General features: G+C 40.5%; 3 protein-coding genes across 17 annotated transcripts; 2 read left to right on the top strand and 1 right to left on the bottom strand.

Moving 5' to 3' along the window:
• The first annotated feature begins 17379 nt into the window (after window positions 1-17379).
• On the top strand, window positions 17380-70753 carry SENP6 (SUMO specific peptidase 6). 4 transcript variants are annotated; one of them, XM_072142098.1, is made up of 24 exons: window positions 17380-17746; window positions 22165-22258; window positions 23580-23637; window positions 23799-23941; window positions 25570-25674; window positions 30006-30023; window positions 30184-30248; window positions 30484-30545; window positions 32549-32936; window positions 37336-37562; window positions 38969-39145; window positions 42804-42837; window positions 45011-45202; window positions 47864-48081; window positions 48709-48821; window positions 52683-52799; window positions 55759-55881; window positions 58112-58204; window positions 59768-60183; window positions 62580-62680; window positions 63298-63386; window positions 67397-67465; window positions 67545-67695; window positions 70454-70753. In XM_072142098.1, the coding sequence occupies exons 1-24, from the start codon at window positions 17713-17715 to the stop codon at window positions 70664-70666; spliced, it is 3300 nt and encodes a 1099-aa protein (XP_071998199.1). In that variant the 5' UTR covers window positions 17380-17712; the 3' UTR covers window positions 70667-70753. The 4 variants fall into 4 exon arrangements, with proteins under 4 accessions (XP_071998199.1, XP_071998198.1, XP_071998201.1 ...); XM_072142097.1 differs by having other exon boundaries at window positions 30003-30023; XM_072142100.1 differs by lacking the exon at window positions 22165-22258 and having other exon boundaries at window positions 17381-17746; window positions 30003-30023.
• Window positions 70754-121973: 51220 nt separating this feature from the next.
• Window positions 121974-302963, top strand: MYO6 (myosin VI). 9 transcript variants are annotated; one of them, XM_072142088.1, is made up of 37 exons: window positions 121974-122132; window positions 164176-164320; window positions 165046-165090; window positions 165763-165832; window positions 170513-170586; window positions 174362-174491; window positions 176380-176485; window positions 178438-178493; window positions 182120-182217; window positions 184848-185012; window positions 187036-187116; window positions 192266-192446; window positions 195021-195165; window positions 206758-206915; window positions 208794-208885; window positions 223508-223580; window positions 225122-225249; window positions 228409-228504; window positions 230640-230810; window positions 241935-241973; window positions 244243-244336; window positions 248058-248188; window positions 248358-248435; window positions 249520-249649; window positions 255369-255459; window positions 257046-257196; window positions 265064-265272; window positions 265391-265469; window positions 268703-268863; window positions 272640-272681; window positions 273079-273108; window positions 274726-274764; window positions 285118-285221; window positions 288411-288542; window positions 290672-290698; window positions 295134-295352; window positions 301659-302963. In XM_072142088.1, the coding sequence occupies exons 2-37, from the start codon at window positions 164204-164206 to the stop codon at window positions 301856-301858; spliced, it is 3942 nt and encodes a 1313-aa protein (XP_071998189.1). In that variant the 5' UTR covers window positions 121974-122132; window positions 164176-164203; the 3' UTR covers window positions 301859-302963. The 9 variants fall into 9 exon arrangements, with proteins under 9 accessions (XP_071998189.1, XP_071998193.1, XP_071998192.1 ...); XM_072142089.1 differs by lacking the exon at window positions 121974-122132 and adding an exon at window positions 122209-122337; XM_072142092.1 differs by lacking the exon at window positions 165046-165090.
• Window positions 302964-307768: 4805 nt separating this feature from the next.
• On the bottom strand, window positions 307769-544447 carry IMPG1 (interphotoreceptor matrix proteoglycan 1). Of its 4 annotated transcripts, none has more exons than XM_072142085.1 (19): window positions 544164-544447; window positions 513177-513398; window positions 488153-488319; window positions 454053-454081; window positions 451964-452034; window positions 449176-449264; window positions 447558-447707; window positions 439203-439261; window positions 427846-427866; window positions 422163-422395; window positions 416445-416527; window positions 413569-414304; window positions 343010-344013; window positions 340094-340313; window positions 334116-334326; window positions 321165-321338; window positions 320933-321070; window positions 320587-320671; window positions 307769-308024 (listed from the first exon to the last, which is right to left on the bottom strand). In XM_072142085.1, the coding sequence occupies exons 1-18, from the start codon at window positions 544228-544230 to the stop codon at window positions 320626-320628; spliced, it is 3720 nt and encodes a 1239-aa protein (XP_071998186.1). In that variant the 5' UTR covers window positions 544231-544447; the 3' UTR covers window positions 307769-308024; window positions 320587-320625. The 4 variants fall into 4 exon arrangements, with proteins under 4 accessions (XP_071998186.1, XP_071998185.1, XP_071998187.1 ...); XM_072142084.1 differs by having other exon boundaries at window positions 413566-414304; window positions 544164-544446; XM_072142086.1 differs by lacking the exon at window positions 321165-321338 and having other exon boundaries at window positions 413566-414304; window positions 544164-544445.
• Between the last annotated feature and the right edge of the window lie 32269 nt (window positions 544448-576716).

Raw genomic sequence — 576716 nt, 5'->3', positions numbered from 1 at the left:
TTTTGATAAAATGAATGATATGCATTCACCTATAAAAGCCACTTGTTCTTGTGGCATTCGTTGGTCCTTATTTATAAAATACATCGCAGCTTCCTTCCCTTTTTCATTTTCTATAATGGTATACAATAATGTAACATCTATAGATCCATAAAGCCCATTTCCCAATTCGTTTTTACCAAGATTTGTAAGATGTGTTTCTTGTTTTGTTAAAATACCCTTAGTTTTCTAATTTTAACTATTCCATTTAATTTTTTCAAATAGTTTTATGTGGGGTTATCTTTTAACAGTGTCTAAGTTTTCCTATCTCCCAGGAGTTTTTGGGCTTCCAAATGGTAGTATTCTTGATCCATAACCACTGTACTGACTACTTTGTCTGCCTGTCTTATAACAATTTCGTTATTGAACTGTAATTCACTTTTTCTTCTATCTCTATCTATCTCCCTTAGATAAATTATTTTTCTAAATGTGTTTTGAGGTTGTTTGTTTCCTTATATCTCTTGTTATGGCCTGTTGAAATGCATTAAATGCCTCGGAATATTCACTCAAAGGATGCATCTTAGATTTACATCTCAAATCTGTATGTACAAAATTCTGTGATATAGGAATGTTTGGAGATATATATACATGATTAGCTAGTTTTTTATGGAAATATTTTTGAGAGATAAATTCCTCATGAATTTTGTAGTGCCAATAATGGCTTAGAATTTGAGAAAATATTGGGCATCACACTATCATGACCACAATGCCGTTCCTGACCCCGCTCCTCTGCTGCCTGCCTTGACATTGTGCCTTGCTCTTGACCCTTCTTGTGCTGCCTGTCCTCTCCTCCTGCCTGTCCCGGACCATGATACTGTCTCATGGTTCTGTACTTCGCCTTGCCTTCACTGCGGACAAAGTTGTGCATGTGAAGAGACCAGGTGGTACCATGCCACAGCAAATCCAACTCGCTTTGCGGCAGGCTCTGGAGAAAACCAGGTGCCACTTAGACTTTACTCCCAGCTGTCGGCTTGCGTCATCGTCTGCAGTGGTACAGAGGATCCACTACCCCTGATCCTGACAGATCCTGTATACAATGATGAGAGTTCGAATAGAATAAACTGTCATTTATGCATTAAAAGTAGCTGTGATAAAATATATGTTGGGAGAACTATACAACCAATGTATGAGAGAACTAATGAACATCTAAGAAATATAAAGAAAAAGAATAAAGGGAGTCACTATCTTGGAAAAGAACAAATCAAGACAGACTAGAGATGGGGAAATGTTATTAATAAAATGTCCCGAGCAGAGAGCAAATGGATCTATGAACTTGACTCCTTGTTCCTGCTAGGTTTAAATAATGAAATAAAAACCTTTGCTTTCTAGTAATTAACTCTGTAAGAACTGAACAGGTTCAAAGGTACAACCATTAGCTATGTAAGGAAGGCGCCAGAGGAGACACGGGATCTCTGATGAAGGAAGCCAAATATTTTCCGAAAAGTGTTGGAAACTTTTATCCACGTTCTTTCCCGTAGGAAAGTGGGGATGTCACTGAAGTGAAAGCCAGCAAACCTTGTAGAGCGAGCACGAATATCCGAACAACGGCCGGGGCTAAATCGGATTGGTTGCAGGTAGAGTGCTTACTACTATCGGACTGAATTGGACTCTTTAAATTGGAAAATTTAAATTACAAGAATGGTAATGACAAAAATGCTAGTTATGCAAAATACATCGTTGTTAGATTTTATATATGCATACCTGTATTAGATAGCACAATAGATAACACAATAACATAGATAACACAATAGATGATTTCAGCAGTCAGTGTAAAAGAGTGTCTAGTCCCTTGTTCCTGATCTTGCTTACCTGATCCCTTGTTCCTGATCTAGCTTGCCTGTTCCCTTGTTCCTGATCTTGCTTACCCGATCCTTTGTTCCTGACCTTGCTTACCTGATCCCTTGTTCCTGGTCTTGCGCTCCCATTCCCTTGTTTCTGGTCTCGTTTGCCTGGACCATTGTTTCTGGTCTCCTTTCCAATGACCCTTGTACCTGGTGTTGCTTGTGTAGTCCCTTGTTCCAATCTGACTAAAAGTTTCAATTTTGTCCAATACATATTACTTTCTCATGGAGCTTATTCAGACCTATTATACCAAAGTAATTCCCTCATTGGTAAGTGATGACCGTTTGTGATTTGGGCACTGTCAACATGGGTAATTTTGTCAACTAGGCCTCATTTACAAAGTCATGTGCTCACACAGACTGGATCCTGGACGTCGCACATGGGCGGGTGGAGTATGAAGGGGGGAGTGGCCCTCAGCAAAATCCGGCAAAATATAGGACATGTCCTTTACATTGGCCAGGCTTGGTGAGATATCTTATGCTCACTGCACTGTGACAAGGTGCCATAGCAAATTGTGCATCCAGATTACTGGCCATACGGTTGTGCGAATGAGGCTTTAATGTGAGAACATTACAAACATAAAAATAGCAGACTGACATATTTACTTTTTTAACATACATACAAATGTACATTACCTAGAAAAGACATTTACATACACTTCACCTGTATATACACATGCTGTCAGTACCTGTCCAGCAACCGTGCAACCACAACCAGGCTTGGCACTAGCTGTCAGACTGGGTAAGTGGTGGCGAACTCACCCTGCGACGTCCCTGTGGACTAAGGCACTGCCTAAAGCAGATAAACCGCCCTGGCAAGGGCGACTCCACTATCAGGAACCTATGTGACGGTCCCTGAGTGACCCTACAAGATGACAGGGAAGACTTACTTCGGATGACAGCTGCTGGGTGGTGGAGCGGACAAGTAACCAAATACAGATACAGGTCAGTGTTCACACTGGAACACAGAAACCAACACAAGACTGAGATAGGAAAGTGGGGTCAGACAAGAGATAAACAATACTGAGAGACAGATACAGACAGACAAGCGGAGTCAAACAAACCGGGTCAAAAACAAGATGGCGGCAAAGGTACAGAATCGTATAGCAAATAGAATGGTCAGAAGGCAAAGCAGAAGTCAATACACCAAATAGCAAGCACAGCAAGAGCACTAGATACACAGATAGACTGAATAACCAGCAGCCAATGAAGGGCTTGGCAGAATTTAAGGCAGCACTGACTGGCTCAGCCGTTCCATCACTCGAACTGCAGCTGACAAAACGAGCACAAAGACACACCCAGCTTTCCCAGGATCAGAAATGGAGCTGTCAATCACAAGCAGCACTGGTTTTCCAGCAAGAAGCCTGGAACCTGATCCCATCAGAACAATTTGCAAGTTCTGACACATGTATAACTGTATTAGGCCTCATTCCCATAGCCATGTGCTTGCCCAGACATGATCCTGGGGGCGCACAGGGCCAGGCGGTGGAGGGGTGAGCGCTCTTTCCCTCCCTCTCTCTATAGGCAGACGAGCGGCCGGGCAACATACCTGCTGCCCGACTAAGTCACTGCTCCCCATGACCGGGAGCCACAGAGGTCCATGGGAGCCCCAAGTACGGCCATCTGAATTAGCCCTTACACAGATATTATGGCACATTCACATATTCTGTGAAAAATGTAATAAGAAAACATCTTTCAGCAGTGAATGTAAAAGAAACAGAGGCCAAGCTCTTACCATGGATGGTCCTGTGCCTTGTTTTTGGTAGCCTATTGACTTTTTACTGATCCTGTTTATTGATTCCCATGTTCTTGCTTGTCTAGTCCCTTATCTGGATCTGGATTGCATGGTCTCTTGTTCCTGGTCTTGTCTAGTCCCTTGTTTCTGATCTGGATTGCTGGATCTCTTGTTCCTGAAATAGCTTGCCTGGTCCCTTGTTCCTAATCTGGCTTGCCAGGTCCTTTGTACAAAAAGCAGAGCAGAGCACATATACAGTAGGTCCATCTCCACCATCACTGAGCAGTAACAGAGCAGCGTAGAGTTTTACCATTTAAAATCTACCAATGGTGGTGGCATTTCCCATGCTGCTGAGGATTTAAAGTGACATGACACTGATTTAGATGAGAGTTAATCATCATGTATGCTTTATAAATAGTTTATAACTTAAAAGGTGTATCCAAGCTTCCTCATCATATTCCCATTTTGAACAGCAGTGTATAGGGCACTTAATAAACTTTCTACTGATACATTTCCAGTTCCCAGTGATGTCTGTTTAAGAGAAAGTTACATTTTTATCCTCATTAAATAGCTTGGTGCATTAGGGGTGTGGCCAATGCACCTGTTTCTACTTTCTATATCCTTTGTCGACAGATGTAAGTAATAGAAGAGCAAAAATATACGAAAATGGGTGAACCAGCAGAGGCATTCATACGCATGGTGCATTTTACATATACAGTAGGTTTGTACTTAAAGGGGTATTCCGGGAATATGAACGTCTGACACAAAAATCCATGATAATGTAAATAAATGAATACAACAATACTCAATGTCATTAGTCACAAAACGGAGCTTAAATAGTTTGATTTTATGATTTACAAAATGTATGGCCTCTCTAAAGTAGGTGGAGTTATCACTAAGATGGCCGCCACTGGAAACTACAAGTCCCATGATCCTTTAGTTCTCAGTAACTCCTCCTGCCTCTTATGCTCTGCTCCCAGTGATGATCTAACAGGCTTTCTTGCTCTGTTACCATAGTAATGATGTGTAACTGCCATCCCTGCACATCGCCACAACACTGGCCATACTGGATGCACTTCAACCAACCAACTACAGCCAAACGTAGTGGTGATCACATGACCTGCCCAGACAGGTGCCATGTTCTGTCCTGTGTCTGCTCCGCAACAAACCGCGCGGAGGAAATTAACAGACTGATTAAAGGGTCAGTAGCATTTTAATTCTTCATTACAGTCTATGCCACCAGCATTTTCTGCTAAGGGGAGCAAAATTTTAAATAACAACTAATTACTAGAGATGAGCGAGCACTAAAATGCTTGGGTACTCGTTATTCGAGACGAACTTTTCCCGATGCTCGAGTGCTCGTCTCGAATAACGAGCCCCATTGAAGTCAATGGGAGACTCGAGCATTTTTCAAGGGGACCAAGGCTCTGCACAGGGAAGCTTGGCCAAACACCTGGGAACCTCAGAAAAGGATGGAAACACCACGGAAATGGACAGGAAACAGCAGGGGCAGCATGCATGGATGCCTCTGAGGCTGCTTAATCGCACCATTATGCCAAAATTATGGGCAACAGCATGGCCATGACAGAGTGACAGAATGAAGCTAGATAGCATCTAAAACATCCAATAATTGACCCTGACACTATAGGGGACGGCATGCAGAGGCAGCGGCAGCAGCGGCAGGCTAGAGAGTGGCATGGCGACATACCCTAAATGGACTCAGGCTTCAAACCAATGGGTGGCAGAGAGGAACCAAAGGAGGTGAGCAAGAAGCGCTCAAATAATATCGGTACATGATAAAAGTTTGCCAGTATATTTTGTGGATTACACAGCAGGGTGGCGACAAAGTTAACATGGAAGCCATGAAAACAACCCAAAATTCTGCCTGACACAGCTCGTTTGATAAGGGGACCATGTATGGAGGCAGTGAACTAGTAGTAGATTAAAGGTGCTGCAGTTAAAACTATGCTAGTTGGATCTTGGCATGGAGCTGGCGCTCCGCTGCCAGGCGAGCTTTCGCCAAAAAAGTTTTCAAACCAGAGGAGCAGGTAGGTGGCCCTCCAGAAAAATGAAATAGATTGAGTGCCTGTATGTGGCAGTCCAAAAAAGTTTTCAAACCAGAGGAGCAGGTAGGTGGCCCTCCAGAAAAATGAAATAGATTGAGTGCCTGTATGTGGCAGTCCAAAAAAGTTTTCAAACCAGAGGAGCAGGTAGGTGGCCCTCCAGAAAAATGAAATAGATTGAGTGCCTGTATGTGGCAGTCCAAAAAAGTTTTCAAACCAGAGGAGCAGGTAGATGGCCCTCCAGAAAAATGAAATAGATTGAGTGCCTGTATGTGGCAGTCCAAAAAAGTTTTCAAACCAGAGGAGCAGGTAGGTGGCCCTCCAGAAAAATGAAATAGATTGAGTGCCTGTATGTGGCAGTCCAAAAAAGTTTTCAAACCAGAGGAGCAGGTAGGTGGCCCTCCAGAAAAATGAAATAGATTGAGTGCCTGTATGTGGCAGTCCAAAAAAGTTTTCAAACCAGAGGAGCAGGTAGGTGGCCCTCCAGAAAAATTGAATAGATTGAGTGCCTGTATGTGGCACTCCCAAAAATTGTTTAAAACAGAGGACCGGGTAGATGGCCCTCCAGAAAAACTAAATGCATAAAGTACTATAGCTAGAGCCAGTGGGCCCTGTCAAAAAATAGCCAGTTTCCTCTGCTTTAGTGTACAAAGAGGAGGAGAAGGAGGAAAATGAGGAGGAGGAGGAGTGCATAAATTATTCAGGTTGAGCTTCCTTCACCTGGTGGAGATTGGAAATTATGAGAAATCCAGGCTTTATTCATCTTAATAAGCGTCAGCCTGAGCAAATCAGACAGATTGGGGTATGTCTTGAGGAAACGCTGAACTATCAGATTTAACACATGGGCCAGGCATGGCACATGTGTCAGTCTGCCGAGTTGCAGAGCCGCCACCAGGTTACGGCCGTTGTCACACACAACCATGCCTGGCTTCAGGTTCAGCGGTGCCAGCCAAAGATCAGTCTGCGCCGTGATGCCCTGTAATAGCTCTTGGGCGGTGTGCCTTTTATCGCCAAGGCTCAGCAGTTTGAGCACCGCCTGCTGTCGCTTAGCGACGGCACTGCTGCTGTGCCTAGAGCTAGCGACTGATGGCGCCATGCCCACGGATGGTAGTTCGGAGGAGGAGGTGGAGGAGGGGTGGGAGGAGGAGGAGGCATAGTAGGCCTGAAAGACCTGGACCGAGGTAGGCCCCGCAATCCTCGGCGTCGGCAGTATATGACCAGCCGCAGGGTCAGACTCGGTCCCAGCCTCCACCAAGTTAACCCAATGTGCCGTCAGCGATATATAGTGGCCCTGCCCGGCAGCACTCGTCCACGTGTCCGTGGTCAGGTGGACCTTGTCAGAAACGGCGTTGGTCAGGGCACGGATGATGTTGTCTGACACGTGCTGGTGCAGGGCTGGGACGGCACATCGGGAAAAGTAGTGGCGGCTGGGGACCGAATACCGAGGGGCGGCCGCCGCCATGAGGTTGCGAAAGGCCTCGGTCTCTACTAGCCTATAGGGCAGCATCTCCAGGCTAAGCAATCTGGAGATGTGGACATTAAGGGCTTGGGCGTGCGGGTGGGTTGCACTATATTTCCATTTCCGCTCCAGCGTCTGGGGTATGGAGAGCTGAACGCTGGTGGATGCTGTGGAGGATCGTGGAGGCGACGATGGGGTTTTTGTGCCAGGGTCCTGGGCAGGGGGCTGACTATCAGCTGAAACAGGGGAAGGAGCAGTGGTGTGCACGGCCGGAGGTGAACGGGCTTGGTGCCACTGAGTGGGGTGTTTAGCATTCATATGCCTGCGCATACTGGTGGTAGTTAAGCTAGTAGTGGTGGAACCCCTGCTGATCCTGGTTTGGCAAAGGTTGCACACCACAGTCCGTCGGTCATCCGGTGTTTCCTTAAAGAACCTCCAGACTTCTGAAAATCTAGCCCTCGCCGCGGGAGCCCTCGCCACGGGAGCTTCACTACGTGACACATTTGGCGCTGATGCACCTGCTCTGGCCCTGCCTCTCCGTCTGGCCCCACCACTGCCTCTTCCAATCTGTTCTGGTCGAGGACTCTCCTCCATCTCAGAAGCACTCTCAACCCAGCTTGGGTCTGTCACCTCATCATCCTCCGATCCCTCAGTCTGCTCCCCCCTCGGACTTCCTGCCCTGACAACAACTTCACCACTGTCTGACAACCGTGTCTCCTCATCGTCGGACACCTCTTTACACACTTCTTCCACTACGTCAAGAAGGTCATCATCACCCACAGACTGCGACTGGTGGAAAACCTGGGCATCGGAAAATTGCTCAGTAGCAACCGGACAAGTGGTTTGTGACTGTGGGAAGGGTCCAGAAAACAGTTCCTCAGAGTATGCCGGTTCAAATGCCAAATTTTCCTGGGAGGGGGCAGACTGGGGGGGAGGAGGCTGAGGTGCAGGAGCTGGAGGAGTGCCGATTTCGGTGACATGGGTGGACTGCGTGGAAGACTGACTGGTGGACAAATTGCTCGAAGCATTGTCGGCAATCCACGACATCACCTGTTCGCACTGTTCTGGCCTCAACAGTGCTCTACCACGAGTCTCAGTAACTTCAGACATGAACCTAGGGAGTGTAGCTCTGCGGCGTTCCCCTGCTCCCTAATCAGCAGGTGGTGTCTCACCCCGCCCAGGACCACGGCCTCTGACCCCTGCAGTAGTTGGACGCCCACGTCCCCGCCCTCGTCCTCTACCCCTAGCCCTTGGGTTAAACATTTTGAAAATGAAAGTTATAACTTTAATTTTTTTTAAAGTTTTTTTTTGCGTTTTTAGTTTTTAAAACCAAACGATGCTATCCTATTGCTATGGCTATTTTCTAGCCAAGTATGAAAGCACACTGCTATGCCAGATGAGATGACGCTGAGTTATGAAAAAATAAACGTAAAATAAAAAGAAACTGCCAGACTGTGCCTAATTTAAATCCAACCCCTAATAAATTTTCCCACTTCGGTCTTTGCGATGGATATGTGCGTCACTAAGCGCTAAACACAGCGGTCGCAAGTCTCACTCCAAATTCCTCACAATTGGCTAGTAGATGCACTGCAGCAAGGACAGCCACCAGCAGATCAACCAGAAATAAAATATATATAACGCTATTGTAGGCGTAAGTAAGCCGTTTGGATTCTCCTATGGCTATTTTCTAGCCAAGTATGAAAGCACACTGCTATGCCAGATGAGATGACGCTGAGTTATGAAAAAATAAACATAAAATAAAAAGTAAATGGCAGACTGTGCCTAATTGAAATCAAACCCCTAATAAATTTTCCCACTTTGGTGTTTGAGGTGGATATGTGTGTCACTAAGAGCTAAACACAACGGTAGCAAGTCCCCCTGCAAATTCCTCACAATATGGTACTAGCTGCACTACTAGTGCCAGCAAGCAAAGCCACAAGCAAACAAAAAAAAAAAAAGTATAACGTTATTGTAGCCCTAAGAAGGGCTGTTGGGTTCTTGTTGAATCACTCCTGCCTAACACTATTCTAATAGAACACCCTAACGCTTTCCCTGACCAGCAGCAGCTCTCTCCCTAGCGGCATCCAGACACAGAATGATCCGAGCAGCGCGGGCAGCGGCTAGTCTATCCCAGGGTCACCTGATCTGGCCAGCCAACCACTGCTATCGACGTGTAAGGGTACCACGTCATGCTGGGTGGAGTGCAGAGTCTCCTGGCTTGTGATTGGCTCTGTTTCTGGCCGCAAAAAAAGCAAAACGGCGGGAGCTGCCATTTTCTCGAGCGGGCGAAGTATTCGTCCGAGCAACGAGCAGTTTCGAGTACGCTAATGCTCGAACGAGCATCAAGCTCGGACGAGTATGTTCGCTCATCTCTACTAATTACACATTAGCTTATATTTTTGAGTACCCATTTGTATATGAATTTCGGAGCACAAACTCCTTCGCTTCCTGAATCTGGGCCCTGGAGAGGGACTCCGAGATCCGTACTTCAGGCACCTTGGCATCGGGTACACCTACCTCCGGTGTCACCTTCTTGGGGACAGGCGCTTTTTCTACTCCCACGGCCATCAGGGACTTTCTTTCCCTCCATGGCTTTAGGAGGTTCACGTGGTATATCTGTTCGGGTTTCCTCCTCCCCGGCTGAGATACCTTGTAGTTAACCTCCCCCACTTTCTCCAGGACCTCATATGGACCTTGCCATTTTGCCAACTTACTCTCAACGGTGGGCACCAGAACTAGCACTCTATCGCCCGGGTTAAAGGTCCTGAGTCTGGCTGATCTATTGTAGACCCTAGACTGGGCCTCTTGTGCCCTTGTCATGTGCTCCTTTACAAGGGGCATTACCGCCGCTATGCGGTCCTGCATAAGGGAGACGTGTTCAATCACACTATGGTGGGGGGTCCTCTCCTGTTCCCAGGTCTCCTTAGCTACATCCAAAAGCCCACGTGGGGAACGGCCATATAACAGCTCAAAGGGTGAGGACTGGGGAACTTCATGTATGGCAAACATCAAATAAGGCAACAAACAATCCCAGTCCTTCCCATCTTTGCTGACCACCCTCTTTAGCATCCCCTTCAAGGTCTTGTTAAACCTCTCGACCAGGCCATCTGTCTGAGGATGATATACAGAGGTGTGGAGCTGTTTAACCTGGAGTAATTTACACATCTCCTTTATTAATCTAGACATTAATGGGGTTCCCTGGTCAGTCAAGATTTCCTTGGGAAGGCCTGTGCGGGAGAATACCTGGAACAGCTCCCTGGCAATGTTTTTGGAGGAGGTGTTCCTTAACGGGATAGCCTCTGGATATCGCGTAGCGTAGTCCAGGATAACCAGGATGTACTGGTGCCCCCTTGTGGACTTGACTATGGGGCCAACCAAATCCATTGCAATCCGTTCAAACGGCACCTCTATGATTGGTAACGGGACCAGAGGACTCCTGAAGTGGGACACCGGGGCAGTAAGTTGGCACTCAGGGCAGGAGCTACAATACCGGTTTACCTCCTCCCACACCCCGGGCCAGAAAAATCTCTGCAGGATCCTCTCTCGGTCTTCTCAGCACCTAAGTGCCCTCCCAGTACATGTTTATGTGCCAAATCTAGCACCAGCCTACAGTGAGATTGGGGTACTACAAGTTGCTCAACCTCCTCACCCCGTACCTGGTCAACCCTGTACAACAGTTCCCCAACAATCACCATTCGGGGGTATATTTTGTCAGCCCCTGGTATTTGGAGTACCCCATTTATCACTTTAACATTCTCCCGTGCTTTAAACAAGGTAGGGTCCTGTAGCTGTGCAGCCCCAAAATTTTCATGGGAAATCTCAAGGTCCGGCAGGTCGGCTACCTCCTCATGGCCCTCGACCTCACCAGCTAGGACCTCTAGGGGAGAGAATTCATCACATGGGGTCACCCCTACTGCTGGCGTGGGAACATTGGCCTCAAAGGGTTCAGGGGCCAAGGCCGGACATACCTGATGTCCATTATCTGCAATAGCACCTGAGGTGGGTCTTCGTCTCCAGAGGTCCCAAAAACAGCAGTGGGATATTCGCGAGTGTCCCCATGTATACACAACACTCCCACTTTCCACCCACTGTATAGTCCAGGATCAACCAAAGTTGCCCGCACCAGGGTGACCAGACTCCCTGAGTCTAGCAAGGCTTCCACTGTGTGACCCCCGATTGTGACCATACACACTTGGGGTTCTGCATCCGTGACCGACTCGGCTGTCAGAACCGGCCGGGCAAACAGTGACACTCGCCGGGTCTGGTTGCAGTCCATTGGCTCCACTGACAGTGGACAGTTGGCAGCAATATGGCCCATTTCATGGCATCGCCAGCACTGGATACGGCTATGACCTCTGTCACGAGCCTCACTGGGTTTCTGGGTATCCACGCCCCCCAATGAACCCCCTCCCAACCTGACCTGTCTCCCCTTTTCCGCAGTAGCAGTCTTGCCAGATGGTTTGGTGACCTTGTCACTGGCACTGCTTCGTGTGGGAGAGGTAAGTAGAAGATCCTCCGTAGCCGATATCTCTCTACTAGGGAAACGAGTTCCTCAGCATTTGTGGGACCGGCCTGTCCAACCCATTGCTGGAGCCGAGAGGGCAGAGAACGGGTGAACTTGTCAAGAACCACTCTCTCTACCATCTGTGCTGGGGTGCAGTCCTCTGGTTGTAGCCACTTCCGAACAAGATGGATCAGGTCATGCATTTGGGAGCGTGGGGGTAGTTTTTCTGAGTAAGCCCACTGGTGGACCCGGCTGGAACAAACTTGAACGGTGACCCCAAGACGAGCCAGAATCTCCACCTTTAGCTGGGGGTACTCACGGGCCTCCGTTTCACTCAGGTCGTAGTAGGCCTTCTGCGATTCACCTGTCAGGAACGGTGCCAGGACATCTGCCCACTGCTCAGCTGTTAACTCCTCTCGCTCAGCTACTCGCTCGAACACAGTGAGATACGCCTCCACGTCGTTGGTCGCCGTCATCTTTTGTAAAGCCTTCTGCACTGCAGCCCGTGCGGAATGCTGGACAACCGGGTACCCTTGCAAACCAGTATGGGACCCCTCAGTAGTCGTTGCTTGCGGTGCTGCCATAACGCCAGAAAACTTTTCCATCAGCTGGAACATGGCTCGGGACTCTTCCTGCTGTTGCTGGAGCATGGCTTGCTGCTGTCGGGACCTCTCCTCCTGCTGCTGGAGCATGGATTGCTGCAGCTGTCGATTAGCTCGGGACTCTTCCTGTTGTTGCTGGAGCATGGCTTGCTGCTGGCGGGATCTCTCCTCCTGTTGCTGGAGCATGGCTTGCTGCTGGCGGGATCTCTCCTCCTGCTGCTGGAGCATGGCTTTAATAAAGTCCTCCATCTTGGCTTTATCCTGCAATTTGCCTGCTGCTTTCACCCAGGCCATGCAATGTTGCAGGATGTAGCAAGCCTTTCAGGTGTGTGTCTTTTAAACTGCTCGCAATCCGAAGCACCATATGTGGGAGATTTGGCCCAGTAGAGTCTGAGGTAGCGGAGTGTTGGGATGCAGTTCAAGACAGTGACACCAAGGTACAGTCCAAAACAGGTCTCGCCTGCGTTTATTGCAGCAGCAAAACAAAACAGCCTTTACATTCAGGCATTAAACAAACAAAATCCTACCCGTCAGGGTGCTAACTAAACAGAGTTTCTCTAACTCACCACTAGCACATAAAATAGGTCGCTGCTCCAGGCACAGAGGTCAGGGCTGTGTGCTCACCAGCCTCCTTTCAGAGAGACAACACTCTCAGCTCTGCTCAGTGGCTTTATGCAGACTGATTAGGCTGCTCCCATCACCTGTGTCCAAGGTGCTGGACAACACAACCTCAGCACTCAGGCCTCGCATAGTATGAAAACCTAGGGGAAACATACCGCCCATCCACAGTTAACCCCTCCAGTGTCTCACACCACCAATAAAACTCAGCTTCCGTCCAGTCACGTCCACCCGTCCCTATTTACAGCATTGTTTATATGGATGGATGGTTGTCGGGTCCGGCCGGAAGCTGAATCCAGCACTGCTCCCGCGGCCATGTTTGTTTACATGGCGCGAGGGCCACAGCGACAGCACCGCAGGACAACCGGAGGGCGCCTAAATCGTAAGTACATCTTTATTTTTTTAAGCAGACCACTCCCGGCCACCTTTTGTTTTTTTAATAAGTCTCGGACAACCCCTCTGAAAGGGGTTAAATGCTGAGAAGATAGTCTGCAAACAGTTTGTTAGTCTTTTACTATTCATGATTTTCCCCAAAAACCCACGATACCCCTTCTTCCTAGGACAAATTATATCCTACCTTTCAGGAGCTGCAAATGACACAGAAAATATTAGGCTCCAAAACCCTATCCTTCAGCCGCATATTTTTTTTTCTCACAGCCAGTGAGATGGATAGTGTATGTGGATGACATGAAATTGTATGTGTTTTCAAGCCATAAAAATTCAGCAGGTTATTGTTGCATCTGTCAGACACCAGGGGTGCCACCACGGACGATGACGTAAGCTGAGACCTGGGACCCGAGTCTAAGTGGAACCTGGTTTTCACCAAAGCCCCGCACAGCAGGTTTGACCATTTGCGGCGTTATACAACCAGGTCGCTCCACAGGCACGACTTTGTCCAATGCGAAGTACAGAATCGTAAGGCAAACTCGTGGTCAGGGACAGGCAGGAGGTTGAGAAAGGAAGCACAGGATCAGAGTTGGGGACGTAGCGGTAGGTCAGGACAGGCAGAATGGGATGAGTCAATAACAGAACCAGGGTCACAATGGGAATTCGCAATACAAGCAAAGGGCATTATAAAAGCTTTATCTAGGGCTGTGAGGTACAAAGATCCGGCAGGGGACACAGGAATGGGCTGGCTATTTAACAGAATTGGCCCTGGCCCTTTAAATTTTACAGAGCCAGCGCCGCAGCGGGAGACGCCACTGGAACCAGGAGAGGTGAGGCAGAGGGACACAACGAGGCACGGGTCACAGGAACACCCGTGACAGTGCCCCCCCCCCCCACACACACACCACACCACACTTCGGTCTCCCCCTCTTTTTGGCCTGAAGAAACCTCTAAAGAACACCACAATTTAGAATGTTGTCTTCTGGCTCCCAAGACCTCTCCTCTGGCCCAAACCCCTTCCAGTCGATAAAAAGAACCGCTTCCCTTTGACCAACTTCATATCCATTGATTGATGTGATTTATTTGCCAGAAAACTGGCGGAGAAGCCATAATAAATCTTCCCCAATATGATCTTCCCCAATATGTCTACACATAAGGCACAAAATGTTGCGTTGGAAGGGAGGGACAGAAACACAAACATCTGGGATACATGTTTGTTTCAGCAGATTGCCTTTGTTCGTCGTGCTTTTCATCTGGGTAGACGTGGGTTCTTTGTGTTACGGTGATTTGCCATTGTTTCATGTGCTTATAACACTACTCATATGAAGGAGATGTTACTTTCATGTTTGATAGATATATGTAGCATCTTTTCCTTCTAATATGAGTAGACATATGATGTTTGTGTATTCAGTGGCGTAACAACAGCCGCAGCAGCCCTAGCGGTTGCTACGGGGCCGTGCTGCTAGGGGGCCCGGGATGGCCGTGAACCCAAAATTTTGTTCTGTTCTCCCTTCCCCTGCCTGTGAACAGCTCAGCAGTAATGCCTGCTGTGCTAAACATAGAGCCGCCCACCTGTGTCGGCCGCCCACTCTCCCGACAGACGGCAATACATCCTCCCCGCCTCCACGATCCCCTGCCCACCCACCGGCATGTCTTCCTGCGAGCCCACCTCCGCAATCTCCTGCCCGCCCACCAGCAAGTTTTCCTGCAGGCCCCGCCCACCTCCACGATCTCTTGCCCGCCCACCATCAAGTCTTCCTGCGTGCCTGCCTCCATGATCTCCTGCCCGCCCACCAGCAAGTTTTCCGGCGCGCCCGCCTCCACGATCTCCAGCCTTCCCACCGTCAAGTTTTCCTCCGCGATCTCCTGCCCGCCCACCATCAAGTCTTCCTGCGCGCCTGCTTCCACGATCCCCTGCCCGCCCACCGGCATGTATTTCTGCAAGCCCGCCTCCACGATCTCCTGCCCGCCCACTAGCATGTATTCTTGTCCATTGGCATGTGCCCCTACCTGCCTGTTGGTGTGTCCTTCCGCCTGTAGACACATCTCCCTACCCGCCCGCCGCCCCCCCCCCCCCCAATTTACAGCCATGTGCAAACTCCCGCTCACCCCTGGCACCCCCTACACTTCACGGAGACGCTCCACCCCTCCCGAAAGCACTGCCCGCCAGGACCACAAAGAAAGTTAGAAATGTTATCTGTGCATATACATATATATGTATGTATCTGTGTGTGTATATATGCATGTATATGTGTGTATCTGCTTTTTGAGTATTTATGTATATTCTGTATGAGTGTATATACACTCACCGGCCACTTTATTAGGTACACCTGTCCAACTGCTCGTTAACACTTAATTTCTAATCAGCCAATCACATGGCAGCAACTCAGTGCATTTAGGCATGTAGACATGGCCAAGACAATCTCCTGCAGTTCAAACCGAGCATCAGTATGGGGAAGAAAGGTGATTTGAGTGCCTTTGAACGTGGCATGGTTGTTGGTGCCAGAAGGGCTGGTCTGAGTATTTCAGAAACTGCTGATCTACTGGGATTTTCACGCACAACCATCTCTAGGGTTTACAGAGAATGGTCCGGAAATGCCTTGTTGATGCCAGAGGTCAGAGGAGAATGGGCAGACTGGTTTGAGCTGATAGAAAGGCAACAGTGACTCAAATCGCCGCCCGTTACAACCAAGGTAGGCAGAACGCACAGTACGTCGAACTTTGAGGCAGATGGGCTACAGCAGCAGAAGACCACACCGGGTGCCACTCCTTTCAGCTAAGAACAGGAAACTGAGGATACAATTTGCACAAGTTCATAGAAATTGGACAGTAGAAGATTGGAAAAACGTTGCCTGGTCTGATGAGTCTCGATTTCTGCTGCGACATTCGGATGGTAGGGTCAGAATTTGGCGTCGACAACATGAAAGCATGGATCCATCCTGCCTTGTATCAACGGTTCGGGCTGGTGGTGTCATGGTGTGGGGAATATTTTCTTGGCACTCTTTGGGCCCCTTGGTACCAATTGAGCATCGTTGCAACGCCACAGCCTACCTGAGTATCGTTGCTGACCATGTCCATCCCTTTATGACCACAATGTACCCAACATCTGATGGCTACTTTCAGCAGGATAATGCGCCATGTCATAAAGCTGGAATCATCTCAGACTGGTTTCTTGAACATGACAATGAGTTCACTGTACTCAAATGGCCTCCACAGTCACCAGATCTCAATCCAATAGAGCATCTTTGGGATGTGGTGGAACGGGAGATTCGCATCATGGATGTGCAGCCGACAAATCTGCGGCAACTGTGTGATGCCATCATGTCAATATGGACCAAAATCTCTGAGGAATGCTTCCAGCACCTTGTTGAATCTATGTCACGAAGAATTGAGGCAGTTCTGAAGGCAAAAGGGGGTCCAACCCGTTACTAGCATGGTGTACCTAATAAAGTGGCTGGTGAGTGTATATATATGTATATTTTTTGTATGAATGTGTATGTATACGCAGTACATGCATATATGCTGTATATACTGTATGTGTATATATGCTGTATGTACACGCAGTATGTGTAGATGCTGTATATACTGTATGTGTATATATGCTGTATATAATATATAACCTGTGTGTATATAATATGAATGTGTGTACTTCAGTGCTTACATATGTTCGATCGTATAAACATGTTTGTACCAATATGTATATATATATTTTTTTAGGGGAAGGGGGGGCCCCATGCTGAAATCTGCTATGGGGCCCAAGCTCTCCTAGTTACGCCCCTGTGTGTATTATATTTATTGATTATAAGAATTACATTTTTATCTTTCTGAACTTAAAGGGAACCTGTTATTGTGATTTGGAACACTGAACCAACCACAGATCCTTATGGACCGGTGTTCTGGTGTCCCAAATTGCCCTGCATGTTTCGGCAAGTGAAGTTCACTTCCTACATATGGTACTGGTATCAAGCTTCTCGGGGAATGGAGGGTCAAACCCCTCTGTCTGCTGTCTTTGCACCTTTGGAAGACCTTGAAAGGTCTTGAAATGGCTCTTGTGTAAATGGGTACTGAGAGCAGGAACAAATGTACGAGGATTTCATGGGTGAAGGTCCTTATCAGTACAATATTTATGACGAGGCTGCTCGGCCGGAGCTGTGTGTGTAGCTGTGCAGGAGGCCGAGCCTCCGGGGGCAGGTGGCGCTGCAGATGAGTGTGGAGCTGTCAGACTGTGGAGCCATTTTCCTAGCTGCAGTAGCCCGGCTCAGTTTGTAGATGTGTGTGTGTGTCAGGCTCCTCCCACCACTCCAACTGCGGCCTCCGGTATCCTCTCCCAGCTGAGGCCTGGCTGACATCCCGGCCTCTCGCTGTAACTCTCGCCGCTGTTGTCGCCCACTTTGCAGGCCCCGCTGCGGCGTCACCCTCCCTCATTCCATTATCTTGCCTGGCGCCGGACATGGAGTAAGGTGGAACATGGCGAGCGGCGGAGAGAGCCGCTTTCTGGAAGGTGAGAGGCCTGTTATGTGCTCTGGCTGCGTCTCCTCAGACGTGTGCCGTCTATATACAAGATGTATATACCCCTGGAGTGCACAGTACTACATGTATATACCCCTGGAGTGCACAGTACTACACGTATATACCCATGGAGTGCACAGTACTACATGTATATACCCCTGGAGTGCACAGTACTACACGTATATACCCATGGAGTGCACAGTACTACATGTATATACCCCTGGAGTGCACAGTACTACACGTATATACCCCTGGAGTGCACAGTACTGCATGTATATACCCCTGGAGTGCACAGTACTGCATGTATATACCCCTGGAGTGCACAGTACTGCATGTATATACCCCTGGAGTGCACAGTACTGCATGTATATACCCCTGGAGTGCACAGTACTGCATGTATATACCCCTGGAGTGCACAGTACTGCATGTATATACCCCTGGAGTGCACAGTACTGCATGTATATACCCCTGGAGTGCACAGTACTGCATGTATATACCCCTGGAGTGCACAGTACTGCATGTATATACCCCTGGAGTGCACAGTACTGCATGTATATACCCCTGGAGTGCACAGTACTGCATGTATATACCCCTGGAGTGCACAGTACTGCATGTATATACCCCTGGAGTGCACAGTACTGCATGTATATACCCCTGGAGTGCACAGTACTGCATGTATATACCCCTGGAGTGCACAGTACTGCATGTATATACCCCTGGAGTGCACAGTACTGCATGTATATACCCCTGGAGTGCACAGTACTGCATGTATATACCCCTGGAGTGCACAGTACTGCATGTATATACCCCTGGAGTGCACAGTACTGCATGTATATACCCCTGGAGTGCACAGTACTGCATGTATATACCCCTGGAGTGCACAGTACTGCATGTATATACCCCTGGAGTGCACAGTACTGCATGTATATACCCCTGGAGTGCACAGTACTGCATGTATATACCCCTGGAGTGCACAGTACTGCATGTATATACCCCTGGAGTGCACAGTACTGCATGTATATACCCCTGGAGTGCAACATGTACTACCACTCTACACTTGCATTGTATTTTATATACTATCTGCAGCCTGCTCCGCCATATAGATAGAGAATATATAATCCATATTATATTGTATGTCTGAGGGGCTCCAAAATATTTTACAATGTATGTTCACTCCGATGCCTTCTCCAGTATTACATAATCTACAGGATTATACTACATGTATTAGGACTCCAAAATCATATATGTAAAATATACAGTTGCATTGTATTATTTATACTCTTTGCAGCCTGCTTTACCATATAGATATTATTTAATCTACACTTTATGCTACATGTCTGTGGGGCTCCAAAATGATATATAGAAACTTAATGTATGTGCACTGTGCTGCCTGCTGTACTCTCTTATCTACAGCATTAGGCTGGATTCATATTATATGATCATTATGCTGGGGACTGACATGGAAATACACTCTGCAACTATGTCCATTATAAACTGTATACTAGATGTAAGTTCAGTTACTTTCTCTGCTATATAATCTCTCTATGATGTTGGCTCTGCATGTATGTAAGTTATATACTTTCTTTACCCTCAAGGCTCTGTAGCTGTGTCCATTAAATACTGTTATAGATTGCGGATCTACTTGTATGTCTTCTATATACTGTTTATTAGATGTAGGCTCTGTAGCTCCGGCATTTCCTATGTAGGCACGCGCACGATCGTGCGCACGCAGCGCCGAAGACTCTTCTGCTCTAATGTTTAAAAAGTGTTAAAACCGCGATACAGGGGTTAATCACACTATCGAAAGTAAGTACCGGCACCGCCCTGAGCTGGTGCTCGGTACTTACAGCTTACCCCTGCCATTCTAACTGGTAGGTTTCCTTTAATGGTGGGAGGCCGCTGCGGACATGCTATTAATGGTGGGGAGGCCGCTGCTGCATTTCCCACCCTAGTCCTATACTTGACGCAAAATGTTTTCATTTTTCGGTGGTAAAATTAGGTACCTCGGTTTACACTCTGGTTGGCTTGTACTTGCATATATGTGGTATGTTATTTTTTTTTACCTCGCAGTGAAAAGCCCAAAGACAAGGTGACATTATAGGTGTGTGGGGGCTATAGAAAAAAGGGGTATTATTATGTCCCTGTTACTGTAGCCCCTTTCTTATCAAGACATTAAAAGGGGCATACAGAAAAAAGGCAGCTGCAGGAAAGGGGGGATTGTAGACCCGAGGTTGCAGGAAATGGCACATTATATGGGTTGGGGTTAGATATGAACTATTTGCGGGCACACAATTTTATTTTCCAGGGACCATGGTAAGAGGCTTACCCCACCTTGTCCCTTGAAAAAAAAATGTTCGCGGCAACCGTCCCCTGATACAAGAAGATTGGGGAACGCTGCTATATACTGTTTATTAGATGCAAGTGGTTATAGACTCTGTAGCTATGTCGGCTATGTACTGTATTACAGATATAGGCTCTGCAGATATGTTCACCATAAACTATAAAATTTGGGAATTGTTTGTGCAGAGATCTGAGCCTGTTGCCCACGAGCAGGTTCAGCCTGTAAAACATGCGCCATGTACCTCCAGTCACATAACTGAACTCACTGGGGGAATTCACTGTCCTGTCTGCAACACAATTTTATTACAATTGGCAGAAATTGTTCAATCTAATATCAGTTCACCCCAGAAAGAACAGTTTATTTTAACACTCTTTCCTTACCCACTAAACTGCAAAATGTTGTCACTTATTTCGACTGAAAAACTGTCAAGTCCACTTTTTCGGCACTTAATTGACCAACATGGCCAAAAAAATGGTCCAAATGAAGCCGGAGTTCAATACACTGCCTTCAACACATCAATACATTTCAAGGGACATTACGTCACTGTGTCAGAAAAAACTTAGGTGAAAGTTGCCTCTTATTTAATAAATTCCCCCTGCCATGTCATTTCAGATCATTGACTTTAGGTTTGTTGGTCCATGAAATCCTTTAAGTGCACAGAGTGAGTTTCTAAGACCAAACTCGCTTTTACTTCATGCACCTACTACACTTCTTAGAATGGAAACCATCCCTATCCCTGCAGACATTGAGCCCACAGATGGAGGATTTCGGCTCTAAAGCCTACAGTATTATACATATGCTTTGGACTGTAATATGTTATATAATAGTGGATAAGTAATTAATAGATGCTGTATAAATAAGCATACATTTTCAGTTCATAATGATTCTTTCCAAATGGTTATATCTGATTATGTCTTTCAAGGCATAATGATACCCATATTTCATTGCTAACTTTAAAGGGAACCTGTCACCAGGTTTAACTGCACTTGGCTACTAATGCCCTCAGGCAGGGGATGAAATGTCCTTTCTAAATTTTATTTGGTATCTCGCCTGTTCTCCCTCAGTCTTGCAACTCTGACTCTAATTATACCATTTTCACATGAGACGAGTAAAGTTTAGTGGTTTCGGGGGTCATGTCGATTTAGAAGCCTGTATCTCTGATTTTATAATACCTAAAAACAAGCTTTTTGTTTCATATTAAAGATAAGACTATCATCTTTCAGATGAGATCTGAAAATGAGATTCTTAGGGTAGGAACTGGATTTTTATCTGCAGCTTGCATTTCCAACCACTGTGTATATATTAGAGTATAAGCCGAGTTGAGAAACTCTGCTTATTCTTGACCTGATAAAAAAAAAAATAGCTGCAGCTCCTATCGGTTCAGCTCGTTTGAGCGTCATAACGAACTACAAGTTCCATGAAGTGTTCACTTGACCATGCATGTCTACAGATAGAGAACTCCCAGAACAGGTTGATTGGGAGTCGGAGACCGTCACTAGGTGCGCTGCGTCTTCTGAGAGGGGGAATCATAGCGAAATACAATTGACCAGAATGGGGCTAGCAGAAAATCTCTTCCCAATAAACTATTTAACCGCTGTTGGGTCATAGAGAATCCATAGCAGTAACCTCTAGAAGAAGTCAATCAGAACATCTTCTATTCAGTGGGGGAGATGTATTATTAATCTGTCTATGCAAGAAAACTGGAGTAATTTGCTGCTGAAATGCCATGCACATTATTTACTGAAGCTTTTAGATGATTCTGGAATCTTTCAGCATCAGACACTATGATTAATCTTTCTGGTCCTACTCTGCACTGGTCTAAAGACCGACACATTGATACATCTCTCCCAATAACTGTAGGTTACATACATGGGAAAGGTGTTACATTGATGGGATTTCTGAAGAAGTTAAACATTGCAATGCTATTCAATGTAGAAGTTTACGTACATGAACTTGGTCCATATTGGTGGTAATTGTTCCCAGCAGCAATTTTTTGTTTTATTTTAGTCTTTAAGCAATTGGATCTATCCATGCTGTTTCTGACATGGATTGACTTTGCTTTGTTTTAGCTTTGGATAGATCAGAATCCAAGAAAGATGCAGGTTTTAGAAATAACTGGAGTTTTGAAAACCTGGAAGAAAGTGAAGGTGATGTTGAAAAAGAGTAAGTACAGTTCTGTGGATCATGAAAGGGCTGATCAAAACATTTCCAACTCTTCACTTCTTCTTTTTGCTTTTTCCTCTTTCTCCTATATGGAGTAGATACACACGGGTGCAGAATTTCCATTGCCATAGCACATCTAAATCCCGATGGAAATACCATGTGCATTTCCTGTGGGCTTTATCACCATTTAGAAAAAAAGGAGAGATCTGCTACAAACGTATATTATGACACTGGCTAAGGACCTTGAGCACCCACCGTAAATGTACATCAAGTGGGCCTAAACAAGTTAGAATCTGCAGATCTACTTTGTGTGCAGTCATCAAATATACTGTAAAGTGCAGCAGAGTTTCCATGTAGATTTTGCCTAGTTGTATAGGTAATCGGCATCAAATTTTCCCTAAAGGAGTCTCCTTTAATTTGTCGTTGCCTGCATCCAGATAGGGGTTTATAATGTGTGCATCTCACAGGCTGCGACAACCGATCCGCAGTCCAATGTTTGCGGTCATGTGTCACTGGCATGTAAGCGCACACTGTCTGAACTGTAGGCACGGCTAGGTATAGGACCTGCTTTAAGTTTTGTGTCTCGCCAAGTTGGCTATGCAAACCGATTCTTTGTATATGAGCCCATTATGGTGAATTTGTCTGTGTGCCACCATTACTTCAATCGATAGCCCACAGACAAAACTAGGTTCTTGTGCATGAGAGCTAATGGTCCTTATTTCAGATAGCTCACCCCGGTATGTTCATATAGTGCTTTATGTTGGGATGAGCATGCTTGCTGGGGAGCTACATCAGGAGTATGGGCATTTGATAGGGTATAGGATATGCCACTGCTTTATCAATGTTGGCATTTGATCTCTCCTCAAAATGAAGTAAAATGAATGGAACCCTCTGCATTCCATAAACAATTTCTATAGCTTATGTGATGGTTTTCTCTAGTCATTCTGTGGTTGTATTTTCCAGTAGCTTACAATATCAACTATTTTCAAGAATGTGCTTTTTTTTTTTTTAAGACCAAAAATCCATTTATTCAAAATGGTGTTCTATGACATTGCTTTAACAGTATGGAATAATGCAGTGATGACTGTACATACCTCTTCTGAATACTTACTGAGGTGTGTATCACTGCAACATAAATGTCATCTCTGTTTGTCAGCCTCCAGTGCTGGTGTAGTAAGAGGGAGGTCAAGCACAGGGACAGTAAACAGCCCTGTTCTATTTCTTGCTACCAGGTGTCTTTTATACAAGAGGTCCAGTGACTGTAGATTTACTGTCTTACTTTGTACATATCACGTTTTTTCTTTCTTTTCTGTTATTATAGTGAAGTTAACTTGCTCAGTATAGACGAAAGTGATGGGGAGAAAGCTGCTGAACAAAAGGTAAGTATTCAGTGTTTCTGTATTGCATACATTTCTAGGGTTAAGGATTTTCATAATTGTTATAAATTAATTTGATGTGACATGATACATGTGATGTGCACAGCTTCTTGATTTTATTTATGTTGTTGTTGTTTAACAAATGTTTTATTTGTTGTTTATAGTCCAATAAACTGCGGCCTGGAATTGTTCATGGTCCTGAGGAATCAATTAAGACGTATGAGAGAAGAGGAAAAGCATCTTACCAACGACCTGTTAAAGGCAACGCAACTGGACTGAATATGTTGGGTGCAAGCAAGAAGCTGGGGTAAGCATTTTATCATGGTTTGTGTGTATTTCACGTTCCACAAATTTCCTTGTCTTTGTAACTTGTTACAATCCCTTTTTTCAGCATTTTGATTAGTTTCATAAATGTATTTATTTTCTTTTTTAAAGGAAACCTACCACTTAGTATGGCAGGGGTAAGCTGTAAGTACCGAGCACCAGCTCAGGGTGAGCTGGTGCCGGTACTTACTTTCGTTAGTGTTAAAACCGCGGTATCGCGGTTTTAACACTTTTTAAACTTTAGGGCAGAAGACACTTCGGCGCTGCATGCGCACGATCGTGCGCGCGCCTCCATAGGAAATAGCGGAGATGTTGCGCGCGCACGGTCGCGCGCAGCGCCGAAGCCCCTTCTGCCCTAAAGTTTAAAAAGTGTTAAAACCGCGATACTGCGGTTTTAACACTAACGAAAGTAAGTACCGGCACCAGCTCACCCTGAGCTGGTGCTCGGTACTTACAGCTTACCCCTGCCATACTAAGTGGTAGGTTTCCTTTAAAGCAGACAAATGTCTGCTTTATAATCAGTACAAAAACACAATAAAGCTTTCACAGAGGATAAGGCATGGTACATATATTTAACGTCTTGAATAATTCATATATAAATACTATTAAACAATTAAGAAAATCCAACAATGTTGACGTGGTACACCACCCCTTTGTATTTGGCACATGTTGGATTCAGGGAATGCATTTTGGTCATCAAAAGAGGTATATTGTAGGTTTGTTGTACTTGTATTCATTTTACATTTAGAAGCAAGCCATCCCCATCTGTAATGTCCCTGAGAAGATCATTCTGGGTGTAGCCTACCCATTCCCGGGGTATCTTATCTTCCACCTACAAGCCTCCCTGATTCCATTCCACGTCTAACTACGCTGCATCTCCATTGAAGCGAATCCAGCAAATTCAATCCACTGTTTCTTAAATTCCACAACCAAGCCCCTATTCAAGTGTAGCTTCATTTCCATCCATTTAGTCTTAATCATTGGATAAACAACTTTAACCATTTCTGGGGATCCCTATCCAGCCAGTGTTTAGCAGTACATCTTTTCACTTGATAGAGCACCTATGTCAAGCGCTCATTCTGATTACCTAGCAATGCATCCACACAATTGGCAAGTGGTCCTTCAGGTCCCTATGGACTCTAGTCACATACACCCTGTTAAGTAGTGCACTTCAACGCCTGCCGACTTAATGCTCCACACTGTAAATTTATATGAAAGCCATCTGCTCGGGTCTCCAGACAGTGGGTTGGGCAGCTGGCATCCTCTCTGTCTCATCCTCCAAAGCACCACCAATAGTCCCAATAGACTATCTGCAATAAAAAGAATTGCAACCTCCTCACATCCTCACCTCTTCTTTGCCATATTCACAGACAAAACCAAATGGGTATTTCTCATATAAAAGCAACTGTAAAACCACCAGTTGTGTGAACTACTACCCCCATTCTGGTGCTCATTGGAGGTGCAGGAAACTTCACTACATGACTCTGGTCAAACGTAGAGTCCGTTTTCCGCCTTCCTGAAGATATTTTGAACATGTTATGCACCTCTTCTTTGCAGTGTAGACCCTCTCGTGTTTCATGTGGATAATCCATTACTTTATATCATTCACAGAGAGAATACCCAGAACATTGCCCTCGCCCAAGGAACTATGGTGCAGGGAAGGCGTTTTCATCACACAAATATCACTCGGTCTGTTGTAAAAACAGCTGCGCAGAAGTAAGTTGTAGACTTTGCCTGGTTTCTTCAAGGTTAATTGTGCATTTGAGGTTTGTTAATACTGCTGGGTCCTCCATATTGCTTGAACAGGGGTCTTGTCTACTTAAGGGATAAAGGGATACTTAAGGAATTTGAATGAAGTGGTCATCAAGCATGTACATGCACTTCCATGCTTATTGGACTGACACCTATGTTAAGATTATCTGTGCATCAATACATTCACTCATTAAAGCCAGCAGGGATTGACTCGCAGGGCCGGGTAAACAGAGGTCAATTAAAGGAAATCCGTTTTGACCAAATAAAACTGCAGATGATGATACAGAACATGGCACAACTCTAGCAGGCTTCTGTCGGATTACTACAGTAGTGACTGAGGGAGGTGCTGTGCAGTGTTCAATGAAGAGATCTCATTCAGCATTGCACCAGAAGTCCCTCTACAATCCTGGAACATAAATACATTTTTCACAATCCTGGAACTAACACACACAATAGTATGGTAACTCAAATTTCCAGGGCTGCTAAATAACACTGTCTGCAGCTTTATGTAATTTCAGCCTAATTACAGTCTATATATCACAGAAGAGAGAGGTCATTAAGTATAAACTTGCCAGCCTTCTTTTAAATAAATGTATTTAAAATTAATTAACCCCTTCGTTACTGAGGGTCATTGATGCCTGAATGTCCATGTCAATCTTTTTTGTTCTGTTATGCGTTTCTTTAAATAGCAATATCTTTGGAAAATCTTTACATATCATTACCGTTTTTTCTTATTTTTTTTTTTTAGTAGTAAAACCTGTAGCTAAATATGTACAGTATCAATCCAACCTTTCCCAGGTTCAGCTAAGTCTTTTTACTGCAGCCTCTTCTATATTCTGAGCACACTTCAAACGCCTATATCTCATAAAGCATAGAAGCACAAACCTGGTGTCATCCAGGAGCATCTTCCCTTTAATTTATCATTAAAATTGTTGCATGTGTGCTGGACACGTCTTTATAAATTGAGACCGATGTCTGCAGCCATAAAAATGTACTTCATGTGTTCATGGTTCGCTTCCAGTCAGGGGGGTGGGGTTCGGGGCACAGCAGTCAAGGAGGCTCCGGCCCTCACAGACGCTTCTTTACATGAGCCACGCCTCTGTGTCTCCCAATCTCGTCTCATTTCTTGCACATGCACTGGTCATTTCTGCTCCAAACCTGCATGTATGCAGCAGGAGAAAGACGCACTGGGCATTTTAGAGAATTAAGACTAGACCGTGGCAGGCCAAGGAGAGGACAAGAAGCCTGGAGGCACGGCCTGCTGCTGTTACATGGAGAGAAGGAGGAGCGGTTATGTAAAGATGCGGAATGCAGGCAGCGTTCTCAATTTATAAAGACACCGGCACACTTGCAACCGGCAATACAAGGTACTTATTGTGGTTCCATAGGGATCGCCTGGTGACAGGTGGATATCTCCGATTCTGTGAAGCATCCACGCACAATGCTGACGTTCAAAGGTGCCTATATTTCTAGGTGCTGCGCCAGGGTTCAGGACATATAGCTGTTTGAATGTGGCTGCTGTCATGACATTTTTTAACCCCTTGAGGACCAGGCCCTTATTTTTCACTTACCAAATTAAAAAATCTATAACTTTTATTTTTCCACGTAAAGAGCTGTGTATGGGCTTATTTTCTGCGTAACAAATTGCACTTCGTAGTGGTAGTATTCAATATTATATGCCGTGTACTGGGAAGCGGGAAAAAAATTCTAAATGCAGTGAAAATGATGAAAAAAACACATTTGTGCCATTTCTTGTGGGCTTGGTTTTTACAGCTTTCACTGTGCGCCCCAAATGACAAGTCTACTTCATTCATTGGGTCAATACGATCATGGGGATAACAAATTTGTATAGGTTTTATAATGTTTTCATACATTTACAAAAATTAAAACTTCCTGAACAAAAAAAAATTCTTCATTTTGCCGTCTTCTTGTGCTAATAACTTTTTCAGCTGTGGGTGGTGTCATTTTTTGCAACTTTTGATGACATTTTCAATGCTTCTATTTTTAGTACTGTGCGACCTTTTGTTCACTTTTTATAGAATTTTTTTCTGTTTTTCAAAATGGCAAAAAATGGTTAAACACAGTGAAAAACCGTTATTATATTTTCATAGATCGGGCATTTTCAGACGCCGTGATACCTAATGTGTTTATGATTTTTACTGTTTTATTTATATCAGTTCTAGGGAAAGGGGGGTGATTTAAATTTTTGTTTTTTTAATATCATTTTTTTTTAAATTTATTTTTTTACTATTTTTTCATACTCCCTGGGGTTCTTTAACCCTAGGTTGTCTGATCCTACCATATACTGCCATACTGCAGTATGGCAGTATATGGGGATTTTGCATACCATCTATTACAATGTGCAGATCGCACATTGTAATAGCTTAGATCATGATAGCCTCGTATCTTTGTGTGACCCGAGGCTGTCATGACGATAGTTCGTCGCTCCTCGATGACGTCACGGGGAGCGACGATCGGAGCCAAGATGGCGGCGCTCTCGCGCCGCCGGCTCATTAATGCCGCCGTCAGCTTTGCCGTTGGCGATCAAAAAGTTAACAACCGTGATCGGTGCTAGCACCGATCGAAGGTGTTAGCGACGGCGTTTGCTTCATTATGAAGCAAATGCCCGGTGAGTATGAAGAAGGCTCAGCCCGTGAGCCCTCTTCATACTCCCCATGCTCAACAAGACACAAGGGTATGTCTTATTGCGCTATGGGGTTAAACTCTTTGCACAGGGTATGTGAGAAAATAACATCTATAGCCATTTGGGGGTTAAAGTACATTTGTTACACAGCCACCTACACAATAGTGATAATTGATAGCTGTGGTTTAATTTTATAAACCATGTACCCATACGGTAAGTAAATACTGTACATACATTTGAACATGTTGGGGTATGTAAATACCACAAAAATCCAGATGTGACTGACTATTAACTGCAAAGCCCACACAATAGGCATGATACCTCTAAATAGACAATACAAAAAAAGTACACGGAAGAAACAAAAGAAGGCCCATTGCATTCCAAAACTACGTTTTTTATTTATTCATATCAACAACAGTCATAGTCAATAGGACTTATAAACGCCCATTAAAAAAGAAATATATGAATGTACGCACTAGCATTGGCACTTTACATGGTTCCTTTTTGTGATGTATAATCTATTTCCCTGTATGGATGACCTTTTTTCCACACCACTTTTATGTTATTTTGTTCTATTGGGTGTTTTTAAAGGAAACCTACCAATACAGTTCTATCTATTAAGGTAGATCGGGTGGTAGGTGCATCTATTGGACGTGAGGACTTTTAAGGGCTAAGCCTCATGTCTCTGTAATCTTTTCATAACTTTTATTTCCCTAATATGCTAATTTTCTAAAGAGGCTACTGGGGGGTATGGAGTAGCCGGAGCTGAGGCTACACGGCGCGGCTACTCCACGCCCCAGTAGCCTTTTTGATCATTTTACCAGATATCTTTGCCGTGCAGCTCCTGCGCAGAACAACAGGCCCGCGGTTGTGCAGTCACTGCTCCGAAGCCAGAGCTACGCTGACGGAAATATCTGCTATGAGGATCAAAGAGGCTACTGGGGTGTGGAGTAACCGCGCCGTGTAGCCTCAGCTCTGGCTACAACATGCTCCAGTAGCCTGTAGCATACTCCATGCTCCAGTAGCATATTAGGGAAATAAAAGTTAGAAAAAGATTAGAGACGTGAGGATTAGGCCTTAAAAGGGCTATCCTCACATCCAATAGATGCACCTACCACCCGAACTATCTTAATAGGTAGATCCGTGGTGGTAGATTTCCTTTAAGTATTAGTGACTATGACTGTAGTTGATCTGAATTAATAAAAATATAGTTTTGGAATGCGATGGCCGTTTTTTTTGTTTTTTTCTTTGCATTGTCTATTTATAGGTATTCATGCATGTTGGAGTATGCACATTTGGTCACAAGTGAAGGACTGTGTCAAAGTTCTTCTCCACGCTACATCTTATTTCAGAAATATTTTATAAATCTTATTCCTACTACAGTCAAGCTGCCTTAGTCATGTGCCTCTAATCCATTACTTCCATGGGACGATTTCCCCCAAATCCTCCCTCTCCTTTTTTTTTTTTTTTTTTTTTTTATAGTGACTAAATTAGTTGTTATAAAACTTCACTTTCACTTGCATTGGCCACTAACCCTCATACACAATTTTAAAAAATACCCAGAGCAATGCATACAATTAGAAACCTTAGTGAAGTTGCTAAGCTGTAGTATTGTATCTTATACTGTTTTTCTTCTTCATATTTTAAGCAGTCTGGAAAGACGAGAAAGGTAAGTTGTGGTATTAAGAGCATGAAACTTTTCTCCCTGTAAATATTTGTTTTAAAATTGTTGTGTAAAACCGTTCCATTTCCATGTTTGTTTGTTTTTCTTTTCTTTTTTTTTTTTTTTCAATATAAACCTATTTTGTTTTGTATTTATTTTTGCAAAGGAAAGAATACCCACCACATGTTCAGAAGGTAGATGGTGATCCAGATAGATTGTCACAAAGACTGGGTAAGTTTATTCCTATAAACTATTAAAAACAATTGTCCATCACCCTGGCCCTTCGCCCAGCAGCTGAGTGCATGTAAGGAGATGGAACTATGCATCTAAGCTTCTATATAATTCTAGCTACTTACTCTCCTAATATCGATAAATCTGTGCAGGTCCTGGGTGTCTGATCTTCACTGTACCCCATCTATTCATAATGTGTAAAATTTTCTAAAGAAATGGTTTCGTGTTTTTATAGAACAAATGCAGGACATCAGAGACTATCCAGAGGTGGAGTCTGAGCCTGCGTTACGGAGAAAGGTACTGCTTTTACTTCCTACTATTCAGTTGTGTTTAGAAAAAACAGAGGTGTGTCATAAATGTGGATTACCTTATAGACAATAATGCAATAATCGGTTCAGTGAAATCAAAACCTTTACAAATGGCCACCTTTTTATTCCTGAGACAGATAATGAGAAAAATGTGTTATAGTATACAGGTCAAAACGCTCAAAAAAACTTCAGTTATCATTTTTGTGAAGTTCATCAACGCTTCAATATATTCAATATTTATTACACTACAAATAATAGAAGACTGGTTGTCAAGAGGATTCACTGTTTGTTGTTGGACCCAGATTTCAGCCCAATCCCAATTTCTTGATAGTGGTTTTTTTTTTTTTTTTTATAAAAAAGGACCTTGCTACTGTGTGTTTTAAGAATTGTATTCTCATTCATAGAACAATTTTGAAACGGTCTTTCTTACAATTCAATTCCTCTATCGTTCCTTCTAGAAATATAATAACATATTAACAACTAGATAATACTATCGCTGTGTGTACACCTGTTGAGACCCTTTAACAGTTCATTTATACATTTCTAGGTGGAATAGCAGAGGAATTGTACAACCCTGTGCTATGAGATGGTGCTTTATTATCCAGGAATATCCAGGTCTTAAGTTAAAAAAGGACGTTTAGGAGAGAAGAGGCATCCTTTAGGATAGAATAAACATCTGTAGATAAAGGATCCAGCCTTTTTTATTTTATACTTTTCTATTCCCCTTAATAGTCCTTTGTTTACAGATCACTAATTGTTTGACTGATGTGACAAATGTTGCTCTGGGATCTATGTTTACAGCACATGTAACGGAATTCACCCTATGATTATTGTCCACTATTGGATAACAATCATTTAAGATCTACCAATTCAGATATATGTCAAATCCGTCTGCTTGTATTTTGATACTTCCTTTTTCTATGTCTCCATATTTATATAGTGAAATGGCAGGCACATAGTCTGTTTACCATAGTTTTGCATGCACATCCCGCTGGGTGTGTACATAGAGAAATAGAACCAGTATTGGTTATCATTGGAAGTACAGTCTGTACCTTTATATAAAAATGACTGTCCAGTTTAGAAAACCCATTTTCACATATATTTCATGACTACATTTTTAGTGAGGTCAGCTATGTTTCTCTTGTTTTGGTACACACAGTCTTTTGTTACATGAAGAACCCATCAATCGCTTTGGCTCTGTGCAGTACAGGCGGTCCCCAACTTAAGGACAACCGACTGACAGACAACCTCTAGTTAGACAGACTTCTGGTGAAGTTCTCTGCATGCTTTAGTCCCAGGCATCAATGATCAGCTGTAAGGTGTCTGTAATGAAGCTTTATTCATAAAAAAAAATCCAATTGTCACTAGGACAAAATAAAGTTTGTCTGGAGTTAAAATTATAAAATATACCAGTTCCGACTTGCATACAAATTCAACTTCAGGACAAACCTAAAGAACCTACTGTATATACTTGAGTATAAACCGACTTCAATATAAGCCAAGGTACCTAATTTCATCACAAAAACTGGGAAAATCTATTGACTTGAGAATAAGCCATGGGTGGGAAATGCATTGGTCGCCCTCCACCCAGTATATAGCTCATTAGCCCCTCCCCCCCCCCAGTATATAGCCAGCCTGCCCTCCCAGTATATAAAAAAGTTAACTCAGTACTCTCCTTTCCAACACCCCCCGTAAGTCCTCTTCTTTCTGTCTGTGCTCTGGCAGCGGCAGGTCTGTGCATGCTGGCGGCGCACAGACTATGACGTCAGCCACTTGCTGACATCATAGTGTGTGTGCCGGCTTATATGTGAGTATATATACGGTATCTTGGATGTAACCCATTGACTGCCTGTACTGCTCTCTGGTATTAAATGCGTCTAATAATGATAAACTTTATTTGGGATATAGCCCTTCTTCATGTATTTTAGTAATGTAGGCCTGTGATTTTTCAGGTTATTGACTCTCGTATTTGCTTACCCTTTTCATTGACAGAGCACAGAGCAGATTGACTCTTTTCAGCGTTGCACGTCTTGTGTAAAAGAAAATAAAAGTAAGATGAGATGCCAAAGTTGTGGAGATGCACAAAGACTTTGCAGACAAAGCACTTCATCTTCTGAATCCCCAGCTTCCTTAGCCAGACCTTCAATACATCCAAGCCCAACAACAGACAAATCTGTCAACAAAGGATTAAATGCTAGGAACTTCTATGGCTCTTCCTACAGCACAATTACAATGGACTCCATGTTAAAAAATGACTCTCCAAGGTGGAAGCAATGTCCGCCAAATGGAAAAATTGGACTTTCTGCAGAAGCTAATTTATCGAAGATTACTAGAAATGCAAGACTAAAAAGTAGCAGATTGTCTGAAACCAATGACACAAGTAAGCAGATTTTATTAGTTAATAGCTGATTCAGGAAAGCAGACAAATAATGCAGCGTGTCTACATGATCATCCAGTTTCTAGTATATATAGGGCTTAGTCATACAACCAGCAATGTGATTCTAAAGGTGCTGTCACGCGGTGCGTTCTTGGGCGGTTTTCAAATGCACTGAAAACACAAGCGTTTTTGTATGTTGACCATGCGCTTTACTGTTTTTCATCTGTTTCACAGCTGCTTACACTTCCAGAAATTAAGAAAAACGGATTCAAAACCGCCAAACGCATGGTAAACATTCAAAAGTGCATGCATTTTCAGCACCCGAAATCCTAAAAAAATGTTCAGAAATCTGTACAAATCACGTAAATAGTGTACTGCTACCTTTGGGATGTGATCTACTAGGATTCCTCAGAAATTGTTTCTGATACCCTGTTAATTTGATAATGGAAGGGGAAAGTGACACCTGCCTCTATTTTCTATCTCTGAATTTTGGTTGCCTAGACTAGTGGATTAAAATGTCCATTGAGTTTTAATGGCTTATGTTAGTGTCCACTTACGTTATGCTGCAGTTATTATAATTTTTGAGATGAAAGTTAATTGCGGAAGTCCAATTGTGTGTGTAAACTTAGGCTTAATACAAATTACGCTACATTTATACGAACGTATGCCTGCACGGCTAAGGCTCCATGGGGAGGAGGAAGAGGGGTGATTCGTTCCCTCTCCATAGCAATCCACGGCTCAGCAACATAGGGAAATATAGGACATCTTTTCCCCGTGTACGGTGCCGCACGTGCACATTGGCATATATACTCACCGGCCACTTTATTAGGTACACCTGTCCAACTGCTCGTTAACTCTTAATTTCTAATCAGCCAATCACATGGTGGCAACTCAGTGCATTTAGGCATGTAGACAATCTCCTGCAGTTCAAACCGAGCATCAGTATGGGGAAGAAAGGTGATTTGAGTGCCTTTGAACGTGGCATGGTTGTTGGTGCCAGAAGGGCTGGTCTGAGTATTTCAGAAACTGCTGATCTACACGCACAACCATATCTAGGGTTTACAGAGAATGGTCCGAAAAAGAAAAAACATCCAGTGAGCGGCAGTTCTGTGGGCGGAAATGCCTTGTTGATGCCAGAGGAGAATGGGCAGACTGGTTCGAGCTGATAGAAAGGCAACAGTGACTCAAATCGCCACCCGTTACAACCAAGGTAGGCAGAAGAGCATCTCTGAACGCACAGTACGTCGAACTTTGAGGCAGATGGGCTACAGCAGTAGAAGACCACACCGGGTGCCACTCCTTTCAGCTAAGAACAGGAAACTGAGGCTACAATTTGCACAAGCTCATTGAAATTGGACAGTAGAAGATTGGAAAAATGTTGCATAGTCTGATGAGTCTCGATTTCTGCTGCGACATTCGGATGGTAGGGTCAGAATTTGGCGTCAACAACATGAAAGCATGGATCCATCCTGCCTTGTATCAACGGTTCAGGCTGGTGGTGGTGGTGTCATGGTGTGGGGAATATTTTCTTGGCACTCTTTGGGCCCCTTGGTACCAATTGAGCATCGTTGCAACGCCACAGCCTACCTGAGTATTGTTGCTGACCATGTCCATCCCTATATGACCACAATGTACCCAACATCTGATGGCTACTTTCAGCAGGATAATGCGCCATGTCATAAAGCTGGAATCATCTCAGACTGGTTTCTTGAACATGACAATGAGTTCACTGTACTCAAATGGCCTCCACAGTCACCAGATCTCAATCCAATAGAGCATCTTTGGGATGTGGTGGAACGGGAGATTCGCATCATCAGAGGTTGCGATAACGCCTCTACACGCCTCATAGACGCGTTTAGAGGCTGATTTACTCCCCCCAAAAAATCACCAAGCGTATTAATACGCTTGGTGATTTTTCTGTGAGCTGCCGCTTCCAAGCGGTGACGGCGCCTGCTGCGATCCTGCAAGATATTCTCTGCAGGATCGCAGTGCTGAGTGGCTGGAGGCAGCACAGGGAGGGACTTCCTGCTTACAGTCCGAGCCTCTCCCGCGGGGCGCCGAGAGATGGCGGAGCCGAGCGAGGGGTGGGGGCGGAGTGGCATATCTGTTGCCGGGGCTGTGCTCCTGATCTGTGTGCGATCGTGCACACAGCCAGTAATAGGATCGTGCTGTCTATGTTATATATATTATGTGTTCCTCCCTAAATGTGCCTCTGTAAACAAAAAAAAAAGAGTTATGTTCCCAAACCGCAGAAAATGAATTAAATAAAATTTCAGCAGCATCAGCCCCAGACTGGTCTGGGGGCCGCCGTCAGCCATAGTCCGCTATGTAGACAATAATGCTGCATTCACACAAACGTATGCCCACCAGGCCGTTGCCGTGCAGGCATGTGTTCGGTGCCATGGAGAAATGCATTGAAATGCATTGGGTACTATCCGTAACACAAGGAAAGACATGTCATTTTCGGAGCGGTATCCGTGCGGCCATTGCCATCTATTGGGGACATATGTACAGCCACAAGCTTGCGGCCGTACATACGTCCACCATATGGTAGTGTGAATGTAGCCTAATGGTGAGGTTATTACATACGTTTTCAAACGCATCACAACAGCTGAGAAGAGACTTGCCTAATTACATTGATGTCAACATTTCGTTACAAAACGCTCACGATAAAATTGCGTTGATGCATGTGTTTTGTTAACACAATATTGTTAGCAATGTAATTTGGCAAATCTCTTCTCAGCTGTTCTTAGGTGTTTGAAAACGCCATGTGTGAACACACCATAAAAATGTTGTGCACCACACGTTTAATACATACTTGCTATTTGAGGGTGCATTCACACGATGCGTTGCCTTTTTGACGCATTCCAAAGGCTTCAGCCTTGATCACATGTTGAAGTAACATTGCGTTTCCATTGCATATGCTGAAACGCAATGTTACTTCAACATGTGAAGCCTTTGGATATGTCAAAAATACATAAAAAAGGTGTGAATGCTCCCGAAAGGGGTTTCCCCGAGAATTCAAATTAAACCCTTTCCCGTGGATAGGGCCTAACTTGAATTTGTGGGGAAACCCTTTTAAACACAGAAAACAGGAGCTGTAACTTTTTCTTTGTATTAATAGACGTCTCTTAACACTATATATACGCCTGGCAGTTATACATTTATTAGTGAAAATTTCGTACTCCTCCTGGGTTAAAAATACTCCTGAAAAAATGTGAGAGGAGTATTATTACCCTTCTGGAAAAATGTTAGTGCGACCTCTGCGCATCAGGGATGTGCAGCCGACATATCTGCGGCAACTGTGTGATGCCATCATGTCAATATGGACCAAAATCTCTGAGGAATGCTTCCAGCACCTTGTTGAATCTATGCCACGAAGAATTGAGGCAGTTCTGAAGGCAAAAGGGGGTCCAACCCGTTACTAGCATGGTGTACCTAATAAAGTGGCTGGTGAGTGTATGTCCCCCATAAAAAGCAAAGTATGACAACGTACAGGAATCGATGTCCACCCCAAAGGTCACATAAACACATGTTCAAGTGTCATACAGCTTTTACAGGCAGTTTTACTCTTTGAAAAACATCTAAAACGTCTAACTCTACACACGATTTGTCCCATCTTGTGAGAATAGCCCCTGATGGCAGCTGTGCTGCTGCGTCGTGATGCATCCAATAATAACCTTCCTTAGTCACAGCCTATGGCCGGTGAGTAAAGAGCTTGATTATTAGTAAAGGAGCTGCCACATCCGAGCCTGAATGTACAGAGAGACCTGGGGAATCCACCATCAAAGGCAGCAGAGGCAAGATGAATGGAGGCAGAGCAGTGTGTGTCCTTACCCCTACAACAAGAGTTCAGCCTCTGCAGAGGAGGATAGGATCTTGGCTCTGTAGCAGCATGCTACTATCAATGAGGTAAGTATGCTTTACCTGCCGTGCCCAGGACAGGACCTTAAGCATCATACTTGTAAATGATACATTACAGGAAATTTATTAGGGCTTGTATGCAAGTATCTCCCCAAGGTACTCCCGTGTCTGCTAAACAATAACCCAGATATACAGAGTACTACAAGGAAGGGGAAGAAAAGCCAAAACACAGGCCAGTGCCTTATGAAATGCAATGTAAATTGTTTGCTATAGAGGAAACGCATTTGATGAGTTGGGGGGGGGGGGGGGGGTCAGTGGGTAACCCCACCCACCAAAAAAAAAAAACTCAGGCAGAGCTTATAGTATAGCCATTGACAGATCAGTCCTCAGATGGACGCTAGTCTCCCTGTTGGTGTCATGGTATAAATGCTATTAAATTAGGAGGCGACAATATTTCTTGCACACAATTGCTTGATGATTTTACATGCTGAAGTGTTTTAATTGAAATTTGTTAATCTTTTTTTTTTTTTTTTAACAGTTATTCTTTCTAGTGATGATGAAGATAATACTATTACTGGAAGCACAAGCAGGATAGAGAGCATTTCTCCTCGGCCTGCAGATTCAGCCTGTTCCTCTCCTGTTCCATCATCTGGGAAAGTAGAGGCTGCTCTCAGAGAAAATAGTTTTGTCTACAACAAGAATAGTAATCCACCAGAGGCTGACCCACCAGTCACCATCCCTAGAAAAGCAAGAATGAAGGATCAGGTAACAAAAACATTTTCATAAAACTACATTACATTTGCCAATGCAGTTTCAAATTTAGACAGTGGAAACATTAACTAGATGATTATAAAATGTCTTATATTTCCAAGAGCTCTCTTCTTAAATGGATTTTTTTTTAATGGATTTTCCAGGTTCATAATATTCATAACCTGCCCCTAGAAGGGCATCCGGCGGGTGATTGCGGTAGCCTTTTCACTGCTTGGTAAATCTGCGCATTGCCTAAGTAGTAGCAGCAGTTTAGCTTTTTTGTCACATTTCTATTTGTGAGCGTACAGGTAGTAGAGGCAGTAGAGCTGTTAAGGATGTCATAATCCTTGGAATAAACTAATTGATCAGTGCCCTATGCTGAGAATAGACTACCAGTATTATACTTTCTATTCTGATCATTTTAACCCCTTATCGACATGTGGCGTAATACTATGTCACATGCCGGGAACGGGTGCATGGAGAGGGCTCGCGGGTCGCGCTCTCCATAGCTGATAAGCCTTTGCAGCAAAGGCTTACCGGTAACACCAGCAATCCTTTGCCATGACAGCCTTAGGTCTTCTGAAGACCCGAATCTGCTATCAGCACATTGTAATGAATGAGGAAAAAAATCCCCATATACTGCCATACTGTAGTATGGCAGTATATGATTGGATCATACAGACAACCTAGGGTTAAAGTATGATAAAAATAATTAAAAAAAAATCCCCTAAAAACACATAACACCCCTTTTTCCCTAGAAGTGATATAAATAAACAGTAAAAATCATAAACACATTAGGTATGGACTTGTCCAAAAATGCCTGATCTAGCAAAATATAATTGTTTTTCACTGCGTTTAACCCCGTAATGGAAAATCGCGCCCAAAGTCGAAAATGGCGCTTTTTTGCCATTTTAAAGAAAAATAAAAAATTCTATTAAAAGTGAACATAAGGTCAAACAGTCCTAAAAATTATAACATTGTAAACGTCATCAAAAGCAGCAAAAAATGACACGTCCCAAAGCTCCGTACACCGAAGTATGAAAGAGTTATTAGTGCCAAAAAATTTTTTTGTACAGGAGGTTTTAATTTTTGTAAATGTATGAACACATTATAAAACCTATACAAATTTGTTATCCCCATAATCGTAGCGACCCAAAGAATAAAGTAGACATGTCATTTGGGGTGCACATTGAAATCTGTAAAATCCAAGCCCACAAGAATACAGCACAAATACTTTTTTACCAATTTCACTTCATCGTATCGTATTCTGTTTGTCAGCATAACTACAATTTAGGGACAAATCTTAAAGAATTTGTTTGATTCTCCTTGAGCCTGCACCATCTCAACTCTGTAATACACACACAGAAACATATACACACTTTAGTATTGGTCAGTACTAATAACTCTTACTTCATTTATAGTTCGGAAATCCTGTTGCTACAACTCCTGTTAAGCGACGTAAAGTTGCCCAGTTGGAGTCACCTAGTGAATCGGGCAAGCAGTTACAATATTCTGTGAATCCCTGTGAAAGTATGATCCTTGAATGCCGGAACTTGCGTATAGGGACCTTTTACCGAGTCATAAAAGAGGCTGTAGTGGTAAGTGTTAAATGAAAAGACATTGCAAGTAATTTCTTTCTGTATGGCATGTATTTCTCTGGGTTCAGAGAGTAAGGGTTCTTCTACTGGAGACTTTGCCAGTTACGGCTGCCTTGAAGGCTTTTGGAGACTTATAGCCATTGATGGGAAATATGCAAATAAGTTTTCCAGGATAGGACAATGAAAACCACCACTTTTGCTACCTTGAAGGGCAGCTCCCTTACCTTCAAGTAAAACTTTTAGGAGGCCTCATGTCATTAGGCTTCCTGAAAGTCATGCTTGATGGTAAAAGGGGTTGCCTTACAAGGTAAGAGGAGTGGTTTTCCTTGTCTCATCCTGAAAAGCATTTTTTGCATATTTCCCATGCAAGTGTCTGGTGTGTTTTTTGCATAAACTGTGGGATCGGTTCTTTTATCCAGAAGATCACTTATCCCTGGTATCATGGGTCGCCATAGTGCCCTTTTCCTCGCTTATGTGTCCATTTCTAATGAGAAGCAAATTCTGAATGTCTGACTTATAGAAGAGAAGAGTCTGCACCACTTGTGTACAAGAGGATCCAGGCGCTCTGCCTGAACCCACCAGCTGTGGACATATATTCACTAGACCTTGTCAGAATTAATTGAAAGAACGCCATGGAGTCACAGTAAAGCTGCATTCACGCGTATATATGTGGGACATACATACGGCTGCAAATTTGGCGGATGTATATATGTCCCCCATAGTCGTTTATGGCATCTTGGCTCTCAGTGAGCACAACGTTTTGCTTACCGTTCTGTGTCCGCAAAAAAGTTAGCCTGCTCTATCTTTGGCCATAAGAATGGCCGTGCTGCTTAATTTTATATGGAGGAGAGAGGGGTGAGCAGCGCTCGTCTATCCTCTCCTGTGCACACGATGTGTGCCCGGCTGGGTGGTGTGAAGGCAGCCTAATATCTACACTATGTTTTATGGTCATCCAAAATAGAAATTTGATTTCTCATAATGCACCAACACCTATGACACCATTGTCTAACTTGCTATAATATGCACACTACTGTTTGGGAGGTTGTCTATCTGAATGCTTATTTTAGGATTATTTGCTTATTGGAAAAATCATAAAATGTTTATTATCACTACAAAATTGTCAGAATATACAGTTATCCAGATGCTTTAAAGGGGTATTCCAGGAATATGAATGTCTGACACAAAAACCCATGATGATATAAATAAATGAGTACAACAATACTCAATGTCATTAGTCACAAAACGGAGCTTAAATAGTTTGATTTTATGATTTACAAAATTTATGACCTCTCTAAAGTAGGTGGAGTTATCACTAAGATGGCCGCCACTGGAAATGACATGTTCCATGATCCTCTAGTTCTCAGTAACTCCTCCTCCCTCTTATGCTCTGCTCCCAGTGATGATGTAACAGACTGTGCTGCTCTGTTACCATAGTAATGATGTGTAACTGCCATCACCACAACACTGGACATACTGGATGCACTGCAACCAACCGACTACAGCCAAACGGTGTTCACATGACTTGCCCAGGCAGGTGCAGGACATGTGATGTGAACATGTGACCAGCGGCCATCTTGTGTCCTGTGTCTGTTCTACAACGGACTGTGCGGAGGAAATTAACGGACTGATTAAAGGGCCAGTAGCATTTTAATTCTTCATTACAGTCTATGTCATAAGCATTTTCTGCTGAGGGGAGCAAAATTTTAAACAACAACTAATTACACATTAGCTTATATTTTGAGTACCCATTTGTATATGAATTATGCTTATTCCTGGAATACCCCTTTAATGGATTGGACTTATTGTCATAGGACTGTTATTGTCATTTTCATAATGGAAACATACTAGTGAAAGTCGAAAAATAGGTGTGAACTGGGCTTTAGATATTTCTGCCATGTGGATATATCTTTTCTTCTAATTACCATAAGTATGACAAGATACACTCCAAAAATCCATTTCTCAAGCATGGTCACACCTGCCCTGGGAAGATAGTGACGAGTTTATCTCAAAAAGGGCGAGGTTACAAGGTACAAACCGGATAGACTATGTCTTCTATTTTTACATTAATTGTGATCTGTGCATTACACATTAGCTTATATTTTGAGTACCCATTTGTATATGAATTATGCTTATTCCTGGAATACCCCTTTAAATGTGTCAATTTAAATTGTAATAACTTTGGAACACTTTAATATACCAAGTTGATTTTGAGAATGTTTTTTCGTAACACATTGTATGTCATGTTAGTTGAAACATTTTGAGTGATATATTTTGAATGCATTTATTTAAAAAAAACTGAAAAATAGCAAATAAATAACATTCACCATGTGTCTGCTTTATGTTGGCAACTTTTTTTTTTTATTATTCTTTTGTATATGTAGGATGGTAGAAGCCCTTTATGTTCAGTAGCTATTTTCAAGAAATGTTCCACATTCATTTTATCAAGGGCAATTATATTTATCTGGTGATTTTTAATAGACCTAAACAGCAGAAAACGAACATAAATTGCCCCATTTAAGAAGCTTCATCCCTTAAATTATTCAAAACTGCTTTTAGGAGCTTTATTAACCTTTTCGGTTTTCTTAAAGGAGAGGAGAGCACAGAGGGGAGAGGTATGCAGCTTAATGTGGTATGGTGTGATTTTTGGTGTGGAGGGTCACTGTAGGCATCATTCTCTGTGAAGGAGAATGAGGAGATTGGATACTGATACTGGGAGTTCAGCGGGGGAGCAGAGCCTTCTATCTGCTGTGATTTGTCAGTCTGTACTAACTGACCAATCACAACAATCGCTTGTGAGGGGAGTTTCTATCCCCCCCCCCCCCCCGACATGTTGCTGAGAGTCATGACTAACTAACACCCTTGTGTTAGCTAAAAATGGTTTCCTTCACATCCCCATAAATCAACTTTATCTTGTATTGCCTGGAATCAGAAGGGGCATGTCTTGCTCAGCTGGCCCATCCCATCTACTCCCCATGCCTTATGCCTCCTTACTATTCAGCAGTTTGTCATGTGACCAGGGTAATGTTATCAAAGGTCCAGTACCCTTTACATTTGCGAAATGTACCCCATGTATGTAGCTGACATGTAATCATCCTCAATGGAGGCCGCTGTGATTTTGTGTGATCACATACGTACAGTACGGGTACAGTTAGCTCACATGTAACAAGGCAGAGCTTGTGAGAGAAGAGTCAAAACCAGCAGACATGAGTCAGGAAAGCTAATTAGCATATCAGAAAAGACTGTACTTAAGGTACAGTGCCTCACTTTCGGCTAATTTTACTTAATATGGGGAGTAATTGTAACCCTTTATCAACAGGCATGTTTAGTCGGGGTGGTAAAATTCTTCTTTCAGGAGTTGACAAAACCCAGGAACCAGTTTGCCAATGTGTCTAATCTATTTTTAGAATAATAATTTTGGTTGGGTTTCTATTGATGATTATGGATGTTGTTGACAGGATACTTATAACTACAGGTTGCAATATGACTTGATTTAGTTTGTGGGGGGTTGACGGGGGGGTCGGACACTCAGAAACCTGATCATTCTAGCACCAGAATAGTACTAAGCTGCATTTCCTTGAGCTGCACACTACACAGAGCAGAATCAGCTGATCAAAAATTGTTTGTATAATCCCTTTTTTTTTTTTTTTTTTCTTTGCAGTTTTGTGTAGACGTCATAAAGATAGTACTCGAAGGTAAGCAATCCACTACATTTTTTTTTAAATGTATTTATTTATTTATTTTTTTTTTTTTTGGAGTCAAGTCATTGATCATCTAGGATTTTAGTGTTGGCAGTACCATCCAAATCAAGCATAATAAACCAGGGACACACCTTCTCCAGGTACCGTGACTGTGGTAATCTTCTTATGTTTGTTATTCATGGCCGCCTTCCTTCTAAAATCAACTTTTAACCCTTTCCCGACACGTGCCGAAATAGTATGGCACAAGTCAGGAGCGATTGGACGAATAGAGTGGGTACCAGGTGGGTGCTTGCTACACATTGCAGCGAACAAGCCGTTATGTAGTATTGCAGTATATGGTAGAATCGATGAAGCACCCAAGGGTTAAAGTACACTTGGAGGTCCACAAAATAGTAAGAAAAAAAAAAAAGCATACTCATTCAAGTATAAGCTGAGATGTTTAGCACAATTTTTGTGCTGAAAAAGCACCACTCAGCTTATACTCGGGTATATTAAAAAAAAAATAACAATGCTCACCACCCGGCATCCTCTTCTCACCCGGAACGTCTTCTCAACACAGCTTCCTGGCAGTGCGGGCAGAGACATCATCAGGTAGCAACAGTGTGTGGGCAAAGAGAATAGACGTGCCTCTGCCCCCACTGCCGGGAAGCTGGGGGTGAGCGCCGGAGGAGAGTACAGGCAGTCCCCGGGCTACGTTCATAATAGGTTCCGCAGGTTTGTTTTTTAAGTTGAATTTGTATGCAAGTCGGAGCTGTATACTTTATAATTGTAGCTCCAAACAAAGTTTTTTGGGCCTCTATGACTATTGGATTTTGAAAATGTTGTGTTGTCATGAGAACCAGGAATAACAATAAATCTTAATTGCACCTTAATTACACCTTTGATAACTGTTATATCTGTTTATTGTGGCCTAGGGCTAAAGAACAGTAAATTACCAACATCCAGAGGTCCCTTTGTAACTAGGGGTAGTCTGTAAGTTGAGTGTTCTTAAGTAGGGGACCGCCTATTCCTTGTTTATTATTTTATCATAAAAGAGGGCACTGATGGACAATATTTCTTTTTTTTAAAGTGGGCACTGCTGGACTACTATTTTTAAAGGGGGCATTGCTGGACAATAGTTTTTTTGTTCCCAGTGTTTAACCCCGTAATGGAAAATAACACCCAGATGTCCAAAATGCTACTTTTATTTTTACATTTTGCAACAAATAAAAATTATTGTAAAAATTGATCAAAAGGTTGTACAGTCCTCAAATTGTTAGCAATGCAAATGTCATCTCTTCTTGCAAAAAACGACACGTACAGCTCTGCACACCATAGTATGAAAAAGTTATTGGCAAGTTATCAGAAGATGGCAAAAAAATGTTAGTACAGAATTACATTTTTCTAAATGTATTAAAACACAATAAAACCTAGATATATTGTGTATGTCTGTGAACGTACCGATCCAAAAAAATAAAAAAGACATTAAGTGGAAAAAAAACAAGCCCATAAGAATGTCGCAGATGCGTTTTTCCATCAATTTTGGCCTTTTGTCTGTTTTTTTTTTTGTTTGTTTGTTTTTGTTTTTTTTTTTTTTTTCTGGTCCCGACATGGAATTTTACATACTGTCACTAAGAAGTGCAATATATTACGCAGAAAACAAGCCCTCACACAGCATTTTACATAGAAAAATAGAAAATAGTTACAGATTTTTGAAGGTGGGGAGTGAAAAATGGAAATGCAAAAATGAAAAGGGCCTTGTCGTTAAAATTATGCTAATGATCCTAAATGGCTCCTGGTGTCTCCCCCTATGCTTGCTCAGCACTTCATTAGCCCCTCCATTTGACTGATGTAATCTCACTGAAGCACAGGAAGTTTCAGCACACAGTGGGAGGGAGGAAGTGTTCCTTGCACGCTTTAACAGCCTGTGAATCTGCATCACGGAGAGGCTCTGGTAACACACCCCCAGAGCCATTCTGACTCATTAGCTTGATTTTAGAAGTTGATTCCAAAAGGAGGCCATGGATAAAAAATATAAGAAGATTACCACAGTCACAGCACTTGGATCTATGAGTAAGTGCCCCTGGTTTTTCATGCTTGATTTTGATGTTAGATTTGCTTTAACCAATGTATGAAATGTATAGGTTACCTAAAATATATTGTAACCTTATGTTTTTCTTGTTTACAGCACCTCATGTAGAAGGTGGTTCTGAAGAATTAATACTAAAAACGTCAGATCTTACAAAGTGTGAGTGGTGCAGTGCAAGAAAACTTTCTGTAGTCTTTTTTCAGAGTACGTCATCTCTTTGTCTTAAGCTGCGAACACAGTTTAAGATGAGCAGGCAAAATGGACTCGGATGGTACGACTGCAAGTCTGAAAGTAAGTCAGTTCTTCTTAATAGATTATTTTCTTTAATGAACAACTATGTAAAAAAAAAATTTTTCATTCAAATCGGTAGCAATTGTCATGTCAAGAACTTTGTCTATATTTGACTCTGCTTCAGGACATAGACGGGAAGAGGTTATTCTCTATCCACTCCACTGATGCTAAAGAAAATCCGTGAAAAATAGATTCAGAACAGAAAATGTCATAACTCAGGAAAGAAAAGGGAGAGCAGCAGAATAGCATTGTTCTGTTTTTAAATGGGGCATTACATAGGACAACCTGGTAAAAATAATTATGAAAGTCATGATGACTTTTAACAAAGTCAAAGATTCCCCCTTTCACAATAAAGCAAAATAATGCCATTATTGTGCTGCTGGTCATTTCCCTTCCACAATGATGGAATTTTTTTCTTTACAGCAGAAGAGTAGTGGTCAAAGTCTAATGTCTTCCTATATGTGAGTTTACTGCATTCACCCCCTCACCCCTCTCTCATGAATGAATTTAGCAGCAAATCTAGTGACATTTCAACAAATAAATTCCACATAGTCTTCACCTGTATAGTGACAAACTTTTAAGCTTTGAAGGGAACCTGTAGCCCCTATAATATGTACCTTATATGGCCAGTTGCAGGTGCTCTGGTGGTGTCTTTATATTTGCCCAACGTTTTCTGACGCCTGGAATATGAACTTATATTCACATCCTCGTTCTAGACGGGAGCGGGGTTATCGGCGCAGTAGTCAATCCTCTACCCCTCCTCACGGCCGAGAACCTGCTTCATTCTTTCCTGTAGTAGAGCCAGGCTCTACCTCTCGCTTACAGGAACCTACCTGTCCTGCCACAGTTTCTCACCACTTCTTGCGCATGTGCAGAGTGCTGGGCTCCGGCCCTGTGTGTATCCGGACTGAGAAACAGGCGCACTGCATATGCTCCGCTGTTACCCCACATTGGGATTGCATAACAAGGCAGTGCAGATGGCTAGCTCAGACGCAATGGCAATGAGCGGGAATAGCGGCCCATGTGCAGTGCCGGACCACAGTTGAGCAGCACACTGTACGTGTGCGAAAAGTGCTGCAAAACTGCGCCAGGACAGGGAGGCTCCTGTAAGTGAGAGGCAGAGCTTGGCTCTGCTACAGGAAAGAATGAGGCGGGTTCTCAGCTGTGAGGAGGGATAGAGGACCGACTACTGCGCCGTTAACCCCGCCCCCCCTGACTAGAACGAGGATTTGAATATAAGTTTATATTCCTGGCGTCAGACAACGTTGGGCAAATAAAAAAGACACCACCTGCAATTGGCCATGTAAGTTACATTATGTAGTTACTAGGGGCTAAAGTCGGTGATGGGTTCCGTTTAATCACATGTAGAAGCATGGAAGAACTAGTAGAAATTTGCTGCGAAATAGTAACATGAAGTGTATGTAGTCTATGCTGTGTGTGCACTGAGTTAACAGCTTCCCTGCTGAGAAGATGGTGTCTGGGGAAGGATCTGCACATGAGATTAAATTGTCTGTGATACAGCCTGAGGTGCAAGAAGAGAGAGACTTCTGCACAGACACGGGCTCTCCAGATAAAGAGCAGCATCACATACTCTCTCGGTAGCTTAGTGGCTGGGAGCAGCAGTTCTTCCCCCTCTTGAAGTTGATTGATGCTTCATAGAGCTCAAAAGTAATACTGTAGAAAAGAGAGGGAAAGCGGATGTGCAAACAAGATAAATTTTATTATTTCATCAATATACAAAGATAAAAACATTTAAAAACCCAAGAAATGGGAAAAAGAACACAATGGTCTCTCCTCAGAAATATTTCATATATGTACAACCAACAATGGATAACAAAGCTGCTAAATATAAAGGTGTAAAAATATGCACAAAATCACATGTAATAATAAGGTGCAAAGTGCCTAGGCTGAATACATACAACGGTTCTTGGACTGTGTGCTGTGTGGTGTACAAGACAAGTAGAGACAGTGTCTCAATGCAGGGCGTTTGTGGTCTCTCCTCTTCATGCTCTACATTAGGTAATACAATGTGATGTACTGCTTTATTGTATCTACTTGAATTGTGTATCTACACCACTAGCTGCTATTTTCTGCACGCAGCACTTTATCCATGTTTTGTTTCGTTTTTTGATCTCATAATATGTAAACACCTTGAAATATTTCTGAGGAGAGACCATTGTGTTCTTTTTCCCATTTCTTGGGTTTTTAAATGTTTTTATCTTTTGTATATTGATGAAATAATAAAATTTATCTTGTTTGCACATCCGCTTTCCCTCTCTTTTCTAAAGTATCATTATTTGGATGTGTTATTTGTCTATTGCATTATTTTCCCCTCTCAAATCTTGTTTGGTTCAAAAGTAATACTGCTCATGCAGATTATGTATTGTATTTTTCAGACTATAAGACGCTTCTTACTACAAGACACACCCCAGATTTAGGCTATAAATGTACTCTTTTCTTTTCTTTTTTTTTTTTTAAGTATTTTTTTATTTATTTTAACAAAACAATAAGGTTACATACAGTAATTTGTGTTGCAACCTAACAACATACTTGATTGCTTAGTGAACAATGGACATATATTTTGAACATTACAACTGAGTTGATCACTTAGTCTTACATTAGGTAGATCTACTCTTAATCACTATTTGTTGTCTTTTGTAGGTATTGAAGAACAGTACGTTGTATTAATCTTTGAAAGACCCCTGACGGATTATGAAGTTGCTTGTTTTGAAAAGATACTTTACGATGTTGGAAAAAAAATATCAATTCCGAACTTTTTAACGAAAATAAGTTTTGATGAAGCCAATAGAAGACTTGTTGCCTTTACCAATAATACTCAGAAAACCCCTACAGCTCCAAAGGACCACATAACTAGAAGCGTAAATATTTTTCTCTTCGTTGTTTTCTGTATGTAGGACACAGGTCCTAGTGGTAGCCAAGTGCTAAAAGACTGAGAACTGTATTTCTAGCATAAGGATAGTCATCTAACCTATTGAAGAGACAGTGTGGAGCAACCTAAAGTATGAATTCAAAGAAGCATAAGTTGTTGCTACCGTGAGCCTGGAGTTTTTGAAAGAGGATTTTTTTTCCTGCTATAACCACTGGCGTACATCTTGATACAATCTTCCTCTTCACAATTTGCTGCAAACAACTGCTGTGGAATCTGCCACCTAAAGCCAAGGCTGAGTGTCAGATTGCATAATAAATAACCTAACCATGGTCAAATTGGGCAGGACACTTTTTTTTTTAATCACTTGCTGCCTCAAATTGCACAAAAGGTTTAAATCAAGTTTGTTTTTGGGCACATTCTAAGATGGAATGGACCTCAAAATTTGCCCTTTAACTTACTAAGTTAAACTACAGTGTATTGGGTAATAGAGATAGAGTTATAAGATTGTAAGGGAGGAGTCGAGGAGGTACAGTGTTTGAAATCGGGAAAAACGGCATGACTATTATACAACAAAAGATGTACTATTTTTTAATATCTATTTTGTGTGTGCTTGCAGGTTACATCAGAATCGAGGATGAAGTTGCGGAATACCAGTGCTCAGATGCAGTTCTTTGATGATAACGAAGAAGAAGGAGACACGCACAATGTATTTGTTGGCCCCATTGAAAAGTATGTGTTTATTGTATGCTTCATGTAGACATTACAAACATTGTGGAAAATATTTTCACGTGTATGGATTGCTGGGTCTGTAAGGAGCGTTTCTGCCATTGCGATCTAAACTTTCTAGCAAATATGTTAATATGATATAGCCCTTGTAAAGAGACCTTATATGTGAAGTCCCTGATTGCCAAACAAGTGGAAAGTTGCTTTTACAAAGTGACTGGGTGCAGTGTATACAGACCGGTATCCAGGACTGACATTAGTGCAATGGAATCGCTGCAGAGCCCACCACCACCACCACTTCTAATGTATTTCAACAGTTATGTGCCAGATATTCTTTTTGTTGAATATTTTTTTACACCTTTTTTTAGTATAAATAACATATATATTTTCTTTAGCAGTGTCTTACTTTGTTCTCACTCACTGTGAAGTTCTCACACAGCAGATGGATAAGATGAAGAAGTTTAACCCCTTAATGACCACCCTATTGGGAATCTACGTCGGTCATTAAGGGTACTTCTTCTGACGCGACGCCTTTCTATGGCGCCGCGTCAGAAGAAGATTCCGGGACTTCGGGTCAGTATAGTGCCGGTGTCGGGCTGTGATATCACAGCCCAGACCCGGCTCTAACACCCGGGATCGGATAAACTCCGATCCTGGGTGTTTAACCCCTTACACGCCGCGGTCAAGTATGACCGCGGTGGGCAAGTGTGTCCCACGTGGATCGGACCCCCCCGGTGTGCTTACCTGGGGATCCGATCCCTCCTGCTGCTGCCCCCGGGTCCGGCGAGTGCCCGAGGCTTCCGGCTCCTCTATACACGCAGCATGCTCAGTTACTTACACTATACACTGCAATACAAGTGTATTGCAGTGTAGATGCTTGAATAAGTAATCGGATGATCGCTTGTTCAAGCCAAAAGGTGGAAAATGTATGAAAAAAAGATGAAATCATTTTATAATAATACTTAAATAAATAAAGTCCCATAATCTCCTCAGTTACACATATAATGCAAATACAGTATATAAAACACAAAAACACACAAAAAATGTACATATTTGGTATCACCGCGTCCGTATTAATCTGTACAATAAATCTAAATCAATATTGAACCCGCTCGATGAACGACGAAAAAAAACCTACGAAAAACTTCCTGTAATATATAATTTTTCATCAAACACCATCACAAAAAATGTTCTAAAAAGTGATCAAAAAAAGCTACAGAACAATACAGAAGTTATGGCCCTGAAAAGTTGTCAATAGTAAAAACAATGCGATATTCTCCAATATTGGTTTTGCTCAGTAAAATTGAGCAAAGATGAGAAAAACAATATAAATGAGGTATCACCGCAATCGTAGTGAACCAGAGACTAAAGATAAAATATTTTTACGTTCCGTTGAGTGGGGGGAAAAAATGCTAAAAATCCAAAATAAAAATTGATGATTTTGTTTGTGTCACCCTTGAAATGGTTAATAAAATCTCATGAATAAGCTATAGACCCCCAAAATAAATTATCTATACATTGTATCTCATCCCGCAAATAATAAGCACTCATATGTTCACATTACCAAAAAAAAATTAAAATTTATAGCTTGTACAGTGTGACATTACAAATCTGCTGTGAATGGCGCTGCTTTGATCCTATGCTCGGCCGTGCAGTACAGCAGTTTTACCACCAAGTATGGGGTATCGGTACACTCGGGAGAAATTGGGCTTTAGACGTTGCAGTGCGTTTCATCATTTTATTTATTATGAAACTGTCAGTTTTGGCCTAAATCAGGGGTAGGGAACCTATGGCTCGGGAGCCAGATGTGGCTCTTTTGTTGGCTGCATCCGGCTCTCAGACAGATCTGTAATAAATAGTGATGGCAGCTGTGTCTCTTAGACTGATCACTGGACACAGACAGAGATGTTACCGCTACCTACGTCCTTTGTACGACCCAGGTGCCATCAGCGCCATTGTCTAAGCCTGGGTCAGAGAGAAGAGTGAGGGAGCGATGAGGGGCACAGGTAGATAAATATTCTTTTTTTTTTTTTTTTTTTTTTTTTTTTTTGCTGTGACTACCTATCTACTTGAGGGCATGTGCTGTCGCTACCTTTCTACTTCGGGGCATGTGCTGTGGCTACCTATCTACTGGGAGTATGTGCTGTGGCTACCTATATACTGGGGGCTTGTGCCGTGGCTACCTATCTGGTAGCCGCCAGTCTTTATAGGAACCCGGGAAGTGGGCAGCGCCAATCAGCGGCGCACTGGCCCTTTGAATCCGCAAGTGCCGGTCGCGCACGTTGGCCAGCCGCGATGGGAGCCGGAAAGTGGTAGGTTGAGTGAGCTCGGAAAGGGGCACAGCCATGGAGAGGGGCATGGGTCTGCCTGCAATCCGGGACCTAGAACGCAGGGGCACTTGTGACTACGTATCTACTGGGGGGCATGTGTATATGGTACGGCTCTAACGGAATAACATTTTAAAATATGTGGCATTCATGGCTCTCTCAGCCAAAAAGGTTCCTGACCCCTGGCCTAAATTAATGTATTTTCCAAAAAAATTCTATAGTTTCTAAATCGCAGGTCCATATTGTTTTAACCCATGTAAAACACTTAAATGGTTAATAGACTCATTAGAAGTTGCTTTACATACGTTGAGGGGTGAAGTTTCTATAGTGGGGTAATTTATGGGGTTTTACTATTATTTAGGCCTTACAAAGTCACTTGAAAGCTGAGTTGTCCCTCAAAATGTGAGTTTTAGCAATTTTCATGAAAATTAGAAAAATCGCACCTAAAGTTCTGCACCTCATAACATCCTAGAAAAATGAGAGGACGCATAAAATATCATCTCGACATGAAGCAGACATTCCGAAAATGTTAATTATCAAGCTTTTTGGGTAGTTTTATTTCCTGTCTGGAAAGCGGAACATTTCAAACTTGGAAAATGAAGAATTTTTAGAAACTTTTGCCAAATTTTCAATTTTTTTCAGAAAGAAACGCAAAACTTATCACTTAAATTTAGAAATAACATGAAGAACAGTGTGTCACGAGAAAACATTCTCAAAATCACCTCGATATGTTAAAGCATTCCAAAGTTATAACCAATTATCATGATACAGATTTGAAAAATCGAGTCTGGTCATTGAGCTGAAAACTAGTGTCGGTGATAAGGGGTTAAAGTTTAAATAGTTACAGGTTTTTGAAAGTCTGTTTTTAATCAGATTTTTTTTAAGCCAGAAGCAAAATTCATAAAGAGTTCTAAGCCTTTCCAAAATGTTATACCTATTTACAATAATAAATAAATGAAATGGAAAAGTGCTTCTTTGTGCAGGTTTTTCAGACTTCACAATTTATCCATATTACACTTTTTACAGATTTTACCTCATCAATCTACCAGCCCCCCTCAGGCAGGTTATTGAATACAGTATCTTTTCTAGACTTCACTTCCTTATGTGAAATCTCACCCATTTACCTAAGAAAAAATCTCATCCAAATTCACATGTAAATGAGCAGAGAAGAGTCAAGAGATGAGTCAAATTTAGGGACTATAGAGGGAGTGTCACTTCAGACGCCCCTATCTTCAGTTCTTTAGTACCGAGAAACATGTTATTGTCATATTGAAGATATAAAGATATTTTCAATTATTTCTTTATAGCCAGTTCTGTATATCACAGAATGACAAATTAATGCAACCTGAAGGATGGGATAGGTTCTATACAACCGCAGAAAGGGGATACTGAAATGACACTTCATCCTGCCGCTTTTAAACTTGACTCATCTCATGCAAATATGACTGTTCTTATATTTCCCTATTAAAGATGAAATTCTAGAATGAAATTTCATAATGTTTTTGTATAGTCATTTCATTGTATTTTTCATTTCTTTTAGATTGATTGTTTATCCACCACCTCCTGCAAAAGGCGGTATCTCGGTCACTAATGAAGATCTCCATTGTCTCAATGAAGGAGAATTTTTAAATGATGTTATTATTGATTTCTATTTAAAGTAAGTTTTATGTTTCTTGAGATATAAATGTATAGATAACTATACAGCAAGTATGTATACATGATGTGAGGTGTCATATGTATTTTGCCTGGAGAGTTTATTGTAGAGCTGCCATCTTACAAGACACCCACAAGTAAATTCATCAGCTTTAGTAAGAAGCTAAATCCAAACTCTATATACATTAGAGAATAATGTATGATCACTTGATTTTTTTCAGAAATAATCTCCATTGATCGCCATTTGTAGGATTTTTGTAAGGGCTACACATGCCACTAGAACAGTGTGTTACAAAATAGCCAAATTATACAAAAACGTGATAATCAATTAGAGGACAGCAATGACTTTAGCACAGAGAAAGATTATAACCAAGTTTTCTGAAGGTAGCAGTTACCAATCAGTAGTAAGTGTACAGAGCTTTGCTTTGCTTCAGCACATCTGCAGCCACAGGACATCACTAGTGTCTCACACTGCTGAGGTGGGATTTTGGTGCACTCTTCTTCTTGGCCATAACTTGGTCACTCAAGATTTTCCAGAATTTTTCTATTGGGTTTGGGTAAGGACTCTGGGCTGGTCATTTCAATGTTTTCTGTTTCAAGTAACTGCTTTACCCATTTTGATGTGTGAAATGGGGTGTTGTCCTGTGTGAAAATTGCTTGATAATTGAGAGATGAAGGAATCACTTGTTGTTGAAGTTTCTGATACATACTTGCATTCAAGTGCGGCCATATGAAAGATCCAACTCCTTCTGCAGAAAACATTCCCCAAACCATGATACTTCACTGACTTCTTTGGTTTAGTCTTTACTCAGTTTGTCAATGAACATAAAGTTTCACACAAGATCCAAATAAATTAATTTGCTTTCATCACTAAAATGAAATATGTACCACTTCTCCTCTGACCACACAACATGCAAAGGTTAGTCTAGCTTTGTGATTTTTTTTTTCTGCTAATGAGAGGTTTGGTCACTGCAGAGTGGGCTTTCTATTCAAATGCTCTTAAACATTGACACTGTATGACGAGACAGATCCTTCCATGTTTAGTGCTGAACTGGCAAGAAATTCCAGCTGCACTGATGCTACAATTACCCATGGAAATTCTCTGTTTTATCCTGTCCTCTCTTACATTTCTCTTTTGAGGGCGCCCAGCCTTTTTCAGCACTGAACAGTGTATGGCTCTGTCATTTAGTTGATGAAAGCAAGTTTAATTTATTTGGGTCCGATAGGAAATAGTATGTTTGTTGACAGGCTGGGGAAAGACTGAACCCAAAGTGTAAAGAATTGTCGTGGTTTGTGGAATGTTTTCTGGAGCACGAGTTAAACCTCTCATACAGCTACATGGCAGAGTAAATGAAAGTGTGTATCAGAACTTCAACAACTCGTGGTTCCTTCCTAGCGTTCAAACAGCCAGATATTTGCATACAGGACATGGCTTCCTCGAATACGACCACGTCACACTCTGGCAGCGGTGGCCAGACTTGCATTATAGAGTCCTGCCGGACCACCTGGCTTCAGCAATCATTACCACAGGGTGACTGTGCGACATGTAACTCTCGGTCATTTCATATACAATAACCTTTTGTTTCTCTGTGCAATCCCTCCAGCAGAGGTGGCCGTATCCGAGGAAGCCATCTCGTTTCTAAGGGACAGCATGGCTACACTTATGAGAAATTATATTCACACAGGAACATTTTTTTTTAATAACATCAAATTGAAGAAATGTTTATATATGGCAGATTAATGAAACTAAATGTGAGTGCACAGACGAGAATACCCCTTTAACATTTGTATTATGGTTAGAAAAAAGGCAGCTAACAGTCTATTCAGTAGGACGATCAGCTGTGTATCTACCCGACTTCTGCACAACACAACTGATGGTCCCAACCCCATTTATAAGGCAAGAAATCAGACTTATTAAACCTGACAGGGCACACCAGTGATGTGAAGACCATTTCAAGTGACTACCTCTTGAAGCTCACCAAGAGAATCAAAGCAAAATGTGACTACTTTGTAGGACCTAGAATATAAGACTTTTTAAAAATTGTTTCTCACTTTTTTGTTAAGTATATAATTCCACATGTTAATTCATAGTTTTGATGCCTTCTGTGTGAATCTACAAATTTTATAGTCATGAAAATACTGAAAACTCTGAATGAGGCGGTGTGTCCAAATTTTTGGTCTATACTGCATGTGTTTGTGCATAAATATATAAAATACATAATCTAATGAACTGTGAAGTGACAGATGAATCTAGTTCATTAGTTGCCATTACTGTGGTAAGAAAGTAGGACATAGTATTAGATTATTACCTCAGAGGTCACCTGGAGAACGGGAGCCCAAGAGGGAGGAGCTACAACTGTGGGATCATGGAAGTTGGAGTATCCTGTGTCAAGTATTCTTGTGTGAAGGTAAAAAATATTAAAAGGAGTGGTTGCTGGATAATCCCCCCCCCCCCCCCATGTACGTGTAAATAAAATTGCACTATCCTTCCATCCAGCCTGAGATGCTGCAGGTGAACCACATTAGGGTTTCGGCTCTCTGTGATCTTTGGCTGCCAAGTTATTATTTCAGCCAATTTTTGATTTATTTGATTGGAACTTTAGATTGACCAAATTATTTGTGTTGGGTCCATTTGACACCTCCCTTTGGACTTCTGCTATTGAAATCGGTCTCAAAAATGACAATGCAAGTGTAAGGGGTCTTTTAAATGTCTTTTAAATGTACCCAGCATATGGAATCATATATTAGGCCTCATTCCATATGCTGTGTAGAGGAAAAAAAATGTATAGCTTTATGTTTCTGTATGACTTTTCAAGCCATCATTTTCATCCTAAAAAAAAAGTGATTCTTCATACTTCCATAATGAGGACATTAGAGGTTAATACTTTCTAAATGTCATTTTGCTTAATGTGATATTTTGGCGTGGACTATAATATAAGCTTTTATGTTTACTTTTCATCTAGGTATTTGATCCTTGAGAAACTTCGAGACAAGGCAGACAGAATCCATATTTTTAGTTCATTTTTCTATAAACGTCTTAATCAGAGGGAGAGGAGGAATCATCTTCAAGAGATTGCAAACTTAACGTAAGTCATTATGACTCTTCTGTATTCTGCTATATTTATAGAAACTTGTTTTCCATCAGTTTAGTTGGTAAATGCATCTGATCTATGCGATTATATTTAACTCATTCAAAGCTTAATAATTGACCCAAAGCCCCACATAAATTGATACAATATATCCACTTAGCAGCTAAAATTGCTGTTGCTAGATCCTAGAAGCCGAATGTTATCCCATTCTCCTTTGTTAAATCTCGAGTGTCTGCTAATGATTATTAAGCATAATCCATCTAAGTTTAGTTGTGACAAAGTATGGAATCCCTGGAAGGTGAGAATGTCCGCCTTTCGCCCGGACACCTGATCGCTACTGGCGTTACCGACATATGACATAGTATTACGTTACATGCCGTCTACGGGGGTTTGGAGAGTGCTCACGGGCTGTGCCCTCTCCATACAAGATGGACGGTGGGTGCTGGCATGGATCGTGAGTGTTAACCCTGTAAATGCCTATGGCAAAGCTGCTGGAGGCAATTAAATCCTGGCATATTTTTTTTAAAAAAAATAATTGTATTTTAAAAAAAACCCTAAAAATAATGTCATCCTGTAACTGATATAAATAGTAAAAACCATAAACATGTTAGGTATCAACATGTCCCAAAATGTCTTGCCTATCAAAATATAATAACTGTTATTCCTGGCATTTAACCTGTAACGGAAAATAATAGCGCACAAAGTCGAACATACCCCTTTTTTGCCATTTTGAAAAATATAAAAAATTCAATAAAAAGTGATCAAAAGGATGTAAGGTCCAAAAAATCATAGCATTGAAAACGTCGCCAAAAATCACAAAAAATGACCACACCCACAGCTCCGTACAACGAAGTATGAAAAAGTTATTAGTGCCAGAAGATGGCAAAATGAAGAAGTCTTTTTTTTTTTTTTTTTTTTTTTTTTTTTTTTTTGTACAGCATGTTTTAATTTTTGTAAATGTATAAAACCTATACGAATTTGGTATCCCTGTGATTGTAGTGACACAAAGAATAAAGTAGACATGTCATTTGGGCCGCACAGTGAAAGCCATAAAATACAAGCCCCTAAGAATACGGCAGAAACGTTTTCACTATTTTTATTGCAATTGGAATTTTTTGACCCCTTCCCAGTGCACGTTGTGGAATATTAAATAAGTCACTATGAAGTGCAGTTTGTTAAGCAGAAAATAATCCCTTTGCATGGAAAAATAAAAGGTGAAGGTGGGTAGTGAAAAATAAAAACTCAAATTGGAGGGGTTATGTACATAGTTGAGACTTGCAGAGCTTGTATTGGGGATGAGACGGCGGGATGCTTCTTCCGCTGCCCCTCTACATTGTTTGTTCCATTTTGTCTATACACTGTGCGTGTTCTTGTGTACCATTTGCTCTTTGTTGACATCCCTTATGGCATTGGTGATTTTCAAACCATCTTTTATCCTCTACTGGACTTTTAGCAAGCTGTTCTAGCCAATCTTTATCTGTGGCCATATAGAAATTGTGGAACAAGGCAGGGTACTTATTTTCTATACCTTTTATGATAGAATTGGAGAGGAAATGTATATTAGCATGTGGGTTGTTCACCACCATGTTCCTTCTGTGTAATATGTTGTGGTCCAATATAGGACGCTGTATGTTACTTGTGTTTTAAAATGTTCAATAAAACTTTGTGGAAACTAAACTTAGTAAATTATACTACATATAATGTGGAGTGCTGCCTTAATCTTATATTTTAACAGTTCTGTATTAGACTCTTAAGAAGTATACACTCCTCACAATTGAAGCATGGGGCATTTTTATCTTTTAGTTTTTATTATTGTTTTGGATCGAACCTGTATGCATAGTTTAAACTGAGGGATGTAAAAACATGAGCCTGTCCTAAGCACATCCACTGTAGAAGTCCACCAAGATTTTGGACATGATTTCACAAGTGGGCGGACTTCCCAATCACTGTTGGAGCCAAACACACGTCCTGTTTAGTCTCCAGATTTGGCCCACAATAACTGATGAAATAATTGAGGTCTGAACATACCTATTTTGATTTATATTTTACAATAGTTTTACAGAGTAAATATTTGTGTTTTTACTCTTAGTGGAGAGCCACTTTCTTCAACAAAGTAGAAAACCTACTTTATTACATTTGATTTGGTTGTTGATGGTTTCATTTTTGGATCTTACAGACAACGCGTTTCAATCATATACCATGGATACTGATACGATTTCTTTTTTAGATTACAACAAAGGAGGCATGGCAGAGTGAAAACCTGGACCAGACATGTCGATATCTTTCAGAAGGACTTCATATTTGTTCCACTCAATGAAGCGTATGTAGATGATGAAACCTTCTTCAAACTATTGCTTTTTGCTTGCTTGTACTGCTCATACATTTTTTTATACAACATTTTATTGAGTATTTTGCAATTTTTAAACAAAACATACATAAAAAATGAATCCCTCCCCGACCTTATCAAAGAGCACACCATATAAATTTCACATCATTAGGGCATATTCACATGGCCGTCTGCGGGGACGTACATGCGGGCGCAAATTTGCGGCCGCATGTACGTCCCCATAGACGGCAATAGCGGCGCAGATACGGTGCCACACATGTGTGGCATCGATCCGGCTCGCACACCACAAAAAGATAGAGCATGCTCTATCTTTTGGCGTGTGTGCGGCCGTGTGTCGCTATTCTCTATGGAGGAAGGAGGGGTCACCTCCTCCTCCTCTCCAGCACACGGCGGTATGCCCACATGGCGGGCATACCGCGTGTGAATGTACCCTTAGAATATATAGAGCAAATTCTTGGGAGAACGATGGAGAAGTCCAAGCAGCAGGCAACCGGAATGGACATGTATTCTAGACCGCAACTAATTATTTATCTCTGAATAGGGAGAGTAAGCAAGGGGCATAAAAATTAGATGTAGATAGCGGGTAAAGTTAACAAAAATCACAAATGCCTGAAGGTCAGTCTGAAAAAGAGTGATGAAATAAGGCGACACCTTTTTGAGGCTGAGTATATTTGATGGTGAGCTTTCAAGAATACTAATTCTCTTTGTAAGAAATGATGTTATGCATGATACAGAAAATTCACAGCATTTTATACACACTAACAGGGATCAGGCCAGTCTGGTCAACCTGTGCAAACCAGTTTCAGTGCAGTTTCATATAATGCCGATAGCGAGTCAGCTCTCTCAATGCAAAGCCTGAGTCAAACCAAGGTAACTAGAGCTTGTCAAATTCCTGTAAGGCCACAGGTTTATGAGCAATCTCCTTCTCTAAGAGAATCCGCTACTTTTGACCTGCCAGCACGAGCTGAACCTATTCATTGTTGAGCAATTAATTTACAAGCTTTGTACAGAAAATGGGCCATGGCAGTCTTGCTGGCCTCTGGTCACCAGCTCCTCCACATACCCCAACATGTATACAAAGGGGGGGGAGCACGATCTGTGGCTTCCAGAACCTTTCTAGATTAGGACAGGACAGGACCGGACCATGTGGAATAAAGCAGCGGCCCAGTGGGCGTCAGTTCCTATATCAAACATATACATTTAGGATATCTATAAGCTCTGTAAAGTATCATTCAGAGAGCCAATGTAATTTTTTAACCAATTTTTGAATCTTCCTGACTAAAATAATGTTCCCGCCTATATATTGCAATCTTTACTCCATATAGCCTGCAGTTTTCGTTATCCTGTGTGGTTATCCAGTAGTGTAGATAATCAGTTGCTGAACACGGGCTGCTATAGTGTTAAATCTCTTGTAGAATTATTGTGGATTTAGGACGGGTTATGCTGTGCAGTTGGAGGAGCTTTCGCCTTTCCCATTGAGGATAAATCTGATTTCTATAAAACCATGTTGTTGATGTACGTTTCTTTCTCCTGCAGTGCTCATTGGTTTTTAGCTGTCATTTGCTTTCCTGGCCTAAAAGAACCTGTGTATCTTCCTAACCGATACTACCAGGAGAATAGTAATCCATCTGCAGCCATGACACAGACAGAAGATAATCGGCTCTCCGTTTCCTGTGGCGAATCACAGACCTGTTCTTCGAAGACCCCACTTAAGAAATTGCCTAGCAAAAAACAAACTATTGCTTCAGGTGACACAAGTTCTGGGACTGATGATAGTGACACCCCAACCAATAGACAAAGCCATTGTTTAGGAACACCCCGCCTCAAGAAGACTGATCAAGGACTCCAAGAATCCGAGGCATCTTTGAAATCTCCATTTCCACAAACAGACTCCACTGCTAAAAATGTCAATGGAATAGCAAATGAATGTAAAACTCCACTAAAGCATGCTGGTGAGTATTTTGTGCAGGTTCAGGGGAGAACAGACCCTTTTCTTCACTTCTAGCGTCGTTAGATACAGTTTATAAGAATATGACAATATTGTACATAGTTGATAGGGAATAACTATGGAATCGTAATATAAATGCTATTTGACTGATAAGTAGTGACTTATATTTTTGCATGTAGTAATTCAATAACCCCCTACATTCTCTTTTCATCAGACTACTAGCTACGCTTATTTTCTTTATTTTTCTCCATCTTTGTATGATGCGCTGTAAAATGCACTCATCTGAAGTCACAGTATTATAACAGATGGGTTTCATAGTAGAGAAATGACTCCCTCTGCTGGCCAGTGTTGGTATGGCGTGGGGCTGAGTGCAGTTACCAGTATATGGCGTTATTTCTAGGACTGCATTCCTTGATTTAGGCAAGTCCAAGGTTATGTTATTGCTGAACTTTGCAGACAGGGAAAATGGCAAACAAGAATTAATCCAACTCTTACGATCCTGTTTTTCTTGAACTGTTGGTTGTTGGAGAAAGTGATATCACTGTACATTTTAGCAACTGTAAACAAGTCAAAAGGTTCTATTGTCTCATTCAGTAATACTTGATTTATAGTATAACATTTACAGCATTTTGGATTTGACAGATCCATATCTAGAGACAGGTGTTGACTGTCCATGGCTTTATTCTTATAGATTTTGTTACTTGTCTGTGCATTACAGAGACAGCAACAGTTAGGTCCATAAATATTCGGACAGAGACAATATTTTGGTTCTGTACATTACCACAATGAATTTTGAACAAAACGGATGCAGTTACAGTTCAGACTTTCAGCTTTAATTCAGTGGGTTAAAGAAAATCATTGCATAATAATGTGAGGAGCTAGAGCATTTTTAATACACAATCCCTTCTCTTCAGGGGCTCAAAAGTAATTGGATAAATTAACTAATTATAAATAAAATGTTCATTTTTAATGTTTGGCTGAAAACCCTTTTATTGGCAATGAGTGTCTAAAGCCTTGAAGTCGTGGACATCCCCAGAGATTGCTGTGATTCTTCCTTTTTAATGCTCTCCGAGTAGTTTTCAGTTGCTGTTTGCATTTGGGCCTGCATTTCTGTCTGAAGTTTAGCCTTTTGAGAATGCATTTCACTTGTTAATCAGATACAGTACTCTGTTGGGTTGAGATCAGCACTCAGTACGCAGTTGGTTTGAGATCGGGGACTGACTTGGACTCTTGGGTTGCTTTGGCTTTATGGTTTGGGGTTATTGTCCATCTGTATTAATAAACTCTGTCCAATCTAGGCTTTTTATTCTTGAGGCTTATGAACGGCTTGCACTGTGCAGTGAACACTGTATATACTTTCATGCACTCTTCTTTTTATGATATATTTGCACCTACATCCTGGAGAATGGCGTTAATTCAGTTTGGTTGTGTGAAGGGGTTTCGCTTCATCATGGAAATTATTCTGCAAACATCCACCAATGTTGTCTTCTCCGGCTGTCAGGGTCTTTTTGTATTGAGGAGTTCACCAGTGCTCTCATTCTTTCTCATTATGTATCATACTGTAGATTTTGCCACTCCTAATATTGCACAGAGAACTCTTTCGACACCATGTTTTCATCACAGCAAAAACTTCCAAATGCAAGCACCACACCTTAAAGGACATCTACCACCAGGATGAAGGATTGTAAACCAAGCACACTGACATACTGGTGTGCGCTCCTCTCGCAGGATCTTCTCTTGTTTTAGCTTCTTATGTCCTGGTTTTTGTTAAAAAAAAGCCTTAAAAATAATGCAAATAAGCCAGGCCCCATAGGTGTTAATGAAGCTTGGTACCCCTCTGGCCCATTCGCATAATTTTTAAAGACTTTTTTTTTTTTCTTAAAAACCAGAGCATAAGAAGCAAAAAGAAGAGCAGATCCTGCCAGAGGGGACACACACCGGAATTTCAGGGTGCTTGGTTTACAATCCTTTATCCTGGTGGTAGATCTCCTTTGAACCAATTCCAGGCCTTTAATCTGCTTAATTGAGAATTCAATGAAAGAGTTGCCCACGTCTGTCTTTGAAACAGACTTTGAGTCAATTTTCCAATTAGTTTTGGTTCCTTTATAAACTGGGTGCCACATGTTCAGGATCCGAAAATCCTGAGGGTACAGTCACATGTACCGCTTTCACTCTGTTTAGAAACAGCATAAATTACATTTTTTGGCTCTCTTCATCTTACAAGTACTGATGGCTTATTCTAAAGATAGGTTTACTATCTGTGCCTTGAAAGATCCTTTAATTTTGTCCTGCTGCCACTAGCTTGTCTTCAGTACCATGGCCACTGCACCCATGACCCAGCAATTTTTTTCTTGTAAATAATCCTCCTTAATTATGACTATTTTTTTTTCTCTGACCTAGATGGTTTGCACAAAATACAGATAAGCTATAGTGAATCTCCAGATGACCAGAAAAAAGGAGACGAGGAATTCATAGATTTTTCAGATGATCAGGATAATCTGGTAAGAAGGCCACGTTGAATCTTCTGCCTGTTACTTCTTGCTGTCAAATAAAGAAATATCTCCTTCCATATTATCTTTCCATATTGAAGTGGTAATGTTAACCTTTCTATTTCTGTTAGCCTAATGGGTGCAGTCAAATGTACCACTAGCGCTGCATTTACAGCCCGTTGTCATATGCGTTTTTATGGAAACGCAAGTGATCGGTAGCCAGACGTGTTGCATTGTTTTAATGCAAGACACTAGGTTCTGGTTACGGAAGCGCTTGTGTTTCCATAGAAACGGATATGCTAACGACCCGAGGCTCTCCTCCCCTGTATGCTAGCGCTGGGTGACCGCACCATATGACAACAATTTTAATTTGCTTGCCCTCATTCAAACTATTCATAATTTACACTGAGGCACCATAAGAAATGGATAAATTGTAACATACAAATGTTTGTCTTCTGCTACACATAGGCCTCAGTACTGCTAGTTGGGTGGAGTTGTCTGTTTCTTCTAGGTGGCTATTCTGTGACTATTTGTGTGTGTAGGTTGGGTGGATGGGGACCTAACAGCTGAGCTTATCAGAAACTATTGCATGGTTATTTTGCCTCTAAGTATTGTTTGGCCTTGTTTAGGATGAAAGCAGTGATGATGGCGGCCTCGCTGATGACAATTTCACTTCAGAAGCAGGAAAATGGCACCTCAAACCCTTACTCTGCAAACAGTATGTGTTATGGTCACTCCAGTGTATAAAGTGAAGGGGGGATTGCTTAGAAGAGCCTCAGAGTGGATATTTGCTGAAATATTGTGGCGGTGATTTACATAAATGTTAAACACTTTTCTGATCAGTCCATGATGTAAATAAAGCACAGAAAGCTGAAAATGATTTTATATAGTTGCAAGATACTAAAGGGTCAGACACCCCTTACAGTGATTAGGTTGGTTGCTTATTGCCTTATTTCCAGACTTGAAAAGGTTGCATTGTTAAATGCCCGGGCCTTGGCACCCAGATCCATTTTATTCCACAATGGGTACCTGTGATCCTTATGATCTAATGCCAGTGCTGCTTATACAGATCCATATAACTTTTTAGGTGTATAGTGTAGTGTTTCAGACATTGCCCGACAGAACTCTGCATTATGACAGTCATAGATACAGCAACCACAGGCTTGGTTAGATATTCATGTTTGCCTCCTGCAAGTTACATTATAAATTGAATTGTAGATAGTAAAGTCATTTGTTTGTTGCCTGTTAACAAACATATATTCCCTTTTGTGTTGTTGAGCTGAAATGTAGACTGCAATAATACAAGAGGAAATAGAGGAGCATTGTACGCAGCCAGCATTTTTCACTCCCTGCATCTATAGTCCCCATGGCACAGGGAACACTTAATCTTGTTATCGGTGCAGCAGATTAAAAACCCATAGTGCATATGTATTTGTGGGAAGCTCTGCTCCCCATCCTTGCATGTGTTACTTTTGTAATAAAGGTAGAGATTTTGTGTTCTTGACATCTCTCATAAATAATACATTCTCCAGGAAGACTAACTGTTTTAATTTAGCTGTGGAAAAAGTTTTGCATCGATGCTGAACACTGATACAAGCAGCACTTTTTACTTTGTATTTCTAAACCTTTTATGACACAGCGACTGAATTTGAGCTATTTAGTGGGATATTCATGCATTCTATCATCCACATTGGAGTACAATAATAAAGCATGTCTAGCAATCACTGATCAATGATAGTTGATCACTTTCTTAATTGTTATTGAAGAGGGTTTAAAAATAATCAGAAGATCATATCCTCACGTAAACTGTATGGAGAGGGGGGTGGGCAGATGCAGGCAAAAAACATGTGCATGAAGGCAGCCCTATTCTGTTGGGGTTTGATTTTCTTTTTGTTAGCATATACTGCATTTTGTTAAAGGGAACCTGTCACCAGGAGACCCATTTTAGCACTCCCCCAGTCCCCACAGAGCATAGTACATACACTGCCAAAGTGTTTTTGCATAAAAAATTGGTTTTACAGAAAAAAAGATATGTTATATTGTACCTTTCATTATCATCTGCTGTGTGACTAGGCAGTTGCCTATTGGGAGGGGCTGGAAAGGAGCAGTTCCCCCCACCCTTGGGATTCAGCTTCTCCATGTGACCTTTTCAAATATATGAAAACACCCATCACTTGGCTTAGCGACGCCCCCTGCTCCTCTAAAGCCAATCCCGAGTGAGGGGAGTTATTCATATATTTGAAAAGGACACATGTTTCCCAAGGGTGGGGGGGGACTGCTCCTTTCCAGACCCTCCCTTTTGGCAACTGCCTAGTCACACAGCAGATGCTAATGAAAGGTACAATATAACATATCTTTTTTTCTGTAAAACCTATTTTTTATACAAAAACACTTTGACAGTGTATGTACTATGCTCTGTGGGGACTGGTGGAGTGCTAAAAATGGGTCTCCTGGTGACAGGTTCCCTTTAAGAAACATGAGCTCAGACTCCATTGTGGATGAAAATAACACATAAGAGTAGCTGTTACTTTATCTTCTGCAGCCTGTCCCTGTAGTATTGTCATTTTGTCCTTAGAGAGGCTGTTGTGTTGTCCTCAAGGCAACTGCCTGCTTTTTGTGTCCCCACTGAGGATTAATAACAATGAGGGGTGGTAATGCCTGAAGACCTGTGAAGAAATACTGTGGTAAACATTGTTTCATGGATAGAAGGAAGAGACCATAGTTGCTTTGTTTATTTTGCATCACTTTTTTTTTTGTACGCTTTTCTTTTTCTAGTTTGTTCTTTTTTTGTTTAATCTCTAATTTCCCCTTGTTATTTAGTGGTTAACCAAAATGAGTTATTTAAAAAAAAAAAATCTAAAAACAGCAGCACAGTCCAGGTTAAATGTAGACTGGGTGCTATCCTTCAACCTTTTCGCAGGGGAAAAGTACAGGTGATGTAGAGAAGGGAAAAAAAAAGGCGTTCCCGTTCTGCAGGTTTTATGCGAAACTGCGCCAGGTCGGACATGGCATAGTTTTGCCCGGCTGCCACACTGCCCAACGGATACATCATGAGGCCTAAGCTATCATAAGCCAGTTTGATATGACAGATCTCCCCCCACATTACATATACAGTGTAAATTTATTGATAAAGTAGTTTACGATAGTAAAGTGCCGTATATACTCAAGTAAAAGCCGAGTTTTTCAGCACAAAATTTGTGCTGAAAAACCCTAACTCTGCTTATACTTGAGTCCATAAAAAAAAATAAACACCGTACTCACCTTTCCGACGTCCCCTGTAGGTCCTCTTCTGCGTCCGATGCTCCAGTGCTGCCGGGTCCTTCGGGTTCTTCGGCTCCTCCTGGACCAAAGGACCCAAGGTGGCATCGGAAGCAGAAGACAGGAGACGTCGGAAAGGTGAGTACAGCGTTAATTATTATTATTTTTTTTTTTTACTACAGGGTAACTAGGGGCTGGCAGGCTATATACTACAGGGGATGGCAGGCCCAAAGAAGACAACAGGAGAGCAGCACTCTGTGGTGATTAGTATTTATTCATGCACCAGTGGTAGTACAATGCAACGTTTCGGCTAACTCCATGTAGCCATTTTCAAGCGATGGGGGATGGCAGGCTATATACTGCAGGGGATGGCAGGCTATATACTGCAGGGGATGGCAGGCTATATACTGCAGGGGATGGCAGGCTATATACTGCAGGGGATGGCAGGCTATATACTGCAGGGGATGGCTGGCTATATACTGCAGGGGGCTGGCTGGCTATATACTGCAGGGGGCTGGCTGGCTATATACTGCAGGGGGCTGGCTGGCTATATACTGCAGGGGGCTGGCTGGCTATATACTGCAGGGGGCTGGCTGGCTATATACTACAGGGGGCTGGCTGGCTATATACTAGCATGCTGTGACCAATGCATTTCCCACCCTCAGCTTATACTCGAGTCAATAGGTTTTCACAGTTTTTTGTGTTAAAATAGGGTTCCTCGGCTTATACTCTGGTCGACTTATACTCGAGTATATACGGTACATTTCATAACAAATATACAAGTGCTTGTGTGAAATGACAGTGGATGTGGACCACCTGTTGGGTAGAGAATTATACCTTTACTCCCTTTGGGAGATCCAGTTTCCTTGCTGCAATAATGGCAGTATACACCTTTTACATATTCACTAATGTACATAATTTGCTTAAACCCTTCAGAAAGCAAACAGTTTATAGCTTAAAGGGGTTTTCCCGCAAACAGGATAGGGCCTAACTTGCTGATCAGTGGGGGTCGGAGTGCTCACACCAGATCAGACTAGTGGACCAGACGGCCACACATGACCGTTCTGACGGAAATTGCCAAATGCCGCGCTCGGAGGTCACTCTGACCGCGGGTGTTACACGGGGATATTGGCGGTTGATTACCAATGACACCTCGCAAATTCCAACGCAGCTTTGGTTGAGTGCAGGACTAGTGCGGCGCTAACCAGAAGCGCTAAGTGATTAAAGAAGGCTGATTTCAGCCGAAACATTTGGATGTGTGTATAATTGCATATATGTGTGTGTGTACATATTGGTTTATACGATTAGAAATATAGATTGTGGTCCTTTCATGGCTCAATCGACCAGGTCAATGGACCTCCACTGCTCCAAAGGTAGCCTGTAAGAAGAGTCAACTACTAAGAGATTTCTTTATTTATTAATCAAGTGAAATAATACTGAGGATTATGTGTTGTTATATTTCTCCCCCAGACCGTGTATACTGCTCATGGATTCTCTGAGAGGTCCTTCCCGTTCCACTGTGGTGAAAACATTGCGAGAGTAAGCCCTGTTCTGTATCGTTTTCCTTCATTTGCATGTTTATATGGTGACCGATATGTGACATTAATATATTTCTCAGATACCTGGAGGTAGAGTGGGAAGTTAAGAAAGGAAGCAAGAGAAGCTTTTCCAAAGAGTACATGAAAGGTTCTAACCCCAGAGTGCCTCAGCAGAACAACTTCAGTGATTGCGGAGTCTATGTTCTGCAGTATGTCGAGAGCTTTTTTGAGGTGAGTTAGTATATAGTTGCATTGAAAAGGAAAGTGGTTTTTAAGTGTCTATTGTTGAATAACCCCTTTTAGCTGTGCAGGTAATTCACTTTAAGCCAACATTTCTAGCAACTTCAATTCCAAATAGAAGTGAACAGGTAAGCAGGGATAAGTCATTTGGAAACTTATCTGATTCAAGCACATCATATATATCACTTTTGTATTATTTGTTTACGTCTTAAAGGGAACCTGTCGGAGCTTTTTGGGACATTCAACCACCAATAGGTCCTTATGGTCTGGTGGTTTGCTTGCCAAATCGCCCTGTTTGAAGTCTCTCGATGGGCACTATTTAAAAAATGAACATTGGGACCTGTGGGTGGTTTAGTGTCTCAAATCTCCAATGTATGGACTGTTTTTGGTGACCCCTGTTTAGGGAAATAACAGAGAAGGACAGAGTGCTACAGGGTTGGAGTGTACAGAGCTGCACACTTGCATCATGGGAAGCTACAGAACCTCCTATAGACCTAGCTCTTGTTTTCATTAGTGTGAAAACAGAATATGTCTAACATGTTGGAGAGTTGTCCTGTGTATATACTTTTGTCTGTAATCTCAGTAGCTGCTTTTTATTGCTCCATAATAGTTTTATGATGTGATTGAATTGCATTTAGACCTCCATGCTTGCGTTAGAGGACCAGCAACAGGCATGTTGTAAGTAAACAATGTAAAACATATGTTGCTAGTTCCTAGAGTGCAAGTATTAAGGTCTAGGGTTTAGGGAGTAATGCTTCCATGAAGTGCCTGAATTGTGCTTCAAAATGGGTGGATTCACCAAACCTGTTAAAAGGAGGTATTGACAAGTGCAGTCCTCTCAAATTTCTTTTCTCAATGGATGCCTGATATTTACTATTCACTTTTATCTAATACATATATTGATCCCCTCCATACTGGTGCTCTATCTAATGAAATTGTACAAGTAGCAAAGGCCTAAGAGACCTCTTTTAGAGTCTTCAGGAATCGAAGTATTCTGCCGATCACTGTACTCTTCATTCAGCTGATGGATCCTGAGATCATAATTCTATAATGGGTAATTGCCAGCCATATGGTTTATCTAAAGGGAACCTTTCATGATGACTTCTGTACACAGATCCCTACTAGTTGGTTATCCAGGATGATGACATAATCTCAATAAAGTCTTCTATATTCTGGGAGAGTCCAAATTATGCTGAGCTCTTTTAATGCTGTATTCAAGTGATCTGCAAAGATCTGCAAAGGATTCATGCAGGATGTCCTCTGCTGGCTTTATTTGTGTCCCACAGGCCAGTAGCATCATCACAAATGGTGGGCTGCAGCTGTAGAAAGTAGCTTACATGAAGCCGTCCTTGTCCTGTAGCACATTCTTTTAACCAGGGAGGGACAGGCCAGAGTGGCTCTTTCCTCTAGTCACTAGTGATTCTCAACATTGATGGCCAATCCTATGGGTGAGTGGGGGAGGGTAGCTTGGAAGCCTCATGCAACTTCTGTTTAATGCAAGCTGCATAGATTGTTACAGTGATATGATACTAGAAGTGGCATCTCAGGGCAGACTTGTACGACTTTAAGGGGTTGGCCACTTCCCTAAATTGGTTAAGGTCCCTAAATGTCCCAGTGCCATTTTACACTTACTATTTCAGGTAGTGCTAACGGCTATCTTTAAGTGGGGGGGGGGGGCACTTAACATAGTTGGTGTAAAAGAAATATTTATAGCAATGGGACATTTGGGGACCTTATCTAATATTATGGCAGCAGTTTTAAAATTTGTGTTCCATCCATTAAATGCACCATCACGTTATATTATTGTCCATAGCTATTTGCATACATGAACAGTCACTTCATTTCCCTGTAGGCATTAAAGGGGTTGTCCGAGAGTTGTGAAAAAAACTAAAGGTGGCCAGAGGGGGCTGCTTAAAAAAATAAAGATCTACTTACCTTCCGGCGCCCTCCGGTGTCCCACGCTGCTGTCGGTCCGAGCGCCTTGTAATCAAACATGGCCGCCAGAGAAGTGCTGTGCTGTGCTGGCCAAGGCTATTCGTCCCTATACACAGCATTGTGTATTGGGACCGGAAGGTTGTCGGGTCCGGCCGGAAACTGAATCCAGCACTGCTCCGGCGGCCATGTTTATGTACAAGGTAAGTAGATCTTTATCTTTTTAATCAGCCCCGACCCCACCCCGGGCTCCTTTTTTAGTTTTTTTTTTTTTTTTTTTTTTTCATAACTCTCGGACAACCCCTTTAAGATTTACATCTCTCACAGACACTAGCTTATGTATATAGAGGAGGCTATGCTTCCATCTACAGTCACATCAACACAGTGATACTGTATAATGTTTGATAATATTTGCTTCCTCTGCCATTTTCAAGTGTAAAAGTCATGTGATGGCTTTTGGTAGATTTCAGGGACTGCATCCCTTGTAGAGCAACTTCTTTACTGTGCTGATCAGTAATGATACCATTGGTCAGGATAGGTCACAAAATGTGCCCATGATGGAGATCTTCCACCAACCTAGAGGAATTTGACAACTTTCCCATTACTTAAAGGTAAAGAGTGCAAGAGTGCAAAGCTTAAAGTACTACTTACCTCGGGCACTACTGCTGCCCCTTTGATATAGCACAGTTGATGGGTTTGCTGTATAGGGACTAGATCGCTCAGTAGGTGTGAGTGCACCAAGCTGTTCTCTTAGCCTTTCCGACAAATAGTCACTGCACGTTGTGACGTCCTTGTGTTGCATTTCATCCCTTTTCAGAATCCTATTCAGAGTTTTGATCTGCCGATGAACTTGACGGATTGGTTTCCTCAACAAAGAATGAAGACAAAGCGTGAAGAAATCCGGAATCTTATCCTAAGTTTGCAGGAACTTCAAAGCAAAGACAAGAAGGGACAGAGGGAGCCTGGCGTGAATCCGCCCACTCAGCAGGAGGGAATGGAGCAGTTTGTCCGAGATTTTGACAGTGTATGAATATTTCATTTGTGGCATGCTATGCGGCCATTACAGGGGCAAAGAAGACTTGTTATAAATTTGCTGTACTTGGATGTTTGGGCAGCTGACCCCCCATCAATGCTCAGACTGTCTGTGAATATGAGATGACTTCTTGCAGGACTGTACATATGGTAATAAGGCCATTTCTTTTCAGTATTTATGATTTTTTTTTGCGTCAGATTAAGAAGTGTTTGTCATTCTCTTCATCGTAACTACAAAGAAACTCAAACTACACTTCAAATAAAAGGCAAATATTTATAGGCTCACATGTTAATGTGTATTGTTCTTTAGTATGGAGTTGCAATGTCTGACAGATGTATGTTGTTTTCACATGTAAACCGTCCATCTAACATTTGATTATCTGGTAGCTTCACAAATGAGATTCTTTTTAGTTGTTCCTTACAAATGTTTAGTTAAACCTTAAAGGGATTGTCCAGTATTGGCTTGGGTTTCACTGTTTAGTTTAGAGGTGGTTCCAGCTGCCATTCCAGACACTGCCATGGAAATCTTAGTGCTGCTTTTTTCATGTTCCTTTCTTTCAAAATCCTTTTTTAAATTCCTGGAAACCCCTATTAATTCTTGTCATTTTCCTTATAGATTTTAAGCTATGCACCTGCTTTTTTAACTCTTCCTATTGTAGCTGAAGAACAAATGCTTCTAGATTTTACTTCTGATTAATTATGTAGCAGTAGCTTCTCATGTGATTTATCCATTAAAGGGAGCCTGTCACCATTATTTACCTAAACTGCTAGGTTTATGCACATTTCACCCACATCTTGGTTTTTATTTTCCATCTGCTCAGTCTGTGCCAAAATGTCACTTTTGATATATAAAAATGAGGCAGAAGTGCTTCGGAGTTATACCCAGAGCACCTACGGCTTCAGCTCCACAGCAATAACCACGCCCCCTGCTACACTGACACCATCCTTTCTCATCCTTCCCCCTCCCGCAAGATGTGGAGCCCAGAGGTGCTCTGCTAACACCCCAAAAACACTTAAGCCTCATTTACATATTTCTCAAGTGAGGTTTTGGCATGAAAGGCGCAGCTGGACAAACAGAGGTAATGGCTTCCCTTTAAATTACACAATAAGAGGCCATAAATGACATGTCTCATGTGACATAACTATTGCCTACTGTCATGTAGATTCAAATGTAACCAGTCATTATAGCTGCAGAGGCCAATGGTGTTTTTGGGTACTAAATTATTCTTCTGCCTAGCTACTAGTATAGATTATGACTGGGTTATCCTAATCTGCTGCTTAAGAGTGAAGTGTGACAGAGCGGCATTGTCACAGAATTCTCCTTATGATATCACTGAGAGAGAAAAGCTGTTTCTGAATCCGCTGTGTAAACTGTCCCTTAAGGTGGTGTAACCTCCCACAGCTGTGGTGTCTATTTCATTGCCTCTGGGTCTATATTCATTCAATGTGGAAACATGGCCTTGATTACACCACTAAAACATGCCCCATTTTAAGATGTGTTGTCAGATATTTGACATGAAACATGAAGGTTCTAAGGGTGGCCATACACATTAGATGTGTGACGGGGGGTAAATCATTGGGCTTGTTGTCTTTTTAACTCCCTCATTAAGAAGAACTGCTGCCGGGACAGTAGATGGAGAATGTTGTAATTGCTCCCCCAACATAAAAAAAATCATTGGGTTTGATACATCTAGCTTTACTGCCTGAGAAACAAACAAAACATCATGGAATTTATTGGAGCAAGTAAAGTAAAACTTATAGGGAGGGAATTATAACAAGTGTCTTAGAGCAGAACTGTTTAAGTTGACCAATAAACCAATAAGAGCTCAACTTTCATTTTATCTCAGTGGGAAAGTGAAAACTGGACTCTGACTGGTTACTAGAACATTTCTGCTCTGACACTTCTGATAAATCTCCCCCTAGACTCCAAACCTGGAATATTGTAAAATGCCAATGACTGTAAATGACCAAAGTGGGGGAATGTCTAAAAAGCAATATATAATGTTTCTGATTTCTCCATACTTTTCCTTTATAGTTCTCAGTGTGTGAGATATATGTATATATGTCTCCAAAATGTTAATATCCTAAAGGCAATTAGTTTTCTGGTCATTTTAATATGCTTTCAACTTTAGGGCACTGAGGTTTAATATAAGCTAAGATTTAGTTTTTCCAGATGATGTGAACATAGATGAACCCTCATCTAATGTGTCATCCACCCTGTGTAGCTGGATCTGCTCTATATGCCTGTCATGCATTGTGTGATGTTTTCAGTGCCTTGCGTCTGCTCGGTCTCTTCACTTTACCTAGTTTGACCCTATTCTTGAGCAGCAAGATAATGCCATAAGTGCTGAAAATAAACCAATTTCATTCTGTTTTATAAATCTTTATACTGGTAATACCTGAAGTACTGTAGTCCAAATGTGTATATTGTAGGCAGTTTCTCGTACCAGTGTGCAGAATAGGTAAGATACCAAAATTGTTATTTTATATATTAATATTTTTATCACATGGTATCTAACACCATCGACATCACATCACATACATATATATAGATACATATATCTATATATATTATATAAAAAATGTTGAGTTTGGTCAAGTAATTTCTTCTCTGATATATATTTTGTGTTGAAGGGATGAGCCTTTATAAGGTTTAGTGTCTTCCTTGCATAGCCGCTGTATGAGTTGGGTTTTTGGTTTTTTAACCCCCTACTTATAAAGAGTTCATTATTCATTAACTTGTATCAATATTCATTTACTTCTGGACTTGTTCTATTAATGTATAGTGAATGCTGGAGTGTTAGTGTTTCACACTGCATAGTTTCATATAGTGTTATTTCTTTACTTTTTTCCGAGCCTACTTTGTTGTTAGTTTGCTGTAATAGGGTAATTCTATAAATAACATATTTATTATTTTTGAAATAAAAAAACCTTCCAAAATATTAATGTAAATTTGTACTGTATATTTCGGGATTTCTTTATCTTTTATCATAAGATAATATATGCAACTCAAAAAAATTAAGTGTTAATTCTTTTTTTTTTTTTTATGACTTAACTGAATGTCTACTGTTTATTTTTTGTTGATAATTGACTTTCTTCAGGGGCATTTTTTGCTGCAAAGATCACTATATTGTGCAGCACTATTCTTTCTATAAAGAAAAAACAACTCCCAAAACATGATAGCCTCCAATAAAATTCAGTAGTGTTTGCTGAGATTTTCTTTGACCAAATTTAAGCAGGTGAGAAAAATATATGATGAGCTTAAAATAAACACTTGTCATGGAGGTGGTATGAGGGCAAAATGGCCAGGAATTGTACCTTGTACATCAGTAAAAGTCTTGTACACTTAGGAAAAACACATCAGGTGAAAAATGCATTTATTTTCTAGGATTTTAGCTGGACTTTGAGCACTACGGTGCACTAATGTGTGAGATTTCTTCACTGAAAACAGCATAGGCTCTTCCCTCTCCTTTGTCATGGAAATTATAGATTTCCAAAAACACTTTTATGATAGTTTTATTATAAAAGGGTGCAGTCACGCGTACCGCTAGCACTGCATTTGCAAACGAGGAGAGGCCTTGGGCTGATCGCATATGCATCGGTAGCCAGAACCCGGTGTCTTGTAAACACACCATAATTGTATTAAACCATTAAAGCACAAACAAGCATATTGATGTTTGTTATGCATTTCTGTGGTAGAACATAAACTGTCCTCACATATACATACATAGAGCGGTTAAGTATTAATTTTTATGAGATTATCCCCAATTTCTAAGGCCCCATTCACACAACCATAACGGGGCTGTACCCATAGAGGACTATTGCACTTGATCACAGTGTGGTGAGCACACAATGGGGGACATTTACTTACCTGTCCGAGGAGTTCACCCAAAGTGCATTGTTCTAGCAATAATGCACTGTGCCGCAATTCACGAAGATCGTGCGCCCGATGTCCTACATGTGACGCTTCCCCGCTCTGGTCCGACAGAGTTCACCTTCTTCCTGGTGCATGTAAGTGCTTGATTTGCGACACAATTTGAATGTTAAATTCTGCGTTTAATCTGAATCAGTCGGATCGTCTGACGGCACCCCGCACCCCCCCCCCCCCTTGATTTTCTGTTGCATGAAAGCCAGCGCAGCCGCGACTCAATCCAATAGCGTGCAACACAATCCCCAGTAAAATGCCTGTCACAGCCGCGCAAATCCCGAAAACGTTGGAAAACCTGACAAAAGTGCGGCCGCAGGACCTTGGTAAATAACCCCTAGTCAGGCTAGGCTTATTCTTGTCAGTAGCAACCCATCCAGTCCACACCAGCAAATAGAATTGCAAAAAAGAAGTGTAAAAAGTTTTATGTACACAACAAAAGCTGAAATCCATCAGATTAACCCCTTCATGTGCGTTTTCTGCACGTGCTTTTGACGCGCAGAACTTGCATTGCACTCTGATCCATTGTAATCAATAGGTCTTTTCAGACTTGCGCGTGTGTGCGTGAAAAAAAATGCGTTTAAATCTCTACATGCTCTACTTTTGCAAGTCATGCGCGTGAAAAACGCACCATACAAGTCTATGGAGATGCATCAAAAATGCATTGCACTCTGAGACACGTGCAAGTGCAATGCGTTTTTCACGCATCAATTGCCATAGAAAAGATAGAGCTCAGTCCTGAGTCCTTTCTCGCGCATTACCTGCACGTGAAAAACGCATTGAAATTGCATTGAAAACGCGCGTGAAATGTTATCATTTTTAGGACTGTACGACCTTTTGATCACTTTTTATAGAATTTTACATTTTTTTTTTAAATGGCAAAAAAGTGCCATTTTCGACTTTGGGCGCGATTTTCCGTTACGGGAGTAAACGCAGTGAAAAAACGTTATCAAATTTTGATCTGGCATTTTCGGACGCGGCGATACCTAATGTGTTTAGGATCTTTACTGTTTATTTATATTTGAATTTTTAGGGTTTTTTTATTACTATTTTGTTTTAACTTTGTTTTTTTTTGTTTTTTTTTTTGCTATTTTTCACACTCCCTACGGTACTATAACCTAGGTTGTCTGATCGATCCTACCATATACTGCCATACTACAGTATGTATGTATGTATATGTGTATTTTACTACTCATGCATAACAATGTGCTGATAGCACATTGTAATGAATGGGTTAACCCGAAGTAGCTTTGTGTCTTCGTGAGACTTGAAGCTACCATGGCGACGGATCACAGCTCCCCGATCCTAAGAAAGCCGCCATCTTTTTGAAGCTGCCGGCACCTTTGCCCGTGGCGATCTGCAGGAAAGCACCTGCGATCGGTGCCCGCGACCGGGTGTTACCGGTAAGCCTTTGCTGCAATATGCCCGCGAGCCCTCTCCATGCATAGGGACCCGACATGTGACGTACTATGACGTCACATGTCGGTAAGGGGTTAAACCAGTTAGTGAAAACTATTGATGCAAATACTTATAAAAATGTGTCATTACCAAGGTTCCACACAAGAAACTTCTTCTGATATGTAAAACCAGAGAGCTCAAGACCTTTGCAACCCTTATTGTTGCAAAACATACTGATGGCATTGGTTACTGAAGAAAGCTCCAGTAAGCACTTTTGAGGCCATAATTCGGAAGTGACAACCAGTTGGCTAAGATCCAAGGGCCACCTGTGGGTAGCTGCAGACAGATCGGCAGGTACACTTGTTTCAAAGAAAACAATAATGCACTCAACCGCTATGGCATGCATGCATGATCATCACACAATCCATTTCTGAACAAATAGAATGCTCAAGCGTGTCTAACCCCTTTACAACTGCCATATGACTATATGCATCCTAATTGTATATACCCTGTGCATAGCTTCTTCTAAACCTGCCATTGTAAAGAGGAGAGTATCCCCTTTACTATTGCACCAGCACTGAGTTTCTAGGTGCCACATACCAGGAGATATTGACTATTAAAGTTAGTCAGGAGTAGGATTTGTAAAAAAAACAAAAAAAAACACTGTCTGTCCTGTAAATGTAACACTGGATATCTGTGTTTTTATTAAAGAGGGAATACCCCCCCCCCCCTCATTTTAAAATGACACCAGAATTGTGTTTAGGTTTAAAAGTTATAGCTATTTGAAATGTGCTCACTCTCTAGCCTGTCTGCTGAAAGGGGAATGGGGAAGGAGCTGCAGGGAATCGGAGCTTACAGTTATCACCTTATGCATAAACCTGGGGAAGGTTGATGGATTGGAGTTCTACAAATTTTTCACATCATTTGCTATGTTTTTTTTTCAGCTTAGTAAAACAAAAAGCTAGGAAAAAGGGGAAGTTAAAAAAACATGCAGTAATTTGTCTTTAAAAACTTGCAATAAATAAAATTATCTGTCATGGAAAAATTGTTACAAAGTTATAATTTAAAGAGGATCTTTCACCACCTCACACATGTGCAGATTATCGTACCATCCTGTAGGGGCTGCTACACAGATTCAGGGGCACTTTGAAGTTTCTTTCTAGGCCCCACGGGTCCCGGAGGTATCATTCTGTTTCTGACTATTGTAATCTGTGATGGGTCAGAGAGGAGGAGCTGGAGGCGTGTGTTATGCTAATCTTCTCTTATACTGTCAAATCAGTGGCGGGCTAGGTCAGAGATGCTATTATGAATATTGAGATGTGATTTTTTTTTCTTTGTTCATCAAAAGCAAGGATGGTGAACCTTTTAGCGGCTGAGTGCCCAAACTACAACCCAAAACCCCCAAAATGTATTGCGAGGTGCCAACCAAGAATTAAAGCAGTAACTTATTGCTCCCTGTCTACTCATTCTCCCTCTTCCTACAGTCCCAAGTAGCGAAGTAAGTTACTTGAATATACGACTGAAAGCAGCATCTTTTAAGTTGCTTGGAACTGTAGGAAGATTCGTTGAGTCCTGTCTGGTGTGCTGGAGCGATGGCCATAAGTTTGCCACCACTGCTATAAGGGCTTTTTGGGAGCCTGCCCGCAACTGAATTTTTTCAAACAGCGGTGACAGGTTCCCTTTAATAAAATCTCATCAATAAGCTTAAATGAAGTATTTTTTAAAGTGCATCCAATCAGAAAATAAGCCCTTATAAGTCCAAATTACCAAAAACAATAAAGATTGTATAGCCTTTATAAAGGGGCAATGCAAATCTGCTCTGAATGGCGCAGCTTCCCTTTAATGCCCTGACATGTGCCCATACAGCAGGTTACCAGCACATATGGGGTATTTTTATACTCGGGAGAAATTGGGTATCAAACTTTCCCGAGCATTTTGGTGTTTTATCCCTTGAGAATGTGTACATTTTTGGAAAAATACATTCATTTAGCCCAAAAAAAAAAAAATTTCAAAATTTACTAACTTTTGTTATGACCCCAGTAAAACAATTAACTTCATAAAAACATAAAGCAGACATTCGTTAAATGTTATTTTGTTGTTCTGAAATTAGAAAAGTAGAAAATAGAGAATTTTTCAAAATTTTCTCCAAATTTCTATTTTTTTTTTTTTGTAATAAATAAAAGCAATACATTTCACTATAACCTCTTATAACCTCTTGTTAGTGATATATTCCTCTACCGCGGCCATCTTGGACCAAGAGAACCAAACAGTGGCCTTATTGGATCAAGCAGCCATTTTAGTATTAACCGGTGGTCATGCGGGGGGTCAAGCACTGTCCAGCTAATGTCATGATTCAAACTTCATTTTTATGTAACCTGTTTGCTCGCCCGCCAGCAGCTCCTAGTTCTAAAACAAATGCAGGAACCTCCGATAACGCTATCTAACGCCGCTCTCAAAGTGGTCCGGTGTATTCATGAGAGGGCGGTCCAAGGCGCTGCCTCTTCCCCAGACCGCCCCTGCCCGCTCCATAGCTCGGCGGTGACTGCTGTGAGCCCTGTGGCAGTCACCACCCCTAATCCCCCCTCATGAATACGCCAGACAGCTTTGAGAGCTGCATTTGTTTTAGCACTATGAGCTGCTTGCTTGAGTAAGCAGCTCCTATTACCAAATTTCTGGGTGACAGGTCCTCTTTAAGGAAACTGAGAGGCATCCATGTGTCATTTCAGACCTTTCAAAACCCTTTAATTCAGCATGGTCTGCGTACTAGATGACCTGCAAGGGCCCATGACCATACCACCAAGTGCAGGCATCATCTTGCCTGGGTCAGGGAGCAGTGGGCCTCAGCACTGTTCAGTCTATTCATGCTCCGCAGATATTATGGCTGTCGGCAATGTTGGAGACTTTGAGGAGATTGTTTTGCATGTGCTGGTGGTGGTATTACAGTGTAAGTAGGCTTTTCTAGCCAGTACAGAACAGCCATACACTTTGTGAATGATACAGTGAGAAGCTCATACTGCTTGAAGAATATAAGTAACCCAGTCATTGTGCATCTGAGAGAACAACGCAAGCCTAATGGATGACAATGCACAAGCTCATCAAGGTTGGGCTACCTCAGATAGAGTGGCCTGCACTTTCCCCCATTAAAAACCTAAGATATCAGATGATTCGCCATGTAGGGGCACTTAACCTCGTACCCAAGAAGCTCAGTGACCTGAGGGACACTCTCCAAGAAGAGTAAGATCCTGTTTTTCAACAAGATAATTAGTCGACTTGAGAACAGCATATGACAATGTTGTCAAGCCACTCAAAGCCACATGACAAGTTATTGAGAAATCACAATTTGCAATTTTTACATTTTCACCAAATTTCACTTGAGGCCAAATATCCCTAATATTTTGTAGTGTAGCTTTCAAGAAAGGCCTATGAAGTCGTATGATTGAAACACAGACTTTTTTTCAAGCTTTCTTCTACATAGAAGTTTTGCTAAACTAAATTCAGACAAAGGGAATACATCTAAGTTGTTTTCATTTTGGAAAGCTATCACTTGTCCATGTGGCTATCTCTAAGACTGGGGCTTCTTGAAGATGCATGGCTCTGTGTACAGGCAAGGCTATCGGGTAGCTGGCTAATTAGATGTTCCTGTTGTATTAGCTTTCACAGTAGGATAGTATAACCGTTAGCAATTCTTGTAAAAAAAAGTTTTAGATTACAAGACATGAAAAATGCATGTACCTCTGGTCAACATTTGCAGAGTGCTTTCAAAAACTGAAGTGACATATAAGAGTCCCCGGAGACGCTTCACTGTCCAAATACTTTATATCTGTAGATATTTTTCACAACAAACTAAATGACGTCACATGTCCGAGATCACCTACAATGGTTGTGTGTAAAGCCGGAGAGGAACTTAATGCTTGGTTCTTTTCTAATTAAAATTACTGTTAAAAAAATGAATGGTGCCAAAAGAAGGGAAATGAGAGCGATTTATAGCAACTTGTAAATGTAGGCAATGGATAGGGTGATGGCTATGAATAATAACGATAGCGACATACATATTGTGTAATTGTTGGCTACCTAAACTGAAGCACTTCCCGAACTGCACTCAGTTTCTTATATAAAAAGTCACTTTCTTGAAGCAAGAGTTAACCCATTCATGACGGGTGTTGTGTCTGTTATAAAGAGACAAAAGTCACAATATATGCTATATTTGTTTTAATTATTCTAATTTTCCCCATATAAGCTAAAGTATGTTTCATAAATAAAGCCCCCCCCCCCAAAAAAAAACCTCTCTAATTGTATATTGTATAACTTGTCTTGTAATACAAAATGGTTGCAATGGGGGCATAGGGCAGCACAGTGGCTCAATGGTTAGCACTACAGCCTTTCAGTGCTGAGGTCCGGAGTTTGTATGTTCTCTCCGGTTTCCTCCAAAAAAGACATACTGGTAGGTTGATTAGTTTGTGACAGGGGAACAGGGACTGATTTGGTAAGCGCTGCATAATCTGTGTCTGTTATATAAATAAAGGAATTATTATTATTATTAGAGACCTACCGTATATACTCTTGTGTAAGCCGAGTTTTTCAGCACAAAAAATGTGCTGAAAAACGTCCCCTCAGCTTATACACGAGTCTATTATAAAAAAAAAATTACCCAGTTAAAAAAAATAAACTTAAATACTCACCCTCCGACGTCAGCGCGGCTCCCCGATGTCAGCGAGTCCCGTCTTCTTTCTTCTCCGCGGCTCCTCTTCTCTCTTCTTTCTTCTGGCAGCGGCCGCGTCATAGTATGCGCCTGCTAGAAGAAAAGATGGCCGCGTCCATGCCGGAAGAATGAAGAGGAGCCGCGGAGAAGAAAGAAGACGGGACTCGCTGACATCGGGGACATCGGTAAGCTGCGCTGACATCGGAGGGTGAGTATTTAAGTTTATTTTTTTAAGGTCCTTGGGGGCAGGCTGCTGTATACTACTAGGGGCTTGCTGTGTACTACTAGGGGCTTGCTGTGTACCACTAGGGGCTTGCTGTGTACCACTAGGGGCTTGCTGTGTACCACTAGGGGCTGCTGTATACTACTGGTGGCTGATGTATACTAATAGGGGCTTGCTGTATACTACTGGTGGCTGCTGTATACTACTAGGGGCTTGCTGTATACCACTAGGGGCTTGCTGTATACCACTAGGGGCTTGCTGTGTACCACTAGGGGCTTACGGTGTACCACTAGGGGCTTGCTGTGTACCACTAGGGGCTTGCTGTATACTACTAGGAGCTGCTGTATACTACTAGTGGCTGATGTATACTACTAGGGGCTTGATGTATACTACTAGGGGCTTGCTGTATACTACTAGGGGCTGCTGTATACTACTAGGGGCTGCTAAATACTACATGGGGGCTGACAGGCTGTATACTACTGGGGGCTGACAGGCTGTATACTATTGGGGGGGGGGGTTGACCAATGCATTTCCCACCCTCGGCTTATACTCGAGTCAGTAGTTTTTCCCAGTTTTGTTTGTAAAATTAGGGGGTCTCGGCTTATACTCGGGTCGGCTTATACTCGAGTATATACAGTATTTTAGTTTAAAATGTTCTCCTTTAGCTTCACATGCCTCCTCAGTACATAAGTGATATTGATTCATTCAAATAATTTTTCCAGTAAAGAGGCAACATAGATAGGACTATTGGAGGCTTATGGTAATTATTTTATGTTTTATGTCCACTTAAAGGAATTGTCTGAGACTTCTTAAAAAACAAAAGGTGGCCGGGAGGGGGCTTCTTAAAAAATTAAAGATGTACTTACCTTTCGGTAAGTATGCTGTGAAGAGGGGCGGGAGGGTGCGGCTAGCCATGGCCGGCCGGAAGCTGAGTCCAGCATTGCTTCCGTGGCAATGTTTGTTTACATGGTGCGCATGGATAGCAGCACGGGACACCAAGAGGGCGCTGGAAGGTAAGTATATCTTTATTTTTTTAAGCAGCCCCCTCACGGCCACCTTTTGTTTTTTAAGAAGACTCAGACAACCCCTTTAAATTGTAGGGTCCAACAGCAATGGCAATGTATTGTGTATGTACCTTTAATTGTTATATGTTTAATAAAGAAGTGGCCGGCCTACCAAGGTACCAGAGCAGCACAAGGGAATTATGGGAAGAATGGAGGACCTAGAAGTCAGGGAGAAACAAGATGAGCTAAAGGAGACAGGCAGAAGAGCTGGTGGCTCTGAGGAGCCAGGCAAAAGTGGAAGCCAAGGGAGTTAGCTAGCAAAGTACAGTGCATGTAAAGAGCACATTGAGGAGGATAGCTCAACAAATGGCTGGTGTCCCTGCAGTCAAAGTTCAAGTACAAGTGTGAGAGTTGTTTCTTTTGGCGCCGCCATCACCACTAGGCAAGTGATATAGTTGGGAAGGGTTAAACATCACTGACCAACAACAGCTACAACCCAGGGGCCCAAGTCTGCAATCATCCGCATCCCGGTCGAATATTTTGACTGGCATCACAAACTACTTCCCCTTCCAGTCCGTTCCCCTCTTTATTGAGCACTGGATGTGGGGGTCCTTTTTTCCCCCCGTTTGTGGAGAAACTCTGCCTAGGGGAAGGGGCGGACAATAACATAAGGCTGAAAAATTATGAATGATTAATATTACTGTACATGACACCCATGCAAAACACATTCATTTAATACAGAATATTTAACCCCTGAAGACAGGAGTTGGGAACCTATGGCTCATGAGTTAGATGTGGCTCTCTTAATGCTTGCATCTGGTTCATGGGCTCCCCCCCCCCCCCCCCCCCCCCGTGGGCTGCAGAACTTGGGACCCAGTGTACTATTCAGGCATCTGACCTGTGATGCATATGACCCAATGCAGGCGCAGGCATGACCTCATTGTGACGCCGCACGGGAAGGGATTGATGGTGTCAGAAGAATTTTTTAATTCTTAGTTTCATTTTTCCGATCTAACAAGGCTTTAGAACCATTCAAATTTTTACAAGGGCTTGAAAGAAATTCAACACTTTTGATACACATTTGCTCCCGCATTTTGCAGATATGTGTACAATTGATTATAACAGTGGTACAGGCAAACACAAGTGTGTGCTCTCAGACCCAAGGACAAAGAGGATGCTGTTAGAATCGATAAAGCACAGGAGGTTAGTAATGATATTTTCTTATATATTACTAATTAGAGAGGGGATGCTATTAAACATCTTATTGAGGGGAGGCTGCTGCTGGACACTTCATTAGTGAAGGCTTGTTACTGCTGGACATTTCATAAATGAGGGGTGGCTGCTTGACATTTCATGAATGGATAAGCAGTATAGATGAGAGCTTGGAGAATAGGGAAGTTGTACGCGTGCATTTACATTTAAACATAATTTTTATTTTTTTTTATAAAATATCCACAGCAGATGCCCCTTTTAATGAAATGTTCACAGCAGATGTCCCTTAACAGAACTGTCCACAGCAGATCCCCCATTAATGTAATGTCAACAGCAGAGCCACCTTTAAATAAATGTCCACAGGAGATGCCCCCTTTACAGAAATGTCCACAGCAGCAGAACCCCCTTTAATGAAATGTTCACATCAGATGTCCCTTCTAATAAAATGTCCTTTAATGAAATGTCCACTGTAGAACCCCCTTTATATGAAAATCCACATCAGATGCCCCCCTTTACAGAATGTCTACAGAAGAGATTCCCTATGAAAATGTACATATTAGAGTCCTCTTTAAAAAAAAAAAACTCTATATTCTCACCTCCAGCTTCTTCTCCCCACATCTCCATCTTCTTTTCTTCATGCCTACGCAGCACACACACTATAACGTCACGGGGCCACGACACCGCAGCGTCATTGTGTATGCGAATGGGCAGGAAGAGGAGAAGCCGGAGGGGTGTATAGATTTCTATTTTTAAGACTCATGGTGGATCTTCATATAGAGCCCGGGAACCTATATGAAGATCTGCCATTGATGCCCATATATATGACAATGACTGGGTTATCCCAGGTACAATGCTGTCACAATGTGGGCATTAACTACTGTACACGAATCCTGCACTATTTTGCCTAGTTTTCTAGTTTAGATGGGGCAAATCTTTAAAGGGTATAATTCAAGTATAATAGGAGTATATTTCCAGTCTTACTTCCACTTCTGATGTTAGTATAGACACATCCTCTGAATATTTTTACCAAGTTGCTTGAGTGCATCTTATTTCTTTACTGCTGGTTTCTTTATAGTTAATAATTGATGGAAGTAGACAAAAGCTAAGGTTTCTGTGTCTTCACTGTGCCATCAGCTCTAAACAATTCATCATCTCCTGTTGTCATATAGACTGCATAATGAACACTCCCAACCTTATTCTAGCCTTTTTCTATCTTGTGTATATCTCACGTTTTACTTTACTAGTCTTTGGTTTTTATATTACAGAATTTCTTAAGCTTCACAATCTACAATTTTGGCACCTTTATATTGTATTCCAATCTTGGTTTTCAAGAAATATCTGGCATTTGTAATTCGGACAAATCCTTTAAATTTTAGGTGACTGAATAATTTTGCAATGCAGCTTATACACATAAGTGAATACTCATTGACCATAGGGAGTGGTGAGTGTGTATCTGTCAGGTAAGGTGCTCTGACATAACAAATGGTTTCCTGAAAAGAGTTGCCACTGAGGCTCAGTTGCATAATTTTAAAAGATGCTTTTCTCAAAAAATTAGACCGATCCGGAGGAGTTCCTGACTGATGACAAAGCACTGTGCTGCGATTCAATAAGATCATGCGCCCAATTTGTCGCTTCCCCAATCAGGTCCTCCTGAGTTCACCATCTTCCTCCCGATGTATGTAAGTGCATGTCTTGCGCCACAATTTTTAAGTTAAATCCCGTAGTTTGTCCAAATCCTTCGGATTGTCCGACGGCCCATCCTCCCGATTTGTGTTGCATGAAAGCTGTCACCAAGATTGCGCCAACGATCCCCGAAACGTTGGAAAACCCAATGGAAATGCGATCCACAGACCCTTAGTAAATAAGCCCCAGTGTGTAAGTGTGCAAGTGTGCCTGGTTTAAAATATTGCATCCATGTGGTAATAATGTAAAGTGTATCCGTGCAAAGGAATCTGCAGAGACAACACAAGGGTGTATATAATACTGTACTATGTTATTATCAAAACAGGAATATTATGTTTTTCCCATGACAGAATTTCTTGGGGGGGGGGGGGGGGGACTAGATTTAAGCACACTTTCAACTGTCTGCTGTCAAATATGAGAACATGGGTGTCAACTTTGACCCCTTAAGCCTCACAGTCCAGTCATTTTTGCTTTTACGTTTCTGCTTCCTGCACTCCAAAAGCCATATTTCTATTTATTTTTTAATTTGATGGATGTATGAGGACTTGTTTTCTTCAGAATAAATAGTATTTTCAAGTGGCAGCCTTTAGTGCAATGTACTGGGAAACTGGAGTTTTACCATTTTTTTTACATGATTTAAGTCCAGATGACGCATAGACACATTGGGGGATATTTATCATACGCTGGCGCTCGTGATAGCCCCGCCGCTGCAAATTCGCAGCCCAATACATCAAGAGGCTTGGCTGATTGCAGGCAGGGCCTGGCGTAGAAAAATACGCAGCCGGCAACTTTTCATACGTGAAAAGTCGCCGGCAGCAGCAAGTGCGCAGGAGCGGGGACAATAACACCCCACGCCGGCCCACTCCCGTCCGGCTGCGCACTGGCATGAAGGTGGCGGATCGGGGCAAATAATCGCAAAAGCTAGCAATAATGATAAATATCCCCCACTTGGTCTAAGATGATCGAGGCAAATAGCTGTTCACCTGGTTGAGTTGTGCACAACTCCCTATAGAGTATTAGAAATCTGCTGCTGTGTCCTACTCTTGAGCACTCCTTGGTATGCTTGCAATCGTTTCCCAGTAAGAGTCTGGTCTTCAAAAAGGGAACTTCTGTCAGATTCTGGAAAACTCAAAGAAGACTTACTGATGTATGCCGGTTTAGTATCCGCTAAAACAGAATTAAATTATACTGTGTTTTATACTCAGACTAAGCACCACGATATCCGAAACTGCTATACGTGGGATATATATACATATACTAGAGTGTTCAGAGTCCCTAATTTAACTGCCATACAACAACCAAAGAGAGTCACAAAGCCAACTTCCACAATGTATATGTAGTAGGAGGGATTGTACTATAGTATGGCTATAACCCAGCTGGCCTATCATATGACAAGGTGTTTCCTAGCAGAATCACTGTCCGTATTGCAGGATATTTTTTCTTCCATTCAAGAAAACACCTGCTTCCCCATGCCTAAGGGAAGTCTTGTTTTACACAGAAGGTAACAGAATCTTCACAACTTACCTTCTGTTATTATCAATGAAATGATGAAGGGGTCATTCAGGTATAAGGTCCTGCTGCCTAGCATCTACTGCTTCTTTATTCACATTTCATTTTCTTAGAATTGTTTATTTCAGATAAATATTAGTTACGATTCTGAAGAGCATAATGACAGGAATCCTATCTAAGGGTTCATTCACACGTGGTATGCCAGCCGGGCACTATACCATACATCCCAACCTTCAAAAGATGGAAAGAGGCCCCACAACATATCATCCCTTTGCTCCCTCATGGCCCCCACACTGTATAATGTGCATTTAGTGGCTCCGACATGGTATAATGCCCCCTTATCTGTGACCACCACTGTATAATACCTGCTCCCTTTTCTCACGTCACACTTATAACTTTTTTCCATTGTCACAAACATGTAACACTTTGACTACTAGGTAGAAAAAAGCGAAAAAAATGCCGGCTCACCCAACCTTAGGATCATCTGGGCTGTACTCCTTCTGTGTGGATCTTCTGGTGCACGGGAAGACTAATCTATAGCCGTATAGCACATGCAGGAAGAAAATGGTAGTAGACCGGCACAACACGGAGACCACCACTTGAGTACGATGAAAAACAAATCCTTCTTTATTGTTAAAATGTCACAAAACACGGGAAGAAGATGGGTTAACGCGTTTCGACGGACACCGTCTTAATCATAACCTGTCTAACATACCAAAACAGCTGCCTTTTATGTTACTCAGCTGACTAATAGACGGGAGGGAACTCCCTCTGTACCTGACGTCACTAAGTTCCGGTCGTGCCCCCGAATCACATGATCATGCCTCCGCCCCCTAAGTCACATGATCGGAGGCGCGTCTCGGAACTGTGCGACAAAGGTAAGTAAACAATCAGTTTAAAATACTTGTAAATACATAAAATGAACAATATGTTAGTGCTAAATACTATTTTTGTATACAAAAACTACAATGTTTAGGTACAAAAATAGAAATGTACCATTGGGAACAGAACTATATTAAATGGACTGAAACTAGAGCATCATAATGTTCTAATGTTCTAATGTTATAAAGTGGGACATATGCTTATTACCACAAGATTGGACATGAAGCCTATTATAGAGCTAATATTGAGTAAATAACAAGGAGAATTCCAAACACAGCAAACCTAAATAATGCGTAATTTTTTACATATAAAGAATGTCATATAAGCATACTGCGAGATAGACCAATATGTGTATGCACACAATATGGTGCAGATAGACCAATATGTGTATGCACAGAATATGGTGCAGGATAGCACAAGATGTACTATGGTGTGTAAAGCAGAGTACGCTCGAAACTACACATAATGCCTTAGTACGTTAATATGATGTCCTGTCTTTTGTTCATACCTTGTGGTGTTCTACTTTCCATTACAAATATCCAATAACTCTCTCTATTTAAAAGTTTTCTCTTGATACTGCCCCCTCTAATTGGATGTGAAACTTTCTCAAAGCCAGTCCATATGAAATGAGATGTAGACTTATTATGAGTTTCTCTAAAGTGCCTGGAAGCCGCTGATATGCCACTTGATTCGTTGGTAATGTCTGACAAGTGGCGGCGTATCCTGATTTTAAGAGGACCTGTGGTATGGCCTATGTATTGAATATTACAACTGGTGCACTTGATAGAATAAATGGCATTGCTGGTATTGCAATTGAGATATGATCGAATAGGGTAACTTCTGTTGGTACTACTAGATGTAATACTTGTGCCTACCACAACAAATTTACATGCTTTACATTGTGTATGGCCACACTTATAGCAGCCTTTGGTGTTTAACCATGTCCCCCCAGAGTTTTGGCTTCTAAAAAGACTAGGTGAAAGAGCATTACCTAAAGTGGGAGCCCTCTTAGCTACACATCTAATACCACCCTCCAGTATTTCGTGTAGGCAAGAATCTTGTAGTAAAATGGGAATGAATTTTTGGACTATCTTGGTAATTTCTTTATATTGCCTGCTATAGGCTGTAGAGAAAATTATAGGGGTCTTTGGTTTTCGTGTTGTTGAGACATCCTTTCGTCTCCCATTTTTAACCTCGTTTTCTTTATGTTTTAAGTTTTTCTCGTCTGGTAGTAAGTCCTGTTGTGATATATTCAATATTTTACTCTCAGCTTTCTCAATGTAACAGTTTTGGTAACCTCTCTGAAGGAGTCTAGCCCTAAGTGTGGTTTTTTCTTTTTCAAAATCGTCATTATCAGAACAATTCCTTCTTAGACGTATCAGTTCCCCATATGGAATGTTCTGTATTACATGGGGAGGGTGACAAGAGGAAGCTAACAGAGTAGTGTTTCTAGCCATCTCCTTCCTATAGGGTATACTTCTAACCCTATGGTCTTCTCCTATTAGAGTTACATCTAAAAATGGGATTGACTTTCCCCCAAACATGGATGTGAATTTTAAATTCATGTGGTTGTCATTAAGGTAACTTACAAAATTTGTAAAGGATGTTTCTGACCCTTTCCACACCCACACCAGGTCGTCTATGTACCGACCGAACCATACTATAGACGCCTGGTGTGGGTTGGAAGATGAGAAGATAAACGCCTCCTCCCATTGTGACATACAAATATTCGCAAGGGAGGGGGAGAATTTGGCCCCCATAGGGGCCCCCTCCACTTGCAAATAATACCTGGTCTTCCAAATTTATAATCCCTCTTATTATCTTCCCGAATCCAAGCTGGTTGGAAGGTATACTATTTCTAGGGTCCTAGTTTGGATAACTGAAGCCTACTTTTTATGGAGTTCTCCTATGGGAGCTATTTTGTGGGTTGCTGACTTGCCAAATAATAGTTCATAGTTTGCTGGCAATAGAATATAACTGGAAAGCATTACTGTATATTCTCTAAACCAGCATAGTAATATTATACAATCTGCATACAGCAGGTGAAATAACTACTGAACATATCGCTAACGTTCAAAGTAAATGTAACTCTATTCTCACCAGTAATAACACATCCACTTCACATTGGCAAAGAAATGCATGCCCATAAATTGAGTTATATGCAATAATGAGAAATGACACACATCATTACTGATATTTTATACTTTGTACAAAAGTCTTTGTTAGTAATGACACCTTCAAGAAAAACTAGTGGCATGCGTTGCTCAGGTGTCATTTTGGGCCATTCTTCCACACAAACCTTCATATTACATGAACGTTGTATGGGCTCCTATGAACTGATAGTTTCCATAAAATTTGTATTGGATTCAGGTCAGGTGATTGGCCATTCTAGCTGCTTTTTTTTCTTTCTCTGAAAACAATTGGGAATTTACTTGGCTGAGTGTTTGGGATCATGGTCTTACTGAAATGCCTACCCTTGTTTCATCTTCATCATCCTGCTAGATGTCAGCAGATCATGAGGTTTGAGGTGAAATCATGTTCTTTCCACTATTGGATTATGGCCCGTACAGTGCTCAAAGGAACTCTTAGTAAGTAAGTAAAAAATTTTCTAACCAAAGAAATCAGTAAGTTTTGCAACAATAAGGCTGAAAGGTGTTGAGTCAGCTTACGATCACCTACCATGAGATCTCAACAGCACCATTAGAAATATTTTTAATTAAAACATTGGCTGCATGTTCAATGCTTATTTCACCTGCTTTATAAATGTGCTCACTAAGCATACCAGACTGACTGATACATATGGAAGTCAATGGAAGAAGTGGTCATGGTGGCGCTGGCCTGATGAAATAGACAGGAAATGTGGACGAATACAGACAAAGATTTCACCTAAAGTTTACTGGCACTATAAACGCTTAAAAGGTATGCAGAGCCGTGTATAGCGTCTACCACTACATGGTGCTTGGATGGGCACTACATGGTGGTAATATTGATATTGGGGCCCACTAGGGTGGATTTTGCCCCCTATACGCTCAACCCCGTAGTTATAAATAAGCAGCCAATCATGCAAATCTTACCCAATGGGGGAAATGTGAAGAGACTAAATGGTCCTGACTGTAATTACTATGGCTGTATGATGTGTGTCATGGTCACATGCCCTGACCATATAATGTAAAGGTGGAGACATTCCACTTGAGGCTAGAATGATTGCAATTATAAAAGGGATTACGTACAGGGAGTTTTGAACTATGGGTATCACCAGGGGCGGACTGGGAATTTAAAATGGCCCTGGAAAAAACTATAAAAGTGGCCCCATTTAACGGGCGGAGTCAAAACAAGTGGGTGTGGTCAGATAAAGTGGGTGGGGTTATAACAGACAAATTGTTGGTAGATGGCCTTAATGCAAAACAATAACATCTTTTGCTAGTAAGTAAATCTAATGTGCAAAGAATGTGACCTGTCGATTAGTAAATGATGCAAACACATGACCAGATAAGCTTTAAATTACCTTCTCCCATATACAAGCCAACTACTATAATACTGCCCCCTACGTACAAGAATATAACTACTATAATACTGCCTCCTATGTACAGGGATATAACTACTATAATACTGCCCCCTGTGTACAGGAATATAACTACTATAATACTGCCTCCTATGTACAAGAATATAACTACTATAATACTGCCCCCTATGTACAAGAATATAACTACTATAATACTGCCCCCTATGTACAGGAATATAACTACTATAATACTGCCCCTATGTACAAGAATATAACTACTAAATACTGCCCCCTATGTACAAGAATATAACTACTATAATACTGCCTCCTATGTACAGGGATATAACTACTATAATACTGCCCCCTGTGTACAGGAATATAACTACTATAATACTGCCTCCTATGTACAAGAATATAACTACTATAACACTGCCCCCTATGTACAAGAATATAACTACTATAATACTGTCTCCTGTGTACAAGAATATAACTACTATAATACTGCCTCCTATGTACAAGAATATAACTACTAAATACTGCCCCCTATGTACAAGAATATAACTACTATAATACTGTCCCCTGCGTACAAGAATATAACTACTATAATACTGCCTCCTATGTACAGGGATATAACTACTATAATCCTGCCCCCATGTACAGGAATATAACTACTATAATACTGCCCCCTGTGTACAGGAATATAACTACTATAATACTGCCCCCTATGTACAAGAATATAGCTACTATAATACTGCCTCCTATGTACAGGGTGTGGGAGATTTGGCCCAGTAGAGACCGTGGTAGCGGGGTGCTGTGATGCAGTTCAAGACAGTGACACCAAAGTATAGTCCAAAACAGGTCTCGCCTGCGTTTTATTGTAGCAGCAAAATAAAACAGCCTTTACATTCAGGCATTAAACAAACAAAATCCTACCCGTCAGGGTGCTAACTATACAGGTGTACACTAACTCACCACTATACCAAAATCACTTGGCTGCTCCAGGCACAGAGGTCAGGGCTGTGTGCTCTCCAGCCTCCTTCCAGAGAGAGACAACACTTCCAGCTCTGCTGAGCGGTTTAAAAAAAAGACTGATTGGGCTGTTCCCATCACCTGTGTCCAAGGTGCTGGACACCCAACCTCAGCACTAAGGCCTTGCATAATAGCAAAACCTAGGGGAAACATACCGCCCATCCACAGTTAACCCCTTCAGTGTCTCACATACCCTCCCCCTCTGTTTGACCCTGTGGGGGCGAACACTTTTGGCCATCAGACAGTGGGTACGAGACAGGGCATCGGCATTCCCATGCAGCTTTCCTGCTTGATGTTCTACCGTGAATTTGAAATTCTGCAACATTAGGAACCACCTTGTGACCCTGGCGTTCCTCTCTTTGGCCTGACTCATCCAGGTGAGGGGAGAGTGATCGGTCACTAGTGTAAACTGTCGCCCTATCAAGTAATACCTCAGGGATTCCAGAGCCCATTTGATCGCCAAGCACTCCCTCTCAACTATACTGGAGTTCTTCTCAGGAGGTGTGAGCTTGCGGCTCAGGAATGTCACGGGATGTTCCTCACCCTCCACTACTTGGGACAGGACAGCCCCTAAGCCCATGTCAGAAGCGTCAGTCTGCACAATAAAGGTCTTGGTGAAGTCAGGGGTGATCAGTACCGGTCCCTCGCACAAAACCGTCTTAAGTCGCTGAAACGCCCCCTCAGCCTCTTCACTCCACTTTACCATCACCGCCCTGCTACCCTTGGTCAGGTCAGTCAGGGGTGCTCTTCCAGACCCAGAGCACATTTTTGGGGGTTCGCTGTCAACCCTGCTGCCCTCAGGGAGTCTACCACTGCTTGCACTTTGGCCAGGTGACTCTCCCAATCGTTACTATAAACTATGATGTCATCCAGATAGGCCGAGGCATATCTCCGGTGAGGTTTTAGCACGAGATCCATTAACCTCTGGAATGTGGCGGGAGCCCCATGTAGCCCAAAGGGGAGTACCACGTACTGAAAAAGCCCATCAGGAGTAACAAAAGCGGTCTTCTCTTTGGCCCTGTCAGTAAGGGGTACCTGCCAATACCCTTTCGTCAGGTCAAGGGTGGAGAAGAATCTAGCCTGTCCAAGTTGTTCTATCAACTCGTCAACCCTGGGCATGGGATAAGAATCAAATTTGGACACCTCGTTCAACTTCCTAAAGTCATTGCAGAATCGTAGGGAACCATCAGGTTTGGGAATCAACACAATAGGACTCGACCAGTCACTTTTAGACTCCTCGATAACCCCCAGGTCTAACATCTGCCTGACTTCTTCGGATATGGCAAGCCGGCGCGCTTCAGGGACCCGGTAGGGTTTTTGGTGTACCCGGATGTGGGGTTCGGTTATGATATCATGCTTGATGACTGAAGTACGTCCCGGTAACTTAGAGAACACATCCACATTTCGGAGCACAGACTCCTTCGCTTCCTGAATCTGGGCCCTGGAGAGGGACTCCGAGATCCGTACTTCAGGCACCTTGGCATCGGGTACACCTACCTCCGGTGTCCCCTTCTTGGGGACAGACGCTTTTTCTACTCCCACGGCCATCAGGGACTCCCTTTCCCTCCATGGCTTTAGGAGGTTCACGTGGTATATCTGTTCGGGTTTCCTCCTCCCCGGCTGAGATACCTTGTAGTTAACCTCCCCCACTTTCTCCATGACCTCATATGGTCCTTGCCATTTTGCCAAGAACTTGCTCTCCACGGTGGGCACCAGAACTAGCACTCTGTCGCCTGGGTTAAAGGTCCTGAGTCTGGCTGACCTATTGTAGACCCTAGACTGGGCCTCTTGTGCCCTTGTCATGTGCTCCTTTACAAGGGGCATTACCGCCGCTATGCGGTCCTGCATAAGGGAGACGTGTTCTATCACACTACGGTGGGGGGTCCTCTCCTGTTCCCAGGTCTCCTTGGCTATATCCAAAAGCCCACGTGGGGAACTGCCATATAACAGCTCAAAGGGTGAGAAACCCGTGGAGGACTGGGGAACTTCAAGTATGGCAAACATCAAATAGGGCAACAAACAATCCCAGTCCTTCCCATCCTTGCTGACCACCTTCTTTAGCATCCCCTTCAAGGTCTTGTTAAACCTCTCGACTAGGCCATCTGTCTGAGGATGATACACAGAGGTGCGGAGCTGTTTAACCTGCAGTAACTTACACATCTCCTTCATTACCCTAGACATGAATGGGGTACCCTGGTCAGTCAAGATTTCCTTGGGGAGGCCTGTGCGTGAGAATACCTGGAACAGCTCCCTAGCAATATTTTTGGAGGAGGTGTTCCTTAATGGAATCGCCTCGGGATACCGCGTAGCGTAGTCCAGGATAACCAGGATGTATTGGTGCCCCCTTGAGGATTTGACTATGGGGCCAACCAGATCCATTGCAATCCGTTCAAATGGCACCTCTATGATTGGTAGCGGGACCAAAGGACTCCTGAAGTGGGACACCGGGGCCGTAAGTTGACACTCAGGGCAGGAGCTACAATACCAGTTTACCTCCTCCCACACCCCGGGCCAGAAAAATCTCTGCAGGATCCTCTCCCGGGTCTTCTCAGCACCTAAGTGCCCTCCCAGCACATGTTTATGTGCCAACTCTAGCACCAGCCTACGGTGAGATTGGGGTACTACAAGTTGCTCAACCTCCTCACCCCGTATCTGGTCGACCCTGTATAACAGCTCCCCAACAATCACCATTCGGGGGTATATTTTGTCAGCCCCTGGTATTTGGAGTACCCCATTTATCACCTTAACATTCTCCCGTGCTTTAAACAAGGTAGGGTCCTGTAGCTGTGCAGCCCCAAAATTCTCACGGGAAAACTCAAGGTCCGGCATGTCGGCCACCTCCTCGTGGCCCTCGACCTCACCAGCTAGGACCTCTAGGGGAGAGAATTCATCATATGGGGTCACCCCTACTGCTGGTGTGGGTACATCGGCCTCAAAGGGTTCAGGGGCCAAGGCCGGACATACCTGACGTCCATTATCTGCAACAGCACCTGAGGTGGGTCTTCGTCTCCAGAGGTCCCAAAACACCGGTAAGTCTCTGCCGATAATAGCCTCATGAAACAGGGTCCCCACCACCCCCACTTCATGGGTAATAGTACCACAAGGTGTATGTAGGTTGATGACAGCAGTGGGATATTCGCGAGTGTCCCCATGTATACACAACACTCCCACTTTACGCCCACTATACAGTCCAGGATCAACCAAAGTTCCCCGCACCAGGGTAACCAGACTCCCTGAGTCTAGCAAGGCTTCCACCGTGTGACCACCGATTGTGACCATACACACTTGGGGTTCTGCATCCGTGACTGACTCGGCAGCCAGAACCGGCCAGGCAAACAGTGACATTCGCCGGGTCTGGTTGCAGTCCATTGGCTCCACTGACAGGGGACAGTTGGCAGCAATATGGCCCATTTCATGGCATCGCCAGCACTGGATACGGCTATGACCTCTGTCACGAGCCTCACTGGGTTTCTGTGTATCCAAGCCCCCCAGTGTACCCCCTCCCAACCTGACCTGTTTCCCTTTTTCTGCAGTAGCAGTCCTACCAGATGGTTTAATGGCCTTGTCACTGGCACTGCTTCGTGTGGGAGGGATAAGTAGAAGATCCTCCGTAGCCCGATATCTCTCTACTAGGGACACGAGTTCCTCAGCATTTGTGGGACCGGCCTGTCCAACCCACCGCTGGAGCCGAGAGGGCAGAGAACGGGTGAACTTGTCAAGAACCACTCTCACGACCATCTGTGCTGGGGTGCAGTCATCGGGTTGTAGCCACTTCCGGACAAGATGGATCAGGTCATGCATTTGGGAGCGCGGGGGTAGTTTTTCAGAGTATGCCCACTGGTGGACCCGGCTGGAACGAACTTGAACGGTGACCCCAAGACGAGCCAGAATCTCCGCCTTTAGCTGGGGGTACTCACGGGCCTCCGTTTCACTCAGGTCGTAGTAGGCCTTCTGCGATTCGCCTGTCAGGAACGGCGCCAGGACATCTGCCCACTGCTCAGCTGGTAACTCCTCACGCTCAGCTACTCGCTCGAACACAGTGAGATAAGCCTCCACGTCGTCGGTCGCCGTCATCTTTTGTAAAGCCTTCTGCACTGCAGCCCGTGCGGAATGCTGGACAACCGGGTACCCTTGCAAACCAGTATGGGACCCCTCAGTAGTCGTCGCTTGCGGTGCTGCCATAACGCCAGAAAACTTTTCCTGCTGTTGCTGTAGCATGGCTCGGGACTCTGCCTGCTGTTGCTGGAGCATGGCTTGCTGCAGCTGTCGATTAGCCTGGGACTCTTCCTGCTGCTGCTGCCGATTAGCTCTGGCCTCCTCCTGCTGCTGGCGGGATCTCTCCTCCTGTTGCTGGAGCATGGCTTTAATAAAGTCCTCCATCTTGGCTTTATCCTGCAATTTGCCTGCTGCTTTCACCCAGGCCATGCAATGTTGCAGGATGTAGCGAGCCTTTCAGGTGTGTGTCTTTTTGAACTGCCCGCATCCTCCACCATATGTGGGAGATTTGGCCCAGTAGAGACCGTGGTAGCGGGGTGCTGTGATACAGTTCAAGACAGTGACACCAAAGTATAGTCCAAAACAGGTCTCGCCTGCGTTTTATTGTAGCAGCAAAATAAAACAGCCTTTACATTCAGGCATTAAACAAACAAAATCCTACCCGTCAGGGTGCTAACTATACAGGTGTACACTAACTCACCACTATACCAAAATCACTTGGCTGCTCCAGGCACAGAGGTCAGGGCTGTGTGCTCTCCAGCCTCCTTCCAGAGAGAGACAACACTTCCAGCTCTGCTGAGCGGTTTAAAAAAAAGACTGATTGGGCTGTTCCCATCACCTGTGTCCAAGGTGCTGGACACCCAACCTCAGCACTAAGGCCTTGCATAATAGCAAAACCTAGGGGAAACATACCGCCCATCCACAGTTAACCCCTTCAGTGTCTCACAAGGGATATAACTACTATAATACTGCCCCCTGTGTACAGGAATATAACTACTATAATACTGCCCTCTATGTACAAGAATATAACTACTATATACTGCCCCCTGTGTACAGGAATATAACTACTATAATACTGCCCTCTATGTACAAGAATATAACTACTATAATACTGCCCCCTGTGTACAGGAATATAACTACTATAATACTGCCCTCTATGTACAAGAATATAACTGCTATAATACTGCCCCCTGTGTACAGGAATATAACTACTATAATACTGCCCCCTACGTACAAGAATATAACTACTATAATACTGCCTCCTATGTACAGGGATATAACTACTATAATACTGCCCCCTGTGTACAGGAATATAACTACTTTAATACTGCCCCCTGTGTACAGGAATATAACTACTATAATACTGCCCCCTATGTACAAGAATATAACTACTATAATACTGCCCCCTATGTACAAGAATATAACCGCTATAATACTGCCCTTATGTACAGGAATATAACAACTATAATACTGCCCCCTATGTACAAGAATATAACTACTATAATACTGCCCCCTATGTACAAGAATATAACTACTATAATACTGCCCCCTATGTACAGGAATATAACTACTATAATCCTGCCCCCTATGTACAAGAATATAACTACTATAATACTGCCCCTATGTACAGGAATATAACTACTATAATACTGCCCCCCCTATGTACAGGAATATAACTACTATAATACTACATATATACACAGAAGTGAACATGAAAAAAATCAGTATTTATCATATACAGCTACAGAAAACACATGAGATCCTCACCTATTGCATCCAGTGACATCAGGTGACGTATCCTCGGATTGTACTCGTTCCTCATCTTCTCCATTAGTTCCACCATCACCTTGTCTCTTCCTCCAGGTACACAGCATTCCTGCAGAGTTTACCACACAGACATCTTATGTTCTGCACTTTCCCATTGTCCCTTCTTCTGCTACCACCTATACTGTGCCCCAAATACTGTAACAGAGCCCCCTGAAATATTAGTACCACACAAATAGTGCCCCATAATGTAACACCCCTACCCCAGACATAGAATTGATGCCCCCAACCTACCCCAGACATAGAAATTATACCCCCTGCCCGCCCCAGACGTATAATTAATGCCCCCCAGACCGCCCCACACATATAATTAATGCCCCCTGCCTGCCCCAGACATACAATTAATGCCCCCTGCCCGCCCCAGACATATAATTAATGCCCCCTGTCAGCCCCAGATATAGAATAATCCCCCCCACCCCTACCCCAGATGTATAATTAATGCCCCCTGCCAGCTCCAGATATACAATAATGCCTCCTGCCCGCCTCAGACATATAATTAATGCCCCCTTCCAGCCCCAGATATACAATAATGCCCCCTGCCATATAATAAATGCCCCCTGCCAGCCCCAGATAAACATTAATGCCCCCGCCATATAATTAATGCCCCCTGCCAGCCCTAGATATAGAATAATTCCCCCCGCCCCAGACATATAGTTAATGCCCCCTGTCAGCCCCAGATATACAATAATGCCCCCTGCCAAATAATTAATGCCCCCTGCCCGCCCCAGACATATAATAATGCCCCCTGCCCACCTCAGACATATAATTAATGCCCCCTGCCAGCCCTAGATATGGACTAATGCCCCCCCCCCCCGCCCCAGACATATAATTAATGCCCCCTGCCAGCCCCAGATATAGAGTAATGCCCCCCACCATATAATTAATTCCCCCCTGCCAGCCCCAGATTTACAATAATGCCCCCTGGCCGCCTCAGACATATAATTAATGCCCCCTGCCAGCCCCAGATATAGAATAATGCCCCCCTGCCATATAATTAATGCCCCCTGCCAGTCCCAGATATACATTAATGCCCCCGACAGCCCTAGATATAGAATAATGCCCCCCTGCCATATAATTAATTCCCCCTGCCAGCCCCAGATATAGAATAATGCCCCCCTGCCATATAATGAATGCCCCCCCCCCCGATATTCAATAATGCCCCCCATTCTATAATTTAAAAAAAAAACATAATACTCACCTCTTTGGAGCAGGTTTCTTCCCGTCTTCCCTCGGTCTTCGGCGGCTTGGTGCAGAGGCACAGGATAGTGACGTCACTGCTCCGCGCCTCTTACACCAAGCCGCGGAGCTACACGGAGGCAGGCAACAGCTGACAGCTGGTAAGTGTCAGACTCCTCCACGCTACACAGGTCGCGCAATGAAGTCAATTGCGCGACCTGTGTAGCTGAATGTATACACAGACGCAGAAGCAGCGGTGCTGCGCTGCGTCTGTGTACTAATTAATAGTACCTGCATCGGTCGATCGTATGATGCAGGTACCATAAATTAAATCAAATGTTGTAGGGAGTGCGGACCGGCCCCGGAGCAGCTCCGGACCAGCCCCAGACCGGCCCAGGACCGTAATACATTAGTGATTATTTTTGGGTAAAAGCAATATGAGTCTTAAAAGGTTATTATTCACAAAGGTATAGCTCTCAATTCTGATAGGATTATTTAAAAATACAAATCCATAGCTTATACGTCTGAAGCATTATTCACTCATCAACATACAATGGACATAGGAAGTACACCATAATACTGATATCAACCTTGTGTGTCATCCTGAACAACATTTTATAAAAAAAAGTTCCAATATATTGGACCCATTGACACATACGGAAGTTATTGGTCCACAAAACTGAATCAAATATTGTTGCTGTTTGTCCCTTTGACAATATTTTGGTGACTTTACAGAGCTCTGTGGATTAGCTTGTTGAAATCTCATTAAATTTGCAGTAATGTTCCTTCATGAGAGAAAACAAGGCATCATAGGAAATGAGGGCAGTATTTAATTTAAAAAATAATAGTGAGATGGCAATTGCTGCTAGTCCTGGATATAATACAAGGCAAAGCAAACTTGTTCAAGCTATGCAGAGCACATGTCATGTGTTTAAGTTTAAGAAGAGATGAAAGAATGGCACTCACCATTGGCACAGCTTCACATATTTCACTTTATTCCAGCATACTAAAATGAAGTCAGAGATGCTTTCTTTCAGGCAGTGCCTGCAGGCAGCTCTGGGGTCCTAATTGGATCCCAGGGCTGCCATAGCAACAATCAGCGCCCCCCGAAAGACGGCGTGCGAGGGACGATCATGGGGGAAAGACCCCGGATGTCAGCTGTTAGGTACAGCTGGCACCCCGTGTATCCCAAGTCGGCTTGGCTCTCATACAGCAGCGGATATATCCCCCGCTAAGCGCTAAGTCACTGCACTCAGCTGCGGATGTATCCGCCGCAGAGCGGCAAGGGGTAAAGGCCATGGCCTGGAATGGACTTTAGGACACAGAACTGTTTTTTATTTTTCCATGCTCAAATTCCAAAAGACATAACTTTTTGTTTTTTATCCGACATCAGCATATGAGGGCTTGTTTTTCGTAGTAAGATTTGTATTGTCAAGTGGGTTAATTTTTTGTTCCAGATTTTTTTATTCAAAAAACAGTTCAATATTAACATGTTAGAAAATAGACATGGGTTCAATTTTATGGTAAAAATATCATAATGATTAAAATTTATTAACTCTTTCCTGAAGAAAAACTGAATAAAACATCTGTTGTATTTTAACTAAAACTTTTTCACAGTTCATCAGAGTATAATAAATATGAAAACTATTCTGTAGGATTATAGAGACACCAAACATGTCCAGATTGTCTTATGTTTTACTACTTTAGCAAATAAACACTTTTTTAAGGAAACCACATTTGCCTATGTGTCGACATATTCTGAGATATAACGTTTTTTTTAATTCCTCAATCAAAAGAGAATTATTAGGGCTTGTTTATTGTGGGAAAAGGAAAGGAGATGTGATTAATTTTATTGTTGCCAAAAACTTTACAGACATTAATTTTTAGTTGTCAATCTACATGGTGTGAGACACTGAAGGGGTTAACTGTGGATGGGCGGTATGTTTCCCCTAGGTTTTGCTTCTATGCAAGGCCTTAGTGCTGAGGTGGGTTTGTCCAGCACCTTGGACACAGGTGATGGGAACAGCCTAATTAGCCTGGATAAAATGACTCAGCAGAGTTGAGTGGGTTGTCTCTCTGTGGAAGGAGGCTGAGAGGACACAGCTCTGACCTGTGTGTCTGGAGCAGCCACGTGATCTTTGTTTAGTGTGAGCTAGTGGACTATTTGTATAGTTAGCACCCTGACGGGTAGGTTTTCTTTTGTTTATTCAAATACCTGAATGTAAAGGCTGGTTTTATTTTGCTGCAATAAACGCAGGCGAGACCTGTTTGGACTGTACCCTGGTGTCCCTGTCTTGAACTGCATCCCAGCACCCCGCTACCACGGTCTCTACTGGGCCAAATCTCCACATATGGTGGAGGATGCGGGCATTATGGCAGTACCGCAAGCGTCGACTACTGAGGGGTCCCATACTGGTCTACAAGGGTACCCGGTTGTCCAGTGTTCCGCACGGGCTGCAGTACAAAAGGCTTTACAAAAAATGGCGGCGACCGACGACGTGGAGGCGTATCTCACAGTGTTCGAGCGAGTAGCTGAGCGAGAGGAGTTACCGGCTGAGCAGTGGGCAGATGTCCTGGCACCGTTCCTGACCGGCGAGTCGCAGAAGGCTTACTACGACCTGAGTGAAACGGAGGCCCGTGAGTACCCCCAGCTAAAGGCGGAGATTCTGGCTCGTCTTGGGGTCACCGTTCAAGTTCGCTCCAGCCGGGTCCACCAGTGGGCTTACTCAGAAAAATTACCCCCACGCTCCCAAATGCATGACCTGATCCATCTTGTCCGGAAGTGGTTACAACCAGAGGACTGCACCCCCGCAGAGATGGTAGAGAGAGTGGTCCTCGACAAATTCACCCGTTCTCTGCCCTCTCGGCTCCAGCGGTGGGTTGGACAGGCCGGTCCCACAAAAGCTGAGGAGCTGGTGTCCCTAGTAGAGAGGTATCGGGCTACGGAGGACCTGCTACTTACCTCTCCGACACGAAGCAGTGCCAGTGACAGGGTCACCAAACCAGCTGGTAAGACTGCTACTGCGGAAAAGGGGAGACATGTCAGGTTGGGAGGGGGTTCATTGGGGGGCGTGGATACCCAGAAACCCAGTGAGGCTCGTGACAGAGGTCATGGCCGCATCCAGTGCTGGCGGTGCCATGAAATGGGCCATATTGCTGCCAACTGTCCACTGTCAGTGGAGCCAATGGACTGCAACCAGACCCGGCGAGTGTCACTGTTTGCCCGGCCAGTTCTGGCGGCTGAGTCAGTCACGGATGCAGAACCCCAAGTATGCATGGTCACAATCGGTGGTCACACAGTGGAAGCCTTGCTAGACTCAGGGAGTCTGGTCACCCTGGTGCGGGGAACTTTGGTTGATCCTGGACTATACAGTGGGCGGAGAGTGGGAGTGTTGTGTATACATGGGGACACTCGCGATTATCCCACTGCTGTCATCAACCTACATACCCCTTGTGGTACTGTTACCCATGAAGTGGGGGTGGTGGGGACCCTGTTTCATGAGGCTATTATCGGCAGAGACTTACCGGTGTTTTGGGACCTCTGGAGACGAAGACCCACCTCAGGTGCTGTTGCAGATAATGGACATCAGGTATGTCCGGCCTTGGCCCCTGAACCCTTTGAGGCCGATGTACCCACACCAGCAGTAGGGGTGACCCCATGTGATGAATTCTCTCCCCTAGAGGTCCTAGCTGGTGAGGTCGAGGGCCACGAGGAGGTGGCCGACATGCTGGACCTTGAGATTTCCCGTGAAAATTTTGGGGCTGCACAGCTACAGGACCCTACCTTGGTTAAAGCACGGGAGAATGTTAAGGTGATAAATGGGGTACTCCAAATACCAGGGGCTGATAAAATATACCCCCGAATGGTGATTATTGGGGAACTGTTGTACAGGGTCGACCAGATACGGGGTGAGGAGGTTGAGCAACTTGTAGTACCCCAATCTCACCGTAGGCTGGTGCTAGAGTTGGCACACAAACATGTGCTGGGAGGGCACTTAGGTGCTGAGAAGACCAGAGAAAGGATCCTGCAGAGATTTTTCTGGCCCGGGGTGTGGGAGGAGGTAAACCGGTATTGTAGCTCCTGCCCTGAGTGTCAACTTACTGCCCCGGTCTCCCACTTCAGGAGTCCTTTGGTCCCGCTACCGATCATAGAAGTGCCCTTTGAACGGATTGCAATGGATCTGGTTGGCCCCATAGTCAAATCCTCCAGGGGGCACCAATACATCCTAGTTATCCTGGACTACGCTACGCGGTATCCCGAGGCGATACCATTAAGGAACACCTCCTCCAAAAATATTGCTAGGGAGCTGTTCCAGGTGTTCTCACGCACAGGCCTCCCCAAGGAAATCTTGACTGACCAGGGTACCCCATTCATGTCTAGGGTAATGAAGGAGATGTGCAAGTTACTACAGGTAAAACAGCTCCGCACCTCTGTGTATCATCCTCAGACAGATGGCCTGGTCGAGAGGTTTAATAAGACCTTGAAGGGGATGCTTAAGAGGGTGGTCAGCAAAGATGGGAAGGACTGGGATTGTTTGTTGCCCTATTTGATGTTTGCCATACGTGAAGTTCCCCAGTCCTCCACGGGTTTCTCACCCTTTGAGCTGTTATATGGCCGTTCCCCACGTGGGCTTTTGGATGTAGCCAAGGAGACCTGGGAGCAGGAGAGAACCCCCCACCGTAGTGTGATAGAACACGTCTCCCTTATGCAGGACCGCATAGCGGCGGTAATGCCCCTTGTAAAGGAGCACATGACAAGGGCACAAGAGGCCCAGTCTAGGGTCTACAATAGGTCAGCTAGACTCAGGACCTTTAACCCAGGCGACAGAGTGCTAGTTCTGGTGCCCACCGTGGAGAGCAAGTTCTTGGCCAAATGGCAAGGGCCATATGAGGTCATGGAGAGAGTGGGGAAGGTAACCTACAGGGTATCTCAGCCGGGGAGGAGGAAGCCCGAACAGATATACCACGTGAACCTCCTAAAGCCATGGAGGGAAAGAGAGTCCCTGATGGCCATGGGAATAGAGAAGGCGTCTGTCTCCAAGAAGGGGACACCGGAGGTAGGTGTACCCAATGCCAAGGTGCCTGAAGTACGGATCTCGGAGTCCCTCTCCAGGGCCCAGATTCAGGAAGCGAAGGAGTTTGTGCTCCGAAATATGGAGGTGTTCTCTAAGTTACCGGGACGTACTTCAGTCATCAAGCATGACATCATAACCGAACCCCACATCCGGGTACACCAAAAACCTTACCGGGTCCCTGAAGCGCGCCGGCTTGCCATATCCGAAGAGGTCAGGCAGATGTTAGACCTGGGGGTTATCGAGGAGTCTAAAAGTGACTGGTCGAGTCCTATTGTGTTGATTCCCAAACCTGATGGTTCCCTACGGTTCTGCAATGATTTTAGGAAGTTGAACGAGGTGTCCAAATTTGATTCCTATCCCATGCCCAGGGTTGACGAGTTGATAGAACGACTTGGACAGGCTAGGTTCTTCTCCACCCTTGACCTGACGAAAGGGTATTGGCAGGTACCCCTGACTGACAGGGCTAAAGAGAAGACCGCTTTTGTTACCCCTGATGGGCTTTTTCAGTACGTGGTACTCCCCTTTGGGCTACATGGGGCTCCCGCCACATTCCAGAGGTTAATGGATCTCGTGCTAAAACCTCACCGGAGTTATGCCTCGGCCTACTTAGATGACATCATAGTCTATAGTAGCGACTGGGAGAGTCATCTAGCCAAAGTACAAGCAGTGGTAGACTCCCTGAGGGCAGCAGGGCTGACAGCGAACCCCCAAAAGTGTGCACTGGGTCTGGAAGAGGCCCGTTACCTGGGTTACCGTATTGGGCGAGGGGTCATCAAACCCCAAGTAAATAAAGTAGAGGCGATCCAGCAATGGCCACGGCCTTTGAGCAAGAAGCAAGTGAGGGCTTTTCTGGGCATAGTGGGATATTATCGCCGATTTATCCCCGATTTTGCGACAATAGCGGCACCCCTGACTGACCTGACTAAGGGTAGCAGGGCGGTCATGGTAAAGTGGAGTGAAGAGGCTGAGGGGGCGTTTCAGCGACTTAAGACGGTTTTGTGTGAGGGACCGATACTGATCACCCCTAACTTCACCAAGACCTTTATTGTGCAGACTGACGCTTCTGACGTGGGCTTGGGGGCTGTCCTGTCCCAAGTAGTGGAGGGTGAGGAACATCCTGTGATATTCCTGAGCCGCAAGCTCACACCTCCTGAAAAGAACTATAGTATAGTTGAGAGGGAGTGCTTAGCGATCAAATGGGCTCTGGAATCCCTGAGGTATTATCTGGTAGGGCGGCAGTTTACACTAGTGACTGATCACTCTCCCCTAACCTGGATGAGTCAGGCCAAGGAGAGGAACGCCAGGGTCACAAGGTGGTTCCTAATGCTCCAGAATTTTAAATTCACGGTGGAACATCGAGCAGGAAAGCTGCATGGGAATGCCGATGCCCTATCCCGTACCCACTGTCTGATGGCCAAAAATGTTCGTCCCCACAGGGTCAAACAGAGGGGGAGGGTATGTGAGACACTGAAGGGGTTAACTGTGGATGGGCGGTATGTTTCCCCTAGGTTTTGCTTCTATGCAAGGCCTTAGTGCTGAGGTGGGTTTGTCCAGCACCTTGGACACAGGTGATGGGAACAGCCTAATTAGCCTGGATAAAATGACTCAGCAGAGTTGAGTGGGTTGTCTCTCTGTGGAAGGAGGCTGAGAGGACACAGCTCTGACCTGTGTGTCTGGAGCAGCCATGTGATCTTTGTTTAGTGTGAGCTAGTGGACTATTTGTATAGTTAGCACCCTGACGGGTAGGTTTTCTTTTGTTTATTCAAATACCTGAATGTAAAGGCTGGTTTTATTTTGCTGCAATAAACGCAGGCGAGACCTGTTTGGACTGTACCCTGGTGTCCCTGTCTTGAACTGCATCCCAGCACCCCGCTACCACGGTCTCTACTGGGCCAAATCTCCACAATGGTAAGTAAGTAAAAAAAATCCATACAGTATAGACCAAATATTTGGACATACACTCACCGGCCACTTTATTAGGTACACCATGCTAGTAACGGGTTGGACCCCCTTTTGCCTTCAGAACTGCCTCAATTCTTCGTGGCATAGATTCAACAAGGTGCTGGAATCATTCCTCAGAGATTTTGGTCCATATTGACATGATGGCATCACACAGTTGCCGCAGATTTGTCGGCTGCACATCCATGATGCGAATCTCCCGTTCCACCACATCTCAAAGATGCTCTATTGGATTGAGATCTGGTGACTGTGGAGGCCATTTGAGTACAGTGAACTCATTGTCATGTTCAAGAAACCAGTCTGAGATGATTCCAGCTTTATGACATGACGCATTATCCTGCTGAAAGTAGCCATCAGATGTTGGGTACATTGTGGTCATAAAGGGATGGAGATGGTCAGCAACAATACTCAGGTAGGCTGTGGCGTTGCAACGATGCTCAATTGGTACCAAGGGGCCCAAAGAGTGCCAAAAAAATATTCCCCACACCATGACACCGCCACCATCAGTCTGAACCATTGATACAAGGCAGGATGGATCCATGCTTTCATGTTGTTGACGCCAAATTTTGACCCTACCATCCGAATGTTGCAGCAGAAATCAAGACTCATCAGACCAGGCAACGTTTTTTCCAATCCTCTACTGTCCAATTTCGATGAGCTTGTGCAAATTGTAGCCTCAGTTTCCTGTTCTTAGCTGAAAGGAGTGGCACCCGGTGTGGTCTTCTGCTGCTGTAGCCCATCTGCCTCAAAGTTCGACGTACTGTGCGTTCAGAGATGCTTATCTGCCTACCTTGGTTGTAACGGGTGGCGATTTGAGTCACTGTTGCCTTTCTATCAGCTCGAACCAGTCTGCCCATTCTCCTCTGACCTCTGGCATCAACAAGGCATTTCCGCCCACAGAACTGATGCTCACTGGATGTTTTTTCTTTTTCGGACCATTCTCTGTAAACCCTAGAGATGGTTGTGCGTGAAAATCCCAGTAGATCAGCAGTTTCTGAAATACTCAGACCAGCCCTTCTGGCACCAACTACCATGCTACGTTCAAAGGCACTCAAATCACCTTTCTTCCCCATACTGATGCTCAGTTTGAACTGCAGGAGATTGTCTTGACCTTGTCTACATGCCTAAATGCACTGAGTTGCCGCCATGTGATTGGCTGATTAGAAATTAAGTGTTAACGAGCAGTTGGACAAGGGTACCTAATAAAGTGGCCGGTGAGTGTACCTTCTCATTCAAAGAGTTTTCATGACTAAAAACATTGTAGATTCACACTGAAGGCATCAAAACTATGAATTAACACATGCAGAATTATATACTTAACAAAAAAGTGTGAAACAACTGAAAATATGTCTTATGTTCTAGATTCTTCTAGATTCTGTTGCTTTGATTACTGCTTTGCACACTCTTGGCATTCTCTTGATGAGCTTCAAGAGCTAGTCACCAGAAAAGGTTTTCACATCACAGGTGTCTCCTGACATGTGTAATAAGTGGGATTTCCTGCCTTATAAATGGGGTTGGGCCATCAGTTGTGTTGTGCAGAAGTCCGGTGGATACACAGCTGATAGTCCTACTGAATAGATTGTTCACTTCTGCTGTGGAAGATAAGTTCATCCGAGTCAGTAGCCTCAGAAATCGCAGGTTAACAGCAGCTCAGATTAGAGATCAGGTCAATGTCACACAGAGTTCTATCGCTGCTAGGAAAGCACTGCTAAGGACAGGCAACAAGCAGAAGAGACTTGTTTGAGCTAAAGAACCCAAGGAATGGACATCAGACTAGTAGAAATCTGTGCTTTGGTCAGATTTGAGATTTTTTATTTCAACCACCGTGTCTTTGTGGGACACAGAAAAGGTGAACGAATGGACTCTACATGCCTGGTTCCCACCATGAAGCATGGAGGAGGATGGGTGATGGTGCTTTTCTGGTAACACGGTAGGGGATTTATTCAAAATTGAAGGTATACTGGATCAGCATAGTCACCACAGCATCTTGCAGTGGCATGCTATTCCATCCAGTTTGCCTTAAGTTAGACCATTATTTATTTTTCAACAGGACAATGACCCCAAACACACCTGCAGGCTGTGTAAGGGCTATTTGACCAAGAATGAGAGTGAGGGGGTGCTATACCAGATAACCTGGCCTCCACAGTCGCTAGACCTCAACCCAATCGAGAATGTGAATATATACTAACTTGATTAAATAGCATTATTTCATGCTTATTTCATAAATTGTCTATATTCCAAAGTACAAAAAAAATGTAAATGAGATAATTGAACAGGGTAAGGATCTCTCTCATTATATACTGTGTCAGTGTTTAAGAACTGAACTTAACACTTGAACTGAAAACCCACTCTGCAGTGACCAATCCTCTCATTAGCAGAAAAAATTAAAAGGCTAGACTCACCTTTGCTGAGGATCATGTTGCATAGAAAGAGAAGTGGTCCACGGTTCATTTAGTAATAGTAATGCAAATTTAATTTATTTAATGGAAAATATTATGTTCTTGACAAACTAGAGAAATACTAAAACCAAAGTGTGTAAAGAAGTCAGTGAAAGGTGCTGGAAGAAGTGTCATGATTTGGGGAATGTTTTCTCTAGTAGGGGTTGGACCCCTCATACAACTACATGGCAGAGTGAATGCAGGTGTGTATCAGAACCATCAACAATATGTGGTTCCTTCCCTGAGTTCATCCTGAGATCCTGGTCGACCATGCCTTTGCCACTGATCTGATTGACAAAAAACTCCATTCTTTTTTATTAATATCGCACCCTATCACACCTGTGCTATATCTTCTGCCAAAAATCCATAAGGATCTAAAAAATCCCCCGGGAAGACCCATAGTGGCGGGCATGGGATCCATCCTCTCTCTTCGCTATCCAGGTTCCTAGATAAAATATTGAGAAAAGCGGCCATTTCTTCCTGTCATACGTTAGAGACACCACCGATTTTATCAATAAATTGAGCACCCTGGAGGTAGGGGAAGATGATATATTAGTATCGTTTGATGTGGTTAGTCTCTATACGAGCATAGATCATGAGAAGGGGACTTTGGCAGTGGCCGAAGCCATACAGGATTGGCAGTTAGAAGACAACGAAAAGGAATTTATTATCTCTCTCTTGGAAATTGTGTTACAATGCAATTATTTTTTGTTTCAGTCAGACTTCTATGTGCAAAAACGTGGCATGGCCATGGGCTCCAATGTCGCACCAACATATGCGAATATCTTTATGGCCTGGTTTGAAGAAAAATTTGTGTACCCATCCAGCCAAGGTGGTAGGCTGGATGAGGTACATAGATGATATCTTCTTTCTTTGGAAGGGGGATGAGGAAGGCCTGTTAAATTTTGCCCAGGAAATTAATCTCCATGTCCCGGAATTACAATTTACTATGGTGAAATCTAAAGACCATTCACAATTTCTTGACACTGTGGTTCGTATCAGCGGTAAACAACTAGTGACTGATTTATACTCGAAAATGACAGATAGGAATAGTCTCTTGCTATATAGCAGTAACCATCCTAACAATATGCTAAATTCTCTCCCATATAGCCAACTTCTACGAGTCAGGAGGATAGTTGCGGATGAAAATGAAGTGGATGCACAATTAGATGCAATGTGTGCAAAATTTGAGCAAAGAGGTTACCCCCAACGGTTACTTAAACATACAAAAAATAGAGTCAGCGCCAATGATAGGAAAACACTTTTGCGACCTGCCTATAAAAACACAGGAGGTACAAATAGAATCCCCTTTGTATCAACCTACTGCCCAGTAAGTACAAAAGTAGCCAAGATCCTCAGAGATAGCTGGCCATTAGTTCGCGATTCACTTCCTGGCATTACTGAATTTCATGACCCCCCAATTATGGCATACAGAAGACCCAAGAATTTGGGTGATCGCTTGGTACACGCCGATACACAGACAGAGGTAAATAAAGTACCTAAAAGAACTGGTTGCTTTCCTTGTCTAGGCTGCTGTAACTGCAATAATATGCTTAAGGGGGATACCTTTTACCATCCACAAACAGGTAGAAAATGCCATATTAAACAACATTACACTTGCTCTTCGATGTACATCATTTATTTAATCCAATGCCCATGTGGCCTCCTGTACGTGGGCGAGACCACCCAAGAGTGTCGCCTACGTATAAACAAACATAAATCCACAATTCGTACTGGAAAAGTGGACCTTCCCCTCCCAGACCACTTTCTCAAATACCACCACAATGTGTCTCAACTTAGATTTCGAATCATTGATGGGGTACAAAGGCATCGTAGAGGAGGGGATAGAGAAAGAACATTAAAGCGACTTGAACTGAAGTGGATTTTTGAGCTCAATACTCTTGAACCATCTGGGCTTAGCAGGGAATTCAAAATGGGAGGTGTCATCTAGATCTTCTTTTGGGATACCTACGCATCAATTGTCCGTTTTTAGATATATGTTTTTCTAATAGTGTGTATATGTAGTGACATCGTTCACTTGTGTTCTGTTGATGGTTTTTAACTGTATGAAATCAGTGGCTGTATGGATTAACTATTATTCTCACTCTTTTCACAGATACATGCACAAATGGCCCTAATTTATCATTGCACCTATACTTACCCATTCCTATCGATTAGACTCATCTCCGGCTTCAGGATCGGGATTATTATAATGAACAAGCACGACGACACTTTGTCCATTCGGACGCTTATATGGGTCTGTTTTTCTATAGCTTGGAGGTGTGTATATGTTCTTCTTCGAATTGTCATTGGATCTGTGTCATGTATACACTATTGGACAAATACGTGGGCATGAATAACCTGACTCATAATATGCCTCGTCTTGGCAGGTTTGAGTTGACGGCAGTGCCTCTCACGTCCGGTCCATTTAGCCCATATAGAGTACCGTATGAGGGTAGGTGCAAGAATCGGACATTACCAGTTTTTGGTTTTGTTAACCCTTTCTAGTCCACCCCCTTGGTACCAAATTAGTGGCTATAGAATTTATAACTTACAAAACTATGTATGTCTCAGATGAATGTTTGGACCTCCGAATGTCTCTTTTTGGCCGTTTAAAAACCCTTTTTTGACCCAATAGACACTTTTGTGTCAGGTTCCACATGGACATAGTGGGTTGTCTCTTAATATCCCACTACCAAATAACCATTTCCGTATACTTTCTAAATGCTGTATTTAAGATTACCTCCGGTTGATCCATATTTCTTCGTTTGAAAGATAGGGTTGCTGATGTAGCTAAGTGTATTAGCGCTGCAATAGTACGCTTATGGAGAGATCACATGATCGGAGTAGCGGTCATATGACCGAAGCCGGAGCTTGAACTACGGGGCTCCACTAGTCAGATTGAGTAACCTGACTACCATGACAACGGCAATAGCTACGCAAGCGCCGTGGAGCTCCCGGACCTCTGACAATAGGATGGAAGTAATCACTTTAATAATACACATGTGTGGGGCCGAGACACGCAATGTTGTTTGCTTATGTCAATGTACTTTCTCTTCTGGTATTAGATATACTACTATGGGGCATTAGATATTTTAAGATTTGTATTATATATTGTATACTCCTGCTTTGATGTACATATTGTGTGAACTTAAATATTGATCATGAATCCTATTGGCTGATCAGGCTACACAGGAAATGATGTCACTATCACTTTTTCTATATATATGTTCACCCTTGTAATGAAATTTATGCTTGAGAAAGATTCATCTGGAATCGAAACGTTGCAATTTTATGCTTGATGATGCAATAATAAAGAAGACTTGGAATTGAACCGTACCGAGTGCTGTGGCTTTCTCCACTCTTATGCTGTTTATGGGACTCTGAGCACCGGATCCCCAGCTGCGAGCACCACCCAAACCTTCTAGGAGTATCCAGGATTGCTGTCCTCTCTTCTCTTTTTAAGAACTGAACTTAACACTTGAACTGAAAACCCACTCTGCAGTGACCAATCCTCTCATTAGCAGAAAAAATTAAAAGGCTAGACTCATCTTTGCTGAGGATCATGTTGCATAGAAAGAGAAGTGGTCCACGGTTCATTTAGTAATAGTAATGCAAGTTTAATTTATTTAATGGAAAATATTATGTTCTTGACAAACTAGAGAAATACTGAAACCAAAGTGTGTAAAGAAGTCAGTGAAAGGTGCTGGAAGAAGTGTCATGATTTGGGGAATGTTTTCTCTAGTAGGGGTTGGACCCCTCATACAACTACATGGCAGAGTGAATGCAGGTGTGTATCAGAACCATCAACAATATGTGGTTCCTTCCCTGAGTTCATCACTCAATCAGCCAGCAATGCATTAAACAATGCAGGACAATGCCCCATGCCACGTAGAAAAAAAAGTTACAGCAATTCCTTGAAACAAAAAACATTGAAACAATGAAATGTCCAGCCCAAAGTCCTGATCTAAACTCAATAGAAAACCTCTGGAAAATCCTGACAATGTTATGGCCAAGAAACTCACAACAGTCACAGAACTGTGGAAGAGACTGGAATAAGAGGGCCAAAATCCCACCAGAGTAGTGTGAGAGACAAGTGATGTTGTGTGGCTGCAGATGTGCTGTGGTTATTCAAAGCAAAGGCCGTACACTGGCTGTATATAGTTATTGCTGGGGAAGCTGTATGTAGTGATTACTGCAGGCTGTATGTAGTTATTACTGGGGGCTGTATATAGTGATTACTGGGGACTGTATATAGTGATTACTGGGGCTGTATATAGTTATTGCTGCGGAAGCTATATGTAGTGATTACTGCAGGCTGTATATAGTGAGTACTAGGAACTGTATATAGTTATTGTTAGGTGGCTATATATAGTTATTGTTAGGGGGCTGTATATAGTTATTGTTAAGGGGCTATATATAGTTATTGTTAGGGGGCTGTATATAGTTAATGCTAGGGGGGCTGTATATAGCGATTACTGTACCCTGTCTGGACTACATTCAATGGGGGCCGCCACCGCGTTTTTTGCCCAGGGGCCCCCATCAACCTTAAGCCGGCCCTGCTTCTGACTGGTGATCAATGTCCTCCATTAAAGTGATTTTTGAAGTCTATAGTAAATATCCTAGAAGCTTTTTGTATATCAGTTGTCAAGTACATATTCCAAAGACAAGGTTCAAACAACTGGAACTAATTAAAATATATCTAGGGTTTTATTTAATACGTCTTTCTAAACTTTGCTCTGGTATTCATTTCCTGCCACAGGCAACCACAATTCCCAGTGGCCCTATCTTCCAGGGAGCTTTCTCTGTGAATTATATGACACCACATGTTTCAAAAAATAGCCTACAATGACAGCAGAAAAACAAGCACAATTAACACACCAGTTGTCACATTACTTATGCTATTAATTCTTCTGGAAATTTTAACAATGGAAGTTTTAACAACCTATGTGGTTAACTGGTAAATTATGATGTTTTACACTGACAAATTTAGCCCAAATCCTAATATGAAGGATCATAGATTACAGAGACAGCAGGGGCATAACTACCACTACCGGTGAGCTGCAGGGACCCGTGGTGCACAGCCAAATCATAATGTTGAGTTGGACTATGGACTTGGCACAACAGGGGCCGCGGCAATGCCCGTGCGCTCGCCTAACCAATAAACTATAGCAGCAAACCAACCGTCCCTTCCCCATCCATGGGATGTGCGTGCTGAAAAACCTCTAGCTCCTGAGGAAAATAGGCTGTCTGACCTGCCCCCTCGGTTCCAGACTTACTAGGTCAGCCTTGTTGCCTTCTTTGTGCCTGTGGCCCGCCCTGGTCACGTGACTGATGTGACCCCCAACCTGATGTCCAGGCTATTTCGTCGACAGGTGAAGGCAGGAGGAGCCGGAGGATGAGCTGCCATTTTGGAGAGGAAAGACACTGAAGACTTCTACAGGTAAGTTTATACCCTATATAGATAGCAGGCATTCTGTTTCAAACTCTGATGCCTTCTATTTATAAGAAAAGATATGGAAGATGCCACTCAATCCAGTTTTGAAAATAAACGCTTTTATTCTTGTTTTATTCTTTGGCACCATCAAGTACTGAAACAGGAGTGCAGTGGGATTTCTACAAGTATTCTATTTATAAGAGATCAGCGCAAGAACCAGTTGCAGGTGAGTATAATTGTATGTATATGCCTGCATCCTTATGTGTTTATTTGATTGTGTATGTGCATATATATGTATATGTGGGGAGTGTTGGAGGGTAAGTATATATGTTTATTATACGTAAAGGAAGGCTGCTGTTGACATGTTATTAGTAAAGGGAGGCTGCTGCTATACATGTTATTAGTGAATGGAGGCCACTGCTGGGACATGTTATTAGTAAAGGGAGGCTGCTGCTTGACATGTTATTAGTAAAGGAAGCCAGCTGCTAGACATGTTATTAGTGAGGGGAGGATGCTGCTAGACATGTTATTAGTGAGGGGAGGCCGCTGCTGGGACATGTTATTATTGAGGGGAGGCCACTGCTGGACATGTTATTATTGAGGGGAGGCCACTGCTGGACATGTTGTTAGTGAGGGGAGGCCACTGCTGGACATGTAGTTAGTGAAGGGAGTCCACTGCTGGGCATGTTATTAGTGAGGGGAGGCTGCTGCTGGACATGTTATTAGTGAAGGGAGGCTGCTGCTGGACATGTTATTAGTGAAGGGAGGCCGCTGCTGGACATGTTATCAGTGATGGGAAGCCGCTGCTGGACATGATATTAGTGACAGGAGACCGCTGCTGGACATGTTATCAATCAGGGGAGGCTGCTTCTGGGACATGTTATTAGTGAAGGGAGGTAAGAGCTGGACATATTATTATTGACGGGAGGCTGCTGCTGGACAAGTAATTAGTGACGGGAGGCAGCTGCTGGACATGTTATTAGTGAGGGGAAGCCATTGCTGGGACATGTTATTAGTGAGGGGAGGCCACTGCTGGACATGTTGTAAGTGAGGGGAGGCTGCTGATGGACAACTTATTAGTGACGGGAGGCAGCTGCTGGACATGTTATTAGTGAGGGGAAGCCATTGCTGGGACATTTTATTAGTGAGGGGAGGCCACTGCTGGATAAGTTATTAGTGACAGGAGTCCACTGCTGGGACATGTTATTAGTGAGGGGATGCCACTGCTGGACATGCTATAAGTGAGGGGAGGACGCTGCTGGACATATTATAAGTGACGGGAGGCCACCACTGGACATGTTATTAGTGATGGGAGGCCGTTGCTGGACATATTATTAGTGAGGGGACGCTATTGCTGAGACATGTTATTAGTGAGGGGATGCCACTGCTGGACATGTTATAAGTGACGGGAAGCTGCCGCTGGACATATTATTAAGCAGGGGAAGCCACTGCTGGACAGGTTATTACTGAAGGGAGGCCGCTGCTGGGACATGTTATTAGTGAAGGGAGGTCACTTCTGGACATGTTATTATTGACGGGAGTGTGTTGCTGGACATGTTATTAGTGAGGGGAGGCCCCGGCTGGGACATGTTATTAGTGAGGGGAGGCCACTGCTGGATATGTTATTAGTGAGGGGAGGACATTGCTGGACATGTTATGAGTGAGGGGATGCCACTGCTGGACATGTTATTAGTGAGGGGAGGCCACTCCTGGACATGTTATTAGTGACGGGAAGCCGCTGCTGGACATGTTATTAGTTAAGGGAGGTCACTTCTGGACATGTTATTATTGACGGGAGGCTGTTGCTGGACATGTTATTAGGGAGGGGAGGCCACTGCCGGACATGTTAATAATGAGGGGAGGCTGCTGCTGGACATATTATTAGTGAAAGAAGTCTTCTGCTGGGCAGGCCGCTGCTGGGACATGTTATTAGTGAAGGGAGGTCACTTCTGGACATGTTATTATTGACGGGAGCGTGTTGCTGGACATGTTATTAGTGAGGGGAGGCCCCGGCTGGGACATGTTATTAGTTTGGGGAGGCCGCTCTTGGACATGTTAATAGTGAAGGGAGGCCACTGCTGGATATGTTATTAGTAAAGGGAAGCCACCGCTGGACATGTTATTAGTGAGAGGAGGCCACTTCTGGACATTTAATTAGTGAGGGGAGGCCACTGCTGGATGTTATTAGTGAGGGGAGGCCACTGCTGGATATGTTATTAGTGAAGGGAAGCCACTGCTGGACATGTTATTAGTGAGAGGAGGCCACTTCTGGACATTTAATTAGTGAGTGGAGGCCGCTGTTGGAGATGTTATTAGTTAAAGTCAGGCTACTGCTGGACATGTAATTAGAGAGGGGAGGCCACTGCTGGATATTTTATTAGTGAGGGGAGGCCACTGCTGGACATGTTATTAGTGACAGGAGGCTGCTGCTGAACATGTTATTAGTTATTATAAACCTGGATATGGAAAATGAAGAATGTTTTTTACTCAGAAAACTTCTGGATAAAAAATACAGATTTCACTAGCACCTTAAAAATCACTAAGCACTTTATTAGGTTAAAATGAATTCATGTTTAAACTCACGGTGTTGAACTATTAGCATTTCTGGAAATTGCCTAGGAAAATGCTGCCAAATGCTGTTCCCTTTGTTTATCTTGTCCATGTTGCATTTTTGGACAAAAACACCATATGACTATTGGAAGCAATTTTGTATATTAATACGCTTCACTGATACGATTGCTATAATTTTTTTGTACATAAATAAAATTTGTATATATAAGACACGTATTCCAACATGCCGGTAAGCCCCGGAAGAAGCCATACCAGGCGAAACTCGGAGTCAGGCAGTTGTACCGAGCGTGTTCTTTTATATTAACCCCTTAACGCTCTGCGCCGTAGCTCTACGGTGCAGAGGTATAAGGGATGTATGAAGAGGGCTCACGGGCTGAGTCCTCTTCATACAAAGGTGGGGGTTTTTGCAAAATGCATAAAACCCCCACCGCTAATAACCCCCCCGTTGCCGCCGGCAAAGTCGCCGGCGGCATTTAAAAGACGGCGGCGCGCCGGCGCCGCCATCTTTTTTTCGATCGCCACGCCCCCGAACGTCATCGTCTTCTTTTGACACGAGGCTATCTGGCAGCTGCAGATTCGTTACAATGAGCCAGTGGCTCATTGTAATGAATGTGCTGCAAAAATGCCATATATTGCAATACAGAAGTATTGCAGTATATGGTAGCAGCGATCTGACCATCTAGGGTTAATGTACCCTAGATGGTCTAAAAGATAGTGAAAAAAAAAAGAAAAAAAAAAGTTTAAAAAATAAAAAAAATTAATAAAATATTAAAAGTTCAAATCACCCCCCTTTCCCTAGAACGGATATAAAACATAATAAACAGTAAAAATCACAAACATATTAGGTATCGCCGCGTCCCAAAATGCCCGATCTATCAAAATATAAAAACGGTTACGGCCGGCGGTGACCTCCGAGGCGGGAAATGGCGCCCAAATGTCCGAAATGCGACTTTTACACCTTTTTACATAACATAAAAAATGAAATAAAAAATGATCAAAATATCGCACAGACCTCAAAATGGAAGCAATGAAAACGTCGCCTCATTTCGCAAAAAATGACACCTCACACATCTCCGTGCGCCAAAGTATGAAAAAGTTATTAGCGTCAGAAGATGGCAAAAAAATTTTTTTCTTTTTTGTACACATTCGTTTAATTTTTTAAAATGTATTAAAACACAATAAAACCTATATAAATTTTGTATCACCGCGATCGCACCGAACCAAAGAATAAAGTAGGCATGTTATTTGGAGCGAAGAGTGAAAGTCGTAAAAACTGAGCCCACAAGAACGTGACGCACGTGACGTTTTTTTTCAATTTTTCCACATTTGGAATTTTTTTTCAGCTACGCAGTACACGGCATGTTAAAATAAATAACATCACGGGAAAGTAAAATTTGTTACGCACAAAATAAGCCCTCACACAGCTCTGTACACGGAAAAATGAAAAAGTTATGGATTTTTGAAGTTGGAGAGCGAGAAATCGGCCGAAAAACCCTGCGTCCTTAAGGGGTTAAGGCCTTTTTATCTTCTACTCTTGTGAGTATCTCTAATAAAATAGTTTTTAAGAAACTGAAAAGTACTGCACCATCGTTTTTCTGCCTTTTCTTCCCACCTTGAATAGCGATCAGGGGAAGGAACGAGGTGAACGGAACGAAAAAGCGGAGGAACAAGTCCCCAGATGGGAGGCATTAGGAGCAGTACAGAGGCTACGAGCTATCTCCGAAATCCCTAGGAGGAATGCTGTGCCGAAACATCGCACCTCGTAAGAAGACTCCTATGCCCTATGCATAGAAAACTGAGGACATTAAGTATGAACTAAGGACGGTCCCCGTGAGTACTAAATAATCAGATCGGAAAGGTACCACGTTTTTTTTCCTTTTTTCTTGGAGTATGTGAACGTAGAGGCGGAGGATCAGCTAATTTGTACTGTTAACATAAGGTTTTTTGGACTTTTTAACCTGTATCCTCCTTGCGCTGTTCCCTTTATGTGTCTGTGAGCAAGGGTAATCATATTATTGTTGTTATGTTATTAGTGACGGGAGGCTGCTGCTGGACATGTTATTAGTGAGGGGAAGCCGCTGCTGGACATGTTAATAGTGAGAGGAGGCTGCTGCTTCTGGACATGTTATTAGTGAAGTGAGGCCACTGATTTACATGTTATTAGTGAGGGTAGGCCACTGCTGGACATGTTGTAAGTGAGGGGAGGCCACTGCTGGACATGTTATTAGTTTGGGGAAGCCGCTCTTGGACATGTTAATAGTGAAGGGAGGCCACTGCTGGATATGTTATTAGTAAAGGGAAGCCACTGCTGGACATGTTATTAGTGAGAGGAGGCCACTTCTGGACATTAGTGAGGGGAGGCCACTGCTGGATATGTTATTAGTGAAGGGAGGCCACTGCTGGACATGTTATTAGTAAGGGGAGGCCACTGCTGGATATGTTATTAGTAAAGGGAGGCCACTGCTGGACATGTTATTAGTAAGAGGAGGCCACTTCTGGACATTTAATTAGTGAGGGGAGGCCACTGCTGGATATGTTATTAGTGAGGGGAGGCCACTGCTGGATATGTTATTAGTGAAGGGAGGCCACTGCTGGAAATGTAATTAGTGAGGAGAGGCCACTGCTGGAAATGTAATTAGTGAAGGGAGGCCACTGCTGGGCATTTTATGTGTTTGGTGCATTATTCCTGACCCCTTATTGTAATTTAAAGCTGTATAATTACAATTAAAACAATTAAAAACACATTGTATATGTTCAAGATGGGCAATGGATGGGAGGAGGGGCCCATCTAAAAGTTTGCTATGGGGCCCACTCATTCCTAGTTACGCCACTGAGAGACAGCATAGGTATCTCACAGAAATGAGTACACCCCGCAGATCTTTGGAAATAATATATAATGACTTTCATGAGACAACCATAAAAATACAATACATTCATACAATGTAAAGTAGTCAATGTGCAACTTGTATAATAGTGTAAATCTGATGTGTCCACAAAATAACTCAATACACAGCCAATAATGTCTAAACCGCTGGCAACAAAAGTGAGTACAGCACTAAGTGAAAAGGCCAAATGGTCAATATTTTGTGTGTCCGCTATTATTTTCCAGAAATGTCTTAACTCTCTTTGGTATGGTGTTTACTATAGCTTCACAGATTGCCACTAGAATCCTAAACCACCAATGTGCATACAGTAATGAGTTCCCCCTTGATCCGTCAAAAGTCGGCAGGATAAGGAACATGATAGGAAGTCCTAAGTCATATAGCCGTGGGGTCACATGAGCCACAGACTGCAGAGAAAGTTCCATTTTTTCTATTAGGACCAACCCCTTCAAGTGAGCTTCTGAACAGAATTCACGAAAATATTAGGGTGAAAAGCAGTTTAGGAGTTAAGTAGAGAAGATGATAAGAGCCAAAGTGGGCAAGGAAGCCCTTACCTCTGAGAGAATTTATTACAAAGTTTTTTATGTTCAAAGAAATAGAGAAAAAAATATTTCACTATGACCGGAGCTCCCAGTATTCTTCTTCTCCCTCATTATTCCATCTTTAACCACCGATGAACGGCACTAATCCTCAGTTTCTCCTGCTGTAAGTATGTCACCATTCAGACTAGCACCATCGCACTCTCATCATCCTCCTTTAATTATATTGTAGCTGGAAGAAAATATGCAGGCAGATGGTGTGGTACGTTCCAACAAAGTTAAAATTTATTTAAGTTCATCATACTCACAATAATATAATATATACCGTATATACCGGCGTATAAGACGACTTTTGAAGACTGAAAAATCTTCAGTCTGGTCTGGGGTTGTCTTATACGCCGGTAATGTTTCTCACCTTTCCCGCGATCCACCGAAGCTCCGCTGCTACACTCCGGCCGCCGGTGACAGCTACGTGGGTGCCGGCGTCGCAGAGAATATGACGTCGGCACGCGGCTGATGTCATATTCTGTGAGCCGCCATCGCTCAATGAGCTGTCACCGCCGGCCGGAGTGTAGCAGTGGAGCTTCGGTGGATGGTGGGAAAGGTGAGAAGCTCTAGAGATCCACTTGCCATGAGGCCAGCAAGCCCCCAGTATACAGATATATACGGTAATTCAGCAGAATACTTTTACAGGCTGGCAGTATACTAGGGGGGGGGGGCAGTTTGGCTATATACAGGGGGTTGGCTGTATACTGGGGGGACTGGCTGGCAAAATACAGGGGGAGCTGGCTGTATACTGGGGGGACTGGCTGGCAATATATAGGGGGGCTGACTGTATACTGGGTTGGTCGTTTGGCTATATACAGGGGAGGGCTAGATATATACTGGGGGGCTGGCAGTGGTATATGGCATAGTAGTTATATTCCTGTACATAAGGGGCAGTATTATAGTACAGTATGGTAACATTTACAGTAAAATGGACGATGGTAATGTTGTTGTATGCCTTATGTTTATGAGCGACAGTTTTCCTGCTATATACCTGCATGTCATAAGAATTTACATTAAAAAAAGGACCATGTTAAAATCAAATCTGTTTTTTTTTTATTTTTACCGGTGTTTTGTATGCGTTGGAAAAGGGGTAGTCTTATACGGCGAATATATCTTAAACTCTATATTTTAAACAGGAAAGTAGGGGGGTCGTCTTATACACCAGGTCGTCTTATACGCCAGAATATACGGTAATACATTTATTTGATGATACAGATTTAGGTTACACAATTTCCCCAGCAAGGGACATATGATATATGGGGGTGGATGGGAGTCATTGCATTATAGTGATATATGATGCAAGGACCCCCTGCCTGGCAAACAGCAGCCCCCGCAGTGTCACAGTATTGGTGCAGCAGTTTGGCTGGCCAGAAGTGCAGTGCAGTGCACAGGAGTCCTTGCATCATACAGAAACATGAGGCAAGGATTCCTGTGCACTGCTTGGTCCATGGAATCTGAGCTAAGACATATTGCTTGTTCATTACTCTAGTTTATGACATTCATATTCTGCAGTAATGACAGGGCTGTTACACATTGCTGTTCAGCTTCAGTTGTGCATCCGTTGTGTTTTGTCTCTGTTAAGTCTTCGTTTTTCTTCCGTTTAGTCTCCATGTCCGCTAGAAAACACTGAAGATTTAACATTGCTTTGAAAACATCATACCTGGTTTTTCAGCCTCATCAGTGAAAAAAAACCCCCCAGATGTTTCATCCGTTTTTTTTTTCGGACCCATAGACTTCATGTTTCCAAATTTTTCCACAGACAACGGATCAGAGAAAACCCGTTGAAATCCATGCCTTTGAGAGGCATCCGTGGAAATCACTGAACCACGGACGTGCAAACCAACGCCAATATAAAAGAGTCCTTACACTACATGCAAGCACATTTATCTTTTCCACATTCCAGTCAGGTTTTAAACACCACGATCATGAGACCCTACAAAAGGTTTGGACAAACTAGGGACATCATTTACCAGCCTTCTGTTTTTTTTTTATTTGGAGGCTTCACAAAAACGGATGACATACGGACCGTTTTTGAAGGCACATGGCTGGGCACGTGATAAGCATGAGGCAAGGTGTTTTCCCCCGCAGTGTGGTCAGCTGATCAGTAATCATAAAAAACTCACATTATGTGAAAGAAAAGTAACTTTACTCCGTACATGAGTGTGAGAAGGCTACTAGCTCCCCTTGTATTAGGGTCTGTGAATAGCAGTGACAGCGCAGGAAGCAAAGTGCAGGGACAGACACACACAAGGTGCGCCGGTAGCAGAGGTAAGGCGAGCCGCGGTCAACCCTGGCCAGGCGCCCCGCCCCCCGGCCGGCCATGGAGGAGGCGGGGCCATGACGTCAGTGTGGCAGTTCTCCGGTGCTGAGCGCTGAGGTTGTGCAGTGCTCCGGGGTCAGAGTGTAAGCGCCTGTGTGCCCGGCCTGGTGTCCGAGCGGCGGAGCAGTGTGGGGTGAGTAGCCGCTGTGCTGTGGGCCCCACTTGTGCACTGTTTATCTTTCTCCTGCACCCCCTCCTCACTGCCAGCTCATTCTCCTCCCACTCTGATCCTGCCTGGACCTCTCTTCCTGGATCCTTCTTCCTTTCCCATGGAATCTGCCGGGATAGTGTGACCACTGATCACAGGGAGGAAGCTGTGTCTGCTCTCATCTCTACCTGTGCGGAAACTTTGCAAGTTTTCACCTGTTGACGAATATGATCAAACTATGTTCCAGTAGATAAGTGCAGATGTAGCAGTGCTGGGCTGGTTATCTGACTATTCTCTGTGCATTAGGGTTTGTGTGGTTGGGTACACCATCATTTCAGTTGGTAGGTAGCATCTATTGTATACTGGTGTTTAAAGGGTCACTTCAGACACTTACCTGTACTTGCAAAGTATTTGATACTGATCATAGCAAGAAACAGAACTTAAATATCTGAAATCACATGAACATTGTGCCTCAAATCCAATATACAGCCCATATATATATATATATATGTATGTGTGTGTCATGAAGTCCCTGGAAATACATTGAGGGGCGTTCCATCTCAGGGCTTTCTATTGGATCGGATGATATCTTACCTAAACTTTTTTATATTGCAGATGAGTCTGAAAGTGTGGAGACATGAATGATTGACTAGAGGTGCAGCCAATGCCGTAGAGTACAAGGGTGACGGCTATGTCATGTCTTCTATAGGTGTATACTCATTAACAGACCGTAGAAATGACAGTCCTATCCCATCAGTTGCTTTGCATAATAGTTATCCCTGCATATAATAGAGATAATAGGTTATTTAATATGTCAGAGGACTTGGGAAAGTTTAGGTACATTGTGACAAGTGGCTATGAGGGTGACGGCTATGTCATGTCTTCTATAGGAGTATACTCATTTACAGACCGTAGATATGACAGCCCTATCCCATCAGCTAATTTGCATAAAAGTTATTCTATTCCTTACAGGATATTTAATGTGTCACAGAGGAGCTGGGGAAGTTTGTGTACATTATGACAAGAAGGGTGATGGCTTTTATTATGTCTTCTATAGGTGTATACTCTTTTACAGACCTTATATATAACAGCCCTCTCCCATCAGCTCCTTGCATAATAGTTAACATATTCCTTAAAGGTAACAGGTTATTTAATGTGTCACAGAGAGGCTGTGAAAGTTCCCCTACATTGTGACAACTGGCTACAAATGTAATGGCTTATGCCATGTCTTCTCCAGGCACATACTCATTAACAGACCTTAGATATGACAGCCCTCTCCCATCAACTCCTTTGCATAATAGTTATGCTATTCCATACAGATAACAGGTTATCTAATGTGTCACAGAGGCTCTGCGGAAGTTCCTGTACATTGTGACAACTGGCTAATTTAGGGATTTAGCTGTTTCTGCCTATGAGATCCTGGGGAACACTGTGCTCTTACCTGTCACAGAGTACTTCCTTTTTTTAAAGGGAAAGTTTGTGCTTCATGTGGACTGTTTATAGTCCATGTTATTATAATGATCCTCATTTTCGCATATATATCACTGATACTTTCATGCCTATAAGAGCCAAATATTGTAGACCGCTCATGAACGCCATCTGTGTGCTTCTCTTTTGTACTGAAACCGCAATTAAAAAATAATGATGTCTTGTAAAACTGGCAAAAAAAGTTTTTTTTTTCATTTTGTCATAAAAAAATATTAATAACCGAGGATCACAAATAGAATTGGGCCCCTTAGCTCTACTTATCATGTGTATCTTTCTCACAACATACTACTTATATGGGGTTCCTCAGTTATCAATGATATTTATGCTTATTGGGTACAATGTTTTACTAAGTGACTAATGTTCTTTGCTCAATGGGAAGGTAAACAATGGTAATAAATCTGATGTGCATTTTATTATAGTAATGGTTCTTCCACATTCTTTGTGCTCTCCTCACAGCCCTGCCCCACCATATCCACCTGCAGACAGTAGGTAGTTGGGTATGTGTGCAGCATTATACTACTTGTATGCTGATCATGGTGTTACCTGATATCGTCCGATTATTAGCCAGTGGGGGACATTTACTATGGCGTTTCCGCCAGTTTTGTGGTGCTTTCACCACATGTTCTGCTTACCTACCTATTTATTAGCTGTCGGGGACAGAAAAAAGGACTTTTTCCGTCTGCTCCGACTCTTCTCCGAAAAGGGGCGTGGCTTTGGCGGAGTGGAAACTCAGACAGAATTAATATGTGTCACAGCCATTTTTGGGCGCTGTAAACTGGCGGAAAGTAGACCAAAAGAAAACTGGTCTAGCAGGGACTGTTGGACACATTTCTGGTGCTTGGGACAGATTTTGGTCCCAGGGACAGAAAATGGGCTCGGGGACAGAAAATGGGCTCGGGGACAGAAATGTCTCTGCACAGCTCTACAATATTAAATGTGTATCTTCTTTCCGAGAGCAGGTCGGTAACAAAGCCAATGCAGACACCGACACTCTAAGTAAATGTCCCCCAGTATGTTTAGTAAGCATACTGTCGGGTGCCTTTGTTTTTGGTAAGGGGAACAGGACAAATACATGTTAAAGTATAATGTACTTCTCATGCTGACAAATGATAACTAAGCCTAGGAGTGACTCCTTTGCATTTTTGTCTACAAGGTTATGCACAGATCACAATTAATGTAAAAATAGAAGACATAGTCTATCCGGTTTGTACCTTGTAACCTCGCCCTTTTTGAGATAAACTCGTCACTATCTTCCCAGGGCAGGTGTGACCATGCTTGAGAAATGGATTTTTGGAGCGTATCTTGTCATACTTATGGTAATTAGAAGAAAAGATATATCCACATGCCAGAAATATCTAAAGCCCAGTTCACACCTATTTTTCGACTTTCACTAGTATGTTTCCATTATGAAAATGACAATAACAGTCCTATGACAATAAGTCCAATCCATTAAAGGGGTATTCCAGGAATAAGCATAATTCATATACAAATGGGCACTCAAAATATAAGCTAATGTGTAATTAGTTGTTATTTAAAATTTTGCTCCCCTCAGCAGAAAATGCTGGTGACCTAGACTGTAATGGAGAATTAAAATGCTACTGGCCCTTTAACCCCTACGGGACACAGCATCTTTTGGCCTAAAGGACGCAGCCCCATTTTTCAAATCTGGCCTGTGTCACTATAAGTGGTTATAGCGTGGGAACGCTGTGAGATATCCAGGGGATTTTGAGATTGTTTTCTCGTGACACATTGTACTTCAAATTAGTTTAAAAATTTGGATGAAATCTTTTGCGTTTAGTTATGAAAAAAAACAAAATTTGGCAAAAATTTTGAAAAATTCTTTATTTTCAACGTTCTAAATTCTCTACTTTTGATTCAGAAAGTCATAGCACCCAAATAAATTCATAACTTACATTTCCCAAATGTCTGCTTTATGTTGGCATGGTTTTTTAAGATTCCACATATTTTACTAGAATGTTATGAGGCTCAGAATTTGGGTGCCATTTTTCACATTTTTTGTAAAATCGCCAAAACCTGTATTTAGATGGACCTGCTCAACTTCTAATTGACACTGAGAGGCCTAAATAATAGCGAGACTCGTAAATTACCCCATTGTGGAAACTACACCCCTCAACATATGAAAAACCACTTTTAAGAAGTTTGTTAACCCTTTACGTGTTTTATAGGGGTTAAAACAAAATGGAGGTGGAGTCTGCAAATTGTAATATTTTTTCACAATACACTCATTTTGGGTGGAAAATTTTACATTTCTAATGGATAAAATGAAAAAAGGCTCCACAAAGTTTGATACGCAATTTCTCCCGAGTACACCGATACCCTACATGTGGTGGTAACCTGCTGTATGGGCGCACGGCCGGGCATAGAAGGGAAGGAGGCGCCATCCAAATCAGATTTGCTATGTCACATTGTACAGGCTATAATTTTTTTCTTTTTTTTATTGTGCACCTATAGGGGCTTATTTCTTTTGCCACATGAGATGCACTTTTCTAATACATAATTTTGGGGCATCTATAGCTAATTGGTGAGATTTAATTAACTCTTTGTTGGTGGAGGAAATGAAAATCATCAATTTTTAGGAAAATTTTTATGTGTTTTTTTTTTTTGGCCGTTAACCATACCATGAAAATAGTATATTATTTTTATTCTTTGGGTCGCCACGTTTATGAAAATACTTCATTTATATATATTTTTTTATTTTTTCCCATTTTTACTGTATAAAAAGTAATTTGGCAAAATTGTTGTTAATTTTAGCATCACCGTCTTTCATATGCATAACTTTTTTATTTTTCACCTCAAAAATCTGTTTAAGGGCTTATTTTTTGCAAGAATGATAGCTCTTTTTAGTGGTCTTATTTTAGATTGCGTAACTTTTTAAAATCACTTTTTTAGAGCATTTTTAAAGGGCATTAATAAAAAATCATCTTTAGCAGAGAGAGTTTTTTTAGGTTGTTTTTTACGGGGTTCACTTTGCGGATCTAATAACGATTCTGTTTTATTATACAGATTGTTACGGACGCAGGGATACCAAATATGTGGGGGTTTTGTGTATTTTATTCAATTGTACTGAATAAAAACTAATTTGGAGAAAATCTTATTCATTTTAGCATCACCATCTTTTTATATGCATAACTTTTTTATTTTTTGGCAGATAAATCTTGTTAGGGGCTTATTTTTTGCGAGAACAGTTGTTCTTTTTAGTGGGCTTATTTTGGAGTGCATAACATTTTTTAAATCACTTTTTAGAGCATTTTTTATAGGGTATTAATTAAAAATTATCTTTTTTCGGAATGTTTTTTGCGTTTTTTTCCTCCGGCGTTTACCGTGCGGGTCCAGTAACGATTCTGTTTTATTATGCAGATTGTTACGGACGCGGCAATACCAAATATGCGGGTTTTTTTTGTGTTTTTATGTTTTTTATACTTTATTAAGTTTTTTTATGGGAAAGTGACATTTTAGGGGCTTATATTTTTATGTATTTATTTTTTATTTATTATAATGTGTAGTGTTAAGTGTTTTTGCATATTTTTACTTATACATACTTGAACTTAAACCAGTGATGCTCTGATCACTGGTTTAAGTTCAATACACTGCTCTACAATACTATTTTATTGTAGAGCAGTGTAAACTGTCTGAGCAAGCTTGCGCATGCTCAGACAGTTTACAGCCAGACCCGGAAGGGGTCTGGCTGCCATGGAGACCGGGCAGCTCCGGGGCACATGCCAGTCCTCGGAGCTGCCCGGAAGAGGATCGGATCCCCCGGTAAGCGGCACGGGGGATCCGATCCACAGCGCTAACACCGTTACACGCCGCGGTCATGTTTGACCGCGGCGTGTAAGGGGTTAACACCCGCGATCGGAGCCGGCTCCGATCGCGGGTGTTAGCGCAGGCTGTCAGCTGTACTAGACAGCTGACAGCCGCTGCTTCTGGTACCGGCTCCGTTCGTGAGCCGGTGCCAGAAGCAGGACGTTATAGAACGTCCCCGTGCGCTAAGCATCTAGCCCCGGGGACGTACTATAACGTCCAGGTGCGCCTAGGGGTTAATCAGTCCGTTAATTTCCTCTGCACGGTCCGTTGCAGAGCAGACACAGGACACAAGATGGCCGCTGGTCACATGTTCACATCACATGTCCTGCACCTGCCTGGGCAAGTCATGTGATCACCACTACATTTGGCTGTAGTCGGTTAGTTGCAGTGCATCCAATATGTCCAGTGTTGTGGTGATGGCAGTTACACATCATTACTATGGTAACAGAGCAGCACAGTCTGTTACATCATCACTGGGAGCAGAGCATAAGAGGGAGGAGGAGTTACTGAGAACTAAAGGATCATGGAACATGTAGTTTCCAGTGGCGGCCATCTTAATGATAACTCCACCTACTTTAGAGAGGTCATAAATTTTGTAAATCATAAAATCAAACTATTTAAGCTCCGTTTTGTGACTAATGACATTGAGTATTGTTGTACTCATTTATTTATATCATCATGGGTTTTTGTGTCAGACATTCATATTCCCGGAATACCCCGGAATATTCAGTTCCATCGGTGCTTCAGTTTGAGCGGCAAATATTCAGTTTTGAGCTGTTTTTTCTTTTCTGTCTCAAATAACGGATGCCTAATGCAAGTGGTGCAAACAGACATCGGAAGCCATTGAAACCAATGAACATTTTAACCCCTTCACGCTCCGCGGCGGATATATCCGCCACGGAGCGCAGTGACTTAGCGCTCAGTGGCGGATATATCCGCCACGGCTCCTATGCCGGCTCGGCTCTGGATCAGAGCCGAAACGGCATCGGGAAACACGGGGTGCCGGCTGTAACTAATAGCCGGCACCCCAGTGTAACACCCGCGATCGGAGTTGTCTCCGATCGCGGGTGCTTAACCCGTTAGATGCCGCGGTCAGCGCGACCGCGGCATCTAACAAGTATCTGGGGGGTCTTTCCCCCACGATCGGCCCCCCCGAACCGTTTTCGGGGGGCGCCGATCGTTGCTATAGTAACTCTGGGGTCCGATCTGGACCCCAGAGTTACTAGCAAGAATTGCCAGTAAGATGGCGTCTGTGACGTCATCTTACTGGCAAAGTGCCAGCCTATGCAAGTGCATAGGCTGACACTGATAATACTCTGCAATACATGAGTATTGCAGAATATTATCATGAAGAAGCAATCAGAAGATTGCTTGTTCATATCCCATGGTGTAAAAAAAAAAGTTATTCAATAAAAAAATAAAGTCATAAATCACTAAAAATGCCCAAAACCCCCAAAACATATAAAGAGACATATAACTAAAAAAAAAGTCTAAATCATAACACAAACCCCACATATATAGTATCACCGCGTCCGTAACAACCCGTAGAATAAAAGTAAATCATTATTGAACCCCCACGATAAACGCCGTAAAAAAAAACTGTTATAAACCCTCCAAAAATTATGATTTTTACCTTTTCAATCCCACAAAAAATGATATAAAATGCGACCAAAAAACCATATGTACTCAGACATAATACTGGTGCAAAGTACAACATGTCCCGCAAAAAACAAGCCATCAACCAGCTCCGTAGCCAAAAACGTAACAAAGTTATGCCACTTGGAAGATGGCAATACAAAAATTATAGATTTTTCCCCACATTAGGGTTTTGTTTGACAAATTTAGTAAAACGTAAGAAAAAATATTCGTGTCTGGTATCCCCGTAATCGTATCAACCCATAGAATAAAGATAACATGATTATTAGTGTATACGGTGAACACCAAAAAAAAAAAAAGTCAAAAATCCAGTACAGAATTGATGCTTTTCTACTCCTGCCCTCAAAAAAAGTTCCTAAATTTTCAACAATAGGTGATACCAACCCCAAAATGGTAACAATGGAAAAAGCATCTCATCCCGCAAAAAAAATGCCGTCACATGGCCCCAATAACGAAAAAGCGAAAATTTTATAGCCTTCAAAAGGGGCCAATGAGGAAACTAAAATCCTGGCAGCTGCAGCGCCCTCCTTCCCTTCTGCGCCTCGCTGTGCGCCCATAAAACAAGTAACGGCCACATGTGGGGGGTCTTTGTACTCAGGAGAAATTGCAGAACAAATTGTATGGTGGGTTTTCTCTTTTTATATTTTGGAAATGTGTAAATTTTGGTGCTAAATGAACGTATAAGGGAACAATATGACCATTCTAAATTTCACCTCCATTTTGATTCAATTACTATGAAGATCTCAAGGGGTTAACAATCTTCGTAAAAGCTGTTTCTGATAGCTTGAGGGGTGCAGATTTGAAAATGGGTAGATTATATAGGGGGTTTTGATGCTAAATATGTAAAATTTCATTCAAAACTGTATTTATCCCCAAAATAGTCAATTCTGAAAATCCGGAAAAGCGATATTCTATTTGTAAGCCGCGTAACATCAAAATAAATTATCCAAACATTTCAGAAATTATGAAAATGTAAAGTAGACAAATGGGAAATGTTATTCAGCAACTTATTTAGCTGGTAAATCTATCTGCCTGAAAACGCAATGATTTAGAATTTCGAAAATGGCAAATTTTTCAAAAAATTTATCATATTTTCTTTTTTTTGTAAATAAACGCAAAACTTATCAGCCAAAATTTACCACTAAAATGAAGTACAACATGTGGGAAAAAAACAATCTCAGAATCGTTTTGATAAGTAACAGTGTTCAAAAGTTATAACCATATAAAGCGAAGCAAGTCAGAATCCAAAAAATCGGGCTGAGCCTTAAGCTGTAAAATGGCTGCGTCCTTAAGGGGTTAAAGCTGGTGCCAGAGCTTACCTTAGCTAGTGTTTTAAACCGCTATATCGCGGTTTAAACACATTTTGATTTACAACCCCTGAGGTAGCTTCGGCGCTGCGTGCGGCTGTGCGCAAATTGTGTTTAAACCGCGATATAGCGGTTTAAAACCCTAGCTAAGGTAAGCTCTGGCACCAGCTCACCCTGAGCTGGTGCCCGGTGTTTACATCTAATGCCTACCATCAGAAGTGGTAGGTTTCCTTTAAAACATACCCTGCGTATTAAACACACAGCTCATTTCTTTGGTAAAATAAAACTCAACATAGTAACAAAAGAGATCCAATATTGTGATACAAGTCACCTTGCATATCATTTGCTATTTCATCCTGGTGCTTGCAGGTACTTTCCTTGGTTTTAGGCTACATTCACACACATATATGGAGAACGTATATACGGCCGACTTATATACGGCCGATATACGTCCCCCATACATTCCCCCACACGTGCGGCACCGTACCGCTCCGTAGCACGGGAAAAGATAGGACATGCCGTGCGCTGTATCTTCCTATGGAGAGGGGCGGGGGTGAGCAGCACTCATCCCCCGCTCCTCTCCGCAGCGCCGATGTATGCCCGCCGTACTATGGTATGGCGGGCATACATCGTGTGAATGTAGCCTTAGTATCACTTACTTGATACATTTATCAGTGTGCCACTTGGTTCAGCCATGCGCTTGCTATATGCAAGCAATCTTATATATAAATTTACACTGATCCAAGGTGCCCGGGCTTCTACAGTAACATAGTATCAAATCCAGATGTCTGTTTAGTTTGTAGTGGAAATGAATGGTGCGTCCCATTGCTTCCTGTTCCTTGCTCATCCATCCCCAGGATCTCTGGAATGCTTGTTTCGCTATGTTTCCTGCAGGGAAGACATTAGGAATATTTTCCTGTATAGACTAAAACAAATAAGATGCAGTACATTACAAAGAAACATGCTATATACAGTACTTTGCATGTGGTCAAATATTATGACAGCATGGGGGAGATTTATCATTAGTCCTATGTAGTTTCTTGTCGTATAATTGTTGCAAACTTTTGCACAAATGCCGCAATGGCGGAAAAAATACACCACAGAGAGTGCAACACCACAATTATCAACAGAGAATTTTTAAAAGAACGCAAATGTAATCGCAAAACTACACCACATAGGAGGTGGTGTATGTGGGTCCATTGCTACTACAGGGGGGAGTTTTTGCTCAATTTTATGTTTGAGGTATCTGGGAATTTCCTTTGCTAAAAAATCGCAAAAAGGCAGAAATTGAGTGGATGTTAAACATAAGTGCGACTGGTACAGTCTATTCGATAGTCCCATCAGAAGGCATTTAGCACTGCACATACACCGGACTATAAATCCAACAGTTGGAAACCTGCCAGTCTAACACATAGACAACTGCTCAAAATCCTGCCTAATGATAAATCTCCCCCCAGTAGTATAATCCTGTTCCTTAGGCACGTGAAAGGCACCATCAAATTGTAGGGCGGTTATAAAGAATGTACATATTACTGCCATGTACTAGGTACTGTAGAGAATCTGTATAGAGGTGTCTATCGTACTTGTGTGCTTTGCACAGCTGTTTGTCATATGTTGTTAAGCTGGCATGCTGTTCTAGATTGTCAGTAGCAGTATTGTATCTCACCCTCCCAACTTTTGTATGCAATATTTGGTAAAGGTTTCCTATAGTATCTGTAATCTGAGCTACTGCCTCCTCACAAGATGGCAAAGACTGACTAAGTTACTACAATTCTATTCTGTAGTGTATGTTCTTAAGAGATGACTTTTGGTGTTTCCTCTCTCATGGTTTTAAATGTCAGTCCTACTGTAAGCCTCCAACCTTTTATGTAATCGCTTTTTTCCATCTGTTTTCTCTTAGTATCGTTGTACATTACTATACTGTATATCAGTTGATGCTGCTTTCCAATATAAGTCCTTCAGCTCTGTTTCTTTCTGGTTATCTTGGTTGGAATACCCCTCTAATGTATAGAACCACAAGCCAAAAGTTTACTAAAATCACAAACTGCAGAAGTGGAGTCCAGTAGAAGGAAGATTTAGCTTCTGGGACTCTTAATAACAGACTTGCTGTTCTTCACTTTAAATATTCAGATCCTACAGAATGAGCGGATGTTAGTCATTAGGTCAGACATTGTGTATGTGCTGCTTACACCATCTGAAAATAATAATAATTTATTTATATATCCGGGCTGCGGCCAAAAGACCTTAAAATAAAAGACCTCTACACTCTCCTCTGACTCTCCTTTTCTCCCCGCGGCTCCAAGTCCTCCTTTCCCTGCGGCTTCCCGGCAGATGGCAAGAGGCAGGTCTTTGTGCACTGCCAGTGCGCACATACTATTACGTCATAGTGTGTGTGCATGGGCAGTGCACATAGACCTGCCGGGAAGCTGCGGGGAGAAGAGGAGCGTCATAGGTGAGTATAGAGGCTTATACTCGGGCCGCCTTATACTCCAGTATATGTGGTATAAAAAGGGGGCTACAGGAAGAGGAGCACTATCAGGAGGGGGCTACAGTAACAGGAGGAGGGTCATAAAAAATGCCTCTTTCTGCTAACTTGAAAAGTAGATTCCTTCACAACAAGCATGACTTTAAAGAAGCCTAATTATATGATGTAGGATATATGCCATGGCGGCCTTAAAGGACATCTACCACCAGATTAGTGATGGTAGACTGTCCTAATTAGCATGCTCATTACCTCTAAGGGATCTAAGTGTTTTGTATTGGTTATAGGATGTCAGAAAAGAAAAATTAAAATATGTAAGTGAGCCTGACGTCACCTGAGAGCCTCATGGCTCCACCGTGGACTGATAATGCACACTCCCTGCTACTTACTATGCACCCCTCTGTTCCGCCCGCTCTTCACAGCTTGCGCAGGCGCACTGTAATTTGTGGGCTTCGCAAGGAATGGTGTTCTTGACTTGACCTGTCCTAAAGAGAGGTCAAATATTAATGCTCAGAAAGCATTTGCATCAGAAAGTGCTATAGTTCTCCAGTGATGCTTCCTAAGTTTACCTACAATAGAATACATTTGTGCATGAAGAAAAACATCACCAATTATAGATATGAACATGCTTTGATGTCTGCATTGTCTCCAAATCGATGAATACATGCCTAATAAAGAGAGTGGACTGACACTGTCTTTGCAACTGCATTTTTTCCATGACTGTATACACAGCTTACACATTTAGGTTATATTTAGCTTTGTTTTTCTCTACTTTCTATAGCTTATTTAAATTAAATAATTCAAAGTTGATTATTTTACTATTTATTCCAGTAGACTGCTGATTTATAAGAAACAGATGAATAGTCCTGGAGGGAGCTGGCATTCACAAAGTCATTGTTGTACATCCCAGATCATCTAGCTACCACCGTAGTATTACAACCCTTCATTGTACTTTGGGGTTAAATGCTGGCTGGCCCTGAAGGCAGATACAATTCCCATCTGATCCTTACAATAATCATTGTACAAGAGTAGTAAATTGCTATGTAAACTGAAGAGTGGCTGTACATCAGAAACTACATTATGCTTCGAGTAAGAGGCGACTGACCTCACTCATTTCAGATAATTGAGAGATTATAGATTAAGGAACATTTAAAGAGAACCCGTCATGCAAAATAACCCCCCTAAACTAAATATATTTTCATAACTGCCATTAGAGAGCATTGCCTCTATCCCTTCATTGTCCCTCTACATGCCTGTAAACCTAAGCAATGAGGTCCTAAAGCTGTATGCAAATGACCTGTGAAATGTCCAATGATGCATTAGCATATTCAAGCTGTCCACTCTATTCATGAGTGGGAGGCACAGCCACACCCCCAGTGCATGACTGACAGCCTGTATAATGATGTGAGGCTGTATAATGATGTGCTTCCTGGTGCTGGTGACCACGCCCCCTGCAGCCTGTGTATGCATGTGTGTGTGTACAGGAGAGATGCAGCAGCTCCAGGCAGCCATGTTACAGCAGAACATGTCAGATTCATGTGTAGCTGATGTCTGTGTCTCTCACCTGTATATTAGGAGGATGCAGCATGTCAGCAGATACAGCACACACACTAGCCATGCTTTACTATACATTACACACAGACATGAGCAGGGGGAGGAGAGGGGAGGGGTAACAGGAGTGACATCACTGCCTCTGACCATGTGACCAGCCTCATTTACATGATAAAGAATAGATGATTTTACAATGAATAATGTATGAAATAACTAGATAAAGGCTGGGATGGGATCCTTGTGAGCTGCTCCAACAGGTAGAGGTGACAGGACAAGTGACGCAGACCTGATGACAGGTGTCCTTTAAGTAAAATAATATTAACATTTGACTTCCTGTCCTGCTCTTCCAACCATAGGCTCCAATACAAAAGCTGTTAAAATCAATTAAGTAAAGGAGATGTAGCATATGGACAGTTTAGAAAGCCGCTTTCATGGCAAATCCACAACAGCACTAAAGGAAGGGATAGGAAGCAATGTGAAATCAATAATATTTCCATTCTCCTAACAAACACCAGAAGTATATTTTTCCTCGGTAACTGGTGGAGCTCAGGCAGCACTTGGAAGAAATGGCAACTTGAAAGCTGGTGTGGAGGAGCTTGTTGATAAAGGTCCTCTGTTAGACACAATCCCATTTTGGTTTTGTGGCAGGTTCTGGCTTATCCAGTCCTTTGCTTTTGATGTTTGATGCTGGGCAGCATTGTTATTGTATGCCCAGTGTCTGAGCAGGAAAAAAGTCAATTGGTTGGAATTTCGTCAATTACGCCCATGGGGAGGAGTCCTCCATAAATTTTATTCAAATAAGGAACAGAAACCGGTGTGTTGTGGTTCATAGTCTTCTGACAACATGTCTTCAGCAGACCCATTTGAAGCCCATCCAAAAGGCTGCAGAACTTTCTGATGATCTAGATTGGTAGCTCCCTATTTGCACGGGTTCCATACCTTGTTCGTTCCGGCTACCAGTGCTAAGCGCTTATTATTTATATCTTCTTTACTTTACTCAAAGAAAAATGAGGGCTTATGCAAGAACTCTTTATTCCTTTTCTTCATCATACGAAACGGCTTTGTTGTCTAAATGTCTTGATGCCTTATTAGGAATTAAAACAAATAAATGAATACAAGGGAATACCTCTCTAACTTATCCGTGCCAGATTCTCTGTATCCCCAAGTATTGCATATGATTTGTTTTTTATGCAAAGAATATGGGATTAGAAATTCAGGATAACAATTGTAAACCGATGGCCGGTCAGATACTAGAAGGGATGTACTTCTCGCCCAGATGTTTGCTGAGTATTATTTAAGTGCTCTGCAGGTAGACTGGTAGTTGGTCTTTCTGATCCCATCCCCTCCAGTCCACACCTTGTGGACACACCTGGCGAAAAACTGGTGACTGGGATTGTTCTCATTAGGGATGTATAAGAAGTCTGCTGTTAGACAAGACAAAGGCAGAGCTGGGCTTAAAAACCAGAAAGGTAGTTGCCCCTGCTGGGGTCTGTCTGAACTACTTGTTATTATAGGTGATAGGTTGATATGAAGTAAATGGAGTTAATTAATTTCCCTTTGATTATAATAAAAATTCCTTTATTTATATAGCGCACACAGATTCCCCAGCGCAGCATAGAGCTTGCCAAATCAGTCCATGTCCCCAATGAGGCTCACAATCTAATCAATCTACCAGTATGTTTTGGAGTGTGGAAGGAAACCGGAAGACCTGGAGGACACCCTCTCATACAAAGAGAGAACATACAAACTTTTTGCAGATGTTGGCCCTGGGACATTGCTTCTTATTAAAGGGGTTTTCCCACTAAAGAAAATTCTCACATTTCAATCCCCTAGAGATGTTAACACAATATAGATCATTTTAACCCCTTACTTTACAATGTTAATCAGTTTTATTGCTGTTTTAGCTCCTATCACTCAGTGTAAGATTCCAGGTTGTGGATGGGGTCTCCCTAAACAGTCACATTAATCCATCTAGTTCTTTGGGGTGACAATGTGGTTACATTTCATCTGGCTCCTGACATTGTACTAACACACTGACACATAGAAAGAAGGAGGAGACAGACCAGAGATGCATGAGATTTATGATGCCTATTACACATAGGCTGACAGCCTTTTACACTGTTCTGTAAGTGCCACATCTCACAGATATGTGCCTGCCTCCCCCTTCCCCCGGATCACTTATCTCCTTGTAGTTTGCTTACGATCTCTTTCTGGACGGATGTTAATCAGTAAGTGTCTCCGTGCAGGGGACGTAGCTACAGCCACACAGCAGAAACAGAAATCTCATCTGCATGATCTCATCTGAAGATGTCGGCCCCTCGATCTTAAGTGAGAAGTTACAGGGTCGTGTCTAGGGACAACTGAAATTGTGTACACCAGGATGATAGAGACAGGTTGGAATTTTGTTAACAGTGAATTAGTGAATGTGTTATTTTGTTATACTGAGTACATGTAAGAAACTTGTCTTCGTGGGAATACCCCTTTAACTGTATGTAAACCCCACAATGTCCTTTACAATATTAACTGAATATAAAGTAGTCCAAAGGTGAAGGAGGGTATGGTCAAAAAGGTTTTGAGAAAACTGCTGCTCCATTCAGCAGCTGGAAGTCTGATGTAATGTTTCTAAACTGCCTCTCTTTAAAAACTGTAGCTCGTGGTCCTGATCATTGTCCTGATATTCCAATCGGAACAGCCCTTATTGAACAGTTCTTGTGGTCTTGATAATTATTGCTGATGGATCATGTGCCCAGACCATCAGGTACTCTTACACAGCGCTTACCAATTCTATTCAGTAAAAGCACCTCGTAGTTATCCATTCAATTGAGGGGAATTAGCGAAAAGTCTCATGTATAATAATGGGCACGATCATCTATGTTGCTTGGACACTCTTAATTGATACTTCTGTTTCAGTTGACCTTCATTTTTTCCAGAGAAGACCTCATTTTATGCTGTGAGATTCACTATGGGGATTGAGGACTTCAAAGAAAACTTCACCATTCAGGATTAGATATTTAAAGGTTTAGGATTAAAAAGTAAATATGTATTTAATAAAGGCCAGAGCCTTGGGAAAAGAGCTTTGGTTCAAATTGCCTAAAGTTGATACACCAATAGCAGGAAAGAAATCAACCTTGACTTTTGAAGACATGGGTCTCTTGCAGGATCCCTTGGACAAGCAGCCCTACTTAAAAGAGCTTGGGGATCGTCAACGAAAAGGTTCGATCTCTTGCAGTGTGGTTAACCCAGAAAATCACTTTATGGTGACTTAATTGTCCCCTTTTCTCCCCGTCATCATGTTCAGGACCTTATTTTAACACCTTAACAATGTGACATACATCTTGGCTCTGGGATCTGGTGCCCAGATCTGTCATAGACTTCGAGTTCACAGTGAAAGCTGTCTGCAAGAATATGGAGCAAATTATTATTATTTTTTTTTTTTGCCAATTTCACCACATTTGGTAGTTTTTTTTTCCCAGCTTCCCAGTAAATTGCAGTAGGCAGTAGGAAGAACAATTTTTCTGCAAAAAATGACGATAAGAATCCCTGTCAACTATCTATCAACAAGATTTCTTTTTGGCAGGAAAATAAAAGTTTTAAATTTATAATACTGTGCTATTTTTGAGATTGTAAATAATGGAACAGCTTGACTGAAGGGTGTTATTGGTGGTGTAAACTTGGCTTTAGTTAGCTTATTTACCCCCTGTAACCCTGGTACACCAATGCGCTGCGCAGTGTCTTTCACACTTAGTATGTCGGGCAATTTCAGATGATTTGATACCATTATTTTAGTCCTCTCAAAAATGGCAGGAATTCCTAACCACTGGATTCTCCATGAAGAACGTAGCATTTCCACTTGTATTTGTCTTCAAACAAAACACTCTTCATCTCTAGTAATTACAGTGTATATGTAAAATCTAGCAGAACATTATAACGCTGGCCAAAGCCAAGTAGTTAAGCCCATAATTATGCGGCATCTCGAGGAGGCTTATTGTTATGTAGGAAATGTATGGGTTGTTAGTGAGAGTGCTTCTGTATTCACTGTAATTGTTTTCACTGCAAGGAATCTTGGCTATTCATTCACTCTGTTCCATGTGAAAAACAGGGAATGGAAACGTGGGCTTATTATATTGTACTTTGTACCACTGGTTATGTTACCTCAGGGGATTTCCTGGCCATACACATCCCTGTAAAATTAGTAGCTTCTTTCTTTTTGGTTTATTCTAGTGTTGCCCTCATTTATAGATGCACTATACTGAAGGAACCTTGCAGGTGTGACCCTAGTCTTATTTTTCTCACACATCAGGTGGATATAATGATAGCATATGACTTCACGGTCTCTTCCTGTATAAATGCAGTGCTGAGAAAAATTGTAGGATTATTGCAGTTTCCCTTTATACAATTGGACTCTTGTTGCATAAACCACAATTCATTTTGGAAGAAGTTCCTGTGGACTGATGAAACAAACATTGAGTTGCTTGGTCATACAAAAAGGCGTTATGCAATGTGTGTTACGTCGGGGATGGATATTTCAGCAAGACAATGATCCAAAACACCGCTCCAAATCTCCTCGGGCATTCATGCAGAGGAACAATTACAATGTTCTGGAATGGCCATCCCAGTCCCCGGACCTGAATATCATTGAACATCTGTGGAATGATTTGAAGCGGGCTGTCCATGCTCGGCCACCATCAAACTTACCTGAACTGGAAGTGTTTTGTAAAGAGGAATGGTCAAAATACCTTCATCCAGGATCTCATTAAAAGCTACAGGAAGAGAATAGAGGCGGGTATTTTTGCAAAAGGAAGATCTACTAAATATTAATTTCACTTTTCTGTTGAGGTGCCCATATTTTTGCACCTTTGTTTTAATGCATATTGCACATTTTCTGTAAGTACAATAAACCTCATTTCAATAAAATACTGGAACTGCAATTCTAAAATATACAGTTTCAACTTACATACAAATTCAACTTAAGAACAAACCTATGGAACCTATTTTGTGCACAACCCGGGGACTGCCTGTAGTCACAGAAAACCCTTTATTTTACTGATAATGAAAAAATTAAACACAAGTAAAGTAAAGATGTAGTTTCATAGTAGATATGGTTGGAAAAATATGCAGTTCAACCTAGAAGTCATAGGGGGAATTTATCATGGCTTGTATGCCGGAAGCCATGAAACAGTTGCAATTCCTGACTCATATGCCACCTCCAAACAAAGTGGGCGGGGAGTGGGCTAGGGGCATCTTTCTATGCCAGGTTGGCCGTGGGGTAGAATAAAGCTGTGTGGCCGATATACCAAGAGGCTGGTGCCTCTTAGTAGATTTGGCCTGTTGTGTGCGAAAAGCCATAGGGTAGTATAAAAACTTGGTTAACCCTGTTAGAATTTCATCTTCTTATTACTGGGCCCATTGGCTGTAAGAATGACCTTTTTACTTACCTGTCTGCTCTGATCCACCGTTGGTTCTCTTTGGCCTCTGTTGGTATACAGTTGGCATTGACATCATCTTGATAGCGAGATACCACTCTACAGCCTAATACAGGCCACAGCCAGAGGTTGTTATGGGGGCACGCTGTCAATGGAATGTCACTGCAGAAACTCTGTATACCTACACAGGCCAGTGGTAATGGGGAGGCGTTGTGCTGGACTGGAGTGTAGGAGAAAGGCAAGTTTCTTCTTATACCCCTGAGGCCAGTACTTAAATAAATGCAATCCTTTACAACCCCTCCAAGGGATTTATGACATTAGAAAACAAATCTGCTTATGTATGTTCCTTGCCATTCTTGTCCATTGGTTGTACTGCTGCCCAGCTTGGAGAAGATAACGATTTGCCTTAATATGCTCTTTGTATTATTATTATTGATATACTTATTATGTTTATGCTGTTCCTTTTGTCTGGAGACTCACAATTGCCAGTGTTTTCTGTCTATTTTTAACTTCTAATAAATAAACACCAGACATCATGATGACATTAGTTGTCAATAGTCCTTGAATCTCTAGTTATTTTCTCATATAGTGATGTAACATTTTGTCGTTCAGATCTCTATAGCCTGTTCCAAATTTTTCTGAGGAATGTACAGAACTTCAGACCAAGACAGCACCCCCACTCCGCTTCTATTTGTCTGCCCCTGTCGATTTTGTTTCCAATCTCCTCCCACACAGGCCTTGTCCAACATATTTACACATGGCCTCTTTTTGTATGACGGTGACATTCCTGCATGTACATCTACTACAGATATAACAATTCTGTTTCTCTCCTGCAGCTGTACATATTTTGTCACCAAAATCCATGCTAAATAATCTGATCACAGGGTATGCTTTTGCTTTCGGACATCAGCACAAGATAGATGAATTTTTTTTGCAGTGTAAAAATACAATCTTTTCCGGAAATAAAATTGGTTGGTGTCATTTACTGCTTCCAGTGCATGAAAACCTGTGCAATGGTCATGTGATTTACTCTTTGTGATACTAATGAGCCATGCACCAGTGTGACATCACGTGACCATGGAAAGATCTTTATCCACAGGAAGCAAATATTAAAACTTGTTATTTAATGACAACAAGCTGAGATCTAGAAGGCCTTGAGGAACTGGTACAGAGGTCATAACTTTTCATTATACAACTCATTGCGTTTATTTGCTGGAAGTGGACAACTCCATTAAGTTGGCTTTAGATTCCTATACAGTTGTACTGAAAGAAAAACTCAGCCAGATGAAAGCCACTAGGACATTTTTGACCTCTGAGGAATGGGAGCCTTTGCCGCATTTTCCAGCAACGGTGCTACTTTTTCACATGCTCTATGCATAAAGATCAGTGATCCCAATTTTTGAACAATGCCATGGAAGTAATACCACATCACAAAGTTAGTGGCTGAATGAGGAGTTGGTGGCTTATTTTATTTTGTTAGGTAGGTATCCCTAGAAGTCCATCTCTACTTGAAGGTTGAAGGTTGTGCTTTCAGGCCGTGTTCCATTGTCTGTGGTACTTGTCTCATCGGCATGTGAGGTGGCCACACGCGCTATTGACAATAGAAAAGGACTACCCAGGATTTAAACATGGTCAGGAATGGGACCTGCTATAATCTGTGGCTTAGGCAACCTGCTCATACACAAGGCCATGGAAACGACAGCCATGTGTATGTGGCCATATGTATATACATGGACATGTGCTACGTGTGGAAACAACATCTACCACTCGTCCAAAAACAATGTTCGTGTCCAGGAGACCTATATTGGTTTTTGCAGTTTGTCTTACAATATCTTTCTTACAGTTGGAGAACCCATATATGTGGACCTTTTGTTAATTTGCTTTTGTATGTTCCATTTTTGTTGTGTTTTGCTTGATTGTAAACCATGAGATGCTCTGCTCATAGTTCAGTAAACATTTGGGAATGTTTTCTTAGCGGCCATCACATTCTTCATCTGCTATTGGTGAATAAAGAGGGATTTTCATGTCATACAAATAGAGCTTTGTGCAGTTAGTGGGAACACAAAGCCAAGCAGTGAGAGCCCTTCTGAATCCACACGCTGGCCTTTGTGCTCTAGTTTGTAGTCATCAGCTAAGTGGATGCTTTTTTTTTATATTTCAGAAGTGTTGTTTAATGACATTGGACAATCAGACAGAAAAATACACATTACTGGCAAACTGTTAAATGTATCCAACAACCTTAGTTGGTGGATTTAATCTGAACTTAATATAGGCCATACATTTTTTTTTATTAAAGCTCTTCTTGTTGGTTGCATTGTTTACAGAGGGGAAGCTCTAATGTTATCTCGGATTTTGGAATAGTCAGAGTTAAGCTACGCTCACAAATAATTTTTTGGAAATGTATTTTCTATTTTAAAGCTGATTTTTGAGTTTTACACCAGGTTTCTCAAGTGGTTTTGATGAAGTTTTAACATGGTTTTTGCCAAGGTTCATGACAGCCTCCCATCAGTATTAGTAAATCTTTGCAAAATCCAGACCAATACTTACCATGGTACTTATTTTTGTACGCCTCAATGGGAGACAACAATAAATGCTTCAAAATCCTTGCCTATTTGTGATCATACTATTAACAAGGGTTTGCTTCTGAAAAATATATGGGTGTTGTTATTGATATTGATGTCACAACTACAGCAGTCATGTTGTGATGTCATAATCTATGGCAGTTGTGGCGAACCTATGGCACGGGTGCCAGTGGTTGCACTCCAAGCCCTTTCTGTGGACACTCAGGCCTTCACCCCAGGACAGAGCTCTCCAAACAGGACCAAATCTATAAAATCTTCCTGCAGTCCTAGCAACTTGCCTAGATGTTGCTCTCAGTGCTATTTTACAGCGACACTTCATTAACTGTTCGGAACTGCTTGAAAAGTGAGAAAGTATTGAAAGAAGTGCAATATCTTTGGAGGTCCTCCTGCTGGACCCACCATTCTTCCTGTACAGAGAGAACCTGGAGAAAAGCGACAATGATAGTCTGCATTTGTCCTCCTTCGTTAAACTGTATTGGTGGCCTCAGACGGTCTATACAATTGAAAGATGTGAAAGAACAGGTAGCAATAAGTTACTGCTTAAAATGCCAAGTTGGCACTTTACGGTAAATAAGTGGATTTTGGTTGTAGTTTGGGCACTCGGTCTCTAAAAGGTTCGCCATCACTGATCTATGGTCTCAGATCGTAGATTTTAGATTTGTGTTGGCCATCGTTTCAATGGCTAGCATGTCTTTCTATGGGTTCATACACACAGCTGAGGTGACTCAAACCCTTGTATGAACCGACTGCCTGAACCACAAATTATAGAGCCGGTTCTATTCATGCCTGTGTTTGCTTCTCTGGAAATCTTATTCTATTGTAATCAGAGCATGAATAGACCCCATGAGCTGATGAAACAAGCTGCAAACAAGGGGCCATAGTGCCGTTGTTTGTGGCCCTGTGAAAAGCAAATGAGAGTTGCCTGTTATGTTCTCTTGATTAAAGTAGTTTTCCAGGCCCAACATATTAATAACTTATCAGTTTGTATCGGCTCAATGAAAAGGGAGCTGGATGTCGCACCTCCACTGTTCTCATATGAGTGGCCTATCCTATGTATAGGGCATTGATATTTTGAGGCTGAAAAAATTCCATGTATGCAAAAGTCATAATAGAACTGTGAATAGCAGGTGTAATAGCCAAAGTGCCATAGGGAAGTCAAATCTGCCAATACAAGTTTTATGTTGCATCCACTAACTAATCTGCCTCTAGTTAACAGAACACATCATCTTTGGATTTACATAATTAGATATCTAGCGAGTTTGTCCAGTATATCAGGTGTACATGTTTGTATACAATAGAGAGCCCTGATGAATAATCTAGTAATGAGGTCTACCATGCATTTAGCGATTACTTTCTGTACTCCACCTAAAGTGCCAGTGTTAACCCCTTTAATAATTATTGAGAGAAAAGTTGTAAATTGGACCAGCTTTTCCTACATCTGGTGTATACGGTTTTCTATAACGAGTGAGGAGACAACATACAAAAAATAGACTTGTAGACGCTGCTACTTCATAGAGTCCCATACTTACTGACTCCTGTTAAGCAAGAATCCATCATAATAGAACCACAAGACCTATCACTCAGCCTGGGCTATAGTTGTATAGGGAAACAAATGGTACTAAAAGTGCATAAGTGCTATTAAAAGAATTAAAAACAACTTTGGTCATAATGGTAAATTAACCATGCGACATTCTTGTGATAATTTCACTTTGTCACTGTTATTATTACTCGAAGGGTATTTTTTTTCAACCAGACTTTTTCTGATTTGTTTTAAACCAAGTTTTTTTTTTTTTTTGTTATTTAAAGGAAATCTACCATCAAAGGAAAGCGTGATAAACCAGGGACACTTACTCATAGGTCCAGACACACTGGCTGTGGTAATCTTTTTACTATATCTCCTTCCTTCTAAAATCAACTTTTACAATTATGTTAATAAGCCTGAGGGACTACCTTAACCCCTCTGTGAAATGAATTTACAGTCTGCTACATTCTCACCCCCCCCCCCCCCCCGCTTCCTCAGCACTTGTGTATTGGGAAATTCCTGTGCATGGCACAAAGCGCTGAGAGAGTAGGCATGGATAACAAATCTAAGAAGATTTCCACAGTCACAGTGCCTGGATCTATGAGTAAGTGTCCCTGGTTTATTATGCTTGATTTTGATGGAAGATGGTTTGATGGTTTCCTCATCTGTGTCCAGTTCTTCTTCTTTTTTTTATTAATATGTATAATGTGATTATGATTGTTCAATAGGTGTAATCTAATGTCTAAAAGACGCCATTGTGGAACATGATATGTGAAAGTGTCGATTTCTTCGGTAATCTTGATAAAGTATATTGACTTGCTGATGTCACTATAATTGCCTTTGACATGTTACTTTCTAGCAAGATCCTTTATAACTATTAGACAGAAAATCTCATTATTGTAAAATAAGGGCCAACCTTAGTCTATTATGTCGGGACTTACTTGTGTTTCATTGCGTTTAGTACTAATGGGCACGGGCTTACAATAGCAGAGATGTGTTATGTCAGGGTCTTCTTGACTAAGACTTTGTGCCAATACAAATAAATGATCCAAGTTAATTGGATATCTGATTCCTATCCCTCTCTCTTACAGTTTAAATATAGCTATTCACAAGAAGGCATCTTTCTACTGTATACATCTCTTTGATAATATACATCTAATGCATGCATACTACATAGAATAGCTAAAATTCTGTCTCTAAATACTAAAATGGGGGGCACCATTTTTATATAAATATTTCTTCAGGTCACTTCTATAATTTGTCTGCTGTAAAGTTCCTCTCACACTTTTGTGAAAAATATTGTTTTTTTTTAACTGCAGTTTTTTTTTTTTTTTTTTTTTGGTGCCACAATGGGAGGTGGCCTGAGCTGCTGCATTCTGCTTATTATAGATGAGACATCTCATGGGAATCCTGACTGTGATGGTGATAAAGTGACTGCTACAAGTCTCCATTAGAAAAGGAAGCTTCTTTTCTTAAAGGACACCTGTCATCAGGTCTCTGCCACTAGTCCTGTCACCTCTACCTGTTGGAGCAGATCACAAGGATCCCATCCCAGCCTTTATCTAGTTATTTCGTACATTAATCATTATAAAATCATCTATTCTTTATCATATAAATGAGGCTGGTCACATGGTCAGAGGCAGTGATGTCACCCCTGTTACCCCTCCCCTCTCCTCCCCCTGCTCATGTCTGTGTGTAATGTATAGTAAAGCATGGCTAGTGTGTGTGCTGCATCTGCTGACATGCTGCATCCTCCTAATATACAGGTGAGAGACACAGACATCAGCTACACATGAATCTGACATGTTTTGCTGTAACATGGCTGCCTGGAGCTGCTGTATCTCTCCTAAACACACACACATGCACACACAGGCTGCAGGGGGCGTGGCCACCAGCACCAGGAAGCACATCATTATACAGCCTTACATCATTATACAGGCTGTCAGTCAAGCACTGGGGGTGTGGCTGTACCTCCCACTCATGAATAGAGTGGACAGCTTGAATATGCTAATGCTTCATTGGACATTTCACAGGTCATTTGCATACAGCTTTAGGACCTCATTGCTTAGGTTTACAGGCATGTAGAGGGACAATGAAGGGATAGAGGCAATGCTCTCTAATGGCAGTTTATGAAAATATATTTAGTTTAGGGGGGTTATTTTGCATGACGGGTTCTCTTTAAGCTTTGTGGCAATACTTATTACATATCTAAGTTAGGCCAGTTTTTTGCTGTAACACTGCAAGTTGAGAGAGTAAAGAATTTCCTCCCAGCTACAGGCACAGAATGCTGGTTACATATCACTGAGCCGTATATACTCACCTGACAAGAATCCGGTTGTAGCTGTACAAGAACGCTGGGAGATAAACAATAGTTAAGCAAATTGGAAAATGGTACGGAATAATTGTGTAATACTTTCTGAGTAGGTCCTCTCCTATAGAAGAGAGAGGGCTACATTTTATCTTTCTCTGACTTTAGGAAAGCACAGAAGATTAGCAGATCTATAAAGCAAGCAAAATGTTTTGGATGCAATAGATTTTGAATCCAATGCAAGGAGATAAAAATAAATCTTCATGTAGCTCCATCATATTACACAGTACAAACACTGCTCTGGCATCAGGTGAATGCGGGATAAAGGAGAGGCTTCTCCAGCAACACAGAATCTGAGTACAGGCAGTCTCCGGGCTATGTACAACTGGTACAATCTTTGTCCGTGTGACAATTTTTGTATCCCTGTCATAGAAACAAGGATTATCAATAAAACTTCATTCCAGACTTTTTACAGCTCATCATGGCAACCTAGGAGTAAAGTAAAGCACCCAAAGAGCTTCATCAGAGGTCACAGTGGGCAGAGTGGTCCGGCTGTAAGTTTGGTGTCCTTAAATCAGGGGCCGCCTGTAAATATAAAACACAAACAATTTCATAAATCTAAAATAAAAACTAAATCCAAAGAACATGCAGTGGCATCACATCACCCTTTGTGTTTAGGTGGAGAATCTTTAAGGTAAAAAGCAGATGGTCTCGGGCACCTGTAACTTGTGGAAGACATGTTGTAAGAGCTTTGGAGGAAGAGTAAAGGGACACAATGAATGCTCCACCTCTGATTAGTCAATATCTGTCGGATCACTGTGTTTTGTTTTTAACAATTCTTCATTACTCATCATTTACATTATTATAGGTCAGTTTACATATTCTTGTGTAAGTTGCAGGATAGGACGTCCCAGATATTAAACTGTTCCCGAAGTGATTCATACTTAATTGCAATCTGCACAGCATTCTGGTAGCCTAAGAAATACTTTGTCTTAAGTCATAACAATGCTGTGCTAAGACCATCAGACTTCTTTTATGGCATCCACTAGACACCTAAAGAAATAAATTCAACTTTCTACCAGTTTATATTCTTTATAAAATAGTTTTATGGTTGTCATCTAATGATCAATAAGGTCTGATAAATTGTCCTTTGTAGCAAAGTATAGATAATGTAGACAGGAATGGGATTACAGGGAACGGTCACCGCTCCTGTCCATGTTGTGTGTCTCAGTTCTGTTAGATTACTGTTGTTGTCATCGGCTTTTACAGCACTAAACTACTAGCCTTTTCTGGGTATGATTGTTGTAATGTCCCTTTCCAATGTGGGACACTGGGGGGGGGGGGGGGAGTTGGCTGACTATATACTGTGGGGGCTGACTATATACTGTGGGGGCTGGCTTGCTACATACAGGGGGCTGGCTGATGGTGTTATATTACACAGGTGGCAGTATTAGAGTGGTTATATTCTTGTACATAGGTGGCAGTATTAGAGTGGTTATATTCTTGTACATAGGGGGCAGTATTATAGTAGTTATATTCCTGTACATAGGGGGCAGTATTAGAGTGGTTATATTCTTGTACATAGGGGGCAGTGTTATAGTGGTTATATATGCAGTATTATAATATATTTTACTTAGGGGCACTATTATACTAGTTCTTGTTTATCAGAGAAGGTTGTAGTAGGTATATATATAGCAGTATTAAATTGTGTTCTCTTAAAAAAGCAGCTTTATTCCTGTACAGGGGCGGCAGCACAAGTCTTTTTCTCTGCACTGTACATGTTATCAACCATTTATCAACCGTTTGTGTGGAGTTTGTGAACTCCACCCACCCACAGAATGGGGCCACTTTTAAAAAGTTTTTCCAGGGCGACTTTAAATGCCCAGTCGTCCCCTGCATACTGCTGTGCATACTGTACAGGATCTATGTGCCAGGAGGTCCAGACAAGAAGTAGGCAGCTCCCTCAGGAGCATCATGAAACAGGAATGAGAGCTTACTTTGCCACTCGAACTAACCGTTAGTGTTGTCTTTCTGTTCTGTTATGGACTAGTATTATCAACACCTTAAAGTGATGGTAAATGGAAGACGTCACACATCTGTTATTTAACAGCAAAAATGGCGCTGCAAGGCTGGTTATTTTTGCTGCTATAAATAACAAAAAAAGAATCCACTCACTCCACTAATTGTGTTGTAAACTTGGCCTTACCTGTTCATTTTGCTGTTAACGGACAGAACCTCCACAAAACAGATTTGATGGGGGGAGGGGGGGTTGGTGCAATGTTAATATCCCAGCCTGTGGCAGCGAAATTATGTTATTGCCCTGTCAGCTCAGGGCCTAGAGGACTGCCAGCCACTCACAGGGGCATAATGTTTTTGTTTTGGAGCCTGCACTGTGAGTTTGTCAAGTGCTCCCTCCCTTGGTTTTGTATTGAAGAGAGAAACTTGTATAACAAAAAGGTGAAACTATCGAAAAAAGGGGGCACTTGGCCTAAAAAATAGAAGGGCATATGTCAAAGTAGTACTTGGAGAAAGGAGGCCACTTGACAAAAAATTTATTTTTTTTGTGTATAATGGGAGGAAGACTCTCATTATGCGCTTGTTATGTTATAACCTCTGCAAACCTGGCACACGCTATAGTAAATGCGTCCTAGACCATCCCCAGCCAACTTGACTTAAGGGTAGCATAGGGGGCGATGTGCCAGGAATTGCAACGTTTTAATATTTTGGTTTAAAAGCCATACTAAATTCCCTCAGTTTGTTTCAAATTCCGTATTTTCCAATTCTAAAAGTTAAGGGATTTCAGATTTCACCCAGAAAATGTGAACATTGGCTTCTAGAAGGCCTATATTTTGCTTTTCACCTCTTAGATGGTTTTTTTAATGAAAAGAGAAAAGGAAGTACACCAATCACCAATTCACACTGATTTCGTAAGACAATTAATATAGAAGTTTTAATCGTGTTATGGTCTCTATACATAAAAAAGTACACATCCTTGTTCTCACATATTATATTTCAATGTTATACATAAGCAACAATAGATAAAATACATAACATTACTGAATACCAGACAATTATAAAAATGGATCCTATATAAGTAGGCAGCAATGTTAAGCTGCAAAAAAATATCAAGAATCAAGTACCGTAATGTTCAGACTATAAGGAGCACAAAAAATCCTTTGATTTTCAGAAATCAAAGGTGCGCCTTATAGTCCAGTGCGCCTTATATATGAACCGTACTTACAGACAACAGCTGCCTTGAGCTGTACACAGGTCTGCCACCTGCTGGTCATTCATCCTTATAATCAGGTGCGCCTTATAGTCCAGTGCGCCTTGTATATGAACCTAGACATTTTAGCAGGCATTTATTAATGGTGCGCCTTATACTCCGGTGCGCCTTATAGTCCGAAAAATACTGTATTTGTAAAAACTACTTAGAAATTACAACAGAAGGAAATTGATACATTTACAACAGATGAAACTACTAAAATAATATGTTTTTTTAAAATGCCTATAGAACGTTGTTATAGTGTGCATGCAGTTTTATTTGTGGTCAGTATGGTAAAGTGATAAGGAGCAAGTGGAGCTGTGCTGAGAAGATATGTAGTATCAGGGGAAAAGTTCAGTAGAGCTTGTATTTTGTTTATTGAAATCTGTACATTTTCTCGGTTTTGGAGGCTACTAGATGTTCTTTTTCTGGCGATGGACTGTACTTTACCTGTATACGCTTATATTTTAAAGGGGTTGTCCAGGCTTTTCAAAAACTATACAACTGGCCTGGTGGGAAGGGGGCTGTAAAAACAAAAACAGTTTTATGCTTACCTCCTCCGTTGCTTGAGTTGTTCGGCAGCACTGCTTGTCCTGTTTATGTACAGAGGCAGGCGCAGCCGACTACTTCTGCTCGCCTTATACAGCACTCAATGCTGTACTATGTGTGTGCCGATGGATGAATAGCCGTGCCTGCCTCTTTTTAACAAACACAGGCGGCAGTGTGGGGCAACTGGAGGAGTGACAGAAAAGGCAAACATATGCTTTTTTGTTTTTTTGTGGCCCCCCTGCCGGTTATATAGTTTATGCAAATCCCTGTAAATGTTCAGCAATTTCGGTTACAGATGTTGACGAGTATGGAACTGTAAGTTATTGTAAAAGAGAACCTGTCATGTTGAACATAGCAGAGCATGGAGGCTTCCTTATTCTAGTGTGGACCCACACATCCCCCCCCCCCCCGCAGTTATTATTAAAAAAAACACTTCTTTAATTATACATTTCCATGAAGTTCTCCTTTCTAATGCTTTGGATTTCTAGATGGTGATCAGTAGTGTACCACAGGCTGCATATACTGTAATTTTAAGTAATTTTCTTCTGGCTGGTATTCCATTCCTATATTTATCCACGAAAGGATCCCAGAAGGGGGCTGGCATTGGCAAGGTTTCCTTTTGGTAAAACTTTCTTCATGTCTCTGCTGGGTTTCTTTACAGTTTTCATCTAAAATACATGAAGGGAACAACTTTCTTTTTTCTGGGATCTAGGCCAATAAAATAGTGAAAGCAAAACAAACAATATACAATTTAATGTAAAATACCATAGATGAGATTTGCAGTGGTAAAAGTTTCCTGTTGTGATGGACATTGTCTCAAACAGTTGATGTTTGACAGAGGAAGCCATACACTTCATGCAATATACCATCTGTACAAAGTAATATAGGTACTAAGGAGTTTTTCAGAAATCATAATCAGACAAGATAAACCAGGGACACTTACTCATAGATCCAGGCACTGTGACTGTGGTAATCTTCTTATCCATGGACTCCTTCCTTCTAAAATACACTTTGAAGTTATGCTAATGAGCCCAAAGGGCTCCCCTATCCCCTCTGTGATCTGGCCTTGGTATTACACTGTCTCGCCCTCCTCCTGCCTCCTCAGCACTTGTGCAGTGAACACATTATCTGGCCTCCCCTTTTGCTAGACCCTATTTAGATGGCAGTATTCTGATCAGTATTTTCCTTCACTATTTATAAGCCCAAAGAAGGAGTGGAACCCAAACGGAGAAAAATATTTTGGAAATATTTGCAGCTCTTTCATGATTATGAAAGTAAAGATGTAGCACCTTCCAAACACAGATTAAGAGCTGCACATAAGAACGGTCCTGGATGGATCCACCAAACATCCAACATGCAAATTTTAAAAAGTTTTCTCAATCTGACCGGAGTTCACAGTTGCGGTAATATTCTATTCCAATATTTTCATTGGGAATAAGCCACGGTTCAGGCACAAAAAAACTGCTGCAGTTCTTTCTCCACAAATATCCTCGGTAATTCAGCTTTGCTGTTTAGAGGAAATAAGTATGGATATAGCGTAAACGATTTCAACAAGTAAAAATTCTTTATTCCTGGTTCTACTCACATAAAATCAGATAAAAATGTGCATATAGTCAGTCCATGAGGACACCAGGGCGATGTATGGTGTCAGACAGCTTGATAAATCTGCCCCAATGTCTTTAAATGTTTCTTGGTATTGATTGTAGTATTAGACAGAATATAATAAATTGAAAGGATGAAATAAAATGTCTGATTTGTGTTTTAACAATCTTGAAGGAGGGAGCCACAGCACCAGAGGTCAAAATTCAAAAGGGTTTATTTATAAGTGCATCCAAACATGATGAGCGCGACGTTTCGATTCACAATGAATCTTTATCAAGCATGCTTGATAAAGATTCATTGTGAATCGAAACGTCGCGCTCATCATGTTTGGATGCACTTATAAATAAACCCTTTTGAATTTTGACCTCTGGTGCTGTGGCTCCCTCCTTCAAGATTGTTAACCCCTGGTTTCCGGCATCAGAAACTTGGGCCGCGGGCACCACCACAAATTGATCCACTTCACAAGAAGGATTGCTGCCCTACCTCTCCATTGTTTTGATTTGTGTTTTAAGCGCCAGTCTTAAAATTCCCTGCATCGGCACTATGGCACCCATATCTACCAAGAGGCTCTGACCTGATAGCATATAAGAGAAGGTCTGAACTGGGAGAGTTTTCTGCTATAGTCTCCGTTATAGTAAGTCTGGCAGGTTAAAGGAAACCTACCACTTGAAGTGGCAGGTTTCCGATGGCAATACCGGGCACCAGCTCAGGGTGAGCTGGTGCCGGAGCTTATTTTAGTTAGTGTTTTAAACCTTATAGCCGGCGCAGGCAGGTACGCGCTCGGCGCTTACCGTGCGCGCGGCTACATAGGAAGTGAATGAGAGCCGCGCGCATGGTAAGCGCGGAGCGCGTACCTGCCTGCGCCGGCTATAAAGTTTAAAAAGTGTTTTAAACCGCGGTACCGCGGTTTAAAACACTAACTAAAATAAGCTCCGGCACCAGCTCACCCTGAGCTGGTGCCCGGTATTGCCATCGGAAACCTGCCACTTCAAGTGGTAGGTTTCCTTTAAGGCGTTCACATCCCTGGTTGGTCCCAACCCACCCTAAGACGCCCACAGCGGCATGCGGGTCAGAGAAGCCAGGAAACTGGCGGGAGTTGGGATATTTATGTTCCTTCTCTTCCAGAAAACTGGAGGAGAATGCATAACGAATCTCCGCCAATGGCATGTAAAGGCTGAGGCAAAGCTTTCCAGTTGTATACCAAGCATTCCTCTGATTTATTTCTAGATCTTGGAAAACTCCTTCAGCAAGGCTTTTTTGAAGCATCCTCCTTGAGCTAAGTTCACATGGATGAGCATGTTTCTGTTATTCTTTTTGTAATCTGGGTGTGCAACAAAAAGTCCATATACAATTGGAAGTGGGGCTTACATCTATGTTACCTATTGTGTTGAGTTTGTGTTTTGTTCTGTGACATTACTGCTAGACATTTCTAGAGCTGCTAAGTATTTGATTTTATTTCATTTAAGAGATTACATATCTTTTACACGTCATGTTACAGAAATGTAGTAGAGCTACATAACCTGTTGTCATTTCCTTTTTACAGTAGATGAAATGAGCCAGAAAAATAAAAAAAACCAACAAAAATAAATAAATGAGTGCGATAACATGCGGACACACTTGTAGTGGTAATGAAAATGTTACTTTCTAATCGAAACAAATACCAGACAACTTTTCATTCTGCATTTGATCAACCACTGTCCTTCTTTTATGTCATGTCATGTTTCTGACCACAGAGAGACGGAAGAAACTGTTCCGATTTCTTATTATGCTGTTTTCTTCTTATTTTCAGTAGGCATAAAGGGGCAGGTTTATTATTAGACAGGCATCTTACTTACCGTATTTTCCGGACTATAAGGCGCACTTAAAAGCCTTGGATTTCCTTGGAAATCCAAAGTGTGCCTTATAGTCCGGTGCGCCCTATGTATGGCGCTGGGCAGCGGACCATACTTACATAGGTCCCCGCTACCGGAGACCGGAGACAGCAGATCTCCAGCGGGAACTGCAGACCACGCGGCACGAACAACTTCTGCCGCGTGGTCTGCAGTTCCCGCTGGAGATCTGCTGTCTCTGGTAGCGGGGACCTATGTAAGTACGGTCCGCTGCCCTCCTCCACCTCCCCCTCACCTTCCCCACTCACCTTCCCCGCGTCGCCGCGTCTCTTCTCCGCGTCGCGTCCCGTCGGGTCTCCGCTCCGCCCCCGGACCTCCGCCACGGCCCCGGACCCTGCGCCTTATAGTCCGATGCGCCTTATATATGGAATTATTACATATATAAGGCGCATCGGACTAATGCGCCTTATATTCCGGTGCGCCTAATGGCCCGGAAAATACGGTAAGCTAATATTTTTTGTGTCATTGAAACTTTTTGTGTATTGTACACATCAGGTTTGTACAGTGGTTTAAACGGTTTAATAAATGTTTTATTTTGGTACTGGAATGTGTTTGCAACTTCCTGCATCACAGGGAGACTGGAGTGGACTTGTGCTTAAAGGGGTTGTCGAGGTTCAATCAAAAACGTATAACTGAACGGGAAGAGGGAGGTTAGAAAATAAGAAACCGCTTATACTTACCTTCGCTGTTATTCCCGTCGTACTGAGCTGTCTCTTGTCGGTGCCCTGCCTATGTTTGTTTACAGTAACGGCACACTTGCCCGACAACTTCCAGTCGCCAGCTACAGCATTGAAGCTACTCCGGCACCTGGCCCGCAGCACTGCTTGGGTGGGCGTGCCTTGCCCCTGCAAACAAACAGAGGTACTTAACTGACCGGAGACATCGCAGGACTAGGTAAGTATAGGCTCTTTTTAAAATTTCTTATCACCACTTTTTTGCCATTTTGCAACTCATAAAAATTTAAGTAAAGAATAATGAAACAGTTGTACAGTCTGAAAAATGTTAGAAAAAAATAGTTCATCAAGTCTTACAAAAAATGACACCATACACAGCACCAAATGAGAAAAAGTAAGAGCTATTAAAACCTATATATATTTGGTATGCTCGTTATCGTTCTGAGGTTGGGTGTTATTTAGAGTGCACAATGAACGCTTGTGGTTGTGTCACCACTTCCCATTACATAGTATGGAATATTCAATACCGCCACTAGGATTTACAATTTGTTAAGCAGAAAACAAGCCCTTATAAAACTCCATACACAGAAAATAGGAAAGTTAGGGATTTTTAAAGGAGGGGCTAAAAAATCGAAATGCAAAACTGAAAAAGGGAAGCCTGAGGGAAGTGGTTGAAACTTAATTGGACTAAGAATATTAATAGTGTTATAAAAGAAGATTGTAATTTGTCATAAGTGTGAAGGCCTGACGACAGGTTCCCTTTAAGGTTGAAAATAGGTTGTCCGTGAAGGGGTTAGTTTTGGTGATGTCTATGTATTGGTGAATTTTCGTTTGCCAAATATGACTCTACAAAATTGCTTTTGTTTCTCTCTTGTCGTGTGTCCTGGATTGTGTGGTGATGTGATCCTCTCTGCTTTTATCTAGCACGTAACAGTTTCTCTTTCCAATTGACTTAATTGGATGTTTCAGTAGTGTGGATGGAGTACTGTTATAGTGAGATGATTGTTCATAGATCATGTATCCCAAGCTGGGTTATGTCTATCCTTGGGCTCAAATGTAAATTATAACAATACATTATAAAGGTTGATTCCTGAACTTTATTTGCAGCAATTAAATTATATGGTGTGAATCTTAAATCTGTAGTGGAAAGCCATTTTCAGCAATGTGAGTAAGGAATTTTCAAAAATCCCTACAAAAATACACTACACTGTTAATGTAATGTGCTGCAGATCAGGGCAGTTTCTTGGTAATTTGTTGTACAGGGCGAATCTAAAAAAAAAACGACCCCCCCCAGTATATAGGTATCCAGCACACTTCCCCTCCATTGTATAGGAAGTCGGCACACTGCAGTACCCCAGTATATAGGGAGCCAGCACACTGCAGCCTCCAACCCAGCATATAGGTAGCCTAAGCACAATGCATCCTCCTGTCCCCAGTATATAGGTAGCCCAAGGTCACAACAGTCACCCCTATTCCGTATAAAGATACCCCCTGCACACTGCAGTCACACCACCTCTTCAGTATATAGGTAGCACTAGCACACTGCAGTCACCCTCCCCTTCAGTAATATAGGTAGCCCCAGCGCACTGCCATCAGCACATAAAAAAATAAACTAAGTGCTCACCTTCTTGCGCTCTTTTTGGATCCTCTTCTATCTTTTGTAGTAGTGTGACACTTCTCCATGCACTTGGCCAGCACACACACTATGACATCACAAGGGGCTACTGCAGAAGATAGAAAAGCAGCCGCACGGAGCTCTGGAAGGTGAGTACAGGTATCAGTCTGCACAGGAGCTGTAGACACAGAGGTCGCATTAACGCCTCGCCACGCGTCATAGACGCGTGATGATGCGCCATTACCCCCCAAAATAATTGCCATGCGTAAAGTTACGCTTGGCAATTATTCCCTGTAGCGCGCAGGCTGAGCGGTTCAGCGCGCGCTGCAAATGAGGGAAATGCGGGATCACAGCGCGCGCCCCTGACACTGATCACTGTATCACGTGTCCCGCTGAGCGGCCCGGCGCGCGCTGTGATCCCTCATTTGCAGCGCGCGCTGAACCGCTCAGCCTGAGAGCACCAGCTCCGGGGGAGACACGTGGGCCGCGAAGTTGCTGCTCCCCGTCCTGCTCCAACTCTCCCTGCCCACAGCTGCCTACGTTTGTGATCGACGCAGTGCCGAGTGAGTGTTTGCAGTGTTCTGTGTGAGTGTAGTGTGTTCCGTGTTGTGTGTGCTGTGTGAGTGTTGTGTGGGCAGTGTGAGTGTTGTGTGGGCAGTGTGAGTGTTGTGTGGGCAGTGTGAGTGTTGTGTGGGCAGTGTGAGTGTTGTGTGGGCAGTGTGAGTGTTGTGTGGGCAGTGTGAGTGTTGTGTGGGCAGTGTGAGTGTTGTGTGGGCAGTGTGAGTGTTGTGTGGGCAGTGTGAGTGTTGTGTGGGCAGTGTGAGTGTTGTGTGGGCAGTGTGAGTGTTGTGTGGGCAGTGTGAGTGTTGTGTGGGCAGTGTGAGTGTTGTGTGGGCAGTGTGAGTGTTGTGTGGGCAGTGTGGGCAGTGTGGGTGTTGTGTGGGCAGTGTGGGTGTTGTGTGGGCAGTGTGGGTGTTGTGTGGGCAGTGTGGGTGTTGTGTGGGCAGTGTGGGTGTTGTGTGGGCAGAGTGAGTGTTGTGTGGGCAGTGTGAGTGTTGTGTGGGCAGTGTGAGTGTTGTGTGGGCAGTGTGAGTGTTGTGTGGGCAGTGTGAGTGTTGTGTGGGCAGTGTGTGTGTTGTGTGTGGGCAGTGTGTGTGTTGTGTGTGGGCAGTGTGTGTGTTGTGTGTGGGCAGTGTGCAGTGTGTGTGTGGGCAGTGAGTGTGTGTGTGTGTGCCGTGTGTGTGTGTGCAGTGTGCCGTGTGTGTGTGTGTGTGTGCAGTGTGCAGTGAGTGTGTGTGCAGTGAGTGTGTGTGCGGCGAGCAGTGTGCAGTGCGGCGAGCGTGTGCTGTGCGGCGTGCGTGCGTGCGTTGCTTCATTTTGACCAGTAAGCCAAACTCAGACTCCTCAATTTTCCTTAGCTCTAGGGTTCAGGTTAAATTTGATCAGTATAACAAATGCAGTACCGGAACAGGTTGTTCGTCCCCGGCCAAAATCCTTTTTATAAAGAATAGATATTTATATGACATTTCCTGTATTCTTATAGAAAAAATATTCAACACATAATGCGTTTTATCAAATTGTACCAATGTATTATATACTTTTGGACTCCAATGCCCTGTTTTGTCAGCATTTAAATAATAATAATTGATGTAATTGTGCATAGAAAGCAAGTAAATACAGCATATTTTATAGTTGGACCTTACTGTGCATGATATACCGTATGTCTGATATATAAGCACCTACCTCATAACCTGTTTACCTCAAGTCTATTATTGCTAAAATTGTCATTATTACCAAGCATCACCTGAGATTCTATTATGGGATTTAGGAGGAAAGGATTATGCATTAAGTTTCAGTTCAATGATTTGAACAAGTGGCATATGTTCCAGATTAAGACTTAGACCGATTCTATTCTTCTAATGGCCAGGTTAGGCAGCATGTTTAATTACCAAGGACATTTTAGGCTGCATGGGGCATTTCATTGCTCGCGGAGGCTGCATGGGGCATTTCATTGCTCGCGGAGGCTGCATGGGGCATTTCATTGCTCGCGGAGGCTGCATGGGGCATTTCATTGCTCGCGGAGGCTGCATGGGGCATTTCATTGCTCGCGGAGGCTGCATGGGGCATTTCATTGCTCGCGGAGGCTGCATGGGGCATTTCATTGCTCGCGGAGGCTGCATGGGGCATTTCATTGCTCGCGGAGGCTGCATGGGGCATTTCATTGCTCGCGGAGGCTGCATGGGGCATTTCATTGCTCGCGGAGGCTGCATGGGGCATTTCATTGCTCGCGGAGGCTGCATGGGGCATTTCATTGCTCGCGGAGGCTGCATGGGGCATTTCATTGCTCGGGTAAGGCTGCATGGGGGGTATTTCATTGCTCGGGTAAGGCTGCATGGGGGGTATTTCATTGCTCGGGCAAGGCTGCATGGGGGGTATTTCATTGCTCGGGCAAGGCTGCATGGGGGGTATTTCATTGCTCGGGCAAGGCTGCATGGGGGGTATTTCATTGCTCGGGCAAGGCTGCATGGGGGGTATTTCATTGCTCGGGCAAGGCTGCATGGGGGGTATTTCATTGCTCGGGCAAGGCTGCATGGAGGTATTTCATTACTTGTGGAGGCTGTGACCAATGCATTTCCCATCTTGGGCTTATAGTCAATAAGATTTCCCAGTTATTTGTGGTAAAAATAGGGGCCTCTTCGTATACTCGGGTCGGCTTACACACACACACTAGAAGTCGTTTTCAGTTACTGGTATTAGTAATAATAATTACTAATGGTAGTCTTTATATAACGTCATCATATACCGTAGCGTTTTACAAATCATTGGGGGCATACTATAGAGTACAAACAGTTATATGGAACAAGTGAGGGCCCTGCTCGCCGGAGCTTGCATATGCACCTATTTTGTAGTGGATGTTTCACTGAAACAACCTGGATGAGGCTAGGTTCACACAATGTTATTTGCATACATACATTGGATTCAGACATATGCCTATACAGGGGGATATGTCGCCTGGGGAACCCCCCCTGAATAAGGGGGGAAGAGTGTACATTGTGTAAATCAGCAGCAGCCAATGGACAGTGACATCACCGGGACTGTTGGGAGAGATGCAATACGCTGCATCCGCTCCCCAAAAGCGTCCATTGCCTCCGCTAAGCGGATACGTTGCTCAGGCGGAAACTGCAGGATGAAAAGACGTAGCTTGCTACATTTTTCCATCCTTAATTTTTTGACGGACGGAACGTTTAGTTGCCAGATGGAGGCAACAACCATGCCTCTGTCTGCCACTATTATTTAATGTATATGCCAAGTGTATATGTTGGGTGCTTTCCCAACGTATGTGCTTAGGGTATACAATTAATGTGATGTGAACCCGGCCTTGCCTTTAGAGGTTTTAGAAAGTTCCAGAGTTCTCTTTTTCACTTGTTTGCATGTATAAAAGCCTACAAAATCAAACCCTAAATTAACTTGTTTAATGTTTCTTGGAATATTGCTAGTTCTAAGTGCTTTGGGGATTTTGGCTAGTCAGATTTCTATGCAGATTTAGTATAAAAGGATTTAGGTGTTGAAATGTTGCATATGACTTGGATAATCTCTTTGGTTCAGACGTAATTGAGACTGTAAGTTATTTTTTTTAATGCTTCGATTTCTAGGATTCTCATTCCACAATGGAACTCATTTTGTTTAACGCAACCCATTTATAGCTATATCGGTGTATCGAAAATGCTAACAATAAATACAAATGTGTCTGTAGGGAATTTGAGTTATGTTTAGGGGTATTTCGATTTGGGATTTTTATATATAGTACAGACCGAAGGTTTGGACACACCTTCTCATTCAAAGAGTTTTCTGTATTTTCATGACTATAAACATTGTAGAATCGCACTGAAGGCATCAAAACTTTGAAGTAACACATGTGGAATTATATACTTAACAAAAAAGTGTGAAACAACTGAAAATATGTCTTATATTCTAGGTTTTTCAAAGTAGCCACTTGTTGCTTTGATTACTGCTTTGCACACTCTTGGCATTCTCTTGATGAGCTTCAAGAGGTAGTTACCAGAAAAGGTTTTCACATCACAGGTGTGCCCTTTAAGATGTAATAACTTTGATTTCTTGCATTATAAATGGGGTTGGGACCAACGTGCATGGGTTTTCTCTGGGTCCTCCAATTTCCTCCCACACTCCAAAACATACTGGTAGGTTGATTAGATTGTGGGCCCCAATAGGGAAAGGGACCAATTTGGCAAGCTCTGTGCAGCGTAATCTGTGTGCACTATATAAATAATGGAATTGTTATTATTGTTATCAGTTGTGCTGTGCAGAAGTCGGGCGGATACACAGCTGATAGTCCTACTGAATAGACTGTTAGCTGATTTTTTTTTTTCTAGCCATAGTACAAATTCTAAGTAAAGAAAAACAAGTGACCATTATTACTTTAAGAAAAAGCCAGTCCGAAAAATTGGGAAAAGTTTGAAAGTGTCCCCAAGTGCAGTTGCAAAACCCATCAAGCGCTACAAAGGAACAGGCCCCAGGAAAGGAAGACCAAGAATCAACTCTTCTGTGGAGGATAAGTTAATCCGAGTCACCAGCTTCAGAAATAGCAGGCTAACAGCAGCTCAGATAAGAGATCAGGTCAATGTCACACAGAGTTCTAGCAGCAGACACATCTCTACAACAACTGTTAAGAGGAGACTGTGTGCAGCAGCCTTTATGGTAAAATAGCTGCTAGGAGACCACTGCTAAGGACAGGCAACAAGCAGAAGAGACTTGTTTGGGCTAAAGAACACAAGAAATGGAAATTAGACCAGTGGAAATCTGTGCTTTGGTCCGATGAGTCCAAATCTGAGATCTTTGGTTCCAACCACCTTTGTGTGATGTAGAACAAACTGGATGAGGGTAGTGATAAAGAGACACAGAGGTATTTAATAGATTCTAGGTCAAGGACTTTAGGAGGTCTCCTTATCCTCCAAAGAAACGCATCTGTGAACTGTGTCCTATAAATCGACCAATTGAGACCGTTTTTGATTTTATCAGATTTTACTTCTTTCAAATATATACATGTATTTTACATCATTTCATTTCATATTCTTCTTATATACAAAGTTAATTCCTCGGCTAGTAAATGTACAACCTAGTGAGTGTGCTGTCACTTTTAAATAATGGAAAAGTTCACCTTGTTTGGCGTTCTGGCAGTTTTTTTTTTTTTTTTTGCAGCACTCACGTGTTCAAAGGCTCCAGGGCTGAGACTCACATGTCTCTGACTGTTGGACAGAGTGGTATCGTATAGGTGGAGGACGATACCACTCTGTCCAACAGTCCAACAGTCATATTAACATGCATATTAAAGGCAACCTGACCGGTATATCTAGCCCCCAAAAGCAAAAAATCCTACATATTTTACTGCAGTGCGTTGCTCTGTATAATGATATTGAAATGAGTCTGCGGCTCATAAAATGTTTCTGTTCCCCGCTCCCCCATCCCGAAAGTGGAGAATCTCCTCTTAATATGAATCTATTATGTTTCTAGGTGCAATTTTATACATACCACTCCCAACTGCCATTTTAACTGTCAATATCTCTTGTTCACTGGCACATAGAAACACAATCATAGCTTCATATGATGGAGAGGAGATTCTTGGTCACTGGGATTCAAAGTTATAGCACTCTGAAATGTTTCTCCTCATTCCTCAGTCAATAATTACTTTATATGTAGCAACATTTTTAAATGGAATATCATGGACTAATGTTCATGTTATTAACCCTCTCCTAAACAGAACAAACATATTAACACTGCCACCCAGGACATGTCCTAAAAGTTGCATGTACCATTAAAAACTAACATTCCTGACTAAAGTTTTTATTTGATCCCTCCATTATTTCTACCTGTGTTATGGTGTTTTTACTCAAATTCTTATGAACACGGAAGGTGCCGTTATTGTACTGCTAATACAATGGGGCACATGTTACACCAGAAAGTTACATCTAAGAGTAACCTTTTGTTATCTCGTTAGCTTGGTTTATGGATATATAGTTTATTTTGGTTAGCATTTTGTATGGGAGTGTAAAATAATATATCTATGTGAATCTTAGTAGCACCAAAGTAGTTTGGTGCACTATGTGTATTTAACATCCCCTTTGCTACATATTTTGGTGAATGTACACATGTATGTGGGTTATGTAGAAACTCCTTACATCTTACTGTCTTTAGAAAAGTACATTTTCTCTATAGAAGTAGTCTGGATTTGTACACATTTTAGTGGAAATTTTGAACTGTCATGTAATCTTTGCATTTTATCAAAGTTTGCTGCAAAGTTGCATAAAGGTGGTTGTGTGTAGTAATTTAAAGATTATTTCTGTATAAATGCCAGGCTGTGTTTTCTGAAAGAAAAACTATTTTTGACACAAAATTTGCTTTTTACTTTGTGCAGTATATATTTTTAAACCCATTAATGCATAGTTACCAAATATTGCATGGTTTATGTTTTTAGCATTTTTGGGAGTGTAAAGTCTTGTTGATGTTGTGTATTGTGGTAGATATAAATTTTCTCACTTTTACTTATTATTTGTACATTGCTATTTATGCTTAAACTTCCACTTGGATTCAAAATTGCATGAACATGATTGTGAAAATGGCGTACCGTTTATACTCAAGTATAAGCTGAGTTTTCCAGCACAAAAATGTGCTGAAAAACTTCACCTCGGCTTATACTCATGTCACGAAAAAAAACAAACTCTGTAATCGCCTTCTGACACCCCTCTTGCAGGTCCTCTTCTATACCACGATGCTCCGTGTCCCTGCGCTGTGTGTCTCAGGGATCGTGACGTCAGCCACTCGGCACACGCTATGATGTCAATGAGCGGCTGACATCACAATCCCTGGGACGAACCGCGCGGGGACACGACGCTGATGCCGGAGTATCGCAGTATAGAAGAGGACCTGCCGGGGAGGGGGGGGGGGGGCATTGGGAGGCGAGTACAGTGTTTGTTCGTTTTTTTTTTTCATACAGGAATTATATTGCGGGCAGGCTGCATACTGCAGGGGGCCGTGACCAATGCATTTCCCACCCTCTGCTTATATTCGAGTCAATAGGTTTTTCCAGTTTTTTTGTATTAATATTAGGGTTCTCGGCTTATACTCGCGTTGGCTTATACTGTTCTTTTGGGGTTTAGCGTAATCATTTATGCTGTAATTTCGGTTTTATTGTCACCTGTCAAAATTGCTCTGGCCAATACCACAACAAAATTTCCATAAACACTTGGCAGTGAAAGGATTGTGTTTATGTTCATGCGTATACTGTTCTTTTTCTAAACCTGGGAAGCTGCAGAACATGTTTTAGCATGCAATGTTGGCGGTACAGCTGCTTTTTTGTGACTTTGTGTTATGCAGAATTATCCAGTTTTTGCATATGCGTCTCATATTGCCGAGTTATTGTAGGAAAACCAGGCTAATTTTCTGTGTCAGTGTACAGTATGACTCAGGCTTGCTGTATTGCATGTTTGCTTTTCCCTTATTATAGCATGGTGCTGTGGTTACAGAGACGACTAATAATACTGAAGTGCGGAAACACCTAACCATAAACTGAGTGCTGTCCTTTACAATAGTGTGTGATAGTTTGTATTTGTGAACCTCTCCCTGGTCTGGCTGCAATGACCGTGTTATTTGGCTATGACTCTGTACTCCAGTATTCTGACTAATGCATCTTTTCAGATGGTTTTTACTGTGGAATCCTGACATGACCTAGAAGAAAAGATGGATATTGAACTTTAATGATCTGTTGGAAAAGTGACATTGTTTGGTGTTTCATGTGGTTATAAAACAAAGAGATGCGTTTAGGTGCGGCTTCATCAACGGATATGTCATTATTGAGTGCTGGAGGTGCTATGTTAGATCACCTTATAATTTAATACATGGTTTCAATGGAAATGTACTTGTAGCAGGACAATGTAAGCTCTCATATTCTTTTTGATGAGTTCTTGTATTCACCGATGATTATTAAATAAAGAACTCTTGATGGTCTCCCTGGGATATTCTTGAAATACTGTTCACTGTTGTGTTTGAAGAAGGACTTTTCCTCTGTAACTGTGTTTTTTAATAAATAATATTATACCCTCCGCTCTGGCATCTTTGAGTCCCAGACGTTGCTTTTCCAACATTTTTCCACTAATTTATACCTCCACCCCAAATGTCAGAATTCTGTGATTGCTTTAAAATGTATTGGTGTCTATAAAATGCACAATAATTAGTGTACACAATGAATTAATTCTAATCCTTGTTTTACTTCTTTTAGTGAGCTGTGAGAACAGTGGAATAACACCATGGAGGACGGGAAGCCAGTCTGGGCACCACACCCAACTGATGGCTTTCAGTTGGGCAACATTGTGGATATTGGGCCAGATTCTTTAACAATTGAACCTCTAAATCAAAAGGGAAAGGTAAAATTTTATATTTATGAATATGACTATACAGGCGGTCCCCTATTTAAGGACACCCGACTTACAGACAACCCATAGTTACAGACAGACCCCTCTGACCTCTGGTGAAGCTTTATGAATGCTTTACTATAGTCCCAGACTGCAATGATCAGCTGTAACGTGTCTGTAATGAAGCTTTATTGATAATCCTTGGTCCCATTGCAGCAAAAAATGTTTAAGCGCCAATTGTCACTGGGGCCAAACATTTTTTTGTCTGGATCTACAATTATAAAATATACAGTTTCGACTTACATACAAATTCAACTTAAGAACAAATCTCCGGACCCTATCTTGTACGTAACCCGGGGACTGCCTGTAAATGTATTGAAAACATTTCTGATGTATGAATAAATAACGCAAGTCCCTGCGTAAGACTGCCATTGATGAGAAATCTTATGAAAACTGAAAGAAAGTGGTACAGATTCTGTGCAGTCTTGTATTTATGTAGGCCTATGGACTTGTGTCATTATAGGAAAACACAATTGTAGCTAGAGCATCTTTTGAAAGTTCATCTGTTATCTGGGGGTGAACCATTGTTATTTTCTCTTTATGTTACTGGACCAATAAAGCTCCATTATTAGATAAAGATGCTATGGCTATAACCTCAGACATATGAGGTTTTTTTTTTTTTAATAGCAGAAGTTTTAGGGCTTTGGGGTTTTCTAATTCCTTGAATTTGTCTTAAGGATCGAATAGCTAGCACCAGACTGCAGAATAAGATGCCTCCTAATGTGAGTAGAACATCCTGCTGTCAGCTGATGACTACTATAGTGCTTTAGTTCCTTATACTAAAACAATATTAGAAATTTTTTTTTTTTTTCTAACCATTAATACATTATTGTAGATTATTACTGTATTTAACTGATTAAGTGTATATACAGACAGTCCTCACCCGACTTACCTGACTTGCAACTGATAACTCCTAGTTACAGTGCCCCATCACTGCACAGGCTATATGTTTAATCCCATATGAAAACCATTTGTCTCTATAGTAACAGACTACAAACTGTGTGTAGTTTAGTTCCACAATCATGCCACCTTGCTTCCTCTTTGGCCTTGTTGTTACTAACATATTGTTGGCAGTTTTGTAAGGCTAAGATTACACCTGCATTTGCCGGGGGTTGTTAATTAATGTATGTATAGCAGAAGGTAACGGAAGGTCCATTATAGTGTATAGGGAAAGAAAGGTGAATGGAAGCCCTTACGTTCACCTACCACGTCCGGTTTTCCTTATGCTCTCATTTAACAGAAGAGAAATGGAACGCCCAGATGCAGGTGTGAACTAGTCCTTGTCTTTGTAATATAGTATGTTCTTATTGTACAGAAAATTGTAATTTCCAGTATCCTGTCCTAGTATGTAATGTTCACCATTTATACTAACAAAGCACATTTTGTATTTCCAGACATTTTTGGCAGCTATAAACCAGGTTTTCCCTGCAGAAGAGGACACCTTAAAGCATGTGGAGGACAACTGTGAGTATCATAGTGTCTGCTCCAACTATAATTATGTACCAAAAAGGCTGGAAAGGTGGAATATCTCTCGAAATACTCAACAGAATGAAAAACTAAAAACTTATGTGTCAAATACTTGTTTTAAAAAGCTATTCAATTATACCAAACCCTGCCCCCTACCTACCCTTAATTTAGTTTACAATTTTAAATGAGAACCTCCATTTTTTTTATAGCCGATTTGGATATTTGACACACATATTATTTTTAGTTTTTTGATCCCATGTGTATATCACAATATATTCCACCGCCCTGACCTTTTTGTTACCCTGTATGTATGTATGTATGACAGATGGATAGATATACCGTATTTACTCATGTATAAGCAGAGATTTTCAGCGCCTCTTTTTCCACAAGTGTAAAAAAAAAATAAACTTCACCATCTGGCGCTGCCTAATGCTTTCCGCGTCTCCTCTTTCTTCAGCTCTTCATCTATAACAAAGCAGGCATAGACGCATATATGTGCTCTGCCCGCCGGCGGACAGTATGATGCGGCAGTGTCACTGCTGCTGACATCATAGTGTGCGCGGCATGGACGTGTCTCTGCCCGCTTTGTTACAGATGAAGAGCTGAAGGTAGAGGAGCCGCTGGGAACATCGGGGAGTGCCGGAAGGTGAGTATAGCAGGGGCTGCAGTTCATTTCGGCTGGTCGGGGGGCATTTCATCAGTGAGGGGGCAAGCTGCAGTTCATTTTCCGGGGGGGGGGGGGGGGTGTTGCAGAACAATTCATTGCTTAGGAGTGCTTGTTGCAGGGCATTTCATAGGTAGGGGACTTGCTTCAGAAGACTGAGAAACCAGCTCTCCATTCTCCTAGACTTGTTGAGTAAAGCACGGATCACCCCTCTTCTAGGGTATAGGCATACTTGAAAAGCAAACAAACACATAGCAGCTTATGCAAGCTATGAATAAGGACAGTGTATCTGTTACAAGTGGATTTCCTGTACTGCCATTTAATGCATCAATAAAGGAAGAGTTTTGCAGTGTTTGGAGTGGGGGGGGGGGGGGCGCTGGCTGTACAGCAGTATTTCTTCTGTAACAAAGCAGTCAGAGATGTGTCCATACGCTCTGCCAGCCGGCGCACGTGATGATGCAATGTTGTCGCCGCTTCTGATGTCATAGTGTGCGCCGGCGGGCAGAGAGCATGGATACGCTTTGTTACAGATGAGAAGCTGAAGGCAGAGGAGCTGCGGGGAGCATCGGGCAGCACCGGAAGGAGAGTATAGTTTTTATATTTATATAATTTATATTTATATTTTTTTTATACACCGTGGGGGGCTGGCAGAAAGGCACTTCATTACCAGGGGCTCTGCTGCAGAGCATTCCATTACTTGGGAGACTGCTGGGAATTTCATTACTTGAGAAGGCTGTGACCAATGCATTTCATTTCATATTTCAATATTTCAATAAGTTTTCCCAGTTATTTGTTGCAAAATAAGGTGCCTCGGCTTATATTCAGGTCTGCTTATACTCAGGTATATATGGTATCTAGATTCTCATTAATTCTTCTGACTACAAAATAATCATTTTGTTAATGTTACCTATGTTATCTTACAGATTACCCAGAAAAGGTTTGGGCTTTACTAACTCATGGGAGTTGGTTATTTACAGTGAATTCTCAGTGCAGTCAGGATTAGTTAACATTACTGAGCCATTGCTGTGAAGAAATCATTAAACATTTCCTATATAAGTCACTAATTAACAAGGATTTTTTCTTTTATAACCGGTAACTCCATAATTGTTACTTACCTTCATTTAGAGGACAATTACTGTGCAAAGTCCAGTTTCATTAATCGTTTATATGTGACTTTTCCCTGTAGAGGGTTTTCTCATTCACATTCATTGGAAATATTTTTTACACTGCATCATGCTACATAGTTGGACTTTGGAAAAATATCCTCTTCATTTTGTGCTTCTTTATAAATTGTAATTGAATGATTCATGGATATAAAATATGTCATCATAGAGACAGATAAATTATGTGTCCTCTTTTTTTAACTCTTTATGGATCTTTTTATTTGAAAATAAAACTTTCTTAGATTATGATGCCAACCCTGGTCATGCAGGAACAGATTAAGTAGCCAGGGTCTTTCATGTCTATAGTTTTGGCTTCTCTTTAGAATAGGTGTATTACAACTCAAGTAAGACATGGTAAGAGTTTTACAGAGCCATAATATATCTCCATATCCCCCTATTTCATGGAGTGCTGCTTAACAAGAGTAGAGTAATGATATAACAAAAAAGTACTGGCGTACTTACCGGTAGTTTATTTTCTTTGTCTTGATGAAAATGGGCAGTTTGTTTATGCTATTTTAGCACATGCAGGTGACGCCTTGAGGAAAGAAGATATTGAAAAAACAAAAAACATTTATCTCTTAGACTATGTCCACAGTGGATTTGGCCTCTTCAAAAAAATATATTCTTTGCAAAACACAATGCAGTCCTTCATAGTTGAAAGCCATAGGAGTAGTAGCTAAAATTATCTGATCTGTATTGGTTTTAATGGCTGTTTGTCAAACGGTAATAGCCCGATGTATCCTGTTTTGTGAAACATGTCACTTAAGAAAAAAAAAAGTGGGTGCGGTGGGTTGGGGAACAAGGTGGGCCAGGGGCAGTTTATGCTCTGGTCAACCAAATATACTATATCCTGCACCAAAATACTGTCCTGGCATCAGGGGCGTTGCTAGGGTGGTAAAAGATCCGGGGCACAGGCCCCAATGCATGTGTATGGCACTTTCAGTAATGCCCGCTACTGTACATACCCTCCCTCACATTTGGTTCTGCCAATAATAACGTTATTGAGGGTATATAGAGCTACAGAAACACAGGAGAAATCCCTACGTGTTATACACAGTGACTGCTGGTGACATGTCCACTTCACTATTAGGCATCACCACATGTCCTTTATTGTCCCTATATCTTGGTTCTCCGAAGGCGCGTTAACATGTTGCAATTAAAAATGCATCACAATCAGTTTTGAGGTGGTTTTAGGTGCATTTTGTTATTTTAAGTGAACAACATTTGTAGAACAGGTTTCCCCTTCAAATTCACCCGTTCAGATCAGGTCTTTCACCTGTTAAATTGACAAAACTGCACCTAAAACCACCTCAAAACTGATTGTAACTGCATCATGTGAACACACCCTGACAGTGTTATCCTGCTGCTGCCCTTACACTCTCCCAAAATACTGTAAGGCTGCACTCACACGTTTGCATCTAAACAAATACAAGACACCAGGTGCTCTTATTCATAACAAAACCATCACTGGAAACTCATGTGTGAGCAAACCGAGGCCCCATCCTACTGCCATGTGTGAACACACCCCAAGAAATGTCCCCACAGTCCCCCACAAATCCTCTCAGTAATGTCTCCCCCACACAGCCCCCCTGTAATGTCCCCCACACAGCCCCCCCCTGCAATGTCCCCATTTATGTCCCCACAGACAGCTCCCCTGTAAGGTCCCCCATTAATGTCTCCAGGTAATGTCTCCACACACAGCCCCCCTGTAATTTCTCCACACACAGCCCCCCTGTAATGTCCCCACAGACAGCCCCCCTGTAAGGTCCCCCATTAATGTCTCCTGGTAATGTCCCCACACACAGCCCTTCTGTAATGTCCCCCAGTAATGTCCCCACCACAGCCCCCCTGTAATGTTCCCAGTAATGTCCCCACACACAGCACCCATGTAATGTCCCCTGTAATGTGCCCCACGCAGATCCCCCTGTAATGTGCCCCACGCAGATCCCCCTGTAATGTGCCCCACGCAGATCCCCCTGTAATGTGCCCCACGCAGATCCCCCTGTAATGTGCCCCACGCAGATCCCCCTGTAATGTGCCCCACGCAGATCCCCCTGTAATGTGACCCACGCAGATCCCCCTGTAATGTGCCCCACGCAGATCCCCCTGTAATGTGCCCCACGCAGATCCCCCTATGTTCTCCCTCTCACCTCACTTGTGCAGCTCCGTGCTCTTCTTCCCCCTGCAGGTCATGTGATCGTGACATCATCACAGGTCCTGCAGGGAAAGCAATGTACACTCTGCATTGTGAAGCTTCTCATCACGATCTATGTCCAGAGGACACGAATCGTGATGAGACAGGGGAGGATGCCCGGGCAGTGGGATAACGGTCCTGCTGACCCAGGGAGATCCGGGGCACCAGCCAAAAGATCCTGGGCATGAGCCCCGGATCTTTTGACCTAGTGACGCTCCTGCCTGGCATATATATTTCATCTAAAACCTGCTCTGCAAATTTGGTGAAGGTTTTAACTGAAATAACCAAGCTTGTTTCGTAGATTTTGACTTCTGGGAGGTCGGAGCCACTTAGTAATTCCCGGCATGTCACGCACTGGGTGTGCTGAATACTCCAACCCCAGTGCATCCATTCAACCTGCTTGTTATTCGTCAGGAGACTTAAAAGACCAACTACAAGGGCACAAAACTTCTAATTATTTATGTTACAAAAGCCATAGACTTTTATAAAAGATGAGCTTTCATTTATCAGTCAGTTTGTTTTTGTTTTTAAGAATTCTTTTAATTCATTTTTATAAATTTGCTTTTCTGTTACTCCTATCTTTAGTTTTGAGACCTGTAAAGATTTTGAAAGTGAATCTAGTTTTACCTAATTATTCTCTTTCTTTTTTGTTGCAGGTTCTTTGATGTATCTTAATGAAGCTACCCTTCTCCACAATATTAAAGTTCGTTACAGTAAAGATAAAATATACGTAAGTCCATTATAGAGAGCACATGTAATTAAAATGATCATTACCTCTGCATAAATGGGAAATGTGCAGGGTGAATACAGAACAGCTTAAGAGCTGCTCGTGGGTTGCGGACCGCTTGGCTTAAACTCTCCATAACAATAAAGTTAAATTGAGTTTTATGATATGAAATGCCTCATATTTGTTCTGATAAGAAATCCTAAATTGCCTTTACCCAATGGAACTATCCGCTGACTCCATGTAACTCCAAAGGAATAGACAGCTGACTTGTTGCTCTAGGTACAATGGCGCTCCAGTCTGGACACAGCGGTGGATATTAACCATGGGGTTTCCGCCTTTTTTTCATGGCGCTCTCCCTGCCTCTTTTCCTTTCAACAGTGAAAAAGGGAGTGGTTTTTGTGGCTTGGAAACTCTGACACAATTAATGTGTTTATTTTTAATTTTTAAGTTTGGGTGCTGATAATCTGGAGGACGCAGTTGGCTCCATCCTCTGGCTATAATTTTGCGCATACTCAGAAATGTTATCTACTAAGCGCCACAAAATTAAATATGTGCCTCATTACTGACAGCTAGTCAGAAACTAAACTGGCAGAGGTAACGGCACTTGCAAAAGTATTTGGCTCTCTTGAACTTTTATACTTTTTGCCACATTTCATGCTTCATAAAGTTATAAAATTGTATTTTTTCTGGTGAAGAATCAACAACAATTTGTGAAGTGGAACAAAAATTATTGCATATTTTAAACTTTTGTAAAAAAAAATAATAAACTGAAAAGTGGGGCGTGCATCATAATTTGGCACGTTTTTACTTTCAGTGCAGCAAACTCACTCCAGAAGTTCAGTGAGGATCTCTGAATGATCCAATGTTGTCGTAAATGACTGATGATGATAAATATAATCTACCTGTGTGTAATCAAGTCTCTGCATAAATACACCTGCTCGTGATAGTCCAGGGTTCTGTTTAAACCGCAGAGAGCATCATGTAGACCAAAGACCACACCAGGGAGGTCCGTGACACTGTTACAGAGAAATTTAAAGCCGGATTTGTATACACAACGATTTCACAAACTTTTAACATCCCAGGAGCACTGTGCAAGCGATCATATTGAAATGGAAATCAGACCACTGCAAATCTACCAAGACCAGCCTTCCCTCTATCATCTCAAACAAGGAGAAGACTGATCAGAGATGCAGCCAAGAGGCACATGATCACTCTGGATGAACTGCAGAGATCTACAGCTGAGGTGGTCCATAAGACAACAATCAGTCATAATCTGAAAAAATCTGGTCTTTATGGAAGTATGGCAAGAAGAAAGCCATTTCTTGAAGATAAAGTCTTGTTTAAAGTTTGCCACGAGACACCAAACATGTGGAAGAAGGTGTTCTGGTCAGATGAAACCGAAATGAAACTCTTTGGCCACAATAACAAACAATTTGTTTGGCGTAAAAGCAACACCGCTAATCACCCTGAACACACCGTACCCACTGTCACACATGGTGGTGGCAGCATCATGGTTATGGCCTTATGGGAAGATGGATGGAGGCGAATAAAGGACCATTCTGGAAGAAAACCTGTTGGAGTATTCAAAAGACCTGAGTCTGGAACAGAGATTGGGGCACATTTACTAACCTGTCTGAGGAGATCACCCGAAGTGCATTGTTCCGACGCTAAGGCACTCTGGCGCGATTCACTGAGATCATGCGCCTGATATCCTGCATCTGTCGCTTCCCCGCTCAGGTCAGCCGGAGTTCACCTTCTTCTTCGTCGAGCATGTAAGTGCTTGATCCTGCGACACAGTTTTTAATCTTAAATCCTGCGATCTGTCCTGCCCCCCCCCCCATTTATGTTGCATGAAAGGCAGCGCGCAATACAATCCCCTTCTAAATACCTGTCCCAGCCGCGCAATCCCTGAAGTCTGACAGAAATGCGATCCGCAGACCCTTGTTAAATAAACCCCAATGATCGCAAACCTAAAGCAAAAGCCACAATGGAATGGTTCACAAATAAACGTATCTAGGTGTTAAAAATTTTTTTTTTACAATTTTATATCCTTATGTTTAAAACCTTAAATGTGTCAAAAGGTAGAAAAGTTCAAGGGGCCGAATACTTTTGAAGGCACTGTATAAATGTCCCCCAATCTTCTGTGATGTTACCACTCAGTGGAAACCAGTAAACAAAATTTTTAAACTTTTATCCACCAATCCTGATTATCTGAGATTATACAGTAACCTGTGTAGCTCTTGGCTTGGGTACACTTCATTCTGTTCTTCCTTGTTTTTAAGTAGATAATACAAAAGTCTCCTTTAACACCTCCTGGATCAGATGACAGACTTGATCTTTTATGCTACGATCAAGTTGCCTAATTGTGCTTAATTAATTCTGACCAAATTACAGAAGTAATCTTGCCATCTGCCAAAACAGTGACAGCTGCAATATAGGTTTGACACCAAGTGTCTCCTAAGAAATAATTGTAATTGACACTTACTGACCATGTTTTGCCTTCTTTTCATCTGCTTCACCTATCTACCACAGGGATAATAAATTGTGTAGTGAAATTGTTCTTTATATGCTTTTGTGTTTTCTCACCTGGTTCTTCATACTTTCAGCTTTACACATGTTTTGCTTTATTGCCATTTAAAGCATGCTTTAAAGTCTGTAGTTCAGTCTGTTATTGAGGTACTGAAGTTGATGACAAATATTAAGTGAAGTCGTAGTGAAATAGTTCTATAGGTGTGCAATTTTAGTTGCATAGCACCTTACACATGACTGACAGCCTGTATAATGATGCTGGTGCAGGCTCCTCTATGTGCTTCCTGGTTCTGGCTGCCATGTTCCCTGCAGCCTGTGTGTGTTTTCAACTGCTACAGGATGCAGCTATGTTATAGTAGAACATGTCAGGTACTTGTGTAGCTGATGTCTGTGTCTCTCACAGGCAGCAGGTAAAGCACAGACACTAGCAATGCTTTACTTTACATTACACACAGACATGAGCAGGGGGAGGGGAGGGGTAAAAGGGGTGACATCACTTTCTCTCTCCATGTGCCCAGCCTAATTTACATAGTAGATGATTTTATAATGATTAATGTATGACTTAACTAGATAAAGGCCTTGGATGGAATCTTTGTAAGCTCCTCCAACTGGTAGTGGTGTCAGGACTAGTGACCAAGACCTGATGATAGGTATCCTTTAAATCGTAACTGCCATTTGGAATAGTTTGTTATTTTGTGTGTGAGTGATGTGTTGAACATTTTTCTATTATATTTCATTAAATGATTTGCCACAGCAACGGTAGAAATAAGACTAAGTAAGTAACAACTAAGACCCCCTGCACACTACCATATGTGGCGGCTATATGCTAGCTGTACGTATGGCAGCCAACATGCTGCCGCCATTGGACTCCATTATGCACGACATGTACCGTGTTGTCACAGGGAAAAAAAACGTGCCCGATCTTTTGCTGTAAGAACGGCCTGCAGCACGTCTCTCTATAGAGAGGGGAGGGTTGCAAAGCGCTCTGCACTCCACCTCTCTAACTGAATATATAATACACTCGGGTCACAGGAAAGTTTCCTAATATAATATACATAAAGTATTTTAGAAAAATGTACAATATTTCCTCCGACACAGTATCAAAAATCATCCAAAATGATGGTTAGGGTTGAAATCTGTATGCATAAATCTTTACCTGAACCTAGTATAATGTTGATACAAAGTTGTCTTTTAGAGCTATTAAAAGTATGGACATTAATGAACGTTTTTGTCTCCTTTTATTAATTAGACTTATGTAGCCAACATTTTGATTGCAATAAATCCATATTTTGATGTCCCTAAACTTTATACATCTGAGTGCATTAAAAAGTACCACGGTAGATCACTGGGAACTTTACCACCACATGTATATGCAATAGGTATGTATCATTGTTACTTTGTTAATTTAATTGTTTTTTTGCTTAATTGTTATGAAATATTTTGTATTTCTGTCAGAATATATTGTGTAATCTAAGTTCAATAGGTCTAGATTTGTACATTAGTCTATGAACTCATCTTTACCGGACTGCAAGGAGTAATGTCCTCTATAGGAATGTTCTGTTAACTAAATAAAATATGTTTCCAATCAGCAAAATTCAGAACCCAACAATTATTGAGTAGCTCTTTTGATGGGGTGAGGCTAATTATAATGTCGAGTTTTAAGTAGCCCTATTCTGTCTCCCCTGACATCTGCTGTCCTAGGAAAACCTATTGACTCGAGTATAAGCCTAGGGTGGGAAATGCATTGGTCACTGTCTCCAGCCAGTATATAGCCAGAAAGCCCCAGCCTCCAGTATATAGGCTGCCAGCCCCTGCCCCCCCAGTATTAAGCCTGTCAGCTACTGCCCCAAAGTATATAGCCTGCCAGCCCATCTCCCCCAGGATGTAGCCTGCCAGCCCATCTCCCCCAGGATGTAGCCTGCCAGCCCATCTCCCCCAGGATGTAGCCTGCCAGCCCATCTCCCCCAGGATGTAGCCTGCCAGCCCATCTCCCCCAGGATGTAGCCTGCCAGCCCATCTCCCCCAGGATGTAGCCTGCAAGCCCCTGCCACGAGTATGTCAAGCTTTTATTGAAAAAAAAATAACACTGTACTCACCTTTCCGATACCCCCCGCAGGTCCTCTTTTTGCTCTGGTCGCTCCGGTGCCTCTTCGGGTCGTTTGGCTTCTCTTGGGGTCCCCACGCACAGCCGGCACTCACAATGACATCAGTTGCTTGCCACCATCATTGTTTGTGAGCCACCGGCTTTACGAGGGGACCTGAAGAGGAGCTAAAGAACGCAAAGAGGCACCGGAGCATTGGAAGCAAGAAGAGGACCTGTGGGGTGTGTCTGAAAGGTGAGTACAGTGTTGATTTTTTAAAAAAAATTTTTATAGACTCGAGTGTAAGCCAAGTTAGGTTTCTTCAGCACAATTTTTGTGCTGAAAAACTCTGTTTATGCTTGAGTATATACGGTATTAAAAAATCCCTATGAAATCTGTACACAGAGCAGACAGATCTCATCAGTTTTGACTATAGGAGTGTGCAGTGTTTGGTAGCAGCTCCAGAGACCTGTTGAATCATAACTTTGTTTACTGTATGTTGTTATAGTAGTTATGCTGTAGCAGTAGGACCGTGAAAAAAAGAAATTATATATACACAACTTTTCTTTTCCCTCCAGGATTGTAGCTGGACTTGGAGCACTGGTGTGAGACTTTTTCACAGAACTTGGCATTGCCCTCCGCCTCTGCTGTCAATACTAAAGAGTTTATCTGGGAAAGGGGTGTGCTGTATTCAGTGAAGAGATGACAGTTGTGTAATATAAATATATTTTTCACAGTCCTGCTGCTGCTAAAATCAAACACAAAGGTGTTTTTGAACAGCTCTCTAGAAACTATACCTAATACCATCTGCAGTTTTACATGGTCAGAACTGATGCCAGATTCCCATTAACTGTAACATAGTTCCGTTATATGTCTGTTCCCCGTGTTAGGGGCCTGCTGGAAAAAGAATAGGTGGTTTGTTTAGAAATGGTGATAAGTGCATGTTAGAAAGAAAGAAACTTTTCTTTAATTTAAGATATTGCAGATATTACTTGTGAATCTATAATACAGATTCAGGCCAGTATGACCTTTCAGGCTGCAAAAAAAGGGGAAAAAAAGTCTAAACTGCAACCCATTGTGCCATTTCGGAGTCTCTTTTCGGCAGCATACTTATAGTAAATATCTTCTGTGAGCTAGAATTGTTGAAGCAGTAAAGTGCTGTTTATTACAATACGTTTTGTTCCAGCTGATAAGGCCTTTCGAGACATGAAGGTTTTGAAGATGAGCCAATCAATCATTGTGTCTGGAGAATCGGGAGCTGGCAAGACAGAAAATACGAAGTTTGTTCTGAGGTTTGTATATAGCGAATAAAAATGAAGATTTTCTGCTTATAATATTACATCCAGTATGTGATGATAGATTTCCACACCCATTGTTATGGATAATGATTTCTAAATGTTTTCAGATTTACAGTTGATGAGTTTGAAAAATAAAATTTTACAGAGTTGGTTCAGCAGAAGACAAGGCCCCCATATGGGATGGGCTTCAGTTAACTCACAATTCCTTTGTAACTTTACAATGATCCCTGGATCAACATTTGTCCTCCAGAAGTCAGTTTCCCACAACATGTGGATGAAATATAACGATTGATACAGTCCATTAGAAAATCATCTGCATCCTTTTATACACTCACCAGCCACTTTATTAGGTGCACCATGCTAGTAACGGGTTGGACCCCCTTTTGCCTTCAGAACAGCCTCAATTCTTCGTGGCATAGATTCAACAAGGTGCTGGAAGCATTCCTCAGAGATTTTGTTCCATATTGACATGATGGCATCACACAGTTGCCGCAGATTTGTCGGCTGCACATCCATGATGCGAATCTCCCGTTCCACCACATCCCAAAGATGCTCTATTGGATTGAGATCTGGTGACTGTGGAGGCCATTTGAGTACAGTGAACTCATTGTCATGTTCAAGAAACCAGTCTGAGATGATTCCAGCTTTATGACATGGCGCATTATCCTGCTGAAAGTAGCCATCAGATGTTGGGTACATTGTGGTCATAAAGGGATGGACATGGTCAGCAACAATACTCGGGTAGGCTGTGGCGTTGCAACGATGCTCAATTGGTACCAAGGGGCCCAAAGAGTGCCAAGAAAATATTCCCCACACCATGACACCACCACCACCAGCCTGAACCGTTGATACAAGGCAGGATGGATCCATGCTTTCATGTTGTTGACGCCAAATTCTGACCCTACCATCTGAATGTCGCAGCAGAAATCGAGACTCATCAGACCAGGCAACGTTTTTCCAATCTTCTACTGTCCAATTTCGATGAGCTTGTGCAAATTGTAGCCTCAGTTTCCTGTTCCTAGCTGAAAGGAGTGGCACCCGGTGTGGTTGTCTTCTGCTGCTGTAGCCCATCTGCCTCAAAGTTCGACGTATTGTGCATTCAGAGATGCTCTTCTGCCTACCTTGGTTGTAACGGGTGGCGATTTGAGTCACTGTTGCCTTTCTATCAGCTCGAACCAGTCTTCCCATTCTCCTCTGACCTCTGGCATCAACAAGGCATTTCCGCCCACAGAACTGCTGCTCACTGGATGTTTTTTCTTTTTCGGAGCATTCTCTGTAAACCCTAGAGATGGTTGTGCGTGAAAATCCCAGTAGATCAACAGTTTCTGAAATACTCAGACCAGCCCTTCTGGCACCAACAACCATGCCACGTTCAAAGGCACTCAAATCACCTTTCTTCCCCATACTGATGCTCGGTTTGAACTGCAGGAGATTGTCTTGACCATGTTTACATGCCTAAATGCACTGAGTTGCTGTCATGTGATTGGCTGATTAGAAATTAAGTGTTAACAAGCAGTTGGACAGGTGTACCTAATAAAGTGGCCGGTGAGTGTATGTTGTCATAGTTCCTGCCATTACTACATCTTGGGTTATCCCTTAGTTTAACCACTATAACTTTCCTATATCCTATGTAGATTTCCCCTTTACACAGTTCTTGGAAAGAATGAATGTGCAACTTCTTTGTACTTATGTTTATATATGCGTACGTATAAATAAGATGTCTTTTTTCCAAGTTCGCAATTTTTGTAATTTTTATAGCCGATGAACCCAAAATCTGTTCAGATTTTCCTACAATATACTCATTTTATCTGCCGTATATCCTCCAAACTTAATAATACCATTAATATTTGCTGGATTTGATATTCCATCCTTGATCTGCTCATATATATTTGATTGTTAATAATGGAGTTTTCACTGTGTTGATTTATAATATATTTTGTTTACAGGTATCTGACTGAATCCTATGGTTCTGGTCAAGATATTGACGAGAGAATTGTAGAAGGTACGTTATTAATGAGCAGTAACTTAGTTTTATGTAAAAAAAAAAAAAAAATGTAAACAAAAGTTTTTTCTAGACTTTCCTTGATCCTTTCACAACTGCCATATGGCTATATACATATGATATGTCCTAATTTCACATAGGGCGTATATAGATGTCATGACAGTGGCACACGTCAAATGCCTATATATCTTCTCAACCATGACACTTAGAAACACAATTCTGGTGTCTTATTAAAGGGGTATTCCGGGAATATGAACGTCTGACACAAAAACCCATAATGCTATAAATAAATGAGTACAACAATACTCAATGTCATTCGTCACAAAACGGAGTTTAAATAGTTTGATTTTATGATTTACAAAATGTATGGCCTCTCTAAAGTAGGTGGAGTTATCACCAAGATGGCCACCACTGGAAACTACAAGTTCCATGATCCTTTAGTTCTCAGTAACTCCTCCTACCTCTTATGCTCTGCTTCCTGTGATGATGTAACAGGTTTTCTTGCCGTGTTACCATAGTAATGATGTGTAACTGCCACAACACTGGTCATACTGGATGCAGTGCAACCAACCGACTACAGCCAAATAGGGTGGTCATCACATGACCTGCACAGGCAGGTAAAGGACATGTGATGTGGACATGTGACCAGCGGCCATCTTCTGTTCTGTGTCTTATCCACAACGGACCGCGCGGAGGAAATTAACGGACTGATTAAAGGGCCAGTATCTTTTTAATTCTTCTGCTAATTCTAATTTTCTGCTAAGGGGAGCAAAATTTTAAATAACAACTAATTACACACTAGCTTATATTCTGAGTACCCATTTGTATATGAATTATGCTTATTCCTGGAATACCCCTTTAAGGAGAAGAATATTCCATTCAGTATGCACCAGGACTTTTTTCTAGATTCCACAGAACCAGAGAAATCTACTGTTAACGTTAAAGAAAAAATGTTTTTTACTCCCATTTGCAACTGTAATATCATCTTTAATATGACACCAGAACTGTGTGTCTGTGTGAAATAGCCATTTGAAGTGTGCCCCTCTCCAGCCTGTTAGTGGAAGGAGACAGAGCTCACAGTTTGCTGACGTAAATGCATGCACACTGTTTAGCTGAACCTGGATATGAGGGACAGCTTTTACTTTTCTGCTAATTCTAGAACAAAAAAACTTGTAATTAATAAAATAACCATATACAGTTAGTCTTACGTGTCATGAAAAAAATAAAAAAACCCAAGCAAAAATTTTTATAATATACCCCATCAGGAGTGTGTTTAAGTGAGCTACAGACACTGAGATACAGGGAGTTAATGGCATAGTATAGAACTGGTAATTTACCGTATTTTTCGGACTATAAGGCGCACAAAAAATCCTTTGATTTTCTCAGAAATTAAAGGTGCGCCTTATAGTCCAGTGCGTCTTATATATGAACCGTACTTGCAGACAACAGCTGCCTTGAACAGTGCACAGGTCTGCCACCTGCTGGTCATTCATCCTTATAATCAGGTGCGCCTTATAATTAGTTGCGCCTTATATATATATATAAACCTAGAGGTTTTAGCAGGCATTTATTGATGGTGTGCCTTATAATCCAGTGCGCCTTATAGTCTGAAAAATACGGTATCTGTAGCTTGCATTCTTTTGCATGAATTTACTTACCAATATCTCTGGTTCCGTAAATCACAGAACCACAATCCTGATGGTTTGACAGACGAACCAATAGTTCTAACTGCTTTATAGCCCAAGATGTAGGTGTTTAAGTTAATGCTCCCCCTAAGCCTGACTCCCCTCTGGCAGGAGATGATGAAAGTTTTCAGCTCATTTTCACATGTCTTTGAAGGAGATGCATTTATAGTTAAAGAGGACCTGTCACCTCTAAAAACTGCACTAGCAGCTGCTTACTAAAGTAAACAGCACGGTGGCTGAGTGGGTAGCACTTCTGCCTTGCAGCACTGGGGTCCTGGGTTCGAATCCCACCCAGGTCAACATCTGCAAAGAGTTTATATGTTCTCTCTGTGTTTGTGTGGGTTTCCTCTGGGTACTCCGGTTTCTTCCCACACTCTAAAAACATACTGTTAGGTTGTTTAGATTGTGAGCCCCATGGGTACAGGGACCAATTTGTCATGCTTTGTGCAGCGCTGCGTAATCTGTGTGCGCTATATTAATAAAGAATTATTATTATTATTATTATTAAACAGCTCCTAATGCTACAGCATATGCCGCTGTGTTACACTGCTAGTGTTATCGGAAACCTCTGATAGCGCTAACAAACACAGCAGCGCTGTACAATTGAAAACGCCGGACCGAGCTGTGATGAGGGGGTGGGATTATGGCCGTGACTGCCGCAAAAAGCTGGTCAGTCACCGCCGGCCTATGGGGTAGGAGGGAGGCCCGGGGGAGAGGCAGCGCCTTGGACCGCCCCCTCATGAATAGGCCTGACACTGCTTACAGCGTGGTCCGGTGTTTTCAATTGTACAGTGCTGCAGAGGTTTTCGATAACGCTAGCAGTATAACACTGCGGCATACACTGTAGCACTAGGAGCTGCTTACTTTAGTAAGCAGCTCCTAGTCCAGTTTTTAGAGGTGACAGGTCCTCTTTACATAAAATAGACAATGCTAGAAAGAATATATCATACCTGCCTGGGAGTGCTGCTGGTTTAATAGGGTAAAAGTAGGTGAAATTCTACCACCAAAATCTAGCATGATTAACCAGGGACAATTACCCCATAGATCCAGGCACTGTGACTGTGTAATCTTATACAGTATTTGTTATCCATGGCCTCCTTCCTTCTAAAATAAACTTTTCCAATTATTCTAATGAGTGTGAGGGCTCTGGGGGTGTTTCCAGGTTCCCTCAGTGTTGTCTTTTCTCTGGTCGTTACAATGAGTAGAACATTTCTTACCCTTCTCTTTAAGTTGGAAGTATTTTTTGACTTTCACCTCCAAAAACGCTCCTGTTTATAAATATGTAACTGCACCATACTTTTTTTTTAAATCGCTAGTCAATTAAAGAATTTAGTACGCAGGGGCCAATTTATTTTCAAATGCAAGAAACATTAATTCAATAAAAGGGTTGTCCAAGAAGAGTATTTTGCTCTATTTTAAGGTTGGAGAAGTGTTATTCCACAATCCTACTGCTTTATTTTATACCAAGACCTTGTTGTCTTCTAAAGCCTTTGCTGTTGCTTGCTAGGTAAGAAAGACGCCAGGGAATCTAAGGGTCAGACTTGTAGATGCCAGGTTTGAAATTAGTCTTTTTAATGTAAGATGTGTTGTGTCCCTAACCACACAATAACTCACTATGTTCCTGCTAACTCAAAGGTTTACACTGAGGATTTGGGAAAATACATTTCTTTCAGTGTTTGTTCAAATTAACTACCTTTTGTTGTTTACTGAAAATTACCCCAGAAGGAAACCGAAATGTTGCTTTGGAAAGAACTTGTTAGGATTCGTCACATATTAATTTGCATGGTTACAGTGATGTAATTTTTAGCATGATTTTGTAAATTTCAAATCATGGATTTAGGTCAATTAAACATTCTTAATTCGTGAAATGTGCAGCATACTTTCAGCCAAGTACTACACTTCTTTTTGGAAAATAATCCCTTTTATTTTACACCTTAACAGCTAATCCTTTATTAGAAGCCTTTGGAAATGCAAAAACTGTCCGCAATAACAACAGCAGTCGCTTTGGAAAATTTGTAGAAATCCACTTTAATGAAAAGGTATGAATTTTTTTTTTTCTTTTACTAAAAACTGTTCTATGAATTGGCATACTCTTTTCATGCTACATGAAGGGGTCATTTAGTTTTTTTCCCCGCAAATTAGCATAATTAAAACCATTATCATCATCCCATAAAAAATAAATCTCCATATGCACAGTGATGGCTTTTGAGAAATCGGTGGGGTTCATTATTGAGACCCCCACAAATCACAAGAACGAGGGTCCAATGGGGTTTGAGGTACCTCCGTGGGACCCCTAGTTTCTTACCGAGATGAGCAGAGCAGCTGACTCGGCAATCTCTGTCAGCTCCATAGAGATGAATGGGGCAGCCCGGGCCTCTGCTCCGGTCATCTCTGGGAGTTACAAGGGGTCTGATGGAAGTAACTCGGACCCCCCATTCTTGTGATCTCTGGACTAAGATCCCCACTGATCAGCAAGTTGGCCCCTATCCACAGGATAAGGACTAACTTGTTTTGTGAGAAAACCCGTTTAAAGGAAATCTACCATACAAATTGTGCATGGATAAACCATGGGCACTTATTCGTAGTTCCAGCTACTCAACTCTCAATTTTTGGACTTACTGATGAATGCTGATGCAGAACTGTACCATCCAAATCAAGCATGATAAACCAGGGACACTTACTCATAGATCCAGGCACTGGGACTGTGGTAATCTTCTTATATTTGCTATCCATGGCCTCTATCTTTCTAAAATCAACTTAAATTATTCTGATGAGTCTGAGGAGCTATGCGGTTTGTTCTTGACAACAATGTGCTGGAACCCCTCTCCCACTGCGAGATTACAGCTGGCAAAGGGAGGGGGAAGTGCTGACGGAGCAGGGTGGTAAAGCCAGAGCACAGAGGTGTCCTGGATCCAAGAGTCCCTGGTTTATTTTGCTTGATTTTTTTATAGTATATTTTCTTTTAAAGGGTTATTCCCATCTCGGCATTCACATTTAATTTAATTCATCTCACATACACATACATTTTGCCAATTAGATGTTATGAAATAAATGTACTCCCATACATGTAGCCAAGTTGTCCCACAGAAAAGATATGGTTGTCTTTTGATACGACCACCCCTGCTGCAGTGATTGCACAAAGAAACAGTCTTTCCATGTGAAATGTCAGGAGTTGCTGCATATCCCATAGCCATCCTGTAGTAATGAATGCTGTTTCCAGGTGGTCAGGCCTGGCCACTGCTGGAAGAGTGTGGTCATATCCAAGTACAGCTATCTTGTTTCTAAGGGACAACATGATTACATTTATGGGAAATATCTTTACACAGCTACCTTTTTTTTTATAAAATGCAATTGAAGAAATGTTTATACATAGCATCTGAATTACATTAAATGTGTCCTGATAAGAACACCCCTTCAAGCAGTTTAGGTAACGGATACCCTACTTTTTAATATTTCTGCTGTGGTTCCTCTAATTTCCTCATTTTTACCAACACTAATGAATACACTACACTAGGGGTGCACAACCCAGAGCCCGCATAGTCCTCAGTATGAATTGCTGGCTGTTATTCACAACTTTCTGTATTCATGTAGCAGGTGAATTAAATGCCAATACCCCTTTAACTATCCATTATACATCTATTAGGGACTAATGGGTCGCTGCCTCTGTATTTCTACATTCTTAATGCAAGCTGTTTTCTATGATTTGTAAAATTGCAGATAATAGACTGAGGTGGTGGGGAATTACTATATAGGGGAGAATATGGCCCAAATACTGTCATTACACAGGGACCACATTACATCTGCGCGCGTCCCTTAGTCTTCTATATTAGTTTTATGACTCCAACTCTGTTGAGAGGAGAGTCTTTTTTTCCTGCCGCAGTTGGTGAGGACTCTCTCTACCTCATTTTTAGATTGACCTACATACAAAATAATATAATACACTACGTGTGCACCCGGCTTTTCTGTCATTTTTATTCTTCTACTTTAGTACTGCGATATTGCATCACAGCACCATAGCATATTACCCAAATAAAGGCATGTCTTTTCTTGTCTTATCACCAAGGTGATGTAGGTTTCATGTACAGTGGAGAAAGAAAAACACAAAGAAAGATGAGATATAACTGTTTTTCACCATTTCTCCGGAACTTGCTTCTGTATTTTGGGGTGGTGACCTTTAATATTCTCCTGACCTAACCTTTCCAAATAAATAAAAAGCAAACACTATGTGTTCCCCAGTGTCCCATGCATAGGATTGTAATCCCAGAAAAGGTTATTTCACTGCTGAGTGAGCGTTTATGGAGAAGCCAGCTCCAATAAAGAGAGTAACCTTTTCCAGCGGAGTGACACAAGGCTGCAGTTTTCTCTGGCATCAATGAAATCGACTCTGTAATGTGCTTTGTACAGTAGACTAAGCTTTCACCACTCGGCTTCATATTCATTCTTCAGTTTCAATTGTTTGGAAAGGATGTGGGATAAAAAATGTGGTCTGTATGCAGTGCACAGTCCTATACTGTCCATGCTGATGATATCTGTCTATCCAATAATATCTCTTTCTCTTATATGTAACAAAAAGACTTTATATTCTTGAAACTTTTTTATTAAGTGATTTATGTAATTTTTATTTTATTTACCTGCTAATTCTTTTGGTATTTTCTTTTTCATTGCTTAGCATTCTGTGGTGGGTGGATTTGTATCTCACTATCTTCTGGAGAAGTCTCGTATCTGTGTACAAGGACAAGATGAGCGGAATTACCATATTTTCTACAGGCTCTGTGCCGGGGCACCAGAGGAGATTCGTGAGAAACTTTATCTGACTTCTCCTGATAACTTTAGGGTATGTATAACACGCCATATCCAACACATAGACAAAGGCATAGCTATAATTCACAGGGGTTCTAAAGAAAATACTTGTGCATCTCATCGCCTAGTTTAGTTAATGAGATCAACAGTAAGTAAGTTGTAGTTGGGAAACCGACACTAAAAATGCTAAATTTTATTGCCTTTTTTTGCTCTTGGTAAAATGGTCAAAAAAATACAATAAAAACCCTAAGCAATACTGCAGGTTTTATTTCACTGAAAGAAAAAACCGAGCCAAGGCAGAACATACTGTGAAAGAAAACCTTAGGCTTTTGTAAAATCAGTCTGTGTAGATTAGTAAAGTCACTGTGCAATGATTGGACATTCTGACCATTGCATGTTGAGATGGACAACATCGTTATTTGCCTGATAAGTATGTAGATATGTAAGATAAGTAAGCTGTGCATGTTCTATTCATATCTCGGATGCTCAATTGAAGGGGTATTCCCATATCGGCGTTCACATTTAATTCATCTGCCATATATACGGTATATATTTTTTACCATTTCCAATTCCTTTTTTTATTCTTTTAAAAGGATTCTGTGTAAAGATGATTTCCATAATTGTAGACATGTTGTCCCATACAAAAAAAGGTGGTTGTCCTTAGATACAACCTCCGCTGTCGAGTATTTGCACAAAGAACAAAAAATTTTTTCCATATAAAATGGACAGAAGTTATTGCATGTTTCACAGCTATCCTGTGTTAATGAATTTTGAATCCAGTTGGTTGCCGCTTCAATAGTGCATGTGTGGCCACTACTGGAAGAGTGTGACTGTGGTTGTATCCAAAGACAACAATCTTGTTTCTAAGGCACTATATATGGTAAATTATCTTCACACAGGTAATTTTTTTTAACATAACATACATAACATAACTTACAATTGAAGAAATGTATGTATATGACAGATGAATTCATTTAAATGTAAATGGACAGATGAGAATACCCCTTTAACTTCTCTCCAGATGAATAACCATCAGTGGTCCACATCGTCAGCAGAAAGAGAAAGCAAGAGACCTTTATCAATCTATTTCTAATTGCGGTTCAATGAGTATATCTACTGACTTGTACTGTCTGCACAGTAAACAGATGCTTTAAATTAGCTGTGTCTCTTCGTGGTTAATTTAGTTCTATGTGTAAGTGCTGTTTTATCTTCTGCAGTTTTTTTTATATCACTCTTGACTGTTGTTGGAAAGGCCTGCTGGAGATGATCCACCACGTGTCATGTTCTAGAACATCTGTTCTCAGTGTGTAGACAGCACAAGTCAGTAGAATTTGATGTACTCATTGGGGTGGCAGTTGTGAAGTGTTCAATAAATGACCCTTACATTCTCCTCCTGTAGACAGAGCTGACCATTGCTGATCAGTCATCTAGAGAGAAGTCCGGTTCTATCAGCCAGGCTCGGAAAGCTTAATGTGTGCTTTTAAGCAGTCTGAGAACATTACTCTTAAGAAAGTGTCTGATGGCGAGTTGAAAAAAAAAACCTCTTAAATGATTCAAATTGAAATGAAACCTCTTTGACGTTGTGTCTCACTGGGCCGGAGACTGCAAACAGAAATGTCAGCTCTATTGAAACTGCAATTACTTTTCAAGACAAATTGTAGCCAGGCCTATGAATTAGATGTTTTACTTTCCAGTGCTGTAGATGTCTCTGGTGATATATAATAATCTATTCTCCCGGTGTGCCGTTAAAGCCCAAAATTAGAGCTTTCTAGGTGTATTGCCAGGAATAATGTGCTGATTCCCACCTTCTATTTTATTACTGTTCTTTAACACTTGGATACTTGCTGAACGAGGCTATTTGGGTGGGCATGGGTTTAACATATGTATTAGGAACTTTTCTGATCACACACAGGAGATGCAGTGAATGTAAAAAAAAGTTCTCACATCATCCTAAAGACTTTTTGGTTGTAACTTAAAATAACAATTATCACAATTGTTATTTTTAGCTTTTCATTGAAATATATTTTGCCTAATGTCTCACTTGTCCTCCCCTACAGTATCTGAATCGTGGCTGCACCAGGTACTTTGCTTCAAAGGACACTGATAAACAGATTCTTCAAAATCGCAAGAGTCCAGAGGTATTCTAAATTCTCTTAATATATATGTATATACATGCCAAATTAAAGTCTTTGACAGTGATGGCTAGGGGTGTAAAGTTCACAAAATAGCATTTTTATATTACCAGTTATATTGCCAGCAGAATGTGTTTTAGACTTGTGTCTGGATGATCAACTTTTACCAACATACTATATGGCTCTCTTTGTAAATCTACTATTGGTTAACAATGACATGTAGTTGCCAGTACATGAATGCTTTAGTTATGCCCTGCCAGTAGCACACACATGCCATACAAGCTACCAATACTGCTGTTGCTATAGGCTAGTATGGAAATGTGTATAAACCTATAACTGAATTTAAAAGGAACCTGTCATTGGGAAGTTCCCATAGCTTTTTTTTTTTAATATTCCCAATCTGCAGAACAAAATTTGCTTGCAGATCGGAGTCTGCTCCCATCAGTATGAGGGAGAGGAGAGTAGGGAGAACTGTGAGGAGATGATAATGATTTGGGGGCTCTCAGCCTTCCAGTCATGGTACCTCCATGACTCCATCTCAAACTTTTTATATTCTTTCAAAAGAGAATTAGTAATAAAAATGCTGCCAAAGAACCTGTCATTGAATGAAAATATGAAATCCTGATGATAGGTTCCCTTTAAAAACACTCAATAAAAATGTGTTAATATATGTGCTGCATTATATTTGTAGATGTATTGTAGATTAATGGTTGTATCATTGGATGCAACTTTTTCCCAAACACAATATAATATTGGTAGCTCCTGTGATGTAAAGTGATGCCTAGAATACTATCTACCATACCTTACTATAGACAATCATTTCTCCTTTTACACTATAAAAAGTGTTGAAAAATATTGACACTGTTAATAACTATTAAGTTTTGGAGTGGACATGTCTCAAAATAAAAAGAGCTTTAGTTATTATCGCTTTATTTCAAACCACAGATAATAACCACCTTGACAAAGAAGTTGGGTGAACACTTGCCTTATGTGAACTTGTGTGGTATTGCTATTTTATATCTAATCCCTAATATAATATTAATTATCATATTAATTCTGAGTGCTGGACATACCTGTTTTTTATGGATAATAGTTTTTTTCATTGTTATTATTTTTTCTAACATAAAACACACTGAACATTGTGCTACAGGGGTGAAATAGCTCCACTCTTTTGATTGTATGTAGGGAATGCTCTGCTAGAATCTCTCTTTCCCAGCCGATCTCCGAGCAGACCTCCTCATTTCTTTGTAGCAGTCATGCCTTGGTAAAAGTGTTTACAATGTCTAGTTGACCTCATGTGTTTTTCAGTGGCTGTGTTCTGAACACACCCAGCCTATAATTAATGTTTTCCATCCTCTGCTTCCACCTGATGCTTTTCGAGACACATCAGTCATCTTTTTATGTTGCTTTTATGCTTTGCTTCCTGTTGGCTTCAGAGGTAACAGAGCTTTATATGTCCTTGACCTTTATAATGGCTTCATTTTGGTCCAGGAGTGTTGCCTATGAATTACTTCTGAATGAAAATGACATTCAGGCTCAGTGACACAGATTCAATGATTGATCTTGGTAAAGTGGCTTGTAAACAGATGTAGCAGTAGGTTTTTTCACTTAGTTCTTTATGATATTCTGACATTAGCTTTGTGTGGTTCTTGATCCTGCAATAAATGAGTCATTAATTAATCACTTGTTATTAACAGGCTATTACACTATCTTACAATTATGTCTACAATACAACACTTTCTGCTGGGACTAAAATAAGTCATCATTAAATAGTTAGAGTCCTGTAACATTTACTTGGTATTTTGATTCTGATTTATTGGTTTTACATTTTACTTTTGCACTTTGTATCTTTTAATGATATTTACAAGTATTTTTGCCAAAGGGAGGTGAGGGTGACATATAAAAATGACTAATTTGTGACTGGACAATACAATAGTTGTGCTGGGAAATGGCAATATTTGAATACAATTTTTGGTACATGGTGCTCCCCTGACATACTGTACTATTTTGAACTATATTTGTGGTTAACATAAAGGTACGTTTTAGGTGAAAATGTTTTTTGATCGCTCACTCTGTCCTTCTATGGCTCCCCACAGGTCCAATAATTAAAAAAAAATGGTGGCAGAAATTTAGGTTCGTACCTCATTAGTCCTGTAGCCCAAAAAATAGGATTTGGGTTACAGGACTAGAGTCACCAGGGCCAGAAAATTGGGGAAGTATGTGAACACAGTATTCACAATTACCAGAAGTTAGCAAGTGGGGGCAGAATATTTGAACAGGGTAGTACCACAAATCCAAAGGTTATAAACTGTGGCAGGGATACCGTAAGAGTGTGAAACCATGAATATCTTCTATTTGAGCTCTCAGGTAAATTTGTGGAGAAATTTTCTTAAGCAGCTCACTGATTGGCAATAACTATGGTGTAATATGAACAAAATCTTATCTGGATATCTGAGTGCTTGTAATAAGTTTGTGGTAAAAAAAAAATGTCTTAACTTTTTAAGGAAACCTCTTGCTCTTCTAATAGGTCAGTAGTCTGTAACGTTGCATGTTAAGTGAACGGTTCCATTAATTCTCCAAATTGCTTTTTTTTTTTGCCTTTCCCGTATAATTTCAGGAGGATGAGGTATATGTTGTATATCCTGCAATCTTTTTTAGCTTAGTGTTGATGTTGTGTAGACAAGCGTGGGGATGACTTCTCAAATGCATGATGTATACTCTCTTGCTTAATTTCTAATATTCTCTGTGGCTGCCCGGACTTTTGCCTGATAAAGCATGCCTAAACTATCTCGTAGGAGTAGAGAGCAGCTTCTCTGCATGCTTATTTGTTTTATGGGTGAATAAGTACTTAAATATACATGGAGAGCAAATTAAAATGTCATTAAATCCGAGTGCTTCAAGATGCCCATAAAGCAAAATGATTTAGCTGACTTAGTGCCATTTTTAAATTCTTTTTTATATTATCTTACTGCTTTACCATCATCTTCTGCGTGCCTAAGGTTTCAGCCTTGAAGTACACTCACTTCTTATGCATGCCATAGACAGATATTTTGCCTTCTTTAGCAATGCATCAATGATTTCCTAATATTGCATGAGTGAAAGATAAATTCTAATCCAGGATTAGTTTTTGTTGCAATATGTTGGACAAAGCATTGTGAACCCTGCACCAGATCCTTCACTTGTTTTGAGCACATAGATTGTTAGTGAGATCTATACATGTTAGAATGGGCTGAAAAAAAGTCTATGGCTAGCCACATGTTCAGAGACGGCCATTGTGAGGTTATAACTATTATGCATCATTATGTATCATTTTACATTCTCTGCAGTTCTTCATTTTACTTTCACCAGCAGTTGTTGTGATCTGAAGTTGGAGTAGGACAGCCACTAGGGAAGTTGTCCCTTGAGATTGTGATCAAACTATACAACAGTGTTTACTGCAGCCCAAAGCAGACTATGCACTTTATTTTGTCTGAACCCTTCAATCATTATGTGAACAGGTTTTAACATGCTCAATCCTTACCAAAGAGGTATAACGCATCATCAGAAGTGTTCATCAGTTATTTTTGTCCTTCTACCCATAGAGAACACATGTATGGGGTTATCAAGCTGACCATGCATGTGGTACAAGGATAAGGTGAACTATAGATGGCTATCGAGACAATGGCCCAGATATAGATATAATATTGTGTCTGCACCACATTTTTTGGTCCGTGTTTGAATGAAAAAAACGTTTATTTGGATATTGCACATGTATTAGGTCCGGGAGCCACAATTGTGTCGTGGCTGAATTTTGTCAGACCCTTTTTAATACTGTGCTCCTAAAGGGGCCTGGTAGTGTGTGTCCCTAGTTTGCACCACATTTATTGCTTAGTTGCCCCACAATTCTGTCACAGCAGCATGAAGCAAAGTGCACGAAGAAAAAATAGTTAATCTGGTAAATTTTCAGGATGTACACACAGTTGACCCTAAGAGGGTGCGACACTATCAAATGATGTGTCATAACTTGCACAAAGCAACTGCAAAGAAAACTTGTGCACGCTGCACCAGTTTTAATATATCTGGACCAATATGTCTTCCCTGGCAAATTCACAATCGCCTAGTTCCTGTCTTCATTATACACATGCATGCTCTTTTTGAGCGAATGTCCATGTGTTCTGAATAGGAAGAACTGAGGAAGTCACCGCTAGACACTTCTGGTTTCCCCCATATATCATCTAACAAGGAGACCCCCATACACATTATATGGTTGATCAATCCTAGAAAAATCTGAATGTTCAAGAACCTTTTCTATGATGTGTACAGGGCCATAAGAAAGATTTATGTAACACTTTGCTATAATTGGGGTACAAGACATTTTATTTACCTTCTCTAGCTTTAGATTCTTGAAGCTCATACTGTCCTGATGGGTTTTTGGAGGAAATTATCATTAATGCAGTTAGTTAAAGAGTGTTTTAGGTTTATACATTCTGATCTGATTGTAGTTACCACCATCCATCTCCCTAACAATTGCTCACGGAGGTTCCAGAATCTGAGATTTGGAGTGTTATTTGGTTAGGGCCTTGGCCTCTTGTATCTACATATGGGTTTGTGTTCACTAGTGATCTTCCATCCCTAACTAACAGTATGTGGGCGTTGAATGGTTGAAAAGTAAAGTAAATATGAAAGGAAGAAACGTACCTAACCAGCTAAAGCTGCTCTACAAAGTAAGCATTAAGCAAAAAAAAAAACTCCCCCATCGATCAGTTTCCTTGACCCCTCTGAGTATTAGCCTGTGTATCATAGAACCAAAGGAACACTTTAAGTGATCGCAATAGTTTCTTGTGAACTTATATGCTGCCTTCTCATAGATATGGCTGTCTCTGATGTGTAGGTGATGAGTACATATCTTGGTGTAAAGGGGTTGCCCAGTATTTTAAAATACATATTTGTTCTCTGTAGAAACAGTGCCACAGTTGATCTTAGGCTTTGTGTGGTATTACAGCTCTCATCCATTGAATCATATGAGGCTAAACTGTCAAAATCCATGGGCAGGAATTATTCTGAAGCTGAACAATAAGAAGGCACTCTTTTTTTTTTTTTTTTTTTTTTTTTTCCCTTTGTATTTTTCCTTTACTATATTCATAACAAAATCCTAATTTACATTTATATTTTGTAGTACCTCAAACATGGCTCCCTGAAGGATCCGCTTTTAGATGATCACGGAGATTTCAATCGCATGTGCGTGGCCATGAAAAAGATCGGCTTGGATGATACAGAGAAGCTTGATCTTTTCCGAGTGGTTGCTGGTGTCCTACACCTTGGAAACATTGATTTTGAAGAAGCTGGGAGCACCTCTGGTTAGAAGACATTTTATTCTATTATTCTATCAGTGTAAATGTCATCTAAAAGGCTGCGAGTTTGATTTGAGTCACAAAGCGCAATGTTCTCTTAAAAGGAAAGGGAATAAAATGTACTTTAAATTACCTGTGGAAAATTTCCGCAGATAGTACACCAAGGACAAGGTCTGAAAGAAAAATGAATTTTCTAAACCCTCTCCTCGATGAGTAAATGGAAAGGGTGATTTGATTATGAGTAAATGAAACAGCCATCTGCACATTTTGATTTGTAAAGGTCTTTAGGAAACAATAAAAATGCACCGTTGTGTGACTGCTGCAATGCAGGTGTACTGCAGAGCGGCTCCTTTCACAAGTCACTGACCGGGGTGACAGATGGGCACCCACACTAGAGCTGGCTGGCGGTGTCCTTTTTAATGCTTTGATCATAAGAAATAGAGATACTGCTCTCCATTTACACAGCCAAGGGTTAAATTCTGTGCCAGCAGTGCCGTGAGCCGTATTATAATATATTTCCTTATAGCATAACATCAATACAGGGCTGCGCTTTGCCCTTGGTTTACCAGGGTTTCGGTGGGAAAAGACAGATTTTTTAACTTTATAGGGCTAAGAGAATTATTCATCATTCTACTCACAAGTTGTGTTTGATGGACGTAGAAAGTAATATGTCTACAGACGGAGTTTTTCCTGAAGTTAGATGTGTAACTTGGTGAAAGTTTTATCCCTTACACGCAGGGGGATTTAGATGGTTTAGAGCAGAGAAGGTAAGGGCAGGGTGAAGCACTAGGAGAATATTTAATTCTGTGTGAGGAGGACTATGATCTGAACAGCTCTGAAAGATTCTGCAGCCTGATGCCAAACTTCAGCGCAGCTTGTAAGCTACAGTAAGTGTACTTGTACTGCACTTGTGAGTATTCAAGTGCCCGCCATTTGAGCTTTGTAGTACAAAACCTCTGTAAATATTAGCAACTTGACATTCTAGCATTGCCTATGGTAAAACGAATACATTGTTCAGTTTATGATTGGATTCTGTATTGTTTAAACATAATATTGAAAGAAGTAATTCACTTTGCTGTGAATTTGCTTTCTGCTACCCTTTTTTTTTCTCACAGCATGGGCCTGTAAATTGCTGCGGATTTCCCAGTTCTGTTGCAGCGATGCAGTAGCAAATACTCATTTATGGCAAAACTTTAGGACAGGCATCTATCTTTTAGGACATGTTCCACTTTAACATGTTTGGTAATATTTTATTTCCGTAACTAAATATAAGATTAAAAGGAGACAAAAGAAATATGTCAGGGATTTATGAAACTTTCTGTGGCTTAAATGGGCAATGAAAGAGTATAAAAACTTGAGAATAGCCATGTAGGAACGGTACCGGCACTACCCCCACTCGTACTTACACCGTGTCTAGGATGATATATACAGGGAGCATCAGTTGTGAGCGTTCGTACCTCCGGGGTGCTCAGCACAAGCACAGATCCAAGTAGCAGTATAGCGACCGAGGAGAAGGTGCAGGACTCTCCAGTGTGGTACTTCAAACTTCTTTTATTCGATGCAGGTGCAGTTACAGGACGCCGACATGCAGCAAGTCAATGGGCCGTTTCGCGCTGTGGAGCGCTTTCTCAAGCCTCTGACGTCCAAAACTTCAGAGCACCCACAGACTGAGAATTTTTTACTTAGCCATGCTTGCATCAGTTTAAAGGAAATCCGAATGAAGCATGATAAACCAGACACCGTAACTGTGTTAATCTTCTTATATTTGTTATCCATGGCCTCCTTTCTTTTAAAATTAACTTTAACAATTATGCTAATGAGACAGAAGGGCTCCTGGGGTAGCCTCTCTGCTACTCATATGGGTATAACCTGTGAACCAGAGCACAGTGGGGCTCTGGTGGTGCCCTTCTGGCTTATTCGCATAATTTGAAAACTTGATTTTAGAAGGAAGGAGGCCATTGATAATAAATTTAAGAAGATTACCACAGTCCACAGTGCCAGGATCTATGAGTAAGTGCCCCTGGTTTATCCTGCTTGATCTTGGTTCATCCTGCTAGATTTCTTGTAATAATCTAAAGGTAAGGTGGCCCAGAGAGTCATAGTATAAGTAGAAGTGGGTGAATGGGGTTTGTAGTATAAAGGAGTGGAAACACAGTCCTTGAAATGAATCTGGAAAACCCCCAGCTAGGGACTGTGGTTAGAAAACAAAAAACACATACTTGTTCCACTCTGCCTTCTATCTTCCATGTTCTTCTGGTACTTCTGGAAGTGGCCTCCTAAGACCAGGGACAAGACAATAAGAGAAATCCACTGGAAAAGCTTAGCTCTCTTATTTCAAGCTTCTCTTCCATTGTTTCTGCTCTCGAGCACTATACACATTTACTGTTGTTTTCCAGCTGCTTGCTGTTTTTTTAATCTTCGGTAGTGTTTTTATTTTGCCAGGGATAAAAAGAGGAGATTGTATGAAATGAATGTTGTGGACAAATGCTTGTGTGTTGGTCTGGATGCCAGGTGCTATTAAGCAATTATACTATCCGCAGATTAGTATTTTACTGACACTTATCTTGTATTGAACACCAGGCGGCTGCACACTGAAGAACAAATCAAGCAAATCATTAGAATACTGCTCAGCGCTCCTTGGTCTGGATGAAGATGATCTGAGAGTCAGTCTCACCACGCGGGTCATGCTTACAACAGCAGGGGGCACCAAAGGCACAGTTATCAAGTAAGCTTGTTTTCCTGCTATTTCCCTTCACCCCTTCAACACAAACAATTAAGTTGCTGGCAATATTTCTCCGGAGCGACATCTTCCTCCTGAATAAAAATGCCCTGCTCCCTGAAACCTTTCTTTTCTTATCACTTTGCTTTGTAACAGCTGACGAAACGTGAGAAGTGAGACTGGCATTATTAAATTCAATATAAATGATGGGCTACCCTTACATGCACCAAGCCGTGCTATATAATATGTCTCTAGCAGGTTCCAGTTTCTTCTTCTGTACCCTGGACCTAGTCATGTAACACAGTATGCTGTAGATGGTCTGATCTCTTCTCATTTAGTGGTACATGAGAATGACAGCCATTGACACTGCAATCAGGATACCCCTGGAGTGTGCTCTTATGTATTAACCTGCGTTTTTGGAATATAACAAGACTGCTAAAGCTACTTCTCAAGGTTTACAGTCTGACTGCTGTCAAATACTCAAGTCCCTAATACAAGAGATTCTTGCACCTGCAGATCAATCGTTTCTTTATTTTTTTCCATATTTCTCTGTTTTGCTCCTTTCAGTTATGTGGACGTTTTAGATCTTAGGATTGCATTCAGAAGTTCACATATCTTTGAATGTAATTGCAGAAAAATTGGGAATCCCAGCACTCATTTTTATTTATTGAATGGCCATGCTTACACATTTAAAGCCTACAAAAACTCTTAGATCTATCCATTTTTTCTTTTCTTTCCTAAAGAAATTCATCTTTTTTGGTATTACATAGTTCTGATACATGTTTCTCATCAATCAATATTTTTTTGCATGAACCGTAACTGCATTAATGTTACATTCAAAAAAATATTGATTGATGAGAAACGTGTATCAGAGCAGTATCATTGCTGCCCTCTGCTAAAGTTTTTTTTTTTTTTTTTTTTCATTTTACTCCTTTTTTTTAACATTTTCTTTACCTGTTCCTTGCTGGCTCTTACACAGGCCCATGATCTTCTGATTGATTCTTCATACAATTAGTTGTTTTAGATCTTTGACCTGTATAATCATGCCAGTGATCCAAAAACGAAAAAGCAAAGCTTATTTGGAAGCTAATTGTAGTGTTTTTCAGAGATGCTAATGTGTTTTGTTGGTGCATAAATATAATTTACAGAAATGCGAAGATTTTAAGTATCCAGTCATGAGCATGGTATGCAAGAAAAACGGTTGTCGTTAAATGAATCAATTTTCAGTGAACGGTAGATTCTCTATGAACCTATTATTAATATCACCGACTGTCATACCATTGTGAGACCATGAGAGAAAAAGTTGTTCAGGATTGCTGGTCATATTTGGCCAGGATTCTAGACTCTAGGAAGTATATAGCTTAACCAGGGAAAGCTAAACACCATGTAAGGTATGCAGGAAAGCTGTTTTATCCTTCTGTAGTCAACGGGCATCAATCCACTTCTCGCCTCACTGCCCTAGCTTAGTATATGAGAGTGACTGTAATGAGACCAAATGCGGTCATAAGCTCATGGATGGTACAACCTGCACAGACTGGTCATGGACGTTTAGGATCACATGACCCTCCATCTCCAGCCATCTTATGGACAGGAATGGCAGCTGATGAGGTTCAAGTTTCTGACCCAGGGTCTTTACTTATCAAGAAAGCAGTACAGAAATAATCATAGTTGCATGTTGATAAAACACCTAATATTCTGCCCCACACTTACACACACTCTTCTTCATTCATTTAATTGGCAGTATTTTCTGTAATAGTCTGGCATGCATTTGTAATGGAATTTTTTTTCCTACCTCTGACACACTTGGCCTGGTGTGTCTGCATCCTCCACAGAGCATGTGTAAAAGCAGCATTGTATAAATGGGGACGATCCGGGAGGGACATATTCTTAATTTATGACATTGTGTGTTAAAATGCCTCACAATTCAGGTTTCTCTTAGTTAGCTGTAAGTTAGTTTTATATAAGTTAAAGCAGCAATATGTAGGGCAATTTATTAGCTTTTATAGATACCTTTTCTGTTTTCCAGCAATCTTTTATTTTACAAAAATAGCTCTTTTTTTTTCTATTTATGCTGATGAGTTTCTCTGTGCTTCAGGAGCACCAACATGCCTACCAGTGCACGTCTTTTCTCTCTAAACACTGGTGATTTTATAGCTAATTTACAGTTTAATATCTTATTTAAATATCCTTTCATAACCCAGTTCTATGTGTGTGCATAGCTTCCAAATTGTTGGAAAGTCTTATGTATTTTGCCTCGCAACTTACTGGTAAATCTTATACAGTTTGACAAGCAATTTACATTGTCACTTGCATAAACTGCAGAGGCTTGGATGGAGTAGAGAGCTGCCATCATGTTTTATTTGGAGCATGGTATGAACAATTTCCATCAGTGCGCCCATCTGGTTCAGCCCTGCGGCATTCTTTGACAGGCTGTCAACTGTAGTTGTATGTTTTCATCCAACCTGATAGGTGAAGAGCGTTGTACAGTTTCAGCCCTTTCAGCTAATCAATGGATGGTATCACTTAGTCTACAAAATAAAATCATTCCACTTCTCCAAAGATACATAGAAGACATGGGAGAGCTGCCAAAAAATATACACAATATGATTCTATTTTCCAATTCCAGTAGACTTATCTCACCAAGTTGTCTAATGATTTAGAAAAATGAATTGCCTCCAGTCCCAGATTTTTTTTTTTTGGCTGAATTTCTTATCAAAGTAAATACCAATAGATCTAGTTTATCAATAAATCTTAATTTAACGTCATCTTGTTCTGCAGCACTTTATATATCATGGTCAGATGAAACAATAGTGCCCTTTTTCCCAGAAGCTTAAAATCTTTGTAAGCTGATATAAGACAGGCAACCAGCTGGAAAGAAACCCAGTCTATTTTCTGGAATTTGGTCAATCTGGGAAGATGAAAATCTCCTTTCAGGAAGTAGGTAATACTGTTGAGTAAATATGTAGAATTTAGCACGATTATTTTTGTATTATGGAGGAAATTAAAAATTGTTGTAGTTCAAAGGATGAACTTCTTAAACCTTAGAATAGTGGAAATTTGTACATCAAGCCATCAAGTTTTGAATGACAGACTTTTGAAGAACAATGATATGTCCAGAAAGCTTAACCTGGGGCCAAGTGTTTGCGTGGTAGGTGACAGCCTCTCTAGGTCCAAAAGAAACTGGTGCTTCGCACTGAAGGTAAGACAAAAATAGTAAGGGTAGACAGCAGAGCTACAAATATAAAAGCAAAACAGAGCCAATAAGGTCTAAGGTAAGTAATGGTAGTGAGATCAGGAGACAAGCCATGGACATGGAAACTGTCAGCATACAGGAACACAAAAGCAATGACGCAAGTGGCAAACTAGAAATTTTATTACTCTAGTACCTTCCCGAGGAGGAAGACACCCTATTTTTCCAGGTTTTATGGGGGATTGGCTTGGAGCACAATATAGGGTATGCTTGCTAGTCCTTTGAGAAACAGCAATATTTATGGATAGAAAAGTAATTGCTGTAATGAGGTGGTTGGAGATGTGAAGAGCAGGAAGCAGCAGAGATAACCAGGCAGCTGTGACAGAGTGACAAACTGAAACTGTTACATAAGGTGTCCTACCTAATGGGAGGATACCCATTATCCCATTGGTCTTATCCATAGACAACCTAGAACATACTCCTATGAATTGGATCCTTAGCATCCGCCCTAGGAGACCAAATTAAAAAGACTACATTATGGTGAGTGATACATGTATAATGGTTGGGTGTTTCACCATTACTTCTGTGTGGAAAAAAAACAATATTCAATATGAATAAAAGTATTAATACATTTTGTAACTTTGGAGCAGATTCTGCTGGTGTCTAGCAGAGTCCTGTGTTTGTCCTTCACATTCTTTGCCAACATAGCGTTGTCCTGTGATGATTGTAGTAATAATTTCCTTGCAGTCAATTCTTGAAAACATGAATCCACACAAATGCATATGTAATTTTGGATGTGAACTTGCCATGTAACTAATTAACTTGCTTTTCAGTGGGTTTCCCTTTTGTGCCTTTGGGGACAAATTGTTGTTCCAGTTGGAAGTTAATTAGTAGTTCAACTCTTCTCTTCTGGTCTCACTCATCTATGCTACCCAGAGAATATCGATAATATGAATTGCAAATCAGAAAAAAATCATAGAATTTCAAAGCTTTATTGGCTTTTCATCCACAGTTTTGCATAGTTTCATCCTCTGCTTCACAGATTGTTATGTGGACAGTTTGAAGTGTAGCTATGAGGCCAAACCATATGGAACTTGTTTTTCACCCCCTTCTAAGACATTTTGAGTTTTCTATGTTATAATCTGAAGAGTATATATAATCTCAGTTACCAGTTCTCTTGTAATCACTAGACGTTTATGATTCAAATAGCTGAATACAAGTATAGTGAATTCTAACATTCTTCTAAGACCAGGATAGATACAGTAATGAAAGAAATTCTAAAAGTCCCAGAAGAACACAAGTGTTAAGCCCTTGTCCTGGCATTATGTGTCCTGCTCATTTACTTCTTCATGACTGCACTTTTGACTGTAGTTTTGGTAATTGATCCACAGAGTACATACTACAAATATAATGTGAACTGCATCCTATAGTACATAATGTGATATGGCCAACAAAATTAAGGTGAAAATATTTGGGATGACCCTATAGTGTCTTTGCTCTAAAATCCATTCATGGCTTTGGTGCAAAAGTGTCCTCCTATTTACAATTTGACCATGGCTTTAAATGCACCAACCTGGGTTATTTGACTTCTGTTATTGACCGACTTCTGTCACCACTATTCACCTACCTGAATGTTACAAAGGGCTATGCCCATGGATGCAACTTTTACCATTTTGTTTTTACTTTTCTGCTGCTCCTTCAAGTTAGGTTAGCAGAGCACCTCATGGATCTGATGCCACAGTAATAACAACGTGAATCGCTACACTTACAACATCCTCTCGCATCCTTACCCCTTGAGTTCTGCCACTTCTGGGTCCAGCAAGATGTGGTGCTTCAGCAACAAGTTGCTCTGCCAAAGTACTTCAGCCGCATTTGCCTATTAGTATTGTGAAGTTTCTGTATGGAAGGAGCAGTTGAACAACAAAAAACAAAGGTATGGGTGTCTTCTGTGGCATAGCCGTGGATAACAAAGCAGTTATTCTGGTGACTGATTCCCTTTAAAAATGGTCAGTAAGGTTATGGCACTTTTAATAAAAATTTTGTTTATCTTTTTCCTATCTTTATGACCCCTATATGAGCCAAAGCTGCATTGGGGTTATCGCTGCAGAATATTCCAGCTGTTGTTATTCTTTAACAAATGGCTTTCATGTGAACAACTCTATAGCGTGGAGTCTCTATTAGATATGCAACCTGACATTATTACCCAAGGTACCGTCCTCTGTTTGCCTGCTGTTGTTTTTCTCTTGTCAATTTTGATATAAAAATCTGCCCTTTAGTAAACTTTTCATACTGTTTATCTCCAATTATGCTAAAAAAAAAGTAAAAGTAAAGTAAAAGTAGAGGATAATCACAGAAACTTTGTGGCCACAAACCTATGAAAAATGCAGTCGCTGCAGTCCAAATTCTGGACATGCTAGTGCTCATTGAAGACCTGATGACTGACTGATTTGTGAATTTTTTTTACAGATACCCGTAACACAAGCAAACTACTTTATAGCTAAAGAGGCAAAAGTGGCTGACTGTAGAAGAGGAAAACTAGTGCATTTGTGGTTATGTGGAGCCAAATGTGCCCAACCCCTGTTGCACAAACAGTGTGATTTACACATCCTAAAAAGATTATATAGATAGATAGATATAGATATATATATATATATATATATATATATATATTACATCTTTTTAGCATAAGTGCAGGCTGCATCGGGTTTAAAATACTGCATTTTGGTGAAATGGATACATGAAATGTCAGTAGTAAGATTGTCCTTGATACGATTCTAACAAAGTTTAAAGCTGAGTTCTGAGATGCTAGTAATTTATAATGTAACAAACCGAAGTGACGGCAACCCTGTAAGTATGGAGGGGGTAGTGTACCTTGCCTGTGTCTCCTGATAATCACAGATCAGCATGGCTAATCCCCAAGGTGTATGTTGATTCACTGCCTGTCCTCTTACATAATACTAGATCCCAATGTCACGCAGGTACTTGCTTTATCAATGAGCCTTAGAGAATTTAGCATAAAGTATGCAAAGAGCAACTTACTCCAGGGACTGTGTATACACATCAAGTGCTTGTTACATTTTTGATGCCTGTCTATATTGTTTATGTATTCAGCAAGCTAAGCAGCTGCCTTGGCAAATATTAGCTCAGTGGATGAGCTTTTCTATCCTGTACTAGGCTCATTAATTGGCTTCTTAGTTAGCATGGGCAATCTCAATACTTAGAATCTGCAGCAAAGTGTACTAAAATCTGTCTCCCATCACATGCCCACATTTGCTTGAGCATCGACACTATGCAAGTGCACAGCAAGTGTATCAATATAACAGCCAAATGGGCTAAGAAATGAAATAAATATCTGCTGGCATAAGATAGGGAAAGTGAATTCTTGATCAATTTATGATTGGTGTCCTTCTTTTATTCTCTTTCAACAAGAATGACTAAAGCTACATTGTATGGAACTCGTACAAAAACTACTGTTTATTTTTATTATTTTATTTTATATATCAAAGCAATAATCTTCCAATTCTCCTAAATATTATTTTGCTACCCTGCTGATATTACTTGTGCTATTTATTGTCTATAAATATTTGATATATAGTGCTGTGCATTATACAGGTTAGCAGCTTATAAATTGGAACATGATATATGATATACTGAATATTGTTCAAAGCCTCATGATATATCTTCTGCAAATACTTGTTAAATACTATATATTGTTTACCTTCTCTTACACGGGTTGTATCTACCTAGAAAGCCTCAACTTTACCACATAAAGCTCCACCCACCTATGGAAGATTATCCTGGTAACACTATCGCTTCAGAAATGTTGGTTCTCTAAGGCTACAAGCAGATACTTATTAAGTTTTGAAATTTAATGTGCAAAAGTATAGTGCACACATAAAAAACATACAATTGTCAGATAAAAAGGTTAAAGCGAATATAAATATAAAAATGAATAGTCTTACTTATGAGTTAGTAGCATATATCCACCACTGTGAAAACTAGATGAGAATTCCTTTAGGCAGCCTTCCAGGTGTTATTTTGGAGTCTCAAGATGACTGAACCTGTCCATTAGCATAGCTCCAAGCTTGTGACATCAATGAGAATGGAAGGTTTACATGCTAATGAACTTCAATACCACTACACCCCCCCTTCAGTGAGAAAATGATTCTAATGATGCAACCATGTTCAATTGACTGGGTACCTCATCCTCTGTCATCCCATATCAAACTTGGGGTGGCTAGGCCTAATCAGGGGTGTTTTGTCATCTGACGCTGTTCCCAAGCTACTAGAGTTCTGAAACTTTAAAGTCAGCTGGAGTAAAATTTGATCTCTACCGTTAGTGGGGCCTCATAGCTACAAAGTATGTCCAAGAATTTAATGAATATGAGTGTCCATTTTCTCTGATTTTAATTACTGGTGGGAAAGAAACAGGTCAAACTTTGACCTCCTTTAATCCCTGTCCCAGGATATGTGCTTGAGATAGTTGAATACCCATACTCTCTATACACGCAGGCATCTCTTCAATCTTATGACATACATGGACCACCTGGTGTCTTTGGGTACAGCACTAGAATTCCTTCCTGACAGTTAGTGTTTGGGCTTTAAAGTGTAATTAACATTTACTCTACAAAAAAGGTGAGTTCTGTGAGTTCTTGGCTGGCTATGACTAAATTTCAATGTAATTTAGAGACTGGAAAGGCTTCACTTAATCATGGCCATATTTCATCCTTTTAGCACACTTGTCTACCGCAAAGCCTTGTGATATACTGTATACCTTATATGCCACAAACCCTTGTTATATACTGTATATCTTGCAACCACCAGAAAAATAATTATGCTTAAAGCATTTCATTAAAATATGTAAGGTATTTGTATTGAAGCAACAAGAAGCATAGTTCTGATTGGACTGCCTTCTATTTTTCAATGTTTGGGGCCCAATGTTAGCCTACTGGAGGATCTTCTGGTACTCTTGTAGACCAGTCCTACCATGCAGTAGAATCTCCTGTTTTCCCCAGATGTGTTATATTTCAAACATAATAGGAGCTAGCCCATCAACTAGCTCATAGAGAATTAACAATTAGGTCAGGCAGGTGCCGTTTCTCATTCCTTTATTAAAAATGGCAAAAAGCAAGGCAACTCCAGTCTCCCCTCCCCCCTTATTAATAATTGATGTGTAATGGAAGGTTCATTAAAGTCTATGGGGAATGGAAAGTGAACTGTTGAACCCATGTTCACCTTCTGTTTTTAGTTTATGTAAGTTTTAAATATAGAGAGTAACAGAAAGTCCTTGCACAAATGTGTACTGTGCCTTGGACATAGCGCCTGCAGAAGGAAACCGGAAAGAAATGGAGTATAGGTAACAGTACACTTGACACATAACGTTTGCTTTAATTAGTTGCATTGTTTTGTTTCATTCATTAAAATACTCCAAACTATCTGCAGTATGTGAGTACTTTATGTAAGGAACAGACGATTATCGCATTAGTTAGTCGTCTCAAATTTTGCTGCGAAAATTCTCTACAAATGCGGTAGCTAACAAGTTAATGAATTGTAAATGTATCAATTACTATTGATCTATAAAGTAGAAAAATATCTGGATCTAAATGTGCATTAAATGATAGGACTGTATCTCACCTTTGTATAGCCTTGTAGGAAATGAGCTGCTTAAGAGGATTATCAGGTTTAAGACAATAGCATTATATCACACTCTATTTTTACAGCCTTGTTGCTTGAGACAAGTAAAGTAGACCGTACAAGGGTTGCTTTTACCCTTCCTAGAAAATAAGATATGTCTCCCAAATAAATCAATGATAAGATAAGGTGAATTACAATAGAAATGTACAAGTTTTGTATAAGTGTCCAACCCCTTTATGCAATAGGTTTCCTTCTGAAGGTTCATCTATCAGACTGCCATATTACAGAACTGTGGCACCAACTGGCTCCATTTTATACAGAAATAGAATTCCTGGTTAGGCAATTTCTTTTCTTATATAAGAATAAACCAAGTCCCCCATGGCCAACTGCTTTTGTAAAGCTATAGGTAGAAGACATATTTCTTTACAGTATTGAAGCCTATCAGTGGTTACTACAGCTTGAATCTTGTAACTTATGTCTTTTTTAAGTTGGGAAAAAGAATATCTAAAACATTCCTGTGTAGTGGAGTTGGGATTCTATTTTAAAACTAGAATTTGGGCAGAGGCTAATTTTTGTTCAGAATATCTCTGTGGGGCATAATATATATCGTATAATTAAAGTAAAACATATACGTACAACTATTGAATGTATTATTGAAGAGAAATACACACAAAATGTGCTGAAGGAAAGTAAACAGATCAATCACTGCCATAATAAGCTTCCAAACAATCCTAATAATTGTTGGGAAAACATCTCATTCAACTTAAAAAAAAAAAGTATGAATACAAATCATAACTAAACAGTAAGTTCAGTAATGTACCAGAACTATATAAATCATTCAGCGGAAGTGAATTTGGCATCTGCAGAATAGTTGGGTAATGTCTTTGCCTGTGACCCTATGGGTCGGTATAGTTTAAAGTAAAGAAAAACTAATGGGCAAAGACATTGGGGGAGATTTGCCAGAATTCTCGAGTAATGTGCACCAAAAACTAAAATGCTCTGTACAACATTTATTACAGGTTTCACACAGTTTTTAGCCACAATTCTAACTAGTAGAAAAAAAAAGGGCATGGCTGTGCAGCAGAAAGTCTGTGTGCCAAAAACATAAGCTGGTGCGCCAGTGAAGTAGACCCACTAATAGGGGGTGCAAAGTAGGACTTGCTAGTCTTATACTGTATCTGATATGTAATGGTTTTTAGTTTGTTTGCAATGTTTTTTTTAAGCTGCATTGCAAGGTTTAAAAAACACTTCTCATGGTCTTTGCACAGCATAAAGTTGCGAAAACGGCAATACAACTTTTTTTTACGACTTTTTGCCGCCAAAATGCTGGTGGTACATCTCCAGTGTTCAAGTTAAATGCTTTGGACTGTCATTACTAAGTTTGTTGTTTAACACTAATCGATTTTTTGTGTTTGTGATATCAAAGAACAACTGATTTGATCCCTTTTAAAAAAAAAATTCTGCAGACCGATAATGCCACGGACAGAGGTGCATCTGATATGTGAAGAAATTAGTAAGGCCTCATTCACACAACAGTGTTTGAGGTCCATGAGCTAGCTGCACAAATTGCACCACAATTTATATAGAGAAAGTCATATTCCTGTCAGGCAATATTAATGGACATCGGCAGGATGAGCGGAGCAGAGCTCATCCATCAATGTCCTACAGACAGCACACAAAGGCACTCGGTCTGTTTGTGGTCTGCATACTGTTGTGTGCATCATGACTAACTTTGCAAAGGGCCTTAGATATGTTCAGTTCATAAAAGATCTCAGTATAGACTATCAAAAGTTGTACTAAGTACTATAGTTATACTAAATAGTGGTAGGAGGACAAATGTAAACCTAAAAGTTCCCTCAGCTTTAACTTTTCCCATTGGTTAAGAAACGATCAATGGTAATTTACTGGAGTGCTTCTTCCTTGCTGCTGGTTGGTTTAGAGTTGTGGAGCAAGGCGTAAGGACCTGTTTGAATCGGGAGCGGAGGCGCACTTTCTAATGGATGGGATTCTGATTTTACAGTGCTGCTTTATTTTGTTTTCCTCTTCAAAGATTATGTAATTAGCATCCCCCTGCCATCTTCATTTATTTATCTTGTTTTTTATTTTTTGTTTGGTGTTTTTCACCATGGAACATCAGTAAATGTTAGAACATCAAACCAATATATTTCACTGCATTTAATATCTGTGTATAGTACATAAGTATATATGTATACTTCTTTGTATTTTTATACTACTTAACATATTTATTAAAAAATATACTAAAAGTAGTAGATCTTAAAAGATTAATATATTAACAGTCTGTTGCGGCTGAAGATTTACCATTTTGCAGTGGGTATAAATACTTTGTAATGTGACAGTTTAATAATCATTGAGGACATTTTAATAAAATATATCTTGTTATGTAGCTGGGAGACTTGTCATATCTGCTAGACGAGTATGGCTTGTTGGGAGCGCCGTGGATGTTTTAATATTTATATATATAATAATAAAATTAAATATATTTATGAATTTTTCCCTACGATTAGAATAACAACTTATTCCTCAAGATGAATATGCTGCATGGAACGTTCTTATAAAACACATAAAACATTTCTTGTATGCCCACCTTTAAGAGCAGTTGCTTAGGGTCATTGTGGTCAAACACATGTGATTTATTTTCTTGGTCATGTTTGGATAGAAAATTGTTCACAACTCTATGTACAGAAATAAAAACACATACCTAAATGTACCTCCATATGTAAGGATTTTATTTATTTATATTTTTTCTTTTTTAGGGTGCCTCTGAAAGTTGAACAGGCAAATAATGCTCGTGATGCACTGGCCAAGGCAGTGTACAGCCGCCTCTTTGACCATGTGGTTAACAGAGTTAACCAGTGCTTCCCATTTGAAAGTTCCTCCTTCTTTATTGGTGTTTTGGACATTGCTGGCTTTGGTAAGTCCAATGTTGTGTAATAAATGTATGAATATAATAAAATGTAGACTTGCTTCATTTTCTCAAATGTGCCTAAATCTCTATTTTTCTGCAGAAATTTTATATATATAATTATTTTTTTAATTGGATAGATATGTGAACAGAGGTTATTATTGACCATTAGGTAACTTTCAGCTGACCGTTGCTGAATGAACATCTTCTCTTGGCCAAGCACCCTTGTTCTTTTCATTTGGAAAGGGATAGAGGGCCTAGATGGCACTTCTTGTTTGCATAATAGTTGACATGGTTGACTTTATTGTATGAGCAGCCGCAACCCGTTTGATGAGCCCCTAAAAGTTATGTAAAAAATTTTAAAACCAAAAATAAAAAAAAAAATTCAAAAGAGTTCTAGGTACCTGTTGAATCAGCCTTTTTCATTAACACTCACATAAAAAATTATTTGGTATGCCCGCAAACAGAGAATGCACAATGAAAAACATTATCCCATAAGTTAAAAATGTCCATATCATAAAAGCATTGAGAAATCTATATTTGGTAAATTTAGTACCTCTGTCCCAGGGAATAAAAATAATGTAGTAATGAAATCTTCCCGATATGTCTCTGAAAGACTCTTTTATTTATGAAGGTTTTATTAGCAACTATATTTTATACATTGTTTGAACAGTACATTTTAGAAAGAAGTCCAGGAACCTGCAAAAGAATCATCCTATGGGAACACACTTTTGTTACATATGGCTTTCATCAGTAGGCTTCTTATTCCTCAGCCACTGTTGTTTGGATGGCGTCCCTAGAATGTTCCTCACTGCTTTGTGACTGGTATGCAGTCCATGTTTTATTTCCCAGAGTACATTCTCTTCCGGAACTCATTCCAGTTCTAATAAGATGTTGCCATTTTCTCATTCATGTCCTTCTTTCTATGGCATTTTTCAGCATCTTTATTTATAGTTTCATTTTCTAGCAATGCCACCAGAATTGTATTTACCTCTTTTACCTCTTACGAGTTGTCCTTTTCCTGATGTATCATTTAGCAGAAGCTAAGTAAGTGACTTTGAGTTCTTGGTGTAATTTTGAGAACAGATATTTCCGTACAGAAAGCAGTGTTCGTGTATTCTATTACCAGGGCAGAATTTTAATATTTTGAGTAAATTCAGCGATAGACCTCTTCTAAAGTGAACTGCATTGAGCAACCTATACCTGCAAAAATATTAGGTACTAGATTGGGTCATATTTACTTATCTGTCCGAGGAGTTCACCCGAAGTGCATTGTTCTGACGATAATGCACTTTGGCGCGATTCACTAAGATTGTGTGCCCATTATCCTGCATGTCGCTTTCCCCCTCAGGTCCGACAGAGTTCACCTGCTTTTTCCTGGTGCATGTAAGTGCTTGCTCTTGCGAAACAATTTTAAAGTTAAATCCCGCACTCAGTCCGAATATGTCGGATCTTCCGACAGCCCGCCCCCGATATGTCAGACAAAATCTGATCGCGTGCGACACAATCCCCTTCTAAATACCTGTCCCAGCTGTGCAATCCCCGAAAACGTTGGGAAGTCCGACAGAAATTCGATCCGCGGACCCTTAGTAAATAAGCCCCATTGTGCTAGCCTCTGTGCACCACCACCACCACCAGGGGGATTTAAAGGAAAGTATGTAAGTTAATGTCTGCTTTTTAATTGCGGATACTCAAGGTATATTAAGACTTTTGTGTTGTTGTATGGATTAAATTTGTACCAATGATGTAGACAAATAAAAAAACAATAAAAATATGACATGCTCTTAATAACAGCTTGTTTTGTAAATGCTCCATATTCGAAAGATACAAACCTCAAACAACAAATCTGAATAAAATACAAAACTTGTTTCTTTTCTCTGTTCTCAGAATACTTTGAACACAACAGTTTTGAACAGTTTTGCATTAACTACTGTAATGAGAAGCTGCAGCAGTTCTTTAATGAAAGAATTCTTAAAGAGGTAAGTTAATGTTGTCTGACATTTTAGCTGTCAGGAAAAAAAAGCTGTATTGAATTTATAAGGGAAAAAAAAAATCGCAAAAAGCTTTTCATCAGATGTTCACGTAAATTAATTACCGTACTAAGACTCTGGGGATGTTCCAGTTTATGTTCAGCATGTTTAATTCCACAGAGTTGGCACAACATTTTGATAGCAATAGTTTATTACAATTAATTTATTCATTCCTATATACATCTCAATTTTTATTGTTTTTTTTTTTTTTTTTTATTGCTGTACTTTTCTGTACAGTTTTTACGGACCGATTCCTCCATTGAAGTGAATGGGTACTTATGAACAAAACTTGTATTAAAACTTCAATACTTTTCCGATACTGGAGAGTGTAGAACGATTCCATATGAGGCTTCTGTTGTTAGCGGTACGAAGTGACTGTCCCGTTTGACTGATCCCAGTGTAGTATCTGTTTTTTTTTTTGTTTTTTGTTTTTTGCACAGCTTCTTTACTGCCCAGGCATGCTTTCTGAGAAGGTGTCGGGCAGAGTAGACCACGGGAATCCTTGTAGTAGATGTGTTGGGTCATTGGGAAAATCACATCATCTGTCCATATGTTGTATTTATACATTGCATATGGTTTCTTCTGTCACATGGTGTCTGATTTTGATGGTAGATTTATTTTAAATAATTTATCATGATTAAGCAGGGGTACTTCCTCATAGATTCATGCCCGGTGACTGGGGTAATCTTCTTACATTTGTTATCCATGGTCTCCTCCCTTCTAAAATCAACATTTAGGGAGTAAATGCAGATTGAGCAGGGGGCAAGTGAAGCAGTGTAGCAACCTATGAAGCTTCATCACAGAGGGGTTCTGGTTAAGCCCCCCAGAGCCATCAAGCCTATTAGCATAACTGTATGTGGATAACAAATATAAGAGGATTACCACAGTCATGGTGACTGGATCTTTTAGTGAGTGTCTCTGGTTTATCAAGATGAGTTTTGATTTCCATGAGGAGCCCTTATCTGGCTCCCCGTGTCCCCATAGAGAATAGTGTGCACAAAGAGTTTTTTGGGGTAGACATGCATGATGTTCTGAGGGGGGAAGGGACAGGGGGAGGAGATATTAGGAACAGGGGAGGATTTTTTTTTTTTAAATCGATACATGACAGACCGGTTTCTGTCCTCACTGGCCAATCCCATGGGACTCAGGACACAGCTATGCATACAGAAAGGTAAAATTTGATGCAACCCAATTCAGACTCAGAAAAAAAGAACTGATGGGTGTCTAGATCGTTTGAACAGCTAAAATTATTTTTTTTTTCTTTTTGTGGCATCATTTTGGTATCAAGTATCTTGATACTACACTAAGTATTGGTATAGAATTCCAAATTCTGATATCGGTGCAACTCCACACACTGAATTTCTAGCATTCTCCCCTGGGATTTTAATTGAATTAATATACATGTATTTCTTAAATAGAATGCTATTAAAATAACTATACCTTTTGTGTAGATAATTTCCCATAAACGTAGCCATGTTGTCCCAACTAGATTGTTGTCCTTGTCCTTCAGCCATCCTGTGGTAATGAAAGGTGAATTGAGGTGGTCAGGCAGGGCTCGATAGCACATTTGGCCACTGCTGCCATGCAATCCACAAATGTGTACACACATATATATATATCTCCACAAATGTACAAATCCGCAATCCACAAATGTGTGTGTGTGTGTGTATATATATATAACGTATATATATACGTATATATATAATATATATAATATATGTGTGTATATAACAAGCATTTGAAGAAATGTAGATTTATTGCAGGTTAATTGAATACCCCTTTAAACCCACCACAAGTCAATTATTACTTCCATGCACAAATTGAAATCTTTGGAAAACTTGTTGCAGCAAAACACTCAATTTGTTGTTTTTTTTGCGGGGGGGGGGGGGGGGGGAGCTTTGAGGGAGAGTACTGGAAACATTTCCAGTACTAAAATTCAGCAGCAATGTTGTTCCATGGTGCCCCCTTGTGCTGCAAGTCAGTGGAGGAGGCTTTAATATAAGAGGAGCTTAATATAATGCAGTGGAACTTTGGAGTAACCTCGTTTGCATATATTTTGCAACACAAGTATACATTTAAAAAAAAAAATTGTGACTTGATTTGGAAGCAAAATTTCATAAAACACGCATATGTGCTGTCCTCACCCTATACTGCACTGTACTTCCCTCTTTCCCAAAATTGTATAACATAATTTTGAAGGAGTAGAAGTAATAAAGGGGTTAGATATTTTGCTGCACACGAATAAATATTTTAGGAGGGTGGAATGAATAGTCTGTGTTTCTATGAAATCAATCATCTGGGTTTCAGTAATTTTCTACGGAAAAACTTGCTTTGATATACAAGCAATTTGAATTACAAGCATATTCCTGGAACTAATTCTGCTCATAATCAAAGATCCACTGTATTTAAATCTCTGGTGTTCTAGAATCCAACATTTTTGCACTGTGGTGGAGTAGCATAAAATAATGCGTCTATATTGAGTGAAGGGGGAAAAGATTATAGTTTGTTCACCCCTGAAGGTTTCGGAAGTGATTCTCATTTTTAGTTTCCCTTCTTGTCCTGCACTCATCTAACACATCAGTACCTGCATTGGTAGAGAGGACTATCGGCTACATTAATCAAAACTAGTGCAGTCTGTACTATATGCAGTTTGACTGTGGAGTGTGCGGATTGTGTCAGATTAATCAAAACTGGAGCACAGTCTTCATAAATCTGGTGCCCCATGCACTTCTAAAGAAGTGTGCGCCATTTTTTGGAGCACTCTGTTCATGCCACAGAAATGTGGTGCTCGCCAGTGATAAAAATGGTGCAAAATTTCTACTGTCTTGTTGGACACAGTGCAACCGCGACACAAAACTGTTGCAGACACTTTATAAATACATGTGCAAGCAAACATTCTTTACAGTGGAAAGTCAGACAGAAAACAGGCACAGACTCTTTCATAAATGTGGCCCTGTGTGTTTTTGAATAACTGTACCAACCTTTGCTCTCACACTTTATCCAATAGCAAATACTGTATGAAGATTAGTTTACCGTATTTTTTGGAATATAAGGCGCACAAAAAAATCCTTTGATTTTCTTAGAAATCAAAGCTTTGTAGTTCAGTGCGCCTTATATATAAACAGTACTTACAGATAACAGCTGCCTCCTGCTGGTCATTCATCCTTATAATCTGGTGCACCTTATAATCCGGTTTGCCTTATATATGACCCTTGACATTTTAGCAGGCATAAATTGATGGTGCGCCTTATAATCCGGTGGGCCTTATAGTTCGAAAAATACTATAAATTCTATTTTCCTGCATTACAACTGTGGCTACTCATCACTTTCTACAATGCTGGAAATCCCACAATAAATGTCACTTCATAGCCCTAAGTTAATTAACTAACATTCATTTAGAGGGAGCTTTTTATGTTAATACGAAACACTTACAGTTCTCCTTTTATAAAGCATTTTTTCATTTGTTATAAATGACCATAAGCATAATGCTTACAGTAATGATACAGTTGTGAAGATGCTTCCTGTTACATGTGTCTGAACTGCCATTATGAGAATATGCTTACGGTGTCAGCACAACATGGTTTGATTATATATCTTTATTACATTATGAGTAAATTATGCAAATGTTTCCTGAAGATTGACAATTGCCTAGTTCTCCAGCAATACGCACAAGTCAGCAGAAATAGGGGAATTTATTATTGCTGAAATACAGACTTGTGGACATTATTTCTGAATAATTTATGCATAACAAGTAAATAAATCGGACATCTAATACAGACTCTTTGTGAAATTTGCAAGTTATATCTGCGAATTTTGAAATTAAACATGAAATTAAAGGAAATCTACCATCAAAAACATGCAAGATAAACCAGGAGCACTTGCTCATCCAGGCACCGCGAATAGTAATCTTCTTATGTTTATTGTCTACGGCCTCCTTCTGTTTAAAATAAACTTTTTAAATTATGCTCCACACATCTAGATGTTCTTCAGGGATTTACATTTATATATGAAATGCCGAGCTACCCGTGCCTTTCTCTGAATAGAGAAAGGGAGGGAGGAGAAGAGGAGAGAGCGGGGGCGCTCGATGTGTAGAATTACCTCAGTATTAATGGTTTAGTGCCTGAGCAAAGTGTGCACTCACCTTCTTATGTTGTGCTAATGGCACAACGCATATCATCGCACGTCAGATGGAACGGGGTGCAGCTTTCGGGGAATAGATTCAGCGGTGGTGCCGATGCAGAAACTGGCAGAGGAGGGTTTCCGTTGCTTGGAACCTGGTGGACTATCCCTTTGATCCTTTTGGACAAAGACCCGGCACACTATGTTCCAAGAATTGGTTTATTCTTGGAACAAATAATAAGAATAAACCAATTCTTGGAACATAGTGTGCCGGGTCTTTGTCCAAAAGGATCAAAGGGATAGTCCACCAGGTTTCAAGCAACGGAAACCCTCCTCTGCCAGTTTCTCTGAATAGACAGCTTTTGGTATCCACCATCTGATACTCAACCCAAATTTGGGTTGGGCTTCTGAGTGGATATTAGAGGTGATTCTCCATCCAAGTCAGTTGGGCAGTTCTCATCAATATCAATATCTTTAAAGTTGCTTCTTGCAAGTTTAAACAAAAAAAATGCCACTTGCTTAGTAAATATCCCTTACTGCCTTGCACAAACGTTGCTTCTGGTCTTATATGCTAGCTTTCTTCTTTTTTCTCCCCTCCCTTTCAGGTTATTTCATGCCCTCCCCCTTCTATTCCATGCAGTTGATTAGTATTCTGCTTTTTATTTTGGGTCACTTTTCTCTTTCACTGAGTGCTTCCTGCCTCTTATTCCTCCTACCTACTCCCCTGACTGCTCACCCTCTTTTACTCCCTGCTATTTATCCCTTCTCTGCTGAGTGCTTTGTCTCCTCCACTTTTGCCATATTATGTTTTTCATAATGGACAAGGTTGTTATGTACAAGGCAGAAATATTATTACTCGGTGGATTTCTCAGCACTTTGGAAGTTTTATATAATCAACACTGTTGTGCTAGAACTTGACAGGTTCAGTATTCCAGTAGCCGATCTCTTTGCTGTCATGGCTGTCTATCAAAGAGCTGTTTTCAAGGCATTGTATAACTTGGGAATGGACGAAGATTTTGATACCTTGCTGTAAACATCCTTGTCATCTTGAAATCGGTGAGGCAGTGACATATTGTACAGTTGCTTTAACGGATAAATCAGACAAATGTCATGTTAGGCTTTCATGAATTTATTCACTTAGTCATTGCTGATGGATATAAATGCTGGTGTGGTAGAGTCTGATGCTGAAGATGACGGAATCCTGCTGCTCTCTAGTGAATATGACAGCGTTACTGATAACTGAGGCATAAATTAAAGATGAGTTTCGGTCTCTGCACTGATTTACATTGCATGCTCACATTTTTCTTATATCACTTTTCTTTTCGTACCACAATGGTACCCACATAAATAAGTTTTTTAATGGATTACAAAGTCTTTGGTAAGTTGTGTTGCCTAGCAATGTTGACTTTCTTTCATACTGACAGCTGTCACTATATTTGACTGAATGTTAAAATATAACTGCTGTACAATATAAACTCCTGTACAGGAAACTTAGTTCAGTGGTTATATTTTATTTCCTTCCTTGAGAAATAGCCTTGATGGAGACATGGAGATGGAAAATATAGGCTTTGAGGTTGTCCGGGTTTGTTCAAAATATATATATATATATAAATATATATAAATAATATATGTAATATAAATATATAAGTGGGGGTGGTTAAGAAAACAAAAAAAGAGCAGCTTATACTTATCTTCGACGGTACTCACGCTTTCCTCTGCCATGCTGTGTATACAGAGACAGGGCATGTTACCAGCTAATGCTGTGTCAAATAAAAAAAACAGGTCGTGCAGCAGGTAATTACTGCGAACAAACTATGCAAGGTGCCCCCTTGAAATGTCCAGGGTGCACAGTATTTCACCAGAACAATTAAATTCAGCAAGACACAGGGTGAAACCAACAATAATTACTTAAAACCTAGCTTTTAATAAATCAGCCTAAAACCATGTCCTAAAAAAACAGACTTAAAGGACACCTGTCATCAGCCTTTATCTAGTCATTTCATACATTAATCATTATAAAATCATAATTTCTTTATTATGTAAATGAGGCTGGTCACATGGTCAGAGGCAGTGATGTCACTCCTGTTACCCCTCCCCTCTCCTCCCCTTGCTCATGTCTGTGTGTAATGTATAGTAAAGTATTGCTAGTGTGTGCGCTGTATCTGCTGACATGCTGCATCCTCCTAATAGACATAGACACAGACATCAGCTACACAAGTACCTGACATGTTCTGCTATAACATGGCTGCCTGGAGCTGTTGTATCTCTCCAATACACACACACAGGCTGCAGGGAGTGCCAGCACCAGAAAGCACATGGAGGGGCCATTACACCATTATACAGGCTGTCAGTCATGCACTGGGGGTGTGGCTGTGCCTCCCACTGATGAATAAGGTGGACAGCTTGAATATGCTAATGACCCATTGGACATTTCACAGGTCATTTGCATACAGCTTTAGGACCTCATTGCTTAGGTTTACAGGCATGTAGAGGGAAAATGAAGGGATAGAGGCAATGCTCTCTAATGGCAGTTTATGAAAATATATTTAGTTTAGGGGGCTTATTTTGCCTGACGGGTTCTCTTTAAGGACCATCAACAGACAAATAAACAACACTCACCAATGCTACTGGCCGTCTGATCTATATGCCCCCTCACTGCCTACATAAAGCTTGCAGAAGGAAAGTGACTGGGTAGTGTACAGGTGCAGGATCACAGTCAGCGAGATGTGCGTGGGAAAACCAGGTCAGGAACAGGTGACAGCACTGCACCTAGTAATCCCTACTACTAACTCTCCCTGTACCCACGAGAATGACTCCTGCTCTTACAAGGGCAGTACCAAGGTAACCCTGTAATCTGAGTTGCCCCTAACTAGGGCGTACTAGGTTTTTAGGACTGATTTATTAAAAGTTATGTTTTAAGTAATTATTGTTGGTTTAATGCTGTGTCAACGTGTCCCTCCCCCAACCTGTTATTTGTTTTTCATGAGTCCCAGATAACCCATTTATCTCTCAAAGGAAGTTCCTAAGATTTTGATTTTGAAGGTTAATCCTAGTCAGGGCTTTGGGCTCAATAAACTGTTTTTGCCAAAGGTTAAAAATGCTGACATCCACTAATTGTTGGGGTTCTTAGGTGTCGGACCTCCACCAATCTGATATTGATTGGTGGATATTCTAAAAATAAGTCATCTATATTAATATCATGGAAAATATCTTTAACCCCTAAATGGACGCAGCCATTTTGTAGCTTCAGACTCGGTCCCATTTTTTTGGATTCTGGCGGAGCGGAGCACTAAGGGGTTAACAGATGACCCCATATTATATTTTGATAAACTCTTTGCAGTTTCAAAAAGTTCTAGAACTCAATTTTTACTTTATATTCTTTAAAATGGTAAGTGACCTGACTCCCTCTCAGAATCACGGTTGACATGCAATAGCCGATGTACTCACTGGAAAGATGCATCAAAATTGGTTCTAGAGGGTGTGCAATGAGCATACCCTACTTACTAATTCTGAACTTAAATAAGGCCTTCAACCACCTCAAAATGATCTAACTCTGCATCCTTTAAAGGGAATCAGTCACCACAATTTACCTGCCCATATGCCACCTTATAACTTTTGTTATTTTAGAACTACTCCTTCCATGCCAAAACTTCTCTTTAGAAATGCAAATTAAACTGAAGGGCTTTAGGAGGCATTAGAGTACCTTAAGAGGTACCTTGTGGGACAATGTAATATAAAAAAGTAATAATAAAGTCTTAATTAAAAAAAAAAAAGCTACAAAAGCTACCAAACTTACAAAAATGTCCCTTTTAAAAAAAAATTAAAGTAAAACACACACAAATTGTTCCCTAAACCTATAACCGGATTTATTCTGTCCGACAAAAAAACAATAATTAATGGAAAAATGATGCTCAAATTGACATTTTTTAAATCATCCATCGCACAAAAATTATACTAATTGCATTCAAAGACCTTTAACAACCCCAAATGTGCTACACCGCAGCGTGATATTGTGCGCCAGCCGGCAGATCACGTGGACAACACAGAGAAGAGAGAAGTCCGAAGACCATCCGCGTGGAACGGAGCATCAGTGAGCGGCAAAGATAGTCGGAACCACCTGTAGGTGAGTATGGAAGGTTTTTTTTTATGTTCTTGGCAAATGGGGCTAGTAGTATACTAAAGGCTGCCTACTAAAGGGGGCTGGCTGGCTTTATAATTAAGCGGGCTGGCTGGCTTTATACTTAAGGGGGCTGGCTTTATACTTAAGGGGGCTGGCTATATACTTAAGGGGGCTGGCTGTATACTTAAGGGGACTGGCTGGCTATGTACTACTGGGGGCTGGATGGCTATATACTAGGAGGCTGAGACCAATGCATTTTCCACCCTCGGCTTATGCTCTAGTCAATGGGTTTTCCCAGTTTTTGGTGGTAAAATTAGGGGCCTCGGCTTATACTCAAGTATATACGCTAATTTTCTAATAAAAAAAGCCCTATAAATTTGCTATCACTGTGCCTGTTGACATTTTATATAGGTTTGATGGTATAGGCAGAATATTTTTATTAGAAAAAAACCATGACAATTTTCTTTTAAAATGTGCGGCACAATAAGAGACCCAATCTTGACCCCCAAATAACTCGACCCCATACAGCTGTAGTAACAAAATATACAAGTTAAAGCTTTTAAAAGGAAATGACAAAAAAAAAAAATTGCCTGGGCTTTAATGTGGAAAACAGGGGTTAAATTATACAAATATTTGGAAAATTTAAAGAGGACCCTTCATCACTTCTGTCAACTCCAAAGTACAAAGTGACCATTATTGTCCTCAACACTGATTTAAACTAGACCACAAATGTGTAAAAAAAAAAAAAAAAAAAAAAAAACCCTAACTTTAGCTCAGAGATCATTGGTCTGTAGACAGTGATATATCACTGCGCAATTTCAGCAATGCTCAAATGTTAAAGCTGTCCCTGTGTCATAAATATTTAATAGACAGTACATTAATTTTATTACTTGGAGGCTTATCCATCTACCAGCAAGGCAAATATTGTTCATCTCATGCTACGCGTGCAATTAACATGACGTCTGGTGCTGATGTTCCATTTCTAACTGCTTGTGATAAATGATCTTTATTTGCATAAAATCACAGGGTGCTGCAATCTCCAAACCTATAGAACACTTTCCGTCAAATGTAAATGCATGCCGAGAAGATGGCTGAAGCTTCTGCTGTAATACAGCGTGTGAGGGAGATTCTGCTGCTTTGCTGAAAGATTTGGTTTGCATGTGGTAGCTTATGGAAACCTCTGCTGCACACACAGCCTATTTTTCTGCTCTGTGTATTACGCGGTGGCTTGGTTATTGAGGAGTGATTGGCCACTGCACAATGCCTGGGAGCTGGTTACAGACACAAATGTATTTAGACAGGATCTACCTGTGCTCCAGAAACGAAACAATCTGTTCTGTGACCGTTCAGCTCAGGGCAAGAATAATACGTAAATTATTGAAATGACAATACGTGAAGAGCAGCATTTCCAGAATGCAAGACCTGAAATAATTTTACGCCAGGAGCTTGTACTATATGGCACTATTTAAAATTTCATAGAAACGCTATGATATGCAAATATGAAGGAATCATTTGCATAACATCACGTAGCAGAGGAAGGGAAGCTAAAAGTCATGTAAATGATAAAATTAAATATATGTATTGGATATTGTGCATGACAAATAGTCAAGGCATATCTTCATGAAAATATTGTTTTTACAGCTGTTAAATCAGGAACATTTGGATTGCTTTCCACTGACAAATCTTTGTGCACCGATTGATAGTAAAGAGCTGAGCCACTGTCAGTCCACTTCACCATTGGTATTTTCTTTAGCAATTATGTCCAGTAATATTGAATTGGATTTTTGTGGTTTTGTTTGCTTATGACCCTTTAAACACCTTAAAAGGGTATTCCCATTTCAGCAAATTAATGTTGTTGTTTGCATTTTAAAAACGTATAAAATGTTCCAATATACTTTCTGTTTCAATTCTTCACTGTTTTCTAGATCTCTGCTTGCTGTCATTCTATAGAAAGTTTATAGGTTTACTTCTAGTGGACAGAAATCTGACCATGGTCACACAGGTGCACAGCTCGTTATATCACAAGAGTAATCAGAGCTGTGTGATATAACGAGCAGTGCACTTGTGTGACCATGGTCAGATTTCTGTCCACTGGAAGTAAACATAGAAGCTTTCTGTAGAAGGACAGCAAGCAGAGATCTAGAAAACCGTGAGGAATTGATGCAGAAATTATATTGGAAACTTGCATAACTTTTTATAATACAAACATTCATTTTTTGAAATGGGAACACCCCTTTAAGCATAAGACCTATTTTGGCCTTTAGGATAGAGCACTTTTTTTTTCAATCTGACATAGGCAAATGAGGGTTTTTTTGTGGTAAGAGTTGTATTTTCCAATGGCTTAAATTTTAAGGTAAAAGAGCATTATGCTAAGAATTGATAACCCCTTTCCTGTCGGGGTACTCTGAAACTTGTTTTTTTATTAAAACATTTACTATTCACAATATTAAAAAATGTAAAATATAAGAGTTTTCTTACTTTATACTACGTTATCAAATAAGTACCACCGTTTTGGTGAAAACTTTTGGGAGGCAGTTAACAATAAAATTCACAGAATACATAAAACATGATTTATTTTTTATTTTTTTCATATTTATGGAAAAGGGTGATTTTTTTTTTAACCATAAGGGGATTTACATTTGGGATACCATGATTCCTCATAAAATACATTGCAGTACTTTTATATATTAGACCCAGTCTCACACTGGGCCTAATAGGCTTCTGTACATCCAGATCTCCGGCTGCCATGGCAACCCACTGCCGTAATCATGTTGTGGGGGCCAGGGAGGCAACTGAGGGAACCTTCAGTTTCTCTTCTTAGCTGCTGTGATCCAACTTGATTGCAGCAATCAAGGGGTTAAACTGTCCTGCATGGAGATCTGTCCAGATGGGGCACGGACCTTCATAACTTCAGTTAGGGTAGAACTCCTCAATGGCAGATCATAGAGTAACAGCATTGGCACTCTCAGATTTGGCCTGCCCCAGTGCATTTGGACACCAAACAAGACCTGGTTTCTATGCTTCCTTTGTTAGTTCTGTATATATACTTTTGTCAGCGTTTTTTTTTGCTTTTTTTTTTTTTCAATATTTCATGATCACAAGTTAAATTTATAAGTAATCTATTGCTTCAGAATTTTTTTTATCAAACTTCTAAAATATTTGTTTCCAATGATCATATTCTATATGTTCTCTACTTCAGTTGCAAATTTCAGTAACGTGTAGGTGTTTGTCCGTCAGGAGCAGTGGTGCATGAAAGGTTATTACAGATGCATTAAGGGTTCTCGACTGCGATCAGGATTTTTATTTCTACAGAGATAAAGGGGCTTTGTTACATCCCTTTATTATTGAACATATATTAGTTTGACGTTTAGCTCATGACTTAAGATTAGAAATAGTTTTGATGTTTGTTTGCCCTTCATGGTTTCTAGTCTATAATTGACATAGACAGGAACTGTCAAAGGCAGATGAGGAGAATCCAGGGTATTCTAGTGGGCATCAATACTGATTTCTGCAAAGGCAATAGTAATTATTTATTACTCACTCCATACAATAAACATTCTAAGAAAGTCATTGCGGATGTCTGGCTGTAAAAAGGAATAGTTTATATAATTGGAAAAAGAATGCTAAAATCAAGGGATGTGCTAGAATAAAAAGAATTATTTATTTTTAACTTTTGAAGTTTCATTCTAGCTTCCCCCGTGGTTCTCCAATGTCCCGCTATGAAAACTTTAAATCCAGTCACTAGCCTTCTTGTTCTTCTGACATAGATGCAGGCCACTGATTGGCTGCAGGAGCCATATTGTACCACATTTCTTGCTTTTAAGTACATTTTTAAAACCTTGACAACCCATCTAAAAGAGGTTTCTGGCCCCAAACTTGATGACCTCAAGAATGATTTCTGAAAATATTTATTGTGGGATTGTTAGGTCAATGTCTCTGGGGAAAGCAATGTGAAGTGGCTCTCCTCCAATTAAATGATGTGCAGGGCAAGTATACTTTTTTGTTTTCCCCTGCTCCAGCCACCAGAGGTCTTTCCTGGTAAAACCTTTAAAACAATGCATGCAAGTCATTTCTTTAGGTAAAAATAGTACAAAATCGTTTGTTGGTAAATTAATTTCAACCTTTGGCTTCAATCTCCGGTTCTGTTCTGTAGGTATGTCACCATTGTAAAATTGCTGCAGATCTGACGAATGGCACAACTGTCATTGTGTTTATTTTTTCATTATCTGTAGTGCACTAGAACAGGCACAGCTCCATATACTGTGTTTTGGACTGGAAAGATACTGCACTGCAAGCTTAGCCCCATTCACATGAGCTTGTGGTAGTTTTCTTTTGACATCATACAAAACTGGTGGCAAACCTATGGCACGTGTGCCAGAGGCGGCACTCTGAGTCCTTTCTGTGGGCACCCAGGCCATTACCTCAGAATGAAGTTCACCAGCCAGGACTCAAAGAATCTGCCTGCAGAATCTTCCTACAGTGATAGATGAATTTTCCCTCCTCATCTAAACTGCATTGGTGTCCTTAGGCTGAAGGATTGAAAGTTGTCAATGAACAAGGAGAAATAAATTACAGCTTAAATTGCTGTGCTGGCACTTTGCAATAAATAAATGGCTTTTGGTTGAAGTTTGGGCACTCAGGCTCTAAAAGATTAGCCATCACTATCATGTATACATACATACGTACGTACATACATACATACATAACACCACTAGCTGTTAGGTCCCCTTGCTTGCACAATTCCCTTATTTTCTGTAGCTGTTTTAAATGGACTTGGCCAGTGACATGAATTAAGTTCTCATTGCCCTTTTTTTAAAAAAAGTGCAACTTAACAGGTGCCCAACATTATTGCCACTTTTACGTTGTTGTGCTTAAAACAAAATGATGATTGTTCATTATCATTCTGAATCACAAAATAACAACGCAGTGAACACTGTTAATCTGTTTCACTTTCTTGTCAAGGACACTACCTCAATTTTTACTCAACTATTTTGACTTTCAGGTTAAAGTGCCTATTGAACTCAAGGCTTTTTTGTGTTACTTTCTTTTAATGTGCGTGATCAAAGGCATATGTGAATCTTTTCTTGAAGTGTACAGATGTGCCAGCTGCTACCCATCTCTTCTATTTGTTAAGATTTAGAGCTCCTTGGGTTCGCTTTTACAATAACTTTGTTGTGAAACCAACTACATTATTTGATGAAGATTATTTCATAAAGATTTATTTAGTTAAGATTAATTATAAAGTTTTTTCCAAGATTTTTTTTCACAATTAACTAGTAGTTGCTGGAGTGGTGCATTAGAGGAAAACACCGCTTGGAGACAGCCCAAGTAACATTTATATAGGCAGTGAACTAGAGGAAATGAAGGGTGGAGCAGCACTGTGAAAGTCCCAGGTGCACACTTCCTTAAAGGGCCAGTAGCAATCTCAAAGAAAGGATCCATGGAAGCAGCACTCCAGCAGCCAGTAAGGTAGTGTATTCGCCCATGGTCAGTTGTACAATTACAACATTACAGCTCCCAAATAGAGCCATTATCACCTGTGAATGGCTCCATTGAGGAGCTGAAATGTTACATTTGTTGAACTGACCATGGGATGAATAAACTACCTTTCTGGTTCCTGGAGTGCTTCTTCAGTATATACTTTCTTTATAGACAAAGAACATGGCCGTCTGGATTTGTGAATCGAAATAAAAGAGCAACTCTTACTTATAGATCGAGGCACCATGCCTGTGGTAATCTTCTAATATTTGTTATCCAAGTCCTCCTTCCTTTTAAATTATGCTAATGAGTCAGAAAAGCTCTTGTTGGCATTACCTGGGCCTCCTTGAGCTGTAACTTCACAGGCTGTTACACTGTGCAAAGAGAACTTTTCCCCCTGTCACTTTGTGTTAAAACTTCCTCTGCTGCAGAGAGATTATAAGAGGCAAAGGGCGAGGGAGGTGCTCCTTCACAGTGTAGCAGCCTGTGAAGCTACGATACAGTAAGTATTGCAAGGAGTGTATGAGATTCAGGCTCATTAGCATAATTTTAAAAGTTGATATTAGTAGGAAAGAGGCCTCTGATCACAAATATAAAAAGATTACCACTGGCACTATGCCTTATAGTAAGTGTCCCTGGTTCATCCTGCTTGATAGACACTATGCACAAGTGTAATGTAATAAAGTTATGTTGTATAGATTTATGCTTTGCCTCTGTCACATTATTTAACAAATAGTTATGTTGGAGACTCTGATTGTTTATATAGATTAAGGTTCTATACATTCTACAAAATTTAAAAAGAAGTAGTTTCTCCCCCTAGGTGGAATAATGGTTTTCTGTGTTTCTGTACTTAGGAGCAGGAATTGTATCAGAGAGAAGGGCTTGGGGTGAATGAAGTACACTATGTGGATAACCAAGACTGCATAGGTAAGTGACACTATATAACCTAATTGACCTATGAAGGTAAAATGCAAATGACTTTACTTTAAAAATCATTTAAAAATGGCTTAACAACTTCAAGGTGTATTCCCACAAAGACTAGATTCTTAAATATAAACAGAGAACACATTCTCGAATTCACTGTTATTTCCTCCAGCCTCCTCCCCCCTGCATTACAAGACCAGCTCAGGCACTTCCTGCTGAGAAGCAGTCTGCAGAGACTTACTCTACTACTAGGCATAAAGCAGAGATGAAAGTGTTGTGTTTCATATTCATCTATTGTATCTCATCTCTTTTTCTGTGTGTCAGATACTAATAGAATGTTTAGAAGCTAAAGTGTAAATGAAACTGGAGATAAACCCTGAAACATGATAATCTAAGCATACTGTTAGCACACAGGATCTCAAAGCACAGAGGAATCATGAAGTGTCTGCTTAGTGTAAAATTATATAAGGGGGACTCTCTGACCTTCACTGCGTGATAGGAGCTAAAACAGCAATAAAAATGAGTAAAATAAGGTGGTTGAAAACTATCTTTATTGTGTAAACATAATTAAAATTAGTTCTTAGAACTTCCTTTCATGGGCAAAACCCATGTGCTGAGGAGACCCAACCAGGTCAAAAGAGTGCTGTCTACAGTTGGGAGTCTGTTCGTTCTGGAATAGATATACTGGTTTGGTTTAATCCCACATCTTGTTATTAGAATTCTGGTAGGTCAGGTGTTAAGGGGGCTGCCTTCCAAGGTAGCAAAAGGATTCATTGTTTTCCATTTAACACCTTTGAAAACATATTTGCATACTTCCCTGTTACATTTAGGAATGTCTTTACACAGTGACAGAAAGGGGCTTTCCACTTCTCAAATAATTCATAAATCTCTAGGAGGAATAATGGGTAAATAACAACAAGAATAAATTCGAACTATGAGCAAGACTATTTCTAGAGCGAAAAACCATGGAGGAGCTAGTAGATAAAAAGTTCCACACATATGAACAAAAAGCAGAAAAAATTGCCAATGTCAGTGCTCTCCTACCCACTTCCAGACAACACATGTCCCTCGAACGCATAGGTCACTGTAATCCTTTCTTGTTGACATTGACAGTTTTTGTTATTTCATGGAGGATACATCAGGATAGCTGACTCTTTAGGGTTTGACCTAAAGCAGGTGAGCTTGAATTGCACATCATTGTCATGTTGGGGTTCTAGTTGGACAACTTTCCCCTGACTTACCCCTGTTTCAGAGCTAGAGGTGCTCTTCACATCTTGTGATTATAGATGAGTTCTTTGTACTGACTGGAATAGTTAAATGCTGCTTTGGTTTTAATTTCCTCTTTCTGTTCGTGAGACAGATGTGCAATTCTCTTTCCAGAGATAATTATCTCGGGGAAGATAGAATAGTTAGAGTCTGAAAGTGTTCTTATAACATTGCTAATGCTGGAAGCACAAGAACTTTCCCGCCCTGTGTTTGGTGGAAAATGTTGTGTTTTTTTTGTTTTTATGTCACATAAGAATCTGATACATTTTCTTCTTCAGATCTGATTGAGTCAAAATTAGTGGGTATCCTGGATATACTGGATGAAGAAAATAGGCTTCCTCAGCCTAGTGACCAACACTTTACATCTATGGTGCATCAGAAACATAAAAACCACTTCCGCCTTACGGTAAGACAATTTTGTTGTGTCTCTATTATCTACAGCTAGATAAATGTATACTTGTATCTGTTCTCATCTCTGAGGTCTATGTTTCTTATATTGCCCCACAATGTTACTTGTTGTGTGTGTGTGTATGTGTGTATATTTATGTATGTATGTATGTATGTATGTGGCAGCCAAGTGGTTCTGTTGTGGATTGCCTTTCCAGTGTTTAGCAATCATTTTACATTAGTGTATTAATTAATAAGTAGGAAAGCTTTAATAATAATAATCTTTATTTATATAGGGCCATAAAATTCTGTTGCGCTTTACAAATCATAGAGGATAAATACAATATAATATTACATTTCAGAGTACAAACAGTCATGGATGGAACAATATTAGTGAGGGCCCTGCTCTCAAGAGCTTACAGTCTATGAGGATGAAGGGGGGACACAAGAAGTATAAGAGCTTTTATAATGGTCTAACCATTCATTATAAGGGAAAAGTATAAAAAATATTAATAAATATTCTACTACTTGAACCAGGCATCAGCCACATCTTATATACAAAGTCCAAGGTGAAAGTGACTGCAGAGAAGCCTGAAGCTTCGTATATATCTGGTGTTTGTCGGATAAGCAACGGGCGGAGGACATAGGATGGATTAGTAAAAATAGTTTATTTATTTATTATAAAGCGTTATTTACATAGCACCATCATATTCCGTAGCGCTGTGTATTGACAGTGAACCAATCTCAAGATCATTTCATGGTCCGCACATCTGTGAACATAATACGTTATTTTTTTTCTGTAATCTACAGTTTTGCCAATTTGTAACATGCTGAACAGTAGTTTTATTTCAATCAATAGCAAAGTAGTGTGTACCTTTTATCTTTTAGTATTGTTACAGATTATTTAGTCTTGTTGGCATGCATGTACTATGCATATTGTATAACCCAAATAATATGGAGGCATTTACCACTAGTGGAACATATACATGGGTATTTGATGTGTTATCATTTATATCCTGTTATGTAATGAAAGAATATGTCTTTTTAAATGTCAGTCCCTTTTTTAAGTTATATTACACTCACACACACACACACATTTTTTTTATCTATGTAGGAGTATAAGGCAGAACTTTACAGATGTGGAGCCCAACTGGCTAATTGTGTCCAAAGTAATTTAGATAAGCATGTTCTTCTCACCCTGCAAGTGGTAAAGTAGACAGGGCCTAATATACCGTATGTACTCGAGCATAAGCCGACCCGAGTATAAACCGAGACCCCTAATTTTACCATCAAAATCGACTATAAGCCTAGGGTGGGAAATGAATTGGTCAGCATACAGCCAGCCAGCCCCCAGTAGCATACAGCCAGCCAGCCCCCAGTAGCATACAGCCAGCCAGCCCCCAGTAGCATACAGGCAGCCAGCCCCCCCCCCCATGTAATATACAGCCAGTCGAGCACATTAAAAAAAAAAAAAAAAAAAAAAAAACTTGCATACTCACCTCTCCCGATGCCCGGCGTAGCTCCCCGATGTTCTGGTCCCCTCTGCTCTGCTTCATTCTCCTCTTTGTAACAGTTCGCAGAGACGCGTCCACGTGATTTGCCGGTCAGCGCAAACTAGATTGCATGGACTCTACTCTGCCAGCTAATTACAGAAAGAAGAGGAGCTGCCAGGAGCCACAACGAAGATACAGAGCCGTGAAGAGCATTGGGGATGCCAAGGGGGAAGTTTTTAAGTTTTTTTTTTTTTTTTTAATTGACTCATAAAAGCCGAGGTGAGGTTTTTCGGCACATTTTTTTTTGTGCTGAAAAACTCACCTTATACACGAGTATATACGGTACCTGCATTCAGACCACCATTATTTTCTTCTGAAACTGTAATAATGGAGGTCCAACAGATCCATTAAGATGTCCATTGATTTCAGTGGAGTTTGATTGGCTTCGTTAATGTCTATTTGTAACATTTCCATTATTTGAGAAGGGGAAAAAAGAGCACTTTAGCTGCCCTCCAATTTTCCACTCAATCAACAGAAGCACTAATGGAAGAGTTCCAAACTGACACCCACCAAAAGTCACTTAAAGTCCATTGAAATGAATTGGCATTTTGATGCATTATGGAATGCAAATGGAATATATTTATGGAAAACTGCGTGGAACACTGAATGCATGAGAATAAGATAAATATTATATAAATTAAAAAGTTGCTGAACTTCTATAGCAGTAAATGTTAACAGTTCAAATATTATAATTTAATTGATATTTGCAGGTTTTCTTGCAGCTTTTTACTTTTTGTTGGCAATTTATTAAAGAAGTAAACAAAGAGATATGTGGTTGTATATTAACAGTTACTTACCTTTTCAATCCGTATTTAATCTGTACTACTTAGCTTCAGGGAACACACAAATTCCTATCTTTGAAATTCGCATTCTTTGCATAGGAAAGCCAAGCTGTGCTCATAAATCTGAAAAGTTTTGTGCGTGGGTGAGCTGAAGTGGCTCTGACTATTTGGTAATTTAATTGTGTGTGGTTTGTCCTTAAAATGTTCCAGTTCTTGTGTTTATGATAAACTGCTGTGTATAGATTTTCTTTTTACGCCTCCCTTGAGTCTTATCTAAAGATGTAAGCACTGTAGTGTATGTTCCGCTAACATGGCGAGCGGACCTCATCACGTTACCGTTTTATCTATGCAAAACAAATTACATCCTTGATTTTCAGCACCAATAAAGAATCATTTTATGGCTGCAGCCGAAGACGCAGTTCTTTTACTAATGAAATCTTTTCAGAAGGTGCGTTATGGAAAAGAACCGGTGATTTCAACTTGACTCTGAGCAATGAGAGATTACACTTTCGTCATGCTAATATCTGCCAGCCGCACATTTTTCCTGACCATAAAGATACATTTTAGGCCTGTAACGGTGGACTGATAAATATGCATCAGTTCTCTGTTGCTTTTTCCTAGTGATGAATACTGGAGCTGATACCATCTATCAGCCGTCTTCCATTTTTTATGGCTTGCACATGCTGGTAGCATTTCATTTTGGAACAATGTGTCACATAGAATACATCAGCATAAAGTTATCAATGTCTAGAACTCTGTATAGAATGTATAGCGTTCTATAAATGTATATCGTTTGATCAAACAAAACCCCACAATTCAGTCTTTTCCTTGTTTTTATTGCAGATTCCGAGAAAATCTAAACTCACTGTCCATAGAAATATCCGAGATGATGAGGGCTTTATTATCCGTCATTTTGCAGGAGCTGTCTGCTATGAAACAGTAAGATGTGTTTTGTGCTTTTGAATTTCCTTTCAATCGTGTGGAATATCAATCATATACCGTACTAGTAAAAATGTAGTCTGTATAGATATAGCTAGTTTAGATTTGACCTTTTTACAACAAATATTGGTTCATTGACTACTGACTAATAGGGAAAACCGCATTTCAAAAGTTAACCTACACTCATTTTATTTGCCCTCTCTTCCTTACCTTGCTAGATTTTGATAAAGTTCTGACCATTCTTAGCCATTGTAGTTGTGTAACTACTGATGAAATCATAAGCTGACACATTGTGCACCAGTATATGATGAACACCCCACCCCTTTTGCTGCAACAGCTATACCGGACAGCTGCTGCCTCCTGATATCTGCATTCCAAAATGGCCCTGCATAGTGAATAAATGCACTATTGCACTATGTTGGCGACATCTTGTGCACAGGCCCTAGGGGGAACATCCTAAGTTTGCCCACTTTGCTTCTCTTTACACCCCTCCCTCCACACACACTTGGGGCAGGTGGCGTGAGGGGGAAAATAATCACAATTCCTGGAGGTTAACAAACTGGTGTACAAGCCTTGATAAATCTCCCCATTATGTAAGTCAATATAATATCAGATCTATGTAGCAGAAAAATTATACATAGCTCGCCGGACAATCCAGCCCCAAACCGATTCCGGTGCATGTGAATAGTTCTGAGGCAAAAGAACCAAACTGAAGAGACGGAGGATCCTGGTACTCACGGATAGAAATGGAGGATGGCCAGTTGGAGACAAATTCTTCTTTATTTAATAGTTTAAAACACAGTGCATACACAAAGCACAAACGACCTACGTGTTTCGGCAACACGCCTTACTCATGGTCTAAGGGTACGGACCTCCCGCCCCACAATCACAATAAGATCTATGTAGGAGCTTTTGTAATAAGCCGCTACAGTCACATTCATTGAGCTTCCCATGCATTACACATAAATAGTCTCACACATGCATGCTGTGGCCAGATTCACTTTACATGTTAATGCTATTCACTGCACCAACACAATGGGGAAAATATAGTGCATTAAAGAAATCCAAATTCACATGTACAAGGACAGATGTGGGTTTGTTAGATGCCTGTATAGAGCTTCACCACCTACAACTTCATGAATCTAATGCCAAGGTTCTCTGACCAGCACCATGAAAGCTGCAGTTATCTTGTCAATGAAAACACCTAGCACAGTGTCACAAATGAATAGCCTTTATTTAGTGGTTTCCCATTTTTTGATCTCATTTCAAAGATGTTCCACTTTGATGGAACCTGATGTAAATGATAATCTCCCGGAGAACTGTGTCAGAACCTGACCCTATGCATGCAGCAGACTTGTCACGTCTCAGACAGAATCTCTGTCTCCTGCAGAGGAGCACGTACAGCAGTCAAAAGAAATATTGTCATAGTTGAAGAAATCACATTCTGAAAAGAAAATGACAGCAAAGAACATAATTGTAACTCAATTTGTAGCAGCCTAATGAAGCTTTCATCTACCACCAGTACATTGTAAAAATAGTTTATTATGGTGTCCAGATACAGACTGCATATTTTCCAATAAGAGTGGGAAAAATTATGCCTCTTCTGGCTCAAAACAAAATCTGAAACCGGCCTTTCCATGTTAAATTATTTTTCAGTATATAACTTCTGTTTCCAAAAAAAAATGAAATATTGTGTTTCTAATTACTTCCTTCCCCTGGAGTAGGATTAGCTGTCACAGGGCTGCGTTCACTCGTTCCAGTGGTCTTGCGTTTCTCTGAAACACATATGGTCATTGTTACAGTCAGTGATTGGCATCTTCATTTACTAAATCTTGTAATGTGATACATTTTTATATTTATACATTTTTTTCATAGATTCATCAAATTTTCCATTTTGTTGTATGATGCATATGAATGGTGCATAAAACATGATAATGATTCTGGGTGTAGAGAAGGCATAACTTATACGCCTTCATTTCTCTGTGGTTGTGGAGGTATGCTGCTCCACTGCACGGAAGCCACTATTTATAGATATAGGTCATATTTATATACATATTTGATGGCATCCTCTAACCTCTTGGATTGAATTAAAGATGAAAGGTCACTTGTTTAAACATGTTTTCATTTCCCTCTAGACACAATTTGTGGAGAAGAATAATGATGCGCTCCATATGTCACTGGAGTCTCTCATATGCGAGTCCAAAGATAAATTTGTACGGGAGTTGTTTGAATCCGCCAATAATCACAAGGATTCCAAGCAAAAGACAGGAAAACTCAGTTTCATCAGCGTGGGGAACAAATTCAAGGTATTCTGTAACTTGCGGTATTTTTATGGGACAGGTCCTAAAAATTACTTGCTGTGATCAAAGTTGTAATATTTGACATTTTTGGGGGGACATTTCTAATTTGGTACAGTTTCCTAGTATCTATGTTCCCATTATTTGCCACAAATTTATCACACCTTGCAGATGTATAATCATTTTGTAAATGAAAGGGTCTGCACACAGAATTGTGAAGAATCTGTAACAGGATGCAATATTTTGTATCACCTGGTGATGAATATTCTTTCATTTCAATTGTCATGATCTGAAGAGTGTCAAGTTTTCGTTGCCATTGATGTCCTATTGTAACTCATGACCTTCTGTGACTGAAACATAGCAAGTACATAAACTCCAGCACTGTTTTTTGGTTTTATTTTTGCAAATCATATCCTTCTCTGCCTTCATAGACTCCAATGCAAGCAGCAAACCTGAGATTTTGGTCCTCTTTGCTGTAAAAAAAAAAAAAAAAAAAAAATTCACCGTTCTAAAATTTTGTCTGATACTTGCTGTTGCTCAACACATTTATGGATGAATTCTATATAGCACATTACTTGCCATTGTTTTTTCAAATTGCCAGTGTGCAGAGTTGCAGTGAGGTAATAGCATGGCATATTGTTATTCCATGTTGGTCACAATTTCCTACAGCCAGCAAAGACCTAGAAAACCATGAGGGATTGATACAGAAAGTATATTGAAAAATCAAATGGCTATTCATTACACAAACAATATTACCGTAATTATTTGCTGTAATATGCTTTAAGTGGACAACCCCTTTAATGTTTCTAATAGTGATAGCAACTGTCATTTGATTTTTGCAGCTCTGTTCTTTGACAATATCTTTGAAACCACTTTGAATATCATAACAACATTTTTTTTTCATGACAAGTGGGACTTTAAATTGATAGAATAATTTTTATTGATTACACTTTTGGTTATAGAATTAGCAGACAACTTAAAATGTGAAAAAATATGCTTTTAAAAATTTTTTTTCCATTAAAAACTTTTTTTAATATGCAGTAAAATTTTATAAGCCTTTACCAAAATAGCATATATACTCAAGTATAAGCCATGTTTTGCAGCCCAATTTTTGTGCTGAAAAGCTTACACTCTACTAATATATATATATATAGTACTTGCCTGTGGCTCACCCATTACTTCCTCTTCTCCTCCGGCTCATTTCCTGTGCTTGACTCCTGCTTCCCGGCAGTGCGGGCATAGGCACGTCTATGCTCTCTGCCTGCATGCAAGCACAGCTCAACGTCATCAGGCCCAATACACCATAGTGTGCGCGTGGGGGAAGAGAGCTTAGACATGCCTCTCCCTGCACTGCCAGGAAGCCGGAGCTGAGCTGAGAAGGCGAACTGGGGGAGAAGTGGATGCCGGGGATGAGCACCGCAGGAGAGTACTTACTTACTTTATTTAAAGGGGGCAGTGCTTGACATTTTTATTTAACAGTGAACATCTTTGGTTCTGTTTCACCTAGAAACATAATGCTGATATTATCTTAAAGGGGAGATATAATCTTGCAGATATAATCGTTTAAAGTCGGACACTGTCATATGTGTATATGTGGTATCTGCACGGGGCATGTGCTAATAGGACTTGTATGGCAGTCAGGAATGGGTTAATATTGTGTTGAAAGATTGTTTGAAACATATATATATATATATATATATATATATATATATATATATATATATATATATATATATATATATATAATTTAACCCTTTTAAAGACGGCTGCATCAACTTTTTATACCGGTCATTTAGGGTACTTCTGATGCAACACCTGTCTACAGCGCTGTGTCAGAAGAAGATTGCGGGACCTGCTGCTGTCTATGAGTACTATTTTCTTACAGAAGATCTAATCAATGCCTTAGAACATCTTTCCATATCTAGCTGAAAGCTAATGTAAGGAACAGAGAGAGAAACAATTGTATTGGAAAGTAATGTTTAAAGAATAGTATAGTTAGGAAGGGAGCAGAAAGCTTTAAAACTCTAAGCTATGTAAACAGACCAAGAGAGAGCTCACAGCACAGTCACAAACCCACAGTCTGTGATACAGATCTGATCAAGTCATTACAAAGGGGCCCTTTGCAGCCCGCTCGAACTAAGCCGAATTTGTAATTCTTTGAAGTATATTTACAACACACTCAATAAAAGTCATCTCAAAACAATATGAAAGCAAATCATCTGGGTTTAGTGTTCGCACTGCTTATTGCAGTCAAGTTTTGTTGACCATATTTTCCCCAAATGGCCATAACTTGTTGCTTTGTCTCCAGCCTTCCTCTTCATTTCTGGGAATATGTACATACAGTATACAGTCTGACCCCTAAGAATGTGAAGCACAGGATTTATATGCTCTTGTACATATATGATTAGATGAACAATCTTGTGTCTTCATCGATCATGTGATATTTTGACCGCCAAAGCAGTCTTTATCAAGCATTGATAATAAATTGCACAACTCAACCCCTAAGTGGCATAAAACATTGACCCTTTGATTGTAGCATGAGTGGATGGGATACATATGCAACAATTAATTTCCAATAGTCGCCCGGCTTGCAACCACAAAACCATTAATCCACTTTAGCCCTGGTGGATTAAGAAGGGTTTTGTGGTCGCAAGCCGGGCAACTATTGGAAATGAATTGTTAATAAATTGGACAAAAGTTCAAGTAAAAGATGTGTAGTGGGGGGGGGCGTGGCTAGCAGCCAAGATGGCTGGACGTGTCTAGGAGAGCTCCTCAGTGACCCACAGAATCGGCTGGATAAATCCTGATTTACAGGCTAAAACACCCGAACCGGGACTCAATCGGACTCCCCCACGTTGAGAGGCCCCGCGAGTCACGCTAAAACGACAGCGGGAGAATTAGTCTGACAGGCCAGGACCGACAGCGCGCGTACGCAGACGGCCACCCGACACAGAAACGGCCAGAGGGACCTGATCAAGAGCCCGAGTCGGCACTCACCTGACAACACGGGCTTACTGCCATAGCAGGACGATCGCTCCGGAGGAAGAGGTGAGAGACGGAGCGGATCCGGCTGCCGTCTCGGAGAGGAAAGCGGAGCCCACGTGGCATCAGCAACGGAGAGCCGACACGGTCAGCGAGGATAGAAGGCAGCGGAGGAGACCTAGGAAGAAGAGGCAGGGAGCCACAGAATAGAACCGGGTGCCAGAGAGTTCGTCAGCGTGGCAGCAGGAAGACACCAGATCGCAATACCTCTGCCCGGCTCACAACATTCCAGCCCGGTCCACACAGTAGAGTGGCGCGAAAATAGGCACAACGCCAGCGCCATCTTGGATAGAGGCACCTGCAGGTGAGACAGCCTTCTGAGACAGAGAGGAGACCCGGAGAAAGAGAGGAAGTCGGGCCCACGCACCTTCTCTAGTGCTGCAGTAAGGAACATTGAGAAGCTGAAAAACTACTAAACTGTAAGTTACTACAGTGTAATCACTTCAAATTAGAGTCGAAAAGCCTAGCAACTGAAGGCACCTGATAACAACACTATATAAGAATAGGAGTACAACTCACTGAGCTGGCTCTGCAATTCAGCCATCCTAACTGACTGCAAATAACTCTCACCAACATGAGCCCTCCTAAGGCTAGTGCTATAGATAAGCTCAGAGAATTTGCTCGTGGAGATGCTAATGACTCTGCCCGTACACCGCAAGCACAGCGTACAGTACATACTAGAGCTAAACCCAATGCTGCAACATCAGCTGCACAGGCTGAAGTGGAAGATGACTCAGAAGAGCTCACATTAAAACAGGTCACCCTCCAAGTATTGGCAGCTATAGACTCCTGCAAAAGCTCCCTGACAGGCAAGCTGGATGAGGTGAGAGTGGATGTCAGCCTGCTTCGCCATGACCTGCAAAATCTGAGAGAGAGAGTACAAGCCACTGAGGAAAGAATATCACAAGTAGAAGACCGTAATGCTAATGTTCCAAGATCTATCTCAGCACTTGAGAATGACTCTGAGGCCTTAAAGCAAAAGGCAGACGATTTGGAGAATCGGCTCCGAAGAAATAATATTAGAATTATAGGAATGCCAGAAAGAGCTGAGGGGCGAGCGCCGGAAGAATTCTTAGAAAAATGGATACAAGAACTATTCCCCACAGCGAAATTCTCCGCGGCCTTTGTGATAGAAAGAGCACACAGAGTGCCCGCCAGAGCTCCACCGCCAGGATTGGCCCCAAGACCGTTCCTAGCAAGATTACTGAATTGCAAAGACCGAGATATGATTCTTCAACAAGCCCGCAAGCATCCGGACATACGCATGGACAATGCAAAAATTTCAATTTTTCCGGACTTCTCCCTGGATCTTCAAAAGAGAAGAGCAACATTTACGGATGTCAAACGCCGGCTCAGAGAAAAGAACGTCCCATACTCCATGGCCTATCCTGCCCGGTTACGTGTAGTGGATGAAGGCAAAGTCATATTTTTTGCTTCACCGGCAGAGGCCAATGATTGGCTAGAGTTACGCAGGAATGCATCACCAAGACATCGGTGAAGACTGAATCCGAGATGACTTGACATGAGCGACAAGGAGGAGCACGTGAGATCGGGAACTGGTTAATCACAAAGCATTAATGTTTTGGTATTACGTGGGGAGAGCGCATAATATAATGTGATATATATGTTTAGTTAAAATGATGGACAAGTTATAAAAGGTCCCACTGAAGACAAATAGTTGATGAAGCCTATGATATAACCCTGAGAATGTGGGTTACTGGGAACGATAGTAATACTCAATGCCTATATCCCATCTGACATGGCAAGAGTATCCCAGTTTACTAGCCGGTTTAAGCGGGACCGCATTTCTGCTACGAAGACCACATTTAGGTCAGGCGAGTGGAAGGACGAGCCCGCTACATGTTAAAAATGTGTTTAAAACAAGGTTTAATAACATGTTACATTTTGTTAGAGCATACCAGGGTCAGGTTTGGTTACAGTTAAAATGTGGGGTAGTGCTACACACCTACCCAAACACTAGAGTGTCAGCAAATACCCCTCAGGAACGAAGGTACAATTTAGACTTAAGACATGACTGAATTACGCATACTTTCGTGGAATGTGAGAGGACTAGGAACCCCAAGAAAGCGAATAATGGTATTCTCCCAGATCACTAGGCAGAACCCCCATATTATCTGCCTACAGGAGACTCACCTAATTCCAACCAAAACACACATATTACATAAACCCTGGGTGCAATGGGGAATTCACTCTTGCCACAATTCAGCCTCTAGGGGGGTATCCCTCCTGATACATAGAAGTCTGAAGTGGGAAGAAAAAGCCCGATTAATAGATGCAGAGGGTAAGTTCGCATTTGTACATGCACATATAGACGGAGTAGCCTACAACATTATGGGAATTTACAACCCTCCGCCCGCCCCACAAGCAGTAGTGCAGCAGGCTGCAATATTTGCACTAACGTACCCACACGCCCTGAATTTGTGTATGGGAGACTTTAATTCTCTGCTAATTCCAACACTAGATAAACACCAAGGTCAGCTGGCCCCACCCCTAGATCCCAGACCCACTCCCCTTGCTACTTTGATAGCGGAACTGGGATGGGCTGACCTCTGGAGACACCGAAACCCTCAAGCTCGAGTATTCTCTTGCTACAGCGCAACTCACATGTCATTATCCCGTATTGATCACATAATAGGTTCTATCTCTTTGATTCCGCAAATACAAGATATTCAATATCTTCCTAGAGGAGTGTCAGATCACTCCCCTTTGACATGCACACTGGGCACACGAGCAACCTCAGTAATGTATAGACAGGCAATACACCCCTTTTGGTTGGGTCTGATAAGGGAGCAAGACAGAGTATCAGAACAATTAGAAACGTTTCTACAAGCCCATCACTTAGAACAAGACAAAAGATTGCAATGGGACACAATGAAAGGGTACTTACGCACTTGCATACAATCAGCTATGTCGCATATTAAAAAAGAATCGAGACGCAAAGAGTCTGAACTGGCAGACCTGTGCCATAACTTAGAACAACAATATATAACAGACCCGACTGAGGCCAACAGGTCGGCTTGGTTACAGACTGGTCGACTTTATTTACACACACTCAAAGAAAAAGCTGACAGTAAATTGTTCTTTTATAGACAAACCGCTTTTGAACTGGGAAATCAATCAGCGAAATTACTCGCTCATATCGCTAGACAACATACACTTTCTCCCCCAATTTTACGCATACAGTCAGCAAATGGTGAAATATTGCAAACCCATACAGACATATTAGGGAGGTTTACAGAATTTTATAGCGAATTATACACATCATCCTTGGAAAAATCAGATAATGACATAGAACAATACCTAGATAGAATAAGACTACCATCTCTGACAGAGGAACAGGCTAGCCTTTTAGATCAACCAATATCCATGGAAGAAGTAGAAGAAGCAATTGACCAGTTAAACAATAACAAATCACCAGGACCTGATGGGCTCCCCAAAGAAGTATATAATAAATACAGAGATAAGCTTCTCCCGTGCTTACTAGAGATGTATAAGGCCACATTTGAGGCAGGAGCACTTCCTAGGTCATTAACGGAAGCGACTATTATTGTGATTTTAAAGCCAGGAAAAGACCCGATAGAATGTGGGTCCTATAGACCCATAGCTTTATTAAATATAGACTACAAGGTCCTCACTAGAATATTAGCATCCCGACTTAACAAGGTCATCTTAACACTAATACATTCAGACCAATGCGGGTTTATGCCAGGGAAATCCACATCAGACAATATTAGACGGGTGCAAGTGATCGCTCAAATTGGACAGACGAAGGGGGAGGACTGGGCACTGGCCTCCTTGGACACTGCCAAGGCCTTCGACTCGGTCGAATGGCCCTTCTTGAATCACTGCTTGCGGAGGATGGGATTTGGACCTAACTTTTGTAAATGGATAGACATCCTATATTCCACACCTAATAGCAGACTATTAATAAATGGCGAATTATCTCCCCCCTTCACACTACTCCGAGGCACGCGACAGGGATGCCCACTCTCACCATTATTATTTGCAATAACCATTGAAGCATTGGCGGCCAAGCTCAGACAGGACCCCATATATCAAGGTATAACCCTAGGCCAACGGGAAGATAGGGTGGGGTTATACGCAGATGATATGATCTTATTCATATCCAAAACCACCACTTCACTGCCACATGCCATCTCAATTATCAATGAATTTGGGAAGTATTCAGGGCTACTAGTGAACTGGGCGAAATCGGCATTTATGCCTCTGGGCCCGCGCCCATGGGAGGGTCCAGCAATAGTGGAGGGACTGGCGGTAGTCTCAGAATTTAAATATCTGGGAGTCATGATTACTAAACAACATCAGGATGCACGCAAGCACATAACTGGTCCACTCCTCACATATGTGAAAGAGAAATACAGGTCATGGAAAACTCTCCCTCTTTCGGTTGCAGGCAGAATAAACTTGGTTAAACTCATAATTCTGCCGAAATGTTTATACATTCTGCAACATTCAGCAGTCCCACTACCTAAAAAATTCTTTAAAGAATTACATGCCCTAACGGGAGTTTTCGTGTGGGCCACCTCCAGAGCTAAACTTAGCCTCAACACCTTGCAACGGCCAAAAGAAGAAGCAGGAATGGCACTCCCTGATTTTTATAATTATTACTTAGCGGGACAACTTAGATACCTACACTGCTGGACAGATGGGCAAAACCTACCCAACTCAGAGCATCATCTACAGCATTATCTGGGTCTCAACACTTTATGGCCAGTCCTAGAACCGACACAGGAGGCAGGCACTACCTTGCTACCACTACACAACCTGGCTAGACAGGTCTGGAAGGCGGCTAAACATATGGCGAACTTCACAGACATTATAGCCGAAACTCCATTGTGGTATAACCCCACTCTCAGACACATACACGCCTTGGAAGGGCAAGCCCTATGGAAGCAAAAAGGCATAAACACAATAGGAGATATCTATAAGGATAATGTCCTCAGCTCATTCCAAGAACTACAAAACAAGTATGATTTAGATAGATCCTTTTTCTATAGGTACCTTCAGCTTAGACACGCACTGGAGGCGCAATTCCCAGATTCTCCTCTCATCATCTCGTCTTACCCGATAATTGGTATATATAGAACACAAGGTCCTAGGGGACTAGTCTCAATACTCTACTCTCATTTAATACAGAAAAAGATCACACAGAATCCGCTGCGTATAATAGACAAATGGAAAACACTCATTCCCTCACTGGACGAGGAATCCATTTCAGACATGCTATCCTCACACCTAAAGGTCTCTCCCTCAGTAAATAACAAACTCATTCAATTGTACTTCATTCACCAGGCATATCTAACCCCAGTACGGTTAAGGCATATGGGCAGAGTGGCAACGACAGCATGCCCCAGATGTGGAGAGCTAGAAGCGAACTTCTGGCATATGAGCTGGAGCTGCGCTCCAATCCAAAAATTTTGGAAAGACATAACAGACTTCCTCACGAGTATTTTACCAGTCCCATTACCTCACTCACCCGAGATATGTCTACTGGGCTTAATTCAGGAAGCAGACTGGACACATTACCAAAGTATTTTTTTAAGAGAAACACTGTTTTTGGCCCGCAAATGCATTGCTCTGCGGTGGTATGCACCTAACACTCCCACACTTAGCATGTGGAAGCTTCAAGTAAATCAAATTCTACCATATGAGAAGACTATATATAAGCACAGACAAAAACCTGGTAAATTTGACCAAATATGGGGCGATTGGTGCGACTCTCCGAGAACCAACTACTCCCCTCCCAGACTCAGGTTAGCCATGAGAGACCTATAAGCGGATAGAGAATTTAAATATTATACTAGCACAGCAATAGAGGTACATGCTAAAACGCAGCTTTTTCTTTTTTGGAGAGTATAAAAAGGACTTCAGAGGGAGACCAAATCTGCTTAACACTCTTGAGTACGAGAAAGACGGAATATCTATAAACAGCAAAGTTTGGAGGAACTAATAAATGATATACCAGTAGGATATGATAGAGAGGAGCAATAGGGAAAAAAACCAAAGAAGAATATACATCAGAGACACTCGAAAATGAACACGAAGACCCAGTTAGATGGTATTGACTCATTATTTTATTGTAGTTAATGTTTTTATGTTTTTTGACAACTGCAGATAACAGGATACAGACTGTTACATAAACATTGTTGATAGACTGTTAAATGTAAAAAGTAAATGTAATGCTTTGTACAATTCTGTTTCTGCAATAAAACAGTTTAAAAAAAAAAAGATGTGTAGTGGCCGGCAACTTTAGTTTCTATTCTGCATACTTAAAAATATAATCCGTGAACTAAAAGTGATTATAGTAGAAAGTCCAGAACTGCATACATTTTGACAATTCAATAAAACTTTTCAACTCGCATCTGATTAAAATGTAGACTTGTGAGGACATGTCAACATTTTGGAACAAATGCAATTCTCAGCATGTCTTTCTAACTACTTCTTGTACATGTGAGACCATACACTATAGTGTAGCCGTGGAACTGCATCCTGTATGCCCAGAAAATAATTTAGAAGTAAGGCCTGTAATTGTAGGAATCAGCACTGAAATCTATCAGGCTTTAGAACAATAAAAAGGACAATGCCACTATGGCCTAAATGTGGTCTAACCCTGCAAGTAGATCTGAGTTTTTTTGTGTATGCTGGTTAATTGCTACTGGATAATAGAATGGAATTAGGGTTGTTAGAATCCTAGCCTAAACTAAAATGCCAAACATTACTACGTATGGTGAAAAGATGGCCCAACAAGGCATTAGGTGGTTTCTAATACAGTCTACTGTACATACACAACAACCTAATTTCTTCCATAGTCTTTGTCCCTTCATATTTAAGGATTTCATTTGTGCCGGCAGGTTGTAGTCCAGCATTATAGTCATGTACTATGGAGATCCAGTTTATCAGCACTGTAGGGTCCTGTCATCTTAAGGAGTAATACGATACGGTACAATACGATAGACCTTAATTTATCTAGAACTCTCTGTTCAGTCGTCTCAACAAATTTGTTCAATTCCATACCGCTCACAGCTCACGCCTTCTTTGTAACACGATCAAGCCCTTTGATAACCATTTTTGACATTCCAGACCCAAAACGAGCTATTATGAAAAACAGACCCCCAGCAACCGCAGCATCTTTGAGCCCATCCCGATACACACCGTAAAAGAGCGGCACGCGTCGGGTGTTGGTGCATATTGCAGCAAAGACTTAACGGTAACACCCAATATCGGTGCTAGCTAGATGGGTGGCCATCGATCAAGCTTTGCCGATGGCTTTAAAAAGATTGGCGGCGCCCATGGGACAATCGTCGCTCCCCATGACGTCATTGGGGAGGGGCGATCGGTATCCATGACATTCTCGGGTCTTCCGAAGAACTGGGGCTGTCTCGTTTTAACCCATTCATTACAATGTGCAAATTGCACATTTTAATGAATGAGGTGGAAAATCCCCATATGCTGCCATACTGTAGTCGGACAACCTAGGATTAAAGTACCCCAGGGGGTCTGAAAAACAGAAAAAAGTAAAAAAAAAAATTATAATAAAAAAAACGAAAAATTCAAATCACCCCCCCCCCCTTTCCCTAGAAAGGGGGGTGGCAACAGTTAACGGTTGGGCAAGGCAACGGTTGACTCTGCAGATGTAAGCAGGCTATGAATCACGATTCCCTGGCACAATGTGAGATTTACCTTGTCTTCATGTCCACAGACTAGAAGCATATTCTCCAATGCTCTGGCTTTCATTGCTGTAATTTTTCCTATCTGTGTTTATTTTCTGTTTAGTGATTCTATGCTTTCTTTACAGAGCATAGTTGTAAGTTCAGCTATTCAGCTTAAATAGTGAGTAGCACAACCTGCATTCCACATCACCATGTGTTTATGACCGGCTTTTGTAACCTTTTTGTTTTGATCGCTCACCCATATATTTAACGCCATGTAAGACGATGCACCGCGGACTGTGAATGCATGCAATTTGTCACCATGCTGCATGTATAGTGTATGAGGCTTCTGCCCCCGTGTGCTCTATGTAATATTGTATGGCTTTTCTTTTTTTTACAGACCCAGCTGAATCTGTTACTTGAAAAACTTCGAAGCACGGTAGGAAGATGACAATGTTTTCTTTTTCATCCAAGCTAACAATGTATGACCGCACTATTCGGGGCACTTGCTACATTTCTTGCACACATCCACGTTTTCACCTGCCAAGTGTCGTTGTGCCCTGTTAACATGGTTTGATAATGTCTTTAGAAACCTGATAATCTGCCAGCAATGTGTCTCTATGAATAAGCTAGTAACACTGATAAGCAGCTACACGGATAAGCTTAAAGTATGTCTGATAGCCATTGGAAGAAGATAAAGACGCAAGCTCTCAAGCCGCAGCCGAACATGTTGTGCCAAAGAATACTTATGCTGTGCAGTGCATTGTGACCATATGCTGTATGAAGTGGAGGGTTACAACCATATTCCTCTTTCCTCTTTGTATTTCTAACCTCAAGTGCAAAGACAAAGAAGTTTTCAATATGAGAGGTCACAAATTAATTTAAAAACTATATCTTGATATATAAAATTATGCATATCTGAGATTATGCTTATACGTACCCAATCATTGATATTTGGTAAAATGGTCCCTTTCTTTGTCTCCTATCAATCTTCTTCCTTCTTTCCTAATTTGCCTTTTACTATGAAACCTTCTCTCTCAGAACACAGAGAATTTCTATGAAGAGGGAGGAGCAACAGCTAGGTCTCCACCCAGAAGCTAACGGTGGTCTCCAAATTTGTATGTAGTTAGTGTAGTAGGGAAAGCAGATTACAGGTCAAATCATGATCAAAAACTATTCATGTTACTCTTTCTGCAAGCACATTGTACTTGTAATTTCTGTAAAGCATGGTAAAAGGTGAGGAACGCTTGAAAGTGCACCTAACCTTTCAACAAACCAACAACAGAAATCAATTATGCATTTTGTGTGCATGTGTAACAGTGCTCTATAATGATTCTGGATATTATATCATTTTTCAGTATTTTGTATCAGTTTTGCACTCTGCATGCTCTGTCTACTCCCCCTCCTCTCTACTTATGTTATTGGAATTTTTACTGAATTCCTTTCCAGCTAGCAGCAGTTCAGAGTAAAACTAATTTTATCAGTAATGGAGGTAGAATGAGAGGAGTGAAGTGGAACCTGTAACCAGAGACCCTTTTTAAGCCTCCCACACAGACAAAGTATAATTTATATTAAACTTTACTTTGCTCCCAGCCAGCTGTGTCTTCTATGTCCCCTGGGTGAGTTCTGTGTAAAATGCTCCTCTTCCTTCCCTATGGAAAAAAACCTCAGGAGGAGCGGGGACTCTGCTCAATCATGAACACGCCTAGGGGACGCACCTGGTACCAGGAGCCAGGTAAGGTTTTATATAAATTATCATTTGATCCACAAATGACAGAAATATTGATATAAACTGTTTAGGGATATGCTATTAATTGTCTGTAGGGACATGGGGAAGGCTAAAAAAAGGCTCTCTGGTGACAGATATATTTAAGATATAGTACAAGTTTCTTGCTATTCATTTTGCATAGTTTGTTAAAAGTTGAAGTGACCTATTAAAGTGCATTTAAACAGCCAAAATAAATTAATGACAGTGTTCCCGTTTGGCACATCACCAATGTATTGTCACCAATGTACAGAGATTTATGGGTAATGAATAGTATCAAAAAGTTATTGCTGGTAGGATCCTTGCATCTTAAAGATTAACTGTGATGTTTGGCAAGAGTGAGGCGTACATACTTTCATCACAGTTCAATAAATTCCACTACTAAATACAAAAACACCCCGTCTTTAATGCTTTTTCCATTCCCTCTACAAAGGATTTTCTTGAATGGAGCTTTGAAGATATTTTAGCTTTTTTCCTTCCATTCCAAGAAATCCAGAGAAAAGTTTGAGTTTAATAATATTCAGACTTGAAGTGACTTTTATTCTATCCAAGGACATGTATCATCTACTTACATTGGTAACATTTTGCAAAGTAAGGATGATCAATAAAGACATTAGTTTTTGAAGGACATCCATTCACCCATCGTCACTCTTTTATGCATTTAAATACGTTGGTATTGTTTTTTTTCCGCTTCTTTTTGCATCAGTGTTTTAAAGATCTTTAGCAATTAAAGGAAAGCAGAAGATGCACAGTCTGCATTATTGCATTATGGTTAAGAGTCATCTGTCTAGTGTTTTCTTTTCATTTTAGTGACTATTAATTTTGTCGCTGGTGCATCTTTCCAGTCTGATGACCCAGTTCTTACTTTACTTATTGCTTGATGCAGCCATAAAATAACTATGTACCCGTGTCTTATACAAATTATTTACTTGATTTCCCACAGGGATCTAGCTTCATCCGTTGTATCAAGCCCAATTTAAAAATGACAAGTCATCAGTTTGAGGGAGCGCAAATTCTGTCTCAGCTTCAGTGTTCAGGTAATGATTCATGTCATTCTCTGTTATTTTAAGGATTTTTTCTTTCTTTAGAGGGGACACCTACATAAACGCCACTCTAGCGAGTAGGAAAATACATACATTTCAAAAGATACCCAAAATACATGGAATATACATATATAATGTACTGTTCTTAAAGAAATAAAACTAAAATAGTAGAAAAAACCTTCAACGAGCATTATATACATTGGTAGTATAGTGTATACATATAGTGTATTCTTTATGATGAGTAGTTTTACAACTTTCTTTAATTCTCCCCAGTTTTCCTTAAGTTTGTGAGTGGTGACTTGCTTCTATGACGTCTCCTATGCACAGCATACATAAAGTAGTGGAGAATCTGGTCATCTAAGTGATGGACATGTTCAGTCTGTGATCCACTGACCGCACACTCCTGGGGACTGAACTCCAAGCACCATATTGATCTATAATCTATGGGGTTCCTCTAAATAGCAGCGCCGATATTATAGTGTTGTCTCCGCTGAATATCAGGGAACTGTGTGCATCATAGACTTATGTGGTGCTTGGAGTCCAGTCTCCCCAGGGTTTGGCTCGGTCCATGAAGCAGAACTGTGCTGTGGTTCACTGAAACAACTCTGCAAGTGTGAAGCCGTCCTAAAGCCACTTCTGTCAGGGAGACGGATTAGCAGGAACATAGAAGACATTCTAGAGAAGTTATAGCCAGTTTTGAGGTGAATATAGCCCTCAGGTTGCTACAGTTTTTGTGTATCTGTTTATCGTTGACCCTCTCTTTTTACACTTCTGTGTAATATGGTCTTTCTATCCATTTGACTGGATTTAGCAGAGATTTCTTGGTGATTGTCATCTTAGCACAGACAGGAGAAAATGTTTCATACATTTCCTCTTTATTTATGTACGGCTTATTGAAAAGTTAGTGAAGGTTGCTTCTATAAATGTGCATATGATGTGAGAGATGGCAATGTGTAGCAAGTTTGCATGAAATACTTGAAGTAACCACATTAAAATAGCAAGTCTCCGCTATTATGTCAGAGAACACACTAAAGTCTGTGTTGCCTACCTATTAGTCTTAGTAGCAGGATGGAAAGCCGTTTCCTAATGCCTAGTAATGCAGATGGAGAGGGGCAGCCACTTCCTGCTGAAACCCACCAATGGCAAAATGGATACATCTCCAGTCTTGCCTGCAAAATTATGCAGAGCTTGGGCCGTAATAAGCAGGCTTTAGACCTTGTGCAATTGCTGCCTTCTCTGGCCGTAGTTGTGATGCCTTAGGTTTTGCTGTAAAAGGTGGCTGTGTACAGAATGTGATTAGTTTCAGTGATAAGGGCGCTGAGTAAATTGATTCATGGTTAACATTCTTTTTAATGTACTTTGTTTTGCTGCAGAGCAAAATAATACCTTTTCCTATGGAAAGCTGCTTGGCATTGCAATCACTGTACATTGACTTTGCATCATGCCTCACTGTCACATTCCCTCTACAGGATTTGTTTCAGTTTAGTTAAGCTGCAGATGAGGGGATGACATCAAAAGAAATAATACTTGAGCCCCAGGCAATTTATTTCCATGCCGTTCACCTGCATTTGAATTAGAGCTTCATAGCAAAGTCATTTCCGTTGATTTTCACAATTTTCGGCTTACGAGGAGTATTCTTTTGGTGTTCTGATCACATTCACTCATTAGACACTTCGAGCCACTTTAATTAAAATGCAATTTTTCGGTGATGTATTCTTGTGATTTCTTCTTGCAAGTTTGATCAAGGAGACCATCCTTAATTCCATTTCAGTATTTAATGTCACTTTTCATTTTAAGTTTGAACTGTACTTAGTTACAGTAGAATACAAATAGGTATTTTATCTTTTACTTTTTGGTGCAGTTTGTAGTGCAATAGAAGCTCAAATATAATACCCATGTGTGCTTGAATTCTATTGTATGGTTAATAAGTTAGTTAAAACTCAAGTTTAGCATACAGTACAATTTTAAAAAGTGGGACTGTCGAACGCCATCAAGACTACCAGTATATAACTCAAAATATTGTGTGTTGGTTGTATTAAGGAGGTCTTTTCAGCCAAACATGAGTAATGGGGGTGCAACACGCATAGGGGTCTACAGGAGGGAGCTGGAAGCAAAGAGCAAAGAGATTTGGTAGACAACTTAAGTACTGCAGTGAAATTGTACAGATCTTTATAGCTTATCATTAAAATTTTCACCATGTTGCATGACATTGGTTCACCATATCGATTCCAAAGTTTAGTCTCTCTGGTAAATACCAACTTTGCACACTATATACACCAACTCATATGCCGCCTTGTCTGCCCTCCTGCTAGGGGTCTTGAATGCAGTCAAAGTCAGGTTGTCTTTATAGGACAACATAAAGAGCACTTAGTCTTCTTCGGCTTTGAGAACCCAATACAAGCAATGGTGTGTATGTTGCCTGAATATTGCACCATGAGAAAGTGACACTGGTTACACAGTGAACTGTATGCTGTACGCTGCCTATTGGAAAACTACAAGCATAGCAGGACAGCTACATTTTATCAGGGCATAATGGTTCACATTATATTTCCTTGGCAGAGAGGAGAAATCTGTATACAATTCTGATCACTTGTAAATTGTGGAGGTATGCGTTCATGTCTCTGGGTAGATGGCTTTCACTTGTAACAAAGACCTTTCTGAGACATCTTAACTTTTCAAAAAGCATATGTAAGCAAACCAAGGTAAAAGTGCTGCTGCAGCACTCCTGGCGGTTAGCGGGCATCTGATTTATTGATTATGCATCAGGTCCTGTGAGATACAGGTGCAGGGAACAACTTAATGTTTTATTTTCTCTAAAACCGAATTTTGGATGTGTAATACACTCTTATTATTATTCTTTTTACTTAGAGGTTATGTACAGATCATGTAGACATAATTTCTGTAGATACAAAGTGTCCTAATATGTTCCATGTCATGTAGTCACCTAATCGCCTATTAGATTTCCAAAAGGTACAGGTGTTAAAGCAGCTTGCTTCACTTTCAGCCAACAGTCAGCCTGGAGCAATGGCAGCCTACATAGTATTTTACAGAATATGTTGTTCCTTAGCTTGACTAATTGGATATTTAGGATAATTTGTTCCTCCGTGAACAGCATGCTTGCCTTCAACATCTCCATTAATGTGTTCTCATGTCTTTTATGTGTCTTGCCTTTTCTATACAAAACAAAAGACAGTGGAGATATACAGGTTTAAAACAGATTATCAGGACTTTAATTTTATTTTTCAACATTGGCCTTGGGTTGCAAAGGCAAACTCAGGTTTGCAGTGTCCTTGTTCTGAACATTTGGTTGCAGCCGCCAATACTCATTGCAGCTAGAATGCACCTCATTCTGTATAGAGACAGTCCAGCTCGGCAAAAATATTTTTGGCCTCTTTGATAATTGGATTTTTAAAATTTTGTATTGTCTTAAGAACTAGGATTAACAATAAAGCTTATTTATAGACACCTTTGATAACTCTTACAGCTGATCTTTGCAACATAGGGCTAAAGTACACTACATTACCATCATCCAGGTCCATTTAGGGGTCGCCTTAAGTCAGGGACCGCCTGTATACTTCAAGTAGTGGATGTGTGCTGTGTATGACTGTTATAACTTAAAAGTGCCAACTTACCTGTTAGGTTTTTGTTTATAGGGTTAGATTTCTATGTTTGATCATAGTTTTAGAATAGATAAAATAAATGTTTCTTCCCCCAGGAATGGTGTCTGTCCTGGACTTAATGCAAGGTGGCTTCCCATCCAGAGCCTCCTTCCATGAACTTTATAATATGTACAAGAAGTACATGCCAGAAAAGATGTCTCGTCTAGACCCCAGACTTTTCTGCAAGGTATATATCTCTCAGTGCACAGCACTTTTAATTGTAACAAAAATTCTTTTCATGCTGTGTAAAATTATCTTCTAAAACTGCTCATGTTTTAATAATTTATTGTTCGCTTTGAAGCCTATTTTAAGGGGTATAAATTCAAGCCTATTAATGTGCTTCTTTTATCTTACAGGCTCTGTTCAAAGCCTTGGGCTTAAATGAAAATGATTACAAATTTGGGTTAACTAAGGTGTTTTTCCGGCCCGGCAAGGTAAGTATCTACTATTTCAATGTGATGATTGCAGGATAAGGGTCCACACTGATATATTATTTTAAACTCATATTAACTTCTACTTCTCTTAATCTGGAAAGTACGTAATTGGCTTTATGATGCTGTATTGTGATCTTTTACATGTACACACCAGACCTCTTGCATTGATGTATTTGTAGGTATACAATAGGTTTTGATCTTACCCCTGCTAATTTTTTGCTGTGCAAATATTGGTAAAATATATTGACCAAATGTGATATAGTTTTGTTCATTGTGTATCCACAATGTAGAAGAATATAGGCATTTTTCTTTTGAAAAGTAAATTTACACTGGTACTTATTAAGAATCGATTAATGTACAGCAAAAGTTACAGACATCCAAAAATAGCATTTAGAAGTAAAACCTTAGATTTGTGAAGCATTCTTGAGTTACTGCTAATTGTACTTTCAGGACAAACACGATATTGTAATATTATGTTGTTTTGAGAATACAATCATTTGGACAAACATCTGTATATGTCCAGCCTAGAGGAAAGGTAAGGGTGGATACACATTCTTGCAATAGACAAAGAATATGTCATACAGGAGATGGCAAGGAATGTTAGTCAAATTTGTTATAGAACATTTATATTTTAGATATTTCAAGCATATAACAACCCCAGAAGGCACAGTCCCAGATTTTTTTTTTTATTCCTTGTCGAGGTGATTAGCATTAGATTGGCAGGGGTCTCACATACAGTAACCCTACTGAGTAGTTGCTTATAGTGGTTATACTATATACCGTGCATTGCTTCGTAGGCTGATCAGAAGCGTTCTGGGTGTTGAACATCTGCTAATCTGAAATTGGTCACCTAACCTGAGGATAGGCAAACAAAAATAAAGAAAATCTCAACTTACTACATGCTTGGATAATTGTATCTTCCCTTGGAACATTGGGGCCTAGCAATAAACGTTTGTTAAAAAAAAACAGAACATTTTTTAGTTGCAGCGACAAAACCACGCTCTGATGTATAATGGAAATTCATAATCTATACTAACTATTCTCATTTATTCTTTCCTTGTACTGACTTACTCTGTTTTTTCAGTTTGCAGAATTTGATCAGATCATGAAGTCTGATCCAGATCATTTAGCTGAACTGATAAAGCGTGTCAATCACTGGCTTATCTGCAGTCGCTGGAAGAAGGTCCAGTGGTGTGCACTTTCTGTCATAAAATGTAAGTGGATTATTGTGTGGTGAGGCATAAAACGTGCATTCAGAAGGTTAACGCTTCCTATTTGTATTCTGAGTCATGGAAATGTTTAAAAAGTATTTTACTTCTTAATCCTTTCTAGATTGTGTAAAGTCATGAGCAGTGCCCTTTCTATTGCTTATGTGCATGTCACCACATAATATTATAAGTGCTTCCTTACATTTCCTTCTCATTTTAGGTTCATACAGTAGTATCTATAGAGAAATAGTTTTGTCTGTGTGTATATATATAATATATTAGTAGACTAGAATGCAGATGCTTCTTGTCAATTATTACTGCCACTATTGTAGCTTTATCTTCTTTGCTTAAGAGATAAGGGTCTGGAATAGGGGACAACACTCTATTAACTCTATAAAATGGCTCTATAAAATGGGTTTTCTAAACCATAAACCTCTGTCAAAGTATAAAAAAATTATTCCTTGGCCTAATTTAATATCTATATAAAAAAAACCCTATATTCAAAAAAGGAATTAGCTCACCATAGCTATTGAATAGTTTGAACATATGAAAAAAATCACTGCTCTGAATAGTAAAAAAGAAATGTCTTGGTACTGGCAAAATACTGAATTTCAATGGGTTTTCTTGTGATGTACTTTGAGTGTGTACTGGATCCAGGAGTGGGATACCATTGGTCTTAAGCTATATTGATATTATGCTATTTTTAAGTTTTTAAATGCATAGTTACTGTCTCCTACCCCTGATCCACTGCTGTTTCATGTCAACAAAAGTTACAAGGCAAATCTTTAAAAAAAACCAAAACACAATGAAAAATTTCTGATCACATTCCCATCCTTGCTCCACTGTCCGGCATTTGGAAGGCAGACATGCACCACTAACAGTCTGTGAATGTGAACATTATATATGCTGAGAGTTAGCTCACAAACTAGAAGTGAGGCAGTGACTTTAGTGCATTTTGATATAGTAGCACCTGAGTAAATATATAATTGACCTAGTTTATATGTGTAATATAGTCCCCCCTAATACATGTTTAGCACCACTCTAATGCATATGTTATCACAGCCCCTCCCCCAGCTCTTTTATTTTAAATGAATATTAATAGCTTGCCAATAAATATGCAGAACCCCTTTGCAATGAATACATAAACATCATCCTCCTTATTCATTTATATTGCACCTCCCAAAGAATGATATAAATGTGCATTTCTGAGCTCTGTACCCACATTTTCTTTGGCAGCCTAATTGAATGGAACTACCAAAAGTGCACTATGGCCACTATACTCCAATGAGAGGCCTTTGAAATAAAGTGGAATCTTCCAATTGGTGGAAGGCCCAGTGCCTTGCTCACCATGGTCACACATCGGTCCTCTTCTGCCAGACTGCGGCCCAAGGCGGGTCTGTGGAGACCTGCGGCCAAAGAACATACTACCATATACTTACCTTTCCCTGCTCCCATGAAGCAGCATCGGTCCTTTTTCTGTTCTCCTCATTGCAGCCATTGTACGCTGGACTGAAGATGGCGGCCATGATCGTGTCATCAAATCACATTTTCTATACAGCTCTGAAACTTGTAAAGAGGATTGCTGCAGCTTTGTGGGAGCAGGGAAAGATTGTTTTTGCCCTAAAGAAATACTTTAAGGATGGGGCTACAGAAAGGGGGAAATACAGAAAAGGTGCGTTGTTAGGGGTTCCTCAAAAGGCGGCAATGTGAGAAGCAAGCACTATAAAGGGGGAGAGGAAATTGTGAAGTATTAGAGGGCATTATAAGGGGGCAGCTGCATTAAAGGAGGCATTTTAAGAGGTTGGGCTGTGGGAAAGGGGACATAATAAAGTTTTGGGTTAGGTACAGGGATCATATGTGGAAGAAGGGCACACCCACTGGTCCCTGGAAATAAATGTGCTGTTCAGCTGGTCCCTGAAAAAAAGGTTGGGGATCACTCTCCTGTAAATGGGGATGAGTTTATTTGGAGTGCAACCTCTTTAAGATTAAATCATTTAATGTGGAAATGATTTTCTCCTTATTGAAATAACTAAAATAAAACTTTTGTTTCTTTCTACAAATGGATATGGCACACAACCCTTTTCCCCCCACATGAGTATGATTGTCTCTCAATCAGATGAGTGGAGGACTGTGTGATTGGTGACTTCTATGCTGCAATCAGGAAGAAGAAATAACAAGAAATAACATTGGAGACAATTAGGTTTTGGTTGCCATGGAAGTAGAAGACAATCGTTTATGAAGCTATCGCTTCAAGTTATTGTGCAGTTTGTTTTGGTTAAGTTGAATAAAGCCTGGAAGGTCATTTTAGTATCTTTTTTATTATGGATTTAAAAAGACTGAAATTGAGCCAAGTTTGTGAATAATTCTGAATGATGTGATAGTGATACACTTTCAGAATTTTTTAACTATTAACTTACCATTGTTAGTAGGTTGCACAAAAAATGTAATCACTTTTATTTCAATATGTGTCAGGGTATACGTGCGTATAGGAGAGACGCCTAGAAAGTTTCTGGAGAATACATACAATATGTTTCAACAGACCCGTCATCTTCTGTAGCTACCAAAAACGTCCAAAACACAGAAAACTTTCATATATAGTCGCCGAATGGATAGGGTATATGTTAATAATGTGGTACTGTATATCTATTAGGTTTAATTTGAACAACCCTGCCAATGTATAGGCTAGGTATTTGTTGTAAAATTGTCCCTCTCCTGTCAAGAGCTGCCTGGGAAGGCAAGAGTTAAGATGTTTATTGTCCTTAACCAATTATATCCTTTGTCATATTGTAAAGAAAGCTGATTGCTGCCACCTGACTAGGGGAGTATAAAAGCCCCTTGTGGGTGGGAACATGTGGTCTTGGTCAGTATACTGCAGAAGTCAGTGTTCGACATCAGGACCAAGCACCATGACCATAGCGTGCCCAAGTCCACATAAGCCTCCAGGCACCCAAAGAGAGGCTAGGCCCTGGTGGGGGATGCTGCACAATTGTTATTTTATTCTTAGTCTCGAAAGCTTTATTTTCAGATACAATTAGGATGTAACCTACAGCCATCAGTTGAATTGCTAAGGAATACTTCTGGGCCTGTTAAACACCTTTGGTGCTCCCATATACATTGTGTATAATGCAGCAGCATATGTGCATATGTATGTAACATTGTGTATGTCTGCAAGAGCATATTCTGAACCAGGCTTAAAATGTATAAAAGTGCCTTTACCAGTATGCAGCATTGTTATTATTCAGTAGTAAATATTAGCTTCCCAGGGAACTTTCTACTTGTCATTTGCATTTTCTGTGCTAAAATTATCTTGTACCTCTGCAGCCAGCAGTCACTTATACCTTAGCCACCCACTAAATATGATTAGAGTGGCTTTGGCCTGTGCAGCCAAAGTGCATTATGGGTGTATTGATACGCTGGAGTAGGAAACACATTAGTGCTCTTCCCTGACAGCTGGAGATTTCAACTCATGTGAAATGCTGAGCCGCTGGCATTGTCCATTACCATCTCAACGCTGTCTGTGCTGGCCGTAGTTTTCTCCAATTTTAAAAAAGTATTTTTAGCTGAAGAAATTCCTAAGTGGTAATTTTGTTATCCTGGCTTTGAACTTGTGATTCACTGACATCTGCGATAACGTTTCCACACATTTTCTGCATAGATAAAGTCAGTTCTTCAAAATAAAGTTTAATTTGCCTCTTAATATGTTGAATGGTTTTCATTTATATTCATTTACAAGACCCTTGCCTAGATTGTACCTTACAAACCTCCATATAGCGTCCTCTAGGATGTATTGCAGATATTTGCATGTGAACTGTGCGGAGTGCTGTATTGTTTTCCATTTCTTCAGCAATATGTAAACCTGTACATTGGACACAAGGTTAAAAGAAACATACATTCAAAAGCTAAAGCTTGTATATGTGCATTAGGCAGGTTTAATAAATACACTTGGTACCCTCTTTGGTCCTCTTGGTACCCCATTGCTTCTTTTGGCTACCCACCTATTCTAATAAGGATGCTGACCCCTGCAGGGAATCTGTCTGTTAACACTTCCTCACCACTATCCTCCCTCAGCAGATTTTGTCTTCTGTTTGAAAATTCCATTTTCATCTAATATAACTGAGGGTCTTGAGCCTCAGCCAGTCAGTGGGGTTAATTTTCTTTATCTTCCATTGTAGACAGAGTAGAAGGGTAAGAGAAAAACCTCTATATATGGGCTCAAATTTATGAAGCTGTCTGAAAGTCAGAATATTCCTAGTTCCATGGCAACCAATCACAGCTGCCCTTAAATATTCATGAGCAAAGTTAAAATGAAAGCTGAGCTGTAATTGGTTGACATGGGCAACTTGGAATATTCTGACTTTCATTCAGCTTGATAAATCTGCCCCTATGTTGTGTGTATGTGTGTGTGTGTGTGTGTATGTGTATGTATATATATATATTTGTATATATATATATATATATATATATATATATATATATATATATATATATATATATATATTATACAGTCCCTGGGTTGCATACAAGATAGGTTCCTTTGGCTTGTACATAAAGGGGTATTCCCATCTGGGCATTTACATTTAATTAAATTCATTTGCCATATGTAAAAATTTCTTCAATTGGATGTTATTAAAAAAATGTTCCTGTGTGAAGATAATTTCTCATAAATGTAGTTATTCTGTCCCTTAGAAACGAGATAGCTTCCCCGGATACGACCACGTCATACTCTGGCAGCGGTGGCCAGACTTGCGCTATAAGGTCCTGCCAAACCACCAGGATTCAGCGATCATTACCACAGGACGGCTGTGCGACATGTAGTAACTCCCAGACATTTTATATACAATAACCTTTTGTTTCTTTGTGCACTCAATCTATCAGACGTGGCCGTATCCGAGGAAGCTATCTCGTTTCTAAGGGACAACATGGTTATATTTATGAGAAATTATCTTCACACAGCAACATTTTTTTTTTTTAATAACATCCAATTGAAGAAATGTTTATATATGGCAGATTAATGAAACTGAATGTAAGTGCCCAGATGAGAATACCCCTTTAAGTTAAAGTTCAATATAATTACTGTATATTTTTGTTTAATTATCATATGAAACAGAAAAAATTAATGGAAGTGCTAATTTTTATTTGTCTCTATTTTTGTGAAAAATTTACATTTGGTACATTAAACTGGTACCACCAAAAAAACCAGGGGCAACTACTCTTAGATCCAGGCACATTGACTGGTAATCATCTTATATTTTGTTATCCATGGCCTCCTTCCTTTTAAAATGAAGTGTTATAATTATGCTAATTAAACAGAAGGGCTCTGGAAGGTGGTACCAGAACCCCTTCAGCTTCACAAGCTGTCACATTGTGCTGGAGCTTGTCCTCTTCCCTTCTGCTCCCTTTCCCCTCTTGTTTCAGAACAGAGGAAATGCTCCTTGCATAGTGTAAGCTGCAGCAGGGAGTAGCTTTGGTAATGCCCCCTGATCCCTTTTGGGTCATTAGCATAATTTTAGAATGAAGAAGGCCATGGATAACAAATATAAGAAGATCACCACAGTCACGGTGCCTGGATCTATAAGTAAGTGTCCTTGGTTTATCATGCTTCATTTTGATGGTAGATTTATGGAGCCTCAGTCCAAAATAAATTGTAGTTTTTACTGTTCATGTTTACTTATATTTTCAGTTATAATACATTCCTATTGAAAATGCTTTACTGTTTTCTTTCAAGTGAAAAATAAAATTAAATACCGGGCTTCCGCTTGCATTAAAATGCAAAAGACCATTCGGATGTGGCTCTGCAGAAAGAAGCACAAACCACGGTAAGAATGAAGGCTGCATACAGAATCGTCCATTTCTCCCACACCATCACATGATATTTTTTTTATTCCTGTCAGACCCATCCACCAACTTGTACTCACAATCACAGATTGATTTCAGACGCATAGGACTGTAATCCTCAACAGGTGTTCAATACCTATGTGAAATGAGAGCGGCATTAAAGATTTCTAGATTGAGCAATTCATCCCAATCAGTTGACAGATTGAATGATATGTTTCTCTTTGAAACAACATCAACATAAGGCTGCTATCATCTTGTTTTTACATTTTAACAACTACTTTTATTGGCGCAGATGCAGTTGCTTTTGTGGAGCAGGCAATGGATTCTTTCTGCTTGCATTCCTTTTATTGTGCTTCCTCAAATTAATCATGGAGAGGAAGTATCCTTTCAGCTTTTAATCTATTCTCCTTTCCATTTCAAAACTGTCAATAAGTGGCAACAATAGGGGGGGGGGGGGTAAGTGTAATCTTAACTTTAAGAACGACACACTATGGAACCCTAAGAGGGTTTACCCGATATTGTCGGCTTGTCTGAAACCTGGCACTTTTTCCAATTCTTCTTTTGCTGTATAGTAGCTAACTACACGGATCGGATATTATTACCTTACCTACAGCTAGTGTAGTGAAAAAACACCTCTTAAAGGGTTTGTTCAGCTTCAAGCATTTTTTAATATTTTCCATTGCCTACTGCTTCAAGCATCATTTCTTTTATTTTTCTGGTCAGGATTTCTTAATCCAGTGCTGTAAGGTCAGGTTTATAAGACATGTCTACTGTAGCCATTCACCAACCTCAGAAGTCATGTCTTGTTGAAGTCACATTGAAAGCTCTTGGCGCTTGGGGAACATGTACAATATAAGGCAGGCTGCTTTATTGTTGATAAGTCCTTCTTTAACTTTAATGCAGTCAACAACTCCAATTTCTTGTCAAACAATTCAATACAATAGGACAACCTTCTAGCACATCCCTAGAATAGCTGACGATAACATAATAATAAAAATTGATCCTGTACATGTATTTCTTCTGAAGTTGCACTGAAGGGCAACCTACCCCATCCACAGAATAAAGTAATTCCGGTAACGAAATAATGATGGGCAGCGCGGTGGCTCAGTTCTTAACACTACAGCCTTGTGGGCAACACCTGCAAAGAGTTTGTATGTTTTTTTTCAGGGCTTGCATTGGTTTCCTCCCACACCCCAAAACATAATGGTAGGTTGATTAGATTGTGAGCCCCATTGGGGACAGGGACTTATTTGGCGAGCTCTGTGCAGCACTGTGTAATCTGTGTGCGCTATATAAATAAAGAAATTATTAATATTTATGACATTGGTAGGAAGTGGACCACTTAGACATACATGATAGATCACATCATATCACTCTCATATAGTATATGGAAAAAAACATGCTCCTCTTGAAATGAACATATTTGAATTTGTCCATCCAAGAGGAAAGTAATACATCTTGATATAACCCATAGGAAATATAGGAATATTAATTACATTTTTAGGTTGTTAATATTCAGATATAAGCTGCACTTTCCTGTAATATAATTCTCTTTTTTTTATTCAAGAATTGATGGTATGATAAAGGTGCGAACACTAAAATCCAGGCTTATCAAATTCAATGAAGTTGTCAATGCCCTTAAGGAAGGGAAGCTAGAGATGAACAAACAGGTGAAGGACCTGGAGTCGTCCATTGATGCTCTTCTGTCTAAGATAAAGGTGAGCTGACAGCATTAGTGGATTTGTTCTCTTCTCACAAAGCATCACGTTCTGTATGCTAAAAATGTCATTATGCAAAATAGACTTGCATGAGGAAGGAAATAAATGAGTATTTTTCACACTTCCTGCCTCAGATTCTTTGGCAGACGACTTTCAGCCTGTAATTGTGTAAAAAGATGTAAATTTCAATGAAGCTCATAAAAAGCCTCATCACAGATAATATGCCTACTGTGCTTGGAATGATTCATGTTGGCGAATGTGCCTGGGAAAACCTGACGAGCTGTCATTTTGTGTCCATTGCCATAGTTTTTGGTTAGTCACAGTTTCCATGACTCTATTTTCTACTATTATATTGGTTACTTTGTTGGTCTTCTATTGTTTGCTTAATTTTACTTCATCCAGGACGTAATGGCCCTCATTTATTACAGTGTTTGCGCCAGTTTTCTGCCTGACTTTGTACTGAAAAGAACATGCAAACTGCTTGTACATGTATTTATAAAGTGTCCGCGCCAGTTTTGTGTCGCGGCTGCACTATGACCGATGTGCCACAATAATTCTGCACATGAGGAAGCGTTCTGGTGCAGAGTTGGACTGTGCCACCTCCTTTATTACTCTGACTCGACAGAATTGTGTTTCACACTTCCAGAGCAGTGCAGGTTGCATTATATTTGCTAAATATGGTGCACACTCCACAGGCAAACTGCACCAATATTGATACATGTGGCCCATGGTTTGATGTTTACTTGTTTACAGTAAAGGTGGTCCTGTTTCCTGAAATCATTTTTAAGACCAATACGATCTCTTTAGTCTTTAGGCACCATCTGCGTAGAAGTTCTTGACCCCATGTCTACATTTGTTGACTTGCCCGGTAGTTGACAAAGGTTGACTGCTTCTAATTGAGAGTCCATGATCCAGAACATTGTTTAATGCAGCTACAAATCAGCAGGCATGGTACATAGTAGGCTGCAGGATTGTAGATAGAATTTCTTCCATTCTATCTATAATCATCTAACAATCAACAGTCTACTGTAACTGATTGCAGGCATAGGTCATATTTAGACAGTTGGACCATGATGATAGATAATGAGGTACAGGTCAGTTTAGATATTTTTTTCTCTTTGTTACGAGATGGATGAGTAGACATGATTTCACTTCTGTAGTCTTAGATTGGGGTAATGCATTACTTAAATGCAGCCAGTGTGGCAGATGAGGATTAATAGAATGTAAGAGACAGTCCTCCCTTACACAGCTGCACGAGAAGCTGCTGGCACATCACCACAACAGCTGTGCTTGTTTTCTACATTTCAATGAAGCTACGTTAACACCAAGACTGACTGCATACATGCAATTTGACATAATACAGGATGCTAATTGCTAATCAGCCTAATCCCATTTGTAAACCATCATCAGTGTAGAAGGAAGTTGATCAACTTCTGCTTCTCCCTCCACCTGCACTTCTTGTCTTGTAGTACAATACAAGGTTTATTTTAGTAATCTGCAAAATTAACTGTGATTTTCATATGATAAAGTAGACTTACACCCAAAGCATGTATCCATTGTTATGTCTGCAGGAAAGTCACATTTTTGTAATTATTTACATTTTTAATAGATATTAACAGTTTTTGTTGTGGCGTCAATACAATGGTGGCGATGCAATCGAGACTTCTGCCGCGCACCTGTTACAGCCCAAAACTAAAGATTTAGTAAGCACGCGTGGCACCTGTATACAAACAAAGCGGTAGTGATGTCTGGCATCACAGCGGGATGCAGGGAGAGAGCCAAGAATACTCTTTATTATTATTGATCCCCTAGCGATATATGAAAACATTGGTATACCTGGGCAATCCCTTTAATTGTAAGGGGTGACTACTCCTTTTAGCCACACAATTATTTTTTCAGTCTGTAATATGAGATTGAGTAAGATTAAGCACAGGTTATATTTGGTATCATAAGAGTAACCATTAAAAGAAGTTGGTAAGATTTATGGTGTACTGTGTACATTTAGGATACCTTTTAGAAGCCTGAAAGCTTTTTACACAATCGCTGTTCAGGAGGCTGAAGTTAGTATTACTATTTCTCATCCCTTTGGCTGGCTTGCTGGTTGGCGTGTGCTTTTGGCCGCTCTTGAAGGTAGTCCCTTAGCAACGCAGGTGTACTTTGATCACATTAACAACATTCAGCATGTGACACATAATAATGGGATCATTGAGAATTACAGAGCGTTACATGACTGGGATTCTGTATTGTTTTATTTATAATCAAAAACAAATCGATCCCTGTCCTAGATCACATACACTGTAGATGAGTCTGGGGACTAAACTGCTTCTTCTAAACAGCATCAAATCTGTTTTGTTTCAAAAGCAAATTGAATAGTATAAATTAACAAAATCATATATTTGTTTGTGTGTACAACTAATAACATTGTAAAATACCACAGCTTGTCTTATTAATTCGATCAGCATTTATGCCAGGAGAGCTACAGGCTAAACAAGTGCATAAACATCTACTACTAGACAGAGGCAAATAAAATATTATTTTGGACTCCGGTCAGTATAAATTGCTATACTGCAGTACAGGAAGGAATGGGGTTGTATACCGTTGTAGACAAATGTATCCGTTTAATGGACACAATAATATAATGTGAGAGACTTATCCCACTGTCTACCTATATAGTGGGATACTTTGCAGTCTTCAGTTGTACGTATACACCTGGAATCCTTCCAATGTTTACTTACAACACAGTATAAAATGAGATTACATTACCCACATGTATTTGAGATGGGTTTGTTGGAGTGTTCAAAGTTTCCTAGTAGAACAATCACATACTTTTTAATCTCTTCCTGGCTTCAATGATTTTCACTGATACCTTGCTAATCCATTCTTTTCAAAGGGCTTTTTCATACATAATTTTTTTTCCCCACTGATCCAATGTTGTTGGTGAACAAAACAGGGCGGGCTCTTAAATTCTTTCCACAGGTGTGTTAAAAAAACACATTGAAAATAATGGCTCAGTAAGGCATTAGTTGAAATCACTGAATCCAGGAAGAGAAGGCAAATTTTTGTGTCCATAAGCTGAAATGAGGGCTTCAGTGAAAATAAAAAAATGTTAGAGCGGTTTTCTGGGCTGTTTAACTATAATTATAGATGTTAAGTATTTGATGGTGGGGTACTATAGTTGGTGCTTGTGCCTCATGAATGGACCCAGATAAAGAAAGCTACACTACAAGTACATCTCCCATAAAAGAGAATGAGAGCTGCTCCTGCATTGCAGTAGTCTGACCAATACAGGCAGTCCCCGGGTTACATACAAGATAGGTACTTTAGGTTTGTTCTTAAATTGAATTTGTATGTAAGTCGGAACTGTATACTTTATAATTGTAACCCCAGCCAAAATTTTTTTGGTCTCTGTGACAATTGGATTTTAAAAATGTTGGATTCTCATAAGAACCAGGATTAACAATAAAGCTTCATTGCAGACACCTCTGATAACTGATAATCAGACACCTCTGATTATTGTAGCCTAAGGCTAAAGTACAGTAAGTTACCAACATCCAGAGGTCCGTTTGTAACAAGGGGTCGTCTGTAAGTCGGGTGTTCTTAAGTAGGGGACCGCCTGTACACTACTCAATTTGGCTTCCTCCAAATTGTAGCTGTGTAGTTGCATGAAGATTATTGGCTGTCATACTGATCAATTACTTATAATTTTCCTTTGGAGCTTGTATAAACCAGATTACGCCATTTCTATGTACATTATTAGTCCGAACAGACCTCATGGCAAGGGGCACCTTCTTAGACTCCTTATGTATTATTCATACTAAAAATCCATCAATAAAAGTGACCACCAGTCTGGATGAACACGTCCGCCATGGTTATATCATATACCTGAAATGGCTGACTATGGAATTTAGTTGAACTGTCGCAGCCACCAGATCTACAGTCCAGGGGGAATGGTTTGTTCTGATCAATGCCTGAAATATCAAAATCCTATTTCATTCTTTTATATACAAGCTAAGTTCATGGCCTCATCCAAACGAACTTACAAGAAACGTGGGAGATAATTGGCAGTAAGATCTTTCTATTTTGCTCCCTAAAAGCAAGAATTTGATCAATATTACTGGTAGGAAAGCATTTGTAGCACACAGAAGGTTACAGTTCTTAGAGATGAAATGTCAAAGAGTTCTGTCTCTCGGTTACAAACAATTTGTATTGAGCAGTTTTAATTTCCAAGGTTACTAGATATAAAATGGCTGTTAATGCGTATCCCAGTCATTTGTACAGCCAAGATTTGTATTTTTAATTTGCTTTTCATTTTCATCTTAGAATGGGAATGCAGCCCAAAATTGATGAGAATAAACGAGGGTATGTGTTTTCTGCACAATGATTGCTGTCACTGCAGCTTCTATGGATTTCAGCAAGGCCACAATACATTATTGTCAGAAGCGTAAAAATAGAGGTTTTTCGCTGGAAAGAAAAAGCCTGCATAAATCTTTTTTCCTTCTGCATCGCAAGAATTCCGTCCAATGTCATAGCATTGCCTTTACTTAAGTTGGTGAGCTGTAAAGGGTACATAGTCATTGACTATAAGAGAAATATGATAGATCCTTAAAGGCGTATTCCCAAGAAGACTTTGGATAACAAAATAACACACTCCAATTCACTGTTATTAACAGAAATACAGTATTTTACAGATATAATTCCAACCTTCTTTTCTCGTCCTGGTGTGTACAGTATTCGGCACCCCTAATTACAACCGTTAATCTTCTGACTATAATAGGATTCTTGTCATGAATAGCTTCTCTTGTCTGCACACTGCAGTGCTGTCTGCCTCCTGCCCCTTCCCCTGCATTACAAGACCAGCTCAGACACAGGCATGGTAAGAAGAGCCAACTTGTGTATTCAGGGCCAGTTTTAGACAAGGTGGACCCTGGACAAAACTAAAAGTGGGCCTGAAAATGAAACAATATTACGAACAGTCACAGTCCGTAAGAGGCTCCCTTTAGTCCTGCACAATAATAACACTCTGTAGTTTACAAACAGTAGTATGGTAAGTATCTGTAATATAGGACTGTAGGAGAATTTTATATATAATTTAATGTAATTTTGATGATAAGCAGATTGATGATAAAAAAATAAATATGATAGGCTGCGCTCCAGAGATGCAGTAGGGAGTCGAGGCTTTATAGCAGAGTGTGCCAATGGAAGCCTCTCCTCAGTTCCAGACATATAGAAGCCTGCATACAGTTTGCAAAAAACACATAAAGGACTGCAAGACCATGAGAAATGGGATTCTCTGGTCTGATGAGACAAAGATTGAACTTTTTGTAGTTAATTCGAAGCAGTATGTGTGGAGAAAACATGCGGCCAAGTACAGAGATATCCTGGATGAAAACCCCTTCCCGAGGCCCAGAAGACAATGACCCTAAGTACACAGCTAAAATAACAAAGTGGCTTCAGAACAACTCTGTGACCAATGAGAGCTCTGACCTAAACCCAATTGAGCATCTCTAGAGAGACTTGGAAATGGCTGTCGACCAATGTTCTCCATCTAACCTGAGGGAACTGAAGAGGGCCTGCATGGAAGAATGGAAGATGAACCCCAAATCCATGTGTGACAAACCTGTTGCATCATTCCTAAAAAGACTTGTGGCTGTACTAGCTCAAAAGCTGCTTCTATTCAATACTGAGTATTGTGTCTGAATACTTATGACTATATGTAATATTTCAGTTTTTAAATTTAATAAATTAGTATAACATAGTGGACATTAACGAGCAAAAAATAACTTTTTTGATCTTTCCAATTAGCTGCAATGAAAAAAAGAGTGAAAAATTTAAAGGGGTCTAAATATTTTCCATACCCACAGTACATTTTAGTGGTTGCAGTGATTACAATAGGCTGCAGATTGACACTGGATACTAGTGAGATTGCGGACGCTGGGTAGCATTCACACTAGACTGCGGACTGAGTGTGTTGTGACATGCCGCGCTTGTATTGTGCTGATAAACAAGTGCACTGGGACGGGCCTCCGCTTGATCACATATGCGTTTAAGTAATGCAAGGCGTCAGGTGCTGGTTACAGATCACATGCGTTTCAGTGGAAGCGCATATACAAGCCCGGCCCCCAGATGTTTGCATTTTGGTTGTAAACACAATATAAATGTGGCCACATTCTAACTGACGTTCTACAAGACGCTGATATAGCTGAATTGAATAGTAAAGCAGGGAGCTATAAGCCTCCAGCTCTGACAAATTGGCATAATTTGACTGGGGGCCCATTTGAATGTGTTTGCCCCACCTATCTGAACCCCTAGCTATGCCACTGCAGGAGATAGATGATAAGCATCTTCCCCCAGGCATTCAATCAAGTAGTATTAAAAGTTCAATGCATCCTCTGCCCACAAGTCCACATGCAGGGGGCCCTGGGCAAATTCCCATTTTGACGACTCCTAACGTCGGCCCTGTGTGTATTTTATTGATTAGGTCAGGGAGCAGTGCTGACTCTGTGCTTTATTGATTAGATAAGTTACTAAAGCTGAGAGTGTTTTATATCCATCGAATGGATCCTCAACATCTCTCATATCTGATTTGTCTCAATTCTCTTTTTCCATCTGTCAGCTACTAGTAGAATGTTCAGAAGCTAAATGAAAGTGTAGATAAACCCTGTACCCAGATAATCTAAGCACATTGTCAGCGCACAGTATGTCATTCATAGCTTAGAAGATTCATGAAGTGTCTGCTTAGAGAGTCCCTGCCCGCACTGACCAGCCTAGTGAGTGATAGAAGCAAAAACAGCAATAAAACTGACTAAAATTGCAAAGTAAGGAATGGAAAATGATCTTTATTGTGTAAACGTCATTAGGTGAATAAAATTTTTTTCATGGGAAAACCTCTCAACTAGTGTTTTAGGAGACGCAAGTGATTATTTTTTTTTTTTTTTTGGTCTCCTTCATGGGGGATTTCTGTATCTTTCTGGACCATTGATGTTGACCATGTCATGTCATTGCAGAATGTTGACACCAAATAACACTAGCACTCAAATAATCCCAAGAAAGTGCAATAGGGTCAGTTTTTATTGTGTGTTTCATCATTGTCATTAGGAGGATTTCACTGCATGCAACTCTAATTTATCTGCTGAAAAAGCCAAATGTAGTTTCTGACACCAGTTTGAAAAGATTCTTAACATATCGGGATGATACAAGAAGTCCTAGCTACTGCAACCAGTACCGCCAAAAAGTCTCAAGCTCATTAAGGCTCCACAGTGAGGAGCTGTTCACCCCTCCCCTCTATAAAGAAGCGAGCGACTGGCGTTGTAGTACACGTCCTATATTTTTTCATGCACAGTCACAGTGCAGTGAGACAACGGGGCAGATTTATCAAGCAGTCTGAAAGTCAGAATATTTCCAGTTGCCCATGGCAACCAATCACAGCTCAGCTTTCATTTCACCGGTGCTCATGAATATTTTAAAGGGGAGCTGTGATTGGTTGCCATGGGCAACTGGAAATATTCTGACTTTCAGACTGCTTGATAAATCTGCCCCAACGTGTGCTCAACGCACCGTGGCCGGGCGCCCTAAATAGTGTGGCTGGATATCGGTCCCCATTACATTAGTGAGTATTGGACCTTAGAGTATCATTTCGTTATTTTATTTGCTTTTATTGATACTTGCTTACAGTTACTTACGGATTTTATAGTGTATTTGTTTTTGGTGACATCTATGGTTGACTTCCTAAAGAACTTCCACTGGTAGGGATTTTTTTTCAGATCTGAAGGAATTTGTAATCGAGACTTAAATTTAAAGACTTTCTTTGTTCCATAAGAGTAGAATCTCCATCATCTGAATGTTTTTTTTTTGTGTTATTTCTTGCTAGAACACAATAATGACCCGTGAGCAGATTGAAAGAGAATATGATGCTCTTGTGAAAAGCTCAGGCCAGCTCCTAAACGCCTTACAGAAGAAGAAGAAAGAAGAGGAAGAAGCTGAGCGTTTGCGTCGTATTCAGGAGGAGATGGAACGGGAGAGGAAAAGACGTGAAGCAGAAGAGGAACTACGGAGAAAGGAGGAAAATGAGAGGAGACTGTAAGTTACAGCAAAGAGCTTGGGCTGATAGAAGGGAACTTCTATAGTATACTCAAAATATAGCTTAGGCTGTTATGCAGTCTTATACTTATACTGTTCCGTTTTAATTCCTTGGTAGGAAAGCCGAGATTGAGGCTAAACGGAAACAAGATGAGGAAGACCGGAAAAAGAGGGAAGAAGAAGAAAGGAGGATTCAGGTATGTAGAAGTACAATCGATGAATTGTACAGTTTCAGTTTAATAACTTGCAGCATCTTTCCTGTGCTCATTCATTCTTGTTCATGTACCTGTAGTCAGTGTAGTCTCCTTTCCATCTCTGATAACAACCTGCCGCAGTAATTCTCTGTCGCAGGCCAGATGCAGTCAGAATTTTAGTCTCTGCTCTTTGTTCATTCTCCTCTCCTTTTCCTGTGCTTTTTAGCTAGCACTTGTCAGTTCTTCCTTCTTTCTGATTCTTTAACGTCTCCCCTCCATTTACCTTACAGCGATTCTCTGTGTTTTGCCTGCATTGAAAGATTGTGGGCTATGGCTATACCACATAAGCTAATATGTAATTGGTTATTTAAAAATTTGCTCACCTTAGCAGGAAAATGTTGTGTACATACACTATGATGTGGAATCAAAATGCAACTGGCCCTTTATTCAGTCCTGTGACGTTGTCCCTTTGGAGGAGACAAAAGACAAAAGATGGTTGCTGGTCACATGTTTACATCACATGTCTTGTACCTGCCTGGGCAGGTCATGTGTTAATCACTACATTTGGCTGTAGTCGGTTGGTTGCAGTGCATCCAGTTTGGCCAGTGTTGTGGTGAGACCCATCTCAGTGGGGGCAGTGATGGCAGTTACATCATCACATCATTACTATGGTAACACAGCAGGACGGCCTGTTACATAATCACTGGGAGCAGAGCGTAAGATGGAGGAGCTGTTACTGAGAACTGAGGCATCGTGGGAATTTTAGTTGAGGATGGCAACCATCTTGGAGATAATTCTGACTACTTTGGAAAGCCCATAAAATTTTGTGAATCATAAAAACAAACCTAAGCTCCAAGCTTTATGGGTATTTGTATCAGACGTTCATATTCCCGGAATACCCCTTTAATTTTTTTCTTCTGCAACAAATCATTGTGTAACTTTCCAGTTTAAGTCTTAATCTTTGCGTTAGTGTCTTCCTTGAGATTATATTAAGTGCTAGTTTTCTTTCCAACAACGACATAAAGGCAGAGTTTTTTTTTACTCAATCATATCCTTCACCTTTTGTCATGTCCTTTTGTTCTCTCATTTATTATTTCTTCACCTTCTGTAACTACATTGCAGATGTCAAAAGCACTCCAGCTGACTGAATGTCTACTCTTTCTGTCATCCTGACTTTACCTTGACTCATTATTCACAATTTCCAGCGTTTCTCATGAATTCTCCTTAAGAAAGAACACTATCCCTAATCCTTTAAGCAAACTGTCAGATGTTTTCATCTCATCTCATCTTATCGCTTGTTAACTGCTCCCCTTCTCCACTTGCTGTGATTATAAGCACCGTTTTTCTTCTATGGCAGTACGTAGAAATGGACTTACATGAGCTACTGAATGGACTTTTGTTGGATCTACTCTTTTCTCCTCCAACTAGACCTTAAACCCTCAGACTTGAATCCCGCTAAATGAACTCCCCAACCACAGTATTAACTATAGTCTTCGCCAGGTCAGACTTGGTTTAAAAAGGTTAGGATTGCACCTGCATCTACTAAGAGGCCAGAGCTCCGTAGAAGATATGGGTACATAGTAGCATACATTTTTATAATAATCTATGGAAAGGCTAGTAATACACAGTCCACACCTGCATCTGGTCTTTCCTTTACATTCTCCATTTTAGGAAATCGGAACATAAACTAAGAACAGAAGGTGAATAGAAGGTCACTTGGTTCAACTTTCATTTCCATAGACTTTAATGAACCTTTGGTTATACATTGGTTATTAATAGCGGCAAAAAAACAGATGCGGTGTGTCTGCTGCGCACAGGTGTGAAGTTAATCTAAGAATGTGTGCTTACTTTGCTTTAAATGGTGTTCTAGTCTTTATTATGGCCATATACCATGGCTTTGGAAAGACGACACGTCATTTATTTTTTTTACCACAACCACAGACATTACAAAATCTTTTCTAGGTGACAACATTTGTTTCCCACTTGAGTTACTGTATATACTGGCGTATAAGACTACTTTTTAACCCCTTAAAATAATGGCTACAGTGGGGGGTCGTCTTATACGCCGGATATACGGGGGCCGCACTGTGTGAGGTGTTTTTTTTCCCCGTCAGCGCGTAGAGAGCCGCTTCCTGGGACCGCCGCGCATGCGCGGCAGTCCGCCTCTCACAGTCATTAGAAGAGGCTTAGTACGCGCTGACGGGGCGGCGCGCTGTATGCTAATGCAGCCGCCTTGTCACAGCGGTCGGCGTCACAGAGCTGGGGGTCACAGGCAGCACTTACAGAAGCATGTCGGATCTTCATTAATATCGCAGCTTACAGTTATGATCACCAGGCACTTGCTCTCTTGTTTGTTTTGCAAAGTTTTAAGCAGACTTTTTTTCATTTGGGAGAGGGGTAGTCTTATACAGTGAGTATATATCAAATTCTATATTTTTAGGGCAGAAGTTGGGGGTCGTCTTATACGCCCAGTCGTCTTATACGCCGGCATATACGGTACATCATTTCTACAATGCGATTTGATAATCTCCATCTGAAGTCCCTCATTGACATTCAGCAGCATCTCCTTTATATAATGCTGTGGGTTTTTTTTATAACATAGGGGAGTTCATTAGTCTTGCTTTGCTAGATGTCTCTCTTATTTACTTCCACCTATTGTTGACAAAGATTCATGGCATGTGAAACATGTTTATTAAGTGCATAGCTCACTGTGGCCACCATAAATCTTCAAGTGTAATGTTGGAAGAATGAACATTTGAGCAATGAGAGATTTGTATAATGGTGTATGTAAAACCGTTACTATGTGATCAGCCTCTTTCTTTACCAATTGAAATGATTTTTCAATGGTTAATGTTCCTATAAACTGCAGTAAAGGAGCAGAATAGGAGTCTGTATTGTGTTAGCATTCCAGGTAAATATTTTTGATTGTTATCTTAAAAATTTAAAATACTGAAAATTGAATTTTAAGCCTGATTGTTTCTTATTTACGTTGACAACATTTATCATATTATAATTTATTATATCGGTTTTCTAATTCTGGATTGTGCTTAGAGAATTCTTGGTTGTGTTTCTAAAATTTTTACTTAAACCACCTGGTGTGATACTTGCTATTTTCACACTCTTTTTTTTGTTAAGTATTAATCCTAGAATTTGCACATTGATGTAATTTACCCTCCCTAACTTAGTTATTGCCACAAAGCAAAATTATATAATTATTTTTATTAACTGACATACAGGCAGAGGTGGAGATGCAGCTGGCCAAAGAACGTGAAGAAGAATCCCAGCAACAAACTATTCTCGAACAAGAGCGTAGAGATCGCGAGCTTGCTATGAGGATAGCTCAGAGTGATGCAGAGCTCATCAATGAAGAGTATGGACCGGACTCAGCACTGCGCAGGTATTCACGTGTCATATTTTCTTTTTTCTCAACCTAATTTCTTTGTTTCTAATTCTATCTTTTACTTATTTTAGTTGTTTTTTTTGTAATTGCACTTTTTTGTGCTTGACCTTCTTCTCAATAGAAAATTAACAGCTTTATATTTTGGAACTAATTGCTTACTATCAACATCTGCTTCAAGTCCTCTTTGCTCTAGACTGTTTATTGACTGTTGACTGTTTATTGATTGTTTATAAACTGTTAATTTCTACTGTCAGCGCCAACGTCATCTAAGCCATTTGCCCTTTCTGATTTGTTGTTCATTTACCAACCTGACCCAATGTCTCTCCTCTGTAGTATGCATACGTTTTTACAAGTCACTGCTAACTTCTTTTGCTTGTAAAATCTAAAGATGATTATATTACTTCATTATTCAGTGGACAGCTTTTCAGTATCAAACTTTTTCTCCACACCTCTACCAGCAAGGGATGATGTAGATAATTGTTTTCTTGTAGATTGACACCTCAACACCCCTCCACATACCATATTTCTAACAGTCTTACTTTCCATGGAAACATGGAAGATGCATAACTAAGATTCAAACAAAGATTTTGGCTTCAAATGAAGCTACAATTATGCTGTTTGTACACAACAGATTACACAAAGCCACACTAAATGCAATACTTTTTAATGGATCACGGCCCACAGTCATTATTTTATAGACCATGTGACTGATCTGTTATAGTAGAGCATATCCTAGTCAGAACTGTGTTATACTGATCACTTGTAGACTATAGTTTATGAAGATCTATAAAAAACGGAAACCAAACAGATAAAAATAGGTCATGAAAAAACGGAAAAGAAGTTGTTTTTGTGCATCTAACCTTAACATTTAGCAGAAAATTGTCATAAGCCAACTTTGTAGTTCTGATTTGTATGTAGATTTTGCTAATGTTTTGTCACATTTTGATGACATCTCTAATGGTCCTAAGAATCAAAGCTTCAATAACTATCTTCTTAAGGTACTTTGAAAGTGACTTTGATTAACAATCATCGAAAGTTCCAGCAGTTCTGTTTGAAATAATTGTGTTCACATTATACAGAGCCTGAAGCTAGTTTTTGGTGAATATATTAACCTTATACCATCCTCTGCTCTGTATCTCCCACTACAAAGCAAAGATGATTTAATCTCTGCACTTCTTAACCCCCTGCTTGTTTTGATAAAAGCACCAAAGGTATATGTAAGCTTCTGTGCACCAAAGGGATTCATTTAAGTGGAATCTAGTTTAGCAAGATTTTTTCTCCTGTTCACTTATTTCAACTTTTGACATGATTTATGTGTTACGACTGTGTTGTTGTCCTTGGAATATATACATTTCTCGGGGATTGGGTAGTGAACTGTGAGGAGTGAAACTTCATCGCAGGTCTGTATGTTTGTGTTTGATTAATTTACTGTGCCACATCGTTCTTTGCTGGGGTGATGGTGCAGTGACTCATAGTATAGCACGCACAAGGTGACAAATAGATTGTTATCTCTTGCTCATCAAAGGTAGAGCTGACTTCAAGGCCGAGATTTGATAACTGTAATGTAGGTTTGCTCCTGTGCTGTATAATTTTGCCTTTAATTACTCTTACTTTTTGTTATCATCTCAGTGTTTTAATTAAGGGCTAGAGCGAAGTAAGATCACAAGAGCGGTTTTGTGTGACAGACTGGATTGCAGCATTTTTTTTTCCTTAAGCAGTCTTTAATTTCAGGTTTCAGAAATAAAATGTGAACTCCTCATAAAAACCCTGACCCTACTACTTCCTTAGAGGCATTTTTAATAACGTTGGAATGTGTCTTCCGGCAAAATAAAAATGGCTTGCCGGCTGTATAAAAACAAAAGTACTTTTCATCTAAAGGCATCCGTGGTCACTGGCTGCAACAGTGACAGATTCCTGTGTGGGGATGTTATAACTGGACCCCAGGCAGTGCATAGCTGAGGGAAGGGAGGGGGCAGCGTACTCAAAGGGGTGTCCATGAGGGCAGTATGACTTTGATTATTTTCATACAGCTGGCTGAGCCATTTTCAGTAGAGTATAAATTTGTGATTCAGCCCTTCAAACACGGAAGAGTAAGACTCACATAAGCTTATTGTACAGATTGCATGTGTACCCCTCCCCTAATTTCAGTGGGTCTGGCCGCCCATCTAATCAGAATATAAGTCTCTGTAGGCTGGCGATTATTGTTTACTGAAATTCAAGGAGAAAAAACGTATCTATTTGTAAATCGCCCTCATAAAACAGATTATTGTAGGAAGAGCCGTGTGCATATCAATGCATCTTGTTTATGGCGGGCTGATGATGCTGCAAGGCAAAAGTCGATTAGTAATCCATTAATATTTATAGTTCTTAATTTGCCTGCACCTCATTAGCAATGACTGGGAATTAACAGATCTGCTGTTCATCATGACTTTGTGAGTGATGTGTATTCAGAGCAGCTTGCAAACTTCTGCATTCTGTACTCTGTGCTGTGACGTATGTGTTCTATACAGATAGTGGTTTATTAAATGCATTTCATGTGTGAGAGAGCTAATCTCTACCCAGAGGATAGAAGACCTGAAAGAAATACATGTTGGCAGATGCAGCTTTAACTTAAAACAAGGTCACTGAAATAGCAAAGAACAGAGTCTGCTTCCTTTACAAGAATCCAAACATTTCTAAATATAATTCCACTATAAAGTTATTTTCAGCATTTCTCCTAATTTATGGCGTGCATATATTAAGCTAAAACTATAGCCATTTGTAAAGCAAATATCTGCCCTTCAGAGATAACATAGCTGTGCAAATCCAAAGATGTAAACCCAAATACAGTCCTATTTAGTTAAACCATTTCTTGTTTTCACCATGTTGTAACAGTTGCTTTTGCCGATAAAATTGGAACATGGAAATGCCCAATCTGTGCTCTGTGATCACTAAAACTGCTATTGTAACAATATAGAAACTAGCGCATGATCATGTAGAATCATGTAGAATCATGTGTGGAGATCATGGATGAGACACAGCCAACATACTCAATAACCTTCATAAGAAGATAATGGGGTAGATTTATCAAGCTGTCTGAAAGCCCATGGCAACCAATCACAGCTCCTATTTAGAATATTCATGAGCACTGGTAAAATGAAAGCTGAACTGTGATTGGTTGGCATTGGCAACTAGAAATTTTCTGACTTTCAGACAGCTTGATAAATCTGCCCCAATGTTTGTGTTGTATACTACTCTGTACATAATGTTTTCTGCTATGAAGCAGTTCAACATAATAACAAGCGGAACAGCCCATATGTTCCTTCAAAACTTCAGTCTCCTGTTCCATCCGGCTATTGTTGATTAAAGGGAACCTCTTCCACAAAAATGCCTTGTAATCTGAGGGCCAAACGTCGTACAGCTGTGTTTGTATTATTTTTTTCTACTAACAGAAAGTTTGATTCATATTTATAATTCATCAATTCATTTAAATGTATTACTTAAATAGAGCAATTTACTGTAATGGCCCTTGGTGATAAAGCAACTTTGGTTAATTTTGGATACTCTTGATATTCCCCCTTTTAAGCTGTTAAGTCGGGGCTACGTTGTGACTTGTTGCAACACTTCTTATTGATTTTAACTATTGATACTGTAGAATGCATAAAATAGCAAAAAAGTTGCAGTGTATCCTACCCTGCCATCTGGATTTCGACTGGAACATCTATAGCTAAATATTTAACATATATTGAGTATAACTACTGGAAGTATACTCAACCTTCTTTTTATTTCTGCAGCATAAAACCAGAGTTCACTGTACCCTGTGCGACATATGCCAAGTAAGATATATTTTATGCCCACATACATTTTTTAATCATCGGAGACCTGCATGTGTGATTTCACCGTTTAATGAAAATTGGAAAAGTAAAAATCAATCCGTACGAATAGGCAATTAGAGAATTTAGAGAGTTCTATTCACATTAAAGGCTTTGGGGGGGGTTCTGGAAAAAAGGATTTCTTAATTATTGCTAATTTTATTTTTTGCTAATCATGTTATCCTGTAAAAGACTTGAAGAGATTAAAGTGAACTGGAACATATAATCCTCTGTCAAGTTCCTGCAGAGATCATTATACTTTGAAAGAAAAGCAGGGACGGCACATGAAGGGATTTATCCAAAATCTGGTCAATAATACAATAAAGCATCTGCACTAATAATACTTGTCTTCTGTTTTCAGGGCTGGTGGAGGAAAGACTAATCTGACGATGTACGTTTTTCACTTGACCATTCTGTATTACATCAGGCAAAACAATTTTATATTATCTGTGTATAAACTTCTGGCACTGCTAACAGTAGCGGCCAATACTGAAAGCTGGCATTAGGGTCCCCTGTTATGTTGATCATGGCCATACCTAGATTTAAAGGGGTATTCCCATTTCAGCAAATTAATTCTATTGTTTACATTATAAAAACTTATACAGTACACTTTTTAAATATACTGTACTTTGTTTCAATTCCTCACTGTTTTCTAGATCTTCTTGCTGTCATTCTATAGAAAGGTTCTATGTTTACTACCAGTAGAAGAATCTGACCATGGTCACACGGCTGGTTGGTATCCTACAGGGTAATTGAAGCTTTGTGTTAAAATGAGCCCTGCACCAGTGTGACCATGGTCAGATATTGGTCAACTGGAAGTAATATAGAAGAAGTCTATAGAAGGACAGCAAGCAGAGATCTAGAAAATTGTCCTAGATTAGGAATTGATACAGAGATTATATTCACTTGTTTAACTTTTTGTAATCCAAACAATATAATTTGCTTAAATGGGTACACCCCTTTAAGCTTACATACAAGCACACATTATCTTGTGGATGGGGAATAAATGCTGGTTAGGGAAAACCCATTTCAAGCATGATTAACCAGGGACCCTTACTCATAGATCCAGGCACTGTGACTGTAGTAATCTTCATATAATTGTTATTCATGGCCTCCTTCCATCTAAAATCAATTTCTATAATTATACTAATGAGCAACATACCCAGTTTCTTAATGTTTTTTTCCGTGCTGGATCTAATGGCCATGCAATACTGATAATACTAAACAACCAAAGCCCAGTTCCCACCTAAGTTTGGACTTCTGCTATTTACTTTTGACACAAAGATGACAATAAAAAAAGACTAACGGATCTGTTAAAATGTCCATTGATGTGAATGTACATTTAATGTCTTCTGTTAGTGCTTCTGTTATTTGAGCAGAAAATTGGACAGAAGTGCAAAACTTTTTTTTTCTCTGAAGAAATGGAATCCTAATGGAAGTGTTACAGATGGACACTAAAGGAAGCCATTAAAAGTATGTCTTCTTCGATCCCTCAGTCTTCTGTTTTTGTGAGGGAAGTTAATAGTGGAAGTCCAAATGCAGGTTTGAATTGGGCCCTAAATGGTAAATAAATATGGTATAATATATACACAGTTGTTGAAAGTATTTGAAGTATGGTATCTGCTGTATTTTAAAATCGGGTTTTGAGTGGGACAATTTTTGAATAGTGCTTGTCCAACATATAGTACCCCACTGTGGGAGGGAGACAGATCCGTTCCATCTTCATTTGAATGGAGCTAAGCTGCAGTGACTTGGTTTGGCTAGACCACTAACCGGTTTGCTTCCTACTCCATTCATTGCATATCAGCTGCATCTATGTGGTTCTGGATGTCCAGTTCCCAACACTATTTTATTGAATGCCTAGTCTTTACAATAGTAATCAAGTTTTAAAGCCCAGGAAACCTATTTAATTTTTTGAAAGTATTTTGTTGCTTTTATGTTATTGTTGTTGTTCCATCAACTTTTTTTTAATTCATTTTATTTTATTTTTATTAACCTTTCTGTTCAGGGATGAAATGGCTAAAGAAATGTCTGACATTTTATCTAGGTTGGTGAGACAAGCTGTATGGACATGTGCAATTATTTTCTATTCATCCATTAATTTTTAATTAACTAATTAACTATTTAAATAATTTCTTAATAAGTGAATTTATATGTAAATATGCATGCAATTATTCAATTTTAAATTAATAAATTAGTAGAAAATCATCCACATGTGCAAAATGTATGTTTGACAGTATTGATTACAGTGTTGAATGTTTGCTCTGTTCTGTTTTTCTTTTGGTACCTATTTACATGTAGCTCTGTGTTTTACCCTTTTTATATACAGTATATATCTACATTGGTAATTTTAGATTAAGATCCAGAGAACATTTTATGCGTTTATGCCTAAACATCCCCGTGTATTTGAATAATGTTTTGGCATACAGGAAAATCCAGGCAATTAAACATTCCATTAACATTATTTTCTGATTCAAATGTAATCATTTTTATTGACATGGGGTGTCACATAATTACCCCTAAAACTTTTCTCTATTTATGTTAATTTTATGATGTCTTTATTCCCATTTCAGTACCATACTATAAGCCACAGAATACAGCAGTTGTTGAGCTAATAATAATATCACAGGATTTACAGTGCTCATTAGGTGTTGTAGAGCACTCACTGTTTTTGTGTTGTAGACAAGCCAGGTCATGGCATTGACAGAAAGTGTCGGCCTTAAGTTCAAGACCTTTGGTATAGCTATATTCTTAAAGTCACATGAAGCCACTTATTCAAAGAAACTTGCTCATTAAAATAATATTATGTGGACAATAACTAGAAATTACGCAAACTGCTAAATAATAATATTAAAGGAAATATACCACCAGAATCAATGATTGTAAACAAAGCACATTTACATGCTGGTGTGTGCCTCCACAGTGAGGATTCTGTTAGTTTCTTATGCCTTTGTTTTTACATAAAAATGTCTTTAAAATCATGTGAATAAGCCTGAGGGGCTCCAGGCTCAATTAACATCTATGGAATCCATAGCTCCCGAGGCTCATTTGCATAATTTTTAAAGCCTTTTTTTTTTATAACCAAGGGCATAAGAAGCAGAGTGATTGTTAATGTACAGTTATGATCACATGACCCTCCATCTGGGTGCTTTTTATGGACAGGAATGTCTGGTTTATGAGGTAGCACATTTACACACACATTACAAAACATGAGTTAAAGTGGCTGCTTGCTACTCTTAAGGGCAACCCTAAGTAGAGTAGCAAAGACATGACTGTTTCTGTAAAGTAATGCAAGCAAGCTACTAATTTGTGAGTAGAGAATTATAACAGGAGGTATTTTTTAACCTCTTAATGCTATGAATTCAATATATATCGGACACTGAGCGCAGTGACTTAACACAGAGTTGCTGCTGGCTCTGCTCGAGATCTTAGCTCGAGAACACCTGTATACGCAAGTTTCCAGCGGTAACTAACAGCTGCCACCCCAGTGTAACAACCGCGGTTGGAGTAGGCTCTGATCGCGGGTATGCAACCTGTTAAATGCCCTGGTCATCGCGACCGCAGGATTTAAACTGCCTTCTGGGGGTCTTTCCATGACAATGCCCCCCTGGGGTTCACAAATTGTTCCTATGACAGCCCGGAGGGCCCAGGGCTGCCTGCGGCCAGTACCTGTAAGATGGCGTCTATGACGTCATCTTAAAGGCACAGTGTCAGTCTATGCGTGTGCATAGGCTGACACAGCTAATACCTTGCAATACAACAGTATTGCAGAGTATTATCATGAACAAGCAATCAGATGATTGATTGTTCATATCCCATAGTGGAACTAGTAAAAAAGAACAAAAAAAAGTTATTCAATAAAAAATAACCCTAACACAAACCCTACATACTGTATATATCACCGCGTCCGTAACAACCGGTAGAATAAAAGTAAACAATAATTGAACCCGCACATTGAACGCCCTAAAAAAATGTTAAAAATCGACAAAAATGGGGGGGCGTGGCCTGCCAGCGATGCAGAACAGACGTGCTTAAACTGTGCTCCGTGCCTGGCCGACATAAATTAGGGGTTAACTAGCGTTTATATGGGGAAACTAGGCACAAGAAGAGCATCCAGCCGTCTGCGGGAGCAGTACCCCCACGCCACGCCAATTTTCAATTACTTTACCCCGCTGCAGGAGCGCCTATTCTCTCCGGACGCTGAATCCCGCGGCTCCTCTCCTCGTGCGCGGCCATCTTGCGCTCCACGTGTGGTGAGAGCTAAGGCACCGGCGGCTCCCCGCTCCGCAAAGGGGAAGGAAAACCCGAGGGGCAGAGGCAAACCCCGAACGCCAGCAGCAGAACGAGAGCCAGAACAGGGACCTGCTGCCGACACAAGACAGCAGGCAGGGTGCCGTCAGCCTGCAGCGTCCAGCAAGAACCAGCGTCCCGCGCCAGACAGCCTGAAGCCCGGACCTCCACCACGAGGAAGCACCCCGTCAGGCCTCTCCCCCGGGATAGCAGGCCCAACACCCGGTGAGCATACTTGCCCAGACCAGGCTCACCCAGCGCTAACCACAGTACCTGCACAGACAGGAACACAGGCTACTCCAGTCCCTGCAGACACAGCTTCATCTAGCATGTCTCCCCCACTTAAGGCCCCCTCGGTGGCTACACCACAGGCCTCCTATGAAACCCCAAAAAAGGGACCTCAGGGATCCAATACCCCTACTCAGAGTCCCCCATCCAAGCGTCCCCTGCTTAATAAGAGTGGAGAGCTAGATGGCCCTACACAATCCCAGCGTCAGGGAGAACATGAAAAGGGAGTCAATGATGTATACCATCCAGATTTACCAAGCCCAGAGGCAGCAGTCCGTGCCCTGCAGGGTCACCCTGAATTACAAGCCCTGCTTGCACTACTCCCATCTAAGGGGGATATGGATACACTAGCATCTGAACTTAAAGGGGCCTGGCGCCATGATTTACAACAGGTTCAAGCGAAGGTAGACATTATTCAAGATAAAGTCGATGCCCTCGAATCTTTTAAGGCGGAAGTCACGACTGCCATCTCAAAAATACAAGAAAAAGCTGAAACCCAATCTTTGCAGATGAAACAGCTTGTATCCCACCTGGACGACTTGGAAAACAGAAATCGACGTAATAATATTAGGATAAGGGGCCTCCCAGAGGCAACTCATGCGTCTGACCTAATCCCTACCCTGACGGGCATATTCAATATGCTGCTGGACCGCCCGGTAGACACTCGTATAGAAATCGACAGGGCCCATAGAGCACTCCGGGCGCGCAGTGCCGACCCGACCCGACACGACCACGAGACGTCATATGCAGAATCCATTATTACTCCATAAAGGATCAGATAATGCAGAAAGCTAGACAAAAGGGCGATCTCGACTTCGATGGGGCACGAATCTCCTTGTTCCCCGATCTATCTAGGCGCACGCTCAGACAAAGAGCCATTATGCGCCCATTGCTCCAAGTGCTACAAGATAAAAACATATCATACAGATGGGGCTTTCCATTCGCCCTCCACGCACGCTCCAGCAATGGCCAAGCGTCCCTGACACATCCAGAGGAGCTCCCTTCCTTTTTGCGCGCCCTGGACCTCCCATCCATGACTCTTCCTGACTGGGACCTGCCTTCAATTGAGCGATTCTCTCAACCTGGCGACCAGTCTCTTAATGGTCCGGAACAGGGACTGAGAGCTACATCACCCCGCCCACAGCGCCAGAGAAACAGGGGGCACCCCCCCTTTTGATCAATAATAACGAAGCCGACATCTATATGCTACCAAAATCTCATCTCATTGAAGACTCCTCCACCATGTGCAGCCATAGACCTCTGCAATTTTCGCACGAAGCCTTGTCCACTTGCACAGAGGTTTCATAATACATTTGCCACACAAGAGCTTAGGATTTGAAGAGATGGGACAGTTATCATATATTGAGGTTTCCCCATGTACACTCACTATGTCTGATAACCCCTAATGTTTATGCATTATTTAGGTTTATATGTTATCTAACGGCCTGCACGGACTAGGCTTTTGTTTTGTTCCTTAATTGCTAACCACCTTTGTTTACTTCGCAACCATCCACCCCCATAGGAGTGGCTGTAGTAAGACACTACGGTTGTAATTTGTGCCCACGCACTACCTTACTTAGCACCTACCCCGGGCTTGTTTTGTGTCCGAGGTTTTTCTTTGTTCACGTATTCCCCTTCACACTACCCCATCCCCCCATTTTTACCTAATACCTCTCCTCCCCCTTTTATTCCTTCCCCCCCTATCTGAATTCAGTAGAGAGCCCCCTGATACTCAAATTTATATATATAGTATAACCCTCAGTAGCTGGGAGGACCTCCCCTATAAGAAAGATAATGGCTGCACCGACAGCTTTGCCACTTAAAATAGCAACATTTAACGCCAAAGGTCTGAACGTCCCGGAAAAGCGCTCCCAGGTCCTTTATTCATTTCACAAACAGAGGGCCCAAATCTTATGTGTACAAGAAACTCATTTTATGACAGACCGCATGCCAGTGCTCAAAAACAGACACTACCCTACACAGCTACATTGCACTAACCCAGAGAGCAGATCCAGAGGGGTATCAGTATTTGTGCACAAGTCTGCGCCGTGTACTGTTATTGAAACAAAACTAGACACCGAGGCTAGGTACATCTTTGTGAAGTGTGACATTCAGGGTTCTATATATACTATAGCTAATATATATACCCCGAATATTGACCAGACGAACTTCCTGACCAAAACACTAGAAGATTTGACTGTGTTTACGACTGGCTCCCTCATTCTCTGTGGGGATTTTAACCTCGCCATCAATCCCTTACTAGACACATCCTCGAGGTAAATCCTCTGTGTCATACTGCAAGCTCAATCGCCTGCGTAGACTTCTTCACTCTATGCAGCTTTGCGATGTATGGAGGTTACATCACCCTGAGGAGAGGGATTATTCGTTCTACTCCCAGGTACATAACTCATATAGTAGAATTGACTATATATATGTTCAGCACAATCTTCTCTCATCTGCCCTCAGCTCCGAGGTCGGTTCGATCATCATCTCAGATCATGCCCCAGTCACTTGCACCCTCTCTCTTTTACCAGGAAGACGCTCTCCCTTTAACTGGCGACTTAACGAATCCCTTCTACAAGACCAACTCTGCCTCTCTGAACTAAAAGAGGTTACCAACAAATTCCACTCTGACCACCAACATGATATCACACTCCCAGCATATAAATAGGAAATCCTAAAGCGTAACTTAAGAGGAATTCTCATAAAACATGGGTCACGCCTGAAAAGGGCTGCCAGCGCCAAACTTGCATCCCTCTTATCCACTCTCCATGAACTTGAAGCCAAACACAAAAAAAAATCTGTTACTTGAGACCCTAAGGGAACTTACCGCGACGCGACACGAAGTTAACACCATCCTCGAAGCCAAACAAAAAAGATACAGTCACCTATGTTCTCGCTCATTTTATGAGTGGGGAAATAAGCCAGGACGTCTACTAGCCAAGGCCCTTCGAGATAAGAGAGCATCGACATACATAGCCTCGGTCAGATCGGCTGCAGGTACACCAGTCCATACCACCGAAGATATCGCGGAAGCCTTTTGCTCCTATTATCACTCTCTATACAACCTCCCCCCACCCTCATCTGCATTTACCTCACCACACCCCCAGGTATCTCTGTCACAATATATACAAAACACGGCCCTACCCACCCTGACCGGGGAAGACTCCGAGCTGCTTGAGCAACCCTTCTCCCTTGAGGAACTTCAGGCGGTTATTAAATCCCTACCAACAGGTAAAAGCCCAGGCCCTGATGGATACACGGCGGCCTTTTACAAAACCATGCTCCAAGAAATCTCCCCAAGTCTATTGGCCACCTTCAATGCTGTCACTCCCTCTAACCCTCTCCCGCCTACATTTCTCCATGCACATATAACTGTTATTCCTAAAGAAGGTAAGGACCCCCAGCTCTGCCCTAGCTATAGACCTATTTCGCTCATCAATACTGATACTAAAATATACGCCAAAATAATAGCCTGCCGACTTGCGCGTCTCCTGGGAGGATTGGTGCACCCCGATCAGGTGGGATTCATACCCTCAAGAGAAACCCGGGACAATACCCTGAAATCTTTCTCCCTGATACATCAAACAACACAAACGAGAGTTCCAACACTCATTCTCTCGCTCGACGCCGAAAAGGCGTTTGATCGGGTGGACTGGGATTTCCTGGAGGGGACTCTTTCCCAAATTGGACTAGGCCCGGCAATAAGAGCAAAAATTAAGACCCTATACAGCACTCCACAGGCGCAAGTTAAAGTCAACGGCTCATTGTCACCCCCTTTGCCATAAAGAATGGCACTGGGCAGGGATGCCCGCTATCCCCTCTTTTGTATGCCTTAGTAATAGAACACCTTCTCATTGCAATACGAGCACACCCCGACATCACAGGTATCAAAATTAAAGACCGTGAGTATAAATGCTCAGCTTTTGCGGACGATGTCCTCCTCTACCTCTCAAACCCAGCTTCTGCATTGCCCCCTCTTATGGAAGTCCTCGAAACATTTGGCCACTTTAGCAACCATAAAATCAATATGTCCAAAAGTGTTGCGATGGGCCTGGGGATCTCGGAATCTGAAACACGGGAATTGCGCTCGAAATACCCATTCTCTTGGCAACACAAAGCCATTACCTACCTGGGAATCCAGATTCCCTCAGACCTCAATTCCACTTATGCTCTAAATTATGACACTTTTCTGCAACGCACCAAAAGAGAACTCGCAAATTGGGCCTCCAAACAGATCTCCTGGGTGGGGAGAGTTAATTGTATAAAGATGACCTTGCTACCAAGACTTTTATACCTCTTCCAGACGATCCCACTAGCTTTGCCCAAACTGTTCTTCCAGAAACTAACATGCCTACTCAACAGGTTCCTTTGGGCCTCGTCCCCCCCTAGAATAGCGAAGGCTACACTGATATTAAGGAAACTGCAAGGGGGTTTGGGACTCCCTGATTGTAGAAACTACTTCCTCGCTGCATCGTATGCGAGGATCCTAGACTGGTACCATAATAGGAAGAACAAACTATGGGTACAATTGGAAGAAAGTCTCTCACCAGCCCCCCTCACCACAATTCCCTGGTCCCACTCATATGCCTCACTCGAACATAGGCAGGCCTCTCTCCCCTACGTGACTCACCAAGTCTTAAAAACACTAAAAAAACTGGACATGCCTACACGCTTATTTGATCCAGACGGTCCTATGGTCCCAATCACTGACAACCCAGACTTCCCCCCTGGCACTCATGCGGAGTTCCTAGCCCCCCTCAGAACTACATCCCCGCTCATATTTAAAGATCTCCTAGAAGACTCCTCACTACGCCCATTGAATGGCTTCCCTAGCTCTAACACTTACACCCCGCGTACAACCTGGGAATACACTCAACTGCAACACTTTTATAACAAGCATAAGGCACATCTCAACCTCCACAGAGAACTCCGCTCCTTTGAACATCTATGCCTCTCCTCCACTGCCATTCCTCATCCAATTTCAGTGCTATACGGACTCTTCCAGGACGAGTGGGCCAAAACCTCCCCTCCCTATGTAAGGGCCTGGGAGGAGGAACTAGGGCAGACATTTTCTCCAGATGATTGGTCCAAGGCCTATGAATTGTGCCATAAATTGTCCATTTCCGGCAAGGCCCAGGAAACAAACTTTAAAATTCTTTCTAGGTGGTACTGGACCCCCGCCAAACTACACTCGATCTACCCCTCATGTCCCGCTGAATGCTGGAGATGCCGACAAACCATTGGTAACATGACACATATCTGGTGGGAGTGCCCGGTTTTACAGCCCTTTTGGATAAGGGTTGTGGACTTGATAAATAAACTGACTGGACATACACTAAACAATAACCCAGCTCAACTGCTATTGTCCATACTTCCAATGTCCCTCCCCAAGACTAAAAGATCTCTGACAGGTTTCCTACTGATTGCAGCACGGTCACTAATCCCGAGACTGTGGAAGTCCACTCGGGTTCCGTCCATGTCTGAGTGGTTCGCAGAAATCCTCTACCTGCAGAGAATGGAGGAACTATCTGCGGAACTACACCGATCGGGAGAAATTCACACTCAGACATGGGGGCCCTGGATGGACTTTATGCGTTCCCCGACCTATACCACACTTGCAGATTAAGTCCTTTTTGCCTATACCTCCCCTCCCTCTCTTTCCTACCTCTCTCACCCTCCCCATACCCAAACTTGAGTTTGATTCTGTTCTAATCATATTTGTTTAGTTATACGATTGAAGATAATGCTATTGTGACACCCGCTAAAATGTACCCTCTCTACAGCTGTTACGCCTTAAATTTCTGTAGATACAAGCTATTTTCGCATAGAGTGAAGACTTTGTAACTGTATGCCAAACATGCTTTGATCTCATGTATGTACATTAATTAGCGCTTAATAAAGGAATTTGAAAAAAAAAAATCGACAAAAATTATGATTGATTTTGATTTTATTTCCTGTGAAGATCTCAAGGGGTTAACAACCTTCCTAAAAGATGTTTCTGATAGTTTGAGGGGTGCAGATATGAAAATGGGTTTATTATATAGGGGGTTTTAATTCTAAATATTTAAAATTTCATTCAATACTGTACTTATCCCCAAAATACTCAATTCTGAAAATACGGAAAAGCGATATTCAATTTGTAAGCACATGACATCAAAATAAATGATCCATAATACTATACACAGAGTGGATCATGCACAACCATCAAAACAAGGTAAATGTCAGCACCCAAAGCAAGCTATAGAATATTCTAAGAGAAAAAGAGGTGTGCCAATAGACCAAATTATGTAAAAAAGTAAAACGTGTTTCACCTCTGAGGAAGTCTCCACTTGGGAGACGGAACGCGTGGGGAGTCCTCCACGTCCTCCATTACTGCTGAGCCGCCCTGTTGACTTATTGTACTGATGCCTGCCTGCTGACCACTGACTCGTAATGTATACTTACCCATTTATCCTATAGCCGCACTATGATTGTTATGGCAGATTTATCTTCATCTGTTTAGGGTCATTAGACAGCTTGGGCCTTATTCATCCTTCTATTGTAATTGTATCATACTAGGGGCCAGGTTCCACTGTATGGAGGAGGTGTTTGTTTGGTGAACCTTACCAAACAATGTGCCAAACATTTTGACTCATGTATGTTTTTTAATTGTTTTTAACTTGTCCTTCATGTCTTCATGGAGTTTTTCTATTGTTGAAATAAAGATTTATTACTTTTTTACATAATTTTGTCTATTGGCACACCTCTTTTTCTCTTTGAATATTCTAAAATAAATTATCCAGACATTTCAAAAATTATGAAAATGTAAAGTAGACATATGGGAAATGTTATTCAGCAACTTATTTAGGTGGTAAATCTATCTGCCTGAAAGCGTGCTGATTCTGAATTTCAAAAATTTTCAAAAAATTTATAATTTTTTCTTTTTTTTTTTTGTAAATAAATGCAAAACTTAGCAACCACTTAAATGAAGTACAACATGTGGGGAAAAAATTATCTCAGAATTGTTTTGATAAGTAACAGTGTTCAAAAGTTATAACCATGTAAAGCGACCCAAGTCAGAATACGAGACATGGGGCTGAGCCTTAAGCTACAAAATGGTCGCCTCCTTAAGGGGTTAAGGATGTTTATTCGCTTTTTATCCCTGGAAAGATGAGGTAGAAATGATAACCTTCAGACAGAAAAAAAAACATGGTCAGTAAATCTTTTAAAATGATTTCACTACCACAAGAAGAATGAAGGTTGTCACCTTGCAGTCTGCTTAGTAGCTCAGGTTCACATTATATATACCAGCTGTTACATTCTATGCAAGAAGTAAGATAATTTATCCCAAGGATCAAAAATACAAAGATTCGGTTGCTGTGGAACACAGCTGTTACATGTGTCATGTCCTTCTTCACCTGCGGATACGTCTTAACCTCTCAAACAGCTTAACAGCTTCCATTCCCCTTAAGTTATTTTCATTTTATATATGTATGCCAAGGAAAATATACTGTAAAAGTAAGCAATTGACTAACTGCTGGTAATTCTGTAGATGTATCCTTGGAATACTTCTGCAGTAACTTGCTGCTGTAGATCAATAAAGGTTTTTACTGTTCTGTATTCCTATAAGAGATCGGCTAGTGTATCATACGTTTTATTATTTTGTCAAAAATGAAAGCTAAAATATACCTTTCAGAACACAGACCACATATTTGTCATATTGCTGCATCCGCCGGCCGACAGATTTCTATTTTCATGTAATTTCACAGATTTTTTTTTTTTTTTATAAACTGTGGTATTTAATGTATAACATAACTTACATTTGGTGCTTTTATAATAGGGGGGTGCAAGTCCAAGCTACAAAATCTGCTGCCAGCGTCAAGAAGTATGATTTAAGCAAGTGGAAATATGCAGAGCTCAGAGATGCAATCAATACTTCATGTGGTAAGTCGAGAAAACCATCTCTTAAAGGGGTTATCCGTGTTTACTAATAATTTATCACCAGAATGGGGTGGGCTATTTAAAAATAATAAACGTTTACCTACCTCCTCCGGCGCTGCCGATGTCCCACTTCTTGGTCAATCTGATCTGTGCGCCGGATTGATTGCAAGGGAGCCCAGAAGCTCCCATCCGACGCTTACAACGCTGAGAGATAGGGACGGATGGGAGGAGCCGGCCACATCACCGGCCGGAAGCTCCTTGTGCGCGGCTTCCGTGCCCCTGTAAACAAACAGGGGCGCGAATCAGACGGACCGTGGTGCAGGACATCAGAGGCGCCGAAGGAGGTAAGTACACGTTTATTATTTTTAAATAGCCGCCCCAGCCCGGCCCTAAATTATTAGTAAACTTGGATAACCCCTTTAACGGGCGCAGCAAGTAATTAAGAAAAGTTAAATTACTTCTTCTGCAGGGAGAGTGTGGATCTCTTAATTTCAAGTAAAATTTTATAAAACATTGGTGACCAGTGAGACATTATTTTTGCTTGAAGATAAAACGTTAGCTGTTAGACAAGATCATTGACTACATATTACAGTGAAAAAAAAACATTTCATAACTGATAATCTTTATATAGCACCATCAAATTCTGCAGCTTTAGATATATACAAAGGGGACATGTACAAATATAATGTTATATTACAGTGTACAAACCTTCATATGGAACAATAGGAGTGATGACCCTGCTCGCAAGAGCTTACAGTCTATGGGGATGAAGGGGTGGCATCTGCTGATGGCATGTCCGATGGGGGCAGTACAATGGGAAAAGAGAAGAGGACCTAGGACACACTGAAAGTGCGGTCAGAGAGATAGGAAGAAAACCAAGAGAGTGCTGGTGGTCCACAGTATCGAACACTGCCGATAGATCCAGGAGAATGAGGAGAGAATAGTCACCTTCGGATTTAGCTGTGAGGAGATCATTGGAGACTTTAGAAGCAGAATGTAGGGGTCAAGGAGGGAGTTATCTGAGAGATGGTGGGTCAGTCGAGAATAGACCAGGCATTCCAGGAGTTTGGAGATGAAAGGGAGATTAGAAATTGGTCGGTAGTTAAAAAAGTTAAAATTCTAGTAAAAATGTTATTGTATTTTTAATGTACAATACATTTTACACCTTCTTTTGTGTCAATTAGTTTTGCACAGTACATTGATGTCTTTGTTACAATAAAGTATCAGGCAGACTGCTGCAGAAGGGCTCTGCTGCAGACTGTTGCTCGCCATTGTAAAATAAGTATGAAGGATTAATATGTCTGAGTAAAGTTATGCTTTAATGGCCAATAGAAAATCTCTGTTGGGACTTCTGCAGTTCACGAGAACAGGGGTTCTCTTATTAATAGCTGAATGAAGTGACAGGAGCATACATTCTGCCATTCCAATCAATACTTTGGGAGTACAGTGATCAGCTCTCCCAGAACTCTCATGGACTGAGAATGTGAGTGGCAGGGATAGCTGAGCGGTCACAACTGGCCCAAGAGGCTTAGTGTGTGACTTTTCCATATGAGAAGACTAGTACTATACACCATACATTATTCATTGCACTGGGGCCTGGCACAGACTTTGCACTTGTGCCCATCAGCTTCAAGTTACTTGAATGAAATACAGTATGCCTGCTCATCATGATCATGCGAGTCCAAGTAGTCTTACCCTCTCCCATCAGATTGTTATAACAGTAATACTTCTGGTTAACCCTTTAACTGTATGAGAGAAATAATTAAGAAATAATTTAGCATTTGTAATACAAGCTCTAGAAGCTCAATTCCATAGCATTTTGGAAAAGGCATCTACCACTAGTATTAAGAACTATATGCAAATGAGCCTGAGGGGCTCCAGACAGTCCTTCATCCTAGTGGTAGATGCCCTTTAAGGTCTCTGTATTGTGTCCATCATGCGGACACAAAAATTTGGGGTCTGTAATACGGGATATATGAAATTGTACCTTTAACTAGCCAGAAAAGGGCTTTGGAAGCCAACTATTCCATCCATACTTTAGTTATACCTTTGATTCCATAGGGCAATAAGAGAGATTGTTATGTTTGTTAATGTTTTTAAATGAATCAAAACAAGGATGATGATTACTGTACTGTGTCATTTTGATGTGGAGGAAGTTTTGATAAATATTAGATACAAGAACACTGTTCCCCATACAGTAGCTCAGAAACCAGGGTTACTGGACTTGAGAAATGAGTAAATACATTTTTTTTCCCTTTTAAAGAAAATTGTTCTGAGTTGAATGTCATGATGCATTTGTACAAGACAGCCAGGAACACTGACATGCATGTAAATATATTGTCAATGAGCAATTTTTAGTGGAAGTCATCTCTCAATGGGATTTCACTTAAAAAGTAGAAAACTAGAATAACAATGCATACTTTGTCTTCCTTTCATCCTGCCCTCAATTTGAGTGGTAATGAAAGTCAAATCATGGGACTTGTGTACATAATATATGGACTAACATAGTATAGGATGTAGTTTTTTTGTATAATTCTATATGCCGGTGTCCAACTCTGTAAAAATTATTGTGTATCAATTCCTTCTGGTCTTCCAGCGTTCTGCTTGCAGTAATTCAATAGGAACTGGTATTGTTTACTTCTAGGGTGTAGAAAACCCTCATGTTACAGTTAGCAGAGCTGTCTGTGTGATCATCACATGATTGTTGTATGAACTCCTGAAAGAAAATACCAATGAAATTGTTCAATAACTAGGCCTTGTTTACTTACAATGCATCATTCCTTATACACCTTCTCACACTTGTACAGCACATTAGGAGGGTAATTTCCTGTACATGTATGGTGCTGACATGGGCTGGCATTAAAGTGGTGGAACAACAGGTAGTGCCATGGGCTGCAGGTGTCACTTCACCCTCACCCGCAAGGCCAATAACCAGTTCAAAGGTGTTTATCCCTGCAGTCAATTGGCGTGTAGCAGTCTGCATTCAAATGCTGCGAACAATGGTGGGATGTAAGAGGTTGTTGTAAAATGTAATAAGTGGAAGGCACAAAAAGTCCAAATTACTAAAAAATATCTGCACAAAGTAAATATACATAAGGGTTAAAGGGTCTAATAATAAAGCTTTCTCAGATTTAAATGATATGATTGCAGTAAACAAAATATTGTTTTTTCTTGGTGAAATGCTGTGAACAGATATCGAGTTGTTGGCAGCATGCAGAGAGGAATTTCACAGGCGGCTCAAAGTTTACCATGCCTGGAAGTCAAAGAACAAGAAGCGCAATGCAGAAACTGACCAGCGCGCACCTAAATCGGTTACAGATTACGGTAAGCCTGGGATTAGTAATTATATTCTGTGTATATATTAAAATGTGAGTACAGTTACTCTTCTTACTATATTTACACTCACTAGGTCATGGAATTAGACTTTGCTCTGAATAAGTGTTTCTTAATCGTTTTGTTCCACGTGTGAAAAGCCCAAATCAATTTTATTCTAAATACTTAATCCTTGAGGATAATGCTTCTCATTTCCTTTAAACACTACTTCAAATAGTTTATGCTTCTCCTAGAAATACCTGTGTAACTGCTGTACGAGAACTTTTTTTACAAGTTCAATTCTCTCTGCGAAGACCTTAATCCTTATTTAAGAGATTGAGTTAATTCATATAGATATTGTGAGAGAATTTGCTATGTATCACAGACAAATGAATTACTGCCAGTTTATTCCATGTTCACAAATGTATTAAGCAAGCATAAAAATACACTTTGGGGATGTTTTTATCCTGGGCTGAAGGCAGTATTGCTCATATGCACATTGTTTGTTGCCTTGGGATTGGTTCTTAGTATTAAAATCACAGTCTGGTACTATACAAGGATCTTGCAATGCCCAAATTATGACTATGTAATAATACAGGTTGAGGTTTAAGAAGGGGAATGGAAAAATCTGCCATCAAAATTAAGCATGATAAACCATGGATCAATGCATATAGATTCCGGCACCGTGACTGTGGTGATCTTCTTATATTTGTTATCCACGGTCACCTTCCTTCTGAAAGAAACGTTACAATTATGCGTCAGCCCTTAGTCAGAAGGGTTGGGGGGGGGGACCGTCCCTCAATGCTTCAGCTCCGGGCTTTTACACTGTTCAAGATTAGGTCTCCCCCACACCCTGCCTGCTGTAATTTTAATTGCAGCAGAGGAAGTTTCAGCACACAGTGGGAGGGAGGTCATTTTTAACTGAAGACTGTTTCCAATAGCCTATGGCATGTTATTTTCAAAAATGCCTTTATTCGCGATGTTGAGGATTCCATTGCTTTTTAACTAATTATTTTAGGGGACTGTCCAAACGGCACAAGTTTTCTTCTCCTTAGTGTCTCCTCCCCCTGACTCATGGCCCTCCCTCAGCCTATCCCCTGCTCCCTGAGTGAGGAAAAGGGGAGGAGGAATAGAGGAGAAGACGGCCCATGCAGTTTGGTTGGCAGGGAAGCAGGTAACATAAAATAATCATTTAAAAAGCTGTGGATTTATTGATATTGATGACAAAGGCGTTTTTAAATGAACATGCATAGGAACCTGTCTTCAGGTAAAAATAACCTCTAAGGTTCCCTTTAAATATGTGTCCTAGCAGCACTCTCCCTTAAGGTCCTGTCTAAAATGGGAAATTAAAAATGCCTTTACCTGTGGACCAACTAAAATGGATTAGACAATAAGAAAGTTATCACTTCCTTATTGTCTAATCCATTGATTGACAATCTTGAAAGTTTTCTGCAACTTTTGCTTATTTTATCATGTATTTCTAGGTTGTGTTCAGAACTATAAAACATTTTATATTAAAAATGTGAATTCTAGCAGGTGACTAGTGTTTTTATTGATTTATTTTGAGTTTCTTTTTTGATATATTTATCATGCTCTTTGCCACATTTAGATAATTGAAGATGTCCAATTTTAGAGGACTTATTATGAGTTGGGCACTGGTTAAAATACACTTTAGATTTTTGTATATTAATGTCGCTGTATATTTTACTTTGCATCTAAAGAAGAGAATGTATGTGCTCGGCTAAGGCCGGATCCTCACAAGCAAGTTTAGTCTGAGATAAAAGCTTCATGCACTGGAAGGGTTTTCTGGGCTAAATTTCCTATCACTGGACTGATGGTAGTAGGTTGAATGCGGGAAATTCCTCCAGTGCACAAAGTGGGGTTTTTTTTGGACCAAACTCGCTTGTGGGAAGCTAGCCTAAATTTGCATCTGTGTTGTGCTTACAGTTATTCTGTTTCATCAGAGGAAGAGAAAACTGGAAATAAAGCAAATGATTTAAAACATTGTAATGGTTGTGTAAAAGATGGCTGATGGAACAGACCTAAAAGTTTAACACAGATGTGAAGTTACTTAACTACTGTTATCCCAATATTGTCATGTATGCTGCATGTTTTCAATTCCAAATGATATTTGTTTGCAGATTTTGCTCCATTTATGAACAACACAAGTAAGTCTGGATATGGTTTAACACTAACCTAAAAGGGAAAGGGGAAAGGTGCTCATGCTTTTTGCTACTAACCAACATATTGTTTGCTACACTTATGGATGTCATTGAAACCATAGTAGTTTAGTCAATGGTGTAGGTACTGTATAGGTTACAAAGATGGTAGTCTCAACTAGGACTTAATGCCTTCTAAAACAAAGATAGACAAAAATACCATTACAGTATAGTTCCTAATTCTCTCTGTAAGCTTATATCACAATTCAAAGGCAGGAAGGTGCAGGCCCCAGCTGTGGCTGTCTACACAACTCAGAATCTTCTAACTATGACCTGGAAAGAATTGCTGCAACATAGGATTTATGTTTGTTGCAGACATTTGCAAAGTTAAATTATTAATCATAATGCCCATTAGAAGTGTTTCATTTTGTATCATTGCAACTCATTTGGATATAGCTTGGATATACCATCATCCTTTGGACCCCCACTTACTGAGAATGAATGGGCTGTAGCTCTGGCATTTCAGAGCAGTGCCCCAGATACCTTCGTTGTAGGAGAACTTTTGTCTAATACCATTTAAATGAAGGGGTCTGTTGGTGCCTGTATAGCCTGGTGACCAGTACTGCTGCTATTTTGTAGTTATTGCTTCCTATCTGAAAATTTCTGGGACTCATCCCTTCAATTAATTAATTGTTCTTTGGTAAAAAGTCCAAAACTTTATGTAGATGGTTAGAGATCTATACCACACAAACTCTCTCCATAATGGAGCATAAAACTCCTCATAGCTAGTACTGTTGATTGGTGAAACTTTATGTTCTTCATCAGTATTACAAGTCTCCCTATACAAAGGGTTTCTTAGATATTGTAGGAGAATATGGTAAGAAGGGTTATCTTACTGTACGATTTCACTGTCCTCCCAGGAGGTAGAGATGGTGCAGTTCATAGCTTCCCATGTGATATTCTGCCAAGGGCTATAAAATAGATAATAGCACACAGATGGAAAAATCTAACAATGACGCTATAGGGATGGGAATTTTTTTTTCCTACAGTGTTTAACATAACTGAGTGTTCCATATGGAACACGACTAGGCTATACCATGTTACGTAGAAAGGATATATAGTTGTAATTTAAGACCTATAGAAATGGATTTAAAGAGGATGAACTAAAAACGGCACAGTCTAACAGTTCAAGGTTAAACATTGATAGACATAACTGTAGCAAACCGCTTTGGTAAGAGAGGTAACTATAAGGTGGCGCTAACCGTTTGAATAACGTGGTGGGATAAAGGCTACAATATATCATCTGCCATGTGATGTGTTCAGAAAGCATTGCTGCTACGTCCACATATAGCCTGCATAGAGTCCTTACTAATATACTATATTCCCAGACATTATACAGTACACAAGGCTACACAACTGCAGAATGTTTTCATAGATCATGATCACATGGCTAGTTGCATTGATATCCACTTATAATAAATCGGCATTAAAGGGTCAGATTTTTCAGCTACTATTCATTTATGATTAATGATTAGCTTTTGGGAAATGGTTGATTCTTTTATCTTTTACTACAAATACTTTTGTCATCTAGTTACAGCGTGTATTATGTATACTGCAAAAAATGTAAAATATTTTCAACAGAACTTAATAAAGTTATATTATAAATTCAGCAAAATAAAAGGGAATTGCAAATGTAATGTTAAAATAACTATTCTGATTCTGTTGCTTCAAAGTTTGCTTGCAGAAAGCTACTTCCCTCTACCCATTGATTATACCTTCACACTTGACCGGGCATGCATGTGTACATGGGGAATTGTGTTATTGTTTGTAATATATTGTGGAAAGGGCATCAACCAATGTTGGGAAGTAAATAAAGAGTATGTATTGGAAGGCTTATGGCAGGGGTTTGATGATAAAGGACTGATATATGATGGTGCCCAACTACTAAAGGACTGATATATCATGGTGCCCAACTACTTAGAAGCTTATTTACATTTTTTTCTATTTTTAGTATGTTGATAAAATTCATGAGGCATACGTGACAAAAATATATGAAACAAATAAGACAAAAACTAACCTATGTTAGCAAATGTTTCAGGAAATATACATACATATATACATATATAAATATGTGTGTAAAATACATAAAGGTATGGACCAGCTAGTAAGAGTGTTTGGTCCAATGAAGTTGAAATTTAGGATTGCAACTGCTTTGCAACCTCTATTAACACTTTCACCACCAATAACCCTGTACCATTATACACTGCAATCCTAAGCTTCAACGTCATTAGACCATCTGTAGCAAGTTATTTCAAATAACAAACTTGAACGCTGCTATCCTCATGTGAATATAAAGAGTTAACTGTTGCATAGGCTCTGTACAGCCATAGCCAGTTACCAGCCACTGTGCACTTATCTGAAATATATATGGTAAACACATTCACCAGCTGGTCCATACCTCATATGTATTTTACACATTTTATGATGTATATTTCTTGATATATTTGCTTTTTGTAATTTTAGTTATCTACATTATTTTTTTGTTACGTACACCTCATCAATTTTATTAACATACTAATAAATATAATATGGAGTTGAATGAAGCTTTGGAGCAATTGAATGTCAAAATATATCTGTCCTATATGTGTATTGGGGTGTTGAGAGCAGCTGTTACTGGAAAGTAATTTATACTGAGCATCCAACGTTTGTAGACTGCAAGAATAACATATGTGCAAAGACTGTTATTAACGTTAATAGTTGTTGCCGGTAGGATAATATCTTGACATAAGGGAATTGCTTACAATGCAGTTCCGTAATACATTGTTTTGAAGTGGTTTTGAGAGGAACTGCACTTAATCTGTTTGGAAACAAAAATAACTTAGGGAGATGGAAGAGAAGTTGGCATGGATATCTATCATATCTACCTCACGCTGTTTATTCATTTTATGCTATGGAAAGATTTCAATCTGCAGATTTAATAAAAACTGACAAAGTACAAATAAGACAGAATTTCACTGAATCCCAAAAGAAAATGTAATGACTCTGCAGCAGCATTCATTATAACTCTATCAACAAAGTTCTGTTTCCTAACTACACATATATATCTATATCTTTATCTATATGAGCCAATGTAAACCTGAACTTAAGAGGAAGAAGCTGTATAAAATATTATAATTTTCATTACCTCTGCAATCTGTAAGTCTAAAGTTCACTGTAGAAAAGGTTGTGTGGTACTGTAGATCCATGGGTGTAGAATACTAAACAATTATTTGTAAGCCTTCAAGTAACCTACCGGATTCCTTTTATCGATTTCCGTCTTGTAATGGTGTTTGTTCCAATACTTTTGGAATCAGTTAAAGGAATCAGATACAAAACTACCAAACTTTGCAACAACTTGTACACTTTTTTTTAAAACTTTGATAACATGAAATATCTAAGGGATTGAAAATATTTAAATACTTTTCCCTCTGATGAGATTACACAGTTAGGTTACATTCACACTGCCGTATCGGGGACATATATACGGCTGACGTATATACGGCCAATATACGTCCCCCGTAGACAGCTATGGGCCCACAGCGCCCAACGAGAGCACGCCCAACCGTGCGGCACCGTACCGCTCCGTACCCGTAGAAAGATAGGACATGTTCCTATGGAGGGGGGGGGGGCTGCTACGGTACGGTGGGCAACGGCCTTCTGAATGTAGCCTTACTTGTAGTGATTTGTATTATCAGGTATGCGAAGTTTGTTGAAGACTTTGTAAGTTTTTTGTGACAAATATCCACACAAGCTCTGGTGATGTGTACACATTAATTAGCTGTGAATGAATACTAACCTGCTGCTGCTATAATTCATATAGTAGTTGAGGTTTCCATGTAAAATTAAAGATTTTTTGGCTATCCTGTCTGCTATCTAATTAAAGAATTCCAAAGACATCCTCCCTGTAACATTTCATATGCAGAAAAGTAGATAAGAGACTTTACATTTAATATATCTTTAAGCAGGAACATGAGCAGTTCCACTTGTCCTTTTGCAGACACAGAAATCTATTTCACAAATTTTTAAAGGTCTAATTGAGCTTCATATTATTCCAGCCAATATTATGAAGAGGTACTGAGCCATGTAATGTAATTTCAACCGTTTTAAATGTACACCATTTTTCATATTCAGGCTTGAAAGGCTGGCACTGTGATAAAATTACCATAGCAAGTATTTTATAGTATGACTTGCTCAGCTTCAGGCAGTAATATCGGTGAAAGGCCAAAGTGCAACATAGGCTTATTATCCTATCTCTCCGACTTTCTTATACTGTAATGGTGGTCAATTATTGTAACATAGGTACTAAGCTATACATTACTGAGCAAATGTGTGCCAAATTATTTTCAGTTTGAGTCATTACCAGCCAGTGCAATATGGTGATATGAAATGTATTCTATGTGTACAGCCCAGCAGAACCCAGTGGTGCAGCTGCCTGCCAGACAACAGGAAATTGAAGTGAACCGGCAGCAGCGATACTTCCGCATTCCCTTTATTCGCCCAGCCGACCAGTACAAGGAGCCTCAGAACAAGAAGAAAGGATGGTGGTATGCACATTTTGATGGACCTTGGATCGCCCGTCAAATGGAGCTTCATCCAGATAAGCCACCCATCTTGCTAGTAGCTGGTATGTGTCTTGTAGTGTTTTATGTCTACAATGAATGAGAGTCAAAAGGGTGCTCAAATTGCAGCAACTGCATAACTATTTCATGGTTTCACTACCCCTGAAATTTTTATAAATGATAGTTCAGAGCCTCATGCATATTACCGTGCACACATCTTCTCCCCCCACTCATATCCATTCAAAGTGCCGGCTTACAGAGCAGTGAGACATGGCGGCCTCAACACACCGTATCAGTTTTATAGAAGTCAATGGGAGCCGTGAGCTAGCCACAATTTGGGCTGCAAGCTCAGGGCCCCAGATACACTGTGCATGTGGCCCAAGTCTTTGTAAGGGTTGCCCAACTTCAGTGAATGGTATTGTTTGTGTAATGAAATGTTATACAATATTCCAAAATACTTTGCTTCTACTTTCTATAGAAAGCTTCTATGTTTACTTTCAGTGCATTGAAATCTGTCCATGGTCATGTGATGTCACACAGCTGCTTTGTGTAGCAGGGCAGAAGCAGAGATCTAGAAAACTGAGTAATCAATCCAAAAGGTATATGGGAAAATTGTATAACTTTTTATTATACAAACTATATCAATTGAAAAGTGAAAGATAACCCCTTAGAGCACAGAAACGTGCAAATCATGAGCAGCAAACAATGAAAATATGTCATCAGTGTGTTAGGTCAGCTCACATGCTCATACATGGGGCCACCAACAGACAGCATAGAACAACAATTGTTTGCACCGAATTGTGTAACGTGATTGTAAGAAGAGAATCAAATGAACAAACGCAAAATCCTGCTGCCAGAAAACAGTGGTGCAAAGGCTCCATTGCACAGGAAATATAAACCCAAATGTTAAAAGTCCAGCACTAACGCGAAGAATCCATTTATCCCCTTAACGACTTGGCCTTTTTTAGTTTTTTCACTTCCATTTTTCACTCACCAACTTCAAAAATCTATAACTTTTTTATTTTTCCACATAAAGAGCTGTGTTATGGCTTATTTTCTGCGTAACAAATTGCACTTCATAGTGAAGGTATTTAATATTCTATGGCGTGTACTGGGAAGCGGGAAAAAAATTCCAAATGCAGTGAAAATGGTGAAAAACCACATTTGTGACGTTTTCTTGTGGGCTTGGATTTTACAGCTTTCACTCTGCGTCCCAAATGACATGTCTACTTTATTCTTTGGGTCGGTACGATCACGTGGATACCAAATTTGTATAGGTTTTATAATGTTTTCATACATTTAAAAAAATTAAAACCTCCTGTACAAAATATTTTTTTTTTATTTTGCCATCTTCTGGGGCCAATAACTTTTTCATACTTTGGTGTACGGAGCTGTGGATAGTGTAATTTTTTGCGAATTTTGATGCCGTTTTCATTACTATAATTTTTGGGACTGTGCGACCTTTTGATCACTTTTTATTAATTTTTTTATATTTTTCAAAATGGCAAAAAAATGCCATTTTCGACTTTGGACGCTATTTTCCGTTACGGGGTTAAACATAGTGAAAAAACATTATCATATTTTGATAGATCCGGCATTTTCGGACGCGGCGATACCTAATGTGTTTATGATTTTTACTGTTTATTTATTTTTATATCAGTTCTAGGGAAAGGGGGTGATTTGAATTTTTAGGTTTTTTTATTATAATTTTTTTTTTTTAACTTTTTTTTTATTTTTACTTTTACTATTTTTCAGACTCCCTAGGGTACTCTAACCCTAGGTAGTCTGATCGATCCTATCATATACTGCCATACTGCAGTATGGCAGTATATGGGGATTTTACTCCCCATGCATTACAATGTGCAATTAGCACATTGTAATGCATGGGTTAAAACGAAGTAGCCTCGGGTGTTCGGAACACCCGAGGTTACCATGGCGACGGATCGCCGCTCCCCGTGACGTCATCGGGGAGCACCGATCCACGACAAGATGGCGGCGCCCATGCGGCTCCATCTCTTTGAAGCCGCCGGCAGCGATCGCTAGCACCGATCGCGGGTGTTACCGGTAAGCCTTTGCTGCAATATGCAGCAAAGACTTACCGGCTATGGAGAGGGCTCGGCCTCCATGACCCGGGACCCGTCGGGAAGGGGTTAAACATATTTTTTTTACTGGTTTCTTCACTTTAGTGCTGTATTTTTTGTGTTTCTATTTGTCTTAGGAAAAAATATAAAAGGTGAGTAAAATAAAACTTTAAATTCTTTAAAAATACTAAATTAAGAAATGTATAAAATGGTAATTAGACACAAACCTGGACTATATCTACACCTGTCTAAAACCGAAACCAAAAGTGGTTAGCTATCGACTATATAAGCCACAAGAAATCTGTGACTAATAAATTTATCAGGCCAAAAACTACAATGAGTATAAGGTAATACAGCCATGAACAATTGTGAACTCACCATGTATGCTGTTGTAGTGGTCGTGGTGTAGAAGGAAGCACCGTCTCCTGAACTGCTCAGCACTTCTTGCCCTTGGTATCTCCAACAGGAGAACACCTACGTGTACAATATGGCTTAAAGTTTACAAGAATGACACCACTACAGATATAGCTTGATTGCCAGAATCTGCAAGGTGGCTACAATATTTATTTATATGTCCCTGATGAGCCTAAAGCAAGATGAAACATGGCATCTACGGACATGCTCCACCTATCACTTTGAGATTTCATTTCATGCACCATCCCTTTGACTTTTAGGCTTGTAATAGCGCCAGTGTTAATGGGGAAAGGTACCGGTTGGGGTTGCAGCTGTTTAGGGCTGAGGCTCTGAGGTTACGTTATATACGGTGTATTAATCATCTGTCATATTAGGGGTAAATAGGGATAGTACATTACCTACTCTATCCCCATTTTGTCATTGACAGTCTGACTGCACCCCTGTAAACAACCTCCTATATAGTCTGTTCCACCGCAACATTATTTCCAGATTGATCCCAGAACAACTGTCATTGCCAATTTTATCGCAGTTGTGGGCAGTTACACTGGTGTGAACAATTCAGGAGAGGCTGCTTCCTTCTAAACCATGACCACTACAATAGAATACCCGGTGTAGATGCCCACAAATATGATAAAATTGGCAATGACCGTTGTTCGGGGGTCAATCTGGAAATAAAGGAGATTGTTCACAGGGGTGCAGTCAGACTGTCAATGATAAAGGGGGCATTGAGTGGGTAAAGTACTATCCCTTTTTACCCCTAATATGACAGATGGCTAATACACCCTATATAACCTAACCCCGGAGCCACAGCCCTAAACAGCTGTAACCCCAACCGGAACCTTTACCTATTAACACTGGCCCTAATACAAGCCTAAAATTCAAAAGGAAGGGGCATAAAATTAAACCTCAAAGTGATAGGTGGAGCATGTCCCTACATGCCATGTTTCACCTTTCTTTAGGCTCATCAGGGGAGATAGAAATTGATATTGTAGCCACCTTCTGGCAATGGTGCTACACATGTAGTGTTGTTACGCTTGTAAACTTTAAGCCATATTAGACACATTGGTCCCGGTCGAGATGCCCAGGGCAAAAGGACCTGGACAGTTAATTTCACGGTGTTTCCTTTTAAACCACAACCACTACAATCGCATACATGGTGAGTTTACATTTGTCCATGACCGTATTACCTTATACTCATTGTAGTTCTTTGGCCTGATATATGTATTACTCACAGATTTCTTGTGGCTTATATGGTCGATAGCTAACCACTTATGGTTTCGGTTTTAGACAGATGTAGTCCAGGATTGTGTCTAATTACCATTTCATAGTCACATTTCTTTATTTAGTGTTTTTAACGAATTGAAGTAAAGGTTATATTTTATTCACCACTTATATTTTTTCTTTATATACATAAGGTGAATTCTCCAATTGCCATTTGGTACTATTTATACTGTCATATTCTGTTTGTCTTAGAAGAGGATTGGTCTTAAAGTGCAAAATGCTTAAATGAAACCTGTCACCGTGAATGTCACTTTTAGCTGGTGACATGTTCCAATTGGTTATGCTATGATGATTTTAAAAATTCCTTTGCCCGCAGTCTTTCAGCAGTTTATAATTGTTTTTACATTACCTAGCTCCCTGCCAGCAGATTGTGGTACATCCCACGGTAGGGTCAGCTTGTGTGCCTTTCCTTATGCATTCTTCCTCTCCTCCACACCATCCCACACCCTCCCCTGCTCAGTGCACATGACAGGAAGGGGGAAGGGATCTGCATGAGTGTGGAGAGGGAACTGACACACACACAGGCTGCAGGTGCCCCCTCCTCCCGGGACTCGTCCCATGCTGCTGGCAGGGAGGAAAGTAATGTGAATTTTTAAAATCAGCATAGCATAGGCTATTTTAACCTGTCATCAGCTAAAAATCACATTCCTAGTGACAGGTTCAATTTCATGACATTGTATACTGTACCCTGATCAGTTTGGTGTTTGTTTTTTTTATCCATCCAACTGTTTCAAAATCTCAAAAAAAGAGATTCCAACTATAGAGACCGCCAGAAATTGTGATAAAGTCCCTTTTTCAAAATTGAACAGAGGTGAACATGCACTACTTGCACAGTATTCCTTTCTATGGGAATTCAATAACTTTTACGTCTGTAGTGCAAACCCTTTAACCAATAAGTAGTTTTGGTCTAGGGAAACTTCTGTAAAATATTCTTTACTATGTGAGTTGTTTCGTTATGCTGTTCTAGTTATTGTCATAGTTATCCTTTTGACCTAAATGAAATAGTGGGAGTGATGTATTTGTTAAAATGCTATACATTGGGGAAAAAGCCACCAATTGTACAAGTTCTCCAAAAGATGAGAGAGGCCTCTAAATGACATCATCGGTAGACCTCAACTGTGAGAGACAAAATGTGAAAACCAATCCAGAAAATCACATTGTCTGTCTGATTTTTAAAGAATAGATTTGCAAATTATGGAGGAAAATAAGTATTTGGTGACCTACAAACCAGCAAGATTTCTGGCTCTCTAATATTAGTGTAAAAGGTACCCATCCACAACTTCAAACCATCACACTCCAAACTCCACTATGTTGAAAACCAAAGAGCTGTCAAAGGACACCAGAAACAAAATTATAGACTTGCACCAAGCTGAAGACTGAATCTGTAATAGGCAGCAGCTTGTGAGAAGAAATCAACTGTGGGAGTTAGTTAGAAAATGAAAGACATACACGACCACTGATGATCTCCTTCGTTCATGGCTCCACACAAGATTTCCCATTATGGGGGGTCAAAATGATTCACATGGGGGGACCTAGTGAATGACCTGCAGAAAACTGGGACCAACGTCACAAAGGCTACCATCAGTAACACACTTTGGGACTCAAATCCTGTCATGCCCGATGTGTCCCCCTGCTTAAGTCAGTACATATCCAGCCTGTCTGAAGTTTGCAAGAAAACATTTGGATATTCCAGAAGAGTCTGAGAAAATGTCATATGGTCAAATGATGAGTTGCATTCAAAGAACACCATACCTACTGTGAAACATAAGATGGCATCATCAAGCTTTGGTGCTGTTTCCCTCTACAAGTACCAGGACGATTGATCGGTCCGTGTACATCAAAGAATGAATCGGGCCATCTGTTGGAGATTTTAAGTGCAAACCTCCTTCCATCAGGGCATTGGAGATGAAACGTGACAGGGTCTTTCAGCATGACACTGATCCCAAACACACTGCCAGGACAATAAATGAGTGGCTTCATAAAAAGCATTTCAAGGTCCTAGAGTGTCCTAGCCAGTCTCTACATCTCAATCCCATAGAAAACCTTTGGAAGGAGTTGAAAGTCCTTGTTGCCCATTGACAGCTTTAAAACATCACTGCTAGAGAGGAGATCTGTATGGAGGTATGGGCCATCATCAATGTGTGCCAATCTTGTGAAGACTTTCAGAAAACGTAATAACAAAAGTTCATCTTAATACTTTGTTATTGACCAAATACTTGTTTTCCACCATAATTTGCATATAAATTCCTCAGAAATCAGACACTGTGATTTTCGGGATTTGTTTTCTCATTTGGTCTCTCATAGTTGAGGTCTACCTATGATGTCAATTACAGGCATCTCTTATCTTTTTAAGTGAGAGAACTTGCACAATAGATGGCTGACTAAATATTCCTCTCCCCTGTTCATGCATATATATGCATTGCACCACATTTCAGAAGCCCTGTCCTAATATATGGAAGTGGAGTAGAAATGGAGTGGACCAATCATAAATGGGTCATGGTTTAAGATACAGCAGTGTATGCTAAAATTTAGTCTCAAAATTCTACTAATATTATTCAAGAAATTGACCTAACAACTAAATGAAACTCTTTTCAGGGAAAGATGACATGGAGATGTGTGAATTGAGCCTTGAAGAAACTGGTTTAACAAGAAAGCGTGGAGCAGAGATTTTGCCGAGACAGTTTGAAGAGATTTGGGAGCGCTGTGGTGGAATTCAGTACTTGAGTAATGCAATTGAAAGTAGACAAGCCCGGCCAACATACGCTACTGCAATGCTACAAAACCTTCTTAAGTAGCTGTCTGGTGAATTAATTGTTGCACTAAGAGATTAGTACATATGGGTTGAAGTAAAGGGAAAACAACCTCCGACATAGAGAGGATCTAGGCATTCCATGATTGTGTAATAGAGTTTTAATATAAAGTGAACAGGTTTTTAGTAATTGCGGGTTTTATTAATTCATACTTTTTGACATTTTGATCTAGTAGATTTATAGTGATGTGGTCTGTGGTCTTTTGTAGTTTTTATTTTTCAATTTTATTTATCAAACATTCAACTTGTGAGGCCTTACCTTGGATAGATGTGCGTTGTCTCATTTCCAAAATGAAAGGCAAGCTACAATATACTGGGCAAATTGATTCTATAGCATCACGTAGAATTCTGGAGACCCCTTGAAAATATATTAGAAAGTTACTTTAAAAAGGGGCACCGTGTTACAGCAGATCAGTCAGGATTTTAGGAATACCATTCCCTGGACTTGAACTGGCAACAATGAACGACTTTTCCCTCTACATTACATTTTTTGCCTTTCAGTCTGTTGCCTATGGTATATTCTCCTTTTAATGTAGAGGAACATATGTTAAATAATACTTTCTGGAATTGGCCAGGAGTTTACTTCTGTGACTTGAATACAATGAAAGGAGATGAAATAGGCTTGGTACAGAATGTATCAATGCATTTGTGTATGTTTACTGCACTGAGATTCAGAGGTAGTTAGATTGCTTAATATTTTAAGATTATAGACCCAAATTTTTATTAATAAATCTAATGCAGCATGTCCCCAAATCCAACCTTATCCTTTTATAATATACACTCTGAGCACTTTCTTTATTAAACTGACCTTCCTTACCAGCCAATAGACATTCCATTTTTTTCCGTTGTTGCGATGAAATCTAGATATAGTGGCCACGAGATGACTATTTATAAACCTTTATTAGCATTGTTTAAGTGTCCTATCTAACTAAAGGAATAAAAATGCATTCTTGTGACTTGAAATGTATCTCTTGAGTTGATTTGTGTTCTATGTGCTGTGAAAAGATACTATGGCTTGAAACCTTGAGTTCTTCCCTGTCTGCTCAAAAGGATGTTTTCAAAACTTGGTCTACTAATAAATTATATACGTATTTCATAGGGTTCTGTTAATTTCTACAAAACTATTAACTATTTCCTTTCTATTACTTGATATACAGTACCTAATTGACATAAATAATTGTGATATTCAGCTGTTATCAGAAAGTTACTGTGTATAGCATGTTGAAAAAAAAGTTCTAAATGTTCGTCCTCTTACTATATGTGGTGCACATTCATCCACCCCGATCCTTTCAATGCAAGGCCCTGCTTTTCAGAAGTACAGGAATTGGCGCAGGTAATAGATATTGTGCTTGTGTGAGTGCCTGCGGCCCGGCATGGCCTACTCCTTTCCTGGTATAAAGGGGATAACTTCCAATTCCCACCTTACTTGATAAATCTACCCCTAGGTGTCTGAAACATGACTACATATCAAAATGGTGAAGCTCAATCTACGAACTACTATCAACCTTTCATACAACATACTGGTATTTAGGGCTATAATTTAGTTTTTTCCAGTAATGAAAAATACTTCTAGCTACATTCCTTTGAAGACTCTCCCAATAGTGGCCAGGTTAAGGTTATTACAACGTGCTGCATAGAACAGGCCTTTTATCTTTAGACTCAGCATTCTTTTTTAAATGCTGCTACAGTAGCGACTAGTGTGTGATTTCTTTTTTTTAAGCATAGAACAGAAATATACTCAAAAAAATTAGATTTGGACCATACATTTCCTCTTTGGGAAAGGTACCCTGTATTTATATTTCATACTTGAGTGAAAGGAGGAACGTTTATAAAATGTTTAGAAAATAAATAAGATGACTTTGTAGATAACCTGCACTGTTAACATACGAGATTAAAACTCTAATTAAATTGTTCCTTCAAGAAAGACTTCCATTAACATTCAAGGAGACAGGAACATTAAAAGATTTTATAACCCATTCAATTTTTAAGAATGTTTGTATTCTTGTATTCTGGATTAAAGGTAAACCTCCCCATTGAAATGCTGAGTCTTTCATCACCCAAATTAGCCTGACCTTGGGTATAAGTCCTCACAACCTTATTGCTTTTGTATATTTTCATGTTCCAGCTGAAAAGCCTTTGCTGTGTAGGCACTGAATTGTTAGGAAAAAAAATCACAAAGGCCAATACAGGACCACTTAGAAAGGTAATTCCTACAAAATATTTTATAAATAACAGCCAGCATTGTGCCATATAAAATACTTTCTAGTTGTATAAATCACATAATATCCACATTAGCCTTTCAGCTTGTGTGTCGTTAAAAACAAAAGGCAGTCAGTACGTTGAAATGTTTTCTGTCCTTCCTAAATGATTTAAAATAACATATTAAAGAGGTATTCCCATTTTAACTATTCTTCACACCTTCACAGAATATGTCATTAATAAATAAGTGGGACTGGCACATATCTCGGGAAAGGAGTAATACTGACCTCCTTATGGCAGCTGGGCTCAATGGAGAGAGTGCAGTGCACGGCCACTCTCCATTTAGCTGAGTGTATAATCTTGACATTTGTTGGTGATCCTATAGAGTTAATGGGAGAATGGGTGCACATCCTTTGGATATGTCATGCATAAATAAGACTGCAATACCTCTTTATCATGGAAGTGTCCAACAAGCAGGGTTTTTTTTAACCTTACATTTATTGGGGACAATTGTTCCTTTCCTGATGCTAATCTGTAATACCACTATAAGGCGACCATGTCTTGTTGTGAGCATAAAGATGGTAAGGTAACATCCTTGGAAACAGTGTAAACATTATTTTGGGGGAAAGAATCATACTTGCATATCATACTTTATGTAAAAGATAAGTGCCATCAAGAGTACCACTAGGTTTAGGGAATCTGCTTGAAGATGGTGAATTTATTTCAGCTAATAATTTTGTAAATAAAACATACCTTATCCATAAAACCATACCATATCCAAGTGAATCTGATGGAGTTCCTTGTAACTCCAAATGCACAAATCAGCACAAATTATATCATAGAAAGTGCCACTAATGCAAGACAAATTTTCTCTAGTTAAACTTCTTCCAAAAGCATTTAAATCAAAAAGTATTAGAGAGCGCCCAAGAGTCAAGGACCACCCATGGAGAACAACAGAAAGTACAATTAGTAATGCACCCAACCACCATGCAAGACTCCATTGCTGAACAGAGAGCATGCTCAGGCACATTTAGAGTTTATTCAACAACATTTAGACAAACTGGTAAAATGCTGGGAGGATACAGCCTACTCAGATGAGGCATAAATTAGACTCTTGATGCTTTAATATACACAATCTGCCCCTTTCCTTTGAATACTTTTGCTTCATATTATGATCAAAATAAGAAGCATATCATTAGGTCTTTACTGTATAACTCTTAGTTGCCACTAGGTTATTTTCACATCTCTACAGGGGTATCCATTGTTTGTTGTTTTTTCTCCTATAATGTTGCAAATGTTCCTGATGTGTAAAGTAATGAATTCTACTTCTGCTCAAAAAATCCAGCTTAATATAATGTGGTCTGTTAGAGTAACATTGAGGTATCCAATATTTTACTGCAACCTTAAAGGGGTATTCCCATTTTGGGAAATTAATGTTGTTGTTTGTATGATAAAAAAAATAATATTTTCCAATATACTTTTTGTATAAATTCCTCACGCTTTTCTAGAACTCTGCTTGCTGTCGTTCTATAGAAAGCTTCATTGTTTACTTCCATTGGACAGAAATCTGACTGTGGTCACACAGGTGTGCAGCTTGTTATAACACAGAGAGTTATCAGAGTCGTGGGATATAGTGAGATTTCTGTCCACTGGAAATAAACAATGAAGCTTTGAATAGCAGGACAGCAAGCAGCAAGCATCTAGAAAACCGTGAGGAATTGCTACAATGCCTTCAACACAGATCTGTACCTATCTGTAGACAGTTAAGTTGAGTATTAACCTTCCTTCTCTGCCTTCATTGTAGAACACAAATTAGATCCCCATCAGCCATACCAAAACCGATAAGAAGAAAATTTACTTTTTTATTCTCTCTTCTTTTTTTTTTCCAGGATAATACAGACATTCCTGCACATATACTAAAGGGGCTTCAAAAACTTTTGTTTACTTTCATCATATATGTAAGCTTAGTGTTCATTTAAAAATATTGATAGAACAAAGACTTCCAGTACTACAGAAGGGGAAAGAATATAATAAAGTATGTAGATATATAGAGAAATACCATGGTTATTAGTAACATTGGACTTAGGTGGAGCAGCAAAATAGAAGGGAATGGAGCAAGAGAATTCAGAAGGGTTTAAAAGGACCCTGGTGGAAAGGTAATGGACAGGTAACAACATTTCCTGACTATACATGAGATTCCTATTGTTAAGTGTGGATTTACTTATGTACAATCAGATTCTTTTTCTCTTTAGTTTTTTCACATTGTTGGGTAAGAAATATTAGCACGTTAAAATTGAGCGCCCAAGTGACAAATCAGTGTGGCTATGTCTAATTGCTTCAGACCAAAGGACTATAGCATAGAAATACTTCAGAAATCATTAAAATGGTGAAGAAGGCTGCCTTCAGCTTCTTAACACTTGTAGCAGAGCAAGATACGAAAGAATTTTGTACTACCTTTGAAGAAGCTGAAAATTGTTTCCCTTTATAGCAGCTGCTAAGAGGCTTCCAAAGACAGGAATATACAAATTATGGGGACTGAGCCGTCCATGAAGGACAAACAACTCATAATAAAGCTTTCATGCTAGTTTTCATTATTAACTGTGTGTGACATTTACAAGAGATTATATCTATGACACTACAATTCTACATTCAGACATTTCATTCGATTTGACAACTTGTTTGTTTATTTCTTCAAATAGTGATGTTTGTGACAATGAATGGAGTTAAAAACACAACACACTGAAGTAACAAATATTGCATGTAATGTAACACCCCTCGAAAATCTAAATATCTTACTTTTTGAGGGGCTTTTTTTGATATATCCTATATGGTGTTAAATCTGGCTAAGGAGTCTGATGATTTGGAGTAGAATTTCTTTCTTTGGGTTTTTTTGCAACTCTTGTGCAAATATTTGCTTGTGTTTTTAAATATCAACATCTGGATACCAAAGATAAATCGGACGCAATACTATAAAATTTGGTTGCTGTAAACTTTGTATAGCGGAGGAGTGGGAGGTTTTAGATGCAAAAAGGCTCCAATATGCCCAAAAAGCACAAAAAATTAGAAAAGAATGTGAAAAATCCCCCATTGAATGTAGATGAATACTATGGTTTTTTTAATCTACCACCAGTATTTTTTTCTTTTTGCTTAAATGCATGTAAAATGATGAATTTTGAAAATGTGCTTCTTTTTGGGTCTACAGTTCCTGCAGTGTCTACTAAGTAGTCTAATCTGAAATTTGTACACACTGTCATTTGTCCTCTGTGCTTTCCAACTCATGTGCTAGCAAATGATATAAGATAGAGAAAAGAGTTCTTGATTACCTTACCAGACTATGCATTTTGTAGTTTGTTACTGTGGGGATGCATAAATCTGCATAGAAATTGTGGTTGCACAAAGTTGCTTCATTTTGATTTTTAGATACGTCAGTCCAATGGAAATAAATTGTTGTAAAGGTAGTACAAGAAAATTATTTCAAAAAATCTCATGAAAGCAAAGTACTTCCATGCCCCCTCTTTTTTTTCCCCAATTTGCTGAATGCTGTCTAACTGGCTAGTTGGATTAAAGCTCAAAGTGCACTGCAAATCCACAGGCAGAGACACCAGATGAGAGCCACTGGAAACTGAAGGCTACAAGTTTGTTAAACGGTTAGGATACATTTTCTTCAACACACCATTACACAAAGGACAGAATAATATTTTTCAGTTGTTTTTTTTTCTTTTAATATAAATTTCTGATCCGCAAATGTTATAGCAGGCTCACAATGTCACTCAAGTAGGAGTGCACATTCATTATACACTTCACACATCTGTTATCTAATTATTAGACATAGAACACTCAATTCTAAAGGATTTATTCTACACTTGAAAATGTGAGCAGGTCTTCTGTTTGCGTCATTTCTTTTCATCACGGCACAGACATGCTTTTCAGGCTTTTATTTCAAAAGCTTGTATCTGAGAACAAATGGAACATAGAGACAAAAACTGTTAGGAATGGCAATAGATAGAAAATGACTGGTTAGACTGAGCTGTAAGAATTAATAAAGACAATGGAGTCATATTCTGTCATAAGTGGTATTCTGGAGTGTTTTTTCCCCGACACGTCGATGTTGATCAGGCAACAAATGAGCAAACCAGCTTATGATATTAGTGACCTATAACATTTGATGACTGTTTTTCCCGCTATGTTCTTGGTACTGATTCAGACCTAAAAGGGAACTAGGCAGAGTCTAAAGTGTTAAACATTGTCCAATCTCATATTGAAGACCTATCCATAGAATAGGTGCTACATACAATAAATGGTATGTGCTGCTTACACTATGCAAATGCATTTTGACTTTCCTAATATTCAGCTTTGTATTCGTAGATCATGTGCTGAATATAAAGGTCCCCAATATCGTCCTCAGAGAAAGCTTTGTAACAAGTTGATCAATGGTGACACAACAGAGCATATTTCTAATAACGGACCCATCAAACCCTCATATATTTGTGGGTTTGAGCCAAGTAAGCAGAAGCAATCCTTAACCCACTGCTTTCTATAAAGCAAATATTAACTTTTGTGGTTCCTTCATTGAAAATGAACAATACATTTTTATTCTTCCCACTCATAAATAAACACTACATTAATGACAAAATAAATTGTATATTAGATGTGGCTTGATATAATACAGAATATTCACTTTCCTCGTCGACAGCTTGTTAAGTGGTCTGGGCAATAATCGATTGTGCTGTAGCTACAAATTAGTCAACTGCATCTCTGTGTCCAATTACTGTCATAAGAGTCGGTGAAGCCATAAGATTGTCAGTCTGCTTCCTCCTGCAGTCCCTGCTATCTAGTTGACTAAGACAACAAAGGATGCTTTAGGCTGCATTACCGGTGAATGCACCTTCTGAGTGACAGAGAGATTAGGAATTCTATTTTGGCATTGATATATGAAGCAGGGACATGTTATCTCTATATATGAGCAGAATGGATAGTACAAGGTAGAGGTTAAGGCTGTGTATATTAGAGAAACCAAATGTTCGGAGCTGCAATGCTACTGCAGAATGGTGTTTACATTCAACATATTTTATTTTTTATTTTATATCATATTGTCTGAATATGATATTACAGTGTCAGATTATTATTATAATCTTGAAGCTAGCTGAACTTTGTTCATAGAGAGAAGGTAGGAAAACTGTAAAATCTAGCTGTAAAATCTAGCTGTAGAATCTAGCATACTTGTAATATGTAGTTGTGACAATTTTGGAAATAAAGATGCAGTGAGCACATGGATCCGCATCTGTTAGTTTTGTTATGCATCCCCATATAGTACATGAGTGAAGTCTTATTGCCATGTCCTAATGAGCATTGTTCTGTGGTGTATACATTTAGCCTAAGGTAAGACTAAAGCAAGGTCACCATAACATCATTATCATCAGCAAGCTTGCCTTTTTATCTACAACAAATATGTTTCACTCTCCCCCGTAGTGCATTGAAATAAAATGTTAAAACTGTGAAAAGATCTTGTATTCCAATCATATATTACAAAGCTGTTTTTACATTTGTAGATTCTGGTAATCAAATATAGATTTTCATTTAACTGATGTTAATGGACTATGCTTAAAGACCAAATAACTAGCAAGAACACAACACCATGCAGGCATATGGTGGGTAGTAGCACCATTTGTATTGTTTTCCCATACCAAATCCTACAAAATAAATCTCTATGAAATATACCGTTATTACTTAGCCTTATTATCCTGTATAACTCTAACTTATTTTGATATAGCGTTACAATCTTAGGCTACATTCACACTGCCACATGGGGGGACGTATATACGGCCTATATACATTCCCCATAGACGGCAATGGGCACACGGCGCCCTACAGGAGCGGTACGGCGTCGCACATGTCCTATCTTTTCATGGTATATGGCGCCGTGCGCCATGTATTCCTATGGAGAGGGGGTGAGCAGCGCTCATCACCTCCTCCTCTCCCCGCGCGTCGCCGTGTGCCCGCTGTGCCGTAGCTGTGTGAATCCAGCCTTACTCTAGAAATATTTATTGTAATTTAAGGTGTTAAAGGACATCTACCACCAGGATGAAGGATTGGTAACTAAGCACACTGACATACTGGTATGCACACTCTCTGGCAGGATCTGCTCTTCTTTTTGCTTCTTATGCTCTGTTTTTTTAAAAAGCCTTTTAAATTATGTAATTGAGCCTGAGGGGCTACAGGCTCCATAGGAGTTAATGGTGCCTGGAGCCCCTCAGTCTCGTATGCATAAGAAATTGGGCACACACTGTAAGTGAATCGCGGTAGCTCCGAATCCTCGTCGGACGTTCCGGATGAGCGGATGCAACAGGACGGGTAAGTAAATGTGCCCCACTGTATGTAAGGAACATGTTCTAAAAGAAATAATACCAAATATCTCATCCACATTAAACTGAGCTATACAAATAATTAGACAATGACCAGGAGCACAAAACAATAACCTTGTCTAACATCCCAGTAAAAAGTGGTAACAAGTTATGATAAAGAGACCCCGAACGTGTGTCGTCACTGCTGTCATTTTTTTTAAACAACCAAGTGGGACTTTTTGCTGGACACACAATTTTCATTGTCTTATTCATTCCCTCATCTGTAAGAGGCAGAACACTCCATCTATAATAAAGAATTTCTCCTACAAACATATTTCCCTCTTTATATGAGAGGCATATTTGATAGTATAAGGCAGAGGTAAGTTTTAAAATGAATACACAGACCTTATATTTTTGTATCCCATTATCTTTTGATGAATCTGTCTATTTTCATATCTCCTGGGTTTTGGCTGAGCAGTGACAGTATTATTCTTTCATCCTTATAGATTACATTTTGATTTGTGGTATCATGATCCTGTGCCATGTGGTGTTTCTTTTGTTTCTGACATGAGCGTAATAAATTCTGGGATAATAACAGTTTGCAAGCATGCAGAGCAAATTACAGTGTTATGACGGTCATTACTGGGCAGCTGCCATGTCAGTGCTGGGTGTTGATAATGATACTAAATGGATAGTTGATGCAGTGCCATGTGCGGTTAAAGTGTACCTCCAATTTTATATAAAGTTCAATGCATATTGTGCTAAAAGTGGAATATCATGAATTGTTTTGTATTACAAACGCTCAACTAAAAGGAGTCTAGGAGATTAGTTTTAAGGGCACTAAACACTCAATGGCCCACATGTATGAAAATCTGTGGAGTGTGCAGGGTGCACCAGATTCTTCATGAATCTGGCACCCCCTGCACCTCTTTTTTTTTTTTTTGGTGCACCTTTAACGTAGAGCGTGCAACACAATTCTGTCGGACACTGATGATTAAATGTGGCACTGTCCAACTGAACGCAGAATTTTGTGTCGTGTTGGTTATAGTGCAGCTTTAAAGTCCGACGCAGGGGCATTAATAAATATGGGCCGATTTGTTGTCAGAAAGCTGGATTTGAGGCAAGGGGAACCTAAAATCTCTGCTTCCTGAGGAAAGATATATAACTGCACCCCATCCAGTAGTTATAACAATAACAAGTTTTTTTTTTTTTTTTAACAAATGGTTCCTCCATGCAATGTATCACAGCAATGCTGACATTTGAGTGTGAGGTTCTGCTTTCTAAGGCCCCTTTCACACTTGCGTTTTTTTCACGCACGTTTTCTGCGCGTGCTTTTGACGCGCAGAACTTGCATTGCACTCTGACCCATTGTAATTAATGGTTTTTTTCAGAATTGCATTCTTTTTCACGCACACATACAAGTCTATGGAGATGCATCAAACGCATCGCACTCTGAGACACATGCAAGTGCAATGCGTTTTTCACGCATTAATTGCCATAGAAAAGATAGACCACAGTCCTGAGTCCATTTCACGCGCATTATCTGAAAAACTGAGACACTGAACAAAATCTGACTGAAAACTAATTGCACTCTGATGCAAAATGTGCGTTTTTCACTGACCAAACCCTGATCGCACCCTGATCAGACTCTGATCTGAAACGCAACCCCTGATGCAATTTTTTAATCTCACCTCATGGCTAGTTCACAACTGGTTTGAGTTTAAAAACCTTTCGAATATATATTAAAAAAGAAAAGTGTGTAATTCTTTATTGTATAGCCAATAAAAAGTGTCAATGCAAATCTGCTCTGAATGGCACGGCTTCCCTTCAATGCCCTGGCGTGTTCCCAAACAGCAGTTTACCACCACATATGGGGGATTGTTATATTTGGGAGAAATTGGGTATCAAACTTGTTTCAAAGTCTTTTTGGTGTTATGACTTTGTGTTGAAAAAGTAGAACATTTTGAATTTATAAAATCGATAATATTTCCAAATTTACACCAAGTATCTGTTTTTTCATAAACACGAAACATATCACCAAAATTTTTCAACTAACATGAAGTACAAAGTGTCTCAAAAAACAATTTCAAAATCATTTTGATATGTCAAATTTGAAAAAAATGGGCTGTGCTAGGAAGGTGAAAAGTGGCCTAGGCGGTAAGGGGAATAAATCTGGTTATACACTATAGCAGTCTTTTGGTAGTTTAATGCAGTTCTTCACAGTGCCCTAAAAATGGACATGGCTGAGGTTACTAAGCTTTGCACTTTCTCCTGGATATTACCTGAAGCACAAACATTGGCATATGTTTGGCTTTGGGAGTTGTGGGTGATGAACCCACCTGATTCGGTACAGACCCAAATTTTGAACTTTGAGTTTGCTTATCACTACCTTTAACCCCTTTTAATGTAGTGAATATTTCTGCTAAATATTTTTCATTGTTCTCTTTTACTATTTGTCCATTTCAGTTATGTGAGTAGTATAGTTAATAGCTTATTTTAGCATAACTTACAAATGTGTCGAAATAACGATAGCAATATAACCTGAAATGCATTTCTCTATCTTCATTCATAGGAAATTGTAAAGGTACAAAACATTCATGTGGAACATGTAGCAGCCAACCCATTTTTGTTTCTATAATGGAAGCAGCAAATTGACTGATATGATCTATATTGGAGAACGCATGTTTCAGGGTGGTAAACAACTGATTTACATCCATCCAGTAGTAATAAAATAATAATGGCACGCCATCAACAAAAAATATGGCAGTATTCTGTGACCATTCATGTGTAGATTGCCTTACTCCCTTTTTCTCATTATCTTAGTTTTAAGACTTTTACAAAGATGTTTACTTGCACCCATGTTACTCCTAGCATGAATACTATGTAGCTTCACAACTTGCGGGTGATATGGGACAGAGAAATCATATGTCCAGAAGACTATTCCAAGATCTTTGTGTAGGATCATATGTCTTGAGGAATTCAGTGGCTCAAGTACAAGTCAAGGAATATCCAGTGTCTATGGAGGAAGCATGTGGTGTGGCCGAATGTCATGTGACCAGGGTGACATCATCACTGTTCCTCTAGCCTCTTAACATTAGCAAACTGTACCCCATGCACATATCTGACCACTTAAAAATGTATGATTTAATGTGATATGATTTGCTGTGATTTCATTTGTATTACCTTGGTGTACAGTTTGCTAATGGTAGAAGGCTAAAGGACCTGTGATGATGTCACCCTGATCACATGACATTACTGCTGCATGAAGAAAAGGCAAGGCGAGGAGCTTTTGGAAGAGGCCATGCCCACCTCAACTCTCTATAGACATGCTTGGATACCAGGTAAAATTAAAAAGTTGAATATATAGGAAACTGAAAATTTAAAGCTAAAACAAGGGTGTCAGTTACTAGGGCTCTATAGGAATCTGCCACTAACTGTATTTGTGAAAAATGTGGCGACAGGTTCCCTTCAAGGTAATTAATGTGCAATATATACACTCACCGGCCACTTTATTAGGTACACCATGCTAGTAACGGGTTGGACCCCCTTTTGCCTTCAGAACTGCCTCAATTCTTCGTGGCATAGATTCAACAAGGTGCTGGAAGCATTCCTCAGAGATTTTGGTCCATATTGACATGATGGCATCACACAGTTGCCGCAGATTTGTCGGCTGCACATCCATGATGCGAATCTCCCGTTCCACCACATCCCAAAGATGCTCTATTGGATTGAGATCTGGTGACTGTGGAGGCCATTTGAGTACAGTGAACTCATTGTCACGTTCAAGTAACCAGTCTGAGATGATTCCAGCTTTATGACATAGCGCATTATCCTGCTGAAAGTAGCCATCAGATGTTGGGTACATTGTGGTCATAAAGGGATGGACATGGTCAGCAACAATACTCAGGTAGGCTGCCACAGCCTACCTGAGTATTGTTGCTGACCATGTTTATTGAGCAACGATGCTCAATTGGTACCAAGGGGCCCAAAGAGTGCCAAGAAAATATTCCCCACACCATGACACCACCACCACCAGCCTGAACCGTTGATACAAGACAGGATGGATCCATGCTTTCATGTTGTTGACGCCAAATTCTGACCCTACCATCCGAATGTCGCAGCAGAAATCGAGACTCATCAGACCAGGCAACGTTTTTCCAATCTTCTACTGTCCAATTTCGATGAGCTTGTGCAAATTGCAGCCTCAGTTTCCTGTTCTTAGCTGAAAGGAGTGGCACCCGGTGTGGTCTTCTGCTGCTGTAGCCCATCTGCCTCAAAGATGCTATTCTGCCTACCTTGGTTGTAATGGTTGGCGATTTGCCTTTCTATCAGCTTGAACCAGTCTTCCCATTCTCCTCTGACCTCTGGCATCAACAAGGCATTTCCGCCCACAGAACTGATGCTCACTGGATGTTTTTTCTTTTTCGGACCATTCTCTGTAAACCCTAGAGATGGTTGTGCGTGAAAATCCCAGTAGATCAGCAGTTTCTGAAATACTCAGACCAGCCCTTCTGGCACCAACAACCATGCCACGTTCAAAGGCACTCAAATCACCTTTCTTCCCCATACTGATGCTCGATTTGAACTGCAGGAGATTGTCTTGACCATGTCTACATGACTAAATGCACTGCGTTGCCGCCATGTGATTTGCTGATTAGAAATTAAGTGTTAACGAGCAGTTGGACAGGTGTACCTAATAAAGTGGCCGGTGAGTATGTATGTATGTATGTGTGTATATATATATATGTGTATATAATATCCCCCTCAGACATCCTGGTATGTTGTATGGAGATTCATAATATTCTAGTCTTTTTAAATATGGCTGGGATAAAGGGGCATTGATATTAGCATCATTATTTGTATACTTTGTATTTGTATACAAGTGTCCTTGTATTTTTAGGTTTTGTGTTTCTATCCAATAATTGTTATTTGTGAAGTAGGTCCTATCTCTCTGTAGAACACATAGAGTGAAATTGTTTCCAGGTTTTTAAGGGATTTAACAATGTTCATTGATTAATGAGAAGCCAAAGGTGGAACAATATGTCAGGACAAAGCACACTATAGATTGCTTTAGAGATTTGAATGGGAAATTCTAAGTTTTACAGCAAAGGAAAGCCTAAGGTTAGCAAGCAAGCAGTGAACTCCACCAGTCTTGGTGGTTTATCCTTGTCTATTTATGGATATAGAACCTATTCTGAAATTTAAAAATATATATCTGGCTCTGGATGGGGGAAAGGGGTCAAGGGGCCGACTGTAAAAAACAAAAAAACCTTATGCTTACCTTCTCCTTTACTCCAGTTGCCCTGTGCCAACCTTGACTGCTCTGGCTCTGTTTGTCTGACGGGCTGTGGCATGGGACAACTGGAAGGTTAGCATAAGTTTTTTTGTGTTTACAGCCTTCCCCTCCCCCATGCAACTGAAATACAGGATAAATATATACATACATACCACAGGTGGAATAATTATCAAACATGTCACCAATTTTTTCAATAAATATATTTCTAGATGAGCCAGTGACATGAAATTCACACCACATGCTGTAACAGCCCACCCAATCCTCGTTGGCAAATAAATTAAGCCATAGATTATGTGCAAAAATTCTAAGTTTCTTGTGCTTTCTCTATAAATTTTGAGCTTTAGTTCCTTCCACACAATTTCTGTTGAATGCAGGTCAAGTGATTGGCTGGGCCATTCTAGAAGCTTTTATTCTTTCCTTGAAACCAACTGTGTGTTTCATAGATTGTATGTTTGGGATCATTTTTCTTTGTTGTTCAAAATTGCTCTCATGTGAGCTGACTATACTCTACCAATATTTCACAGACTTGTCTAAATGATGTTGAGCAAACCCTAAATGGGTTTGCACATTCAGATCTTTCTGTAGCTCTTCATGTATGTATGTATGTGTGTATGTCTGCTAAAGGAATCTGCACCGTTGTTTTTACTGTCACCAAATTTTGCACAGTCGCTCTCGCTTTCCAAAATCCATTTATTACCCACCATATGCTGCTCCTGTGGAAGCTGAGCCGTGATTGGTTACTGCTCTGCCACAGGTCAGTGAGTATAAGACACTTACGTGTGAGGTAAGATCGATAGAGACAGATATAGGAGGGGAGTTATTAGAAGTGTCTGAGGTAAAACTATACCAGTTGCCCATGGAAACCAATCAGAGATTTGTAATTTTATAAACAGCTGTGGGGAAATGAAACTTGAGCTCTGATTGGTTTCCATGGCCAACTAGAGCAGTTTTGCCCTTAGATACTGTGCTGTCTACTGGCAAATGTTATGCAGGTTAAATGATGTTCATAATTTGTCCATTATGTAACAGAGGTTTGTTTGCAGGCGCCATCTAATGGCCAAAGTTAATAACTACTTACATTCTGTTTTCCCCACCCACTAGCAGATATAAAGGATTGTGGGTAGGAGAAGGGCAATACCTTTTGGGATAAGTGGAAAAAGCAATACATCTCCACATTACAACCAAGAAATAAATGGCAGAAAACCAAACCCAACCTCAAAGTCGGTGATGTTGTGCTGATGAAAGACTGCCAGTCACACAGAAACGCGTGGCCTTTAGCTCTTGTTACTAAAAGTTTCCAAGGGGAGGATGGGAACGTCCGCAAAGTTGAAGTCAAGGTCCATGATCAGAATGAAACCAAAATGTTCTTCAGACCAGTAACTGAACTAATCTTATTGCTGTCATCTGAGGACTCTTATGGTGGCATCGATTGACGCCAGACGGGGGGTGTGCTGCCTACTGGCAAATGTTATGCAGGTTAAATGATGTTCAGAATCTTGTCCATTATGTAACAGAGGTTTGTTTGCAAGCGCCATCTAATGGCCAAAGTTAATAACTAGAGATGAGCGAGCACTAAAATGCTCGGGTGCTCGTTACTCGAGCCGAACATTTCCAGATGCTCGAGTGCTCGTTTCGAGTAACGAGCCCCATTGAAGTCAATGGGAGACCCGAGCATTTTTCAAAGGGACCATGGTTCGGGAATAAAATGTGTTATTTAATTGAAAAAGAATGTCTTCTGATAATTTGCAAACATCTGCGATCTATTCTTCACTGTTCCGCGCGTATATTATCTCCCGACAAGTTAGCAGATGTAAAGAACAGTGAAGAATAGAATAAAAACAGTGAACACAGTGAACACAGTGAACACAGGATCATTTAAGATAAAAACACAGTGCAGAACACAGTGCAGAATAGATTACAGATGTTCGGCACATCTGCTTACTTGTCGGGAGATACGCGCGGAACGGCGCGTACAAAATAGCATGTGAAGAACAATATATATGTGTGAAGAAGACATTGCAGATGTATGGAAACATCTGCAATGTGTTCTTTACACACATATATATTGTTCTTCACATGCTATTTTGTTCGCGCCGTTCCGCGCGTATCTCCCGACAAGTAAGCAGATGTGCCGAACATCTGTAATCTATTCTGCACTGTGTTCTGCACTGTGTTTTTATCTTAAATGATCCTGTGTTCACTGTTTTTATTCTATTCTTCATTGTTCTTCACTGTGTTTTTTTAATTAAATGCTCGATCTCGAGCAGGGGAAATACTCGTCCGAGCAACGAGCCGTCTCGAGTACCCTAATGCTCGACCGAGCATCAAGCTCGGACGAGCATGTTCGCTCATCTCTATTAATAACTACTTACATTCTGTTTTCCCCACCCACTAGCAGATACAAAGGATTGTGGGTAGGAGAAGGGCAGTTCCTTTCATGTCTACACAGAGAGAAGACCTATATTCATCCATCTTACCCCTTGTTGTAGTATAGTTGGTAAGGAGACTGTCTATAAGAATCTGTAGCTACTAGCAGTTATAGGACCACTCTGTATAAACTTTGTTATATGAAGTGTAATCTATAGATTTGTAAGTGCACTGTAATTGCACAGATAGGCCCAACCTCATGGTCGGCCATGTTTGGTTCCAGACTGTTTATGTATCAGCTTGTTTCCTGTTATATGCTAATGTAATGTATGTAACATGCTCCTGTTATATTATTGTACTATTCTAATAGATTGTACATTCCTGTTTTTCTTCAGTTTCACCCTAATCCTACATCAGTTTAATAAAGCTACGGACTTTGAACCAGTCTCATTTGTTGAACTGTAGGAAGGCGTTTAACTGCCTGTCGAGCTCCGCATAGACCCCGGGGGTACGTGAAGTGGGGGCAGGACAGATACTTCTGATAAATCTCTACATAGACAAAGTGACAGTTGGAGACAGAGACAGTCACTGGAATGAGAGTCCCCAAGATCAACAGTCACTGGAATGAGAGTGCCCGGGGCAGTCAGTCACTGGAATGAGAGTGCCCGAGGCAGTCAGTCACTGGAATGAGAGTGCCCGAGGCAGACAGTCACTGGAATGAGAGTGCCCGAGGCAGACAGTCGCTGGAGTGAGAGTGCCCGAGGCCAACAGTCGCTGGAATGAGAGTGCCCGTGGTTTTTATATAATGTTTCATTCACTTAGAAAAATTAACGGGTTAACACACCGATTGCAGGTTTTACCGGTGGGTGTTTGCTGCAATAAGCAGCATACACCCAACTTGCATGGAGAGGGCTCAGCCCGAGACAGACAGTCTCTGGAATGAGAGTGCCCCAGACAGACAGTCACTGGAATGAGAGTGCCCCAGACAGACAGTCACTGGAATGAGAGTGCCCGTGGTTTTTATATAATGTTTTCATCCATTTAGAAAAATTAAAACCTGTACAGAAAAAGAAAATCTTCATTTTGCCATCTTCTGGCACTAATAACTTTTTCATACTTTAGTGTATGGAGCTGTGTGTAGGGTCATCTTTTGCGAGATGACGTTTTCAATGATACCGTTTTCAGGACTGTACGTGTAATGTACTAATATGTCACACGTTGGTAATGGGGTAACATTCTGTTTTCAAGTTCTACAGCATTGAGATTCTAAAGCTGTGATTAAAACTGAACTTTCGACAAAATTTTATAAATCAATAGTGCAGATGATAATTGTAAACTCTGCAATATACTTAATTGAAGAAATATGTCTTTGACTCCTTTTTCCTCTACCTTTCTTCTGTGTTTAACCCCTTACCGACTTGTGACCCACAGAACCCTTGTGGCTCATTAGCCAAATTTTAAAAGTTGATTTTACAAGGAAGGAGATCACGGACTATACTAATATAAGAAGAATACCACAGTCATAGTGCTTGGACCTATGAGTAGGCGACCCTGGCTTATCATAAGTGATTTTGATGCTAGATTTCCTGCAATTCAGTATATAACAAAGTTTACCATTAGAACTTATCTCAGTGTAACTCAATGGGGCAGATTTACCTACCCGGCCCATTCGCGATCCAGCGGCGCGTTCTCTGTGGTGGATTCGGGTCTTTCGGCGATTCACTAAGGCAGTTCCTCCGACGTCCACCAGATGCCGCTGCTGCGCTGAAGAGCATCGGAACGCACTGGAGTACACCGAGCCAGGCTGAGTGAAGGTAAGACACTTTTTTTTTAATAAATGCGGCAGTTTTTCCGAATCCGTCGTGTTTTCGTTCGGCCACGCCCCTGATTTCCGTTGCATGCATGCCGGCGCCGATGCGCCACAATCCGATCGCGTGCACCAAAAACCCAGGGCAATACGGGGAAAATCGGCGCAAATCAGAAATATTCGGTTAACACGTCGGGAAAATGCGTATCGGGCCCTTAGTAAATGAAGAGTGACTCTTTTTTTTGCATATGACTTTTGAATTAAATTTGTATAGGTAAGTTTGTTATTTTGTAAGAGGGAATTGGTTAAATTGATGGTGACCAGTTCCCTATAAATAGTTAGGTATAATTATGAGACAAATGTTATATTCATTGGGCGGTTGTGCAAACTTTTGCTGACTTTTGCCGAAAAATAATTAATTGAGCTGATATGCTGCTTACTAACATAAGATGCCCCCTTATTAATATGCACACCTGCAAAACACATGAACAAACGCAGCTGGTGTTATTTTCTAGGGAACAAGAAATATTGTGATCCCAAAAGTTAGGACCTGGCAAACTATAATCTGCATGTTTTCCTGTCTGACAATGAATAATTAGCCTTTGTTTCTGTTGATACAATTTGACAAATAAAATCCTATTATTATCCCACATTTGGGAAATGAACAGAAAGATGGAATTAAACAGAAAATAATCAGTGCTTACCGTTTACTGCACTGCAAATGTTGGAAACTAAATTTCTCTTCATTGTCTGCTCTTCATATTTTCTGGTATAATGGAGACTGATGATCTGCAATATAGAAGCAGATGATAAAGAAGAGGACATCTTCATGGAAAGCAGTCAGAAGAAAGACTGGCAAATATGGTAAGCTGAAGGATTCCTGGAAAGAAGCTTTTCTGGTAGCATGCATGCGGGATGCATTATTGGCAAGTGATTATTGCACTACATGAATCGTAGAATGGATGCAAATATTAGTTATGGCGGCTAAGCTATTGCAGTGTGCAGTGGAGGAAACTTCTGGCAAAGGGCCTATCCTCTAGATGCTTTTACCTCTGCACACTAAGATGTGTGTGTTGAGGTGCTTTTGCTCCTCTGTGGTCGATAGTTTTGCTAGAACTGTTCAGACTGCCCCCGGGGTATGGGTTAATTTTTCCAGGACTGTGTAGACTGAGGCTTTCCACATTAACTCTATAACAAAATAGTTTACACTTAATGAGTATGCATGGCATGTGCGACCATTGCACACTTAAAATGGAAAGTAAAATAAATCTAATGGGCTTACTCTGACTGTCTCTGGTGGTTGGATCCTCCATACATTTTCCCAGTAAGTTTGAGGATAATGAGGGCAAGGAATATGGCAGCAATGGACAGAGCTACAATAAAAAGGCTTAGATTCTGCATTGCAGATGTTGGATGATTTCCTCCACTGTTAAACCAGGATTTACCTTTAATATAACTGAAATGGACAACAGCTGTCAATGATAATTTATGCTCAGCAATTCTTTATACATTGAAGACAGGCCATTTTCTACATTTATACAGCCCATGGTATACATTGGAGACTTTTTTTTAGGTTTCTTTTCTCTTGTACTTAAAGGGAACCTGTTACCAGGAGACCCATTTTTTTAGCACTCCCCCAGTCCCCACAGAGCATAGTACATACACTGCCAAAGTGTTTTTGTATAAAAAATAGGTTTTACAGAAAAAAAGATATGTTATATTGTACCTTTCATTAGCATCTGCTGTGTTACTAGGCAGTTGCCTATTGGGAGGGGCTGGAAAGGAGCAGTTCCCCCCAACCCTTGGGAAACAGCTACTCCATGTGACCTTTTCAAATATATGAAAACACCCATCACTTGGCTTAGCGACGCCCCCTGCTCCTCTACAGCCAATCCCAAGTGTTGGGAGTTATTCATTGAAAAGGTCACATGTTTCCCAAGAGTAGGGGGGAACCTAATGTGTTTATGATTTTTACTGTTTATTTATATCAGTTCTAGGGAAAGGGGGGTGATTTGAATTTTTAGTTTTAGTTTTTTTATTATAATTTTTTCTTAAACTTTTTTTTATTTTTACTTTTACTATTTTTCAGACTCCCTAGGGTACTTTAACCCTAGGTTGTCTGATCGATCCTACCATATACTGCCATACTGCAATATGGCAGTATATGGGGATTTTACTCATAATTCATTACAATGTACTGATAGCACATTGTAATGAATGGGTTAAAATGAGGTAGCCTCGGGTATTCGGAACACCCGAGGCTACCATGGCGATGGATCGCCGCTCCCCATGCGCCGCCATCTTTTTGAAGCGATCGAGGTGAAAACACCCGCAATCGGTGCTAGCACCGATCGCGGGTGTTACCGGTAAGCCTTTGCTGCAATATGCATCAAAGACTTACCGGCTATGGAGAGGGCTCGGCCCGTGAGCCCTCTCCATGCACCGGGACCCCGCGCGCGTCGGAAGGAGTTAAAGACAAGAGCGCAAGAGGCTTAAAGAAGAGCAGAAACTGCCAGAGGGGGCACACAACAGTATGTCAGTGTGCCTGGTTTACAATCCTTGATCCTGCTGGTACAAATTTAATACAAGTTATTTAATATATGTTCATCATTTATCTTACTATACTGTGAATAGTGTGTTTATTTTTATAACAGGCAGTGTGTATTCACAGTAACAGTATACTGTATGGTTTATTAGGATTGGTTATGCTATCTTTTAAATTCTGCTGACATCTTTCTGCGGACACAGCTAAATGAGGACTTGCTTTTGTGGGACAAGTATTTTTTTTATCGAACTATTAGTTGTTTGATTTAATGTATTGAGACACTAGAAAACAGATTTGTGTTTTGTTTCTTTGATATTTGATGTTTAGTGAGAAGTAAAATTGCCAAAATAATGCTTTCTACACTTTAGGTGAAAATACTATCATAGCAGTATAACATTTAATTAGTTTTTGTTGTTCTATATGTATTTTTAATTTAAAAAATCTATATATATTTGGGAACCCTTTAATGACATTTAACATTTGATTAGTAGGCAAATCTCACTCACAGGTTTTTTAGGATTTCTTCTGTTAAGAACTTTTATTATAATCCAAAACTAAAAGGAGTTTTATAAATTACAAGGCACCTCTGAGTACCTTGGCTTATAATTTATTCACTCCTCCACATTCATCCAGTCCTTCCTGGTCTCCCAAGTTGAGATTCCAGAGAGCTGGTGGCGTCAGATATCAGACGGGACTGGAAGAGTGAGAGGGAGTAAATATATTATAAGTCAATGTACTCTGGTGACATAAGCCGGAGCAACTTTAACTTGCATCATTTGAAAAACATTCTTTTTCCAAAATTGTGGTGCTCTGGGTTATAATAAAAGAGGTTCTGAACAGAAGAAATCCTAAGGAGCAAGTGAGTTGGCCTAGTCTACCGTCTGTCAATCTGATGATAGATGTCCTTTAATGTTTAGATTTTCTTTATACAAAGCTGTGTGAGCGCATGATTTTATATGGTGTAAAGGTTATTTCTCACTGCATTATTTGGGTCAGAATTTTGAAGCAGGATATGAAAACAAAAACCAGTAGTGCATACTAAAGAGAGAAAGCATACAAGATTTATATATTTTCAGTGTTTGTGATCTATTTCTGAACATGGCTTCCAACCCTAATACAAAATGCTGAGCAGAACATTTCTGGAGAAACTGACGTCAGTTTATCGATCGCCTTTTGTAGATTTTTAAATGTTCTCCTTGCAGGATAAATAACATTATATATCACTACTCTTAACATTTGTGTATGCAACTTTATAAATTATGCATTTCTTTAATGTCATCTCCCTATTAAATGTAGGCAGATTCCCCTTTTGTGGATTGCATTTCAGGGACATTTGTCTGGATGTGGAGGAAGGAGAAAGCAAGCAGAGATCTAGAAAACCATAAAGAATTGATACAGGAAGTATATTGGAAAATTGTATCACTTTTTATTACACAAACAATATCAATTATTTGCTGGAATGTTCTCAAAGTGCACAACTCCTTAAAATCTGTTGCCAATCACTAACCATTCAATAATTTATGGGTCCCTTTTTTGGGTTCATGATGAATGCACAAAAATGATTGATTTCTGAAAAACACTCCTATGGTCAAGTAAAATGAATATACTGTAATCTGATTTGAGCTCACCTTTCTTTTACGTTGCAACCAAATTACATCTGCAATTGTATTAAGCACATTCCCATAGACGCACATTTTCACAGTTTTTATAATAAAAATATTTGACTTGCATAAATTGGTAGTGTACCTTCTATTTTCCAGAAATACCACCAAGATTTTCACTGTAATTGTCACTGGTTTTTGGTGTGTACAACTTTGTACTGTAAAAATTTGACATCAACTTATTCTAAAACATTGGAAAGGATGTTGCCTCATAAAAAAGTCACTGCTGTAGTAATGGATGTAAAAACCTACAAATAGCTAGCCCCATAATGATCAATACAAAAAGCAAAGATGTTGAATGCCTTGCTTGACGTAATCTCTGAGCTCAAGGATAGGTGTGTATGCCATAACAAACCAATCTGTGAATCATCTGCTTTCATTAGCTAATGGAGTTTTCTGAGAGACAGTTTTTATGGCAAGAAATGTACATATTGAGCTATTCTTTTAGTGAAAAATTGAAGAAATTATAATGGAAAGCCTAAAATACTGTAGGCTCTTAGCACATATATGACACAATCCTTAGTTGTCACATTCACTCTTAATTTTGGCCTGTTTTTAGTCTTTGACAGCTGTGGTTTTTTTTCCAGAAACAATCCTTTCCCCATTTATAAAAAGATTTAAACAGCCTTGTGATCATTCTCTTACATCTTCTCTAAGATCCTTATGCTCAACTAAATTCTAGCAATAATGAAGCTTGTGTGATAAAACCCTAATGTAAAGCTCCAATACAATTTACTTGCTTAACCCCTTAAGGACGCAGCCATTTTACAGCTTAAGGCTTTTTGAGATTTTTTTTTTCCACATATTGTACTTCATTTTAGTGGTAAATGTTGGCTGATAAGTTTTGCGTTTATTTTCCAAAAAAAGAGAAAATGATGAATTTTTTGAGAAATTTTACTTTTTGGAAATTCAAAATCATTACATTTTCAGGTAGATAGATTTACCACCTAAATAAGTTGCTGAGTAATATTTCCCATATGTCTACTTTACAATTTGCATAATTTTTAAATGTCTGGATAATATATTTTGATGTCATGCGGCTTACAAATCGAATAGCGATTTTCCGTATTTTCAGAATTTACTCTTTTGCGGATAAATACTGTTTTGAATGAAATTTTACATATTTAGCATCAAAACCCCCTATATAACCAACCCATTATCAAATCTACACCCCTCAAACTATCAGAAACAGATTTTAGGAAGATCATTAACCCCTTGAGATCTTCATAGTAATTGAATCAAAATGTTGGTGAAATTTAGAATGGTCAAATTGTGCCTGTTATACGTTCATTTAGCCCTAAAATTTACACATTTCCAAAATATAAAAATAGAAAACCCAACATACAATTTGTTCTGCAGTTTCTCCCAAGAACAGAGACCCCCCACATGTGGACATTACTTGTTTTATGGGTACACAGCGAGGCCCAGAAGGGAAGGAGCGCCCTGCAGCTGCCAGGATTTTCGTTTTCTCGTTGCCTCCTTTTGTAGGCTATAAAATTTCCGCTTTTTCGTTATTGGGGCCATTTGATGGCATTTCTTTTGCGGGATGAGATGCTTTTTCCAGTGTTGCCATTTTTGGGGTTGGTGTCTCCTATTGTTGAAAATTTAGGAACTTGTTCTGTACTGGATTTTTGACTTTTTTTTTTTTGTGTTCACCGTTTAGCCTAATAATCATGTTATCTTTATTCTATGGGTTGATACGATTACGGGGATACCAGACTTGAATATATTTTCTTACATTTTACTAAATTTGTCAAATAAAACCGTAATGTGGGGAAAAATCTATCATTTTTGCGTTGCTGTCTTCCAAGTGGCATAACATTTTTACTTTTTTGGCTACGGAGCTGGTTGATAGCTTGTTTTTTGCAGGACATGTTGTACTTTGCAACAGTATCATTCTGGAGTACATATGTTTTTTTGATCACTTTTTATTGCATTTTTTGTAAGATTGAATAGGTAAAAATGATAATTTTTGGTGGGTTTGCAACTGTTTTTTTTTAACTGCGTTCATCGTACGGGTTCATTAATTATTAACTTTTATTCTACAGGTTGTTACGGAGGCGTTGATACTATATATGTGGGGTTTTTGTTATGATTTAGACTTTTTTTGGGGTTGTATGTCTCTTTATATGTTATGGGGCTTATGGACATTTTTATTGATTTATTACTCTATTTTTTATTGAATAACATTTTTTTTTTAACTTTTTCACTTCTTCCACCATGGGACATGAACAAGCAATCATCTGATTGCTTGTTCATGATAATATCCTGCAATACTGATGTATTGCAGGGTATTAGCAATGTCATCCTATGCACATGCATAGGCTGGCACTGTGCCAGTAAAATGACGTCATAGACGCCATCTTACCAGCAGTTCTTGCAGGCATCTCTGGGGTCACGATCGGACCCCAGAGATGCCATAGCAGTGATGGGCGCCCCCCGAAAACGGTTCGGCGGGGACGATCGTGGGGAACAGATACCCCAGAGGCATGTTAGACAAGTTTAACAGGTTACACTCCCGCGATCGGAGCCCACTCCGATTAGTTACAGCCGGCACCCCGTGTTTCCCAATGTCGGTTCGGCTCCGATCCAGAGCTGAGCCTGCATCAGCTCCGTGGTGGATATATCCGCCACTGAGCGCTAAGTCACTGCCCTAAGGGGTTAATGTAGAAATTTCTTACATTTTCTCAAAGGGATCAAGTCACATACTTTACTCAACTAAACTACCAGCATCCCCAGATATGGTATGAAATACCTTATCTAGTATTTCCTGAGTTTCCTATTACAGTTTTCAAACCGGAACTTAAGATCATACTTAACCTTACCTGAGGGTGCTGCTAGTTTAGTGGAGTAAAATAAGGTTCCCTTTACACAGAACAATGTAAAATCTGATGGTGATCGTCTAGTCAATATATCAGTCAGTGAAGACATTATATAAATGGTTAGCCATTGTATATTTAAGTTTGGTCTCACAGAATGGAAACTGCCCTTACAGTTATTGTTTATATGAGTCAAAGGGCATCTTCGTACTGCTATTATGGGCTATTATGCCCATGTTGTTACAGGGCATGCATCCAATCCTAATGGAACAGGGGAGTGAAAGCAACCTTTTCACTAAGAATGTTGGGAAAAGAATATGCAAATACATTTTTCTTGATGTAAAAAGAAAATATTTGCCCAACTTTTAGAATGACTGGTATTATATCAATACACTTGTAATGAGGTTCTGCTGGATGGGTCCATGATGTCTTATCTAGCCCAGTCAGTTCCCTGCTCTGAAATTCTGATTTCAAATGCAAGCATTGACTGACAGCTGGAATGGCTTCAAAAAGGCGATACTAGATGACAGCCAGACTCCATACCCTGTCAAAATTGGAAGTGGTGATCCTTGTTTTCTGGTAGCCCTTCTTTTAACCTGGCCTGGTTAAATGAGGACTTGGCAAAAGACTGTCACCATGAGTGTATGAAGACACAGGAAAAGGGACTTGGGAATGGTGTTCTTATACCATGAGGGAAGAACCACTGTATTCTTCAGAATGATCATTGTCAGAAATCTCGACCCAAGTAAGATGAATCCAATCATCAAAAAATGCTCCCTATAAATAAATGGCTGACCTTCAATAAGCCTTATAACCTTACAGCCTTTTGCAAATTTGTACTGACACCAAATTGAATAAGCTGATATCATAAGAAATATACACTATTTTCGATGGTTACAATAACTCTGTGGAGGCTATTTCCAGTTACCAGTAAGTACCATGTATTATTTTCGAGAAATATATTTTGAACCTTTAACCTTAGGATACATAATTATCTTTATTTGAAGTCTCAGTATTCATATAGTTAGAGCTGAAATAATAAGAGTTTTTTCTCTTTATATATATTTTCTATACTCATGTTATCGCCTGGAAAGGAAATAAAAGACGAGGAAGCTCTGAGACTTATTGTTGTGGTATTTTCGATAGAGTACTCTCTATAAATCAAGCCCGTTTACTGGTGGCAGCCATTGCAATTAATGTTTTAAAGAGCTATATATGCCATTGGTTGTGTTTTTATTACTGAGATTACTGGAGATTTTGAAATGAAAAAGGACATCAGTGGAGAGAGGTCAGGAGAGGAGCCACTGTGTAAATAAATGATATAAGGCTAGATATGAGGATTTGCTTGTTCTTTCTAATATAACACTCGTAGAAAGCCAATATAAATCATATGATTTTAATAGAGTGAGATGGTAGTGGCATACTAATGATCTTGCTGTAGGTGTTTATCTATATCAGCTGCCTGCCGCAGTTAAGATGAAAAATTAGCAAATCCTTCTTAATTGGACTTTATTATTATGAAATCTTCAAAGCATTAAAGGGAAAGCAGTAATCTAGACTGTACAAGTTTCTTTTTTAGACATGGCTAAAAGACCGTGCAAGAGATACTTCTTGAATTAGGCCAACATTTATTTTTCACTTTCTGCAAAGACTATGTAGAATTAGTCTGTCAATTGGTAGGATGATCTGATCTGATCTGATGCCTTTAAATCCCTTTTTCAACATGGGATTTTTATCCCTTTTCAAAGACCATGATTTCTGTTTTCTGTTTAGGACATTCAGTACTAACTATTTGTTAGGACTGTAGGATATATCATGTAAGTTTTAGTTTAATGGTAGTCTAGCTCTCAAATTACCCCAAAAGTAAAACCATCATTGTGTAGGGCACTTGATACGCTTTTCAGACAAACCCTTTCCAGTTTCCAGTGTGAAGTGGTGATAATGTGTAGTGGTGTGGAGAATAAGAAGATTAAAAAAAATGGGGGCACCAGCAGAAACAACTACATCATCAGTGCACAGAGGATCTCATTTACATAAATAAACAAAATATTTTCTCTTAAACAACAGATTGCATGGAAAACAGAAAGGTTTGTACGGAGAGCTCATAAAGTGCTCCATACAAGGCAAGCTATCCCTGGGAAAGGAACAGGAAGTTCTGAAACTTTTAAGGCATCCAGAGTTCTAGTGACATCATAGGAGATTTGACCCACCGACCAGGGCTACTCTGACCTCCTGAACAAGGACTGCATGCACTGAAAAGGTAAGATTGACTCTGTGGAAGTCCTGAGCACAATTTAGACCCAATATCCATCTCACTCCTGCATACTGTCACCAAAGTAAGCCATTCATCCTATCTAAATCCACACATAGCACTTATATCTGCCATGCTCACATTGTAGTTACTGCATAGCATAGGGGTTGTTATACCACCTATAGGAGAGTACACTTAAATGATATTTTGTGTACATCTCAATGAGAATTCTCAAAAGTTCACAAAGTGAAGAACTTGGATTAGTTATTGAAGCACAGGTGTTATTTGTGTTCTTAAATGTTCAGAATTTCCTGACAATTTCTGAGCTGGAGGTGCGGTAACCAGCAGTTAGATTCAATGGGGGGTTTTCTGGCGTACAAGTCCACAAATAATTGTGAACCACCAGGGATTGCAATTTATTTTTTACGCCATCTCTATGCCATGTGGTTGCGGAGGGGCATAAAGGGGGCACGGACAGCTTAATGGTCACTGGCATATAGTGCAAATTTGTGCAAGATAGGTCCTGCTGTATCTGGTTGTACCCTTGGTGCAGGGTTTTCTCAAAGCGCTGGTGTTTCATAAGTCTCCCCCTCTGTTTAAATTCTATCATAGAAAATGCAGTAGTATTTATTTTTCAAAATCTGTTTAAAATTGGCTCCTGGAATTCTCATCAGACTATTTGGGATGTGCTCTGACATACCATGTGTCGGTGATAAACAGTAGGTATATTACCTCACTATATAAAAACCTAAATCATAAGCCTTTAATAAATTAAAAAAGATCCCTTAAAAATGAAAACGCCTATAACCTTCTGAAAACTGTCACCGGGAACAGATGGTAAATGCTTACATATAGACAAACCTATGTTATAATGGTGCAAATATATATATCCAATGTAAGCTACAAATAATTAAAATAGAATACATCTAAAAGAAGATCAAATGCTGACACCACACAAATCACAATACTCCATGACATACAAGCATTCCCCTACTTAAAAACACCCGACTTACAGATGACCACTAGTTGCAAACGGACCTCTGGAAGTTGGTAATTTACTGTACTTTATCGTTAGGCTACACTGAATGGTTATAACGGTTATCAATGGTGTCTGTAATTAAGTTTTATTGTTAATCCTGGTTCTTATGAGATTCTAACATTTTAAAAATCCAATTGTCACAGAGACCAAAAGAAATTCTGGCTGGGGTTACAATGATAAAGTATACAGTTCCGACTTACATACAAATGCAACTTAAGAAACCTACAGACCTTATCTTGTACGTAACCCCCTTGCCTTGTATATGTAAAATGCCTCATAAGAAATAAATACAAAAAAGCAGAACAAGGTTAGGACAATGGACAGATATTGTATATGGATAACTTGAAAGTTGTACTACACACATATATGGGAATAAGATTTGTATTATAAAATACAAAACCAGAGATCTGAGGTTGGAAAAACAAAAGGTTTATGTAAGGATAAATAATAATTGTAAAGATCAACCTTTTATGACACTAAATACGATTGCCAAACATCATAATACTGTAGTTTCTACCCAGAATGACAACTTGTGAATTAATCCCACAGGTAATGATTTTTCTAAATCCTCTATAATATGATATTTCTATAAAAGGCCTGAAAGAGCAATCATTTTTTCTTAAACATTCCAGATGTAATCTCATTCCAATCTGGATTGTTAGAGCAATTGTCTTTTGCTCTTCCCCACATGGGGAACCCATTCTGGACTTATGTTAGACAGATGTAGAAAACTATCAGCCTAGCCTAAGACCCTTAGTGACTGGAGTAGAAACCTGAATGGGTGGTCACTAAAGGGTTAAAAAAGAGAGGTAACTATTAGGGATGAGCGAGCACTAAAATGCTCGAGTGCTCGTTATTCGAGACGAACTTTTCCAGATGCTCGAGTGCTCGTCTCGAATAACGAGCCCCATTGAAGTCAATGGGAGACTCGAGCATTTTTCAAAGGGACCATGGTTCGGGAATAAAATGTGTTAATTAATTGAAAAAGAATGTCTTCTGATTAGTTAGCAGATGTATACAAACATCTGCAATCTATTCTTCACTGTTCCGCGCGCGTATATTATCTCCCGACAAGTTAGCAGATGTGAAGAACAGTGAAGAATAGAATAAAAACAGTGACCACAGGATCATTTAAGTGAAAAACACAGTGAAGAATAGATTGCAGATGTTCGGCACATCTGCTTACTTGTCGGGAGATACGATGTCCCGGGATCCGCTGCTCTTCTTTCACTGAAGTCTCCCCGATCTCTCCATGCTGCCCCATGTCTCCCTGCTGCCCGATGTCTCCCTGCTGCCCGATGTCTCCCTGCTGCCCGATGTCTCCCTGCTGCCCCATGTCTCCGTGCTGCCCCATGTCTCCGTGCTGCCCCATGTCTCCGTGCTGCCGCCCCATGTCTCCGTGCTGCCGCCCCATGTCTCCGTGCTGCCGCCCCATGTCTCCGTTCTGCTGCTCCCCTATGTCTCCGTTCTGCTGCTCCCCTATGTCTCCGTTCTGCTGCTCCCCTATGTCTCCGTTCTGCTGCTCCCCTATGTCTCCGTTCTGCTGCCGCCCCATGTCTCCGTTCTGCTGCTCCCCGATGTCTCCGTGCTGCCGCCCCATGTCTCCGTTCTGCTGCTCCCCTATGTCTCCGTTCTGCTGCTCCCCTATGTCTCCGTTCTGCTGCTCCCCTATGTCTCCGTTCTGCTGCTCCCCAATGTCTCCGTTCTGCTGCTCCCCGATGTCTCCGTTCTGCTGCTCCCCAATGTCTCCGTTCTGCTGCTCCCCGATGTCTCCGTTCTGCTGCTCCCCGATGTCTCCGTTCTGCTGCTCCCCCATGTCTCCGTTCTGCCGCCCCATGTCTCCGTTCTGCTGCTCCCCGATGTCTCCTTTCTGCTGCTCCCCCATGTCTCCTTTCTGCTGCTCCCCGATGTCTCCGTTCTGCTGCTCCCCGATGTCTCCGTTCTGCTGCTCCCCGATGTCTCCGTTCTGCTGCTCCCCGATGTCTCTGTGCTGCTCACCGTGTTCTTCAATGGGTTCTTCACACATATATATTGTTCTTCACATGCTATTTTGTTCGCACTGTTCCGCGCGTATCTCCCGACAAGTAAGCAGATGTGCCGCACATCTGTAATCTATTCTTCACTCTGTTTTTCACTGTGTTTTTCACTTAAATGATCCTGTGTTCACTGTGTTCAATGTTTTTATTCTATTCTTCATTGTTCTTCACTGTGTTTTTTTTATTAAATGCTCGATCTCGAGCAGGAGAAATACTCGTCCGAGCAACGAGCCATTTCGAGTACCTTAATACTCGAACGAGCATCAAGCTCGGACGAGTATACTCGCTTATCTCTAGTAACTATTTTGAACTAGTCGCAGAATTTTAGCTGATATTCCCAAGAGTAAGGAATCTGTGGCAAATGGCTAAACTTACTTCTTTAGGAATTAATCTTTACAGATAATTTAGACATTTCCACATACAGTAAATATTACATAATTATTTCTAAGACTATCAAAAAGTAAATTGTGGGAACAAGTAACAAAAATCTCAGTAAATTCCAATTAAATAAAAGCTAATTTATGGGTGATTTCTGTAACTGTTCAGTTGAAAATAATCCATACATATAAACAAAGCTATTTTTATGTTAGAGGCAATAAATGAGGAAATCAACTAAGGTCAAAGTCCACAAGAAGCAGAGTCATTAGCTCACCCCAGATGCAACTTACAAGACCTGCCAAGAGCTCACTGCATGCTCAACATAACTCTGCAGTAATTACGTTGATGGAAAGATGGAGCCAAGCAAGAGTCTGTTTCCAAATCTGACTGTACTGTAATCATTAGACAATGCAGTATTCAAGGAAAATACAAATGTTAAAGAAATAGTGCAGGATTACAATATATTTTTGGCTATCACTTATATGGATCCTGTCATAGAAATCAAACTAATAAACATTACCAGTATGTTTTCAAGCAGCTAAAACCCTTCCATAACATGTTCTTTGATGGCCCAGTGTGGTAAAATCATCCAGAAAATTTTAGCACTGAAGTCAAGCTCTCCCTGTCTCAAAATATCCCCTTTAATGTCCAGAAACATTATTAAATGTCTTTCTAGACATCTCGTGAATTATATCATAGTGGATGGGTGTACTGAGGGGGAGAGAGCTTGACTTCTGCGCTATGCTCTCCATCACCCTTTTCATAACCAATTTACATCTCACTTTCAAATTGATTTTCTGGTTGATGCCACTGCAATGGACAATGAAAGAAACATGTTAATTTGTGGTGATTTATTAGGTCACTGCCTGCCTACAAGTTCCCTGTAAATGTATTGTCTTTTGCTTAAAACTCTTAAATGTAGAAGATCCTGGAAAGCTGAGTGTATACAGAGATGCTCATTTGGAGTAAAAAGACGTTTACAACATAATTAGGTATCTCTGCAGATTTAAATGCTGCAATTCTGATCTTAAAGGTGTTGTGTGAGAAAAGAAGGAAAATGTGTTCCATGAGCAGTGCCCCATTCAAGTATAAAATACAACATTGGGTACAGCTAATAGTCTTAGCTAATTTTAAATTATGAGTTGTGCAGAAATTGAAAAAAAGGTAGTTTTTAACCCCCTCATTTCCCAATCATTCTATACATTCAATAAAGGAAAAATTGGAACCCTCCATTACTGTAAAGTATTGCTGTCAATCCCAATACTCAGATACACACCTGAATGTAAAATCGGTGTTAGAGAATGGTTTATTAAATGGTATATTAGTCAAATTTTCATCTTTGGTATTTTTATGGGTTTGTTTCTTTTATCCAATTTAACCTCGACTAAATAAATGAATACAATAGATAATTACGCTCTAGAAGGTCATTGTCCTATGGTTCTAAAATTATAACAATTCTAAATTCACAACATATAGCAGTAAATACCCATCATACTGGTGTTACCTGCATACAGCCCCTTTACCATCTTCAATATGACATTCTGTACCCTCTGGGCAATACTTTGGTTCCAGCTCACAAATACTTTGGCATGGCAGTCCATCAATACTCATGAATCCGGGCTTACATTCACAGGAAGCTTCTCTTGTATAGGAGTTCACTAAACATTCAGAAAACTCATCACATGCCATGAACTTGCATGGGTCAGCCTGGTCAGCTGAAAATAGATGTAAAATGGTTAAATAAAAAAACCAAACATATTTCTATGATAATATATGATTTTTTTTACAGTCAGGCATTCTATCATTACAATTTTTTTTTATATAAACCAATTGGAAGCAGAAGCGTACATTTAAAATGTTATACCAAGTGTATACCATGTTCTTTAACAATGGGATGTCTCTAAGCAGGAAATGGGATGTGTCTTGAAATTGGAGTCAGCAGCCATCAAACTTGGACAAGACTCAATGGAGTATGGGGCAGCTAACAGTTGTTCTTGCTCTGCTGTAAGGAACAGTGAGTAGATACCCTCTGCTGCGATTCCACACAACAAAACGTAGACCTGATCTGTTCTGTCAAGAGATTCACGGCATCCTATCAGCTGTGACTCATCACTGATTAACCCCTTAAGGACGCAGCCTGTTTGCAGGTTAAGGCTCGCAACTTTTTTTTGAAATTTGACCTGCGTCTCTTTATATGGTTATAACTTTTGAACACTGTTACTTATCAAAGCGATTCTGATATTGTTTTTTCCCCACATGTTGTACTTCATTTTAGTGGTAAATTTTGGCTGATACGTTTTGCGTTTATTTACAAAAAAAAGAAAAAAATGATGAATTTTTAGAAAAATTTGCCATTTTCGAAATTCAAAACCACCGCGTTTTCAGGCAGATAGATTTAACACCTAAATAACTTGCAGAATAACATTTCCCATTTGTCTACTTTACATTTTCATAATTTTTGAAATGTTTGGATAATTTATTTTGACGTCACGCGGCCTACAAATCGAATAGCGATTTTCCGTATTTTCGGAATTGACTATTTTGGGGATAAATACTGTTTGAAATCAAATTTTACATATTTAGCAACAAAACCACCTATATAACCAACCCATTTTCAAATCTGCACCCCTCAAACTATCAGAAACAGCATTTACAAAGATTGTTAACCCCTTGAGATCTTCATAGTAATTGAATCAAAATGGCGGTGAAATTTAGAATGGTCAAATTTTGTCGGTTATACGTTCATCTAGCCCTAAAATTTACACATTTCCAAAAGATAAAAAGAGAAAACTCACCATAAAATTTGTTCTACAATTTCTCCTGAGTGCAGCGACCCCCCACATGTGGACATTACTTGTGTTATGGGGGCACAGCAAGGCGCAGAAGGGAAGGAGCACCCTGCAGCTGCCAGGATTTTAGTTTTCTGGTTGCCCCCTTTTGAAGGCTATAACATTTTCGCTTTTCCGTTATTTGGGCCATGTGACAGCATTTTTTTTGCGGGACGAGATGCTTTTTCCAGTGTTACCATTTTGGGGTTGGTATCACCTATTGTTGAAAATTTTGGAACTTTTTTTTGAGGTCATGAGTAGAAAAGCATCAATTCTGTACTGGATTTTTTACTTTTTTTTTTTTTTGTGTTCACCGTATAGCCTAATAATCCTGTTATCTTTATTCTATGGGTCGATACGATTACGGGGATACCAGACATGAATATTTTTTCTTATGTTTTACTAAATTTGCCAAATAAAACCCTAATGTGGGGAAAAATCTATCATTTTTGCATCGCCGGCTTCCAAGTGGCATAACATTGTTACGTTTTTGGCTACAGAGCTGGTTGATGGCTTGTTTTTTGCGGGACATGTTGTTCTTTGCAACAATATCATTCTGGAGTACATATGTTTTGTTGATCACTTTTTATTGCATTTTTAGTGGGATATAATAGGTAAAAATCATAATTTTTGGCGGGTTTTTAACGTTTTTTTTTTACGGCGTTCATCATATGGGTTCAATAGTTATTTAGTTTTATTCTACGGATTGTTACGGACGCGGTGATACTATATATGTGGGGTTTGTGTTATGATTTAGACTTTTTTGAGTGTTATATGTCTCTTTATATGTTTTGGGGCTTATGGGCATTTTTAGTGATTTCTAAAGTAATTTTTTATTGAAAAACATTTTTTTTTACATTTTTTTACATGATCCACCATGGGATATGAACAAGCAATCATCTGATTGCTTGTTCTTGATAATACTCTGCAATACTAATGTATTGCAGGGTATTATCAGTGCCAGCCTATGCAGATGCATAGGCTGACACTTTGCCTTTAAGATGACGTCACAGACGCCATCTTAAAGGTAAACCCTCCAGGCTTCTCTGGGGTCCCGATCGGACCCCAGAGGTGCCAAAACAGCAATCGCCCCCCCCGAAAACGGTGCGGGGGGGCCGATTGTGATGTAAAGACCCCCAGAAGGCATGTTAAATGCCGCGGTCGCGTTGACCGCGGCATTTAACGGGTTAAACACCCGCGATCGGAGCCCACTCCGACCGCGGGTGTTAGCCGGGGATGTCAACGGTAGATTACCGTTGAAATCCCGCGGCTAACGATGCCGGTTCGGCTGCTATACAGCGCTGAACCGGCATCGTCTCTGCGCAGTAGCTGTACTGCGCTGAGCGCTATTCGCGGGACTCAGCGCAGTACAGCTACGGCGCAGAGCGCTAAGGGGTTAAATAATAGCAGGAGCTTGAACAGAATAAAGCCGCTTGCACATGGCGCATGTAACATACCGATTTTAGAGTTGCAAATCTTTTGCATTATACAGTTGCAGCATACTGAGAAGGATTTACAGTACACAAATCCCATCCACACGCTGAATAAACCATTCGACTATTGCTATTCGAAGGGTGAGCCCTGTCATCACTGCCACAGCAAAAATGGGTCACAATGTTTCAAACTTTTGACTTTGTCTCCACTCTCTAAAGTTTTGAACATGAGACTACATTTTATTGTAAATCATCTTGCCTATCTCATACATAAATTTGACCTTTAATTATTTAGCAGATGCTTGTTTTTGCAGATTCTTATGTAACTGCATTGTTACTGTCTTGCTCATCATTTTGTTAGTATTTTGTAAATTCACCATTGGCTTTAAGCACTGCCAGAATCCTTCTGGTCAAGTGCTTGATCAGATTCTAACACGTCTCAACTAAAATATAATTCCAAGTCTCTTCTACACGTTTCCAATGTTGGTGAATATTGGCTGACTCACATGGGTACTAATACAGTTTTTTTTTCAACTCCATTTGCAAGTGTTTAATTGAGTTGAGGTGTAGGGACCAATTTAGTTACTTTACTTCATTGTCATGGAACCATTTCTTCATGAACCATGACATATGTATACTACAAACTAACTTATATTGAAGGATATTCAGCATTAAGTCCTCCATTAATCCACAGCAAGTATTCAACACCTTTGTCTAGTAAAGGAGACCATTGTTGATTCTTTAGCCCCTTTTCCCTTCAATCTTACACACCCTTTTACACCCATCAGAGCCCAGACCCCTTTGCTCACACCTTTCCAACTACTTTTCAAAACTTTTTTGTGAACACTACTTTTTAGTATATTGAAGTTGAAGCTTCTTCACCGTTGTTTAGGCAAGAATTCAGGACCTTTGTAATATGCATTCCCCAGTGCATGCATGGACGTGCACGTGAGCCACCTGTGTTTGCTGTGCCAGAACAGATAGATCTTGTGATTAGCTAACTTTTTGCCTCTGATATTTTGCCTGGACTACTACCTCTTGGCTTTGGGATGCTTGGATGGACTTTATTTCATATCCTTGCAACTGGGACTCACACAATGTTGTTTGGTCATTTTCTTGGCTGAGACTATTGATGACTAGGATGATGCTGTTTCTCTTTTATTGGGAAATGTTCTTCAAGCAGCTTATCGATTTGAACCAGTGGCCTTCATGTGGTAATTAACCTTATAACACTCTGAGCTATTGGGATTGCGACAACAGATTGTACTTTGTAGCAAACAAGCAGAAAAACGATTGTTCCACCGCCAAGAGCAAACAGTAACAATGTTGTTACATGACAAGAATCTGCATAAATAATCATGCGAAATACAGGTGGTCCCCTATTTAAGAACACCCAACTTACAGACGACGCCTAGTTACAAACGGACCTCTGGTAATTGGTAATTTACTGTACTTTAGTCCCAGACTACAATAAACAACTATAACAGTTATCAATGGTGCCTGTAATTAAGATTTATTGTTAATCCTGGTTCTTATGACAACCCAGCATTTTTAAATCCAATATTCATAGAGACAAAAAAAAATTTGCTTGGGGTTACAATTATATGATATATAGTTCTGACTTACATACAAATTCAACTTAAGAACAAACCTACAGAACCTATCTTGTACGTAACCCGGGGACTGCCTGTAGATGAAAGTCATATGTATGTATGGGTCCCCTTTCACACAAGCAATGCAGAGTTTCATCTCTACCTGATCACAGTTTAGTCAGTGAAAAACGGACATTAAATATCAAAGTTGTCTCAGAAACACTTTAGTGAAAGGGATTTGAGATGTCCAAGATGATTGTCTATAAAATAATGGAAGCCTCAGGTTCAGAGTTGTAGTGGATGGGGAGATATGGAAAGTTAAAAGTTGAAAACATTGTTACCCCTTTTGGTTGTTATTGTTATTGGCTACTGTGGATGTTTGTTCTGCACATTTGTGGACATATTTATGTTATAGATTTTGTATATATGTGCATATCCTAAACATAGGCCATCAATGTACTTTTTGTTACCCAGCAGAGGAATAATATATGAAGAGATTAATATTAGGTAATATAAGTATGAGGGATATTTTGTAAAGAATGGAGAGTTTACAACGCTGTTAGATATCTGAAAATGTTCTGCTTCACTTACATTTGCTTATAGGTTAACAATCCAGTATGCACAGTGGAGGCCTAATACTTTATTTATGATTATTTAATATGATTTTAAATGAATATTTAGAATTATAATGTTATGAGCAACAATAATAAAAAAATGCTATTAAGAGGCCAATTTGCCTGAAGAAACAAGGTACAGAGACAAGCGCTATTACAATGATAAACTGTATTGTGATATTCAACCTTGTTTCCAAAAAACAGATCATCAAGCAAATCCTCTATAAAAATTGAAGAAATCATTTTCATATTTTCAAGCTGCTAAAGCTGTCTATGTATATTGGCATCTTTATGTTCCTCTGCAATAGTAGATGCCCAGTGTTTATATTTCATAAGAAATTAACATCGACTTTAATTTCTACCTTGCTTTGTATTCCTTTACACAGCGCATGTAACTAAGGAGAATGTATGCTGCACATCTACTGTTACTCTATTCGGCATCATAGGCATTATCTCTTAATGTGCACACACTTGCCTTGGATATATCCAATAAATTCTGTCCTCCTGTCTCATATAAATACTATTATACTGACATTTGTACAGAAAACACACTAAGTAAATACACATTTATATATGAGAAAGAAACATTCTGTGTGTATTAGTTTGGTTATTTGCACTTTACAACAGAATACTGTTGATTCTTGTTAAATGGACTAATGATTATTATGGGATACTGTATTCTGATCATTAAACTTGCATTTATATATTTTAATTTAAGGGATATAAAGAGGAGTGTTGTTGGGGAATGTTACCTTTTTTTAATTAATTTTTAGATGTCTCCTGTATGGCACACAGTGAACTCAAGGGTAGACATTATAGAGTTAAAATGATCCATTGTTGAGCTCCAGACAGAACAGCAAGTTCTCCATATAATCTTCCAGTCGACTTATTTTCAGTGTCAGTTTATAAATCTTTTATTTGCTTATTTTTAAGGCAACTTTGACAGGAAGGTTATGGTCTTTCACTTCTTACCAGCACAAGATTTAGAACATTTTAGGTACTTGTGTATTCTTACCTGGCTCAATGTCAAGTGAATAACTGTCAATCTGTAGATTTAAGAGTTGTGCTGCAGCATTGCAGAAATCTTCCAAAACACAATGGACAGCCTCGGTGACATTATACGGCAGAGACTTGGCAAATTTCAGCTTGCTGTTCACAATCACGCTGCCTTTCCTGAAGTTGAGGATTTCAAGGTGCTTAAATCCGGTGAGATTGGTTTGAAGGTATGGAAGCAGCTGCAAAAAAGAAAGACTTGCATTATATTAGCTGCGTCGTCGCTGTCTGTACTTTGATATTCCTTGTTGTTTGTCAGTGTATATGCCTGTCTGGAATAACAGGATCCTGGAAAACATACAAATCATTCCTATGAATGTGATAAGGAACATCCAGTGCCATGTGTTACAAATTGGAGGATGTGCAGTATAAAATAATTTACCAAATCAAAGAAAAAATGGGATATTTATACTTAGTGTTGATAGATGTATCAGCTTAGAATTTAACAAATTATTAAATCAGATCTTAAACAGGAATATGTCTCCTAATGAAGATTGCCATACAAGCTCCACAATTCTGTGGGTGGTCACAATAAGAAGGGGGCTGATGGGGGGCACAATATGAGGGGGAACTGCAGGGGAGTAACAATAATAGTGGTCTTTAATATGAGGGGGAGCATTGGGGAACTATATCAGGTGCTAAAATGTGAGGAGGAGCTGCTAGGGGGGCACAATGTCAGAGGCTTAATATAAGGGGGAGCTGGGGGACAAAATATCAAGGAGGCTGCAATATAAAGGGGCCACATGTGACAAGGAGCAGGGAGAACACAATTTAAGGGGGGGCAATGTAAGTCGGAAATAGAGGGCACTAAGGGGGAATTATAATGTGGGGATGGGGTAAGGGGGGACCAAAAGCCATATCTTTTGTCTCTCTTTCTCTGCTATGAAAGTCGGGAGGTGAGCCTTATGATTTGTGGAAATATACAACAATATTTTGCAAAAATCATTGGTAAATGTAATTTCACTTTTAATGACCCCTCATTTCCATCTATAGGCACTTTCAACAGTTACTGTACATTACTGTATGCAGCACTTCCTCTTCTTCTAACATATACATCTGTTAGAGTGTTAAAAAAGAAAACACATGATGGTTTCTGTAGACAAATGCAAATGATCAAGCTGCTTCTTTACTTGCTATTGTAGAAATAGTGGGTCCATCCTGGCAAAAAGAGCGTTCATGTGTTTACCACCAGGATGCAGTGCATGTGCATGCCTCTGGTGTTTATGATTACATGGAAGAAGGCTCTACCAGATTTTTTCTATGTCCCAGTGTTTCTGGTTATGCCCTTAATATCCACACAGCACCCAACAAACAACGCAGATGCCTCCTTACAGTGTGTCCTGAAATACTGTTAGTTTTACAACAAATAACCTTGGAAACTTCACTGGGAAAATAAAAGTTACAAGTTAGCATATATTCTATATTATATGTATAATGATTCAGTAACACAAGTCAGTATTTTTTTTAAATATTTGTAGCTACCCAAATACATTTCTTTCCATAATTGGATAATATATATGGATAAATATATGGAGCCTTCGGTTCACAAAAGGATTTTTTTCTATGAATTTCTGTTTTATGCCCTCCCTGCTGTTTTCCTTCACTTGCAAAAATTGGTTTCATGAAGAGAGTAGGACACTTTTCTCTTTCTTTATAGTTATGTTACTCATTTATCGCTATTGAAGTGGAGTGTCATTACAATCCGCTAACCAAATCTATTGCAGCCCCCACTGTATATATCGTGCACTACTATAAAGTGGAAGCACACAGAGTGAAACAAAGAAATTCCATCTGTACTATATATGCTATATATAAGTATGTACAATCAGTGGTCATTTGTACATAATGCATGGAGAAAGGCAATTTATTTTAATAGCGGTGCTTTCATGGTTGTGAAGATGAAGGTAATGTTGCTTCTGTCAGAAACCTCTTACAAATCTTACATTAAATATGGGTTGTATCAGAATGTAACAAATTATAAATATATCTACTGTAGTACAATGTATGTTGAGGTCTCAGCTCCTGGGCTAGAATATCATACATGTGACATTTGATGTATGGCTGATTGCAATAAAGGGTTAAAGGTAGATGACAGTTTTATTACATGTGCACTATTCCAATCCATGAGGAGTTGTCTCTAAAAATAAAAGTTAGTGTGGGTTGAAAAATGTATTGATAGTATTGATAAATGAAGAATTTTGCATGTATTTGTGGCCTGCATCTTTTGGTTTATTGTAGATGTTTTGTAAGGGATGTTTGGAGGACCCCCTCGACTGTGCACGTATCACACTCCACACAAAGTTGGTACCAATCATTCAGGTATTAAAGCTTTATAGTACTGCAAGAATACTGGATTAGGCAGGATAATAATCGTAGATGCCTATTTGCTTTACAAATATCTATTTTTTTATGCAATTGCCTTACCACTCCTCTGGTTAAGTGTGAAAGGCTACCCCCATCAAGCTTTCTGACAAATTTACAGACTGTATAGGAAAGAAGTGTGTGCCTCTACTTTGGCCACATCTTGGGAAGTTTTTTAAATGAAAAACAAATTAGCATAAAAATTTGACTTTTAAAATGAAGTTAGTGGAAAATTCCATTTAAACCTATGATATGTTGTGGGGGGCTTTCAGAAGTTAGTGAAATTCATGAGTTATTATTTTTATGTATATATATAAAAATATATGACATTTAGCATTTCATTTGATCTTTCTAGAATATCAAGCTGTGTTCTATTAGCTCTTGGCAAGAATTCTATAATAAAGACTCAAATCTTGACTTGCTTTGTTGAAATAAAAGCTACTGAATTGTAGCCTAGCTATGCCGCAGTCCTGCTTTGTGAATACAGTTCTCTTTCCAGTAATGAATGTTTACCCACCAGGTGAAGGAATTGCTGCTCAAGTGCTCTGTATTCTGGAGAACTTTTATTGAAGAGGTCATCAGAAAATGGCATATTAGTCACCCGTAGGCTAAAGAACACAACAAGTTCTTTTCCTTTGTCAGCAGAAGGCGCAGTGCTAGTTGTTAACTGTTCTAATGAAGAGAAGTCTGTAGAATTCTTTGTGAGATAATCCAAACTTGATGTTGAGACTTTTTTATCATTTTGTTCTTTTGTGACGTCCATGACATCATTGTCAATTGGTGTCTCAATACTATACATTTCCCTTTCTGTCACACTAGCAGAGGTGAAACTAGACTCTACGAGAGTAGATGTAGAAGCAGAAGGTATCAGATAATCTCTGTTATCACCAAAGTCAAAGTCAGCTGAGATTGGCGTAGTTCCTTCAAGCAATGGAATTAGTTCTTCAGTAGTTTCTCCAGTTACATCTGTTATTTCAGAATATGTAATTTTGGTTACTCCTAATGATCCAAAAGTTGTTTGTTCAAAGGCTGATCCCAGCTCTTCTATGAATTCTGATGTCTTTGCAGTGGGTTTTTCTAGAGATTTTACTTCTCCCAGAGGAGTTTTACCTAGCTCTTCAAATGTTGGAGTTGTTTTGTCAAACAATTGTAATGGTCCAGGAGTTGTTGCTTGTGTTACCCAAAGAGTGGTTTCTTGAGGTAGCACATCTTGAGAGGAGTCTTCAAGTATTTTAATATCAGAGAAGAAAGTACTCTCTTCGTAGACTCGAGGAGCTTCAGAATGTGATGTAACCACAATATCTGGCTGCAGTTCTTGAGTCGGGGAAACTAAAATAATATTAGAATCTATGTAAGCAGGCAAAGATTTGGAAGTACTGATAAAGGCTGGCTCTGTTGTCCATGATTCATCCTCCGACAAATTTGTGTTTGCTAAGGGTAAAGTATCAGATGTATGAGCCGTGAAATATGTTTTATCTGTAGGTAGGTTTATATCCACCGAATCTTCTACATGATGCTCCTCTGTAATTAAAAAATACAAACATTAGCATGGAAATATTTGGAAGAGCATTAGCATTATCACAGAAAAGCGGGGGAATATTAAAATGTGTTTTTAATGGATTTCTTTTTATAAAATATTTATCATTACGATGATCACATTTTATGTTGTGTTTCCAGTCCTATGACTTATGCCACTAATACCAATAGTTATTGCTCTGTGCTTGTTTAGTAATGTCAGAGGGTTATTGTGGGGCCCTAACTCATAATCCAGTTATTTCTAGTGTTCTCACAGAAAACTGCCAGTATGGAAACCATCTAGCAGGTAGACAGTGATGAGGTCCATAGTTTAAATCAACTCAAGTGATTTCAATGTGCTGTAAGCAAGTACACCCGATGTTAATATTTTGTAACAATATAGCTTTTATTGAATTTATATAAACTCAAGTCTCTTAACAACAGGAGGTGTTGCTATGAAGATTTGAAATGATTAAAGATGCCACTGTTTTCAGTTCAATAATGTAAAGCAAAATTACCTTTTATGTGACTATATGGAAGTTAAAATTAAACACCCCAAAATGTAGAAATAAAACAAACTAATTTGCAATGACCAGTCAAAGTGGTGCTCTATGCAGTAACATTAAAGGACACCGGTCATCAGGTCTCTGCCACCAGTCCTGTCACCTCTTCCTGTTGGAGCAGCTCACAAGGATCCCATCCCAGCCTTTATCTAGTCAATTCATACATTAATCATTATAAAATCATCTATTCTTTATTATGTAAATGAGGCTGGTCACATGGTCAGAGGCAGTGATGTCACCCCTGTTCCCCCTCCCCTCTCCTCCCCTTGCTCATGTCTGTGTGTAATGTATAGTAAAGCATGGCTAGTGTGTGGGCTGCATCTGCTGACATGCTGCATCCTCCTAATACACATGTTAGAGACACAGACATCAGCTACACATGAATCTGACATGTTCTGCTATAACATGGCTGTCTGGAGCTGCTGTATCTCTCCTACACACACACACATGCACACACAGGCTGCAGGGGGCGTGGCCACCAGCACCAGGAAGCACATCATTATACAGCCTCACATCATTATACAGGCTGTCAGTCATGCACTGGGGGTGTGGCTGTGCCTCCCACTCATGAATAGAGTGGACAGCTTGAATATGCTAATGCTTCATTGGACATTTCACAGGTCATTTGCATACAGCTTTAGGACCTCATTGCTTAGGTTTACAGGCATGTAGAGGGACAATGAAGGGATAGAGGCAATGCTCTCTAATGGCAGTTTATGAAAATATATTTAGTTTAGGAGGGTTATTTTGCATGACGGGTTCTCTTTAAAGAATCTGCTCCTGCAGTCACAACATTTTATTTTAACAAAATGGATGGAATAGTCTGCTGTATGTCTGTTTTGCATCAGTTTATGATTTATAAATGGTTTACATGCTGTGTATTTTGTGAAACAGCTGTAGGACATTGAGTGTTGACGCTCATTAACTGTAGCAGTCACTTACACAAAGACCTAGCGATTTAGGATTGCAGTGAAGTGCATAATCCTGTAAAGCAGTTATATGGTGAGAACAATGTATTCTCACAGGAAACACTAGAACACAGCATGGTAAATTCAATAATAAACGCGTATTTAAAGCATCAATTCATATTTACATACATAACAGTAGACATTAAGTCACATGTAGTGATAAGTCACAGCTTCAGCCTTGTATCGGGCAGTAATACTGTACACATAGGCCCCATTCATCAAAAGTACCACATTTAGTAAATTTAATAAATGTGGGCCATAGCCCTTTTTTCTATGGCTAATGCCCATGAAAGTTCTTTGAGACGTACCAAAGAAACAAGGACTCTGTGTACCTGATTACTGTCCGATACAAGGGTGAAGTTGTGATTTATCACTACATGTGACTTGCTGTCTATTGCTATGAATGTAATTATGAATTGATGCTTTAAATACATGTTTATTATTGAAGTTACCACAGTGTGTTGTAGTGTTTCCTGTGTGAATATAGGTATAAGAGGGTTTAGGGAAGACCCTATGGACACTACTATTGAGAAGCTATAATCCATTGGTTATGGTAAGGGACAAGGGACTCCCTCAGAAAATACCCAAGGGAATAGCTCAAAACTAAAGCAGTAAAGTTCCTTCTGTGAACATTTGGGAATATAATTATTTTATAATAATAAACTGCTGTCAGTTCATTAAAGCTATTAACTGAAATCTCATTTTAACTATTTAAAATTTCCCTTATTTACAATGGAATGCTTATATTACTATATTTTCGTGTATACAAATCTACATCTCCTCATATTCTTTGTGCCTTTACCATTTGGATCCATTGAGAAAGACATAGACATGTCAACACTACCATTCAAGATGTCCTTGGCAGTAGAATTGCTTTTTTGAAAGTTTCTTTTTTTTCAGAAAAATGATGTAAATACTAAATCAATCTCATGAATATTTAACATGATGTTTGTTAATACAGTTTATCTTTAGAAATCATAGAATATTTATTTAATCAGGAGTACAAGCTAATTACATCAATAGTTACAACTTTAGTTACATGACAAAGTGAGGCAGAGCTTTCCATTCTTGTGTTTCCTTTTAAACCTTTAATGGCTTGACCATTTTGCACCTTCCTGACACAGTCTATTTTTTCAAATCTGTCATTTGTCACATTGTGTGGTTATAACTATTTCTAGGTCACATGTCAGCTGCTGGTGTCAGCCCATGAGCCCTCTCCATACAAGGTGGGAATTTGCTGCATATTGCGACGCATGGGAGCAGCCATATTGAATTTGATCGCTGCCCCCTGTGAGGTAATCAGTAGGCGGTGATCAGTTGCCATGAAAGCCTGTTTGGATTTAACTCAGTCATTACAATGTGCGATTTGCACATCGTAATGAATTATGAAAAAAATCCCCATATACAGGCGGTCCCCTACTTAAGGACACCCGACTTACAGACAACCCGTAGTTACAGACGGACCCCTCTGCCCACTGTGACCTCTGGTGAAGCTCTCTGGATGCTTTACTATAGTCCCAGACTGCAATAATCAGCTGTAAGATGTCTGTAATGAAGCTTTATTGATAATTCTTGGTCCAATTACACCAAAAATTTTGAAACTCCAATTGTCACTGGGGCAAAAGAAAAAAAATTGTCTAGAACTTCCATTATAAAATATACAGTTTCGACTTACATACAAATTCAACTTAAGAACAAACCTCCAGACCCTATCTTGTATGTAACCCGGGGACTGCCTGTACTGCCATATGGTAATCAGGCAACCTAGGGTTAAAGTACCCTAGGGGTCTGAAAAATAATAAAAAATAATAAAATTAAAAAAATAAATAAAAAAAACCTTGAAAATTCAAATCACCCCTCTTTACCTAGAACAGATATAAATATAAAGTAAAAATCATAAAAACATTAGGTATCACCACATCCCAAAATGTCCAATATATCAAAGTATAATAATGGTTATTCCTAATAATAATGGAAAAAAGCACCCTAAGTCGAAATGCACTATTTTGTCATTTTGAAAAATTAAAAAAATTCTATAAAAAGTGATCAAAAGGCAGTTTAGTCCAAAGAATTGACAGTATAAAAAGCCGGAAGGCGTTATTAGCACCAGAAGATGAAATAAGGAACCAGAAGGTGAAATAAAGAAATTTTTTTTTTGTGCAGTTGGTTTTAATTTATGGAAATGTATGAAAACATAAAACCTATACAAATTTGATCCCATGATCACACCTACCCAAAAAATGAAGTAGACATGTCATTTGGGGTGCACAGTAAAATCCAAGTCCACAAGAAAATGGTGCAAATTCGTTTTATCATCATTTTTACTGCGTTAGGAATATTTTGCTGCTCCCTAGTACACAGCATGGAATATTAAACACTGTCAATATGAAGTGCACTTTGTTATGCAGAAAACAAGCTCTCACGCAACTCTTTACATGGAAAAATAAAAAAGTTATAGATTTTTGAAGGTGGGGAGTAAAAAATGGAAACGCAAAAACAAAAAAGGGCCTTGGTGTTAAGGGGTTAATATATCCAAGTTATTTAGAGGCTGTTTTCTTGTGACACATTTTACTTCATGGTTGTTTAAAAATTTGGGTAATATGCCTTTAAAAAAAAAAAAAAAAAAAGAAACGGAAATTTGACAAATTTGGAAAAAAAATTCTTTACTGTATATACTCGTGAATAAGCCGAGTTTTTAAGCAGAAAAAATGTGTTAAAAACCCCAAACTTGGCTTATACAAGAGTGTATAAAAAATAATCTTACATACTCACCTTCTGATTCTCCCTTGTGGTCCTTGCAGCTCCTCTTGCTTCTCTTCTTCACTGGTAACAGAGCATACTATAACGTCAGCAGCAGCGACACCGCCTTATCATATGTGTGCACGAGTGTATAAATATGTCTATTTAAAGTATATGAGTGTATAAATGTGTATGATTGTATAAATATGTGTGAGTTTACAAATATGTCTATTTTCTAAGTGGGAAGGGTGGCCTCTTCAGAAGCCTGCTATAGCTCCCTGACTCCCCTAGTTAAGCCCCAGCCCATAAGTGGTGGTAGCCTGCCATGTGGTCACATGTCTGGGCATTGAAGGGAATAAATGGCATTTTTTGGTAGTGTGGACATGATTGTTTATTTTATATGAGATGCACTTTACAGATACAGGCAGTCCCCGGTTTACGTAAAAAAATAGGTTCTGTAAGTCGGAACTGAATATTTTATAAATTTTTTTGGTCTCAGTAACAATTGGATTAAAAACATGTTGGGTTGTTATAATAACCAGGATTAACAATAAGGCTTAATTGCAGACACCTTTAGTAACTGTTAAAGCTGTTTATTGTAGTCTAGGGCTAAAGTACAGTAAATTACCAATTACCAGTTGTCCGTTTGTAACTAGGGGTTGTCTGTAAGTCGGGTATTCTTAAGTAGGGGACCGCCTGTACTTCATTGTGGGGCGTCTATATCTTATTGATCAGATTTTATTAAACTCTTTCTAGATAGAGAAAAAGAAATGATCAAATCTTGTTTTTTATTTTTAGCTTTTTTTTGGCCATCACAGTACCATGAAAATAATATCTTTATTCTATGGGTTCCTAGGATTATTGAAATGCCTCATTTATATAGTGTTTTTTTACTTGCCCAATTTTATAAAATAAAAACAAAAATGGAAAAAATCTAATTTGATTTAGCATGCTCACAGGGTTTATTTTTTGTGAGAAGAGTTTTTCTTTTCAGTTGTATCATTTTGGGCTACATAACTTGATCACTTTTTGGAACATATTTTGTAAAGGGATTTCATTTAAGGTCACCTTTTTTTACACAGTTTTTCTGGTGTTTGTTTTATGGCGTTCACTGTGAAATTACATTTCATATTTACAATCCAAAGTAAAATGAGTCCAGCTGGAAGACTTCTCAAAGGACCATCAAGCCATAGGAAAGAAGCCCCAGTCTTCCCCGGCAGACAATGTAGTATATAAAATAAAGTCCGAGCTCAACTTCTTAGTTCATCAAATAAAATGGCTATAACCAAACACAGTGAGGATCAGCAGATATACCTATATTGCCACCAATGCATTTTCCCCATGTGTCGGGGTAGAAACAGTGATTTCTCCTGAACCCTATGCACAAGTGATTCACTTACTCCTTTCAAACACTAGGTGCATTAAAGTGAATATAGTGCAGATTACCTCAACTCATTCAAAAAGATGATTTATTGAAATATCCTCACAAACGTGATAAAATACAAAATTGGATAAAAAAGTCTGGTCAGCCTGACTCAACTTTTGCCTCGTTCCGGCATCTTAGAGGACATGACTTCTGCATCATATTTCTTTTTAATATATGTATACCTTTACACCCGTGTCTCAACATTTTTACACAATCCTCATTTATCAGTAACATACTATTATATTGATTAATACCAAAATAATTAATACATTAAAACCTTCCTAGGATATTCCACAATACTTTCATCAAACTCTTTGCTAGTGATGAAAAATCCCATAGTGTTGCTACTTACACACACCCTGCAAGAATCAGCAATCTACTTGACTTGTTTTAACCAATTACTACGCAAAATTCCTTACTTCTTTATCACTTAAATCCAAGGGGATCTAATGCATCTAGAGGCTCTCCAGCTACTATAAACTATAAACAACTGTAAACAATCAAAAATCTCTCTTTATATATCTACAAATATATACAGCAAATATATAGCTACTTAAGAATTTATATTGAAATGACTAATAACTAGAGATGAGAGAGCACTAAAATGCTCGGGTGCTCGTTATTCGAGACAAACTTTTCCCGATGCTCGAGTGCTCGTCTCGAATAACGAACCCCATTGAAGTCAATGGGAGGCTCGAGCATTTTTCAAGGGGACCAAGGCTCTGCACAGGGAAGCTTGGCCAAACACCTGGAAACTTCAGAAAATGATGGAAATACCACGGAAATGGACAGGAAAGAGCAGGGGCAGCATGCATGGATGCCTCTGAGGCTGCTTAATGGCACCATTATGCCAAAATTATGGGCAACAGCATGGCGATGACAGAGTGACCGAATGAGGCTAGATAGCATCTAAAACATCACCAAGTTCCATAACGTATCTGGTGAAACACCCGAAAAATGAGCCTGACAGCTCTTTTGATAAGGGGACGACATGTGGAGGAAGCCATGGAGACGACTTCCATGATTAAGAGCGACAGTATGGGGCATCCATATTGCGCTGCTATGATTAAACTTCAGGTCTCCAGCATGGCGGCGACGGATGCGCTGAGTTCCATTATGTATCTAACACAGCTCGTTTGATAAGGGGATGATGTGCTGTATTTCCTCTCGCCCTCCAGCGTCTGGGGGATAGAGAGTTGAAAGTTGCGCATGGAGACATTGGTGGACGCTGTGGAGGATCGTGGAAGCGAAATGGACAGGAAACAGCAGGGGCAGTATGCATGGATGCCTCTGAGGCTGCCTAATTTGGGGATGGAGCTGGCGGTCCGCTGCCAAGCGAGCTTTCACCTGTCCAAGCCCCTGTCTCTCGGCTCCTCCCCACCCAAAATGGGCCTGGGGGCCAGAAGCGTTTACTTTGAAAAAATGATAATTTTCAAAGCAGGCGGGGGCTACAAGCAGCACTTCTAAGAACCTTTTGTATAAGATCAAGTGTAGTACTGTTCTTATAAGTAATTGGCTTGGTTATGGCGGGTGAGGGGAATGTAAACAGATGCGCAAGAAGTGCTGAAATAATATCGGTAAATGATAAAAGTTTGCCAGTATATTTTGTGGATAACACAGCAGGGTGGCGACAAAGTTAACAAGTTTGATGTGGAAGAAATGAAAACAACCCAATATTCTGCCTGACACAGCTCGTTTGCTAAGGGGACAATGTATGGAGGCAGCTCTATGGACGACTTTGGGAGGCAGATATGGAGATGATGTGCAGAGGTAGCAATGGAGACAACGTGTGGAGGCTGCTATGGAGACAATTAAATTTGGATAGTGCCTGTATGTGGCAGTCCAAAAAAGTTTTCAAACCAGAGGAGCAGGAAGGTGGTCCTCCAGAAAAATTAAATAGATTGAGTACCTGTATGTGGCACTCCCAAAAATTGTTTAAAACAGAGGAACGGGTAGGTGGCCCTCCCCTGGGGGCTGACTAGCAGGGGGCTGACTAGCAGAGGCAGCAAATGACACAGGGGAAGGAGCAATGGTGTGCCCGGCCAGAGGTGAATGGCCTTGGTTCCATTGAGTGGGGTGTTTAGCATTCATATGCCTGCGCATACTGGTGGTGGTTAAGCTGGTAGTGGTGGAACCCCTGCTGATCCTGGTGTGGCACAGGTTGCACACCACAGTACGTCGGTCATCCGGTGTTTCTTTAAAGAACCTCCAGACTTCCGAAAATCTAGCCCTCGCCACGGGAGCTTTACTACGTGAAACATTTGGCGTTGATGCACCAGCTCTGACCTTGCCTCTCCGTCTGGCCCCACCACTGCCTCTTCCAACCTGTTCTCGTCGAGGACTCGCCTCCATCTCCGAAGCCCTGTGTTCACCCGGCCTATCAACCCAGCTTGGCTCTGTCATCTCATCATCCTCCAATTCCTCAGTCTGCTCCCCCCTGAGACTTCCTGCCCTGACAACAACTTTACCACTGTCTGACAACCGTGTCTCCTCATTGTCCGACACCTCTTTACACACTTCTTCCACTACGTCAACAATGTCATCATCACCCACAGACTGCGACCGGTGGAAAACCTGGGCATCAGGAAAGAGCTCAGCAGCAACCGGACAAGTGATTTGTGACTCTAGGAAGGGTCCAGAAAACAGTTCCTCAGAGTATGCTGGTTCAAATGCCAAATTTTCCTGGGAGGGGGCAGACTGTGGGGAAGGAGACTGAGGTGGAGGAGCTGGAGTAGTGCTGATTTCGGTGACATGGGTGGACTGCGTGGAAGACTGACTGGTGGACAAATGGCTAGAAGCATTGTCCGCAATCCACGACATCACCTGTTCGCACTGTTCTGGCCTCAACAGTGCTCTACCACGAGTCCCAGTAACTTGAGACATGAACCTAGGGAGTGTAGCTCTGCGGCGTTCCCCTGGTGGTGTCTCATCCGGCCCAGGACCAAGGCCTCTGACCCCTGCAGTAGTTGGACACCCACGCCCTCCTCCTCTACCCCTACCCCTAGCCCTCAGGTTCAACATTTACAAAATTAAAGTGTAAACTGTAAATTTTATTTGTGTTTGTTTTGTTTTTTTGTGTGTTTTTTTGTGTTTTTTTTTAACAAAACAATCAGAATAAATCGCACAGCAACCACAGAAGTTGATGATGATTGCTATGGCTAGTTTCTAACCACCACTGACAGCACACAACTGGATTTTGTGTTCTGCCTGTCACTTTACATTTTGAAAAAAAAAAAAAAAATCGGTCAGACTGTGCCTAATTCAATCAAACCCCTAATAAATTGTCCCACTTAGGTGTTTGAGATGGATATGTGTGTCACTAAGAGCTAGATAGAACGTTCGCAAGTCTCCCTGCAAATTCGTCACAATATGGTACTAGCTGAACTACTAATGCCAGCAAGCCTAGCCACAAGCCAAGAAAAAAAAAAAATTCTAGCCCTGACAAGAGCTGTTGGGTTCTTGTAGACTCACTCCTGCCTAACAGTAAGCTAATATAACACCCTAACGCTATCCCTGCAGCAGCAGTAGCTCTCTCCCTAACGGCATACAGACAGAGAATGATGCGGGCAGGGGCTAGTCTATTCCAGGGTCACCTGATCACGCCAGCCAACCACTGCTATCAACGTGTAAGGGTACCATGTCATGCTGCGTGGAGTGCAGAGTCTCCTGGCTTGTGATTGGCTCTGTTTCTGGCCGTCAAAAATAAAAACGGAGGGAGATGCCATTTTCTCGAGCTGGCAAAATATTCGTCCGAGCAACGACCAGTTTCGAGTACGTTCGAGGACGAGTGTGTTCGTTCATCTCTACTAATAACCATCACCTTATAAAAATATTATTTTTATTATTTCTATCCTATGTTCAATCACTTAATGAAATAGAGAATCTGGATTCACTGCAGAAAACTCTTCATTTCAAAGTCTTTGTTTAGACCAGTGGGTTTCAAACTATTCAGTTGATAAATCCATAGGCTTTTTTATGATTAAATTTTATTGAAGTGGTAAAAAGTCATTGGAGGGGAGAAGATATAAAAATAACAAAAAAAATGAAACCTTTCGGATTCTTATTATGTTTTTATTTAAAATTGTGCTGACAGGCTGTGTGTGTTTAATCTTTTCTCTATATTACTTATATGCTCCCCTATTCTTGTTTTTAGCTTCCTAGCAGTCTTTATGTACTGTATATATAACCACAAGGACAAATAATTACATATATAACTGAATGAGTTACAATTGACATATTCTTTAATTAAATATTCAGTATCACCATATATACTCGAGCATAAGCTGACCTGAGTATAAGCCGAGACCCCTAATTTTAACACAAAAAACTGGGAAACGTATTGACTTGAGTACAAGCCGAGGATGGGAAATGCAATGGTCACAGCCTCCCCACTATATAGCCAGCAAACCCCCTGAAGTATATAGCATGCCAGCTGACGTCAGCTGCTTGCTGACCTCATACTGTGTGCCAATGTTAGCAAGTGGCTGACGTCATGATCCCTGTGAAGGACGGCACTGGGGGCACGGAGAAGATACCGCAGCATCAATCGATTGAAGACGACCTGCCTGGGGGGCATGGGAAGGTGAGAACACGGTTTGTTTTTTGACTCGAGTATAAGCCGAGGTTAGAATTTTTCAGCACATTTTTTGTGCTGAAAAACTCAGCTTATACTAAACTATGGTACTCCTAGTGTCTATACATTTTTGCACTATTCCCCTATCCTCCATACTATGCTCAACATTTTTTACATGAATAGAAATACTTCATTAATTTATGTAACAATCTCTCTCCCCTATATAACTAGAGGTAAACATATCCTTTAAATATGGTGCCATCTTAAAATTTACTGTAGGTTTATCTTTAACAAATGTTAAACATAATAGGATAATTTCTCACAATATGCCAATTTTTTCCAGTGTACGTTTAACTTTTAAGGCCTCTTTACTATAGTGTGTAATGGACAAAGAATCTACCATAAAGGGGTATTTTCGTCTGGGCATTCACATTCTGTTTCATTAATCTGCCATATATAAACATTTTTTCAATAAGTTGTTATTTAAAAAAATGTTCCTGAGTGAAGATAATTTCTCATAAATGTAGTGATTTTGTCACTTAGAAACGAGATAGCTTCCTCGGTTATGGCCACCTCTGCTGGAGTGATTGCACAAAGAAACAAAAGGTTTTTGTATATGAAGTGTCTGGGAGTTACTGCATGTCCCACAGCCATCCTGTGGTAATGATTGCTGAACCCAGGAGGTCGGGCAGGGCTCAATAGCGCATGTCTGGCCACCGCTGCCAGAGTGTGACATGGTCGTATCCGAGGAAGCTATCTCGTTTCTAAGATACAAAACTACTACATTTATGAGAAATTATTTTCACACAGGAACATTTTTTTTAATAACATCCAATTGAAGAAATGTTTACAAATGGCAAATGAATTAAATTAAATGTAAATGCCCAGATGGGAATACCCCTTTAACCTTTCCCTCTTTTCTGGACATTTCATTCTTCTTCTCCAAATCTCTGTACTTTTTTTACTATATTTTTAATGAGCCATTCGCAGTTTCACCATAAAGAATAGTCAGTACTTAGACATGCACGGCTTATTGTTTATATGTCCTATCTCTAAACCTTTCGAGAATGACGCCTGCTTTTGTTTTAGTTGTTCCTTAGGGATTGTGTCCACCCTAGGTCTATGGTGACATGTAACTCGTAAATTCTATAAAACTGTTTACATCAGTCATTTTAAAATAATTTCTAGTGCATAACCTATCATTTTCCCTATATTTCTATATCCAAAAAATTTAACAGTTTTAGATTACAGGTATTATTAATATATACCAGCGTCAGCATGGGTTCCAGCGTCAGCATGGGTTTATGAGAGATCGGTCCTGTCAGACTAATCTGATTGGTTTCTACGAGGAGGTAAGTTCAAGACTGGATCTGGGAGATGCTGTGGATGTTGTATATCTGGACTTTTCAAAGGCAGTTGACACCGTGCCACATAAAAGGTTGGTATATAAAATGAGACTGCTGGGAATAGGAGAAAATCTGTGTATTTGGGTAAGTAATTGGCTTAGTGATAGAAAACAGAGGGTGGTTATAAATGGCACATTCTCAGATTGGGTTGACGTTACCAGTGGAGTGCCACAGGGGTCAGTATTGGGGCAACTTCTTTTTAATATTTTATTAATGACCTTGTAGTGGGTTTACACAGTCAAGTTTCAATATTTGCAGATGATACTAAGCTGTGTAAAGTAATAAATACTGAGGTCGATAGTTTAGCATTACAGAGGGATTAGTGGAAGGAGGAGTGGGCAGAGAAATGGTTGATGAGGTTTAACGTAAATGTAAAGTTATGCACTTGGGCCATGGAAACAAAAAGTATAATTATGTTTTAAACGGTCAATTACTTAGTAAAACTGGAGCTGAAAAGGACTTGGGGGTATTGGTGGATGGTAAACTTAATTTTATTGACCAGAGCCAGGCGGCTGCTGCTAAAACAAATAAAATTATGGGATGTATCAAGAGAGGAATAGATTCTCATGATAAAGACATAGTTTTGCCCTTACACAAATCCCTGGTCAGACCACACATGGAATATTGTGTACAGTTTTGGGCACCAGTGTATAAAAAGGATATAGTAGAGCTGGAACGGGTGCAGAGGAGAGCAACCAGGATTATTAGGGGAATGGAGGGATTAGAATACACTGACAGATTAAAAAATTTGGGATTATTCAATTTAGAAAAAAGACGACTGAGGGGAGACCTCATTACAATGTACAAATACCTGAACGGACAGTACAAGGATCTCTCCAAAGATCTTTTTATACCTAGGCCTGTGACCAGGACAAGGGGGCATCCTCTACGCCTGGAGGAGAGGCGATTTTACCATCAACATAGACAAAGGTTCTTTACTGTAAGAGCAGTGAGACTATGGAACGCTCTGCCGCAGGAGGTTGTTATGGCGGACTCTATGTACATGTTCAAGAGAGGCCTGGATGCCTTTCTGGAGAGAAAAAATATCACGGGTTATGGGGATAAAACATTTATTTCATTCTTAAAGGTTGGACTTGATGGACTTGCGTCTTTTTCCAGCCTTATATACTATGATACAATGATATTCCATAAGTGAAAGAAATTCTTTAACTGTACCTTCCTGCAGGAGAATGAGATCATCAATGTTTAACCCCTTAAGGACGCAGCCATTTTGCAGGTTAAGGCTCAGCCCGATTTTTTGGATTCTGACCTGCGTCGCTTTATATGGTTATAACTTTTGAACACTGTTACTTATCAAAACGATTCTGAGATTGTTTTTTCCCCACATGTTGTACTTCATTTTAGTGGTAAATTTTGGCTGATAAGTTTTGCGTTTCTTTACAAAAAAAAAGAAAATATGATAAATTTTTTGAAAGATTTGCCATTTTCGAAATTCAAAATCATTGCGTTTCCAGGCAGATAGATTTACCACCTAAATAAGTTGCTGAATAACATTTCCCATTTGTCTACTTTACATTTTCATAATTTTTGATATGTCTGGATAATTTATTTTGATGTCACGCGGCTTACAAAAAGAATATCGCTTTGCCGGATTTTCAGAATTGACTATTTTGGGGATAAATACAGTTTTGAATGAAATTTTACATATTTAGCATCAAAACCCCTATATAACCAACCCATTTTCAAATCTGCACCCCTCAAGCTATCAGAAACCGCTTTTACGAAGATTGTTAACCCCTTGAGATCTTCATAGTAATTGAATCAAAATGGAGGTGAAATTTAGAATGGTCAAATTGTTCCCTTATACGTTCATTTAGCCCTAAAATTTACACATTTCCAAAATATAAAAAGAGAAAACCCACCATACAATTTGTTCTGCAATTTCTCCTGAGTACAGAGACCCCCCACATGTGGCCGTTACTTGTTTTATGGGCGCACAGCGAGAAGCAGAAGGGAAGGAGCGCCCTGCTGCTTCCAGGATTTTAGTTTCCTCATTGGCCCCTTTTGAAGGCTATAAAATTTTCGCTTTTGCGTTATTGGGGCCATGTGATGCCATTTTTTTTGCGCGATGAGATGCTTTTTCCATTGTTACCATTTTGGGGTTGGTATCACCTATTGTTGAAAATTTAGGAACTTTTTTTGAGGGCAGGAGTAGAAAAGCATCAATTCTGTACTGGATTTTTTACTCTTTTTTTTTTTGGTGTTCATCGTATAGCCTAACAATCATGTTATCTTTATTCTATGGGTTGATACGATTACGGGGATACCAGACTTGAATATATTTTCTTACGTTTTACTAAATTTGTCAAACAAAACCCTAATGTGGGGAAAAATCTATCATTTATGTATTGCCGTCTTCCAAGTGGCATAACATTGTTACTTTTTTGGCTACGGAGCTGGTTGATGGCTTGTTTTTTGCGGGACGTTGTGCTTTGCACCAGTATCATGTCGGAGTACACATGGTTTTTTGATCGCATTTTATAGCATTTTTTGTGGGATTGAATAGCTAAAAATCATAATTTTTGGAAGGTTTATAGCAGTTTTTTTTTACGGCGTTTATCGTGGGGGTTCAATAATGATTTACTTTTATTCTACGGGTTGTTACGGACGCGGTGATACTATATATGTGGGGTTTGTGTTATGATTTAGACTTTTTTTTTAGTTATATGTCTCTTTATATGTTTTCGGGGTTTTGGGCATTTTTAGTGATTTATTACTTTATTTTTTTATTGAATAACATTTTTTTTTTTTACTTTTTGACTTTTATACCATGGGACATGAACAAGAAATCCTCTGATTGCTTGTTCATGATAATATTCTGCAATACTCATGTATTGCAGAGTATTATCAGTGTCAGCCTATACACTTGCATAGGCTGGCACTGTGCCAGTAAGATGACGTCACAGACGCCATCTTACTGGCAATTCTTGCAGGTAACTCTGGGGTCCAGATCGGACCCCAGAGTTGCCATAGCAACGATCGGCGCCCCCCGAAAACGGTTCGGGGGGGCCGATCGTGGGGGAAAGACACCCCATATGTATGTTAGATGCCGCGGTCGCGCTGACCGCGGCATTTAACGGGTTAAGCACCCGCGATCGGAGTCAACTCCGATCGCGGGTGTTACACTGGGGTGCCGGCTATCAGTCACAGCCGGCACCCCGTGTTTCCCGATGCTGGTTCGGCTCAGATCTTGAGCTGAACCGGCATGGGCTCAGCGTCCGATATATCGGACGCTGAGCGTTAACGGGTTGAATAAAATTATTTTGTCACAGTATGAGTTGTTGTCTCTAAAGATATAGCAAAATCCTGCATGTATAACTTTGAGAAGCTGGAAGCAATTTTCAGCCTTCTGAGAAAGAGAGGGACAGGTAACACAGACTATTCCACAGCATAGAACCCTTCTTCTGTCAGGGAGGAGATTGGAGATGTCAACACCATGTTTTGCTTGCATTGCTTTGCACTTGCACCACACCCTACAAACCAACAGCATTGTGCTGGGGCAACCCCTAACATGGCCAGTGCAAGTGCCTAGTAAAGGACCCCATGTAACCACAGGTCAGTCATTACTATTTCTCTATTCACATCTCTTTATACTCACAATGAACAATACTCAGTTATGTGCAGCTTTTTATGCAAAGGATCAAATTGTTGCACGTAAGACTCCACGTGGGACTAATAAAAACAGGTATGCTATGCTAAGACCTGACCTGAATGTATCAGAAGTTTGTGTAATGTATTTAGCTGTGTTAATGATCAACATAATAGGCCATTTACCTAACTGGCTGGATGCAGGATTACTTTCTTTGATCTGCATATTGGTTGCCAACCACTTCCTGGCATCTTTTACAGTGAAGATGCACTGTAAGATATCTGCACTGTCTAGTTTGTGTCTAAATTTTAGATTATTGAATAATTACCAAGCTATTATTTCCTGAGGACACAACTTGCTGCATTGGGAGGTATGAATACTGGATGTTTTTATGTGCAGAATACATGAATAATCAAACATATCAATGGTTTCACAGTATTTTATGCCAAAGCCAGAGAATTGGATGTGGCTGCTGAAAACATCCTTTATGCCCAACATAATAAAGTTGGACAGTCTGTGCCCTATTCTGACTAGGATTATGAATTGAACATATAATGAATTATACAGTTTCTATAGTAACAGACTATATGGAGTGTTTACAGCACAAATGGTTCCAATGACTACACAATCACTTCATACTACGGTAATTCTGTTATTTTTCAGTATCTGAAACTAACGGAAAAACTTTTATAGCCTACAAAAGGGCGCCATTGAGGAAACTAAAATGCACTAATTTCTTTAGGACAAAACTGGCAGTTGCAGGGCGCTCCTTTACTTCTGCGCCCCACATATAAACAAGTATATAAACATGTAACGGCCACATGTGGGTGTCTCTGTATCGGAAGAAATTGCATAACAAATTTTAAGACTGCTTTTCTCTTTAAATATTTTAGAATTGAGTAAATTTTAGGGCTAAATGTATACCAATAAAATTAGACCATTCTAAATGTCAATTCCATTTTGCTTTAGTTACTATGTAGCACTCAAAGGGTTAAAAGAGTTTCTTGTAGTTTGAGGGGTGCACTTTTGATGATGGGGGATTCATAAGGGGATTATAATAAATTATATTTCAAACTCATTTGAAAAAAGAAAGAAATTTGGGAAAAGAGATGAAAATCTCTGTTCAATTTGTAAGCTATTGAGAGAGGAGTCACGTGGCACCTAGAGGTGGAAAAGGTGATGGTATTACAGGTAGAGGGGTCTATGGTTGGAAGTGGTGGGTGTTGGGTGAAAAGTGGTGGTGGTGGGTGGGGCTGCAGTGTACCCTGTGGCACGCAATGGCCACTATATTCTGGCGTGCAGCGCGAGCAGAATTGCTAGTGGCGTTGCCCTGCTCTTTGGCTCCATCACCTCTGCAGGTCTTAGTATTACTCCATCTTCCTGTTATACCAACACCACATGCTTATATAACATTGCATCTAGTGTATTATGTTAACCCCTAGGGGACGCAGCCTCTTTTGGCCTTAAGGACGCGGTCCCATTTTTCAAATCTGACCTGTGTCACTATAAGTGGTTATAGCTTTGGAACGCTATGAGATATCCAGGGGATTTTGAGATTGTTTTCTCGTGACACATTGTACTTCAAATTAGTTTAAAAATTTGGATGAAATCTTTTGCGTTTAGTTATGAAAAAAACCAAAATTTGGCAAAAATTTGGAAAAATTCTTTATTTTCAACATTCTAAATTCTCTACTTTTGATGCAGATAGTCATAGCACCCAAATAAATTCATAACTTACATTTCCCAAATGTCTGCTTTATGTTGGCATGGTTTTTTAAGATTCCACATATTTTACTAGAATGTTATGAGGCTCAGAATTTAGGTATCATTTTTCACATTTTTTGTAAAATCACCAAAACCCGTATTTAGATGGACCTGCTCACCTTCTAATTGACACCGAGAGGCCTAAATAATAGCGAGACTCATAAATTACCCCATTGTGGAAACTACACCACTCAATGTATGAAAAAACACTTTTAAGAAGTTTGTTAACCCTTTAGGTGTTTTATAGGGGTTAAAACAAAATGGAGGTGCAGTCTGCAAATTGTAATATTTTTTCACAATACACTCATTTTGGGTGGAAAATTAAACATTTACAATGGATTAAATTAAAAAAGGCTCCACAAAGTTTGTTACCCAATCTCTCCCGAGTACACGGATACCCCATATGTGGTGGTGACCTGCTGTATGGGCGCACGCCTGGGCATAGGAGGGAAGGAGGCGCCATCCAGATCAGATTTGCTATGTCACATTGTACAGGCTATAATTTTTTTCTTTTTTTAATGTGGACCTATAGGGGCTTATTTCTTTTGCCACATGAGATGCACTTTTCTGGTACGTAATTTCGGGGAATCTATAGGCTAATTGGTGAGATTTTATTAACTCTTTGTTGGTGGAGGAAATGAAAATCATCACTTTTTAGGAAGATTTTTGTTTGTTTTTTTTTTGGCCGTTTACCATACCATAAAAATAGTATATTATTTTTATTCTATGGGTCGCCACGATTACGAAAAGACCTCATTTATATAGATTTTTTATTTTTCCCATTTTTACTGAATAAAAAGTAATTTGGCAAAAATGTTGTTAATTTTAGCATCACCGTCATTCATATGCATAACTTCTTTATTTTTTGCCTCACAAATCTGTTTAAGGGCTTATTTTTTGCGAGAAGGATGGTTCTTTTTAGTGGTCTTATTTTAGATTGCATAACATTTTTTAAATTAATTTTTAGAGCATTTTTTATAGGGTATTAATTGAAAATTGTCTTTTTTTTGGAGCTTTTTTGGGTTTTTTTTTAACGGGGTTCACTTTGCGAATCTAATAACGATTCTGTTTTATTATTCAGATTGTTACGGACGCAGGGATACCAAATATGTGGGGGTTTTGTGTATTTTATTCAATTGTACTGAATAAAAACCAATTTGGAGAAAATCTTGTTCATTTTAGCATCACCATCTTTTCATATGCATAACTTTTTTATTTTTCGGCTGACAAATCTAGTTAGGGGCTTATTGTTTGCGAGAAGAGTTGTTCTTTTTAGTGGGCTTATTTTGGAGTGCATAACATTTTTTAAATCACTTTTTAGAGCATTTTTTATAGGGTATTAATTAAAAATTATCTTTTTTCGGAACGTTTTTGCGTTTTTTTTCTACGGCGTTTACCGTGCGGGTCCAGTAACGATTCGGTTTTATTATACAGATTGTTACGGACGCGGCAATACCAAATATGCGGGTTTTTTTGTGTTTTTGTGTTTTTTATACTTTATTAAGTGTTTTTATAGGAAAGTGACATTTTAGGGGCTTATATTTTAATGTATTTATTTTTTATTTATTGTAATGTGATAACTTTAGTGTTTTTTACTTTTTTTTACTTATACATACTTGAACTTAAACCAGTGATGCTCTGATCACTGGTTTAAGTCCAATACACTGGTCTACAATACTATTTTATTGTAGAGCAGTGTAAACTGTCTGAGCAAGCTTGCGCATGCTCAGACAGTTTGCAGTCAGACCCGGAAGGGGTCTGGCTGCCATGGCAACCGGGCAGCTCCGAGGCACATGCCAGTCCTCGGAGCTGCCCAGAAGTGGATCGGATCCCCCGGTAAGCGGCACGGGGGATCCGATTCACGGCGCAGACACCCTTACACGCCGCGGTCATGCTTGACCGCGGCGTGTAAGGGGTTAACACCCGCGATCGGAGCCGGCTCCGATCGCGGGTGTTAGCGCAGGCTGTCAGCTGTACTAGACAGCTGACAGCCGCTGCTTCTGGTGCCGGCTCCGTTCGCGAGCCGGTGCCAGAAGCAGGACGTTATAGAACGTCCCCGTGCGCTCAGTATGTAGCCTCGGGGACGTACTATAACGTCCTGGTGCGCCTAAGGGTTAAAGGACCTGATGAAGAGGACAATACGTCCTTGAAACGCGTCGTCCACTGTTGAAAAAATAAAAAAAACTTTTCGTACATTTTGGAGTCCACCTTTCCATTTTAGCCATAGGGGCAGCGCGCACTTATCAACCTGTGTTTTAGACTTCTCTGTCTTCCTCCTACCTCCCAATTTGTAAGCTAACGTCATATAGAAATATAAGAAATAATGAAAACATAAAGTTGAGATAGGGGAAATGTTAGTGAGTAACTCATTTCGGTGGTAAAATGATCAGTCTCAAAAGCAGGTCATTTCAAATTTTGAAAATGTTGAATTTCTCAAACAAATTAGCAAATTTTAGCTTTTTTTATGAATAAATGCAAAACATATGTGTCACATAAAAACAAACAGTCTTAAAATCATTTTGGTAAGTTGAAGTGTTGAAAAGTTATAACCATAAAAAGCGCCACAAGCCAGATCACCAAACAAAGAGGCTGAAGCTTAAGGTACAAACTAGCTACGTTCTCAAGGGGTTAAACAACCTTCCCAGTTATAAGAAATATAGGGGATACAAACCTCATTTGCCCCCCCCTTCCTTTGAGATACAATTTGACTTGGTACAACATAACATATGTACAACACAACATATGTGCAAGGAAGGGCAAGTGGTTCCATAATGGGCACCAGGTGGCACAGCGGAGATGGTCTCTAACATGGAGACAGTGATTGGTAGGCAGACAGCATGTTGTAGTTACCAGATCCCTCTTAACTATAATGCATGGATGACCTACAAAAGTACAGCAGCCAGATACCACAAACATAGCTGATACTTCAAAAGGCGGGACAGTAAAGGGTTAAAGAGGACCTGTCATCCAATTTATCGGCACTAGGAGCTGCTTACTAAAGTAAGCAGCTCCTAGTGCTCGATCAAACGCCCCAGTGTTAGAGTGATAGCGTTACCGGAAACAACCGGTAACACTATCAAACACTGCGGCGGGGTAGAATGTAATTGTCGGACAGCTCGCAAAGCTGTCCGATGTATTCATGAGGGGGCGGGGTTGGGGCGTGGCTAGGGGCGGTGACTGCCACCTAGCGCGCGGCAGTCACTGCCGGCCTATGGAGCTAGCGGGGCGGTCCAGGGAAGAGGCAGCGCATCGTACTGCCCCCTCATGAATACATCGGACAGCTTTGCGAGCTGTCTGATGATTACACTGTACCCCGCTGCCGTGTTTGATAGCTTTACCGGAGGTTTCCGGTAACGCTATCACTATAACACTGCAGCGTTTGATCAAGAACTAAAGTAAAGTTACTAAAGTAAGCAGCTCCTAGTGCCGAAAATTTAGGTGACAGGTCCTCTTTAAGTGTCACCAATGCTGCTCATCCACTATTACATAGGAGTATAAACTGTTTGAGAAGGAGACAGGGGAGATGGGGTTCAATGAGGAAAACCACACTTGGCTTCTGCAGTCCATATTTGGATGCATGCACTTAGCTACAACCATCCATATAGCTGATCCAAAGCACTTGCCTGCTTCAGCTTCTTATGGACCTAAGGAGGTAAGTAACTACCAGACTCAAGAAACAGGATAAGGCCATCAACCCTTACTTAAAAATACAACCATTACATTCACAGAAAAGCAGATTCTGACATCTTTGTGCAGAGGAAATAGTTGATAGTTCTCTTCTTTTAAACATATAGGAAGAAGCTGGACCAAGGCTCCGCAGCTACTTCTGACTATCACCTGCTGCTTACAAACTTTTTTGTTTTCACTGAAATACTGTAACGTTTCAAAGTGACAAAAAAGTTTTAATGGGTAGCCTATTTGTGTTTCATGCTGATGACAGGTCCCCTTTTACCTCTTCTCTACCAATGACACTATTGTTTAGAGATGACTTTATCAGCTGCAAGTGCAGCATAATTTTCCTTGTCTGCCTATTACACCAAAATGCCTTGCCTCGACCTTGTCATAATGCATTATATTTATAATGAAATAATTCTCCTTTTGTCACTCAACAGTTATAAAGGTATGTGTGGCTAAGCAATGATAATTGTGGTTACCAGTATGACATTTTCCCTTTTTGTCTCATCTCTGTCAAGGAACACTGAGCACATACTAAAAATTTACTGGACCTAAAGAATATTCCAACTTCTAATATGTCTGCGTTTTGTCTAAATTAGATCCCTGTGCAGAAATAGTATACTGACAACTTGTGATCTTAAATACTATTAAAGAGCGCAGGCTGCACCAATAGTATGTCCACTTCTTGCAGGACCACTAAATATCCCAATGGTGTATCCATGCACTATGTTTACTATGTTTTGCTTTCTACTACCATCGCTGCAATCCTTTAACAACATTGGAAAACATATTGCTTCACAATCACTTTGTGATTCAGGTGCTATGAAAAGTAATACACTATAAATAAGTAGTGCAGCTCGCTGGCAGAGATGATCCTATATATATCTGCAGCAGCAGTGAGCCAAGCAAAATTGCAATACACTCGACAACATAAAACACCAGTCCCCGTCGAATGCCATTTCGACCCAGGGAGGAGAATTCTTCTTGCAGCATTGGTTTGAGTTACTTATGTAATGTTCCACATGTTAAAGACAAGGATAAGGAGAATATTTATGGACGTGTTGTAGATAACGGAATGGATTGTGCTTTTCTAATGTTTCTGGCTTTTCTTCCCTAATTCTTGTATTCATTCTGCTTTTATTTTTACCATTAAAACAGAGAAATGAGAATTACAAATAAAACTAAGAATAGATATTATATTCACAGAACAGCAAGGGGCATGTGTGGGTGAAATTGAATACAAAGATAATCATAATTTCAACAATGCCCTTTAGAAATACATAGTTATAATTCCTCTGAGACCTTAGCCATGCAAATATAAAGTGCTAGATTATCTAAGAGAAATTATGGATGCAGCTGAATGTTACATTTATATTCTTCTTTGGTGAGTAAATTATACATGTTGTATGGTTTGCAATTTCAATATCAAGCAGATGCTGTGCCCTTTTTAAGGGAACTCATTAGGGCTATATAGGACCCTAAACTATCCTACTCTTAAAAAAAAAATGCTTAGTTTTCCACATCAAGAAAAACTATCATGCTTATCTAATGATGAGTCCAATGTGCCAGATGAGCCAACAGAGTGTTTGACTGAAGCAGGTACACTGCTGTTTTACAGTACATGTGTCTGAGGTCCAGTGTACGAGTTTTGCAGCCAGTATGTAATAAACATCTATGCAAGTGGTGCCGGAAGTATCAGATGGGTAATACTGTATATATAACTATGTTTGTAAGCAACTACTCACATGGGAGCCCTTTTTAGGGCTAATCATTGAATGGCCTGTAACTTTATAAATCTTTTATCACCTAAAATGCAAATATCTGAAAGAGGCTACTGGGGCATGGAGTAGCCAGAGCTTAAGCTTCACAGCACGGTTACTCCAAGCCCTAGTAGCCTCTTTGGATCCTCCTACTACGAGATCTTCAGTGCGCAGCTTCTGGTAGCTGCGCTCACTCATCCGCGTTCTGCATAGACTATCTATGCAGAGCTGATGGCTGTGTGCACTTGGCTCCGAAGCCCAAGTTATTAAGCATGCCCAGTAGCTTCGCAGCCGAGTATGTGCAGCTGCTGGCTCTACACAGAAAGTCTATGCAGAGTGCAGACGAGTGCTGAACATCTCGTAGTAGGAGGATCCAAAGAGGCTACTAGGGCATGGAGTAGCCACGCCGTGTAGCTTCAGCTCCGGCTACTCCACGCACCAGTAGCCTCTTTCAGATATTTGCATATTAGGTGATAAAAGATTTATAAAGTTACAGGCCACTCAAAGATTAGCCCTAAAAAGGGCTCCCATGTCATTCATTAGTTGAACCTGCTACCGGATCTACCTTAATAGGTGGATTCGAGATGGTAGGTTTCCTTTAAGCCCATCTCTTACTGTGTTTAACAATTGCTGTGACACTATACTCAAAAGAATTTCCCCCCATTGATCAATAAAGTACTATCCTATTGTAGATACATATATATTTTTATGCAGCCCTGAATAAAGTTCATATAAGGCTATTTGGTATATGAAGCCTCTTGGCCATAAGGAAACGTGATATTTTCCCTTTAAGTTTAAGCAATATGTTTTAGCAAAAAAAACCTTGGGAACTTATTAGGAGGTTCCAACTTTAAACTGGCCTAAAAGATTACTTTTCCCATAGTTCCAATCACAGTCTTCGTTTGCTGAAAAGTCAAGTTACAAACTTTGAAAACCTTTGATCAGTATGTGCAGTTTCATCTAGTCATTGCCTGAAATCAATTTGTATGATAGTTTGGGAAAGCATTAGGCTGATGTTCGAAAATGAAGCACAATCCAATCAATATGGGGCATCAACATGATGACAACATAGCTAGATGAAGTTTTCAACTTCAGATATAAGACGCAAGGACTTACCAACTGTTAATGCAACAGCAGTGCCGGTAATGTAACAGTTAACACAGTGCTATTAGCCATGAAGCCCTTGCATTGTATTTATGTATAATGCAAACACTCCCGTCCTGTGCAGGATGTCCATGGCATCGGCCAACATGCAGACATAAGGCTTATTTGCAGACTAGTCTTTTCTCAATATGCTATTCATGATTTCTAAGGATGTGTTTATTCACGTTTTATATTTTTCAATGGATCAGCAGACCTAAACGTCCTATTTTGTCACATTATCAGATCATGGACATTTGTGTTCTGTTTTTTTCTCAAAGATGATGCTGGGGAATCAGGTGTTTTGCTTTCTAATTAATTTAGACAATCAGTTTTTTGCAGCTGTGAAAAAAATAGATCAACAGATGCCATATGGAAAACAGATGAAATCATACATCGCATCCCCAGAAAAGAACTGATGTGGAAATAAGCCTTAAAGTTGATCCTTTAAAAAAATATATATATTTTCAAACTACAGTATGTATGAATCTTTTGCACTGGAATTCACAAAGCATAGAGCACATATGGTTACAGTACATATTGTGCCCTATCAAAGTTGAAGCCACAATCCATTTAAGATGTTAGTATATTAGTGGTTGATGGATTCTTTTTTTATTTTGTTACATAAAAAACGGGTAGTTGGTGCTATGACATTAAATATTTTTATGAAATACTTCAGGTTTTTATCTCACAATCAGATAAATATACTTGTTTGTTGCTGGTAATTGATATATACTGTTTAAGCACTGGAGACAAAACACCAGCTGTCTCCTGGGAATTGGGAAGACAAAGAAAAGCTGCTGAGCTTATAAAGCTGCAAACATTTAGTGATGTGTGAAAGTAAAAGTCTACTTCATGTATATGTGCAATGCAATATTTTGCAACTCAAATGTATTGTTTGAGTTTGACCTACAACAGTAATTGGTTAAAAGATGAATATTTGAAATGTAGAAGCAGAATTTAACTCACTGTGTGTTTTTTCAGCTCAGCTGTGTTCTTTGGTAACATTCTATAAGTGTCAGATTAAGGCCACAATTTCACGTTCCATTTGCATTGCATTTAGAAACGCAATGCAAATGTATGTGTTCCATTGAAACACATGCGATCGGTACACTGTGTGCTTGTTATCGATTGTATGCATTTCTGTTGAAACATATATGCGATCAGACTAAGACTCTTCCATCCGGAATAGGGTTTTGAAATGTAATCCAGATAGAACGTTTGAATGCAGCCTAAGGCTACCATGGGTTTTGGTATAGAAATTGCGGCTCACTGGCACATGATTAATATGCATAGATGTATCTCCACACTGTCACGGGTGCTCCTGCGACCCATGTCTCAGGTCGCAGGCTCACCCGTGGTCCTCTGTGTGCCCCAGCACCCCGAGGCATCCGCTTACCTGTCTCCACTCTCTCGGCTATGTGCATGTGTCCCCTACTCCTAGAGGGCCAGCTCGGCGTTAAATGGCACTGGCCATTTCAAAGAATACCATTTAAGCCTGCCGCTCTCTGCACACCCTGCCTGATCTTTGTGCTATATGCCTCTGAGAAAGCTTGTTTTGTTGCCCAGTGCCTGTTTATTGATTGTGACCACGGACCTGTTCCCGTTTACGCTCTTCAGCTGCCAGCCCTGACCTTCTGCTCTGCCTCTGACGTTGATCCTGTGCTGCCTGCCCTGACCTTCTGCCTTTCCCCTACCTGCCTTCAGTTTTTGTGCCTCGACTTGGCTGCCGCCGCGGGCAGGTCGCACCTGTGGAATGACTTGGCGGTACCACGCCGCAACAAGTCTAACCAGCTTTGCAGTGTGCTCTGGTGAAAACTGAGTGCCACTTAGATGGTCCCCGGTGTCCGCTTACGTCATCATCCGCGGTGGTCCAGTGGGTCCACTAACCCTGGAGCCTGACTCTTACTGGTAATTGTTGTGTCACATACAGTATTGTTTGAGAAGTAATATATTTAGGAAAATGCCTTGCTTGTTGCTTTAGTGGTCTGAATAGATTGCGTTCACATATAGTTATTGTAGCTGGCCAGCAGTTTCATACTATAGAAAGCCTTCAAGATAACCTTTTCATGCTTCAAATGCACCCTAGTATCAAAAAATGTTGCATATAGCTTCCTCTGATTGAACTTCTGAAAAAGTCCTATTCGGACTTCAGACTTTTTGATGTTTTATTTCATTTTTTAAATGTATTTTTAAGAAATAAATAGGACATTTTAGACAAAGGTTTGGCTCTTTCTTGATTGCACCTATAGCGCTCCATCAGTGCTCGTTTTATTTCTGTCTTTGATATGTACCCATACCGACGCCACAGGCGTTTCAGTCCTTTGAGTCTTGGATGCTGCTTTGGTCGCTTGTAGTGAGCTAGTCTAAGTCCTGCTATTCCCCATCATCTGACACTGGACCCTGGGTTGGGACTTATGCTTTGTACCAGGTGAGCGCATACTGGTTATTATTCTTGGAGCACTGTTGATAAACGTTATCACCCGAGGCGCTGTCTTCTGTATTTCCTTACACTGCATCTAACATTGCCATAGACAGGGATTCTTTACTGAAAGAGCTGTGAGACTGTGGAACTCTCTGCCACAGTAATTAACATTTTGACCAAAAGATTAAAAGGGAGGGGTCATTTGGACTGTTAAGAGGAAGCCATAAAAACAAAGCACATAAGAAAATGATGCAAATGTGTTTGGTTAATTCCACAGCATTTGGAATTTTTTAGCTTCATGGTGAATTCCATGGAATAATAAACTGAGCCACTATTCAAAGGATAGGTGATAAATATTATATTAATGGGATTCTGATTTCTGATACTCCTACTTATCTCCCAAATGGGCTTATGAACACTCGTTTAAGAGCTGCAGCCCCCTGTAACAGCTCATCTACCAAATGTTAGTGGTCATATCTCCCCTGATCCAATATTTAAGATCCATCGTCAGGATTGATCATCAATATTTAGGTTTCTTTTAATCATTGTCACTGCACGGTTTCACCTGTATTAGGATGTACAATAAGTTAAGGAAAATGATGGGTAAATTTGATCATTATATCAAAGCTTCTCAAAGCTTTATTATTAAACCTGAAGATTAACCTTAAGATTTTCGATTACAACAAATGCAGAAAACTAAAAAAGCTGTTAAATTCTAACATAAGTACTATAAAAAGTTATAATTTCAATTTCTCTCTTTAAAATATTTTTATTGAGTCATGTGTATTAGGCATAGGTTATACATTGTAGCTTAACAATTAGACAATATTATTTCAATTTCAACTACTGCTATATGAAACTTGACTGTAGGCCCAATTATAACAGAACAAAATAGAAATACTGCTACAAAAATGAGTAAAATGGTTGTACTATCATCTTGTACAGCTTCTCTTCCAATATCTTTACCATTCCACACGGAAAAAATTCAATTTGAAAACCCATCAGGACATAAATTCTATATGGTTTCAATAAGCAAATAGTAATGACAAAAGAAATATTGGTTTCTGGATATAAAGCAATTCATTCAAGCTTCTACAGCTTGAGGAGACAGAACAACAAAAATGATAATTTATGCAAAGAGAAAATGAGGAGATGGAAATAACTATCGTTCATGCAAACACATAGCAGACAATGAGATGGAGCCCTGTTTTCCCGACACATCATTTGTTCCTTCCAGATGTGCAGTGAACTCTCTGGTATTGTGCTGTACAATAACATTATAGTTAGGATCCAACTCACTGCTTCTTCTGAAGACATGAGACTGACTACAGATAAATTGCTCCTAGCAGTCCCTAAAATGATAGTGAAAAAGGCCAGACATGAAGCTGATTTACATTGCTTGAGTGCAGCTCAGGTTCCCACACAGTTACTAATTGTAAACTGATTAAAAGTGACAAAGAGAAGTAGCTGATCAGAAAATGAGATTCTGAGCATAATCTTATGTCTTAGATGGAATTCCTAAGTACACAATGTAACATAAATCTAAATGTTCTGAAGAAGAACAAATCACACAAGTGGGACATTGTCACACAATACATAAACATTGTGATACACAGCTGGATAGTGAAATAATCCTCATAAATGATCTATGATGCTGCTGTAAGATAAGTGCTGCGTACATCACTTTGATATCTCATTGATAACGCTATCCTGGGGTTTCTGGTATAGGATATATGAAGATTAATAAATAAACAGGCGTCTTGACTCGCACAGTCGCTTACCTTGTTATCTCATGAGGAGGATCATGTTCTTATCACTTGGATTAGTACAGTTCTCAAATGTGTTGTAAATCTACGTGTAAGTGTGTATCAAGCTCCCTCAGGGGTTAAATATATGATACAATGATTCAGGGCTTGTTCAGAGTTTGTACACACTAAACTATCTGTATTCAAGAATCTTGTGTCATGGTGGAATTCTGAAGCAATGATAATGTTGCTCTAGGAAAAAAGTATAGAAACTTTTAAACTTTTAATCAATAAACATTAACAATTTTGTAATAAAAAACAGAAATAAGTGTGCCAATGACTCGTTTCAGATAAAACAATCTTAATCTGTCATTCCATTGATTGAAATGTGTCATTGGTGTACTTATCACTTAAAATGGCTGGCCACTTTACCTTATGTTTTTTGTAATGTGTGTGTAAGTGTGAGGGGCGGAATATTGAGTAATTTAACAATATACAGGTGGTCCCCTACTTAAGAACAACCGACTTACAGACGACGCCTAGTTACAAACGGACCTCTGGATGATAGCTGTTACAGTTATCACGGGTGTCTGCAATAAGCTTTATTGTTAATCCTGGTTCTTATGACAGTTTTTTAAAATCCAATTGTCACATAGACCAAAAAAAAAATTGCCTGAAGTTACAATTATAAAATATACAGTTCTGACTTACATACAAATTCAACTTAAGAACAAACCTACTGACCCTATCTTGTAGGTAACCTGGGGACTGCCTGCACATCTATTAAAAGTTCTGCTATGTAAAGTGAAGCCTCTTGTCTTTTACCTCATCAGTCAGACATTCCTGTCTATAAAATGGTCGCAGATGGAGGGTCATGGGATCACTATCTGTGATCACAAAATTGTCTGCCTGGACCTTATGATAGTGTTCACTAATATAAGATTAGGTTTTTGACAAGGCAATTTCTCATGGACAGTTACAAGGTAAAAGACAGGAGGCTCCACTTTATTTATGCATGACATGTGATGTATATAATGGATTATTAGATTGATAAACAATAATCCATACAGTTGTATCCATTAATTATTTTTTGTAAATGTATATTGCAAAAGATATTTTAGATGCAACCTTATATCCATTGTTCCTTCTGGAATTTGGTTAATTGGCGTCGTTCTGTATCAATCTAGAACACGCCTTTATTTTGGTCTGAGAGAAGAAACCATGAGATAAGAACCAAATCATGATAGAGCATGGACTTCTTCCTCCACATCAAATTGCTATAATTATTTATCATATTTACATTTAAAGGGGCAAATAACCAAATTTTGGTGTGTGAACAGTAACTCAGAGTTTGCATGTAGCCATATTTTGGCCATTTTTTATTAAGGACCACATTATTTCTTAGCTGATAGCTAGACTTTCTCCTCATTCCAAAGTCTTCAGGACAGTACTGTTTCCCATTTATTTAACTACTTCTCTTAATCCTCTCAAAAATTATTTTTACTGTAACCTCAATTCTGAATAAACTAACAACTGTGAGATTTTTTTTAGGTTTCCATATCAATGTAATAATATAATTAACCCCTTAATGACTGCCGTATCGGCTTTTTAGGGCGGTCATTAAGGGTACTTCTTCTGACGCGTACGCCTTTCTACGGCGACACGTCAGAAGAAGATTTTGGGACATCGGGTCCTGCAAGTGCCGGTGTCGGGCTGTGATCTCACAGCCCAGACCCGGCACTAACACCCGGGATCGTAAAAACTCAGATCCCGGGTGTTTAACCCCTTACACGCCGCGGTCAAGCATGACCGCGGCGTGCAAGTGTGTCCCCCGTGGATCGGACCCCCCTGCATGCTTAACGGCGGATCCGTTCTGCTGCTGCCCCCGGGTCCGGCAAGTGACCCGGGGCTTCCGGCTCCTCTACCCGCCGGGTTCTGCCTTTTTGGCAGGACCCGGCTGTAAGTAACTTACACTATACACTGCAATACAAGTGTATTGCAGTGTAAAGGCTTGAACAAGTGATCGGATGATCGTTTGTTCAAGCCAAGAAGTAGAAAATGTAAAAAAGTAAAAAAAAAGATGAAATCATTTTATTATATAATTAAATAAAATAAAAGTCCCATAATCTCCCCAGTTACACATGAAATGCAAATAAAGTATATAAAACACAAAAACACGTACATATTTGGTATCACCGCGTCCGTATCAATCTGTACAATAAATCTAAATCAATATTGAACCCGCTCGTTGAACGACGTAAAAAAAAAAATCGGAAAACTTCCCATAATGTACATTTTTTCATCAAACACCATCACAAAAAATTATCTAAAAAGTGATCAAAAAAAGTTAAGTTCCCTAATATGATACGACTGAAAAGAACAACTCTTTTCGCAAAAAATAAGCCCTCAACTAGGTCTGACAACAGAAAAATACAGAAGTTATGACCCTAGAAAGTTGTCAATAGTAAAAGCAATGCGAAATTCTCCAATATTGGTTTTGCTCAGGAAAATTGAGCAAAGATAAGAAAAACTATATAAATAAGGTATCCCCGTAATCGTAGTGAACCAGAGAATAAAGAACAATATTATTTTTATGTTACAGTGAGCGGGGGAAAAAAAATGCTAAAAATCCAAAATAAAAATTGATGATTTTGTTTGTGTCCCCCTTAAAATAGTTTATAAAATCTCATGAATAAGCTAAAGACCCCCAAAATGAATTATCTATACATTGTATCTCATCCCGTAAAAAATAAGCCCTCATATGTTTGCATTACCAAAAAAAAAATAAAAATGTATAGGTCGTACAATGTGACAATACAAATCTGCTGTGAATGGCGCCTCCATTCATTCTATACTCGGCCGTGCGCCTGTACAGAAGTTTACCACCACATATGGGGTATCAGTACACTCGGGAGGAATTGGGCATCAAACGTTGCAGAGCATTTTATCATTTAATTTATTCTGAAACTGTCAGTTTGGCCTAAATGAATGTATTTTCCAAAAAAATTCCATAGTTTCTAAATTGCCGGTCCATATTGTTTTAACCCATGTGAATCACTTAAAGGGTTAATGGACTTAATAGAAGTTGTTTTACATACGTTGAGGGGTGAAGTTTCTATAGTGCGGTAATTTATGGGCTTTTACTATTATTTAGGCCTTTCAAAGTCACTTGAAAGCTGAGTTGTCCCTCAAAATGTGAGTTTTGGCAATTTTCATTAAAATGAGAAAAATCGCACCTAAAGTTCTGCACCTCATAACATACTAGAAAAATGAGAGGACGCATAAAATATCATCTCAACATGAAGCAGACAATCCGTAAATGTTAATTATCAAGCTTTTTGGGTAGTTTTACTTCCTGTCTGGAAAGCAGAACATTTCAAACTTGGAAAATGAAGAATTTTTACAAACTTTTGCCAAATTTTAACTTTTTTTCAGAACAAATCGTAAAACTTAGCACTTAAATTTTATAACTAACATGAAGTACAATGTATCACGAGAAAACATTCTCAAAATCACCTGGAATCGAGTCTGGTCATTGAGCTGAAAACTAGTGTCGGTGATAAGGGGTTAAAGAGAATCTGGACTTGTTTACATAAAAACTATATAACATGGCGTACAAGCTTGACCAAACACATTTTTTGGGATAAATCAGAAAAGCTATTTTTATTCAGAAAAGTGTGCATTATGTGAGGTAAATTATTAACATTTCTTAATAGTCATTTAAAGGTTAAACACGATAGTGGAGACATTGTTGAGGGAAGACCCTGCCATATTTGTTACAATGCAAACACATTGGCTGTGTTATTTTTCCTTGTAAATTGGAAGGTGCTAAAAGGACCCTATTACAGTCAGTTAAGTCTTTTTGGTTCCTCTGGGATATAGCACTAACATTATTTCTATTGTTCTACTCCTGTGACAGACCAGAACAGTTAATATAACCATCACAAATGTAAACTGAGCCTAAGGGTATTTCTGCAGGGAACTGTCATTTTCGATTAAAGATTGTCATAAAACTACTTCTACCATACTGTTTCTACCACAATGATATCAGAATTAACTTGTGGGATCTATAACACACTATGTAAGCAAATTATTTTATTTCATATAAAATGTAGCAGAAAATAAGTTACAATGTATAAATTAGCGTTTTCCTATATTGAAGCAATACTTTGAGGCAATTCTTCTGACAAGTGAAGCTGTAGACATTCATTTTATCAAGAAGGACAAGGAGAAACAATACAGGCACTGTTAAGCAATGTAAATCCTAATTGTGCCATTTTTTATGAAATGTTTTAGATTTTTGTTCACTTATGAAATTGATTTCCATCAATTTTATGCGTTACATAAGTGTGGATTCTATAGCCGTATTTGATAAAACTTTTAAACGGTAACATTGTCTATTTTGCCCAAAGCTACCAACAATAATCAAATTTTTTCCTTAAAGTGCTTTAAAAAAATAAAAATTAACTGTAATTGATTGCTACAGACTGCAAGAAAAGCAATTGTATGTTCTTCTGCTTGTAATTGCCAATCCCTACCACCAGTTGTGTAAGAAAGCCATTACATCTACATCTACATTCCATCCATTATCTTAGAATAAAGTCAGCAGGTGTCACTATGCCTGCAAGCATTTTTCAAATGGAAGAAGGGACAGTACACCCCCCTTTCAACCTGGATGAATGAGACCCTCACCGTTCCAAAGTCCAAAAATTTGTTTTCTGCTAGACCAAATACTGTGCCATAATCCGTATCCATCGTGGGATATTTTGTTCTTTAGTTTTTCCATTTTTGGTTGTTACCACCATTCTATATTTTTTCCTTTTTCTTGATGTTGAAATAGTTTACAAGCAATGGCTGAATGTATATTAAAGGGGTTGTCTTTTTTCAGCAAAAAATGGATATTGTTGGGGAAAAAAAGATGCACAATTTTCCAATATACTTTTTGTATCAAATTCTTATGGTTTTCTAGATCTCTGCTTGATGTTTTTCAACAGGAAGCTTCTGTGTTTTCTTCCTGTAGATATAAACTGGTCCTTAGTCATGTGATGTTACAAAGGTGCACAGCTCATTAGTATCACAGAAAGTAATTAGAGCTGTGTGTTATAATGAGCCGCTATAGGGGCACACAAGTTAAATAGCAACACCTAGCTATCAATATACTCATAAATGTTAAAATATAAGAAATTAGGTCCAAATTTGTATTTAATGTGAAATACAACAATTTCAGGAGAGGCACTGTAATACATTCTCTTCAAGACAAGGCTGGTGATACTCACAATTTGGGATTATATGTGCAGGGATGTTTAGGACCTATATATTTTATGTATTTACGGTAATATAATTGCTTCAACAATGTTAAAAATGTTCTTAGAACTGTTTTATCAAACTATCCTATGCTAAATTTGTGAAAACTCTATCTGACAAATTCTTTGTGCAAAATATTTTCTTAGGCAATGCTCAAGGTACTGAACAATTGAATAACTTTAAAATATCTGTAAGTAAAGTTTTCCTTATTCACAAAGCTGACTATTGTGAAATGTATGGCTCAAGGCTAGCTGCAGTGTAGAGTAGTTCATTGAAAGATACTCTGTTGTTCTTTGATCAGTGGAAGCGGCTGATCAAACAATAGCAGAATACAGTTAGAGATGTTATCAGTTACTTTTTTGCACTATTTTACAATCTTTGAAAGTACAGACAGATATAGTATGTTAGATAGATCCAAATAAATTTGTAGTTATTAAAATGCTATATAATGAAATTGATTTGTCAAACAAATATTGGGCAGCACAGTGGCTTAGTGATTAGCATTACAGTCTTGCAGCACTTGGGACCTGGGTTCAAGTCCCAGGGCCAACATCTGCAAACAGTTACTATGTTCTCTCTGTTATTGTGTGGATTTCTGCCGGGTCCTCCCACACTCCAAGACATACTGGTAGGTTGATTAGATTGTGAGCCCCATTGAGGTCAGGGGCCGATTAGGCAAGCCCTCACACATGCCCCAGCAGTAGATAGTACCCCCCACAAATGCCCCAGCAGTTTATTTCAGCCATCACACATGCCCCAGCAGTATATAGTAGCCCCCACAAATGCCCTAGAATTAAAAAAGTAACCCCCACACATGTCCAAGCAGTTTAAAGCACAGCCAAAATAAAAAAAAAGGAATTCTAACCTATCTGTGCTCCCTGCAGCTGCCTCCTCTGTGCTCCCGAGATCTTCTGCTACAGTCAAAGCAAAGGCGCCGGTAACTAAAGCGGACAATGGGCACAGGCAGCGGTACTATTGAGTCAAGTGACCAGTGATGTGTGCAACACCACTGATCACTAAAGAGGGCCGGGACGGGGCCCACCGAGTGAGAGGCGGTGGTATAACGTTAGACATTGGCCAACTCTTGCCTACCCCTTGTCCAGGCCCTGGGACCCAATAAGTCAATGGCCCCAGAGCCCCTGCTCCCACTGCTCTCCCAGTAGCTATGCAACTAATTCACCTTCCAACAAGACAATGACCCTAATCCCACAGTGGCTTCAGTACAACTCTGTGACCGTTCTTGATTGGCCTAGACTGAAGAGATTTTAAAATGGCTGTCCACCAACGTTCACCATCCAACCTGAGGGAACTGGAGAAGATCTGCAAGGAAGAGGCAGAGGATCCCCATATCTAGGTGTGAAAAACTTGTTGCATCATTTCCAAGAAGACTCATGACTGTTCTAGCTCAAAAGGTGCTTCTACTCAATACTCAGCAAAGTGTCTGAATACTTATGACCATGTGACATTTCAGTTTTTATTGTTTAATAAATTAGCAAAAATATCTACATTTCTGATGGGGTGCAGAGTGTACATTTTTATGAACAAAAAAAGAACTTTTTATATCACCAACTGGCTACAATGAAACAAAGAGTGAAAAAAGCAGTCTGGATACCTTCTGTATCCATTGGCCCACATTTAGCAAAACGAATACAGTCTAAACTAGGTTCAGTTTGCTTTTGGAGTGTGCAGAGCGTGCCAGATTAAACAAAACTGGTGCACGGTCTTCATTAATCTCGTACCCCCTGCACTGCTCTGGAAGTGTGCACCATTTTTTTGGTGCACTTTGTTAATGCTGCAGAATTGTGGTGCATGTCAGCAATAAATGTGGCTCAATCTCCGAACACGCCTTTAGGTGGACATTTTTTCGGTCTTGTTGGACACAGGGCAGTCATGACACAAACCTGGTGCAGACACTTTATAAATTCATGTGCAAGCAGTTTGCACCTTCTTTTCAGTGCAAAAGTAAGACAGAAAACTGGCGCAAAGGCATGCGGGCCACTGTATGAAAAAATGGAAATGCAGACATTTTAAGACTTTTTAGTATGCAATTTTGAGAAATTACTATATAACCGCAGTGGTTATGATATTGGGAATGAACAGAATTTTATTAAATGTTGAGCATGAGAGTACATGCACCTCCAGGGTTCTCAGATGGCTCCGTTTTTAGTGAGGTGCCTCAACATAAGGCAATGCTGACTATTTGCTGATTCAAGGCACATACGTAGAAGTTGAGATGTTCCAATCATTTATCCATTGAATCGTTTATCCGTTTATTCAGTTCTTTCCTCTCTTGTCAATCTTGTGTTAATCTCTCATGATGCAGAAACAGTAATTACATTTTCTACTTTATATTTCATTTAGAACTTTCTACATTTCAATAAAAAAACTTCCTTCTCGTATGGGGTTTCATTTATCTTGTGCTTTTAATTGACATATTTAAGGTTCTTACACTTGAGCAGGCATTTATTATCTCTGTAGACATGCCACACATAGCTTTTAATACGAAGTAGTTCTTATTTATGCACATCCATCTAGTTCATTTGGATGACAATCCAAGTAGGAAATTTATACAGCACTTCAACAAAAGCCAATCTGTGAATCAAGGATGGAAATAAGGCACAGTATTTACTGTACTGTTTTTCTCTGTATGTCCAGGTCTTTACTGTTAAGTCAATAGTATACAATGCTGTAAAAATAGTAGTCACACAAATGCTCTTATTAATCCTTTTATGCCTTCCAATGTTTGCCAATCTGACATTGTGAAAAGCACACAGAAACCATATGGACATCTTTGAAAATATCTCACTAAAATAAACTGCAAACTGATAATATAACACAAAGCAAATGCATGCAGTATTTCTTATCGACTATTTCAATGCTTTTGTATTTCCAGATGGCTCAAATGTAACCATCAACAGTTTAAACAAAAAATGTTCTAAACTTGAAAATGGAACTTTGGGGTTTTTAAAGGGAACCTGTCATCAGCAGCCCTTTTCTTGGATCCCTCATGTCCCCATAGACAATACTGTACACATTGCCAAAGAGTTTTCATAGTAAAACTATCTTTTTCCGAAAAGAAAAATATAATTTAGTTTACCTTTCTTTATGCAGAGTTCTGTCCATAGTCCCATGGGAGTGGCCATTGAGGAATGGGACAGACATGTATGATGGGAGTTTTTTTTTAAATTTGAAATCAATGCATGATGGAGCAGTTTATCAAGAGTAGAGGGGACCACTCCTCACTGGCCACTCCCAGGGTACTAGGACCACAGCTCTGCATACAGAAAGGTAAACTTTAAACTAACTTACCTTTTTTTCAGAAAAATACAGTTTTACTATGACAACTGTTTGGCAATGTGTACATTATACTCTATGGGGACATTGGGAAGCCAGAAAAAGGGCTCCTGATGACAGATTCCCTTTAACTCTATTGTTATCAACTAGGGACAACGTGGGATGTAATTATAATGAATTATCTTTTCAACCAGAGTTACTCAGCTTCCGGCAAATATATGTTTCATTAATATTTCATTTTACATTTACAGTACATTTGAAAAATGAAAAACGTGCAGTCGTTAAAACTCTGCTATAAATGCTTCGGCTATACAACTATTGTTTTAAACTGTAGATAACATATTATAACTTATTGACACAGCAGGATGAGAATCTCACCTGGCATAAGTCATAATAGAACTCTGGCTGTAACACACAACAGCAACCCCACCCCCATTAAAAACATAGCTCAGAGGAACTACATGTATTATTCTTCTCAGTGTAACTCCTCTGCCAAGGTGTTTACAGGAATTGAAACTGGAGATTTTACAAAGAGTTAAAGAAAATCTACCATCAAAACCCAGCATGATAATACTGGGGCACTTACTCATGGACCCAGGCACCATGGCTGTGATAATCTTCTTCTACTTGTTATCCATGGCTTTCTTCATTCTAAGATGAACTTTTAAAATTATGCTAATGTGGGGCTTTGCGTGGTTTTTCTAGAGCTTATAAGTAATGTATTTTCACTCATGCAGTGAGCAGGGCAGGTCTTTATTGGGTAAAATAAATCAAAATACGATGCTGCACCTTCTCACACAAGAGCGGTCTGGGATGGATCCAGCAATCATTCAACATATAGCATTCTAAAAATTCAGTCTGATCAACCCTTGGTCGGGAAATGACTGGCATCCTCGTGGATTGATATGCACATTTTATCTTGTTTAATTTGAGTAGAACCAAAAATAAAAAGTTTTGTCGGTTGAAACTGTCTATGCTGTGTCAGTATATGTCTTTTCTATATAGCTGATGGAGGATATTGGAACAAGAGGAAAAATTGAACGGTTTTGGGTTTGAATGGTGGCTTATTCACAAGTGTGATTTCTGGTTGAAGAAGTCCACTAACCAAAAGAAGTTTTATATTGCTGGGTAGAAGATCGATAAATTGTTTGTGAGGTCCGGTCGGACTGAATATTTGGAACACTTCAGTGTTTTAATGTTTTATTAAATGATATATTTGCAGAACTTTTGAAATTCATTTGGCAGAAGGGTTTCAATTCAAAAACCTTCATGACCAGCCTGTTTGATAATGTGATAATATTATATGTGATAATGTGATAAAGAAATTAATGTTTTCTTTATTAACACACAAAGGTATAGGAAGAATTAAGGTGGCAGAAGCAACTGTAGGGCATATAACACAGTACAGCAGTACAGCAGCAGTAAAGGAAAAGTAGTAGGGATAGGGCATGAAACATCTGGCTATGCAAGGACAAAAGCTGTTGTGTATAAGTTATGTATGAAAAATGTATAGATGGATGTATGGATATGGTTGGAGAAACCATGCTATAGAGGCATAATAATCCAAAAGCATATAAGCATCTGCAACCCTGCAAGAGGAAACATGTTCAAGAAACAAAGAGCAATATTGGGGTATACCTGCACTGGGTGAGAGAAGTATATGTGTATGTGTTATGTGATGTAATGTACAAGGGGGAAAAAATTTTACTTCTTACACTGGGATTAACTCTAAAGAGACCAAATGTCGTATTTGGTGGGACACTAACCTGTGACACCAATTCTAGCGGGTTTCCGCAGGTCCGGTAAGTATATCCAAAAGTGTAGTTTCTTAAGTCCAGGTTCGCGTTCCGTTAGACGCTGTTATTCCCCGTTGTGGTCCACGCAATAGCTGAGCAGTAGCGAAGCCCCGGCCGGTAGCTTCATTAAGTCAAACTAGTAAACGGATGTTCCGGTGACGTCAACCAAAAGGTACAGATAGTCCAGAGGGACAAACAGGAGTTTCCACCGACGCTTATCGTAAGAAGCGGCTTTCTTCCTCAGGGTAAGATTCCTGGCTCTGGTAATGATGATGGTACTTATATAGAATCCGTACTGTGTGGTACTAGTCTGTTCTTGGAAGGTGTTCAATGTGTGTTGTTGTATTTATTCGGGCATTTGATCATCTCTATTGTTGCTTATTTCACAGCTTAGCCTGAATTCCTTAGTTCTTGTTTTTATTACTGTGCAAATGTTGGACCCTAATATTCTATCTAGTGGGATCGTTATTGGTTTAGTGTTATTCTTTATTGTTCCAGATAAAAAATAATAGTAATAGTAACATCATCTTCATTTGGGCTGGGGGTGAGGAATCCCTGAAAACTTTCCTTGGGGAAATCAATGCCAATAGCTTTTTTCTGGAGTTTACCTCGAGAAGGAGGTCCACTTTCTAGATTTAACAATTTATATTCAAAACGGACAACTGAAGACAAAAACATATAACAAACCAACGGACAGTAATAGCTTTATACTGAAGGACAGTTGTCATTTACCTTTGTGGCTGAACAATATTCCCAAAAGCCAATTCCTACGGCACCGAAGGAATTGTACTGAACTAAATGACTTTTTAAGAGAAGCTGACAATTTGGAAAGCAAATTTATTGAGAAGGGCTACAAAATGGATTCCATTCGTAAAATAAAATCCGAAATAGCCGGTACTTCTAGGGATCTATTGTTAAACAAGGAGAAAAATAAACAACAAAAAAACGATCTCGACATCTATGATGATATTACAAAGATCCCAATAATCACACATTTCTCTAAGGACTACTTTGTCTTCAAACGCATTATTCGGAAACACTGGAACATACTGTCACATGACAAAATTATAGGTGAACATCTCCCCAAACACCCGAAGTTTGTGTTCAGGAAATCACAAAATTTGGGATTGCGCCCACCATCCAAAATAGGAAGAAAAGCAAACAGGGAGAATCTAAGAACGAGAACAAGAATATTAATACCGTATATACTCGAGTATAAGCCGACCCAAGTATAAGCCGAGGCCCCTAATTTTACCCCAAAAACCTTGTAAAACCTATTTATTTTTTACTCGAGTTTAAGCCGAGTTTGGGTTTTCAGCACATTTTTTTGTGCTGAAAAACTAGGCTTATACTCGAGTATATAAGGTAACTTCCTCAAACAACCAGGTTTTTATCCCTGTAAATGTTGTAAGATGTGCAGAAGCACTAATGCACGGTCTGCAATCTATACGTTTGGCGACAACAATTCCCGCAAAATCAAGCAACACATTAATTGCAATACAAAAGAGGTAATTTATTGTATACAATGCCCATGTGGATATATCGGTCGCACAAAGAGAAAACTTATGACAAAGATAAAGGAACATTTGAGAAATATAACTAAACGACTTGAGGGCCACCCCCTTTCACGACACTTCAAGGAGAAACATGATGGTCAAATTAAAGGTAGTGTCATTTTTGGAATAGAACAGGTGAGACGGAATTGGAGGGGTGGTAACTATATAAACTATATGTCCCAGGCAGAAAGTCGTTGGATTTTCGAGCTCGACACGCTAGCTTCTAATGGCTTAAATAGCGAAATCAAACTATTTACCTTTTGATGAGTAACCTTTCAATTTTTACCTTGTTTTTACAAATATTACCATTATTATTAAAATATTAAAATCTTAAAAGATCATTTTACATACCGTATGATGTGCATATAATCTGTGATACTTTGCAACATTCAGATTTTTATATATATACAATCATTGTTTGAAGATGGAGCAATGAATATACATATCTTAATTTTAATTTTAACTGAAGTAATAAAGATACAACAGATTTTATTATTAATATTATTTCTTATCTGGAACAATAAAGAATAACACTAAACCAATAACGATCCCACTAGATAGAATATTAGGGTCCAAAATTTGCGGAATTCCGGCTAAGCTGTGAAATAAGCAACAATAGAGATGATCAAATGCCCGAGTGATTACAACAACACACATTGAACACCTTCCAAAGACGGACTAGTACCACACAGTACGGATTCTATATAAGTACCATCATCATTACCAGAGCCAGGAATCTTACCCTGAGGAAGAAAGCCGCTGCTTTCGACAACGCGTCGGTGGAAACTCCTGTTTGTCCCTCTGGACTATCCATATCTTTTGGGTGACGTCACCGGTACATCCGTTTACTAGTTTGACTTAGTGAAGCTACCGGCCGGGGCTTCGCTACTGCTCAGCTATTGCGTGGACCACAACGGGGAATAACAGCATCTAACGGAACGCGAACCTGGACTTAAGAAACTACACTGTTGGATATACTTACCGGACCTGCGGAAACCCGCTAGAATTGGTGTCACAGGTTAGTGTCCCACCAAATACGACATTTGGTCTCTTTAGAGTTAATCCCAGTGTAAGAAGTTCAATTTTTCCCCCCTTGTACATTACATCACATAACACATACACATATACTTCTCTCAGCCAGCGCAGGTATACCCCAATATTGCTCTTTTTTTCAGTAAATAGCGGTGGAGAGGCACACCGCTGATACCAGCGACGGCAACTGTTCCAACTATACCTGTAGCGTCCGCCTGTGTGATCCTTAACCCCATAGCGCAATAAGACGTACCCTTACGTCTTACTGCGCATGGGGGAGTATGAAGAGGGCTCACAGGCTGAGCCCTCTTCATACTCACCGGGCGTTTGCTTCATAATGAAGCAAACGCCCGTCGCTAACACCCGCGATCGGTGCTTGCACCGATCGCGGGTGTCAACCCTTTGATTGCCGCCGGCAAAGCTGCCGGCGGCATTAAAGAGCCGGCGGCGCGTGGGCGCCGCCATCTTGGCTCCGATCGTCACTCCCCGTGACGTCACCGGGGAGCGGCGATCCGTTGCCATGACAGCCTGGGATCACACAAAGATCCCAGGCTGTCATGATCGGGGCTATCTATTATAATGTGCGATCTGCACATTATAATAGATGGTATGCAAAATCCCCATATACTGCCATACTGTAGTATGGCAGTATATGGTAGGATCAATCAGACAACCTAGGGTTAAAGTACCCTAGGGAGTCTGTAAAATAGTAAAAAAAATAAATAAAAAAAAGTAAAAAAAAAAAATTATATTAAAAAAACATAAAAATTCAAATCACCCCCCTTTCCCTAGAACTGATATAAATATAAATAAACAGTAAAAATCATAAACACAATAGGTATCGCCGTGTCCGAAAATGCCCGATCTATCAAAATATAATAACCGTTTTTCACTGCGTTAAACCCCGTAGCGGAAAATAGCGCCCGAAGTCGCAAATGGCATTTTTTTGCCATTTTGAAAAATAGAAAAAATTCTATAAAAAGTGATCAAAATGTCGAACAGTCCTAAAAATAGAAGCATTGAAAACGTCATCAGAAGTCGCAAAAAATGACACCACTCACAGCTCCGTACACCAAAGTATGAAAAAGTTATTAGCGCAAGAACACTGCAAAATGAAGAATTTTTTTTCTGTACAGGAGGTTTTAATTTTTGTAAATGTATGAAAACATTATAAAACCTATACAAATTTGGTATCCCCGTGATCGTATTGACCCAATGAATGAAATAGACATGTCATTTGGGGTGCACAGTGAAAGCTGTAAAAACCAAGCCCACAAGAAATGGCGCAAATGTGTTTTTTCATCATTTTCACTGCATTTAGAATTTTTTTCCCGCTTCCCAGTGCACGGCATGGAATATTTAATACCATCACTACGAAGTGCAATTTGTTACGCAGAAAATAAGCCATCACACAGCTCTGTACATGGAAAAATAAAAGAGTTATAGATTTTTGAAGGTGGGGAGTGAAAAATAAAAACGCAAAAACGAAAAAGGGCCTGGTCCTTAAGGGGTTAATATACTCCATGTTCAAGAAACAGATCTATCCATGGTGTGTAACTGTTGTGACTCCTGTGCTACAGAATTTATTTTATACTTTTAGGATGTTTCTCACAAAGGGTTTTTGTTAAATGTGTTGTTTCCAATGAAAGAATATAACAGTAAATAAGTAGCTGGAATTTGCTTTTTTTAACACAGAAAATATGGTAAATGTTATAATGTACTTTATAACTGTATAGCATACTGGTGACTTACTGTATGGCAACTGATACTTAACCAAACAAAATATTGTAAAACACTATTATTTGGAGGTTTCTTAAAAATCTGTTTAAATGTATTGAATATCTGTGTGTTTTCCTCTAATACCTTGGGTAAGTAGCACTCTCTGTTTAAAATGGCACAGAGTATTACTTTACCACAGAAAAAAAGCCATTTAGGTTACGTAGGAGTGAAGTATACAGACTAGTGTAAGTGTGGGGCTGCAGTACTGTTTGACACGGTGGTGATTGCTGCTGCTGGCTCTGAATCTGCTCTTATCGAAAGTAATGGCACTGCAGAACTGGATCTTATATCTACCCAATTTCTCTCTCACTCACTATGGATTTTTAAAGGGCTATTCCCACAAAGACAAGTTTCTTATTTGCACTCAAGATAACAAAATAACACATTCTCTAATTCACTGTTATAAACAAAAATGCAGCATTTCACAGATATAAGTCCAACCTTTCTCTATCAGTCCTATTGTACACCATTTCTGTTGCCCCTAGACACGACCCTGTAACTTCTGACTTGGGGTCGGGCAGTCATCTTGGATTTTTGTGTGAGATCGTGCAGATGAGAATTCTATCTGTCTCTGCTATGAGACTGTAGTCACGCCCCCTGCACGCAGCTCAGAGATCACTACCTGGCAGGACATCGTGAGCAGAGAGAGAGACTGCTAACAAGTGTAAAAGTGTAAAAGTCTGCAGCATCTGTCTGTCAGCCTGTGTATTCAGATGAAAACTTATTTACACCTGTACCCTGATAATGTAACCACATTGTTACTCCACAGAACTAGATGGATTATAATGTGTCTGCTTAGAGAGACCCTGAAATATTACACTGACCAGCCTTGAGAGTGATAAGAGCTAAAACAGCAATAAAAAGTAATATTGTAAAGTTAGGGGTTAAAATGATCTTTATTGTGTTAAAACCCCTTAAAAGAAATCTACAATCAAAATCAAGCATGGATAAACCTGGGGCACTCACAGCTCTGGGCACAGCGACTGTGGTAATCTTCTTAAATTTTTATCCATCAGGGGCTCTGGTGGTTTTTTGCAGAGCCTCTCAGTGCTGCAGTGTCAAAGGCTGTTATAAGCAGAACATGTCTTCCCACCTCCTGCTCTCTTCCTCCTCTCTCTGCCTGTGTAATCTAGAAGCAGCAGGAAGTGCAGGGGGAGGTGAGACCTGCCTGCTCTTTCATTGGAACAACATCACTTAGTGGTTTTGGAGACACCAATCAGAGCCCTCTGGAGTCATTAGCATAATTTTACAAGTTGATTTTAGAAGGAAGGAGGCCAACAAATTTAAGAAGATTTCAAGAAGAAGTCTCAGTGCCTGGATCTATGAGTAAGTGTCCCTGGTTTATCATGCTTGATTTTGATAGTAGATGGTAAATGTTCCATTTCCATAACTTTAACCAGTTATTTTTATTCTTAATATTCCTATATCTGTCCAATCTCTTCCGAGGTGAGCTTCATTTTATCATTTCCTTACGTAATACTCTCAGAAAACATATTTGTTCTTGTATTACTTAGTAACCATTTATTGTAATGAGCAGTGTATGTTTCAGGAACTTCAAGAAAAAATATGCCTGCAGCATCTGGTTCAACCACTGGACCTTTATGGCCCATCTGATCAAGAACTGTTGTTAAGGGAAAATATAATATTGTTATTTCAGTAGGTACTAAGAAATTATTATTCTATGGTTGTTTTGGGACTTTCAAATTGTTTTGTAAAAAAACCTTGTATATGTACCAAATAAAATTAAACCACTTCAGTTAGGCCATGTTTAGACAGATTTTTATGGCTAAAAAAATACAACACTGGCTGGAAAAAAATCTGCAGCATAAATCCAACTAAACATGACCTAACCTCATATACAAATTGTATTGTTCTTTAATAAATTTATTAAAAAGACTTTTACTTATCATTTTTTTCCCCTTTTAGAAATGTGTACACAGAATAGAGCGTTTACTAATTTACAATACACGGTTGATTTGAAAGCTCCTATGTATTAAAGCCCTAATGAAAAAATGGGTTTGACACACAAAGTAACTGCAAGCTTCTCAAGAAAGTAGTTCTGTGGGGCTGGATTTCAGATGCTCAGCGAAAGTAATTGCTGAACTAATTTAGCCAAAATAAAGAGACAACAATAGGCTTCTGAAAGTCTGGATTTCTAGATTATTTTGTATCAAGTGAAATAGTAAAGATATTTCAATCCAGTCCAGTGACTGTGTAAGATAAGTTAGATAAAAGCCACTATTAAAGGCTCACATCAATTTGGTATCAGGGATGACTACTGGGCAGATGTAAGAAAATAATTTTCTTAAAGTAATTGTCATGTTGTAGGGATCTCCAGGTAAAATCTTCCAAAAAAAAGCATACTATTTGAATTGGCATTTGTAAGCTTATCAGGAGCTAGCTTTCTTGGCTCTATATATTTTATAATTCTAAACCAAATCATTGTGCAGCGGGACTTATGACTTCCTATTAGTTATCTCATGATGTGGAAAAAGGCTGTTCCTATAATCAAAGTGCTGAAAATAGGTCCATTCCACCTCAATACTATCAGCACCCGATAACAGATCTTCTCATTTATGAGCTATTTCCAATAAAGAAAATATGTGATATTGAAGTCTTTATGATTGGAGGTTGAAGCTATTACATCAATTTCTGCCAATATTATGAATTTAAAAGATACAATCACCAGAACTTTTGGTACCAAGTATTTAAAAGTCTGTAGAGAAGAGAATGCTTTCTTCTGTATACAGTGTAAGGAAGAAGTTGAAGTTCTTAGGTTCATGGCATATTTTCTTTGAGCGAACATGGAGAATGTCTTGTTTGTTACACTGCTTCTGAAAAATTATTAGCTTTTCAAAACAATTACAAATTGTTTGGAAGTGCAACCTTTTTTGTGATATTGCACTGAATTTATGTAATGAGACATTTGAGCTAAGATAAAGTTATATATATTGGTTTAAAAAATATTTTCTATGCATTTATTTTAAAGGGAATCTGACACCAGCATTATCACTCCTAAACCCACAAGAAAGACATTAAATGAGCTATTAAGCTTTCCCTCTATACTGTACAAATTTCCCCTTTTACTTACTGTATATAGAAAGGCACGGTAGCAGTTATCCAAGGAGATAAATCATGCTGTGAGGCTAAATTAAAAGGATTATGTCAGATGCTGCTAGAACCAAGTGAGTGACTCAGTTGTAAAAAGGCACCAGTAACATAATTGTCTGGAGGACTTGAGCTACAGACATTTAAAGAAATTGTAGAGCATATAAGCTGCAGATATAGATTCAATTCCCAACTATGTCATTAGATGGCTTTTCTGATTCTGTAGCACACAAAACTGCCATACTGCACCATATAATGGCGAGTTACCCACAAGTTGAATAAGCAACTGTAAATCATTGTTTTGCTCTGGTCAACTGGAGCAGGATCTAACAGGGAAATATCTGGAGCCAAGGATGTATGTAGGGAAGGATTCATAATGTACTCAACATTGTGATGTTGTGGATTAGGGTTTTCTTGTATATGGGCCCAAGGGTATCAAAACAAGCTATGCTTACCTATCTGCAGCTCAGTGCGGCACCTCCAGTATGTACACAGAAGCTCAGATGTGACAAGGCATTAATGTCGTTCACTGCAGCTGCAGTCGATAGTAGGTGTGCAGCTGCCAACATGATGCCACTGCTGAGCCTCTGCATACAAAGGCCATTGGTGATGGTAGGCGCTCTGCTGAACTGAAGAACCACAGTTAGGGGAGTATAGTTTGTTTTCTAAGAAAACTAAATTTTATCTCAAGTAGAACCCTCTAGTCTGACTGGATGTAATGACTTTCTTGTAAAGTCTTCACCTTGACACAGTATGTGCTGGTTACTAACATTGTACTTGTACTGTTCTCACATCCCTTGCTGTGCTGCATTGGCCTTGCTGATTCATAGCGGCCAAGCAGTTAATAAGTGAACAAGCCTCTGTACAAGTTAGATATCAATTGTAATCCTAACCAAGAAAACAAGGTAAATGTGTATTTCCAAAAAAAAAAAAAAACAGAGCCTGCTCTGAAAAGCCACATGAAAGTAATTGCATGTACATGTTTGTAAATCCATCTAGACGTTGTGAAGGTTTTTTTATTCCACAGTTTAGGAACTATTTCGATCTATTTGAGTGATGTCACCCGGCTCACTGGAAGTCTTGCGCATGCGCAGTCCCGGTCTCAGCTAAGAAGCCGGCTCGCATGCACGAGACTTCCGGAGAACAGGCTGATGTCACTGGCTCTTGGACAGGGGTAGAGGAGTGAAATGGTACAATAACTCACGCTGTAGACATGCATACTTAGGAAACAAAGAAGGTGATTAGCATATTCTATAAAATCATTTTTTATCTTTTTACAGGTGTTTCAAGAATACTGAAAAGAAGTTTTAGAACACTGAAATGCCCACATGTAAGTATTCATAGTTCAAATAACATCTACCCGAGTGGTAGATTTCCTTTAAGTTAACTGCATAGGATCCAGATGTACGGTAAGTTGTATGTCATACATTATGTTCTGTTTAGTATTCGTACTGTTCAAGTATTATCCATGCAAGGATAATGGAGACCTGCCAAACTGATCATAATTTATATTGATGACAATGAGATTTTTAATTAATATTTTAAACCTCCGTTAAAACCGCAGTTGTTTTGGAGGTAAGGAACAGAGGTTTGAACAGTAGTGGGAAATTATCCCTAGGCTATATTCACACTGCCGCTGTAGGGTCGTATATATATCCTCCATAGACAGCAATAGGCTCCCGACGGTGGTATAGCACATGTGGCACTGTACACAGGTAAAAGATAGAACATGTTCTATCTTTCCCCGTTCATATGGTCATGTGCCGTGCATCCCTATGGAGAGGGGTGATCACCCCTCCTCGTCTCCAGCACGCCTCCTGTATGCTTTAGCTGTGAATTCTCCATTTCTGTATTTTTGTGCCATATGCATACATGACAGATTCCAGTAGACTATGGAATGTTTATTTTTTTCAAAGCCATTATCAGCAATATGAATAAATCCAGTGATTTTTAGGGATTGAGTAGTAGGTGACTTGTGCCGTTTGAACTTCCCCTACTGGTACTCAGCATACGTTGCTGCCAGGGAACCAGGTAATGTAAAAAATTTAATACAATGCTCTGGATTTATATATATTGCTGACAAAGGCATTTTTGAAATGAACATTCCAAAGGCATGACAGCTGACATACAGTAACTGCAATGATTGTCTTTGCAATGTCTTAGTACAGTGTCCTGTTTCATGGACCAACCACAGTTCTGAGTCCTTCTTCCGTACTTAATAGCAGTGTTGAGACTGTAATGATGTTTATACTGTTGGTGCTGCTGTTAAGTGGGATAGTGCGGAAAAGCAGTGTTGTCAGTCCATGAAAAAGGACCTGTATGGTAAATGGTCCATGGGCAGAGCAAGGCAGTGCGAAACTGCCCTTATCTGCAGTGAAATTACCTAAACACATTACCTAAAAAGACTGACAGTCCCGATTTAGATTTTTGCAGCAGATTGTAACTGCAGAACTCAAAAGGTTAGCATTTATCTACTTGTTGAGGTTTTCAGATGCATTTTTGGGTAACGACCCCGGACTGGAGTGAAAAAAAAAGGAATAGCTTCTTTCGATTATTTGTTCTCACTCATTTTGATCCACACCTGCTTTTGGATTAAAAAACTGCAGCAGAAAACCAAAATGTGTGGACATACCCTAATTGTTGCCTGAGAAGCTGACCCTACTAAGAATCTGAACGGCTGTGTCGATATTTATTTAAACATTAAAGGGGTTCCTCACTACCTCATATTTTTGGTAATGTGTGTATGGATAGTTTATTAGGTTATTTACCAATATACATCTATTAATAGTTTTTCAATGCTTTCTTGATATGTAAAGTCTTTGAGCTCATCTACCATTAATAAGCATAGGCTGCAGATGAAGGGTCACATGATCCTAATTGTCAATTACCATTTGCCCTTCCTTGACTTTATGATAGTATTCATGAATACGAGGATATGGACAGTTAAGATAACATGGCCCTCCATGTCTGGTCATTTTATTGATAGAAATGACATGTACAAGACATTTCAAAACCATTTTTTAAGTTTTAACCCCTTACCGACATGTGACGTAATAGTATGTCACATGCCGGGTCCCGGTGCATGGAGAGGGCTCTCGGGCCGAGCCCTCTCCATAGGCGGTAAGTCTTTGCTGCATAGTGCAGCAAAGGCTTACCGGTAACACCTGTGATCGGTGCTGGCACCGATCGTGGGTGTTTTCCTGCTGATTGCTGCCGGATTCAAAAATCAAAAAATCTATCAGCACAATGTAATGTATGAGGAGTAAAATCCCCATATACTGCCATACTGTAGTATGGCAGTATATGATAGGGTCGTACAGACACCCTAGGGTTGAAGTACCCTAGGGAGTCTGAAAAATAGTAAATATAAAAATAAAAAAAAAGTAAAAAAAAAATTATAATAAAAAAACCTAAAAATTCAAATCACCCCCCCTTTCCCTAGAACTGATATAAATATAAATAAACAGTAAAAATCATAAACACATTAGGTATCGCCGTGTCTGAAAATGCCAGATCTATCAAAATATGATAACGGTATGATAACAGAAAATCGCAACCCAAAGTAAAAATTGGCACTTTTTTGCCATTTAAAAAAAAAATAAAAAATTCTATAAAAAGTGATCAAAAGGTCTTACAGTCCTAAAAATGATAATATTTTAAACGTCATCAAAATCCACAAAAAACGGCACTACCCACAGCTCCATAGACCAAAGTATAAAAAAGTTATTAGCGCCAGAAGATAATTTTAATTTTTTTAAGTGTATGAAAACATTATAAAACCTATATAACTTTGTTATCCCAGTAATCATCCTGACCCAAAGAATAAAATAGACCTGTCATTTGGGGAGTACAGTGAAATCCGTAAAATCCAAGCCCACAAGAATACGGCACAAATGCGTTTTTTTACCAATTTTACTGCATTTGGAATTTTTTTCCCGCTTCCCAGTACACGGCATGGAATATTAAATACCACCATTTTGAAGTGTAGTTTGTTACGCAGAAAATAAGCCATCACACAGCTCTGTACATGGAAAAATAAAAAAGTTCCAGATTTTTGAATGTGGTGAGTGAAAAATGAAAACGCCAAAACGAAAAAGGGCTGCAGTGGGAAGGGGTTAATACATTACATGACAAAAAATAACTCTTAATGACTGGGATCTGCAAAACTTTGCATACTGACTATTTACATGACAAATATGCATCCATCTCCAGCATGTCTATGTGTATCCTATTCACGTACTCTACCTCCTTATCACCATCTCTTAGGGAAACATCAGTACTGCATTTCTATTACCTTTGCTTTTAAATGTGTAATGTACGGGAGAAAATGAGTCGTATGAGCTCGCAGCATACCTGGTGCATTAGCCCGTTTACATCCACAGCTCCCAATGTTTTGTGACATCTTTTCACTCAAGAAGATTTTTCCTTCCTGGCTCGCATACCCCTGACAGATCAGTCTGTCAGACACAAAATACAGTCTGTCAGTTTCTATCTTGCTTATAGGTTTGATGAGTGTAATAAAACTGATCATTTCCTTCAACATACTATGAAAGCTAACATTGCATATTCTCATTTTATTCTGGGGTCAGATGAGATTTTTTTTGCAATGCATTTCTCATACAGTTAAGTGACTGATTTTGTGGTAGAGAACAGTCTTATCGTTTGTTTACCTCCACTCAAGTTTTACAATATTGAATTCTCTATTTATATGTTCTCTACTTGCTCTTTTTACAGAAATCAACATATTTTTGTGTTTTAGTTAAAGGTTTATTCATTGCATGGTTTTATGAATTATAGATAACTTGATATGCGATAATCAACACTTAAAGGGAATCTGTCAAATAAAAAATCCAATATTTTCTATAGGCAGTTATAGAGCAAGAAGAATTGCTATATTGTATCAATCTGTAAATAGATGCAATAGAACTTATGTCATCATTCTATCTATGCTCATCCTGTGTTTAGAAACATGGACTAGTCATAGGGCTGCCATCAGTGAGTGACAACTAGCTCCATATACAGTTATCTAGTCATGGGCGTGGTCCTCCAGTGATTGACGGTTATCTCTGTCATTTGTGGGCAACATGTCAGTCACCAATAACATTTCAAATAAATCTTTTGAGCAACAGACAAAAGAGGTGTTTGATATTGTCAAGATTATTGACTTTCAGAAAGGGAACCTGCTGGGTGACACTGGAACATCCTCTGACAGCCCCCTTTTCTCCAAACCTAAGTGATTTTATCTGCTATCACCTGTCATATAAGGCTCATATAAAGCTATCCGCTAGGGACCCCCAAATAATGACAGTTTACTACACTAAGGCCTCATGCTAAAATGGGCAGCAAACCGAGTCAGGTTGTCACACCGTTTTCAGATGGATGGAGAAAGAGGCGAGAGCTGAACAGTCACACTGCAAATTGGGGCAGGAATAGGACCTGCTCTATCATTTGTGACTAACCAGCTTGGTTGTGGTGTGGCAGGACACACACACTTCTGGCACCATGATAGGGTGTGATAGACGATTATGGGGGCTGTGATCTGGCAACACTTTTTGACTCACCAACACTTTTTGACTCAAAATCTTTATATGAAAATATGTTTTCATGCGGGTATCCTAGAAACTTGGTCTTACAGTAGATGGATCTTTCCTGTATAGTTCTATTCCACATTACTTGGTCAATATAGCAGTATCTTATAATTTAAAATGTTATAGTTATTACATAGATAAATTAGGGGTCATTTACTAAGGGCCCGATTCGCGTTTTCCCGACACTTCTTGCTAATTTGTTTTTTTTTCCTATGACAAGGATTTTTTTTCTACCTGTACAAGGCTGCCAAATGGGAGCCACGTTTTCTCCCTCCTTTGTCAACCTCTACATGTCATGCAGTGCCATATTTTGGTATGAAACATATATAAATATTTACACACTACCACTCAAAAATTTGGGGTCACTTAAAAATGTCCTTATTTTTGAAAGAAAATCACATTTGAACATCGAATGAATCATAAATGTACTCTATACATTGTTAATGTGGTAAATGACAATTGCAGCTGCAAACGTCTGGTCTTTAATGCAATATCTACATTGGTGTATATAGGCCAATTTCCAACAACCACTACTCCAGTGGTTTAATGGTACATTGTGTTTGCCAATTGTGTAAGAAGGCTAATGGATGTTTAGAAAACCCTTGTTCAAGTATGCTAGGACAGCTGAAAACAGGCTGATTAGAGAAGCTATAAAACTGACCTTCCTTTGAACTGGTTGAGAATCTGGAGCATCACATTTGTTTGTTCTATGAAACTCTCACAATGGCCAGAAAAAAAAGACCTTGTATGTGAAACGTGACAGTCTATTCTTGTTCTTAGAAATGAAGTCCATTCCATGTGACAAATTGGGGTGAATTTTCTCCAGATTGCCTCAACAAATTAACAGCTAAAATGCCAAAGGTCTGCAATGCTGTAATTACAGCAAAGGGAGCAAATGAAAAAAGGAAAATATAAAATTTTCACATACTAGAGAATGTTCATAGCTGGCAATTTAACCAAGACACAATAATTAAATGTACTAAAATACCCTAGAGGAAGGATTGGCATGCGGGTGCAGTATGCAGTACTTCAACAAAGGTGATGTATAGTTAATAGGGGCTTAGGTATTTCTAGTTGAAGGCAATTGGCTTTATTTCACCATGAAAGCTTCCTATACCATGTGGTTTAAAGCTTTTAGACATGCCCAGTGCTCAGAGACTTAAGCAGCAACTACTGTTTTGTTAATCTAAAATAACTCCCATGGACTGCAAAGACTTTACTTAATCTGTATAGCCAAAGGTTTCTACCCAGGGATGTGATAATCTGGTGTGGATGATCAATCATTTATATAAGATTCATGGCATGTCATGATAAGAAAGAAAGCCACATGAATATAGGTGTGAAGTACAATTTATGCAGAAATACTGACAGTAGCTATGTAACGCCATATCGTATGTGTCCCTTACATATTGTGGTTTCTACAATACACATTCCATCTGTCACTCGTGGGCATAACTAAGAGGATAGCAAGGAACAGCAGTCGCTATGGAACCATCTGCAAAGAACAGTTAGAGATGAAGAGGTCATGCAAAATTTCACTTAGCTTGCCAAGGTTTTATTATATAACTCAGTGTACAATAAACCATTCAAAGCATAATCAAGAAATATAATATCATGATGTGGCTGTACTGTAATTAGTATGTGTCATTTTTGTTTTTAATATCTTTATACTATGATATCAATGTGTGCTTTCCAGAGGTCCCCAACCACCGGTCCGCGGACCAGGACCGGGCCGTTGCAGCTTATCAGCCGGTCCGCGCAGGGGGCCGCGGCTCCGCTCCCCCCGTTGAGTTGTCGGCTCAGGCTCCAGGCCGAGGCCTCGTCCACAGAGAGCAGCCGCCTCTGAAGGCCCAGGTCCTGCGGTTCATCTCCGCACCTCACACAACACACGGGGCCCCGGGAGCGCCCGCGGGGGAACTTCTGCCTCCCCCCGGTACAAGAGGTGATGTGCCCGCTGTGCGGGGCCGCTACTGCCGCGAGCTCTCCGCTCCCTCCGCCCCCCGCTCTCGGCTCCCTGCTGAAGCTCCACGCTCCCCTACCGCTCCCTCCGCTCTCCGCTCCCTCTGCCCCCCGCTCCCGAAGCTCCACGCTCCCCTACCGCTCCCTCCGCTCTCCGCTCCCTCTGCCCCCCGCTCCCGGCTCTCAGCTCCCTGCCCCTGCTGAAGTTCCACGCTCCCTCCGCTCTCCGCTCCCTCTGCCCCCCGCTCCCGGCTCTCGGCTCCCTGCCCCTGCTGAAGCTCCACGCTCCCCTACCGCTCCCTCTGCCCCCCGCTCCCGGCTCTCAGCTCCCTGCCCCTGCTGAAGCTCCACGCTCCCCTACCGCTCCCTCCGCTCTCCGCTCCCTCTGCCCCCCGCTCCCGGCTCCCTGCTGAAGCTCCACGCTCCCCTACCGCTCCCTCTGCCCCCCCGTTCTCGGTTCTTCACCTACCCGCTTCCGGCTCTCGGCTCCCCTTTGAATCCCGTCTTAACCCGGCTCCGCTAACGCCCCCCCCCCCCTCCAGGCTCTCGGCTCCCTGCTCCCCCTGCCCCCGCTTAAGCTCCAGGCTCCCTAGCCTCGCCACCACCGCTGCAGGACAAGGCACCGAAATTTCCAGGAACACAATAGAGGGGTAAGGTTACTTTATCTTTGCATATATATGTGTAATATGTGTATATATGTGTAAATATATGTAATATGTGTGTGTATATATATGTGTTTGTATATATGTGTATGTGTGTGTATATATGTATGTGTGTGTGTATATGCTGTATCTACTGTTTGTTTATGTGTATATATGCTGTATGTATATGCAGCATTTGTGATATTTATCAGGGCTTCTATTTTGTACTACATGGCAGTACTCGGTATGCATTTTATACTACTTGGCGGTACGTTGTATCTATTTTATAATACTTGGTGGCACGCTGGATGCATTTTATACTACATGGCGGTATTCTGTATGCATTTTATACTACATGGCGATACACTGTATGCATTTTATACTACTTGGTGGCACGCTGTATCTATTTTATACTACTTGGTGGCACGCTGGATGCATTCTATACTACATGGCGGTATTCTGGATGCATTTTATACTACATGGCGGTATTCTGGATGCATTTTATACTACATGGCGATACGCTGTATGCATTTTATACTACATGGCGATACGCTGTATGCATTTTATACTACATGGCGATACGCTGTATGCATTTTATACTACATGGCGATACGCTGTATGCATTTTATACTACATGGCGATACGCTGTATGCATTTTATACTACATGGCGATACGCTGTATGCATTTTATACTACATGGCGATACGCTGTATGCATTTTATACTACATGGCGATACGCTGTATGCATTTTATACTACATGGCGATACGCTGTATGCATTTTATACTACATGGCGATATGCTGTATGCATTTTATACTACATGGCGATATGCTGTATGCATTTTGTATTGCTTTATTTTTACACCAAACCGATATGATGGATCTGGTCCGGACACTCCCTGATATCTGATATTATAAGCTCCACCCCTCCATAACCCCACCCCATATGACCAAAGCCCCGCCCCCACCCCCACCGGGCCATGGAAAACTGGTCTAGCTTAAAGCCGGTCCCTGGTGCAAAAAAGGTTGGGGACCTCTGCTTTATACAATTACTCTGGTACCACTGTGTTTATTATATATTTGTGACACTGACAATCTGTAATTCTGTAAGAACAGGCAAAACCCTGGTATTGCCCGACAAAAAAGGTGCAAAGCCATTAATAAATGTGCCCCAGTGGGTTTATGTGTACTAAAAAAAATTCTTATTGCAGCACAAGTTGTGTGATTTATAAGAAACATAGCATCTATTTTATTCTGAAAAGGTAGAATGTAAAATATAATGTTAAAACATAATAAATTGAAGTAAATCCTTCATCTTTTTGCAGTGAAATTCAATTTTCTATTCAGTGACAGTAACATGAAATAAATATGAAGCATGGATATGTAGCTGCAGCTGTCCTTATAATCTGGTAGTCCTAGAGGTCTCACACCGTACTTATTGTTCCTTGTATATTTTATGTCTTGAGACATCTACTGCCTATTTACCCTTTCATACTGATCCACAAATTAAATCCATCCTAATCCATCACTGTCACTGAAACTCTATAAATAAGTATTACACTATCTTTAGGGTCTTAGCAGTGATCTGAAGCTGGAAATTGTTTCTTAAAGGACAAGTAACACAAAGATTCTTGTCATCATTTTTCATTCCCTTTTTACCACACATTTATCATGCCATGGTGAGATAATTCATTGGGGGTCATTTACTAAGTGCCCGATTTGCGGTTTCCCAACGTGTTACCAAAATATTTCTGATTTGCGGCGATTTTCCCTGAATTGCCCTGGGATTTTGGCGCACGTGATCGGATTGTGGTGCATCGGCGCGTGCATGCACGCGAAGGAAATTGGGGGCGTGGCCAAACGGAAATCCGACAGATTCGGAGAAACTGCCGCATTAAAAAAAAAAAGGGCTGCAGGATTCGCACTTACCTTTACCAGGAATAGGCTGGTGAACTTCAGTGCATTCAGACGGGCCTCGGCGGACTTCAGCGCAGCAGCGACACCTGGTGGACGTCGGAGGAACTGCCTTAGTGAATCCCAGCTGGACCCGAATCCACCGCAGTGAACGCGCTGCTGGATCGCAAATGGACCGGGTAAGTAAATCTGCCCCATTGTTTTCTATTTTAATTATACTGCAACTTTTCAACTTTCTAGCTCATTACTGATCATTTTTGCTGGGAGGGAGTGTTAAAACTTTTACCATAAAAAAAAGTCTTTGGCAAATCTGAAGGTCACACAATTTATTGTTACTTGAAGATGAACTGTCATTCTAGATATTAACGTTACCATAGGCTAAATAAAAGTTTTAAGAAAAATGTTGTGCAATAAAATAAAATAATTTATTAAAAACTGCTGCTAATGTCATTGCAGTTAAAGTTTCTCTGGTTATTCAGACCCTCTGTCCTGCCTGACCCTAGACTTCTGATTTACGGTTTCCATGTTGTCTGGTCTTCAAAGGAATATCCCTTTAAAGGAGCTGTGGTTGAAGGTGCTCTCTGTGTTTAGACCCAGGTAATCTCAGAGCTAGAGATGGGCGAATTTTTCAAAAATTTTATTCGCCGGGTTTGCCAAATTTTCAGACAAAATTTGATTTGACCCAAATCGAATTATGGTGAATCACGTTAAAAACAGGTATTTCCTGGCTGCAGAGGGCCTCTAGGTAGAACATTGTGTCATACTCAAATATGCATGGGGAGCCTGGTTTGGTCTTAAAACAATGCTGTGTTTTAGTATGACACGCACATGACAGCCGCCGCTCTTAGAATCGATTCACTCTTCAATTCCATGGGCACTTACAGAGGCCAACTCCACCAAATAAGCGAAGTGGGAGCGCAGCCTGTCAAGGTAACGTCTGTGCCAGCTTGAAAGGACTGAGCTAAGGGCCAAGATCCCACTATAACATCAAAGAGTGCACTCTTTGTACACTGACATCAGATGATTCCATATATTACGACAGAACCTGTTCTGTTAAAAGCGGATACATGTAGAAACCGCCAAAAGAGTGGAGAGGGTGTCGGAAGTAATTTTGCATTGACGTCACTGATGATTTTGCCCTTCTTTTCATCCATCAGTGTCCGCTTTCAATTGGTCAATAATCTATCAGGATTGCTGAAGCCAAAAACTAACAGGAGTTGATCCAAAACAGAGATGACCAGTAAATGGGATATTTGCATCTGCTCTGTGTTCTGTATCCACTCCTGCTTTGGGCTATCAATCCTGAAGCTTTTAATTCCTTGTGACAGATGAAATGAAGGGGAAAAGCAAACATAGTGACAACGTCAAAGAGTGGCGGGTGAAAACAGCATTATGGGAATCACAGGCTGTTCAAGGGAGACACCGGCCAGTTGACAGCAGCATGAGTAGGCCTCAGAGTGGCAGAATGACAGAGTGTGGAGGTGGCGGTAGCAGCAGGAGGTAAGAGAGTGGCACAATGACAAATTCTGGAGGTGGCAGCAACAGGAGGTCAGAGAGTGGCACAATTACAGTGTGTTAGGTGGGTGGCAGCAGTAGCAGCAGCATGAGGCCAGAGAGTGGCACAATGAAATACATACTCTGGTGGTGGCAGAAACCTGGTAGGCCACAGTGTGGCACAATAACAGACTGTGGAGGTGGGTGGCAATTCCAGTCCCTGGTAAAGATGATGGGAGGTAGATGGAGCAACTGGCAGCAGATGTGTGGCATCAGGCAGGTGGCATCATCAGCATAGTGGCTGAGGCAGGTGGTTAGAATCCAGACTCATTTCTCAATGTTTGGGGGAGGCGTCATGGCTGATCTAAATTGATGCATATTGCATTGGTTTGTTGAAATCCTGGTCGATCCACGCCTGATTCATCTTAACAAAGGTCAGTCTCTCCACATTATGGGTGGACAAGCGGGTTCTCCTTGGGGTAACCATGACTCCTGCTGCACTGAACACCCGCTCTGTTGCCACACTACTGGCCGGGCAGGACAGCTTCTGTACTGCAAACTCCACAAGTTGCAGCCACACATCAAGTTTGGCTGCCCAGTAGTCCAGGGGATCCTGAGGTGGTAAAGTGGTGTCCCAGTAGGCAGACTTAAGCTGCTGCTGGTGGAGCTGGTACTGCTCCTACCCCCCCATCTCCCCACTGCAGCCGTGGCAGTAGTATGTGAGCGATGACTGTCAGGAAACTCCTGGTCAGACCTGACAGAGGATGGAAAATTTTGCACATAGGCAGTGGCGAACTGTCTGCACAGTATTTCTCTATAGTACGCCAGATTTTCCTTCCTCTCGGCAGCCGGAAAAAAGGCAAGCATATTTGACCAGTAGCAAGAGTCCAAGAGGGCGGAGAGCCAAAACTCATCTCTATGCCAGATGTTGACTATTTGTCTGTCACTAGTTAGGCAAAGATATATGTTGCGGGCCATCTACTTAAGTGACTCTGAGGGACTCCCGGCCTCCATCTCCACTGTATACTTCCACGGTGCTTCTGGGTCATCTGCCTCATCTTCTACCTCCTCCGGATGCACATGCCCCTCCTCTCCTGTCAGAAAAACCACTAATTTTACCAGATTCTGGTTGGTGTGTTCCAATGTCCTCCTCCTCCTCCACTTCAGCCCACACTAGGCTAATGTGGCCATGAGATGTAGTCTCCACTTCTCCAGTGCCCTGACCAGACAGATTTTGCAGCATCTGTTCCAGGACATGAAGCAGTGGAATTATGTTATTCATCCCATAGTCCTGGCAACTGACAAATAACACGGCCTCTTCAAAGGGCTTGAGCAAACGGCAGGTGTCACACATGAGCTGCCAGTGGCTGACATCAAAGTTACACAGGGGAGTACTCCTGTGCGCTTGCATCATCAAAAAATCATTAATGGCTTTTCTCTGTTCATACAGACGGTCAAACATATGGAGGCTGGAATGCAAACGGGTAACGAAACATTGTATATCAGCCTATGTTGCGGGAGACCGTTCAGCCGCTGCAACTCGAGGGTGTTCTTGGCTTTGTAAGAATGGATGAAGTGCATGCACAGTTTCCTGGCCATTTTTAGAATGTCTTGCAGATGGGTGGAAGACTTCAGAAACCTTTTGACAACCAGATTGAACACGTGCACCATTCAGGGCGCATGGACCATCCCTCCTCGGTGCAGTGCAGCTCCATGTTCCTCCCATTGTCTTTCACCATGGTTCCGATTTGCAGTTGTCGGGGAGAAAGCCACACATTGATATCTTCTTGCATGACACAGAGCAGTTCCTCCCCTGTGTGACTTCACCCAGGGAAACCAGGTGTAGAACTGTGTGACACCGCTGTGCCCCACACATGTGGTATGATGGAGCAGCACAGAGACTTGTGGAGGCTGACGTGGTGGTGGAGTAGGAGGAGGAGGAGGCAGACATTGGTGCAGGAGCAGCAGTTTGACAACGTGGAGGAGAAAGAGGCGTTTCCTGTTCAAGTTGTTGGAGTGGTTGGAGCTGAGTGGGAAGCACATTCATCTAGTGGGCCATAAAGAGTATGTACTGGTCCTGACCGTAGATACAGCTCCACACATCCACGCTGCCGTACACCTTGGAAGAAACCGATAAACTTCTGTTCTACATATTTGTGAAGGGCTGGTACTGTCTTTTTGGAAAAGGAATTTCGGCTTGGAACTCTCCACCCAGTTTGGCACAAGCCATTAGTTCTTTGAAGGGTGCAGAGTCCACGACTTGGAAAGGGAGGGACTGCAGTACCAACAACTTGGTAATGAACACATTCAGCTTCTGAACCTTAGGATCGCTGGACGCATACAGTTGTCTCTTTGGAATCGCCTTCAATGATTGCTGGTGCCATGCGGGCGAGCAGCAGGAGCATGTGGACCAAAAGATCTTGTCAAAGACAAACAGCTCCCTTCGACAGAGGTGCTGGAGCCTTGACTGGCTAAAATAGCATGTGTGCCACTAGGTGCTGCTACTGTTGCTGGGGCGGCAGGATGGACCACCACATCTGAGAAATATTTCTCCCAGGCCATTGGATGGTGATGCAGCATGTGTTGATGGAGGGCTGTGGTGCCAACATTAGCTCCCTGGCCATGCTTCACTTTCTGCCTGCAGATTCTACCTATACACACGTTCGGCTCCTCTGTTGTCTTAACAAAAAACTGCCAAACCGCCGAGTTGGTGATTTTCCTGCCAACACTGTGACTAATAACGCCGCTGCCTCCCTGAACCCCTGTGCCACTACTTACTTGGACCTGCGAAGCGAGTTTTGTACCCCGGGGCTGTTTGGCTCCCGTCCTCGCACTGCTGCCACCAGCTGACTAACGACCACAGTATTGACTTGCTGCCTGCTTCGCTGCCTGACGTGCAAGCTGATACCCTCTTCTCCCCGATGATGATGATGAAGCCCTTGCTTCACCCGGCGCCCAAGTAAGACCGGCTATATCATCATCGATTTGTGTTTCCCTGTCACTGCTATTCTCCTCAGCGGTCTCAGTATGCCGCTAACATGCTCCTGGGCCATGCCAACTAAGGGTTATATCTAACAAACCCATGGACTCTTGGCTGGGGTTGTCAGATGTCATTTAGGAGGAAGTGGATAACCTAGTCAACCAATGGAGGACCTTTGTTCACCGGCATTTCTGGCCTCACAGAGTCATCCCTGCTGGGACGTCCCCTTACTGTGCTGCGACCTGTGCCTACTCCACCTGCCATCTCTCTGTCTGACATATTAGTAAATCAACTATGTTGATTTGACACAGATCTCTTGATATCTATTTTAGCAACAAAAAAAATTGAAAATTGGGGAATACAGAATGCCAAAAACTGACACCCTGGACATTGAGAAAAAAATCACTTCATCAACTATGTGGATTTGACAGGGATTTCTTGATATCGACTTTATCAACAAAAATGAATTGAAATTTGTGGAATACAGAACCCCAAAAACGGACACCCTGGACTTCAGAGCAAAAATCGCTATTGCAACTATGTGGATTTGACAGGGATTTCTTGATATTAACTTTAGCAACAAAAAAGAATTGAAATTTGGGGAATACTGAACCCCAAAAACGGACACCCTGGACATTGAGAAAAAATCACTCCACCAACTATGTTGATTTGACACAGATTTCTTGATATCAACTTTAGCAACAAAAAAGAATTGAAATTTGGGGAAAACAGAACCCAATAACTGACACCCTGGACTTTGAGAAAAAAACACTCTATCAACTATGTGGATTTGACACAGATTTCTTGATATCTACTTTAGCGACAAAAAATAATTGAAATTTGGGGTATACAGATCCCCCAAAACGGACACCCTGGACTTTGAGCAAAAATCACTGCCATCAGCTACTGAGTACAAGCAGCTAGAAGCTGGAGACAGCACATGCAGTGTAAAATAATGGATTGCAAATGGCCGTCTGTTTTGATTGGGCTGTGACATCACATAAGCCTGCTGGTCGCTGATTGGCTTACATGTCTGCACATGTGATCGAGGGTGTTCCTATCTTCTTCCCAGAGTTCACTCCCCCATGTAACACGTTGTGCTCACGGCCATTTAGCTTATAAAGGGGAAAAAAATTTGTTCCCACGAATCAGCGTAAACTTTGGATTCATGCCAAACCACAGTTTTCCTGAAATTCGAAACAAATTCCACTTTGTTTGAATCAATTTGCCCATCTCTACTCAGAGCATTAAAAGAAGCAATGTGAAAACCAAAAATCCTTAATCTCACTGTGGTTAAAGATGAGTGTTCAGAAATAGTTATTCTTAGAGAGGATTAAAGGGGTTTGCCCATGAAAAAAATTCTCAAATTTCAATCCCCTAGTCATGTTTACAAAAAAAGATAATTTATAACCAATTACTTTACAATTTTCCTCAGTTTTATTGCTGCTTTATTTAGCCCCCACCATTCAGTGATGGTCATTGTAAAATTCCAGAGTTTGGACAGGGTCTTTGTAAGCAGACACTTCATGATTCCTCTGTGCTATGAGATGCTGTGTGCTGACAATATGGTTAGATTATCAGGGTAAATGATTATATACACTTTCATTTAGCTTATAAGAATTCTCTAGTATCTGACACATAGAAAGAGATGAGACAGATCATAGATGAGAGATGATGAGATTCATGATATGCATATAACACACAGCTCTGAGAAATGACATTCTTAGCTCTTCTATCTTAGCCATAACATACACTGTCAGTTCTGCTGTGCCTCCCTCCCCTGGATAAAGACATTGGGCGCTTAGTAAATGACCCCCATTATCTGTTTGCAGCTGTAGAGTAAGTCTCTACTCGCTGCTGTTTGCCAGCAGGAAGTCTCTGTGTGTGTGTGTGTGAGCTCATCTTGGAATGCAGGGGAGGGGCATTAGGCAGAGAGGAGCTTATTTCAGATTTCCACCTGTCCTTAACCACAGAATTCTCCTGTTCTGTAAAGGGCTCTCATTGATATGTCAGAAGTCCATGCCTGTCTGACTGACCCCACGACAAGCAGCAACCTCTCCTTAGCTCAGTCTGGACATATGACCCTGCTCTTTTACAGCACATGTCTCACCTGGCCAATCACTGTTTAGCAGTCAATAAACCAGCTTGGCGCTTTTCCCCCAAACACTTATGCGGAGCACAAATGTCGCCTGCTTGGCTTCAGGGAATGTGCATGCTGAATCCACCAAATTCTGTATGGACCTGAATTTGGCAGTCAGGACCCGCTCATCACTTTCTTGACCTTTTGGCTAAGATCAAATTTAATGTGTGTTGTAAAAGTTGTTCAGTCAGCCATTTCCACCACTGCTTCTGTCACCAGCTGCTCCTCCTGCAGGACTTTGAAACACTGATGATACAACTCATGAATAAATATGACTTGCAACTATTAGTTATGCAAATTCTAGTCATTTAACTGTTAACTACATTGTTACTGTTTGATCCTGTTGGTGGAACAATCCTTTTCTTCTTGTGTACTTTAATTAACAACCTTTTTCTCAAATTCCCTAATAGTGTGTTATTCGATTGATTTCTAAGTGAAAGATCACTGGCTAAAATTGAGGAGCAGCCATGAAGATTTCCCAAGAAAATAGAATCACCATCATCCAACTCATTGATTGTAATCGTTCAACCAAGAAAAGTACCAAACTGAATCATGTTACTACCATAATGAAAGTGGACAGTAAAAGATTGGGAAAAGGTGATTTGCAGCAATGAGGCAAAAGTCTTGGCTGGACTTTGATGGGTGATAAAGGGTCTGAAAGAATTAAGGGAAAAGACAGCCAATGGATTGAGAAATTCAAGGAACTGTCATGTCCGGTGGAGGATGATAAATGATATTGGTTTGTTTCATAGCCAAAAGTATCGGATTCTTCATCAGGATCAGGTCACAATGCTGAGCTGTATGTGAATATTTTACAAAATGAGTTACGTTGAAACTCAAGTACTGTCGTTATGAAAAGGCTGAAATGAGGGGGGTGTATTAAGATGGAAGCTTTGATTACATTAATGAGAATTGCAACTTAAGTATCTTTTTGTAATGTATATATATAAATATATATAATATATAATAATCTGAGCAATTGGATTGCAGGTGCAATGTTACGAGTAGTAGAATATATACACACAAAGTGATATTGTGATTAAAAATATTAAAACTGAGTATTTGTGGAAAGGGATCCAAAAGTTACAATTCTTCTACAGAAAAATGGATGTGGATATGAGCATGTCTGAGGAAGAGGGGAGGTTCCCCTGCAACATCACGCGATGTGCTCTTCGTCGTACTGCCTACTGCAGGTACTTTGCCTTTTTTGGTACGTCGCAATGAACCTTTATGGCCGTGAGCAAATAAATAAGGACTATATATACCCAACTATTGTCCTACATAAGGGTGAAGCTGTTATTTATCACTACAAGTGACTTTCTGTCTACTGCTACATATGTAAGTATGGATTAATGCTTTAAATCCACATTTTAATTGAAGTTACCACACTGTTGTTGTAGTGTTTCCTGTGTGAATACACGATTGTGTCCACCAGCATAGCCAAAGCCTCTTGACTGTACTGAAGGGGTGGGGCTTCCATCATAACCAAGCGCACGGTGCTCTCTCTATCATAGTATGATTATCGAAATAAAGAGGTAAAGAGGTTTATTTGCATTACTTACAAGCTGAGGCTGGATACACATGAAAATGTGCTTGCCCGGGCCACAACCTGGGCAAGCACATGGCCAGTTGCAAGAGGGAGGAGTGCTGTTCATAGAAAGCTGTCCCATATTGTAAACGGGGGCTACCTGGACTGGTCATGGTATGGTGAGACATAGAGAGATTACTGAACCATGACAGGGAGGGGGGCATAGACCTCTATGGGGGCTTTGATCTGGCCACAAATTTGTTGGAAACTCTACTCTAAAGGTGCTTGGCAATGATTGCAGTATCTTATTATCTGTCAGCACTTTAAAGTAAATCTACCACTACATTTGAGCTTTATTAACCATTAACATTGCTGGGAAGCTCCCAAAGGTATGATTTATAATTTTGTTATAAAGTTAACTTTTATCTTAATTTACATAAAGCATAAGTACTTTGGATGACCTTCTGGGCTTCAGTGCTTATACACGCTCCCAGAAGCACTTCTCCTGTCTCCCAGCAGAGAACCCACAGCACCTATAGCCCAAAGGAGTTCTTGAACCATCCCCCAAAATACTTGTGGTAATTAATATACATCTGTAATCACATTTGTGGGAGCTATCCAGCAGCATAAATAGTTAATAAGGCTCCGAGAGGTAGATTTCATTCAACATATATTTTTTTGAAGACTGTGTTTCTAGTTAATTTTGCTTAATAAGAGGTAGAGATCTTTATATATAAATATTTACATTTGTGTACCAAAAACTTTTTATATTGACAGTAACTATGACAATACATGTTTCTTTTAAGGTTTATTATTTGATCTATTCTTGCATGCATTTATTTTTTTTTTCATTTGTCCTTTATCATCTCTACCTGCATATCTGAAGAATGTTATTTTAAAAATCTCATTCTTGCTTGAATGCTCCAGAGAGGTTCGATGTACTGTACTTATTGAAAGAGTTGAGGTGACCATCAATGACGCCTTTTGACACTGATAACATAATGCAACGCAATATCTACTTTAAACTTCTGTACTCCTGGGTAATGGAGGTCATGCACGGTACTTCTTGCACAATCCATTTGTTTGAAACACTTTAATGTCAAGAGGTCTTTTCTTTATGAACTGTTTATGAAAGAGGTTACTTCCCTTGACGCTTCACATCTTCCACTCTTTCTTTTCATATAAAAAAGGGAAGATATATTTTTTTATTTTCTGATTGTAGAATTTTTTTTACTCTGTAAACATCCATTTATCTTTGCTGTTTGTTGTTGTAACACCCTATTCATGCTATGGCCAATGACTCGATCAGGGCGCATACTACACAGGTGGTTCACCAGTAACAGGCAACCAAGTGTAGGAATAGGACCTGAAGGGAATGCTTCATCCTCAAACCTGTGGATAAAAGGGTGACTAAATGTTGGGGTTCCAACGAGGAGCCCTTCTCCGGTCTTTTATCATTGTAGAAATAGATTCACATATAAGGGTTCCTGCATCATCAACCTTTGTAGAAGAGAATGGAGCAGCAGCACGATTACATTGGCAGCCCATCTGACTTCCTTTCTTAAAACTATACACACCTCATCCAAGTACGTATCTTTGAATGAGAGGCTACTGTTATTGGCTTTGTTGAACATGGAAGAAACATACCATAGACAATGTCTTATTAACATTTACAAATACAGTATGTGCGTTTGAGAAGTATACAAAGGATCAAGGAACAGTAAAAGGCGTGCACATGACATAACAGAGAAAACTATGAAACCATGAAATAATAGAATTTAAAAAAAGGCTTGCAACTTATCTTCAGACTAAGAGTTTTTTTTGTAATTAAAAGGTTGTCTTAAGAACTCATGGTGGAACTATCTCACAAATATAAAATTATTTATAATCAGTCAAAAACAGGTCCCTCTGTACCAAAATCTCTGGTTTTGAAGTGCCAACACAACTCCATGTGACTGAGGATGCCTCTCCTTAAATTAATAATGGAGCATGAAGAAACAAGACTGCAAGGCACTGACACTGTGAATGCTCTATTACACCGCCAAATCCATTTTGGTAGTAGGTAACTCAGTTTAATGCATGTGAAGGTTACATAGACAATGGGGCAGATTTATCAAGTGTCTGAAAGTCAGAATATTTCCAATTGCCCATGGCAACCAATCACAGCTCCCCTTTAAAATATTCATGAGCACTGGTGAAATGAAAGCTGAGCTGTGATTGGTTGCCATGGGCAACTGGAAATATACTGACTTTCAGACTGCTTGATAAATCTGCCCCAATGTATTATGTGCAGACTGAAAAAGTTTAGTTCATGCATCAATATCATGTAATTTAGAATATACTGGATGGACATGAAGTGTTTCAACTGCAGTAACGGAAAGGTGACCACTTGACCAGAGGTTCATGAAAGTCAAATTGTCTTTCTACTAGCTACAAAGCAATTACAAATTACAAGAAATAGTAGTAAAAGTGTGTAGCCATATGCCATATGAGTTTAGGGGAATTAGGTTACAATTCTAACGAAGATTAAAAACCTTCTATTTAGAAATTCCTGAGAACATATCCATCGAAGAATCTCTATTTTCACCAGAATTTCAAGTGTTTCCTCTCTGTTCCTGTTGTTTCTTAATGTTTACTTATTAACCACAATGAAATAAAGGTCTGTAGAAAAATATACACAATCTTAGGAGCAGTCACAATAAAATGAAATGACTGCGAATAATGATAAACTACTGCTACTAAACATTTAATAACATTTCTATTACTTTCTTTAACTCATCAAGTTATGGAACTTTTTAGGGTGACAGGTTGTCATTAGCTTCTAATTCTTTTTAACTTTTAGATCCATCATTTACATGTGAGCACTGTGTTGTGCATTCGACAAACGTGCAGAGGGCTGATGCAAATGGAAGAACATTTCAGATTTATTTGTTGTTTGAAACAATCAACCAGATGCACAACACCAAAAACAGTATGTCAGCTGAATGCTATAAAATTCAGCGAGCGTGTGTGGAATCCTAACTAAACGACTAAAAAGCTTTTGTCACACTGTTTCCTTATCTCCATATAGTTTATGATTAAGTTATTAATTTATTATTTCAAAATGCAATTTATTTCTCACAAAGCTATTTGTGTAGAAAATAATAACTCAACTCAAGAATGTATTGATGTATAACTTAATGAAGCTAAAATAAGTAGTGTTTTGGCATCAATCATGTTTTTATCTATGAATTCAGATTGGCACAGAAAGGAATATAACAATGGTCTTTGTGCAGGACAGAGCAGCTACATCAAACAAATTCATTGTTGACCATATGGGAGAAGCCCTAGTAGCAAATTAGAAAATAATCAGGGTAAATATCAATTGTAAAATTGCAAAAAACTGTGAGAAGAAAGAAAAACAGGTACTTTGTGCACCTTCATATACAGTTGCTCTAACAGCAACAGTCACTGATAACATTCATCATGGCTTTTTAACCTCATAGATGCACTTCCTATTAGATTTCAATTTATACTTTGGTAATTCTTTTGGTATAAACAGACACCTTATCAGAACATTATCAATATCTGAATCGTTTTTCCGTTCACCTCAGCTTAACATTGTATTGTATTAAAGAACCCATTTTGTATTGTATTGTATTAAAGAACCCATTTTCACCCACTTTTCCCACATACTTTTCCAACTATCTTAGCTTACAATATATGGAGTATATAATGGAGTTGTTTTTCAACAAGAAATGGTGAGATACAAACTGTTCAGACCGAGAATTTCTTTATCTCTTACTTTATTGGAAGAGCCTGAGCGCTAGTTACTCTTTTATATTACTGTGTTGATTATGGCGCTTTGGGGACTTGCTCCAGCTAACTAGCTTCTCCTCATACAGACTACACCTATAGTGGACTTTACTTTTATATTTTGCATCCATATACTGTATAGACTGATATTAGTTTCAATGATTTCATTTGGACATAACATCTCCCAGGTACATATGAGTAGCCAAATAAAAAAAAATAATCAACTGCTGTTGGTGTTTGGTTTATTATACTACATTAATGAAAGAGCAAATAATACCTGTGCTAGCTGTTCTAGCCATTCATCTTGATACTTGATTTATTGCTTATAGAGAGTCAAACTTAATAAACTGCTATATTCACGTTCCCACTACACATGAACAAAAATGTAAAAAATACTTAAACCTGTCTCCAAATAGTATCCTCAGAGCTTTGTCATCTACCCTCAGGCAGCAGTGGCTCAGTGATTAGCACTACAGCGTTACTGCACTGGGGTCCTGGTTTCAAGTCCCATTCAGGTCAACATCTGCAAAGTGTTTGTGTGGGTTTCCTCCAGTTTCCTCCCACACCCCAAAACATACTGATAGGTTGATTAGATTGTGAGCCTCATTGGGACAGGGCCTGATTTGACAAGCTCTGTAGCTATATAAATAAAGGAATTATTATTATTACCCTCATGTTCTTGTGCAGTGAATGTGTGTCTTCCAAATGTGTTTCAGTATGTTGCGGGCTTGAGGAATTTACTACTTAGTCAGAACTTCAATACAATGATCCCGTGACATAATGGACCACCTTTGGAAGATATACAGTACCTGCAGCACACATATAAACAGGTCATTCTGTGTAAGTATTAGATCACATAATTAATTGAAGAGCTATGGCAGGTACCACTTTGAATTTGAAGTAATAGTATTAAAATACCTTTCAACTAAAATGTTGCTTAGACTATATCAACAGACGTCATAAATTAATGTCAGAAAGTACCACGTGACATCATATATAATAAAACGATGTAGTAAATTGAGAGTTAACAGCCTTTAAGTCATTATCTGTAGTAGGATGCATGAAGTCCAATACCTTTGATAAAAAATTTGTTGGATGTTTATATGGCTACTCTTACATATTTGTGTTAGTACATTTTTGGATAATAACTATCTTTAGAGAACTGAGATTCTTCATCAGTTGAGTTTTTCATAAGTATTTGACCTAAAGATGTTGGGAAATATGCAAATATGTTTTCCATGATGGGATAAGGAAAACTATGCCTATTTTTGCTACCTTGAAACGCCATTAACACCAAGCTTGACTTTCAAGAAGCTTAATGACATCATGATTAAAGCAAATTAGTATATCTATTCCAAAAGTAATAGATTCCCATCCATATACAGAACTGTTTGCATGGTTGCGTCTTTTCTGTACAGCGTAGGAATTTGGAACTGAGTGAGAGGCTATTGATCCTATAGCTGTTTGCAACAATAACCACAAGTTATATATATATAATGTAATACACATTTAAAGGAGTGTTCTGTAATTTCCAGAAAACCCCATGAAATTGAACAGGTGTAAGTTAAAAAACAAGTGATGTCACTGGAGCCTGCTGAGGCCACTGATTGACCACACACAGGTCCTGTGACTGTCCACACTTCAGGTCTGCAGAGAGCATCAGTGAACAGACTGCAACTTCAGTGCTGACATCGAAAACCGAATAAGGGTTACTATATTTTATTTTCTGCCCTTCCTGGTTTCAAGTTTTCTCATACTCCTTGAATCCCCTCTAAGAATTGTATTTTTATTCTTCAGAAAAAGCAAATGTTGCCTGCATATAAACTATTATTGTGCTCAAGATAAAGAGTTACATACCACCTTCTGTAAAACCTTCGGTCACAGATGGGACTGTAGACATCCTGGTTTCCTCAATCCTATCCATGGTATGCTCACTTAGTTCCATGGTGGGATCCAACTTCTCAGTGGAAACATGATATAGTTCATCACCTGACATCTCTGTGATATATTCTGTATTGACAATGTTTATAATGGTTGTATTATATACAAGTGCATTGATCGTTACAAGAGTCTCCTCACTCTCTTTAAAGATATCATTCATGATTGGAACTTCTGTATAGGGTGTAATAGTAGAAATAGGTATAATGACATTGTTTGTCTGTATAGATGAGGGTGAAAGTCCAACCCATATATCAGATGTTGTCTCACTTGATATATCTATGGCATTATTTTCTAATATTGCTTCTACTTCATCTTGACTTTCTTTAGCATTGGCATATGATTCATCAAAAGGCACAGTAAAACCTTCTCTGACTTTATTGGTAATGTCTTGTATGAACTGCTCCAATGATTGTGTTTGAACATCTCCATTCACTTCTTGTTGAAATGAAGTAGGTGAAGTCTCATATTCTTCTGCATATGAGACTGTTCTGTATGTACTTCTAATGAGCTCAATAGGGGTTTCAGTTGCAATTTCATCTGTGCTTGTTTCCTTGCCTGCTGGGAATGTTGCTGTGGTGATTCCATAGTCTGTTGCCTCTAGCTCTATTCCTGCAGTGGGATTATCAGCTGGAACTTCAGGAACTAGAAGGTTTTCCTAAGAAAAGAAAGAAGGTGAGAACAAATTACTAACGAAAATAAAGAATAATGTGGCAGTCAAAATTACTGCTTCCAACATTGTACTGTATATGTGCAGGTATATGGCTACTTAACAGTTTGATATATTACTTATTTGTAATGCATTTTTTATTCTTACTAGTCTTATTTTTAACAAAGCCCATCTGACAACTTGAAGGAAATCTACCCTCAAAATCATTACTCACATTACTCACAAATTTAGGCTCTATGATTGTGGAAATCTTCTTATTACTATTTATCCATGGACTCCCTCCTTCTAATATCAACTTTTAAAATTATTCTAACAAGCCTCTATGTGCTCTGTCTTCACAAGCCGTTACACTATATCACTCTTACCCTCTGCAGAGGAAGTTTCAGAACACAGTGAGAGGGAAGAAGTGCAGATGGAGCAGAGAAGGAGGGTGACACAGTGTAACAGCTTGTTGAAGGCAGAGCACGAAAGGGCTCAGATAATGCCCTTCTGGCTCAATAGCTTAAATTTAAAAGTTAATTTTAGAAGAAAGGAGGCCATGTAAAATAAATGTTAGAAGATTATCACAGTCATCGTGCTGGATCTATGATTAAGTATCTCTGTTTTATGATGCCTGATGCTTTTGATGGTAGGTTTCCTTTAAATATACCAAATCTGACACTGAACAAGATAGCAATATTGTCAGAGTCCCATTACAGTTTCTATCACGTCATTTTCGGTGATCATTTTTTATTACAAAAAAAAAAGAAATCTTGCAATGGATGAAGAACTCGCTGATGTTTTGTAGAATCTTTTATGGTACAATCAGCTGCTTCAACACCATGCAGGGCAAATACATGTTGAGCTCCCATCACTTTTGACAGAAGCATTTTATAGCACTCAGTGCGTTATTGCTACCTAAATGGAAAAACCTGGATAAAATCCCAACAGACCCCATATAAATCAGTACGATCAGTCAATCAATCAGTGTTTTGGTCCTTCTCACAAAATGAATGGAAGCACTTTCCAATTGAAGCTATAGTAGAACAGGATAGAGAGTTGTAGATGGCCGTACATTTATACTACTGCAAGTATTTATAATTCGAAATGAGTAGCTGACCATGTTATACATAACAATGGCTGCTATGTGTTGATGTGTCTCTGCAGGGCTAATAGAGATGGGTTTAAAGTTAGTAAATTCCTCTATGATTTTCATATGTCACAAGGTGATACATGAAAACAGACCACAATTATAAAACAACAACTTTATAAAATTTATATTTTAAGATGCACAATATCTTGTTTGATTGTTGATTGATTATTTTCATATGCTATGTAACTGTGATAAAAAATTGCATTTACAATTATAATTTTTTTAGTAAGGAAGCCTTTTACTATCTCTAAGGATATGCCTGGAATTGTTTGCTCTGCCTACAACTGGCCAAAAAGTCCTCACTGTGGCCAATCAATGGCAAAGAAGACATTTCAAAATTTTTACTGTTGCTGAATTATGAAAGTAGGAAGCAAAAACTCAACAAAGTAACTGGCGACACAAACTTCACGGATGAAATGGGTTGAATGGCAAAGCAGTTAAATATAACATTATGTGATGGTTGGGCTATAGACAACCAATCAACTTTCGGTAAAGAAATACTACTACAGGCCGTCCCTTATTTAAGGACACCTGACTTACAGACGACCCCGAGTTACAGACGGACCCCTCTGCCCCCTGTGACCTCTGGTAAATTTCTCTGTATGCTTTACTATAATCCCAGACTGCAATGATCAGCTGTAAAGTGTCTGTAATGAATCTTTATTGATAATCCTTGGTCCCATTACAGCAAAAAATTCTGAAACTCCAATTGTCACTGAGGCAAAAAAGAATTTGTCTAGAACTTCATTTATAAAATATACAGTTTCCATTTACATACAAATTCAACTTAAGAACAAACCTCCGGAATCTCGTACGTAACCCGGGGACTACCTGTACAAGTTTTATATTGATAAGAGTAGAGTCTATTGAAATTCTGGGTAGTGTCAAAATGGGAAGAACAAAGGATTTGTTAGGGATTTTAATATTTTTAACCAATTTCAAATTTACTGCCCTAAAAAGTTCTGTCTTTAAAATTTTTCGGACTTTACCACTTACCAAATGAGTCTTCGTTTTAGATGCTACCACTGTGACTGGAGGATGAGTATCGCTTTCAAAAAGATCTGAAGGCATATCAGGGTCTATTGAAAGAAACAGATATAAAGCATCAAAAAAGATTTCAGTTAAAAATATTAGTGCTGTTTCACAAACTTTTCAATAAAACATTTTTAAATAATATTATAGGATTCATTTTACTAAATCTACAACTGGCTAAATGTATATAATGATAAATCTTTATTTATATAGCGCAATCATATTCCACAGTGCTTTACAAATGATCGGGTACATATACAAACAAAATAAGTCCTTAGAGAGTAACACTCTATGAAATCTTTAATGAAAAATGAGTGACACAGGAGCTTAAAATACAACAGCTATGGATTACAGAAAAGCCTCCAGACTGTGCAAGTCACTGCTTGTCTCCTTCCAAATACAGTATAAACCAGTCACCCTCATCCACAAAGCTCTGCTGCACCTTCCTACCTCTCCTCTCTCATCTCAGTCTATCTCCCAACCCATGCTTTTCTATCTGCCAGTGATGTAAGATTATTCTCACTTTTAATTCAAACCTCCCACTCACATCTCCAGGACTTCTACAGAGCTGCACCAATTATCTTGAATGCACTACCTTATATTATAAGACTAATACCCAACCTCCAAAGCTTCAAACACGCTGTTAAAACAAATCTGTTTAGGAAGGCCTATTACATTCCCTGATTGCATGAAACTTTGACTCTCTTTTTACTAATCCATCTTGTGTACTACTACTGTCTCTTATCTGCTAAACATGTTTATTAATTAAATAATTGTTATTCTGTTCTCTTATAAAGAATGTCTGGAACATTAAAAAAGCTCTTATACCTCTTGTGTCATCCCCTTCATCCTCATAGACTGCAAGCTCTTGCGAACAGGGCCCTCACTCCTATTGTTCCATATGACTGTTTGTACTCTGTAATGTCTTATTTTAATATAATCTGTAAAGGACTACGGAATATGATGGCTCTGTATAAAAATATTATTATTATTTATAAGTTTAAAATAAATGACAAAAGAATATAAATCAACATATCTGCATGAGTCACATGCAGAGGTCTGTATGTACAAAACATACATAATGGGGGTCATTCACTAAGGGCCCGATTCGCGTTTTCCTGACGTGTTACCTGAATATTTGCGATTTGCGCCGATTTACCCTGAATTGCCCCGGGATTTTGGTGCACACGATCGGATTGTGGCGCATCGGCGCTGGCATGCACGCAACGGAATTCGGGGGGGGGGGGTTGCGTGGCCGAATGAAAAACCCGACGGATTCGGAAAAACCGCCGCATTTTTTTAAAAAAAAGTGTCGCGAGACTCGTGCTTACCTTCACTAGGAATAGGCCGATGAACTTGAGTGCATTCCGGCGGGCCTCGGGGAACTTCAGCGCAGCAGCGCCACCTGGTGGACGTCGGAGGAACTACCTTGAATCCCGGCCGGACCCGAATCCACCGCAGAAAACGCGCCGCTGGATCGCGAATGGACCGGGTAAATAAATCTGCCCCAATATGTTTTGTCAGCCTAGGCCAAAGGGAGAATTAGTATATGAGTAGTATATGAGTAATATATGAGCAGAATTATTGTAGGTACCTGTCTCGTGATAGGCAGCCTCAAACAATTTGATCACAATGTGCATTAAGAACCTTACAATTAAGGTATAGTAATTCTATTCAACTGTTCTCAGCTGGTGTCTTGAGATGTGGTATGGGGGATGAATGGTGGATTGGATATGTCTTGAATACGTGTGTTTACTTTATTTTTATTATCCCTTCATCATCTTAATCTTTACTTAATCATTTTAATCTTTACTTCTTATTGCCTTGACTGGAATGTCAGCTATTAGTAAGTGGTGATTCACAGTGTAGGTTGTTTCATAAAAGCTAATAAGAGTAAACATATAAAATAATATTTTCAATACTAAAGCTTCCTACAAGGATGGTTCAAGATTTCTTTTCATATGATGAATGCAATGGTCACATGAATTCTTTAAGCTTGCTCTGCTGTTTACATAATAGCATGGCCCATTAAGATAATGGCTGCAAAAGTAACTGACAATTCATGGCTTGTGATGGTTTGGCATTGAAAAGCTATTAGCAATAAATGTAACATTTTCATTCTATATGCAATGAATAAAAAATCAAATCTTCCATATATTTTGGATTGTACAAGTGGTGCTATTAGATTCATTCATTTAAAAAAATCCCATGCTTGAAAGTGAAGATTTTTGTTTTAATGATTTTTTTTAATGAATTGTTGTATCTGATTACCCCATTTAAAACCAACAGAACAATGTCAATACTGTGGTGCTAACCCCTTTCTTTCCACTGAGCTCTGGTGTGTACATACAGAATCTAAACAGTAACTACCCTTGCAGCTATCATCACATGGAGAAGCTAACAGCATGTAATAAGTAGTATAAACCAGCAGTAAAACAGTTTCATTATCTTCCCTGCTGTGTAGATAGTGTCCAGAGAGAAGTGATGTCTATACAGTTTACAGAAAGAGACAGGTGGATGGAGAGGCTGATAGGGAACAGAGGAGTCTTTCTACCTCACTATTTTGTGAATGAGACATTACAGATCTGCAAAGACACAGCTTCAACTAGCTACACAAAGATTATGATCAAATAGCTTCCCTCTCCCTCCAGAGCAAGCAGAGAGCAGCAGCTCCAGAAATTAGATTCTACCCAGTTTATGTTTAAATGAGCTATGGTCAAGACATAAGCAGCACAGCTAACGGAGTCAGCTAGAAGAGTATATAAAAAACAGCTGGAAATTGGTAATGAAAGTAATTGGCAAAGTTGTCTTATATCACAAGAGCTATTGATTTGTTGAAAAAAATGATAGGAGTTGCACTTTAAATATATTTAAGTGCACCTCATAAATCAATGGGCCATAGAACCTCATAAATCAATGGCCCCTGTAGCAGAAATCATTTGAGTTATTAGATATCAATATAACAAAAAGTTTGGGACCATTTTGGGGCTATATAACCATCTTATAACCTTCTTATAAGCTCCATATATACTTGAGTATAAGCCTAGTTTTTCAGCACAAAAAATGTGCTGAAAAACCCTTACTCGGCTTATACTCGAGTCAAGGAAAAAACCAAAAAGTGAACTCACCTTCTGACGCTCCCTGGCATCCATCGCGGCTCCGACATCTGGTCCTGGTCTGTCACAGTCTTCGTGACGTCAGCAGCATTGGCACACACTATGATGTCAGCTTGCGTCTGATGTCATGGTGCCTGCGACAGACCGGGAGGGGCTGGCAGGCTATATACTCGATGGGGCAGGCAGGCTATATACTTGATGGGGCTGGCAGACTATATACTACAGGGGCTAGCTATATACTCCAGGGGGCTGGCTGGCTATATACTCCAGGGAGCTGGCTGGCTATATACTTCAGGGGGCTGGCAGGCTATATACTGGGGGGGGGGGCTGTGACCAATGCATTTCCCACCCTCGGCTTACACTTGAGTCAATAGGTTTTTCCAGTTTTTTGTGTCAAAATTAGTGGTCTCGGTTTATACTCAGGTCGGCTTATACTCGAGTATATACGGCCATGTTTATATATACTCGAGTATAAGCCAAGTTTTTTAGCACAACTTTTGTGCTAAAAATTCAACACTCGGCTTATACTCGGGTATACAAAAATAATAAACTTACTACTCACCATTCCGACGGCCCGGACAGCTCCTCTTCATCTTCATGCCGCAGGTCCGTGGAAGGTCCGTGGCCACGCCTCTTCTGTCTGCATGCCGGCTCAGGGCCGCGACAGCTCCGTGCGCACCGAGCTGTTGTGGCCCCGAGCCGGCATGAAGACAGAAGAGGCGCGGCCACGGAGCTACCGCGGACCTGTGGCATGAAGATGAAGAGGAGCTGTCCGGGCCGTCGGAATGGTGAATAGTAAGTTTATTATTTTTTTACCGGCAACAGGGGGCTGGCAGGCAATATAGATAAAGGGGCTGGCAGGCTATCTACTTAAAGGGGCTGGCAGGCTATATGCATAAAGGGGCTGGCAGGCTATACACATAAAAGGGCTGGCAGCTATATACTGGGAGGCTGTAACCAATGCATATCCCACCCTCAGCTTATACTCGAGTCAATAGGTTTTTCCAGTTTTTGGTGGTAAAACTAGGTAGCTCGGCTTATACTCGGGTCGGCTTATACTCGAGTATATACGGTATTTCCATACCATCCACTCACTATCCCCGGGTGCTTTCTGGCCAACATTTCCTGGCGATATCCATATCCGTATGCTATCTATACCACACAGTTTTGGTACAGGTAGCATACAGCCGCACGCATTTCACTGAGCAATATGAATGGATGTGTTGTCCACCGTAATGTACCGTACATGGGAAAAAGATACGGTATAAGAATTGTTTAGACACAGATACACCGGGGGAAATGTATCTGTGAAATGCCATTAATTGCAATTTATTTTCCCCTTCAAGCCATCTCCTTCCAAGTGGGCATGGAGGGGTGGTAAAGGGAGCACCACTGGCAGCAGAGTTAAATGTAAAGCTGAATGTTTGTCACTTTTACGCAAAAGTACATCTAGCAGGCATAGTTTTGCCTGGCGGTGCAGCAATGTATGATGAATCCACTGTGACAGGGGGCGTGGCTTTCACTACACACCAGTGCACAAAAGCTGGCATATCATAAATTCCCTTTTCTTTTTTTTTACATTACATATTTTCATTTAAGTACAGTTTAGATACGAAATGGAAAAATACAGGTTCAAAAGCAGAAAAAAATACAGTGTAAGCAATACAGGGATGCAGCCTGTGCACAGTGTAAACTTGTCAATTGGAAAGCATAAAATTATTTTCATGCCATCGTATTTACATAAATGATAAACCAACAGCAGAAAATTGAGCAGAAATCAAAAATTGATGATCAGCCAGAAAGGGAAAAGGAGGGAAAGAGAAAAAAAAAGAGAAAGGGAATGAGGAAGGTAAAAATATGGAGCTGATATGGTAAACCAACAACCTTAAAAAGAAGACTGGGTAGAGAATGAAAATTGTAAACCAAAAACCTTAGGAAGAAGACTGGGTAGAGCATGAAGATTGATATGGCACTGCACTACACCGACCAAAAAGTGAATGGAAAAGGAGAGGGGAACAGAAGAGGGAACTGAAGAACACTCAGAAAGGGAAAAGAAGAGAGAAAGAAATAAAGAAGAGGAAGGAAAGGAAGGTAAAGGTATGGAGCTTATATAAGGGGAGTCAACTTGCACCTCAAGTAATAAATGAGGGGCAGCCAACTAAGTTGTCATTTCACCACCACCCTGAAAGGATCTAAGAGTTTTCTTATCACTTAGAAATTACTATTTCAAGCATTACTGTTTTCTTAATATCTATTATTATTTTGTGACTTGTTTTTTTCAATATAGTTTTAAGGTGCAAGCTCTAATTTTTTCTAATATTTTGTATAGTAGTGTAAGCTTACTTGAAATATTTGCTTCTCTATGTTCAGCTAGCCATCATGTCTTATGCAAATATGACTTTTAGAAGAATTTGTATTTTTTTAAGGTTTTATTTTTCATATTATTCAACAAATATCAATACTATTATAGCTACAATATATTTAGGAAGTTAGTTTAATTATCCTTAAGAAAACCATTAAATATATTCATAAACAGATGAGAATCCCAATCTGTCTGTTTACTCACCATCTGAAAACATTAGTGTTTGTAGGTCCACAGCCAGAGATCGATCATCATGAAGTGCCATGGCAACCATCTGCTGTAGTTCTATCACAGTGTATGACATTTCTTTTGCCTCTTCATTGTTACCATTTTCAACTTTGTTAGATGTGATAGTAGGTGTCTCATCAATTTTATTTTTAGATTCAGAGTTTCCTCTTTCAAAGACGACAGCATAGCGCACTACAATGCTATCAGATCTGCAGCATGAGAAAAAAGAAAGTATATTGAATTAGCTTTACATTCAGTCACTCTTATCTCTCTTTCCCAAATGTTCTACTGTAACTGGTGCAACAAAGACTTGGATAAAATGCAGACACTACATATTCTAAATAGTAGTCACAACACAAACAATTGCATGACATTGTTACAAATTCTTTAAAAGAAAAAATTTAGGGGAATTTAACTAGACTGATGTAAATGAAATCCTGGCATTAAAGTCAATGTTGTCACCTTTGCGCAAAATAATTTTTCTAAAAGTTATATAATGCACTCTTGAATGATCTAAAATTGGATCATTATTAGATAAATTAGAAACTGTAGACAAAGTTTCTTAACAATATTGTCTGAGAGGTTAAGAAAGTTTTTTATAAAATATAAAAAAAACAACTTGCTTTTAAGATTTCTGTTGCATATTGCTAATGGCACATTATTACTTACAAACAGCCATAAACAAATCACAGCATTGACACTGCAAGGCTACTTGCACTGGAACATGTGTGTCAAGGCTCAAGGTTAATGAACCCCCTCGACCACCACGGACGAAGACATAAGCGGAAACCTGGGACCAGAATCTAAGAGGCACATGGTCTACACCAGACCCCAACGCAAAGCAGGATGGTCTTGCTGCGGCGTGGTGCCTCCAGGTTGTTCCACAGGTGCAACTTGCTCACGGTGGCAGCTAAGGTTGAGGTACAGAATCACTGGGTAGTCTTGTGGTCAGGAACAGGCGGATAGTGAGGGCAGGTGGTGCAGAATCAGTAACGGAGCAGGAGGTCATGGCTGGCAGCGAAGGAGCAAGGTCAGGGGCAGGTCCGGGGTCACAACAGGAGATCAGATTACAGGAATCTCTTTGGAGTAGCTTTTTCAATGGCATTAGCTTAAAGATCTGGTGGGGTTGCTGGGAGATTCCGGCTTTTAAGGAAAACCTGGAAGTGGCCAGCGGTGGCCCTTTAAATCTGTGAGTGCCAGCGCGTACATGCCCTAGGGAGTGGGGACGCGCCTGCTGGGCAGCCGGGACGGGAGCAGAAATACGGAGAGCTAGGGACCAGGCGCCACCACTGATTAGTGGATCGCAGGGACACCCGTGACAATGTGCTTTCCCTGGTCGCAAACAAATGTGTGAGGTCCGCTCTTATGGCCATCACAGAAGAAAAGACTGCCTGAGCCGTCATCTAATAAAACAAACCATGGAAACAATGGCCATGTGTATGAGCCCATTAAATTACATGGGGACATGTGCTACTTGTTGAAACAGCTAGCACGCTGCCCAAAACAATGTTTATGTGCATATGTGGCAAGAATCAATCAATCATTTGGCAGTCATTTCTGAATTACCAGAAAAAGATGGACAGTTCATTTTGTAAGCTGACAAAGTTTTTCCATGAGACATCGAGCCCTCTCTTGTACAAAGTGTCCACCATAACAACCTCCTGCAGCAGAGGGTTCCATAGTCTCATTGCTCTTACAGTAACCAATCCATGTCTATATCAATGGTACAACCTTCTCTCATCACGACTTAGAGCAGTGATGGCAAACCTTTTAGAGACTGAGTGCCCAAACTGCAACCAAAATTCACTTGTTTACTGTGAAGTGCCAACGTGGCAGTGACTTATTGCTACCTGTTCTTCGACATCTTTCAATTGTATCGGCCGCCTGAGGCCACCAATACAGTGGAAAGCAGGAGGGCAAATTCAGATTATGATTGCAGCTTCTCTGCGGGGTCTCCTCTGTACAGAAAGAACAGTGGGTCCAGAATGAGGACCTCCAAAGATAATGCACTTCTTTCAACACCTTCTCACTTTTCAAGCAGTTCAAAACAGTCAATGAAGTGTTGCTGTAAAATAGCGCTGTGAGCAGCATATAAGTTGCCTGGGACTGCAGGAAGATTTGATGGATTTGGTCCTCTTTGGTGAACTTTGTCCTGGGGCGATGGCCTGAGTGCCCACAGAAAGGGCTCTGGGTGCCACCTCTGGCACCTGTGCCATAGGTTAACCACCACTGACTTAGAGGATGCCACCATGTCCTGGTCACAGACCTAGGTACAGTGGGTATGGAAAGTATTTAGACCGCTTTACATTTTTCACTCTTTGTTTCATTGCAGCCAATTGGTAGGATCAAAAAGGTTCTTTTCTTTGCCTATTAGAGTACACTCTGCACCCAATCGTGACAGAAAAATACACAGAAATGTAGATACTTTAGCTAATTTATTTAACAAAGAAAACTGAAATATCACATGGTCATAAGAATTCAGGCTCTTTGCTCAGTATTGAAGCACCTTTTGAGCTAGTACAGCCCTGAGTCTTCTTGGGAATGATGCAACAAGTTTTTCACACCTGGATTTGGGGATCCTCTGCCATTCTTCCTTGCAGATCCTCTCCAGTTCCCGCAGGTTGCACGGTAAATGTTGTTGGACAGCTATTTTCAAGTCTCTTCAGAGAAGTTCAATTAGATTTAGGACAGGGCTCTGGTTGGGCCAGTCATTCAAAAAATAAATTCAAAATTACCAAAAGAGACAAAGATAGATGTGTATAGGCTATAATAAATAACACAGAAAAATCAAAGTTCAAAAAATGAGTACTACTTTATTGGATATGAAAAACACAGACAGTTAAAAATATTTAAAATACATACTGTATGTATGTCTGTATGTCTAATGGAGAGAGTTAAATCTCCAGGATTTCCTACAGTAAATGGATCACAATGGCATTCATAATGAGCTACAAATGATAGTATACACAAAAAGATGGATATCACCAGGTAAGCTGGTGAAGGAGCCAAATGCCCACAGAGTCATAGTTGTTCTGAATCCACTGCTTAGTTATTTTAGCTGTGCTTAGTTTCATTGTCTTTTTGGAAGGGCAACCTTTGGTCCAGTCTGAGGTCCAGAGTACTTTGGAAGAGATATTTTGAATCCAGGATATGATATGCACTGTGAGCTTTTAGGTCTTATATAGACAGGTGTGTGCCTTTCCTAATCAAGTCCAATCAGTTTAATTAAACACAGCTGGACTCCTATGAAGGAGTAGAATCATCTCAAAGAGGATCAGAAGGAAATGGACAGCATGTGAGTTAAATATGAGTGTCAAAACAAAGGGTCTAAATACTTTTGACCATGTGATATTTCAGTTTTTTCTTTTTAATAAAATAGCGAAAATATATATATTTCAGTTTTTCTGTCAAGATGGGGTACAGAGATTACATTAAAAAGCAAAAAAACTTTTTACATTTATTTTATTGCAGATATGCATAAGAAAGAAGATACATACTAAAAAAAGAAAAAAATACATAATACATCTCAGATACACTTCTGTATAGATTAAATAGATATTTTTTTTACTTTAGATACAAAAGTTTTGGCAAAAAGTTTTGCTCTTTGGCAAAAGTTTGCTCTTTATTTTTTTTGCAAAACGGCAAAGAAATTAAAGCTATATATTTCTGCCTGTAACCAAGAAATATAAATGCCATGATATGTTATTTTTGGCAACCACAATCCTGGAGCTTATGTCTGTATTTAAGCTCTCATTTCTGTTGAGCATTAAAAGAACACTCTTGTCCCTGCATACCAGATATGGAGCCATAAATGTTCAGTATCTCAAACAATTTATCCTGGATAGAAGTGGATGACTTCATATAAACTAAAACATCATCAGTGAACATATTTGTCCAGTGTGTGATCCTACCTTCTTCTATTACCTCAAATTTATAACAAACTAAGACATGGATTACAGTGCCAACTTAAATCAGATTGGAGATATAGGGCACCCTTGCCTGGTGCCCTTTCCTAATTTAAAATGTACCAACAGTAGTCCTGAGATAATCACCTGGGTTGCTGCAGTGAGATATAATTCCATATAAAGTCAATAAACGGGGCCCAAAGTCCATTTCAGCAAGTACTAAGAATAGCCATTCTCATTCTTTGTTATCAAAAACCTTTTTGGCATTCCACATTCCTTTGCAAATATTAAAAGCCCTACTTCTTCCCTTCATAAAACCCATTTGGTTATCAGAGATTTATTTTGGTACGATCTTGTTACTAAGAATTTTGGTCAAAACTTTTAGGTCCTGGTTTATCAGCCAGGGATCTATGGGGCAAGCTTTAGAAAAAATTTTATAAGGTCTTTCTTGCCCTTCTGGAGGATTTTTCTATTACACATCATAATATCAAATAACGTCTCTAAAGAGATTCTATTTTTCAATTATAATCTGGTCCTGGGGCTTTACCCTTGATACTGGATTTTATTGCAAGAACTTTTTCAATCTTACCAAATGGCTGCAATGAAACAACAGGTGAAAAATTTAAAAGGGTCTGAATACTTTCCATACCCACTGTATAAAAATATCATATTGAGGTATGAGAACATAGTAACAAGGTTTCCTCTTAGTGGTCTTTTTTCTAAAGTTTGTCCTTTTTAAACACTGGTGCCTAAAACTGTATATAATATTCTACATGTACAGTTTTACCGGTGATTTGTATTTGGGAAAAACTATGTTCTTATCATGAGAATCTATGCCTCTTTGATACATCCCATAATTTTATATGCCTTATTAACAGTTTCCTATAACTGGTAACTAAAATTTACTTTGATACCCACCAATACCCTCAAGTCTATTTCAGATTCAGTTTTACTAAGTAATTTACTGTTTAGAACTAGAAATGAGCGGGATAGTCAAAATTTGCGCACAAAGGGTTTGTCTGAATTTAACTTAAAAATTAGAAATTTTACCCAAAACCCATTAAAGTCAACTGGGACCCAGATTTTAACACCCATACATGGCTCTAGTTTGTAAAGTTGACTCATCATCTATGCAAATGATCCCTAGTAAGATTGAGTGCAGCATATTCATTTTCTTCCTTTTATCTGTGCCTCCTGTTTGTTATAACGGGTGTGCTTTATCTTCGGCCAAATCACTGTGTGACTCAACTCAGCTACCCCATTCTCGTCTCCCTCAGGAATAAGAGAGACATTAGCTGTGTGTGACTCGCTGAAGAGAATTCCTGAAGTAGGGTGAATAAGGTAGCTGATTTTATTTCACTTCTGCGAATCAAAACCAACCTCTCTCTCATTCCTGAAGGAGCGGGACATATGGCAGCTGAAGTGAGAGAGCATGCCCTCTGTCAATCTGGAATCTGGAGGTGCGACTGAGCTGGAAAAACATGAATATACGTAGATGGTGAGTCAATCTTCTGAATGAGCTGTGGAACTTTCAGGGTTGGGGAGGAACAATATAAGGATAGTTGTACTGCTATATATTAGAAGTTTTACTTCAATAATAAAGAAGATGCATGGCAGTTATCTAGTGTGTGACTTATGGCAAACATTTGCTGCCCTTATTACCAAATGTAGCAACCGTATGAAAACATATAGTTTGCAACTAAACTCATAATATTACAGCATTCTTTACATAAGTTTACATAAAATAACATTACCCATCTTTTTCCTTCTTCTGTCTTGTTTTTCCAGCATGAAAAAAACAGAAAGAGTTAAATCATTAATTCCATTATGTGGCTATAATAAGGTTTTGACTTTTGTAAATTTGAAGTGACTCTAAAAACCATAATCATATTTAGTACTTTAGTGATTACAAGCCAAAGTTAGATACAGGATATACAAAAGGACAGCTCTTTGTATAAAAGCAAGTACCAGTGTTTACTGGCAAGTCCTGTGTGGAATGTCACGCACCCAAACTAATGCCTTACAGAAAGCCATGAAATATATTACCTATTGTACCTCTTAATAAGAGAGGAAGAAAGTAAGGCAAAACAGTATAAACGATGGTAGAGTAATGTATAAATAATCTTTATTGATGCAGACATATACACTAACAAACACCATTAAAAACAGAATTTTTGTGAATTCTACATGACATGGTTTTTCCACATTTCCCTTGTCCGGGCATGACTGCCTTTCTTTGCTGTACACCACTGTGATAACCCTGTCATGTAGAATTCAGAAAAATTCCGTTTTTAATGGTGTTTTTTAGTGTATATGTCTGCAACAATAAAGATTATTTATACATTACTCTACCATCGTTTATACTGTTTTGCCTTACTTTCTTCCCCTCTTATTAAGAGGTACAATAGGTAATATAATTTAGTGATTAGTAAAGAAAATAGTGATATAATGTAATTCAGAGCATTCTCAGTCTTTTTTTTTTTTTTAAAATACGACAGCACTCCATAAGCAATCTAGAAGTTGAAATATCATTCAGTTATGTAGTGCAAAAGTATCTCATAAGGACAAAATACAATGTTGATTTTCTCACTTGAAGACAGGAAGGCTGAAGACCTAACTTGCCTAGGAATGGTTGTGTCAAGTAATTTTAAGACCCAACATACATTTTCCATGTATTAAGCAAATAGTAAGCATAAATTTGAGCAGTGGTTTCCAAACCATCCACTAAATAATATATAAATTGGTAATTTAATTTTACCATTGGGATTTAACATTGGTTAACTGATACTGATAGTGTAACGCCATGCAAAGCCAGATTCATGACTTTTAAAGAGCCGCAAAAAAGGCACATAGTCACTCCAGCCCCCTGCTGGTGTATGTGCTGTAACTTTTTATGCATTTTGCGACTTTTTTTGAAAGAAAACTCCCAAGAAACATTTATTAAAGGGCCAAAGCCACTTTAATGAATCTGACGGCAGCAAAGCTCCAAAGACAAATATAGAACTATCCCAAATGAAATGTAATGAAAAAACAACCCCCATACACATTATGACCTTATTACGCAATACTAGAGCATTTTGTTGTCTAAAAGTGCTAGTTATCTTGTAGCACGCATCTGATCACGTCCGGCCAACAGAAAAGGAAAGAAAGGGCATATCTGAGAGGAACAGACTTTCTATGTTATTCTTTAGTTCTTCAACTAGGAGAAGGACAAAGCAAGTAATAGTTTCAGCACACATGCATTCTAGGTTATATTAAGAATATACTACTAGATGTCATACTCATATAAGATATTATTAATAACTGGCGAAGAGACAATTCGTTAGACATGCATATTAATGTTCCCAAGAAAGAGAACATCTACTTTCCCATGGGATGTTAAGTATATAAAACATTTTTTATAAGGTGTAGGTCACAATCTGATTTGGGAGCTCATTAAAACTGCTCAGCAATTACAATGACCTAAATAATTTAACATGGTTTTAGCTATTTTAAAGATGTTACCGTTAAAACTGTGGAAATAGAATTGCAATTTAAATTTCTCATTTATTTAACGGGGTATTCCAGGAATGTGAACTTCTGATACAAAAATTAATACAACAAAACTCAATGTCATTAATCACAAAATGGAGCTTAACTAGTTTTCTTTCAAGATTCAGAAACATTTATGGGTTTTCAAAAGTAGACAGGGTTATCTCCAATATGGCCACCATCAACAACTACAACTCCCATAACCCTTCAGTTTTCAGTAACAGCTCCCCCCTCTTATGCTCTGCTCTTAGTGATTATCTAACAACATGACCTTCTCTGTTACCATAGTAATGATGTGTGTAACTGCCATCACTGCATATTACTTAACTGAGATGGGTCTCACCACAACACTAGCCATATTGGATTTGCTGCAACGAACCAACTACAAGCAACTACTGGTCATATGACCTGCCCAGGCAGGTGCAGGACATGTGATATGGACTTGTGACCAGCAGCCATCTTCTGTCCTGTGTCTCCTTCACAGTACCCAGTAGCATTTTAATTCTCCATTACAGACCACAACATTTTTCTGCTAAAATTAGGACAACTAATTACATATTAGCTTATATTTTAATGACCCATTTAAATAAGAATCATACAAAAGACATAAAATATATTTAATGAAGATGAAGACATGCGGGGGGCATGGCTGGCTGCCCATGGAGTAGGAAGCACACTAGCTTGCTACGTGCGTCCAGACGCACAGAAGTGGCTCAAAACTGCTCACCGAGTAATTAATTTCACCAAGAGACCTTTCTTACAGGTGCCTATATCAAGCAGCGTGATGGAGAAACTAAAAAATAAAGGTGGCCCGAATAAACTGATCAAATTCTTCCCATCAGTGAGAGCGGCCTCACCACTTGGAGCACAGCCTACATGTCTGATGATGCAGCTTCTCCAGATCCATCTACATGCTTAGAGGTGGGCTCACCGACCCATGCAGTTACCCCAGGTCTGGCAGATCCCGGCAATGAAGAGGGTAACTTAGAGCCCTGGAACTCATTCATCGTTCCAGGCTGCCATGCTCTGAGTGTGCCAGTCTCAGCAAACTACTCCATAAACTGGCATGGACAATGTTTAAGCCAGTGATGGAAGATCTGTTAAAAACTTTATTAGGTGAACTACACTCCTTATTGCAAAAATAAATACATGCAACAGTTTACACTTTCAAGGCAGAATGTAATACCCAGGAGAGCATATATTGCAGGTAGAGGACAAAATGGCAGAGATGACTGAAGCACATAATGAATTTGTGGATGCAAGTAATATTTTGGATGTATCGGAGGTGGAAGATGTTTGCTTCAATTAGCTTTACAGAGGTCACAATTACCAGTGTCATGGCTTTATACTCTGCTCGGTTTTTAGAATGGTTATGGAGTGTTTGGCAGCAGTGATCAGGTCTTCTTAGACAATATTGTGTATAACAGTGGGGAGGGTTGCCCATAAGATTTGGCTCTTCGCTGATAATCTGATAATTGCTCTTACTAAGACCTCTTTCACATTTGCGTTTCAGATCACATCAGAGTCTTATCAGAATGCAATCAGGGTTTGATCAGTGAAAAACTGACATTTTTCTTTAATCAGTTTTCAGTCAGAGTTTGTTCAGTGTCTCTGTTCACATTTTTTTGGTCTTTTCAATGCATTTTCAATGCTTTTTTCTCACGCACACAACTTGTGTGAAAAGGACTCAGAACTATGGTATATCTTTTCTATGGCAATTGATCAGTTAAAAACACATTGCACTTGCACGTGTCTTAGAGTGCAATGTGTTTTTGATGCATCTCCATAGACTTGCATGGTGCGTTTCTCATGGACATGACTTGCAAAAGTAGAGCATGCTGACAACCAAACACACACTTGACCTCTGTTATTCCTCTGGGTAATGTGCAATACTTGTTTATAAGCAAATACTGTGACCTTTTCTGAGAGTTAGACCTTCTACACCTCTATACAGGTTACTGTAATCTATTTATGATGTATATTTAGATATTTGACCATTGGTGGATTTTTTCTGTGTATGTTGTCTTTTTAAATCGATTTGTTTTAAAGTATTATCTTATGCTTTCTACATTTTGTTGTTTCCTTTTTTTGTGGTGTTCCTAGAGCAGAGTGTAATAACGAAACATGCCACTCCTCCCCTCCATCTATCTGCTCAGCCATCGATCTATCTATCTATCTATCTATGTAAATCTGCAGCATAGCACATGATGGGACAGATTGAAGATTTTGCAGAGGCACAGTGTATCACTGCTATCTCTATCCTTTCTGCCATTTCCTGCTGCCTTGAGGTGAAGAAGGGAGGCTAGACTGTGGATTATTTGTTCATTTATACGTGTATGGAAAGCTAATGATGTACAGGGAAAGATAAGAGTATAGGTGTTTTGTTAGGGCTCCTGGCAGCATGTGGCATTCATGAGGAAATCAACTGAGAGCAGAAAGGAGAAGGGGTGTCTCAAATGTACATTCTCACTCCGTATTCAGTGTGGATGGGAAGTATCTAGCAACGGCCATCTGAGGAGTCACTGATAACAAGGGGAAGGCTGCTGAATAGCAGTGAAAGGAGCAAGATTCGGGTAAGGCCACATTTATACGACTGTATCGGGGACGTATGTATGGCCGCAAGACTGAAACAGTGCCACATACACGTGGCACCATACCGCTCCGTACAGGGAAAAAAGATAGATTTCCCTGTGTTACGAACCATACATTGTGCATTTCTATGGAGAGGAAAAGGGCCGACCCCCCTCTCCTCACCATCGCGCCAGATGTATGCCCGCCAGGCTACGGCCCGTCATGTTCATTTGTTATGTGGCTGTGAATATTGCAGATTATATTGCTGATCATATGCAGGGCTGTAGGCAAACAAGTAAAATTGAATCCTGATAACCCTACAAATAAGCCAATCCATTCTTAAAGGGGTTGGTCACTTTTCCTCATGTATTTTGTAATGTGTGTGGGGGGTAGAGTATTTGGTAATTTACCAATAAACATGTATTAAAAGTTCTGCACTGCTTTTATGATATGTGAAGTGAAGCCTCTTGTCTTTTCCCTTATCAGTCAGACATTCCTGTCCATAAAATGGCTGCAGATGGAGGGTCATGTGATCTGCAACTGGCGATTGCTCATGGACAGTTAGAGATCACATGACCCTCCACCTGCAGCCATTTTATGGACACCAATGTCTGGCTGATGAGGAAAAAGACAGGAGACTTCAGTTTACATATCAAGAAAGCGAAGCAGAACTTTTAATAGGTGTAGATTGGTAAATTACATAATATGCTGCCATATTCTGCCATCACACATTACCAAACACATAAGCTAAAGTGGCCAACTCCTTTAATAATAGTATCATTCTTACAGAAGAGGTTAGAGGAAAATGTCAGCAAATTCATGGGGCTCCATACTTGGGCATTACAAATTAAGGATAGGCCCTTGCTATGGAAGCAGAGTCCAGTCCCCAGCACCCTGTGACAAAGAACTATGCACTGTCTGCGATCATAGGCTGATCACAGATAGTGTAAAACAGCCCTAATATCACAATATTTCACAGAAAACATACATTTCCAACATCTGAGCAAATGGAGAAGAGTCTACGGGGCAGATGGAGGCTGTAGCAAAGCTTTCCTCTAGCTTCTCCCTGTTTGGCCAAGCATAATTTATGGGACCCCAGGGATCACATGCTTCTCCCTGTACCCTGTTATACCTTGAAATGAAGGGAGCAGAAGGTCGCACATGCGCCGGCTACTCTGTATATCTCTATGGTTAAGGTGGATATTGCAGAGTATGGTGCTTGGCTATCTCTGTTAGTGTCAAAGAGATGAATGGGGCAACCAGCGCATACACGACTGTCTCATCTCTGGGTATGACAATGGTAGGAGCCAACTATGTTACTGGAGAACCAGTAGTTTGTAACTCAAAATCAGTACAAGAAAGTTAAGCAAATTGTCTGAACCAATAAATAGAACAGCACATGCTATAAACTGACCTTCAGACTACAGAGACCTAGCATGTAATGTTTATCGTATAGCCGCTGCTTTATTCCCTATAAAAGAATAGGACTAAGCAGTTACTGATTGTATAAAATGCATTCTGTTATGTAGATGTTATATAATAAAACATCCTGTGCAGATGTAACGGCTATTGATTAAAGGTGTATTCGGAGAAAAGCTTAGCTAGAATCCATAAACATCTGGGTCACATCAATATGTTAGTGTCTTATAAAAGGTAATAGCTCCGGATGGAAATACTCTGCTTTCCATCTACATATTGACAATTGTTGAATTCATCTGAAAATGTGATATAAATATGTCAAAGTAAAAAAAGAACATATAGGGGCACATGTATCTAATTTTTGACTTTGCACTTAGCACTTTTGCACCTTTTTTTGGCACCTAAGACAATGAGGCACATTTACTTACCCGGGACCTGCGCATTCCCCGCTGTGTGTTGTCCGCCAGAATGCCCATCTGCCCCCATTCATGAAGATCGTGCGCCTGATTTCCTGCATGTGTCGCTTCCCCGCTCAGGTCCGCCGGAGTTCCCCTTCTTCCTCCCGGTATATGTGAGTACATGTCTTGCGACACAAATCGAATTGTTAATTGTGAAAAATCGGGAAACCCAATGGAAATGCGGCTCTGGGACCCTTAGTAAATAAGCCCCAATCTCTTTTTAAAGTTCACCATGGTCTAGCTTTCTACAGCTTTTCTTGAGTTATCACCTGAATCGAGATGTGAAAGTGACTCTTTTTTAAAAAGTCGCAAAAAACGTTCAGATTTTGTTCCCCTTCCATGAGTAAAAAATAGCGTAGAGCTGTTTGCAACTTTTGGAGACATTTTTGTATCAATAATGAAAATCCACATAGATTTAACCAGCATTAAAAATCTCCATCTAAAATAAAAAGATGTACAAAGCCAAATATATGATACATCGATATGTGATTTACACGTTATTTTCATTGCTCTTTATTATTCTATTCTTATTTATAGGTTTTGCATATTCCTAACTAAATTTTATATTGATTGTCCTATTTTGCTTAATTCACTGGGTCTCACATCTGATGAGTGGATCCTTGCGTGGATTTGTAGATTCAGTACAATTTTTCAGGCATCAACTTGAATCTTAAAGTGTAACCGTCATTTGCAATCAAAGCGAAGCAGAAGTAAAACTGTAACTAAGGGGCACTTTTCAGCATGTTCCTTTACAAACTAACCTGAATTTCTCAATGATGTATATATGTTTACAACACTCCCTCCACACAATATCAAAACTCATTTCTGATTTGCTTTGGATGATTCTTTCAAAATAATGGCTAGCTAATACTATCATTCAACCAAGAGTTTGTAGTGGAGCTTGTACTAGATGGGGTTATTTTACTTCTAGAGATGAAATCTTGGATGATTTGCTCATCTCTACTTAAATCATATGTAAAAATCATATGTAAATCCCATCTTCTGAACACTCTGAGCAGTATTGGACTCTGAAGTATGATAAACCAAGACCCTTAGGCTGATTTCATGCTACCATTCAAACTCTGTTAAAAAAAAGTAAAGAAAGGAAGTTTAACAGAAGTTTAACTTATCAGTTAAAAACTACATTGAGATCAGTGTAAATTTTGTGTAATCCATTAAGGTCAGTTTGCCAGGTATCTGTTATCCATAATTTTTTTTTTCAAATGGAGGAAAAGTATTGTAGCCTCCGTAATTGTTCCAGCCCAAAAAACGCATAAATAACGAATACCTGCCTAACGGAAGACATTCAATTTACAGTGATGTTAATGGAAGTTTGAATTGATACATTAACCTCTGCTCTTGTTTTTTTAACAGAGTTAAGGAACGGAAGTTTGAACTGTAGTGTGAAATGAACCTTACTCATAGATCAAGGCACTGTGACTAATCCAGTCACTGTGGTGATCTTCTTCTATTTGTTGTTCATGCACACCTTCCTTTTAAAACGAACTTTTAAAATCAATTCCATCTGCCTGATGTAAACTCAAACAGTGTGAGTGGGGAAGTCCTCCTGATCATTGTGTCAGCCTATGAAGCTGCAGCATGGAGGGGCTCTGGTAACACCTCCAGAGTCCTTTAGCTCCTCAGCATAATTTAAAACGTTGATTTTAGTAGGAAGGAGGCCATGGATAACAACTATAAGAAGATTACCACAGTCATAGACCCTGAATCTATTAATAAGTGTCCCTGGTTTATCATGCTGGATTTTGATGGTGTATTTCCTTTAATTTTAGTATTAGTTCTCATTATACTTGAGTAATAAGTGTCATTTGTATAGGATAATTAGACTCTCTACCGGGAAGTTCTGGGCTGAAACAAAAAACCTTGTATTACCCACCGTACAACAGAGAACCTAGTTAACATATTGGTCCACATATATTAACTATTATTATTAACTGGTTGCGTCAGTTTTCTGACTGACCTTGCACAGAAAAGGACATGAAAATTGTTTGCACATGTACTTATGAAGTGTCTCTGACAGCTTTGTGCAGGGGCGGACTGGGAATTTAAAATGGCCCTGGAAAAAACTGTAAAAGCGGCCCCATTTTATGGGCGGAGTCAAGACAAGTGGGTGTGGTCAGACAATGTGGGTGGAGTTAATATCGACAAATTGATGGTACATATAGAATAACTCATTTAATCCTGCCTTCTATATACAAAATAAAACTACTAAAATACTTTCTCCCATATACAAGCTAACTTCTATAATCCTGCCCCCTACAGGAATATAGATACTATAATACTGCATCCTATGTACCAGAATATAACTACTATAATACTGCCGCCTATGTACGAGAATATAACTACTATAATACTGCCCCCTATGTACAAGAATATAACTACTATAATACTGCCCCCTATGTACAGGAATATAACTACTATAATACTGCCCCCTATGTACAGGAATATAACTACTATAATAATGCCCCCTATGTACAAGAATATAACTACTATAATACCGCCCCCTATGTACAAGAATATAACTACTATAATACTGCCCCTTATGTACAAGAATATAACTACTATAATACTGCCCCCTATGTACAAGAATATAACTACTATAATACTGCCCCCTATGTACAAGAATATAACTACTATAATACTGCCCCCTATGTACAGGAATATAACTACTGTAATACTGCCCCCTATGTACAGGAATATAACTACTATAATACTGCCCCCTATGTACAGGAATATAACTACTATAATACTGCCCCCTATGTACAGGAATATAACTACTATAATACTGCCCCCTATGTACAAGAATATAACTACTATAATACTGCCCCCTATGTACAGGAATATAACTACTATAATACTGCCCCCTATGTACAAGTATATAACTACTATAATACTGCCCCCTATGTGCAGGAATATAACTACTATAATACTGCCCCCTATGTACAAGAATATAACTACTATAATACTGCCCCCTATGTACAAGAATAACTACTATAATACTGCCCCCTATGTACAAGAATATAACTACTGTAATACTACATATATACACAGAAGTGAAAATGAAAAAAATCAGTATTTATCATATACAACTACAGAAAACACATGAGATCCTCACCTATTGCATCCAGTGACATCAGGTGACGTATCCCCGGATTGTTCTCGTTCCTCATCTTCTCCATTAGTTCCACCATTACCTTGTCTCTTCCTCCAGGTACACAGCATTCCTGCAGAGTTTACCACACAGACGTCTTATGTTCTGCACTTTCCCATTTTCCCTTCTTCTGCTACCACCTATACTGTGCCCCAAATACTGTAATAGAGCCCCCTACAATATTAGTACCACACAAATAGTGCCCCATAATGTAATATACTGTAATGGTAATGGCCCCTGCCCACCTCGGACATGCAATTAGTAGCCCCAGCCCGTCCCGGACATGCAATGAATAGCCCCATTCCGCCCCGGACATGCAATTAATAGCCCAAGCCCGCCCCGGACATGCAATTAATAGCCCCAGCCTGTCCGGACATGCAATTAATAGCCCCAGCCCGTCCGGACATGCAATTAATAGCCCCAGCCCGTCCGGACATGCAATTAATAGCCCCAGCCCGCCCCAGATATGCAATTAATAGCTCCAGCCCGCCCCAGATATACAATTAATAGCTCCAGCCCGCCCCAGATATGCAATTAATAGCTCCAGCCCGCCCCAGATATACAATTAATAGCTCCAGCCCGCCCCAGATATACAGATATACAATTAATAGCTCCAGCCCGCCCCAGATATACAATTAATAGCTCCAGCCCGCCCTAGCAATAAAATGAATGCCCACAGCCATGAAGTGAATGCCCCTAGCCTGCCCAGATATAGAAATAATGTCCCCAGCTTGTCTTGTTTATATAATCACTTCCCCATTTATACAATGAATGCCTCCAGCCTATAATTAAAAAAAAAAAATCATAATACTCACCTCTTGTTCTTCGGAGGAGGTTTCTTCCTGTCCCCGGTCTTCGGTGGCTTGGTGTAGAGGCGCAGGATAGTGACGTCACTATCCTGCGCCTCTTATAACCAGCAAGCCGCGGAGCTGCAGGTGGCCGGGAGAGCTGACGGCTGACACGGTACGTGTCAGCGCTCCTCCACGCTACACAGGTCGCGCAATGACGTCAGTTGCGCGACCTGTGTAGCTGCATACAGGTAACACACAGACGCAGAAGCAGCGGTGCTGCGCTGCGTCTGTGTAATAATCAATAGTACCTGCATCGCACGATCGTACGATGCAGGTACAATAGATTATGTTTAATTCTGTAGGGAGGGAGTGCGGACCGGCCCCGGAACAGCTCCGGACCGGCCCCAGACCGGCCCAGGACCAACCGGCCCACCGGGAAAATTCCCGGTGGGTACAATGGCCAGTCCGCCCCTGGCTTTGTGTCACGGCTGCAATATGTCCAACAAGACTGAAAAAATGTGCACCCGGGTCTGACCAAACACTACAAGCATTCCGCTGCAGAGTCTGACCAAGCGTTACATGTAATACAGCGACTCAACAGAATTTTGTCGCACGTTCTATATTAAAGGTGCACAAAAAAAAGCACACTTCCCGAGCAGGGTGCACCATATTAATGAAGACCGTGCACCACTTTTAAATTATCTGACTTACTCTGCACACTCAACACGCAAACAGCACCTAGTGCAGTTTCCACTAGTTTTGGCCCTTTGTGGACCAACTACTTAGTGCACACTGCTCCTTTAGGTGTAGAACTTTGTGATGTGTCAGGCATAGTGCAGCCACAACACAATATTGGCACAAACACTTTATAAATACATGTGCAAGCAGTTTGCACAGTCTTTTTAGTGCAAAGCCCAGTGTGTTAAATTAAAGAAATAATAGCTTTTTACTGGCATAGGATTAAAAAAAAACAATGATGCAAAGTGTTGGAGTTGATGAAATTGATGAAAGGTTTCCTTTAAACAGGGTTTCTATGGGGATGCTAAAGTAATTCAGTAATGAAGCTCAAACATATCATTTTATTCATATCACATTTTTAGTTATAAACGTCTCTCTCTCTATAAATACATACTTATTTATAAAGTTGCATTATATACAAATATTTCACTTACCTAAAGCGGAGAACCTGTATTTCCTTAAATCCTGGAAGATTCTTGAATACCTTCTGCATCTATTAAAAGAAACAACAATTTGTTGTGTTTAATAAACTAGTATCAGGAGTGTAGCATCAATACCAGTGAAAAGGACTTCTTCACACATCAGCGGTTTATATATTTTATTAATGTACTGTTCTCTTCCATTATATGAAAGTGTGAGAGTTTATCAGATTTTGCTGCAGCTCAAGAACCATCTTCTATTTGATGTGCTGTCCATCTAGTCATTTAAACAAAGTAATACAGAGCATCAGACAATCAATAAAATGTGAGACACGGCCAGGATAGAGCGTCATGACAACACATTATAAGACGGGTGGCTGCTGGCGTGAATGTGCTAGAATGTTCATTGCAGTCATTGATTTCGCTGTTGTACAGAAATAATTAATGGCTTTTTGTTCTATATTTACAGATAAGTAAACGTGGTCAGAATTTTTAAATATTACAGAAAATTGGCTTGACTTTTTTACACCTTCTTCATCTGTATAAATAGTTAATATGGGTATCATTTTGAGATCATTCAAATGACATGTATAAAGTACTACTAGTCATTCACTTTTATCTGCAGCATCTTTGAGGATGACTCGGAAATTCAGCATATAGTATAAACTCAGTTTTTTTATTGCTAGTTCAACTTGAATACAGGTTCTTTTAGTTTGAACTCTACACAATTATTTAAGTGCATATTTTTCATTTAAAATTATAAAATCTAAATACATCTATGGTGGATATAAAGTACAGTAACAGAACTGTGGGTACTGTTATGGAGTCACTGTGACTTCATGAGGCTTATAAAAATAGAGTATGGTCTAATTTATGACTACACTCACATCGGTGTACACCACCTTATACGTACTGAGATCAAACAAATTGGGACAGTAGGAAAAAAGAGAAGGGAAGGAGGTGTGTGAGTGGACTGTGGTGTTATGAAAAGTAAATTTTATTATTAATACATGTAAACCATATAAAGCTCATATATGAAACTAAAAATATAAAAATCCATGGTGCCTTGAGCACCCATATGAACTAAACATAATACATGGTTGACATGTATTTATAATAAAAGTTTTATAACACCACAGTCCACTCGCACACTGCCTTCCCTTCTCTTTTCCCTACTGTCCCAATTTGTTTGTTCACTGTGATTTCATGAAAATACCTCAGCATCCAGTTCATAAATGCAAATATTCCTCACCAAATCCTGTAACACAACTATTGTTATATTTCCCTTATTGTGGCCACATCAGGTTAAACGTGGCATCAAATAAATGGTGTATATATAATTCCTGGCATAAAATACCAAAGCAACTTCTGTTTAGTCCATGTTACTAAGATGGAATGGATTGGTATATCATTCCTTTATTATTCCTAAATAAACAGAATGTGGCTTTTTCTTATCTATATAAAAGTAAAATTGTCATAAAGTATCATTTTGCAGCAGTGCTTATGTAGTATGGATCATCATATCTATTGTTTAGAATTTGTATTTTGTTCAGCTTTTGGGGGGTTTCAATGTGGAATTGTATTATTGAAAACAATAAAAATATTTATAAAGTCATTTATTGCAAGTTCTGAGGTAAATATTACAGTATCTTTACAAAAAATGTCATTTCTTACATGCAGAAAGTGAAAATGTCTGTAACACTCTGTATCCAGAGCATCTAACTTTGAAAGGAATCTGTTCCATATCTTTACCATGTGGACCTCCCCGACAGATATGCCTCAACAATAACTTTAAGAATCGAATCCCACATTTAGGATGTATAGTTTTCCAAATTTGAAAGCAACCTGTTACTCATGAGATTTACTGTGTAAGCAAATTGTAATAAAAATATCCTCTTTAGTCCAAATATTTCTCTCTAATATGCAAATATTTTCCAGCCGATGCCTGCTAATGAACTACGGTAGCATGTCATTAAAATAACTGAAAGTTAACAAGTAGGTTTCTGTAAATATTTACATTTAGATAAATAATTTATAATATAAGTTATTATTTATGCAAAATTAAGTTCATGAAGATACTGAAAAATTAGCAGAGCTTTACTTCTGGGAAGTTATTACTGAGACTGATTAAACTGACATTAGTCTCAAATACAATGTATTTAGTATATCAATAGCAAAATACAAAGCTATTCTTATGTGATTTTGTACATATACTGAATAATTTTTGTGTTATATAATGTGTATTTAAAATTAAGAAGATTTATCTTAAAATCCAAATGACTATTGTGTTTTAAAAATATATAATGTAAAAATTTAAGAAACAAAAACAATTCCTTTCTGAACTTTCTGTTCAGACTTGGTTCTTTTACACTTCAATGGGAGGCAAGGCTGCAGTAACAGTGCACGGCCACTACACTGAACATTGAGCTATGTGCTCCTGGCACTGTACTGTTTGCAGTTTTAAGCCGACCATGGACCCAAACTGCTTATCCCTGCAGGAGCTGGTTACTAGTCACCCACTATTCTGATGTCAATGGCCTATCCTGAGCATAAGCTTTGAGTAAAAATGTCACCATACACAGCTAAATTATAGTCCTCCTTCAGCTTGATTTTGTAGCACAGGACCTTGACTAAATGTAGTTTCCACACTGTCTGACCATGTTCTAACGATTTACCATGTTTTCAGTGTTGCACTGCATGACCAGATTATGTGGGCTTGGATTTTATGGCTTTCACTGTGCACCCCAAATGACGTCTACTTTATTCTTTGGGTTGGTACGATCACAGGGATACCAAATTTGTATAGGTATTATGCCACTAATAACTTTTTTATACTTCGGTGCACAGAGCTGTGGGTCATGTAATTTTTTGCAGCTTTTGATGATATTTTCAATGCTACTATTTTTAGGACTGTACTACCTTTTTCGTTAAAGAGTCACGGGGTGCAACGACCATCACCAAGACGGTGGCGCCCATGCAACGCCATATTTTTGAAGCCGCCGGCTAAGCTCGGTGCTGCAATATGTAGCATAGACTGACCGGCTATGGAGAGGGCTCAGCCCCCTGAGCCCTCTCAATGTACCCACAAGCAACGGTAAGGGGTTAAAAGATATACAATTTTCCAAAGTACTTTCTGTATTAATTCCACAATTTTCTAGATCTCTGCTTGCTGTCATTCTGGAGAAAGCCTTTATGCTACTTTCTGTGGACAGAAATCTGTCCATGATCATGTCACACAGGTGCTCTCCTCGTAAGTATCACAGAATGTAATCACAGCTGTGTTATAACGAGCTGTACACCTGTGTGACATCAGATGATAATGGACAGATTCCTATCCACTAGAATCTTCCTACAGAATGACAGAAAGCAGAGCCGGATCATAGGGGGGGCTCCCGGGCGTGGAAGGTGAGAACAATCTTATTTTATCTGTGACTGTATATAGTTAATTATGGGGGGATTGTCTGTATATATTTATTATGGGGGAGGGTGTTGTATATAGTTGTTATAGGGGGATTGTATGTAGTTAGTTATTATAGGGGGTCTGTATATAGTAAAAGGGGGTGTATAGTTATTAAAAGGGGACTGTATATAAATATTATAGGGGGTGTTTAGTTATAGGGGGACTGTATATAGTTATTAGAGGGGGTGTATAGTTATTATAGAGGGACTGAATATAGTTATTATAGGGCTGAATAGTTATTATAGGGGGGTGTATATAGTTATAGGGGGGCTGTATATAGTTATTATAGGGGTGTATAGTTATAGGGGGACTGTATACAGTTATTATAGGGGTGTATAGTTATTATAGGGGTACTGTATATAGTTATAGGGGTGTATAGTTATTATAGGGGGACTGTTCATAGTTATAGGGGGACAGTATATATGGGAGCTGTATATAGCGGTTGCTTGGGGAGCTGTATATAGTGATTGCTGGGGGAGCTGTATACAGTGATTGCTTGGGGAGCTGTATATAGTGATTGCTGGGGGAGTTGTATATAGTGATTGCTGGGGGAGCTGTATATAGTGATTGCTTGGGGAGCTGTTTATAGCGGTTGCTGGGGGAACTGTATACAGTGATTGGTGGGGGAGCTGTATACAGTGATTGGTGGGGGAGCTGTATATAGTGATTTCTGGGGGAGCTGTATATAGTGATTGCTGGGGGGAGCTGTATATAGTGATTGCTGGGGGGAGCTGTATATAGTAATTGCTGGGGGAGCTGTATACAGTGATTGCTGGGGGAGCTGTATACAGTGATTGCTTGGGGAGCTGTATATAGTGATTGCTGGGGGAGCTGTATACAGTGATTGCTTGGGGAGCTTTATATAGTGATTGCTGGGGGAGCTGTATATAGTGATTGCTGGGGGAGCTGTATATAGTGATTGCTTGGGGAGCTGTATACAGTGATTGCTTGGGGAGCTGTATACAGTGATTGCTGGGGGAGATGTACATAGTGATTGCTGGGGGGAACTTTTTATAGTGGTTGCTGGTGGAGCTGTATACAGTGATTGCTAGGGGGGCTGTATACATTGATTGCTGGGGGAGCTGGATACAGCGGTTGCTGAGGGAGCTGGATACAGCAGTTGCTGGGGGAGCTGGATACAGCAGTTGCTGGCAGAGCTGGATACAGCGGTTGCTGGCAGAGCTGGATACAGCGGTTGCTGGCGGAGCTGGATACAGCGGTTGCTGGGGGAGCTGTATACAGCGGTTGGTGGGGGAGCTGTATATAGTGATTGCTGGGGGAGCTGGATATAGTGATTGCTGGGGAATGATATGTAGCGATTGTTGTTCCCTGTCTGGACTACCATGGGGGCCCCCACCATATTTTGCGCCCAGGGGCCCCCACCAACCTTGATCCGGCCCTGACAGAAAGCATATATTATTATTATTATTATAATTTATATATAAATTATGTAACTTTTCACCATACAAAGAATATTTTATTTAGCTGAAATCGGAAACCCCTTTAAGTCCTTTACAAACTTTTATAGGTTTCTCTCCAGGATTATATCTTATATTTATGTCTTCCCATAAACCCTGACAATATTCCTATTCCCTTCTGAACCACAGTATCCCCAGATGGGACTGGGACTGAATAATTATGCATCCCACAGTTTTCAATGTATTAATTAGCAAACATTTTGTTATACAATAACAATTATTTTTTGTCTCTGTACCATTTAGAAATGTGGAAATGTTCAAGGAGCATGAATACTTTTGCATCCCATCAGTAATCCTATCTCCTTCAGTAATCCAAGGAATTTGAGTTAAGGCAACACTTCAATGCAGATTTGTGTTTAATGCACTAAAAGGTTATACAGTATAGCACAATTTCACCCTTTCCAGAAGGGCATTATAAAGCTTGATAATACTATACTGCAAAGCAATGTTTCACCCTTACCATAATGCCCTTCTGGAAAGGGTGAAATGTTGCTATGCTGTATCACATTTTGTTGGAATAAACACAAGTTTTCATTGGAGTGCTGCCTCTATTCAAATTCTTTGGATTATATCCTGGTAAAGCCAAGCCTGGTAAAGCCAAGCCCCCTCATGAATACACCATTTGTAGTGTACAGCGCAGCAGTGTTAGTTAGTGTTACTGGATGTTTCCAGTAACGCTATCATTGTAACACTGATGCGTTTGTTTTAGCACTAGGAGCTGCTTACTTTATTAAGTAAGCAGCTCCTAGTGCCGTTTTCAGGGTGACAGGTCCTCTTCATGACATCTCAGCTATTTTCCAATCCAAAGGTCTTAATAAGGCTCTAAATGGCCTAGTTTCAGTACGTAACCATCTTCACATATGAGACCTGATGTTTAAGTGAGTCATTATCATTTATGCCTGCTACTTGCATTAACAATAACTTATTTTCTCTTTATATGAGTGTCTTATTTGTCAGTCTCATTATGATTCCATAAAGAAACACTATTACGAATGCATGTGCATAAATAGTCTTAATTTCCCATGTCAGTCCACATCTCCAGCACAATTGATTGCTGAATTCACTTAAGACCATTATGAATGGCAGTGATATTTTCAGAAAAGGAAATCTTGTTGATTTTCCTCAAGGTAAAAACTAGCAGTTACCGTTTTGCATGCAATACACATTGGGCTGTTAATGGGCCAATAATTCCAGATGGCTTTTAGGCTCTCTGACTAAAGTACTACAATCTGCACAAGTGAAAATATTCTAATGGATAAAGAGACTGAAAGCTTGTTGTGCAGATTTATAAATGGGATTCTGCAAGAGAGCATTTGTTTTTTTCATCAATCATTTCAATAGTGTGCATTTGTCTTCCTGCTTTACGGGTCTCCTTTCTATGGCACTATATACTAGACTATTATTCATCGCTGCTTGTTATCACTGACAATACATGTCAGGCCCAAGAGCAGTTTACCTAAAAGAAAGTCTGAAGAAAATAAAAATCAACTGCATGACTGGTGGAAGGTGGCCAAATCCTACTATGTGGTTCACAAAAGAAGATCTGGCAACCAGTTTTTCTGTCAGCATATGAGAAAACAAACCTGATTTCTTAATGGACTCTTTTCACACAGTAAAATATATCTATAGCTAGAGATTATATGAGTTATTAACTATTTTTACCTGTCAATGAGATATTCTTGCTATATTAATACCTGTATGTCTATGCACCACATTTTGTTCAGTTAACAAGTGTATTAGTTTTCTGTACTGCATTTTGGGACTTACTAATTATTAACCCCTTAAATGGGTATTCCCATACCAGTTTCTTAAATATACTCAGGATAACAAAATAACACATTCTTTAATTCACTGTTATTAACAAAAATGCAGCATTTCACAGATATAATTCCAACCTGGCTCTATCACTCCTGGTGTTTACAATGTGGTTGCCCTGGATATGAATCAAATCTTCCCATGAATACCTTCTCTTGTCTGCACACTGCAGTGCTCCCCGCCGCTTTACAAGACTAGCTAAGACATAGGCACTTCCTGCCATCATGAAGAGACTTACTCTATCAGCTACAGACAAGATATGTTCTTTATAGCAGAGCTATGTGTGTGTGATATAGGTGAGATAGCAGAGCTGACTGTGTGTGTTATAGGTGAGATAGCAGTACTGGAGTGTGTCGCTGTGTTATATCCATCACATGACTCTGATCTCTCTTTTTCTATGTGTCAGCTACAAGTAAAATCATTGACATTATCACATTAGCACATTATCAGCACACAGCATCTTCCAGCAGAGAGGAATCATGAAGTGTCTGCTTAGAGAGCCTCCAACCACACTGAAATTTACACTGACCATCACTGAGGTATAGGAGCTAAAACAGCAATAAAACTGTGTAAAATTGTAAAAAAGTTAAAGAAATTGAATTGTAAAGGAGTAAAGGAGGTTAAAATGGGATAAAAGAAAAAAATAACCTTACTATGTAATAGTTAAAATTAATTCAGCTGGGGAATGTAGCAAAGACAATACGGGCAGCCTTCTAGAGACAACGGCTTTCCCAAGACTGACAAAGGCGTCCTCTGGATTCACTGATTTAAATCCAGTGAGTTTTGGGCCCCAAACCCCTGACTGTGGGGAGTCCCCATTACCCTGTCCCTTCAGATTATTTTGATTAAAACACCATCACTTTTGATTGGAAGATGTCACAACCTTGCCATTGCCTCCAATCATCAGGGTACCTCGCTACCTCTCACCCCATACCAAACTTGAGGTGGCTTAATATCAGAAGTGTTCCGCAATTTGACCCAGTTTACACCCAGCTAAGTTCTTGAAATTAAGGAGATAGAGGCACCGCAAACCCCTGAACCCTCTCCTGTAAATGAAAACTCATAATCAAGAGTGGGGTCCAAGCTATGAAACAAATATAATTTTCATTAGTGTTTTTTAGGCAGTACAGAAGCACACAAATGTTTCCATCCTTTGATCCCCTTGCTCAGGAGCTGAGCCTGGAAGAGGTGTCAATGCTCACACTCCCTCTGTAAACAGGTTTCCCCACAGTCTTTGGCAAACATGGACCATCTGTGGTTAGGCACCACAGAGAATTCCTTCCTGGCAGATCCTGTCTGGGCTTTAAAGTGTAATAAACATTTACACTACAAAAAGGGTCAGTTTATGGCTGTCTGCGACCAAAGGTGAGTGTAATTAAAGGACTGGAGACAACTGCTTATGGCTATTTTCATATTATTTAGCACACTTTTCATTACACAAACAATATCAACTACTGCATTGGTGCCAGAACAGTTACATCATGGTGCATTGAGGGGTTAAATGAAGTTATATTTATCACAATGTCTGATGCTGGATGATAATTAAGGTGCAGTTTGCAGCTATCTTTACCAAGTTTTCGGACAGTATTAATCTGGTCCACTGCAGCATGCCCATACCTGAAGCTGGAAATTTGCGGAGAGTTCTTGGTACTGAGGCGAGTTTGGATCGCTAAGCTCGGAGGTAAATTCTTGGTTGTTGAGAGTAACTGTGAACTCTACAATTTGCTGTTTTGGCTGTTCTGGTACCAGATTTGTGACTTCTGTTTCCTAAAAATGCAGAATTGTCAGTTTAAAAAATACAGTATAAACCACCTGAATTCATAACTCATATTCTGGAGATCTAAAACAAAATATCCCTCTGTCTCCCAGTGTTAAAATGTGACAAGTGGCCGTTCCAATTACATAATACAGAGTTAATATTTATCAGAAGAAATCGGTACCACAGAGCAAGTTACTACTGCCAAACAAAATCCTAGTTGCCTTCTTTTTGTGGGATAAGTTAAGAAAATACTTAATTTAAACTATAAAATACCAAAAGATTATTGTCTCATAATATGGTATCTCAGGTTCTGTTAGTAAGCAACCATGTCAGAATCTATGGTGGAGGCTCTAAATGGTTCTTCCAATTAAAATTTACTAACAAAACCTTAAGGTGTAACTAAATCTTTGAATTTTTTTTTTTTTTCATTTCAAACATGAATAGAGCAGGTAATGATAGTAAACTTTGTAATATACTCCACTTCCTGGCTGCAATGTTAAAATATCCAATGAGTCAAATGAAGCCCTGCATATTCATGAGTTACTTGCATTTTCCTGTTCCTAGTTCCTGATTGACAAGTCTCAGTGTTACAGAACTGCTGCTATGTGGAACATTGAGTTCGATCTCTGTTACATTGGCCACTTCATGTCATGTGACCAGGCTGCATAATCTAAGGTCCTATTACATTTTCACAATCCACCCTATGTATGTATCTGATCAAATTAAATCACAGCAGCCTTCATGGAGGATGGGGAGGTGTAGAAGTCCGCAAAGGCATGCTGTAATCATGCCATGATACTGCCATTTGATCAGATATATGCATGTTGTACAGTTTGGCAATGTTAGGAGGCTAAAGGACCCGGTAATGATGTCAACATCACATGACATGGGGAGATTAAGGGTAGTTCATGGGCATATATCAGATATATATATATATATATATATATATATATATATATATATATATATATATAATACATTTTTAGCTAAAAGAAGGAAGTTAATAGGGTTCTATGAGAGCCTGTTACTAGCTCTATTTGTAAAAATGTGGTGACAGGTTCCTTTAAGTCTAAGTATCTATAACGTATCTGCTACGTGGCAATAGCGGCTTTCATAGTTTTGTTTTGCACATGTTTTCAAACTTTTTTCATTAAAGCATACTATTTTATTGTCATGCTGAAGAAAATGCATTGTTTTTTCCTTCTATTGTTGATCAGCAGAGCAGCCTGGTTTCCCAATTCCTGTACACAACACCTTAATTCCGTCCACCTGGACATCAAGCCTGCTAGGAGTGGTGAGTTAGTTTTCCACATATCGTTCTTTAGAGGCACCATTCTGCTCTATGGAGCAGTTAGAAAGAAAATCTCAGAAGAACTAACAGACAGTAAGAAGAAGGCTGAAGGTTGTTTGTGTCAATACCAATTATAGTCTAGTCTACTTTTTTTACAAAATAATACATATCTCTATTTGAAATACCTCTAATAAAGGCTTGGTGTGATTTATAATTTCATTCAATAGAGTATCATTTAACGTTGCAGGGAAAGTTGGATCAGACTGAGGATAACCTGCAATGTAAAACAAATCAATGTCATAATTATATTCATATTTTTGGTGTTAACAATGTTTAAAGGAGAACTAGAACTTTGAAGCATATTTTAGGTGATGATAGACATTGTAATATATCTCATTAAGTAAAACGGTTCCTCTCTACCCTTTTTCTGCAATGAGCAGTGTAACTAATGTGTACAACACAGCATAGAGATAAGGTAAAGATCAACTCTTTTCAAAACTAGAGAATATATTCCCTGCTGGTTCCGTTCTGAGACTGTTAGTAAAGAGTTGAGTCATTAAGAACTTTTTCAGGCTCCTTATCTCTCAGCTGTCAGTGGAGTTAGAGACATAAAGCTGATTGCTGTAATCAGGAAGGGAGGAATGGGAAAGAACATGGATACAATTTTCTCTAATAAAGTATTTAATAATGTTTACTATTACTATGTGTACTATTGATTTTTGCAATTTTATTATTAATTTAGTTGCGCTTCTAATATAAAAGTACATCTTGAAAATGTTTATTTTTTACTGCCAGCTGCTCATTGATCAGCATTCTTTTGAAACCCCTGAACATCAGCTGTCATCAGATTTGCTACTAAACAAAGGAGAAAAAAGTGCACACTAGTTTTATACTAGTTTATAGGATATTTATGCTCTTTCTGTGTATATTTACACACTTCAGAAATCTACAGAAATGTCTCCATGGCAACAGTAAATGTCCTGGTAAGTTGAATTGCAAAGGGAGCTATAACTCACCTGATCTTCCCTGTCTGGATACCATTTGAGCCTGGTGATCACAGGCAGTTCTATAAATTTAATTTTACTGTTTGGCAAGTAGTTCAGATAACTGCATATTTATGCCTTGCTTTACCATTAAATCCATGGTGAACATTATTTACTATGCAACATGTTCTCTGCAATGTAAATCGATTCTGCTCAAACAGCCACTGCTTGAGGATTATTTTTTAAGTATATGAAGGACATTTATCAAGACCTGAGTTTAGTACGTCAGTATTGAAATCCCCCAACACTAGAGCAGGATGCGAAAAAGATATGACATAGTTCATGTCCTCCACAGGTCCTAGTCATATTCATTTTAAGCAGTGAAGGTCTGAGGGTCGGAGGTAGGAAAGGGTTAATATCCTGGGTAGTTCTCAGCTGTTTCCTATTTCTTCAATATCCTCTTATATAGCTTCCCTGGCTGCCAGAGCTTGTAAATTCTTTGGCTCAGTCATTGCTGCACTGTTATCTATTGTTATCTGTTATTATCTGCTTGTTGCCTGTCTTTAGACCTTGCACTGTTCTCTTATATTTAAAATGTGGTACCTGCTTTGATATCTTGTTGTAACTGTGGTCTAATTGACTACTCTTTCAATATTAGTTCTATTTTCACTATCCACTCCATCCACCATCAGATGTCAGGAAAAAGCGATCTCCCCTCTTTCCCTTTCCGGGTCACTCAGGGTCTGGCAGCAGGTTCCTGTGGGCTCACCCTTTTCAAGGTTATCTACCACAGGTAGGGCCCTATTCTTAGGATAAGCTGTCCATCACTTTCCTAGTCTAAGCTTAGTGCTAGGTCTGACAGTGGAAGCAACAATTGCAAGGCTGTTTACAATATCATTACAGCCCTATGCTAATCCTCTGAAATCCGAATAACCAAACATGGGAGTTTTATTTATAACTAAAGAAGAGCAAATCTGTTAAACTTCGGGTGCGGTGAGGAGGTCCAACTTTGATTAAAAAAAGTTTGGTTCCAGTACCCAAATTTGATCTTAACCCCATAGCGCAATAAGACATACCCTTACGTCTTGTTACGCATGGGGGAGTATGAAGAGGGCTCCCGAGATGACCCCTCTTCATACTCACCGGGCGTTTGCTTCAAAATGAACTCATAGGCTCACAGGCAAAACACAGGTAATCCCCCCCCCCCCAAAAAAAAAAAATTATTGAGGCAGCACATCTGTTGAAGAAAAGGTGTTTATTCACCCAAGGTGCAGGTGCGACTTTTCAACCCCTCAATGGAGCTATTTTCAAGCATGTGTATGTATGTATTACATTATTGAATGTAGGATACAAATGTAGCTGATTTATTTTTGATTTTATCAGTAAAGCAAAGTAACTTGATGTCTCTATGATTCAGGGAGTTGGCTTAGATTTTAGTCATAGATTTTAAATGTCAATTTTCTGGCAAAAAAGATGATATGTCTGACCTATGGCCCCGCCTATTCACATCCTTGATAGAAGTAGATGGTTTTGTCCACTAAATGGTGGGCATGCTGAGGAACTCTCTTATTCAGGAAAATAGGAGCAAATCTGCTGTACTCCAGGTATACTGATAAGCAGAGGATGGAGTCTGTTTTATCATCAAATTTTTTTAGGTTGTGTAAAGTACAGAACAAGCTCTAAATTCAAAAATATCTGTCAAAAGTGTAAAGTCCAGGCTTTCACATGCAGTCTGAGTATTTTCTGGTGACAAATTATCATATATAATTTATAGATTTGCTGAATGTGACTGTTTTTCTAATTGTGCCCCAGAGCTTCATAAATACAATAGACTGTTTTTCTTTTAATTAAGTGATATTTCTAGTTGCCATTACATATTTTCAAGCAGTAGCTGACAGATGCCATAGTATATCTTGGAAGAAGAAGAAGTAATTAGTGGTAATTGCATAATCATTAACATTAGTACTGTAAATCGTTTAAGAAGACTTACCAGTTGCGGACACAGGAGAGTCCTCAATTACAACTGGAGAGAAAGTGGCTTCTGTATACATCTCATCCTTCCTAGATAATAAGGTGCAATGTCAATGAGTTCTGGAAAAACCTAAAAGAACCATACATGTGGCTCTAATCTATTGCAAGAAAAAAAGCTGAGAAAGATATATGCCACAATTTCATGTACAGCACGCTTATCCATCCTACTGTAAACATTAAATGGATTAATTACTTCTGCTTTTGCAATTTTCCAGTGTTTCCAGTGTGATTGATGTATATACACAAGGATAATAATGCCAATACATATTTAATGGAGGAAATTGCTTTTGTAATGGCTTTGCATCTAATGCAACATTACATTAGTACAGACAGACCGTGTAATGTACAGAAAAAGTTTCCATTTTATATATTATTTCAGTACACTACAGTACACTTCCTCATTCTACCCTTTTCTATATAGAGGCGGTCCCCTTAAGGACACCCAACTGACAGACAAACCCCAGTTACTGATGAACCTCTCAGCCCACATTGGCCGAACTTCAAAAGGGTCTGTAATGCAGCTTTATTTTTTTATCTTTATCCTTGGTCACATTAGATCAAAAAAATGTGAAAATCAAATAGTCACTGGGACAAAAAAAAATTGCATATACTATGTGCCACAGCTACAATTGTAATTTTTTATTTATTCATTTAATAATATGTGCTATATCTAGTCAATTAGGGTTATCTAGACATAATACACAAAAAACAACAGTAATTGTAGACAGATGAAAATGTATTCATACAATAGCCTCTAGACTGATTTTTGTATAGGGATAAGCCTGACAAAGAAGTATATACTGTATAATTTATCTGGACCTAAAAAGGCCATGTATCACCACACCTGGGGTGAATGATCTCCATATGCTGGAATAAAAGAATGTATGTCTATAATAATTTAGGCACTAACCTATGCCGATCTTCTGGAGAACATGGTATTTTTTTTATATTCGTCTGTCTAGAGTTTTAATCTGTATTGTAGATTAATTCACTTTTTTCTGTATTGTTATATTGAATTACAATGTTATTATTATAAACAATATAAATACTGTTCCACAGTATTTTCAGACATGTGATTAAGACTTTGCTTACCGATTTCCCTACCATGTGAGATACTGTATTGTCAGCTTGTACTGATTGTTCTTTTTAAAGAATTTAGGGCAGTAATCCTGCCCAGTTGCTTTATTGGATTTTCTTAACAATTGTAAGTCCTCATTAACAAATTAACAGCTTATTGAATGAAAGTAAATTCCCCTCAACCCTGCCCAGGTCAGAATTGATTAACAATACATCAATTATGCCAAACATGTGAAAAATCAGCAAACCTGTAGGGTTTACCAATATGTTATATTCACTTTGCTATATTTATAATTATCTTTGTCTTTTATATGTTTTACATAAAGTGAAAACATGGGTAATTGTTATTGTGTTGTAGTTAAAGCTATTATGTTTCTACCTTACACGGCTAGTTATCTTAATGGTAGACATCCATACCGGTGGACATCCATAAATAAGGGAATCCTAGTTCCACTGTTCTATTGATCCATGGACCTGAGACTACACACGAGGGGCAGGAAAGATTTTATCATCTCTATTAATACAGGTTTAGGTTAAATAAACTCTGCATCCATAATAGAACCACCATATAACAAATCTAGAGTTTACCCGGTAAACTGTACTTTTCTCTGGTTTCCTCCATTTCTTTATTCACCTCCCACGTCAGGTCTCTCCAGAAATTGGAATGTCTGTTAGTCTCTTAAATGCCTTCTTCTATGTTCATGTAGTGGGGGGGGGGGGGGGGGTATATAGTTTTGACTGATGGAAAGTTTTAGTGATGTTATGTTGGCCATTTATGTTTAGTCAAATGTTGTTTCATTTTAAGGGACTCAATTGAAATCGAACAGTGCAGCAGATATCTTTTATTGCAGTGCACCTCCTACTAGAGGGCTACCTTTAATTTTATGGCTGCAGGAAACAGAAAATGATTAGTAAGCTAATCAGGTGAAAGTGTTAATGGGCATTTCCTAACATTTATAGAGATTACTTACTTTTCAGGCACTCTCTTGTCTTTAACTCGCTAGAAAAGAAGAAAGTATGCGTTATTCTTCATCATTCAGTTATTACTATCACATAACATGCAGACAGGAAGTAGGAGCTTAAAGGGGTATTCTCATCTGGGCATTTACATTCAGTTTAATTAATCTGCCATATATATACATTTCTTCAATTGGATGTTATTAAACAAAATGTTCCTGTGTGAAGATAATTTCTCATAAATGTAGTCATATGGTCCCTTAGAAACAAGACTGTGTCCTTGGTTACGGCCACCCCTGCTGCAGGGATTGCACAAGGAAACAAAAAGTTTCTGAATATTAAATGTCCGAGGAGTTGCTGCATGTCCCACAGCCGTCCTGTGGTAATAAACGCTGTATCCATGTGGTCAGGCAGAGCTCAATAGCGTATATCCGTCCACTGCTGCCAAAATGTGAGGTGGTCGTATCCGGGGAAGCTATCTCGTTTCTAGGGGACAACATGGAAACATTTAAGAGAAATTCTCTTCACACGGGAGCATTTTTTTTAAATAACATCCAATTGAAGAAATGTTTATATTTGGCAAATGAATTTAATTAAATGTAAATCCCCAGATGGGACTACCCCTTTAAGCTCTACACATTAATTCTACCTTAAATCATGAGATAATATTTAATTTCAATTAGTTTGGAAAATACAGAGTTTCCTTCATTTTAAACAAGTGAATTCTTTACAATAATGTTGCTGATCACAGTCTCTGGGATGCAAGATTTCACTTTATTATGATTGAGATAATAATGCAGCCATGCAGTAAAGATATTATTACAGAGTTGTAAAATGGTCAGTATTTTTTGCCACAGTTTAGGAAACTGTCTTGTTTTCATTTATGTGCAAATATTCACTGTTATACATAAAGTGGATTGTTGTTTTTTTTTTGGAAAGAAGGAAACTAAAATTTCACTCAGTAGACATTCACCATTGATGATTGAGTCCTGAAAATATGTTCACCTTACTACATGTAACTAATCAACCAAGGAGATGCCACCACTAAAAATGGAGTAGGTACAGGATTATACTTGTATAATAGATGCTGTTCCTTCCCCAGTGCACAAATTTGAACTGCAGTGTAGGATAAATCCAAATATATGTAGTGTACAATTACTTAGATAAAGAAAATGAAAGGTAGGGTTTAATCTTTTATATCTTGTGCATCATTATGAAACCTTACATTACGATCCACTCCTAACTAGAGATGAGCGAACATACTCGTCCGAGCTTGATGCTCGATCGAGCATTAGCGTACTCGTAACTGCTCGTTGCTCGGACGAGTATTTCGCCCGCTCGAGAAAATGGCAGCTCCCGCCGTTTTGCTTTTTGGCGGCCAGAAACAGAGCCAATCACAAGCCAGGAGACTCTGCACTCCACCCAGCATGACGTGGTACCCTTACACGTAGATAGCAGTGGTTGGCTGGCCAGATCAGGTGACCCTGGGATAGACTAGCCGCTGCCCGCGCTGCTCGGATCATTCTCTGTCTGGATGCCGCTAGGGAGAGAGCTGCTGCTGCTCAGGGAAAGCGTTAGGGTGTTCTATTAGCTTACTGTTAGGCAGGAGTGATTCTTAAAGAACCCAACAGCCCTTCTTAGGGCTACAATAACGTTATAATTTTTTTTTTTTTTTATTTGCAGCTAGTACCATATTGTGAGGAATTAGCAGGGGGACTTGCTACCGTTGTGTTTAGCTCTTAGTGACACACATATCCACCTCAAACACCAAAGTGGGAAAATTTATTAGGGGTTTGAGTAGAATTAGGCACAGTCTGCCAGTTTCTTTTTATTTTACGTTTATTTTTTTCATAACTCAGCGTCATCTCATCTGGCATAGTAGTGTGCTGTAATACTTGGCTAGAAAATAGCCATAGGAGAATACAAACGTCTTAATTACGCCTGCAGTAGCGTTATATATATTTGATTTCTGGTTGATCTGCTGGTGGCTGTACTTGCTGCAGTGCATCTACTATCAAATTGGGAGCAATTTGGAGTCAGACTTGCGACCACTGTGTTTTAGTGACGCACATATCCATCGCAAAGACCGAAGTGGGAAAATTTATTAGGGCCCGGGGTTGTATTTCAATTAGGCACAGTCTGCCAGTTTCTTTTTATTTTACGTTTATTTTTTTCATAACTCAGCGTCATCTCATCTGGCATAGTAGTGTGCTGTTATACTTGGCTAGAAAATAGCCATAGGAGAATACAAACGTCTTAATTACGCCTACAGTAGCGTTATATATATTTGATTTCTGGTTGATCTGCTGGTGGCTGTACTTGCTGCAGTGCATCTACTATCAAATTGGGAGCAATTTGGAGTCAGACTTGCGACCACTGTGTTTTAGTGACGCACATATCCATCGCAAAGACCGAAGTGGGAAAATTTATTAGGGCCCGGGGTTGTATTTCAACTAGGCACAGTCTGCCATTTCCTTTTTTATTTTACGTTTATTTTTTTCATAACTCAGCGTCATCTCATCTGGCATAGTAGTGTGCTGTAATACTTGGCTAGAAAATAGCCATAGCAATAGGATAGCATCGTTTGGTTTTAAAAACTAAAAAACACAAAAAAAAAAAAAAAAAAAAAAGTTAAAAAAAAAATACAAGTTATAACTCTCATTTTCAAAATGTTTAACCCGAGGGCTAGGGGTAGAGGACGAGGGCGGGGACGTGGGCGTCCAACTACTGCAGGGGTCAGAGGCCGTGGTCCTGGGCGGGGTGAGACACCACCTGCTTATGAGGGAGCAGGGGAACGCCGCAGAGCTACACTCCCTAGGTTCATGTCTGAAGTTACTGGGACTCGTGGTAGAGCACTGTTGAGGCCAGAACAGTGCGAACAGGTGATGTCGTGGATTGCCGACAATGCTTCGAGCAATTTGTCCACCAGTCAGTCTTCCACGCAGTCCACCCATGTCACCGAAATCGGCACTCCTCCAGCTCCTGCACCTCAGCCTCCTCCCCCCCAGTCTGCCCCCTCCCAGCAAAATTTGCCATTTGAACCGGCATACTCTGAGGAACTGTTTTCTGGACCCTTCCCACAGTCACAAACCACTTGTCCGGTTGCTGATGAGCAATTTTCTGATGCCCAGGTTTTCCACCAGTCGCAGTCTGTGGGTGATGATGACCTTGTTGACGTAGTGGAAGAAGTGTGTAAAGAGGTGTCCGACGATGAGGAGACACGGTTGTCAGACAGTGGGGAAGTTGTTGTCAGGGCAGGAAGTCCGAGGGGGGAGCAGACTGAGGGATCGGAGGATGATGAGGTGACAGGCCCAAGCTGGGTTGAGAGGCCGGGTGAACACAGTGCTTCTGAGACGGAGGAGAGTCCTCGACCAGAACAGGTTGGAAGAGGCAGTGGTGGGGCCAGACGGAGAGGCAGGGCCAGAGCTGGTGCATCAGCGCCAAATGTGTCAACTAGTGAAGCTCCCGTGGCGAGGGCTCCTGCGGCGAGGGCTAGATTTTCAGAAGTCTGGAGGTTCTTTAAGGAAACACCGGATGACCGACGGACTGTGGTGTGCCACATTTGCCAAACCAGGATCAGCAGGGGTTCCACCACTACTAGCTTAACTACCACCAGTATGCGCAGGCATATGAATGCTAAACACCCCACTCAGTGGCAACAAGCGCGTTCACCTCCGGCCGTGCACACCACTGCTCCTTCCCCTGTGTCAGCTGATAGTCAGCCCCCTGCCCAGGACCCTGCCACAAAAACCCCATCGTCACCTCCACGATCCTCCACAGCATCCACCAGCGTTCAGCTCTCCATACCCCAGACGCTGGAGCGGAAACGCAAATATTGTGCAACCCACCCGCACGCCCAAGCCCTTAATGTGCACATTTCCAGATTGCTAAGCCTGGAGATGCTGCCCTATAGGCTAGTAGAGACCGAGGCCTTTCGCAGCCTCATGGCGGCGGCCGCCCCTCGGTATTCGGTCCCCAGCCGCCACTACTTTTCCCGATGTGCCGTCCCAGCCCTGCACCAGCACGTGTCAGACAACATAATCCGTGCCCTGACCAACGCCGTTTCTGACAAGGTCCACCTGACCACGGACACGTGGACGAGTGCTGCCGGGCAGGGCCACTATATATCTCTGACGGCACATTGGGTTAACTTGGTGGAGGCTGGGACCGAGTGTGACCCTGCGGCTGGTCATATACTGCCGACGCCGAGGATTGCGGGGCCTACCTCGGTCCAGGTGTTTGAGGCCTACTATGCCTCCTCCTCCTCCCACCCCTCCTCCACCTCCTCCTCCGAACGACCATCCGTGGGCATGGCGCCATCAGTCGGTAGCTCTAGGCACAGCAGCAGTGCCGTCGCTAAGCGACAGCAGGCGGTGCTCAAACTGCTGAGCCTAGGCGATAAAAGGCACACCGCCCAAGAACTATTACAGGGCATCACGGCGCAGACTGATCTGTGGCTGGCACCGCTGAACCTGAAGCCAGGCATGGTTGTGTGTGACAACGGCCGTAACCTGGTGGCGGCTCTGCAACTCGGCAGACTGACACATGTGCCATGCCTGGCCCATGTGTTAAATCTGATAGTTCAGCGTTTCCTCAAGACATACCCCAATCTGTCTGATTTGCTCACGAAGGTGCGCCGCATCTGTGCGCATTTCAGGAAGTCCAGCACAGATGCTGCCACTCTCAGGGCAGCGCAGCGCCGCCTCCAACTGCCCGCTCACCGACTGTTGTGCGACGTGCCCACGAGGTGGAATTCAACACTGACCATGTTATCCAGAGTTTACCAGCAGCGCCGAGCGATTGTAGACTGCCAGATGTCAACTTCCACCAGAACTGGTAGTCAGGTCAGTCAGCTTCCTCAAGTCTACAATGAGGAGTGGACGTGGATGTCTGATATCTGTCAGGTGCTGAGTAACTTTGAGGAGTCAACACAGATGGTCAGTGGCGATGCCGCCATCATCAGCCTCACCATCCCGCTGCTTGGCCTGTTGAAAAACTCTCTGGTCAGCATGAAGTCGGAAGCTTTGCGCTCCTCACAAGAGACAGGGGAAGAAGATTCCCTTGTTGATAGCCAAAGCACCCTTAGGTCTGTTTCTCAGCGCATATCGGAGGAGGTGGAGGTGGAGGAGGATGAGGAGGAAGAGGAGGAGAATGTTGGCGAGACACAAGAGGGGACCATTGTTGAGTCCTACACTGTTGAGCGTGTATGGGCAGAAGAAGAGGAGTTGGAGGAGTTGGAGGAGGAGGAAATGGACAGTCAGGCCAGTGAGGGGAGTGAATTCTTACGCGTTGGTACTCTGGCGCATATGGCAGATTTCATGATAGGCTGCCTATCCCGTGACCCTCGCGTTCAAAGAATTTATTCCAGCACCGATTACTGGGTGTTCACTCTCCTGGACCCACGGTACAAGCAAAATCTTTCCACTCTCATCCCTGGAGAGGAAAGGAGTGTGAGAATGCATGAATACCAGCAGGCCCTGGTGCACAAGCTGAAACAGTATTTCCCTTCTGACAGCGCTAGCGGCAGAGTGCGTAGTTCTGCGGGACAAGTAGCGAGGGAGAGTAGGCGAGCAGGCAGCTTGTCCAGCACTGGCAAGGGTACGCTTTACAAGGCTTTTGCCAGCTTTATGTCACCCCAGCAAGACACTGTCACCTGTCCCCAGTCTCGGCAGAGTAGGGCTGATCTTTACAGAAAGATGGTGAGGGAGTACGTAGCTGACCATACCATCGTCCTAAATGATCACACAGCTCCCTACAACTACTGGGTTTCAAAGCTGGACATGTGGCACGAACTGGCGCTCTACGCCTTGGAGGTTCTTGCCTGCCCTGCCGCTAGCGTCTTGTCAGAGCGGGTTTTCAGTGCAGCTGGTGGCATCATCACCGATAAGCGTACACGCCTGTCGACTGACAGCGCTGACAGGCTGACGCTTATCAAGATGAATAAAGCATGGATTTCTCCTAATTTCAAATCTCCAGCAGGTGAAGGAAGCTCAACCTGAATAATTTATCCACTCCTCCTCCTCCTCATTTTCCTCCTTCTCCTCCTCTTTCTACAGTAAAGCAGAGGAAACTGGCTGTTTTTTGACAGGGCCCACTGGCTCTAGGTATAGTACTTTATGCATTTAATTTTTCTGGAGGGCCACCGACACGGTCCTCTGTTTTAAACAATTTTTGGGAGTGCCACATACAGGCACTCAATCTATTCCATTTTTCTGGAGGGCCACCTACCTGCTCCTCTGGTTTGAAAAATTTTTTGGACTGCCACATACAGGCACTCAATCTATTCCATTTTTCTGGAGGGCCACCTACCTGCTCCTCTGGTTTGAAAAATTTTTTGGACTGCCACATACAGGCACTATCCAAATTGAATTGTCTCCATAGCAGCCTCCACACGTTGTCTCCATTGCTACCTCCAAAAGTCGTCCATATAGCTGCCTCCATACATCGTCCCTTTATCAAACGAGGTTTGTCAGGCCGAAATTTGGGTTGTTTTCATGGATTCCACATCAAAGTTGTTAACTTTGTCGCCACCCTGCTGTGTTATCCACAAAATACACTGGCAAACTTTTACCATTTACGGATATTATTTCAGCGCTTCTTGCGCATCTGTTTACATTCCCCTCACCCGCCATATCCTAAACTTATAAGAACGCTACTACACTTGATCTTATACAAAAGGTTCTTAGAAGTGCTGTTTGGGGAGTAGCCTAGAGACAGGGGCTTGGATTGGCGAAAGCTCGCCTAGCAGCGGAGCGCCAGCTCCATGCGCATCATGCGCTTCTTGCGCATCTGTTTACATTCCCCTCACCCGCCATATCCTAAACTTATAAGAACGCTACTACACTTGATCTTATACAAAAGGTTCTTAGAAGTGCTGTTTGGGGAGTAGCCTAGAGACAGGGGCTTGGATTGGCGAAAGCTCGCCTAGCAGCGGAGCGCCAGCTCCATGCGCATCATGCGCTTCTTGCGCATCTGTTTACATTCCCCTCACCCGCCATATCCTAAACTTATAAGAACGCTACTACACTTGATCTTATACAAAAGGTTCTTAGAAGTGCTGTTTGGGGAGTAGCCTAGAGACAGGGGCTTGGATTGGCGAAAGCTCGCCTAGCAGCGGAGCGCCAGCTCCATGCGCATCATGCGCTTCTTGCGCATCTGTTTACATTCCCCTCACCCGCCATATCCCAAACTTATAAGAACGCTACTACACTTAACTTGGTGCAGGCTGGGACCGAGTCTGACCCTGGGGCTGGTCATATACTGCCGACGCAGAGGATTGCGGGGCCTACCTCGGTCCAGGTCTCAAAGGCCTACTATACCTCCAAATCCTCCCACCCCTCCTCCACCTCCTCCTCCTCCGAATTACCATCCGTGGGCATGGCGCCATCAGTCGGTAGCTCTAGGCACAGCAGCAGTGCCGTTGCTAAGCGACAGCAGGCGGTGCTCAAACTGCTGAGCCTAGGTGATAAAAGGCACACCGCCCAAGAGCTATTGCAGGGCATTCCACATCAAACTTGTTAACTTTGTCGCCACCCTGCTGTGTAAGCCACAAAATATACTGGAAAACTTTTTTCATTTACGGATATTATTTCAGCGCTTCTTGCGCAGATGTTTACATTCCCCTCACCCGCCATATCCCAAACTTATAAGAACGCTACTACACTTGATCTTATCCGAAAGGTTCTTAGAAGTGCTGTTTGGGGAGTAGCCTAGAGACAGGGGCTTGGATTGGCGAAAGCTCGCCTGGCAGCGGAGCGCCAGCTCCATGCCAAGAACCAACTAACATAGTTTTAACTGCAGTACCTTTAATCTACTACTAGTTCACTGCCTCCATACATCGTCCCCTTATCAAACGAGCTGTGTCAGGCAGAATTTTGGATTGTTTTCATGGCTTCCATGTTAACTTTGTCGCCACCCTGCTGTGTAATCCACAAAATATACTGGCAAACTTTTATCATGTACCAATATTATTTGAGCGCTTCTTGCTCACCTTCTTTGGTTCCTCTCTGCTACCCATTGGTTTGAAGCCTGAGTCCATTTAGGGTATGTCGCCATGCCACTCTCTAGCCTTCCGCTGCTGCCGCTGCCTCTGCATGCCGTCCCCTATAGTGTCAGGGTCAATTATTGGATGTTTTAGATGCTATCTAGCTTCATTCTGTCACTCTGTCATGGCCATGCTGTTGCCCATAATTTTGGCATAATGGTGCGATTAAGCAGCCTCAGAGGCATCCATGCATGCTGCCCCTGCTGTTTCCTGTCCATTTCCGTGGTGTTTCCATCCTTTTCTGAGGTTCCCAGGTGTTTGGCCAAGCTTCCCTGTGCAGAGCCTTGGTCCCCTTGAAAAATGCTCGAGTCTCCCATTGACTTCAATGGGGCTCGTTACTCGAAACGAGCACTCGAGCATCGGGAAAAGTTCGTCTCGAATAACGAGTACCCGAGCATTTTAGTGCTCGCTCATCTCTACTCCTAACCTAAAAATGTATCCCTACTGTTAACCATTAGTTCAGTATTAGAGATGAGCGAGCACTAAAATGCTCGGGTACTCGTTATTCGAGACGAACTTTTCCCGATGCTCGAGTGCTCGTTTCGAGTAACGAGCCCCATTGAAGTCAATGGGAGACTCGAGCATTTTTCAAGGGGACCAAGGCTCTGCACAGGGAAGCTTGGCCAAACACCTGGGAACCTCAGAAAAGGATGGAAACACCACGGAAATGGACAGGAAACAGCAGGGGCAGCATGCATGGATGCCTCTGAGGCTGCTTAATCGCACCATTATGCCAAAATTATGGGCAACAGCATGGCCATGACAGAGTGACAGAATGAAGCTAGATAGCATCTAAAACATCCAATAATTGACCCTGACACTATAGGGGACGGCATGCAGAGGCAGCGGCAGCAGCGGAAGGCTAGAGAGTGGCATGGCGACATACCCTAAATGGACTCAGGCTTCAAACCAATGGGTAGCAGAGAGGAACCAAAGAAGGTGAGCAAGAAGCGCTCAAATAATATTGGTACATGATAAAAGTTTGCCAGTATATTTTGTGGATTACACAGCAGGGTGGCGACAAAGTTAACATGGAAGCCATGAAAACAATCCAAAATTCTGCCTGACACAGCTCGTTTGATAAGGGGACGATGTATGGAGGCAGTGAACTAGTAGTAGATTAAAGGTACTGCAGTTAAAACTATGTTAGTTGGTTCTTGGCATGGAGCTGGCGCTCCGCTGCCAGGCGAGCTTTCGCCAATCCAAGCCCCTGTCTCTAGGCTACTCCCCAAACAGCACTTCTAAGAACCTTTCGGATAAGATCAAGTGTAGTAGCGTTCTTATAAGTTTGGGATATGGCGGGTGAGGGGAATGTAAACATCTGCGCAAGAAGCGCTGAAATAATATCCGTAAATGAAAAAAGTTTTCCAGTATATTTTGTGGCTTACACAGCAGGGTGGCGACAAAGTTAACAAGTTTGATGTGGAATGCCCTGCAATAGCTCTTGGGCGGTGTGCCTTTTATCACCTAGGCTCAGCAGTTTGAGCACCGCCTGCTGTCGCTTAGCAACGGCACTGCTGCTGTGCCTAGAGCTACCGACTGATGGCGCCATGCCCACGGATGGTAATTCGGAGGAGGAGGAGGTGGAGGAGGGGTGGGAGGATTTGGAGGTATAGTAGGCCTTTGAGACCTGGACCGAGGTAGGCCCCGCAATCCTCTGCGTCGGCAGTATATGACCAGCCCCAGGGTCAGACTCGGTCCCAGCCTGCACCAAGTTAAGTGTAGTAGCGTTCTTATAAGTTTGGGATATGGCGGGTGAGGGGAATGTAAACAGATGCGCAAGAAGCGCATGATGCGCATGGAGCTGGCGCTCCGCTGCTAGGCGAGCTTTCGCCAATCCAAGCCCCTGTCTCTAGGCTACTCCCCAAACAGCACTTCTAAGAACCTTTTGTATAAGATCAAGTGTAGTAGCGTTCTTATAAGTTTAGGATATGGCGGGTGAGGGGAATGTAAACAGATGCGCAAGAAGCGCATGATGCGCATGGAGCTGGCGCTCCGCTGCTAGGCGAGCTTTCGCCAATCCAAGCCCCTGTCTCTAGGCTACTCCCCAAACAGCACTTCTAAGAACCTTTTGTATAAGATCAAGTGTAGTAGCGTTCTTATAAGTTTAGGATATGGCGGGTGAGGGGAATGTAAACAGATGCGCAAGAAGCGCATGATGCGCATGGAGCTGGCGCTCCGCTGCTAGGCGAGCTTTCGCCAATCCAAGCCCCTGTCTCTAGGCTACTCCCCAAACAGCACTTCTAAGAACCTTTTGTATAAGATCAAGTGTAGTAGCGTTCTTATAAGTTTAGGATATGGCGGGTGAGGGGAATGTAAACAGATGCGCAAGAAGCGCTGAAATAATATCCGTAAATGGTAAAAGTTTGCCAGTGTATTTTGTGGATAACACAGCAGGGTGGCGACAAAGTTAACAACTTTGATGTGGAATCCATGAAAACAACCCAAATTTCGGCCTGACAAACCTCGTTTGATAAAGGGACGATGTATGGAGGCAGCTATATGGACGACTTTTGGAGGTAGCAATGGAGACAACGTGTGGAGGCTGCTATGGAGACAATTCAATTTGGATAGTGCCTGTATGTGGCAGTCCAAAAAATTTTTCAAACCAGAGGAGCAGGTAGGTGGCCCTCCAGAAAAATGGAATAGATTGAGTGCCTGTATGTGGCAGTCCAAAAAATTTTTCAAACCAGAGGAGCAGGTAGGTGGCCCTCCAGAAAAATGGAATAGATTGAGTGCCTGTATGTGGCACTCCCAAAAATTGTTTAAAACAGAGGACCGTGTCGGTGGCCCTCCAGAAAAATTAAATGCATAAAGTACTATACCTAGAGCCAGTGGGCCCTGTCAAAAAACAGCCAGTTTCCTCTGCTTTACTGTAGAAAGAGGAGGAGAAGGAGGAAAATGAGGAGGAGGAGGAGTGGATAAATTATTCAGGTTGAGCTTCCTTCACCTGCTGGAGATTTGAAATTAGGAGAAATCCATGCTTTATTCATCTTGATAAGCGTCAGCCTGTCAGCGCTGTCAGTCGACAGGCGTGTACGCTTATCGGTGATGATGCCACCAGCTGCACTGAAAACCCGCTCTGACAAGACGCTAGCGGCAGGGCAGGCAAGAACCTCCAAGGCGTAGAGCGCCAGTTCGTGCCACATGTCCAGCTTTGAAACCCAGTAGTTGTAGGGAGCTGTGTGATCATTTAGGACGATGGTATGGTCAGCTACGTACTCCCTCACCATCTTTCTGTAAAGATCAGCCCTACTCTGCCGAGACTGGGGACAGGTGACAGTGTCTTGCTGGGGTGACATAAAGCTGGCAAAAGCCTTGTAAAGCGTACCCTTGCCAGTGCTGGACAAGCTGCCTGCTCGCCTACTCTCCCTCGCTACTTGTCCCGCAGAACTACGCACTCTGCCGCTAGCGCTGTCAGAAGGGAAATACTGTTTCAGCTTGTGCACCAGGGCCTGCTGGTATTCATGCATTCTCACACTCCTTTCCTCTCCAGGGATGAGAGTGGAAAGATTTTGCTTGTACCGTGGGTCCAGGAGAGTGAACACCCAGTAATCGGTGCTGGAATAAATTCTTTGAACGCGAGGGTCACGGGATAGGCAGCCTAGCATGAAATCTGCCATATGCGCCAGAGTACCAACGCGTAAGAATTCACTCCCCTCACTGGCCTGACTGTCCATTTCCTCCTCCTCCAACTCCTCTTCTTCTGCCCATACACGCTCAACAGTGTAGGACTCAACAATGGTCCCCTCTTGTGTCTCGCCAACATTCTCCTCCTCTTCCTCCTCATCCTCCTCCACCTCCACCTCCTCCGATATGCGCTGAGAAACAGACCTAAGGGTGCTTTGGCTATCAACAAGGGAATCTTCTTCCCCTGTCTCTTGTGAGGAGCGCAAAGCTTCCGACTTCATGCTGACCAGAGAGTTTTTCAACAGGCCAAGCAGCGGGATGGTGAGGCTGATGATGGCGGCATCGCCACTGACCATCTGTGTTGACTCCTCAAAGTTACTCAGCACCTGACAGATATCAGACATCCACGTCCACTCCTCATTGTAGACTTGAGGAAGCTGACTGACCTGACTACCAGTTCTGGTGGAAGTTGACATCTGGCAGTCTACAATCGCTCGGCGCTGCTGGTAAACTCTGGATAACATGGTCAGTGTTGAATTCCACCTCGTGGGCACGTCGCACAACAGTCGGTGAGCGGGCAGTTGGAGGCGGCGCTGCGCTGCCCTGAGAGTGGCAGCATCTGTGCTGGACTTCCTGAAATGCGCACAGATGCGGCGCACCTTCGTGAGCAAATCAGACAGATTGGGGTATGTCTTGAGGAAACGCTGAACTATCAGATTTAACACATGGGCCAGGCATGGCACATGTGTCAGTCTGCCGAGTTGCAGAGCCGCCACCAGGTTACGGCCGTTGTCACACACAACCATGCCTGGCTTCAGGTTCAGCGGTGCCAGCCACAGATCAGTCTGCGCCGTGATGCCCTGTAATAGTTCTTGGGCGGTGTGCCTTTTATCGCCTAGGCTCAGCAGTTTGAGCACCGCCTGCTGTCGCTTAGCGACGGCACTGCTGCTGTGCCTAGAGCTACCGACTGATGGCGCCATGCCCACGGATGGTCGTTCGGAGGAGGAGGTGGAGGAGGGGTGGGAGGAGGAGGAGGCATAGTAGGCCTCAAACACCTGGACCGAGGTAGGCCCCGCAATCCTCGGCGTCGGCAGTATATGACCAGCCGCAGGGTCACACTCGGTCCCAGCCTCCACCAAGTTAACCCAATGTGCCGTCAGAGATATATAGTGGCCCTGCCCGGCAGCACTCGTCCACGTGTCCGTGGTCAGGTGGACCTTGTCAGAAACGGCGTTGGTCAGGGCACGGATTATGTTGTCTGACACGTGCTGGTGCAGGGCTGGGACGGCACATCGGGAAAAGTAGTGGCGGCTGGGGACCGAATACCGAGGGGCGGCCGCCGCCATGAGGCTGCGAAAGGCCTCGGTCTCTACTAGCCTATAGGGCAGCATCTCCAGGCTTAGCAATCTGGAAATGTGCACATTAAGGGCTTGGGCGTGCGGGTGGGTTGCACTATATTTGCGTTTCCGCTCCAGCGTCTGGGGTATGGAGAGCTGAACGCTGGTGGATGCTGTGGAGGATCGTGGAGGTGACGATGGGGTTTTTGTGGCAGGGTCCTGGGCAGGGGGCTGACTATCAGCTGACACAGGGGAAGGAGCAGTGGTGTGCACGGCCGGAGGTGAACGCGCTTGTTGCCACTGAGTGGGGTGTTTAGCATTCATATGCCTGCGCATACTGGTGGTAGTTAAGCTAGTAGTGGTGGAACCCCTGCTGATCCTGGTTTGGCAAATGTGGCACACCACAGTCCGTCGGTCATCCGGTGTTTCCTTAAAGAACCTCCAGACTTCTGAAAATCTAGCCCTCGCCGCAGGAGCCCTCGCCACGGGAGCTTCACTAGTTGACACATTTGGCGCTGATGCACCAGCTCTGGCCCTGCCTCTCCGTCTGGCCCCACCACTGCCTCTTCCAACCTGTTCTGGTCGAGGACTCTCCTCCGTCTCAGAAGCACTGTGTTCACCCGGCCTCTCAACCCAGCTTGGGTCTGTCACCTCATCATCCTCCGATCCCTCAGTCTGCTCCCCCCTCGGACTTCCTGCCCTGACAACAACTTCCCCACTGTCTGACAACCGTGTCTCCTCATCGTCGGACACCTCTTTACACACTTCTTCCACTACGTCAACAAGGTCATCATCACCCACAGACTGCGACTGGTGGAAAACCTGGGCATCAGAAAATTGCTCATCAGCAACCGGACAAGTGGTTTGTGACTGTGGGAAGGGTCCAGAAAACAGTTCCTCAGAGTATGCCGGTTCAAATGGCAAATTTTGCTGGGAGGGGGCAGACTGGGGGGGAGGAGGCTGAGGTGCAGGAGCTGGAGGAGTGCCGATTTCGGTGACATGGGTGGACTGCGTGGAAGACTGACTGGTGGACAAATTGCTCGAAGCATTGTCGGCAATCCACGACATCACCTGTTCGCACTGTTCTGGCCTCAACAGTGCTCTACCACGAGTCCCAGTAACTTCAGACATGAACCTAGGGAGTGTAGCTCTGCGGCGTTCCCCTGCTCCCTCATAAGCAGGTGGTGTCTCACCCCGCCCAGGACCACGGCCTCTGACCCCTGCAGTAGTTGGACGCCCACGTCCCCGCCCTCGTCCTCTACCCCTAGCCCTCGGGTTAAACATTTTGAAAATGAGAGTTATAACTTGTATTTTTTTTTTAACTTTTTTTTTTTTTTTTTTTGTGTTTTTTAGTTTTTAAAACCAAACGATGCTATCCTATTGCTATGGCTATTTTCTAGCCAAGTATTACAGCACACTACTATGCCAGATGAGATGACGCTGAGTTATGAAAAAAATAAACGTAAAATAAAAAAGGAAATGGCAGACTGTGCCTAGTTGAAATACAACCCCGGGCCCTAATAAATTTTCCCACTTCGGTCTTTGCGATGGATATGTGCGTCACTAAAACACAGTGGTCGCAAGTCTGACTCCAAATTGCTCCCAATTTGATAGTAGATGCACTGCAGCAAGTACAGCCACCAGCAGATCAACCAGAAATCAAATATATATAACGCTACTGTAGGCGTAATTAAGACGTTTGTATTCTCCTATGGCTATTTTCTAGCCAAGTATAACAGCACACTACTATGCCAGATGAGATGACGCTGAGTTATGAAAAAAATAAACGTAAAATAAAAAGAAACTGGCAGACTGTGCCTAATTGAAATACAACCCCGGGCCCTAATAAATTTTCCCACTTCGGTCTTTGCGATGGATATGTGCGTCACTAAAACACAGTGGTCGCAAGTCTGACTCCAAATTGCTCCCAATTTGATAGTAGATGCACTGCAGCAAGTGCAGCCACCAGCAGATCAACCAGAAATCAAATATATATAACGCTACTGCAGGCGTAATTAAGACGTTTGTATTCTCCTATGGCTATTTTCTAGCCAAGTATTACAGCACACTACTATGCCAGATGAGATGACGCTGAGTTATGAAAAAAATAAACGTAAAATAAAAAGAAACTGGCAGACTGTGCCTAATTCTACTCAAACCCCTAATAAATTTTCCCACTTTGGTGTTTGAGGTGGATATGTGTGTCACTAAGAGCTAAACACAACGGTAGCAAGTCCCCCTGCTAATTCCTCACAATATGGTACTAGCTGCAAATAAAAAAAAAAAAAAATTATAACGTTATTGTAGCCCTAAGAAGGGCTGTTGGGTTCTTTAAGAATCACTCCTGCCTAACAGTAAGCTAATAGAACACCCTAACGCTTTCCCTGAGCAGCAGCAGCTCTCTCCCTAGCGGCATCCAGACAGAGAATGATCCGAGCAGCGCGGGCAGCGGCTAGTCTATCCCAGGGTCACCTGATCTGGCCAGCCAACCACTGCTATCTACGTGTAAGGGTACCACGTCATGCTGGGTGGAGTGCAGAGTCTCCTGGCTTGTGATTGGCTCTGTTTCTGGCCGCCAAAAAGCAAAACGGCGGGAGCTGCCATTTTCTCGAGCGGGCGAAATACTCGTCCGAGCAACGAGCAGTTACGAGTACGCTAATGCTCGATCGAGCATCAAGCTCGGACGAGTATGTTCGCTCATCTCTATTCAGTATTCTTCATACATTTCCTACAATATTATTCCTTCCTTCTGGAAGGATAGTTTCTTCTCATTCTGTTTGTTTATTGTACTTTGATCCAAGGGTGCAGCTGTGCAAGTGGAAGATGCTTCATCCTGAAGAGCTATGTGCTCTCTACACAAAGATTTTCAGAATTGCCGTGTCTGAAGTCTGCATATCAGTGTTAAAGGAAACCTATCACTTGTAGTGGCAGGTTTCCGATGGAAATACCGGGCACCAGCTCAGGGTGAGCTGGTGCCGGAGCTTATTTTAGTTAGTGTTTTAAACCGCGGTATCGCGGTTTAAAACACTTTTTAAACTTTATAGCCGGCGCAGGCAGGTACGCGCTTGGCGCTTACCGTGCGCGCGGCTACATAGGAAGTGAATGAGAGCCGCGTGCACGGTAAGCGCCGAGCGCGTACCTGCCTGCGCCGGCTATAACGTTTAAAAAGTGTTTTAAACCGCGATACCGCGGTTTAAAACACTAACTAAAATAAGCTCCGGCACCAGCTCACCCTGAGCTGGTGCCCGGTATTTCCATCGGAAACCTGCCACTACAAGTGGTAGGTTTCCTTTAAATCTTCAGAGAGGGCCTTTTACCCACAATCTGCGGAGATTTCTATACACTGCACATTTTTGATACATGTAAATTTTATAACTGCTTATCATAAGCAAAGAAATTTTATTTTTTTATGGAAACCTCTAATTTCAGACACATTAAAAAGTTCTCATATAACTTTTGAAGTATAAAGCTGCACATACATTTATAATGAACACATCCACAATGTAATATGATTTGTTTCCGGTGTATATCACAAGATGTATTTTTTGGACTATAAGACGTTTCTTACTATAGGACGCACCCCAGATTTAGGCTTCCAAAAAAAGGAAAAATATATTTTACACCAATTAAAATATCCCTGTTAGTCGCACTAAAGCACAGCACACACAGACATACATTTACACACTAAGCTCTGCATCATCCATCCACATACACACAGCTCAACTATACACACTCAGCTCACCTATATGCACTCAGCTCACCTACGCACTCTGTTCCCCTACGCACTCTGTTCACCTATGCACACTCAGTTCACCTATATACACACACACATATATATATATATATATATATATATATATATATATATGTATATATATATACACATACACACACACACACACACATACTACCCCCATTCTTCTTCTTCTTCCCCTGTCCCAGAGCAGCCTGGCAGTATGAGACCTGTGGTGATGTAAGAAGCATGTGATCAGTCACATGATTCTGACATCACTGCAGGTCCTGTAGGAAGAGAGCAGTACGGAGGCTCCTCTGTGGGAGATCGGGTGCAGCTCTGTATTAGGGCATCACCCGATCTCCCTTACAGAGGTCAGGAGGGTCTGGCAGTGCTGGATCCTCCTGACCTCCGGACTATAAGACGCAGGGACTTTTTAGCAAGATTTTTTCTTGCTAAAAAGTGCTTCTTATAGTCAAGAAAATACGGTATCCTTCTCTTCCATAATGCAATTTATTTGTTGGTAACCTCTCACTAACTTTATTCCTTACTTTCACTTAATAATAATGCCATATTCACTTAGTAAAAATGAATAAACACTATTGTTTCCTACAAGGTCATACAACATGCCAAAGTCAATTCTTGTAATTATTGATTTTCCATATTGAATACCATGAAGGCCGCTTTTGAAAACTAAATTGCATTCCATGTGGGTAGATATACATATAGTTATGTTATATAAACTGTATCTATTAAGAAATATTGTAGTCAAGACACACATGTGGACCAATACACACATTGCATTTGCATGTTTTGCATTTGCATTTTTCAACCTCTTGAAAGGACTTTAATGCTCTGTTCTACAGACTTGTTAAAACACACTTATGTAAATAACCTCTTAACATATACACTGAAGAATCTCATTATGAGCAACAAGTAGTAATAATGGCATATATGTAAACCCACTTCAGAGGCACAGATCTAAGGTATTCTAGCTGTGCATAAGTAATTGGTTATATGAGTAGTTAAGACAATATCAGGGTGAATTAATACAAAATACTCTTTGCAGTGTATACAAAAATGTCTTAAATTTACTGTGATGAAAAATGTGACAAAAGACCATTCATAACTGTTCTTTATTGCAGATTTCCTATTCAGGAGAAAGATGGAGTATATAGAGATGCAAGGCAGTTAAAAAGGAGGGTACGGGTGTGCATGCTTGAGAAATAGGAGCATAACAAAAAATGCCAAAAGGCCAATTTAACCCTTTTTGTGCTAACTAAAATTTAACTTTTATTTTCTAAGTTTAAAATATTTGTAAGATGACATTACAATAGTATTTTGGCTCAGTATTTTTGTTTTAAAATATATCAAGGAGGAGGGACCGTGCCACTTTTTACCTCTATTTCCTATACATGGGTGCAGTGTCTGTTCAGCCATTCACTCTGATTCTCACACATATGTGAGATGTAATTTCCTCTTACAAATATTTTAAACTTAGAAAATAAAAGTAAAATTTTAGTTGGCCTTTTGGCATTTTTTGTTATGCATTGAAATTGAGTTAACCCAGCTACAAACAGGTTCAACTATTTGTCTGGGTGAGAAATAGGAGGACACAAGGATTTCATCTGGAGAAAGAAAGAGGCATAGGGGCACAGCTTGGAGAAAGAGGAAACATTGGGGCAGATTTACTTACCCGGTCCGTTCGCGACCCAGCGGCGCGTTCTCTGCGGTGGATTCGGGTCCGGTCGGGATTCATCAAGGTAGTTCCTCTGCCGTCCACCAGGTGGCGCTGCTGCGCTGAAAAGCATCTGAACGCACTCAACTTCACCGAGCCGGACCAAGTGAAGGTAAGCGCGTCCCAAGCGACACTTTTATTGTTTTAAATGCAATGGTTTTTCCGAATCCGTCGGGTTTTCGCTCGGCCACGCCCCCCGATTTCCGTCGCGTGCATGCTGGCGCCGATGCGACACAATCCGATAGCGTGCGCCAAAATCCCGGGGCAATACAGGGAAAATCGGCGCAAATCGGAAATATTCGGGTAACACGTCGGAAAAACGTGAATTGGGCCCTTAGTAAATGACCCCCATTGTGATGGATGCAGTACAAAGAGGGAATATTTTCATGCATGCTGGAGAAGTGGGGAGACATGGGGGTTCAGGCTGGAGAAGAGAGGGGCATGGAGGTGCATACTATAAGAAAGAGGGGGCATTGAGCTGCACACTATGAAACAGAGGAAACTTGGCTATAAGAAAGGAGTGCCTGGTCTGGGGGAGCAGGCCAAATAAGACAGTGAGAGACCGTCTGGCAGACTGTGAAGCACAGGGTCATCTCAGAGTTATTTGTATTTCATTATTCCCATGTTTGGACCCCCATGAAAAAGGTTCACACTTACCTCTTTTCTATCAATGACACTATCATTAGGAATTGATTTTCCAGCATGCAGGGTTGGGAGGGACTAAAGAGAAAGTTAATATTTCATGCAGTAAGCGAGCGTAATAGGCTTGCCTAAAGAGATAGGTTTTAAGAGTATGTTTGAAACTTTGGAGGTTGGGTATTAGACTTAGTCTGATAGTCCAAGCAAGGGCAATCCAGAGAACTGGTGTAGCTTGGGAGAAGTCCTGGAGACATGCGTGAGAGGTTCTACTTAAGGTGGGGATTAATATAGGATCACAGGCAGATCGAAGAGCATGGGTTGGGATATAAACTAAGTGAAGAGAGTAGAGGTATGGAGATGCAGCATTATGCAGAGCTTTGTGGATGACGGTGATGTTTTTTGCTGCACATGTCAACAGAATATTGTCCTAAACAGGTTGATAAATTTGCCACGTTTTTTTCAGAGAGTCTCTCCCTGACACTTTTATAGACAAGCCAAGAATTTATGATAAAACTTATTAACAGTTGTCATGGATGCATCACCAGATAGGGAGTTTATAATACAATTACCCTTGAGATTTAATGTACTTGGCACTCTCTTATAAAGGTTTATAGTGTATTTATTTTCCAACTTAAGCTGGTCTTTTCAGCCACTGTCTATTCACTTACTTTTAAAATAATTATACCTCGTTGTAATATATAGAATACCTGCACAAGTATTGCCTAAGATCCCCTCTAATGAACTTTAACACAGAGTAAAACCCTGTATACATGACAGCTTGGATCCCGTCCAATAGATGTGAGTATTTGCTCTCTTGTCTGAAAGACATGCCCCTCTACATGTGATAGGTTGGGGAGGCACTACATGACAGGGGAGGGTGTGACTCACAGGGATTTTTCAACCTGGTTCAGAGAGCCTCACCACGCCCCTTCACCAAGGGATTTACATTGTGACACCTCTGCATTGCCACTCAGCTGACATTAGCCGTTTGGGCTCAACGTCAGTGGTAATGGGTGGGGCTATTGGTTTATATAATCAGACAGTTCCTATGGCCACTAGTGCCAGAGGCTATACTGCACTTCAGTTAGATGAGTTCTGATGATTCCTAGACAGCTAGTGTAATAATACACATGCCAGATCTGTGAGGATGAACCAATGGCAGGTTGCCATCATTTAACAATCTGGGCTCCCATTAACTACACCTCTGATGAGCTGGTCCTATGTTTGCTATCAGAGGCTATCACAAATGCGTTATATGTGATTCAGGTGTGATTAATGGAGGTGCCTGATCTTTATTAGATGATCCAACTCTGGACCTGAAATTTAACCCATTGTTGGTATCATGACCAGGGCTTCCACTTGTAGCCCATCTGAGACTGGGTCACTGATTGTCTGTGGGGTCCTTGTTACCTTGAGGCTGCCATATGGAGAGTATTTCAACTCCTTACACCGATTTTGTAAGCAACCAGCAGAATTTTGCATCAAACTTGTGTTGCTTTATATCATGTTTGCCAGAAATCCTTTAAAAGCATACCTAATAAAGGTATCATTTTAAATATACCCCTTTTCCCTACCATTTACAGTACAAATTCTACATCCTACCATTCAGTATATGAGAGTTTTGAGAATTTAACCTACATGCAGGTGCACGGCTCGTTATATCACACAACTCTGATTACTTTTGTGAGCCGTTCACCCGTGTGACCATGGTCAGATTTCTGTCCACTGGAAATAACATAGAATATTTCTATAGAAGGACAGCAAGCAGAGATCTAGAAAACCATGAAAAAATGTTACAGTGAGTACATTGGAAAAATGTATAACTTTTCATTACACACAAACAATAATATTAATTTGCTGAAATGGGAATACCCCTTTAAGTTATGTGTTACATTATATTCGTAGTATCGAGTGGTCACTATGGTAGCTTGCTCTGAATGACACCTATGTGGTAATAATTATAAGTCTACCATCAATCTAGAACAGATTGAGGACTCTGTGGTGCTATGGAAGAAAAAGATTCACTTTATGACTTATAAGTGATCTTTAGTTGGTTGACAGAGATGTAAAAGGCTGCAGCCATCATCAATGTAGCGCTAACAACCAGCAGAAGTGTAGGCTCTCTGGGACACCTAATCTCCTTACAATTTTGTTTATTTATAAATGTGTTCTAGGGAATGAGTTGGGGGATGAGTTGATTCACATTTTTATTTTTATCACAATTTTCTTAGGCTTTCTATGTTATTTGCATTCTAGGGCTCTGATCGATGATATATAATCCTCCTGGCTGTTAACCCCTCAATGACTTGGTTCTTTTTCGCTTATGTGTTTATGTATTTTGCTCCCCACCTCCAAAAATCTTTATATATGTATATGGGAAAATTTGGCTGTGTACAGGGCTGCACTTAGCTTTCTGCTGGCCAGGGGCGGACTGGCCATTGAACCCACCAGGAATTTTCCTGGTGGGCCGGTTGGTCTCGGGCCGGTCGGGGCCGGTCTCCCCTTCCCACACACACTTAATTAACACACGCACAGTTAACACACACGCAGCTCAGGACCGCTGCGTCTGTAGGTTTCTCTCCACTACAAGGTCGCACAATTGACGTAATTGCGCGACCTGTGTGGCGTTGAGGAGTGTCGCCGCACAGTATGTTCTGCGCTGTGGTGCGCGGGCTGGCCGCCTACTCTACGTGGGAACCGCAGGAGACAGGAACAGCAACAGCATGGAGACCGGGGCCGCGGGGACCAGAGCCACCGAGACGGGAGCTGCAGAGAAGGCAGATACAGAGACGGGAGCAGCATGGAGACCGGGGCCACGGAGACTGGAGCCACCGAGATGGGAGACGGAAGCTGCAGAGACGGGAACAGCATGGAGACAGGGGCCGCGTAGACCAGAGCCACTGAGACGGGAACAACAGAGACTGCAGAAACAGAGACAGGAGCAGCAGGGTGAAGTATTTCATAATCTAAATTATTGTGCAGCAGTGATCTGTCTATATGAAACTTTTATTGTATGTGGGGGAGTGGGCACTGCTGGGGCAGGTGAAGGGCTCACAATTTATAATTTAAACTACATTGGATTTTTATTAAGAGGGCTCGGGGACTAATTATTCAAATAAAAATTAAAGGGAGCACTTTATTCTTATTGTGGGATGCTATCTATTGTTAGGTTTGCACTAGATATATTGTTATTAACCCCTTAATGCCCAGGCCCGTTTTTGCATTTCCATCTTTCACTCTCCACCTTCAAAATTTCATAACTTTTTCATGTTTCCGTGTACAGAGCTGTATGAGGGCTTGTTTTCTGCATAACAAATTGCACATCATAGTGACGGTATTTAATATTCCATGTTGTGTACTGGGAAGCAGGAAATAAATTATAAATGCAGCAATTTTGTTGAAAAAATGCATTTCCACCATTTTCTACTGAGCTTGGTTTCTACAACTTTCATTGTGCGCCCCAAATGACATGTCAAATTTATTCTTTGGGTCAGTATGATCACAGAGATATTAAATTTTTATAGAGTTTGTGTATTAACACATTTAAAACAATTAAATTCTTTGCTACCATTTTGGGGACTGTACAGCCTTTTGATCACTTGTTGGCGGAAAAGTGCCATCTTCAACATTTGGGCGCTATTTTGCACTAGTGGGTTCAAAGCTGAGAATTACCGTCATCATATTTTGATACAACAGACATTTCGGGGGAACCTAACATGTTTATGATTTTTACTGTTTATTTGAATATTTAGCTTTTTTTTTCTAATTTTTTTTTCTATTTTTCATACCCCTGGGTTGTCTGATTTATCCTACCATACACTGCAATGCTACAGTACGGAAGTATATGTGGATTTAACACATGATCTATTACAATGTACCACTGGCACATTGTAACAGCTCTTGGAAATATAACAGAATAATATATACTGTGAATACAGATTTATATTTATTTATTTATGTAGATTGTAATTATTCTAATGTAGTGGGAGCTGATTGTATTATAGTAAATTAAAGGGGGCAATGTAAATATCATTATTAATTTAGTACACACATTTTTCCTAGGGCACAGTGTGGTCAGTTGTTGTGTGAGGGGTATATGTTATATAATTTAGGAGCACAGTGTTATTCAAGTGACACAATAGTGTAAGTGACTGTAGTGTCTTTAGGCTCACAGAGGAGCTGCAAGGAGGCGACTACACGTGAGCGTGAGTGAATTCTTTATCAACAAGTGATGGCCTGGAGAATCTTTATGCACTTCTATACCTGATGGAGCAGTTCATCACCTGTGAGTAGCTAAATGTAACTTATGACACTTTCAGCTTTACTTATTACACGAGGTAGCAACAGAGGTCCCGTGGAAGGAATGATGGGAGGCATGCTACAGCATTCTTGCATATAATATGCTGCCATGGGGTGCAGCAGCCATGTGGATAAATTACACAGGTCTGTTGCACCCCAAAGGTCCATATTTTACATTGGCCAATGCAGCCTGACCTCCCTTGTTTTCTTACACAGAACTTCTGCCACTTCTTCTATGTGAAGCGCTCAGGTGTAACATAGTTATATTCTAGTACACAGGACTGTCCGTTTTAAATAAAGGCAGGCAGCAGCAGACGGGGCTACAGATTGCAGCAGTCCTTTGTGTAATGCCTTAATTTGTATACCACTGCTGCAGTGGTGGTGCAGATATTTGTGTTATACATATTGTATTCCTATAGTAGTTATATCCTTGTACAAAGGGGGCGGTATTATAGTAGTTATATTCCTGTACATAGGGGGCAGTATTATAGTAGTTATATTCTTGTACATAGGGGGCAGTATTATAGTAGTTATATTCCTGTACATAGGGGGCAGTATTATAGTAGTTATATTCCTGTACATAGGGGGCAGTATTATAGTAGTTATATTCTTGTACATAGGGGGCAGTATTATAGTAGTTATATTCCTGTACATAGGGGGCAGTATTATAGTAGTTATATTCCTGTACATAGGGGGCAGTATTATAGTAGTTATATTCCTGTACATAGGGGGCAGTATTATAGTAGTTATATTCCTGTACATAGGGGGCAGTATTATAGTAGTTATACTCTTGTACATAGGGGCAGTATTATAGTAGTTATATCCTTGTACAAAGAGGGCGGTATTATAGTAGTTATATTCCTGTACATAGGGGGCAGTATTATAGTAGTTATATTCTTGTACATAGGGGGCAGTATTATAGTAGTTATATTCCTGTACATAGGGGGCAGTATTATAGTAGTTATATTCCTGTACATAGGGGGCAGTATTATAGTAGTTATATTCCTGTACATAGGGGGCAGTATTATAGTAGTTATATTCTTGTACATAGGGGGCAGTATTATAGTAGTTATATTCCTGTACATAGGGGGCAGTATTATAGTAGTTATATTCCTGTACATAGGGGGCAGTATTATAGTAGTTATATTCCTGTACATAGGGGGCAGTATTATAGTAGTTATATTCCTGTACATAGGGGGCAGTATTATAGTAGTTATATCCCTGTACATAGGGGGCAGTATTATAGTAGTTATATCCCTGTACATAGGGGGCAGTATTATAGTAGTTATATTCCTGTACATAGGGGGCAGTATTATAGTAGTTATATTCCTGTACATAGGGGGCAGTATTATAGTAGTTATATCCCTGTACATAGGGGGCAGTATTATAGTAGTTATATCCCTGTACATAGGGGGCAGTATTATAGTAGTTATATTCCTGTACATAGGGGGCAGTATTATAGTAGTTATATTCCTGTACATAGGGGGCAATTTTTATTAGTAAAAACAAACAAAAATTTACAATACATTCTTGTCAGAATGAAAAATAAAACAATTATTTAACAGAGATTAAACACATCAGCAAAATAATGAATTTAGAGTAACTTCAAATTAAAAAGTCCATCACTGGTAATAAGGAAAAAAAATAAATAAACAGAATTCCATGACATATAATCCATCAGTGTAGATATATGTTCCTCCATAACTGAACATTCTGGCTCTTTTTCCTAAACTCTAATGATTGGATCCACCTCAGCTCTGATAGTATCTGTGTGACTGCGGTCATGGGCTGGAAGGACTCATTATGGACGGACACTCTGGTCCTGGTGTGCCAGTGGTAGTATTTAGTTACCGTGATGATCAGGTACATGGTCCCCCTGTCGATGCCGGCTACCTGTGGTGTCACCCCATAGATTACATCAGGGTAGGTCAAAGACTGCAGCATTGGTATCCTAAGCCTGCGGGACACCTCCTGCCATATCCGTCTCCCTCCCTGGCACTCGGTAATGAAGTGCTGCATCGTCTCCTCCTCCTGCTGACAACCCAAGGGGCACATACGGTCTGAGACACTTAAAAACTTTAAATTACCCCTAACAAAAAGCTTCCCGTGCAGTGATAGCCAAGCAATGTCGAATAGTTTTGCAGGGAGCCTAGGACTATTGAGGAGCTTCAGACTTTTCTGCAATGTGGCCGTTGTGCAGTCCCTCAGACCTGGCTGTAAAGTATAAAAGGTCCTACAGACACTCATATAAAGGTCCTTCCTGGTCTTACTCTCCAGATAGGTCTTATCTATTCACCACTTTTCCACACACCTGAGACCATACTCCAGATACTGGGGGAGGAAGCCAGGAGTCCATCGGCCCCTCTTGAGACTGCCGCCTCGCACCCAAGATTCTGCAAAAGGCAATATCCAGTCCCTGACACTACTTACCCACATGAGACCATTATTTGAGTCCAAGCTTCCAAAATTAACTTTCAGAAACATGGAGTCAAAAAATACCCTTGGATTTAACATATCCAGTCCACCCTCTCTCCTCTGCAGGTAGGTGATCCCTCTTTTTACTGGGTTCAACCTGTTCCCCCATAAAAGCTGGAAGAACAGGCTAAAGAGCCGAGTGGAGAAAGATTCTGGCAAAGGAAAGACGACAGAGACGTAAAGGAAGACAGGGACCAGGTAAGTCTTCAGCAGAGTAACCCTTTCTCTATAGGTCAGCCTCCAGTTCTTCCATCGCTGAACCTTTGCATTTCCGGTATCCAACTTCTCTTCCCAATTTAGTTTGGCATTATCTTCCCTCCCAAATTTCACCCCAAGGATCTTAATATGGGTGGAGGCCTTGGCGAACTGTGGCAGATCAAAGCCAGGAGCAGTATCCAATGTCCAGAAAGCTTGACTCTTCTCAAGGTTGACCAGAGACCCGGAGGCCTCTGAGTAACTTCTGATGGCTGCAGACAACATCTCCACCTCACGAGGTTCAGATATCACCACAGTCACATCATCCGCGTAGGCGACTACCTTCAAGGGCAAGCAATGGGGGACCGGCACCCCCTGAAAATCACACCGCTGCAGTGATCGCAGAAACAAATCTATGGCAAACACATACAGCAGTGGACTCAGGGGGCAGCCCTGTCGCACCCCGGCCTCTACTTCAAAAGTGTCCCCCTGCCAACCATTGATCAGAGGAAAGCTCTTCGCCTCTCTATATAAAGTTCTCAGCCAATCTATAAATTGTCCCGGAATACCGTACTTTGACAAAGTTGCCCATAGATAATCGTGATCAACCCTGTCAAAGGCTTTAGCCTGGTCCAGACCTACAACATATCTCCCACACCTCAGAGCTTTACATCTCTCAAACATCTCCCTTATCGAGATAACTGCTCCAGAGATGTTCCGCCCTTTTACTGTGCCGTACTGAGAGCCTGCCAACAGTGCCGGGGACAAACAGACTAACCTAGAAAACAGAATTTTTGCCAAAATCTTCCGGTCAGCATTCAAGAGGGCGATCGGCCTCCAGTTCTTGATGTCACTAGGCTCCTTACCTTTGGACAGCAGAATAAGGGAGGACACTCTCATGGATGGAGGCATCAGGTGATTTTCTAGACAATTTGTAAATACATCCACAAGGATCGGGGCTAAGAGGTCTCTGAACTTCTTATAAAATTCACATGTTATACCATCAGGACCTGGTGCCTTCTTCAGATGTAACTTATCAATGGCCTCTTTAACCTCCTCCTCTGTTATTCCTGCTGTCAAAGGAGAAAAGTCCAAATCTTTAGTGTCAGGACCTGGAGTTGCCTCCAAGAATTGAGCCATTTTCTCTTCATCCAAAACCTTCTTCTGAAATAACTCAGCATAGTAGGATCTCACCACCCCCAGGATACCCTCCCGAGATTCCTGTAAAACTCCCTGGGAGTCAGTGAGACCTGTGATCGATTTTTTTGCCACACGTTCCCGGCAATTTTCATATGGATCTGGAACCCCCAGAGTCCCGTAATCCCGTTCTACAACAAGAGACGTGTAGCGGCTGTACTGATACTGCTTTATTTCAGATTTCAGTCGGTCTATCTTTTGTTTGTCCCCCCCTCCCGCCGAATACAGTGACTCCAATTCTTTCCGCAGCTTGAGATACTGGCTGTACTTACTCTTACCCTTCTTCACTGACAGTCTCTTTAAGAGGGACCTGATCTCCTCCTTGACGTTCTCCCACCAGTCAGATATGTTGTCATAGAAGTCTACTCTCTGGAGCTGGTCCTGAAAAAGGGAGTGAACACAATTCTGGACACAGACATCATCCAGGATGCTAGAATTGAGCCTCCATAACCCCCGACCAATGTCCGAGCGGTTAGAGGCTCCCATACAAAAAAATAACGCCAGGTGATCAGAATATGGGACAACTCTCTCGCTCATCCCACTAACAGTCTCTGAGGGACTCACAAACGCCATATCTATCCTACTGCTCCTGTCAGCACATGTGTAGGTGTACTTGGGTTTCCTGCCACCCAGGGTAAACACATCACATAAATGGGCCTGTGATACGATGTTCTGTAGGACTTTGGAGTCTCTGACCACTGCTCTGCCCGAGGACCTGTCACCTGATGTCATGGTAACATTGAAATCACCTGCCATTACTACAGGGATTGAGGTAAATAGATATTGTTTCACCTCATTGAACAGCTGGATTCTCTCTGTCACTGTCTGTGGGCCATAGATGTTGATCAGCCGGAGCCGCCTACCATGGATGGTCACCTCTAGCACCAGGCACCTCCCCATAGCGACCTCCGTCAGCCTGTGCACCGTCACGTCTGTGGTGTTAAACAGTATAGCGACCCCGGCGTACGGCTCCACAGCCAGTGACCAGTAAGAAGGACCAGACCGCCACTCACGCTCAGCCTCACGGAGATGCCCTAAGGTGGTCAGACGGGTCTCCTGCAGGAAGATAACATCAGCGTCCAGATATCTCAGGTGGTCATATACAGCGTGTCTGGTCCTTCTTACTTTAATGCTGTTAACATTGCTAGAAGCAACTCTTAGAGAGAATCCAGCCATCATAAGGAAAAAGAAAAACAGAGCAGCGACCCCCATCATCATGAGTCAGAGTCAGATTCCCTCTGCCTACCACCAGTCTCCATGTCTGACAGGGGGTCTACAGCTTCAGAAGAAGGGGGCTTCTTTTTTGTCGGAGGGTCTTCTGTATCCCCGTCACACTCATTATCGATGCGTTCTAACTCACGCTCAAAATCTCCATCTGACTCTGATAAGACATCATATCTATTTGAAAGGACCATGACCCCGGCATCACCACTGGATTTTTTCATGGTCTTAGACCCTGCACCATACTCTGTCTCAGGCTTACGGGTGGATTTGTCTTTTTTCTTTCTTTTGTTCTTTTTGGACTCCTCATATTCGGTAGTAGATGTTATAGAGGCTGCTGCCTGAGGCTGGTCCTGAGTGACAACCTCCATATTCTGCTGAGTGCGGACTGCTCTCTGAGGTTCTGGCGCAGTATCACCTGACCCCTGCTGTACCTCCTGCCTAGTTAGTATTTGACCTGACATCAAGGCCTCCTCCTCTAAGGCGTCTGCCTCCTGTACTATCTCGTCATCAGAGAAATCCCTGGCGATGTTATGCCAGGCCTCCGGGCAATCCTTGTGTGGGTGGCCCATCTCTCCGCAGAGGTTACATCTGACCGTCTCACAGGTGGCGCTGAGATGGCCGACCTCCCCACACAGGTTGCACTTTACTACTGTGCATACTTTGGCCACATGACCGATCTTACCGCATCTAAAACACTTTCTTGGCTGCCCGGGATAGAAGCAGACGCCTTTCTCTCTGCCTATGAAGAAGCTGTTGGGGAGGTGCAGGGTGATGTTATTATACTGGCGTAACTTCACCAGAACCTTCCACCCTCCAGTCCAGATACCGTCGGCGTCTCTATTCTTGGTGAGGTCTGACACAAGATCACAATGGCGCCTGAGCCACACCAGAATATCCTGAGGGGGAACAGACTCGTTCCAGAAGATGACATTAACCACCACAGTACCTGGCCTGGATATGGGGACAAACGTGAACTTACACCAGCCATCGGTGTCCCCGAACCGGGGGAGTTTATCCCAGAACCTATCCAGACTAGACATGAGCTTAAAGCTGACATCATAGCCCTGTCTGTCTGGAAGGTTTATGACCGCCAGGATGTCATCAGGCGTGAACCCCATCTGGCGGCACAGGAGATCCCGCACCACAAACCTTCTATCTGGGAGATCTTCCTTTGCGCCTCTGTTCTTAAAGCGCACCACGTTCCTCCTCTTAAACGCCTGCCCGGAGTATTGTGCACTGGAGGTAAAGGAGGGAGCGCCGCGGCTCCAGGCATTTCTGGGAGGTTCATGACGGGGTTCACTCTGGCTATTAGGGGGAGGGTCTGATCTAGGGGGATCTGACTTATTTGGGGGGCTTGATGTTAGAGGGGGGAAATCACATACATCATCCTGTACAACCCCCTGCGCCCCATCCACCTCTATGCTATTATTAGATGGTTGCATATCCCAGACAGACTGAGGGTCCCCTCCATCCCCCAACGCCTCAGGTTCATCAGAATGTCCCCCAGTCTCGGTCACAGCAGCACAGATCTCCTGGGACAGTGCATCAGTCTGACACACAGAGGAAAATGTTTTGTCTTGCTGCTGCGCAGTCACTGCTGGGACTTGTTGTACCACATCCTCGTGCTCCTTCTCAGTGACTGCTGCAGAGGTCTGCGGCTGATCCTGCGACTGTCCCTTTTGGAAGGAGAAACTAGCAGGTTTCAGTACAGGTGTTGTAACACGGGGCGCATCTGGGATCTTGGGTCTGGGGTCACAGCTCTGCCTCTGCTGTGAGAAGCGCTCCCTATTCTGATAGGTCTCAGCCAGGGGTCCCATCTTCTCCAGAACACAGTCCATGTCCCTCACCACCTGTGCCAGCTCTATGCTCAGTGAGTGCAGCTTGGTATCATACAGTCTCTTACTCTCTGGATGCGCAGTTTTCAGGTTATACATACAGTCTATCTGCATGTGCAGCATTTCCTTATGGTGGCTAAGCTCCCCCATCCTCCTTACCAGTCCTGGGATCTCCTCTGCTAGCCTCAGCTCAGGCGCTCGCACGGTCTCCTTCCCCTGCTGTGCTGGTCGGGGTGCTGCTCCAGGTGGTCTAGGAGCACCCGTCTCCTTTGCAGCTCCAGTCTTCCTGCTTGCAGTGGCAGAGCTTGAGGCCTGTTCACACTGTGCAGGGACACTCAGCGGCTTAGCTGTAGATCTTGTACGGCCTGTGCAGGCCATGCTGGACACCACATCCTTCTGCAGTAAGTTCTCTTGCAGGGTTTGTCTCTCCAGGGATGTTCTTCTCTGTCTGGGTGCAGGAGTGGGGGGCTGTGCACCTGCTGCTCGTCCTGCACTCACCACCTGTGCTGCTCCATGCTGGCCAGGCCTGGGACTCACTTCCTTCATTGCTTCACTCACTTTGTTTTCTTGAATCTTCTTTACAACATCCATATTCTGTTGACTTTCTTCCTTACAAACGACTCTGGGATTTCCATCCCTTGTAGAAATTGTATGGGAGTTTTCTCCCGGTGTAGGCCTGGAAGCCTGGGCCTTGCTTGGGGAATCTCCCCACCCAGGGTTGGCCCCGCCCTGGGCTCGCTCCAGACATCAGGAGCATCAGGAGCTCACACTGCACACAACCTCTCAGCAAGGGGGCAGTATTATAGTAGTTATATTCCTGTACATAGGGGGCAGTATTATAGTAGTTATATTCTTGTACATAGGGGGCAGTATTATAGTAGTTATATTCTTGTACATAGGGGGCAGTATTATAGTAGTTATATTCTTGTACATAGGGGGCAGTATTATAGTAGTTATATTCTTGTACATAGGGGGCAGTATTATAGTAGTTATATTCTTGTACATAGGGGGCAGTATTATAGTAGTTATATTCTTGTACATAGGGGGCAGTATTATAGTAGTTATATTCTTGTACATAGGGGGCAGTATTATAGTAGTTATATTCTTGTACATAGGGGGCAATATTATAGTAGTTATATTCCTGTACATAGGGGGCAGTATTATAGTAGTTATATTCCTGTACATAGGGGGCAGTATTATAGTAGTTATATTCCTGTACATAGGGGGCAGTATTATAGTAGTTATATTCTTGTACATAGGGGGCAGTATTATAGTAGTTATATTCTTGTACATAGGGGGCAGTATTATAGTAGTTATATTCTTGTACATAGGGGGCAGTATTATAGTAGTTATATTCCTGTACATAGGGGGCAGTATTATAGTAGTTATATTCCTGTACATAGGGGGCAGTATTATAGTAGTTATATTCCTGTACATAGGGGGCAGTATTATAGTAGTTATATTCCTGTACATAGGGGGCAGTATTATAGTAGTTATATTCTTGTACATAGGGGGCAGTATTATAGTAGTTATATTCTTGTACATAGGGGGCAGTATTATAGTAGTTATATTCTTGTACATAGGGGGCAGTATTATAGTAGTTATATTCTTGTACATAGGGGGCAGTATTATAGTAGTTATATTCTTGTACATAGGGGGCAGTATTATAGTAGTTATATTCTTGTACATAGGGGGCAGTATTATAGTAGTTATATTAATGTACATAGGGGGCAGTATTATAGTAGTTATATTCTTGTACATAGGGGGCAGTATTATAGTAGTTATATTCTTGTACATAGGGGGCAGTATTATAGTAGTTATATTCTTGTACATAGGGGGCAGTATTATAGTAGTTATATCCCTGTACATAGGGGGCAGTATTATAGTAGTTATATCCCTGTACATAGGGGGCAGTATTATAGTAGTTATATCCCTGTACATAGGGGGCAGTATTATAGTAGTTATATTCCTGTACATAGGGGGGCAGTATTATAGTAGTTATATTCCTGTACATAGGGGGGCAGTATTATAGTAGTTATATTCCTGTACATAGGGGGGCAGTATTATAGTAGTTAACGTCTATAATGCTGTCCTCTATTTTCAAAAATATATCTTGTATATGGGAGGAGGTTTTGTAGTAGTTTTATTTAGTATATAGAAGACAGGATTAACTTGTATTTTCTAAATGTGTTATTGTAGCATTATTCATGTACATAGTAGATTTGCATTATACATGTATGGCACAGAGGAAAGGTATTTAAAGCTTTCCTGCTTGTGTGTTTGCAGCATTTGCTGATCTACAGGTCACATTCTTTGCACATTAGACTCACTTAAGATGTTCTTGTTTTGCATTAAGGCGATCTACCAACAATTTGTCTGTGCTAACTCCACCCACATTGTCTGACCACACCTACTTGTTATGTCTCCACCCATAGAATGGGGCCTCTTTTACAATTTTTTCCAGGGCCACTTTAAATTCCCAGTCCGCCCCTGCTGCTGGCTAAGGAAAAAAATTAAATGGTGTCCCCCCCTAAACATTAAAAATAAGCAGCCAGTCTCTCAGTGCAGCGGTAAAGTTAACATATCTCACAAATCAGTGCACAATATTTATACATAAACTTTTCCTGTTCAGATGCAATAGGTTCATCCCAAAGGAGGGACCCGGATCTTTCACGCAGTCTTCAGCATATTTACAAGATGTATTATTAATTTACTCCAAGAGTCATAATGCTCTAACAATATAATATAATTTTTGATTAATGTCCTTAATTAATAATTTCCAATTGTATTTTACATCAATCCCTCTCAGCAGTAAATATTTGACTTTAGGTAAAAACTATTTATTCACATGTTTTATTCTAAAAATGTCCTGTGGCTGTCACCTTTGTCCATAAGCATATTTGCTTGAGCTAAAATTATTTAAACATGATGTAAGTGAATTTTATTTTTGTTCATCTGTAGGAAATGATGAATGATGAGTGTAATAGGGAAGAAAATGCAAATACATTTCCCTAGATGCAAAAAAGAAAAGCGCCTCTAGCACTGACTTTCAGAAGACAGCACTCTGTTAGGCAATGAAAATTTTCAATGGTCAAAGAGTAAACCTCTTCCATAAGGCAAGTTGCCCATTTCCACGTTCCTCATCTGTGCAAAGCAGGAAACTGATAAGAAAGTGAGAGGCTATATACTTGATTCAGGAGGGATAATATGGCTACTTCAGGAGATCGTCCTTGCAGCAGTGGAGTGCCTCAAATGGAGGCAGATCATCCAAATGCTAGGGGCCCACGCACTGGTGGCCCTTAAAGGAATCGACCAACCAAACAGTTCACACTTTTCAAAAGCAGACTTTCCATGAAAATAAATGTTATCTGCATCTTCAAGACATAGATATCATGGATTGGGAGATCATCATGGTACAGAAATCTCTGAGTGTACCCTCTCTGTGGCAAAGGCTACTGCTGCCTTACATTGAAGACACAGTTTGATGCTCTCATCTAAAAAAAACTTATTTGTGTATTCTTAACCAAAAATCCTAATACCACTTATTATTAGTGGAGCATGTATCACCTACAAAACTCAACACACTTAAAGAAGTGTCTTGCAAGGTCAAGGAGGGAGACTGCCAAATAGAGTGTAATGGAGTTGCATTTTAATCTGTCCCATGAAAATACAGTCATGTACTGAATGTATAATTGTGACTGCTTGACATTGGCTCATAAGCTCCTAAAGTGTAAATCTGCTCCAAGATCACTGTTAAACATACTCTACCTGCTGAATAATATCCAGATGTCCTTGAGAAGTGCTAAAGTTCTTTCCAATGTCAAATAAGCAAAAGGATTCTTGTTGACATGCATCAACCCAGGTCTGGTATTCTGTAGTTTGCGGAATTCGATCCATGAATATCCGAAAAGCTTCCCATACTGCTTCTTGGCAAACTAAAACCAAAAAAATAAAACCTTCATATGTGATATGCACTTCATGCTTTAATTTTTCTATTATAATATGTATTGTAAATACTTTAAAATGTTTAAAATAATAAAAGGATCAACTGACAGGTTTATGTAACACATCAAGATGGATGAAGATTCAGTACATTAAAAGGGCAGGTAGCAGCAACTTTTTTTAGTTCAAAAGTTCCCAACTGTGTGTGGGTGTGGTTTCAAGAAATGTGTGGCTTTAAAGGGGTTTTCCCACAAAGGCAAGTTAGGCCCTATCTCAGTGCTTAGACCCCTGCAGATCACGAGAACGAGGGGTCTGACCAACCCTACTGCGCTTGGCAATCTCCGTCAGCTCCATAGAGATTAAAGGAGCAGAATGGTCATGCGCGGCCGCCTGCTCCATTAGTCTGAGGAGCGAAGAGTGGTGGGTCGGAACCCTCGTTCTTGCTATCTGCGTGGGTCTCAGCACTGAGACCCCCACTGATCAGCAGATTAGGCCCTATTCCGTGGATAGGGCCTAACTTGCCTTCGTGGGAAAACCCCTTCAAACGGATATTCTCATCCGGGCATTTACATTTCATTTAATACATAGGCTACATGTAAACATTTCTTCATTTGCATGTTATATTAAAAAAAAATTACCCGTGTGAAGATAATTTTCCATAAATGTGGCCATTTTCTCCTTTGGGAACTAGATAGCCGTCCTTCGAAATGGCCACCTGTACTCTGACAATGACCACGCTATTGAGGCCTTGCAACCACCTGGATTCAGTGTTCATTACTAAAGGACGGCTGTGGTAATAATTTGTTTCTTTGTACATAAGCCTCCTACAGTGGTACTCATATCTGAAGACAGCTGCACTGGCAGGCATTATACACTACCTATCTGGTTCCTGATAAGGTCATTGGATTTGGCCAATTCAATTGCACAGAAATAGGTGTTTCCAGACTAAGCCTCTTATATATTTGATGCCATCTACTGACCATAAATGGTAATGCAGCTGTATGTTATCTACCTGGGAAATAAGAGTTTACTCAATAACCAATGATACGTGTTGTTTTATAATTTGTCAATACAGTTCTGCCCTGAGGTTCCTGATTGGTTGAATGCTTGGAATTCCCCACTGAGGGGGAGCTGAGATTTGTCTCCTCTGACTGGAGTTCCAGAGAGTTCTCTAAGTCCTGAGAGAGAACAGATTCTTCTGTCTGAGAGTGCTATCCAGACACACGCCTTCTGCGGCTACCTCCTACCTGAGGGTATTCCACCTCCATCAGGCCTTCTGCAGCCCTGCACCTGTACAGGGTCTGCCCTAAGAGTTCTCCTTTACCTTACACATCCATGTAAGGGGAGAGTTGTCAGTAAGTAATATGAATTGTCGACCCAGTGGATAGTATCAGGAGTCCACTTAATACCCAGTCATTCTGTTTTGACTATGCTGTAATGAGAGGTGAGCTTTCTGCTTAAATATATGACTAGGTCTTCCTCATCACCTGCCTCCTAGGAAAGGAATGTTCCTAGTTTCATATCAGAAGACTGGATACATGGGTCTAAGTTCAGGGTACTGCTATACTAGTAAAGTTGGAAATAAATCTATGCTAATACCCCACAATTCCTAGAAACACCCTCACTTGCTTCTTTGTTAAGGGCTGGGGTCAGCTTTAATGGCCCCAATTTTATTCAACAGTGGCTTAATGACCCCTCTTCCAATTATGTACCCTAGATATCATGCTTCCTCTAAATCTATGACACACTTCTTAGGGTTGACTGTTCACCCAGCTTCCCCAAGGGAATCTAACATTGCTTGTACCTTTGGCAGATAGATTTCCCAGTCCTCACTGAAGATAATAATATCATCATGAGAATATTGTCCATCAGCCTCTGAAAGGTTGCTGGGTCCCAATCTAACCCAAAAGACATGGTTACTAGAGATGAGCGAACATACTCGTCCGAGCTTGATGCTCGATCGAGCATTAGCGTACTCGTAACTGCTCGTTGCTCGGACGAGTATTTCGCCCGCTCGAGAAAATGGCAGCTCCCGCCGTTTTGCTTTTTGGCGGCCAGAAACAGAGCCAATCACAAGCCAGGAGACTCTGCACTCCACCCAGCATGACGTGGTACCCTTACACGTAGATAGCAGTGGTTGGCTGGCCAGATCAGGTGACCCTGGGATAGACTAGCCGCTGCCCGCGCTGCTCGGATCATTCTCTGTCTGGATGCCGCTAGGGAGAGAGCTGCTGCTGCTCAGGGAAAGCGTTAGGGTGTTCTATTAGCTTACTGTTAGGCAGGAGTGATTCTAAAAGAACCCAACAGCCCTTCTTAGGGCTACAATAACGTTAAAATTTTTTTTTTTTTTTATTTGCAGCTAGTACCATATTGTGAGGAATTAGCAGGGGGACTTGCTACCGTTGTGTTTAGCTCTTAGTGACACACATATCCACCTCAAACACCAAAGTGGGAAAATTTATTAGGGGTTTGAGTAGAATTAGGCACAGTCTGCCAGTTTCTTTTTATTTTACGTTTATTTTTTTCATAACTCAGCGTCATCTCATCTGGCATAGTAGTGTGCTGTAATACTTGGCTAGAAAATAGCCATAGGAGAATACAAACGTCTTAATTACGCCTACAGTAGCGTTATATATATTTGATTTCTGGTTGATCTGCTGGTGGCTGTACTTGCTGCAGTGCATCTACTATCAAATTGGGAGCAATTTGGAGTCAGACTTGCGACCACTGTGTTTTAGTGACGCACATATCCATCGCAAAGACCGAAGTGGGAAAATTTATTAGGGCCCGGGGTTGTATTTCAATTCGGCACAGTCTGCCAGTTTCTTTTTATTTTACGTTTATTTTTTTCATAACTCAGCGTCATCTCATCTGGCATAGTAGTGTGCTGTAATACTTGGCTAGAAAATAGCCATAGGAGAATACAAACGTCTTAATTACGCCTACAGTAGCGTTATATATATTTGATTTCTGGTTGATCTGCTGGTGGCTGTACTTGCTGCAGTGCATCTACTATCAAATTGGGAGCAATTTGGAGTCAGACTTGCGACCACTGTGTTTTAGTGACGCACATATCCATCGCAAAGACCGAAGTGGGAAAATTTATTAGGGCCCGGGGTTGTATTTCAATTAGGCACAGTCTGCCAGTTTCTTTTTATTTTACGTTTATTTTTTTCATAACTCAGCGTCATCTCATCTGGCATAGTAGTGTGCTGTAATACTTGGCTAGAAAATAGCCATAGGAGAATACAAACGTCTTAATTACGCCTACAGTAGCGTTATATATATTTGATTTCTGGTTGATCTGCTGGTGGCTGTACTTGCTGCAGTGCATCTACTATCAAATTGGGAGCAATTTGGAGTCAGACTTGCGACCACTGTGTTTTAGTGACGCACATATCCATCGCAAAGACCGAAGTGGAAAAATTTATTAGGGCCCGGGGTTGTATTTCAACTAGGCACAGTCTGCCATTTCCTTTTTTATTTTACGTTTATTTTTTTCATAACTCAGCGTCATCTCATCTGGCATAGTAGTGTGCTGTAATACTTGGCTAGAAAATAGCCATAGCAATAGGATAGCATCGTTTGGTTTTAAAAACTAAAAAACACAAAAAAAAAACAAAAAAAAAAAAAAAAAGTTAAAAAAAAAATACAAGTTATAACTCTCATTTTCAAAATGTTTAACCCGAGGGCTAGGGGTAGAGGACGAGGGCGGGGACGTGGGCGTCCAACTACTGCAGGGGTCAGAGGCCGTGGTCCTGGGCGGGGTGAGACACCACCTGCTTATGAGGGAGCAGGGGAACGCCGCAGAGCTACACTCCCTAGGTTCATGTCTGAAGTTACTGGGAATCGTGGTAGAGCACTGTTTAGGCCAGAACAGTGCGAACAGGTGATGTCGTGGATTGCCGACAATGCTTCGAGCAATTTGTCCACCAGTCAGTCTTCCACGCAGTCCACCCATGTCACCGAAATCGGCACTCCTCCAGCTCCTGCACCTCAGCCTCCTCCCCCCCAGTCTGCCCCCTCCCAGCAAAATTTGCCATTTGAACCGGCATACTCTGAGGAACTGTTTTCTGGACCCTTCCCACAGTCACAAACCACGTGTCCGGTTGCTGATGAGCAATTTTCCGATGCCCAGGTTTTCCACCAGTCGCAGTCTGTGGGTGATGATGACCTTGTTGACGTAGTGGAAGAAGTGTGTAAAGAGGTGTCCGACGATGAGGAGACACGGTTGTCAGACAGTGGGGAAGTTGTTGTCAGGGCAGGAAGTCCGAGGGGGGAGCAGACTGAGGGATCGGAGGATGATGAGGTGACAGACCCAAGCTGGGTTGAGAGGCCGGGTGAACACAGTGCTTCTGAGACGGAGGAGAGTCCTCGACCAGAACAGGTTGGAAGAGGCAGTGGTGGGGCCAGACGGAGAGGCAGGGCCAGAGCTGGTGCATCAGCGCCAAATGTGTCAACTAGTGAAGCTCCCGTGGCGAGGGCTCCTGCGGCGAGGGCTAGATTTTCAGAAGTCTGGAGGTTCTTTAAGGAAACACCGGATGACCGACGGACTGTGGTGTGCCACATTTGCCAAACCAGGATCAGCAGGGGTTCCACCACTACTAGCTTAACTACCACCAGTATGCGCAGGCATATGAATGCTAAACACCCCACTCAGTGGCAACAAGCGCGTTCACCTCCGGCCGTGCACACCACTGCTCCTTCCCCTGCCCAGGACCCTGCCACAAAAACCCCATCGTCACCTCCACGATCCTCCACAGCATCCACCAGCGTTCAGCTCTCCATACCCCAGACGCTGGAGCGGAAACGCAAATATAGTGCAACCCACCCGCACGCCCAAGCCCTTAATGTGCACATCTCCAGATTGCTAAGCCTGGAGATGCTGCCCTATAGGCTAGTAGAGACCGAGGCCTTTCGCAGCCTCATGGCGGCGGCCGCCCCTCGGTATTCGGTCCCCAGCCGCCACTACTTTTCCCGATGTGCCGTCCCAGCCCTGCACCAGCACGTGTCAGACAACATAATCCGTGCCCTGACCAACGCCGTTTCTGACAAGGTCCACCTGACCACGGACACGTGGACGAGTGCTGCCGGGCAGGGCCACTATATATCTCTGACGGCACATTGGGTTAACTTGGTGGAGGCTGGGACCGAGTGTGACCCTGCGGCTGGTCATATACTGCCGACGCCGAGGATTGCGGGGCCTACCTCGGTCCAGGTGTTTGAGGCCTACTATGCCTCCTCCTCCTCCCACCCCTCCTCCACCTCCTCCTCCGAACGACCATCCGTGGGCATGGCGCCATCAGTCGGTAGCTCTAGGCACAGCAGCAGTGCCGTCGCTAAGCGACAGCAGGCGTTGCTCAAACTGCTGAGCCTAGGCGATAAAAGGCACACCGCCCAAGAACTATTACAGGGCATCACGGCGCAGACTGATCTGTGGCTGGCACCGCTGAACCTGAAGCCAGGCATGGTTGTGTGTGACAACGGCCGTAACCTGGTGGCGGCTCTGCAACTCGGCAGACTGACACATGTGCCATGCCTGGCCCATGTGTTAAATCTGATAGTTCAGCGTTTCCTCAAGACATACCCCAATCTGTCTGATTTGCTCACGAAGGTGCGCCGCATCTGTGCGCATTTCAGGAAGTCCAGCACAGATGCTGCCACTCTCAGGGCAGCGCAGCGCCGCCTCCAACTGCCCGCTCACCGACTGTTGTGCGACGTGCCCACGAGGTGGAATTCAACACTGACCATGTTATCCAGAGTTTACCAGCAGCGCCGAGCGATTGTAGGCTGCCAGATGTCAACTTCCACCAGAACTGTCAGCTTCAGCTTCCTCAAGTCTACAATGAGGAGTGGACGTGGATGTCTGATATCTGTCAGGTGCTGAGTAACTTTGAGGAGTCAACACAGATGGTCAGTGGCGATGCCGCCATCATCAGCCTCACCATCCCGCTGCTTGGCCTGTTGAAAAACTCTCTGGTCAGCATGAAGTCGGAAGCTTTGCGCTCCTCACAAGAGACAGGGGAAGAAGATTCCCTTGTTGATAGCCAAAGCACCCTTAGGTCTGTTTCTCAGCGCATATCGGAGGAGGTGGAGGTGGAGGAGGATGAGGAGGAAGAGGAGGAGAATGTTGGCGAGACACAAGAGGGGACCATTGTTGAGTCCTACACTGTTGAGCGTGTATGGGCAGAAGAAGAGGAGTTGGAGGAGTTGGAGGAGGAGGAAATGGACAGTCAGGCCAGTGAGGGGAGTGAATTCTTACGCGTTGGTACTCTGGCGCATATGGCAGATTTCATGCTAGGCTGCCTATCCCGTGACCCTCGCGTTCAAAGAATTTATTCCAGCACCGATTACTGGGTGTTCACTCTCCTGGACCCACGGTACAAGCAAAATCTTTCCACTCTCATCCCTGGAGAGGAAAGGAGTGTGAGAATGCATGAATACCAGCAGGCCCTGGTGCACAAGCTGAAACAGTATTTCCCTTCTGACAGCGCTAGCGGCAGAGTGCGTAGTTCTGCGGGACAAGTAGCGAGGGAGAGTAGGCGAGCAGGCAGCTTGTCCAGCACTGGCAAGGGTACGCTTTACAAGGCTTTTGCCAGCTTTATGTCACCCCAGCAAGACACTGTCACCTGTCCCCAGTCTCGGCAGAGTAGGGCTGATCTTTACAGAAAGATGGTGAGGGAGTACGTAGCTGACCATACCATCGTCCTAAATGATCACACAGCTCCCTACAACTACTGGGTTTCAAAGCTGGACATGTGGCACGAACTGGCGCTCTACGCCTTGGAGGTTCTTGCCTGCCCTGCCGCTAGCGTCTTGTCAGAGCGGGTTTTCAGTGCAGCTGGTGGCATCATCACCGATAAGCGTACACGCCTGTCGACTGACAGCGCTGACAGACTGACGCTTATCAAGATGAATAAAGCATGGATTTCTCCTAATTTCAAATCTCCAGCAGGTGAAGGAAGCTCAACCTGAATAATTTATCCACTCCTCCTCCTCCTCATTTTCCTCCTTCTCCTCCTCTTTCTACAGTAAAGCAGAGGAAACTGGCTGTTTTTTGACAGGGCCCACTGGCTCTAGGTATAGTACTTTATGCATTTAATTTTTCTGGAGGGCCACCGACACGGTCCTCTGTTTTAAACAATTTTTGGGAGTGCCACATACAGGCACTCAATCTATTCAATTTTTCTGGAGGGCCACCTTTCCGGTCCTCTGTTTTAAACAATTTTTTGGGACTGCCACATACAGGCACTCAATCTATTCCATTTTTCTGGAGGGCCACCTACCTGCTCCTCTGGTTTAAAAACTTTTTTGGACTGCCACATACAGGCACTCAATCTATTCCATTTTTCTGGAGGGCCACCTACCTGCTCCTCTGGTTTAAAAACTTTTTTGGACTGCCACATACAGGCACTCAATCTATTCCATTTTTCTGGAGGGCCACCTACCTGCTCCTCTGGTTTGAAAAATTTTTTGGACTGCCACATACAGGCACTCAATCTATTCCATTTTTCTGGAGGGCCACCTACCTGCTCCTCTGGTTTGAAAAATTTTTTGGACTGCCACATACAGGCACTCAATCTATTCCATTTTTCTGGAGGGCCACCTACCTGCTCCTCTGGTTTGAAAAATTTTTTGGACTGCCACATACAGGCACTATCCAAATTGAATTGTCTCCATAGCAGCCTCCACACGTTGTCTCCATTGCTACCTCCAAAAGTCGTCCATATAGCTGCCTCCATACATCGTCCCTTTATCAAACGAGGTTTGTCAGGCCGAAATTTGGGTTGTTTTCATGGATTCCACATCAAAGTTGTTAACTTTGTCGCCACCCTGCTGTGTTATCCACAAAATACACTGGCAAACTTTTACCATTTACGGATATTATTTCAGCGCTTCTTGCGCATCTGTTTACATTCCCCTCACCCGCCATATCCTAAACTTATAAGAACGCTACTACACTTGATCTTATACAAAAGGTTCTTAGAAGTGCTGTTTGGGGAGTAGCCTAGAGACAGGGGCTTGGATTGGCGAAAGCTCGCCTAGCAGCGGAGCGCCAGCTCCATGCGCATCATGCGCTTCTTGCGCATCTGTTTACATTCCCCTCACCCGCCATATCCCAAACTTATAAGAACGCTACTACACTTAACTTGGTGCAGGCTGGGACCGAGTCTGACCCTGGGGCTGGTCATATACTGCCGACGCAGAGGATTGCGGGGCCTACCTCGGTCCAGGTCTCAAAGGCCTACTATACCTCCAAATCCTCCCACCCCTCCTCCACCTCCTCCTCCTCCGAATTACCATCCGTGGGCATGGCGCCATCAGTCGGTAGCTCTAGGCACAGCAGCAGTGCCGTTGCTAAGCGACAGCAGGCGGTGCTCAAACTGCTGAGCCTAGGTGATAAAAGGCACACCGCCCAAGAGCTATTGCAGGGCATTCCACATCAAACTTGTTAACTTTGTCGCCACCCTGCTGTGTAAGCCACAAAATATACTGGAAAACTTTTTTCATTTACGGATATTATTTCAGCGCTTCTTGCGCAGATGTTTACATTCCCCTCACCCGCCATATCCCAAACTTATAAGAACGCTACTACACTTGATCTTATCCGAAAGGTTCTTAGAAGTGCTGTTTGGGGAGTAGCCTAGAGACAGGGGCTTGGATTGGCGAAAGCTCGCCTGGCAGCGGAGCGCCAGCTCCATGCCAAGAACCAACTAACATAGTTTTAACTGCAGTACCTTTAATCTACTACTAGTTCACTGCCTCCATACATCGTCCCCTTATCAAACGAGCTGTGTCAGGCAGAATTTTGGATTGTTTTCATGGCTTCCATGTTAACTTTGTCGCCACCCTGCTGTGTAATCCACAAAATATACTGGCAAACTTTTATCATGTACCAATATTATTTGAGCGCTTCTTGCTCACCTTCTTTGGTTCCTCTCTGCTACCCATTGGTTTGAAGCCTGAGTCCATTTAGGGTATGTCGCCATGCCACTCTCTAGCCTTCCGCTGCTGCCGCTGCCTCTGCATGCCGTCCCCTATAGTGTCAGGGTCAATTATTGGATGTTTTAGATGCTATCTAGCTTCATTCTGTCACTCTGTCATGGCCATGCTGTTGCCCATAATTTTGGCATAATGGTGCATTTAAGCAGCCTCAGAGGCATCCATGCATGCTGCCCCTGCTGTTTCCTGTCCATTTCCGTGGTGTTTCCATCCTTTTCTGAGGTTCCCAGGTGTTTGGCCAAGCTTCCCTGTGCAGAGCCTTGGTCCCCTTGAAAAATGCTCGAGTCTCCCATTGACTTCAATGGGGCTCGTTACTCGAAACGAGCACTCGAGCATCGGGAAAAGTTCGTCTCGAATAACGAGTACCCGAGCATTTTAGTGCTCGCTCATCTCTAATGGTTACATAATGGAACAAGCAATCGGGGTTGTCAAATTCTGTTTTCATATTGGCACTAACAGCCAGTGGTATTTACCAGTAGCTATTAGTTAAATCAAGGATGGAAAAATATCAGGAAAAGCCAAGTCTTTCAATTGAATGTTCTACCCATGGCATTATTAAGGTATCAAATTCGGAGACATCATTAAGTTCACTTAATCATTGCAGACGCGTAATGAACCATCTGGTCACTCTTAGATTTTGAGCTCCTCAGATATTATCTGTCTTCTAGCTTTAGAGAATCTGTAGGGTTTCAGGTGCACCTGCAATAGATGTTCAGTAATAATATACAGCACATGACATGAGTCCGGCCCTTGCAGTTCTGAAAATGTGTTAATGCTTCTCTGTACCAGTTCACTGACCTGCTGTTTTGGGGACTCTGACAGAGACTTGACCTCTGAGGAGACATCACATGGGGTGGCTAACACTGATAGAGGCTCTCTCTATCTTTCCATGGCTTGATTAAATTCCACCCATAGCATTATGTCGGCATCAACTTTGGAGACATCATTAAGCTCACCAAAATCATTGAGTGAGTGGTCAACCCCCATTGTGCTTATTATAGATGGTTCATTATGTTTCTGCAAGAAAGAAATAAGCTGCACCTGTAGCGGTTACATAAAAAGGTGCAGACTGTGGGTCTCAGTGGCTCTGTCTTCAGGACATGACTGCTGAGTGCTGCATGTGAGAGCTGAGACCTCCATGTCTTGGACTGCAAACAATTCTGTGAAGGCCTAATAGTAAGGTATCTGGTATAGTCAGGATTGACTGTGTTTAATTAGAGCTCAGACAAGCAGGTTTTGTGTTCTGTTTTGTACTGAAGAAAGACTGTTTTTTAAAGAAGGTAGGTAGAGCAGGACAATGAAAAGATGAATTAAGATCCGTGGTGGGTGCAGGCTTCAAGGGGTCCGAGTCAAGATCAAGATCATGCTTGAAAATGGCTGCATTGAAACAGCGGAAAAGTTGCATCTGCCCGCTGGTGAAATAGAAAGCACTGGTTCACAAGTTGGAGTGCTACCTGTTTTTTTATTTTATTTTTACATATATAATATAAACAGGGCCGGATTATAGGCGGGGCTCCCGGGGCGCTAGACTTAGTTGCATCGGCGCTGCACATGGGTGCCGATGCTTCCTGTCAGCTCAGGAAGTTAACTGTCACATGAGTGACAGCTGTGCTGCGATCGCAGCGCTTCCAGTCATGTGCAAAACAGTGGCAGTGCTGTGCCGCCGGCCAGCACCTGTGGCTGCCCGCTCCAGTACTAGAACATCGCTCCCTCCTAGCAGGGAGGAGTAGCTATTCCTTCCACCGCGCCTGGCCTGTATGTCAGCTACACAGGTCGCGCTAGTGACGTCACTGCGTGACCTGTGTAGCGTGGAGGAGTGTCGGCACTTACTATGTGCTGCGCTCTGATGCGCGGGCCCGGCTGCAGGCTGAATGGCAGAACCCAGGACCCCATGGAGATTTACAGCGTGGAGAAGGCCAGAGGTGACAGCAGCTTTCAAAGAAGCAGGGTAATGTATTACATAACCTCTGCTGCCCTATTGTTTATGTTATCTTTCTCTGTGAGACTTGAAGTGAATGTGGGGGAAGGGGGACTGTTGGGGCAGGTGAGGGACTCACTATTTACAATTAAAACTACATTAGATTATTATTAGGATGGCTGGACACTAATTATTCAAATACTAATTATAGTGAGCACTTTATTGTTATTGTGGGATACTACTAGGTAGTCACTAGATCTATTGTTATTAACTTCTTAATGCTGAGGCCCTGCATTATTTTTTTTTTTATTCCATTTTTCACTCCCCAACTTAAAAATCTATAACTTTTTTTAGTTTTCCATGTACGGAGCTGTGTGATGGCTTGATTTCTGCGTAACAAATTGCACTTCATAGTGACAGTATTTAATATTCCATGCTGTGTACTGGGGAGCGGTAAGAAATTCCAAATGCAGTGAAATTGGTGAAAAAAACACATTTGTCTCAGTACGATCACGGGGATACCAAATTTATTGTGGTTTAATACATTTTTAAAAATTACAACCTTCTGTATAAAAATAAAATTCTCTGTTTCACCATATTTTGGCGCAAATATATTTTTCATACTTTGGTATGTGGAGATGTGTGAAATATTGTGGGATGAGCTGATGTTTTCTTTGGTACCATTTCTGATCACTTGTTATTACATTTTTTATGTTGCAAAATGGCAAAAAAGTGGCTTTCGAACAGTTGGGTGCTATTATTTGCGTAACAGGGTTGAATGCCGAGAATAACCATTATCATATTTTGATAGATCAGACATTTTGAGATTCGGGGATGCCTAATATGTTTATGATTTTTACTGTTTTTTAATTTTTATATCAGTTCTAGAGGATTTGTGATTTCAATTTTTAGTTGTATTTTTTTTATAACATTTGTTTTACTATTTTTCACACCCCTGGGTTGTCTGATTGATCCTACAATACACTGCAATACTACAGTAAGGCAGCACATGAGCTGAATGTATTATAGTAAATTAAAAGGGGCAATGTAAGTATCATTATTAATTTATTACACACATCCTAGGGCACAGTGTGGTCAGTTGTGGTGTGAGGGGTATATACTATATAATTTAGGAGCACGGTGTTATTCAGGTGACACTATAGTGTAAGTGACTGTAGTGTCTTTAGGATCACAGAGGTAATGCAAGGAGCCGACCACAGCTGAGCATGAATTCTTCATCGACAAGTGTTGGCCTGGAGAATCTTTATGAATTTCTATACCTGATGCAGCAGATCATCACCTGTGAGTTGCTAAATGTCACTTTCTTCTTCACACAAGGTAGCAGCATAAGTCCTGTGGAAGGAAAGATGTTAGGCCTGCGGCAGCATTCCTGCATGTAATATGGTGACACGGGGTGCAGCAGCCATGTGGATAAATTACACAGGTCTAATGCACCCCATATGTCCATATTTTACATTGGTCTGCTGCAGCCTGACCTCCTATGTTTTCTTGGAAAGGACTGTTGCCACTCCCTCTATGTGAAGCGCTCAGGTGTAACATTGTTGTATTCTAGTACACAGGGCAGAACTTTGTAATGTACGGGGCTACAGGTTGCAGCAGTCCTTTGTGTAATGCCATATATTACACACCACTCCTGCAGTGGGGGTGCAGATATTTGTGTTATGCATATTGTATTCCTATAGTAGTTATATTCTTGTACATAGGGGGCAGTATTATAGTAGTTATATTCCTGTACATAGGGGGTAGTATTATAGTAGTTATATTCCTGTTGGACCGCTTTCACATGAACGTTATGGGGATGTGTATCCGGCCGTACAGACCAAATATCCGTCCTCATAGACGCCTATGGCGTCCGGCAATGGCATGGTGAACACAACGTATGTCACTGTACCGTACTGTCCACAGGAAAAAGAGCTTGCTCTCTTATTTTCCTGCAAGTACGGGGAAAAAACATTCTAAGAAGCCTTAAACTGTGTCTGCGAGTTGCATTTTTGGATGCGTTTGTAAACGAATCCCAGAAATGCACATCTATGTCTAATAAAAATTAAAATGATTGTCTAAGTCGGGGGCCTCCACCAGATTTTGCGCCCAGGGGCCCCCACCAGCCTTAATCCGGCCCTGAATATAAAGTACCAAAAATGCAGGCAGCACTCCAAACATTCAAATCCAAGGTAATCTCTTTAATTAAAGTGCAACGTTTTGGTGATATCATACCTTTTCTAGCACTACTTGAGAAAGGTGAGATATCACCTCAGGATCCATTTTTTCCTGCTACTCTTTTACTGTTTATCATAGTGATGGATGGACAGATTTATATTTAATAAAAGTTAATGGAAAAAGAGCTAGTTCTTCTAAATTGGCTCAGTCTTCTAAAATATTGTCATTCAATTTGAAATAAAATGAATTTTATAAATGTTATCGACACTAGAGTTCTCCCATAACAAAGACTTGACAAGTTTCAGCTCACTTTCTCAGCTTAAAACTGAAACAGTTGTCAGGAACGAGAGATGTGCATGTCATGTCTTCCAGTTTTCGGTTCATTACACAGAACAAAGCTAAACTCTGAACCATCAGCTTAAACCATGAATAATCCCAATCATGTCAAGAATTGATAGCACTGGAAGTAGGAAGGATATTTTGTTTTCAACAAATAAAGCCTATTTACTTTCTAATTTTGTGTACAAGTTGTATACAATTGTTATATACAGTATTTTGTGATTGGGTATGATCTCTGCTGACCATCATTTAATGGGAGCTTTCATTGTTAACTTCCAGTGGAAGAACAGTTTTCAGTTGTAGAATAGATATTAGCATCACATTTGCTCTGTAAAATATTTTTTCTTTACGTCATAATAATAATAATAATCACCTCTATTATTTATAGAGCAACATCATATTCCTTAGTGATTTACAGATTATGGGGTGACATATGTAAATACAATAATACATTACAGAATAAAAACATAGTCATGTGAAACAACAGGAGGAAAGGGATAAGGTATAAGAGGTGTATCATGGTCCAGCCATTCTATACAAGGGTAAGGAATAGAGATAAGTGAACACACTCATCCAAGCTTGATGCTCGTTCGAGCATTAGCGTACTCGAAACTGCTCATTGCTCGAATATTTCGCCAGCTCGAGAAAATGGCATCTCCCGCCGTTTTGATTTTTGGCAGCCAGAAACAGAGCCAATCACAAGCCAGGAGACTCTGCACTCCACCCAGCATGATGTGGTACACTTACACATTGATAGCAGTGGTTGGATGGCCTGATCAAATGACCCTAGAATAGATTAGCCCCTGCCTGCGCTGCTCGCATCATTCTCTGTCTGGATGCCGTCAGGGAGAGAGCTGCTGCTGCTGCAGGGATAGCATTAGGGTGTTATATTAGCTTACTGTTAGGCAGGAGTGAGTTTACAAGAACCCAATAGCCCTTGTTAGGGCTAGAATATTTTTTTTTTCTTTGCTTGTGGCTGGGCTTGCTGGCACTAGTAGTGTAGCTAGTACCATATTGTGATGAATTTGCAGGGAGACTTGCAAATGTTCTATTTAGCTCTTAGTGACACACATATCCATCTCAAACACCTAAGTGGGACAATTTATTAGGGGTTTGATTGAATTAGGCACAGTCTGCCGATTTTTTTTTTCACAACTTAAAGTCACAGGCACAGCACAAAATCCAGTTGTGTGCTGTCAGTGTAGGTTAGAAACTAGCCATACAAGAACCCAACAGGCCTTCTTAGGGCTACAATAGTGTTATATATTTTATTTTTTTTTATTTGCTTGTGGCTGGCCTTGCTGGCACTAGTAGTGCAGCTAGTACCATATTGTGACGAATTTGCAGGGAGACTTGCGAACGTTCTATTTAGCTCTTAGTGACACACATATCCATATCAAACACCTAAGTGGGACAATTTATTAGGGGTTTGATTGAATTAGGCACAGTCTGCCGATTTTTTTTTTTTACTTTTATTTTTTTTTTTAAACTGAAAGTCATCACAGGCACAGCACAAAATCCAGTTGTGTGCTGTCAGTGTAGGTTAGAAACTAGTCATACAAGAACCCAACAGGCCTTCTTAGGGCTACAATAGCGTTATATATATATATATATATATATATATATATATATTTTATTTGCTTGTGGCTGGCCTTTCTGGCACTAGTAGTGCAGCTAGTACTATATTGTGACGAATTTGCAGGGAGACTTTGGAACGTTCTAGTTAGCTCTTAGTGACACACATATCCATCTCAAACACCTAAGTGGGACAATTTATTAGGGGTTTGATTGAATTAGGCACAGTCTGCTGATTTTTTTTTTTTTTCAAAACTGAAAGTCATCACAGGCACAGCACAAAATCCAGTTGTGTGCTGTCAGTGTAGGTTAGAAACTAGCCATAGCAATCATCATCATCATCTTCTGTGGTTGCTGTGTGATTTCTTCTGATCGTTTTTAAAAAAAAAAACAAAACAAAAAAAACCCATCAAAAATAAAAAAAACATGAACAAACCACAAAAAGCAAAAAAAAAACACATAAAAAATTTACAGTTTACACTTTAATTTTGAAAATGTTGAACCCGAGGGCTAGGGGTAGAGGACGAGGGCTTGGGCGTCAAACTACTGCAGGGTTCAGAGGCCGTGGTCCTGGCCGGGGGGTGAGACACCACCTGCTGATGAGGGAGCAGGGGAATGCCGCAGAGCTACACTCCCTAGGTTCATGTCTCAAGTTACTGGGACTGGTAGAGCACTGTTGAGGCCAGAACAGTGCGAACAGGTGATGTTGTGGATTGCGGACAATGCTTCTAGCCATTGGCCCACAAGTCAGTCTTCCACGAAGTCCACCCATGTCACCGAAATCAGCACTTCTCCAGCTCCTCCACCTCAGCCTCCTTTCCCCCAGTCTGCCCCCTCCCAGGAAAATTTGGCATTTGAACCGGCATACTCTGAGAAACTGTTTTCTGGACCCTTCCCAGAGTCACAAACCACTTGTCCGGTTGCTGCTGAGCTCTTTCCCGATGCCCAGGTTTTCCACCGGTCGCAGTCTGTGGGTGATGATAACATTGTTGACGTAGTGGAAGAAGTGTGTAAAGAGGTGTCGGACGATGAGGAGACATGGTTGTCAGACAGTGGTGAAGTTGTTCTCAGTGCAGGAAGTCCGAGGGGGGAGTAGACTGAGGGATCGGAGGATGATGAGGTGAACACAGTTGCACGAACCGGTGCTGTACGCCTTGGAGTTTCTTGCCTGCCCTGCCGCTAGCGTGATGTCTGAGCGAGTTTTCAGTGCAGCTGGTGGCATCATCACCGATAAGCGTACACGCCTGTCAACTAACAGCGCTGACAGGCTGATGCTTATCAAGATGAAATCAAGCCTGGATTTCTCAGGATTTCCATTCTCGAACAGGTGAAAGAAGCTCAACCTGAATAACCGCCATAACCAAGCCAATTACTACAGTACTACAGTACTACACTTGATCTTATACAAAAGGTTCTTAGAAGTGCTGTTTGTAGCCCCCGTCTGCTTTGAAAATTATAATTTTTTCAAAGTAAACGCTTCTGGTCCCCAGGCCCATTTTGGGTGGGGAGGAGCCGAGAGACAGGGGCTTGGACAGACGAAGGCTCGCCTGGCAGCGGACCACCAGCTCCATCCCAAGATTAGGCAGCCTCAGAGGCATCCATACATACTGCCCCTGCTGTTTCCTGTCCATTTCGCCTCAACGATCCTCCGCAGCGTCCACCAATGTCTCCATGCGCAACTTTCAACTGTCTATACCCCAGACACTGGAGCGCGAGAGGAAATACAGCACTTATCAAACGAGCTGTGTCAGGCAGAATTTTCAGGTGTTTCACCAGATACATAATGGAACTCGGCCCATCTGTCGCCGCCATGCTGGATTCCTGAAGTTTCAATCATAGCAGCGCAATATGGATGCCCCATACTGTCGCTCTTAATCATGGAAGTCGTCTCAATGGCTGCCTCCACATGTCGTCCCCTTATGAAACGAGCTGTGTCAGGCTCGTTCTTCGGGTGTTTCACCAGATACGTTATGGAACTTGGTCACTATGTCGCCACCATGCTGTGTTATTGACAAAATATACCGTCAACCTTTTGTTCACATAGGAAATAATTTCAGCACTTCTTGCTCACCTCCTTTAGTTCCTCTCTGCCGCCTTAATCAGGCAAAATACTGATACATACAGTGCTACACGTTATCCTCGCCAAAAGGAATTTTTAAAATTGGTTTGAAGCCTGAGTCCATTTGGGGTATGTCACCATGCCACTCTCTAGCCTTCCGCTGCTGCCGCTGCCTCTGCATGCCGTCTTCTATAGTGTCAGGGTCAATTATTGGATGTTTTTTATGCTATCTGGCCTCATTCGGTCACTCTGTCATCGCCATGCTGTTGCCCATAATTTTGGCATAATGGTGTGATTAAGCAGCCTCAGAGGCATCCATGCATACTGCCCCTGCTGTTTTCTGTCCATTTCCGTGGTGTTTCCATTATTTTCTGAGGTTTCCAGGTGTTTGGCCAAGCTTCCCTGTGCAGAGCCTTGGTCTCCTTGAAAAATGATCGAGTCTCCCATTGACTTCAAAGGGGTTCGTTATTCGAGACGAGCACTCGAACATCGGGAAAAGTTTGTCTCAAATAACGAGCACCCGAGCATTTTAGTGCTCGCTCATCTCTAGTAAGGAATGAAAATAATTTAATAAATAAAGATGCTGCTGCCTGAACCAGCCATTAGCCACCATTTTATATACATAACCAGGGTCAAATACTGCAGCAAAGCCTGTAGCTTAGTATCTGGTGTTTGCCAGATAAATGGCAGGAGGAGGACATAAAAACATCAAAGGATAACTGTGTTATTATATAAAGAATACACATATTGTTTAACATCCACTAATATTTAAAAAGCACACCTGAAAATGTTTTGTAACACATTTTTTTAATTTGAAGTTTGAAGATGGACAAGTAGAATCTAATATTTACTGCTATAGATCATAGGCTTTCTTAACATCATTAAAAAGGGATCCTATCCATCACCATGATACGTGATGACCATTATATACAGCCTACAAAAAGAGTTGGATCTGGCACAACATAAAAGAGCATCCACGGGTGTTCTTTGTCAAAAACGAACTTCCTTTATTTCATGAAAGACATCTTAAAACATGAGGAGGCAGTCTGGTTTAAGTTCTTCAACACAACAGCGTCTGAATCATAACATATAATATACAGCCTATTATACATTTTTTGTTCAATGTCTAAATGTGATTCTATAAGAACTTTTAAAGTTGTATAATCAAGCTATATATTTTGTAAGTAGTATCTCTTCTGGCAAGATATCCATCACTGGTATTAATTGTTCTCCACCCTTCGTGATGTTAACACACATTCATTCTGCTTTACTGGAGGGAATTCATTATTTCCATATTGCATGTTATTTCATATATATTGATGGATGGCTATCCAGCGTTTTCTTCGTCAATATAGTAATCATATGCCTAGGTTTTTAGCAGAAATCATCTGTAGCAGTTAATTTAATGTGGGACTCCTTGATTTCAGTCATTGAGATTTAAATTACCTTCCATTACTGTAGATCTTGTCTGGTGAGAAGAAAGGATTGGCCTGCAATTAATTTTCTACCATGATTCTCTGCTAAGTCATATCATAGCTTCATTGGTTGAACTTGATGGACAAGTGTCTTTTTTCAACCGTATAAACTATGATAGCTATGATGGAACCAGTTGGGATATGGCAATAAGGGTCATTAGGGTAACTTCCATACTGAAACCATCATGATGATCTCTATGTGAAATATACTGGTGTTGCACCATTATGAAATTAACTGTCTTACTCTAAGGGGGAGCGGGCTAGTAGGATTACTCACCCCATTACATCCCAACTCAAGGTAAGGTCCCTTACACACAAACTTTCATGGCGGTCATATGCATTGTGCTTAGCACTGTACAGTGAGCACATGTGTCACTGTACCAATGCCATTGCCAGAAAAAAAGATAGAATATACCTGGCCCGGCAGGTATATACCTGGCCTTTCTCCATCTGAAATTATGCTATAGCTAGGTCCCAGCCTGGCCGTGGCATATGTTTATTTAAAAGCAGCTTAAAGCCAACAACATTCTGGCTTAGAAATAATCGGTTAAGAAATGTAAAAATGTCATTAGCTGGTGTCAGATCTACTTCAGAGCTTATTCTTACCTCTACGTTGCAGTGAGTCACCCTTTACCACTGATTAATTTTTTTTTTTACTGTCATTTTACTAAACTACTTTGTGTCACAATGTTATCAGACTGCTTTGATGTTTGAACAGAAATAATTGAATACTCCATATTTACATTATATATTTCAATTTTTGCTGTAATAGTTATAAGGTCATCATAACTCTCTTTGTTATGTCTTCATATCTCATATGTAAGATAAGGTTTGTAATTTATGTACTTCTTGTTATTTTTAGTAGAAGTTTGTGTTGTCTATCTAAATAACTTTTCTTGTCACTTGTAGAATTTTCTCTCTTTTCTACACTTGGGAGATTTGCTGTTTTACTCATCCTTTCACATTCCATTGTATATGACTATAAAGAGCTTATCTTTCCTTGTCATAACAGAACTCTTGAGAGTGCAGACAAGTCACTATTGATAAGTGATCTACATGCATATTCTGAAGTAACCATGGCATGGTAAACTGACTAGATGACAGATACTATTATGAAACCAGTACTGCACAGAGTTATATTCTAAAAAAAAAAAAAACTAAAATGTCCTTAAAAAAATCAGTTCTTTAGAAGAAAATGAGTGTACGCTGAAGCATATGTTCTGTTGATGCCTTAGTCACCACTTTCATAAGTATTATACAGTACATGCTATTTGTAAAGAAGTTTATCTACCCTTTTCAAAAGTGCTGATCCATAAAAATACTAAAGAACAGTTTATGAATCTATTTCATATATACTATTGATATGGATAGCAAAATTAGAATTCTAAATACAGGCGGTCCCCTACTTAAGGACACCCGACTTACAGACAACCCATAGTTACAGACGGACCCCTCTGCCCACTGTGACCTCTGGTGAAGCTCTCTGGATGCTTTACTATAGTCCCAGACTGCAATGATCAGATGTAAGATGCCTGTAATGAAGCTTTATTGATAATTCTTGGTCCAATTACACCAAAAATTTTGAAACTCCAATTGTCACTGGGGCAAAAGAAAAAAAATTGTCTAGAACTTCCATTATAAAATATACAGTTTCGACTTACATACAAATTCAACTTAAGAACAAACCTCCAGACCCTATCTTGTATGTAACCCGGGGACTGCCTGTATGTTAATGTCTCATCTAAAAAAAAGCTCACAATAAACTCAATATTCTTATCATATTTAAACCTATGCACTAAATATTCTGGTATTCTGGTTTTTGGTAAGGGGAACACAAGTTAGATCTGACAATTGTTTTTAAAGCACATCTACCATCAAAATCAAGCATAATAAACCAGGGACCCAAACTCATAGATCACTGTGATTGTGTTAATCTTCTTATGCTTGTCTCCCCCTATGCTCCCTCAGCACTTACCCCCTCCCTCTGCCTGTGAAACTGCAGCAGGGAGGGGCGATGGTTACCCCCCCCCCCAGGAGCCCTTCAGGTTTATCAGCATAGTTTTAAAAGTTGATTTTAGAAGGCAGAAGGCCATGGAAAACATATATAAGAAGATTACCAGAGTTACATTATCTGGATCTATGACTAAGTGTCCCTAGTTTATCATGCTTTATTTTGATGCAAGATTTCCTTTAACTAACTTATGGCATCTGCATCACTTCTTCTCATCATACCGTCATATCAACTTTTTAAGGTTAAGGATGACCTACAAAACATACAAAATGTCCATATTGTACAAAGGATATGATGAAATTATAGTTAAAAATGTATTTTAAGTCGCCTGAAGGGTTTTGGGGTTACCAGACTCCGGGAAAGGACTGCATGCCCCCACAGTGTGCCTTTAATCCGCCTTTCCTGTCAGCTGCTTTAAGAACTGGCTGACATCATCAGGGAGGGTGAGTTAGAAATGCTGTGGGGGTGTGCAGCCCTAGCCTAGAGGGGCTCTGGTAACGGTGCTTGGAGCCATTCAGACTAATTTACATGAACATTAAACTCTTTTTTTAAAACAAAGAAACACCGGGCTATAAGCTTTTATAACAGTATGTCTGTGTTCAGCTTTTTAAACTATACAAAGCACTGGTGGTGCTTTATAAAGGTTAAATTATGTAGTAGATTTCCTTCAAGGTAAAAGATACACCTATAGCGTGCTCCATCTGTGGACAATCTGTCTAATGCTTTAATAGTCAGCCTTTCCGTAGTATCTCCATCCCATCTTCCGTGATACCGTTCCCTGATGATCTTTAAATTTTAGTGGAATTATTTTAAACAAAATTTTCCTTTGTTCATCACTGACTTCACAAGTTTTTTCAGTTTTCTGGGGGGAAGAAGTCAGCAAAATAGCTTTATGCTCATATTGCAACTAAGCATTTTTAAGCTCTGTATTTTGCATTTAATGTCTCTACAATCCAACAGAGAAAATGGGAACACATTGAGGCAGAGACCAATGAAATATAGTTATGTATTACACCAACACCTATGAGCTTATATAGAAATGCAGAGTTATATACAGATGGTAAAGCAAGCATCTAAAAGAGCTCCTGTTACAGGGGAAAATAACACCCTATGGGCTGCTATACCTGTAAAGCTGTACTGGATCTGATAACTTTGACTCTTCAAGTATTCATGCTAAGTAATTAGTACTGGAGAATGCAGAACAGAATTTTCAACAATTCACTGTAAAGAATAACTACTGTAAACTTTTCAAGCTAAGAAATTATTATTGCAGGTATTAAAAGTTGTGGTATACATTTTTGAAAACAAAAGCTTCAATATCCACATTTTTGGCTCTTGTATTCTTCTGGAGTGAGCACTGTTTCTGTGTTCTCAAATGTATACACAGCAGTTAGATAAGGTGATTAGGGCAAATTTATATTTAATATTATTTTAATATTTTAGCGATAATTGAGATCTTTAAATGTATCTGTTATGCAGTTAGGGAATGACTTGTATGGACTAGAGAACAGACAAGGCCAGTGAACCCTGAGGCTAAACTCCCTTCCTGTCTGACCCTACCTAATTACCCAGCATACCCTAAGAGGTAGGTGAAAACTGGTGGACATTCCTTTCCTGCACCAAAGTGCAAAGATGGAGACGAACACTGGACAATACAAACATAGAATAGTAGTCAGTAAATATGGATCAATGCCAAAAGGACAATGCCAAACAGAATCAATGGATCAACAAAACTGATGGTCAGAAAACAAAAGGATAAAGAATCCAAGATACATAAGTTAGGTTAAACACCAACGGGTGTGGTGGAAATCGATTAAGACAGCCAGGAAAGGAATAAAGCAGTGTTCAGACTAGTAAATACAGTATATAATCCATAAACAAAAGCACAGGTATCAGTGCATCCACAGCTGTACTTAACAGACAAAGGATGATGCTGAAGCCAGAATGGGCACAGATGTTACACTATCTAGTTCCTGTCAATTAGAAACTGTTAACGATTTTGGAGGCAGGAAGATGTGATGGTAAAGTTCTTTTAGACAAACATTGAAGTACTGAAAGAAAGAGCTATTAAAAAAAGGACAAAGAAACATTTTTCAATAAAAATACACAAAAATATTAATGATTATCACTTTTACTATTCTGTGGCTGAAATGTTTATTTATGCTTTAAGGTGTTGTTCTTATAAAAATCTATCTATATCTTTCAAAGTCATTTTTTCACATTTTGCAGTACTATAGGAGAATTGAAATATTGATTCTAGTAAAGACTGATGAAACTGTAAACCAACCACTTACTGTGTTTTTACAAGATACATTTCCGTATTAACTAAAACAAATTGAACAATGTATAAAGCTCTAATTTCAAACCCAATCAAACATCAATCCTGAGGAAGATTAAACCTTTGCTGTTGATATAATGTTATATGTTCCAATTTCGGTTGTACATGACAATTTTTTATAGAGGTAAATGGTCCCATCTGTGTATAGGGCTAATTTTATTATCCCATTGCTCCTAACATAATAACATTTTACACAGCAGTAAAAGTGTAGAAGACACAAAGGTTCATTCTACTACAGTAAATATTACAAGGTTATTGAAAAAAAACCTTTATTACATCTGAATCCATTGTAACTTAGTGTATAAAGTTACAGGCATTGTGTAGAAAAAAAAGAAATGTACAGTATGCTTCAGTACTTCATGGAATGCCTAATCTATAAAGGCAACATTTTACATAAATTAATCTCTACACATTTCCTAATCATTCATTTGAATACTGAAATTTGTATCCATACAGTCGTGGCCAAAAGTATTGGCTCCCCTGCAATTCTGTCAGATAATTCTCAGTTTTTTTCAATACTTTGGTATTATTATCTTCATTTAATTTGTCTTCAATGGAAAACCACAAAAAGAATTTTCAAAAAGCCAAATTGGATGTAATTCCACACCAAACATAAAAAATGGGATGGACAAAAGTATTGGCACTGTTTGAAAATCAAGTGTTGCTTTTAGAGATGGGCGCATTTGTTAAAATTCAGTTTGTCCCGATTCGCAGACAAAAAAATTTGATTCGACCCGAATCGAATCATGACGAATCACGTTAAAAAACAGGTATTTCCTGACTGCAGATCGCCTGTAGGGTGTTGTAGAACGTTGTGCCATGCTTAACTATGCATAGGGAGCATGGTTTGGTCTTCAAGCAATGCTGTGTTTTAGTATGACACGCACATGACAGCCGCCGCTCTTAGAATCGCTTCACTCTTCAATTCCATGGGCACTTACATAGGCCAACTTCACCAAATAAGCGAAGCGGGAAGGCAGCCTGACAAGGTAACGTCTCAGCCAGCTCAGAAAGACTGAGCTGAGGGCCAAGATCCCACTATAACATCACTCTTTTTACATCAGACATCAGATAATTTCATAAATTACGGGGGGACATAGTGAGGACTTCTCCCGAGCTTCACCAATTTTCTGGAATGCCCTTCTTTGGACTATTAGATTAATGCCCAATATCCAAATATCGAATGTGCTCTTTAAACACATCTCTTTAGGCAAGTCGATCACATTCCCTAGCTGCATGAAACTTCAACTTTCTTTACTAAACCATCCTGTGCACTCCCCCGTCTGTTATATGGTAGGCACCAGATACCAAGCTACAGGTTTCTCTGCAGTTGTACCAACCTTGGATTCTCTACACAAGGTGACGGCTGATGACTTTTTCTTGCAGCAGCATTTTTATGTATTTTAAATATGATTCATGGACCATTATACAAGCTATTATACTTATACTTATATCTTAGGCTACATTCACACTGACGTGTCCCCGCCGTACCGTAGCACAGCGGGCACACGGCGGCACCCCTCTCCATAATAATATATGGCGCATGGTGTCATATTCCGGAGAAAGATCGGACATGCGCTGTACGGTGCCATGCGCCCATTACCAGCCGTGGTGGTCAGCCGTATATACGTCCCCCATACGTTCGTGTGAATGTAGCCTTAGACTGTAAGCACTTGTGAGCAGGGCTCTCACTCCTATGTCTTCCATTTGTAAAGCACTACGAAATATGATAATACTTAATTAAGATTAAAATTCTAAAAGTTGTGCTGTTGACCTATAATATCAATGTCTTACTTATTAAGCAAAATGCACCTGAATTCTGTTTCAATGTTAGCACTGTCTAACTTTGACACTATTAGTAAATTGCCCCTATGTATAGGTAATTTCTTGGCCTAAAGCTCCATACAGGATACATTTAAAACCAACAAATGAAGTAAATTGTACTTTCACTTACCCCTCAGTCTGTAGTACGCCAAGTGACTTGCAATGATTTGCTTCACTGATTCTTGTGGGCACACTTTAACTCCTGTTGGATAAACTGTAGCTCTTTTTGTTCTTAATCTCTTCAAGTCAAATAACCGTTTTATTGTTGAAGCTTTAGAAATCTTCTTGTATATATCTTGTTGTGCAAGTACTGGTGCAGCGCTGTTTCCATGTTCTGATTTGTTTACAATTTCTGCCAAAAATATAAATTCATTAATGTCAGTTTTTAGCAGCATGTCTAAAATTTATGATAAAATTACTTTATAGTTTTAAAGTTAGTGTCATAATTGCTTGCTAAAAATTGTCACAATAACAAGGCAGAGGTTGGGGACAAACAACTCAATGTAGGTGTGTGGGGGGGGGGAGGGTGTGCAAGGTGCTTGTAGACCTTATCAATCACAGCCTGCAGTAAAGTCCCTGACATCTGGAGACTATTATGTGTACCAGATCAAGCCTAGTGACTTCAGACCTATCACACTTTCCTCCAACAATATATTTCAAATCTTGTTAAAAACAATAATGATCCCCAAAAAAGTCAACCCTGAAATCTCTTTAAAATATGGAAAACCGATGTTTGATTTGTAAATCGTGTGACATTAAAATAAAATATCCAGACATTTTAAAAATTATGAAAACATAAAACAGACATATGGGAAATGTTATCTAGTAACTAATTTGGGTGGTAAAACTATCCGTCTGAAAACAAGATAATTTCAAATTTTGAAAATGGTGAATGGAAAAACATATCAGCCAAAATTTATCACTAACGTGAAGTACAAGATGTAACGGAAAAGTAATCTCAAAATCACTTTGGTAAGTTAAAGTGTTCAAAAGTTATAACCATATAAAGTGATGCATGTCAGATTACAAAGAATGGTGCTGAGCCAAAAGACATCACAGGATATATCTCAAGCTTATTCATTTTATTCATTGTCTAAACTGCCATTTTATAGCCACCCACTTTATATATAGGTGAGATGTGGTCTTTGAGTTGCCTTGATATACTGAAAAGATGTATTATTGATATTCTGTTTCCAAAATCTGTGCCCCTTTTTTTGAAGTCTCTGGCAATAATGGTGGGTGTCAGTGTTGCAAAATTGGGTAGTGTGGGCAGCTGAAAGGTACTGAAGGACATGAGGAAAATTTGTGATGGAGCCCTGCACTGAACTTTAAAAAATGTAAGAAGTAAACAAGTTTGGATGATCCTCTTTTGTGTTACTCACAACAATCTATAAATCTGACCAGAAATTGTGCAAGGTGGAATTTGGCATGCTCTTGATGTATGTTCTCTATTACTCTGCCTATTAATCAATCATTTACCCATGTTTAAATTTGACAACCATGTAAATAATCACTAAAACTAGGCTCAGTGACCCAAGACCTCTAGCAATGGTAGTTCCTATTGAACCATACACTTTATTTTTAGATGCTAGGGGAAAATATTTGGTTGATTCTGCCACATCCCCTAACACTCTTATATACATTCCTGTATGGGCGAAACAATGCAAGTGTGGTGAATCAGAGATTAGAGAAAACCAATGCTATAACCTTTGTTAGTGGCATATCCCTTGAAGTGTAGTTCTGCCTTATGTTAAACTAAATCTAGCCTACAACCTTTTTATTTGCCCCTCTTTCTACTGCACTGAAAGACAATTTTCTGGCTTACAAAGGGTTGCGTGTGTGCTTATTAAATGCATTACTTTGTTGGTCCAAGAAGTATTAGCATTTGTTGGAAACAAACTAGCCCTCTAGAATGCCGTTAGCTGGTAGTATATTATTTTAATTTATATTTTTTGGTATGTTTCTTTTCTGTCATTGGGGCTTGAAGCGCTTCAGTGCTCGGCATGCAGGATAGATAATTTTACAAGCTGCCAAGAATAACAACAGTTTGCTGCCTGAGGTGTAGGAAAATAAATTGTATTTTGAAACTTCTGCTTTAAACATCAGTGTTATTAGATAGAAGTCTGTGTCTTTGTAAATTCTTGCTTTGCTATCACTCTCAATACTCCAGGTATTAGCCATGAGGACAAAGACTAATACATGTGCCCCATTTGAATTGCTATGAAGCACAAAAGGTAGAAAATATGTTCTTTAGTATTTAACTCTTCCATTGAGTTGCCGCGATTATTAAATAGTGGGACGGAAAGGACATAAATATATTATTATATGATAAAAAATGACAGCACGTTATTTTATTTTATTTGTCCTACCTCAGGTCTGGCTTGGAAAATTCTGGTGGGGAGTCCTGTTTAAAGCCACACATACATAATTAAACTGTATCAGTTAATATAACTAGTGATTTACCAATAATCTATTGGTTTATCCTTAGGTATATTAGAAAACTGACAACACATGTAAACCTGGGGAGGCAGACCTGTTTTGGAGACCAACGCCTTACATTAAAGTCAGTGGGGCAGTGAAAATTATACTGCTCACAGATGAAAAATTATATAAAAATTAGAATATTGTTTTCTTCAAATATTGTTTTTGACTGACATGAGAAACAGAACTTTTGCTGCACATAGCATTCATATAATTCAGATTGTGTTTTGTTTTCAGAGAACATGGAGAGCATACATGGAGGCTTTATGTTTAATAGTGGAAAATGGTTTAAGCCAGGTTTAGCGATGACCGGGTTGGTCAAAATTCTTGTTCAACAACTTAATCTGAAGAGGAGGAAAAATTTTTTTCTGCACACGGACCCTGAACTTGACCCCATTAAAGTTAAAGGCGAGCCCATATTTCCTCGTTCTGCCACTGAGCTCTTGATTTTGTGTGGGAACTCCACCGGTAGTGCCTCCACCAAAGCATGGTTGTATGCCTTTTCTATCATGCTCTACTGGTGGAATAAAGGATTCTATCCTTGTAGCATGAATCTAGCAGGGTGAGCACCCAGTATTTGGCATTGTTGGTTATCCAGTTAACTCAGTGCTGTTGCACAAGCACTGCAGCATGTATTGGCTCTTGTGGACAATGTTGCCTGGAAGCAAGGACAAGATTTTCTTGGCGGGAGGTGTCTTCGCCTCCTTGATACTCCATTGATGCCCGTGAGATTCTCTCACGTCTGCTGGGACAAAAACTTCTACTCCTCCTCTTCTTTTTCTTGACATTGATAGTGCTGACAAAGTCATTATCAGTGTTGATCATATTGATGACATATTGGAAGCAGTGCAGCATGGCACAAATGTCCTTCATGGAGGCCCACTTGGTGGTGAAGTACTCTTGATCACTACTTCAACTTATCCTTTGCTCTGGAGCCAGAACTGAACTATTGCCTGTTGCTGCTCACACATGCTTTTCAGCATATGCAATGTTGAACTACACAAGCAGCTACATTGCATATAGGCGGTAGTGGGTGGTAAAGCCAAAGTTCCTCTGTAAGGCAGATGAAAATGCAAGATGAAAACAGCACGGTAAGAAAGCAAAAAATTTGAACACATGCCACAGTTTGTTCACCTGCTATAATATGTACGTAAAATTGGTGAGGAAACTTTGCACCAACAAGTTTTGCACATGCGCATGGTAAGAGATGTGCATGAACCTAAGGCTGCTACAAGGTTATGGCAGGAGCAACCACGTGACTGGCTGCTCCTGGATTCCAATCCACAGTTTAAGCATGAGAGATGTAATATCTCTGCCAATGTTTTGTCATCGTTCAGAAGTTAAGAGTTCTCCTTATGGAGTGGTTGTCCCTCCATCGTTCAGAAGTTAAGAGTTCTCCTTACGGAGAGGTTGTCAATTAAGGCTACCTTATAGGCGTGTGGAGACTTAAAGCCATTGATGCTCCACTAGGGAATTCTGGTAAGTATGCAAATACGTTTTCCAAGGTGTTAAATGGAAAACAATGCCTCCTTTGCTATCTTGAAAGGCAGCCCCCTTAACACCAAGTATGACCTAAGAACATGATATTGGATTAAGGAAAACCAATATATCTATTCAAGAAAGAACAGATTCGCAACTGTAGACAGCACTGTTTTCACCTGGTTGGGTATCCTCAGTACAGCATTTTCCATTTAACACTTTGGAAAATGTATTTGCATACTTCCCAGAATTCCATAGTGGAGCATTTATGGCTTTAAGTCTTCACCCGCTTATAAAGTGGCCTTAATTGGCAACCTCTTCACAAGGAGAACTCTTACCTTCTGACCCTAGTTAATAGCCTCTCACACAGCCAAAGCAGTTCCCTACTGTCACGGGTGATCCCGAGACCCATATCGCGGGTCACAGGCTCACCTGTGCCCCTCTGCCCCTACTTGCGCATTGCCCATGCGCCTTACCATCCAGGTTCCTGTCTCGTGTCCCTCCGCCGGACTCCAAAGGCACGCACACAGGCTTCACTAGATTTAAAGAGCCAACACACTATTAATTGGCGCTGCCCATTTTCAGAATTGCATATAAGCCTGCCTCTTCCTGCACACCATGCGGGATCTTCATGCCTTATGCCTTAGAGAAAGCTTTGTCTCATGTCCTGTGCTATTATTGTGATTATCGTTGTGACCCCAGTTCCGTTCCTGCCTACGCTCCTCCGCTCCCTGCCCTGACCTATTGCTACTTCCCCGACTCTGATACTGTGCTGCCCGTCCTGACCTCCTGCCTCTCCCCGACTATGAGATTGCCTGACGTTCCTGTACCTCGACCTTGGCTGCCACCGTGGACAAGCCATACCTGTGGCGTGACCTGGTGGTACCATTTTATTTACAAGATCAACCTGCGGCGGGCTCTGGTGAAGACCGGGTGCCACATAGACTCCGGTCTGAGGTGTTGACTTATGTCATCATCCGCGGTGGTTAACAGGATCCACTACCTCCAATCCTGACTCCAGTGCTGTACTGAGAAGATCCAACCAGGTCAAAATAGTGCTGTCTACAGTTGGGAGTCTGTTCCTTCTGGAATAGATATACAGGTTTGGCTTAATGGTTTATGACTTCTTGTATGTCATACTTGGTGTTAAGGGGGCTTCCTTTCAAGGTGGCAAAAGGAGGCATTGTTTTCCATTTAACACCTTGGAAAATGTATTTGCTTGCTTCCCTCTTTTCTCATACATATGTTGGTTATGAGTTGTAGATTGGGACTAATGACATTGCGCAGCACACACCTGTTTTTGTCTCCAACCTCTTGGTGCAGGTCAGGGATGTTTGAAAATCACATACTGTGGGGTAGCCACTACAATAATAAAGGAGATGGAAATGCTCTTTTTCTGGACCAGAGCTGGTGCATGACATGGCCTAAACTTGCTCTTTTTCTCTGCATTACTTGAGTGATAGAAAGCTGAATTGATGGTGTAGACAAGTTTCGTGATGGTGACATGGTGCTTCTGGTAGTGGTAGTGGTGGAGATAGTCACACATACTCACTTTGTGGGAAAACAGGTGGTGGAGGTACAGGCAGAGAGCCAACCATAGCAGCAAAGGGAGCCTCAGGTGTTTGCAGGCTTTTTGGTGTCACCTCCACTGCATCTCATGTTTAATTTTCAGCTGCTTGGTCATACAAGTAGGTCTCAGATTGTTGAGACTTTCGCTGTGCTTTAAAGAGAACCCGTCAGACAAATTAACCCCCTAAACTAAATATATTTTCATAAACTGCCATTAGAAAGCATTGCCTCTATCCCTTCATTGTCCCTCTACATGCCTAAAGATGTATGCAAATGGCCTGTGAGATGTCGAATGAGTCATTATCATATTCAAGCTGTCCAGCTTATTCATGAGTGGGAAGCACAGACACACCCCCCTGGGCTTGACTGACAATCTGTATAATGGTGTGAAGTATAATGGTGTAATGGCTCCTCCATGTGCTTCTTGGTGCTTGTGCCCCCTGCAGCCTGTGTCTGTATTGGAGACATGCAACAACTCCAGGCAGCCATGTTATAGCAGAACATGTCAGGTACTTGTGTAGCTGATGTCTGTGTCTCACACATGTGTATTAGGAGATAAAGCAAAGACACTAGCAATGCTTTACTATACATTACAAACACACATGAGCAGGGGGAGGAGAGGGGAGGGGTAACAGAGGTGACATCACTGCCTCTGACCATGTGACCAGCCTCATTTACATAATCCAACCATGTCATGAACACTCTGTGGGCAAGCAAGGACAAGCACTGTAAGGTAACACTAACGCAAATAATTCTAAGATTGGTAGTGTAAGGTAACACTGAGGAAAATACTTCTAAAACTGGTAATGTAAAGTAACACTGATGGACATACTTCTAAAACTGGTAATGTAAGGCAACCCTAATGTAAATACTACTATGACTAGTACTGTAAGGTAACACTGATGCAGATATTTCTTTTTTTTTTTTAAAGTAATTTTTTATTTATTTTAACAAAACAATAAAGTTACATACAGTAATTTGTGTTGCAACCTAACAACATACTTGATTGCATAGTGATCAATGGATGCAGATATTAATATTAAATTTTACTGTATGTAGCTGTAAATAAAAAAAAAGTACTAACATTGGTCCTTTGGGATATTGCTGTATGAGGCTTCAACTGCAAATAGTACTAATACTGGCCCTTTAAAATATTGATGTATGTTGCTGGAACTGCAAATATTACTAACACTGGTATTTTAAGATGTTGCTGTATGATGCTGGAACTGCAAATTATACTAACACTGGTTCTTAAGGATATTGCTGTATGATGCTTGAACCACATATAGTACTAATAATGGCCCTTTACAATATTGCTGTATGCTGCTGAAACTGCAAATATTACTAACACTGGTTGTTGTACAATACTGGAAATGCATATAGTACTAACACTGGTGCTGAACTATAGCAGCATTTGAGTAGCAACATGCAGTTCTTCAGAGTACCCTAAAAAGAGAAATTATTTCAGATTTCTAGCTGCCCCTAATACCAACAGCCTCCTCTACCTACCTAATTGACCTGAAAAGGGCAATTGTTTATTTTTTAGAAGCTCCTGCTTGAATGTCTGACTTTATCAAGAGCAACCTCTCCAAAACTCTTTCTCCTGTCTGTAATGGGGCCTGGATATATGATCCTGCCTCTGATACAGCAGGGTTACACGTCCCACCTAGCCAATAACAACCACGCTCAAACTTGGGCATGACTGTGGTTGCTAAGGAATTGCAAGCTGGTTGATTAGCTGCTCAGTATTTTCCCAGAAATGAATTTGAAGCTGGAATGGTAGGCTGTCATTTGGCTTCAAAGTTGGGGATGCTGGACCTGCAGTGTTAAGTATGGACCTGAACTTTGCAGTTAAGGTCTGCTCATCACTAACAAGAAACTGAGATAGTAAAAGAAGACATACTCAAAGATGAAGCAATTAAGACGACGGAAAGAAAATAAATCCTGCAAGTAGATAGTGATAGATAAGGCCTATAATTGAAAGAAATGTCTGAGAATGCATCTAGATAAAAAAAAAGATTAACACAGAGTAAATTCACAGAAATTCTCACGAACTATAAAAGGGGCTCAATAAGTGTAGGAGATCAGGAACGGCACAGATTCTTTTCTAAATAATCTAAAGTGAATTAAATGTGAAATCGTACTTACATAAGACATAATAGAAAATCATTAACAGCAATTCCGTCAAATATTGTTAATAGTGGAAATTTACATTTTGTTGCCAATAAAAAAGGAATTTTAATTTTCTCCTCAAGGGTTTATTCATTTTGCATCATTTTAAAGAAATGTTTTACCCATGTATAACTGAGAAACAGCAGCTGGCAATTGATTGTGAAAGCATATGACAAGTTATACACGCTGCTGTTCCATATTAATAGTCATCCATCTAACTTTAGGGTGAGACTATGCACTGCAAGATTAGTTGAAATTCTGTACAAAACACATATATCATGCAATCCCCTCCTACCAAGTGAATGTAATTCCACTGAGGGATGCTGTTTGCTAGTACAACACTATAAATCGAAATAAATTATTCCTTTACAAGCCAGGGACCATCTGGAAATGAAATGTGACTGGCATGAGCATCACATCCTTCCTGACCTATCTGGGTGTTCTTTTGCTGTGTGAGGCCTCTTACCAGGGCTTTATATAGTTAGGTGGAGATCCCCGAGTGCAACATCTGATGGAGGCCCCACTGAATTTAGCCCAGTCAGTGGCGCACATTACTATTCTGAATTATCATTAATATTCTAAACTATCTCTTACTTACATGTTATCCTAGCTGTAGGACTAGCTGGCACAGTGGCAGTAGTACAGACTGCTAGTACTAGTTGCCACACCATTCCCACATGCCACTACTTCCCTGAGAATTCTCTCTCCTCCCCTCGCAGATCGGGCCAAGTAATCTGTGAGGAGGTAAATCTAACACTGATTGGCTAGAACTAGCATCCAGTTCAGCCAACCAATGTTAGGTAATAAGGGGGGATCAAGTGTCACTCTGCATGCAGTGGAGCTACTACAAGCATGCTGTATGCATAATGCGATTGAGCATGTCTGGGTGGTCCAGCTCTCACTGACAGATCCAGTGAGTCATAGCTTGGAGGCAAGCACACGTGTGGCATCTCTCCCAGAGACTGTTGAATATTGCTGGTGGAGGCCCTGGACTGTGTGCCTCTGGTGCCCTCCCTATAATCCGGCCCTGCTTCTACTATTGTATGCCATAGGGTAGCACTTCTGCCTTGCAGAGCTGGAGTCCTGGGTTCAAGCCCCACCCAGGTCAACATCTGCAAAGAGTTTGTAAGTTCTCTCCGTGTTTGCATGGATTTCCTCTGGGTTCCCCGGTTTCCTCCCACACTCCAAAACATACTGTTAGGTTGTTTATATTGTGAGCCCAATGGGAACAGGGACCAATTTTCCAAGCTCTGTGCAGCGCTGTGTAATCTGTAGGCGCTATATAAATAAAGAATTATTATTATAGTAGTCAATTATTTAGCCTTCGTTATTTGGACGACTTGTTAATTTTTTGGATCAGCTGGATCTCCAGACTATATCCTGACTTGGCTTCTTCTTGACTGTGGAACAGCACTTCAGCAGTAGACTGGGACATCACCTGTACTTTGACTCTGACCCCCTACAATTTCCCTCAATTAAACTTCACTACCCAAGGTCGTCTCAACATGAAATCCCACCTGGTGATATTCTCCATACACCTTTCTGCACACTCTCCATCATTGATGAGGGAATCTTGACTGGTCAGAATTGTTTTAAAAACAATTTCTAGTTTATGTCTGAAGATTTCTGCTGCCACCAATGCAGCTTGAACCTTATCTCTCCTTCTAGAAGGGCTGCAGGCAGACTTTTTTGACCCCGTAAAGCGGTTATGGTGCAGTGAATCAGATATACAAATTTGTACCACAACAAATATTTAAAATATCTCAAGAAGTAATTCACCAGTGAATTGTGAGCCTGATTAAAGGGGTATTCCCATTAACCCCTAGGCGCACCAGGACGTTATAGTACGTCCCCGGGGCTAGATGCTTAGCGCACGGGGACGTTCTATAACGTCCTGCTTCTGGCACCGGCTCGCGAACGGAGCCGGTACCAGAAGCAGCGGCTGTCAGCTGTCTAGTACAGCTGACAGCCTGCGCTAACACCCGCGATCGGAGCCGGCTCCGATCGCGGGTGTTAACCCCTTAGACGCCGCGGTCAAACATGACCGCGGCGTGTAAGGGTGTTTGCGCTGTGGATCGGATCCCCCGTGCCGCTTACCGGGGGATCCGATCCACTTCTGGGCAGCTCCGAGGACTGGCATGTGCCCCGGAGCTGCCCGGTCTCCATGGCAGTCAGACCCCTTCCGGGTCTGACTGTAAACTGTCTGAGCATGCGCAAGCTTGCTCAGACAGTTTACACTGCTCTACAATAAAATAGTATTGTAGAGCAGTGTATTGAACTTAAACCAGTGATCAGAGCATCACTGGTTTAAGTTCAAGTATGTATAAGTAAAAATATGCAAAAACACTTAACACTACACATTATAATAAATAAAAAATAAATACATAAAAATATAAGCCCCTAAAATGTCACTTTCCCATAAAAACACTTAATAAAGTATAAAAAACACAAAAAACCCCGCATATTTGGTATTGCCGCGTCCGTAACAATCTGTATAATAAAACAGAACCGTTACTGGACCTGCAAGGTACACGCCGTAGAAAAAAAACGCAAAAACGTTCCGAAAAAAGATCATTTTTAATTAATACCCTATAAAAAAATGCTCTAAAAAGTAATTTAAAAAATGTTATGCACTCCAAAATAAGCCCACTAAAAAGAACAACTCTTCTCGCAAAAAATAAGCCCCTAACCAGATTTGCCAGCCGAAAAATAAAAAAGTTATGCATATGAAAAGATGGTGATGCTAAAATGAACAAGATTTTCTCCAAATTGGTTTTTATTCAGTACAATTGAATAAAATACACAAAACCCCCACATATTTGGTATCCCTGCGTCCGTAACAATCTGTATAATAAAACAGAATCGTTATTAGATCCGCAAAGTGAACCCCGTAAAAAACAAAACAAAAAAAACTCCAGAAAAAAGATCATTTTCAATTAATACCCTATAAAAATGCTCTAAAAAGGGATTTAAAAAATGTTATGCACTCTAAAATAAAACCACTAAAAAGAACAATCCTTCTCGCAAAAAATAAGCCCTTAAACAGATTTGTGAGGCGAAAAATAAAAAAGTTATGCATATGAAAGACGGTGATGCTAAAATTAACAACATTTTTGCCAAATTACTTTTTATGCAGTAGAAATGGGAAAAAAATAAAAAATCTATATAAATGAGGTCTTTTTGTAATCGTGGCAACCCATAGAATAAAAATAATATACTATTTTTATGGTATGGTAAACAGCCAAAAAAAACCCCATAAAAATCTTTCAGAAAAGTGATGATTTTCATTTCCTCCACCAACAAAGAGTTAATAAAATCTCACCAATTAGCCTATAGATTCCCCCAAATTACGTACCAGAAAAGTGCATCTCATGTGGCAAAAGAAATAAGCCCCTATAGGTCCACATTAAAAAAAAGAAAAAAAATTATAGCCTGTACAATGTAACATAGCAAATCTGATCTGGATGGCGCCTCCTTCCCTTCTATGCCCGGCCGTGCGCCCATACAGCAGGTTACCACCACATGTAGAGTATCCGTGTACTCGGGAGAGATTGGGTAACAAACTTTGTGGAGCCTTTATTCATTTAATCCATTGTAAATGTTTAATTTTCCACCCAAAATGGGTGTATTGTGAAAAAATATTACAATTTGCAGACTGCACCTCCATTTTGTTTTAACCCCTATAAAACACGTAAAGCGTTAACAAACTTCTTAAAAGTGGTTTTTCAGACATTGAGGTGTGTAGTTTCCACAATGGGGTAATTTACGAGTCTTACTATTATTTAGGCCTCTCAGTGTCAATTAGAAGTTGAGCAGGTCCATCTAAATACAGGTTTTGGTGATTTTACAAAAAATGTGAAAAATGATACCTAAATTCTGAGCCTCATAACATTCTAGTAAAATATGTGGAATCTTAAAAAACCATGCCAACATAAAGCAGACATTTGGGAAATGTAAGTTATGAATTTATTTGGGTGCTTTGACTATCTGCATCAAAAGTAGAGAATTTAGAACGTTGAAAATAAAGAATTTTTCAAAATTTTTGCCAAATTTTGTTTTTTTTCATAACTAAACACAAAAGATATCATCCAAATTTTTAAACTAATTTGAAGTACAATGTGTCACGAGAAAACAATCTCAAAATCCCCTGGATATCTCATAGCGTTCCAAAACTATAACCACTTATAGTGACACAGGCCAGATTTGAAGAATGGGGCCGCGTCCTTAAGGCCAAAAGAGGCTGTGTCCCCTAGGGGTTAAAGCAAATTAATGTTATTGTTTTTATTTTAAAAAGTTACAATTTTCCAATATATTTTCTTTATAAATTCCCAATGGTTTCTAGAATCCTTCTTACTGTCCTTCTAATGTTTCTATGTCTACATCCAGTAGATAGAAATCTGACCATGATCACACAGGTGCACAGCTCGTTATAACTCGCAGCTATGATTACTCTCTGTGATATAACTAGCCTTGCACCTGTGTGACCATGGTCAGATTTCTATCCACTGGTGGTAAACATAGAAGCCTTCTTTAGCATGGCAGCAAGAAGAGTTCTGGAAACCATGAGGAATTGATACAGAACTTATATTGGAAAAATGTATAACTTTTTATACAATGTTTTAATAAAAATAATAACATTTATTTGCTGCAATGGGAAGTTAAGAAATGGGAAACAAAGGTTTCTACAGGGGGAACATTTACTCAATACAGCCTTCACATTTGTAGGAAATTGTAGTTACTGAAAAGCATGCAGTCTTAGCAGAAAACATATATTACCATTGGTAATACAAAGTGGAATGAATATCTCTATATTGTAATCATCCTTTCTTACATTTCTACTTGCTAATGGAATGGAAAAAGTAAATCATAACATAATTTGATCATAAAAAACTACTGAATAGGGTCTTCTCTCAGGAGCAGTATAGAGAAGATGTTTCTGTGTTCTCAAGGCGGCTTTTCTCCTTTTGCTTCAGGCTTTGTAGGTGAGAAGTTTTCATCACTGGCAAAATGAATTATTAAAACTATCTCTAGACAATATTCACAGTGACTCGGAAACCAAATCATGTACAATAAACATATTTTTTCTTTTAAAATATATAATGATATGACTGTCATGAAAGAACACAGCAGAAAAGAAATTGTGTAACCTTCCAGGGGATATCTACAGGGTAAACAAGGCTATTTTCTGATTAACTACTCCAAAAAATGCTATTATTGAGAAAAGGGTTCATTTATCAATATATCTGACCTGCTTATTTAAAGGGGTATTCTCATATACACAGTAAAATTCATTTGTAACTCCCTAAAAGAAACTGGATTTGGAAATCCTGCGGATAAACGGATACTTTTTACTCTCTAGCCAGATGCGGTGTTATAGATTGTGCATGTAACTGGATAGGTATGTAACTTCCCTCTGTAGGTGCACCCATACATTCATTGATGCCCTGTGCTAAGGCAGAATTGTACAGGATGAGAGGACATGCAAATTATGACTCATCACTCAAATTACTTTATATATAAACATATATGTGGTAAAAATATGAAATATGGCCATGATTTATTGAGTAAGGCTCCCTCTACTTTTTTAATTACATTTAGTCCTAACCAGCCAAAAACTCACTTTTTTGTAGTGCAAATGTTTATTACACTTTAGACCCCAGACAGGATCTGTCAGGAAGCAATTCTAGTGTTGTACCCAAAGGCCTCAGATGGTCCATGTTGGTACACACAGTATTCCCTTCAGCCTTTTGACAGAGAGTGTGGTGATTAACACCTATGCCAAACACATATCAGGGATCAAAGGATGGGTACGTTTGGTGTGTTTGTTTTCAGAAATTATAACCAGAGGGAATGGAAACTCATATTCAACAAATAACTTAATTTATAGTTATGAGGCTCCACTAACAGGGTAGAGTCCAGGAATTTTACTTTGTAAATTTCAGAACTCTATTGATTTGGGAAAAGGGTCAGCTGACATAACACCCCTAATCTTAGGTCTAGCCACTCCAGGGGTAATGAAAGATGATGTACCAAGGAAATTGAAGATGATTGCATTATTATGATTATTTTCTGTAAAGAACAACTCACCTAAAAAACAGTGTTTTACATTAGCATGTGAACATTCCATTCTCAGTGACGTCACAAGCTTTTGGAGGTGGTTGAAAGACCTGTGATCTATAAATTATGGGCCTATGCTCATGGACATTGTCAGTCATCTTGAGATGCCAAACACCTGAAATGCTACCCAAAGGAATTTTTAGCTTGGTCTCACAGTGGTGGATATCTGCTACTAAAGGGTATTTGTTTATTCCCTTTTTATTTTGCAACTGTTTTTTGCCTGACAATTGCATGTTTTTTATGTGTGTACTTTTATATATTACATTTTCAAACTTAACTAAATGGGGCACATTTGCTATGGGCTTTGCGCATGTTTCTGACGGACTTTGCACATTCTGTGTAGTGTAAGCCACTTTCACAGGTATTTAAGAAGTTTCTGAACCACAAATGTGTCACACGCAAATTTTTTGTGACACAAATTGGGGGGTGTTCCGGTGCTCAATCGGACCGTGCGCCGCACAGTGTTAAAGGTGCACCGCATAAAAGTTGGTGAACTTTGTTTGGCCAGTGCAGGGAAACGACAGATTCATGATTTCTGGCGCATGTTCTTAATGAATCTGGCGCACCAAGCATTATACATAGGCAACACACTTTTAGTGCAGTTTTCTACATTCTTAGTAAAAGTGACCCAATAAGTCTATGCTTGTAGTCTCTGCTTAGCCTGAAGAAATTGTGTTACCACAATTAATTTTTGGTTAATATATAGAGAATCATGTCATTTTTAAATTGTAATTTGGGTTTCTAAATTGTTGAGAGATTTATGTAGTCAGGCGCCTAATTATTCATTTAAAAGTCGGCGGTGGCAATGAGAAAAGTGAGAAAATTGAGAAAATTGAGTGATCAAATTAAGGCACCATCATGGGTCTGTGGCTGGGGCTTTATGTGCTAAAGTTGAGGCTTTTTAGGTGAACCCCATGATGTCACTCTAGATTGGGGAGTTCATCAAAATGAAGATTAAGTTCTAATTAAAAATAAATCACTCTATATAATTAAACGTTCAACAATAAATAAACATTGAATAAATTTGCAAGTTATTGTGTTACAAAATAACAATCTTGCCCAAGGTATGTGGAGGAGACAGTATCAGGACTAGTGATGAGAAAGCTCAACAAGTCCAATTCCCAAACTTAGCTTTTATTTTAAAGAGGTTTTGCCACAAAATGAAATTCTCACATCTCATTCCCCTAGTGATGTTAACACAATAAAGATCATTTTAACCCCTTACTTTACAATTTACTCAGTTTTATTGCTTTTTTAGCTCCTATCTCTCCCTTGTCTGCTCAGTGTAATGTTCCAGGGTGTGGGCGGGGCCTCTCTAAGCAGGCACATTATGACCCATCTAGTCCTGTGGGTTGACAATGGGGTTAGAATATCAGGGTACAAGGTGTAAATACACTTTCATCTGACATTGTACTAACACAATGACACATAAAAAGAGAGATAAGACAAATCAGAGATACATGAGATGATTACACAGAGGCTGATAGACCATTACACTATTACACTGTGAGCTCTGCTCACAGATATGTGCCTACCTCTCCCTTTCCCTGGATCATTTATCTCCTTGTAGCTTGTAGTTTGCGGTCTTTCTGTCTGCTCACCATCTGCTGACAGAATGTGAATCAGTGAGTGTCTCTGAGCTCCATGCAGGGGGTGTGGCTACAACAGAAATCTCATCTGCATGATCTCACACAATAATCCAAGATTACTGCTTAGTGAGAAGTTACTGGGTCATGTCTAGGGGAAACTGAAATTGTGTACAGCAGTACTGATAGAGACAGGTTGGACTTATATCTGTGAAATGCTGTATTTTTGTTAATAACAGTGAAATAGAGAATGTGTTATTTTTTTATGCTGAGTACATATAAGAAACTTGTCTTCATGGGAATACCCCTTTAAAATGCAACATGTTTCGGTAAGGTACCAGAACCTTCATCAAGCCAAAATAAGTATAGAATAAAATAGCTGACGGAAAATGCACATATATTTATCAAACATAAAAAATGAAATACATGTTTTGCAAATTATAGTGTATATTTTAGAATCTCTTTTTGCTAATAAGGGATCTTGGTTGCTGGAAGATATGCTAAAAAGCTGAGCCCTTTAAAAATTTGCCCTTAGTGTTGGGCAGGTAGCTTCAATCCTCTAGTTTATATACAATTCACTAATAGGTGAGGAGATCCAGCATATTTACTAAACTATTAAAACTTTAAAACTTTTTATACAATTTTGTATTATAACTTTTATTGATTATTAAGTGAAAAAAACAATAGATTCCATCATTAAAATGAGCATGACCGGTCTTAAAAAAGTCTGATACATGTATGGAGACAACTGCCTAACCATATGGGAAGCCCTCCCCCCCCCATAGCCATCTGTCACTGCATCATCAGGTGGGGCTACATTTTTTATGACAGCTTATACTAAATTTAATGATGGGATCTATTGATTTTCCTAGAAAGTCTAAAGGCTTTATATTACATGAGCAAATTAGTGGCATTTCACAAGTGCTAATCAACAAAGCAGCATAATGATCAGGGCTATATGACTCTATTTGGAGCTATAGGTGCCCAATTGTTAGGGCTTTGGTATAGACACATACAATTACATAACTTTCAGTACCCCATTGTTCCAACAATTAATCACATGCTACATTAAATGTGCCAAGTAGCCAACAAACAAACATCTGCTTGTCTATCAGTTGATCAGGAGCATATGTACTTGGGCAACATTTGGACAAGTATTCTTATAATTATGTAACTATAAAAAAACATTGAAAATGAAGTCATTTATGCCAGAGAAGTAGAATTGATTCACAAACTGAACATAAAACTATACATTTGTAATGATTTTTACATTTAATTTTTTCAGCCTTCTGGAGGTGCTGTTATGTACTATAATATTGCAGTGTGTAAAGACATTTACTAAAAAGTGGTGAAATGAATACACTATATTAATAAGTTCAGAAAAAAGAACACATAATTTAACCACATAAAAGAAGGTCTAAATTACAGCTTGAGCAATGTGGAAAGAAAGATCAAGGGCACAATGGTACCTCAAGCAATTTAATGTAACTTGTCAGAATTGAATGCTACGACCTGCTGATTTCACTTCAAAATTCCTGTCTCGGAGGAAGCACAAGCCAAATAAAATATGGACTGGGAAATGATACATTAAAATAGTAGATATTATCCTTTAAGAAATTATTATGCAGAAAGGCAATTTTCTATGAGCTGGTTTAAGGTATAAGTTAAGCTTGGTTGAAAGCTTGTATTCATTAAGTGACTGTCATAACAATTCCTTAATAAACAGCAATTCTATCATTACAATCTTGCTTGCAGCACACCATGAATTGGCTTTGCCTATCATCAGTACCGTAATAAAAGTATATAGAAAATGTATTAAAATTAGAAACTTGCTTTCCAGGGGAGGACTGTATCAGCTTATTGAAGTGGTGAAGTTTATTTAAAGTAAACCTATGTATCACATATCTACCTAATAAGGTAGATAGTTGAAATATAATGGGGCACATTTACTAAGGGTCCGCAGCCGCGAATCCGTCGGGTTTTTCCCGAATATTTCCTCTTTGCGCTGTAGTCCACGGGATTGTGGCGCACGCGATCGATTTTTGGCGCAATCGCGCCGACTTTCGCGCGACAGAAATCGGGGGGCGTGGCCACCGGACAACCCGAAGGATTCGGAAAAACCGCAGATTTTAAAAAGCCATTTGTGTCGCAAGATCAAGCACTCACATACACCAGAAAAAAGCAGGTGAACTCCAGCGGACCTCGGCGCAGCAGCAACACCTGGTGAATATCGGTGCACGGACCTTAGTGAATCCCAGCAGACCCGAATCAGCGTCGGAGAACCCGCCGCTGGATCGCGACTGGACCGGGTAAGTAAATGTGCCCCAATGTGTAAAGGAGGGGTGCAATGCCTCCACAGGTCCTGGCTTGGGCCTTCCAAAAGTTAAAATGCAAAAAACACAGGCAGCAGTACAAGATTCAAAGCTTTAAAGGATGTCAACTATATTGAAACTGTGGCAACATTTCGGTGTAAATCACCTTTCTTGTGCACTCAGAAAAACCTTGAGAAAGATGGTTGCGTCAAAATGCATTGATCAATATGCTGATATCTAGCTGCTGCAATTCCCATTTTTTAATGCTTTGATAATAAAGACAAGATAAGCCGGATTCCTGCTTCTTTGTTTACCTTATTAGGTAGATCCTTGCATCCCCTCAAGTTACGCCCCTAGCTTGCTCCCTTTATTCATGACAGATTGACACCTGTTGCTGATTTGGTTTATACTAATGAACAGCCAAGACTGACAAATAGCACAAAAGAATTGTTTGACTTATACAGTAAATACATCCAAACATTCAGGATAACAAAAAAAGTACATGACATTTACCCTGATCATAACCTCACCCCTACTGTTCCCACAAAGTATAAAAATGTATATAATTACCCTGTTCAGTGACACTTTATTCGGTGTAATGCCCTTTTCCTGTTCCACTGCATAAAGCCTCCTTTGTTATTCCCTCCCACACTGTGAGCTAGTAATGCCTAAACTTTCTCTAGGGTCCTACTCATCATGTCCCCTTTTCTTTAGTTTCTTTTACAAGGTCCCTTTCAGTGCCGCCCCTACTATTGATGACATTTTTATATGCCTACTGTTCTGCCATCCTCTGCAAAATAACTTTTTCAGTCAAGTTTTAAATAAAAATCATTTAGTTAACTTTCCTTGGTCCTTCACACAACCATCTTCTAGGAGGAGTGTTTATCAATGCTTTCTATAAAAGAAGCTGTAATCATGTAGAGCATCAAAGCTTCCATCAGTTATTAGTCCGGTGTATCATACCTTATAACCAACCTGTATTCAGCAGAAAACTCCAAGATTTTTGTGTCATTGCTGCTGTCAAGGCAGTGTAAGGTATATCTCACATGTCTCTCTGGATGTCTCTCTAGAACATCAGCTCCATCATTACACTTAACCCTGTAGGTAATGTTTATATTGGATGGCAGGACAGACCAAAAAATCTGTTACTGTCTACCTAAACCTGAGATGGTAAGGAGGTATGATATACAGAAGTAGCATACTTTTAAACTAGAGATCTGTAGTTGTGATGCTCATCATCATTACAGTTTTTTTTTATACATATGGATATAATTTGTTGTCTTTGATTCAACCAGATATGGTTCCTGCTTTTGGACAAGGTATATAACAAATGTACACTGGGAATGATTGAGCCAAACTTTGAAATACCCTACCACATGGATAAGGAAGAATTGGCCATTGTGTCACAAGCCCCTTAAGGAGAGATAAAATAAAGAGCTCCAATTCCTATGCTGTTACAGAATTGTGTAGTAAGGAAAGGTTATAGGACAATAGGTGACATTCTAGTCAGGAATTGTGAGAGTTTTTAAATGTAGACATGATGGTTTATTTTAAAAGTTCACCTGTAATAATAGATATAGATCCAGCAAAGGTTACCATGATGTGATAACAGGGTTGCACAATCTGGGGCCCGCTGAGCCTCAGATTGCAGCTCATCGGTGCAGGAAGCACCGGTGAGCACGTAATAAAAGTGCTCACTGCTCCCAGTATTTCTTGATCTGCTCTGGCTGCAAGTGGCAGAATTAGGAACCAGGCAGTACAGTGCTCGGAACGTGAAGGGACCAGAGTGGTGAGGGCATGTCTTCTGTTGTGTACTCACCACTTGGTTCCTCCTCACCTCCAGCTGCTGCACTACCAAGGGTCCTAACACCAGCACATACAGCCTTCATCAGAAGACCGGGCAGGAGAAGAGAAGCCTGGAAGGGAATGCATTTGTTTTTTTCATTCCTTTGTCACTCTGGGCAGTCTCCAGTATTAGTGCCTGCTCTGGGGGGTCTCTAGTATTAGTTCCTGATCTGGGGGGTCTCCAGTATTACTATATGCCCTGGTAGGTGTCTCCAGTATTAATGTTTGCTCTTGGGGGTCACTACTATTATTATCTGCTCTGAGGGGTCTCCAGTACTTTAGGTCCTCTCTGGGGATGTCCAATATCATAGGCCTTCTCTTGGTATGGTGTTCAGTATTATAGGTCAGCCCTGGGGGTCCACTGTATTATATGTCTGTTCTAGGGGTCATCTCCATTATGATTAGTTTCTGGTCTGTGCACTGTATTTGTCTGCTGTGGGATCTGTATTGGTTATTGTACATATGTAGTATTATGCAGAAGTGGTTTCTGGGGGCATTTGAGCTGTATTGTGGCTCTTGGCGCGTCTAGGGTACCCTTAAAGTTTATTGGTATTACAATGCAGCCCTCAGGCTAATAAAGGTTGTGTACCCCTTTTCTGTGATAATTAATAGTGTTAACATACTTCCAGTCATGTTAACCTATTCTAAATCAGTCTGTTTTAAAAGAAAAATCTGCTGTAAATAGGAAAATAATAGAGTGGCTTGGTGGTGTGTAGTTTAAATTGAAAATCTTATAAAGTTTATCATAATTGACATCATCACCTCTACTAGTCACCTATTCACAGTGCTAGAACAGATAAACCTACATGGAACATCATGAACAGATACAAACATAGCTCTGTTTTTTTGTATATTGACCAGGTTGGTAACAGGAGCTTAGCTCCCATTCAGGTGAGTGAATACAGCTGATTGGTGTGGATTCCAGATCCCCATCCATCTGATATTGATGAACCATCCTAAGGATTGGCCATCATAATATATGACCCATAAAATACCTTTTAAGAGGAATGATACTAAATCACACTGACCACATAGTAATAAGTAAAAAGTAATAGCTAATTCCAGGGCCTCATTTTCCTCTGCTCCGTAAAAACAATGTAAATATCTGCACAGGATTTCAGCCAATGCATTAAGATCTACTTACATAAGTTCTTGAGAATAGGAAATCTGTTTACTTCATTTGTAGTTAATAATAGAACACAAGGCAGCAGCGTAAAGACCATTAGCAGGAACACTAATCATGTTCTTAATGTCGACCTGTCACCTATACATAATAGAGGCTTCCATTTTATGGGTTGAGCAAGTAAGTAGCTTTGCTAATAGTTTACTAGGAGCAAGTTACATCACATCAACTGACTATTATTCATGTGGCTTAAAGAGTATTACATCTTAGAGCATAATTATGGGAATTGACAGACTTAGGAGATTAACAAAGGACATTGGAGAAATTCTTTTTTTTCTACCCATTGTCTGATGACAATAGTGTAAGAGAAAAACCAAAGACTGTGATAAATGTGGTGCTTTAGTAAAAATGTAGTTTTTGTTCTAGACAATTTTTTTTACATAATTGTCTGAGGAAAATATATTATGCAACAATAGAATAACACACACTGAAAATAGTTAATGTGTTCTGATTACCTGTTTAATCTACATGAATGTAACAACCCAAACTCATAATTGTTTTATTTTATCACCTAATTATTCCCAATAAAGTGATAACAAATATCTATGGCAAGGTGGCTCAATTCAGGGAACTTCGGGGGGGGGGGGGGGGGGGCAAAATTAAGTAGACTCCCGAGTGAGGACAAAGACTAGAAACTCTACCAAATAATGTACTACTTAAAGGTGTTTGCCCATGAAAGAAAGTTCTGAAATTTCAATATCCTAGTCTTGTTTATGCAATAAAGATCATTTTAACCCATTACTTTGCAATTTTGCTCAGTTTTAATGCTGTTTTAGCTTCTATCACTTAGTGATGGTCAGTGTAAATTCCAGAGTGTGAGCAGTGAGTCTCTAAGCAGACACTTCATGATTCCTCTGTGCTATAATGTGCTTAGATGATCAGGGTATAGGGTTTATCTACAATTTCATTTAGCGTCTGAACATTCTTGTAGTAACTGATATATAGAAAAAGAGAGATAAAAAAATCAGACTCATGAGATTGATATAATACACAATAACCTACTCACCTCTGCTAACTCACCAAATCAATAGAACAGAGTCAGCATGCTATGCCCCCCCCCCCAGGGATCCAGAGCTTATGTTGTTTGCAGAGCAGCTGCTGCTTTGTCCTCTCCAGATTGCTAGAAGCACGGTTGAACAAGGAAGTGGCTGTGTCTGTAGTGTACTGTCTGCCTCCTACCCCTCCCCATTCTCCTGCAATGCAAGATAAGCTAGAGGGAATTGTCTGACCTCAAATCCAAGGGCAACCAATATTGTAAACAACAGGTTGTAATTATATTTATGAAATGCTGTATTTTTGTTAATATCATTGAATTAGAGAGAACATGTTATTTTATTATCCTGAGTATATTTAGGAATCTTGTCTTTGTGGGAATACCCCTTTAAAGAGAATACATTAACCCACCCAAAATCAATAATCCATTAAAATCTACAAGTAAAAAGCATTGCTCTTATCCATAAATGGTTTATTTCCATGGTTGAAATTTTAAAAACTTATATGCGACTCACCTGATTTGAGTCCATGGGTATGCAAGGGAAAATTTAGCTAAAAGTGTGTCAGTTAGTTACTAGGGCTCTATGGGAACCTGTCACTACCTGTATTTGTGAAAATGTGGTGACAGGTTCCCTTTAAGGAAAAGGAGATTGCATTGCTACTCCAGTGTCCATTAACTTCTTTGAATTGCACATGTATTATCTCCTAATCCTTCAGTATGCTTCTAATCCATTCTTCACTGAAAATGGATTAAGCACCTAGTCTGTGATTTATCATTGCCGGACTTAAAGGTGGGAGCTTGATACATAAGAGAAAAAAAGTAATTTACCAATAATATAAATTATGAAATACTATTTAGATCTACATTCCAGTAACTCCATGTTATACCCTATTCCTATACCCCCTATAATCACAAGAACAGGGGTCCCAGTGCACCCCAGTAGCATTTACACATAATGTTCTTTGATATATTTTTAAGGCCAGAGAAACTGTGGTTGGGCTGTGAATCCCAGACCATTCACTGGTTGGATTTCACACCCTGAACACAGTGCTATGGACAGGGCTCCAGGTGGCAAAGTAATATACGATGCAAGAAGTCCCTTTTTCCTAATAAAAGAGCAGCAGAACAGTATGATGCTCATAGTCCCGTCCTCTGCACTTTGGTCTATATGTAAGACCCAGTTAGCATGCGGTCTGGATTCCACAGATAAACTATGGTCATGTGTCCCTGACCTAAGGGACCACAGCGTGGTTTAGCTAGGCTACTTCTGGCAATCACATCGTATTTTATCGAACTGTGGCATGCATACTTGACCTCTACTCCATTCAACTGAAGAGTACTAAAGAGCCTGTGATCAGTGGAAGCAACAGAAATTTCACTTATCTTGGAGTTATTCTTTATTCAGTGGGCAGCTTGTAGCTTGTTATTATAAGAACCAAGCTTTTTTTTTAACTGTATTGACAACATAATTTATTTAGTTTTGGTTTTCTATTCATCTGAATATATAGAGAATTGGCCATTTCAATGGCATCATCTTGATTAATGTTACATTTTGGTAGGGTAGTGTAAAAAAATGCAATTAGACAATTTTGGTCTCGCATTCTATTTCTCCGCTGTTTACTACATGTTATAAACATATAATTCAGAAAATATTTTTAAAAAATGTCCATATTTGGACTAATTTTCAATGTTCAATTTTGTTTAGAACTAGCGCTTTCTAATACCTTAGCGTAAAATAGGGGGCCATAAAACCTATAGACTCTGTATTACTGAGCTGCACAAATTAAAACTGCAATACAACTAGGCTTATATTACATAGACAAGATATGTTTTAATCAGTAATTATTCAAGAAAGAATTATATCTCTTGCAGTTTCCACATTTATATAAATATTCTATTTTTAAATTGTGTCCTGTTGTTTAGATTGCAGCCAAATTTCCCCAAAGTCGCTTTATTGACTAGTGTTTTATTGCACGTATTAGTTTGTTTTGTAAAGAGCTCTATAACATATTAATATTGTACAGATTCAATGGAATACATCTTGAAAAACTGCAAATAAAACTACAGGTTATTAAGTGTAATATGCTTCTAGTAACAACCTCTCTTCCTTAGTTCTTTCTCTTTTATATTATTGAAAAAGATTGTAGTTTTCCCAAGTGTCAGAGTTCTATTTTTTTATGTTTTCTTTGTTCTTTATCGACTTGTGTTGCTAGCATTTCTTTGCCTTTGGTAAACTGCGAACTGCTCAATCAGTTCTGCAAACGGCTGTGTAAAGTCAATTGTTCTTTCATTTATAATTAGCATTGGACTAGTTCTTTAGAACTATTGTTGGACGCCTGGGAATTTTTTTTTTTACAATAAATTATTTATATACCTATAGAGCTTATCCACTTTGAAACTACTGATCCACTTCTGGTTCTGTTAATTTAGAAAAAAACACTGCACTAAATAGAATATATATTACTATTACTAATCTTGATGCCAAGATTCGGTCATAATGAAAAGGACTGGACCTGAATCTCTGTTAGGGTACATTCACACAGCGGTATGCCCGCCGTGCGGTCATACCGCCGTGTGCTGGAGAGGAGGAGGAGGCGGCCCCTCCTCCCTCCATAGAGAATAGCAGCGCACGGCCGCACACACGCCAAAAGATAGAGCATGCTCTATCTTTTTGCGGTGTGCGGGCCGGATCGGTGCCACACATGTGTGGCACCGCATCTGCGCCGCGCCGCTATTGCCGTCTATGGGGACGTACATGCGGCCGCAAATTTGCGGCCGCATGTACGTCCCCGCAGGCGGCCATGTGAATGTGCCCTTACTTAAATGAATTAGAGCCATTCATACCCAAAGGACTGTTTTTGCTTTTTTTGCTGATATTAGCCATTTTTAATTTGGATAAATTTGGAGACTTTTTCTGGATTGTGGGTAATCTATGCCTGTGCAGTAAGATTAGACTTTACCCGAAGAGGATATCCTGAATTTTTCATCCAACATACTAGAGATGCTGAAAGGCCGTTACTCTAGACACTATATGGTCTTAGCACCTATGACAGTTAAACCTCAGGGGGATATTTATAATTGAATTTCCCCCGACACAGCTTATTATACATTATATAGCTGAAGCCTGAGCTACTGTATTACAGAAGGTGCTGTCCTCCTGCTATTTTTGCTTTCCCCTGCATAGGTTTAAGATTACAGTAACATGAAGTAAAATATACTATGCCACCACTTCTTGGAAATAACATCTGTTAATTAATTTCTAAACTGCAACATGTTTAGTTGCCCTAGATTTTTGTATGGTGCATCATACCTGGTGAATACCTAGAATTCATTGATTACCATATTTTTTGGACTATAAGGCACACTGGATTATAAGGTGCACCATCAATAAATGCCTGCTAAAACTTCTAGGTTCATGTATATGGCGCACCGGATTATAAGGTGCACCTGATTATAAGGATGAATGACCAGCAGGTGGCAGACCTGTGCACAGTTCAAGGCAGCTGTTGTCTGTAAGTACGGTTCATATATAAGGCGCACTGGACTATAAGGCTGACCTTTGATTTCTGAGAAAATCAAAAGTTTTTTTGTCCGACTTATAGTCCAAAAGAAACGGTATTATATTGACATGAACTTAAATATCCATTCAGTGATGTCACTTCTTTTAATGACATCAGCTACATGTTAAGATATTATTCCAACTCTGTTAATCTAAGTATTAATGAAAATGTAAAACAACTTTCAGAAGTAGATGTTAAACCTGAAGATAGATTGTTTAACAAACATGGCTTACACGAATCTCGATTTCTCTGAATTTCCATAACCCTTTAAGAACTTACACTCAAGACTTGCCTTTGATGTGCTTCTGTGATGTCGGGCTATCTCCTGCTAAGGATTGTAGTATTTGCATCTGGCTGACTTTGAACTATTCATTGATCACTACTTGTTAAATGTAAAACTGTCTGTGGAAAGGGAACCCTGCTCAACCCTATTCTTGCTTCTTCTATTTATTTCAATTTTTCTTTCTTTCTCACCAAGGTGAAGTGTTTGAAGTTATATTCTTGTTGATGAATGAGGTGTGTAAACATTAGAGATACGAATGAATAATTTAGATCCTGAAATGACTTTGTTTTCTTTATACGGCTTTCATTTTACTTTTCCAATATTTTATTTCCAGCCTTTCTTTATGCAATTTTATAGGAACACTAAAGACTCATTTCTTTGCATTTTACCAGACACAAAAATGAGCTAGTAAAATATAGTACAACTAAACTATTCATATTTGTGTTTACTTTAGTTTTTATTATTTTTAAGCATTAAAATAAACAAACACATTAATGTCCAATCAACACATTGGACAAGATTTACTATGCAGTTTGCACCAGAATTCTGGCATAGACTGCATATTAATACATGTGCAAACTGGTGGTACATGTATTTATGAAGTGTTTGCGCTAGTATTGTGTTGCGGCTGCGCTATGCACACAGCAACACAATACTGTGCACAGAAAGAGGCGTTATGGTGCATATTCTCTCCAGCCGCCACATCTATGTCGACCAGACTGAGATCCGGTCTTCATGAATATGTGGCCCGCTGCACATTAGTGAGGAGAACTGCAAGCAGTGCAGTTTATCTCAATTAATAATAAATCTGGCCCATTAAGGCCATTCGGATAATCCTGTCTTCTTAGACTGATGTCTACATGAACATATAGGTATTTATATGTATTGATATGAGAAACCATGCAACATACACGTCACTAAGATATGGGGGATTTATGTTAGTAATATGTGCTTTTTTGTTGCTTTTTTTGCGTTACTTTGACGCATTGGGTTTTCTGCATTTTCTCCAACTTTATATGTACTCAGGAGTCAGCATGATGGCCATCCTGGATTGCATCTCATTTTACCTGCTTCCAAATGTTGATGCTTGATTACCTATTGAATTGAGCCAAAAAAGTCACAAAAAATGTGCAAGAAACTCCAGTCTCCACTAGGTGTAGGCAACAGATTGTTATGAGTTGCATAAAAATGTGTGCCTTTAACACCCTAAGGACACGGCTTAAAATCAGGCTGTGGGAGGTTGATCGTGACAGTTAAGGGGTTAAACTGCCCGTCAAGGAGAAATCTCCCTACCGGGCAGACACTGCGGGGTCCAGGTTGTGTGTAACTGCTAGTGTGCCAGCACAATCCCAAGGATAAAATAGATCATCCAAATGTGGCAACTCTCCACTAATTTGGACAATCTATTTCCTCCACCGTCGTCAACTAGTTATAAGGAATTGTAATTAAAAAGTCCTTGTAGTCCTTCCAAACTTTCAAAGCATAAAAGCAAGGTTTAACTATATAAAAACCTAATAAATGATGAATGTGGTTAAATGAACACTCCAGTGAAATTTAATTAATTGAATAAGGCATGGTGCAGTGCCTGAAGGAAGACGCATGGCTCATTTTCTTTGCTAAAACCTAGAGTCGTGCTCTTCCCTTCAGGCCCTGCACAAGGTATAATTCAATAAATTATTAGCTTGGAATGGAGTGTTTATTTAATGCTATATTTACAGTATACTCAATATACATGATTTATCCAATGGTCTCTGGGATTTTAGTGATTAAAGGTACTTGCCTGATCAACTAGACTCAAGAAAAGTCCAACATGGACAATTGTCACTATAATATTGCTAATTTCCTAGAGTCTCTATGCATCCTGATTCACAAAGGGAATGTATGTTGTGAAATATTATGTAATTAAAATGTTAATAATTTGGGCGTAGATTAAAGTTTCGTATGGCACTTTGTTTTTCAGCTACCCATACTAATGTGAAAATGGCCTTTAGTCTTGTTTTTCAATATACAGTATTTTTATCTTAAGAGTTACATAAAAGTCTTTTGAATATGTTTTCTGATTTAATAGCAAACTAGCAGTTTAAAGCTAGGTTCTAAAATTATAACAAATTACAGGCAGTCCCCTACTTGAGGACACCCAACATACAGACAACCCCTAGTTAAAGACAGGCCCCTCTGCTCATTGTGACCTCTGGTGAAGCTTTACTATAGTTACAGACTGCAATGATCAGCTGTAAGGTGTCTGTAATGAAGCTTTATTGATAATCCTTGTCCCAAATACAGCAAATGATTTTGAAACTCCAATTGTCACTGGGGCAAAAAAATGTTTTGTCTGAATCTACTATTATAAAATATACAGTTTTGATTTACATACAAATTCAACTTAAGAACAAACCTAAGGACCCTATCTGGTATGTAACCTGGGGACTGCCTGTATATGCTAATATTATAAGATACCATAAGAATGCATTATAAAGATTTTTTTAACCCCTTCAAGATGCAGTCAGTTTGTATGTTAAGGCTCGGCCTCTTTTTTTTTTATATAATCATGTGTCGCTTTTTATGGTTATATCGTTTCAACACTGTAACTTACCTGTGACAGTGTTCTGTATTGTTTTTGTTTTGCCATTGTTCCTGGTTGTGGCCAGTTGCACCCAACTTGTCTGGAGTGGACCATGACTTTGATGTGCCAAAAGTGCTCGTCTATCCCAGGAGACGACGATCCCAGAGCTAATCTTGTTACAACCAAAATAATTTTTTTTGTGATACATGTTTATAATTTTTTCCCCAAAATTTCTACACTGATATTTTTGTGATCATTTTTGTTTTAAATTGGTTTGAAATATAAAATATTAGAATCCCCCTATGAATCTCTCATTTTCAAAAGTACAGCCTTCAAACTATTAAAAACTGCTTTTAGGGAGATTTGTTGACCCTTTGACTAATTAAACCAAAATGGAGACGAAATTTAGAATGGTTTGATTTTGTCTGTAATGCATTCATTTCTAAAGATAAAAAGAGTAAACCCATCTCAAAATTTACTGAGTGCAGAGAAACTCCACATGTGGATGTTACTTGCTGTATGGGCGCACAGCATGGTGCAGAAGGGAAGGAGCGCCCTGCAGCTGCCAGTTTTGTCCTATAGAGCTTAGTAGATTTTAGTTTCCTCACTGGTGCCCTTTTGTAGGCTATACGGTTTTCATTTTTCTGTTGGAAGGACATGTGTGGGCAATGTTTTTGCTGGATGAGATGTTTTTCCAGTGATGCCATTTTGGAGTTGCTATGCCCTATTGTAGAAAACATATTAACTTTTTTTGGCGGGTGGAGGAATCAATTATGTAAAAGATTTTTTACTTCATTTTTTTGGTGTTCACCGTATAGCCTAATAAACATCTTATTTTTATTCTATGAGTCAGTATGATGATATGGATAACATACTTAGATATTTTTTCTTATGTTTTAGTAAATTTCTCACAATAAAACCTAATACGGGTAAAAATCTATCGTTTTTGCATAGCTGTCTTCCAAGTGGCATAAAACTTTAACACTTTTATTTTATTGTCTATGGAGCTGGTTGATGGCTTGTTTTTTTTTTTTTTGCAGAACATGTAGTACTTTTCACTAACATCATTCTGGAGTAGATATTTTTTAATTGCATTTTTTGTGGGTTTAAATCATGATTTTTGGTTGGTTTTTAACAGTTTTTTTTATGACATTCACCATGTGGGTTTGATAATGATTTATATGTATTCTACGGGTTGTTATGGATTCAGTGATACTATATATGTGTGGATTGTGATATGATCTTGACCTTTTTCTCATTATATGTAATTTTATGGGTTAAAGGGCATTTTGGGCATTTTTGTCAATTTATTTTTTATTGAATAACAATTTTTTAAACTTTTTTTATTACTCCCATGATGGGACATAAACAAGCAATCATCTGTTTGCTTGCTCATGATAATACCCTGCAATACTGATGTAGGCACATGCATAAGCTGACACTGTGCCTTTAAGACCCCATCACAGATGGGATGCCCTGTTTACTCAGGGCTACCTCAGAGCTGCCATAGAAATGATTGGCCCCACCTGTATACAGCATGAGGGGGGCGCGTTGTGGGAGAGAGACCCTCAACATGCAAGTTACATGCCACGGTCACAGCATTTAACAGGTTAGACACTCGCGTTTGGAGCTCACCTTGGTGTTACAATGGGGTGTCAACTGTTAGTTGCAGTTACCACTCCCTGTTTTATGATTCCAGTCCAGTTCCGATTACAAGCTGAACCGGCATCAGCTCAGTGTTCAATATTTCAGACCCTGAGCATTAAAGCCCAGCACTCAGTGTCCGATATATTGGACTCTGAGTACTATGGTGTTAATTTCTATAAATGTTTACTAAAATCAATGTAGGTGTATGTATGTTACCAATTACGTAAACTGACATCTGCATGCATGGAGTGATAATACCAACGTGAAAGGAGCAAGTTAATCATCCTGATCCTGTTATGTCACTTCCATTATGATGTCACTTGTTCCTGTATTATCACGAGACTCAATCTGGTGCAAAAGTGGATAGAAATATTTATCATTGCCTTCAATGGATGACAATTTATTGAAACTGATACCGTTTTTCACCATTTTCCAGTCTGTTTCGACAAGTTGAGGAGCAAAAGGCAAGTGAAAATTATGATTTCATTATGATTTCATAATGGTTTTTCATGGTAGTTTCTAAAAGTATTCTTTGTATGAAATGATCCAGCAGGACAATTCAGATCACTCTCCATGAGGTTTACACACTCCATGAGGGTTATCACTCTAAAAAGTGTGAAAGAGTGCAGAGTGATAACTGGGGCTTTTTGTAAACCATCATGGAGAGTAATCTGAATTGTCCTGCTTGATGATTTCAACACTGGGAATGGATAGAAATAGATTGAAAAAAAACTTTATAAAGTCTCACTCTTTTTGGATTGATGCTTCTACTGCTCTTGAACTGTAAACTAATGCAAAAGGAAAAAAGTAAGGGGGTTATAGTGTTAAATAACTATTAGCATATAATATAGTATGATATATTTACATGGGAAAAGTTGAGGTTAATTTTGTTTACTATATATTACAAGAGTATACATTATTCTCCGATGATTTTCCTGATAATTTCCTGATAATAAGTGTTGTTAATCTTGCACTACTGCCCACATAAAATATGCAATACATTACCATACTATGCTTTATAAACCTATATTGTTCCAGCAGGAACATTAGTATTTACTTAATATTTCATAATATACAACAGTTTTTGCATGGGTAGATGTAGATGTATCTAAAGATGTAGGTTCTTTCTAAAGATTACACAAGACATTCTGACTACTGAAGGTTTTATCTTATTTGACAAGGTCTTTATCCAATCTATGTTATTTGTCAAAACAACTGGATAGAGGGACATTCATAATCATAAAGGATGAAAACAATCAGAAAAATGTACATGGAAAATCAATTATTAATTATTAATATCTATTATGGATCACAGTATTGACTTACCTTTACTTTCATGGTACTGAATGCATACTAAGGTAATCACCAACAATATTCCACTTTTATAGTTCATTTTTGTAGTGTCCACTTCTAAAGTTGAGAATCCAGAAGGTATATTAAAAAAAAAAGTCTGAGCTACAAAAACAACAATGCTTGCATCTTCATTAGTGAATGCGATGTCACTGGAATTGTCACTGGAACGTAGAAAATTCTCCTTTTAATTGTTCTGTTGTATTTGCAACTAAAGTGACAACACTAGAAAACACTGTCGATCTGGTGTAATCTATTTATCTACTGCTCAGACATAATCCTCCTTATGGGACAGCTGGAAGGGTTGTCTGCATCTCATTAACCTGCTACAGTGACATGTCTTACTTCTAATCAAAGAATACTAGGCACTGGTGAGGGCCATGTTGAATTTTCTCTGCTTTTATGCAGTCCATGAACTTAAGAAAACTTACATAAGAAATAAAACAAAATATTTACGCTAACAACTTCAAGACCAATCGCAATTCATATAAAAAGTCAACTCTGTTCCCAGAGCTGACAGATCGCCCAAACCAAGAACCTATCTTACTTAACTGCTTAGGATAAATCTAATTTGAGGAAATATAATCAGGTTTAACAACCTTAGGTTTCTGGTAATGAGGTTTAAGTGACTGTAGGTAAACAACATGTTATTACTTTGCTTCATAGATTTAATGGATTTTAATGAATGGTACTATTACTGTATATTACCATTATATACATATGAACAGATGACTCTTATTTTTTATTTTATTTTTTATGGATAGATGTAATATATGTACAGTATATTAAGAGTTATTGCATCATAATAGAATATGAATATGGTTTTTTCACATGCAGCTAAAGGATAGGTAAACTAGCACTTTTGATGTCGCTATCGTCATCACTGACTCTCCTAAAAATGTTTTAGTCTCCTAAAAATTATTAGTCTATTTATCTTTATGATAATGTTGTGCCCAGTCTGCATTCTTAGGATTAATATGAAATATAAAGCTGAGTGTATGTGTGTATGTATATATGTATGTATGTCCACTAAAGGAATCTGCACCATTGAATTTTCCAATAACCTAATTTTGCATAGCCACTCCCTGTGACTCAGGGAACGTCATGGATTAGGTTTCCAAAATACACTTATTAACCACCATCTACAGGAGCCATTGCCTGCTGGCTGCTGTGACAGTTATCAACCAATCACAGCTCAGTGTCTGTTAGTAAATAATAAAACATTTTTATTGACACAAGTGGATTCTCAACCATTTGATGCCTTATCATGAGACCGCGTATTGTGCCACCTGCATTTTTTGCAGAAGCAAGCTGGGTTAGTGTATGCCTCACATTGTTTTGGGGCAGAGGAGTATGTAATTGTGGGGACTTTGTGTGTGTTGCTTTATTCTCTGGAGGCAATTAAATATTGTTTTATTATTTTGTTCTAAGAGATTTTTGTGTAAACATAGCTTGTATGTTCTTGTTTTTGTGGGAAAGTCTGTATTTTTGTGGTACTGGATTTATTATGGTATAAAGAAAAAATAATGTCATTTTATTTAAGGGTCAGATTTAAGCTGTATAGGCATTGCCCCTTGCCGACACGCACTGGCGCATGTATGGACTAAACACATTGGGCCACATTAATCAATGAGGAAAACTGCGCTATATACTAGTTTGCCTCACTGCAGAGTGCATTCGATTATTGAGTACTGGAGCACTGGTTTATTCCTTATTTAGCTTTTTGCCACATTTTGAATTCAATGCGCTTTTACTTCTATGTAGGTCACACATGATCCAGTACTCCGAGCAGATGTTTTTTGGTTTTTGCTTTTAGCAATACTTAGCCCACAACCTTCAGCATTTTTATTGCTTTTTTTATGGGATTTCATAGACATCACTAATCTAAAACTCAGTTATTAGAAAACATACCATCTCTTTGTAACAGCATTGTTTTATTCATGAATATCAGGTAAATATACATTTTTTCAATATTTGTGCATTTGACATAGGGCTTTTCCCTGCTACTTTAAAAAACTGGAGGTCTAAAGTTCTTGTTTTTCCATAAATTCGCATTTACAACATAGTGATGGTGTAAGGAGAGGGTGGTTTGGAGCACAGAAAAAGACAGACAGAACGGTGAGCCTTAAACTGAGTCCCCCAAGCTGTCAATTGCCTACTTACTGGTCGCCAACCGCCAAACAGAGTCCAAAAGGGATAGTTAATAGAACAAAGCCGAGATCAGATAACCAGAGTAAGAGAACAAGCATGGGAAAAACTACAGAGCTGAGATATAAGACTATAACCAGCCAGGGGACAGAGCAGGTATATAAAGTAGATCCTGGACATGCCTCCGGCAGCAGCTGTCCATCGGACTAGTAACCCTTAGCTGGACAGAGCTGAACTGCTGACAGCAGGATGTGGCTCAATTAATCAACACACAACAAAGGCCTGAGCAGCGGTTTGCACACACTGGAAACACAAAACAGGAATCAACGCCACCTAATCTGCCATCCGCGGACAGACAGACATCTTGGCATGGGCGTTGTGGATGGCTTTCCTGGAATTTATTCCTCGTGTTTGTTTCATAGAAATTCCTATACAGATGCCTCCAGCCTGTGCCAGTCACTGCACTAGATCCCCATCTTCTTCCAAAAGCAGTTTAAAGTAATCATCCTTATTTACAAAGCTCTGCACAATACTGCACCTCCCTACTTCTACTCTCTCATCTCAGTTTTTCATCCATCCCTTGCTCATTGATCTGCCAGGGATCTTAGATTATTCGCTGTCTTAAATCGAACCTCCCACTCCCATCTCCAGGACTTCTACCGAGCTGCACCAATTCTGTGCTCTGGAATGACCTACCACAGACTGTCAGACTAATGCCCAACCTCTGAAGTTTCAAACAATCTCCTAAAACCCATTTCTTTAGGCAAGCCTATAATGCTACCTAAGTGCATGAGACTTCAACTCTCTTTTTGCTTACCGATCCTGTTCCATCCTCCTGCCAGATACAAAGCTGCAGGTATACTCATTGACCTTGGACTTTGTATATAAGATATTGGCTTTTGGCTTGTTCAACTATCAGCATCTTTATTTTATTCTGTTTCCTTATTATGAATGGCTGGACCATTATACAAGGTCTTATACATCTTGTGTTTCACAGTTTGTAAGCTCTTGCTAGCAGGGCCCTCCCTTCTGTTGTTCCATATGACTGTGTTTATAATAAATAATTAATAATTCCTTTATTTATATAGCGCAAACAGATTACGCAGCTCTGCAGAGAGCTTTCCAAATCGGTCCCTGTTCCCGATGGGGCTCACAATCTAATCAACCTACCAGTGTGTTTCGGAGTGTTTCTACTCGGTAATGTCTTATGTGATTTGTATAGATCCCCTATGATTTGTAAAGCACTATGAAATATGATGGCACTCTATAAATAAAAATTATTATTATTATATTATAGTGAAAGGGAATTTAGTTTGCGAGCTCTTATGGGAGGAAGAAAATGAATTATATTATGACAATCTCTGTGTTACCCTTCAGATCATGTTTTTGCTCTACTATACTGTAGATTAATAGATGAAAATAATAATCTAAAATTTATTTTCCATTTATTGCCTCATTTTATATTAGCTCTTTCCATTTTATATTAAGCTCTTGCCCTTACAATATCTTTTGCAATTATTTTTTTTCATACATTTTAGATTAATGTTTGGCAAACATCATTGTGTAGAAAAAGAATGACCATCTAATGTGTATTGGCATGTCCTATTCTCCTCTAACATACAGTAAGGTCCTTTGAGGTATCTGTAAGCAGATTTTCCACCTTCCCTATTTAGAACACATGCATATATGGCCAAGGAAGCATTGGTGGTATATGGCCACATTTAGACAATTAAAATGGTGTATTTTGGTTCTAAAGGGCACAAGCATGGCTAGTTGTTTGCAGCATGGTAGAAACACAATATCCCTATCTAGAAATAAGTTCTTTTCTATTTCTGAAATATCTTAAGGACTCATCTCCTTCTGCCCTTTATCCTTTCCATATTCATTGTTCCCTAGTGCACTTTATATGGATCAGTGCTTGCACGGATACAATATGGGTGACTGCTTCATGCTGCATTATTTAAAAATCACTATTGTAATCACATATGCCTGGTCCACTGAACAAGACGAGAACTTCTTTCAACTTCTTTCGAGCTCTAACAAGCAGATTTTCTTAGCTTTGTTCAAACTGTTTGTTGCAGCATTTGTCAATTTCTGTTTATAATTCTCTCTGTTACCAATTAAATGTTTGGTGCCTACATCTAATTGCACAGTTTAGCTTTGGCTAGTGCCGAATAAACCAAAACTAAAATATGTGTTTTTTGAGTATAAATTATATGTATATGATCTCATGCACAAGAATGTATGCTCACCGGAGCTGTTTTCATGACGTGCACAAAACCAGGAGAAAAAAATCAGGTGGGAGTAGGGCTAACCACCCCTCACCCTCCCCACTCCATTGAAAGCTGAGTGGCGTGTGCCGTAAAAGTGGAAAAAATATGTCCTATAGTTCCTGGTAAAGCTGACCTGCTCAGTCATAGTGGGGTGAAACTATGTGTGCTCATCGCACTGTGACTGGGTGCCATAGATGTCTATGGGGCCATGATGCACCTGTGAATATTGTTGTCATATCACTTGCCCCCATGCATTCATTTACATGATGCCTAAAAGAAAAATCTAGAATATTATAGATATTAGAACACAATTTTATGGAGCATACATTAAAAACCAATAGTGGTAGAATTCAAAACCAAATGTGGATATACAAACTAAGGATAAAGCACAGGTACAAATGGCAATATAAAATACTCCAAGAAGAATGACTCAGATTATACTGCATGTATAAGATGACATGAATTGGTAAAGGGCAGAAAGAGCAAACAAGTACACTCAAAAGACACGGGAATATACCTGGATTACACACACTTGGAGAGAGACTACCTGCTACCCTACTCCGACATGTCTTTTGTCTTGATGACCTTTATCAGGAGTCATTAAACTGTAATACTGTACACTCCAATACTGTATTGCTGAATAAATAAAACATGATTGTAATGATAATGATATGAGATATAATAGCCAATCATCAACAATAAATGTGCCTTAAATTTATAAGCTTTTCAACTGTAACAATGTGCAATGTACATACATGTCAAATTACTATATCTATAAAGGATTTTAGACACAAGGCAATAAGCAGCATGCAACAATATATTGGTTTTCTATTCACGTCCAGTCCAAATAGACATCTCTATCCTATGAATCTTGAATTTAACATTTTTCTTCACTGCATGGAGCATTAAAATTGTATTGTGTGCTATCATGTTTTCCTGTATTACAGCAAAATATAGAAACTATTTGGAGGCATTATTAGTCACAAAGGCCTATGAAAAGACTGCAGCAGGGAGCTCACATGTTCTAGGCAATCTTTTAAGTCATGAATAATTTAAAATGATTATTCTCTCACCAGACAAAATTCATTCTAAGTATGTCTTTCTTCTTCTCTTCGTTCTTTGCTCTAACTTTGATAAAAAAGATAGTGAAAACTATTAATCATAAACACTCATTATGGTCAACAAAGTATTATCAAGAGATTGCGCTTTTCACAGTTCTGTTGCATCTAATTATAGGTTACATTTAATTAATCCGAAGGAGCATCGCTGTCATAAACAATTATATATCTTGGAAATATTAATCTGAGAATCCAAAATTGAAACCAGATTGTTACTACTTTGAAAAAGGTGATGCCTGCCTCCTCTCCTGCATTTATACCACAGTAGATTCTGATCCATTTTAGATTTCAAAAACTGATGTTTCTGTGTCTTAAAGGGCACCTACCACCACGAATCTACCTATAAAGGTAGATCGGGTGGTAGGTGGATGTATGGGACGTGAGGATAGCCCTTTTTAGAGCTAATCCTCACGTCCCCGCTAGCGTCACATAAACTTTATTGCCCTAATATGTTAATTTAATTAAGCGGCTACCGGGGCGTGGAGTAGCCGGACACGAGGCTACACGGCGCGGCTACTCCACGCCCCAGTAGCTGCTTTCCCCCGCCTACCCTGTGATCTTCGGCGCGCAGCTCCTGGCAGCTGCGCGCCCTCGTCCGAGAAGCCGGAGTTCTGCGCATGCGCAGTAACTCCGGCCAAGATGCGCGATCTCGGGAACGAGGCCGGAGTTACTGCGCATGCGCAGAACTCCGGCTTCTCGGACCAGGGCGCGCAGCTGCCAGGAGCTGCGCGCCGAAGATCACAGGGTAGGCGGGGGAAAGCAGCTACTGGGGCGTGGAGTAGCCGCGCCGTGTAGCCTCGTGTCCGGCTACTCCACGCCCCGGTAGCCGCTTAATTAAATTAACATATTAGGGCAATAAAGTTTATGTGACGCTAGCGGGGACGTGAGGATTAGCTCTAAAAAGGGCTATCCTCACGTCCCATACATCCACCTACCACCCGATCTACCTTTATAGGTAGATTCGTGGTGGTAGGTTCCCTTTAAATAAGGATTTGGCGTTTGTAACAAGGAAATTTCATTACCTGGCAAACTTCATAAGGCTTAAAACAACTTAACAAGGTTTGAATCATACAGTGCAAACTCCCTACAAATAACTCCACAGATACATGCAAAATTTGGCCACCGAGGAAATAGGAGATATTTTTAAATGGAAACTTTCCAAAACATTCCCAAGTTACTGCGTATGTCCCAACTTCCAATATTTTACTGAAAATACCGGGTGATCTTTACCTCCTCCGCCACAAGACATTGGGGGTCATTTCCTAAGGGCCCAATTCGCGTTTTCCCGACGTGTTACCCGAATATTTCCGATTTGCGGCGATTTCCCCTGAATTGCCCCGGGATTTTGGCGCACGCGATCGGATTGTGGCGCATTGGCGCTGGCTTGCACGCAACGGAAATCGGGGGCGTGGCCGAACGAAAACCCGACGGATTCGGAAAAACCGCCGCATTTAAAAAAAAAATCTGTCACGGAGCTTGCACTTACCTTCACTCAGCCCGGCTCGGTGTACTCCAGTGCGTTCCGATGCTTTTCAGCGCAGCAGCGGCACCTGGTGGACGGCGGAGGAACTACCTTAATGAATCCCGGCCGGACCCGAATCCAGCGCAGAGAACACGCCGCTAGATCGCAAATGGACCGGGTAAGTAAATTTGCCCTATTATAGTCAGACTCTGTTTACGGCTGTACTGTGGCTTCCATTACCAACAGAAACCCATGGTGCTAGGCTAACCCAAATGAACCATAATGATGACAAGTTGCCCCCATGTCACCGAAAAAAACAGCGCCCAATAAAATACATGTGATGAAGCATGGGACTCCAAAGCGATTGCATAGACTAAATCGGTGCTGTTATATTAACTGTGCACAGACAGAACACAGAACACTAAAACCAATATATTGTCATAAGGTGAAATGAAAGTTGCAATAAGAATTTTAACTTCACCATTTTAAAATGGGATTTGATCGCTTCACAAGGCTTTTCATTTCTACAATTTGCAGGATTTTGTGACACCTACATGAGCCTGTTATCCCTCTTCCTACAGGTTCAATGACACTACATTGTGCATGCACTGCGTGTTGTAATAGGCTAATAAATAAATAAGTGTTTTGTCACATAGGTAATTTGATACAAAAAACCTAAAAATACTATTTTAACTTTACACTATTACACTATTACATATTTTTTTTGGTTTATTTTATCTTTTTCTGGCGGACCGCATTAAACTACCAGAGGCTTACTTCTGCTCATTGAAAGCTATTCAGGATAAATTTTGTATGGGCTGATAAACCTGCTAGAATTAAACGCACTACTCTTTGCCAACCTAAATCTTTGGGGGGGGGGGGGGGGGCTCCCAGACTTGAAAAATTACCATATGGATGCCCATTAAGCCAGTTCTTAATTGATGCTGTAATTCTATTCTGAAGCCCCTGCAGGTAACACCATGGCTTGACCCCAGTAGGACTCTTAATCTGAAAACACATTCAATGGTGGGTGCTACTGTTCATTGCTGTCAAACGGAAATAGTGAGGGAACGCCTTTTACCATGGCAATCCCCACTGACGCCAATCCTGGGTCATCCAGATTTTCCTTCAGGATATGAGCCTATTGTTTACAAACAGTGGAGAGGAGCTGGTAAATTTACAGCAGAGCACTTCATGAAAGATTCTATCAGGCAAGACATTATTTGAAAGTCTTTGTTCCAACATACTCTCTCCTCAGCATACTCATGTCTCCTATTCATCCCAAAAGATCCTGGTCTTTAATACCTAGCACAGACGGAACTAGACCTAAACATTCCTTTGTCAGCTGAGCAATAGACAAGGATATTCAAACTATTTCACTGCACCTAGGTTTGCTCTGGATACCAGGAAGCTGGTTATAAACTTATGGCTAGATAGTATAGAGTTCCAACCAGGTTACATTCTATCTTCCTGCAGGACCCCACCACGCATTGGAGGTGTGGAGAGGAAGCCTTCCTTCACATGTTCTGGCCGTGGCAGGTGCTTTTCTTGTTTTGGCAGGAGATATACCTTATCTTGTGGATTTGTGGAAAAAAGTATAAAAGTATAAAATTAATTATGACATTTTGAACCTTTCACAAAAAAAACATTATCTTGCGGATTTGTGGAAAAAACTTTTTTTTACATAATTCAGTTAATAATTTAATTAGTTTTTTTTGCATCCAAGAGTAAAGTATAAAATTAATTATGACATTTTGAAAAGTTTTGAAAAGTTTTTAAGTGTCCTTAAAAGTATGCTGTGGACATACAATGTAATGAAGAATTAAAATGCTACTGGCCCTTTAATCAGTCAGTTGATTTTCTCTGCATGGAACAGGCACAGGATAGAAGATGGCCTTTTTAAAAGCCTTTTTTTGTAAAACCCAGAGCATATGAAGCTAAAAGAAGAACAGATCCTATCAGAAGGGGCCCACACCAGTATGTAAGTGCGCTTGGTTTACAATCCTTGATTCTGGTGGTAGACGTCCTTTAACCCCTTAACGCTCTGCGCCGTAGCTCTACGGCGCAGAGGTATAAAGGATGTATGAAGAGGGCTCACGGGCTGAGTCCTCTTCATACAAAGGTGGGGTTTTTTGCATAATGCCGGCAAAGTCGCCGGCGGCATTTAAAAGACGGCGGCGCGCGGGCGCCGCCATCTTTTTTTCGATCGCCACGCCCCCGAACATCATCGGGGGGCGGCGATCGGTTGCCATGGTAGCCTCGTGTCTTCTTTTGACACGAGGCTATCTGGCAGCTGCAGATTCGTTACAATGAGCCAGTGGCTCATTGTAATGAATGTGCTGCAAAAATGCCATATATTGCAATACAGAAGTATTGCAGTATATAGTAGGAGCGATCTGACTATCTAGGGTTAATGTACCCTAGATGGTCTAAAAGATAGTGAAAAAAAAAAGAAAAAAAAAAGTTTAAAAAATAAAAAAAATTAATAAAATGTTAAAAGTTCAAATCACCCCCCTTTCCCTAGAACGGATATAAAACATAATAAACAGTAAAAATCACAAACATATTAGGTATCACCGCGTCCCAAAATGCCCGATCTATCAAAATATAAAAACGGTTACAGGCGGCGGTGAGCTCCGAGGCGGGAAATGGCGCCCAAATGTCCGAAATGCGACTTTTACACCTTTTTACATAACATAAAAAATGAAATAAAAAATGATCAAAATGTCGCACAGACCTCAAAATGGTAGCAATGAAAACGTCGCCTCATTTCGCAAAAAATGACCCCTCACACATCTCTGTGCGCCAAAGTATGAAAAAGTTATTAGCGTCAGAAGATGGCAAAAAATTTTTTTTCTTTTTTGTACATATTCGTTTAATTTTTGAAAATGTATTAAAACACAATAAAACCTATATAAATTTGGTATCACCGCGATCGCACCGAACCAAAGAATAAAGTAGGCATGTTATTTTGAGCGAAGAGTGAAAGTCGTAAAAACTGAGCCCACAAGAACGTGACGCATGTGCGTTTTTTTTTCAATTTTTCCACATTTGGAATTTTTTTTCAGCTTCGCAGTACACGGCATGTTAAAATAAATAACATTACGGGAAAGTAAAATTTGTTACGCACAAAATAAGCCCTCACGCAGGTCTGTACACGGAAAAATGAAAAAGTTATGGATTTTTGAAGTTGGAGAGCGAGAAATGAGCCGGAAAACCCTCCGTCCTTAAGGGGTTAAATTCTTTTTGGCAATGAACTTCTGTAAACATCTAAGTTTGTCATGGGTTTTTAAAAGTAATTACTTTCCCTGTTTTGTTTATGATGAATTGGAAATGACTATGTTCCAGATCTATTTTATCACTATCAAAGCTTCAAAGTACATAAAAAGTCTACCAGAATCACAAGGTTTCCTGAAATTTATTTACTCTGCCAATATTACATAAACTGAAACTAGCAAAATGAATATATGTTTGAAATTTACAAGGGAAAATATAAAAAAGGTAAGTAGATAAAATGAATGATAATTGTACTTGGTTTGTATAATTGATATTTAGTCATGGAGATGTTGCAGATGGGAACAGTACTCTATAAGATTTATAGATCTACCTAGCTTTACATTATTAATACTGTATAGAGTTTGTTTTGGTAAAAAAAATAAAAATAGCAAAAATAAATATCACTACAGCAGCCAATATCAATTTCAAACAAGCAATTCAACTAAAACGTTTTTAATAATCTTAATCACAATGTAATTGGCATAATGGTATACTAGCTCATGAAACAATAACAATTATAATTAAAATACAAGACCAGATCACAAGTTTCCTGACATGTAAGTACTGTTTTAGTGACCATGGTGATAATCCAACCTTATTTTCTACCAGAGAGAAACAAAATCTCAATCCCTAAAAGCTAAAAGTAAATTATCAGAAAGTATTGTGGGAATAAAGTGATAAATGCACAAAATGTGGGGGAAACTGGCAAAATGTATTACAAGTATATATAATAAGAGAAATCTTTCAGTGGAGCGCTGGTGTTGGTATACTTCAGTGTTTAATTGTTACAAGTGATTGTCCAAATATCTGCTTCAAATAGTGAACATGATACATGACGGTAAGGGTGGTTTCACAATGGCATCTATGTTTCATTTCACTTGCCCATCAGTTGCGTTTTGTCTCTGTTGTGTCTCTGTTTTGCTTCCGTTTGTCTCCACGTCGGCAAATAAAAACAAATGTTTTAACATTGCTTCTAAAACATAACACCTGGTTTCTCAGTCTCATCAGTGTTCTCTGCGGTGGATTCGGGTCTTCCATCGATTCACTAAGGCAATTCCTCCGACGTCCACCAGGTGTCGCTGCTGCGCTGAAGTCTGCCGAGGCCCGCCAGAGTTCATGATCTTATACTTGGTAAAGGTAAGTGTGTGTCTGGGTTTTTGTTCGTCCACGCCCCCCGATTTCTCTCGAGTCGCGTGCATGCCCGCGCCGATGGGGCACAATCCGATCGCGTGCGCCAAAACCCCGGGGCAATTCAGGAAAAATAGGCGAAAATCGGAAATATTCGGGTAACATTCCGAAAAACGCGAATCGGGCCCTTAGTAAATGACCCCCTATGATTCCAATGCATTAACTAAATGTGAAGGAAATGCAATATTATCTCAACATCCGATCACAGGTGGAGCCTTTGGATTGCAACCAAAATGCAACCAAAACCAAACATTTATCAGGGGCTCTGCAAACGTCTGCTCCTTCCCTTCTGTGCTCCACCATGTGCCCAGACAGCAGGTTACATCCACATGTGGGGTGTCCTTGCACAATATATTTGTGGATGCATTTTCTACTCTTATTTGGTTTGATGAGGCAAATTTTAGGGCCAAATAAATGTATTACCTATTCCGGCGTATAAGACGACCTGGTGTATAAGACGACCCCCCTACTTTCCTGTTTAAAATATAGAGTTTAAGATATATTTGCCGTATAAGACTACCCCTTTTCCAACGCATACAAAACACCGGTAAAAATTAAAAAAAAACAGATTTGAATTTAACATGGTCCTTTTTTTAATTTAAATTCTTATGACATGCAGGTATATAGCAGGAAAACTGTCGCTCATAAACATAAGGCATACAACAACAACATTACCATCGTCCATTTTACTGTAAATGTTACCATACTGTACCTTAAATTTATATTTTATTAAATATTCGATGCCATGTACTCAGAAGCGGGAAAAAAATTCCAAATGCAATGAAAATGGTGAAAAAACGCATTTGCGCCATTTTCTTGTGGGCTTGGATATTACGTCTTTCACTGAGCGCCCCAAATGACATGCCTACTTTATTCTTTGGGTCGGTACGATTAAGGGGATACCAAATTTGTATAGGTTTTATAATGTTTTCATACATTTATAAAAAAAATGAAAACCTCCTGTACAAAAATAATTTTTTTGATTTTGCCAACTTCTCGCGCTAATAACTTTTTTATACTTTGGTGTACGGAGCTGTGGGTGGTGTCATTTTTTGCGAAATTTGATAATATTTTCAATGATATCATGTTTAGGACTGTACGACCTTTTGATCACTTTTTATAGACTTTGGGCGCTATTTTCCATTACGGGGTTAAACGCATTGAAAAACCGTTATCATATTTTGATAGATCGGGCATTTTCGTACGCGTCAATACCTGATGTGTTTATAATTTTTACTGTTTATTTATATTTATGTCAGTTCTAGGGAAAGGGGGGTGATTTGAAATTTTAGGCTTTTTTATTATATATTTTTTTTTTTACTTTTTAAATTTTTATTTATACTATTTTTCAGACTCCCTAGCGTACTTTAACCCTAGGTTGTCTGATCGATCCTACCATATACTGCCATACTGCAGTATGGCAGTATATGGGGATTTTCCTACTCATTCATTACAATGTGCTATCAGCACATTGTAATGAAGGGGTTAAAACGAAATAGCCTCGGGTCTTCGGAAGACCCGAGGCTACCATGGAGATGGATCGCCGCCCCCGATGACGTCACGGGGAGCAGCGAGCCCGTGAGCCCTCTCCATGCAGCACGACCCGACCAATGCCGTGAATACACGGCGGGCGGGCAGGATTACCGGCGTGTAAGATGACCCCAGAGAAGACAGAAGATTTTTCTGTCTTCAAAAGTCGTCTTATACGCCAGAATATACGGTAATTATGAAATTAGTAAATCCTAAATTAAACCTTCTTTTTGTTTGAAGTTCTGTATAATACTTAAAGGGTTAACAAGCTTCATACCTGTTGTTTTGAATAGTTTGAGGGCTGAAGTTAATAGAATGGGGGATATGTGGGGTTATTCTGTTAAAATGCTGTTTGATTTATAATCTTTACAGCATTGTAATAAAAGAGAAAGACACTTATAAAATTATGCCAACACAAAGCTGAGATATGGTAAATGTTAGGTAGTAACTAATTTGCGTAGTAAGACTATCAGTTTGAAAAACAGAACATTTTGAATTTTGAAAATGTTCTGTTTTAAAAAATGTTTACCAAATTCACCTTTTTTCACAAATAAATGCTAAATATATCAACCAAAATTTCCCACTAACTTGATGTACAACATGTCATGAAAAAAACAATCTGATAGCCACCTCAGTAAGTTAAAGGGCCACATGTATCACTCGTTTTTTCTGTTGTTTTTGCGCCTTTTCATTCAGGTGCACCGTTTTTGCGCCATTTTTGCGATTAAACGCCAAACCAGCCGCGCAGCAAAAATAACCAGCTTTTCCTCATCTATCTTACCAATCCAGATGTTTTGCTGCCCCTAATGATATTCATCACTTGCAACGTTTTTATTTAGGCGCAAAAACGGGCGCAAAAATCCTCCAGCCCGAAGGTGGCGTTAACTGAGAAGAAAGCACTGAGCCCCTTTGCAGAACACTTCATTTCTAGCAGCAAAGCTCAGCCAGACACTGGAACATATAATAGATACATTAGATGCACTGCAGACAGGAGCTGCAGACTCTATTTACAGTTCATCACCTTCTATTTACAAAACATTCTGCAAAACGCTGAGCTCACAGCAAAAGCAAGAGAAGTTTGCAGAAGTTTGCAGAATGTTGCAGATACAACATACAAGTGTCCCCCATGTAATTCTGCACAGTATCACCGGCAGGGCCGGATTAAAGGAGGGGCTCCTGGGGCTCTAGCCCCGGGGCCCCCACCACTTTCACTTTTTAAGGGGCCCCCACCAGGCTGAGTCGCTGACTGTCTCTGTGTGCGATGCACTGTGGCCCGTTGCCGCCCGCATCGCTCATGGGGGTCTAGGATGTCAGCTGTGTCAGTGAGATGCACTGTTTTGGCAGCAGGTTGTAATGGGACGCCAGCGGCGAGTGATGACGTCACGTTGTCGGCGTCCGATCACAACATGCTGCCAAGACAGCAGCCAAGACAGTGTATCCGCGATTTCCCCCAGCGCTGGCATCTGTGTCTCACTGACACAGCTGAAATCCTAGACCACTATGGCACAGGGTCTGGCAGGATGTATACTACAAGGGATTGGCAGGGTTTATATACTACATGGGGTGGAAGGCTATATACTACAGGGTCTAGCTAGCTATATGCTACAGGGGACTGCCAAGCTATATACTACAGGGGGCTGGAAGGCTATATACTGCAGTGGGCTGGCAAGCTATATACTTCCAAAAACATTGTTGGAAGGGCCCCCACCAGTTTGCGCCCAGGGGCCCCCACCACCCTTAATCCGGCCCTGATCACCGGTGTTTCTGAGGGGGATACTGTGCAGAATTACAGGGGTGCAGCAGGAGACCAGCACTGGGGGATCCCCTTCAGGAGAAGCCCCTGCTGAGGAGGTCACTGGGTGCAGGGTGTCACACACCTGGGTGCTGCTGTGAGTGTTATCTTCATTCTGGGCTGTGGGAGAAGCAGAGAGGAGCTTGTAGATGGATCACATGTAAGTGCCTGAATCTAACATTACGCCGAAACTGCGCCAAAATTGTGCCTAAACTGTTTTAAAGTTAAGTGATTAATAAGAGGCAGAAAATATACTTATCACAGTTGGTTGTAGCTTGTGATAATTCTGGCAAAACAGTGCGCCAGAATGAAGGCGCAACTACTACACTTAGGCGCACAAAAGTGATAAATGTGGCCCAAAGTCTTCTAAAGTTATTACCGGATAAAGTGACACAAACAATCTTGATCACTAAGGGGTTAATGGCAAGCATTCCACAAAAACGACAACAAAAAAATAAACATATTTTTGTGGTATAAATGTACATAGCATTATTTGTTTAACTGCATTTAGAATAAGAATGCCTTCAGAATACAGGCAGTCCCTGGGTTACATACAAGGGTCCGGAGGTTTGTTCCTAAGTTGAATTTGTATGTAAGTCGAAACTGTATATTTTGTAATGGAAGTTCTAGACAAATCTTTTACTTTTGCCCCAGTGACAATTGGAGTTTCTAAATTTTTTGTGTAATTGGACCAATAATTATCAATAAAGCTTCATTACAGACACCTTTTAGCTGATCATTGCAGTCTGGGACTATAGTAAAGCATCCAGAGAGCTTCACCAGAGGTCACAGTGGGCAGAGGGGTCCGTCTGTAACTATGGGCTGTCTGTAAGTCGGGTGTTCTTAAGTAGGGGACCGCTTGTATGTTTTTCTGTAAATAACAACAATAATAAAATTGAATCAATAAATCCTGTCCAAAATTTGTGGTGTTGACATTCACTGCTCTATCCACAAAAAACAATCCCTTTTATAGGTACATCAACAGAAATATTAGATATGGATCTTAGAAAGATATTACATAATGTTCAGGATGGTTGTCAAGAGTTGAAACCATAAATAACATACAACCAGTAAGAAATGCACAAAGAAGAGTATGATGCCAGTGTCTCTGGAGTAAATAATCCTTCTTTTTTTGCCACCCACTGGGAATGAGGTTAGTATCCCCCGCTCTAAAGCAACCAACACAACTGCATCATTTTGAATTTGGAATCCAATTCAAGAACAAAACATTTCCATAGAATAAAAGATTTTGCATCACATTATTGTGATATGTTTCTTTGTGTAGTCCAAGGTAACATAAAAAGCTGGCACTGGCTTACAAACCTTGATTTAAAATTCCTAGATACAGCCAGGGATTTGAACTTTTTCTCCCTTACACCACCTCCAAGGCAAGTGGGCATGGAGTAGGACAAGTGGGGCTGTGGACTAGACCAGTATGCTCTTTCCTGGAGAAGTTTATAGTGTAAGTCTAAAGTTGTCAGAACCTTTTTCATGTAACCGTTGTGCGGGAGAGCAAGGTTAACATGAAGCGCTGATGCAAGAGCAATTTATAACTTTTTTAAATTGCACCTTGTATCATACATTGGTGCATCATGCACTATCATATGAACCAAACCCTGCCCCTACCTCCTAATCCGGCTTTGTGAACTGCGCTGTAGCCCACACGCAAACCTGTAACAGGCTATAGCTAGGCACCGCTTAAGCCTGACACTGCCCCTCCCCACCCAAACTTGAAGAGGATGGAGTTGCAACTAAGTCACAGCTCCTATGCCGGTTTTCTGGTGTACAAGCTGTTATAAATCCCCCCCACCCCATAATTCAATGGTAAAGGCTTATTACATAAATAAGAGCAATCTTCTACTAAAATACTGTGCAACAGAAAAACACAGAAATACATGTTTTCCATTATCCAATGAGAGCATTAGCATGTAATATCAGGGCCCTTCTTAGACATTACTTTTTAAAATGTCAATCTCTTCATTCATTTTGAATTGGTTTGCTGCAATTCTTCTGTAATATGATGAATTAAATTATTTTTTCCTTACTTCAGTTTTCCCCTGTGCAATAATGTTGAGATTAGGGAACAAACATTGGAATTGATAGCAATAAGATAAGAGGTCTTATCTTTTAATTTATATTTGGCATTTTAATTTTTTTAGTTTAGTACTTCCTAGTAACTATAGTATATTTAACATGATGCTCTCTAATTAGTCTTGTCTTTTTTAAACATATTTACGCCTTTGTTATTCCCTTTAAGGGTTATACAATAAGCTATTTTATTTGTGTCAGAGTTGCAGCTGGGCGCCAGGAGATAATACATCTTTCAACCTTGGGAAACCTGTGTGATTTTTGTGTGATAATTCTGCTTTGTATGTAAAAAGAAAATAATACTAGTGTTTCCATCCTCTTCTGTAATCAGTTTTCTAGATTAATTTATTTCGGGCTACAGGAGGCAGCTGCTTATGCTGTCAACATGTTTGCTATACAGCTAACTAAACCAAGTCTTTAGGGGGGGATTTATCATATGATGGAAGCCCCACTTCCTTTTTACGACATATCCGACAAGAGAAAATGCTGAAAGGGAATTCTAGATTTGTGAAAAACAATGTGAACGTTCAACCATGACAGGCTATAGAAAATGTGCATGCCCAGTTCTCCCCCGGTTGCGCCCCCAAACACATCAGCTCCACACCTTTTTGGCGTGGAAGTGGCGTAAAGGGGAACATAATTGCAATTACTGAAAGTTTGCAAATAATAGCGATTATGGCAAAAACTGTCATGCAAGTCCTCATAAATATCCCCCTTGGAGTTGATATGTGAAAATAATTACCCTCCCCAGATAACCCTTTACTCTCACTTATTAAAGGAAACCTACCGTCTCGGATCTACCTATTAAGGTAGATCCAGTGGCAGGTTCCTCTAATTAATACCATTGCAGCCCTTTTTAGGGCTAACCCTTTAGTGGTCGCTGCGTTTGGAAAAGTTTTATTGCCCTGGTATGCAAATTTGTGAAACAGGCTACTGGGGAGTGTAGTGGCTGGAGCTGAGGCTCTTTCGATCCTCCTACTTTGTCATCTTCAGCACACAGCTCATGGTAGCTGTTCACACTCGTCCGCGCTCTGCATAGACTCTCTATGCAGAGGGGGCAGCTGTGTGTACTTGGCTCTGACTCTGGAGCTATCGTGCATGAATAAAAAATGAAATTTTTCTTAATATATATATATATATATATATTTATATATATATATATATTAAGACCTAATAAAACCTGTATTAATTTGGTATCCACATAATTACACCGATCCAAAGAATAAAAGAATAAAAAGGAGGTGTCATTTGGATCTAATAGTGAAAGCTGTGAGCACAGAGCCCACAAGAAAATGGAGCAAATGCTAATTTTTTCACTACAAGTTCACTGCATTTGGAATTTTTATTGAAGAGGAGCCAAAAAAGGAAATGCATAAAACGAAAAAAAGGCAATAGAGGGAAGGATTTAAAAACTGTGCAAAACTTTGCAAAAATCGTTATTTTTTTCAGTTTTTTTTCTTACTACTCAGAACCCATTGGATTTTTTACTCCTTAGTTGTTCCTAATTACTTATACAATACATTTTATGTAAATAATCTGCTTTTGTATTACAACCTGCCTCAGATTGCAGCAGTTAACCACAGGTATAATACATCAAACCTTTTTTTTAAAGAAAAAGATTCACATCTCTTCTCTCTGCAAATGTAGTATTAACCTTTAGCACATAGTAAGTGAAGTTATCCCCTCATTTAGCAGTCCATGAAATTGTCCATGAAAATATCCATACTTCATAGTTCACTGCCACAACATTTCATGGTTCCACATATGTAATTACATGCAATACCACAAATGCTATTTATATGCTGAACTGTGCTTGCAGAGTAGAAAAAAGCAGCAGCACTCCAAAGGGAGTCATTTATCTTGAATTTTCTTCTTTTTTGGGATGTTTTTTGGCACATTGCAAAAAAACAGTAAGCTGCATTTATTTTCTATTCCAGATTTGCTAAATGTCACAAATGAAATTTATATTTTCATATTGTCTTCAGCCGAACCCATACTTAAGAAAAACGTAGAAAATGGAAAACAGTGGCATTTATGCAACATTTGCAGGCATTTCATAAAACTGTTGCGAAAAAAAACTAACTACAAAAGACAAATTTAACTGAAGCTATAAGACAAAATAACAAATGAGAAGGTACTCAGGGGGACAAAAAAACAGCAAAAACTAGCAAGGCAAGAGAGAAAAGATAAATAGCCCCCAAAGACTTCCATTATTCACCAATATATGTGACGTTTCGACATTTTGTTAACTCCTTAACGACCTGACCCTTTTTTGTTTTTTCATTTCCATTTTTCACTCTCAACCATCAAAAATCTATAACTTTTTATGTTTACACTTAAAGAGCTCTTTGAAGGCTTGTTTTCTGTGTAACTAATTGCACTTCATAGTGATGGTGTTTAATATTCCATGCCGTGTACTGGGAAGCAGGAAAAACATTCCAAATGTTGTGAAAATGGTGAAAAAAATGCATTTGCACTGTTTTCTTGTGGGCTTGGATTTTTTATGGCTTTCACTGTGTGCCCCAAATGACATGTCTACTTTATTCTTTGGATCGGTGCGATCATGAGGATAACGCCATACTATTATGGAGCGCCGTACTATTATGGAGCGCCGTACTATTATGGAGCGTCGTTAAGGGCTTAACTAAATATGGTCTTTGCTTCACAGAAAACCTAAGGAGTGTTGCTGCTTTTTCTTCTATTCTGCAGATTCCTGAATCCTGAAATGAATCCAAAATGAATCCGGTGCCCCCTACACTTATCCGGCAGAGTGCACCAATTTTAAAGGTGCACCTTTATCATCCGGCATGCAACACAATTCTGTCAGACTCTGTATGATAAATGTGGCGCATTGTCCAGAACAATGCACTTGCATCGGAACGCCTCTTTATGTAAAAAATTTTGTGACCTGTCAAGTAGTCATGACACAAATGAGTGTTGCAGACACTTCTTGAATACAGGAAAATAACAGGAAAGGTCCAACAGAAAACTGGCGCAGGGGCTTCAGTAAATCCGGGCCATTGTTTTTCTGAACTATGGTTGCAGAAAAGCCAGAAAAAAAGTGAGCATTAGTCATCAACTAAAATATTTGAGGACTAAATGCAAAAATATAAAAACAGACAAATGATATGGAAAGGAAATATGGTGAAACATCTGTTGCACAACATTAAAACAAGTCATGAAGGGGAATTACAGGAGTTTTCTGGCAGAAAAGGCACACAAATCTCTGAATCCCTGCCACTTTTCTAGCCTCAGGACTTTGGTTTTGTTGGGACAAAAAGCAGGCAGGGATTGGGGCAGACATATTGCTGGCCGGTGCATGAAGGCTTGGCCTGCCTGTGAGCTCTCTCCATGCACTCCCCGCAGCACCAGGACATTATAGTTTGTCCTGGTGTGCATATGGGGTTAAGAATTAAACGCATGTTTTTTACCCAAATAACTTGATATATTTACATGTTGTGCACAATGTATCAACTAACTCTTCTTTATTATTTTGCATGAAATCTCCATTTCTTTTATTTATTTGCCCCAATCACTGATATACTTTCAATGGTTACTATGGGCAGTTTCATTTTCCTAGCAAAGCAAATCCAATAAATTGGTTATTCTAGCAATATGCCAGCATATTTCCCTAAAATAAAGGACATTTTCACTTTTAATCACTATTACAGCAGTAAACCCCATTACAGTGTTTATTATGCTCAGGTCTGAAATAGCATTTGCAATTTTTTTGTTGTTACTCAAATAAAAAAAAATCTTTGTTTTCATGAAATATAAGTTTACAGCTAATTGGCTAATGCTAGAATACTGGGAGACGTGGTTCTGTGGTAACAGCTGCTAGACAAAGCCTATTATTTTCCCTGGCGCTTATCATCACCTTTAATGCACAATTTTGTTATGTTTCCAAACTGGTAATATTGTTTAGCTGCACCATATGCCTTTTTACTGTCAAGTGGATATTTACAAACATGTTTTACTTTTCATTGATTTTTTGGTAATTTTTTGAATAGAGTTTAGAAATACCAGATACACTGCAAGGTAAGAATAAGGAAATGAGGTGCATTGCATGGAAGTATGGATATGTTATATTTAAAGTGGTTTCCCTTGCTTTCTGGAAAATCCTGGACAGGCCATGGGCAGAGAGAAAATAAAAACAAGGCAACCTGCCCCATCTCCGTGTACCAGCGGCATAGACCGCTAGTCTATTTTTGGTACTCAATGTGAGACACTGATTTCTTTATACACAGAGAGCATATACCTGGAATATGTGGTTCTTTCTTTCTTTCTTTCTTTCTTTCTTTCTTTCTTTCTTCTCTATAATACAGCAATGTTTCAGTGAAGTGCAGTTCATTGTAAACAGAGAGCTTGCCCTAAACAGCCAGACACCCCTGTAATATCATTGCACACTTGGTGTACACTTGACTATTTTAGGTGCTTTTGACAATCTACAAAGGTCATCATTTGAACTCTCTTCAATCTGCAGCTTTTTAGCTATAGCTTTTTTCAGTGGTTGCTGCTACAATAACTTCTTTGCATTGGAGGATAAGTTGAACTAGCCACACTTTTACCAGTTTTGGCACTCAGATTTGTCTGCATTTGCACCGCATTGATTCTTCTACTGCGTTTCATATCATATCCAATTTAGAAATAAGCTGTGAGTTTCCAAACCACCCAATAGGTAAAAAAAAGCATTATCTCTGAAAGAAACAGCAGAGAAAAATGCTGATTAAGTGAAACACAATAAAGTTTTAACCTGAGGTGATTTGGGAGCTTGTGCTCTCTTTTTTACTTTTTTCAGCAATTTGTGATACATTGCCTCCTCAGCTGGGACCGACCAGTTGGCCTTACTTTTATCCCACATGCACCAATGAACCTTGAGAACCTGTTGCTAGTTTATCATTTTTGTATTGTTGGTGATCACTAACCACTTCCTTACTAGAACATTTTCAGAAGAGGTTACCCAGTTACCTAATGATTCATATGATGTACAATATGTTTTATCTTTTCATAGACTCCATTGTATGAGATTATTGTTTTAATCTATTTTACGTTTAAGTCATTTTTAACGTTATGGCTGATCTGTTTAAATAGCTAGACCTTATAAGTCTTATTGAATACAATATCCTTTTAAATAAAAAAAAGATTTTTTAACCCCTTCCTGACTACTACTACTAGTGCTATTAAGGGGCACGTCGGGTGCAGGAGCATGGAGAGGGCTCACAGCTGGTGGAAAGACAAGAAGTTGGGTCTTAGAAAGATTAAGTTTCGGGAAGAGAGAGGACATGATGGTAGAGACAGCAGAGAGACAATCACTAGTGTTCTGGATTAGGCCATGGCTGATATAACGTGCCGAAGTATACAGTTCGGTATCATCAGCATAAAGATGACTTTAGTAAGAGCAGTTTCAGTAGAATGCATAGAGCAGAAACCAGATTGTAGGTGGTCAAGGAGCGAATTAGCTGAGAGAAAAGGGGAAATTCGAGAATAGACCAGGTGTTCCTGGAGTTTGGAGATGAAAGGGAGGTTAGAAACTGGTTGGTAGTTAGCAGCACTGGATGGGTCCAGAGAAGGTTTCTTTAGTAATGTAGCATGCTTGAAAAATGAGGGAAAGACACCAGAAGAGAGAGAGAGATTGAAGATTTTAGAGGAGTGAGAACTGCTGGTGAAAGGGACTGTACCAGATGTGAGGAGATAGGGTCACTAATGCAGGTGGTGGGGCGAGCAGAGGAGAAAAGTCTGGACACTTCTTCCTCTGTGACTGGCTCAAAGGAAGAGAGTGAACAGGGTGCGGTACCAGAGTGAAGGGGATTTATGGAGTTAGTGGACTGAGAAATTATTTACTGGTGAATGCAGTCGATTTTATCTTTAAAGTTGGTGGCCAGATCTTCAGCCCCAAGGTCTGTGACAGGTTGCTGAGGAAAATAGGGTCTAAATTCTGCTTATGCTTAATGGATAAAATACCGGTAGAAGTGCAATGTAGTTCAGTGCTCCCCATAATACAAAAAAAACAGATAAAATGGATATAGCTTATAATATAAATAAATAAATTGTAGATATATTTCAAAGGGTACAAATAGTTCTTTTAAATGGCAGGAAATTAAAAATTGATTATTAGCTTAGTGTTTAAGGGAAGAAATACATTTTAAACCTTCTCAGTGAGGTCACACCTTTAATTGCTGCTGAGTCTTTTCATTCTCCTTTTTGGTCTCAACATATAAAAACAAATATAAGTACAAACTTTGCTCTCCCACTGGGATCTATTAAAGAAATGAAAAAGACATCCATTTTTGTTTCTACCATAATAATTTATTGATATATGCCAAATAAATTGTTTAATTACTCTGCTGTCAGCATAAATACATTATCCTCCGCAGCCCTAATAGCATCTACACAATTATTATTACTGTGCAAGAAGCTCTCTTATTTAATTAAATCTAGAGATCTTTAGCCTGCAATAGCCACATCAAGAAATCATTGCACTTCATTAACAAAGCACAAAGCGAAGAGTTTATTAAACCTAAAAGAGGTTCTTTATTCCATTTCTTTAAAAAATAGAAAAGTATGAGCAATAGTATAGTAAGAGACTTGCTGTATTACTAGGATAGCTAGTATAGCTAGCTAAGCCACCATGATATATGTGACAACACGTGGATGGCTGTTATTATATTTTAACTTGATTCTTGGTTATAAATAAAACAACTGGGTTTACGATCGCACATAAGTCCCATAAATCTAAACTGTGTTATACGAAAAGTTCCATAGTAGTCAAAACAATTCTGCTTTCCATTCTTAAACTAGAATATTTACTGGGGATGCTAAAAGATCATTTCAGAATTAGGAAATTAGGAATTTTGAGATTGAAAAGGGATCATTCAGTGCCATTTCTTGTAACTCAAGATTTAGCTACTAGCTAGAGAGGGAACTGGCTAATTTGGTATGATTTAGCATTATGACAACATGACTGCATGAGGCTGTTGACAACTTCCCTCTCTGGGTAAATGTGTTACTTTAGGCCTACACATTTTTTAGACCAATAATTTTCTTGAGGTTGGATCATCCATATGTGATTCAAATTCAACACCAGGACACACCGAGCAGCTGTTCTGCATTGTTCTTGGTGACACTACATAGTGATTAGAGAAAGAAAATTAAGGCTTTATCTATTGTATTGCTGCAGCTCATTGCCTATTTACCTGAATGCAATTACAATTACAATAAAATTAATTGTCTCAAAGAGGGAAATTATTTTGTCACATCCAGTTAAAAATACATAAAAACCCTAATACATAAAACATGAACACAAACATAGTACATATTAACCAAAATAAAATTAGCAAAATCAATACTCTCAAAATAGATATATAGAAAAAAGCTGAATTTATCCACACCCAGGTACAGTGCTATAGTGCAATATATTTGCTAGGGACTTATGACTTCAAAAATCTATCAGTTCTGCTTCTTAATTGAATCCAGCAGTAATTTACTTGGTTGGTCAGCATGCTATCCAGCTTACAAATCATTTTCTCCTGAAGGATGGTTTCCCACCCAGCTAAGATCATTGGTAAAGTTCCAACCAGAAGAATATCATAATATGTTGATTTTCACACTCCTATGAAATGTTCATAATTTTTGTTTAAAAAAAAATAGCCTAAAAATGGTGGCGCTAACGTCTAAATATGTATCTACATCAAAACTCTTGAATCAACTCCAGTAAAATTTTATTTTAAACAAAAAACAATCAAGGAAATTATCCTTATAAAATCATATTAAAGTTGTGCTTTGTTAATGCGTTTCAGGGCAGTACCCCTTTCTCAAATCCATAGGGCTAATGCATATTTAGATATTACCGCCATCCTTTTTAGCCTATTTATACTCTGTTGTCTGCATGTGTTGGGTGTTAACTTTACCATACAGTTGACAGCTGCCTTAAACCACGACAATCAGTGCTGGCACCAATCTTGGCGGTTAACCATTAAGATGCCATAGTTAAACCCAACCAAAGTACCTAGCAGTGCTTCACATGGGCTGCGCAGTCATATTGACCCAAAGAATAAAGGTGAGGTGTCATCTGAACTGCACAATCAAAGTTTAATAACTAATCCCATCTAAATATGGTGCATCTTTTTTTTCAGGCTTATGAGTACCATATACACTCACCGGCAACTTTATTAGGTACACCTGTCCAACTACTCGTTGACACTTAATTTCTAATCAGCCAATCACATGGCGGCAACTCAGTGCATTTAGGCATGTAAGTGCATTTAGGCATGTAGACATGGTCAAGACAATCTCCTGCAGTTCAAACCAAGCATCAGTATGGGGAAGAAAGTTGATTTGAGTGCCTTTGAACGTGGCATGGTTGTTGGTGCCAGAAGGGCTGGTCTGAGTATTTCAGAAACTGCTGATCTACTGGGATTTTCATGCACAACCATCTCTAGGGTTTACAGAGAATGGTCCGAAAAAGAAAAAACATCCAGTTAGCGGCAGTTCTGTGGGTGGAAATGCCTTGTTGATGCCAGAGGTTAGAGGAGAATGGGCAGACTGGTTCGAGCTGATAGAAAGGCAACAGTGACTCAAATCGCCACCCGTTACAACCAAGGTAGGCAGAAGAGCATCTCTGAACGCACAGTACGTCAACTTTGAGGCAGATGGGCTACAGCAGCAGAAGACCACAACGGGTGCCACTCCTTTCAGCTAAGAACAGGAAACTGAGGCTACAATTTGCACAAGCTCATCGAAATTGGACAGTAGAAGATTGGAAAAACGTTGCCGGGTCTGATGAGTCTCGATTTCTGCTGCGACATTGAGTATTGTTGGTGACCATGTCCATCCCTTTATGACCACAATGTACCCAACATCTGATAGCTACTTTCAGAAGGATAATGTGCCATGTCATAAAGCTGGAATCATCTCAGACTGGTTTCTTGAACATGACAATGAGTTCACTGTACTCAAATGGCCTCCACAGTCACCAGATCTCAATCCAATAGAGCATCTTTGGGATATGGTGGAACGGGAGATTCGCATCATGGATGTGCAGCCGACAAATCTGCGGCAACTGTGTGATGCCATCATGTCAATATGTGCCAAAATCTCTGAGGAATGCTTCCAGCACCTTGTTAAATCTATGCCACAAAGAATTGAGGCAGTTCTTAAGGCAAAAGGGGGTCTAACCCGTTACTAGCATGGTATACCTAATAAAGTGGCCGGTGAGTGTATATTAAAGAATATTAAATGGTGCCTCTGGAACCAATAGTTTGTCACACAGATTTGTCATGGATAAATAACAGATATGACTTGTGGAAGGAGCGGAGTGAAGAATGGAAATACAAGAACCTGAAAAAAACTGGTCCTGAAGGGATTAAAGAGGTTTTCCAGGCTCCCCATTAATTTTTTCAATGAAGAACTATCCTCAGGATTTATATTTTTCTGCTTCACACAATATATTGCTATTCAAATAATATTAACAGTCCAAAACAGACATTTTGTCATAAGAACAAATAGTTGATGGATTGCAAATGATTATTCAACATTAGTTAAATATTTTTTAAATGTCTTTCCAAATATTATATAACTCATTCGAATAAAGTTATGACTGTCATGGATAAATATTAAGTATAATACTTCCTTCAAGTTTGAAAAAAATCATATTTCACACGTATTTTGTCATTTCATGTCTTGCAGGTAGTGGTTATATATGCAGCAAATTTAATCTATCAGATGGCAATGATCTAGCATTAGCTACATGGATAGCAATAAATGCAGAAGCCTTACAGTGATGCACATTGAAGCAGCATTTTATTATTCATTTCATATGTCTTCTCTCTTGCAGTAAAAAATTGGATGACAATATATTTTGTTGTCATGTTTATGACTTTGGTAGATTATCTTGCTGGTCTCATATTTTGTAAAACTTGCCAGAGTTACTAGAAGGTCATCAGAACCCTGTTGTTTTTGATATATAGTTCACAAAGGAAGGTGTCCAAAGTGCTTTATTCTATGTAAAGTGGTTAATATTTTTCACAGCTCTCTGTATAAATTCTTACTGAGGTAAACACATAGCACAAATCCAATTACTATGACAACTAAGTCATTTTAATAAATTAGTAATTATAGCTGAAAGTGAACTGTAGGTCCCCAAATGTAATAGAAAAAATACACAGTTTTATCAAAAGCTTTTCCAACATCTGGAACTGTACATATAAATAGATTTATACTATGTATCAAATCAATACATTTTATGATTTTTGAAGCCAGATTTCTGGAGTACTTCGTGTATTGGAATATGCTGTCCAGTTCTGGCCACCAATCCACAAAAAGGATGCCCTGGAGCTGCAGAGGGTTCAACATAGAGCCAAATGATAAGGGTATGGAGGGTCTAAGTTATTAGGAAAGATTAAAACAACAAGGAGGGGACATGATTTATTTATATAAAAATATGAATGGTCCAAACAAAAAGAATGATGGCAAGTTGTTTCAGATTCAGATCACCAGAGGTGACAGGAGTTTTTTACTATGAGAACTGTCAATCTTCGGAATAGCCTGCCTCAGGCGCTGGTCATAGCAGGGACAGCAGAGAGCTTCAAGGGTCTAGATGCCTTTTTACACCTCAATAACATTTATGGTTATGTTATATAGAATTGTTTCCCCTAAATCCCTTCCATCTCTTCCCTTCCATAGTTCAAGTGTCTTTTTTCAACCGTATATAAACAATGATACTATGACTTCTCTAGTGAATCATAAAAATGTAAAGAAAACACAATCTAAAACATATTAGAAATATGTTTTTCAGTACTCCCATTAGATGTATAAACAGCACCTATACAGTTGGACAACATTTTTGGTACCCTTGTTTAATGAAAGAAAAACCCACAATGGCTACAGAAAATAACTTGAGTATGACACAAATAAAAATAAATAATATTTCTATGAAAATGAACAAATTATGGTACCCCTGAAAAAATGAGAGCAAAGGGACATGTTAAATCAAGGTATGTCAACTATTAGTATCACAGGTTTCTACAATGTTGTAATCAGTCAGTGGCCTGTATATAGGGCTACAGCTACTGACTGTACTGTTTGGTAACATGGTGTATATCATGTTCCTGTGGCTACAGTTGCACATATAATTGAGAAATTTAAGATCTATGAGACTGTGGCCAACCTCCCTGGATGTGGTCGCAGGAGTAAATCAAAGAAGGGGGACAAATCAAGGAGAGCAATAATATGAATGGTAACAAAAGTGCCCACAAAAACTCCTGATAACAATAAAGGTGAACTTCAAGCTTAAGGAACATCAGTGTCAGATTGCGCCATCCACTGTTGCGCCATCCGCTGTTGTTTGAGCCAAATTTGACTTAATAGGAGAAGACCAATGAGGACACCATTGCTGAAAACAAATCATACTACAATCAAAACTACATGTTGACAAGTCACATAGCTTCAGGGGGAATGTCCTATGGACAAATGAGACTAAATTTGAACTTTTTGGTAAGGCACCTCAGTTCTATGTTCAGATAGAAAGATGAAGCATATCTTGAAAAGAACATTGTCCCTACTTTGAAACATGGAGGCTCTACTATGTTCTGGGGTAGTTTTGCTTCATCTGGCACAGGGTGTTTTTAATCTGTGCATTGTACAATGAAATCTCGAGACTATTAAGGGATTCTAGAAGTCGAATTATTTCTGTGACCTAACTGTTATAAAGTAAATCTCACTGTAATGACTATGTAGGAAATGCAGGCACATTCTAAGTCATTGAAGGACATTTATTATTATTGGTTTTGTACCAAACTTTTCACACATTTTATTTTTCCTACTGCCCTTGTCACTTTTAAAATAGAAGACATGAAATTAATAATCTACTGTGTTAATTTTCTGGCATTAGAGATGATTGAAATCTACACCAGAAAAGAAATCTGGATAGCCAAATGTATAGCATCAACTGTAAAATTAAGTGAAACATAGTTATTGCAAAGAAATACATTTTAAACAATGATATTGAAATACTGTGAGAACAGGTTTAGGAAAGTATTTCACTTTTCCAGCAAGATGTTTCCATGGGCAAACGATAAAATTGAAAAGTCCATTTTGAAGATTCCTGCCTAAAACCACTATCCCTTAATGTGAATATTCGAATGAGGGAAGATATCAAAATGTCTAAATTGAGGTTTTTACCAATGCCAAAAGCTATCAAATCATAACAATATCTCTATCATTCTAGTGGCACTGACTCGCAGAATAAAATTAATTTTGGCAATTAATCATGTCTTGCATACCACAATTCTGGTGCAAGCTTCTAAAAAATACCAAATACCAAAAATGAAGCTCATTCCAGTAAAAGGGTGGATAAAAGAAAACGTACATCTTTGAACAGATTTACAGCTGATTTACTCCATGCCTGGTCCATGAATCACACTCTGTGCAGTGCTCAGTTTGAGGACTGATCACAGTGCGGTGGACACGACTTGTAGTACCATAATGATATATGATGCAATGAGTCCACTCTTTCCTTGAAAGCAATAGTGCTAAAAACTTTAATCATGATGCATGGAGTCCTGTCTCTGACAGTGGGGTCTATCTGTGAAATTGGACACTGCCAAGTCTGTGATTAATGGGCTGACCACCGAAGTGTGAATCAGCCCTTTTAGACATGTCTAATTTATCAAATGTTGCTCACCATTTGACACATTTGATGCAAAGTAGGACAATTGACTTCAGCCAAACTGACTAAAAAAATACCCCTTCAAAATGTGCCACAATGTGTCAGTTTGACAGCACACTGGAATTTGCATCCATGTATGTGTGTAATAGAATGGGTTTTTTTCAATTCCAAAGTATTTGTAAGTTTCTGCAATTTTGGTACAGTACATTTTACATTAAATTAAATAGTGCCACTAGGAGGTTATAGTTGCCTTCAACAAATAAGCCATTATCCACCAAACACAGTTACAGCTTTCAGAATGCAAGGAGTAAAATAATTAAACAGCAAAAATAAAAATTAGCTGCAATCTCAAGGGGTTAATACATTTAAGTGAATTTTAAATGTAATTATTCACCAGGAATTAATTACATTATTAAAACATCTTGGCAAAGAATTACATTCATAGACTTTCACAGCAGTATTCTCTGATGGATGTGATGCTAGGACAAGTGGTAGTTCCTGTTATTTTAAGCTGCAGTAAATTCCCCATTGCCTGTGTAGGCAGTACCTGTACATCTACGTGACTGTACAATTAACTTTAGAAAAGCCATTACAGCAGAATAATATATCTTTTTCCACATACTGAATAACAGCAAGACTTCTGCTTGAAAAGGATGAAGTGATTATGCAATAATGACCTAGTTATATTTCCCCAAATTAAACATATTTATATTTTATGTCCCCCTTATATAACTCAATAAAAACTTATACGCTATAAGTACACCTATAAGATAGTGGGGCTGATACATTATGCCATCTCAGCCAGTGTTCTGGTGGAGGAGAAGGCATGTACTGTAACAAGCCTGTTCACCAGTTTTGTTTTGTTTTTTTGTTTTCTCCCCCACACACCACTTTTGGCATGACAGGGAGCAGACAGGAGTGAATAGGGCAGTTAATGTGTTGGAACCAGTCTTAGCCACTTACCAACACATGAAGTAGTAGTACGTCACACGTCGGCAGCGGGTGATTGGAGAGGGCCCTCTCCATAGCCGGTGACTGTTTGCTGCATATTGCAGCAAATACACACCGGTAACACCCCTGACCGGTGGTTTTTCCACAATGTATTTCAATGTGCGATTTGCACATTGTAATACATGATGTGTAAATCCCCATATACTGGCATACAGTAGTTCACCTGCTAGATGTAGTGAAGGATGGTGAGGGTGGGGAGAGATGCCCGGCAGCAGGAGGAACGTCCTGCTGATTCAGGGCACAGGCAAAAAGATCCTGTTACCGAGTCTTTTTCTCTATTAGTTTTAACAGGAAATCTATAATTTAGCACATAATTATAATTTTAATTTTCTCAATCCAAGTGAATAATCTTACATTTATCTACATTAAACCTCATCTGCCATTTGTCAGACCAGGGGTCCAATTTCCACAAATCTCTCTATAATTTTATACTATCCTCCTCTGTATTAATTACTTGATAGAGCTTTGTATTATCTGCAAATATTGAAACTCTACTTTGTAAACCTTCTACAAGATAATTAATAGAAATGACCTCAATGCTGACCACTGTGGCACCCCCCTGGTAACTTCAAACCAATCTGACAATGTACCATCACTAATCCATTTGCTTACCCGAATACACAGATTTTCCTCTAGTCCCAGCAGTCTCATTTTATATACCAACCTTTTATGAATCTTCAAATATTAGAAATAATGGTCTGTCTATCACAGTACATAATTCGTGCAGTACTTGGGGTGTTAGTAGTTAGAATGATTTTACCAAATTATTATATGAGATTCCCCCTTTAAAAACAAGCAGAACGATGCCTAATTTGTGCTGCTCGTCCTTTTCTTTCCACAGTTATGGCATTTTATGCTCTGAAAATGTTTGACAAAAATCTTTCTCACTAGGGGTGAAGTGGGCAGAGGTTTATCTCTATTTATCTTTCTCCTTAAGCTGAGGCCAGTTAGCTTGCCCACAGAACCCATGATGCCTTGTGTTCTCAAAGTAATTTAACATTTAATTGATTTAGTTTCCCACAAGTAAATCCACTGAACATTGAACAGTGCACATACAGGATGTACTGTATTGAGTGACTAGCTTGGCAGCTTCCATCACATGGGGGAGCAGGGCTCATCCAATATGTGGTAGAAATCCTAAGCAAACTAGTTACATGAAATCTATGCTAAGTCATGATTAAGAGCAGGTAAACTGCTCAACACGTGTTTTATGGTTCTGTGCACCTGGATGTTCCACAAGTAGGGTGAACCGCGTTCGAGAAGATCTTCTCAATGGATGCTGGTGAGCTGTAACATTTCTTTATACTGGTCACATTAGATCCTCAAAATCTCCTGTAGGGTTTTTTTTGTTAAAAAAAAGGATGAGGGCCTATGTCAGTGTTTGGATTTCTGGGAAATCAATAAAATTACTGTGAGAAACCGCCTTTTATTCCGGACCTATTTAATCAGGTGGAGGGGGTCAAGTGGTTCTTGAAAAATTTATTTGAGTGGGACATACAAATGTAAAATCATGTTCAATACCCTGGAGGGACATTTTTGAATCTTCTAGAACAGTGATGGCTAACCTATGGCACTAGTGCCAGAGGTGGCACTCAGAGCCCTTTCTGTGGGCACTCAAGCCATCACCAGAGATGACTCCAGGTATCTTCCTGCAGTCCCAGACAGCCCAGGACTTGCTGTGCAGAGGTATTTTAAAGTGACAGCTCTACCTGGGACTATTTTCTGCTTTATTTGTGTCCTCAGGGTGCTGGTATCAATGAAAACTCTGACAAAGAAGGGAGTATAAATCACAAATTAAATTTCTGTGTTGGCACTTTGCGATAAATAAGTGGGTCTTTGTTGTAGTTTGGGCACTCAGCCTCTAAAAGGTTTGCCATCACTGTTCTAGAATCTTGTAATGCCATTCAGTCTCACTAATACCCCAGCCTTTTTTAAAATTTAATTATTAATGCTTTATGTCTGGTTCTAGGCAGAGGTGT

This window comes from Engystomops pustulosus, chromosome 3 (genome assembly GCF_040894005.1).
Source record: "Engystomops pustulosus chromosome 3, aEngPut4.maternal, whole genome shotgun sequence".
Lineage (NCBI taxonomy): Eukaryota > Metazoa > Chordata > Amphibia > Anura > Leptodactylidae > Engystomops > Engystomops pustulosus.
The sequence above is the reverse complement of the archived record's forward strand: the minus strand, read 5'-3'. Positions and strand labels throughout refer to the sequence as shown.

Coding starts and splice junctions, on each gene's coding strand:
- MYO6 (XM_072142088.1), top strand. CDS start 164,204: ATGGAGGACGGGAAGCCAGTCTGGGCACCACACCCAACTGATGGCTTT. Junction 272,682..273,078: donor CCCTGTGCGACATATGCCAA/GTAAGATATATT, acceptor TTCTGTTTTCAG/GGCTGGTGGAGGAAAGACTA. Junction 290,699..295,133: donor TCCATTTATGAACAACACAA/GTAAGTCTGGAT, acceptor CTATGTGTACAG/CCCAGCAGAACCCAGTGGTG.
- IMPG1 (XM_072142084.1), bottom strand. CDS start 544,230: ATGAACTATAAAAGTGGAATATTGTTGGTGATTACCTTAGTATGCATT. Junction 447,708..449,175: donor ACACCAAGCCTTTATTAGAG/GTATTTCAAATA, acceptor CTGCATTTTTAG/GAAACAGAAGTCACAAATCT. Junction 320,672..320,932: donor ACACATCTTAGTGTGCAGAG/GTAAAAGCATCT, acceptor TCTATATTGCAG/ATCATCAGTCTCCATTATAC.
- SENP6 (XM_072142097.1), top strand. CDS start 17,713: ATGGCGAGCGGCGGAGAGAGCCGCTTTCTGGAAG. Junction 17,747..22,164: donor AGAGAGCCGCTTTCTGGAAG/GTGAGAGGCCTG, acceptor GCTTTGTTTTAG/CTTTGGATAGATCAGAATCC. Junction 42,838..45,010: donor CATAAAGATAGTACTCGAAG/GTAAGCAATCCA, acceptor TCTTGTTTACAG/CACCTCATGTAGAAGGTGGT.